Below are 576,716 nucleotides of genomic sequence, written 5' to 3'. Positions count from 1 at the left end.
ACATGTTACTTTGAATTTTATTTAGACAGCATCAAGCACGTGTCTAAATGTCAGCATATCAGGGAAGGAGCAATATTAAAGTTGCCTTTATTAAAGCAGTCTATCACTTTTAGTTCTAACTGATTCACTCTTTAATACACATCAGCTTGTACAGGAGGACTCTAATTGCTGAAAGCTGTGATAGAAGGGCTTTGATAAATTCTGCTGTGAATCTTTAAAATGTTATTCTCAAATATGGGTGGCATCTCTCAGGTGAGGATTATCCAGGTCTTATCTTAGCCCTGCCTTCCCTGGTGGCTTGAGCTAGGTCAGCCAGGTGGCTGGGGTGCGGGACATGCACTTGCTGGCAACAAGGTGGTGGGGGGAGAGTGAGCTGGGGAAGATCAGCTCTCCAAATCCCCCAGCATATGTTTAATTTCTTAAATTAATGTTGTTCCTTTGAACTCAATAAAGCTCTTCTGCAGCATAAAGTGTGGCAGGAGCATATGCCTTTGTAGGACTCTGACCTCCGCTCTATTTTTAATCAAACAAAATGAAAGACTTTTCCGCAGTTTTGTTGTTGTTAATTGCCTCCCAGACATAGAAACATAGTTTTCCACTTAGTCATTCAAATATTCGAGATGTTGGAAACAAAAATAATCAGGAAACCTTTACTGGGTTCATTTTCTTAATTTCTCTGTCTGAATGCATCCATCTGTCAAAACATTCTCGTGCAAAACACATAATGTGAGGTACAGGTTTTGAATTCTTTCTGTGCATAGTTTGCTAATTTGTACAAAATCCACTTAAAAATAGAACTAATTTTCTTTTTTGTGCTTTTTCAAGTTACTACATCTTTAATGATAAAAACTGCTCTTGGCTACAGTTAGGTCTAAGGGAAAACTTAGTGGCTTCATCAGGGTTGGCATTTAAGCCATTGTATTTGCCAGCAGGGCTCGGCAGGAAACCATTTTCCTACCACATGATTCTTGGAGGCATTCAATTTTTTTCTTATTCCCAGCATCAGGACAAACCCCCAAAGTACTCTCTGTTTTCATTAGGGAAGTGGAGGGGGAGTAAAAAGGAATCTCATCAAGCAATGATTCTGGAAGCTAGAGCAATTGGATCTGGATCCACCCATATTTCAAGATACACTTGTTCAACTAAATTGGAATGGGTCTGAATTACAAAAGACAAGTGACGAAACATAACATTCACCTTTAAGCTCAGTGCTCCAGCCATCCAAGTAGCAGGCATTTTAGGATGGCTTGCTTTTGGGGCTTAAAAATTCCTGAGATGTACTTGGGTCTCTTCTCCTGTATTGCAATGGTATAGGAATGGTACCTGATGTTTCAGCGCAAAAAGAAAAAGCATATGTGGACATAGCGAAGATAAAGAAGCTCCAGATTATGGTGGGATTACATTACACCATAAACCTATTCAGCTTTTTAAGAATTCAACAGCTAAGGTGGCAAACAAAGTTTGAAGAAAAAAAAAAAAAGCTAATTACTGTAGGCAAAACTTGACATAGGGAAAGAGTGTGCTGTGCTGCAAATTTATAGACTCTTTTTTAAAATAAAATAATCATACTTCTAATGAGAATATAAAAAATGTCACACAGTTAAACTTAGGTCTAAAATGAGTTGTTGTTTCTCCAGGTAGCAGCCAGGAGATGGATATGAAATTAATGGTTCATTTCATAAAGTATTCTTATCGAAGAGGAAATAAAGAGAGAATTCCTTAAAAAAAAAAAAAAGGCACAGCCTAAATCCAGTTCTCTTCTAAAATCAGTGCAATTATTCTTTTATTTGTTCTGCTATAATTCAGAAGAAGATAAAGCTCAGAAGCAAGTTCATACTAGTTGTCTAACTTGCAAATGGATGCTTTCCACAGATGACAGAGATCCATGATACTGACAGTCTTAAATTTTATCACAAATTCACAAGCCAGGATTTGAAATTATATGAGATCTAAGAAATATCTTTTATTTGACCCTTTGGGTTCCACCTAGTTTACATATTCAACTTTTCCCTGTACCTCCATAGCTAGATCCTTAATTTCTAATAGAAGTGAGATTCCAGCATAATCATTCCTCTCCAAAAGGTAGAATGGGTAGAATGTTAGGCAAACTTTCAGCTATCCCTTTGACAAATTTGCAGAATTTAGAATTAGAATGATGTGTTAGAATTATATCCCTTTCTTTGGAAAACTAACTCTTAGCTCCATTTTGCTCTGTTGAAAGTTCTATGTCCATGTGACATTAAGTTTATTATTTTAATGATTTCTTAACTGCTGAACTGTAAGTGCTGGGAACATTCCAAAACAGGGTTGAATTTATTAGTGATTAATGTAATCCCTCTTTCTTGTTCTAGTAGTGGATACCTGATCTGTCTTATTTTTATGAACTTAAGTAAAATAAATCATCAGTGGAGGAATTGTTTGGCTTTGGTTTTGATTAGTTTGGAGAACTATCCTGTGCTTGTTCGTGTTTTCGCCACAGTGTGATTGTGTCTCACAGAAATTGCCCTTCAATTATTTTGTTTTCAAAATGTAGTCCTGATCCTGCAAACATTCCATACATTTTCATGAGATGACATAGACACTTATAATGCCAAATTCTATTTTTGTTTTCCCCATAGTATAGAAAGAACACAATTCCAAATCAACAGCCTTTTAAATATTCATTGAATTTTACACGTTCAGTGTACCCTGCTGACATTAAGGATGTGTGAGTATTTCCAAAAACAGGGCCTAAATCTGCTGACTCTCCAGGAAAGAGCAGAATTTGTCCTATGATCTTAATAACATTACTTGCATAAATAGTACTCAGTTGAATAAGGAATTATAAAGCTGGGTGTACGTTTAGCAATGAAGGTGCTGTGCCTTCTCTGCCGTACAGATAGGGATGGAAGTAAGGAGTATTAGGAATTTCAGCTGGGTTTTTTTTCTGTTCATCCTTGTGGAAATTACAAAGGATAAGCGAAACACAGATATTAAAATGCAGTTAGTGTTCTTCATCCATTATTCACCAAGTGACCTTAATAAGCCATTTTCAATGCCATGTAAAATGTTTTAGAGATTTGAATAGTTTTGGCAGCTTTTCTCACAGAAATACAGTTAAATTCAAGGAAGAGTACAGAAAACTGCCTAAACTGTATGGCTTTTCTTAACCAACCTTGGCAAGGATTTATTCCCTGAAATGGATGGGATTTTGCTGGATTATGTTAGTACCAGGTGGAGTTTTAATTAAACCTCTATCCTGCTGTTGGGAAAGCAAGCTTTATAATCAGTGAATTAAAAATAGCCCTGTCTTTGGCGGGGGGAGAGGAGGAAGGGTGGAGGTGATGCTTTGAGATGCAGGAAGTTTCCCACCAAGCATGGCATGGAAGAACAAACTCCTGCTTGAGCAGCCTAGAGACTTTTCACGCAGTCTTACCAAGGCACAGCTCCTTGCTGAAGTCAGCAATCCCCAGGCTGCAGTTTCTTCTTGAAGCAGCTCAAAGACAAGAAGTTAGTACCAGTGATGTTTTTATTCCTCCTCTGATTGCCCTCCCTGTCTCTGCTTCATCCCGAGAACCCCTGCATTTGGCTGTAGAGTTTGGGAAGGGAACAGTTGGCAGCAGGGGGTGATCAAAAAGTGCATGCTGCATTTGGACCGACTTGTCTTCTCTGGCCTGTTTGTCCACTCCATCCCCCATCTGCCATTTCAGCAGTGAAGTCAGAGGTGGTTTGTTTCATAAACACTCCAGCTTTTCCCTTGAATGGAAATATCAGGTTGCATATAGATTTCATTTCAATGCTTTGCTTTTTGCTCAGTCTTTTATATGACTTCTGCGGGTGCCAACATAGAGTCAGTCTTCCTATGATATCCGAAGTAAAAATCCTAGAAAACTCAATGTAAAACAAATGTGATTTTATAGACATAATTTTATCTTTGATACTTGCCACCAAACATACCCCATTCAGCATAAAACTGAAAGTTTGGAGTGCCTGAATGCTTCAAAAACTCTTAAAAACAAGCCTACAAAATACTGATATTTATTAATGAGGAGAATATTAAAAATCTTTGTTCTACCAAGACAGACCTGAAGTTACCACCCAGAATACTAATTTGCCTTTACAATATTTGCAACATCCAAACTCCTGTCAAAATTTGTCTGTGGTTTGTTCTTTGGGGCTTGACATCTGCTCTACATCATACTCCTGAAATGAACACTGTATTAGCAGATATTTAAGCATAGTCTTTCAAAAAGAAATGTAAAAGCAGGCAAAACACTCATGACTGCAGGGCTCACTTCAAAGGCTGGAGACCTCCTTATTCACGTTGGTAGGAGGGACATGCGACAGCAGTGTGAGTTTAAAGGGGTCACAGTCCAAGCCAGCTGAAAAGAAAGTGAACCAACTCCCAGTTTCTCTGGTTAAAATGAAAATGCTCCTTAATCCGTCTTACTCTTGAAGAGCAGAACGTTACTTTGGGCGTGAAATAATAAAGACATGTTAGTTAATGTTTTACCTTGTAATTAAAAATGAACCAATTACTAATCATGTCAGGATCTGTAGAATTTAACTAAGAATTTAATTTACAACTCATTTGTTGAAGGCTGCGTATAAAATTGTTCATTAAAAAGCTCTTAGTACTTTCTTGGTTTTGAGTATGTTTCTGGAATATAACGTGCTGTTTTCTAGAACCCTTGAAACTGATCTAAAAGGAGTTGGACATTCTGCTAATGAAATCTCTGGGAAGGTGGAATGTACATTGGTGCATATTTGCATCCTAAATCTTTGTTCTTGAGGACTTGGCCATTCAGAGTTTCACTCTGATACTTGAATAACTCAGCTTTTGAATAAATGTTGTGCAGACATGCATGGCTACTTCAGCTCTCCAGAATCTTGAAAAAAAAAATGGTGAGTAAGAGACAGATCTGCAGGAGGCATTATTTGCATACTCAGTGCTGTCTACTGCTTTACTTTTGTGCTTATTTCACTTCTGTGCTATAACTTAGATTTTTAGTATTATCTTTTGGATTACTACGTAAGAGAAAAAAAAGAAAGAAAAACAGTTCTGCGGGTAATGGCCACATATAGATGCATTGGTTGTGTATTTATCATACATGTGAATTCAATGTCTTTACTTGCACAGGTGAAAGCTTATTATTGGTAACAACAACAAAGTAGAGTGAAAACAGCCTAGTCTTGTAATTTCTGTTTTGTCTACTTTTTTGCAGTTTATTACAGACAGTGACTTTAGATCTGCTGCAGAGTATCAAGATAAACACAGAAAGTACTTACTATTGATAAAGACTAATGAGTTCTGTTTTCTTTGTTTCTCTAACCAGTTTTTCCTTTTTGAATTTAATGGACTACCACAGTGCTGTGGACTGTGAGTTGTAAACCCTGCATAGAAAAGTTAATTTGTTGAATAAGATGTTTTCATCAGTGTTTTTCAAAATGATGAAAACTTTTCCATTGCTCATATCTTTCACCTAACTTGTTTTCCTTGAGATTTCATGTGTCAGACTTCTAAGAAGATTTTCCATATGGGACTGGGTAGGAAGGGTAGAGATCCAAGAATTCTATGAATAGTCAGAGGGCAGAAGAGCATATGCAACAATACTCGATAGCCGAAAAGATTTCCATTGAAAAAATTACTATAGGGTAAAAATGAGAGGTGGCTGTCAGATTGCGTAAGTTTTTTCTTTTTTCTCCATGTGCAGATTAGCCCCTTTTGCCTTGCAAATGCAACAGTACCCCTGACATTCAAGGAGAGAGTAATTTAATTTGCTATGCTGTCTTAATCAGGGACTTATGTGCAGCAAAATCTGACATTTTTATCTAGACTATATTATGTAAAGCAGTGAGCTGAGGGACCAGGTTCATGTTACAACTGTTGACAGCTAATGTTTTTCAGTAAGTCATGCAGCAGCAGAGGAGTGCCACTTTCCCGTTCCCACCGTACTGCTGAGCCACTGCTGTGAGGGTGACAATGTGTAACAATGGAGGTTGGAAAGATAAAATTGAAGTTGACATGAAAAGTGTGTGACAAAGAAGCCCTACAACTGAGACACCCATAGCTGAAAAATCTGTGAGAAAGTTGTTCAGCACCTGGCTGATACCCAAAGAGAGTTACATTATACTTTTCATTGAAGAAGGTTGGAGAACACTCCTCAATAAATTCCAATGGCAGGCCTGTAATGAAGTGGAGCTGATGAAAGTTGGCGAGGTTCTAAAATTCACCGTATGTTCTAGTTCAGTTAAGACGTATTTCTCTTGCTTTATGCTTTTTGCATTCTTGATCTGCAAGAGTAATAAACAGGGTGTGATCTCTTGCAGTTACCGTTGCAGTGTCAAATGCACTGAACTGTTGTGGCCTGAATACCTGTAATAAGATACCTGAATACCTGCAATTAGAAATGCGAAGATTGTTCTTGTTGAGCTGTCCAAAATCGAGCAACGCTGCTGACTTTATAGTGAGTTCAGCAAGCTTTGTAGCCAGCCAAGAAACATGCAGCAAAATGAAGCATTTTCAACATTAGTCATGTCCAATGTTATTTACAGCTTTTCTAGATCATCACTTCACCTAAAAATGTATGGGAATCCAGGCCTGAGCACAGAGTTTATGTGCTTGTTTTGACCTAGCCAGTTTAATTAATGTGGCTATATTTCCTATCACCTGGAGCTCCTGAAAGCTCTTTGTTAAGCGTAATGCATTACAATAATCCAATTTAGACGTGACAAAAATTACTGTTCTTCTGCCAAGGCATCTACTGAACTGAAAATTGTCATTCCCAAAGTAAGGGTCACAACCTTCAGTGGGACAGCAAGCCTAACAGTAGTGTAATTATTTATGCTAGTGTAATGAGGCTGATGAAACTGGGACTTACTGCCAGAAACAAGCGGAGGAGATTTTTATGCGCCTGACTAGACTATTCTGAGCAGAAGCACTTGTTCTCCAAATCCTATCCTTTCTCCAGCCCCTGTTTTGGACCTTAGAGAAGCTTTTTTAGGAGGGTGAGAAAACTAATATTTTCAAATGTATTGTATTTATCTCAGTCTCTGAATCTGCTACATTTTAGTTTAGATTAATATTTTCTTCAGCTCCTGTGATAAATATGGGAAGTATTAGGAAAAAATCTGTAGGCTCCTAATTGGTTTCCAATGATTCATTCAGACAGCACATTTATAAATAGGGGGGAAAAAAGGGGAGGAAAAAAGAGAACAAGAGAGAGGAGAGTCTTTAGAACATACACTGCCCATTTTACCCAGTGGCCAGAACATTTTTGTGGTACATGTTTAATACTATTTTGTTGGTGAAGAACTCAGTGTTGAAGTAAATTTCTTAGCCTGCTTCCTACCTCCTAGTGCTAGAATCCTTAGTACATTTTTAAGTTAAACAATGTTGTTCCTCCTTGGATTGTGAACAGTGGTTTAGAGAAATCTTATTTGCAGATAAGCAATGAGCATTTGTTTTCGCTTTTTTTCTTTTACTTCTCGGTTCAACATCCACGTCATAGAGCACAAGGACAGTTGACATAATTTACTATTTCAATTTTTAGAAATTAATAACTTCCATAGTTTTGGAGTTCGTATGTTCCTTTATGCAAACAGGGAGTCAAATTGTCCATTATAGTGCTAGAGATCATGCGGTAAATTATCAATTAAACGGTGGTCCTGGAATGCACAGATATCCCCTTCGACTGCGACTGCAGATTCAGTGAGGTCTCTGTGATGCACATGCAATTAAACCTGTACATTGTCTCTGAATAAAATTAAAGAGTACTAAAGCAAATTTCAACATAAGTAAGTATTACCCGACTTTTTTTAGACTACGTCTTAGCAATCTTTTATCATACACTGAATTCTTAATCACTGTCAACTCACTATACTTTCCTTTTCAGTAAAGAACAGTGATGTTATGCAATGTTACTCTGTAGATCATGCCCTGTTTTTTGTAGTCCTATTTTGAGAAAAGACATCTGAGTAAAACTACATTTTTGGTGATGCTGAGTCTTCCCCCAGCAGTTAACATTTCATCTATATTTATGTGACATGACTTTACGCTTTGTGGTTTTGGCAGATGGAGAAACGATTTTCTTCACATTTTTCATATGGTGAGGAATTTACAGGAGATAGTTTAGCAATAGCAAGCAGAGGAGGCTTTGATTTGTTTACCTAACATATGTGTCACATATAAAAGGCAATGTCCTTCCACTGTAGTTGTTAATAACTAGCTGTTCCAAAGGGATTTGTGCCAACACAAAATCTACCACCACAATTAGCAGTAATAGGAACTTCAGCTGGCAGCAGCAGTGAAGGCAGTAAAGAGTAAATGACTGTGTGAACTGTCCCTTCAAATTAAACCTAATGTACATTGGCAAAAAATAAGAAAACTCACACCAGTTACCCCTTACACTCTGTTCTACTCTGGTAGTAACTACAGAAAATAGTGCTGTCTGGGACTCACTGTTTTTCACGACAGATTCACCCCGTTAATGACAAGAATCAGAGTATCTGTACCAATAAAACATCTCAAATTACAAAAACCTATAGATGACTTTCAAATGCTTGAGGATAGAAATAACCTTTTGAAGAAGGTTGATTTTTAGAGGCATTTGTCAGTTAGGTACCTGTTACTGACTTCTAGCTGGTGTTGCACATGTGCTTCCAAAAAGTCTGCTTGGAAATTCCACTAAATGACATCCAAGAAATTAATTTTTTTCTGGGTAGAAAATCTTCCAGGAGCTACAAAATCTCTACAGAACAGTATTCGTGGTAATACTCTATAGCATAGAATATGATCTTGGTCTAGAGCAGGTTATTGTCAGAGCTGCAATACAACAAACCCTCCCCCTTTTCATGAACCATGGCTGAATTATGCTAATCCCTATACAAACAAATGAAGGAAAAAATTAGTATAATGAGGATTTGAATAAGTATTTTATTGTACAGTATTAACTGATAGACTACATTAGAGATTAGCCCAAGTTTCTTTAGAGTGATTCACACTTTATTGTCTCACAGTGTCCTATATGACATACTTTCAAAATACAAATTATTTTCCACAGTTTAAATGAACCTCTAGCAATGCACTAGAGCACCTCAGAAATACTTTAGGCTTAAGAGTTGTCCAAACCTAACCTTTGGATTCATGAACACAGTAAAACATCCAATTTGTAGGTCAGAGTGTGCAAAAAGCACAGCTGTTAACCATGACCTTGAAAAGGCTTTGCAGCTGCAGTTATGTTGCAGCATTAAGAGCGACACATCTTTGAAACATTTTGCACTTTGTGAAATGCCGTATCTTAAACTCTGGGTTTGCATGCCGTTCCTTGTAGTTATTATGGACAGAATTAAATCTCGCGAGTCAATCAAACACGTCAGTCCTCTCCTGGTCATTCTGAAAGCATGGGGCAACCAAAAGACAGAAGCTTTGCAAATGTACAGGGAACACCACGTAGTTTTGTCAGGGCCTTTAGCATGGGTGTGAATAGGTATGTGCCAAATTTATGCACATGGATTTGGACACTCTTGCTGTAGAATTTTCAGGACTAGAGCAATTGCGTTGGTGTTGATAGTTAAAAGCTTCCATGTACATAGACACCTGGTGCCATACTCTGACAGTGGTTAGACGTTCCAGTGATAGTAGTTTCCCAGCAAGCAAGGCTAGTGAAAAAAAGCCAAATCCAATTAAAACATATCATCAGGTAAATGTGAGGTTTGGCAGCAGGAGAGAATTATTCACCTCTTCTCATAAGAAATGTGACCTGTTACCAGCAACATATGCTAAACTATGCATCTAACCAGTTAGGTTCCACCAGCAGAGGAGACACTAGTTCTACGGAGCATTACCTATGCAAATCAGATGCGCATTCCCCCAGTACTGACTGTTCCCTGATGAATGCCCAAGCACTGGGCTAACCCAGTGGAGAGTTGTTTGTTTGAGCTCAGGGAAGCTCAATGTAAGGTGTAACAGCTGTAATTTGCCTGCTGTATGGGAAAGGTCAGCCCCTGTAAAATCATGGGCAAACAGATTCCTCTCCCAGGCAGCTGGAACAATCTAGAGAACTGGACTCCGGCAGGGAGAGTAGAAAGGGACAGAAGAGCATATCTTTTACTGGTTTTGAGAAGTGAGTTTACAGATGAATTTAAAGAGAATGTATCCTATGAAGAGGAATTTATAAAGCAAATGCAGTAAGTCCAAGTTTTTCACTGAGACACGATTGCTTTTTAACTTCATAAATAGCAAATAGGGAAAAACCATGGAAACATGTTAATTGTAACACAGTAAAATGAACATGAAAACTTTAATAGCACTGAAGGCCAGCATACACCACAACTGAAGCCTACAGTTCTTTCAAACAGCCTTGCCAGCCTGCTTTGAACTTCTTGAAGCCACTGGAAGGTACCTACAGGCTTGTGAGTAGATTAGAAAATTACACTGCTCCCAGAAAAGAATAAAACCCAAAACAAAATAAAAACCAAACCCCCACATTTGCTTACTGGCTGTAACACAAGACCTTCAAGCCAGGAGAGGACTTAAAAAGTAGAACATTGCAGGCTTCAATTTATCGGTATAAACAGAAGACGTCTCTGTAACTAAAGGCATTACATAGGGGCCTGTTCCTGACGGAGCTGATGAGAAACAGGCTGAAGATGAACAAGAATATGAAGGGTCAAGACACCCCTTCCCAATATGAGCTGTTGAAGTACAGTGTTCCTAAAAGCAGGGGTACTTCTTGAAGAAACTGACTATTAAAGAAAAGGACACAGAATATTCCTGATTCATCTTGTTCTGGAACTTTATCACATGTAAATCTGCATAGTCTGTGTATAATGTTCTGTACAGTTTAAAAAGGTCAGTATAAAAATACTGCTCTCTCATTCTTTATCCATATTATGAGAAAAGCACAGTTTATTATAACAGGAAATAATACTTTATTATAAAATCTGCATGTAAACAAGTAACAAATTAATTGAATAACGGTTAATGGAAGTGCAAATTAACTTCATAAAATGATATCTGTTCTGTATTTAACTGTATATATAATATATATAATTTGTTTTCTCCCATTCTAATGTGGTTCTACTCCCCCCTCCCACATTTAAGTTTAAAAAGATTTATCATTGCTTGCTTTATACTAAAAAGAGTGTACGAGCCTGCGTACAAGTTGAAGTTTTGCTCTGCAAACGAGACAAGTCTGTGGTGATACTTATCATCCTTTCTTATCTTTGCATCTCTGGTATCCACAGGACAAGAGGATATATAACATATGTACACAGTGAAAGCGTGGGCATGTCAAGCCACTTATTTAAAGTTAGCTCATTTACTTGGACATATTGGAACTTAAACCATTTACCAATGAAGCAGACATTGTAGTGTAACTTCCAGACTTGCTTGCGCGCCTTAAGGCATTAACGAGAGTCTCAATTGGTAAGTCATTCTTGTTACCACCACGAGGATCATCTATACACTTCTCGTAACAGTCAAATGCTTGTTCATCACCCACGTGCAACATCTGGCCTTGCTGAAAGCTTCTAAAGCACAGATAAGTCATGGCAAGACTTTGATTTTGCTTTGAAAGCCATCTTCTTATTGTTCTTTGCCACAATTCTCCCAAGGAATCGCTTTGCCTTTTTGCCTATGCTTTCTCTTCTTTTTGTGTTGGCCATTCTCCTAGCATTGTCTTCTTTACTGTCTTTGCGAAGTCTAATTTGCCGAACAATACCTTCAAACAGGTCCTTGACATTATGATGAAGAGCAGCTGAGGTCTCGATGAATTTGCAGTCAAACACAACGGCGCAGGCCCGTCCCTCTGGATGGAAAGAGAAAAAAGGAGATGAGTGGAGACGGACATTTTCTCTTCATATATATACCAGCAGAAAAACAAAATAAAAATTGACTTTAAGTAAAGAAAGTGCCTTCGATGCCATGGAAGAGCTTTACTACGTGGTAGGAAAGTCCAAATTTGCACTCATGGTTTTGCCCCCTTACTCTTCTTGGTTTTGTTGTGGTATGGTCAGAAATCTCATTTGACCAATGGTACTGAATGTAAGGCAACAACAGTCCTCTAGGGAGACCATCCCAGTATTGTTTAAGAGCTAAAGCTGATATAGGAGAGGCACCTGGATGCATGCTTGCTGATTGATAGGAAACAGTGTGAGGTACAGAAAGAAATGGTTTTTATTTCTTCTGGAACTTGTTGAGCAATTATGCACCTCTGCCTTGCTGTAACAAGTGAGAGTTTTCCACGCTAGCTACAAATGAAGCTGATGCAGTCCACAAGGTCAAGTCATTGAACAGATCACTAGAGGTCATGAAGTTGGACACCACTGGACTTGACTAGGACTGCATTCAAAATGCAAGACGCTCAATGTACAAGACGTCAGCACGTAACTTTGGAACATTGCTGCAGTGCAAATCGCCATGTTCAACTTGTGGTAAATAATGGCAAAGTTGTAAACCTGAGCAAAGTACTGATGTCACAGCTAGGACAGGTCAACCATGCACTGCCACCAGCCTGAAAAAAGTGATAATCTCCTGATGAACTCCAGTCAATTCCCTGTGCAGGCACTTAACACAGGGAACACAGCAAAAACAGACAGCAGAAGATGGTTCATCATCAAGGCACTGATATTTCTGAGTATTCTTCCCAGTGGAAAACAAAGCAAAAGCAAAAAAACCAACAACAAAACAAACCACCAAAGGTTTAAACAAGTGAAATTAATACTGTGGTGTTGGCAGTAGTTACTGTGCTCTAGTTACCGAAATGCTAGCTGGAAACTAGCTGAGATTCTCACTGATCGCAACTGGAGAACATATACAAAAAGACTTTAAGTTGTGTGAGCCTGGTCCCACCAGCTCAACTCAAATGTGATGGAGTCACTTCCAGAAGAAAGAGGGTTGTACAGGCTGTATGGCGTCACCCTTTTCAGAGGCTGCCTGGGTTCTGTGACATGGCACTCCTGTCCCTTAAAAAGCACAGCTCGAGCTACCAAATCTTGAGACTCGCAAGTGCTGCTGCACATAACATACAGTTAAACCCTTTCAGTTAATACTGACCAAAAATGAATCCTACACAAAACAGTATGCTAAAGCTGCAGCTCTGATCATTTTTTCCTCTTGTACTGCAGTTCAGAGCATTGCTCAGCGCAGTCACAAATCTCCCCCCCATCTCCACTCTCTTCTGTGGTACCAAGTCCCTCCGCATGAACCAGCTGGCTTGATTTCTCCGGTGTGCCTCAAATCATACATTTTTCTACATCAAAACTGGACCGTTTCTATTGGCCATGATCCTCCATAGCCTTTGCTACTAATTTAGACATTACTGTATAGATGGATAGTGTCTCTTACCATCAACTGAGACTTCCCGGGACCTGACCAGGTCGCTTTTATTGCCCACAAGAATAATAGGAATGTCTTCTGTTTGCCTTGCTCTTCTTAGCTGGATTCTTAGCTCAGAGGCCTTTTCAAAACTCACTTTGTCTGTCACTGAATATACAATAATATAGGCATCTCCCATTTTCATACAGTGGTTCTGAAGCCATTGGCTGTCATCCTAAAACAAAAGGCAAGAAATAGATTTATTGCACTGAAAAATCTATTCAACACTGATTAATGATTTAATTATTGTAAGCACCTTAAAGATATTTTTCTTAGCTTTATTATAAAGATTCAGTAAGCCAACCTCCCATTTTTTTTTTTAAAGATTTTGTTATTTAAAATATATTACAGAACAAAATTCTCTGTTTCCAGAAATAATATCAGGTCTGCACTGATCAGATTGTGAATCGCTAATTTTACAGTAATTCCCTGGGCTGCTCATGTAAGCTGCTGCTTATTCAAAGCATTAAGGGATTCGCACTCCAGCCCTATTCGGGTTTTTAAACTGCCTGCCTAGCTACAAGAAATTAATTGCAGGAGAGAACAAAGACAGTATGAATTCCAATTTTTTATGTCACTTTTTTAATGTTGCTGATCTGATTGAAGAAACAGGCAGACATAGTTGTTCCATTTCTACTTTTTTTAAGGGTGAACCACTGACCAAGCCATAAAGAAAAAATATCTTAAACCTGTAAGTACCTGCTCCCATATATCAAACACCACGAGAGACGCTTCTTCTCCGTCAACTATAATTGATCTGTCGTACGTGTTTCCTGCGGGAAAGAAAAAGTTCAGAAAATAGAAGCTGCTGTTCTCCTCCGTCCCCGCCGGCAGCCCGGGGGGCGGCCGCGGGGGGTGCCCGGGGCGGGGCGGCAGCGCTACCGCCGCGCTCCGCCGCTGCGGGCGGCGGCTCCCCGGGGCCGGGCGTCCGCCCCCCTCCGCCGGGCCGCTGCCGGGGCCGCCCCGCGCCCTCACCGGCCTCCTCCGCGTCCGCGCAGTCCTCCACGCCGCCGAAGATGCGCGCCAGGCTGGTCTTGCCGACGCCGTGCTCGCCCAGCAGGATCACCTTGTAGAGGTTGCTGTCGGAGTCGCTGCCCGAGGAGATGACCGAGTCGGAGGAGTCGGAGGCCCAGCTCTCCCGGTGCTCCTCGCCGGGGCTGTACGAGGTGCAGCGCACCAGGCCGGAGAGCTCGCCCTGCGGCAGGGCGGCCCGCAGGTCCCGCTCGTCCACCGGCATGCTGCGCCGGTGCAGGTGCTGGTGCGCCGAGAAGGGCATGCTGCCGCGCCGCTTGTCCAGGTAGCGCAGCTTGTCGCCGCGGTTCAGAGTCATGGGGGCGCCGGGCTGCGGCCGGAGGGGAGAGAAGAGCTGTCAACACCCGCCGCCCCTGCAGCGCCCCGGCCCCGGCCGCCACGGCACGGGCGAGCCCCGCCGCGCCGCCCGCGGAGCAGCGCTTACCTCGGGGCGCTCCGCGGAGGAAGGGAGGGAAGGAAAGGAAAGGAAAGGAAAGGAGCAGTGAGGGATTCCCCGCCGTGAATGCCCCCTGCCGCCGCCGGAGCTCCCCAGCGAGTGCTGCCGCCACCCCGCTCCGCGCCCCTATTTATGGCTCCGCCAGCCCGGCCCTCCCCGCCGTGACGCGCGCCGCCCGGCGCCCCGCCAGCGCGGCCGTGGGCTGCGCCGCCCGCCCACGGCGGCCCCGCTCCGCTCCGCTCGGCGCGGCGGGGGCGGGGAACCCCGCGGGGGGGAGGCCCGGCCCGGCCCGGCCCGCTGCGGCAGCGAAGGGGTCGGCGGCGGGGCTCCCCTCCCGCCGTGGCGGTGAAGCCGCCGGGGCCGCGGCGCGGCCGGGCAGGGCGGTCGCCGTGGGGGGGGCGAGGGGTGGACGCGGAGCGTTTCAGCGGGCAGTACCGTCTGGTGTAGCGGGCGAAGGGCTGTGCAGGCGGGCTGGCGGGGTCTGCCCCGCGCCCCGGCTCCCGCCCGGCCCGGGGTGCTTTTCTCTCCTGATGCCCCCCCGGGTGGAATGGAAGACAGCATTTGCTCCCTGTGTCGCTCGTTTCCACTCGCAGCCCTGCGTCAGAGAGCGCCTGTTGTATGCAGATAGGTTTCCTCGGCTTGTTAGGCTCTATGCCGTTGAGTTCCAGGAGTTTAGGTATAGTCCTGGTGTCTACAGGAGTGTTAGGAAAAGTATTTGCAAATTCACAATATTTGCATTACTTCGTGCTTGCTTTACTTAATGTTTAGGAGCAGGTTATGAGAAAAGCACCTGTGCTAAGTGTTGCGCCTACATAGTAAGCTTGCCAGTGTGTCCGCATGCAGTGGTAAGGGTTTAAGAGGCCAATATAAAACATAAAGGTCAAATTCTTCTCTCGATTTCACCTGAGCAGCAAAGTGAGACACTGAAATTCCTATCTCCTAAGTGGCACAGTCAGTACCGTGTGATCGGGTGAAGAAACGACTAACCAGATAACTATACTTGTATTCTGAATGGCTCACCCAAGCATCGTGTATACAGTTTATTGTTTACCTAGCAACCGAAACATGTTAGACATTGTGCAGCCAAAATAACTCTGGCTCCTGCTCCCAAAAGATTACAGCCTGATCAGTACGGGAAAATCCCTGTGACTCTGTGTAGGGGTAGTTGCCATCAAATGCATGGAAGTTTAAGGATTTACAAATCAGCTGCAGAAACAAGGCTAAAGAAGGCAAGAGATAGGGAGGTGATGGAAATGAAGTTACAGATGTAGGAAATAAAGTAAGGGAAGGAAAAGAGTCTGTGGATTGGGCTATGGGGTTGCATAGCCAATACAATATAGCATACTGGCTCGGAAACATCTTTTCTCTTATAACATGTTAAACTTCTCAGGCTACTTAACTGCGACAAAGATGATAAACATGAAAAATACTTTGAAGGGACTGACCACAGGGAATGGATATTTTTTCCTATGAAATTGAGTGAATATTCTGTTATTTTCAGTCCATGCTTTTGGGGTGGCTTTGGTCCCTTCGCCCTGATAACTGCAGTTTGAAGTGTTAATGTGGCAGTTAAAGATCACCAAGTGCTTGCAGCAAGTTCTCTCTGCCTGTCTCACAAAATAGCAACCAAAATAGCCTTGTCAGTTCAAATAGCCAGAGTTTGGTGGTGAAACAAAGTGAGTGCTTCAGTTAACTGAACTGAATTATAAACCTCTGGTTAGCATTTTAAATCATATTGAAATAAATTATGGTTAGCATGTGAAGTATGCCATGGCTACTTAACTTGAGTAAACTGGAATCTGCCAAACTGTCTTGATTAATCTGTATTTTTATACAGCTAATTATGTAAATACACTTCCAGAAATGGTTTGTCTTCAGTTAACTTTTTAAAAATTTGAATGTTCCTGCTTAAAATTGTCACCTGAAAATATTCTGAGTGGGTTTATAAGTCTTTTGGACCCGTCTTTCTTGCATGCCTTTACTGTGTGTCAGGGTCAAACTTTAGAACTTGACATATAAAGTGGGGGTATTTTTAATTCTTTTCTGTGTGAAAGAAGGGAAATCTGAGAAGCATCAGAATCAAAGATACAGTGCCACTTTTGTGCCACATATAGTACTACTGACTGGAACCAAACTAAAAATGGGAGTTTCACTGACAGGACTTAAAGAAGCCATATTTTATTCCAGCCCTTTTGCTGATGAGAATTATGAATATTTTAATGATGTAAATGTAAGATTGACTCCTTGCTAGTCAAAAAATAACAGGAAAGGCATATGTAAAAGTGCTAAATAAAAAATTTGAGACAACAGTGTTTCAGCAGGAAAAGTGACTGAAAAAAAAAAATACCTAATAGAAATCATACAAAAAATTTAGGACTCTGTGGCAAATAACTTGTTTTGTGCTAGCACCCAGGTACAACTAATGAATTAATTGTTATAGAATACCACCACAGTTACAGGATACCACTCGGGATCTGGCACTGGGTTCTGCGAGTTGTCCTTTAACGGAAAGTGAGATGGCCTTGGATTAGGTCCCCGGGGCTTCACTTGTTCCTGGAGGGACGAGTACAAGTTGCACAGAGGAGTGCTGTGCCAAGGCAGTTAGGTCCATCCGCCACAGGATTTGTGCCTGGAACCAGAGAGAGGGGGAGATCACGGGGATCATGTAGCTGGTTTATCTCCTTTGATCTTAATAGGTCAGCTATTTTGTGAAGTTGGAAGGAATTAACAGATAATTCAGGTTAATCACTTGAGACACATAACGTGCTTCTTCACATGGCATGTAATTCTATTTCCTGTTAATTATTGCTATATATTCATGTATACATTACCAGGGCATCTGCTGATTTCAGTGGGGTGCATATGAGCCCACAGGCTTGAAATGCTGATTTTTTAGTTTCTTTGAATGATTTTCAGACAGTCTCCTTTCTCACCTGCCCTCCATTTCCACTTCAATGTGGCTGTGCTTCTAGCAGATATATTAACTGTAATTCACTTCTATTTAAAAGAGATTTTCATGTCTTACTTTTCTATTCTTACTTTCTGTTGTTCTAGCTCCTACTGGTATAGGGTTTGTTTTAATTAAATGAGTGCTTCAGACACATACTGTAAACTTGATATCTTTAGTAAGCCTAATAAGTAAGCCTAATTCCTTACATATTGAAATGGGAACTGGAAATTTTATAATTTTGTTGGATTTTACGTAGAGCCAGACCTGGAGTCTATCAATGTTGAAGGTAAAAGTCCGCTCCAGCCTGCATGGCAGATTGTAAGTGCGCTGAATCAGGGTTATCATGGTAGCAGTGGTACCATCTGCGGTCCTTGAGCCACGGGTGACTCCTGAGCAGTTCAGGTGCCTGTCCCCTGCAAGGGCTGTGTCATACAACCAACAGCAGAGCTGCAGCCCAGAGGCTGCTGTCTAACCCAGATCCTCGCTGCATGAGGAGATACGGCTTAACAAAAGCAACAAGCAGATTCTGCTGAGGCCAGAAGCACTGGGTCATTTTTGGTCTCAGGGACCCCAGTCAACTACATCCTAATTATCAGGGTATTCTGGGATCCTGGCGGAGCCACTGTAACCTCCCATTTGTGAATCAATCCAAAAGCTTCACTTTTGCTTGGCTGCCCAGCATCCGTGGTGTGTGTCCTGTGGTTCTCATGGAAGAATCTGATCTGAGACTTGGAAGGAAAGGAATACTGATGTCCTATATTGTGGGGAATTGAGCACAAAGCTCTCTAAAAAGGGATTTTTTTTCCCCAGTTTCATTTCATCTTCATATGATTTTCATTTTCCTTATTTCATATGCTTTTCATATGCTTTTCACTTAAGGTGCCTTTCTTTGTATTTTACTGTTGTAGCATATCCACTTTCTTCATTTCTTCATTTCTTCATTTCTTTCTCTCCTTTCTCTCCTTTCTCTCCTTTCTCTCCTTTCTCTCCTTTCTCTCCTTTCTCTCCTTCTTTCTTCCTTTCTTTCATCTCATTCCTTTCTTATTCTCTCTCTCCTTTTTTTCCCTTTCAGTTTTCATCTAGCTTTTGAGAAGTGTCAGTGTTGTCTCTTGGCCTGAGTACTTTTCATCATATGAAAAACGTAAAACATGCAGTCCAATCCTGTTTTTCCAGTTATTTATTCTTGGGGTAATAAAGCTTGTGCCTGGGGTTTCTTTATGCTATATTAGGTGCAGAGTGCATTTCACAGCCTAAATGACAAGTACGGACTTTGCAGGGGGTGCAGTGATAATTAAGCACGTATAACCTAACACCTAACCTCCCCCCCTTGGAATTTTCAGATAAAAAAGCAGAATTTGGAGGGTTGAATTAACTCTGTGTGATTCTACCTCATCCGTGTTTGTTCAAGGTCAAGTGCCATATTATAAATAGCATTTGTATTTTTTACATCAAATTAATATTATCCCTGAATTCCAGTTTTTGCTTTTGCTGCTGTCTTACATTGTAATTGTTTCACGTTTGATTAGGAATAATAGAAATATTTTGAACAGCCCAAAGACTGGATTAGCAGCAGTGAGGTTTGGGAGAAAGTATTGTTCTCAGCGTGGCTCTACACTGGAAGTTGTGGGTTTCTCGTCTCCTTACTTTTCAACTCATCTGCACTGCCTCAAGTCTAATTAATCAGCCATTATGTGGGTGAAGTTATTTCTATACAAACTGCAGAGATATCCACAAAGGTCTGTTCTTGCCAAGTTATATGAAACATTACTCCTGCAGAAGCATGAGTTTGGCTACCTCCCAAATACCTGGACTAAAAAAGAAATAGCAGCATTTATTATTATTGTAATTACAGAACTGACAGACTCAGGCCAGTGGGAGAAGAGACAGAGGCAGCAGTAGGAAATGTGTTGGGTTTTTTTTAACCTAAGCAAGAGAGAGAGAGGTGCAGGGAAATGAAAAAAAAACACTGTATTTTTTCCTTATACTACAAGAAGTAGGTTATAATGCAAATGCGATGTCAAGTTTTCCTCACCATCACGCTTAAAATCACAGATTAGTGTGTGCTGAACAGATACGGGCTAACTGGTACAGTTTGTGGGTTGTATGCAAATACATATTAGACCTTTTCATGTGCAGCATATGGTGTATTGCATTATTTTGCAGTTAATATATAGGGATTTAGAAGTAGGCTACAGTTTGAACTGTACGAATAACTGTAGCAATGGTGGAGCTTTCAGCCTCAGCCCTAACTCCTTTGTTGGAAAGCCTGATAAATGTTGCATCCATGCTGAACCTGAATTTGGACATTCCCAAGGCAGCACACCCCTTCGGCCAAGGAGCCATACTTTTTCTCATAATTACTCTTGCATTTAATGACAGGTAATATTTTTGATTGAGTAGTGGTAGCCATGAATTGGGGCTGCAACAATAACATGTGAGACATATGAGCTTTGGAGTCAATAGAAGTCGACATAGCTTAGAAAGCTCACATATAGTGCCAAGGGGGAAATGCAAACTGAAACCTAACTAAATCCATTATTATATGTACAAAATTATCAGAAGTTGGTTGCTCTCACAGCTACTGTGCTTCCTCTCAGCTCCAGACCAGAAATTCTAAAGGTCACTGATAGGCACTGCAAAAAAATGTAGTACTGTTTGCGTTTTTCAGGTAGAAAATGATGAAACAGGTAAATTCTTAGTCCATTGCTTGTAACATAAAGCAAAGGCCTCTGTCTTCCTGAAACTCTTGCAAAAGAGTGCGAAAAATAACTTGGGATAAGAATAACTGGAAATGTGGTTCATCTTCCTGCTACTCTGAATTTCTCACTGCTTTGAGTAAGCTCAAAAAACTTCTACTACTCGATAACCTCATGACCAGCTGAACCACATGAATCACTACTCTGAAAAAAAGAAGTTGCACAAGTGGCATATCTAATTTCATTTTTGCCTGTTCAGTTCCCCCACTCCTTTTTCACAGAGTGCGCTACGCTATTAGTCAACTATCCTGTTAGAATATACTTGAGAAAAGCATCCTGTCTCAGTCTAACTTCAAATTTGCACTGATTTTTAGTTTTTCAGATTCGGGTTTACTTCTTACTGACACAGTAACCGCTTGTGCTATACCCTGCTACAAGAGTCAGAGTTTGGATACCCCCTTAGTTTCCGCAGTCACTGCGGAACGGACTCATTAGCACGTACCGTATATGATCAGCTGTTTGCTCCTATTGCATTTCAGGTTTGGAGTAAAATCAGAACATGACCTAAGATATTTCCATAATTATTTTCTTTTATCACCCCTAATTCCTCTTTTTCAGTATTAAACCTGTCATGGCCAATGTGTGTGACGTATATCATCCATCCATGAGTGGAATGCTAAATATCCTGTTACAATTCCTGTGGGATGTATACTCCTTAGTGTGGATTTCAGAGGCCCTTTACGAGAAATACCTAGAAGTCTGATACCATGAAAAGGTTTCTGAATTTACAGATTGCAACAGACACTTGGTTTAAGGAGTGGGCAAAGTAAATGGCTGTCTGGCTGTCTTACTAAGAAGTACATAGTGGTAAGGAAGCAAATTGCAATTGTAAGATTTATTGTTTACCAGCAGTAGCTCTTGGCAAGAGAAATGAATCTATTTGCAATAACAAATTAAAGGAGCTGTCCTGGGTCAGACTCAACTTACAGCCAGTTTCCAGCAGCTGTCAGTAGCAGATATCTAAAGAAGAATGGACAATAAGAACATGATAAACATAATTAAAACTCCCCCCCATACAACCACCAGGCTAAAAGTATTCCTTTTGTTCAGAGGCACTTGATGTGTTTTTTCTGCATATTTTTCTAATTGCTTTTTAACCCATGTATATTTTCGATATCCTGCAACACCTCCGTTTACTGTATTGTGAAGCAGAGAATAAGATTTTCCTCATGCCTTCTTCATATACATAATGATTTTATAGCTTTCTTCAGTGATTACCTCTCTCGGCTGAGGAACCTAGAGTATTCAGTCACTCCTTGTATAAACATGATCCCGACTTGCCCTTCTCTATATCTTTTCAAATACATCTTTTTAGAAGTTAGGGGACGAAGCACACAGATGAGAAACACAGATTATTCAAACTGCATGTGCCCATGGACTTCCACAGTGGACGGTGACGCTTTCTGCTTGCTTTGTTAATCCTGAGAATCCCTGTTCACACTGAGCATTGAGTAACGTTTTCATGGACCCACTGTAACTCTCTTTTATTGAGGAACTAGGGACTTAATAGGCAGGAAATTGGGTAGAAAACAGCCTAAAGCTGCCCTTGGTAACCTGCAGAGTCCATTTCTTCCATAGACCTGCAGGACAATGTCTTCAAAAGTTTCCTGTTAGCAGGCATCTTCCACATAGTATTGCAGAACAAAGCACAGAAACTTGCCAGGAGGCAAGTGTAATTGTATGGGAAAACTTCTCCGTAACAAGAGATTACAGTGAGGGTGCACGGCAGATTGTGCCAGTGACAAGGTGTTGCTTATGATTGAATGCATTACAGAGATATCAAAGGAAAGAAGATCTGGGGATGTGGGGTCTGAAAATCTGGATAAAGTCATCGTATTGTAGATGTTTCCATGAATATGACAGGTGAACAAGGAAAAGTCTCCTTGCAGTGAAAACCCGTAAGTAGGAGCAGACCTGCGGTCCTCTGAGGAGATGACCAACACGCTTCCACTGGCAGAGTTGCATAGATCCATCACTATGGAGGGAAGAACGTCAGACAGAAACACAGTTTATAATGTTCATGGCAATATAAAGTGAAACTTTAACTGTGCTGCCCTCTTCTGTGTACTAGATAAGAAAAAAGGACAAGGATTTTTTAATGTATCTTTTCTTACACAGAGAACTTCAGTTTTGTGTCCAAATGTGCATTTATGATGCTTAGAATCGCTGCGTCTTATATAAGGCTCCTGGCGGGGAGTGGTGGTGACCAGAATTAAGACATGACTGCCCTTTTGCAAGGTGATCTTGTTTCCCTGGTGGGGAAAACTCCATTTCCCTTCCCTTTCATTTCAAGAAATGAAAGCTTGGAGCAGGGACAAAAACTCACAGTCACAGGGGAGACTTATGAATTTGAATTAGAAAGGCTTTATACTTCTTTATAACCCAGTGCAGAATTTATGGTGACTTTTCCTGTGGTGAGTGATGTCATGGAATCGTTCACGTAAAGTGTGTAGGAATTTGGATGTGAGAGATGATAACATCTGTTCCAGGAGAAACTCAAAATTTGTCCAGTTGGAATGTGCTGAGTTTGGCAAATTGCACATTTGCATCACAGCAGTAACAGGCATCTCTGCTTCTTTTAAATGTCTCATTTCCTGCTTTGCCTCTGCTGCTATACAAGATATTCTGATGAAGACTTTCAAAATTCTTGTTGTGGAAATATACTGGAATCAAATAAACTTTCTTATTTTCACTTTAAATTGTCAAAATTCTTTCTGATTTTATTCTTGAGAAAGAATGTAATAATAATTATGATAATCATAATGTGCTTCATTATCTACCACTATGTCTCCAAAAAACATAAAATGATCAGAATCTAGGCTCATGATAAAATACAAAGAGCAAGCACAAGCATAGACTGAGGTAATAAAATGGTATGAAGTGTGTACCTTACATAAAGAGGGTTATAGACAGTAGACTGAAAAATATTATTTTATGAAAGCAAATGCGGATCTTAATTTCAAAGCCAGCCCTAACTAGAAAAAGCTGAATCAAAACTCCAGTGCTAAAAGTCTGTCAGTCCTAAAGATAAAACTGCAAAATCTTGATGCATACCAAGGACATTCTACACCCAAACCCGTTACAGTGAAGCAGGTAAGAAATAACTGTATTTCCCCGTTCATCTTATTCCTCCCACAAGCAACTGCCCCAAACCTAGTGAATACCAGCATACTGACATCTTCGGTGAGGCAGCAGCATGCTGAGCTGCTGATCGCATTGGGGAAATGCCAAGGAATTATTGCTCAGCTCTCAATCTCTGCATGTCTCATGCTTGAGGGCAGAGCTCCCTGTCAGAGGTTTCTTTGACAGGCACATTACAATGTAAATCTTTGGGCCTCGGGCATTTTAAGGACTTTCTTAATTTTCCAAATCATCAAAGGTACTTATATTCAAAGGACAGAGTGATCATCCCATTCTCTGGTGGTAACGAAATTCAGCAAATCGGTTGCATTTCATGGCATTTTTCCCTGTTTACAGTTTTGGAAATGAGATCAGAATCAGGCCTTGACAGTCTTTTCCCTTCTTTACACTTACTCACAGCAGTAATTAACATGAACCAGGCAAACGCTTCCTTAGCATCAGACTCTCACGTCAAAAGCATCAAGTCTGTGATTTCACTGCCTGCTCACGCACCCAGGGCTGTGGGGGGAAATGGTTTTTATTCAACAATTAATGTCAAAAAGAATATGATGAATACAGTAAATTGCTTTTCTGCAAAGGGTCTTTCTTTTCACACTCACCCTTTTCTTTCATAATCTTTACCAAAGAAAGGGTTATATATTTGCATTACTCCTCTGCTCAAGCACATCCGCACCACCAGAATCATTCAGATGAATCTACAGCCTTCTAAGGTAACAGCAGCATGTAGCTAGGCAACAAAAAAGAATATAGTATTTTTCAGGAAGGAGGACTTTTCTAGATGATCTCATACAGATGCAGTGCTTTTTTTGCCTTATAAGAAGAAAACAGTTCATTGGAGAAATGAGTCTGTCATCCTGTCACCGTCAAGTCATATCGATATATAGGCTTGGTTAGCTGTGAAAGAAAATAACAATGCATTATATACTGTTCCTATTTATTTCTCTATATCTATTACATATTTGTAAGTTTTTTTACAAAGACTAAAACCCACAAACGATTTTATGGCAGATTTCACTAACCGTCATCCTAATTGAAATTAAATACTTCAATAATTATGAAGTCAGCTGAAATAAAGTGTATCTCAGTTAAGCTGAAACCACGTCAGCTTTAAAAAGGAGATTTTATGAGTGGAAAAGTACAGTCCATCACTATGTGTAGGGACAGAGCTGTTGTGAATGGTGAACACTGATTTTATGCATGTGAAGGGATTCGGTTAAGTGCAAGCCGAAAAACTGATCTAGCAGGTACAGCATAGGCATCGATGCCTTGGTGTCCTGGATGAGGGCGATGAACCTGGCAAACAGGGGATGACGGAGGTGCCAGGCCAGCTTCTGGGCTTTCGAGGGGAATCTTTCCAGCCTTGAGAGGCAGTAGGAGCTCTGAGACGCTGGATGAAGACATCTTCCCTTGTTTCTCATCTGGGTTTGTGCTGGCCAGGTCTCAGGACAGCTGCCGACCCGTGTGAAATCGTAGCACCATCTGCTGGGGTGCCGTTATCAGCCCCTGAGCCACACTGGGATTCACAATTTCAGCTCATGATTTCAGCTATCCCCTTTCCCATTTCTCCTATATTCCCTTTTCTACATTTCACTAATTTGACAATTTGTCTGTACATGCAAAAACATATTTAACTTGCAGAGGTTTCAAATTTTGTTTCCCAGGCTGGGTGCAGCAGGGCAGCCTGCGTGGCTGGGACAGACTGTGCATGGCACTGGCAGGAGGCCTGCGGGCGCCAGGGAAGAAATCTGTCCTGGAGCAGGGCAGTCCCTCTCAGGTCGCCCATGTTTGTGAGAGCACGTGCTCTGTGCATTGCAGTTTCTGTGGCGAGTATTTTTTCTGGTACAGACCTGAACGTAGCTAATCAGAGACATTACATCACAGTCTTGGCAGCTTTCATGTATGTATTTCCTCTCCTTGGCATGTTATTTTATTTGTGTATTCCAGAGCCTGTTCTGTGGGATGGCTTCCATTCTCCCCAGCTGGACCAAGGCACGATTCATACCACGTTGTCTCTCTCATCTTGTTCTCTGTGGCGAAGAAGGAATTGCCCAGTTAGGCGTGCAAGCCAAAAAAAGACACAATTTATTTGTAGTCAGTGAAAGACTCAAGCAACTTTTAAGAGTATGAAGACCAGATCACAGTAAAATGTCAGAGGAAGGTAAACCATCTTCTTAACATTCATAGCAAACTTCCTGCAGTTTTAAGGATTAGCAGAATATGTTGCAAGTCCTAAACCACTACAATATATTAACTGATGTGTATACGATTTGTATCTAAGCTATAGAGTTTATTTATTCAGCCATAAAATGCAAAAAAGTATTAATTATATGACTTGGTAACTGCATAAGTACATCTCCTGTGGAGTTAAGTGCTTAAGACTACAGATGAACTGAAATGTGTACATGCAAATGGCATATGCATTTAAAGTAAGGCGGTTATGATGATTGAGGTTAAAGCTGATACAATGTTTACTTTTAGTTTAAAAAAATAAATTAACTCTCAACTGTTTCACTAGGAATGGCCCAATATTCTTCTTACCAACAAAAATAAATGTGACAAGACTTCATCACTTCTATGCTAAAAATATAATCCAGAGTATAACTTCAGTTAAAGCTCTAAGCTCTCTGGATCAGATCCAGAATGGTCACTTTGAAGGGGAAGGGGAAGAAATTGTTTAAATAACAGCTCCTGTTTCAAGCTCCTGGTCAATTTTGTCATTAGTAAGAATCATTAATAAAGTAGAATTTGATGGGCTTTTTACATTATTGACTTACGTTTTAAAAAACAATGTCTAAAATGCATTGTTGTGAAAATAAGTCAGTACCAATTTGAAGAGAAACAGTTTATGTGACTCGTTCTTAATCATTATTTTCTGTCACCCTCAAAAGTAATTGTGTTTTTAAAAAAGTTGGCTGCAGTGTTAATGAAACTATTTTCTGATTTTCAGTAATAAAACTAGTTTTGTTCTATTAAAACTGCTAGGAAAAAATTTGGAATGTATTGGCATTTATTGTTTTTCTCTGCAAGCATTTCAGACTACATGGATGATTTATTTGTCACTTTGCAGGGGAAATAAAATGTATTGCTGCTTAGATACCTTCATAATCCTTACACAGAGCATGTGCCAGCTCTTCCATTAGCAAAAGTGTAGAGAAATCAAGCTGCCAGGTATCCTGGGGTTAAGCAAGCTTGTGACAATCTACTGAGGTTATTTTGGTCAAAGCCATGTGTGACACATCTGATGGGAATCCAGATGAAACTAATTTGGGTAGATTAGGAAAAAAAGTGCTATGATAAACCTTCATCTCAAAGTTACATCAAAATAATGGGGAGGATCACGGCCAGCCGAGAGACTTTGGCAGCGATGACTTGCCAGTTGCTTGGGTCTTCCTGCTTGGCTCGGCGTGGACACAGCTGCTGCCCACACTCTTTGGCCACTGCACTTACGATCTGGCAAGGTGTGCGTCTTCCTTTGTCAACTTAAAGCATTAGTTTTACGTAGATACTTGTCCTGATCCTCCTGTCTCCTCCTGCTGTTTGTGACTTACCTGCAGTGGGACAGCAAAGGCTTTCTTGTTACCTGCAGCAATGCAAGGGCAGAGGCGGGCCACGCTGCGGCCATGCCTTAGCTACAGGCGCCACGTGGGAATCTCCCCTTCAGGCAGCCAGCTTGTAGGGAACAGGGAAACCAGAAGGGTGGGAGATGTCTAGCATATGGTGATGGGAGCTCACTTATTTCCCCTGCAATTTGGAGGACAAAGCCTCCAGCACTGTAGAAGCTACTTGTTCTCCATGTTGCCACAGACGGAGGCTGGAGGCATCCCCCAGCTAGTGGCAGCACAGGGAGGTGTTGTATGCCCCTGCCATTTCCTTCTCTTTCTCTTCCTGTGCCTTCCCAAAGCTCCCAGGCAGCAGCTGCCCCCCATTCCCATGTTAGATTTGTTCCACAGACTTGCTGGAAATTAACTTCTGCCCTGTTCTCTCCCTCCAGCCCTATGCTGGGAGCTGAGCTAATGGCAGGAACCAGAGACTGTTTTAACTTCTGTACTAATGAGGACAGCCTTGGCATCTGAAGCTTGTGTGTGCTGCAACAACATGCTGAAAAGCAACAAAACTGATGAGACAACTGGCAAGTTACTCAGCGACCCTGATGAGTGTGTGGAATGAAGCTGGGAGAGCAGGGTTTCCACCCCTCCAAACCACCAGGATGTTTTTATCACTGCAGACAGGGCTGCTCCTTTGGAACAAAGGACAAGTTAAGGAATTGTGATAACCTTTGCAGGATGCAAAAGCTCTTTACAGGTAGGACATGAAACAAATGTATGAATTAATAGTAAGAAATATGTAAGAATGTTACGGAATGCAATAGCATGTCTTCTGCAACTACTGAAGTGTGTTGAACAAAATGAGGGCTCTCTGCTATTTGTACATTTTGTAAAAATGTTGTGTACTTTTAGCATTTTGTTGAATGAAAGAAGTTTTATGTGCTTTCTATTAAATGTTGCTGGCAAATGGTTGTGAGACATACCAGCACACTTAAACACACAGGTAATAGCCTGAACTTCCCCTGGTTTTATTCTCTTTGCTGATACTTACCTTTCCATAGTAACATTTGAAAGATTTTGCTATAACCTTTTCTTTTGTTTAGGGAAAAAAAGTTGACTCTGCCACTTGTTCAGTCTGTATTTACACCAAACTGTATTTCGTAAAGGAAGGGAAAGTGGTATAGTTGTCTGCTTGACAGGCTAAAGGGAAATGTTTTTAACAGCTATAAAAAAAACCCATTGTAAAACATGTAGTTTATAAATCAAAGCTCCAGAGGGAAGATCTTTATCAAAGCATTTTATTGACACGAACACATCAATCTTAAGCATGGCCAGAAGACTGAAAGAACTTTTTTTAACTAACAGTTCCCAGTGTGTGGTACACATCGCTCCACCCAAGGAGCACAAGAAATATTGCCATCGAAGCGTGAAGTTCTTCCAGCGACAGTTCAGTTGTGCCTTTGGATACAAAGCTGCTGAGCTGCTTCCCTACCACTCATGAAATTGGGGGCTGAACAGTCTTCAGAAGTTTCAGATTGCTGGTACGAGGCAGCAACGACAGTATGGGAGCAGCTGGGACGAAGCCTGCTTCCTCCAGGGAGCAGGACTGCGTAGGGCAGGCCCAAGTATGTGCAGCGTGGTGGAACCCGAGATGCACGAACTGCGCTGGTCTGCGGGCTCAGACACACGGCAGGTCACTCTAGTGCACAACACAGCCAGTTGCCCTAGGGAGCTCCTGTGGCCGTGTTTGCAGACTGAGAGTAGCGAATGCCATTCAGCCACCCCTGGAAGGCTCTGCCCAGAGCCTAGGAATGCGAAACAGATGTCTGCTTCTGGCATTTTTCCTGGACTTGAATGAGGCTGTTTGTATTCAACACAGCTGCTCTGAAGGGTCATAGTTTCTGATGGAATGTGTCCTATTACAAAGCATTCCAGAGGTTAAATTTAGGGGTAGCTTTTTGGAAAAACAAAAGTCTGAAAAGAAATATTTGTAAAAAATTAATGTTTTCTTCTCCCACTTTATCTCCATACAGCAGGAGCCCGCTAATGATCATTAAAACCAGGGAACAGAAGATTTTTGCTAGAACTGGTGGTACGTTATCATTCAGCAAGTACCCAAGCCGAAGGAGCCTGTACAGGAGGACCTGTGATCTTCAGCAAAGTAACTGTGGTTTGTCCTTACTGTTGTTTCTATCATCTCATAAATATGACATCACTTAAAGAAACACGCCAGATCTAAAGTAGTAGAATTCTCCATCCCTAAGTAGCAGAAGTCAGACCTTTTCTTTGATATCCCACAATAGAGTCCCTTTACTGAAAAGTCATCCCCCAACTACATACTATAAACAATCTAACCACATAGTGTTCCTTCTCTGAAAAGGTAAATGGTGCAAAGTGCACCCCCAGGGTTACTGTGAACAATGTGCTTCAGGAGGCAAGTGCCAACATCCCAATAAATTATTTAACACTATTATTATGTAGTGGTGAAAGCCAAGCAAAGAGATTCAACAAAGCGTAATTTACTGATTCCTTCTCTATTTGGATGCAGGTTGAAGCAATCCATTGGCAGCTTAGTCATCCTTCTGTTTTCCCCTGGCACTTATTTGCATCCCTTTCTTCCCCAAAATCTGGGAGGGCAAAATTCATTTTCTATTAAAAAAACCCCAAACAAACAGAAAACAAAATCAAACCAACCAAGCGTGTTACCTATCAGCTGCCTGCATGCATTGCCATGGTTGAAGTTCCATTTGTGATGCAAACATTGGCAATGTCAGAACTAATCAGTTCAGTGATTCGGCAAGAGAGGCAGAGAGGAAAGATAGTATTAACAGCTGGGTCACTCTGCTCTTTTCCCAATATTAATACTACATAAATATTGTCTTTATTTACAGTTTCATTCATACATCCAAGCAAGTGCCAATCATTCAAAGGACACTAAGCCAAATAAGCAGATGAAGGCTGCTGCAGAACTGGCTTTCTGGAGAAGTCCTCTGCAAAAGGGGTGCCTCATTTCTGAAATGGAAAGATTTGGATTTGTTTGTCATATTGTGCTGTGCGACTTTAGACGGCACACTTGGATCACCACTACCTCGGTTTCCTCAGCTGCTCAACACAGACCAGACTGGACTACTAGGCCGTGGTTTACATAGTGTTCATAAGCCTCACCATTTTTAAAATAGCATCTGAGACCTTCCAAGAAAAAATACTACTGAAATATAAAACATTACCATCAAACAGGTGAGCACAATCTAGTTTTAAAAAAGTGTATTAGTTACTCTCTAGATAACTGATGACAATGAAGGTAACATTGCATGTGTGCAGGCACCAAAATACCTGATAGGATTTCTTTAACAGGTTATTTTTCCATGTGGTCCACGATTCAAAACATCTTTTACAAAATTTCAAATCAATTCTGGAATTCTATCTTAATGAATTTTTCTATTGTTAATTTCTGCGAAAGACAATAGTTTAGTAAATGCCACATTTCCTGGACCAGAAGCACAGGCTAGGTATTATTATTAAATCTCAACGCATTTAAAGCAAAACTTGTCATTTAGCTGTAGAACTTTGACAGAAAAGTCTTTCAGCAGAGGGTAGCTGGACTGCTCGTACTGAAAACTATGAATGACTCTCTCCTATATTGCGGCAGGTGCATTAAAAAAAACCCTACCTCAAAGATACTGTATTTCTTACCACAAGTAATGAATAATTAGAAATAAATCACATTTTGTACGGGTCTAAAGAGCCCTCCGTATTTGGCTAATCCAAGTTAATATAACAAAAAACAGGCAGACAACTTAGAAGTGTTTACACTTATTGCTAAAATGTGTTACAACTTTGCACACATGAACTTACACTATTTTTGATGTCTGAAGCTAAAGCTATATTAGCAGTCCAAGACAGTAATATGTATGTAAAGATTTCAACTGGCAATTAGCTTGGTGTATTTGTAAAGTCCAGTGTGCAAAATCCACTTCTAAAATGCAGTTTATAACTAATTTTGGATAGTGAGAAACCAATTAAAAACAGATTGAAGAAAATATTTTTAAAGGAATATCCTACCTATGCAATGACTAATAAAATTTAAAAGTCAATTTTCATTGTATTTTTGTAGCTGCCTGTGAGCTAATTTGCCACATACTATTTTTGTAGGAGTAATGAAACACTTCTTTAAGAAAATCCAAGTGATTTTATTTCGCTCATAGATATATGCATACTGTAACACAAGCATCACCACTTATATACAGAATTAGTTTAACATAGCAGAATACCAACGATTTCCTCATCAGGGAATTATGATCGAGCAGACAAACACTGATTCACCACTTCCAGTAAGTGAGAGTTTTCCAAAGCAGCTGCTACACGTTCTTTATCAGCAAGCTGTTTATTAACTGTGCAGAAAAAAACACACAAGAAACCGGTCAAAACATTGGTATACAATGTCTTTTTAAAAAGCATTTTACATTGAGACACATAATCACACTGTTGTTACAGTACTCAGGTAGACTGGCAATTCTGCAGATGCTAAGTCCGCTGCAGAGTTGCAGTCTGAAGTCAAAGCTACCATGTTATCACAAGTTCAACCAGCAAGCTGTTTGTGATTCAGCAGCAGGGAGCTACACGTGTGTAGGTGTAACACGAGAAGAAATTTCCCGCCAGCCTCTCTCATTTTCTGAGTCCTCCATAACCCAGGCACATCAATGACTAGCTGAGAGCACAGGCTGCCGGAGGAGATGTTTAAAGTACAGCACAGGACATATCTAAGTGACATTATTACACATTCCTGTTCTGTAACATCCCCCAGAAGCTGACGCACGTGAAGTCCCAGATACCAAACAGCTGCTCTGCAGGTGTGGGAGTCTCTCTCCTCTCTAATTTTCAAGATTAAAAAAAAATAATCATAGAATCATAGAAGAAGATAATAAAGAAGACGGCACAAGAGAGCACTAAAAACCTTACCTGCATGCTCAGAGGCATGTGTTCCTGGCGTTATATGAACATCCAGCTTAAAAAGCATCACAAAAGAAAAAGGAGACAAGTCAACAAAACACTGGAAGCTTAAGCTCAAACTATTTTATAAGACAATAACAAAAAGAGGGGAAAAAAGGACATTCTTGCCAATACTAGATACCGTATATAGCAGAATAAAATAAAGCCTAAAATCACAGAACATCCTGCATTCCCCTCTGCTTAAGCCTCCTTCAGACAGGGGGGTGAGGCACCAAACTCTCCTCCTGCTGTGCCGCAGAGCACTGCGGGTAACCTCCCTCCCTCGTCCCGCTCCCGACTGTCACCGAACCGGACTTCGGCATCAGAACTTTCGTCCACTGCCCTCTCCGTTCCTGGAGTGCTTCCCTCACCCGTAATACAGAAAAACCTCTACTTATTTTCGCTGTAAGTTAGTTAGCTTGGTTTTTTGCCCTTTTTCTTTTCAAACACAATCCCCCTCTTCTGCTTTCCAGACCGATTTGATTACTCACCTTAAATCTCTCAGGCAGAGATCTGATCAATTTTACTTTTATGGAGAGGCCGATTAACGTCGCCATGCTGCAGTGAGGAATGGTGGGAGTGAACTCCACTGCCACCGTGCTTTCTGCGTCATTCACCTGTTGGAAACCAAACGCTTTCATGTACCAAACTCACTGCCTTCATCCCACGCTAGCGGGAGGCCTTTTACGTGAAATGCAGCTTGAAGCTGTACTCTGCCGCTTACCGCCCGGCATTTTAAAACGCTATGCTTAGCTGCAGCAGGCTGCTAGAGCAAACCTCGGTTAACGTTACACAAGAATAACCAAGGGACTCGGGCGGCCGCAGGGCGCCGCGGCACAGCGCGCAGTGACGGCCGGCGGTGCCGAGGCGGCCCGGGGCGAGCCGCCGGGGACCGCCGGGGAGGCGGGCCGGGCAAGCGGGGCCTCACTTTCACTCGCACTTGCTCGACGACGTTCAGCTCCTCCAGGGTGAGGGGGTGCTCGGGGTCGTTAATGGAGCGGATGAGATGTTGCCGGGTTAAGGAAAGCGGAGCGAGGCCGCCCTGCCCTGCGCCGCGGCCCCAGCGGCCGCGGCCCGCCCGCCCTCGGCCCGGCCCCCCGCTCCCGGCAGGATATCGAAGATCTCCCGGTCGTCGATGGAGTCGGGCAGCTCGTCGTCCTCCTCCCGCGCCGTCACCGGCCGCTCCCCCGAGCGGCGGTAGATGAGCGGGTTGGCGTTCTCCAGCGCCGCGCCGCCGCCCGGGCCCGGGCCCACCATGGCCGCCGCTCAGGCCCTGCGCTGCCGGCGGGGCGGAAGGAGGCCGGGCGCCCTTCGCCGCCGCACCGGGCGCGGAGGCGGGCACTCGGCGGCGGCGGGCGGCGCCGGGGCGGCGCGGGCCGCTCTTCCCCGCGGCGGGAGCGCTCCCCTGCGGGCGGGCCGCGCAGCCGCGCGGTTTGCGGGGGCTCGGGGGGCGGCAGGGCCGCTCCTGGGCCGGGAGGAGGAGGAGGAGGAGGAAGAGGAAGAAGAGGAAGAAGAGGAAGGAAACCGAGGGGGGATACCGAGCGGCTGCGCTGGAGCCAGCGACGCTGCACGGTGCCTGTGAGGGACCCCTGAAGTGAACTCGGTGCTGCCGAGGATGGGTGGATTCAATGGCATGTCAAATACAAAATGCTCTTGACTGAAGTTACTTCTTTCATCTTTTAATTAATTTGAAAAGTCAAACCTGGAAAGTCTAAAAAAACCTGCAAGCTTGAAGAAACTGGAGCGATAGAGTGTGATGTTGGCATATTTTGGCTTCGTACACACCTTTATAAGGGGGTTAAAGCACATACTCCTGTGCAAACATACTGTGTATGATCTGTTTTAGCTTCCTTGCCCTATGTTTGATTTCTCTTTGCAAAAAATGATCTGTGTAGGGTTTGGGTTTTTCATGCCTGCCACGCCAAGTCGTGGTGGCGGGTAAGAAGATGTGCGCGTGCCCCCCGGGCGGAGGGCGGCAGAAAGAAAAGAGGATTTGACAGGGGCTGAGATGTGCTGCTTCAGGAGGTGTTGCAGCTGGAAGACAAGACGCACATTGTGGTTCTGTGCTGCCTTACAGAAACGGAGGTTACCTCAGGTGTGCTTTTGACTGCAGGGAGTTGCACCAGATTGGGTTTGCCCCCAGGGGGACCTGTTCTGAAGACTACCGATATGTTCACACATCTGCTGATATTTGAAATAAGACAAGTAAACTACCTGTGAGCAAAGTTTCCCTTTATCTCTGCTTTCATCTTTGTTTTGTATTATATTTAGTTAATACATAGATTACATTGACGTTGAAGTTCACTTTTTAATCTAATCCTTTGTTATCTTAAATTGGGCTTTCAATTAGTCTATGTTGTTTTGGATAATAAATTTTGTTGGTAAGCATAATTTTTCTGGCTGTTTAGGAAATACAAAGCTGAGCTGACCTACTCTTAGTTGTGAAGATGTTGGCTGATTTTAAAAGTGGTTTTTGTTTGCTTTGGGTTTGGTTTGTTTGGTTTTTTAATTGGATAAAGAGAGTTCAGTTTGGCAGCACAAGAAATCCGTATTCATTGGATTTCACGGATGGAAAGTGTTCAACTTAAGTGGCTTCATGGAATCCTGCTTTTTCCAACTCCTTGCTCCCTGCCTCGTGTATATATGCATAGATGGATGTATACATACACAAACAGGTGCACACACCTATTCCCATATGTTGAAATCTGTCTGCTGGTTTTGGTCTGTCTTCCTAGTCCATGAGAAGAATCGATAAAAATCCAAGGGCTATTCACATTGGACTGGAACAAAAATAACTGCAAAAGAAAGGATTTCCCGGAAAGATTTGAGGGAAGTATAAAAAATAAGAGGCAAGTTATGTTCTGCAGTGCATATTTGCACAGTTCCAGGTGAAATTCATGAGAAATTGGCACACTTTCCCAAGCTATCGCAACCCAGAGACTCAGGAACTGTACAAGAAATAGCAAGTAGCTCTGAAATCTCTTGCACTGAAAATCTTGGTTTACCCATCTCATTTGCAACCCTTTTTGTTAAAGAAGGACTGACTTACTCTGACAAACCTGTTTCCCAAACGGGATGAACTTACATGATGTATGGTCTGTGGTGGAGAAGTTGGCTTCACAGGCTTTATGAGAGCCCACACCGGAGGTGAATTAAGTGAAAGCAGCGCAGAGGAGCTTGAAGTGGTAAGCTTCGCAACTGAATGCTGATGACACCATTCATCCCGGAGATGTGGAATGAATCAAAAGTGGAAAGGCAAAGACCCATTACATAGTTGGTGTTTTACCGGTGGAAGACTGGGAGTTAGTGGAGCAGGCTGGGCTTGTAGGCCCAACTATGAAGAAGGCCTTGAGGCTAATCTGCTAGGGCCAATCATCCTCGCTGAGGGATGTTATGCTTCGACAAACGACAAAATTTTTTAGGACTTTTTCAGCCATCAGGTGAAAACTAACTGTTGGATTGCCAGCCTATTTCCACTGTAGGAAGCTGTTTTATAGAGAAGGTGAGGTCATGGCCCTTTCCCACTTCTTTGAGGGAAGCCCATACCCCATAAGGTGTTGGTAAGTAGACCTTGCTTTCTGATCTCCACTGAGGCTGGTCATAGAGAAGCAGCTATAATCTGACCCTCAATTTTCATCTCCCCTTTAATTTTGAAAAATGAAGGAAGCCTATTTTTATTCAAGAAGGGATAAAGAACTGATTTGGAGGCTGGAGGCCAGTCCCTGATGGAAAGCAGATATAGTGTCAATTATGGTACAGGTGTGCTAGCCCTCATTAAAACTTCTGCAAGAATGAACTATTTTGATTTTTTTTTCTTTTTTTTAATTGTTCCTAGTTATTTTTAATCTGCAATCCTGTTTTTTGGTGAGGTTTTTGTTGTTGTTTTGGGTTTTTTTTTACAAGAATTTAAGTATTGACAGCTCTGGAACCTCTTCAGAACTTCACTGTTTTCTTTGCTTGTAGGATTAACAGCAGATTAACTATAATTAGACCTTTTGTTGTTGTTCACGGATGGTGTTCAGTCATTGTCAGATCATCCATTCTCAGAATTGGGTAATGATTAGGTGTGTTACACTAAGGGATTGTATTTACACTTCGTATCAAGTACAGCTCTGAAAGTGATTAATGCAGTGCCTGTTCAAAAGGGAATTTACCTGCACTCCCTACTCAGAGTGCCCTCAGCAGGGACCTTTGTACCATTCTCTTCCGCATAAAAACAAAAAATAATGTAGAGTCCAAACGGGGGTGAAAAATGGCTCCTCAAAGCCAGATTTCTTTGCTTTGTACCTTGGTTTGTAGTATAGCATTCATCGCTTGTGGAGCAGAAGGTGAGATACAAAATCTATTATTATTGCTGTTGTGGAAGCAACTGCACTAACAAGTTGCGGTGTAGTGATTTTCAAAGGCAGTACATCTCATACTTTTGTTAGTAATCTGCAAAAGTATCCTAATAAGCTTGATGCAAAAATTACTGGGTTTGTGAGATGAAATAATTTCCGAGATGATTTTATGAAAATAAAACTTTCTGTCTTTCTCAAAAGGTAGAAAGCAAAACGATTTCCGAATTATCCAAACTATATATTTTTAAGATCTTGTTGGATGATAAATTTAGAAAATGTTAATGATTTTGGTAGTTGCTGTTTGCTCTGAAATTTGTTTCTAAGCTTTATGCTCTTGCACAATGAGTAAACTATGTCTTATTTAGGTCCGTTGTCATTGGCAGAGCCAGCTATAGGAGTGTTTGGCAGGGGGTGTCTGTTGTTGCACAAAAGCGAAATGAAAACTGGACAAAATTGAAAAGAACAAGCTGAAATCTTCTAAATGAAACAGCCAGTAAAAAATGCTTCATTGAAAAGTCTGTCTGATAATTATGAAAATGCAATTTAATTTTTTTTTTTCACCTTGTGTGTTACTTAGGACAGACTGGTGCTGAGCCAGAAGTGACTGTCGCACTTGGACAGCTCAAAGGGAGACAGACAAATGTGAAGGGGACAGACAGGCTTGTAAACGTTTTCCTTGGGATTCCTTTTGCAAAAGCACCTGTTGGATCCTTGAGGTTTTCCCCACCCGAACCACCTGAACCCTGGAATGATCTGAGAGATGCAACTTCTCACCCACCACTGTGAGAGCTGTTCAGATCATTTATATATAGGATCTGCTCATGTTTGTCAGTGTTCTCGTGTTTATTAGGGTACAGAGGTCTGATTTTTGTTAAGGAGCTTGTATTAACTGGTAGTGAATACACTGCCAGTACTGAAATATTTCAATAGGAACCGTGGGACTAGGAGCCACAAAGAATTCCTGGGAAATTCCTGTCTTTGGAAATCACGTTTTCTCATTATACTGTGCTGAAATGATTCAGCTTTTTAAGTACAAGTATAGAGCTGTGCTTTTACAGGTTGCACCTCTGACTGTATATAAGTAACACCAAGTTCGAGCACCCTGTGGCAACTCAGTCTGTGGGGCAAAAGAAAGTGTTTTCTCTATCATTGGTACATTATTGCTGTTGCAGTTTTATTACTAATAGCCACGCTTCCTTTCTTTTGTGAAGATGTCCTCAAGATCTGTCCATGTTGAAAACAGCTGAAAAAAACTTTAAAGAAAAACACCTTCCGTTCCGAACTTCTGAGGACTGCTTGTATCTAAATGTTTACAGCCCTGCTGGTTCAAACAAGAAGGACAAGTTACCTGTACGTAAACACATTGTACAAGCTTGTGTCGTACAAAGTTTGCACCTAGTGATAGCTCCTAAATTACTTAATTGCTTTTGAAAATGTGATCCTGCATTAGCAAAAATAATATTATTACGTAAATTTCAAAGTCCACCAACCTAAAATTCAGCTCCCATTGAACTTTGGTGATTTGGACTTCCTAATTCTCTGATTTTGTCTTCCTTTTTTAAACGAAATCTACCAAACAATGTATAAAAGTCTCACCCTTTTTTCTCTAAGGTAATGGTGTGGATCCATGGAGGCAATTTTATATTTGGTGGTGCTTCTAGGTATGATGGTTCTGCACTATCAGCCTACGAGAATATTGTGGTAGTAATAATTCAGTACAGACTTGGACTCCTTGGATTCCTCAAGTAAGATGGCCTATTGCACTTTTTACAAAATACTTCCTATCACATTTAAAGCATCAGTAGTTTTGTTTTCTAAATCAGCTGAACTTCTATAAGAGCTTCCCACTGTTATAGTGGTTTAAATGTTTATAGTTCACTGTCATCAGGACTTAAGAACATTAAGAAATGTCCGTAAATTCCATTTGCATTGCCATTTGATTGTAGCCTGCTATCAAATCATAGTTGGGCTTATTTGGTTCTGGATAGGATGTTTGTTCTTGTGTGTAAAGCAAAAAATGTAAAGGCCAGGAATCCATCTGTGTATGGGTGAACAAACACTAGAGGCAAGTAAGTCAGTGGGGCTTAGATCTGACTATGAAGGGCTTTAGGTCAGTAGGCTATACAGATCTTCCCTTGGCCAAATATGACACTGCACAAAATGTAAGTTGGTGAGGATTATTTTATTCTGGTATTAGAAGAACTATTACTCTTCCTGAGAAGCTGGCTTATACTGCTTTTCTTTCAGTACTGGTGATGAACATGCTCGTGGGAACTGGGCATTTTTGGATCAAGTAGCAGCTCTTCGGTGGATCCAAGAAAATATTGAACACTTTGGTGGAGATCCAGGATCTGTCACACTCTTTGGTGTATCTGCAGGATCTTGCTCTGTTTTTGCACATGTAGGCATGCAGTAGATATACTAAAAAGTAAAGCCTTAAAAAAAAATCTTCAAGAACTCAATTAGTGTAACATTTGATGCTTAATCTGATTTTTCAAAGTAAGATTAATGGCACCTTGTGCTAAGTCTGGAAACTTCCCCTGTAAGCACATAAAAATGTGTAATTCCCCACAGTCTAGTCAAGCATAAAGTTATGGGATAAGGACCTTAATGTAGAATAAATACTTTCTATTCTTCCCTTCTTGGCAGGTTTTATCTCCTTTGTCTAAGGGTCTCTTTCATAAAGCAATAGCAGAGAGTGGAATTCTAATCCCTCCTGATAAAGATTTACTTCTTTCAACAGATCTTAAGGTAGGCTCATTTTTTCTTTTGCATTTTAAAGCCTTTATAGTCTAAAATAGGATATTTCTTACATCTGATAATTTGGTTAAAAGAGAAAAGGGGAAAATCTGATTGCATATTATGCAACAAAGTCGATCAAATTTATTCTTACGGCATACTTATAAATAGATAGATTAGCACTAAGTAAATTTTCATTCAAATAGTCTATTTATTTTCAGTCTTACTGTGCTTGTTTGGTGTTGGAAATAGATTGTACAGTTATGTGATTATAATATTTGTGGGTCAAGTTACGTATTTTCAGTTACACACGTGAAGCTAGGCATACATCCATTTTCATGCACACTGTAACTTATACAGTAACTATGAAATTTATTATGGAGGATTTAATTAGAGTCCAGAAGAGGCATTCAGTTTTTATTCAGCTATGGTGTTTTATGGAGGTCCTTTATTTGAAGTAAATGAATTAAAAAAAAAAAAAGACTTTAAAATTAAATTCCTCTCTATAAGTACCTTTCCATTTCTCCTCCTGAAACAGCAGGTAGTAATAATGTAAATATCTCATAAGTTGATTTTCTGAATTTTCTTGCCTTATTTGATTTATGTTACAACCTTGTACTATCTCTACAGCAAGGTTTGTTGTAGAACAGTGAATGGAAATACAGCAAGAAAAAGTATACCAGAATGATTTCACTTCATGATCAAACTGTAGTATTTCTAGTAAAATAAAATACTTGAAGACCTATCAAGCTCACCTAAATCAGCCCTTTAATAAAACTATCGACAGTACTGTGTATGATAATTTTCTGTTTATAAATTCCCTAAAGACCACCTCATAGCTAACAGTTCTTGTCTTTGTTAATAATTTTCAGAAAATTGCAAGTATATTTAAGTGTGAGACGAGCAGTTCACTCTCACTGATAAACTGCTTAAGGAACCTGAAAGCAAATGATATAGTCTTTAACAGTACGGTAGGTGAAACTTTACTTAGTAACAGATTTTTTTACATGCTTGCAAAACTTTAACTCAGCCTCTGACTAGAGTTCGTTGTTTGCCTGTTCCAAAGTTGATTTTTCCTAATTTTTGTCAAAACATCCCCTAAATATTATTGAAATAATTTCACATAATTTCTCTTTAGAATTTTCAGTGAAGTGTCACAGCACCTGTAAAGTTGTGAGCAAGACTCGAGCATACGTATGTTTTAATGTCAGTTAAAAGCAGCACAGGATCAGGAAACCATTACATTACTCCATACCACGACCCAACCAGGCTAGTATTTTCTACTCTTGTGCAAAACTGTAAATGTATGTTACAGTGGCTGTAGGTACTCAGGTTCCTTATAGCCCTTTTTCTGCACTTGGAACATTAAATGTGGACATTTTATTATGTGATTTGAAGGAGAAGAGGAAAATACTATTAACAAGTAATTTGGTCTTTTTTTCTCTTCCTTCAGGAAATCCCATTTCTACCCTTAGTTTTGGATGGAGTATTTCTTCCTAAGTCACCTGAAGAGATATTGGCTGGAAAAGAATTTAATGCAGTCCCGTTTATGATAGGAGTCACCAACAATGAGTTTGGCTGGAATATTAGATCTGTAATTTAATGGCTATTCTCTAATTTTTTTTTAATGTTTGTGTTAACTGATGCAGGCAACTCTGAGAAGTTATTTGCTGGTAGGACACCTTTTAAGTATGGTCAAAAGGCTTTGTGTTTTTGGAAATATATACAAGGTAAACTTTGCTTGCATTATGATTCTGCAGTGACCCAGAATCAGTTGGTCACAAAACAGTGAGTCAGGCTTCATCCTGCAAGTTAAACTACATGGACATCCTTGGAACATCAATTTTACACAGTATTTTTTTATCCTAAAATTTTAATCCCTCCAGTCAGAGAGAGGAAAAAGAATGCAACAGTCAAAGGCTTATTACTAAAAGAAAAATAAAACCAATCCTTTCCCCCGCAACACACAAATGTTACACGCACAGTATTCAGGACTGATACATAGAATATTTAAAAATGTGGCATTGATCACCTTGAACAGCTTACTCCGTATGTCATTATGAACTTTGACTGCTGGTTATATATTATATTATATTATATTATATTATATTATATTATATCTATTATATCTATTATATCTATTATATCTAATATAAATTATATATACTGATATAATTTTGCATATGATATGACGCTTCAAAAATAAACACAAGTAGTAAGAATAAAGTGGAATAATGTAGTTCCAATGTTAAAAGTACCGGAGCAGTTGAATGGCGCTAATAACATTCCTTTTTTTTCTGTGCAGACATCAAAAATACCAGGTTTGAAGGAAATAGGAGATAAAAAATCAATCACTTCAACTTTAGAGTTTTTACTACCAATGATGGTAAGAGCTGTTGCACTCATCTAATTTGAGAAGTGAAATTTCTTTTTAATGCATAGAACAGATTTGTGAAGTTTGGTGTTCTCTAATTTCCTGCTTGAGTCATAGTGTTACTAAGACTTGAGGTCATGTTATGCTTTGGGGAGGGTCCCAGCAAAGCTGACAGGACTATGGTGTATGGGATTACACAGAAGTCAGGCCTGGGATTTGGGGAAATACCTTTTCCTTCTAGACCTCTGAACCAACAGTTTTATCTTATGTATTTGTATGTAGGATTACTGTAATTGTATTCCTAATCTTACAGTATCTGATGGCTAATCTCCTGGTTGATGGGTTTCAAGGCAGGATTTTTCAATGTGTTTATATTAAATTAAATGTAACTTCTAAAGTAGTTACTTTGCACTCCTAGTTTTGAAATGTATCTTTCAAGCAGCAAATTCTAATACTAAAAACGTAAGCTGTGTTTGGAGATCCCATTGGTCTTGTCCTGTAGTCTAGTAGTAAATAAATCTTTCAAGGACTCAGAGAATTTACTTTTGTTATTCCCCTCTCTTTTCTCCTGAAGAAAACAGAAGCCAAAGGTATTATCAGGAGAAGTTGCTGGATCTCCATTGATTCCTGTAGAGTTTTAACCCATATTTGGTTTGGTTTTTTGGTGTTGTTTTCCCCCCCCCCCCCCAAAAAGCCTGAATAGGTTTTATTTGCCATCATGGTTTCCCATCAACATGGGGGCTACCCTGGACCTTTGTGCCTTTGCAGAATCTCTGAAGTTTAAAAGATGACATTTTCAGTTGGTAATTCAGAAGGTGATATTTTTTCTGTTCATTTCTTGTTTCCCCTTTTTCACTTAGGATATACCATCAGAGTTTCTGCCTGTGATAGTGGATGAATATCTAGGAAACACAGATGATCCTGCTGAGCTACGGGACCGATTTCTGGACTTGCTAGGGGACGTAGGAATTGTCATGCCATCCATTAAAGCATTAAATTATCACAGGGGTGAGCTAGTGAACACCAGTAAGATATTCGAACCTCTTACTACATGCTGGATCAAATGACACAAATCCTGTCGTGTGTAGGCAGCCCTTGAGATTCCTACTGGGAACTTCATGGGAATGCAGAGTGATATAGGTCTGCAGGATTGTGTGAAGCAAGTGTATGTACTCCTTTATCTTTGTGCTATTGTCTTGCACTTGTGCTCATAGTCACAATATATTGAGAGCAGAGCATGATAACACAGGTAAATGTTTGCTAAGTGAAGTACACAGGCTTAAAAATGAAAACATATTAAAGCAACCTGGAATTTGTCTTTTGGCCCACTGCTACCTGGGAAGTCAGCAGTTCTCTAGTCTGGAGATTTTCTGGTATTTAAGTGTATACAAGCCGTGCCAAAATACCCAGAATTGGAAAATAATTGGATGGTGGTAGTTTTTTTTTTTTTTTGTAAGTTTTCCTGGGGTGAATCTTTCATTTTTTTGTGTAAGTAAGTACTGCGAGTTCTTAATTTTGAATTAAAAATAAAAATACATATTTGAATGTAACATTACATTAAAAATGTGCCCAGTATAAAGCTTTGGAAATATTTAAAGGAATATTTTAAACAGCAGATGTCAGCATTAATTTATGCATCTCTTCTTTAACTCTCTAAATGTTACATTTTGTAGAGTCTGGAGCTCCTGCCTACTTCTTTGAATATCAGCATCGGCCCACTTCGTACTGGGATAGTAAACCAGACTACGTGAAAGCTGATCACGGAGATGAAGTTGGCTTTGTCTTTGGAGGACCGTATCTGGCCGGTGATATTCAGCTACGTAGTAAGGAATAGAACATTCAATATTCACTTATAAATTACTCTCATAACATTGGCATTATTCTATTCAGTAGTGCTACTTCCATTTTAATCAGACTAAAGTGCATATATTAACAGTGAGACCAAAGTATAACCCTTTCTCCTGTTAGAATTTGTTTGACACTAATTTACTGTCTTCTCCATTCTTTATGATGTACAGATTGCTGTTTCTGAAGTACAGTAAGTTACACATTGTCAACAATTTAGCAAATAGGGCACTTGCTAGAAAACATCACTGTCATACCAGCACTGTTCATGAATTTGCCAAATAGCTTTGGCTGAAAAATAAATCGAAGAAAAGGTCAATTAAACTTGCAGGGGACTAGCGGAGTACTTGGGCAGCAGGAAATCTAGGTTCTCTTCTTTTCCTGAGGAATTTAAGCTAATGTCTCCTCCTTTGCAGGAAATCCCATGGGCTCCGGAGAATGGGGGACTTGGTTTCTTTTGCAGATAGCATTCCAGTTGTGTTGATTAGAGCAAGGCTTGGAACTCCAGTGTTTCATTTTCTGCATGAAAATCTAATGGTTTATTTGAAATGGAACCAGCCCATTGAGGAAGGATTAAGGGTGTACTCCCAAAATTGCCTTTGCCGTGTCAGTTTGGGCATTCTCATAGGATTCTGGAAGTTCTGGTTCCTTCAGGCAAAATCCCATGTCGCTACAGTCCAAATGGACGTGCCAGTCATTGAATGGTTATATACAAGATGCCACATCCTCAGGAATATTATGAATCCAGCAATTTGCTTTAATTGCATATGCCTAAAATGAAAGTATTTCCTTTTACTCCATTGAACTTTGGAGCAATCCAGCTATGTTGTAAAAGCATTCGTTAATCTGTTACTAGAGCCTTTTGATTTTGCTTATATTTTATGTATTTTTTTTACTTATGTTATCCTACACTAGAAAACACTATATGGTTCTTTTTCTATTTGCCTGAATTTACTGAGAGTATTAAAATAGCAAATATTTTTCTTGATGTATCGAGATGCATTTATAATTAATAACACACTGTAACTAAAATTATTTTCACCTACCTGATACAGTGGGCATATGTGTAACTATATTTAAATGAATATTCTTGAAGTGTTGAGACATGGAATGACACCATCTTGTATCAGAATGAAGAAATCTTTGCCCACTCATGCTCTGAATAATAGGGAGAATTTCAGTCCCACAAAGCTAGAATGAGATCTATGAAACTGTGTTGTGGTTTAACCCCAGCTGGCAACTTAGCACCACACAGCCACTCTCTCACTCTCCCCCGGTGGGATGGGGGAGAGAATTGGAAGAGTAACAGTGAGAAACCTTGTGGGCTGAGATAAAGACAGTTTAACAGGTAAAGCAAAAGCCATGCACGCAAGCAAAGCAAAGCAAGGAATTCATTCGCTGCTTCCCATCGGCAGGCAGGTGTTCAGCCATCTCCAGGAAAGCAGGGCTCCATCACGCCTAATGGTTACTTGGGAAGACAAATGCCATCACTCCGAACATTCCCCCTTCTCCCCCAGCTTCATATACTGAGCATGACGCCATACGGTGTGGGATATCCCTTTGGCCAGCCTGGGTCAGCTGTCCTGGCTGTGCCCCCTCCCAGCTTCTTGTGCCCCTGGCAGAGTGTGGGAAGCTGGAAAGTCCTCGACTGGTGTAAGCACTACTTAGCAACAACTAAAACATCCGTGTGTTATCAACATTGTTCTCATCCTAAATCCAAAACACAGCACTGTACCAGCTACAAGGAAGAAAATTAACTCTATCCCAGCCAAAACCAGCACAAACTAAAACATGTGGCCTATTCCTTGGGTTGTAATGGGACTCGGGAGACACGGGTTCTTTTTTTGGTTCTGCTTCTGGTTTCCTGAAAGCTACAGTCAAATCACCTTATTTCCTTGTACCCCAATTCCCAGATTTTTAGAATAAGGGTAATTATGCTAATCTCATTATTAAAGAGTGCTGAAATCTTCCGTTGATGATTGCTGTATTACTAATGTATTGCAGGTACGGTGTCTCTGTTGTAATTGGTAAGTTGTCACAACATATTCACAGACTGAAATGCTGCTTCTGTAGTAGCAATGTTTTGATTTCTGCCACACGTAATAATTATTTTGTATTTTGTCTCTCAGGTGAAGTTACAGAGGAAGAAAAGAACCTTAGTAGAACTCTAATGAAGTACTGGGCTAACTTTGCTCGAAATGGGTAAGAATCATGAGATTCATTACACATGCTACTGGTTTGTACTGATGCCAAAGTGAATTAGTTGTTTTATTTATTCAGTCTTAACTGCTGTGATTGAATCCCCCCACGACTGAAAAGGGCATTCACTCTTTCTTTTTTTCTTGTTGTTTACAGAAATCCTAATGGGGAAGGTTTGGTTGACTGGCCATCTTATAACCTAAATGAAGAATACTTACAGATAAATCTAAAACAAAAGAAAGCCAGAAAGTTGAAAGAAAAGAAGGTAGACTTCTGGAGAAAGGTGATGCTTGAAAAGACAAATAACAAAAGAACAGAAAACAAGAAGGTTAATTCAGAGTTATAATTTGCAGTCTAAACATGCATATAATAGGTAAACTATTAGGATAGTGAAAGAAATTACTTTAAATAATTTTGAGGATAAAATTACGTTTACCTTCTTTTCACCTTTTCTTCACAATTGTCATACTTGCAATTATTCACTGTAATAATTCCAACTGATCTATTGCCCCTGGGTGATCCTTTACTTCTTTCTGGATTTGTGTCTACAACAGAAGCCTCACTTATTAAATATAGGTACCAGATTTCCCCACTGCTCTGTTTTTTCTGTTGCTTCCCCATGACTGAAGACAGAATGTAGCAGCAACATTGTTTTAATAAAGCGAAATCAATACAGAGTCGATCTGCAAGTAAAACTGTCTTTTGATGTCAAGTGTATCAGTGATGGTATAGAAGTTTTGGTCTGATTTAGATACAGAAATGTCCTCTGTGGAAGAAAAAATCGAACTAAAATTGTTCTGCTTTGTAAGTCAGTTTTGCAACAGAGATAGTTTATCTCTGGCTGTTGTGATGCATAATCAGTAACAGTAGTGCTGGAATTAAGACTTCTGTCAAATGTTAGAAAAGGGAGAAACAGTCTCTGCTACCCACACTTTTTTCATTTAAATTTAGCTATAACTCCCTTAGAAGAATCAACATTGCTAACATTAGTTTCACACTTTGTCTTTTCCATGGTGCTGTTCTCTGTGCCATTAGTCATTTCCAGATTCTCTGTTTGCACTGGGTCACAGGCCTTCATTACTAGCACTGGGGAGGGATTCGTTTACCAGAATTACTCCAGTGCCCTTACCAGCTGATGTGCACTTGGACTGCCAAGAACAAGTCTTGAACATCTCATTTCAGGGTTGTCAAGAACTTCTTTCTCTGCTATGTCTTGTTTGTTTCTTATATCTGGCTCCTAGGCTGCTCCAGCTCTCCCAACCATATTCCTGATGTTACTGCTACCTCACAGCAGCATTATGCAGCTCCGTAGGTCCTACAGGGCACCAGGCATCTGTTCCCCCCTTCTTTCATCACTCCTCTGTATCTCTGGAAGAATTTAAGATTGTTCATAGCTAATAATGTCCTATAGCAACTAACTGGCCACCCATTCTCTCTGAATGACTTTACTGGAAGAAATAGGGTGGGATTTCCTACCTCTTTCTGCCCAAATTCTGTTGCCAGTGAGATCTCGGGAGGTAGGGTTAGACTGTTGGCACAACTGCTGGTTTGGTAAGTGGGAATTCCTGCTAAGCATCTGTCCCTTCTCCTTTGTCTTAGCTAACATGTTTTGTGAGGGGAATATAATCTCAAAATAGTCTTGATAGATTTTCATTGCACATAAAATTCCCCTGAAGTCCTGTACTACTCCCTTTAAAAGGAGATAAACGGGCAGCGTTGTATGTATATGGACAGAATATATGCTTATGTTGTAAGTGTATGCAGAGAAGTGCAGTGGAACTGACTTCTTATGCACAGGCAGAGTGCTAAAAATAAATCACAGTGGAAAATGTCAAAATATTTTACCTCTGTCTACTTAGGGGTGAGTGCTCTGATACTCTGTCCCATCCCAGAGACATCCTGATGTGAGATTACCGCATGCTAAAGAGATGTTACCACATGTTAAAGCTGTCTGAGCACTAGCTTCATAGACTCTAGCTCTAAGTTTTATACGCTCCAGCTTCATTGAATACTCACCAGGGGTTGACTGAAAAAACAAACTGACCCTGTTTTAAATCCAGACTTCTAAACATATCTACCATACATACTTGAGGCAACATGTAATTGTGAGCTCTTATGCAATTATGGGCCTATAGGTGTGATATTTGTCTCTATTTTTCAGCTATTGAAATCAGGAAAGGTAGCAGTTTATTAAAGTATAAAGAGGCAAATATCATCAGATGGCAGGATTTTTTTGATTGATCCCTGACTTGTACATTATTCACTGATTGAGGGTAAGCTGCAAAATGTTCTCTCTTAAAATTAAATTCCAAACAGCGTTCAAGAATTCCCCTTGCCAGGTATGTAGCACTGTCTCCAGATTCCACAAGTTTAGTCTATGTCACTAGAGTAAGAGTTTCCATGTTTGCAGAGTATATAGGTCATGCTTGTAGATCCATACAAAGTATCTACAGGCAAGGCTGCAGGGATCTACCATTTGTTTATTATCTTATTGTAAGTAAGATTGGCAGAGTTTGCAGAAAACAGTTTGCACTGGTAATGTTTTCAGAATGGCTGCTTCTCCGGGACTGTGGATGGGAAATGGGCTGAGACATTTTGCAGAATGGGTACTTGAAAGAGTAGTAGTGAGTAGAACAAAGATTGAAGAGTAAGGCTCGGAAAATAGAATAGTAAATGAAGGGGAAAAATAAAGGGAAAGCAAGTGGGAAAGGACAAAGGTCAGGAGATAGAAAATAAATTGTTTATGGAGATAAATAAAGTTTGTTACAACAAAAGGAAGGAGCAGCAAGCAGAGTACACAGCATTTGGCTTTGTAGCAAAGGACTCTTCCTGTAGTTTGCAGGTCACCAGTGAGTTGAGGCACGTGTGCCCATCAGGATGGAAGCCGAGTCACAAGCAGGGATTCTTGTAGTTCCACCCCCCATGGAAACAGCTTTCCCATGCCAGGCACCAAAGCAGACCAAGGTCACTGGAGACAATGAGAGGCTTTGCAACTGTATTCAAGCAGGCAAACAGGAGTGCAGAGTTTACTGCTACACAGTACTTCTGCCCTTGGCTTCTAGGAAGCCTGTATCACACAGATAAAGGTAGAAGATAGCTTTCTACCTTCTTAGCTTAATTCTGCAATTAAATTCTTGTCCACATTATTTTCTTAGAAGCTCAAAGTTATGGTGTTATTCTGTTCACCAATGTATACTGTGCACTAACCATACACTCAAAACCAGCTGATACGCACGCTAGCATAGCATGGGCATTGTTAACAGTGCGGCTGCTGCAGCACAGAGCTCGGTACAGAGGGCAGGAGTCTCCTGATTAACAGAGTAAATGCTTAAGGTATACAGCATGCACTGAACATGTGCATCTGAAGCTACCTGCCAAGTTTGCTCTCTAAGCGGCCCAGTTTAAAGTTGACCGGGATTTACCTACAAGGGCTGTAAATCACACTTGTGCAGATATACTTAGGAAGATTTGGAGTAAAGTACACAAGCACAGCCATAGTACACAGGACTACTAGGTGCATAATATACGTGCTGAACTAATTTAATGACTGTGGGTCTTTATGGCCCACTTAGATGAAAACAAAGGTGCAAGCAGTAAATTGATCTATACGAATGCCATCTCTGACAACTGAGAATTCTTGTGATATAAAATTGCAAAACAGCCTTTCTGGGGCAAGATCTGCTGAGCCTTGCCAACAAAAAAAAAAAAAGAAAGGCAGAGCCCAAAGTTTACATAAATCTAACACAACCTCCTACTTAATGTGGGCAGAAAATATGTTTCCTTTCTATTGAGCTCTCTCTTCGCTCTTTTTCATATCATGCTCCAATGATAGATGTGAGTTCGCACTTAAGTCCATAATCCTGCCTGATTTTTCAGAGGCATTAAGTGTATCGTTAGCACCCAAATTCTTTAATATTATTCCCACACAACAAAAGTTGAGCAATCATCTCTTCAGTGTTGCAAAACTCATGTATTCTGTGAGATACCAAACAAACGGCCCTGAACTGAGTGACATCATCATAGACGGAGTGACAGAGGGAGTATCCACCCTGCAGGAAAAGCTAAGATTTTTCTAGTATTGTTTTCGTCCAAAAATGTCCTTGTGTGAGAATAAAAATCCCTCAACTTTTCCTTCAACAAAAGCACATTTTTCAGGAGTATTGTTTTGGATTTTGCTCTTTGTGGCTATATTGTGTGTTCCTTACATTGAGATATTAATACCAAAATGAAGTAAACAGATATGATAAAGTAGAAGTGTAGTTCCTTTCCTGGTCTCTTCACTGCGTACTGTGAGGAAATCCTAACTTCATTGTGAAAGATGGTGTGTTACAGCAGCAGGAGGAAACTCCTGGTGCAAAGGAAGACTGTTTTCAAAGCATTTTTTAAAGCACATAGTTGATGCCTGGGGTTTTGTGAATAAGATTTATAGGGAGCACTAGGGAGCCAGCATGAAGCTTGCGAGGCAGGAGCTGTCCCGGTTCCGCGCACTCCCCACGGAGGAGCGGTTCGCAGGCAGGGCAGCTGCCCCGGTGGCCCAGGGCTCGGCTGGCTCACGGCTTCAGCACTGCTCTTCCCTATCAGTGTTTGCCTTGCGTAAGAGTTATACTTAACAGAGTATATAAGGCAACGCGCTGAGGAGGTAAATATGTGACTAGCCTGCAAAATGGCAACTGGACAGGACACATGGCTGCTGTCCTTGATTCTCGCCGTCGGGGTCACAGCGCTTGCAGCTAGTGGTAAGCTTCAGAAGGGTTTTTACCTATTGCCTTCTGTAAGGAAATAGAGCACATGTGCAGCTTGCTCACCTAGGGGAACCCCAGCTTTATCAGAGGAGCTGGGCACCCAACCTGGCTGCATAGAAATTAAGTCTGAATAGCAAATAGTTCTTAATTTCTTGTCGTGATCTGTTTTCAGTCATTTGTCTTATTTGCCTTTTTTGCAAATAGAGAAATCAAATTCCTGTTCCAGAATCTTGTCTGCTGAGGCAGAGCAGACCACTGTACCGCATTTGTAATTTGATATTGAGAACTTTCACACCGATCTTAAAATTTATCTTACCTAAATGTTAACAGTGGTTGTAAATGCCAGACTATTTTCAGGTATGTTAGAAGCTTTTTCTTTTGGCTGTACATACTATCAATGGTCTGGAATGTATTTTGTGTATTCACAGATCTTTTCTTAAAAAGGAAATGCCTTTTCTTAATGATCTACTGGACTTTTACTGGATCTACTTTTCTTAATAATCTACTGGACTTTTAACTAACAACCTGGATCAAAAAGGATTAAGATGTATACACAATTACTATTGTGTGTGTGGATAGTAAGGCAATACATGTGATACCTCTGGGGGAGATTATACACACAAACCAATCAGAATGAAGGCTGAAATAATGTCAGCTATACTGATTAGAGTTTGTTGAAGCCTTATGTATGAAAATTAATTGTTTAAGCAAACAAAAGGTGCATATTTAAGTAGCTAAAGCTCTTAGAAATCTGGCAATTACTTACAAATAGACCAATTATGTGATTTTGTGCTCACATCCCTCAGGACAAAAAGCAGAGCAACCAGAAGTGGTGACCAAATATGGGAAAGTCCGAGGGTACCAATTCAAAGTGGATGCAGCTGAGAGGAGTGTAAATGTCTTTTTGGGACTTCCTTTTGCTAAGCCTCCCATTGGACCACTGAGGTTTTCTGAACCCCAGCCACCTGAGCCATGGAAAGGTGTCAGAGATGCCACTTCCTACCCACCAATGTAAGACAATGACAAAACCCCAAACCATTGATCTTTTCAATAATTTTACATTATATGCAATTCCAGGACAGTGATGTACAGGGCAATCAAAAGCCACAAAGATAAATTCCTTGGTGCCATCTCATTACCACCTGCAACTGTTACAATGAATGCGTTTCTAAAGACATCTTTATAAGCTGCTCCTTTTAATAAAAACTCTTATCTAATGGGCATCAGTGATGAACTAATATGGACCAGCACTTTGCTAATAATGTTCTGTTTTGGGAGCATTTGGCCATTACTTAGCAATGTTTATAAACTGTGTAGCTTTGGAGCAGAAACAAGCTGAGGAAATGTTGGAATAAAATATTGGAAGAAAAAAAAAAAAAGAATGAGTCACATGCTTAATAGGACACCTAAGAAATGCAGACTGATTTTAGTCTATATTGTAAACGTCTTACTCCATTTGTACTACTGCTCTTGTTTAGTGCCTCAAGCCTAATACCTACCATTACAATATAAAAAGCTATTGAAAATGTAAAATAATTAATTTGCATTTTCATTGAAGTAATTTATAGCCATACACATTTGCAGGTGTATTTCTTTAATAATTTGTAACATGCAAAATTATATCTGCATGGCACTGTGTACTGCTGCAGACTGTGGCTTCTTTTTATGGATCTCCTTAATGCCAGGTCAAAGGAAGAAAATATATTAAAAGTGAAAAAAATTTTTATGTTTTCTGTTGCCAACAATCTAGAAATGTACTGGAGATTGGTTTCAGGTTTGCACTTTATTGTGGAAGTACAAAAAAGCTACAGTTTGTGGCTTTGAGGTTTTAATTATTTCTGTTGCTTGTTATTTTTTCATTTATTCAGGTGTCTACAGGATAAAGTACAAGGACAGTTTTTTTCGGATGTTATTACCAATAGAAAAGAAAAAGTTCTTCTCCAAGTGTCTGAAGATTGCTTATACCTAAATGTGTATACACCCGTTTCTACAGAAAAACAGGAGAAGCTGCCTGTAAGCAAAATCATTATAAAATCTCTAGCAAAATTATTTTACAGCAAACCTACAACCTGTACTATATGCAGACTTACAGGTGCAGTTTTGTGATGGTGATCAAGTTACGTGCTTTGCCTCAGTAAATATTTGCTGTGGTTTAAAAGATACACAAAATCCTATTTTATAAATAAAATTTTATTGACATTTTAGCTAGGTAATGTTTGATTTCCTCTAAATAATCTGTGAAAAGTCATGGGGCACTGATAGAATGTAAGTATTTAATAAAATCAATGCTATTTTGCAAGACTGCAGGCCTCATATTCGAAAGACTTCTACCATTTGTCAAATGTAATCTGAAAGAGCCAGGAGTGAAACAGCACAAAATATTATATTTTGGTTTATATCTAGTTTTTATCACTGAGAGCTCTTACCTGTGCTGGGTTGTTTCTGGTTTTGTCTTTCCAGGTCTTTGTATGGATCCATGGAGGTGGATTAGTTTTTGGAGCAGCTTCATCATATGATGGTTCAGCATTAGCAGCCTTTGACAATGTGGTGGTTGTAACAATTCAGTACAGATTAGGTATTGTTGGATATTTTAGGTAAGATATTTTATCTCAGATTTTGCTAAGTGATTTCCAAAATTATGTGTGCAAAGCCTTGTGAAGAGACGTGCAGAATACTTGCTTATGCAAAGAAACTATACATTTCTTAATTACATATGCAACAGTTGGGAACAATTTACAAGTCCCAAGTCAGCTTCCAAGTCTGTTCTTGTTTGATTGCACTACTGTAATCTCAACGCTTTGAGCCATTTATTTTTCAGTTGTGTACAGAAGCCCTGTGTGGAGAATGGCAGCTGATTTCTTATACCACAGATAGTATTTTTCTCTGCCTTTTTTCTTGCATTGAGCATTTAAACAAATCTGTTCTTTCTCCGCAGCACTGGTGATAAGCATGCCCGAGGTAACTGGGGGTATTTGGATCAAGTAGCAGCTCTTCAGTGGATTCAGGAAAATATCATAGCTTTTGGAGGAGATCCAGGATCTGTCACTATCGCTGGAGAATCTGCAGGAGGAATCAGCGTTTCTGCTCTTGTAAGTTCACAGTAATATTGAATTTTTATTACTCAGGGGAAAAAAACACCTTCCACATTAATTTTTAGTACCTGCATGAAAAGTCAGTGAGAGAAAAGGGATGGTTTTGTAGTAAATGACACATCACCTTGGTCTGTAATACAATGTGGTATCGATACAGCTTCTGGTTGATGAAAATGTTCTTTTCATACCCAAATCTTGTAGTTCAGACCCAAAATGTTATTCCCCATCTACTAAATTAAATTTTGGGGTTTTTTTTGCAGTGCCAAAACCCCAAAAAATTATCCTTGTAAGAAAAGAGGATGAATTGTCCATTTCCTGTTTGCTTTGATAGTCACTTGTGCAAAGTAACTGAGGCGAATAGTCGTGATAGCTGAACTAGGCATGCATTCTGTGACCCAGTGATGACGTAAAATTTTTAAATCAACACTGAGCACATTGGCTAAGAGGTGGTTTTTCTCCAGTCTCTGACAATTTGGTACAGATCACACAGTGAAACCAGGGTTCAGTGATAGATGTGATAAAAATTCCTGTTTCCTAAGCTCCTGCCCTCTGGCCAATAGTTCTTTATTCCCCTTCTGCAGCATAGCCAGACTATCTTGGGCACAGTTATATTCGATCCATATCTGGCTTGCAGTGTAGTTCCATGAAGTCTTGGAAGGAAGGTGCTAGGGGAGGGGAGAAGGCAGGCATGAACTGCTTATCCCTGGTGGTGCTGCCAAAGCCCTCTGCATAGCTGAGCTATGATCAGAGGCTACAGAATAACAGTCTTATGACATTTGTTTTCAAAACGTTTTAAATGGCAATTCCTGATATTGAAATCCTAAGTCAGTGGTCAGAACATAATGTTTGTCATTCTTGTAATGCTTGTTCTTGCTTTTTTTACAGGTCTTATCTCCCCTGGCGAAGGGCTTGTTCCATAAGGCCATTTCAGAGAGTGGTACTGCAGTCAGGGTTTTGTTCACTGACCAGCCTGAGGAGGAAGCACAAGTGCGTATTTTGTGGTAATTTTAATTATTTTTCCAGATAGTTTTGCATATCTTAAACTGTTTATTCCAAAATGTAGAAACAGATTTTTTTTCTTGTAAAACTACAACCACAGTCATTAAAGACAGTATTTCTGTGTGCAAATAATACATGTTTAATGATGCTTTGCTTTTCAAATACCCAAATACCCACATATGTCTGAGTGAAATCAAAAGACTAAGGAATCAAAGAGAGAAGGCAGGGAAGAAGTGTGACATGTGAAGGAATACTATAACATGTATTGTCTTCAAGAAAATTTGAGCTATAATTTTTGGCTGGAAAATGACACCGGATTCTGAATACTCTTCTCTTTCCCTCCTGTTTGATGCCTGTTGTGTGCAAATAAACAAGACTTTATTCAATTTGTTTGTATTTCAAAAGAAGAGCTGACTTCAACCCAGTTTTTTTTCAACTACAAGAAACAACTTCCAGGAACCTAAATTTGATAATCTGGGATATAAGAGGCAACATTATAATGAGCTCTGTCTCTAAAGACAGCTCTTACTCCACCAAAAAAGGCATCATCAATCACAGAATCGTTTAGGTTGGAAGAGACCTTTAAGATCATAGAGTCCAACCATTAACCTAGCACTGCCAACTCCACCACTAAACCATGTCCCTAAGCACCACATCTACCCATCTTCTAAATACCTCCAGCGATGGGGACTCAACCACTTCCCTGGGCAGCCTGGTCCAGTGCCTGACACCACTTTCAGTGAAGAAATTTTTCCTTATATCCAAACTAACCCTCCTCTGGCATAACTTGAGGCCATTTCCTCTTGTCCTATCACTTGTTACTAGGGAGAAGAGACCGACCCCCACATCAAGAATGGTATAATGTGCTCTTTGTTACTATCTACATGGTTGTATTCTGATTGTGCATCACTCTAACTCCTTTATGTCATCCTGCCTTCTCAGCCCAGCATGTTACTTACCAGAATGACTATCTTGGTCTATTTCTGTATCAAAATATTTTTAAGGAGTATATTTTGTCCTTCTGCTCAGTCCAGTGCGAAGGGTTATGAGGGCTTCCTATTCTCTACCTCTGCAGCTGGAACAGGTCTGGCTTCAATGATCCTTGTGCAGAAGTTTAGACTCCCCCCTGCTGGACTCTCAGGCCCGGTGCCACATAGAGCCTTCTATGGGAAGTGTATGAAAAAGTGAGTGTTTGTTTTTATTGATTGCAGGTAATTGCTGCTGCCTCTGGCTGTGAAAAATCCAGTTCAGCTGCAATAGTTGAATGCTTAAGAGAAAAAACGGAAGAAGAGATAGTACAGATAACACTAAAAATGGTAGGTGAAATTATACTTCTTGCATTTAAATGACGTTTCGAATTTTATCATAACAGAGTATGCTATTTGTGCGTTGTAATATTAGGAAAACTTGAAGTGAACATAACGTCTGACTTTCTTGACCTTTTCAGGATTTGACAACACTGCAGCTATGCTATACCTCACCTGAAAAATGTGAACAGGTTACTTCCCTTTCATTCTGCATGGCCTTTGAGCTACTTCTGTTTTGCTGTCATGCTCTACCAGGGGAAGGAAAAGAGTGTATTAAATGTCACAGTTCCCCCTAGAGAACCTGAAAATTAATTAATGTACTATTTTATGTCCTACTTAAACTTTCTTATAACAGTGCTGGCTTCCATGTTCCTTTGCAGTTTCAAAACAGTAGTTTTTCCACTACTGCCCCACACATCCAGAATAGGATCGAACTAACTAAGAAGAGATGTAAATTGGACATCATCACCTATGTTTCACAAACATTAAAAATATAATGATAACCTTCACAGAATTGTCTGCCTAGTGCAGAAAATCTGTCAGAAAATTTAGAGATGGCTTGAATACTATTACTTCTTATATTTTCACTTGGCACTTAATTTGTTTTGCTTTGAACTACAGTAAAAATCTGAATTTTTTTTCTAGAAGCAAAATTTGTGTATTAACGAAGCTTTCTTTCTTTCTGTTTCTTTTTTTTTTCTCCAGCCTTCCCTGTTCATCAGTGCATCTGCAGATGGTGTATTTTTTCCAAAGAGTCCCAGGCAATTACTATCTGAAAAAATGATCAATTCAGTTCCATATATAATAGGAGTAAATAACTGTGAATTTGGATGGGTACTTCCTATGGTAAGATACTTATAATGTCATTATTTATATATCATTTTGTTAATACAAGATTTTCTAATAAATATAATTCTGTGTCGTGCAGATGATGAAATTTCCTGCTTACACAGATGGTCTGGATGAAGATGTTGCACGTCAAGTTTTGCAGAGCTCCTTAACATCATTACTTAAGGTAAGAGATCATTTTCAGAATAACCCAGTGCTGCTTCTTCACTGGTCTGGTTCTGTATTCTACTCCTGGAGGGGTATATTTGAGAGGCAAACTTTGTTCTGTTTGTCAGCTTCCTACCATGGGGCAGTAATGGGCAGCAGACATGATGTATTCCTGTTGCCACTAGCGACTGAAAATACACTTTAAATTTCTATCCTAAATGCCCCTCTTTTTTAAAAGGAGTTCTGTGGAAATCCAGGAGTGATTCAGGTACCTAAACACAGATCTCTTGTGACATTTTAGATACCCTAGGTTATCCAAGGCACGCATGGTACCAGCAGGTACGACACAAAACTTACAGAACACGCCATTCTGAAGCAGTAGCTGGAGACTAGAAAGGATAACCTGAGATGTTTAAAATGGCACTGAGAGACTGATGTTTAGGTATCTTGAGCTTTTGCTTCCCTGTAATATACAAACCTCTTAGCCTTCTGGTTCCTTTCTGCTCTCCTGAAACTACTAAATGTAGAAAAATGCAGATTAATAGGTAAGAATTAAGGACTTTATAAACATGGCCAGTACTTGCAATGGATCATTCAGCGTCACAGACATCTATCATGAACTTGGAAAGCAAAGCCCAGGCCTGTTCTGAAAGGGAGTAAAATATGGCCATGTACAACAATAAATGAACTTTATGAAATCCAACAGGATTTCTTTTCTCTTATGAGGGTTATTTCCACAGAAGGGAGAACAGACTACCATATCTATTTATCAGCATCACTGACTGATGTTCCTCTAAAGATGTGTGATCTTTAGATCTTGCAAACCTCTTCTCCCTGAGAACATCTATATCCGATAGCTGTGTAACTCCCGATTCTGAGCTCTAAGCCACGCTCTGGCACAGCTGAGGATTTTCTCTGAAAGAAGGTAATGTTTGAGGTTTAGCCAGGGACAGGCAGATGGCACGCTCAATTAGTGCTGTTAATGATAAATATTCATCATCGTTATAAGAAGTACTTTTTTTGTTCATTTCAGGGTGTTACTCCTGAAGCTGTTAATCGAGTATACAATGAATACATAGGGAATGCAGAAAACCGTGTTCAGGTGCGAGATGGCCTTCTTGATGCAATAGGAGACCCTTTGTTTGTTCTTTCAGCCATTGAAGTGGCTAGATACCATCGAGGTGAGTCTCTAATTCAGCATCTATTAGAAGAAATGTAGAATTTCATCCTCAGGTGTGTTTATGGACACATAAACACTCCATCGCACTCCATTACCCAAAGAACTGGTTGAGTTTTCATTTTATCAAAATAGCTTGTAATGAAAGTTTATCATCTTTGGTGGCAGGTATTTTCAGCTCTCAGACTAACACTCTTCTGTATATTTTCTACTAGATGCTGGAAACCCAGTCTATTTTTATGAATTTCAACATCGACCAAGTTCAGCGACAGGTGTTGTACCAGAGTTTGTAAAAGCGGATCATACAGATGAGATTGCCTTTGTCTTTGGGAAGCCATTTTTAGCCGGTGATGTATCCATGCTTACTAAAGTATTCCTTTTAAAACATCATTATTATTAATTTTACTTACTGGAGGGCTTTTAGAATAGACTTTCTCTCTTAGAAACATTGAAATCAACATAAGCATTTTCTGTCTTTAGTAGCAGTTACCTTTCATTAAATAATTCATCTACAGTTCTCTCCTACAGCTCTGCTTGCGTGACGCTCCCATAGCTCAGAGTAACAAGTAGAACTGATTACAGTCTATTGGAATTGATATAACTGCTACTTTTTTGATTATTTAGTTTTTAATGTTGCCATTTCATCTCTCACTTTGCAGGGCATGCTACAGAAGAAGAAAATAAACTTAGCAGAACTGTTATGAGATATTGGACTAACTTTGCTAGAAATGGGTGAGAATCATAATGCTAATTACAGCTCAAGTTTTGTCTGTGCTGCCTGAAACATAATAGCAATGCTTATATGGTGGTTCCTACAAATTTTTTAAGATAGAATTTAAGATTAAATATTGAAGCAAATTATTTCTATTCTAAATGACTGCAAGAAAAACCTTTTAAATGAACCTGCAGACAAAAAAAAAAAAAATCCAAGAGCTATTACTCCATCTGCAGTGGAGTTTTAGATCCAAAACTAATGGCAGTTACTAATGTTTGCTATTCCACTGATGAGCATTTTGATAAAAAACACCCACCTATTCAGGTACTAGAATTACATAATCTGAGCTCGTGTTAGTTTTCTGACATTGTCTAAGCCTGAGCAGTCAGAGCACAACTGATGATAGGCAAATAGCACCATAACTTTTCATTATATTATTTCCAGAAATCCCAACGGAGAAGGCTTGGTCCACTGGCCTCAGTATGATCTGGATGAAAGATACCTGGAAATAGACCTAATGCAAAAGGCAGCAAAGAAACTGAAAGAACGCAAAATGGAGTTTTGGACACAGCTCACAAAACAAATGATAAATGAAAGGAGAGAACACACAGATTTGTGAGAGTTGTGGAGGGTATAGTTTGCTTTTAAAACCTGAGGTAAAGTCAAACAAAATTAGTTTTTCAGGATGCAGAGCTTAATAATCACCTTCTAACTCACTATTATGTAATCTGTTGTCATGATCACAGTGAAAGGAAAGAATCAAGGGAAATTTGGAATGTTTGTGGGACTAAAAATCAGTATTTAATGAAGCAAGCAGAAAAACCCACAGTCTTTCAGGCTCAAAAAGACCATGGTATCTACTCAGTGGATATCAAAACTTAATAATGATCCTGTGAGAAGGGGAATGAGGGGGAAATTGGCAAATGTATTGAAATCTGTAGGAAATTATCTATACAGAATACATCATAAGTGTCAGAATATTTTATATGCTTATTCCCCTCTTCTTTCAGAAGAGAATGGTCGGTTGTCATTCTTACAGCCTCTTTCTACTTTAATTTGAAATAGCTTGTAGGGAGCAGAGCATCCATCAAAAAACATCTATGAGATGGGCTTGACATCTCACAAATGAGGACAGAAAAACTCTACCTGTTTTCTTGTTTTGTAAACTGTTATAAATAAATGTTGCTTTTGATTTTTTGGAACTTCCTTTTCTTTATAGGCTAATTCCAAGAGGTTAAATCAGACCCAAGAAGCCAGAAATGTGCCCAGTTTCTTTCCTAAAGGGTTTCAGATATGAATTTTCCAGCTTTCTTTGCAGGACCTGAGTCTCAAGGCTCTAGGGTTTTCACAGACTATTCTGTGGTGTGATTAGCTGTTCTTCAACCCTTCCTGGCAAAGAATTCGCAATTTGCTGGCTGGAGGGAGGAAGCATTGCTGGCAGGACAGACACCCACTGAGACAGAGGGGAGAGCAAAGTATGATGATGTTCACTGCATGTTGTTAGCTCAACGTTGTCCGTGGGCCCACAAAGGGAAGATCTGCTGATGTGAAAAGCATGCACGCCCAGTCTTCCTCCTTTCAAGAGCACTAGCAGCTATGACCACATTTTTCGCATATCTGGAATGCCTCAGGGCACACAAGCAGCGGAGTGGCTATTTTGCAAAGTTACATGACGAGCAAGATATGCTTGCCAGGCACAAAGGAACACACAATGTAAGCATCCAAGAATCTAGAAGAACTCTACTCATAACAATAAACAAACAGTAATAAATTAGCTCTAACTACCCCCTTAACCGGTGTTCAGCTCACCCTCTCATCTCCCGCAGCGTCCCACAGTCTATGGCTGCTCTTCCCGGGAGGGGCTGTCACAATGACACACTGGCAGCCCAAGTTCCTGCCTGCAGGTGTTGATTTCTTGAGGATGCCTTCTTCTTCCTCCTCACCTCCGGGTTCGCTTGGGCTTGCTTTTACACATTGGTGGACCTCAAGCAGTGTGATCTATACTGAGCCTCTGCCTGGCTGTCCACTTTTGTGCATTTTTTCCGTAACTTGCAAAACCCACTATTTGTTACCATTACTTGCAAAAAGCCATCGTTAAGTAGCAGCTAACTGTCGCAGCAGTGTTCAACCACACTGCTGGTTCTGTCACATATTTCTTAATGCAACATATGGGGCACACTGGGCATTTTATTCCTTCCCCTGTTTTGATCTGAAGTACCCTTTAAGTCCATTATTGGTTTGTTTGTTGAATTAGTGTTTCTGTCCTTGTAGGTTCACAAAAATCGTTATCTTAAATGAGACAGAAAAAATCCCATGTGTTTGTGAATGCACAATCATAGGTATAACCTCCGTGGAAAAATGAGGCCCGTTATTTTATTAGGCACGTATGATACCAAAGTAGTTTCTGACTGTGTGAGAAGCAGCGTTCTGTCCATCTGCCTACTTTAAAACCCCAAATATAAGGAATGGTATGCTTTCAAACAGTTGAGAAAGGAATAATACTAGGGCCACAACGTATAGGTTACCTTGAAGTAGCAGATTCCTACATTATGCTCCAAACCGCATTTTATTTTCTGTCTTTAATATTAATGGTCACTTGGTATAGATACCCAGTTCAACTCAAGGTAACAGTATATATACGTTAAATACAAATGTATGCACTGTGCACCTATATTTGAAGAAATTCTTAGCAGTATATTTAGTTGATACTGTTCAGCAAGAACTGCTGCTGTTGTTCTGTTTTTCACATTCTGTCAACAGAACACTTAATCTTTTTAAAAAACGTATTAATTATACATAATTTCTAGAATTGCCTTTCTAAGTTGCTTACCAAGTATGTTTATTATGTGCCATTCCTGCTTCTCAGGTCATCTTTCCTCTGGCAAAGGGTTTGTTCCATAGGGCTATCTCAACGAGTCAGGTTGTAGACAGAACTCTGATAACTGGCTGTCGTGAAAAACAAGCTAAAGTAAGTAATTTTAAAATGCATATTGTTCCACATTTTAGTATGTTAATGGTATTCAAGGTTATTACTGACCTTTTAATATTGTAGCTTTCCACACATTGATGCTTCCTGTGAAAAAAATCCATTTGCACACCCATTTATGATACTGCTTTGTTCAAACTTGCAAATATTCAGTATTGTGCATGCTGTTGTAACTTACTTATGTCACAGCTTTTACGTGAAACATGATTCCGGTCTTCAGCTGTGATGGAAGGAATTGGGAGTTCTGCAAAATCACTTAGCATTCCCAGCACAGTGTAGCTGATGACTGTTCACTGTGTCTCAGTTGCTGAAGAAAGTAGTGCCCACTGAGGAGTAAGTAGCATAGTTAATACAAGAAAATTGTCAGTCTTTTGTTACACTGATTGCAGAGAATTGCAACTACACTGGCTGTGAAAAACCTGATTCAGCTGCCGTGGTTCAGTGCTTAAATAGCAAATGGTGATGTACTTTGGTAGCTAGTGATGTACTTTGTTTTATAAAACAGAATAAATCCTTCTCTAAGACTAAGGTAACTTGAAGCAAAACCATTGTATGACACTTGCTCGGCTTTTGCAGGACTTCACAACAGTGCACTTGAACACTAACACTGCACCTGAAGAATCTGAACAGGAACATTCCCTGCCTGCCCTGTGGTCTGTTCTTACGCATTTCAGGGTAGAAGTGCAGTCAACACAGGAATGTAAACAACTAATTTTTTTTTTTTTTCCCCTGGGAATGGCTATGAACCAGGCAGGCTCACGAATACCGGACAGGAGAGTTAAAATTGCAAAAATGGAACTGGCCAGCTCTGCACAGCTCTTTGTGCCACCAGCAAGGCACTTCCTAGCAGCCGGCTGATTTTTCAACACAGTGTGCGAGAAGGAAGGGCTGCATATTGGAGGAAGTAATACAGCAACCTTCCCAGTAAGGACAGTCATTGAGAAAGCCCTTCTTTTTGCAATACTGTCCTTTTGTTAGTAGCTGTTTTATCTGTTACCATAACCAGTTTTTCCATATCACTGTGCTGGCTTGTCAGTTCTTTTGCAATCTTACCACGTAAGGTTATTTTGACCCTGTTATTCATCCAACCCTAAGAAGCTGGAGTTAGAAATTGGTTAACAAGACACTCTCTGCCTTGAGCATTCAGTAATAAATTCTTGTGCGGTACTAAAATTATGTAAGAGAAACTCAGAACAAGGCCTGAAACTTAGTTACCTTTGACATTATATATTATAACTAAAAATAGGTCACTTGGGTGATTTCTTTAGGCCAATACGAAGAAAGCTGAATTATCTTTCCAAGCAAAACCAATATGTGAATAACAAAGGGGTACTTTTTTCTCCAGCATTCTCTCTTTATTGATGCAGTTGTGGGTGGTATATTTTTCCCTAAAACCCCATCACTGCTACTAGCTGAAAAAAGGATCAGTGCAGTCCCAGACATAACAGGAATAACGAACCACGAATTTGGATTTCTGCATCCAGCTGTAAGATGCATACAATGCCTTTTATTTATATGTTGATGTATTAACTATTCAGGAGCATAGGAGCTCACAGAAAACATTCTTTTTACTCTGCAGGTGCTGAAATATCCTCCTTTTGCAAAAGGACTGGACAAAAATCTAGCATTCAAGCGTTAAAGAGCACAGAGTCTTTAACAGTAAGAGGCAATTTTAGCGTGCTAATTGACTTTTATCTAGTGAGGGTTGGTACCTCAGACCTGCACTAGTCCCTGCTTTGTTTCCCCCTCCATTTTCTTGGACACAGACACTGCAGCAGAATTCCCCCATGTACTGTGATCTCCTTGAACTAAGTGCCAGATGCAGGGGGGCATTAGGCTGCAGTTCAGGCTCTGCAGAGTGTCCATCCGTTCGGGGTCCCCGAGGCTGGTTCCCAAGCTCCAGGAGACGCTACCCATACCCGAGAATAACCTACCCCAGAAGGGAACGGAGCCGTGAGCCGTGATCATTCTGTGAAAACTCACAATAAGTAATAACAACTCACATATGGCAACCAGCAGGCATTGCTGGCTGGTAGTACCTCAGCAGGTACCAATGCAATTCCCCTTTGAGCTTCTGCAAACCTCTTGCTTCCATGCGGAGCTTTAACAAATAACACTGAAGCACCAGCTCTGGGTTTTTATTACTTACTTGTCTATTAGACAATCCAGTGTACTGGATTTCAGCATCAACCAAGTTCAACTAAGTGTTCAAAATCAAACTTTGCAAAAGCAGATCATGCAGATGACGTTGGCTTTGCACTTGGAAAGCCCTTCTTGGCAGGTATCTGGGCTTGCTAAATAGTTCACTCATCATTTGTACTTGAGCACTGTTAAGGCAAAACTAAGAAATTTTAGTGTTCTTGTAGAGCACTGGGCTCGTGCTCTTCCAGGATCTTCTTTATCTGGAAGCGGCTCTGGGCCGCAGCCCCACGGGAGGCCGGGGTGCCTCGGCGGGCCGGCCGCCCTCGGCGGGCCGGCAGCGCTGCCTTGCCCTCCCGCGGCGGCTGCAGGCGCGGAACGTAACGTGGCCGAGCAGGGGCGAGGCGCCGGGCCAGCTCTGCCCGCAGGGGTAAGTTCGCACCGGCCCGCCCCGACACCGGACCGAGACCGGGTCCTCGCCGTTGTTAACGGCCGTAAGCGGGGCCGCTCAGGCCGCACGGGACCCTCGGGGGCGAGGGGCTCCGCGGCCGCGGGGTGCGGAGCGCGGAGCGGGGCCGCCGCCGGACGGGGACGGTCGGGAGCGCGCCCCGGGCCCCGCGGGCATGCGCGCGGGCATGCGCACAGGCGAGCGGTCCGGCGGCGCGTGTCCGCCGGCGGCCGCCGTAGCGAGGCGGGCGGCGTGGCGCTGCGCGGCGATGGCGGCCGGGCCGCCCGTGCTGCTGGGGCTCCGCGACGCCGCCATGGCGGGGCCGTGCCGGGGAGGCGGGCAGGCTCCCGCCTGGGCCACCAACAAGCTGGGCGGCTCCGCGGTAGGGCCGGGACCGGGCGGGGCGGGGGCGGGAGATGGCGGCGGAGGGGCCCGGCCCCGAGGGGGCTCCTCGCCGCCCCGGGAGCGTCCCCAGCGGTGCCGGTGCTGTTCGTCTTTCAGGACTGGGTGCCCTCGGTGCGGCCGCGCTGCCCCTGCTGCGGGGTGTGCGGCGGGGCGCTGGCGCACCTGGTGCAGGTGTACTGCCCGCTGGAGGGGTCCCCCGCCCACCGCCTCGCCAACGTCTTCGCCTGCGCCGGCAGCGGCTGCTGGGGGGCGCCGGGGAGGTGAGGACGGGGCCGGGGGGCCTGGGGTCGGGGGGGCCGGGGCCGGCGGGGCCTGGGCTGGTGGGGACGGGGGATGGGGGGGCCTGGGCTGGTGGGGACGTGGGGCCGGGGCCGGCGGGGCCTGGGCCGGCGGCAGGCCTGCGCGCCCGCCGCTCAGCTGCGGCCACTAAATGCCACCTCGGGCCAAGCCGCCTGTGCCTCACGAGTCTGTCTTTTCTTTTTTCACACGGCACGTTGAAGCTGGCAGGTGCTGCGCTCCCAGTATGTGCCCACACGAGAAGAGAAAGCACAAGATTACAGCGCGCAGCAGGTACAAGTGGCAAACGGCCTTCCTGGGCTCTGCCCTTCGTTTCAGCGTGCTGCATGAGGCGCAGTGCCGAGGAGGCTTTAAAATAAAAATGCAGTTGAGCTGGATGAGTTTCGCACGTGTATGTACTCGTTTAAGTAACCGTAACCTTTCTCGGGAAGCTGTGCTATGTGCTGGTTTTGAGTCATGTATGTGGTCATGTGGAGAAGTCGTGGTCGTGGAATTTTTGACACCGTGAGTACTACATGTTATTTACTAGAAGATTAACTGCTTGTTTGTGATCTATGATAAGCTTGTTTTAAAGTGGAGATTGCAGTCCAACTGTATGCTCAAAACTGAGGCTTAATACTTTAATTACTTGAGCTACCTAAACATTATTTTTCAACTTTAAATGATCGGGCTATACTGTTTAGGTTTGGATCTTTAAGATGTTTTCTTTGTTTTCTAATTTAAATAGATTTTTAAAATTTTATCATCCATTTTAATTCCTCTGACACAATTATTGTTAATATACTTCTGGTATTTTTGCTTGTGAAGAAAAACTGCATGTTGACTTAAGAAGATTGAAAGAGGAGGATGGCTATCAAATTAGTGATGACAGGCAGAAGTGTATATTCAGCTGGTGCATTTGCAATGTGAAATTTTGGTCTGTGGTAAATGATCTTATACTCTGATAAAATAATGGTATTACTGTTATTGTTGTTGTTATTACTATTATTTTCCTCCATATTCTGCCCTTTGAGCTTACCTGGGGCGCAGTAACTGTGCTTCAGACAAAGGTACCCAAACTAGCTGTCAGTGGTCGTGCCAGCTGCCAAGGTATGGCAACGTGATGTACAAAGGCTATTCAAAAAGCCGATGAATTCTTGTTCTGTTTCTCCAGTGTGAGATGTTTTTTGCCATAACTGTGCTGCTGTGAAAAGTAAACGTGGGTATGCTGGTAACTACCACTGTGAGGAAAACAGGCAAAATAACACTAAGCATTTGGTTAAGGTTTTAGTTTTCTTATCTATTATGAAACTGTATTTTAAGTGTATTAGGGTGGCTGATCTTGACAATGTTCTTTTTCTTTTCTTTTCTCAGAAACAAGAATCAAACTTTGCTGCAAGGGATTGGTGTGATGAAGCAGATGACTGGGGAGCCTGTGATGGAGCAGAATCTCCTGCATGTGCCTCCCTTCAGCTGCTTGGCCTAAATGAAAAGATGAGCAGCTCCTTGTCCAGAGAGGTGGAGTGTGCATCCCAGTTCCAACAGCTTCGCTTGTCTGAAGCTACGGATGGGTCAGGTTTCCTGAATACACATCCTCCAGTCAGTGAGGGAATGGTAATGGCAACGTCTACTTCAGCTCCTGTGTTCCAGCCCTTTTACATTAGTGTTGTGGATGAGGAAGACTACATTGGTTTCCTTGATACAGATCATGCAGATAAGCTATTGAAGGAGTATCAGCAGAGAGAGGGTGTTGATTTGGAACAGTTGATGTCAGAAAGGTGAGAACAGGTGTGGATTTCATGCTGAAACCGAAGGGATTACGTATTTTCCTGTGTGCTGACCGATAATCTAAATCGCACTAAATCTGAATGTTTTTTGTGCATAACTGGGTCCTTGTGGTTTAACCCCAATCGGCAACTAAGTACCGTACAGGGGCTCGCTCACTCTCCGCCCCACCCCCCAGGTGGGATGGGGGAGAGAATCGAGGGAAAAAAGTAAAACCTGTGGGTTGAGATAAGGATGGTTTAATAGGACAGCAAAGAGGAGGAAATAATGATAATAATATTAATGATAAAAGCATCCCTGAGCAGCGATCGCTGCCCCCTGGCCAACTCCCCCCAGTTTCTGTACTGAGCACGATGCCATGTGGTATGGAATAGCCCTTGGGCCAGTTTGGGTCAGCTGTCCTGGCTGTGCCCCCTCCCAGCTTCTGGTGCATCTCCAGCCTCGTCAGTCGGTAGAGCATGAGAAGCTGAAAAGTCCTTGACTAATGTAAGCACTACTTAGCAACAACTAAAACATCCATGTGGTTTAAACAATATCTTGTGTTAAATGGCGTGAGTTTATATTGTGACATTTGACTTTTTTTTTTCTTTACAAGGCTAAAGTTTTTCTTATATTCCAGTTGTATTTTTAAGAGTTTAATTACTTAGGGATTTTGACTGGAGACTGGGATGATGGTAAGATTCCTGAAGGTTTTTGTAAAGGTTGTCTGAAAAACAATTTTTGAACGTAGTTACTGAAAATATTTTCAGTATTGACTTAGGTGATCACAGTGAGCACTTACATCCAGACCATTTCTCTTTTGATTATATTAACATGTACAGTGACTTTTCCTGAATTGTGGACAACATTGATTTTTTGATAACTAAAGCTACTGTCAGTTGCAGAATCTGCATAGAACGCTTTTTGGTAGTGGTATTCCTGTTGAGTTTTGTTGACCTTTATAGAATCATAGAACTTTAATTACACTTAACTCAATTTTAAAAGACAACATTGTTATTTAAAAACTAGAAAAACTGATAAGTTACTAAGGGAATGATTTTTTTAAGGAATAAGCAGGTATCTGGTGGATTTGAATCTCACGTGGTAGTTTGAAACACTGTTAGTTAGAAGCAAAATGTTCACTTGCAACCTCTAACAGGAATTGCCTCTTCATCTAACGTATAGTTTTTTTCAGTGTACTTAGTATAATTTAATGTGAACGTATAGTAACCATTGCTTATTTAAAGCATGCATATCGTACTGAAAACCTTATTGGAAATTGTGTTTCTTTTCTTGTTTTCTTATAGTTTTGCAGGTGAAGGTGATAATGAAAAATATGAGAAGAGCGAAGTCAAAAGCAGGGATCACACATTCCATAAATTTATGAAAAGAATATCTGCGTGTCCTGAACAGATTCTAAGGTATGTTGATCATCTGGTTGTAACAGGGAGATACAGAGTATAGATATGGATTGTTAGTACATCAAAATAAACTGTTTCATTGGAAATAGATGTATATTTTTGTTTCTTAATTAAAAAAAAAAAAAGCCACCAAGAGGTCTGTTACTGTGCCTGTGTAGTCAGACTAAAGTCCCTGGTTAGGCTTTTTTGTACAAAGTATAAGTAGATGAGAAGCAAAGCAGGATCAGAGACAGCAGATCTGGCTACGGGAGACTTTCTTCAGCCTAAGACATGATGAGAACAGACCCAGACTGTCTTTGAAGACTTGCTGAAATCCAGGCATAGAGGTTTCCAAGACAGAGTTTTCAGGTGGAAGTATAATACACAGTGGTTTGCTGTTGTGATAGATTTCCAAGGCTATCTGCTCCTTTGAAATGTTGTAACCTGATTGTAATTGCTTATGTCTCAGTCCTTGAGATGTTACTGAAGTAAGAAATTACTTGTTTTAAAGCCTGAGTTCTTCTGCAGCTTATTGTGATTACCCCTCAGGACCCTGCAGTATTCAGTTCTTGTAAATCTGTTGCTTTTCCTAGAACAGAGGCAGATTTCACCTCAGAGCAGCCACTTTCCCAAACGAGGAGTTAATTCTGAATGAAAGCATAGCAAAGAGTTCAAGTCATAAATTATTCATAGTACCAGATAATACACGGGGTTTTCATGGATCGTACCAAGTGTTAGTTTTTAGCGTCTTTGTTCCAGAGAGTCCAATGCAGCCTGTCTGGTCAAGCTGTCTCAGTGTAGTGACAGGACCTTTTTTTAATCAGGTTTCCAGAACCAGGTGGAACTAACTGGTGCCTTTTTGATGAGGAGGTAAAGTCCGAGGGGCTGGTTACACAGATAAGAAACATTAGAAACTTCCATTAATTATCTATCAAAAATTATACAGAAAATGTACTAGTGCAGAGTGCAAGTAACATTTTCAGACAACTTTTTTTCACTGGATCTATTGCTTTGCAGTATTACGCTCTTTGAATTTTCCATTCTTCTAAAACATGGCCTCTGGTGATCCCTATGACTGTCACTATAATCTTGATGTAGCCCTCCCTTTCCCCTTCCTGGGTATTGCGAGTATGCCTGGTAGACCCCCGTTTCTCTTGGGCTGCCAGATCTCCGTTGAGCTTTCAGCACAGCACAGATTCCCCTGCTTGGCATTCAGTCGAAACCGTCCTCGATCTTGGTTTCCTGTTAGTTGTGGAGCTATGATAGCTCTTATAAATAAAACATCACTTCTGTGGCATAACTACAGTGGTTTCGAGACCTATTCTATGTTGAATATCTTTTAACTGCCACTAGTTAGGATTCCATTTTTCAGGAAACTGTAGTTTGCTTGATTAAATGAGTCAGATACAGCATATTTTGGAGGTGTCAGTTCAAAGCATTTGTCTCCTTTAGATCCAGCTCTTTTCTTAAGACTTTCCAAGTGTTGGCCTTCCAAGTATTTCCCCCTCTCCATCTTTATTCTTTGTTTAATGGCTCATCTGAGCTTAAGCAACGATTCTGGCTCATAACAATGTTTTTTACTTGAAGCAAGTTCTGAGGTTTCAGAGAATCCTGAACACTGTTGTCAACATGTAAGTTTTCGTATGAAATTTAGATTTAGAAAAAAAATTACTTCTTTCCTTTCTTCCCTTAGATACTCTTGGGGTGGCCAGCCTTTATTCATAACGTCTCCTCCAGCCAACATTAACAAAGGTGTTCCAGCCTGCAGTAACTGTGGAAGCAACAGAGTATTTGAATTTCAACTCATGCCAGCGCTGGTCAGCATGCTCCAGAGTGATTCAGGTGTTGACTTTTGACTTAGCTGAATGAATACTAGAAACAGTCACTGTCTTGGTAAAGTTTAATGATCTGCAATTTGGATTGGCTCTTGCTAACCACACGCACTGATGTGCTTAACTACAGGGATCATCTTACATAGAATCCACTCTTGTTTCCAGTACAGATTTCACTAAGCAAAAGGTATAGCTCTGGTTTATGGAGACTCTTATGATTGCAACTTCATTTGCTCGCTAGTGAACTTTAATAACAGCAATATAGATAATTCCATGACCTTGGGAGTAATTTGTCTTTATTGCCTCTTAAATGAGGCCTTGGAAAATAGTAAATATTGTCAGATAAGATTGCAGACACTTGAGAAGCTCTTTGAAAATTCTGAGTCAGCTTGCTTTAAAATCTTTAAAATTAGAAAATGCTACGTACGTAGGAGACTGAATATGAAAAATATTTTCTGAATTGGCAAAGATTGAAGTATAGCAATAAGCAATAGCCCCGATTATGTCATTTTTTCATACCTTTACATTACATACCTTTATTGCTTTGTTTTTAGATCTGTCAGTGGAATTTGGAACTGTTATAGTTTACACATGTGAGAGAAGCTGTTGGCCAACAAATCATCAAACCCCTCTTGAAGAATTTGTCTTTGTACAAGAAGACCCAGATCAGAGATTATTTAAATAAATTGTTGTATTTCTCAGCATAGATGGCAAGTCTGTTGTTTGTTTTTTTTTACCGCAGGTGAAAGTGTGTAATTGTGCAACAGAATTTTCCTCAGATGTGGTGAAAAATGAAATTCATTTGATGACATTGTGCTTATTTCCAAGAATAACTGTTTGAAGTATATGTTAGCATGCCTCTAAAATGTGACAACGGAAAACTTGCATACTTCGTTTACACATGGAAATCTAAGTGTAGAGATTGTTTCATGATTCTAGTTACACTTAACATTTGGGAGGAAAGTAAAGGAGAAAGGTGGTCTTATTGCGGTTAGTGTACTGTTGGCATTCATCAGCCAAACAGGATCCAGTTTTTAGAAACTGTTAGCAGTGAAGAACTTAATGTAAGCTCAACTTTAAAAAACAGATCTGTTTTGTTTTAACCACAGATTGGGAATTCAGCGGGTGGTGGCTGAAAGGGCCTTGCTGTCGCTGCGCTCGTCCTATGATGAAGCTTTTCTCTGTGTTTTTCCAGTGAAGGACAAGTGCCATTTGCATGGCTAAATGAGCTCTGGCAGTCACATTGCTTTGGGTGGGGAAAAGGTGGAGGTTTTCGTTAGCGCTTCTGTTCTGGCAGGTACAGGACGATGGGGTAGGTCCGGCAGCCGCCTTCTACCGCAGCCTGGTGCGCGCCAGCGGATCGTGCTGCTTTAGTTACAACAGCCTGAATTCTTCTGTGGAGCTCCCTGTTGGTTTAGGCTAAATTGCAGTATTTTAATTGACTTAATGGAGGAGTAATTTAAGTAAGCGTCCTCAAAGCTTTTTGTACAGGTTTAATGCTGCAGCATAAATTAACGCACTGAAAGTGTGGGTTTAAAAAAAAGGGGGGGAAGGGGGAGAGCTGAAGTGTGCAAAACTACTTTTTTTAAGGAAGAATGGTAGCTTACCGTGTCAGCTTCTAGAGGCAAGTCAGTTAACTTAGGCTGACATATATAAAAACCTGAGTTATGCCTTGAGCGCTGCCAGCGCTTCCCGCGGGGGCTGGGCCCGCTCTTTTCCCCGGCTGTGGCACGGTTTGTGGCCGAGCCCTGGCTGCACCGACGGCTGCAGCAGAGAGGCGAGGGCCGCCTTTCCCGCAGCGCCCCGGCGCCGGGCCGCAGGCAGCCCCCCGCCGAGGCGGGCCCGGGCGGCGGCGGGCGCGGGGCTCGAACCGGCGGCTCGGTCCGCTCCGTCCCGCCCGAGCCCCGGCCCCGCCGCCGCCTGCCCGGGCGGTACGCGGGAGCGGGCCGAGGCCCTCCCCGCCGGCAGGGGGCGCTGCGGGCGAGGCGGGCGGCCGCCGCTCTGGTCTCGCCCGGGCTCGCTGTCCGGAGTGCGGCCCGGCTGAGGAGAGGCGCGCGGAGTCGCTCCCTGCCCGCCGCCGTTGTTCGCCCGCCGTCATGTCGGTGCCGGTGTCGGTGCCGGTGTCGGGCCCCTTGCGCAGCGAGCTGGCGGAGGCCGTGGCCCAGGCGCGGCTCTTGGTGGTGGGAGCCGGCGGCATCGGCTGCGAGCTCCTCAAGGACCTGGTGCTCACCGGCTTCAGCAACATCGACGTGGTGCGGGCCGGGGCCGCGGCCGGGGCGGAGGCCGGGGCGGATGAGGGGGCGGCGGCGCGGCCGGGGCCGGGGCGGGGGGGGGGGGGGAGGCGGGAGCGGGGCGGGGGCCGGAGGGGGCCGGGGCGGCGGCGGGCGCGGGGGCGCTGTGGCGGCGCGGCCCCTCCCGGCAGCCGCATTGTCTGCGTGTTTTCAAACTGCTCCCGGCCCGCCAAAGCCGCCGGGCGAGGCCGCCGCGCCGCGCCGCCCCTGCCGCCGGGGGACGGGCTCCGCCACAAAGGGGCTGCGGCCTGCGGGCGCCAGCCGCCTCAGGCGGGGCCGTCCCGGGCGGCGGGGCCGCCGCGCCCGGGCTCCCCGCGGGAGCGAGCGCCGGGAAGGGGGAGAGGGCGGTCTTCCCGCCGGAGGCCGGGCCGCCGCGCCCGGGGCAGCGGCGGGGCCGGCCGTCGCTCGGCGGAGGAGCGGCTGCGCTCCTCCGGGGGCCCGTAGGTGAAACCTGCTGGGAAAGAGCGGCGTGCCGTGTTCGCTGCCCAGGGATTGCTCGGCGGAGTCCGAGTTTTGCCCAATGCCGCCTGTGCTCATGCTGCGGATAATGGTCCGGTGATGGATTGCAGCGAAAAACAAAATACGTGGGAGGTGAACTGTATTTTTAGATACCGAGTTGCAAAACTGTCAGTCTTCGAAGTTCGGTCACGATAGCTTCCCGCGGGCTGTTGCTTTCACTTTTGCTTCCTGATACTAATCTCCGATTGTGTATAGGAAAGCAGAACTGAGAGGGTGGTAATGAAAACGGGATAGAGAGAAATACTGTTACCAAAACTCTGATTACGTAGGTTGCACACCTTCATTAATTTCTTATTGTAGTTACGAAAAGCATATGGTTTTAAGAAATCACGGGAATACAAATCCAGCTAGAGCACAGGTCTGTTTCCTTGAATACGTTTTCACTTGCGTGTGCCTGGCCAGGAGTCACATCTGAGAGCTCTGTGTGATGAGTTGTAAGAAGTTTGGTTTTACAGTCAGACTTGTTGAGCAGAGCATATTAGAAACAGCTTTTATCTAAAACTACATCAGCTCGTAGAAGAGTACAGCTACTGGTTTGCCCTGTTATTCGTACAACTCAGCCCTTTCTACTGAAATACTTTTTAAAACTTGTAGGATGTGCTTAAGTGTAATTTCAAATTCCCTTTGATTTGAGTCTGCCACTGAGAGCCTATCCAATTCTAACATTGTATCGGTGAAGTAAACATATGCAGAAGAGTGGAAGCCTACATTTTCTGCACTGCTTTTTCCCCTCTTTTTTTTTTTTTTTTCTACCTTACTATGTCATTTGTGTACTCCTGCAGTCCATTATAATAGAAAGAGTTTAATATCTCCTGATTTTCCAGTTAGTCATTAGGCATAAATCTCATTGAGGTATGCTTATTGTTTCACTTATTATAGTATGATTTTTTTTTTTTATTGTCTTTCAAGACTGACTTGGTTGGGCTCCATTAACTTAAGTACATGTTGGATCAGGGCCATCTTCATTTAAAAATATCATTGGCAGTGTTTTATGCAAGACAGTAACGTTTTGATAACATATGGAGTGGGTGGGCAAAAGACAAGGCGAGAGCAAAAAGAGAATTGTTACGCAAAGAGAAAATTTGCTATTAGGAGACTAAATTGCTTTTGTCAACGTTTGTGATATTGTTGAGGGTTTTCCTTGGTTATTAAATATAATAAACTTGAACACCTGAAAATGCTTTTTATTTTCCTAAGTTGTGAAATATTTTTTAAAACAAAATATTAATACTAAAAAAAAATCTAGTAGTTTTGAATACCAGAAAAATTGCAAATATGTGACTTCATTACGTATACTTTGTTGAAAAGCAGTGCCATTCTCCTCGTGAATGAAGAACAAAATCAAATTACTCAAAATCCAAGTCTGAATTAAGAACATGCATATACATTCTTAGGAAGTTCTGAGGCCTTTCCTTCTAACTTACAAAAATGGGAGCAGTGAAAAAGTTATCTTAATAAGAGAACTGTTACATTCTGATCATTCTTAGCTAGGTTGAAGCTTTTGTTGAGGTCTAATAGTCTCAAGTATTCTCTTTGGAGAAAAACTTCCTTTGCTTCTTTTGGTCTTGGTAGTAGTGTTTTCAGTTGTAGCTTATGTCACTTATCATCTCCAGTTAAAATACTAAAAGCTTTCTGGGTAGTGGAAGTTTTAACAGAATTATGCACTTAAGTATTTTCACTTGAGGTTCTTGGGCTTTTTGGCTTCGGACTAAGCAAGCTTTCTGAGTGCGTCTTATGAGAAAGGAAAGGAGGCAGAAATGTGTTTTTGTGCAAATACCATTTTCATGAAAAGATATAAGACCATGGGTAGTTACTAGGATACTATGGGTAATAAAGATTAACAGTCTGCTTTATAATACATTTCTAAAACACTGTATATTTTCTGTTTGCTCTATATCCACAGGTGCTTTTATTTAGTGTTTAAATAAAACTCTTTAGGCATTACAGTTCTTAGTATATTAAAACTTAATCCTTAAATTAAAAATATTCCTATCAGAAAACAGGAAGTTTAATCTTGGAGCTTGGATCTCGCATGCAAAGGATCTTCAGTGAGAAGTGTGTGGCGTACTTTTTTGTTATTCAAATTTGGTTAATAAAATTAAAAGCGTATGAGAACACCCTCAGAAGGTCATGTTTAAACTTCGCACTGCACAGTCAGTCTGATAGTACTCTCCACATAGCTGAAAGCATGACTCTGTTGAGTATGTCAGCATTGTCTATGGGAATTTGGGAGAAATATCTCTGAGGCTTAGAAAAATTGTCTCCCTCCCCTCCTAGTTAAAAATGTTAGGGACAAGAGAGGAGTTCTAAAAAGAGTTGTTGATCAGAGAAGCTGTTTAATGAAAGGAAAAGTAGTGGCAACAAAGGTAGGAATAAATCTTGTCAAAGTTCTAATTAAGTCTTCTTAATTTTTGTGGTGGGGGTAAAGACATCGGAAATTCTGATGTTCATGTGCATATATTAATAAATAGAAACATGGCTGTTCAGGGAATTACAGTCATGGCATCCTTTGAGGTTGTACATCACAGGTATCTTTTTAAACATCTTGATTGTGTGATTGGATTTTTTTTTTTTGTAAGTAGACTTCATAATTTTTTAATATGCTCTTAAGCAGTTAGTCCTGGTGACAAACAGTAAAAGGTTTTACCCTGCAGCGTATGAATTAGATGACAATGCAGCCCTCAGTTTACTGATTTAGTTGCTCAAAGCGATGTTCAAATACAAAGTAGAAGTACTAATTAGTTTGCTGAGTGGCCTTTCTTGGACGTTGGGGAAGTGTGGTGCAGAGCCAGCGTTCAGGGTGGTTAGTCCCACGTAGAGTCTGACTGGACCTATCCAGACCGATTTCTGCAGTATCTCCTCTGAGTTTTTATGCTGTGCTCCTGATGAATTCTCACTAAAATCTTTATCCTTCGGTAAATAGGACAATCAGTTATTGACTTTCTACTAACTACTGTGCATATGTGTCTCAAAATTCACATGCATTTTTAGTAGGGCCTCTTTCTTCGGAAAGTTTGTTGTCATGTAGCCCTTAATTTTTGACGTATGGTGCCATCGTTAGTAATTATTTAAAATGTATGGATTCCTGAAGATGATTAGGTGATCACTTGCGCCTCTACAGTTGCTGTAGTGCAGATGTAACACCTGTATGCAGGTCCAAAAAGGGGTCTGTCAAGTTTATGCACTTTGGTCAATCGCATTGGCTTCAAACCCTGTTAATGATTTTGTTCCTTTTACTTCTGTAAAAGTGAAATGGCTGTCTCTTGTGTGTTTATAGATTGATTTGGATACTATTGATGTCAGCAATCTCAACAGGCAGTTTTTGTTTCAAAAGAAACATGTTGGAAGATCAAAATCACAGGTGAGGAAAAAGTCAAAGCTCAAGTCTTACTCAGTATTATTTTATGGACAGTGTTAGAAACATGTCACAATTTTGTTTCTACTGTGAAGAGGTAAGTGTTGGTTGGTTGCTCATGGCTATCCACAACATTTCATTATAAAAGTATTTAAATCTCTTAAGGTAGTCAACTTACTCGATACTCAACTGGTATTGAGTCTATCTTTAGAAGGAAGGAAGAAATAATAAGTGGTGTTTTTGTTTTTGTTTTTTTTTTATTTCTAGGTTGCCAAGGAAAGCGTGTTACAGTTTTATCCAGAAGCTAATATTATAGCTTACCATGATAGCATCATGAAGTATGTTTGTTTTTAAGCTCTAATTCCATGTTTTGATTTGCAAGTACTGTGTTATTTAAATGCTACGATGGTGTGCTTTAAGATATTCTACAAAGCTACTGCAGTAAGAAGAAATAGCTGTAAATATGAGACTACCACGCACCTGAGTAGGAGTGTGGATTTTGCATGAGTTTTTTTCAAGCTCTGGTAGTAAGATGTAGTCATTTGCTTTTGTCTGTTTTTCATTTTATTAGCAACATTTACTATATACGTTTCTACACTGTAAGGATGCCCTGATGTCTTGAGCAATAATTTGACTAAAATAAATATTGAGTCCATGACTAAAGAAATGAAGTCCTCTGTGTGTGTGTGTAGGTAACTGAGTACCATTTATGTAGGCCCAAAACTGTTAAAATTTAGTCTTTATGATCCATAACCAATGAGTACAAGATTATGTAGATTTTCATTAGCTGTTTCCCATGTTTTAATTTACATTTGTCCAGTTACTTAAAAATTGATATTCTGTAATATTAAAGTTTGAACTCTAATGTTGCTATTAGCCACTGAGACACTGACTCATTGCATCCTTTTCCTGAAACTGTAAAACCGTTAATCCTGTTTCTTCTTTACTGTCTCTTCTTTGTCACCTTCTTCTTTAAATCAGAAAAATGCAATTTAAGGATACTAAAGTGTCAAGATTTTAAAATCCCATGTCTTGGCTCCTAAGGGTATGGAGGCACGATCAAAACCAATTGAGCTATCACAGTATGTGATATATAATGAATTATCAACAGTCTGATGAGCTATGGTAATTACAGTGTGCATGTTTTAGCCTCAGCTGATGGTTTTTAAGGTCAGTTACCCACAGCTCAGCCAATTTAGTCATTAGGTCAGAGCAGTATAATCTCTTTTTCGTTGTCTGCCTGTGCCATTGGTCAAATTTGTACTAATTGCAATAGCGTCCTTCCAGCAGCGTAAAATTCATGCTTTCACCCAGCTTTAAAATGGGCAGAAGACAAATGGGGCAGTTAAAGGCTAGCAGTAAATTTCTAATATGTGCAATTTATCACACGAACATCAGTCCACCCATTGCATGTGTATAGTTTCTGTTGTGGCGTAATAACCAGCAACTTTGATATGCCATTTTGAGTATTGTTTTTCTTTTCTGTAGCCCTGACTATAACGTAGAGTTCTTCCGCCAGTTTACGTTGGTTATGAATGCTCTGGATAACAGAGGTGAAGTTTTCACTATGATTTTATATTGGAGATGAAAATACTGTTGCTTGTTCATAGAAACAGAACTTTAATGTGTTCTACTCTTAGTACTTCTGCAATGTCAGTTAAATAACAAGTATCGTCTTAACCCATCTGTAGTTTCACTAATGCTCATGTGCTTTACTAGAAACTTGAAAGGGTAGTTAGTGCTTTTACAGGGGTCTTGAAAGTAAACATTAACTGCTATGTTGTTGCTTTATGGGAACTGATAAGTATTGTGTGTACATATGTAACTTTCTTCAGTTGTGTTTGTTGTATTTAATAGTGTCGATGTATTTTGTGTTAACTGGAAAATTGACTTTGTGAAAAAGGCTCTATAACGAAATAAGGCAGATTAAGGATCAATGTTTGCATAGATGGCTAGTTTGAATTCGGAGAAGTAAAACTTTATTTTTCTAATTATTAAAGTTTTTCTTTAAAAACTCTCGATTTGCAGCTGCCCGTAACCACGTGAACAGGATGTGTCTGGCTGCTGATGTTCCTCTTATAGAGAGTGGAACTGCAGGCTACCTTGGACAAGTAACAGTTATTAAAAAGGTTAGGTTGCGTATTACTCTTGTCGCTTTAAGTTTAAATCATTGGCTATTTTAGACAACAGGGAGTTGGGTGTTTTGAGATACAGTTACAGTTCATCTGGTAATAGCATATACTGTCAGTAGCCCTCACCGTGTGACAAGCAAATATTTCACTTTTCACCAGGGAGTGACAGAATGTTATGAATGTCATCCTAAACCAACCCAGAAGACTTTTCCAGGCTGCACAATCCGAAATACGCCATCGGAACCTATCCATTGCATTGTGTGGGCTAAGTATTTGTTCAAGTAAGTGATTTTTTTAAAACAGAAAATAGGTACTATGGCTCACTCTTCTGGTTTGTAAACGTACAGACAGAAATAAAGTGGACACAGACTTTTTTTTTGTGTTTGTTGTTTGGGGTTTTTTTGTTGTTTTGTTTTGTTTTGTTTTTTTTTAAATGAATGTGGATTATAGCAAAAACCTCCAGTTCTTTGGCCTGGGTTTTGGGGTGAGTTTTTTGGATGTTTGGTTTTTTTTTTTTTCTTTTAATGTAAAGATGAAAGGTTGGTTAGTACTTAGGCCTTGCTCTAATATCACAGAAAATCTGGCAGAGTAGTTTGGCACAGCAGTGTAGGTTGAGGTTACTTTATTCTTCACCTTTGTGTGAAGTTAACACATTTTTCAGTTTAATGCATGTATTAACAGATGTAAAGTTTGCTGGGATCTTGGAGGGTTATAAGCAATGCATTCAGTACTGCAGTATAAATATAAGGCTAGGTGAACTATTGAGTGAGTTATACAGAACCGTTTTGCTGAACTCATTTTTGTATTGGACATTTTGCGTTGTCAGTGTGAAGTCCACGTGTGATAAATCCCAACAATTTAAAAAGCAATGTATGAAGTGGCACCCTGATAGCAAGAATTCTAAAGTGGATATATATCCATTAGCAAATATTTCAGTCTTTAACCAGATATGATGAAATTCTAGTGTTGTGTTGTTGTTCTTCATTATTATGCAGCCAGTTGTTTGGAGAAGAAGATGCTGATCAAGAAGTCTCTCCTGACAGAGCTGATCCTGAAGCTGCCTGTGAGTGTGATACAAACTGGTAGCTTACCCTGCTACCGAAATGTTCTATTTCAGAGATTATGACTTGTTTCTGTACATTTCTTAAGGTTAGAGAGTTCAGCTCCAATTTCTTTTAAGAGGATTCCATTTACTGTACCCTTGGACAACAAGTGTTTGCGGTGTGTTAACAGTAGTTTCCCTCACAGAACTTCATGTACACCATGCATAATTTAGTTCCCTCATACTGCTGCTTATTAGATACTTGAAACAATTTCGGTGTTTTTTAGTTAACTTGATGCACAGTGCATACCAGAGGTTTTTGCATGGAGAGTGTTGCAAAAAATAATCTTCAAAATGACAACAGTGTAGTAGTTTCACCTGTCACAACTGTGGCCCTTGTGGGCAGCCTAAAACATTTTTGAAACGATTACTTCAGCTGTTGTGAAAACTTTTTAATACAGTGTAAGATGGGTCACTAGCATTCGCTAGTTGTTCTCAGATAGCGTGGGTAGAACAGCTGTGAGGAACACCATCAATGCACTTGCTAATTATAAAGCTCCAGTTAACACATCCAGGTGTAAGATATGCGATTTAGATGAACAGGTTTGTATCCATCTGGAGACTCTTGTTCCCTTTGCAGCAAACAGTCTTCCTCATGTGCACAGAAACTTGAATTGGAAAGTGAGGTTGAAGTATTGATTAAATATAACTGGTCTTCACAGGGTGGCCTTTTTTCCCCTATATATTTGGATCTGATGGAGCGCTTCCTTCCCTGCAATTAGGAGGCTTGTCTTTTGAACTGAGGACTGAGAACTGAGTGATATTTGTAGTCACTCCGCATTTTCCGCTCTTATCTGAGGGATTGCAAAGAAATACAGGGGTTGTGTTTGAACTCTCCTAGCCTGAAACGCTTCAGTGTTAATCTACATAGGAAATATGCCCATTTTCAGTGATGTTTTTGTAGCTATTCAGTATTTTTCTGTAAGAAGAGTAACCGTAGTTACTGTGAAGGTGAATAAGCATCGTTTGTTGCTTCTTTTGGATCCTTTGATAGATGAATGGACTTGGGAGAGGGAGCTTAGAGGATCCTCTGACTCTTCAGATTCTCTGACCTTCAGATAGTGATCACCCGACAGGTTTTTCCTACAGGAAGTATAGAATGAAATAGCTGGGTCTTAAAAAGAGTGGTGTATAAACTCACTTAAAACAACAGCTGCTGGAACACTTGGAAGGTAGCAGGCACAATGCCACTTATTTAAACAAAGATACCAGGGCAATTATAGGAAGGCCTGAGCTGTAGCCTCATGTCTGTAGTGAGCAAACTGTCCGTAGCGATAATGCTGTTTAGAATCGGTGGGCGTATGTGGTGTATCAGGGAAGAGTCAGTGCAACCTTTGTAAAGGGAAGGGCCTTGCACGGCTCTGCAGGTCCTTTGAAGGAATCCGCAGACCTGTGGACAAGCATATCTGGTTTATGCTGTTTTGAATCTGCAGGGGGCACTCAACAACTTTTTGTGAGGAACCTGAAGGAGCTAAGCAGCCATGGGGAGAAAAAAGGATGAAGATCCTGAAGTGGATAAACTACTTAAATGATAGAGATAAATGGTGATTAGAGGAGTGTCTCCGATTGGGGATGGGACCGGTGCTGTTCAGCATGCATGATTAAGCAAAGTCACTCAGAATAATAAAGATGAGGACTAACTGCAAGAAGCAGTAGAAAGCGTCACAATACAGAATGACTGGGCAATGAGACATTAGGTAGATTTGGTGCAGATAAATAGGAAATGATGCAAATGATGCGTTGGTGAAAGGGGGGAGACATTCACCAATTTACATATAAAGTGATGATCTCCGAGTTGATTTTTCTCATTCAGTCAAGATGTTAATAGATAGTTTTATGAAAACATCAACCTGCTGCTTATTAGGAATCACGGTGGCAATTGCTGGATGTAACTGGGAAAGAAATACAAAATGAATAGCATCTGTATGCATGGAATTTTTATGTGTAAGAATAACCAGAGGTAGGAAGCTGATTTTTTTTTTTGTGTTGAAGTTCTAACCAAACTAAGACTCTTCAGCCAGGAAAAGAAACGACTGAAAGGGGATGGTTAGAGATTTATGAAATTGCAACATTATGTGGAGAAAATTAATAGGAAACAATTGTTCGCTGTTTCTGCCAATAAAGGAATTAAGTTACATTAAGTTTAAATTAGTGAGTTGCAATTGCAGAAGCAAACAGGAGTAGACGCACTGTGTCTAATTCAGCTTTTCTTGGGCGCAGTAAAGCATAATTTTGGTTATTGACTCTAGAGGAAATATTTGGATGTGATTTTCCTTTTTTTTAATTAAAATATTGCTTAATACTTCATTAATAGGGGAGCCAGCAGAAGCAGAAGCCAGAGCACGAGCATCCAATGAAGATGGTGAGATTAAACGTGTTTCAACTAAGGAGTGGGCTAAATCAACTGGATACGATCCAGTTAAACTTTTTACTAAGGTATCTTCTTTACCCCCAATAAATGTCTTTATTTGAAGTGTATGAGGTGCTCTAAAGTTAGGTCAAAACGCAGTTTGGACACTTAATGCTAGCCATCAGTTATGCAATTATGTTATAACTTCCACCAGTTTTGCTGTAGTGTTGCTCTTTTACAACACTTGCTTGTTTTATGGCATTCCATCTGTGTCTGTACAGATGGCTTCAGCAGCTTGTCGATACTGTACAGAAAAAACTTAATTTGAATTACTTTTAATATGAAAAGGTAAACTTGAATTCTGTAGGAGTTTCACTGGGTATAATCAGAACCAATCTGAGGACCTAAAGGCTGTCAGTCATCTTCTATGTATAATCAGGCTCTAGCATAAGAAAATACAGACTGGTTTAGGAGTTTTCCTTCTAAATAGTTGCTGACAGTGGATAAATAGAGGAAATAAGTATAGAATGTAATGTTGATAGGTAGTAGTAACTTTACTTTGGAAATTCATTGGCATGTAGGTAACAGTATCTCAGGGAGTATACAAAGACCTGTAGCGATGGCTTCAGTAGGCACATGAACCCACTGCTTGGACTATTGTTTCTTGATTTTTACTTTAAAAAATCCCCTCTCAAATTAATCAGAGCTGTGTCTGCTTTATGCAGTAAGTGTTAGAGAATGGGGAATAAGAAGTTTTTCTAATCTGTTTTTTTTCCTGCAGGGTTTGATTTTCATTTATGTGGTTGAAAATATTTTCCAGGAGAAAAGCAAAACCTCATAAATCTAATACTGATTTTTCAATTTCACAGCAGATGTAAAAATAAAGTATGTCTTCCCTCCCCCCGCTTCATTTTAATTTTTTTTTTTTACTGTTTCCTAGCTTTTCAAAGATGACATTAGATATCTGCTGACAATGGATAAGCTGTGGAGGAAAAGAAAGCCTCCCGTGCCACTGGACTGGGCTGAGGTACAAAATCAAGGTAACTGTCCATCCTCCCACTGTATATTTGTAAGTTATACTCACTGTTTGTTAATGCATCTCTGTGATATGTACATTTTCTCACTGTCACAGTTGAGTACTGATAATGAACATATATTAATTCTTTGCAATTCCTGAAGATTTTAAATTTTTCTCTATATAGAAAACATTTTTTCTAAAACTGTTTCACAATTGTTATTTTAGATACTCAGTATTGGCTGTAGAAAATTCACATTTCACAAAATTACATGTCAGCTCATTCTAGGAGACCTTACCATAAGCGCTGATACATTTATCTCTGAAAGCTGAGTTTTGCTGAAAATTTACATTTGCTGTAATTTGTGCATGTCTAGGCAATTAATATAACTAGAGCTATAGCTGCCATTTTAAATGCAGATTTGTTGTAAAATGTTGGGGCTACTGTAGTTTAAGGATACTGTTCTTCAATTTAGAAAATATTTAATTTTGCTGAAATTGGAAAATTCTGAGCTCTTTGGGAGAACTTCTGTGGGTTTTATAAATATTCCTGGTCTTTTTCTTTTCCCAAAGAGAAAAGCATATCTGACCAACAAAATGAATCCTCTGCAGTCTTGAAGGATCAGCAGGTTCTCGATGTCAAGAGCTATGCACACTTATTTTCAAAGAGTGTTGAAACCCTGAGACTTCACCTGGCTGAGAAGGGTGATGGAGCAGAGCTTATATGGGATAAGGTTAGTTTGCCAAATACATAAGAACCAGTTATACTCTACATATGTAGTACAAATATTAATTGGACTCATTCAATTTCATTCCAGAATAGTACTACTTAGAATAAAAATGTCTGGCACCTCACTGAAAGCACTTTCCATATGCAAACAAACATATACTTTAAACACTCTGTATTTTGTAACTCACTGAGTGTAAGGATTAACTATTGTGATGTAAAATAACTTAATTCACCAACTTTAAAAAGCACGAATTCAGAAGTATTTGTCATATTTTGATTTTTGAAAATATTTCAATAATGCAACTTCATTTTCTCCTTTTTAGCTTTCTCTAAAACATGCTCTTATACAGTGGTTTGTAGCTAGAGTTCTACTGAGTTATACACGGTAATTAGCTCTGATGATAGGTATGTGATATATTATGGGTTTTGCTGAAGAAAAACAAGAAAATAATTTTCGCTTTTAGCACCGGAGACAGTGTGATCTTCCTGCAGTCATTTGTCATAAGGAAAAAAAAAAAGTTTGTAAATAGAGGGGGGACAAAATAGTAAAATAGTATTACAACAGATAGTAAAAATACGTCTTTCTAAAACACCAATTTTTGAAACTGAGCAGAAAACATTGTAAGATTAGGATTTAGACATTATTTTGAACGTACAAGGCATTTTATTAATACTAATACATTAATTCACTACTAAAATACTAAGTACAAGTTCTAAACACATGTATTTAACGTATTACTGCTCTGTCTAAACATACCATCTGAAAGAGGAAGTATATTGACTTTGAAATGGAATATTGCACAGACTTTTTTTTTAACTTTCTGTTTTTAAGGTTTTAGGAACCAACTAACTGTTGCAAACATTTTCCAATGCGTAATCTGTTTTTTAAATATTTTTTGTATTCATTTCTTGTCAGGATGACCCTTCTGCAATGGATTTTGTCACTTCTGCTGCAAACCTCAGGATGCATGTTTTCAGTATGAATATGAAGAGCAGATTTGATATCAAGTGTAAGGATAAAATATAACATTGTTTTATTTAAATAATAATCTAAACTTCTCATTTTCATTTACTGAATTTCTGAATACTCTTGCTTATTTTGCAGCAATGGCAGGAAATATTATCCCAGCTATAGCTACTACTAATGCAGTAATAGCTGGTCTGATAGTGCTGGAGGGTTTGAAGATTTTATCAGGAAAAATAGATCAGTGTAGAACGGTAAGTGGGAATAAGATACTTTTACTTTCTTGTTATTTATTATTTGTTTAAAAGTCACATTTAACCTGCTCGGACTGTTGTGCAGTTTTGCTGTCTCTCGCTTTTTGTTGCTTCACTGGATTCTGAATGCGCTGGGAACTTTCAGCCACAATGAAAAGAGAAGTGGAAGTCTCAAGGATTATTAAATTCCTCTGATTTAATGAAAATTGGCTGCTGGATAAGAGAGAGAACCAGACTGACATCACATGAAACATGGTTGTTTCATGTTACAATTCTATTTGGCAACAGCTGGTCAGTCAGCGCCCGTGTTGTTGCGGACTGGCTGTAATATGCACTTTCTCCTGTTCAGCAGGCATGTCAAAGAGGATTAGGAACAGGACAACCTGTGAGACTAAGAGAATAAATCTGTAGGAAAATGGGTTTTATGAGTGCTGTTACTTACAGAATAACTTGTTTTATTTTTGTCTGTCCCCAAGATTTTTCTGAACAAGCAGCCAAATCCCAGAAAGAAGCTATTGGTTCCTTGTGCTTTGGATCCACCAAATCCTAACTGTTATGTATGTGCAAGTAAGCCAGAAGTGACTGTGAAACTTAATGTACACAAAGTTACTGTGTTAACACTCCAGGATAAGGTAAATCTTGAATATTAGCTACAGCTTTCATTTTGATTCTAATACTGTGCATTATTAAAGTTAGGGGTTTGTTCAAAATATTTTGACTGAACATCAGCTATTTATGTTTGCTCTACATTTCGCATTTCTCTCAGCTACAAGAAGACCTAGATTAGCCAGTATGCTTCTTGCTCGTTTGTGCTTTATCTTGTGAAAGAATGTTTGTATTTTGTAACTTTTTGGTGGTTTTAAAGCCTATTCATACCTAACAGCAAAAAAATAAATTTGTATTTCCGTTGAATAGTTCAGTGGACACATTACAGCTGTGTAGTCACAACTGATTTGTAATTCTGTCATTTTATGAAGTATTCTAAAAAAAATTCTCAGCGTATCTGAACCTGCGTGTTTCAGACAGCAAAAATATAATTACTTTGTTCATGGAAGTTAAAAAAAAAACACAATTAGGCTTTCAGCAGATGCCTGAAAATGAGCCAGGATAAGAAAATCAACATAATTCAAGGTTCTTTCTTTTCTAAGTGTTTTTAAGTCAGATATCGATTAAATAATCGTATGCATCTTTTCAGATAGTGAAAGAAAAATTTGCTATGGTAGCACCAGATGTGCAAATAGATGATGGAAAAGGAACTATTCTTATCTCTTCAGAAGAAGGAGAAACAGAAGGTATGCATACTGAAGCTTTTTAGATAAGAGTAGATAAAAACTAGGAAGAAACCGAGATAGACAGAATGGAAGTATAGCAAATGTTTTAGCGTTCATCCTGTAAACTAATATTTGAATAGAACTGTATTTGCAAGTATTTACGTGGCTCGAGAATAGCTAGTGGTATTGTCTGCAAGCCTGCATGTCCAGTTCAGCTTTCCTGTATAAAGTACTTTTCACCTGGAGTGTCAGGATTCCTTTCAAGAATAGGTGTTCAGCTATAAAAGTGCACCAGTTATTTTCCTGTGTTTGCAAGTCCTGTTCATTTTCTTGTTCTTAGATCGTGGTCTTTTTATGATGCTTGTAGGCACTATTGTAATACAAATATTATCTCCGAAATATTTGTAAATGTAATAATAGTGAAGTGCTTGAACGTGATGCATGAGGGGTAAATAAGTCAAACATAAGTAGTTTTAACTCCTGATATGCTTATGTCAGTTTTTACTTTAAAGATAGCTAATAAACGTTAATCTTCTGTTTCTACATAAAACTTCTGGAGTACTTGTTTAATCATATTTATTCAGGTGTAAAGAATCTTTATATAAATAGCTGGATACATTGCAGTTTTTCACTATTTTTCCAGCAAATAACCACAGGAAATTATCAGACTTTGGAATTCGAAACGGCACTCGACTACAAGCAGATGATTTCCTCCAGGACTATACACTGTTAATCAATGTGCTTCATAGGTAAGGATTCTGAAGTAATTATTTTTGTCTATGTATGTAGAACAGTTACACAGGGAATTTCCAACTCAGAATTTTAAATTCATTAATAAAGCTCAAAGATGAAGCTGTAGAAAGAAAATATAGAGGTAAAAGAGGAATTGTTATTTTTTATTAATTTATAGAGTTTAGGTGGGTTTGGGTTTGTTCGGTGTTTTGGTTTTTTTTTTTCCCACAACAGTAATTGGAAAAAGTTTATTTGAATAATTTGTCATTACAGAACATAAAAAATACAGTTCAAAACCAAGTTTACTTTTGGGGCAGCCAACAAGTGAGAAATTGCTGTTTAAAAAACAAAACAAAATAAAAAATGGAAAAAAACCCCCAAACAACCCAGTCTGCAGAGGTAGTAGATCCCCTGCTTGACTACCTGTGTTCAGATACAGCAATGCAAATAGGAGTCACTTCAACATAACTGATGTGGGTATTTAACCCTGGATAAGTAATATACATATTATATACAGTAAATTAATACATTGCGCTTTCAGTGAGAATAGGAATGTGACACTGAGGAAGAAAGGTAAGCTCAGGTAATGATTTTTCTCATTCCTAAGCACTTTAAGTCACGGCACTGGGTGGAACAGTGTTTGTGAATAGAGAAAGCATAAATTATAAGGGAGGACTAAACAGATTTTCCTCTTTTTTTAATGTTTTTCTCATTTTGTCATAGTTGCAGGGTGCTCTAGTACTTGAATGACATACTTTGTGCAAAAGACAGTTTTTTATTTTCACCTGGTTGTTTAAAAGCATATGGGTTTTTCTGCAGTGAAGACCTAGAAAAAGATGTAGAATTTGAAGTTGTTGGTGATACCCCTGAAAAAGTTGGCCCTAAACCATCAGAACCAACATCCAAGAACATTACCAATGGTAGTGATGATGGAGCGCAACCCTCAACATCAACAGGTAAAGAACAGTAGTCAATATTAAATACAACAAAATAGTCTTTCAGTAATGCAGTCCAATTAAAATAGTTTTCTTCAGTTTTATGCCTTAACTTTGCCAACATGAAATAAAAGGCATTTAAGTTGCCCCTGTGTATAATATTAAACAGAAAAATGCACTTTCACAACTGCTACAAAATGCGCATTTAAGATTGTTACAAAGGTTTACAGTACCGTTCCAATACACCTTGAAATTATATTATTTAATTCGCAAGGGCTTGGTGGGCTGTCAGCCTAAGTGCATCATTTGCACGGTGATTTAAATAAAGTTGGACCCATTCTGTCTGATGGTCACACTATTGCTTGACAAAAAAGAATCAACCAAATTTGTCACTTTCTCCCTACAGATTAAAAATTACTTTGTGGATGTCTTTGATCATGTTTTATTTTGTTAATTTAATTTAAGAAGCTGTCTTTATTATCTGCTTACAGAATAATTTTTTCACCTGTCAAGCAAAGCATGGCAAGGAAATAGTATTTGCTATCCAGGAAGAAGTACTATCACCTTCCTAACGTAGGGTGTTTCTTTGAACCTACTCAAAATAGCTTAACTCAAATGAACATGGCACTGAAAGCTAACGTACTGGAAACGTCATACTGTTTTATAGGGGTAGGGTATGAATCTGAATACTTGTTGTGACATGTAAGTTAGATATCTGTAGTTCTGTCTTACGCTTTTGGATGATGTTCCTTTGCCTGTCAGATAGTCCTATTTAAAGATATGTGCACAAGTATGTAGTCACTTCCACTTGCTCTTGTTTCAGGGGAGATTAGATGTTAAGGGTATTGATTTCAAATTATATTAAAAAAGCTAGCATAAAATTAGTTTTTACAGTGAATTTGTACTTCAAAACAAACAAAATTCACTAGATGTCTTGAAAGTTCACGTTTGGTTCTATTTTCCCTTCTTCATCTTATCCTTCGTTACCCTTTAGCTCTTTAAGTCCGCTCACCCTTCCACTCCTCCCTCTCTTTGCGTGTTCTCTCTCAGGGAGCATGGCTTCTAGTGCGAGTTCTGCTGAATGCACTAGTGAAAGGAGAGGCCAGACTACGGCTCATTGTGTGTAAAAGTTCTTTTCTCAAGCACTGCTGCCGATGGCATGCAATTCTTCTATTTTGTACTTGCAAAAAAAAATCATGCCAACCAATGCATTTCCCGTATTTTTGGGTTATTGCAATATTTTCCATACCTCTAGTGAAGAGGAAATAACCATGTGAAAAACCTATTTTATACCAATTTCAGAGAAATTCAAAATACTCTTGCAGTTGAATGACAAAGAATATGGATAAAGAATGCTCCAAGATGTATTTGTTGTATTAGAGACATTCTTATTTTTATGTATGAAACTTGGTTTGAGAGTAGACTATCTTTACAGCATCCATTTGAATTAAAAAATATTTTGCAGCTCCAGATCAGGACGATCTATTGATTGTTGATTCTGAAGATGAAGGTACTTCAAGCAATGTTGATGATGATATGGAAAACAAAAGCCGCAAGAGAAAACTAGAAGATAAAGAGTGCGTCGGTACAAAGAGAGTGCGTACTGAGCAGACAGAAGAGCAAGATGAAATTATAGCATTAGACTGAGCATGCAAATGCCCCTTGACAAAATGATTCAAATAATGTAATACAGTAACAGCATATTATGTTGGGATGTGAAAAATGTCCAGAACTAGACTAATTTTAAGGCCTTTGTTCCAAGTGAATACCAAACCAGTGGCTTAAATAATTTGTGTCTGTTTCTCTTGATGATAAAGCTCTCATCTCAATAGACTCTTTCAGAAGTTTTTCCATATTAATTCCATATATTAAATGTAGTAAAAACATAGTTTATAAATACTGACAGATAAGTATTTGCTTAAACAGTCATGGAAAAAGCATGTTATTTTTGTGTAAATACCTTTTAGGTATAATTCAATAGGAAAAAAAAAAAACCTACTCTCATTTAGTAAAGGGTCATCATCTGATGCCCAGATTTTAAGTAACTACATTTTTATTTTTTGCTTGAAGAAAAATATTTTTAGCCTAGTCCTAAACATTTTTCACACCCTGAACAAGTCAAGAGGAAAATTCAATAAAGCAAATTAGTGCCATGTTTTAACAGTGTTCTTAAACTTCAACTGGCACTATGTACATTACTGTAAAACTGTTAATTTACTCAAGTTTTTCAGCTCGTACTGCCTGGTATGTCAATGTAAGAAGCAAATTTTTGTGTATTGTTACAGTTTCAGGTTATTTATATTTGATGTTTTGTAAACTCAGATACTACTACTATACTGTACATCTGATGGACCAAATAAATGACATCTGAAATACTTGCTATATTTGCTTGCACAGTCCAAGTTTATGCTGACTTATGGGATTTTACAATGTATAGCCTTCAAAAATTACTGTATTATTTTCATTTTTCTAAACATAACCTAGTAGTACCGAACTTAAGCTTCACTTGTTTGAGGTGAAAGGGGAATTTTTTTAATAAAACTTTTGTGAATGTTTTTTTCTTGGACAATCAATTATTGGCCTCTTCAGTTGGAGCATTTGCACCACCACACGCATGGTTTCACCACCTCGTGCCTTCAGAAAGAAGCAAGCACTGCTCTTTGATACGTTACACTTTGCGCATAGGACAGTATCTTAAAGCCTACTGCATTCATTTAACTGTTTTGGTAGCTTTCAAAACTATCAGTGTTGATTCTTAGAACACATTAATCAGCCATTTCTGTCACTGTACTGAAATTACTTTCCAACTTTGTGTTAGTGAACCAAAACTGCTTCTATTGATATGTAAGTATGCAGAGTTGCCCTTACAGAACAGAGAAATCGAGCAGACAAGATTTATTCTGTTATAGTTTGCAAACTGACTGAATTTTAAACAAGATGTTAACTGTATCGAGGGAGAAGGTAGGAAAAAAAAAAAACCCAAACCAGCAACTTTTTAGGTTTTGGTTCCTGCATCTGCTTCTGTCTAGTACAAAGGCCAGCTCTGCATCAGTGTTAAATTGCCAACGCAGTGCAAAGCTACGATTCTACGACGCAATTAATGTGTTCTCTCTTCTTTCAGGTAGTACTAATCATATGCAATGGCTTGTTTGGAGGCATATACTCCACTGTGAAATTAAATCATTTTGAGTCAGTTGCTTCTTGGCCAGCATGAGTGAAGACTGAGAGGTAAAGATGTAAATGAGGCGTTACAGAAAGGATTTTCAGTGCTACAATGGGAAGCTTTGATAGTTCTTGCCATAAACAGTTGACACACTAGAATTCAGTATGTCTGATTACGTCTTCCAAAAATTAAGGCTCACATTTGCTTTTTAAGCTTTACTAAAAATAAAATTATTGGTTTATTAAACTAGTTGTCAGATAGCTCGTTATCTGTGTAATAAGACATGCTTCTCGTTGTGACCTGACAAAGCTTTACCTAAGCTGATGGCCTGCGGAATGGATAGTGTGACCCTGTCTCACTCGCTACCTGAGAAATTTCCCTGCTTGCACTGGTCGGTATTCAGAAATTGAGCTCTCTAACTCTTTTTTGATTGTTTTAACAGTAGAGGCTATAATTCTGGTAACTTTATTGAATTAGTTTTACTTAGGTTGAGACTGTTCATGACTTAGAAGTTGAGTGGTATATAAGCTGAATCGAAATAATTTGCAACAACAGATTTGGTGGTGAAAAAGAGAAAGGGGGGCTACGCAGTCTCACTGGCTTCTACTCCTTAAGTTATTAGTGTTAACAGCATTAAGATGGCAGTACTCAAATGTTTGTTTATTAAAGTATTTGGGATGCTGCTGTCCAAGAAGGTACATGTAGTAGTTTCTCGGGGCAGCAGCCAACTCTGTCAATAAGGCCAGATTGCAGAAATGCTCAGAATTAACCAGGCATTGTACCTCGGGTAGGGGCACCAGTGCAGGACACCGGTCGGGTTAAGTTTTAGAGAAGCATTAAGTAATTTTAACGATGCATCATCATTTGGTTTGCAGCATGAAAGGTGGTCTAGAATTTAACTACATAAGCAATTACATCTCGATGTATTTAGGAGATGTAATTGTGCTGCTTTTGTCTGGGTAGTAAGTAGTTAGATGGCGAAAAATGCTCCTAGATCCTTCCCGTAAAATACTTTAAAGTGAATGATTTTTAATATATTTTCTTTATACAGGCTGCTTCTATAGAACATATGACAGGCTGTGCATATAGTGTCAGCTGTTCTATTCGGTTCTTGTTAAGTTTGGCAATACTGAATGAACCACTAAAAATGCAAACTGCTGCTGTGCTAAATGAAAAACTGCTTTTCAGAACTGACGGAGTATGAATGTCCTTAATTGGCTACTAGTCACCAACATTGTACTAATGTAGAATTTTCCAACTTAAATGTTCTCTTGCCCTTGAAACCAAATTATAAATCGAAGCATTATTAAGCTTTTAAGTAATTAAAAAAAAAAAAAAAGCAAGGCACTTTTCAACTGACAATTTGTTCAAGCCCTAATAGCAGTAATATTGATATGGAAGTAAGTGTAGTTGGAAGACACGAGATTTAAATGTTAAAATGGAAGAGAAGTTCTTCCCAGTGCCTTAGCTTGGCAACCCTGATGTAGGCTCTGTCATCACTAACGATTTTTGAGCCAGGCTCATTAAATCAATCTACAAATTGCTATTTGCAGTGATACAAATCAGCTCTTCTGTCACACAGTGTTCTCTCGTTGTTTGTTTATACTGATGTAAATTTCTGTAATGCAGATAAGCTTTTCTGGCTGCTTTTCATAGTAACAATTCATTCTTGACCCTTGTATTTTTTATTTATTTACGTAGTGAATTTGAGTGCCATCTATGAAAAGGACAAGAAAAATAGTGGAATACTTTAGCGTAGCTGAATGCAGCTGAGAGTTTATCTAGTATTTGTCTTTGTATGCTGTTAGTTCAATATCCCTCTTCTGCAGTGGAGCATGGAAAGGCATATTGACCACCATCGACATACAACAGTTAACTAGAGATTCATTAAGCTGCTCTGACTTATGGTGAAGAAATTTGTAATGACTTTCCCACGATATTATTGTTAAAAAAAAAAAAAAAGGCAGAAGTGCAACCTATCTGATTCTCAAGGCATCTCAAGAATCGCCCTTAAGGGGCGACGGATAACCATTTGGGAGAAAGAACTTTTGGGGCCGGGATGACGGACAGCCTTGTACCAGCCCAGCCCATTTCCTAAAGAGCAACTTTAACCCGCAGATAACCATTTCATGTTTGCAGTAGTTCTAGGTGACATTTTAATTTTACTTTATGAAATCATTTCACTGTTGAACTCTGAGAGAGATGCACACTTTCCTGGCCTGCTGACTCTGACAGCTGGCAAGCTGTGCCATTTCCAGTTCTGACCTTTACGACAAAGACCTCTTGCTAACCATTTATTAGACCCCAGAAGATAAAACAGGCTTGTGTTCAGTTCGTATATACCATTGATATTATCCACTTCAAGCCTTATCTCTACTGCCCCAAAATTGTAAAATTGGATTAGAAAACTGAATAAACATTGAATTAAAGAAAATAAATTTGGTTTTGCCCTGCGTTCTGTTTCTGTGCCTATAGGTAGAGAGATTTTCTTTCTTCTCTTTCCAGGTATAAGGACAAGAAGCCTTCAGTTTTGTACATCTAAAATACTGAACGTGCAAGAAAGCAGAAACTTGGATCAAAGTAATACAACAAATCTTACACAAGTCAGTCATCTGTGTTTTGCTTGCCTGAGATTATTTCTGGGCTAGTGTCTAAGCAGAATGATCACAGAGAACATCCACCTACAGACAAAGCAATAGGAGGGGGAGGCAATTTAGTGCTTTGATTTGGAGGCCTTGATTCTTCTTTAAGGGAGGAATGGGATGAAGTAAATAAATGTACTCCTAGATATAGCTTGATAGCAGTTTATATTACAAAAAGAAAATTGCTGTTTAGATACACGTCATTATCTTTCTCATCAGCATACTCCTTCACTCACATGAGAAAAAGTGAGAAATTTGCAATGATTTCCTAAAGAAGAGATACTTACGGAATTGCTCTGCCAGCCCTCTCCAGCAACATTTGAAGCTACTTGCAAACATTAAGCAATTACATCAGTGATCTCAAAGCTACTGCAATTCTACAAGTAAGTGCCCGTAGATAAGGAGACAGACCCACAGACCTACCTTCTGCGGGAGCACTTAGCCTTTTTAGGTGTGGTACGTACACACCTGCCTGCTGGCGGGTCCGTATGCAAGTCCACATGGGAGTTTGCTGCGTTTTGTGTGTCTAACCAGTGGTAACGGGAGGTAGCAGGAGTGTGCTGGGGAAAAGAGGGCGGCTAAGATACCTAACTAGAAGCTTAGGAAGCTGCTAGGGGCTGTGGATATTACAAAGGGGACAGAGAGAAGGTGTAGGTGGACGTGGGAGAGAATTAACGATGTTGTAGAGGAGGAGTGCCAGAGACGGAGGAGCACTGAGAAGGCTATTGGGGGAGGTAGTGAATACGGTGGGAGGAACCTGGAGGTACTGCGTGGAGTGGCTGAGGGCTGGGGTAAGTCCTGCAGCAGTGGCAGAGCTCTATGGGACAAAGCGGGTGACAGGCCGGCAGCATTGCTGGGGATTTGGAGAGGAGGTTACAAGCTGGAGAATGCAAAGGATGCAGAATACAGACCTGTAGGAGCCCGGCCTTCATTAGTTCCATTGCTTATGGAGCAGCTCTATACTTCCTGCAAATTCGTTTGTTATTTTCACTTGTTGTCTCTATAATACCATTTTATATGGAAAATACCATGAAATGTAAATGTAATTGGTGTTCTCAACAAACTAATGTCCTCTTTCTTCTAAAATGATCCTGCTCATCATAGCTGAAGTGTGTTGTATTGCCAGGTCAGGAGGTCAGTGCCCATAGCCTGCCTCGTTTATCAAATGGGTATAAAGAGGCGCATACAGTCAGTCTGATACTTTTCACCAGCAGAGGACAGGGGGGCAGGTGTATAGCGGTCTGGCCCTCGCGCAGTGGTTCTATTTTTTATTAAATGCACTAATGCTATCTGATTTCTTTGCCGAATGATGGTTTGCAGTATTGTAATCAGAGCTTTCTTTTTATCACGTCAAGATAAATTTTAGCTTTCTAGAGTCCCAAGTTTGCTTTTATATTTCCAAGTCTCTGAAATAACAAGCTATATAACCTAAGACCTCCTTAAAAGTACTAAGTGGGTGCACTGGTAACTGAGCTGGCCAACTAAATAATGTATTTACGCAAATGTAGTGGCCGCTATTAAGCTAACTGATTGGGTGTGAATATACAGTGATTATGTCCTGTGGTTGCAAGGAAGTATGACTACGGCCATGTGCAGTCCCCGAAGTCTGAGCCCATAAACTGCTTTGGCCAGAAGTGTTATTATCTGAAATATGTCAGAGAAGTGCAAGATGAAACTATAAAAGAAATAAGATACATAAATGGTGTATTAATCGTAAGTGCTTGGACATATGTTGTCTGCCTAACCCAGCACGTTCACAAAGTGCCTGTTGTGACTGGAATTCTACAGGGTCTGTCCCAAGTTAGATTTGTGCAGCACGGTGAATAGCTGCATTTGTAATGAATAACAAGAATGTAAAAAATGTTAAATAGTGTTTTATTGCAGATTTAGAATGAGAAATGACCTGTAAGCCTGCAGAGTGGTGTTAGGCAAAAATATTTTAAATAGTTGTGCCTAGCAGAGGTAGCCATTCAAATACAATGTGTTCTGTCTACCAGAAGATGGTGCCGTAAAACACATTCAATAATTTCAATTTTTAAAAGCCGTGATCAACTGCAAATGAGTATTTTTAAAAACACATCAGAGCAAGGTGATTTACAAACTAATCACCCAAGTCCAAAAACATACTAATATCCAAACTTCAGATTCCAAAAGCTTGCTTATACTTAAAGGTATCACAACACAAATTAACATACAGGACCCAAACAAGCAAAACAAAGCAATATCAAACACAGTACAGCTACCACTTTGAAGAAAATAAAAAGTTCAGTCCCCCCTCCCAAAATAAAAACATTCCTCAGCATAATTTTTGTATGAATTTCACAAGTTTTTTGGTGTTTTTGTTTTGTTTTGTTTTTTGTTTTTTAATCAGGCTTAAAACAGACCAGAGAAAAAGAATAATCATTACATTCCTCCCCAAGAAACCAATCAATTTTAAAACTGGAAGTCAGAACAGTAAATCCCTGAAAAATAGTAAGTCTTTCTTTACCTTGCAGACTTCAATGTATCATTTCATTGTTTTCTTATTGTTGGAGACAAGAAGGGAAATTGCAAAAAAATGAGGCAGCATCCAATTCAATAAGCAAATCTGTGGAGCAGCTTCAAATTGTTAAATTGATAAAGTGAGACAAAGAACTCCCTCCTGCATTGTGTCAGTAAACCCCCGTCTGATAAAACATACACCGCAACACAGGTCAGCGGGGTTTCTGCCATTGTCTTCAACAGGGCTAAAGTTTCACCCGTGAATCCTTACATTTACAGATTCTCTGCTTTGTTGGTAATAAACTGTTTGCGACTCAGGGAGACAAAACCCCCAGCCGACCATCAGGTCCCCCTGCCTCTTGGCATGGGCAGCATTTCCTTGAAGGCACTGGCAATTAGAAGAAACGGGAGCGCGCTGCCTGTGAGGCCCAGCCAGCTGATATTCACAGATCAATAACTCCACCTGGCTTTTTTGCTCCCTTTAAGTCTTAGACAAAGGAGTTTATTTAACAGAAGCAGCTGGCTTTCCTTAATATCTGATTTACTGATATAACTTAAAATCAGGTGTCAGGATTACCACGACAAATTAAGAAATGAAGTTCAGCTTTTATAATACTCCGTGACAGCTCTTGTGCTCTTAGTTGTACAAGTCTTTTGCAATATATACATTTTACTGCTGATTGTTAAAATTAAGCAAATACATTTAAAATAAAGTGGGCAGAAAAACATGTCAGGATTGTCAAGCTGTAATTGCCTAGTACTTTGGGTTTTCTTGTATATAACAGTAAGGAGAATGATGGGGCTACTTATTACAGCAACAGCAGCTTTAAGTCTACACTTTACTTGCACAGCCCAGCACATATGGTCCTCTGTGAGAAATGCAGCAGTGCTTGAGTGTGCTATGCACCACTGCAAACATATTTATTTCACCCATGTGGGCTACATCTGTGGCTACAATGTGGATAAATGTTATGTTCGTTGTGTGTATGACAGAAGGACGATTTACTGGGGAAGAGCGGGTCTGTAGTATTGCCCCTGCAGCAGGGCTGGGACGGGAACGCTGCAGGGATACGCTGGACCAGGGCTGCAGCAGGCTCGGCTGGGCCTGGCTCTGAGGGTTTGCTTATTGAGCATAAGCTTTCAACAGTGAAAGTAAGTGATTTTTTGTCATTTGATCCACATTGCTTACTAAAAAGGGCTGTTTCCTTAGATTCCCCAGATGCTCTTGGTCCCCAGTGTGTTTTTCCCATGAGTTCATTCTCAACAAAACATGTGCTTTAACGACTTACGTACCAAGAGGCTTTCCGTAGAAACTTGCTACCTGCTGGCGGCAGAAGCAGTATAGAACTGGTTGCCTCAAAAGGCGGAACAAGGGCAGATTTGTGGCTCAGAAGGACAGAGCTACAGGAGGACAACAAGCTCCTGCTGTAGCTTACGCTTTTGACTTCACACAGTATCAGCTCTGCAGTTCTACTGTAAAGACAGCTGCTCAAAATGCTTCCTTGCATGAGCACACAGGCAGGGCCTTCCAGTATGTCCTACCTACTCTGATAGATTAATAGTAAAGTTATCTAATATAGCGTAAACTAATTCTCCTTTACATGTGCTCTGATGGACCGAGTTCCCAGGTTGTCCGTGAGCCTCTCCTAGTTTCTCAGGAAGACAACCTTATAAAGAGGGGCAGTAAGCAGTTCAAAGCCAGTAGCAGGATAGAACATCCTCGTACAGGCCCCAGGAACGACTGAAGAAGGAGCTCTGCACTGGTGCACTCGAAGGCACCACCCCTGCGACACCCACAGCCCCAAACGCACTTTGTGCAGGACTCCCAGGTGGGGCAGATGAGGGCTCAAGTTAACGGTGATTTCCACGTGCTCTGTGGAAGGAACCCTCTTTGTTCGTGGCAGGTACGTGTACACGCTACGTGGCTAACAGCACAGTTTGTGTCTTTGCTGACAGCTTTACGAGAAAGTCCAAGGCTTGAATGGGATGGGGACTTGAACTGCTGCTTGGATCCCACTCAGCGCCCTGGCGCATTTGCTGGGCAGCTTCTGCTGCTGACGCCGCGGGCCCGCGCTGCGTGTGTGGGAGCACCAGGACGCACAACTGCAAGAGGTGCTTTCGACCATCACGCTCCTGCAGACTGGAGGTGAAATGTAACTTGCTCCGCAAATGGTAAGCTGCAGAAGCATGTGGCAACAGCTTGTTTAGGAGACGGGCAAAAAGTGTAACGAAAGATGTGAACATGCATTAGAAAAGAGCACTTGACTCCCAGGATTGGTTGTGTTTGCACGCGTATGTTCATATTGGCAGTGGACCACCTCTCCCATGTCTAACAGATTCACTTTTCAGGTCTTGCTCTGCACATTTCCATAGTTTGTTGGATTTTTTTTTGCTTGCCACCCCTGCACACACACACAAACAGATCGCCAGTCAGTTGCCCTCCACAGCTGGGGACATTTTTGAGTACACAGTTGCTTTTAATGTTTAATTAGGGATGATAACAGGATAAAATGTTCTTGGCATGGCAGAGTACCTACAGCTCAGACTTGCAACATATTTCTCTCCTGGCGGGGTGCTCAGCACCCAGCAGTGCAAGGACACCGCTCAGGTACCTATTGTTAGGGCTTCACCAGCTTTTCTGCTGTCAACATAAGTGATCGTCAGGCATTTGCAGCTTAGTTGCAAAAAAATTAACTGTAGGCTACGGTTTAGTATCGGAGGTCTCAGTTTCATAGGCTTTTTGGAGATGTTGTTTTCTGACAGCCTTTTTCGTGTGTATACATGTGTAAATGGCAAGCAGTGCTGGGTCTTGTGTGTTACTGGATCAACAAATGAAGCTCTTGCAAAGTTACGCAGATAGCAGCACACCTTTTTAAACTCGTGTCAATTCATAGATTGCTTTAGGCCACAATATGTTTATCATGTGTCTTAGTACTGCTTTTTTTTTTTTTTTCTTTTAAGGCTAAATAACTAACTGCAAATAACGATCAGCTGCTGCGCTAAAGCACAGGTCCGTTCAGCGGCGGCACCTGGCCGGCTCGGGGGATTCCGCACAGGTGCGAGTCGTTCGCAGCAGCGGGGCTGGCCGGTGCCCCGGCCACCGCAGGCACCACCGCGATGCCGGTGTTCGACCCGGCGCTCCGGGCCGCAGCCCCGGCAGGAGGGCGGGCGAGAGCTGCCCCTTCCCGCGGCGGGACGAGGCCGCGGGTCCCGCCGGGAAGTTCCAGTCAGGGTCGGGAGCGGCGGAGCCCCCCCGGAAGGCGGGAACCCCGGGCGGCCGTTCGCCGCCTGCCTGCCTCCCTGACAGACCCCTCCGTGCACGGCGTCCCTCAGGGCGCTCCGCCGAGCCCCCGCGCGGGGACTCTCCTCGGCCCCCAGCTTCCCGCCCGGCGGCGGCGGCCCGCGGCGCGGTGACAGCCCCGCCGCCTCCCGGTCCGCGGCGAGCAGCGGCACCGCCCGCCCGCCGGCCCCGGGCAGGGCTCGGCGAGCGCCGGCCGAGGAGGAGAGCGGGCGGCGCGGAGGGGAGCCGCCGGCCCCGCCGCCGAGCAGCGCCGCGGCCGCCCTCTCCCTGACTGACTCGGTGAAAATCATTGTTTGGCTCCGGCATTAACTACATTCCAGCGGGACGCAGCGCCCAGTCTCCTTCCTCGCATTCCTGCCCCACACAAAGGAGTCCCTGCCTCGCCGCGCCCCGCGCTCCGCTCGCCGCGCCGCAAAGCCCCTCCGGGCCGGCCGCCGCCTTCGCCCCCCGCCCGGGGGTGCGGGCCGGGCCGCGGCCCCGCCGCGGGGCGGCCGGCCGGGGGCGGCGGGGGCAGGGAGCCGCCGAGCGCAAATTCCTCCGCGCCGCGCGCCATTGACTGGACCGAGCAACTTATTTAAGGCTGGAAAGTGACACAGAGGCTCCTCGCCTCCGCTCGCCGCGCTCCGCCGGGCAGCCCGGCCGCACCGAGCCCAGCGCTGCGGCGCGGGGATGCCGCCGAGGTGACTGCCGCCCCGCCCGGTCGCCGCCGAGCAGCCCTCCGGAGAGGAGCCGCGTCCCGCCGCTGCCCCGCCAGGACCGCGTGAAGGGGCTTTCTTTTGGGGTGTTTTGGGGTTTTTTTGGGGCTTCCCCCCCCCCCCCCCCCTTTTCTTTCTCTGCTCTGGGCTGTGCTTTCGTGGAGTTCGCCGTCCCTCCCCCGCCCCGCGCCGCCGGGCTCCGGCCGAGCATGGATAAGTACGAGGAGGACATGGCACTGAAGGCCACCAAGTTCATGGAGGATCTGTCCCTCTACGAGCCCTGCCCGGAGGCTCCGTACGGCCGGGGCGGCCGCCGGGACCTGGCGCTGCACCCCGACCTGGAGGAGACCAAGCGGGTCATCGCCGCCCACATGACGGCGGAGCAGCGAGGCCGGAAGATGAACGGCACCGCCGCGCCGCCGCCGCCCGCCGAAGCCTTCCCCGCCGCCGCCCCCTGCGGCAAAGCCTACCCGCCCGCCGCGCCGGCCGCCCCGCTCCGCGCCGCCAACGGCCGCGCCGCCGCCGAGCCGCCGCCGGCCGCGGGGCCGCCGTGCTGCGAGGAGGGGCTGTGCACCCGCTCCGAGGTGGCGCTGCCCTGCTACAGCGGCTTCGCCGACAAGGGCAAGCGCTACTCGGCCGAGGGCTACCGCTACGCCGCGGGCAGCGCCTACGAGGGCGGCTACGTGGCCAAGGGCGGCGGGCGGGCGGCCGGCGGCCCGGACGGCAAGTACGGCGCCGCCAGCCCGCGGGCCAGCCTGGCCGCCTCCTCGCCGGGCCCCGCCGCCGAGCACGGCAAGTTCTCCAGCCCGCGCTCCAGCCTGGGCGGCGCGGCCGCGCTGCCCTACGAGAAGTTCTCCAGCCCCCGCTCCAGCCTGGTGGTGCCCGGCCAGGAGAAGTACGGCAGCCCCCGCGCCAGCCTGGTGCAGTACGACGGGGCCGCCCTCAGCCCCCGCTCCAGCTACGCCAGCACGGCCAGCGACACCAGCAAGCACTCCAGCCCCCGCGCCAGCCTCACCAGCTACGACGGCGGCGGCGGCGGCAGCAAGCCCAGCAGCAACCGCACCAGCGGCATCAGCATGGGCTACGACCAGCGCCACGCCAGCCCCCGCTCCAGCACCGCCAGCCAGTACTCCTGCACCACCAGCCCCCGCTCCAGCTACTCGGACTCCAGGTACGGCCCGCCGGGCAGCGCCGAGCCGGAGGGGGCGGGCGGCGCCGGGCTCGCCCTGGCCAGCCCCCGCTCCAGCCTCTGCGGCCCCGAGGGCCGCGGCGCGGCGGGCGCCGCCGTGGTCAGCCCCCGCTCCAGCATCTCCAGCCAGAGCTCGCGGAGCTCCCGCGGCTCCATGAGCGCCTACCCCGAGCTGCAGCTGCCCTCGCCCCGCTCCTCGCTGCTGGGGCCCGGCCTACAGGAGGACGGCGCCGTGCCCGAGCTGGGGGACGTCTACCACAAGATCTATGCCCAGTCCCCGCCGCGGCACGACCAGCAGCACCCGGCCGCCCCCGAGGCGGCGCCCCCCTACGCCTACAGCCCGACCAAAGGCTCCGCTTCGGCCCCCAAATTCAAGCTCCCCTACCAGGTGACGCCGTGCCGGGAGAGCGGCCCCAGCCAGGCGGAGAGGCGGCTGGAGGCCCTGACGCTGGAGCTGGAGAAGGAGCTGGAGATGCACATGAAGAAGGAGTACTTCGGTGAGTGGGCTGCTGGAGGGGGCGAGCGGCTGGGGGGCGGCGGTGTGCGGGGCCTGCCCGGACCCGGGGGGTTTGGCTGCGGAGAAGGCGGGTGTGTGATGCCCGGGGCTGCGCTGGACGAGGTGCCTGCTCAAGTCCCGTAGCGCCACAAAGGCGGTTCATCTAACTGGTGTCAGAAGCGCTTGCACCATAGCTTGTGCCTGGTGCTTGACCTCTCTGCCGTCTATTCCGTACGCTGTTTGCCGGGGTGCGTGGTGCTTCCCCTTCCACGTGCGGATGGGAGACTTGGCTGAGGTGTTAGAGAAGCTGTTGGGGCTCACGGTGACCCTCTTCACTGATAACCTCCAGCATCCCTGAGGCTGTGGCGTTTGTGGTCGTGCTCTCAGGCCGTCTGTGATAACTTCTGTAGATGATGAGTGTGGCTGGTGAAGCAATTTTTAGTGCCTCCTTCAATAAAATCTTTGTGCTAGATTAGAGTGCCTGTGGGAGCCCTAGTGTTGTTTCTGCGCCTTGAGGCCTTGCAGGGTCTGCTCAGCACGCAAGGCTGGCAGGGGTCGGTGTCATGCCTGGGAGAGGAGAGCCCTCTGTCCCTGCTGAGGCTACATCAGCCTGTTGGCCGTCTCCTGAATTTCTGTTGAGCCTTTATAGAACAAAAGTAACTTCTCGAAATGAGTGAACACATTTTGTAGTCACACAAGTTAGGATTAAGCTCCGCTGTCTTTCTTACTTTGTACTGGGTGGAAAAGGCCAAAATGCCTTTGAAAGATGATCCTGGAGCATGTAAATGCTGCCGTGTTTCTCCCGCACTGGGGACTGTGGATGAGCTGGGCAGCCCTCAGGAGCCGTTTGTTCCCTGCTGGAACGAGGAGTGAGGGCTCTCGCATAGGAGCTCCCAGCAGGGGAGGGAGAAGAGGCCTCGGAAGATGCGGGGTTGTGGATGAGCCAGCCCTCATCTGTGGCCTCTGAGGGGACAGTTATCTCTGCCCCTTCGTGTGCTGCCTGGGCGCAGGCTCCCTGGTGGTGTGTGATTTCTAACAGACACGAGCATTGCTGAGGATGGAGACATGCATTACCTTGGTCGCTGATTTAAACACGAGGATTCAGACTGCTTTTGGCACAGCATTAGTGTTCTCTGCATGGAAAGGAGGAGTTGTAGGGCTCCTTGCAAGTGTCTGCAAGATGCTTGTAGTGAGACAGACCTGTGCTGATCGGCGGAGGTAGCTGAGCGAGCAGTACCCTCTCCTACCAGGAAAACTTTTCTGTGCGCTGCAGTGGCGTAGTTTCTACAAACTCTTGTGCCCAGACAGAGGAAGCTGAATGCAGTGCTTACTGCCTCCCTCCATCCCATCTGGGGCTGATAAGAAAGCTGATGGTCCCCCACCGCATCCTTTGCGGGGCCTGGCACCTGGCGTGGTACTCCTCACCAGCTGAGCTACTCCAGCTGAGGACAATAATGATTCACTTCTGAGTAGCTGCAGAAGCTGGGTGGGAGGGCTTGTTAACACACTAACTGCAATAAATGTTGCCTTCAAAATTTCTGTGGTATACAGTGAGAGATTGAGAAATAAGATGCATTCAGAGTAAGAAACAAGTTACAGCTGTCCTGAGCCTCTGAGAGGTGTTTCCAGTGGCCAGGGAAGCTGGGTGTGCGATCGGGGACTCCAGGAGCAGCCCTGGGGAATCTGTTGTGAGTGGGTTTTTCTTATTTATAAGAATTTGCCTGTTGCAAGTGTCACTACTTGCAGGTATATTCTGTAGCAACGTGTTGCAGCATGCCCTATACCTCAGCAGACACATCCTATGTAGGATCAGCAGTAAGCTTGCGCCTTTATGCCTAGAGAGTGTACGTACCGGCTGCTCTGTAGGGATTTGTTGTAGCAGCGCAAAGAAGCACTGCTGTGACTTGCACCCTGGAAGCAGATGAAACCCAGAAAACTGGGGTGCTTTAAAAGAGAAAGTTGATTTCTGTGGGTTGTTGAGGTTTTGGTAAATCCTTGTGAGCTTGATCCCGCATTTCTGGTTCACATCACCCGTGGAGGCGAATGCTGAGCTTCAGCTGAGCAAGCGAACCAGTGGTTGGCAGGGACGATCACAGGCTGATGGGTCAGAGACAAGGAGGGCAAGAACAGGGTGGGGAGGAGTCTGCTATTTGGTTCGACTTACCTGAGAGGGTCTTAAACAAGGTTGATAAAGGGAAGCAAGGAGAAATGCATTGATTTGGGTAGCAGCTCGCACGTACCACAGCTGAAGTCTTTGCTTACGCATTCGCTGCCTTAGCGCTGGTGCCTGGCACACTCCAAAGGCAGTTGCGGAGTGCTCTGTGATGCCCGTGGAGAACAGAAGTGTTGAGCCAGTAGTCTAACAAGGTAGAGGGAACAGAGGAGATGGTTTAGTACTCCTTGATTAGATGAACTCAATTGTCTAGTGAGTCAATGCTTATATGAGGACACTGGTAATTTTACTATGTTCTGGCCCCCCCACCCCCCAAGAAGAAAAATTTGAAAAATTGAGCAGTGTGTTATTTTGAAACTGAGGTCAAGCAACTAACCAGTCCTATTTGGAGGAGCAACAACTCTACCCTGCCTTCATTCTGTTTGTGGGTCAGTTTGTCTGAGTGTTCCCCTAACCACGCTTGTGCTGGCAGTCCCTGGCTGCTCTCCCACACCACACTGCTCCACTTCAGGAGGAACCTGTAGTCTGGGGCAGACACGTACATGATGGAGGACACGTGCAGGGTCTGAGCATCTGGAAGGTGCCAAGGGGGCCAAGCAGCGTGCAGCTCAGCAGGTCTAGGGGACTGACAGCCATCTCTGCCCGTTCTGGTGTGAGTGGCTCTGAGCAGCGCTGTGCTGGGAGCTTGGCTTTCCTGCCTCACCTTCTCCATCCTCCCCTTTCTTCTGGCAGGCTTCAGTGCATCTGTAGAGAGAAGGAAAACGCCCTTCCGCAGTTGATTTAATCCGACTGAAGATGACAGTGCTGCAAAAGGAGTGCTCTGCATCTGCCCTACCCCCCATTGCACAGCTGAGAGGTAGCACCCTGCCACTTCCAAGTGCTCCCACCAGCACATTGCAGCCACATGCGCTCACTGATCTTAGAGAAAATGATGCCTGCAGAGAAGGAAGGGGAGAGGGAGGGTTGTTTTGGGCTGGATTGGTGAGCTGCTCCAGTTCATCCCTGTCGATGAGGTGGCTGGAGCTGACGCAAGGGAGAGGGTGCAGACAGAGGGCTCTGGGAGGCTGAGACCATTCCTTTGGCAGCAGCCTGCAGTTGGATTGGGTAAAGCTGTGAGACTTCATTCCCTTGTAGCTGCTTCCTATGCAACCCATGCCCAAACTGCTTCATCCTCAACCCACTGAGACCCCCTGTCTGTCCCTTGTCAAGGTACCAGCAGTTCAGTAAACGTGCTCGGTTTAGTGGCAGATGCTGAGAAAAGAGGTAATAAAAAAGTGCTTTCACTCACTTTCATAACTGTTCTCAGCTGAGCATTCGTATGTGATGAGGTGAATTGTCAAAGTTGTGTTTCAAGGATGTTTTAAATTGAATGTGCATCCTGAGGTGTCAACAAGACATTTGTGGGTGTTGGAAAGTTATTGTCTCAGGCGCTGGCTTGAATTCTATTTACTTTGCAGCATTCTTCAGTCTGATGTCTAGGTGTTGAAAAAGACAGTTTAAGGCAAAAACTGGATTCTGGTATGCTCATCCAAGTCGAAGCAGTCCTTGTGGGACTGACTGTAAACCTACGGCTTGCCACCTACTGGGCAGGGAACTGTCATCGTGTTGAACAGTCATGCTGATTTGGCTGTTGTTTTTGAAAAAGATCTCTCTTTATGTCCTGTAGCTCTGCTGGTGTGCTGTCAGAAATGGAAGGAGACTCGATGGAAGGGTGCAGGCAGCAATCTTGCGCTCCCAGCAGCCCCTGCTGTGCTATAGCCGTCACCCAACAAGGGCTGTCTGCTCATCTTGGTCAGGGTGGTGGGATCCAGTGCAAGAAGTGACTTAATTACCTCACTGTCTTGAACTAAAGAGGAGATGGAAAAGGCACCATGAGACTAGGGAGGCGGGGGGAGTGCAGATTGTTTCCTGCCTGTGCAAAGTCTAGAGAGAGACAAACAAGTTTGCAATCTTGCTGGCATCCTTTGGCACCACTGTGCGGTGCCCTTTGTGAAGGTGCTTTTCCCCATCTCTGCATGCCAAGTGTCTTCCCTGCCCCTTGCTGCCACCTCACCCCTCTGTCTCTCATATTTGATGTGCAGAATACAGTAAGTCCATCTCGCATGTGGTACTCCTCAGTGAGAAACAAGCGGTTCCGTCACAGAGAGCTGTCACCTTTCTTGGCTTCCACGGGCACCCTTGACCCTTCTCCACGCTGAGGGAAACAGCCCGTTTCGCAGTACCCTGTAGGAGGTCTACCAAGCAAAGCAGGGGTCGGTTGATGTCTCGGAATGAGACAAAGTCTGGATTCTGTTACTACCTGCAGTCATCTGTCCAGTAAAAGCCTGTTCTTACCCTAGCAGGTAGGCTTGACATTTGAGAGTTCCTGGATCTTTCCAGAAAGCCACCCAGTAGTACCAGCATGTTTTTTGCAGCACCACCAAGAAATGCTGCTGATGACATCCTTTTGAAAAGCCTTTGGCCTGGTAGGTAGGTGAAGGGAAGAAATAGATCCCTAGACCCATCCAAGCCCTTTCTGCCCTTTATGTACGTAGTCACCCATGCAAATCTGTTTCTTTGATTTGAGAAATCCTGCTGGTGTTGCAGGATTGGCTTTTGGGCCCTACAGTGTGCTTGTGAGTTCAGAGTTGTATGTTCATGTTTCTTTTGTGTGTGCAGGTTGATGTGACGGAAGGGTGTATGTACAAGTGAGATCAAAATTAAGACAGGTAACAGTGCTAAGTCCCTAGAAGCTGCATTGCTTAAAGATGATATTTGAAAATGAAACGGAATTTAAGTGAGCTTGCAGTTGGTGACCAGACCAGATATTTGCTAAAGTGTTGTTTTCTGTCTTACGATTTCCTGAAGCTTTCTTTGTGAAATATTAGATCTTTCCCATTTCTGTCAAAATAGAGGTAACTGTTGATATCTCAGTGTTTTTGGAAATAAGCAAAGATTTGTTGTCTGGGAATTACTTTGTATTTCTCTTTATCCAGGCCTAGAAATCCATTTGGCTTTGATAAGCAGTGGAGATCCTTCAGCTTTTGCAGTTGAGGCTGTCCTGTGAAAAATGATTTCTTTTCCACCAGATTTGAGCCTTTAATAGGCAAACATCTAAATAGAAATAAACTTACATGGTGTTGCCTGCTGAAGTGTTCAAACAGGTCATGTACTTCAGAGTTTGGTTTTGCTAATCTCCCAGTTACAGCTGGAAAATATATTGCTGAAACTGATTTGAGAGTGGTCAGCATTTTTTAGCTGAAATGCAAGAAAGCCCTCAAAAATGGGGTCAGAGAAGGGAGGCGTGCGTTCACTGGGGAAGGTGCAGGAAGAGATGCTGGGGTACGTGTGAATTAGCAGTATCCTGGTGGCTTGCAGCTGCCGGGAGCCTGCCCTCCCGTCACTGATCCTACACTGAGACAACAGGCAGCACAGACTGCGTGTGCGTCAAGGGGAGAGCGAATGGTGTGCTGCTGCGTGTGCCTGGGTGCGTGAGAGGGGAGGAAGAGGGGAAGGGAGTGAATGATGGGCTGAATGAGTCAAGAAAATAATGGTAAATAGTGATAGGGGAAGGCTGGAGCTGGAGGGTCATCCAAAGGGAAGAAGAAGTAGGAAGGTGTGGGGGGAGAATGTAGAAAGAATTCAAGACAACGAAGAGGGATGCAAAAAATAAGTGTGATAATACAAGCCAACAGAGCTGGAAAAAAGTCTTTTTTTGTCTGTGGTATGAAATGTTCTGTGAAGGATGTGGGAGTGGTTCTAGATGGCTTCTTGCAGTCCCTGCTAGCCATGCTTGTGAGTCTCCGTGAAGCTGGGAAGTGGTAAACTGTGCCATATGCAATAACAGGAGGGGAGAGATGGGGAATATAAGTGTGTTTATATTTTATTAAGTACTAGATGTACAACTAACATTAAATGGAAATTTGTGCGACTATAATTTGCACCGAAGCACGTTGTGTAGATGGGGACGGCTGCTTTCTTACCTTCAGTTGCAGGAAACTTGACTGTGAATAGGGGTATTATTTGATGGTGAACGTTTTTTGCTTGGTTTTGTTGTTTGTGCTTTTACTCTTGGGTTCTCTCTGCATTGTTCCAAAAGCACTGCATGCAGAGGGGGGGTGGTGACGTCGTGTCACTGCCACGTGTTTTATTAGGGCTACCACAGGTGAGGTTTCTGATACAGAGGTTTGGATGTATAATACAAGAGTTGGCATAGGCGTCTGCACTGCTGTGGTATACTAACTTCTGGTTTAATTGTTACCCTTTCCTGCCGCCTTATGGTTTGGGAAATGTACCCCTTCACCTACGCCTGCGGACATCGTATCTGGTTGCTTTTGCGCCACGGGGTGATGCAGCAGTGTGCCAAGAGGCGGGGAAGGGACGAGCCACCCAGCTCTACGGGTCTGAAGTAAAGGAGATTGTTTACACACAAAATGCGTGCGGAGAAGGAAGTTTCTTTTCCCCTGTTTCAAAGTGTCCGTATCCTTGTGGAAAGGATACTGGTTTGCAAGGGTTGAGTGGAGCCCGTGTTGCAGTTGGCTTTGGTTTGGAGCGTGCTGTGCCCTTGGTGGTCACAGAGCTATGGGGCTGCTGTGTGAAATGCTGAGCAGTTCATTAGATCTGCTAATTTTTTTTTTTAGGGCTCTGTCACGAGCTCCAAGCCAGGTCTGTATTGCATTCCTCAAGTAAGAGGCGCTCAAATTCCCAGAAGTAACATCAGGCTTTTAAACACACCCTTCCCCCTGTGCCCACCCCGCAAAAAACCCCTATCAGGTATGCCCTCTTAAGGGAGTCAGGGAGACATCCTAAGCAAGATTCAAAGTAAAAAACTGTTCCTCTAGTGGAGTTTAACTAGTATTGGCAGCTGTTTACCTAGCCTCTGTGCATGATCGTCCACAAAGATTTATGTGTGCGAATGTCCCAGTTTGATGTTAAATGACGCACTGGAAATTTGTACGCAGTGGCCTGGGAATTGGGACTAAATCATTTAATGGATTCTGTGGCCGCTGTATTTTGCAGAGTAGAAATGTGACCCTGCTGTGAAGGAACAGGTAATTGTCAAAGTAGCTGTAGTTATGTGATTGAAGTTGATGCTTCTTAGTGGAAAATTTCCCTGAAGATGTATCATTTTTATGTTTAAAACATGTAAATGATACAACTTCATGTGTTCCCACTGATGGCTTGGTGGCAGCAGCAAAGATACCAGTCTAGGCTGAAATCCTTAATATCTATGGTTAATAAATTACGATATAAATGTCTCTGTTAGAGCCATGTGGATATTGGATGTTTAGGAAGCCTTCTCAAAGCAAGAGAATTTGCCAAATACTAAAATGGTTATTAAAAAAAGAGGGAAAAAAAAAATCTGGCAAAGTAATTTTCAGGTGTTTAAAAGGGTTGTTCATCAATGGAAAGAAAATATAACAGCAGCAATAAGCCAAACAGTTTTACTAAAACAAAAAAACTTTTGCAGAAGTTCCACAAGCTCTGGGCTTGGCTTGCTACCTACATCATATGTCCTGAAAGCCATCACAGGACAGTGCTTCACGGCACGTTGGCAGAGTTACAGTCTGGGGTTTTCCTCAGCAGCGCCTGGAGCCCCACAGCATTGGAGGGATGTCGTCTTTGTCCCGGACCCAGCTCGGGCACTGGCAGAGGATGTAATCCTGCGGTGCCGTCTGGCGATGGCGGCCTGCCAGCCGGGTGCTTGGGCAGCTGTCCTTGTTGGGGTGAAGGTGGTGGGATCCTGCGGGACCCTGCTCCCCAGGTGTCCCCCCCCCACTGGTGGGAGAGGAGGTGCAGCCACTCCTGTGGTGTTTCAAAGTCTGTGCTTTGTCTCGCAGCCTGCCAAAGTGGAGTGGTTCTGCTGTTGGCATTAGTCATGTCCAAAATAATTTCTTATTCTGTGGCTGGAGAAACTAGGTGTCTCTTAGAGTATAATGTGGTGTTTGATTTTTATGCCCATCCTGGACAAAGTGCCTCCTCTCTGACAGGGCTGGGAATGTATGATATAAAGCAAAACTGAAGAAGCAAAAAGGAAGAAATTCAGGATTGTGCATGGTGTCTGTAAGTTTTATTATGAGCTTAAGGCTCGTTTTGGAGGGCTGTGTTCAACTGCCTGAAAGGTTCAAGTCCTGACAGGACGGCAGTACCTGGGGCTGTGATGTGGAATTGCTTGGAGATGCTCCAGGGGTGTGACGGCTCCCAGGGCTGGCAGCGGGATTCCTGTTGGCTTGTCTGGGAGCAGGACCAGCCTTCGGATCTTAAGAAAATCAGCAGATGTGCTAGTGATCGACCAATAAATGTCAGTATTTGACTGGATTTTTATGTGATTTTTCACTGTGCCTGTGTGGATGCTGTCTCTGAAAGTGGATTTTGTCCCCTTTTTTTTTTTTTTTTTTTTTTACATTGGAGCAGGTATTTCTGTTGTGTGGTATGTTATCTCTTTTGATTAACTTCACTGTGTTGTTTTAACTCCCTATCAGCATAGCCTTGTTTGTTACTGTGCCGTGAGACAGCGGAGCACAAGAAAATGGCCAAGCAAGTCGTATATCTCTTCCAGCTGGAGTATTTCACATTGTCTGAAACTTCATTCCTTGTTTTTTGGAGCAGTTTTACTAAATCTCTAATGTCACATTTATGTGTTCCAGCAAACTTCTAAGAAAAGGCCTATGACTCATTAAAGAAAAAGCCCCAGCACCCCAGAGCACAAACACTCATTTAATGCTCAGCTGAGAACTACTGTGCATATAAAACGTGTAAGAGCTTCCACAGGGGGACTCAGCTGGGGGTAAGGATTTATCGCTAGTGACACCTATTTCCAAATTTGAGATGCTGGAAAAGTTCCTCTCCGCAGGTTTTGCACAAAAACCTGTAGGCAGTTGGGTTTAAACCTCTGTGATCCCGTGTTGCTGGGGTTGTGGTGGTGCCTGCGTGCTGACAAGTGCAGCTCAGCCGTCATCTCGCCCAGCGTGGTTGCAAGCCCGGACCCTCCCTGCCGCTGAGAGAAGAGGGCAACAGTGGCAGCTAGTGTGTGACTTGGAAGAGGGGGTATATTGGGCTGATTTAGTTGGTGCTGCCTGTTGGGGTTGGGCTGGCGCGGCATCTGCTGATGGGTGCAGCACGCTGCCTGCACACTGCGGGAATGCTTAGAGTTTTCCCTGTGATGAGGTTTTGGGAGCTGAGGTACCTAACAGAGAACTGAGTTCCTTGAAGTGCCAGGCATGAGAAGTCAAATGACTTTGAAGAAGGATGTGATTGGGTTGGTTCAACAAGGCTCAGTGCCGGGTCCTGCACTTGGGTCACAACAACCCCATGCAATGCTACAGGCTTGGGGAGGAGTGGCTGGAGAGCTGCCTGGTGGAAAAGGCCCTGGGGGTGTTGGTCGACGGCTGCCTGAACATGAGCCAGCAGTGTGCCCAGGTGGCCAAGAGGGCCAATGGCATCCTGGCTTGTATCAGGAATAGTGTGGCCAGCAGGACCAGGGAGGTGACAGTGCCCCTGTACTCGGCACTGGTGAGGCCGCACCTCGAGTACTGTGTTCAGTGTTGGGCCCCTCACTCCAAGAAGGACATTGAGGTGCTGGAGCGTGTCCAGAGAAGGGCAACGAAGCTGGTGAAGGGTCTAGAGCACAAGTCTGGTGAGGAGGGGCTGAGGGAGCTGGGGTTGTTTAGTCTGGAGAAGAGGAGGCTGAGGGGAGACCTTATTGCTCTCTACAGCTACCTGAAAGGAGGTTGTAGCGAGGTGGGGGTCGGTCTCTTCTCCCTAGTAACAGGTGATAGGACGAGAGGAAATGGCCTTAAGCTGCGCCAGGGGAAGTTTAGGTTGGATATTAGGAAAAACTTCTTCCCCGAAAGGGCAGTCAGGCACTGGAAGAGGCTGCCCACTTGGTTGAGTCTCCATCCCTGGAGGTATTGAGAAGATGGGTAGATGTGGTGCTTAGGGACATGGTTTAGTGGTGGGGTTGGCAGTGCTAGGTTAACGGTTGGGCTTGATGATCTTAAAGGTCTTTTCCAACCTAAACAATTCTATGATTCTGTGAATAACAACACAAATACTTAAGGCCAGATTTGGGGGAGATGGTTAATTCTGAAGTCTGTAGTTGCAGGCAGCAGCAATGAAATGCATCTGGCTTGCTGTGAGGGTTAATGTGTGTATTTGTGAATATTGGGAGAAGTGCAGGGAAGGCAATGTGCAAATACAAAGAATATTAATACCACATATTGTTATGAAATAGCTAGGGAGTGTATCAAATGGACAACGAAGAGGCATTTGATAGGTTACAAAAGGTCATATCCAGCCATATACCATTGCTTTTTTAAGAATTTGGCTGAACAAGGCTCATTTCAGTTCAGAACATGTTTATAGTTTTTGTGAAAAGTAGATACCGATTGCGGCAGAATTGCTGGGGATTCTCAGATGTTTTCCTGTCCATCCAAACATTTATTTAATTGGTGAACTGTTTCACTTGCGACACCGCAGAACTTCTGGAAAGTGAAAACAAGATGTTTTTTCCCTTTTAATGTGGCCACTTGGAAAAATTGGAAAATTTCAAAGTTAAAAAGAAACGAAAAGCCTAAATGCAGTTTGACAGTTGTGCATATTTAGATGCTCCAGCTCTCTTGGATCATATTTCCTGTGGTCCGCGGAGACCCTGTGGCCTCTCCCAGCCATGGGAAATACCCGTTTGTTCTGGCGGTCATTGCGTAAACCTTTCTTCTGTGCCACGAGCTCGTCCCCAAGCGTATGCAGCGCAGGGAACTGGGATCACGTGAGTAAAGCTCCTGGGCTGGAAGTTGCGTGGTTCTGCTGTGCTTTCTCCATCTCCTTCAGTGTTATCTCTGTGCTGGCAGCCCCAGCCTGTGGGGTTTTGGGGAGCATCAGGTAAGGCCAGTCCTGAACACGAGTCCCTGGTTGGGTCGGTGTGTTGTGTTGTTGAACTTGAAACACAGGGCCAGGCAACTGTTCATGGATGTCTCAAATTTAAATGTGAGTAATTTGAGGTTCATTTTTGTGCATGGACTTTGCATGTGCAAAACTGCAGCATGTGTGCAGGGAGTAGTTGATTGGAAACCTTTGTTAGAAGGGGACTTCTAACAAGGTGGGGAGAAGTATGATTGGTTTTTACTGTAATAAATCAAGTGCTGGCCCGACTGAATTGAGACAGCTGAGGTCTTTGCTGCTGTGGCTTGATTCTGTTTTCCTGGCCTTGCAGATATGACATTGCCTTCAGTAGTGTTAGAGTAGGATCTTGGTTTTGTGTTCTGTCTTTGTTCCTGGTGTGAAATTCCTGCTAAACCCATTTGTTTGGGCCCAATGTTGAATGATTGGAAAATAATCAGTTGGGGAATGGTTCTGAGCAAGACTTTGCCACTTATCCATGGTTTACTCTGCTCAAAAAAGCACACTAGCCCGGCCGTGTGCTGCTGTCTGTTGCCCTGCCTGTTCTTGTCATCGACATGAAACGCAGCAGGATTAGACCCAGGGTCTCTGTGGGCTGTCTCACGTGTCACTCTTCTTTCCACCTCTCTATAACTAAGTTCAAAGAGAATGTTGATTTTTGGTTTTGGTTGGGTTTTTTTTTTTGTTTGTTTGCTTTTTTAAAAAAAGGTAGAAGAAGTGAAAGGTATTGGAGCCCAACATCAAGCTGAGACAAAATGACTGTTTATACCAGGCAGTGGAAAGAGCTGTAATTGGTAAAATGTTGGATCTCTCGATGTTTCTGTCTGTGTTGAGGCAGTTGCCATGCTGTTAATCTTGAGCATCCCAATTCTCAGGTGTAGATGGGGGAAACAGGTAATTCCTCAGGGGACAAGTCAGAAGTTTTGATGAATGGCTAATAACTGTTGCAGCTCTTTTTTTGCCAAGCAGTTATGTGAAAATTGTCTGCAATTGGTGGGTTGCCCATTTTTAATCAAAGCCATGTTTCCCAGATCTAAACACTCAATAGAAAACAGAACTGCGCAACAATCAAGTGTGTTAGAGTTCAGATTTTGAGCTGGTTTGAGAAATAAGCATGTAATTTTCTGAAGTGTAGGTCAGTAGCTGGTCTTCCTAGAAAGTGTGTTGGCTTGTTGTACCTGTTCCTGGCTAGCACAGGGCCGAGCCCTTGCGGTGCAGCCCTATGAGGTAGCAGTGGTTCACAGCAAGCGATGCCCTTGCTTTGGTGGAAAACCACTGTGGTTCAGGTGCAGACCTTAGTGACTTAAATCAGAAAAAAACCCCTCAAGACATCTAAAAATAAAATTCAAACAAGGTATTAACTAATTAAATTTTTATTTAGAAAATGGAACACCTATCTGATAAATCCAGACCTCCCTCATTCATGATAGTCCTGTTTAGGTCACGGAGGCATGTTTGACTTGTTTCTGACAGGTTGGAGTCAACTCTAGTTGTTTTTATTACACCACAGAGATCAGGGAGTAAGTAAATTCACATCTGTGTTTTACACTTGCCATGTTTCTCTGCCTGGCCACCTCTGTACCTCCCAGGACGTATCCACCATGGAGCTGTCGGGTATATGGCTGCTTTGTGCTTCGGCTGTGCGGTTTGCCTGGGAACTTGGTATCTTGACAGATAGACACCAATTTTTTGCAAATTATGATATAAATAACAGCAAGCACGTGGAGTTAATGGTGTGAAGGAGGGCTGTAATGTTCTGTTAAGGCCTGCTGACCTCTTTCAGCTCTTACACAAAGGCAGCTATCGGCACTGAGTTCCGAAGTTGCTCTGCTTGCTCGCAGGAAGAGGCATTGGGTTTATGGAAGATACATGTGAATCCTAGGAAAGCTCTTCATTGCAGAAGCTGGGATCCCACTGTCTTGGGGCACTGAAGTGTCAGTGTGAAGAGACTGGATCCAGGGCCTGAACCTGACTTTTCTGTGCATGTGATTTCGGCAGGGTGGGGTAGAGGTTGTGTCCAGAAGTGGAGTTCTGCATCCTCTGCTTTTCCTCTCCTTGTAGTCTTCTGCCCAGAACAGAAGTCACTTAAAGGTATCAAGACCTAAACCTGGAGGGGATGTAGAGAGCAGAGGAACAGGTATGGACATAGGTGATGCATGTGACACCCGTTGCCTCTGATCTGCAGGCGGTTATAGAGAGCACCCTGACACTGTGTGTGCTGTGAATGCAGTGCTGGGGGCTCTGGGTACTGTTGCCACTTTTTTCCTTTGGTTGCCTTTTTTGCAGCAAAATAATAGGTCCTGCTTATTGATACTTCATGTTTTTTCCTGAAATTCTGGCGGCCATCAGGTGTTGTCTCAGATGCTGTTTTATGAACAATTAGAAAAACATTTGTCGTTTTGCTTGGCCTGGAAGGAGAATCTCCCAGTCTTATTTCTGTATCTTAGTTTTGAGGGAGACATTCCTGTGCAAGGTTGGCTGTGCCATGAGGTGTTGCCTGGTCTTGGAGAGTGGTGCAGGCCTTCCTGGCAGCTGCACAGGCAACACCTGCAAAGCAGGTCACTGCTCAATTCAGAGGCACGAAAAAAAATCAAATCCACAGCAGGTTTGGGCTTGGAGCTTTGAATGCAACACAGGGCAGGTGCAAGGCAAGGTTTGCCCCTTGCTGTAGTTTCTGGCAGGGTGGAGGTGTGGCAATTCACTTGCCAAATCCCACATTGCCCCAGAGCTTCAGAGAGCCGTTGTGCCATGGAGTGGAAGGACTCAGGAGTGCCAAACCACGCTCTTTTAAAAGACAAAACCAAAAAACCTTCCTGACCTATTAGGAAAAGGGGAAGAGAGAAGGGGGTAGCTTGGGTTAGGCTGAACAGCCTTGCATGCTGTGTAAGAGCAAACTGACGTTACTCTTTTGGGAAAAGGCTTTCTCAGCCCCTGTTCCACACCTGGGAGGAATTCAGGCCAGTGAAGAACCAGCCCAGAAAGAGGTGATCCCCAGAGGCTGATTTGCATTTATTCACAAAGAAAATACTTTGAAGATGCTCCAAGTGCACCCTTGGAAATCGGCTTCCTGGTGTGCCAAGTGTGTGAAGCTCTGCCTTTCCCTGCTGCCGCTCTGCTCCCCACCTCGCAGGGGCTTTGCCTGGCTTCCCTGTGGGAGTGGCGACGGGCAGGAGCAGGGAGCAGCGGTGGCTTGGCTCTGGCTGGGCACCTCGTCTCACTTGTGTCCATCTAATTTCTGTAGCTCATGAAAGAAAAAAGAAAAACCAACAGAACAAAACATGCTAGCTCCTGAGCTTAAAGCCAAATCTTGGACTACTTTGTGGGCAGAACTTCCTTTGAAATTACTGGGTGTTTTGCTTGGTTAAAGACTGGCAGATTGGGAAACCCAGTGTTAGATTATTGCAAGGTCAGAGAAAGGGTGCATTGCAAGGTCTGGAGGAAGTACTTTCTTTCGTTTTTTCTGACAAAGTACTCCATGAATAATGAGTATTGGCTTAGAGCTTTTTCATTTCCAAATAGGTTGGTTCACACAGTGTGCCAGTATGGGGAATTTCTAACACTGCTCTGCAAGTAGGACAGCAAGCGGAGGGGCTGCCAAAGGCCACTGCGCCTGGGTCGGAGCAGAGCCGGGGAGTTGTGGACCTGACTGCCCTGTCCACCAGCAGTGCTGCATGCCGTGCCTGGGGACTTTCGGCGTGGAGCTGAATCTCACCCGTGGGAGGAACCGGAGGTCAGCGGCAGCAGCGCTTGTGGGGCGAGGAGAGGCTCTGGGCTGCTGCTGAGAGCACACGACCACACGCAAATGTTAGCTGGACCTGAAGCCACAGATGTCGGGGTAATAAGCGGTACAAGAACTTTCCCTTTCATATACAAGTGTTTCTTCCTCCAGCTCTTCCAGCCTGCGTGGTTGGATGAGGACGATGTGCACCGGCTGATCCCAATAGCCGGGGTTCCTCTCTTCTGATCTTCTGGGTGGGGATTGTCCCTGCCTTAACTCCTGTCCCCTCTCAACCCACAAATACAAGGCCTGTGCCGGCTTGTACAAAGACCATGGCTTCTGCAAGGAAGTAGCTATTCTGGTCCCTCAAGGTTGCTATGGCTTTTGCTTTGATATTTAAAAGCAGAGAGGAAGAGGCATGCAGTGGTGGGGTGAGGGGGGAATGGCTCTTCAGAGGGTGAGTCGCTCTGGGAGTGCCCACTGTGGCTGGGCGGCTCACCAGCATGTGCATTTGGGGAGCTTTTAAATTAATATTCCTAACCAATGTGTAAAACTCAAGGGAGAACTTTGATTCAAAAAAGGAGAAGGGGGGCTGCTGAGAGCTCTGGCAAATATGTGACAATATTTGCTTAAATTTTTGAGAAATATGTTATTTCACCTTTATTTTTAAGCTTATGCCTGTGCATTTGCCCCCTCACTGTTTTCTAGGCTTTTGCCATATCAAGGCATTGCTTGTTGGTCCAGAACTGCCAGCACCAGGGCTGAGCTGAAAGTGGCTGTAAAACCACTTTGTTTTCATTTTGAGCACAGAACCAAATTATAGGGGCACTGTGGGGGAATGCTAGGTTGTAAGTTTTATTTTGCTTATATATGTTTTAAATTGGATTAGGACTGAAACCAACCTGCAGTGAGATTGGTGGGAGTCTTCCCTTCTCAAAGGACAAGAACTGCACACCCAGGTAGCAATCACTTGTAAAAAACATCTCCCTGAACAGTATACGTTCCTGGTTTGAAGAAATAGCAGCAGCCAGGGCTGTGGTACTCTGCAGGCTCAGTTCTGTACACATCATTTCCACCTGTGATGCTACTGTGCTGAAAAAACTAGTTACTGGCCAGAAAAAGTATTCAGTAAGCCTGCAAACAAATTGTTGTTGGAAATTTTTGGACTATGCAGCTTGCAGTTTCTCACAGAGCAGTTGACTTAAGAGAACAGACTAAGCGTTGTCTTGGGGTCTAAAGCAGAGTAAGACTGACTCCAAGGTCAAGTGTGACCATTTCATAACAAATAGTCGCGTGTTTGTGTTTCGTCCTGCAGCTCAGGGCCAGGGCACTAACTTTCAAGCCCGGGTGGGGGGAAGGTGAGATAAGGTGGTTCTGTTCTGTGCAGTCTGGAGTGTAGATTTGAACAGAGAACGGTCCCCATGTTTGATCCTAAATAGGAATAAAATATTTCAAGTTTTCTTCTCTAAAAGAGCTCCAGGATCAGGTCATTGAGAAACAGTAGCAAGTAGTGCACTAGGCAATATTATACAGGGAAAGAAGAGGTTGGAGGCTGGGGGACATGCAGTATTTCAGGTCTGAGTTGAAGGTCCTGCTGCTGTCAATGATACTTAGCTATTACTTACTTCAGCAGGTAAAGGACTGAGATACCTGTCGGGATTTAAACCTAGTACTGTAGAGGAACACAGCTTTTTTCTAGGTACGGTGTAAGTTGCTTGGCTAACTCTTATGTGATACCACACATCTTTACAGCATGCCTGTTGGTTCCAGGAAAGACAGGGAAAAGGCTGCATGTTCATCCTGTGTTCTCGCTGCTAGAGCCCTGCACTAGCCGTTCCTGTCAGCCTGAGTCACTGACACCACTGCAAGATAAAAGCTGTTGTTCCTATCAGATGAAAACCAGCGGGGAACAATCATTTGTAGCGATCACTTAGTTTTTCTTGCTTTGCTTAGAGACATCTCTCTCTTCCTGGCTGTGGTGGAAGACAACCAGAGAAGGCGTTTTGTGACTGGTACTGGATTGAAACAGAATCTGTTTTAATTGAGGATAAACAATGATTCCTTCTCTAAATTGGACAAATAGCTCCTCTCCAGAAATGATAAAATCCTTCATCTCTCAAAGGCACCAGTGGGAGAAGCAGGGGATGTGTAGGCACCAGCTCAGTACCACTCTTAACCTTACAGAGACAGCACAGTAGAGAGATTCTTCATAGATTTAGTAAAAGCTACTGTTATTTCCATGGATATAATTACAGAAGAGACTAGATTCATCTGGAAACAAAGGCTCTAGTAATTTAAAAAATTTAAAAAAAAGTAAAAATAATTTTAAAAACCCCCAACAAATACACTAATTCTTTCAGCTAGTTTTCAAAAGAGAAGTTTTGTGGTTTGTTTTTTTTTTGTTTGGTTTGGTTTTTGTTTGTTTGTTTGTTTGTTTGTTTTTTAATAAAGGGAACATTTACAAATGTATTTCTTAGTGCATACAGTGAAAGGAGAGATTCCAAAAGGGCTTTGCTGCTATTGAGGGAATGGCTGCATTAGGTTGTGCTGCAGTGATTTAGCACGTGAGAAGGAAATTCCCAACTGAGTGATTTACACACTGATCCTGAATGTTTTGATTAAAGGTCAGATTCAGAAATGCATTTATGCTTATTTGGAACTCTAAAGAGAATCCACTGGGGAGTTAAATCTCTAAGTAGGAGTTGAATGTGTAAATATTCACAGGTAGCTCTTACCCATGTCATTTTGTTGTGAATTTAGTAAGGGAAAGCTTTACTTGAAAACTGAAGTCCAGTCTCTACTATTACCTACAATAGGGGAGATCATTCCTGTAGACTGTCCTGACTTAGGATATCATATATATATAAATTCTGTACCTTACTGACTTAAAGGAGTTATGAAGTAGCCAGGAAGAAGAGAAAAGGGGTCCAGGAGAGCTGGTTGATTTTTCAAGGAGTGCTGTCTCCAAGCTTGGGAATTGTCCATCCTGACATGCAGGAGGTCAAGCAAGAGTGACAGGAGGCCTGCATGGATGAGCAAGGGGCTCCTAAGAAAGAAATGAAAAGGAAATGTATAATGTATGAGAGGTGGAAGCAGGGACAGGTGACCTGGGAGGAATATGAAAATCACTCTCTGAGCACACACAGTTGGGGTTGGGAGAGCCAAGGCTCACCTGGAGCTGGATCTAGGGAAAGATGTGAAGGTCAGTAAGCGCTTCTGCAGATGTATGAGCAAAAGGAGGACTAGGGAAAATGTGGAGTAGGGGTACTGGGGTGGCCTTCTATGATGAAAAGCTTGGTGAATAAGGAGAGAGCAGTGGACGTTGTTGATCTCAGCTTTAGCAAAGCTTTTGATACTGTTGCCCGTAACATCCTTCTAGACAAACTGATGAAGTACAGACTAGGTAAGTGGACTGAAAGATGGACTGAAAACTAGTTGAGCTGGTGGGCTCAAAGAGTTGTGACCAGCAGGATGAGGTCGAGTTGGAGATCAGTTACTAGTGGTGCACCTCAGAAGTCAATACTGGGGTCAGCACTGTTTAATGTCTTCATTAATGTCCCGGATGATGGGACAGAGTGCACCCCTGGCAAGTCTGCAGATTGTACTATGCTGGGAGGAGTGGCTGATAGACTAGGTGTATGTGTTGTCATTCAGCAGGACCTTGACAGGCTGGAGAAATAGGCTAACAGGAACCTCATGAAGTTCAACAAAGGGAAATGCAAAGTCCTGCACCTGGGGAGCAACAACCTTGTACAGTGGTGTGAGCTGGGGGCCCAGTGGCTGGAAACCAGCTCTGCAGAAAGGCCTGCTAGGGTCCTACTGAACATGACCTGGCAGTGTGCCCTTGTGGCAACGAAAGCCAACAGCATCTTGAGCCGTCTTGGATCATGGGAATACCTAAGCTGAACGTGTGCACTGGATGTCTGCCTGCAAGCTGGGTGCCCCCATGCTCTGTCCATGCACTGCGTATCTCCAGCGTCTGGGCAGTTTGTCCACAAGAGCTGTGTCTAAACAGGGGACCACAGGGCTTGGAGGGTTTGGAGTGGGTTGGTCTTGGGTGGGAGAGGCACCAGCTCCCACCCAGTGCCCACACAGAAGGTCCCACTGCTGTGATGTGAGCACACAGGGCAGCTCAGGTCTCATCTGGTCTTCCCAATAGCAGCCCCTCTGGTGCCTGCTTCTCAGGTGGACCTTCTGAAACTTAAAAGGCCACAAAATACCTACCACATAGATCATAATCAGATGTGAATTATCTTTTATTGCTTTTGTCATGATCCTAATCTGAACCACTGCTTTAATAGTAGGGGAAAATATTTACCACTGACGTTGTGTGTGGGGTTTCCACCAGGCTCTCTAATGATGAACAGACAGCACAATTGAGGTGGAAAGGGTTACCTCTTTATCGCTCCTCTGTGTTTTGCTGAGTATTTTAATTAAAACCAGATAGTGGAAACAGTGTGAAAAATTTTCCTATTTTTAGTGATTTCACCTGCTGTTGAAAATTGCATCAAGACATAACACTGAAAGGCTGATGTAAAGAGGAATGAATGCTCCTTTTAGCTGCTATGAATAGAGGCTTCTCATATCAGTTGAGTGTTGACGTCGTAATTATGAGAAGATTACATGTTTCTGTTATTTTTTAGCTGGTCCTCTAAGATGTAAATTAACTAATATTTCACCACTTCTTGTAACCTTTCAAAATGGAGAAGGGAGGTTTGGCTGATAAATTGCATAAGATCACATTATTTGGAGATGTTTACTGTAACTAACAAAGTGGAAAATTACCTTCCTAACTCTTCAGTCTTTTCTGTCTGCTCTTTCCCTGGTTTTGCAGTTCTCGACTTTTCTTTTTGCTGCCTCTAAAAAGATTTTTAATGACTAATTGTCCTGGAGGTGTTTGCTCCACAACTGTGCTTTAGTTGTATTTCTGTAAGTGTTGCTAAAAATTGAGCCACAACTCCTTTGCCGTCTGACTGTGGGTGGTGGAGCTGATGAGTTACCCACTAAATGAGTGATGTCTGGGCGGTAGGATGCTCGAGGGGGTGGTGGGATGTCAGGACTGGGAGGGAAGAGCATCTTGCCTCTTGTTCGCCACTTTGACTTGAGTTCTGGCATCTAGCTCCACAAGAAATGGAGTCCGTCTTCCAGAATTCAGCTTAAAAAGAGGATGCCTTGCCATCTTGGTATGGAGACGGTGAGCAGGGTGGGTGGGGAGAAGGCACCCCGTGCTGGTTCTGGGAACAGGCCTGCTGTGTTGCGCAGTTGGGTCCCGCGGTGCTGAGGCCTGGTTGGCAGCTGCTGGTGTCTGTTTCGTGAAGACAAGACTCGTTAGGCACTGGGGCGCTGGGGCCAGCGCTATGCACGGTGATCGTTTCGAAAGATAAATCCTTTCTCCCCTCAAGCAAGTAGCCTTTGACATTAGCCATTGAGGCCAAAGTATATTTTGCTGTTTGCGTCTCGGTGCCAAGTGCTGTCATGGGACCCATGTTCTTTAATAGGAGTGGCTTAGCACTTTGGCTAAGTGGTTGCAGGTTTCTCTGTAGAGGTTATGGGCCAAGGGTTTGGCTGCAGGTGCAGTGGGCAGGTTGCGAAAAGAGCAGATGCCGCCAAAGCCCCATTATAGTTGGGGCTTGCCTTTTTTTTGCCAGGTCCTTTCTGAGATAACTCACTGATCACCATCTTGGACTTTTCCCCCTCTGTGCCTAGCTTTTGCAGAGGAGCCAGGCACTTCTACCATTGGTCTGCCCATGACAATATAAAAGGCGGGTGGTAAAAAACCAAGTGTGTTTCTAGGCATGCAGTCTGCTAACTCTGGATGATGGTATATCCCTAGCTGGGAAACAGTGTATAACTGAGTGCCTAAGTAGAGTCTACTATGCATACTTCTGAGTTGAGGGCTATGACCATGCCCATTTCCCGCTGTTTTCATCTGAGAAAACTAGCTCTACTTTTTTCTAATTTTCTGGCCTTTTATACCCACTTTGTTCCCATTTTGTGTCAAGATGAGACAGGGACAAAGCAGGGGAGAAGGATAGTCCTGAGTGTGATATTTGTGCATTTCTGGATCATTCATCGATGCTAATTGGATGTGGATCAAGCGCATGTTCACATTTCTGTCAAATTAGCCAGACAGACCACGTACCCTGGAGCTCACGCCAGCTGCTGGAGAGCAGACTGTTACCCGGTCCAGAACTTGACAATACCTGATCCAGCAAAAAGTCAAAGCAGTCCAGACAGACAATACCTCTGACCTAGCAGAAATCCTGCCAATATGAAGTTAACCATCAGTACTTTACACTCTGTGGCATCTTTTTATACGTTACTAAGAGTTGTAAAGCTGAATTTATTCAGTCGTTGGAACATGGCCTCATCTACTGCAGTGCTGCCTGTCGCAGTGGAAGGGTTGCTATTGAGCGAAGTGAGATCTACCCACTCCTGGTCTGAGTGGTGCTGGCTGGCCGCAGCTGCCTTGGAGAGCAAGACACCAAAGGTAAAAGTGGAGCTCAGGTCCTTTCATGGTTATGTGAAGGTCAGAGTTATCCTCTTGTAAGAATCACTGCAGACAGGAATCTGGCTGAAGCCTGGAACAGCCACCACTTGTCTGCCTTAGGTCTGCAGTGGAGAGCAGCCAATGCATGGGACTGCCCAGGTCTGTAGAAGCCTCATTTTGCTGTGGAAGTTGGCAGTGTGTTGATTTTCTGATGTTTACTCCCCCCCCCCCCCCCCCGCAGTTGGATCCATAGGAAGGAAATGAGCCTACATATATAGCATGTAGTGTTACTGTTTCCCGGAGGTGGAGGAGGCAAAATTAGAATATCCTGTTTACATGTCGTTAGTGCTGTATTTGACCAGCTGTCCCAAGGGGTTTCAGCTTGCTAGACCAGGACAGGCTTTTCTTATGACCTGAGAGTCTTCCTGTCCTGCTGGAGTAGAGGAATGTGGCTGTTCGCACTAGCACTGAGCACCTCCCTGGCCTGGGCCTTATAGCTGCGGAGGAGACTGGGCTTTTCACTGTAGCCAAGGCAGGGAAAGTGAGGCTTGGCAGGATAGGTACTTTAGAACTAAAATCTTTCATGAGCTGAAGGTGGGAGAAACCTGCGGCAAATGACTTTCTGAAATTGTTGTTCCTGCAGGATGTCCTTACAGGAAGGTATATCCCTCCTCCCCAGGCTCTCAAAGCATCCTTGAGTCACTTGACTTGCAGTGTCTGAAAAAAAACCAACCTGGTTCAGAGGGTTGAGGTGACAATGGTTTTTAAGATGTTTCTAGTTTTCCTTAAGCGAATAGTTCAGTCTTTCTAAATAGCTTGGTATAATACCTACCTAGATGCATGCTTTTGTTTAAGCAAACCTATTTATACTCCTGGAAATTATGAAAAACTTCCATGCAGCAGGTGAGCACTAGTGAGCCAGTGGCACCTTTGCAAAGTGGGTGGTGGAAAAGTGGGGCTGCCGTGGACGTGTAGTGCTGGGGTGCTGCTTGTGGAAGGAGCTGCTGAATTTATAACCAAATGTGGTTGTGTAATGCTATGCCTTTTCCAGACTGTCATGCTTGTTCTGGAAATAGACCGTTATCTAAGAAAATAGAAAAGTGCACCTGGAAACTTTTAGACTAGTCTCCTTGTTTAATCATGAACCCATTTTAAATATGTCAAGGAAGGCAGCTGTAATATATGACCTTTTTCTGCCATATATTAGAGTGATGACTCATACATGCAGTGTCAGGAGAATGTAATGAAAAGTCTTTCCAATTTGACGTCTGTGCAGCTGATGTTTTCAGGTCTGACATGTGGAGTTCAGGATATTTGGGCTGCATTGTTGGTGTCTTCACTACCACTGTTACCTGGGGATTGCAGGGATTTTTCTAAGCTGAAGCATTTAAATGGATTCTGCCTTTCTCGTGTCATCTCAGAAGGTTTAACTGTCTTTTCTCTGAAGACCACACAGGTGTCAGTGGCTCCCATTTCATATAGAAAAGAGCCAAGACAGAGTGACTAAATGGTTTGCTAAAGACAACTAAGAAAGTCGAAACTGGAAAAGGGGGCTGGTATGATAGAGCTGCTGGCTGGTTTTGTGCTGTGATCACTGTCATTTATATAGGAAAATCTGCAATGTGTAGATAGATATACTATTATTAATGTGTGGTATCAGTAAGCAGAAATGAGGTGATGAAAATACAAGCTTTAAATATTTCGTTTATTGTTTATTTACTGTAATAAAACTGTCTTGATGTCTGTAAACCCTGCCACTAGAAACAGGTTAAATAAAACTTACCAGGTCCACATTCTGACCTGCATTATGCCAGAGTAAATCTGAAGTAATGACATGGACAAGCATCTCATCCCAGAGCTCAGATGACCTCCAGTTGGTGCATCCAGCTAAATGAACTTGTAGAAATCAAAGCGCTGGTAGAAATTGCAGTATCCATGTTAATTAAAAACCAAATGTTTATGTGTGAGTGCATTTGCAACCTGAATATTTTTTTGAGAAATCTCCTCTATCACCATCTGTGAACTGCCATGTCTGTTGCCCATTATATTGGGGTATGCAGTGTGAAGGTCTGCCCTTTTCCTAAATCAGTGTGGATATACAGCTGGGCTGAATGCCCCTGGTGCTCTACACCAGCTTCCCAACAAGAAATTTGTCCAGGAGCACTGGGGACCTTTGGATGTTAGCATTAGATCTTTCTGGACTGAAACCAGGACCTGCAGCAGCATCGCTCCTGCTGTGTGACTGATGTGCGTGTCTCTGGGCTGGCCTGGCGACTCTGGGTCTGGTGGTGTGTCCTCCTCTGCCAGCAGCTGTACAAGCTCAAGTTTTTGCTGGCCCCAGCCTGTCTTCACCTGATTGCTACTACCACTGTGCTACAAATGTTACACTCCTCAAATAGACTGAATTATATGTGTGATGACACTCATTATGTTCCAGGCAAAATAAGCATGGTTTGAGCTGAAAGGCCTTGTTGACCTGGTCCCTGTGGGCTGTAAGAGGATGCATGTCCACAGCGAGACATTCAGATGTTCAGCAGTGGAGGGGCAGTAGGACAGGGAAGGGGCTGTACAGACATGCTTTTCCCTCCAAGTCATTAATTCCCAGTGTTGCTCTCCTTTACCACTCCAGCTGTATGTGTCTCCTTGCTTTGCTCATCCCAGTAATCACAAGGTACTTTTAGAAGCAGGATTTTTTTCTCTGTCTTTTCTTTGGTCAATATTTCAGTTGCTAAAGTTATTTGCAAGTCCTCTTGTGCTGTGGCTGTCAACTTGAGCATGAAGCTCGAGCAGTCAGCTGAGCTCTGAATCACTGACAAAGCAACCCAAAGCAGCACAGACGACGGAGCAGCCACGAGAACTACTCGGTCTTCCAGTTCATTGCCTCAGTAGCAAAAGATCTTTCTATAAATGCCAAGTGATAAGTATAAATCACCCTGGAACTGCCATGCACTAAATCAAGAAGCAGAGAAATGAATGAATATTTGTAAACGAAGTGTCAGTGTAACTAAAACACTGCTCAGAACAATAGGCCTGTGATATGCCTTGTGCCATCAGGAGGCTCTGCGGCAGAGCCAGAGATCCACACAAAGGGAAGTTATGCAGAGGCACGCCGGCTGCGGCCAAGGCAGGATGAACTCTGTGCAGATAGTGTCAGTAATTTCATGGTTCAGAGCAGTAATTTCGCATACTGTATGAAGCAATAAGCATTTGCTGCGCTAGCTTCAGGCTTTCACTGCGCGACTGGGTGGATCTACTTTAACAGTAACAAAAGCCTTCCAGTTTTCCAGCAGCTGCTAAATAGAGCTGATACTGGCTCCCATGACATCTCCCACTCCGCAGTGCTGACCTGGAGCTGCTGTGGTTTTAATTCACCAGCACAGATGTGCCCTGGGCTCATAGCTGCGAAAATATGAAGTTGGGGAGGGTGGTGTTTGAGAGTTGTTTCTATGGTCTTCTCTCGCCCATCACCTCACCCTACATTTGAAACTCTGGAAAGTTTCCGACAGAACAGCCCAGGTATTTACTGAAGCAAGTAGGAATAGGCTGAGGCTGAGCCCTGCTGGCAGCGCTGATCCCTCAGGCAGGTAAAGCTCAGCTCCTGTGTCCTGATCAGCACTGTCATTCCTGCAACTGGTCCCAGCACCTCCCTTTGTGGCCATGACCTCTCCCAGCAGCTTTGTCCTACACGAGCCACAGCCTCATTAAGCAATAGGCAGAGTAGAGGTAATGAAAGTTATTCCGTGAGCTGGAGTTATAACCTAGAGCTTGCTTCTACAAAACTTCCAGTGAATGTGAACTTCACTGTTTTTGTAACCAAACAAATTAATCTCAAACTTTGATTTTTCTGAGTAAGTTCTACACACGCATCCCTCCTGCTCCAAGCCTGTCTATTAATTGAGTAAAGCCTCCTGTAGAAGGCAGGTGCTGAAGTGATGGAGATCTTTTAAGTCAGCAGATATATATCTCAAGGCCCTTAAGCAGTTTATTGGTGGGGTTTTTACTTTATTTCCTTGAGGAGGAAAGTAAGATTGGGGGCAATCTCAATAAGGTTTAACAATGACAGCAAAAAGTTTCGCTTTGCTTAAGCTGTGATTTGTTTTAGGTGGTGTGGCCCATCTTCCTCCAGTTTAACCTACTCCAGCCTCCAGCACAGTCGCTGCGGGGAGCACATGGGTACTTGCAAGCCAGAGTTGTGTTACGGGATGGGGTCGGGTCCCTCCTGGCTGTGGGGTGTTGTGGTGCCAGGTATGGATGGGCTGTGCCTTGGGAGGGGAGCTTAAAATGTTCACCTGAGCATTTCCCACTTTGCGTAGTCTGTCGTTTTCAACCTTAATTCAAGTTGTGGTGTTTTCTGATCTTCCCCTGGGGGAGAGAGCAGTGCTGGTAGCTTACCCAGACGGTCCCTCCATCGTTCCTATCACAAGACAACTTAGGCCAGGTCTTCGTGCAATTGTTACATTGCTGCTGAGTGTGTCCATTTATTCACGTATAACTTGTATATACCAGATTTTATTTTATGTAGGGTATTCAAACCTTGGTGTGCTTGCCAGGCATCTGCTAGGTGACAAATTAAGGCCCTCCAGTGAGAGGGCGAGGGCCCTCCACGGTGGCGAGGGCCAGGAGGGTTTCCCAGGCTGCCTCCCTCATTCCTGCCCACCTGCTGGGAAGAGGCTCTGCTCCTGCACGCTGTGTAGGTGCCTTGTTTCTTCTATCTGCCTCTGACTGGGAGATGACGTGTGTGTCGGAAGATTCCTCCTCCTGTGGTTGTTGGAAGGAAGGGAGCATTTTTCTTGCCTGAAGTCACCTCTCGGCATCTGAGCTGCCGCAGTCCAGGACGTCTGCACAGTAGCTGCCTTCAGCTTGGGCAGGTACTGCTGGAGTAGTGGCACGGCTGCCCAGGCTTGGGGCAGCTCTGATGCTTCACTATTTACCTAGCTTCTTAGCAGAATATTTTTTTTAAAGCTAGTAGCAACACCCTGTGTAAAACCTGCCCGGGTGTGAGATAACTGGCTGCAGGCATTGCAGCCCATGTGGGAGCACCTCCCGTGGCCAGTGACACCTGCAGGGGTCTGGCGCAGCCCCTCACAGTCCTCCCCATCTTGCAGCTGGCCCCTATTGCTGCAGTATGATTTCTGGAGCTGAGTTAAGGCTTCCCTCCTCATTTGTTCTTCCTGCTTCATGGCTGTAGGTTTTCATTTCCCTGCCCCTGCACCTTGGCTGGGCCACAGGTATGGAAAAGCTTGTTGGGGACTTACATAGAGATGGTCTTTTCCTGTCCGAGGGAAGAAAAGGCGATTTTGCCCAGTGTTATGTTCACCCGCCCTTTTCCCAGCGCTGCAGCATGAACAGAACTGTAGAGGCAGGGAGGGAGTCATTTATGCCATGTGTTAGTTGTTAATTTTAGCTTTACCATAACTCTTGACGACAGGGCTTGGTTGTTTCCTACTGTAGGCAGCATGTAGCAGTTATCCTGGAGATACGGTGTGGCTGTAAGACAGTAAAGCTGTAGCTCATCCCTGAGATGTGGCACGCTGTCAAGGAGTGCGATAGCCAGATTCCCCCTCTGACTCACACAGCTGCTCTGTGCTGAAGTTGAGAGGCCATATGGTACCATTTTTCTTGCATTTGTGCTACTCTTGACTTCAGGTTAAGTGAGGATGGTATTAGGCACAGGCTGAGTTTCACATGTCCAAGGACGAAGCTTGGCCAAACGGTGGTTATACATCTCCTATTATATGTACTCCATTTAACCTTTGCTTACTGCCTTTTTCCCAGTTCTGGGTACCTGGTGAAGTCTGTATGAAGTACCGGCCTGCACTGGCATGGTCAAAAGAACATCCCAGGATTTGATGTACAGGTCCCAAACGGAACTTCTTCTAATGCATAGGCTACTACAGGGAACTCTTACAAAAGTACATTATAGCAGGCTAAACAAAAATCGTGTAGCTTTAATATCTTCTCTAGGTTGTTGCTCATACCTTTGCTAGCTATAATGCATTGCATTCGGTCTCTTGCGTCTATAGCAAAACAACTGACTACATCAGAAAATACCTGTCTTACTTTCTCCTGGTGCTGATATTAGCATTTTGCTAATGCATGAGTTACCCAGAGAACATCGTGCTTCTGACGGCTGTGTTGCAGTACAGTGCTGGAGGCTTGCCTGGTGGCGTCCAGAGATGTTCTGACTGATGCGGTCAGGCTCAGTGAAGGGGACTGGCTAAAGGTGTGGGGAGCGCTGGCAATGTGCTGTAGCTAACTCCAGCAGGGAGTCTCTGGGAGCTCCTTCTCTTTCTAGTGTCATTTTTGTTGGTGGTCTTCTGCTGCGGTCCACGGAGTGTGTTTGTTCAGTCTCTACTCTCATATTTGGTTAAACACTACGTGAGGATGCAAACATCTCCTCACCGCAGCGAAGGAGTGCTGTGACACTGTGCTCCTGCTCAGCCAACCTCTGTGCAAACTTTGGGTATATGCAACATATTACAACATCTTTTTCTAGGTAAAGAGAGACACCAGATCTGTAGGAGAGTTGGTGACCTGAGTGGAAATGCAACAGTTGATGTGTTAAAGAACTGGAGGCACAGTGGGCTGCTTAGAATAGAGGTGTCAGGAGGGGCAAGGAATCATGTAAAGGCTGAAGCAGTTGATCTGAAGTCATGTCAAGTGAAGTGTCAGAAATGAGACGTGCTTGCTCTGTAACAGAACATTCTTCATAGGCGGTTTAACAAGCTTTGGAATCAATTCTGGGGGGAAAAAAAAAGTGATGTAGCTGTTATGTCAAGGCTTTCACAAGCTTGCAGTGTGCAGTCTGGGCTGTGACTGGTGGAAAACCAGACCTGAGCAGCCATGTAATCAGTGCTTTTCCTAGGCAGTTATGAGCTCACGCTATACTCACACCACAGCTGCATATATATTTTCCAAAATATACTTTTGGAATTATACATGCGCTTTTTTAGTATGCTAATCGTCTCTGTGGTTATTCATTCCTGGAGTTAATGACTAGTCTCTTAGAGAAAACGAGTTAACAAACTGACAGCTGCTCATAACAAATCACTTGCTGGAGAGGCCAATGTAAGTTTAACATCCACAATAAATCCCTCTTTTTCTTCTGATGGTTCAGTGGAGCAATGGCAAAGAAATGAGGCAATAACTTCATTTATCAAAGCAGTTCATGGCTGTCGTAGATTTGTGCTTGAGAGCTCATAGACAGAAGTGCCAGAGAATTACAGACTGTGGATTTCTGCTCCTCTTTGAGTAATATTAAGTGTAAATGGGAAAAGGTAGATCTCTCAGTGTAACCTCGCAGTCAGACAGACTATCAATAGCTGCCAGTCCCGGTACATGGTTGGCATAAAAAGATGGGCAAGAGGGGTGCAGATGGCTGGGGAGCTCTGAAGGGGCTCTCTTCTGGCACCACTGCCAAGAGCGATGGAAAGGTCATACCAAGACCTGACGCTGAAATAACAGATTGCTCATTTCTTGTGTGAGCCCCATGTTCTCTGCTCTGTGTGCAGCCCCTCCTGCCCCAGGGCCAGGAGGGACCAGGGTTATTGCAGTACTTGTGGTATGTGGTGAGACAGAGAGCAGGTTTGTGGATGCTGTGCTGCTGCTGGGAGCAATTGCTGCAGCTGCTGGCTGATGGGATGCCTTTTCTGATCAGTGTCCGCAGTAATCAATAACCATCTTTCATCAGCAGTTAACCATTAACTCATGGCAAATAGCAGACCTTTTTCATAACCTTTGGTTACAAATAAATAAATAGATATAACAGCCTTGGATAAAGCAAGAAATATTCTGAAATTCCCATGTCCTATACCAGAGCTGAGCTAGCCTAAGGACCAGCATTTTCTTAATACTTTGTTTGCAATGAACCGATGGACCTAGCTGGCAGCTAGTTTGTGTCACAGGTTTAGCATGGGACATTGGTATCTGATAATATTATAGTTCCTGCTTCACTGGAACACTGAAATCATATTTACGATTTAAAAAAAAAAACCCTATTATTAATAGATTTATTGTTTTTTAAAATTATTGTTTCATTTGGCAAATGCGCTCATGGTCCAAAACGGCAACATTGTGCTAGGATGCTGAGCTAGCTGAATGAAAGGCTGACTCTCTTCATGATTTGAAATGAGGGAGTTAAAGGTGTAAACACCAAGAAACCCATGATTTATGAAAGATATTTCCATTTCAATATTTGAATATTAGTAGCAGAAGAAGATTTTTTTTTTTCTTCAAATATAATTTTTAACTTGACAGAATCCCATTTAAACCGCTCACACGACACAGCCCATACATAACACAGTGTGTTAATGCTGCACTGAACTGAAACAGCTTGGTTTCAGAAATGAAGTTTAAAATGTGTGTTGAATAGCTTGGGGTGAGGGGGCAGAGATATTCATGGGCACAGTGTTGTCTACGACTGTTTCCTCGCTGATAGCCCAGGTGAAGTCTCAGCTGTATTACTGGGTACTGCTCTCCTGCCAGCTTTACTCATCTCCGTACAGCTGCCTGCCGGGGACAGACAGCATTTCTGTCTCTGGCATGGCAGCTTATGCCAGTTCATATACTGGGAGTGAATAAAAGCAAAACTATGGAAACTGAACTGACACACCCAGTGCTTTGTTAGTGCAAGTTCGTTCTTTCTGCTATTAAAGTTTCTACCAGTTCATAATATGCTAATTTCCCCTGTGAGCAGCTTGCATTTGTATTTTCTGTGTGTTTATGTGTATAAAATGTTCACAGCACAGCAGGGGAGAATTCTGGATTATTAATGCCCAATTCTGTAATTCTCAAGTTCCTAGATTCTTAAGTATATTAGCAGTTTTGTTGATGCTAATGATTAATGCTAAGCTTCTGCACGCATTTGTAGAAATAGGGCCTCAAACAGCACATGGAGCACAGCAGCTTCATTACAGACTTGTATGAGGCAAAAATCTCAATTTTTATTTTCAGTTGTAGCATTTTGAAAAATCACGCAGCCTTGTCTTGAGATGTACAATCAAATAGAGACCAATGGACATCTCAGAAAAATCTAAAATCGGTGGTCCTGTGTATGTGAGAGAAGGACATAAATTCTCTAGCATTTTGTTTCCTCTTCATGGAGATGCAGAAGCAAAGGCATTCTTGAATTCTCTCCCTGCCCTGGTTTGAGTGTAGAGAGGTTATGCATAGAAAGAAATAAATGCAGAGGCAAACGACTCTTAAAGCTGTAACTATGAGGAAAAAGCTTTTTAAAAACAAACAAAAAACCACCCCAAAACCCCTCTTTGTAGAGCTTATTGAAATCACGACCTTTCTGGCGAGTCTGCCATGTGTGGAGCTAACTGCTGACTCTGCCAGTGCTACACTGGCTCTTTGTATTTTGGTCTCACGCGGACTTCATGGGAGTCATCCCCAGCATCACCAAGAGCAGGCTTGGGCAGCAAGGTGAATTTCTGACCCCACTGAGGCAAAACTGCCAGCTGGAATTTTTGCCCTTAGCCCATTAGGAAGGTGAAAGCCTTGCTCTTCTGTTTTGTAAGGTGCCAGGTTATGTTTATGAGGTTACATACTACTATTTATGGAAAGTTAAACAATTATTAAATGTGACTGACAGATGCGTTTTCCCAGTACTCCATGGCTTCCACCATGGACCAATGCTGTTGATGTTGCATTGCTGGAGAGGGACAAAGAGAAGTGTTTTGGTTTTGGACTGAATTGTTTTTTTTATTAGTGATTATTGAATGTAATGTGGTGGAGCACCTAGTTGTGAAGGTCTCACTAAATTACTTCTTGGGAAAAGGAATTATTTCCATGGAGTGTGCAAACTTTCTGTCCTCTCATTGTACCTGCCTCCTTTGGATTTCTGTCTTTAGCCAGCCTCAGTCTCCATGCGTTCAAACACCAGCAGAGGCTTCCCCCCCACCTTTATTTTGGGTTCATTTCCATGCATTTGTTTCACTCAAGCTGCCTGCTGCTGTCTTGGGTACTTGAATCTATTCAGGGCGAGGAGCTCATTGATTTAGGGCCTGATGGGGGTATCATGAGTGTTACAAATCAATGGCCTGGAGCTGTTTTTAGGAGCTGCGGAGGATTCTAACTTTCATTCTCTTTCTGCTTTGTAGGTATTTGTATAAAATGTGGAAAAGGTGTGTATGGAGCGAGCCAGGCTTGCCAAGCAATGGGTAACCTCTATCATACCAACTGCTTCACGTGCTGCTCTTGTGGTAAGTCAGATCTACCGTAGCCTTATTAAGTGGCTTCCTTTTCTAATACATATTCCTGTAGCAACCAGTGTACAAAGTGAGACCTCATCTTGCCTGCTTCCTGAGGCAAAATTCCCATGCAAGACTCCAGCTTCAAAAGTTGTTTTTTATTTGCCATCTGTAAGTGTTCAGTGGTGTTTTCTTAAGCAACAACGCCAAAAAGTAGCATTTGGTTGTTTTAGGGGCTGCGTTTACAAAATGGCTTCAACCTGGCCATTATAAGCGCTACATACTTTAAAATCACTTGTGTTTATGGAACTGTAATATGCATTTATCATTTCTACAGAAAAACGATAAAATTTGTGTAGTCAAAACTGTATTTTCCCTCACTTTCTATTTGCAAATGCAACTCTAGTCAAGCATGTATATTTGTAATTTCTGTATATACATAATGCTCGAAAATTGTTCTCTTATATTTGAATGTGATAAGAACAAATAGAAACTGCGTGTTTCACCTGAAGCTATTACAATATTTTATTTTTGTAGAGGAAAGCTTGCAAGTAAATCACTGTCTCCTCCTTGCTGTTCTTAGGACCTTTTTAGGTTTCTCTTTTAATCTGAACGCATCTGGAAGTGATGCATTTGGTATGTGATTTGGGGAAGTCATGGCTTTGCCGGGGAAACAGGACTTGGAAAATTGAGGGCAGCACTTTCAGAAGTGTTTGCCTCAAGTCAAACATTGTGAACTTAAGTTGGAAACTTCCTCAGTGTCTTGTCTGTAACTGCTGAGAGCTCACAAATTCCCATCAAGTTCAAGGGAAGTATGAAAGCTCAATTTTCAGGAGTCGGGTAACTTTTCTTGATATACCCACACATTTATTTAGGTTCCTAATATATGAAAATATTTGCCTGAATGTTGAAGATCTTGTTGCGATACGTATACACAGCAAAAGATTTACTCTGAGCAGAATATGCCGAGCGTAAATTGTTTATAAAAAGGATTAATGAAGGATTAGAAAAAGAGTAAACGATTATTGGCATAGAACCAAATAAGTTGATAATGAAAAGACCATTGTAAAGTTCACTTGTGAAAGAAGTGTTGTCTTTTCTCCTGAGATTTGTACAGATAAATATTGGTTTAAAGAAACCTACAACCTGGGCATAGAATTTAGTGACCTTTATAAATGACTCTGGACCATTACCAGGTTCTAGAATAAACTCATCTGAAACCTTCAGGGATCGCTCTCAACTTTGCTGAAGTCTGACAGTGAATGAGTAGCTATTTTGTTGGCTCCCAAAGCATCCTGCTTAGCAGAGGATTACAAAATATGATATCGGATAATATCTATCCACTCATTGCCAACATTAACCCAACCTAATTGCATGGGTGAATTCCAGCTTCCTCTCTGGGGCAGGCGTGTTTTTTTTAAGTAGTCAGGATGTATGTTTTCTACCACAGGGGTCTGTACACAGGTCACTCTGTTCCTCAGAAGAATGTATAAGGGCCGAGGAATGTATTTTAACAGCAAAGTACAAACCCAGCTTAGTTATTCAAAAGCACAACAAGCTTTTCTGACTGTCCTGATGTGGTGTGTGTGGCCAGTGTACATCTACCATAGGGCAACTTGAGACATGTCCATTCGGAGTGTAGTTTTGCCCCACCCCACGGTGCCTGTGGAATGTCGTGATTCACACAGCTTTCCGTGAGTCATGCACACGCAGGAGGAAACGGTGCTCCAGGTTGTCTTCTGAGCTTCTCGCTGGACTGCTCGTGGGCTGGAGGGTCCAGCTATCATCCACCAGGATGTTTCGCAAGCCAGAAGGGCTTGGATTTCCTTCTGTCTGCAACCTCTGATACAATCCCATCGAAAGGGGAATGTGTGGGGGCTTTCTTCCGTTAGGCACTGAAAAGGTGGATATGCTGCTAATGTGGCCGAAATGCCTGAGTGCAGGTAAAAAAAACTTGATCAAAGCTTAGGTTCAGCTACATGCAACTGTGAGTCAAAAGCAGAGCTTTTCCTCTCCAGTCAGCTCTGAAATAGTATCAAAATGAGCATAGCTGGAAAGGGGGTGTTGCATTATCTCTTTGGTTTCCCACTTTATTTGGGGCTCTGCGGTCCTTGGCAAAACCAGAGTGATTCAGGACAGCACCAGTAGATCCAGACCTTGGGAATGAGGCATGCAGGTCCCACCTATGGGAATTGCGTCCTGGAGTGTGCTGCTGAAAAGGCTTTACAGGACCTCTTGTACAAGCAACCAAACACAAACTTCTCTCAGTATTGCAGTTTATGAACAGGGAGTTCATTTTACCTTCAGTGTGATGTTGGTGGGACCCAGGTGAGAATGCTGTGCTTTGGTGCCCGCCTTTAAAGAGATGAGGAAAAACTGGAGAGAGTCCGAAAGGAGTTACATAGATGATTAAAGGCTGGAGGAAAGCTAATCGTGAGGGCCCAGTGTATTTTGGGTATCAGAAATAACAGGAGGGACATGTGGCTGGAGCTCATAAATACTTTTACCAGAAAACAGCATTAGAAAGTGGTCTCATATGTACTAGAGACAAACGCAAGAGAGATCTTTTCTGGAGGCTGAAATTACACAATTCAAATAGGAAATCAAAGACAGTTTTTATACGATGAGGATGATTAACTGCTGGAATGAAATAGCAAGAGAAGCGGCACATTCTCTGTTCTTCTTTGTTTTCAAATTAAGACTGAATGTCCCTTTGGAAGTGTTTTAAGTTGAGCCAAGCTTTTAGATTCAATACATAGGTAACTGGGTGATCATTAATGACCTTTGTTAGGCAAGAGGTCACAGCACACGGAGTAACGCTCCTTCTGAGCCTTTGACAGGAGAGTGGAGAAGTACGTTAGTACTCTGCCTAAAATAGTTCCTATGCACTAGTTCCTATGTATACTTGGAAATCTGAGATAGAGTAAGAGCGTGAGCTTGCCTTTCTTTTTTTCCTAAGTAACAAGAATGATCCAAACTCTCCTGCAGCAGTTACCAGTCTTATTTTCAATATAATGAATCTAGAAGTACAAGGCAGTAACTGAAGAAGAAAAATTCTGTACCTGAAGACATCTGATTTAGATAAGGGACCAATATTTAACCAGCTACAATTAAAAAATTAAAAACAAAAAATATTTCAAACCCTTGGGAAAAGTTGTGGTTTGGAGACCACTCAGGCTGAAACGTGATAATGAGTGATGGAGCCTCCAAGGGCCTTTTTTCAGCACTCGGCAGTGAGTATTTTCAGCTCAGTGAAGTGCAGTTCTGCAGAGAAGTGGGGAGAGACCGTCAGTAGGAAAGTCTGCCTGAGTCAGAGTCCTTTCTTAGGCACTTCTTTGAGTTTAACTTTGGTTTCAGTGCCAAGTGCCATCTGTCAGGGTGCCCTGGTTGAAACGGGGAGCACGTGGCAGAATGGGCCATCCTGTGCCTTCCAGGGAGCATACAGCGCTTGCCCCAGTGCTGTCCCTTTCCACTCCCACTGTCGTATATCACACTATTGATGGAGGGTTTGTGTTGCTTGTAATTAAGAGGAAAACCTAAAGTACGGTCGCAGGTGCAGGCGCCTCTAAGGGGACTCCAGCCTTGCTAGCGTAGAAGTGTGAGGATGCAAGGATGGATTCTCAGGGCTCTTCTGCAGTGGTGGTGGTTGGCTCTTGAGAACATGAACACAGAAAGACAAGGAAATATTTCAGAGATACAGTAAATAAACAGAAGATTTCTGTCCCCTTTAGACATTTTGGTAAAATGCTCAGATGGTAAATATCTTCATTGTCTTTCTAGGTTCTGGCAACTTTGGGATAAAACTCAGTAATATATTGATTCAGAGTTGTACAGGATCTCCTCAAAAAAAGGAAATCTTGCCAGTGAACTGAAGTCAGAAGAAGAATGGAAAGGAAAAGTAAATGTCCTACCTAGCAGGCATATTTTATGTTTTAAAATAAAATGCTGCATTTCTGCCTCTCTAACATGTTCAGTGGGCTTTGGATAGTTGAGCCTTGCTCCCATAACTGAGCAAGTTCAGCATCTCAGAACTTTGCTCTGTCAGTTAATTTTTGTTATGTCTCTGTGTAAACCCCTATTGCCTTCTGCAAAAAGCCATGCTCCCCAGATAGCTTTTTTTGGAGGTCAGATTATTCTCTTCAGGTAATGTAAAAGCCAAAGCGATCTGGTTTCCTTGGGATAAAATAGTTCAATGTAGATCTTTATCCACAGTCTCTTAGAGGAAACAACTGAAGCTTGTTAGGATGGTTTTTAAATGTAGGTTCAAATGCTCTCTCAGCCCTAACACCAGTGGAATCTCTTTTAGGCCTTGATTCAGCAAAACACTTTAACATATTTAAGCACATGTCTTATTACTCATGTGTAAGCATGCTTTGCTGAATCTTAAGTAACCGAGATTAATTCAGGCAACAACATACACTGTCCCTTCTGTTAAGTGTAAAATTTTAGTTTTGGCAGGAGTTCAGTTGCAGATTTTGCTTATGGAAGACAAGAGCTGAAAAATGTCTGCCTGAAAAGCTCATCATCTAATTCCTCTTGGTAGTATTTTAGAGCATGACAGGATTTCCTGAAGAATAATTGCAATAGTGCCAGATCGCTTGTGTGCTCTAAGTGCCGGTGATCGGTTGCGGGAATTAATGGGCTCTATTTAATACTCATTACAGAAGATAACTTATCAGGTGCCTCCAGTTTGCAGATCATAATGCCATCCACAGCATCGTTTCAGGCTGAAAATTTTAATCCAGTGGCAATGATTGTAGAAACTGCAGTAAGATATATCTTTACAATGAGGAATACTGGTTTGTTATTTGTTACTCTGAGGGTGTAGGAGATGGGCAGGGAATGAGCTTTGCAGAGCTAAGTGTCTGAAGTTTCTGTACTCTCAAAGCTGAGATGTATTTCACCATAAAAACCAGGGACACGTTCTGCTCTCTTACATGAAGGCAAACGTTTGAGCGTGCCATTCATCTTTAACTTGCGCTTTTGCCACTGGTTTTAAGGCACAGGAAATCACCACAAGATCAATCAGAAGCCTAAAGCAAACTGTATAATCCCAAAGGTATGCAGCTCGTTTCTTACCTGGTAGCTATCGATCAGGCTGGAGCACTCGCGGGGGTTTCGTACAGCAGTTTGATTTTAAGGGACAGCTCATAAAGGTATCGCAGTTCAGTTGATTACTGGCACTGCTGCTGCTGCCTCAGCACCAGCCTTTGTCCAGACTTCGCAGGCTCATTGCTACAAGCCTCTAAGAGAAGGATCGTGGCGAGGGCTGGACAGCACTGCCGTTTTAAAAGGCCCAAGTGGGGCAGCTGTAAGTATCGTTACCCTGAAGGTAGAAAGAGCAGTTCTGAATTAGCCCGTGCCCTCCAACTGATGTGAAAGGGACGCAACCTGCCTTTTGGCTCGTATTAAGTCTCGGAGGCAACAGCTCCATTCTGACTGAGGCCGCTCAGTGCTACTGTACGTAGATGTCTATTAATGGGAGGTTGCTCATGTCCCAGCTTGTAGGGAGAAGTTCCTTGCGACACTGGAAATGCTTTTGCGTATTTGCTGCCCTGGGTTGAACCTTTGTTTGCTCTTGGTGGTAGTAAGGCACAGAACATCTTAAAGGAGCTGTGTCCCATCAGTGTATATTTATCAGCAGTTGGTGAGTTTTTAAAATACCCAAATTCCCAGTGGAAGGTTCATTTTCAATTCATATTTGTTCTGTCCCCACAGCATATTTATAAGTTTGGCATGAGTCACTGCATCCAAATTGCACACTGCCAGTACTTGCTTTGTAGCCTTAAATTAAATTCTCTGTGAATGTGATCTTTGTGTAGACTAAAACAAAATTCAGTGTCAAATCTATGAGCTCTACACTGCTTGTCCACCAATGTTAAGAGTTGGTGATCACAGCGGTACAAATATGTGTGTGTGTGTGTGTCAGTGGCTTTTAACTCTTAAGTGCCTTGTGGCTGACCTTCGGGTGGTTCAGCTGCAGGTTCAGTATTTGTTCATCTGACTGCCACCACTTTGTGCGACTATTTTGAGCACCAAGGAAACATGGCAAGAACACTTAAGGGAGAGGAGCTAATGAGTATTGCTGCGAGGGGTGCATTGCTGTGCAGTGAAAGTCTGCTGGGTAGCTCATGGCCTTGCACACTTTTCCCTGCCATTTTCTAACCACATACTGTCGGACCGGAGCAGACTGGAATTTTGGGATTTTTGGTCTGTAATCCTGCCAGAGCCATTGGCTAATACCTGGTGCTCAGGGGAAGACAAGCCGGCGGGTGATTCAGTGCTGTGCATGTGGGAACATTCCTCCCTGACCCCCATGGCCTGGAGCATGAGAGCTGGATGCCCTCAACTTGCATAACTGCGATTGTTACTCATCCCCGACTCAGACCCTGCGTTCGGATTGAATTCATGGCCACCTGAATGTTTGGTGGTTTCCAAGCCATAACTGGAGCTGGCAGTAGGTCCTGACGCACTGTGTGTGGGGCAGTTACTTTGAGGTGTGATTCACAGGAAAAGCCAAGCACTTTGGAGAGGTGCGAGTTTGGTTAGGAACGAGGACCGAAGGATCTGCTCTATGTGCTGCTAAGACTGTGGTTTGCGTAGACGTGTAGCTGAGATAACTCACAGCATTGCTGCAGGAGCGGAGAATTTTGCCTGAGTCATTCTGAGTCTTTGGGATAAGTTACAGCCTGTGCTTAGCCCCGTGCTTTCTGTTTTAACACCTATCAAGACAGATAGTTAAAAGCTATTTCAGGTATGTCTGCAACTGCAGTCCCAGACGAACCCATTAATGCAAAATTCATGGAAAGGGAGGTGCTCGCTGTAAAAAGAGGCAGTTGGATGGTAGAGATGACAGCTGGCTTCAGACGGTTCAGGTTCACCTTGTGCAAGACCGAACCATGAATGAGTCTCAGCAAAGGAATGTAATCTTGTCTTCTGGTAATTAAAAGTCAAACTTGGATACCAGCCCATGTAAGAGCCCAAGTACCTTCGGGTACCGATTGGTAGAAAAATGTTTCCTTTATCTTGATCCATAGTTAGTCTGATAATATTCCAGGCTTTACAAAAACAAAAAAGAGAGGATGGGAAAAGGGTAATCAGAAATATTTGAGATGCAACTGACACAGCAAACTCTCCTTTATTTAGAATGTATTTAGTTGGTTTTCATATTTTAGGAGGTATTTAGTAGTTTCTCTGCATTGCTCTCTGTTGTCCCAGCTAGCTCTGGTGCAGCAGGGCACTGATCTGTGTGCTTGACTTAAGATAAATACACCAGTCCATTGACTGTGCCCCTTCTACAGATGATACTAGTAGATGTTACGTTACAAAAGGTTTTCAATTCTGTGACTAATTTAAATTAAGTTAGTTCAACTCTAGGAGAGAACCTGTTTTTAAGGGTGGCTCATCCGATTGGCCCAGTCTTGGGCCTTACTTCCATGAGGACATCTCAGATGCTTAAAGATGCATGCGCTTAAAGTTTTGGGGGGGGGGAGGTGTCTTAATACAGAGTATCGCTCTTCTCTGAGGGCTGCCTTAGCAGCTAGCGTTGGTAGGTCTGGAGGCTGAACCCCAGGGAAAGGTGGTGTTGACAGGTAGCTAGCTGACAGAGAAACGGAAAACATTTCCATTCCCTATTTCTGATTATCAGAGGGCATGCGATGAATAGTTGGCTGGTGGTTTGTCTCCTTGTTTCCTTGAAAGGTAGTAATTGCGTTCTGCTATTAATTATTGCAGCATGAAATGCATGGCTTTTGATGGTTATTTTAATTGGTGGGGGTTGCCTGGCAACTAATGATGGAAACTTTTCTCTGTGTTGATTGACTGACCATAGATGTATTCCTCCCACAATATTTTTGTATTCATAATGTGGAACCAATCACTGACAGCACCTGTGATCCTTTCAGGGGTTGGAAAACACATAAAGTACAAAAAAATATACTCTAATTAACAAGGTTTCTGCCTCTGTTTTTTTATTTCTCTGTAAAAGCCACAGAGAACCTAATCACTTCCTTGCGTACTTTTGTGTGTTTGGAATGCCACCTATTGTTTAGTGCAACGAGATTTGCTAAAATTTTCCTGTTTCCTTATCAGCATCTATTATCTGCAGGTCTGGATTGTCTTAGTCTGAAACCCCCATCTCTTCTGTGTTTTTTTTGTCTTTCCCTTCTACTCTTTTTTTCTCCCCTTTCTTGCCTTCCCTCCGCCCAGTTAAAATGTTTTCTTGGAACATATCTCAGTTTCTCCAAAAGAAAAGATTCCCTTGGGCTGCTGTTGAGTTCATCTCGCAAAGGGGAAGAAATCCAGATAATCCAGAACAGAGCGCAGGCAAGTCACTGACATTATCAACAGATGTTTCTGTTTCCTGTTTCCAGGTTCTGTAATTTTTAAGTATTACCTGAAAACAAAGGGGAAAACAGGTGGAAGGAAAAAAGTGAAGAAGAAAATTAATTAAAGGCGATACACACAGTTGGCTTCCTGTAATTTTAATGACCTAAGTTTCTGTTATGTGTTGTCCCTATATATTTTGCAAAGTGCCTAATCAATGCTTTAGTGATGTACTTGATCCTTTACTCATCTGAAAACTAGACCTCAGAATGCCATAGCTCTCTGAAATAATTTCTAATTTAATATAGATCATCACTTCTTCAACAATAAATGAACTCTGCCTCCACACATGCCAGTTAATCCATTTTGTCCTTCATCACTTCAGCACCCAATAACTCAGTTCTTCCTCCCACAACCAACCGATCATTTATTTTCCGGTGCCTGGCTCAGTAAATTTGGTCCTCACACACAAACCCGTCCACGTACACAAGCATGTCCATGCTCATGTGTTCAGCCTCCCCTCTAAACGTGTCACCTGGATACTTTCCTATCATTAGACTGAATCTCTGTCTTTTCCTTTGTCCTACCCTTTGGGTGTGTGGACCTCTCCATTACTGCTCTGGACTGACCCAACGCGTGGTCTGTGGGCCACCATTGCCTCATTGTTCTCCCGGTGTGCTGGAAGGATTGAACTTCAGTTTTTGTCTCTGATGCATCTTCTGTGAAGAAGAGAAGGCCAGCTTTCCATCTCCCTTGACTTTTTCTTCTTCCTGCCTATGTTCGCTGTGGCATGTGCCTGTTCTACTACTGAAGAATTCAGACTTTATTGTTATTTCTGCGTGGGCATCTTCTGTTCTTCATTTCAAATGAGCACAATGGATTTCTTTACTAAAGATCTTAACTGCATGTCAGTGCCTTTTTCTCCAGAAAATAGTGAGCTTGCCCCCTTGCCCTTGGCACTGTTTGAAATCTTACTGTACCCTGGTCATGTCCCATTTTGACTTGTTATCCATATCTTAAGCTTTTCCCGGGTCCCTGAGTTCCCAGGGTTTAAAGACTCCAGACTGCTGGCAACTCATCATCCCCTTACCAAGGAGGCAAGATGATACCGCTTTGCAGCCGTGGAAACTTCAGTCTGTCCTTCCTCCTTTTCCAAACTTCCCGTGTACTTCTACAACGGAATAATTTTCTGTTCTTATTCCGGTTACCCGTTATCCTGCTTTCTCCAGTCTTTGACTTCTGGCTGTCCCTTCCTCTGGTGACTCTGCAGCGCAGTGGCAAGACCTCTCCTCTCCCCTCTTGCCAGGCCACACGCCCACCTCTCACTCCTGCCCCACAAGTCCTGCCTCACGCGGACAGGAGCTCTTAGCAAAGGATGCTGTGGAGTGGAAATCTGTTTTTGCCGCTTCTGTTATCTTCATCCTCATGTGCTGTCTAACAAAAGGAGTCCCTTGTTTTGCACCTCATCCGTGCCTCCTATCCAGGCTAGGTTACTAACTCGTCCTTAACAGTAATTCTTGTTTACTGCTTATTTCAAGGGATAGATGTCTGTATGTCCTGAAAGCTCATTGATGTTCCACACCAGAAGGCAGCCTGGGTTTTATCTTACAAATTCATTTTACAGATCAAAGATTTCCACTGTGACTCTTCACCTTCAGGATGCTTTCACTTCTTGCAGGTCTAGAAAAGCTGTTTCCCATAAGAATCTTGCCATGTACAAAACAAAATAAAAGATCTTTTTTTGGTAAAGTTTGTCTTCACGTTTATAAAATAAACAGTGGCAGCGAACTTTAGCATTCTGTCTTTCAAGGTTTCTTCTGGCAGAGGGTATTGGCAAACGACAGACAAAAAATTCTTAGCTGAGAGGATTGATAGGTTGGTGGTCACGAAGGGGTAAATTGGCCCTGTGAGTCGGAGGACAGGGTTTTACTCCACTTGCTGTGGGCTTCCTTGTCTTCGGCAGATCACTGAGCCGGTCTGGCGTTGCCCATGTGGGGGTCATTCTTCTCACCTACCTCACATGGGTGATACTGTTCCGATTTCATTAAGGCTCTGCAATTATTTGGAGATCCTGAGGGTGAAGTAGTGGAGAAGTGTGAAACTTCTTAAATAATTAAATGATTATTGTTATATCACAAATAGATGCATTTGCTGGAGGAAATGCAGTGTCTGGCAGCCAAGCTATACAGCTGCTGCGGGATGCTACTGAAAATAATTGCTTGCTCAAATAATGCGTAGTTACAGTTTATGGAGGACCATTTTGAGGATTATATATCATTAAATACACGGACTAATGTAAGATTTTAAAAAGACTACTTTCCCAGCACCACTCCCCAGAGCCCTTAGTGCCTGGGCCACATGAATAACGTTCCCATTCCTCTGTCCAAGCTGAACGTTGTGTTTTTAATTTATTTTAAGTATCTGAGGAATGCTGTCTCCAGTATTTACAGGACTCTAAATCGGATGTGAGACACAAATGCACCAGAGAAGATTATCAGAGAAACGGGTTTGGCGCAAAGCCTACATAAACGACCGTAATTTTTTTTCTCATTTAAATGACGGGACTCGGGAGGATTGGCTGATGATAGCTGCAGTGGGCTGTCCTTGGGCACCAAGGAAAGTGCTTCGGTGTGACCCCTGGTATTTGACATGAGGTGAATGTTTTGCTTGGTCATAAACTTACTGTTACAGAACGACCAGCTTGGTTCTGGTAAACGGGTCACTTTCCAGAGTTTTTTACCAGCAGTGGATGTTTTCCTCCTATCCTTGGACTTTTCAGGAATTTTTAGCTTGGTTTTAACCCAGGTAGGGAAGAGCTCTTGTTCCCAACCACTCTTCTCTGCCTTTCTCCCTCGAAACACAGCACAGGAAGAAACTTAAGTAAATTTGATCTCAGCCAGAAAGCACTTTTTTCCTCTTCCAATAAATATCTCATTTCCTGAAAATCCTGCCTTTGACCAGAACTTCTACTGGGACTTTTTAGATTTATCATCACTCATGGCTAAATCCAGTTTCAGTTAGTGTCAAAGTATTCTTGACTTTGTGGAGAGAGGCACGAGCTGTTAGCTGGGCAGCAGGAGCCTGCTCCCATCACACCGACATTAATGATGTGCCCTAGGTGAGCCTGTTCCCTGTACTTGTATAAAAAGTAGGTAATTTTGCAATATAGCTTTGATTATGAACACCATGCCAGAAATAGTAAGGAATTATTTAATGGTTTTACTGAGAAACTCCTAGTATTTTACCAGCGTGAAACCTGTATGTGGGTGCCCTGCATTGAACTGACACAAATCAAAATAGGAGATCTTCATGCTTGCAAACTCAATCCCACAGTCTTGAATTAGGTACAGTAAATACTTTCTAAAAACAAACCTGAAGCAAAACCCTGCCACGGCCTCCTTGATGGCCAACGTCCAGTCCGTACTCAGTACTCCTCCAGTTATAGGATTATTGACTCCATTTGGCAGTTCCCAGGACCACTATCTGATTGAGCGCAGGCAGCGTGCTTTGGCAGCCAGCAGAGATAATGCGATACGCTGGAGTGTCGGTGCGTGTCTGGAAATGGGTGCTGGGCTGCAGAGGATGAAAGCAGTCTGGCTGGGGCTGGTACCCGATATGCAGACACTCTGCTGTCCCTTAAACAGTCGCCTTCTCTTGATGATCTGCCCTCTCATGAGAGCTTACCAGCTCTCCTGGCTCAATGTTCAAATAAATTAATAAGAGTTATTTTCTTAAAGTGGTGGAAAAAGCAGTAGTGTAATAACTTTGGGTGTAGTCCTGTGTTCCTTGCCTGCCCCAAACATCCTAGCAGGCTCAGGGTGTGCAAGGAGGTGTTCCTCAGGGAACAGCCTTGAGTGTTTGCTGGATACTTGGTCCTCTCACTCCTCTTATGGATGTTTAGTACTTGAGGAACAGGTCCGTGTCCTGTGGTCCTGGGCTGGTATAACCTCCTACCATCATTTTGGGGTAGCGGGGGCTCAGGTGCTTCAGCATTTCACCCACAACATTGCTGTTCCTGGGTGATGAAATGACCATCCTGCAAGCTGAAATGCCAAAGAGCGTTCCAGTCTCTCTGTGCTATGTCCCACAAAGCCGAGTGGCGGGTGAAGGATGTAGCTCAGTATGTTTGCGTTTAAGTTTTAGTTTGTGACATGACTAGAGAGACGTGAAAGCCTACTGGAGGCGGTAGGTGTTGCTTACTCTCTAAAAGCATCTTCTGCCGAGTGGTTTTGCAAGCACTCCTGTTAGGAGCGCAGTTTGGGAGGAGTGCTTCAGCACAGGAGGGTGCAGGGGAGGCTGCTGACAGAGTCACGGCCTTAGATGGGGTCCAGACCCCATAGGAAACTCAGTTGTTAGCGAGGTAACTGGGGGCCTTGCAAAGTCATTCCCAGAGTCCCCTGTGAGTCCTTGCCGCCTTGTGGTGTTAGGGGCGGGCTCGTGAAAACAGGTTTCAAGTCCCACAGATACCCTCCCTTTCATCGGCCTGTCCATCCTATGGAGTGCAGGTGGCACAGAGGCGTCGGGTGCTTGGCGAGGGGTTCCCTCGCTGCTTTGTGCGCTGTCCCGCTCCTTTCTGTCTTCGCAAGCTCTCTTTATAGATGCAAAATCCCCTGTATTCCTTCCCTTCCCTGTTCAGGGCCCCGTATAACCTCATCCTCACTGCTGTATCTGCTGTTCTTGCTTCTCCCCCGGTGACTCAGCTGGTCAGTCCCTAGCACTGGCATCCCCTGCCTGCTCCCGCAGCCTGCCTGTGTTTGGGAAGGGGCTCCCACCTCCTCTCTGCCCAGCTGCCCTGCCTTCCTCTGGCAGGGACTCTGCTTCCAGCAGTGCTCTCTGCTCGGGATGCCTCCTTAGGCTTGCTTCTTTCTCCTTCTCTTCCCCAGCCACCAAGCTGGTTTTTCTTGCCTAAAACCATCAAAACTCTTCGTTTGCTATGCTCCTGTGAACTTGCACGGTGTTTGGAACAGTCATAATAAAAGCGAATGATGAGCTAGGCAAAAAATAGGCAAAGAAACGGAGGAGAGAAGCTTTTAAAGTATCTCCTGTAAGAAGAAATAAAATCGGCAGTGGCTGCTGGCTTCTGACAGCACAGGTGACTCGACTGGTGTGGGTGACTTACGGTGCCAGTGTCCATGCAGAATACGACAGCTGATACCTGCCAGCTCTTTTAATTGTACCTGTGCAGAGTGGAAGGCATCTGATTTAACGCATATTTAAAAGCAGGAATGGATTTAGCAATCATTTTTGATTGCTGGCTGCTGTGTCTCAATGGTTGTCTATCAATGTATTTTAAAACACAAGTGTGGTATGTCCTAATATTAAATTGGATATGGTTGTAGAACTTCAATCACTTAACTCAGCTGGCTGCCTGGGTACTCTGCACTGTCACTCTTCCAGCTGCGTTCCATGCAAAATTTTTCCTGGAAATAATGCAACTAACTTATTCGAGTGAGTCAGTGGATTACCGACCTTAGGAACCACAGCAGTGTAAATTCAGACCTATGGAAACAATTTGCTAAGTCAGCATTAACAACCCAGTGGTCTCTAGAGCAGCGGTCTCCAAAGTAGGTGCATGCACCCTAGAGGGTGCTCAAGATGATCCATTGGGGTGAGCGAAGAAAATACTTCAGTACTACATGTATATAATGTATAAATAAATAAATATACATGTATTTGGGGGGAGGGTGCTGAAAACATTTTTTACTGATAGGGGAGCATGATCAAAAAAGTTTGGAGACCGCTGTTCTAGAGGAAGAAAGCCTAAAGAATACACAGCCACCGGGAGTTGTTTTGCTGTTTCCACAAGTTATTTGACAAAGGAGAACGTATATGCTTAGGGGAATGAGGGTGGAAATCATCTACTTAAGCTCTTAAGAAGGCATGTAGGTGAGAGCTAGAGATCATGTTTTCTAAGCCTTGTTTTTGAACAGATGTTATTTTTTATTACCCTGGTTAAATTCTAGTAGCAAATCATGCCTGTTGTTACAACCGTTCTTTCTCAGGCAGTGCTGCATGAGGTTGGTTCAAGTAAAGTGGCCAGCGACTAATATCTCAGAAGTACTGTGGTGTTTAGATGATGATGGCGAAGATAATTTGGTATTACACATAGAAATGGTACGGCACAGATACCGGCAGATGGAGGCATACAGTATCTGCACATTGAAAGCTTGGGGAGGTTCCAGTTAAATATGTGTAAAGGGGAAAGTCGTCCTTTATCAGTGAATTTCTGCAGCTGATTCTGTACAGTTTTGAATTATTAACTTTGGGGTTTACAGCAGCCAATGCATTTGGTGTTTGTGGTTTGCTGTGTAGCCGCTTTTTCGTATTTGCTGTATAGCTGCTTTTTCACCTAGCCCAAATGTTGGGCTAGTGAACAGGATATGTGAAAACAGAAAACGAAGGGAAGATCAAAAGAAGGAATAACCAAGTTTGATATGAGCATGGCTGAAGGCAGAGGTTTTCATTGTCTTAGTCACCACTGGCTGTAGTGGCGAGCTGATGTCTCATGCTGGGTAGGGAAGAGAGGAAGGAAGCGGATTTAGTGGAAAATTGATTGCATCTACTTGGGCTCTTTCCAGCTGAATCCTGAGTTAAGTACATTCATCCTGAACTAATCGTTGGGGAGAATTGGCTGAAATCTCATATACTTCTTAAAAGGAAAGCTAAGCATTAAAGGAACAATATCCTTATTGTACCTGAGCGCCGAAAGAAGTGAGTGTGCTATCAGGAGTCCTACCTATTCAGCTGTCTGTCTTGGAAGTTGCTTGTGGTTTTAGTTCTGATGTGGCCTCGTGCAGGAAGCTGTGATCAGTCCACCGCAAAACATCAAGGACAGGACATTTTGGAGGGCTGATTTCTGATTATATTTTGAATTGGCTGAGCAAGCCCCCATTAATTTCAGTATTTCAGTACAACTATAATTTCCAGTTTTATTTACAGCAAAGTATACTGGAGTAGTGTCTAAAACACATATCTAACATCCTAGCAAGGTTTTGTTTGAAGTTATGCAGAATAAATCTGAAGTAACATTATTAACATCAGTATAATTGTTCACCAGCATGAACAGGAGAAGAGTTGTCTCTCTGTGCAGTTCTTTCAAACTTACTGCTAAATAATCTAAACCCAAAGAATGTGCTTCAGAACTGGCAGAATGTTTTAATACTTTGCCATCCTGAGAATATTTAGATTTTTTTTCTCACTATGTACTAACCTTTCTAAGCTTTCTTTGCACTTGTGGTCCCGAGGACCGTTCCCCTGACGCATTCTTCTATCACCGCATGAAGAAAAAAAGTTTTAGCTGTTGTTCAAGATGCCATCTCTAGGCACGGTGGATCTCAACAATCTCACTTTATTGCGAAGATTTCTCTCAAGGGAATGAGAATTGAGCACTGTGAGCTTGATTTCACAAACACGTGGGTGCCATTCGTGTTGGCTGCTGAACACTTTCTGGATGTGACTCAAATTGAGCACTGCTGGTGTGTTTAGGTTCAGCAGCAGCACCCTTTGATGCTGCTCACACTGAGGTGCTGACACATACGATGCTGTTGGGAGGAAGAAAGTAAACTGTTCCTGTGCAAATCCATTCTTGTTTTTCTGAGACAACGCAGAAGATAGTTTAGGGAAATTGCTCATCTCCCTTGAGGCTCTCTTGCATGTTGCCACAGGATTGGGCTATGTCCACTCTTTTTGTTCAACATACTTTTATGTATGAAGTATTAAGAGAAGGTGATGCTGCAGCTCACTCTGTGCAGATGACATTAAGCAATCTGACTTGCCGTTCCAGCTCTTCATCAGATTTGTGATCATCTGCTTCAGAGCCAGGCTAAGCCATGATTTTTAGTTGAGGCTGAACTTGAATGAAGAAGAGAATAATGACTTGCAAGAAAGAACGTGGTAGCAATGGTGAGGGGTCTGCAGTGCCCTCAGTTCAAGAAGTTTACCTAACTTTTTCTAGTTAAGTTTGTCAAGTGGAGTCTCTGGTGGGTTCTTGCCCTGCTCTGAATGTCCAGATGGCAGTAGGGAGCAAACTTTCCCCCCCGCCCTTTTCCTTCTTCCTTTAGTCTTACTGGAATACAGTGGCTTCTTCTTTTGGATGTATTTTCATAGAAATTATCTCCACTGTGTATTATAGCGGTTCACTCCTCATGAAGGCTGCTCATTAACTTCAGGCAGTGCAGAACTTGGTGGCTTGGTCACATCTCCTGCGGAGAGCTCACACACAGAGTGTGAACTTTTTGAGTCAGGGACTATCAGTTCTACTTACACGTGTCCACTTCTGTGTTGTGCAACGAGGACCTGAGCAGAGTCTCAAAAAAACACTAGATAAAAATACCAGTTGTGCCTGTGACCTGTCATCCCATTCACTTCCAGGTGCAGTTGAAGACTGAAGTTTCAGGCTTTGACTTACAAAGCTCTTCTCTAGTCTGGTGGTAATGACTGTAGAAGCTGCTTTACTCTTTAGGATGCAACAGAAGCTTGAGAGCAGCAGAGGTTTAAAACAAACAAAAGAGAACACTTCATACAATGCATAATGAAATTGTGGAAGTCATTGCCATAGGGACAGCATGGAAGCCAAAAGTAAAAATGATCTCATAGAGGAATTAGACAAATTAAAGACGGATTGGTCCAGCGAGGCTATTAAACATAATAGTTATGATGCAACCTGTGGTGCAGGAAGGCCTTAAGTGCTGGCTGCTGGAAGCTGAGAGGTTATTCTTGGGAACATATCAGCCTGTGTGAGCCCTGTTTCTAGTGCTCTTTCCCATTGAGCTTCCACTCTTGGCCAGAGCTAGAGACAGGATACCGTGCTAGATGGATCCATGTTGCTGCCATTATGGTGGTTCTTACTGGAGCTTGAATGAAAACCACCCACCATGTTGCATGGGTAGCAGCCAGCAAGGCTGCTCGGGAAGGTTGTGTCCTGCAGAGTCAGGAAGACTTGGGCTGGAATAGGCTGCAGTTTGTTGGTGGATTTATGTTGCCGTAGAATGGGCTGACCCTGGGATAGTGTGATAAGACAAGTACTCTTTTAAGTCCTGGCTTACAGGCAGCAGCTGGAAAAGTGGAATTCCTTGCTGATAACAAGCAGGGTCTGTGATGGAACCATGAAAGCTTCCCACAGTGGAAGCCACCTTCAGGGACGAGCTGTGCCGCCTTCCCTCCCAGCTTGCTGAGTGGTGGGGAGGCCTCTCGTGGTTTTTACCCAGTGGTCTGTGCTGCTTTGCCCTTGGTCTTCACTTTTTTTTTTTTTTTGCATTTGTAAACCCAGCCCTGGGAAAAAAAAAAAAAACTTAATTCAAGTACATTTGGAGCTTTATTTTACATTTCCCTGTTACTGTGTCTGCTTGCTAGCTTAATAAGAAATATATTTTAAGATATATGTTAATATATAGGCCCAAAATAGCTACTAGATCAATGCAGGCTGTTGTATTTCTGTTTTTAAATATATGCTTGGCTTATGTTTTTATGAACTCCTTTTCAACATAAGTTCTTCTGTTGGAGCTCCATGGAAATATTTTATGCCTTAACCCTGAAATTGATGGGTGGTATGGGATAGAATAAATACATAAGTGGGAAAGAAAGGAAACATCTGCCAATTTTAACTTTCGCAAATTATATGGAAGCTTGAAAGTATCTGCTAAGTTTATAATACAGTCTGCACAGGAACGCTTTGCCCGAGTACCAGAGGTCAGAGATCTTCTTGTCCCTGCAGCATTCAGTAACCTTTTCGTTAAATAACCTGACCGAAGAGTAGGAGGAGAGAGAAAGGAAGAGAGAATTCCACACTAGAGTAAACATGGCATGGAGATTATGGATACCGTGCCAAGAAAGGTGGGGTTTTCCAGCAAGGTAACAAAAGATATTAGCTATCTATCTACATAATCCTGCTGGAGACTGACAGTGTAAGTCACGCAGCTAGGTTGGGGCAGAAATGTACCCTCTGTGTCCTCTCCCCCCCATCTGGGGCTTGCTGGCTTTGGTGGTGGCGAATGATGCAGAGTGGTCAGAGCAAGACACCTTACCTGCCTCAGTGCAGAACTGCGAGGTTTCTTGGCAGCAAAGGCCTGCTTTATGGATAGAAAGGTGTTTCCTTCAGTGCCATAGCTGACACGAGGCAAAATCCTAGGGAAGATAATGAAGTTTTTCATTTTGACATCATGGCAGGTTAAGGTAAACTGCAGAGGAGAGTCTAGAGTTTACCCTGGGCTACAAACATGTCAAAATGATAAACTGCCTTGTTTTCATCTGGATTTTACCACACGTTAGTGAGTGCATAGCAAAGACAGACTTCTTTCTGGCGAAGATAGTACCTCGGGGCAGGTCTACAGCTTCTATAAATGGCGATGAATTCAGTGATGCTGTCACAGCTTACACCAGCTGCAAATTCAGCTTAGCGTAGTCCTCTGCGGTGGGAGGTGTGTGGTACTAGCACGTCCCTGCGGCAGGAGCTGGCACGCTGCGCCCGCACTGGAGAGGTGGCACGGCGCAGAGAGCGGCGCGGGGCCTGGATAACAGCCCAGAAATGGAAATGATAATTGCGTTATACACGAGCGTACGTCGTGAGAGTCCAAGTGAGAGCTGGGCGACGGTAATCGGGAGGAAAAATAGTTAACTGCCGTCTGCCTCTCCAGGACAGATCAACTTGAAATAGAGAGTGAGAATGAATACTGACTTTGTAGCCACAGTTAATTTGCACTGAAAGGCTCTTTTTTAGTGCACAAATATGAATTAGTATGGAACTTAAACTATGGAGGAATATTCAATTAAGAGTTTAAAAATAGTTTATTTTAAATGATAATTTAAATTATAATTTTAAACAATTTTTATGCTTTCCCTGCATCGATATTTTTAAAAAGTAAATCTCCTGATCTCTTAAAAGTGTTCACTCGTATCTTGCTATGTCTTCCTACCTGATGATATTTGATTAGAATTTGTTCACAGACGCTGAATACTCTTTCCTGAAAGAATCCATGTAAAGGGAGAAAACAATACACATCCTGTACTCCACCTTCATAGGCCTCTAGCATACGATGCCACCTTTTGTTTGCAAGAGTTTAAATTTCAAATAAAATCCCAGCATTCTTTTGAAAAAAAGGAAAGGGCCTCTCCCCTGCTTAGATTGTCAAATCCCAGACTAGCCCGGAATTGAATAGGCCAAGTCAGTGACCTCAGGCAGAAAGAATGTTGGTTATTTACGTAGGGCTTCTGCTATTTTAGCAGCAAACCTTTTCTTCTGAAAGGACAATGTATACTGTTTTGTGTTTATGGCCAAGTAAAAAGCTTGTACATTTGAGATTTGCATCGTAAATAGCCTCATAACTCAATATACAGCATCCTCAAAAATAGCGGTGCAAGGCTCTGTTTTGTCTTAGCCGGCGCAGGTCTTTTAGAGGCTTTTACAAAAGTTCTCTGAGAAACCGTCCTAAAGATTCAGCTGCTTATGTGTTTGCTTTGGTGGCTTTTTTTCCCCCCGGAGTTTTGCTTTTTTTCAAAAACTAAAATTACACGTGGTTTCTTTACGAGCTATCAGGCCAGCGCTCAAAATATTTTGATGCATCTCAAGCTAAGCTGTGCCTGCAACTTGAAACCAGGAGAATGTGCGAGTGTGCGTTTAATTCACACACCGAGCATTTTTCCTGAAATAATGGAAGATCTTTACAGGCATTCTGGCCTGGTAGATGAGCCTGCAATTCCAAATGGTTTTTAAAGTGTGCCTTTCTCAATAGATCGTAACCATGAGGAGCTATTGTGTAAGTAAAGCACACATTTAGGATCCAATCCTGCATTCCTTAAAGTCAATGGGAGTCTGAGCGTGAAAGGAATGCAGGATTGGGTCCTGAAACAGGGGAGCAAAATTGTGTGCCAGATTGCTTTGAAAAGAAGAATACAGCACATCCACAGTAGCCACTTTTTAGTGTTTCAGATTTCAAACGGCTGGAGTCTGTGAAAAGTGGCTTCTGCCAACATGCAGTATCTTCTATTCAAAGGAATTTGGCATTGATTTTTTTTTTTTCTATCTTAAAAACCCTGAAAGCCCTAGAAATTCACCCCTCCTTTCACAAAGCCTGAGCAAGTGAGCATTGTGAGGAGGGGAGGGGGCAGCGGTGGGGGTTTCTCCGAGGCCAGGGGCTGGGGCAGCGCAGCTCTGCTCCTCGCAGCCCCTTCCAGCCGCCGAGACCCTGTGCAGCCCCGCCACCCAGAGCTTGTGCTCACCTTGCCTGGTGGCTTTGGGCGAGGGCCCTGGAGGAGACAGAGGAGAAAAATTTAATTAACTGTTATTCAGGGGCTAAAGCAGCCTCGGTGCTCCCCGTTCTCACGGTGCTCCCCATTCTCAAGCGGGTGGAGTGACAGAAACCCCATCTAAAGAAAATATCTGTGCAGATAGGCAGTCCTAAACCAGAGAGGGGGATGGAGAACTGCGGGCCCAAACTCACATGTCAATAAAGGAGAAAGGGTAACAAATAAAGAAAAAGTATTGGAAGCTTTTGTTTTCTTTTGACACATCTTTAATTCCTGGGCAGGCGAACCTCTTCTACCAAGTGAAAGAAAACATCTCCTGGGTGCAATTCTGCATCAGTTTTATCTTGAGATGACTGGGTAGAGGAGGTAGCAGAGGTGGGTTGTTATTACTTAATGTTTTCAGTGATTTATTCCATGTTTGTAAAACTTGGTATTTCTCTTAAGTTTCCGCTCCTGGAATCATCTGGTGACTTAAAGTTTAGCTTCCACTTTTCAGAAATAGTAGTTGTCCAGCCTGGGGGTTTGCGGAGAACAGATTGGTTTCTGGATGTTTCATTTGCCCTTCAACTTTTGAGTTATTTGGTCCCAGTTTCTCAGTCATTCCAACGTGTACTTAGAGAGCACACAGGCGCTCTTCAGAGGGCAGCTCGCACCTTGCACGGCACGAAGAGCTGCAGCATCTGTGCCAGAGTTCAGTTTAAGGCTGTGGACGGTGGTTCCCATCGTGGTGCCCTGTGCTGTCATGACGGTGTCCGCAGGCATACGGGAGATCACTTGGGCACCGACCACCCCTGCTTGGGCTCGGTGATGGGCCCTGCCGCAGCCCGTGGGTGGCACGTGGGGTGTAAAAGTGCGTCTGGGTGCTGTCTGCATTTGGGAGCGTGGGCAGCCCCTGGATGGCCACCGCAGACTGGCTCTGAATCAGAGCAGCCCCAGACCTATGCCAGGGGCTTTTGCAAAGCAAAATTACCAGGTTTGGCCTGGTAAAGTTTATGTTTCCCCTGAGCAATGATGGAGGCTGTGGCTGCAGGCGCACAGCGGGCATGGAGAGACATTTGCTCAGCCCAGGCCACCTTGTGTCTAGTTTCACTTGCACAGGGCTTTGGGGCAATACATGGGAATTTTCCTTCCCTATTGTGCTAGCTGGGAAATATTTGGGCAAATGTTGCGTATTAATCCTGTGTGTATGTTTACATGTCGCTTTACTCTGAACGCTTTCAGAGACTGTCACTTAAGGTGCTAACATGAGACCGGTAACGATGCTGGTGTCACATCAGGCACTGCAGAGATGGTGTCTGAAGCAGTTAACAAGCAATTAGGTCCATGTTTAACATCACTAACTAAAACAGATACGCACAGTCCTTAGGTCAGTCAGGCATGAAGAGCCAGGGGCTGCCATGCTCAGAAAGCTGTGCGAGTCGTGGACCAAAGCTTTCAGAGTGCAGAGGTTCTCACCGAGTGTCCTGTTCAGCCTTAGAACTGACAATTCGTAAAATAAGAAGTAAGGGGAAGAAATCCCAATGAAAGAAGCAATGTGATATGCTTTTTTTTCCTCCAGAAAGAGCGGTTAAAGATGGATGCTGTGTATTTGCGTTGCTGCTGTGAGACAAGCCAGGAGCTCGTGGTGCCCCTTTCCCAGCAGGAGCAGCGCGTGGCCATGCCGAGGGCTTGAGCGAGCCCCCGCCGCGGCGGCGGGGCAGCCGCAGCCATCCCGCCCGGTCCTGCCGCAGCCTGCACCTTGCTCGCTGCCTGCACGGGGGCTCCCGGGGGGCCGTGCCCCCGTGGGAGAAGGGGCAGCAGAGCCGAGGTCTGTGCTTGTGTGTGGTCAGACCTACCCAGGCATGTCCCCAGCCAACAGGAGTGGCAGGTACTTGAATAATATTCCACGGCGATAGCTTTGGCTGTTCGGGCTTTTAATTAGCACTGCTTTAACAAATTTCTTATCTTTAGCAGCGATACCTACAGCTGAACTTCTCGGTTGCACTCCACACGGGGAGGTTTTAATTACATTTTCTGACTAAAATACAGTCCTCTTAGTCCTCCTCCGTTAGAAGTAACAAGGACATTATTAGTCATCTTGCACTTTGTTCCCTCTAATGCTGAAACTTTCCAGCATGAAGTTACGAGAAGAGGCACACATATCATGAGAATATCACAAGAGAGATTATGGTGGCGAGGAGGTACGCTGGTGTATATTTTTCAGCACGCTGGTAGTCTCGGGGCCACGCCAGGCGTTATCTGGGAGGCGAGGCTGGGGCTGCAGCATTCCCATTATGTCAAAGGCGAGCTGTTTGTTTTTAAGTAGCGTCAGGCACTGAGACAATGCAGGCTTCTCACATGAACTTGCTTACACTACAATGCTAGTAAATCATGATTATTACCCAACAGTTGTGTGTTTTTAATCATCAAAGTACTTAAAATATTATAATAATGCTTGGCACTTCTCAACTTCAAAGCACGCAGCAAACAGTAATTAGGTCTAATAACCATGCTGTGACAGTGAGACATTGCTATCTCTTGTCTTACAAAGGGGAGGGGGGATATTAGCCCCCGACGCGGTTGCATCATCCCATCTGAGACTGGAGATCTACCACTGACGGCTGCGACTTGATAAACTCACCTCCCTATGGGCAAATACCCACTGCCAGCAGCGGCAGGGAGGGCTTTGAAGATGCTTTCCGGGCTAGTGGGGAGGGGGCAGGACATTTTCAGCGCTCTTTCGGAGCACCTCCTCAAGACCGTAAAACCCGGTCTGATTCACATTTTGTTCCGTGAGGGCCTGGAGCAGCTTCTGAAACAGCGTTGGAAAAAGTTTCACCCCGTCTTGGCTTCGTGGCTGGTGTGTTTTCACCACCCAGCGAAGTGTTGTGGAGACTGGAGAGAATAGTTGTGGACAGCCTGTGTCAACTGCGGGTCATTTTTCCTTTTGCAAGCCAAATCTTTGAGTTGAGTCCTTTGCTAAAGCAGCAGCTCTCCCGTTCCTTCCTTTTAGTTTGCAACACATAGGGGAGAAAAATTGTGCAGGAAGTAATTGATAGATACATTTAAATACCAGAGACTCATAAACTGGTTAAATGTGAAAACTGATTTTTTTAGAGCTGATTCTGATTTGATTTTATATATTTTTTAAAAGTTCCAAAAGCCTGCTTTCTTTTGGATGTTTTTCATGTTGGTTGCAAACACCAGTTGTGATCATTCCTTGGGACAGAGCAATTCCTAGCTTGCATTTTATTAACGGCTAGATTATCTACATGAAACTTCGCACTCTTTGCTGGAGGATTTGCGAGGTCTCTGCCTCCCACCTGAGGTGGTGGAACCCCCTTGTCCTGGCACTGGCTACCCCTCAGGTGTGTGGGTATCAGTCAAGAAATGTAAAAGTTATTTGCAACAAGCATTTGTTGTCACCGTGAGCACATAAGCTCTGTCTTGTACAGTAAAACAAGGCTCTAAAGAGCACTCAGGGAAAAAAGGGCTTCCCTATGAGAGCCAGCGTTACGTGCCTGCATGCGGGCTGCAAGCTGGGTGGCTTAGGCTCTGTGCCGTAGTCCCCCCGCGCCTTCCTGGCCGACCTGCTGCTCTTCTGGTCGGGTGTGAAACAGAGCCTCTTCCTCGCTACTGTTGAAAACTGGTCTGACGGGGCGGACGTGCCAAGGTGGGTATCCAGCAGGAGGAGGAAAGAAGCAGGGTGTTTGTGAAACCCCGTGCTTCTGAACTCTGCGCTAGGCTGCTCATTATAACTGCTCATTATAATAATAATGAGCTATCGGCAAGTTGCATCAAGTTGTGTCAGAAACTCTTGACTTTTGTTTCAGTATTATGAAAGCAAATAGTAACCCAGGCTTGGCTATACTTGGTCATTCAAAGGAAAGCCAAGCAGCAGGTTCTGTGTACCAGTGGGCAGGATGACATTACGTTGTCTAGCTGGCCAGGCGTTTGACAGAGCTGGCTAAAGCAACCTTAGTTTTTTTTAACTGGTAATTTCTGCCTGATTAACAATGGTAGGTTACAGCTACACAGAACAGGCTGGTGCTGTGCAGGCCCCCGAGTTATTCCAGGACCTTGAGAGGTGAAACCGCCTTGTCCAGCGCCTGGAGCTCGGGGCAGGTACCTAACGGCGAGGCGATGCACCCGCCCCGCTGCACGGCTGCCCTGGGCTGGCAGGTACCGAGGCTGCGTCTCCCCGGGCTTCGCGTCTCCCTGGCTGCCGCTGCCAGCGCCTTCCTCTTGGTTGCAGTTTTCACGTGATGCCCAGGCACTCGCAGAGTTTGGTGTTTGACCGTGTTCGAGACTGTCATTTAGCAAACTCTTCTGGAGGGCAAATGGAACGTGTGTTTTTGCCTTTATTTCTGAAATGTAGTATGTAGAAGCCACTATGCTGCAGCCATGGCTATTTGTGTGATAACTTGCTCTTTCTTGTTTATGAGATAATTATTGTACGATCCCTGAATGAAATTCCTCTAAGGTAAAAGGCCTGTCTATCTTATTAATTATTGCTAATAATAGTAATTATCATGTGAGCAAGCTGCTTGCCTGCTTTATGAGTTTAGGCAAGTCAGTTCCCTAATAGGTGGCTTGTTTTTTTTCAGCTGTAAAACAGGGAAAATGGTATTTTTCCTCAGTTTCGGAAGGTGTTGCTGTGTAAAACAGAGACGTTTTCACCACGTCAGCTGTATGGAAGGGGAGGGCAGCTGTCTGCGTTTGGCAGGCGGGGGGGCTCGCGGCGCGGGGTGTGAGCGGTGAGCCGGGGCTCACAAGCTGTGCGTGGGCCGGGATGGAGGCTCGCAGCCTGTCTGCGCTGGGGCGAGGTGAGGTTTGATGTCGCAGGGCAATCAGCTGCCAAATGCACCTGATAATATAAGCATCTTTGAGAGCCAGTCCAAAACATTGGTTTTGCCTTGTTTGCTTTGGGTCGTAGGCTTCCCACTCCTTCCCAATCCAGGGAAGCTCTGACCCCATGGGCTTCTGCCAGTGATGCCGTGCTAAGGAAACAGCAGGAGCAGAATTTGGGGCATTCCTGTGAACCTGAGCACCGGAGGCTCTGCACACTGGCATACCAAGCGGGACGTACGGGTCCTCGTGCACCTTCTGCAGTGCCTCGGGTGATGCTGACGCCTCCCCAGATCAGGGCATTCCTTTCCTGCAGAGATCCTTCCAGCAACGGAGTTCAGGATTTTTCCCTAATTATCTCTGCTGCTTCTAACCATAATGGGTGTGTGGTGAGGGTGATGGCCAGCGCTTCTCCACCTGAAACAAACGCCCCGGCTCTGCACCGGTGGTGTGTGTGAGCAAGGTGGAAGTGCTGCATCAGCACGTCCAAGGCAAGTCCCTGTTCTGGGTGCAGCCACACAAGTTGTGTATTAAGGCTGGGTCTGGCGGAGCCAACATGTCCTTTAAAAAGCCATTCTGGCCTCTTTCCTTTTCTTCTCTCCCTTCCATTTACCTTTCCTTTACCTTTCACTGGAGAGGTTTAAAAACGGCTTGGATAAGCAGGAGGGAAGACCTAGGGGTTGTTGCTCCTGCATCAGTCGAGAGAGGCCCTGTGACCGCTGACTGCTGTCCCAGCCCTGTGCCTTGTTTTGGTGATGTGTAGGGTGGACCAGTTTTACCTAAGAGTCTCAGAGGAGATGGGACAGTCCCAGTGCATTGCCCACACCAGCAGGCTCCTGGTCCCCACCGGAGCTACCAGGCAGCTAGAAAGACAAACAAGAGCAGACTCCACCTACCAGCGGTATGGAGACAGCAGCCCGTGAGATCGACAGCCCAAGAATGTGCACACAAAAGAAGCATTTCCCTCGGCCACGACAGTAAAACCGCCAGACAACCACATGCAGCATGTGATTTCCCAAAAGCATCAGCCCAGATCCCAACTTCTTTGTGCCACACACTGTTTCCCAGGATCAGATCACAGTGGCAACATGTGAAAGGCACTTTCAAGCACTGAAAATTAATCATATTTTCCTCAACGTTGTTTATGGAAACCGTGGAGAGCGCTCCTGCCCCTATGTGCTTGGCCAGCTGGCTCAGCTTGCCGGCCCTCAGAGTCAAACCCTCCGCAAAGATCGGCGGTGTTTATGGTGGAGCTGCTACTCTGCCTCGGTAGGAGATGTCCAGGCTTATTCTGTGGAGTAAAAGCTTTGGCAGTGGCCTGGGAGGGGTCATCTGTTGACCTGCAGATACAGACCCTCTTGCCCTCATCCTTGCTCTGTGCCACTGCTAACGGCAGCCGGTACGCAGCCCGTAGCACCGTGCCATCTGCTTGCCAAGGCTGCAAACGGCTTGTGAGAGCACCCAAATGTTTGGGAGCTTTGGCCAGTGGGACCCTGGCACAGAGTGGAAATAAGGTGAGTCAGGATGAGTGCGGTTTCCCGTCTACCCCTCTGGTTTTACACTGATAAAATGGCATTGCTTTCCATGAAGCAGCTCTGGTGTAAGACAGACCTGATCTGCTGTATCTAAAAACTGGTTGGGCTTGGTGGTTTCTGAATTCCTGGTTTGATCCTTTTTGTTGGGACTCTCTGGAGTCTGGTGTGCATTTCTTAGCTGTAAAGGGAGCCATCAGTTAACGATGATCGCAGGCTTTGTCAATAGAGTTCCACAAGCGCTAACGAAATGGCAAACGTTCAAACTTGAACATGAAATCTCTTGTTTTCTGTGTGATTTTTCTGCCCTTCCCTCTGTCACGTGTGCTTTGTACTGCTTTAGTATCGCAGGGAGCTGTGGGTGTAGCTGCTGCGGCATTGATTAATATATTAATATTTTTAAAGGTGACAGGAACATCCATATGCAGTATCCCTTGTTCGGTCCTTCGGAGACAGATGCATTGCTGATGTTGATTGCAGTGGATGTATGCCTGCTGTGATTTCACCTGCCAAGAAAATTGTCTCAATTTACAAATTAGCCTTTCCCCCCAGAATCATCATGTTTGGGTTTAGATTTCAAATTTTCCAGGAACTGGTATCGGCTGGGTTCCATAACCTGCACTTAGAAGTAACATTTAGTTGATAAGGAATCTGTGAAGGCAGGATGGAGCCGAGGACCCGGCCCTCACCTGCGGCTCCGGATGGACGCTCCGGGGAGGAGAGGGGCCGGGAACTGGCCTTGCAGCCAGGCGCGGCAGGCCGTGCTTTTCACTTTGCATCCTGAACGACTGGGTTTGGGGACGGAGCCCAGAATTCTGACGGTACCGTATTTTAACAGGGAGAAGACTACGAGGAAAAGCGTTCTACAATGTCAATGGCAAGGTGTACTGTGAAGAAGACTTCCTAGTAAGTAAGATTTCAGGCATTTTTTTTATTGTTTTTAAACCAAATTGTTCTTTTATATTGGCTTGTTTGCTTTGAGAGACGGTTGAGTCATCTGGGGCCTCCTGCCAGTGCTGGAATTGGGAAGCATTTACCACTAACTCCATAAATGCAGGATCAGGCCCTTGGTTTGAAGTGGTGGCTATGAAACCAAGTACATAACTGTCCATAAGCCATCACAAAGTGTAAATTATGAGAATAAACACTGGAGCTGCTCAAGCTTGGGACTTGAATTGCAGCCACAAAGCCTCGCTTGCCAAGCTAGAGCTCAAAGTCAAACATCTGGGGAATACCCCCAAGAGGGGAGACGTTTTTGACTGGAGCACGTCATCGCTGTGTACAATGTTGCTTTGTTGCAGTCGCAGTTTTAATCACTGCTCTGCTCGGAGTGATGTGGAGCTGCATTGTGATTAGCTAAAAACTGTTAGCCACGGAGGAGCAACTAATTTTCTCTCCATGCGCCCAGAGCTTTTATAAACGCGTTACTTTAATAGAGACTGAGTCATGAAAAGAAAAATGAAGCTTGTTGCTGAGCTGTGTTGTTCCAAAAATAAAATATTTGTGCAATTAAGGGTGAGGATTGTGCAGTACACAGAGAATGATTTGATAAGTGGCAGACCATTTATAATTAAGATTAAGAGGATAGCATGGCTGGGAATTGAAGTTAGAGAGGAATGATACGTTTTAGCTTAGAGGATGATGAATTGGAGAATCACTATGTTGAATTTATACCACCTTTATTTATTGAAATGCCATTCATTTAGAAGCTCATGTCCTCCAGAATGACTTTCCTTTTCTAATGAATATATGGCCATGCTTTCTGCAAAGGAATTATTCAAAGTACATCCCACAACAAAAATGTTACTGGCAGTTCAGAGTGCGCAAATGCATTTCTCATCAATGCAATCCATAAAAATCATGGAAATTCCTAAAATATAAGCCATATTTGCCTTCATGTGTTACACCTTTACTCTCAGCCTACGAGAGCTGGAGTCTGTTGAAAAAAGCAAATTGTATTTTGTGCAGAAAATAAGTTTCTTGTTACAATTGAAATGTGTTACTGTTTTGCTTGCATTTTGGAGAGAAAATTTTTTCTCCCTTGCCTTTTTCGGCTCTTTCTTTCAAGAACATTCAGTTTTCAAGGAGGGAGGCAACCTCTTTAGTTCTTAGACATGTTCTGTAGTAGGCTTCTGAGGGGAGATACTTGCAATGATTTTCCCAAGAAAACTGAAGTTAAGGACCTGATAGCAATAAACTTTCTGCAAGTTAGGGAACTGTTGGGACATTTAAGGCACATATTTAAAAGCCAAAAATTCCCACAGGTGTGTCTTAGCAGATTCCCGGTAGCACAGAGGGATGGGAGAGAGGCAGAGCAAGGGACTCACTGCTGCATAAGTCAGCAAAAGAAATCAAATTCTGATGTGGTCCCTCCCTGTGTTAAGCCAGCTGCTTCTCAGAAAGTGATTTTCTCTCCTCTCAGCTTCCCCTGAGCAAATGTCATAGCAAGAATACTAAGAATTGTCTTGTTTCTCTAATAAAGTAAAATAACTTTGCCTATTTTAGAGTTCTGTGGCCAGAGAAAGCTCAAAGCTGTTCTCAAAGTCAGAGGAAAAGGCTGCAAAGCAGCAATTCATGTGGTGCTTAGGGACATGGTTTAGTGGTGGACTTGGCAGTGCTAGGTTAACAGTTGGACTTGATGATCTTAAGGGTCTTTTCCAACCTACACGATTCTATGATTCTAATTAAAAAGGAAGTGATTTTAACTACTTGAGATTCCCAGGTCTCGCCTCTAACCGCTTGGAAACCCCAATCCTTTCTAAAAAGAGGTGTTTTCAGTCCAAAGCAGATAGCCAAATGCTTTTTCTGTATAACTGAGAATTTCAGTCTCTACCATAACTCCAAATCTTAGTGCAGCTTTATATATGGATTTCTGCTGACAGTGTGGTAGTGGGATGTTATGGAAGTTAAAGACTCGGGGCAGGGGGGGTGTGAAAAAAACACATTTACTTGGGGGTGAAGTAGGCTGATGTTGCACTCTGTCCTCTGCCCGCTACCATGCAAGCTTTGCAGGCCAAGAAGTGAGCGCAGCAGAGCTATAGGAGCTGCTATGTATTATAACAGTCTGTGGAGTTGTCCCATAGACCTGAGCCCACAGGTCTTCCACAGACGTGCCTCCTCCCTCTCTGCAAGCCTCTGCCCTGTCCTACAGCAGCCGTGTGAGTACACGCTCCTACCTTCGAGCATTCTTGCACTGGGTGACTTGCCTCTTAGCTCGTTGCAGCCTCTTTCTGGCCAGTAAATGCCATCAGAAGCAGAGTGAATCACATCCTGGTCTCATTCTTAGGTAAGAGCATAAGAAAAAGATTATTTTAATTTGGGGAGGTAAACGGAGGCAGCCTACCTATGTTATAATTGTATTCCTGCTAAGAAAATACTGTCTCTCGTTGGTGTCCTTGTTCTTCCTTGGCTTTTGTTTGCCTGGGAACTGATCAGGAGAATTAGATGCTCCTGTAGGTATAGGAGCCTGGTCACAGCTCTGTGGAGTTGCAACCCCGCAGCTTGTGACCAGGTTATTTCAAGTATGACACAAACACAACAGGAATTAGAAAGCAGAGCAGCTTCAGAAAATTTGGGCAGGATGTACTGTGCTGTCACGCTGGGGTCATTGGTGAAATCCATGTAATAACGACTGAGTTGGAGGGGCCTGGGTGTAGATGGTTAGGCTTGCAACAGCAGGATGATCTTTCCATGGATTTCCAGGGACAGATGTGAGGAGTTGATGTTTCATTGCTGACGGTCCCACCAAAGCAGCAGTGGTCCGAATGAGCCCCTCATTTGCCCTCCCAGCAAGAGGCATGCTGATGGGAAGCAGCTGACTTGCAAATAGGGAGCAGGGGTGGTAGCGGGCTGAAGCCCCCCTGCTACCTGGAGGAGAGCCCGTCCCCATCTCACCTTCAGCAGGCAGCACGGGGCAGAGCTGGGGGCTGTAATCCTCGCAGAGCTCTGTCCATCCCCACTGCAACCTCTGTGTACCCCATTAATTTGCTGCAGGTGCTCCTTCCCTGTCATCATACCGGGGATGTCCTGCAGGCCAGTCCAGGCAAGACACAGGGACTGCGGTTAGGTCCCACTTTGGGACTGCAATAATTAGCACATGAACAACGATGGGCAGAAAAGCTGAACTGGTTCTTGCTGTGAACCAGTCCATATAGGACATTTTAGGGAGGAATGGACATTATTTATGGGTTTCTTCTTATTGTAACTATTAGAAATGTTTAACATCCTATAGATGTCAGTATTCTAATTCTCCTGCAGTGCTGCTGTTTTCTGTGTCAGAACAGCTCCTGCCAGAGCAGAGTCTCCGGAGCCGTAGTTGATGGCCCATATCCGATACCTGGCTCTTTAACTCCCACTCACTCAAGACAGATCAGCTCTTTCTCTCTATCAAAGGTGATGCATGGAATTCACTGCACTATTATGTATCGACCTTGAGAAAAGCCAGTATCTGATCCTTATAAATGCTTGACACCTCTTGTAAGAGCAGGGCTCACCCTCCTTAGCTAAACTGTCCCTTTCGAGGATCAGCACAGCGCTAGTGCCAGCCGCTCCAGGGTGTCTCTTCCACGCCAGAGGCAGTTGCACTTCAGCGGTGAAATGCTGTGTGGGTCACATTTTTTAAGCGAGCTCAGTTGTCACTTAAAGCATAGTGAGTGCCAGAGAGCTTTGGCTACCAAGTTGTTTCAAAAAAATCAGTCCGTAAACATGTGACATGAGGAGCTGCTAGCATCAAGCATTCAAATCCGGCCCTTTCTTTGAAAAGTGCTTCTGATTTCTGGACAAAAGGTGTTAGAGAAATGTAGATGTTATCATCCGTTATGAGCAATTTCCACTGCACAGCCATAAAGCTATCCAAAGCACAGATATACCCGTCAAAACCTTTGGCAATAGCCGCAAGGTACATTCTTCTAGCAAATAGTTTTCCCACATGTTTGCTCTTACTGAGGGCACAGATTATCTTTCTCTAAATCAGGCGGCTTATTTTGCTCATTCTTTCTAGGGAAGAAGTGTTACAAGTTTTTAGACCCACTGGTGGAGTTGCAGGCGGGGAAGGGATGCCGCATGCTGCAGTCGAATGGTGCTGGCCTTCTGCGTGTGGGGCTGCGTATCGGTGGCTGAGGGCTGGTACACCCTCACCACCCGGAGCGCGGGGCATGCCTCCTCCTTCTTTGCTTATTTTCGTCAGCCTCCTGCCTCCAGCCCTGATTAGCTGCAGATTCTCTCAGTGCTTAAACCCAAGCCATATTGGCTAAATGTAGTGAATGAATCAGATTTAAAAAAAAAAAAAAAAATCCACAGGTAATTCCACTCCTGCCTAAGCATGGCCTAGAGATTGCCTCATCTATGCAGTTTCCAGTAGGAGCGCTTCAGTAGCGAAACTGCACGTTACAGAGTGTAAGGAGTAAAAAGAACAAACCCAAACCCCCGAACTTTTCATTGCTTTGCTTTAGCTCCAGGGAAGATCCAGTTACTCTTTTTCATGCCACCTTAAGGTAGCAAGTCCAGCAACATCCAAGTCTTGCCTCAGCCCTGTTAGGATAGCTATTTCATGAAAGGAAATAAAACAAATGACAGTTTAATCCTTCCCTGAAAGCTCTTAGGACACAGATGGCTAGCTAGCCATAACAGGGACACTGTTCCTGGTGAAGTGAACAAAAAATAAATGCCTTACTGTATAATAAATAATCCCAGTCAGATGTTCTTGTTCCATTTTGTTGATAAATTGCTGCATAATCATGGGTGAAGGAAAAATAGCTCGGTAATTTTGTCTTTCCTTTTCAATGCTTAAATATCATGGAAAGAAATTTAAAAGAAATTACTGTTTTTCTTGGCAAAAAAGACTTCAAAAATGTCACCAAAGCAGCCTGAATCTTAGATCTATTATCTCTTTTTTTTTTTTCTTTTTGATAGGCTTTTCCTTTTTCTCTTGAGGTAATGAACATTATTGAGTGGGGGTCCAGTAGAGGTTAAAAAATGAGAGAATTTCCCTCCAGGGGGGAGATGAGAGGAAAAATGAACCTTGTGACAGATGTACGTTACATTGCTTAATGCACTACTGGAAGACACTCAGATGCTCTGGAAATAACCTATTACAGACACCACAAGCTGCAGTGCATAGCATTAAGGTCATCCAAAACTTCCCCTTTTAAGATTATCTCTTTCACTGTCTTATAACTTTGCCAAATTTAATCATTTAGGCTGAACTTCTTCACGCCAGGTTTTTGCCTCCGGCTAGCTTTGCTGTCATTAGTTGTTGAAAGTTTCGTCTAAAGCTGTTCATCCATTTCAGTGAGTAAGACTGGAAGAAGATCTGTCACTTTGCCCATAAATCCTGAAAGAGAAAGGCTCTAAAAACTTCATTTTGCATATGCCAGCCGTAGAGACTTAGCGCGTTGCAAGCTGCAGGAGGCCTTTGGGTGCCCCCTTTCTGCCCTTCCCAGCCCGGGGGGTGGCCAGCCCCTCCGATGGTTGCGTGCTGGTGCCGCTGCGGCTCCCTGCCCTGGCCCCGTTCCCCCTGCCAGGGAGAGGCAAGGGCTGAGGCTGTGGCAGGAGGGCAAGCAGCCCACAGCCCCAACAGAGCCGTGCCTTGCGACCCTGCAGGCTGCCTCTCAAAGCCTTCCTTCTCCTCCCCATCCAGTCTGCTGGGCTTTCTGATCCTTCCCTCCCCTACACCGGCAGCTGCTACCTGCTCAGGATACTCTCCTCCTTGCTGCAGCCGTAGCCTCTTTGCTCCACAGTCGGCCACTGCAACGCAAAAGTTGGCTACGGAGAACATACAGGGCCTAGTCTTACATCCACAACTGTAAAACTCTCAGTGGTTTTAAAAATGCAAAAGGATCAGGGTGTGCAAGACTGGTAGGGAGGTGGCAAATGGAAATGATCAGCCTTTCCTGGGGAAAGGGACAGGACATCAACGGAGGACTAGCTGGGTGATCGGCAGTTCGTGAGAGCAGGGCTTGCACCTTCATCTCCTGTAGCACCAAACATAACAAGACCCTTACCCTAATTTGGGCCCCTGGGCACGGCTGCAATGTAAATATTAATACTAACGAGGCTATTCTTCTCAGTTTGTGCACATGCTGTTTTCCAAGCCTGGCAGTGTGGGAAATGGCCCGTCCCACTTGCTGGGGCCCTAGGAAGATAGTTCTTGTTTAGTGTAATGGAAGCTGGTGTCAGCTGGAGTCAGAGGTTTGATTTTCCATCTCACTGAGTGTAAATGTTCGGAGATCCCCCTCGGGAGGTGAGCACTGGGACTAGTGCGTCAGTCAGAGAGCCCATTGCTGCTAAGTGAGACTCTCAGAAAAAACAGACTCAGTTGCAAAGGTAACCGATTGAAGTTGCAGCTTCTGTCCTTTTGAAATCTAGCGGGAATCACAGAGTAAATGGAGTTCTAGCTAACTGTGAGGATGTTGTATTTAGGAGAGTTGCTATTAAAATGCATACTCCAGTCAGAGAACAGACAGACACGGGTGTTTATTGACAAGCTTAACAGAACGATGGAATCCAAGCTTGGAAGGGGATTTGCTGCAATGTTCCTGACGTGCAGAAGCGTAAGGAAGTCTGTGAGCGTTTTCAAGGTGCTGGTGGCTCTGGGTTGGGACAGGAGGTGCTTTCAAGTTCCAGAGGCATCGTGAATGCTGAGTGTTGCTGTGCTCCCAAGTACTGTCCCTGAAAACAAAGGCCGACAGATTATAGCCTGTTACTGTAATCGGCGCATGAGGGAGTGAAGTTCGTGTTGTTACTTGTGTGTGTCTCGCTCCAGCCCCTCCCTGCCAAAAAAATTTGAATACTTTCCTTCCTTAGTTTTTCCTAAGTTTGTAGTTTGCCAGTGGTCCTGGTTTTATTTTATAAATGAATTTGACAGTAATGATGATTAATTGGGGTATTGTGAATCAAAGTGTTGCGTTAAACCTACAGATGGGCTTAAAATTCAAATTTCAAAATATTTAGGGATAGTCAAATATTGATTGGCCTCTGCACTTTGGACTTGAATGTGAATCAGCACGAAGAGCGTGTAGAGCTGGCAGTTTGGGTTCACCGGTCATTGCAACACAAAACTATAGCGCTGTATTCCATATCAAGAAGTTACAAGTCCATTGAGGCTGGTGGCAGAAGTCCCGTTGCCTTCGGGGGGGTCTGGATTTTCTCCCAGGAATTCATCCCAGAGGACAAATTTTTAAAGCTAGGGCCCATATAAAAAAGTTGGCACCAAGGCTGAGAAGCGAAGGGTGAATGCTGCAAACACTGCATAGCCCGGCAAACTGCACGTCTGCTAATTGAAGAAAATTGGTGTTCTGAAATAGGAGACCAACTGGAGTCCAGAAAAATCTCTCAAGTTTATAAAAGAGCAATACGCAGGCGGTACCTAGACCCAGGTGATCACGTAGATAAACATAATGCGATGAAGCGTCAACGTGTGAGTAGGTCTGTGCTCACTAAAAGGATGCTCAGCATTTCCTCAACTGGGTTACGGACTGGTAAATGGGTCACAGGAGTCGTTCTGGGCCATGACAAAATAGACAAGGAAAGACAAAGATGGGGTTTTTTCTGAGTTGTGTCGCTATGGGCTAGCTTTTGCAACTATCCCGTACTTCACATTTGCTAGTGGAATGTTTTGAAGAGCGTGTTACAAAGTCCAGCTGGTTTCATGCCAGATAGTCACTCCCCTATTTCCTCTTGAGGTGGTGATCCAAAAAGTCAGATTATCCCATTTTTCTTAATATTACATTGAAAAGTAAATTACAATAACTGAAGCACACTTAAAAGAACTAGAGCTCTTTCTAATTATGTGTAACTCCTGCCAAACACTTGTAAGCAGACAGCATTAATTTTTTGCTATGGGAGAGTTAGAAAAAAAACATGTGAGAAAGTGGTGTGTTTGCACTTCTGTAGTAAATGTTGGTGTTAGTTCCTGGTATGTTTTGAATTGAAATTGTTCAACAACCGTTTTGAATAAAATCCAGGTTTTTCTTTTTTCCCCAGGAAGGTACGTTCCAATGTAGACAGTTTCTTTCGCAGGGTACATAAGAGATGGGAGCAGTGACAATAAATAACCCACAACAAGAGCCTAGCGCTGCGCAATATGAAGTACGGTGCAATGTCAATGAAGTTAACAGATTTGGGGCTGTATGATATGATGCAGCGTTAAAGTTGTTGCTTTAGGCTTTTTTCCTGATCATTGTCACTGCAAAGCTTCCACAGGAGTTTGTTTAAGGAAGATCTGGGTAAGAAAATCATTATTGGCTCTAAATTAATCAGACAGAAAGTAGCCTTGGTGAGTGCTCACACATGGGTCTCTGTAGGCTCTCTAGGAAGTAAGTGGCTATTCCCTTCTCAGAGGCTATAAAATGCCTGACTGCAAAGTTAGCTACCAGCTGAATTCCTGATTTTTGGCAGAGTTTTGTGCATGGCCAGACCAACTGTTACCGCTGTGCAGAACATGAAGTCCCTCCTTGCCCTACCCATGTCCTTCAAACATAACGAAGTGGAAACGCAGGCGCCAGATCAGCTGCCGTGGTAGCGTTTCCTCCCTGGCAGCGAGGCAGGGGGAACCAACAGGATCTATGACAGGGTTTCAGCAAGACGAAGAGTAAAGTTCTGGACTGTTTTCCTTTAGTTTAATCTCTGCCACCTGCCATGAGGCTCCCATATCTTTGAGCCTGAGAAGGCCCCATTTTGTTCAGTTCAGTTTAATCGCTGCATTTAAATATGTGTGTAAAAAAACAACAACAAAACCCCATCTGCATGAAACCAAATTTGATATTCTCTCCCTCTCCTGATGTGATCCCATGAATTTCTCGCATTGTTGTGTCCCATGTACTAAGGGTCCCATGCAGAGAGCAAACAATAAAGCAGCGAGAAGACAGATGCTCTGCTAATGGGAAACCAAGGAGAAGAGAGTCTGTGAGGGATTACAGGCAGCCTGGGGTTGGAATACATTATTAGCATAGCACCCAATTCAGAAATTACTTTTCAGAATTAAATGCCTGAAGCATTTTGGCAAAAACTCCTGATCATCCCTCTCAAAAGCCCTTAAAGCATAAAAGAGTAGGAATCTCAAGTCTAGGCCGAGCAATCACATTCAGTGACTTTGCAGTGCTCTAGCAGTGAACTGTAGTTTTTACGGCTTCATACCATTACCGGGGCACCGACTGCCGCACCTACTGAAATGTAACCCACTCGATCTGCTTGCACAAACCTTCGGCAGGTTTTGAACATCCTCATCAAAGAAGAAAACGGGCCTGAATGAGATTCCAGGGTCTGTTTCCAGGAGGAAGGTTTTGTTTTGTTGAGTGCGTAGCAGCAGGGAAGTGCATCGGCCTCTCCTTGGGCACGGTTAGGCATGCGAAGGAGAAGAAGTGACACGTCTTTTCAAAGATCTGACGTTGCCTAAGGTAGAAACTTTGGGTCCTGAAGCCTTTTTCAGGCATGCTATTTTCTGAATGTTTTTGCCTTTGAAAATCATGATGAGAACATCAAACTTTAAAAGACCCTGGGTAGGCAACCAAGATCGGTTACAGGACTGAGGGCAGACAGGAGAAATTGTTTCTCATAGTACTTGGTGGGATTATCCTCCGTGCATAATTGTTCATTATATGCTCAAAATTCATTGTTAATTTCTTTTGGATATATTGCACATTAGACAGAAGAGTTATAAACCTCAAGATTATCACAGGAGGACACTAACAGGCCTAAATATTCAGGACAGAAAGGGACTTGTTTTCCTCTTACATTGAAACAAAGACTCTTGGACAGAATCATTAGAGATTTTTTTTGACTGTTTGATAATCGAAGTATAGTGGACAGCAAACAAAAGAAAAGTTCAGCCGGCCAAGTCTTCTACTTTATTTTTACTCTTCTATTCTAACATGATTAACATATTTCTCAAGGTTTATTTAGCTTCCTAAAGTCTTATTTTATGTGAGTATCATTGGGGAGCTTGATTACAAAGTCTTGATTCATGCACATAAAGTGAGATTTTATTATCCTGGGAGAGGAGTCAAGGACAAGGTAAATGTGGGAGAAAACAATTGGGAACCAAACTCAGAAATCAGGAAAAATAATATACCAGCCCTTCAACATGCACTTGGTTTCTTTGCATCCTGGTAACTAGCATCTTATTTCTAAGTCACAGGACTGAGAGTACAGGGTAACACTTCATTTTCAGCTTTGAATTTCAGAGCTGTTCTTTTTATAACAACTTCTTTCAATGTTTTTATATATGCTTAATGAGCATCTATAATGAGTATTTGGGAAAGTTCAAAATTATGCTTCTTATTTGTCCTGGGTACAGACTGTCTGTAGACTTCTGAACATTTCTGTCTAGTTTGAGATTGGTCTGTATTTACATCATCTTACTGGTCTGCCAACAAAATTAAAAACAAAACAAAACCAAACCCCCCCAAAAAAACCCTGGCACATACGAAACGTTTATAGAGTAGGGCTAGAATTGAGCCCAGTGCTGCTTCCATCCCAAATGAAATTGCATGTATAAAATACCATGTGTACAGGAAGCATAGCTGTGATGTGGCTTCTCCGCTAGGCTCTGGCCTACCAGCCTGTATTACTTCGCTGTTTCACCTCAGTCTGTTTTTCATGTCTCCAGACTGTGAGGGAGGGCTGGTGTGCGCAAAAGCTCTTTCCCCCCTCCAACTAGGTCAGTAATGAAAGAGGCTACAAGTCTGTAGAGCAAAACCTCCTCTTCTCCTGCAGTTACCTAGTTCACAAGCTCTGGGGGACCAGTGCATCTTCCACCCGCCCATGCTGGGAACCCACCATGGGGGAGGCTCTTGGGTGTCTGAGGGATAACAGAGAGGCCGTTCTGCCTTGTTCGCAGTCTGGTGCAAGTAGCAGCTTCTCTCTTCTTGCACACACAAGGTTCGTGAAGGTTAATAATAATTGAGTGCTTCAAAGACAGAGGTTGTCAATTTTAATTAGTATTTTAAGACTTCGTTTGTAAGCTCTGCTTCTAAAATTGAAAACTTAGCACAACAGCCCTGTTTGAACTCTCCCATGTTACGAACAAACACTGCAAAGCAGAAGTTGACAGGTGAGCTACAAAAACGTAGAGAGAATCATGCATTGTTTACTGTTCAACAGCAGTGTCCACAGTACTACCGTAATGTAGGAAACAGTGCTGCTGGGATCCGAGGCTGTTATTCTTTTCCAGTCCAAATAGATTTAAAGCACAAACAGAGCTGAATCCAAAACCCTGATCTCACTGAATCAGGTCTCCAGTTTGTCTGGGATCGATCCTGTGACCAGAAAAGAGAAGAGTGTAGTGGTAAAGGACAGCTCCCCGAGCCCATGAAATATTTTATCACTGCTGTTAGACTTACTGCCATTTTGCAAAGTCTTCTCAGTTGGGTAAGGCAGTTCTGGATGTGTTTGACAAATAACAATTCTCTTGTTAAAAACAAATCATGGTTTTAATTTAATAGGGTTAGTCATATAAAGAGTGATCTTGTGTCAGCAAAACCTTTCTTTCTGACAAACAGTGTAATTTATGACAATCTAGTTAGCAATAAATGACATTAATCTGACCGCTGTGCCATTCTGTTCCTGGGGAATAATGTTCCCTCTTAATCAATAGCTGGGTAAATGCTCCTTTGCATTCCTTATCAAATGACAGCCAGATGGTACTGGTAAATTCATTCCAGCAGGATTTTAGAATTAGCCGGGTTCGTACTATTGTTAATCCTCTGCTGTCTGCGCCGCTAGGACCTACCCACCTGTTTCCCGTAACCCTCGAGTTCGCAACCTTAGGCAATAGTCTAGCCAGATGGTTACTCAGATACAGCGCAGCCAAGAAGCATCCCAAGCAGCGAGGCCTTTTTTCTGCATCAGTAAGAAGAAGAAAAAAGCAAAAAACAGTATCTTGCAGAAACAGCCAGCTAGGACTGCCCGCCTCTGCATTTGTTCCTCAACACCCTGCTCCCTTGTGATGAAGTTTCAAAGTTTCTTGAGATTGCGTGAGCTGTGTTCCTCAGCGCGCAGTACGTTTGGAGCTGCGACAGCTGCCATACCGTCATTTACTGACCTTCTGGGCCCGTCGAAGTGGCTGCGAGACCTTTTCCTTCATCATCACTTCGTTGCGTAGCAACAATGATTTTGTCTCCAACCTATTGATCTGAAATAACATGTAATTCCCTCACACCAATAAAAAGGAAAATATATGGCAGCTGTAGGCTGGGAGCCACTGGCTTTTGAAGCGAGGGGACAGTTAATCCCACTGCATCAAGGGAGAATGGAGCAAGCCGTGAGCTCTGCTGGGCTGAGGCTCTGAGGGTGCATTAGGTGCCTGAGCCAATTCACCTGTGCTCTGGGAGAAGAGTCCAGTTTACACTCATCTTCCCCATTCCCTGCCTTTTATCTTGTGCAACTGAAGTACATTTCAGGTGAGCTTTGCTACAGCCTTACTTGCTGAAATAAGCATCGCTGTGCAATCCCATACAAATAACTGGGCACCCCTTCCCTCTGGCAGGGAAGAGTGCACACGCAGCACCTCGCTTATATGGGACTGCGGTGGGTGAGGGCAAAGTTCACCCACTGCAACGACTGGTTTCAAAATCACATGGCTGGAGTTCTTCAGGCAAATGCCTTTTGCCTGTAGGGTAGTTGTTTGGTAGGTCGGTCATCTGGCCTGATAACCTTGATATTTTTTGTATACCTCTAAACACAGGGCTAAAGACAGACTTTGGCATCTGAAACGGGATCTGCTTTGGGGATGCAAGTACAAGTTCAGGTCAAAAACACTCAGGCAGGGAACACAGGGCTTTGATCCCAAGCGGGCAAAGTATCTCCCCGCTGCCGTGCCCCCAGCACCGAACCCGAGGGGGCTCTGCTGCCAGGCCTGCCCAGCCTTCCCGTTTCCCACCGCAGGCTGGAGCGTGAGCTGACGGCTGGGGTTTCTGTCGTCTTTCTGAGGTACCTTACTCTTTCCCACATTGTGCGGGGAGGCCAAGCTCCTACAACTGGACTTCTAGATTCTTCCCTGGATAAAAAGCTTGGTATCCATGAGGCAGCTAAATCCTCCTTGGTCCTGTCTTCATTTTTCTAGCCTGCATATAGCACTGAGTGAAACGTAGGTCCAAAATCTGTGGTCAGTAAGCATCTGGTCACTCATTTGAGCAGGAGTCGGGGGGTAAGTCCTATGTTATTTACTTCCCCATCAACGACAACCAAAAGAGTGAATTTAAGCTAATTCCAGCACACCAAACGCAAACTCACCAAATAGGCTTCAAAAACGAAAATCAAACTTAAAATAATATTGTTATGTTGGAAACTCAATGGAAATCTTGCAGTGGATCGGAAGGCCAAGCTGGTATCTGAGCATGCTGCAAGAGCAGCTTCTGAGTCGCTGTCTCCCAAACCTATTGTATAGTTTGCTCTCATACAGCACAGGCTGGAAAATAGCGCGGCGTTCACTTAAAAGGTATTTCTGCAGCTAAAGGAGTGGCTACTAATAATCCTTTCTTTTCTGTCATTTGAACAGTATTCAGGTTTTCAGCAAACGGCGGACAAGTGCTTTGTTTGTGGACACCTCATAATGGAAATGGTAAGAGACCTAAATTCCTAACCGTGGGGTAGCTTGCTTGTCCCGTACTTTGGGTAGCGCACTGCGAGGCATGGCGCCGTTTCCCTAGTCAGATTATCATTGTCTTCGCTGCTGTCAAGGTAATGTTTGAAACTGAGGCAGTAAATAAACAAAAATACCTTCATGCTCTATTACTATTAAGTACAGTAAGTTAGGCTTCTTTTCTACCTGAGATCATGGGAGGCTGTTGTTCTGCTACATGCCAGTTTAAAAGAAAAATAGAATTTTAATACTAAAGGGGGAAAATACAGCACAGCTTTGCATGAGAACATGGTAAAGAGAGGCTGTACTTTGTCAGACAGCAGAATAGCAAGAGCTCTGTCAAGTGGATGGAATCTGGGCTAGAGAGAGGAGGGACTTTATCAACAGTCCTGAGGTTTGTTGCCCGCTCTGACTTGCTTTATTTACCTTCTGCCACTTGCTCCACGTCAGATAAAATGCGTTATTGCCACTGGGATTTGTAGGGAGCTGGTAGTCAGAGTTACTTTTATAATTATAAAAATCAAAGGGCTATGGGTTGGGCCAGATACTGCTGGCATCATTTCAGTGATGCCAGCAGTGGGTGAAAGTAGGAAGAATTTAGTCTGTTCTTCCTAAGCAGAAATTCTCAAACAAAATGAAGTGGCTTGCACATTGAAGAAGTGCAGATCATGGAGTATAGCTATTCTCCTCTTGCTTTAAAATGTATGTGAACCTCAGTATGCCTAATAGAAGTAGCTATTGCGTTGCAAACACAGAGGTTCAGCAGGAGCTGGAACGGAGACTTCACTAATGAGGATTCTGGCTCATATCCTGGCACCACTGGTTGGACAAGGATATTGTTCGTTTTAGCCCAAGAGCAAATTTCTGGAGTTGTGTCATGCTGGGAGGGGGAGGGGTATCCTGACTTGCATGCTTTGAGCAGGCCCTTAATTGCAGAATCCCAGGCAAGAGTCCATAATATCTCGTCGGTGGAGCTCAGTAGCTGGAAGCTTGGCAGGTGCTTGTCTGCCTTTCTCCCATCAGCAAGTGCGCTCTGACAAAGGGAAACAGCTCTGGGAGCTCCAGGAATTAAGCAGTCTTATTTGGCTAATTCCTTCGCGCTCCTCCCTGGGAGCGCACAGACACCAAACGTGCCTGCGCGGTCGTGGCGCCGCGTACAGCTAAGGAGCAGAGCGCTGCGGCCCCGCAGGCCTGGGCGCAGCTGAAGCTGTGCAAGGCTCAAGGTGCAGCCGAATTAGGAGTTGCTCTGTGCAAAGCGGTGGCTGCACGACCACGCCAGGCTAACAGCGTGTTACACACCTGCCTAGATAGCAACGCACACACAGAGACGAGTTGTTTCTGGCTAGGAACAGGCTTGCAAACCAAATGCCACTCACTGAACAGAGAGCTATAGGGCTTCATTAGAGGGGGAAAAAAGGTTAAATTAAATTGACTTTCTGCATTTTTCCTATGCTCCACTTCTTATTTCCTGTTGATTTGATCTTTATTCATAGAATCATCTACAGGGCCACAAGAGCTTGGCCTGTGGAGATTTTTAACCTCCAGCTTATTAGCAGGTCCAAGCTGAGCACTGCTGCTAGCAGATACTTTTTGAAATTACCTTCCAAATGTATTTCTTATACCTTAAACGTATGCAGTTGGTGCTATAAACCTGTTAAGAGCTGCCTGAAGATGATACCATGTCTCACGCTTCCTGGGGGCTCGTTCATGGGCTCGGTGCATCCTCCTTGATGCCCCCGTGCCACACTGCCGTTACATGCAAGGACGCCAGGAGGGAGGGGTCTGTTCTGTAGCAGTGTAGCTGAGACTGCATCAGGCCTTTCCTTGAAACCTTTAAAATGCAATAGGGAAGATGGATGGGTCTGCATCCAAACACATGGATACAGATGGAACTGTAACAGAAACCAATGGGCCCCTATGACTGAGGGATAACCAGTCAGTAACTGTGGTGGATTAGGATCCTTAATTAATAAAGGGCCACCTGTTTATTTGCTTGTTTTGTTATTTTATTTTTTGAGTAATGACTGGTTTGGATTCTATCTGTCACAGCCTGTTAAGTTTTGTGAATTAACTCTGTATCCCAGTAACTTGTATTTGGCTGCAACAAAAGTTGCAAGAAGTTTTCCAAGAAGTGGTCTCTGAAGCCGTTTTTAATTTCTGTTGGCAGTATTGGCCCTGCAGAGCTAAGATTCATGGGCGTTAGCCTGATTTTCACAGTTCTCTCTCTTTGTTGGGAGCCTACTGAAACCCACTGAAATAAGCAAGTTGATTGTTTTAAAAGGCCCCTTGCTGACAGATCTGCAGAGTGGTAATTTCATCCTGAAGTGCTTTTCGCACTGTCATCATTAAGAATCAGACACAGCAGTATATGGGGGGATCTCATGTAATCATGCATCCACTTATTTTGCTGTTTGCCTCTTAAGATCTTACAGGCCCTTGGAAAGTCATACCATCCTGGCTGCTTCCGCTGCGTGGTGTGTAACGAGTGTTTGGATGGAGTCCCCTTCACTGTAGATGTGGAGAACAATATTTACTGTGTCAAAGACTACCATACGTAAGTACGCAAATCCATTGCATGGTGGAAAAATTGCAGTAGTTAAATTATTGGTATAGTTATAAGCCTTGTGTTAGGTAAAAAGGATCATTCCTATTTGCTCAGGTGTCCCTCAAGTGCTGCTCTCATATGTTGCATTTGTGAAGTATTTTAAAGTTATGTTAAAGGCCGCTTCATGGGCCCCCTGTGGCATACAGCGGCCAGGTGAGGTTGAAAATCAAGTTGTGTCAGAGGATGTACGTCCCTGGTGGCCATTTCTCTACTGCTTTCAGGCCTTCCAGTACTAATTAGATCAGGCCAGTTCTGCAAGTGATGGTAGGTTCTGCTGGCTGTTTCTAAGCATTGAGGTTCTGGTAGTGCATGACACTAGCGAGTGTAAGTTAGGTTGACCTGGACTGGACAGTAGACATGTAATTAGCAGCTAGTGTTAGAATGATTTTAGCCTCACCTAACAAAAAGTTCTGTGGTTTAAGTGATTGCTCTTGGAGTCCTTTCTGCTCCCGCTCAAAGGCAACACGAATGCTCTTAGCTCCAGTCAACCGATAACTCAGCTTATGCAGCAAGAGTAAATGACTCTGAACTCAACCCTACTGGTACCAAGCTGACCGTGTTACAGGGACAGAGTGAATGTTGGCCCAGTCATTGTCGTAAAATGCAGCTGTGGATAATAAGACCAGTTGATGTATTCGGTTTAAGTAGATCCTAGCCATGACCAGCCCCTCTCCTATTTAGCATGGTTATGTCTTCCTGACGTCAGATGGTGATAGTCCCCAAGTCAGGAGCTGCTTTGCACTCAAAGCAGTGAGTCTCTGGAAGAATTTGAATGGCTTTATGAGTAAAGGAAAGTAAGAGAAAGGGCAGGTGTGGGAAGAGGGCAGGGTTCCCTGTGCCTAGAGGTCAGGAAGACCTAAGCAATAAAGCTGGGGTAGATCAGCCTCTTCCAAATCTTCTTTTCCCTGAATATCATCAGACATTTAGAGATGTTTCAAATGCTGTGTATCTACATTTTGCTAAAAATAAGGCATGGTTAGAATAGCTCTTTTGGTTCTACTTTTTGAAGAAGCTTTACATGTGGTTTGAACACTTTCTTCTTGCACCCTAGGGTTTTTGCACCAAAATGCGCTTCCTGTAACCAGCCGATCCTACCAGCACAGGTACATATTAACATGCACCGACTCTTTAGACAACAGCTGTTGGCATAGGAACACTCTAAAAACACATTAGATGCTTTTCCTCCCTCTTCCAGAATCTATACTATGTCAGATACTCAATTAAATACAGTTCAGCAGTAATGTCACTCCCAAACATTCCCAGAGGTTGTAATAGTCATACTACTTATGCAGCGTAGTACTTTGTATCTTTAGGGTGCTTTCCAGGTCTTAATTATGCTGTTATAAATCTCATTTAATTGAAAGCCCTGACTGGGACTCCAAGAACAACCCAAGAAGTAAATCCCTGGTTATTTTTAGAATCTCCTATTAGCTCAAGTAGCAGTTTTCCCTGTCTGCTACGTTTGCATTTCTGATGTGGATCTGTTAAGATGCCCAAACTTGAAAAAATGTCTGAGGGTTACCCTGACCCTGTGAAAAGGCCACGCGGTCTGTTGTCCTGGGGTGGCAATGTAATGAAAGTGCTTAAAGGGGTGGAAAAGGCAGCAGCAAAGTTGGCTCAAAGGGAAGCCAGGCGAATGACCTGCTTGCAGCCGCAGCCTATCCTGGCAGTAGAGTTAGCACGATAGACTTCTGCATTAAGACATCCCTTGCCTGCCTGCCCGCAGTGGTGCTCCCTCATACTCTGGTGGGTGCAGGACCCTCAGTTCCCATTGCTGAGGTCACTGACCAGCTCATTTGTAAGCCAGGGCCTCAGCGCCTCCCTGCATTTCCTCCTGTCGTGTTCATAAAGCCAGAGCTTGCATCCTGTAAGCTGCTGTGCCCTAGTAAAGCCCGTGGCCAGAGCCTCTCAGCATGCCCGCCTCCATCACTCTGCACGTTCAATCTCTATTTGTCATTATTATTTCTGTTAAATGGCCAAGTCTCACATAATTAAAAACCTTATAAAGGCTGAGCCAGAACTGTTTGTCCTGGTGATGGGATGTGAGGAGGAAACCCCTGTGTAAATTTCACTGGATTTGTGTCTTACAAAATGACTTTAAAAAAAAAAAAGGAAAGAAAAGAAAAAAAAAAAGCAGTCCTACTGCTGACTCATCTGATGATGGCTAGCAGGATAGACTGCACGTTCTTTCCCATGGAGGTTTCTTAGGTTAGTTCAAGTCTAGCAGTGCAGGTACTCACTTGCCCACAGCTTCTCTCAGACATAGTCTACGTCATATCTGATGCTCTAACCACACCTGGAACTGGAAACAATGCAAGGCAACGAATTTAATGAGCTCTGTCTTCAGAGTGGATCGGGGAAAGAGTCTGTGAGGTTACAAGAAGGGTACGGGCGGCTCTGCAGGGCCTGGGGCTCAGCCAGGAATTACACAACTCCACTGCATCCACCCTCACACTGAGCTTTTGGCCTGTGCACGTAATTACCTGCCGGACTGGTATGTAAATCCCTATGAGGTACATACAGTGACATGTGCATGTGCAAAATAGCTGTGCAGCAGATGGTTTGAGGGGAATACAAATCCTGGAAAGCTCAGGCCAGGATGTGTACAAGGAAAAATTACCCCATCAGCAGGTCATACTTTTTGGCTGGTAATTTGTTCAGATCCTGGGTGCCCTTGGAAAATTATTTGATTTCAAGACTAATTTGTCCCTTGAGGATGAAGTTTTGGCTACACTTCCCAAATGACCTCTACAGCTTAGATATGATGTCAGACACCCACACTGCTGCTAAACAGCAAAAACAGCGGTGCAGTGCTGTGCACCAGGGGACAAGACCCTCAGCGGTCACAGAGCTGTGCTCTGCAGAGGAAGGGGGGATCCCCCAGGGAAACAGCTCTCCAAAGCGACAGGGTGGGCGCTGAAAGATTGAGAAAACACCGCTTACAAGCCCACTCTTACCTTCTCTCTGCTTCCCCAACAGGGCTCCGAGGAGACCATTCGGGTGGTGTCAATGGACAAAGACTACCACGTGGAGTGCTATCACTGCGAGGTAAGCATCGGGCGCCTCTGCCGGCCCGCCCCACGGCAAGGCTTTGGCAGCCTCTTGGTAGGTGCCTGACTGGCACCCCAGGGTGCGCTCGCTGGCTCTTGCACGCCTGGGCAGGTAGGGCTCCGCCCCACAAAGGGATGAGTGCTAGCGGGGCTGCAAGTGGTGCTGCCGTCTCCAGTACCAAATTAGTTGGGTTTTTTTCCCCCAGTATATTAACTTCACAAGCTGAGTTTGGTTGTTTGGGTTGAATTCTCTCAATACTTCCAGACTGGGAGAGAACAAAGAGTAGGTGCCAGTTCTCTTTTTCCTGATCTCTCTATACAGCTTGTGTGGCTCCGATCTGAGGAGATGCTTGAATTCACATTGCCTGTGCAGGGAAGGACCCTCACACCTACGCTGGAAGGCTTTTCTAGGGGATCTGTGTTTTCTCCATGCTGAATGAATATTGATTCTTTACTAGAAAAGAGATAGGGATACCACTGACTTTTTGTCATTTTTTTGGAAGTAGTTTCTTTTTGTGCAGGACGTTGAAACGTTTATTGGAGCAGATCAGTTGTGGGACTAGTGCTCTTGCTTTGGAGAGGAGAGCTGAGTTCAGTCCTAGCTCTGCATCCAGGAGCATGAGGGAAACAAACTCTTTAATTTGGGATCAACCCAAAACTTCCCTTTTGCTGTAGGTTTGGCACTCTGATACGACATGCAAATGTCCACACAGATCCTAGCTGGCTACCTACCCATCTTAGCACCACAGGCAAAAATGCAGCAATATTATCTTCCATGCACTTTTGCACAAAAAGGTTTTTACAAAGAGACTTCTGATTGAGGGAGAAAATAACAAAGTTCAGGGTATCTTGAAATGTACATGAACCTAAACGTAAGGAAGACCCCATCCACTCAGCTGTCTCCTTCCACCAGAGACACCTGATACTCCATCCTTCTTTATTAATTTTTAAAGAGACCTTGGCACAGGAAATGGCAGCATTTTGGAGCGCTGTACTTCCCTCCTCCTTCTTCCCCCATCTATTGCTTTGTGCAGGCTTCACCTAAGATGACAGCTCCCTCCCCTTCTCTCTCAGGCTATTGACTTTATATTAGAATGTCCCAATGGGGGTTTATTTTCAGTTCTGTTTCATTATTCATTTCCCCATTCTCCTTCCAGTTTGAGGCAAATCAAGCTGCCTCCACATCTGCCCAGAATGCAGAGTGCATTTATATACCGAATCGGGGGGTTAGCCACATGTTAACAGGGGTAGGCACTGCCTAACGGTCTCACATCAGGCTCGCAAACTGTACACGCTGGGTCACTGCTGTCTCCAAATACGGCTAGGAAATCTAGTGCCCGTATTTTGAGGTATTCACACGGAGACTTTTGCAAAGGCTATGATGGCCCATGCAGCCGCTTCCGAAATGCCATTTGTTAATGTCATCATTGCCTGGTGGCCACGCAAAGTCAGGAGTCAGTTTGGAAGCTTTGCTTCTTTTCTGTATCATCTCTTTCTTGTGCAACCACTTAACTTCTGCTGAGAAGTTCAAGCTGGTTTACAGATCAATAGACCCCCATTCTGCAACTGAAATCCACTGAGAAGGCAGGCTTTCTGATTGCAGAAAAGGAACACAATTTTGGAGAGGGGAAAAAAGGTACGAACACTTGGCACATCTGTAAGGTATCTATCTGATGAGGAACTGAATTTTAAATCTTAAATAAAGGACTATAAAGTTATGAAATAACATATAGTAACACACAGAAAACTACCTTGGCAGAAACTTTGATTAAAGCCTCCCTAAACTAACACTCCAGTTTTAAAGCTTGCTTTAAAACCCATTTTTCATTCTTATTTCAGCATTGTAAAATCTGAGGATTTTAACTTGAGCTATGAAAGCTGAAAAATTGTACTTTGTGTCAAATTAAAAACTTTGCATCAGTTTTCAATACTAAAATGACCTATATGCCCAACTTGTTCCATTTTTTTTTTTTCCTTTCTATTAAGTGTTCCGATACATACTCAGAATCTCTGGTTTATCAGGTCTGGTCACAGGAACAATTTTAAAGTATTTAACTAACCTGAAACATTAAATCCAAGCACAAAACTGCCATGACTTTCAAATGTCCTCAAAATTATAACGATGACAACTGAGAACCAGGGTTGCCTCTCTTGCAGCGTACATAATAGTCAGTGTGTAGGATCATTGTTTGTTGTTTTTCTTATCTCTGTTCCTCTGCTGTTGTTCAGCCGTGTCATCCCTGTAGTTACGTGCCGGTCCCAGAGGTACTAACGTATTTCCAGTAAAGATGGACCATTGGCCTTGAAGTCTTTAATTTTTTTTTTAATTCCAAATTAGAGAGAAAGTGCAGCCGTGCTTCAGAAGTAAAACATGTCTCATCTCCCCCTCTTCCCCACTCCTCTCATTCTCTACTTATGCTCCGCCATTTCTTGCTCGCTGCCTTGTTGCGGAATTAGCTCCTTCGCTGCTCTGACCTCTTCCAGGTTGTATGTGTCATGGTCAGTGTTTGGCCTGGTTTTGTCTGATTTGCATCAATGTTCATTAGATGAAGAAGAGACCAGAATGTGAAACAATGGGGAAGAAAATGCTGGGCACTACTATGGACTGTCCTGTTTGATTTCAGTGATGTCATTTTGCTGAATATGAGATAGTCAGGGTCCACCTACCAAAAAGGCTGCAGGTTGCTGGTTTTGGAGGTATGGGAGGGAGCTCTTGGGGTTATGCAGGATGGATCAACATTGTTGTGAGATGACCTACCTGAACCACTCGCTAACCTGGGATGTGTATGTTTCTTCTAGGATTGTGGCTTGCAGCTCAATGATGAGGAAGGCCATCGTTGTTACCCATTAGAGGGCCACTTGCTCTGCCACGGCTGTCATATCAGGCGCCTTAATATTAAACTGCCATCACATCCGCCGCCGAGCTATCCAATGCATGTCACAGAACTCTGAAAGACATTTCCATTACCAATAAGCTGTTTGAAAGAGAAGACAAAAATCTGAAAATGACTTTCCTGTTCCTTTAAAGATGTAATTCCAGTAATAACCATCTAAACCAGCTATTTATTTTTTAAATCAGAGGTGAGGGGTCTTTTTCTGATCTTGTACATATGCGTTCTTTTATCTAGACGTTTTCACTGAGACACTGTCTACTTGAACAAATAATTCACCACTAAACTGTAACTGTAAATGGCAGCATTTCTAAAAACAATGGTACAAAGGGCTGCTCGGCACTCCTTACTCACTTGCCTTCAGTGGAGATTTCTCCCAGGTAAGGAGTGTAGAATTACTTTCCAAAAGTTAGCACCTTATCATATTGCAGCAAGCATGATAAGAGAAATGCTAGCATTTTAGCTATTTTTTGTTGAATTCTGGTCTTAGAGAATAAAGTCTCACATTTTTTAAAACTTACTTAGACTCCCAGAAGTAGTGAATAGGAAGCAAACAAGTGTTTTTAGCAATGACAGTTTTCAGCATGGGTTAAATAACGGCGTTCTGTGAAGAAGCGTCAGGGCCGCTTTCCATCCTACAAGGTTCCACAGTCACCCAAAGACTATTTAGCTGTTAAAGAAATAGAGCAAGCATCTCATGTAAAAGCCACATACAGAGGAACATATCCAAAAGATTGGCACATGCAGGGTCGTCACAGTTGAAGAAAGTTACAGAGCTCTGTAATTGCTTGCCACGTACAAATGTAGCCATGGTTTCAAAGTGCATTCATATCAACTTGATGATTTGGCACTTACTAAAGAATTCATCTTTTAAACCTGTTTCTTTTGTTTAATAGGGTTAGCAGCCCCTTTCTATGCAAAGGTACACTTGTCTTTATGCTACTTGTTTTATACAAGACTTCATTTGTTACCAACTGCTTTATGATTGTATGTTGATTCGTTATTAAAAAAAGAGGGGGACAGTGGTTTTTGTAGTATCTTTTCAGCTTTGTGTTCTTTTCTAGATGTACTTTTGAACTGATTACGGTGATTGTCTTCATTGGAAAGCAAAGTACGGTTTAGCAGAAATAATAATTTAGAGAGTCAGACCATTGAAACATTGCTATTTTATAACAAGTATTAGATGTACATATAATGTACACACTTTCATATTTTGCATAAGCTTTTACAGTAACCTCAGAGCTCTGGGGAAATATATGTCTTCCATATAGGAAGTTAGATGAATCTTTTTTATGGTTTGTTTTCTACCATGTGTTGATGATTTACATGCAAATCACACATCTGTATGTTTAAAAAATTCCTTGCATTCTCATGAGAATTGATCCAGCCTTCCTGAATTTACATTTTAAATAAATCCATCATTGCTGTCTTTAACTGTATCCAAAATTACAATAAAATAAAATTCTGCTGCTCCAGAGGAAGTGGAAATAGCAGACCAGATTCTCTGCATGTGTAAATTGGGACATTTCCATGCCAGTTCTCAACATGTCGAGAATCTGACTGATCCATTTGGAAATGATCCCGTGTTAAATTCAGCACGCAGACTGATGAAATGACTTATTTGGCAACACCATTGCAGTTTAGTTTCTTCTGCTCCATTGATTTTTTGAAAGCCGTTTGTGGTGCTCTTGCAAAGTACAAAGAGCATCCAATGGACACTTAATTCCTAAGTGGAATAATTAACTCCTGTAACAGAACTTTTTGATAGTCTGGAATTTCCTTTGGGGGAAGGGGTGGGCAGGCAGGAAAAATTCCTGTGAACTGATTTTTTTCTGTTAGTAAGGAACAAAAGGTATGTTTCCTGAACTTTTGCCAAACTTCCATTGGCCTAGATTAACCTGTCCTACTGAATGCTCCTCAGCAAGGCAGATGCTCCTTTAAAAAGTCATTTTCTAATTAATATATATCACTTTATAATTAATATATTTAATGCGATAGCCATGTTTTGAAGGCATTACAGTACAACCAGTGCCCCGTTTCTACAGTGTCACCTAAGAGGCCTGGCCTGCAAAAGAGAGGACACGGGGTGCATGCACGCTTTTTCTGCATTTGCAAACATTACCTCTGTGCCCATAGTCACCAGCCCAGCCTCAGAAGGAAGGGGAAGTACACGTGCCTCTCACCCAAACAGCAAATGCTAGGAAAGGGGAAAAAAAAAAATGTCTTAAATTGGATTGTATGACTAGGTCAGTTCCTTAAGGTTATTACAAACATGGAAGATATCAGAGCTTCAAGATATAAACTTTTAGTGTCAGCTGCAATGTAATATTTTTTCCATTTAAGGAAGCTGCTTTGGACCACATTTAGCTTTGAGGCATTTTTACTTGCTTGTCTTTACAATATATAGAACCCAAATTAAGAAAATGATCATTAAAACACCCAGAGGAGGTTTGGGTCTGTTCCTGTGAGCAAGTCCTCCCATAACAGTACTCGCTGTACTGGAAGAATGCTTTGGCTCTATCAATATAGAAGCAAAACCTTCAAAATCACAGTGGCCAGAGGTGGAGGTGACTTACGCTGGCGTTCAGCCCAGTCTTCTGCCAGTGCCTTCCTTAGCACCTTGCCTCCTTCAGGGGCAAGTTTAAGTTTCCACTCCAACGTACTTCTTGAGGGACAGCACGCTATCTAACATGTACCTGCCATACCTTTTCTTCTCTTTTGAAACCAATCATACTGTAGAACAGAATAATATTTAATTTCATTTATTTCACATGTTAATTTGTCCATCTCTTGTAGTTCTACTCAGTCCCAATGTGTTAAGTATCATCATGGTAAAAATATCGAAAGGTAATACTTCAATGTAGAAAAAACAATTTGTTTAAAACCAGAAAGCAGCAGTTGTTGTTCCAGTATTTTCTAAAGAAAGACAGGTGCATTCCATTACTGTATAATGAAATACAGCTTTGCCTTTCCAGCATTTAGTATAAAAACTGGAGCTTGAGTGAAATTTGCTAGTGGTTTTTTTTTTTTTTTCTTCCTAATCAAAGAGAAAAATAAAAGCAAATCTAAAATCATGATGTGCTGTACTCTTTAGTGCTAGTGACAGTTTCTGCACATTTTACCTCCTGTCTGGGGAACTATGTAAATGAGAAAGCTTCTTTTAATGATTTTCTTAAGGAGTATTCTTATGTTAAATCAGTTCAACACAGAAGTAAACTTCCTTTCTAGAGTTCATTTTACGATGTGACTGTTCTTCAGAAGCCTTTGCTGTACTTTAAGAATATTTCCATAAAGTTAAAACAATAGCAACTTGTTCTCATTTGCATCAGGACTACACCTTTCCGTTTTGGTAAGGAACCCTACAAAGTCCCTGCAGCACAAACCTGTTTGTTGTAGGCGATTCGGGGTCCCTCGTGCACTGGAGGACGAGTTCCAAAGGACCAAAATAATAATCTGAAAACGAAACAAAAGAATGCACTCAGATAACTGAGCTTTCAAAGAGGGTTTGTTTGGGTTTCTTTCCTTTTCCTTTCACTCGTGTGCACGCGTGTGTGTGTGTGTGTGTGTGTATATATTTTGTAAGGTGGAGCGTCAAAAGGAAAACATGGTTAGAGGAGCTCTTTAAGACCAGAAATTCCAGAGTAGTTAAAGTAAACCAAAGCTCTAAAGGAGACAAAAGCTGCTTTCTTGTGTTTCAAGAGAAGTTTAAAAGTTTGTGATTCATCCTGTAACTAATGCCGTAACTAGAGTATATAATTTGACTTAAATTAAGTTTTCATTTGAGAAATATTTTCATTTTCTTTAAAAGAATATAGTTTTCTTCCAAGAACTTGGACCAACGTTGATTTTTATTTTGTAGGAAATATATAAATTCCCAGTTTGTATATCATGTAACTAGTTTACATGCTGAAAAATATACAGTAGTTTAACTATTTTTGTATATATATCCTTGTAAAACCTTTCAATGTGCTTCTGTCTTTTAGTCTTTAGAATTACTTGTGGTTTTGTGTTTCAGTGTTTGATTCCCTTGATTGTTGAAGAAAAAAATTGGGAAATGTAGATTTATTTATCTAAAGAAGAAGCTACTTGCTGTCATCCTAAGTTATTTAATATTAAAAGAAGTCAGAAGTTTCATTTAACCTTAGATGCTATAATCTGCTTTTTTCAATAAAGACATTTTGTAGTTACCTTTGGTTTTGTAGTGTGTTGCATATAAGTAAGTATTTTGGTTTTTTTTAATCTAGGTGGGCACTAAAACAAGTTTCAGGAGACCCTTGTATTGCCTACAGAAATGCCTAACTGATATTAATTGATTGCAGCTGCATTCATGAAAGATTTTGGTCCTCCAGTGCAAGTGTTACTAATTAAGGTCTAAAATATGCCCACAGCTAATGTTTTGCAGCTGCACTTAGAAAAGAATTTAGCCACTCTGGCAATTTTTAATTAAGCTTCAACCAGTCTGGCTCATTCACATGTAGGACAGTCAGTATTGAGGAACGCTTCCTTTTCAAGACTCCCATTATTTTTTGGAGTGTTCCAGAAGAGAAGTGCTTGCCTGGCCTATGAACTTGCATAGCTTTAAGCACTCGGACCTTAGTTTGGGGAATTTTCTCAATTTTCTTGCTAAGTCACAGTAATTCAGAAACGTGGCCAGAGCTCTAATAGGATTGAAAAGATGCTTTTTTATATATTTTACCTTTCTGAAGCTCTTTCTTTGCCACTTTCTTATCTCCACAGATGGGTGCTTGGTCACATTTACTTTCTGCACACAGTGGTCCTACAAGAGCAGCTCTGTCAGGCAAAAAGGTTCATCAGCACTGGTATCTTGTCTCCAACTATGGCCAAAAGTAGATGCCTGGGGAAAGAGTACAAGAACCAGTTTCTTCCTGGTTTCCTCATATTCAGTGGGTTTCCTTTCCATTAAGCTGGTCAGTCCACCATCCTTGTGGATGCTCTTTCCTCCAGTGACTCACAGAAGCCAAATATTTACAAGCTGCTGTTCCAGTGTGATGCCACCCTCTCCTCCAAAGAGGCCTGCTCTGCAGCTCTGCCACCCTGGCTTTGCAAAGTACAAATGACTGCACGTTTGGAGATGAAGCTTACTGGTGGTTTTCACACAATGGCTATTTTGGCAAATTTTTCTTCTACACAGTCAGAATGGAGAGAGTTACAAATGCCACAATTGTTTTAGGGACACAGTCTGCACTTCTGTGCTTTGAAAGAGATGTACCACACTGCTATAGGGCCTTCACATACATACTAGTTTCTCACTCTCGTGATTTTTAAAATTCATTCAAAATGAGCAATTCACACCCTCCTTGAAGAAAAACAAAAAAAAGGCACAAAGACTGACCAACTCAAAGCATTTTAGCACTGCCTCACCACGTGGGTGACACAAATGCAGTCAATAAAATCTAGGACATATTCTTAATGCAGCAAGAATTTATACCAACCCATAACCAGGCTGGTTGAAAAGAACAGAGTACTTAAAAATATTAACTGTCTGCCCCTTGTGGGCCTCCTTGCAGGAAGCACATACTGGAAAGTGAACATACGTTCACGGCAGGAGGGGTGTGAGTCAGGACCCGGCTCCCAGAGGGGAGCACCACAGAAGTCTGCAGTGTCATAGGACTCCCTGGCACGGCAGCTGAGGCACAGGGCAGCGTGTAACTGGAAGCTGTTGCATGATGCACAGATGCTAAATCTGGCGTGCACATTATTTGGGAGGGCTTTGGTAGCCCTGCTCTTCACCTTACCAGCTGTTCCCAGGTCTGCGCCCTTCACCTTGCAGCTGTTGAGTAGAACAAGGATTTTTCCAAGTCATCCCAGGGCTGAACCAGAGACACTTGGCTAGTGCTGGGAACCATTAGGAATACAGGAACTTGGCTGGCAAGGCTTCCTGCAGCTCGTGTCCCTGTTATTCAGCATTTAATCTGCCTAATTCATAGACTCATAGCATAAGTGAGGTTGGGCAAGACTTGAAGAAGTCATGTGGTGCAACAGCCCACTACCAACACACACACACTCAAAGCAAAATACATATATAGAGTGCCTTGTATATATGTAATACCTTAAATATTCCCTTGGGTGTGTCATTGGGGAAGCTGGAATTGCAGTCTCATTCCTACTGCTACAGCATTTCTTAATCGGCCCGGTCTGACAGGTAGTAACAAAGCTGCTCACCGTTCACATTTGGCGCTGCAGGTTTCTTTCCAAGACGCTGGCTGGCTGGCTCACTGACGCCCATGCCTTTAACTTCACACCAGCTATGAGGAGAAAAAGGTGGCAGAGGCTAGCAAAAGGCAAGGAACCAGGGCCCTGCCGAAAACAATGCAAACAACTTCAGATCAAGTATGAGCGCTGCAGTTTGCCAGCCTTCTGGGTTGGAATGTTTTTTGCAGAGGCAACATCTGTGATTTTTTTTTTTTTTTTTTTTGCTAAAACATCCTCATTTCAATCACTGATCTATTTACATTAAACATTGGAACATAGCAACAGACTATTTAAAAGCAAAGGACAGTAGTCTGCAATTACAGCCACTCTCCAAGAACTCAAACCCCATTACTCTGAACGCAGTTTAGGGCAACAGCAACCCGCAAGCTTCTTCCCGCTTGCTGCCCCACTTGTAGGTCTATGACTTCACGCAGCCTTAAAAAGCACCAAACTTAGCTGAATTTGCCAGACTGTGATCCCTGTCGGTGCTGCAGCCTCATGCTTGGGGTTCACTTACAGATAAGAAACTTTGAAGGAGGAGCTACTAAGCAAGGTCTGGAAATAGTGAGCGAGAGCTGGACGTTGACACACCAGTCTTCTCTGGATGCCTAAGCTGGACATGAAAGCGTCACCCATTAAGTAGAGGGCATTGGTTTCTGGAAAAAATTGCAGGTCATCCCTCAGTCACCACCACTGGGCTCATCAGCGGCTGAATTACGTATTTTTAAAGCTATGGAGTTAACCACAATTTTTGGTAAAACTCCAGAAGACCAAAAAATATTTTCTTCCTGTTCAAAACTAATTTAAGATCCTATTCTAGTGCTCAATGCAGTTCCCACCATCTCTTCACTTAACACTGAGACAGCAAAAATAAGTTGCCATATTGTTCATTAAGAACACCTAGTAAGAACTAGCGCATTTCTGCTGTACCTGCATTTTCCCTGTGCGGCCAGTTTCTGTTCCACCAGGAGAAAATACACTACGTTAGATAGCATAAATCACTGTGCTCACACACACACAGCATAGGAGAAGTACAAACTGAAAACTGTACCAAAAAGTAAGAAACCATATGGAGAGCTGGTTTGCCAGAAGTGATAAAATAAGTATCTATCCAGCAGCACATTTAAGGACAAGTTCTTAAAGGTTTGTGTCACAGCTGGGGAAAAAAAAAAAAAAATCCACAAAACCCCCACACTTGTATGTACATGCCTGGGAAGTCATCACCTCGAACAACAAGTACGACATTGGTTAGTTACAGTAATTCAAGTGGTTAAATGGACTATCAAAAAAAACCCTGTTCATTAAAAATTTGGCACATTTAAACTATTGCAGGAATGTTAAAGCCAACTGATTGGTTAATTACTGGCTGCTCTGGTGAGGCAAATGAAAGCCAGAGGCACCCCTCAGTGCTTCCAGGCACAGTAAGGAAACGGTGACATGCGCAGTTCCCAATGGGTGTAAATGGGTCTTGCGCCACTAAAACCAGGGAAGCTGTGCTGGTTCATGCTAAATGAGTGTGTCTCATGCCCTCTGTGACACAGGGTGTTAGGATAGGAAAGAAAATTACTGTATCAAGCTGTGTCTTTTACCACCTAAATCCTGCAGCTGAAAGCTTCATGAGTCAAATGTGACAAGCTTACCAGAGGGGGAATAAAGCAGCAATAAATTCTGCTCTGTAAAGGTCAGTTATTGTGTGGCTCTGGTCTCACCAAAATGCCTTTACCTGAAGTTTGCAAAGGTCACACAATGTGTGTAAGGATAGATGCAGCAATAGAGTAGGGAAGAAAATGAAAATGGCATGCGTGGCAGGGTGCAATGCAACAAGACTTACCTGCAATACCTGCAAGCCACACGTTTAACTGCACTGACCTCTAACAGCAGACATGGCTCCCAGAAAATTTTTTCCACAAAGTTTCTTTAAAGTGCTGAGGGAAAAATGGGCACCAGTGTCCTGCAGCAGGAACTGCTGACTGTCTTCCAAAAGGACGGCGGTGGCACTCCTCCACACCTGGCTGTGCCTGGGCTCACCTGGGAGTTGGTCCTTTTTCTCACTCCTCCTTCCTATACCAGAAAAAAAAAAAAATAGAAAAGAAAAAAAAGTATCACAGCTTTCTGCACCATTCACTTTTCCGTTCCTTATCAGGGCATTTCCCAGCAAGGGAGAAGAGGAAGACGGCACCCTGCCTGGCACAGGGCTGTGGCACCTCGCACAGGCTGCTTGCCAGCGGTCACTCTGTCACACGTGAATCCCTTTTATCAAAATGGCAAGTCTTGGTCCAACAATCATTATGGTCACTTTAAACACCTCCTGTTGCTCCTAGCAACGTCTCATCATTTAGAACAGATCATTTGCTACCTACATTGCCAGCCGATAAAAGCTATACCTACAGTTTATTTGGCTCATTGTTCTTTTATCACCTCGATATACCACACTTAATGGTAAAAGTGACAGACATTCAGCTGTAGTAAGATCTGCCTTTAGTTGGCTATAAACATTATTTCATTCTCTATTTTAAAAAAATGTTTGTAACCTTTTTTTAAAAAAAAAATTGCTTTCCTTGCAATCAGTTGCTAGCCATGCTCTTACTCACAGCGCATTTTTCCAAGCTCTGGATCAAAAACATATTTTTTTAAAAGCCATAAAAAACTATTTTGAAAAAGAATAAATTTGCTGCCAGTTAATATGTAATTGGCCAATTATTTTCCAGAAGCCCCATCAGAATGGGAAAAAATTAGTAAAAATGTCTATATGGAAGAGCCCATGAATGCCTCCGAAATGGAGCAGAAGTCCTAAAAGAATGTGCCACTGCATCTTCCAAAAAATCAAAAAAGAAGGTGGAGCAAAACAAAGTGTTCTTTAAATATTTCTTATTTTATTCTGCAACATACAGCAGAAAATCTGCTAAATCAATGGCTCTGGCAGCTGCCAGGCAATGCTTTGGTAAAGCATGCTGGATTTCATGATATAATTTAAATTCAACTTGATTTTTTTTTTTCATTAATCATAATATCTTCAAAGCTGAAATCTTTTCCTTTGCTGATGAGCCAAAAGATAATATGAAGCTAGGCACCTACTGCACTGCAGTCAGTAATTTCCATATCACCTTTCCCAAAAATTTTATGGCTTTATTATTGGCACGCCAGGTCTAAGGATCTCCTGCAGCAGGAATTCCCTTGCAGGCTTAGCAGGCAGAGTCAGGGAGTGCAGAGCAGGAGGTACCAAAGTACCAGAGACTACCATTTTCTTTGAGCTGGATCTTCAGCCACAGCCTTGTATGTAAACACGCAGCCCAAAAGAACGCAGCACTGTAGAGAGGATGCTGCAGAGACTCGGCAACGCTTTCATATTAAACAGGAGTGAAGAGGTGAGCAGGCCTGTCTGTAACATGCCAGCTGCCATCCCTGTTTGCAAAGGAACAGTAAAGTGAGCTGTTAGCTCTTGCTGTGGTGCAAGAGCAGCCTCTTGACGCTTCATCCAAAATCTCTGCAGTGCTGCTGTCACTGCACGTGGTCCTTTGTATCTGCTCATGGAAGCAGCAAAGGTTTTGTTTGTCCTAATAGCACCTCCTGCCTCAAAAACCCCAAACCCACATATATGAACTTACTTTCTCTACTATACACAGTATATATAAATAATAAATCCACATGTAGAGGTGTAAGTGGGCTGAAGGGCTGTTTTGTGCAAAGATTGCATTTTAGAGGGAACCAGGCCACCTGAGAGCCACTGGCAAAGGGTTACAGAGTATTTTAAATGTATCCCAATATTATTCTTTGGAGGCAAGTAATAACACCACTTGCATGTACACAAGCACATTTCCTCGCACTATCTGGCAGCACACATTATTCCTTACCCCCTCTCCAGCTGAGGTTTACTAAATACCCCATTTTACCAGCGAGGCCATTCTCCCCGTCCGAGCTGCAGATACGTGCTCAAGGACAGGCAGCAGAGGCGGCAGGAACGGGACCCGTGAGCTCTGCCCACTGCAGCCGTGGCAGCGCGCGGGCCCGGGGCTAGGCTATGCCAAAAGATAGGGGGGTCAAGCTGCTGTGCTGCTTTGGGTGACTGTTTCTAGAAACCGCCCCGCAGCCTGCTGTAACAAATCACAGGCTTGCGAGCGCAGCAAAAGGCACCCTCCTGGGTTTTGTCATGTTTGGGTCTCAGATGAAAAAAAAAGTTGCAGCACGTTGAACTAAAATAAAGGCGGCCAGAAGGTGGGAGAGCCAGAGGTGACCCGGCCAGCGGCTCGGTTTGAGGAACCGCTCAGCCTCCCGCACGGTGCCAAGTGCACCGACTTTGAAGGACATGGGAATGTCACCAGAGGACCTTTTCCAGTGGAAATATCAAAGTTATTTCAAAACAGATACCCCTGAGGAGCATATTCCATCCTCCCCAGTGCCTCCCGGAGTGCACAGCAGAGCCAGCTACCAAGCAAGCACTAGAAAGGCAAGAGCAGCACCACCAGCCCCTCTCCTCCTCTTCCAAAATGGCTGTTCGGAGCCAGGGGCTGGCACAAAGCCTCATCAAACCCCCCACACTGTGCAACCCTGTCAGAGGCCCGACAACACCTCTGCTGCGTTTCTTGCCTGGAGGAGATCAGTAGTTATCACCTGGGAGGCCGTGGAGGAGACCCTCCTCTCGCGCCTGCTGCTGTGAATTGCAGTGAACTCCACTAAGTTCCACCACAGCAAGTCCAGGTTTAGTTGTGCAGCTATCTCGATTTTTTTTTTTTTTTTTTTTTAGTAGAAGCTTCTGGAAGTCACTAAAAATAAGTTTGTTTGGGTTTTTAAACCTAATCCAAGACATTTGTGTCGTCTTTCAAGATGGCACTTCCCCCTTGTCCCTATTTGACAACAGATTTTTCAGTCATTAAGAATGCTCTGCATGCACAGAAATATCTCGGGTTATTTTTCCCATAATCAAAAGAAAACAAATCCCAGAGCAGCCCTGGCAGGCCGCTTCCGGCCGGCGCCGCTGCCCCCCAGAGACCCATCATGCTCGGCTGCTGCCTTCAGAGGGCAAACAAGAAAGTTTGCTCTCAATACAAAATTAGACACTGAAACAAACCGACTTCCCCTCCTCCCCCCCAAAAAACAAACTCTTGCCCAACTACTTTGCCATTAAACATATTCCAAGACAGTAATTTAGATGTATATGAGTGGCTTGGATTGTATAAGCCAGCACTTACGTTCTCTCCCCACTCCCCTCCTGCTGTCAGTACCATTTGATATATTCCTGGCCAGTGCTGGAAGCTCCCATCACGCGGCAGTCGCCTGCAAGCGTCTGTGATCCAGCTCAAACCACACTATCGGCTACCAGGATGCCCTCTGCTATTGCCTGCTTGTTTTCACGTGCTTTCTCCTACAAGGCCCTTCCTGATTATAAAGGATTGGCATTTAGAAGGAGCTGCAAAGTTATTTACCTCATTATCCTCCTTTAAATCCCTCCCTAATACCCTCATCTGCTGTAATATCTAAATGAATTTTGCCAATTAGAGCTGGTAAAACGCTATGGCTACCATCTGTACCCATCTATCCCGTCTTAAATTTGGACAGTAAGTTTCTGAGGGCAAAAAGCTATTTTTTAATTACAAGGAAGACATTCTCGCAACTCTACAAGTAAACACCAACAAATCTTTCAGTACTGCCAAAATCTTCTTGGCCTAATGTAATGGCAGCTCTGCTATCAGAAGTATTTCTGTGTCTAGCACTGAAAACTGTCCTTATAAAAGAAAAATAAAAATCTATCACAGCCATCCTTAGTAGTACCATTCCTGCAGTGGGTTTAACATTGCCAAGTATAAATTAAATTTCATAAGCAGTTCACAATAATTTACCCAATTAGTCTTTTGCTTTCACTGCCCATTACAGATAACATTGGCAAGAAAATTGCTGGCCACTATCTAGAATTGTTGACGATAACTTCTGAAATGCTTTGCATTCTTGTGCTGGGGACCTTAGCAAGAGACCACTGTCGGCACTCTCAGCCTTGGGTCTACAAGGTCAGATGAGTCACTGCAGCGTCTCCTTTTCACGTCTGATCAAGTGTGCAAAAACCTGGGGACCAATGCTCCTGCACATTACTCTTATGTCCTGGGGATCTTCACTCAAGAGCATTCAGAGAAAGCAAGCCTGAAACAAGGCTGCAAAGCGACATCATTTAAAAATTTAAGCAGAGTTACAAAAACATCTGGGGGCCTAAACCAAGCTTTTGTTATCCACATACAGTACCCAGCACCATGGAGACCTAATGTATTACTGAGCCCCTAGACTTTGTGGCTTAATAAACATTTTCATTTTAGCAGATCTGCTAATTCATTAGATGTCCCGCCTTCTGCATTTACAGTAGCTTTGAGCACTCCCAAGATCTTTAATCCTCAGCTAGGCTTCTTCCCTTAAAAATACATATCGTCATACTGGCTGTGCTGCCACGAGAATGCAAAATAAATGTTTCGTGTCATCACATTTTTCAGTGTGGAGTTGCATGAACTACACTCCAGAGAGCTCTGGAAAAGAAGAAAATTACAGTAGCTCTGATCACTATAAAATATTCAGGAGGTGAAGCTCAAACACATAAAGGATCCTGATTGTGAAACGTTCTTTCACTGCTATTAACAGCAAAGAAGTAACCAGAGGCACCACTGAGTATTGCCAAACCCCAACTGCATCAGGCTTTATACATGTAGGATTACACAAGCCACTGCACTAGGATTTTATATTCCCTTTTAACCTGAAACCTAGTTCTTGGTCTTGTTCTTTCCTAATGAGAGCAGTGTCCTGGGCAGGGAAATGCACAGAGACTAGATCATGGCTGATCGAAGAGCCAGGAGAGAAGACAGTACTGCAACGGGGAAGGAAAACAACTGCCTTTCTTTCATTTGGAGACAAATTGCTTCTAAGGGCTGGGCTTCATGAAAAAAAAAAAACCAACAGCTAACATGGCTCCCGATGTGGTTTGTTGGCCTTGGCAAAGCCAGTCGGCCTGAGGGGAGGCACAGCCAGGTCTTAGGACAACTTAATCCTCTCCAAGCTTGGTCCATCAGCAAGTCCGTCAGCAAAGCTTAGTGCAGCTCCGCACCCATCAGGGAACTTGAGGATCACCAGAAGTCAAGGGCCTACCAACCACCCTGTGTCCTCTGGCAGTGTGGACACCCTCCGCCTAACTGTCCTCATGTCCCATGTGGAGCACCAAGCGGCCTCCAAGTAGCATGAGCATTTGGAAAGATCAGGACCAGATATTACACACATAGACTCTCCCTTTGATTCTCAAATTCAAGCCTCTAAGCAAAAAGCAGCAGCAGCAACACCAGCCAACTGCAGCAATCACAGTCCAGTCACCAGAGTCACTTCTGTGGTGATCTCCATACCCCACGGGCTCCACAGAGATGAAGGTGTCTGCAGCCAGTGACAAGCTTATAAAAATAAAATTCCTTTATGCTTTGATTTTCCAACATGGTTTAAAAAAAAAAAAAAAAAAAAAAAACACAACATACTGAAGAAGAGGTGTGAAAAGGCAGAAGCTTTTCCATTTGAGAATGGCCCATTCCCCAACTTTTTAAGTATTTGTTTACAGGATGCTGCAGAACTCCATACAGCCACCTAGTGCTGGGAAAAAAATCACTTCCCCACTTCTGCGACTGTCCTCTCCAGCCCCATAAGTGTATTTGAGACTAAGTGTCCGGCAAGGAAGAACAAAAGCCAAGTCTCTGCAAAAGTCAAGACTGCGCACTTCCAGTTATGGGCAGCAGCAAGTCTGAGAACAAAACGGCCGATGAACTGTGCACACAGGAAACACGCTTTTTTCCCGATAAAGAAAAAAGACAGACATCCTACAAAAGACATGGCTACTGACTGTGGATTCTCCAGTGGTCGTTATCTGTGGCATCTCTCCTCTGTGCTGCTGGGCTAAGCTGAGTAGCAAGTAGATCTGCTTATTTTTAAGGGTACCTGAGCTGCCCACCCCACTGCCAGCCCTCCCAACTCTGGCTCTCCAAACACATCGCTCTCTTCTCTTCCTAACGGGGAACTACCAAGATTTGCTTCAGTCAAATCCTTCTCATTTCTCAGCAATTCCTTGCCATCGCAGGACCGAGACTGCCTGTCCTCATATCTAATCACGGCTTTAAAACAAAAATGTAGCATGCTCCTTCCAAGTCACTTGCTCCTACGTTCACACCACCTCCTCCCATGGTGGTGGCACAGGCAATCGTGCAGGTGTGCAGTACAGCAGATCAGGGAACCAAAGTGGTTTGCGTTCAGCCAGATCAATTACCTGGTTCCTGTTCACCACATAGGTGAAGAGATGCTTGTGCCAGCAGGAGACGGGGGGGCAGCACCAGCGCAAGGTGGTGGCCTGATGTATTCAGCAAACTATAGCCCAAGTCATCATCTCTGCCCACACCGCAGCCAGAAACAACCAACAGGAGTCTGGCATATGCCCTGCGATGCCTCCATTAGGGTATAACCCTGATTAAAAACAGGTTAGTTACTTAATACCTTTCTTTAAAGTCATTATTTTTCCACAGCTTTTAGACTGGTTGCCTGAAAGACGGCAGAGCTAACCCCACTCAGGAAGCGTGCTGTTTGGATGTCAGTTTGGAATATCCAACTTTATTGGTTTTTTCCCCTTAGAATTCAAAATTATTTTGCCATGCATCTAGCTAACCAGGTCTTAGAGGGATATGGTTTCTTGTTCTCTTGCTTATAAGGGAAACTTGAAACAAATTAAAATTATTCTGGCCTCGTACTAAAGGTCAGTGTTGTGGGAAAAGATGACTTGTTCGGAATTCAGTCAGGAAGTTTAACACAAATAATCCAGCTTGAAGTTCTGTGAGAACAAGTCCCAGCCAAAAAAAAAATATGTGCTGATAGAACTAATTTAAGTACTAAATCTCTCCTTTCCAAGCATTTTTTCCACCGATAAACTCAGAGGCTTTTAAAGCTACCATGTGAACAACCATTTAGCCGAGGTGTGAAAGAGATGCTATTGGTACTTTCCCAGATAAAACCAAGCTTTTATCAGCAGGCTTAAGCAGGAACAAGCAGGGGAAGAAACAAAAGGTATTGTTGTAAATTGCTGTGAAGATGGACAGCACTGTACAGAGCGTCACCATTACTTGTTGTAAAGCATTAGGCTGCATCAACTTTTTTAGCAAAATGTTCATGCCATATAAAATGGAGAACAGCTGATAAAATCCAACAGCTTATTTGCAAATAAATAACTAATTCTTTGTTAGTAAAGAAATGCCTTGAAGGGGTACAGATGCCTTCTGTATCTGTAAAGCAACATTTGCCTCTCTGAGGCTACATCATGAATTCCGTTTGGAAGTGTTCATGACTTAGAGAAAGCCCAGAAAGACTTTAAGATATTCTATTCCCGCTAGAAGCAGGTATTTAAAAACAGATACTAGAATTGGTAAAAAAAACAGTAGATGCTCTACCTTCGTGTCACTGCCAGCCTTGCAAGGATGACTTCAAAAAGAATTAGAGAGAAAGCATTTACGTTTTAGAGAATATGTATGTGTTTGTGTGTACGTAAATACATACGTACATGTATTTTTTAATAAAGACCATAGGGACACAACGGGTCAGGAGATCCCTCCCGAAACTCTGGAAATGAGAAGAATGTGAGTTGTGGATTCCTCACAGGTTTATACCTCTGTGGTTAGTCTGACTGAAGCCAGCAGGGCTATAAAAGCATCTGCATCCAAAGATTCACATCCAGACTCGGACAGTCTGGTTTTGTTTTTCTGGCTGACCAAAACCTGTTACCAAGAAATAAGCCTTTCAATCCCCTCTCGTTATTACAGAGCATTCAGTTCCACCAGCAAGTGGCTGCTCACATCAAACCAGTGGTACCTGTGACTAGAGAAACATCAAAACCAAACAGCCTGCAATCTTCCTGTAACAGTCAAATAATACAGCAAGTGCGGAGTGCCACGGTCAGCGATGAAACTGTCATGCAGATAGGAATAGCCATGAATCGACTAAGAAGCCTATGTAGTTCTTAAAAGAATTTCAGTGCATTTCCAGAGCTGCTGAGCTGGAATAATAATCAATTCACTTTGAAAATCCACTAGTAAGCTTTAAATTCAGTTTCTATACCTGAATCTAACAGGACAACCTGCCAAAAAAGCCTTCATGTTTTATGGACAAACATTTTGATAATTTTGCAGGAAGAGCTGCTGCGGCCTACATTTCACCAGCAAACATGGGCTTTGTGAACCCTGGCACAGTGTTCTTAGCACAATTCAACACTCATGTCTTTCCAAAGAGGTTTCTGCTGTGTTACCTGCACACCCAGTTTCATCCCATCCGATCCTGCGTGATCGTGACTCGCTGCTGCCCTCTTTATTCCAGTGTCGGCTCCGGTGCATGATAAATACAGCAGCGCCAGCAATCTCTCTCCCACTCTGTGGCTCAGTCTCCATTACATGAGTATTTGTCCTCTCTTCTCAGCAAAAATCACCTGGAGAAAGTTATGCTTCATTCAGAAAAAAAATATCCCTGTAGTCCGGGGACACACACACCCCCCCACACCAAAAAGCACAACTGACTCACTGAGTGCTCCCTTCCAACAAGCAACGTGATGGTTTGCCACCCAAGGTGTTGCAATCAGACCATTAAAATGTGGCTGTTTCCTTTCAGCTCTAATGAAGCATCAGCAAACGGATAACATATCTATAGCCTCTCTCTTTCCATCTGCCTCTGGGAGGCAGGTGCAGACTCAAGTAAGGTTCATAAAATGGATTCAGATGTGACCAATTTGTAAATTCCCAGGCAGCTATCCGGAGAAAGCTTACCACTGCCAAAAATGTGCACTTTGGAACATCACTGAACGTCTTCTGTGTTTACAGTACTGGTTTTGCTCCATTCAGTTCCTCAAGAGAAAGGATTAGAAGGACATGAGAGAAATATTAAATGTTACAGCGTTTAAATGAAAGTGCCGGCACTGGTGCTCTCAGTCCAGCTGGTTAGCAGGGAGAGACACCCGCAAGTGCTCTCCCAGGGCAACTGCGGCATTTTTCTAATGTATTTTGAACAGTTATTTCAGTGGGAAAACCCCCATACCTCAGTTTCCTAGATAAGGTTACATAATAAAGTATAACCATGAGCAATCATCCAGCTCTGCCTTGAACAGGAGAGACTTTTTAAAAATGGCAACATTAGCTGGAATTGGAAGGTTAGTTCTCCCGTACCATGTAAAGAACCAGCTTTGTATTAGTGATAGGGAAATATGAATTTAATTCATGGTCAACTTACCTTTTGCCCGTTGACTTGCCTGGGATGTTCTTTTCAGTTATGTTTCTCAAACCAGCAAAAATGAAAGGATTCACTTGAAGTGTCATTTCTAATTATGAACATTAAAGACAAATGTTCCTTTAGGCCAAACCCAAAAAAGTTCCTATGACTCTGCTCTTCACTTGTAATAAAGGGTCAGACAGTCTATTATTTATTCTGTTTCATGATTTAGTCTACACAATGTACTGAAAAACAAGAAATAGCAATGCTAACCCAAAGAGAAAAATTCATCCCAAATCTTTGTTTATACATGTAATGCCAACAAAGCCCTTTGGCATGACTGTAGCACAGCAGCAACCCCATTTTTATGCTCTGAAGGAAGAAAAGCTTTTCCAACAAAGCTGTTAAACTTCAGCCAAATTTACTAATAAGAACACCTGTATGTTTTCTTGCTCTTTGCTTGTGTATAATATCTGTGAAACAGAGAAATGTGGTATCAGAGATGCCTTAAATGGCACCGTATCACTGAAAGATAATGACAGTGAACCAGATGCAGCAGAGTATTTTGGGTTTCCCCCAAAATCCTCTTTCTCAAAAAAAGGATATCAGGTAGAGTCCTAATGTATCAGCTTAACTTTAAGCCTATGAATCGTGCCATAAGCAACCAGAACAACCACCACTTCCAAGCACCAAAGCCTGACAGTCATCCGCTGAGCAGAAGAGGGGTTGGAAAGGCAATGGTGTTCAGAAACAGCAGGCAGTCAGGAGGCTTGGAGTTTGCCATTTATAACTTGTTACATCTAAAAGACAGTCCCATAGCAGAGTACAGTAATATGAAACAAGTGGAGTCCTGAATTAATGCATGAATACTTTGACCATGATTCCCTTTGTATTTGTCAAACTATCCTTACTCACCGAACAAGGGTGAAGCTCCCCGTATGACCGGCAGCGAGCAGCTCTGTACAGCTCCATCTCCCTCCCATTACTGCTGCCTCCAGTTAAACAACGTGACAGCAGTGACACAGAACAGCTGCCCCCAGAAAGTTTACTTTTGTGGGCCTGCGAGAGCCTACCATCCGTGACTCCCTGCACAATGTCACATCTACCTTTCATGCTGCTCAGGGCTTTTAAAAGTCTCCAGAGCAGCAGTGGTAGCATGCAAGGGGGAAATAGTAAACCTCCTACCTCCAGATTACTTTTGCAGTTTTGAGGGTATTTTTTGCCATCTTGGAGGACTAAAATAGATCAGAAGGCCTGTTCCCCCCCCCCCCCCCCAAATTATTGACAAAGTTTCTTCATGGTTGTGAATGTTTCATAGAGCTCGTAAAGAATAGTAAATAAATAAATAAAGCCTAAGAAACACTCCTCCCCTCCACATTAATTTTTTGCTGTAGCCTCAAGCTCTGAAATGATACAAGGGAGGGAAAAGGAATTTGAATGTATACATAGAGGTCTATATAGCCACAGCATAAATACTTGAAAATGTAACCCATGAGAATACTGACTGCATGCTCAAGAAGCCAGTTGCACGTAAAAAGATTTCATTTGCTATGTTAGACTCCAGATGAGGTTTTAAGAGCTTCAAGAATTTGTGTTCAGGTGCCTGACTACTTTATTTTCTAGATATTTTGTTCATTACCACTTTGCCATGCACACTTGAGCCAAATCAAACAGCCTTGCACTAGGCATAGATACATTTCTCCAAGAGAGATGGACCAAGATGACCTGTGATGGACACCTGATGTGAAAAATCTTGCTTGCACCTCTCCTAGCACATCTGACCGTCCTCAGGAGGAGCTCAGCCCTGTATCCGTGTCTGTGGCAGTAACGTGCCACACTGGTACCAAATACCAACAGCCAGACCAGCTGGCACCACTGCTGCTTGCACACTTGACTTTTCCTGAAGTTCCCTGCTGACAATTGTCATCATCTGCTCATGTACAGGGATCCCCCCTAATCCCAGTCCTTCTTTTCCGTTCGGATATTTGCATGGTTTTCCTCCTGTAGGTAACCAGTGAGCACCACAGCTGGCCTCACCAGCAAGGTCAGTAATGATGAACCTTGTTTGCATCCAGGAGAGCCTGTCTACCCACATGCAAACCTTTGCTGACCTGAATTATGTATTTACTCTTTACTTGCTTTGCTTGTAGGACAGCAATATGATAATATTGCCAAAAGAGCAAAAGCTTATATTCTCTACTGTGACTTTTTGGAAATGGGACATTTCTGGTAATCCAGCAGAACACTCTGGGTACATCCTGGAAAAAAGTCTCCCACGTCCCCCACGTGGTTGTCTCTAAGGGTGCAGGTACAGACTGTACGAGCACATCATGGTTTACTGTGCAGTAATTGTTGGTGTGCCCCTATCACAAGATAACTCAATGCCCCATGACTGAGTGGAAAAGCCTGGAGACAAAATGGAAAGGTACAATCAGTAATTTCCAAATACACACACCCTCTATTGTTTTTCATTTGTTTCTGCATGCTTGACCTTCTGAAGTCTCACTCTAGAAACTGAAACTAGTGCAGATGTTTTTATGATGTAAAAAAAAAAAAAAAGACTGTAAAAGAGAAGAGTCTAGGAGAAGTCACAAAGATACCCTGTTCACAAATCAAAGCATCACTTGGCGAGTATTTGAAAGTGGGTAAATAATTTTTGAGAAGTATAGCTGCTAATTTCAACTACATGAATAGCTTCTTGCAGAAGCTAAGCCTTTCTATTTGCCAGTGTAAAAACAAAGACTTGCTGGAGTCCAGGCAGCAACAAAGCTGTTGTGTCTGAAGACTTATCCAGGTAACGTTAAACACATACCTCTCGCAAACAAAGCAAAACACAGGTAACTTAGTGCTATCATAGCAGAGAACTGACTCTCTCAGATACAGCATCATTTGTAATTACACTAGCATTCATCGTAAGAAGCTGAAGAGGCGAACAGCCTACAACCATGATCACATTGTTACACTGGGAAAGAGAATGTATGGACAATATTTACACACAGAACCCAAAAAGCACTGCAGCTCTACAAGTAAGCATGCAAAATTGACATTCTGAAAGAAATTAAATAGGCAAAGTAATAGCAATTCTTAGGAATCATAGAATGTTTTGGGATGGAAGGGACCTACGAAGCTAAGTATTACATGGAGAGCAATAATAGCTCTTTCTCTTAGGGAAAATCCTCACATAATGTTGCAGAACATTTTGCCGAGGCCTGCACACATACTGAAAAGACCTCTCTGCAATCTTATTATGGCTACATACAAGCTGACACCAAACCTCAGAGCTGAAGAGTCAACAAAATGACAAAAAAGATGAGAACCGCATTTTGAAACTTGAGCCTCTCTCTAATTCTGTGCAGAACAAGTTTCCAAAGTTGAGATTTCCAAAATGAGTAAGGCTCAAAGTGCAAAGAGACATTTGTTTCCAAGTCTTTTTGTGGATACCGCAGATGTCTGGCCTGCTGACATAGTTTAAAGTTTTGAAGGCAGACAGCGTCATACACAAGAGTGGGTTCCCGTCTGCTGAACGGATAGCTCGTTTGCGCAGCACTGCCTGAAGAGTTGGTGCAAGGACAATACTTAACACTTCTGCTCCTGCCTTCTCTCAGTGTCTTTCTTTGAGCCATTTTCTTAATCCTCACTCACCCATCCACAAAGCTGAAATAGCAGTATCTATCTCCCAGTAGTATCACAAGAAATAACTTGTTGATGTCTGTAAGCTGTTTTGACTCTGTGGTGATGGACACCAGAGAAAGATTTAGAAACAGATGTCTGTGGAGAGGGAGGAAAAAAACCTGTGAATGTATAAACACATAATATTTAGTACTTATATAAATCCTACTCTGTCTAACAGCGAACTTTACTTAGTAAACAAAACTAAAGGATGGTTTCTGAATTAATTGAACTACAACACAAAGTCTATGTGATTTTTTCCTTACAGAATTCAAACAGAAGGACTATACTTTCCATGATAGTATCCCCAGCAATGCTTGTGAGATAACCAAGAGGACGTTTTGCACTGGACATTTCTTCCCTCCTAAGAACACAGATGTAGTTAAAAGAAGAGAGCCAGTCTAGTTGACATAAGGACTGTACTTCAGCAAGCAAACTTTGTGTGAAGATTAACCAAGGTCAAGATGATCTTCCCCGTTAGTAAAGACCCTCACATACCATGTGTGAGAATCACACAGCTGATACTTCAGGAGGAAGGATTTCTGGTATAAATCAATAAAGTTAAAATGTTATCAGCAAATGTTAGACATGAGACTCACAAGAAGTTTCTGTACACAACAAAGTCTTGATCTGGGTTTTCACAGGACTGCTGGCCTTAGACACCAGCATATTCCTGGTGTTCCATTCCTAAATGTTAGCATCCAGAGACCGGTGCCTCGCTGAAGTCAAATGATACCACAATAACCTGCAAGCTGGCTCTTCAACACCAGCAAAAAATAATGTTGCCCCATTTAAAACCCTAATCAAGACTTGAAAACTGGCTGGGTAACATGCGTTTACTCTAACTTCCAAGGGAGGTACGATTTAAAAGCATTACAAGTCAGCCATGTCAGTGAACCAAAAAATAAGCAAATAATAAAAGAGTGCCTGGGGCAAGCGCTTCTTAGCTGCTTATCTGGGACAGTTTTTAGTTACTTAGTTTTAGTCATTGGTACATTCTTGTTATTATCCCACACCACTTTTTACCTCAATTAAGGACAGCTGACAAAGTCTTGCAAGGCATAGCTGAAACAAATCACAAGGTCTTCTACAGTACAGAAATTGTTGCTACTATTTCACATCTATTTTTCTTACTGTTTTTCTTGCATTAATTCTTGCCCCTTTAATAGCTTCAGGTTCACTCTTTTGGAAACCAGTCTGCTCAGTAATCCCAATCTCACACATTTCCCAAAAATGACAGCAAAGCAGACCAAAATCTCTTCCTTGATGTTTCCAGTGGTGGAGACTGGAAGGAACACAAGGCTTGCAGGAGATAAACGCACTTATACAGAGAGAGGGATGACCAAGATGACTCCAACCAGAAGCTCCAAAGAGCAGCTGAGCACTCTTCACTCCCACAGAGCTCATACCCAAAGAACAGAGCCAGCTCCAGATCTAATGAGTAGTTTGACTCAATCCTAGCCAGTACAGATCAAGGACAACAGGCCTCTTCTGTGGCAACTATAAAGATCTGTATCTTGTACTCCTTTTTTCTTTTTCCCTAATGCCACACAGCACAAGGAACAGCAGTCCTACAAACCATGGATATTTTGGCACAATTCCTCTGAACAAACAGGAACGGCCATCAAAACACACAAAAGAGTAGATGTTGGGGACTTCAGTGGGATGTGGGATCCCCACATTCAAGGCTTGTCTTGCCAGACTCCAGTGCCCTGGAGTGAAAACCTCTTCTTTGTCTCTGATGTAGTGGGTACTTGTTTCCTCACGTCCCAAGTGCAAGCAGTCTTTCTTCTCCCAGTGCTTCCTCTCTGTCTCGCTTGTCCCAGAGATGTTCCTGTAAAATGATACATTTCGATTACATTTCGTTCAGCCCAAAATAGTCTGACAATCTCTAATCTTAGCATTTATCTTCTCTCCTTACTCCCTGTGGTCACATCATTTTGAATTGTCCTGTGTGAAAAGTTATTGTCTTGGATACAAAAGCACACAGCAGAATATTTATAATACTTAGGAGACTAGCAAATTTGTGTGTTGCTGAACATAGAGAATCACTAGATAAAATCCACATGCGCAAGCAAAACTGGGGCAAAAATCTTAGTTTTAAAGTTAGGGAGAGCCTTTTACCATGGATCTTGAAATGAACTAGCAGTAACCTTTGGATCAGTGCATTGGGTGTATTCCATGCACAAGAGACACTGCCTAACACAGACCCACCATGCGTTTAATACAATTAATACTTTTATTCATGAAAAAATTATATTGTGTTTAAAAACTGATAAATACACCCCCTCCATGTTTTCCTAAAATATAATTATTAACATTATATTATCTTGCATCAAAACTAGGTGACACTTTAAAAGTCTTTTATGCAAATTTCACATTTACATGGCCATTTCTCAGGTATTGATATGACTGAGCCAAAACACTGCAATCTTGAAAATATAAACATTAGTAATGAAATAATATTACATTTGGCAGAGAAACATAACAAATGGTTACATTTACTGCAGGAGTGTTTGAATACAAGTTTTCCAAACAGCAAAACATGAAATCACCTTGCATTCAAAGAGCAGCTGTTCTGCTATTAAGTAGGAAATAGACTTTTTAAACTAAAATCCTGTTAAACATGTAGGGAAAGTTTTGGCAAGACAGATTGTTTTCCATCATTAGATGAAATTTTGAAAGCTGTTTCCTAGCAGAACATTTCGTTGCAAATATTTTGGACACTTTCAGCTGACTTTAAAGTCAACCGAGATCAGTGCTTGCATCTCTTACAGTTACAAGATAAACAGCAGATTTCTGAAGATAAAAATAGGTCTCCCTTCCAAGGCAAAACCAGGTTTTCGGAGGGAAAAGTGCTAAAATAGTTCACAGGAGTAGATGAACCTTTTTCTTTTAAAGAAATAAGTCCTTCATATAGTTACAGTTGTGCAGTGGTTTAATTTAATGCCCAAGATCTCATTTAAATCAAAACTTAACTTCTAGAATATTAAAAAAGCCCACTCTCTATGTTTAAGTGTCTGGTGGACAGGCAATATCCACTCCTCAATTTAATTTCTATGAACCTACAGTTAGGACTTTATTATCCTTGAATACCTGAAGCAGTGCAGCTTATCCCCTTCCTTGGAGACATATTGATGCTTCGCAAAAAGAAGAGAACACAACGTGTTTGTACTGCAATATCACGTACTCTCATACATTGGCGTATTTCTTGTCCGGCGTTGCATTCTTTGGGACAATTGCACAGAGAAACTCACTCTGCCCCTTAGAAGGTCAGACCTTTCAGAGATCAGATTCATCTCCAAGGTAAGAGTAGGCTACTGGCTGCAGACTGCTTTGATAAATGAGAAATCAGCAGCAGGAGCAGGTAGTTGTAACAAAGGGCTCTATCATCCCCATTAGAAACCAGCCAACCAACCCACCCAAAACCCACTTAAACACATTGTGTTTGTATGACCTCAAGCAGTGAGACAAATAAGCTGCTCTTCAGGGGTGGGAACCCTCATGTGCAAGGGGGAAAGCAGCAGGGACTTCCTTGCTGACATTCAGGGCACAACGCAGGATTGTCCTCCCGGGCGTGGGCTTTAACCACAAAAATCCACCTGAGTAACTCCAAAGTAAAAAAACAGACTCAGAGCTTTCAGCAAAGCATTAGAGAGTCCTCAAAAGCATTAAATATATTCCTCAGTCAGTGCAATGAGAATACAGTCATCTTTCAAAAAAACGGACTGAATTTATCAAAGACTTTCCTAGGATCACAGATAAACATCTTTTTGCAAGTTCAAATCTGAGATTTCCTTTGGAATGACTGCCTTTTCTACTAGTTATGCCCCATTCTAAAATTAGGAAAAAAAAAGTGTGAAAAACTAGGCTGATCCAGAGAAAACAAAAAGGGGGAAAAAACACCCCAGTATGTATTTTATTCCTCTCACGTCTTAGAGTATTTTTACCAGCCTTTCTAGTACAGGTCTTAAAGGGTTTTGTTTCAGATCTCAGGACATGCAATGTCACCACTGCACTCTCTAAGCAAGAACTGCACTCAAATTACTAGGAGACCTCAGACAGGGACATTTTCTTGGTGTTTTGGGGAATGGGCAGATCAGTCTCTCCCTGTGGAAGGGAATACCCACAACCAGAACAATACACTGGTAGCTGGAAAACATACATACTTCTTAAGGCTTTCCAAGTGACACATCAAAATAGATTATACAGCACACAGAGGAGTAATTCACAGAATGTTTGCTGGATTCAGCTGTACCGGATATTCCCAAATTGCACAGGAAGATTCAGCTGTATTGTGAAGGGCAGCAAGGTTAGGTCTAAGGCTTCATAGGAAATAGGTGACGTTTCAGGTGCCTCCAGCCAGTGGCTGTGCCGAGGTGAGCAGAGTGGGATGTTTCGCCCGGAACTTGGATGAGATGAGGAAGGTGAAAAAGAAAAGAAACTGGAGATGATGCTATGTATGATAATGGGCGATCACATCACTGTGGACGTAGATGGCGTAGTATCACTGCCTGCCTTGTCTCAAAGGTAAAGCACTTGGGCCAGTTTTCAAATAAGACCAAGTAAGTGGAACTTTCTTCAACAAAAGACCCTCTTCATAGAAAATGAAACGGGACGACTTTACAGTTCTCTCTAAAGCCCAGACCAAGTAGTGAATCACAGCCCAAACCAGCCATCTTTGGAGAAGCACCACAAGTTTATTCCAATTTTTATAGACATTACGAGGGCCACATGCTGCCAAATCAATGGAGCAGAGGAGCCCTGTTCCTGGGCTACATGACTCAGGCTGCTGAGAACGGCACACCACACCCCATGCTCTTCTGGCTGTGAAATGCATCTACTCAGATGGGAAGAGATGTTTCTGTGACACCTCATTCTCCTGGCATGCTGCACATGGAATTAACAACAACAACAAAAGGAGTGGGACATTTCTCTGTGGTTTACAAAACAAACAGAAAAAAAACCCCAAAGAAATCTATGACTAATATGATAGACTGAAAAAAGAAAATCACACAAACATCTCTGTTTCCATGACAAGGTTTATATATAGCAAGATGGCAAACAAGAAGAGCTGCTGCGTTCAAAGTCGATCACACCGACTGTGGAAACACAGCTTTAGTTTACAATATCCCGATATAAATGAAACCTGTTTCTAGCCATATAGAGGCAATATTGACAATGTGCAGCTAACATTTATCTCTATCACCAAGAGGTTAGTTCAAACCCAGAAGTGCATGATATCCGATATTCACCTTCATAACTACTGAAGGTGATGAAGGGTTTTGAATTCTGAGAGTTCTTGGGATCAAAGTCACTTGAAGGTGCTGGGAGGGAAACATCAGAGCACTCCCTGCCTCCTCCTCCACATGTGCTTTTCCAGACACCAGACCTAATAATCACTGGAAAGCAGATTTTAAGGCAAGTGCTCATACACTAGGAATCACAACACCAGGTGTGGCCATGGAGGACCTACTGGAGCCTAAGAGGAATTCAGTTTAATCTGGTATTTTTGCTACTATTTGTGTTTATGCTAAATTACAGCTTAAAGTGTAGAATTGCAGTCACAAGTTTGGGAGCTTCTTGGGAAGACAATAATGGCACCATTCCCATTTGGTACTAGATGTGACTTCAGCATTCAGAATTGAAAATGCATCCAACAAAACAAACAAAACGCTCACTCAAAGCCCACCACAAACATACAGATGTTAGTCACTACATCCTAATGCACTGAAAAAAACCCCAAACATCAACCATAACCATCTAAAAAAAACCCAACACAACAACCCACAAAAAGGGAAAGCACATTGATTAAAGTATTTGCTATTAATCCACAGTGGAACGTGATATAAAAAGATCCATCCCAACCTACCAGGTAACATTTCTCATGTCTGCATGACTGCAACAAAAAGAAAGATAACCTTACCTGCAAGCTATTTGAGATATCAAAGATTTACCAGGAAAGCAACATGGTAGTTTCCATAATTCATAGTTATCTTGTTGGATTTGGGGGGTGGGGGAGCTTGGAGGGTGAGAAGAAAGAGACAAAAAGAGATCATGTTACTTTTCAGCTATAGTTAGATGGTAGAAGCCTACTTCAAACAGTAATGAGGAAAAGGAGACTTACATGCACCTTGCAGTATTTATGAACAGCTGGGCCCAAATATGCTTCCTTATGCAAAGAGATACTTGAGTATGTAAATCAGCACTTAAACAAATAGATCTCCATGCATACAAACATTCCCCCATGAAAGCTGCTCATTTCTTAAGCCAAATCTGCTCCTATCAAACCTATAGCACAATTTCTTTTGATTTGAGAGGAAGCAAGAATAGAAACCCAACCTCTGCAAAAACATTCTCAAGGTTTGGGGTTTGCTTTTTTTTTTTTTTTTAAACACAGACTTACATATGGGACTGTCCATCAACTTGAAGATCATTCAGCAACTGGAATGGATTTATGGGAAGTTATTTCTACAATCTTTTCTCAACACAAGGTCAGTAAAGCTTTTGCAAGTGGTTATTTCCTGTAGGCTGCACTCAGACTTACATTGCTGTCGCACCCAAAGGCCCCAGAAGCTTTGTCTACAGATTGAGAATGCATTTGGGATGCATTCACATTTTCATTCCAGAGGACAGACTGTTATCTTTTTACCATAAGAAACATCAAATATTCTACTTCTGTAAGGAGTTTGACAGAATTCTGGTGTGTCAATCATACTGAAGCCCAAGAAGATAAAACCTATTTATTAATCACAGCTAGTTTTGGTTAAGATCTGCACACTGATACCAACTTGTTTCTTCATTTCTTTTCTTACAGTTTTTCTTTATTTTTTCAATCAACCAACATGGTTTTATCGGTGACTAAAAAGCATCCAGGAAAAGTGATCCATAAAACACAACAATGCAGTACGTTTCCCATGGCTACTCAAGTTATTAAAAGGTTAGTTCAAGCCTGTAGGCAGTGAAATCATACCACCATTATCATTGCCTTGTGGGAGCAATAATTCTGGGTGGTCTGTAACACTATGACTCCTGGCCTCCTAGATAGTATGACGATGTTGTCAAGAAGAGCCTATCTAGGAGTGTAACTAGGCTGAGGCTTTTTGACCTCATAGATAAATAGGTTTTGTTGAAAGCTGTTCTATTATTTTTCAGATTAGCTTGGACTTGCATTTGGTTCATTCTCTGCCATGGGGGTAGGGAGAGAGAGAGGCCTTGAGATATCCAATAAATGTTTATCCAGCTGCGGTAGCTTGATTCTTAAAGTATAACTGTCAACATCTCTGCTCCCTCATGCAAATCTAAATTTGTAAACAATCCTAATAATTCCTCCTCACTGTTGTTCGGTTTAGTTTTACATTCCTGACGGAACAGCTACAGTACTTGAAGCAAGGAGAGCAATGCTAGTCAATCCAGTGCTGTCTGCGGTGAAAAAAAAAAAAAAAAGCTGTACTGAAACCATGGGCTCCCAGAACAGACTGTTCAATGCTAATTTTAAATCTTAAAAAACAGTGCCAGTCTGACATCAGAGTGGGGTATTTTTTCATATTTTTTAAATAATCAAGAGCAACTGTGTTTTGTTTTGGGTTTTTTTTTTTTAAACATTTGATTCAGCTCCCGTTCCCTTGTGTAAATAGCCTTAGAACAGTTATAATTTTTTTTTAAACTATGTAAACAGAATTGCACTTTGCAGGCATTTTCCTACCACCATAATTCATAAAATTTCTTTATCTAATTTGTCCAGAGTTAGTCTTTCCCATCTATACTATGCTGGAGCAGAGGGCCAGGAAGCCTACTTACAAAGAATATCCACTCAGTTCTCTGTATCATGACCAAGCTGAACGTTACAATTTTTCCCTTTCTATTAAAAAATAAAAAAAACCTGGAGGACATGATACACCATCACTGAAGACATTTTGTTCTAGCCACAGTAAAGAGCTCTTTCCAGCATTTATGTAGCTTCAGCAAAGGCCTGATATTGCAACTATTTATGCACAGGCTTAATGGGGAATAGCTTCGAAGAAATTAATCAGCCTAATGATCTGCCAAGACTAGTCTTGCATATAAACATTTGTAGCAGAAAGGACTAATAGCCTCAAAATTATAGAGACAATTCTCTTTAAATGTAACTTTTTAAGGATCCTGTTAAAATGTTAAGACAAATAGTCCGTTGATCAGCAAAATAAAGTATTATTTCTCATAGATTTTATGTGTCAAGATTTAAGTCCTTGGAAGATTAATGAATACAGCTTTTCCCTCAGAAAAAGTCAAAGTTCCTTTCCACTTTCTCCCCAACTATTTTCACATCACTTTAAGAACAACCAAATTCGGTTAGAAGCTAGCCCAAAATTCAGAAGTTATATGGGGACTGATAAAGCAATGCCATAAACCTTGTTTCTAGCATGGAAGTCTAAAAAAAACAAAACAAAACAAAAAAACCCACAAACACACAACACCTGTGCTAGACCTTATCAAACCCACAGTTGTGAAAGACGTGTCTAGTTTGTATATATTGAACTAGCAGATTATATGCTAAACAGAATGTGTAAGCACAGGGAGTCAGTCCAGACTTCATTCTGTGCTTCCTATCTACGGTTTTAGCTCTCAGCTTTGACACAACCTTTATTTTACTTCCTAAATGCAAAGTGGAACTATGCATTTCCTCACCCTCATTCAGCTTGCCAACAACTGAAATGAATGCCATACATAACCCCACAGCTTTGATATTACTCCATATTTCATGTGGAGCCTGCATTCAAACAGGCATTTGAATGACGAGCTCTGCTGTGTGTCAGGCTACCTACCGTTCCTGGTTGTAGGAGGAAACGTGAAACACAGATCCCTCTCCTCATTTTCCCCACCATTTCTTTCTCTCTTCTGAGATGTGCTGATGAGGCAGTTTTATTAATTTAACTCTTCCCCCACCCCGCCGCCCCTTATCATCATAGCCTAGACTCTTCCACATTTTCTCTGGAGAAAACACGTTTTGGTCAGTCTGGCTGCCAAGCAGTCCCCATTGCTACCTCTAGAGTCCTGGAGGTCCTACACTCTCAGATGGCTTCTCATACCTCATCCCATCAGTGACACAATGACATCTTATGGCCCCAAGTTGTTCTACATGCCGGTACTCCCCAAATTTGCCATCTGAGTAAAACTGCACAACCTTAATAGTAAATACCGTATTCACAAAGATGCCATAATTAGCACACATCACTACTGAGGGTCACATCTCCTCTTTCCCTTGTAAATGACTAAGGACTTACTGCACACCAGGCACTGAAAGTCAGTCCAGATTCTCTAGATGCACAAAGCTGAGGAATTAGAAATAAGTCCTCTGGGAAGCAGAGGTTAGTTCTTACATCCTCCTCCTGGACTCAGTGGGCTGTCCTTCAGCATTCAATGATACTAATGGTGGAACATGATATGAAAAAGAATCACCTCAACCTACCAAGTAATATTACTCACATCTGCATGACTAACAAGGACAGCATACATGTCTGAGGGTCAGTTTTGGCACACAGATGTTGCCCTTGTGATCTGACCCCCTTTCCATTTGCAGAACGAGAAGCCCCACAAAGCAGCTGCTGAAGGACTCCACAAGAGAGGAAGGGATGGTATTGCAGAGATTACAGCTTCTCCAATTCCAAGTCTTTCAGAAAAGAACCTGAAGCTGATCTTTTTACTCAGACATACAAATGTGGACCATCCATTCTGCCAAGTAGTATTTTAATCTCGCGTTCTCATCCCTGAATTTCCTTATTGTCAATAGAAATATGAAAAGGAATTGAAATAAATTCTACTGTGTGAAGCTTTCAAATGATTATGTCCTGTTGCACCTTCATACTCTGTTGATCAGGCCTAATTTCCTGGCAGCATTTGTCACTATTAATCTGGCAAAACTCACTCATGGTGCACCATTTAAGTAATTTTTTTAAGACCTCATCAGTGATGCTTACAACACTTGCTTATAGCTTTGGCTATACTTTGTAAATGCAGAATAGCATATACAGATTTATGAAAAGGCATTAAAAAAGGCAGAGCTTTGAAACGCAGATTAAGCATATCATCATTTTCAGACCCACTTTGGCAAGCATTAGGTGCTGTCTTTATAGCTTGTCCCTCATATCTCCTGAGCAGCATCATCTTCAAAGAATTCCATCAAGGCAGTGAGCCATGACCTCCACTTCCTGATGCCGTGTCAGCCTGCCGTAATCAAGCTGGGTTTTTCTGAGTAGTCTTCCATTTGATCTCTGAAAAATGATTTCTAGAACTTTCCTGCCAACAGATATCAATCTCAGTGGGCTGGTGCACACAGGAGCTTCCCTGGACAGTTAGGGCAAATGTGGTGCATCAGCGCATGCAAGGCTGCAGGCAGCTGCTCCAAACTGAACCACCTTGGCAAAACGCTTCCTGAAGATGCCTCGTTCCCCTCCTTGCTCTTGGGCTGGGGTGGTTATTGCCCAAATACTGAGAGGGAGGCAGGGCTCAGCCTCTGCCTCACATGACTTAGAGCATGTGCCCGGCGCCCAGCAGGGTTAATAAAATGAGCAGGGAACAGCAGCAACCTAATAAATCTCCATGAGCTTGAATGTGTGTCCTGGTCTGCATCCCATTAATGACTGCTTATTTTAAAAAAATAAATAAATAAATAAATAAATAAAAATCTAAGTGACACCTGGACACCAGCCAGTCCTCATTTTCTATCCCAAAAAGCTGATTCCTTAGTCAACCAAATATTCATATATGAAAGACAAACCCAAAATAAGCGTTGCAGATCTTTTGGAAAACTCATCCCAGTTTCCAAAAAAATTCTTAGAATCATAGAATGCTTTGGGGTGGAAGGGACCTTTAAAGGTCATCTAGTCCAATCCCCCTGCAATGGGCAGGGACATCTTCAACTCGATCAGGTTGCTCAAAGCCCCATCCAACCTGACCTTTAGTATTTCCAGGGATGGGGCATCTACCACCTCTCCGGGCAACCTGTTCCCGTGTTTCACCGCCTTCGTTGTAAAAAATTTCTTCCTTATATCTAGTCTGAATCTACCCTCTTATTAGTTTAAAGCCATTACCCCTTGTCCTATTGCAACAGGCCCTGCTAAAAAGTCTGTCCCCATCTTTTTTATCCGCCCCCTTTAAGTATTGAAAGGTCGCAATGAGATCTCCCAGGAGCCTTATCCAAGCCTTCTTACAAGGCAGGTGTTTCTTTTAAAAACATCTTTATTGTGCTTATTAATGCAGCTACATAAAATTTGAGTTTCTGTTTTTTAAAGAAAATCTTGATGGTTGCTTTCAAGGTTCCTACAAATGGGAAGTTCTGGGTGAAAATTTAGGATTTCAGTGTTGCATTAGGTTTTTCTTGTAACAGTGTCACTGGTACAGCATAACATGTATTACATTATGGTAGTTTAAATAAGTATTTTTTTTAGGTACCAAGGTTAGGCATATTGTTATTTTGTTAAATACTCCTGAGTTTTTAGAATTTTAATAATTTCTATGCAAAAAAAAAGTAAACATTAACTCTTGTTCAGATATACTTGGGAGTCATTTTGATGTGTTTACATTGTACTAATTTTTATTTAAAACAGTTGTGAAGTCTTTTGGATTAGGACAGAATCTGATATGACATATTGCTATGCATTCTTCCTAAGAACTGGTGTAAAAAGTATGTTCAATAACAAGAAAAAGACCTTTAAAACTGAGGTATTTTGAACAATAATTACTGTTTCTAAAGTTATATTCTTCTGAAGTAAAAGATGATTTATTTTCCTGGAAAGTTTTGCTAATGTGTAAGTTCATGGAGGGGGGTAATTCCATTAAGAAATTATTACAAAATTGAAGATTGCTGAAAATGTTTTTCTCTTTAGGAATTGGTAAGTCAGATAAATCTTCAAAGTAAATTTGTAGTGTCGGAGATAAAGGTCCCTCAACATCAGTGAGAATACCCGATCTGTGCATAGACTAATTCCCCACCTTCAATTGTTTTTCAAGTTCTTATTATTCTTGAAAGCTTTTAAGCCACTGAGTTGGCCTTCCCCACTCTGCATCATTAGGAGACCATGTTAGGGGCATACATTACTCTCATCCTTTTTAACAGCAATTTAACACAGAACGGATCATGCTGTTCTAGTTCAGAGACAAAGGTCCAGCCTTAGCCTACGTGGCTGTGTGCGATGATGCAATTAAAACCACACCATTTTCTGCAGTGAATGAAGAACCAGTGGGGCTAGTATGAGCTCCAGTTGCTTCCAACTCCTTAGGCAACCAGGCACCCTTCCACCAAATGAATAAAGGGGGTGGATTCAAGTTACTCCAGAGCAAGGCTCAAACTGCTCTGCTCCACAGCAAGGGCACTGACCTACTCCTGCCTCCTGGTTCTGTCCCAGGAGGGTGTAATGCACGAGCTCTGGTTAACTTGAAAACTTGCCAGGTGGTAGTTGTTCAGCCTGATCAAGGAACGCAGTACATCACAGGGCAACAGGCAAACTGGAACATCTATTTATTGAATTAAGCCACAAAACAGAGGAGATCTTGTTCACTTGCTTAACGTGAAGTTTCAAACTGGCCTCAAGTCCGAGCTATTTAAAAACACAGTTCTCTGGATTTCAAATAATAATTCAAATGAGGAGATTCATACAGAGAAATTAAAACCATTTAGGTGCCATTAGCTCTTCTCCCTCCATCACTCTGCCTGCAGAGAATTAAACAAGGGGAAGAGAAGGATGAAGAGGACAGGAAGAGTCAGGGTACAGTACCACTATAGATTTTTTTTTTTTTTTAACCTAAGTTCTTGCCAAACAACTCCACTGCAGTGCTCCTAAAAGTACGTACTTGCCAAGAAACAAAGAAAAGCTGCATGGCTCTCTTTGTCCCTGGAAAAAAAAGGAACGCTTCTCTTGCCCTACAAAGTTTTGCCCTTATACCTTCCCTTGCCTTTATTTTCATTATAATCTTTGTCTCCCTGCAATGTCTGAGATTTCTTTTTAATCTTTCAATTACTCCCCAATATCCATTGTCCCAACTCTCTACACTTCTCCTGCTTTACATGCAGCCCATGTCCTGCAAGCATGTGAGGAGGCCAAATACCAGGCATCTTGGCACAAGCTAGTACTTTACACCTATTCACAAAGAGAAAACATTCCTCTTTTCTTAAGGAAAAAGAAAGGGGAGCACAGCTCCACCAAGTACTCATAGCAAAGAGATGAAGTAATGTTTACACTCACCCTTTCTAAAACATGTCTGGTCCTTTAATAATGACCTGTCAAAGCTGAAAATTAAGAGCAGCCTCGAATACAGTGAATCTCTTATTATTATTATGCATACTGTAGTTATTTCCTTAGGTCCTGTAACTGTTTCCATTATGCTAGCTGCTTTACATCTGCAGAACAAGAGGGTTTCTGCAGGCAAGGTACAGCCCGGTGCAGCAGATGGCAGCACCCAGGCTGGCCTGATGTCCACAGCCATGAGTGTGGCACAGCGGCACCTGAGAGGCTCTCAAACTCCTCCAGAAGTTTAGTCTGAGACCCAAACCCCCAGAGCTGCCAGAGAAAGAGCATAGGAGTCAGCAGAGAGTGGCGAGGCAGCCTTGGAGAAAGGGTCTCCAACAGGGAAGGTCAGATGTGCCACAGCGGTGCTGGGCCCGCTGGGAGGGGGTGACGCCAAGCACAGAGCAGGAGCAGTGTTTCTTTCAAGTAAGGCTCAACTAATAAATAAGATCGGGACCCTCCACCCTGGACTGTGGCTGTTGGGTCCAGACATCCTCCTTCAGACGCTGACATGAACACCGTGCCCTGTGGAGAGCAGAGCAACACAGGTCCCCCAGCGCTGCCCTCGCCAGCGGGCAGCCCTCCAGAGAGAGCAGGGTGGCAAGCTCTGCCTGAGAAGCAGAACTGCACAGAGGAGCACGGAGCAGCTCCGCCGGGCTTCAGCTTGGCATGCAATAGGGAATTTTTTCTTCCTCTATCCTACTCCGCCAAAGAAGCTACCATGAGCAACAAGTCAGAGTCATGTCAGAAGAAGATCTTTGACTCAAAGCGCGAGGGGTTTTACTGTCAAAGTACCCTTTTATTTCATTTCAGAATTGCTTCTTATGAAAGAGTTAGCTGCTATCAAATCCTGAGCTCTATTTAGGGGACAGTAAGCACTATGCTATTTCTCAAAATTTAACAGATTATTGTTGAACTTACACCAAATTCTCATTACCATCTTAATATTTTATCACTCTCTTTAAAATCAGATACTTTGCACACATGAACCTGGTTAAGGCCTCCCACAGGCACAGGCAGCATTAGCTCATTGACTTGCACAGCTGAGGATGATGTGCTCTAGGCATGATGGAAAGTAACCTAGTAAGTGCAAAATTTCTCAGTTAGGAAACCTGCAGTAGAAATATTTACCAGTGCCTATTTGTCCTTTTTCAGCTCTGAATTTTCAAGCTACTAAGTCAACAAAATTTCTAATATATAATACAGTCTCCTTCTCTTAGATCCTAAGACAGATCCAGCCTCTTGTCCAAAGAATTTATAGTGTAATCATCAATTACATACCTTGTTTTTATTTTTTAATATTCACCAAAACACACAACAGTAACCATTTTGACATGAAGTACCATCCATGAACACAGATCAGTACAATTTATTTTTTTATGATCAAATTAACACCCCATCAGAATAATTCCTCTTCACGTATTTCCACAAGTCCATCCTCCCAAGCAAACTTGTCTGTTCTCATGGACATTCAGGCCAACAGGACAGCAATTTATTCTCAACAGAGAAAAAAAAAACACCCAAAACACAGAAAACCAAAAACATACCTGGGAGCAGCCAGACCTCTGCCGAGGGAGGAGAGCCAGGGGAAACGCAAGGCAGGCAGGGACCTCACAAGCAAGCAACACAGTTCTACAGTCTCTGAGCAAGCAGAGCAGGTCCAGTGGCATTAACCAGGGTCAGCCACAGTCCTGCACTCACCAGACAAGTTTGCAGTGATGAGGCAGGTCCAAGGTCAAGCCAGGAAGCCAAGGCAAGGCCAGGGTCAGCAACGCACACAGCCAGGTACAGGCACACACTCAGTGTAGCTCAGGCAGGGAACTGAGTTTAAATGCAACTCCTGAACAAGGGGAGAAAGCCCCCAACAAGCCTTCTCACAGCTTTTTTTCACACCAGCCTGATCCAAGGTTACACAGCTGCCCCATATCAGAGCTGGCCTTGATCATAGCCGGGGGATGGGGAAGAGGTTGCAGACCCTGCTGCCACACTCAACACCTGACATCTACCTTCTGGAGCAGAGAAGCAAGCCCATAGTTACACAGCCCTCTCATCCTTCGCTCCTGCTCCCACCATCACTACAACTGTGCTTCTCAAACAACCTTATTCTGTATTGCATCGACTTTCAGTATAAAAATTTATTAAGCAGGATAGCTTTTGCATTTGTATTGCATACCTACTAGCTGATTTTTGGAAAACAGCGTGACTGGAGCAACAAATATGAATGTGAGTTTATCAATTAGACTGAAGGGATTGCATGGAAGGATTCTTAACTGTAGAGTTTAAGTTAGGTATATACTCATGTTAATGGCAAATTTGTCAAAGCAAGAATTAGGCCAACTGACTTCAACTGGTATTGTGGGCAAATATATATAGGATAAGCTACTCACATTTAAAAAATAAAGACAGTATTAATATTTAAATATGAAAGGCATATTCTTAATATCAGCCTGATCTTTAAAAAAAAAACTAACAAACACCCTAGTTCACATATGTAAAATTCAATTGTATTCTCCTGTATAATAGCTATTTGCAAGGGCCTGTGCTCCACAAATACATTGCAGTATCTGAGAAAGCCTGCGGTTACATGTTAGACTTTTATGAAAAGCACAACCATATTCTCAAACATCTACTAGAAGAAAAGCAACATGGAGAACAAGCCAGGTTTTATTCTTGGGTCAGGCTAACTCAGCAGAAGAAGGTGTCTCCTCCAGCATAGCCCCCAGGCAGGCACTGGCTGAGCACAGCTGCAAGAGAGCAAGGCAATGCTCAGGTGATGCAAAGCAGCCAAAACGAGGGCACAGGCACCGGCCTGGGGTCTCCATTTGCCCTTGGCAGCAAATTGAAATTTGAAACACACTACTTGGAAGAGATTTCTGCCTACTCCTATTTTCTAGTATTGAAGGAGGTTTTTTGTTCAAAGAACATGGACTTTGTTCAAACCTGACATTTCTGCAAAGCTGTACATTGTTGTGGTCTTGAAAAGAAATAGTTTAAAAGGTTAAAAGAAGAGATTCCTTGCCAACTGGGATTTATTATTATGCGTTTTAAAAATACTGTCTGAAAGCCTGCTGATAGGCTTGTGGCTATGAGAACTGAATAGTTACTATAAGTGATACAAATGATCACATACAGAGTACACTGCTCCATGACAGATACCAGTTTTGCATCGTCAGACAGGCATCTGTAGACCTCTTTCAAATTGTCCTCTTATTGAAGTTTTTGTATTACTGCTTCCTCCTTAACAGCTCTGTGTTATTAAACTGAATGTCAGTTGGGCACAATAAAGTAGTGAATTTAATATATGTAATGGATGTCGTGTCACAGTCACAACAGCTTATTAACTGACAGTCAAAAACCTCTCCTGGCTAAGCCTTTCCTCAGGATAAACTTGAGAGTCTTGAATTCCCCCATCACTACATCTTGCAGTTGGGGCTTTCCTGCAAGCGGTGCAGAGGACGAGACATCAGCACAAGAGGCTGTGCCGGCCCTTCTCCCCTGAACTTGCCACTCGGATTCATGTTTCCTCATCCTCCCACCTAGACGAGCGTACCTGGGCCAGGGTTTACTCTTCTCCAAATTGGTCACATTGGCCTCAGTCATTGCCCCACTTGCAATGCATATTTTATGTTGTTTAACTACAGCCTCTCTTTCAGTGAAGTTTGGGGGTTTTTGAATGTGCATGCAAACTAAAGAGTCCACCAAGATTTTAAGAACAAAATGTATCTAATTACCTAAGACAATTTCAACAGACTTCAAGCAGTGGTGATACAAGTTTTCTCTCAAACTAAGCTTTTATAATTATAGCTAGCCAGATAAGGATCACAGAGAAAGCCTTCCTGCTGTTTCCGCCCTGTGAGGTGTCAGGTTCAGCATAGCTCTGGAGCTGCCGCTGTGCAAGTAGAGCACGCTCCTGAAACTTCGAAGTAAGCACTCATGAAATACCTCTTCCCGAAACAAGACCCATTCCTGCAGTTTGCACATACAGTGGACAAAATGTCTAAGAATACATGCAGTTTATCCTCAGTAAAAAAAAATACTGTTTGTTTGTTTTTAAATCAACCTACCTGGTATCAGTTTACAAGCAAAATAATCTCTACTAGCAAGTGTTTTTGTTAATACAGTTATGTCTGCAGTCTGACCTTTGCTTGCATAGAGTCTGACTTGAACAATAAAAGCCTTCTACAATCACCATTGCGAGGGGAGAACACAAATTCAGTTGAATAGTATAGAAGTCAGCATTCTTTAATCATATGATTCAATATACAAAGCAGATCATATTTTAAAATGCTACAGAATTGTACAGGCCAAAAATAGAAAGCTAAAGTGATCACATCTGAAATTCTTTATGTTGATGGATGGTCACCTTCCAGCTGACAAACATTTACCATCAATGTCTGCTGTGTAGAGAGCTGGCAGACAAAAAAAAAAAAACAACCCCCAAAAAAACCAAAAATCCCCCAAAAACCCCAGAAAATAAGTGTGACACTAGCCCAAAGGTGAAGACTTACAAGAACAAAAATTTAGTATATAGTCTTTGTTTGCCTTTTTACTCCTGAGGAAGATTTCTAGTACAAAAAAGTCAGCAGGATGTACAGATTGCTGCACCGTGTTATACTGTAAATAGTACTTGTCAACTGGGGAAGGAGCAGGCGTTTTTAAATTTTTTATTTTTTAGAAAAAGAGTAATTTCATTTTAGTACAACAGTCTCTGAAAGTAATGAATATGTGATTTCTAATAAAAAGCCTCGGTTCAAGGAATACAGCAAAGATGATCTTATGAAAACAAAGGTATACCGAGTCCATAAAAAACACCCTGCTCCTTCTAAAAGTTAATGCTGTAGCAAGGCTGGATGGCGTATGTAATTTTTCTCAAATCTATTTCCCTGTGTTTGGGGAAAGAAACCCATTGGAAAAAGCATTAATAACACAGCCAAACACATATTTGCATTGTAACAGTAAAACAGCTATTTTAAGAAATGTCATGCTTTTTTCCTCCCAAAAGTGTAAATCAAAATGATTTTTGGAAGAACTTGGTCTTGTGCTTCCAGGTACTGCATATACAAATACAGTTAAAAAAAAAATCCATAGGTCGCTGCCAGATATTAAGTATATATTGTCAACAGATGGTTTTGATAAAACCAGACCCAGTCTGTACACACAGCACTTACACACTCAGTACCAGCCTGGCTCGTGATACATTTTTATGTTTAAAGTATGAAAGCCCTTTGATACGCATTTTGTACACAGGGAAGAGGATGGCTAAATAAGACATTCAAAGCCACAGGGGTAGTGATACCACGTTCCAGCCAGCACCATAACCACCCCGCTGGTCTGCTTTTCCACCTCAGCATCGTCACCACAGTTTATTATAACTAGTCCACTTGTCACTACCAGCCTCACAAGGCGTGATTTCTAACCAGTCACTGTGAATTAACCTTTCCGTTACAGTTGAAGGTCCAACACTCACTCTTATAAGAACACTCATCCTGATATATGTGCTCTGCTGTAAATCTCCTTTAATGAAGGCCACCTAGCTCCCTGGTACAGCAATACTAGGAGCAGAGCCCCCAGGCATCCTCAGAGGAGAAACACTGTAAAATGAGTTTTCTAGAGTGACTCCCATCAAGCAAGACAAAGCTACTAGTTAGCCTCTACACAGCAATCAATGAAAACTCACTTGTGGTAGAGCACTCAAGGCTGGCCTGACTTCAATTTGAAACACGAATCCGCGCACGTATACTCATCACAAGGCGCATGCATGTTGACGCTGCTGCTTTCTCAAGCACTTTTGAAGATGCAGTCTGTTTACTCTTTCTATGGAAAGATAAGTTTCTTTAGAGCTCCCTCTATTGTAAAGCAGAAGAAAAAAAAAAATTTTAATTCTCAGAGCAATTTACCCAAGGACTGATCATTTTTATATAGGAGAGGAAAACAAGTTATAAGAAATGTAAAAGTAAGAGTTAAATTAAATTATCTCAGGAGTTAGTAACCACAAGGGAATATGCAATTTTTGTGTTTTAAAAAAAGAGAGAGAAAGATTTGAAGCTCTGGGCATTGGTTTGTTTTTTAATTTTAAGTTTAGAAAATTGCAGTAGGGAAGTCAGAGGCACTTCAGCAGCTGTTTGAACTGCCCTCTTTCCACAATTTTCCAAAAAAACCTTTTCTCAGTGGCAGACTGACCATACTGGGATAAGCTCAGCTTTGGTATTCCATTCATTTTTTGTGAGTCACAGTAGGGATGAATATGACCCCATGTTTGACACAGATGGCTAATTCAGACTAACAATTTGAGTGAAATGTTAGTAAAGTCCTGAGAACACTACAAGTATGAGCAATGAGTATATTGAAGCGGACTGAGTAAGCCAAACCAGAACAACATGACGAAGCCTGAGTTGCAATAGTAACTGATGTGACATTTTAAGAGGACCATAAGATACCCAATTCTGCACTAAAGGCAACAGAACAGAGATATCACCTTGAATGTGAAAGTAGCTAGAGCATATCTAGCAGTAGAGCATAAAAAGTCAACTGGATTGGAAGAGATTTACTGTCTAATATACACTTATACATAACATTTTTAACCTTGGAAGTTAAAAAAAAAAAAGTCATTTTATGTGGATTTGTGCTGTACACGGAGATTGGCTCACACAAGCCTACCTTCTGTGTCAGTATGTTTAAGTTTTGCAAGCATGTAAGGAAACACAGTTCAACTGTACTCAGCTCGTTTCTCCCTCTACTCATCAGGTAGTCTTCCCTACCAAGCAGAAAGTTGAACCTATGCCATCCCAAATACTGCCTTCCATCCATTTTCCTCTCCAGAAAAAAGGAAGACCAAGAGCATTACCACCTTTCCTATGAGTGGGACAAGGGATAGGCATACTTTCAATTTACAGCTGTTAAATTAGAAGCTTCTACCTCGTATCTCTTCCAGGAGAAAAAAAATAAATGCTTTTTCTTCATCCAAAAGCCTTCTAGGACAGCCAAGGTCTGGCAACAGCTCCTACCACATTCCCCAACCAGGTACACACACATTCTGAACACCACCTTGTACCAATACAAAACTTCCAGTTAGCTATTCCAGCTGAATTTAATGTCTGGTGAACTGTTATAACAGGTATCACCCAGATTTATGAAGGTAAAAGGGAGAACTGAGGGATACTATCACTCACTACTACCTCATGGCCACAACAAAAAAAAAAAAAGTCAAGGCATGCCAGAAAACCTGTGCGACCCCACGGAGCGGCATTGCCACCTCAGTGCTGTACCACCCGCTTCCACGACACACAGGGACCTTGCACTTAAGGTTTGGGTCCTGCAAGCATGGTCCTAAGGGGCTGTCTGGTATGGGTGTTCTCAAGCTCACTTCATTACATGGCAGATTCATCATTCACATCTTTCACCCTGCACTACAAGCTCAGGGTTCAAATGCTCCTTAGTCATTCACTCAAACACCATACTGTTCATTCTCTGATTAGAGACCATTAGCCCAGACCCACTCGTGCTCTGAGAAACACCAGGGACAGAGCCCCAAGAACTGGGGAAATGGGATGCTAGGACCACACGTGAGTTGTCCAAAAGAAAAACCAAAGACCAAAATAGAAGTAGTCTCTATTTCTCCAAAAAGGATGACTCTCGAGATTACAGGGACTCTTCCAGCTCCCTGAGCTTCCCGTGGCGGCCTGAGAGGCTGTGAGTGCCCCTCTCAGCAGTGGTGCATCGCCACTCCCACCCCACAAGCCAGGGAGAGCAAACAGAAACCCTCGTTGTCCCCATGGGACCAAATGTGATTGTAAAAGCAACATTAACATTTCTGGTATCCCCAGAGCAATGCAAGCATGTTTTTAACAGGGAAATAATTAGCACATCAGAGCGCACAGTGCAAATCAGCATTCAGGTGCACCTTGGTTTTAAACAGGAATCCAATAACATCATACAGCAAGAGTCACATCTCCCAAACCCACCCCACTTGATTAAGTTATAGGGATATTTGCAAGGGTGTAAACAAGCCAACCAAATCTTTACTCTGAAAGCAGCTCATGCATCAGGTTCCACCACTCCTGTGAAAGCTTGACGCTGCTGCGTCACTGTGGCTGATGTATTTCAGTGCACCTCCGTAAACTTAGGGGAAAGACACAGGAAATGAGGTGAATGCAAACATTGTGCAGAGGGTTGAGATTTTTTCTCTTTGCCTTGGAAGAGACACAAATAGCTGAAGGCTGGAGGTCACTGGAGCCCCCCAGCAAGACTTTGTAATAATAGACAGCAATCTCCAGGTCTGCAGGTGATAAGCTATCGTTTTTCAGAAATATTTTGTACACCTCCTGCTGAGCTTTTCTGGCATTCAAGGGACAGATCAATATTTGGTATTTTCACTGCGCTTGAGGTGCTATTGTTCTTTGTATCTGAAAACAGAGTAACAGTTCAGATGTTTATAAAGGTAGCCAGGGCAGCGGCAGAAGGAATGTGACCAGAAAGAAACTAAAATATATTAAAACAAGTAAAAAAATCTTCAAACTCAGGTTAGCCCACAGGGTTCTACCAAATCAAAGAAACAATATAATATTTCTTGTGCAACACACAGAACAACTGTCAAATGGCCACAACTAGAAGCCACTGTTTCCCTTAGTGAAATTATATCTAAAAATTGGAATATTCAAGTGAAGCCAAAACAAAGACTATAAATAAGTTTTTTATGTCTTCAGACAGCATTATTAGAACGGTGTTTTTATAAATTAACGAACAAGTGTATTAGAAAGGCTTACATATTTCCCATGTTATAGCTAACGGACTTCGGGAACTTCTCTCACTTCTGCATGAATGAAGGCTAAGCCAGGTTACATATTTGTGTCCATAAGGTGTGTTTAGGCGGAGTAGAGAGAAGGACCAACCATGCTTATCTGTGAGATCAGAAAATCAAAATAATTGCCAGTTTTAGAGGATTTTTTTTCTTAAAAAAAAAAAGGCAGCTTAATTGTTTCCTTTCTAAAATGTCTGTGTTGCCTGAAGAAATTTCAATCTACAAAAGTTAATTTTGCCTATATCTGTTTTGGTCTGTCTTTAACCACTCAGCACCAGGCTGCACCACTCCAGAGTAAGAATATGAAAATGGAGATCAGATATTTCTGTGGTGCAACTCTCCTTATTTGAAGGGAACATACCCAAACCCTGCTCCTCTGATATACATACCAGGTGCTAATAACAACAACCAGACACTTACCTTACAAATCCCAAGTCCACCTTTTTAGCTAGGCCTGTGTCTCAGGAAATCCTCTCTCTCTGCTTCCGCCCGGAACCTCTTCCCTTACCTCCTACCTTCTCTTCCCCTGCTGTGCACACCCACTCACACAGCTGCAGCTCAGCAGTCCCTGACCCCTGTACGCTTTCCACCACTCCCAGAGAAATTCTCCAGCAACCCCCCAGCTTGACTTCAGCTCATCCCATTGCCTCCAGCTCCCTATTGCTTTCTGCTATGACTCTAGAAAAGGCTTTTCATTTATTTTTCTGCTTGATGTGAAAGAAAGCATTTACCCTACTCACCAGCATTAACAAGGCCTATAGCTGCCCACATATCAAACAGCTGTAGCTGCTATAGTCCTAAGAATACAAGGACAGAATTAAACTAAATGGAAAAAATTGGGATTCACAAAGTGTCTGTAGGCTGGCTGCCCCATCACCATTCCCTACAAGCCCTCTGCAAGCACTCAAAAATCAGCCTCTGGCCATAGACATGCATGTTTTTGTTTGCTGCTGTACTAGGGAAGGAAAACACCTACCTGCCAACCTGCTCCAGGCTCTTTGTTATCATACTCCATACTACATTTTGTTCACTTGCTGTTGGCAAAAGCACCCACATTTTCATTAATGTAAAGTCAAAAGTAGCATCACTGGGGAAAAAAACAAAACAAAACCCCACACCAAAAAACAAGACAAGCAAGGCATTCTGCGCATCCCAGGCCAGTCATCGAACTACACTGTACTGTCTGGGCTTTCTGCAGACGCAAATGGCACCAAAAATGTTTGTTTCTTTACTAATGTGTAGTTGCTACAGCAACAATGCTATCACCTTGTCAGTCAGCAGCCACCACTCAGCCTCACAGTTTCACATGGCATCGATAACAATCTGGACTTGGCTCTAGTCAGCAGTAGCTTAAGTTGTTTTAGAGATGTGGCAGGACTACATATAAAATATAACCATATATAAAAATGGTTACAGGCCTCAGATCTGAGGACTACAATGAGTATGTAACTGTACAGGTCAGCCTTCACTCTCAGGATCTAGTCTAGCTCAGTCTCCTAGGCATCCTGTTCATTGTTATACAGCAGGAATGAAGCTAAAACCTCAGTTCTGAAGAGTACAGACTTCAGTAGATGGTTAACAGAGAAGGTAATATGTCCATTTTTAGATATTGCCCTCATTGCAGTGATATTGCATCATCCCATCCTTTTTTGTGTCTACTCTCAGCTCTATAGCATATGGAAACACAAGGGTAAAACGAGGTATAAAGGGATTAAATGGCTTAACAGAGGCTGCAGCAGAGCAGTAACCCAATCTGGTCACAGCACAGGCCCCTAAAGACTGGGGTCTCTAGGACTTCCTGGCCTTGACCCTGCGCTCGACATAAGAGCTGCTCTTCTCTGCAGTGAGTCAGTGAATAGTCCAGAATAAGTCCCCTCAGTTACACAGCCTAGATCTGCATTATGTGGAATAGGCCTCTGGAGGAAACCAGTATTTATTCTCTTGAGGTCTCTTGCGCATTGAAGGCAACCAGCAAACAGATGTATAGCATGGTATCACCCTGCTGTCAGTCCACAGCTCTTCCCTGGGCATTGAGGAGATTCATGTCTTCAGCAGCATGCTAATTATACACTGACAAGCCAGGCTGAGTGACCTGGCTGGGGAAAAACACTTCACCTGCCCATTAAGGACGCTGCAAACAGCCTGAGCCACAGCAACACAACAGTCCATTACCAGTGCTCGGGAATCAGCAGTGAAACAGCTCCTTCAAGCTATCCCAAGCACTGAGCAGGAGTGGTTGTGTCTCACCAGGCCAAAGCAGGCACAGTACTTGCGCTAGACCGGTTCTCTTGGCCTTATCCCATTTGAGAGGCCATGGAGATGGGTCAGCCTCACACAGAACAGATCTTCACTCTCATGCTACTGTTTGGATGGGGGATAGAGCCTAAGCCCTTACTGCAAGAAGCAACAGATTTGGCAATGCAGCTGGTAACAAGCAGGAAGATCTTCACAAGGGTGAGAAGCAAACAGCTAAACTGACTTCCAGCAATGGTGCAGCTGCAGCACTAACAGCCACTGCCACTAACCTGACTGGAGTTCAGTCCTTTTAGCCGCTTCACTGATGGGTCCACAAATAAAATTGTAAATGGAGACTCACCATTAATTGACTGTATTTTTAATGGTGTCACACAGGGTTGGTTCTTGACACGGAGCTGTTTAGTATCTTTACCTATAAACTGGAAAAAAAAATATAAACCATTTGGATATTAAATCCACAGGTGACACATCTGTTTGAGAATGGTAAATGGTGATAAGTGCAGGGCTCTGAGACAAAGGAATTGCTTGGTAAACTGGCTGTGTGCACTGCAAGTAGTCAGATGTAAGTCTATGCATTTGGCCTGAAAACTGCAGGCCATAACTCCCTCCATGATGGGGTGGTCTGCAGGAGAAGCAGGAATCAACCTTAGACACCACATGAAACACTATGGTCAAAAGGACTTACCCAATCCCCAGGTCGCTAAGTGGGAACACCGGATAAAGGCAGAGACAATACACTCCTACTGCATATTCTGTTGGTGTAAACCCTAAAAAAAAAAAAATTACCATGGTTCCAATATCCTTAATCCAAGAAGGAAATTTTAAAAAGAGCGACGATTCAGAAAAGAGTTATGAGACAACGTCAAGTACCAATACAAGAGATCAAGTGAGAAGCTGAGGCAGACTGGTCTGCTTAGTTTGTTCTTGTCCGATTTGAATGTGCTGTTTTAACCTTAAGGAGATTGCGCTTGTTGCACCATATTTGTGCTGTGCTCCTGTTGTCCAAAATAGGCTAAGAAACAGTATATATTTCTCCCTTTTACATATAACTTGACTTTTTAGGACTTGTGGTAGAAGAGGGGAAAAATGATGCCTTTTCCCTGAAGTGGCAAACATTAGGTATAGCCAGGGTATTCATGCTCTTTATGATATTAAACATTTTTGATGCACAGGGTTAGGCAAAATCAGGAAAGCTTTTAATTTGGATCAGATTGTTAAGGCAGATGACAATAATTGTTTTGTCTTCTGGGGTACTGTAGTGCATAGTTTGCTTTCCAGATAATCCGGGAATGTCACTTAACAAGTTCCATGTTAATGTGAGGATCTAAGAGCAGAATGAAGCTCTTACTCACTCCAGATCTCTTCCAGTGGGACATGGCAGTTGGCCACTTTTTATCTTATTACATAAGATTAATAGTTTTAAATTTGTTATAGGGTGTGTTTTGCAACCTGCGGTTTGTAGAAGCATGTGGAGTGTGTGTTGTGAAGACCATTCTGGACTTTCCAGACATAACTACGACACAGTGGCAGCAGGCAAGGCTTGATGAAAAGGTGATTCCTTCTAATCTTATGGACCTACCTACATGAGCAGAACAGAATTGTGATGTCCACTGCGATAGCAAGTTCCCTGGAGATTTTGAGCAAGCTGTCTAATTTCACCCCTATTGTTCCTGCATCCAGTCAGGTTAGGAGAAAATAGAGCTCCTTTACTCCACAACAGAAAGCGGGATCAGGTAACGCTAGTAAAGCTCCTGAAGATGGTATATGTTGGGTAATGAAGATACAGGCAAAGAATTTGATTCTCATAAAGGGAGTTCCCTTTGCAGCGCTGTGAGAAACACAAAGAAATCCTGTTTTGACTAGTTAATTGAGCAAACATTCCATCCTGCCCTAAAATATGCTTGCTATGCTTTTTCAGATTTTTTTTTTTATTGGAAGTGTATCGCCCCTTAGCATGTTCATGTCTCCACCAGTCTGAAGAGCAACTGTCTGTTCCAGCCCCTGGGGCTCACCTGCTGTTTCCCTACTCCTGTCAGGTTGGATTTCTTTAAAGAGCACATCAGTTGCAGCAAATCATTTCATGCACTGGGAAAGGGAAGACTTTTGTATTTACCACCAGATTGGTTGTGCTGTCTACTCCCCCACCAAACTTCTACCTCCCTTCACTGTTCTGTGTAGGGCCATTCATCGCACGCTCTCAGCCCTGCCTTTGCTTGCCCGCCTCTCCCAGAAATGCTGGCTGAGCACTTTTCCACTGGGTGCTGCTTCAGCTGTGCCAGGCTGCCCTTCTGCCCTCCTCCATACAAAATCCAAGTCTCTCCCATCACTGGCAAAACTCCCCAGAAGTCTTTCCTCATCTCACTGTGCTTTTCCATTATACACAAGCCCCTTCAACTCCCTGGCCTGGCCCCTCAGCCTGCTGTTCCCATGCCATGCCACCCTGTGCCTGCATTCCCGGCACCTTCCCTGCAGCACTATATCCCAATAGACATGCCAGGCCTGGACCACGTTGCTGGGCTCTCTCTGTTTTCTGTACTGTACTCTTGACGTGTTTTCAGCCTGATGCAAAGCTCATTCAACCAACAGAAAGAGCTGCTTTGACTTTAATAGATTTCAAATGAAGACTTTAGACTAGGTCTCCACAGCAGCACATAAATAACAACAGTGTTGTGTAGAGATACCCAAGCCAGCTTTAAACTAATTAGGTTGTGTCCCAATAACCATCTAATCATAGAAACAGGGAGCTCAGTACTGGGTAATTTACCCTAATGAGACTGTAAGCTCGTCAAAGGAGAAAGCCTGTGTTTGCTTTAGTCCAGTTCCAATTTAACATCATATGCCCATTGCCTTTTAAGAAACACCTACTACTATTCAAAATCAAACCAGCACATGTCAAGATAATCTTTCATAGTAATGCAGCTATACAGCGCAACTGTCTAAAACATTCAATGTCTCGTGGTCAGTTTTCTCCTCTCTCATTTGCCTTCTGCACAGAAAACAAACATTACATATACCAATAAAAGCAATGTTTTACAAAAAGACAGGAAATGCAGAGTACAAGAGAATATGTGATTTATCTATCAACTTATTTGGGGGGGAAAAAAAGCAACAAATTCTTTGTTCCACAGTACACACAGAGACAGCTATACTTTTCTTTGTAAAAAAATGTAAATATGGTGAGTATTATTTTATCCTTTCAAAATGCACAAACAAGATACAGGACTCTCCAGCCAGAAGCATATGTTTTCCCTTGGAAACCAGAGGTAATCACACCTGCAGCTTTCGGACACAGGAAAGCCTGCTAAATTCCATGTAAGAAGAAAAGCATGTTGCGTGGACAAATACAGGGATTTTATATTTCAGCATGTACTCCAAATTCCAGTTATGCAAAGCCTACAGCTTAGGCTTCACTTCAAAATGTTATTTTCTATCTTACATTTGCACATAATTTTCTGATTTTTTCCCCATTCTGATTTAAGGAAAATTTTGATTCTGTTTTAAGTCCATACGCAAGCGTCATTGTCATGTTCATTCTGCCAAAATTGTCTGAAACAAGTACCCACATTTCTGAAAGGAGATGCCTGACTTCTTCTAGTGCTTTGCATTCAGCAGCCACCACTGAAGCCAAAGGTATCTCCATACTCTTGAAAACCAGCCAACATAAGCAGCAGCCTAAACATAGATTTGGAGTCTAACTTTGGGTTTCCAGCTTTGAAAGGCATGATTTGACTTTACTAAGTACTCCTTAAACCGAATAGCATGTGTTCACCACAAATGCCTTAATCCCTGAAAGCAAAGCAGAAGAGTAAGGCACAATATTAGAGGAATGTATACGAGCATCTTCCATATGATACCGTTAGGCCTGAAAAGATAAGCAGCTATCCCTGCAAAAATCAGATCTCTGAAATAGCAGGCTGTGGGCAAAGGCAGACACAAGTATCAGTGTGCTGGCAGAAGCTGGAGAGCTTTGGGCTTGTGCTGCCTTGCTTGATTTTGTTACCCAAAAACCTTTGGTGCCTTCCCAAAATTGCTTCTTTTCCTTCAAGGCAAAGTCAAGGGAAAGCTCTAAACCAAGACTATTTGGTTCTCATCCCCCCAAAAAACAAAGTGGAGCTTGTAAGCAACTACTAGTTAAGACACCGTCCTTTGGAATTGCTCCCTTTCCTCAAGGTGAGACCTGTCACAGGTTGCTGGTGGCTTTGGAGTTCCTGTTCCTTGTTGACTACAGCTTCTCTGATCAGTGAGAGCCAAAACTTAGGAAAAGCAAAAAATGGGGTGTGCTGAAAAAGTGCCTGCTAAAACCCAAACATGTCTGCAAACTTGTGCTTCTCCATTCTCACTGTCCCACAGAAAATGACTCCCACATAGGACCACGACCAGCCTGGGACAGCAGCTGTATGACACCAAGTCAGCGGGACCTTACGGACACTGCCACGTCCTCTGCGTGCCCTGCCAGGTTCTTCACGCGCTGACGCGGGTCGGGAGGAGAAGGTTTCCCAAATGGCAGAGGCCAAATTCAGAGCTGCTCAGCTTTGTCCCCCTTGCATCTCCTGAGAGCAGTTTGTGGTAGTCTTGTCAATCTGAATGCGTTTAATGCTAATACCAGGTGTACAATGAAGAGAAATGTCCTACTTCTTTGTAGGATATGCACTATTCACTCCAACATTTCTAGTCTCCCTCAGCAAATACCTCCACTATAAATTTGGTTTTTTACTGTATTTTGAATATTCTTCTATGTCTTTTCTGGTACAAGTGACAGATAATAGATCCAAAGTCTTAAAAATATAGGTTAGGTAAGAATTGTCCCACTGTTCTTTTTTTTTTTTTTAAACTATAAAAACTCGAAATTTTTTTCCCATTTTTTTCAAATTGAAAATAGTAAGGTTTTATTTAAAATTTTCTGGAGAAAACTGTTCAAATATTTCAGCAAGCTTATCCTAAAGAGTAAAATCCTGTATTTTGTCAGAGCTGTACACATCTTTACAAAATTGCGCCTGTTGCATCTATGTTTCGAATCCCATCCACAAGGCACTTATGTATTTTTAAAATACAGAAATATATGCCAAAAAGATAAAATAATTTGTTTTCTATAATCCTGAATCATTCTCAAGAGCTTTAATAAAGTTAATGATTATCTGTCTTCATAATTAACATATCAGGCAACCTGCCTCATTTCACCTAACGTTAATGTTTTACTTTTGAGGGAGAAGTGTAAGAATGCCGAAATATAACTGATTTGCTAAGGGAGTTGTTTGGGGTTTTTTTTCCCCCCTAGTCACACAAACATAAGGTATTAGAGATTAGTGTAAATTGGCAAATGACAATTACATCAAACACAGCTAATAAGAGATTTAAGTAAATACAGATAAGGAAAAAAAAAATGTATATAACAGTGATTTTTTTTTTTTAAAGGGGAAAAAAAATACATCGATCTCCCATGGAGAGATGAACTGTATTTTTCTTCGAGTCAAAATGCAGTCGGTTGGCTAGTGGGCAAAGCAAGGTATGTTATAGATCTGACAGAGTCTGACAGACATTTTTCTTACTCTACATGAATCCTAGCAGATACGGCCCTTGACCATGGCACTGATTTGCCCAATCAAAACATTACGCACACAAAGAAATGCATTTAAATTAGTGGGCTCTACGCCAACCCAAAAGCCTATCTTTATGGGTGAGATTGCAGGATCAGGAACATGAAAACCAAGCTTTAGTGTTGTTAATGTTGGTGTTCTTGCTACAATAACAGGCTTAATAAAACTAGATTAGGTTACATAGCACAGCTTGACAAGAAATATAATTGGGAAGGACAGAAATTGCATGCATTTAATAGTTTGCTTCTGTAGAGTACAAAATCTGCTTCAAAACAGGGAATATGAGTCATCTCCATTGCCAGCATTAAAACAGTAATATCTATTGCCCTTGTAAAGCCTTCATTTATACCAGTGACATTACTGCACTGTTTTGAGTATAGAGTTAATACTGGGGCTTAAATGTACTTTGAACTATATTGACACTTGAAGGGAGATAAACACCTGACAGAGAGAAAAGGCAAGATGATGAAACCAGCAATTGCACAGCATGCCTCCAGACTGACTTCAGACTATGGGGAAAAAATAAAATACAGCCAATCCCCCTGAAATGTATTGACATAGTGGGTCTCCTCCGCCTCTGGCTTGCAATTTTGCTCATTACCTGGAATTGTGTCAGCCTCTATAGACTATCATAACCTTACCTTTGGTATGTATGATATAAGGCTATTTGGCTGCTTTATGGCTGAACGATCACCATGGCTGCAATACAAGAGCACGGCCTCCCCGCTGCCTCTCCTGCAGTGGCCACATGGCACCTGCAGACAGGACCTGGCACAGCTGCACTCTGTTCTCCAGCAACCCCGCGTACTCCCAAAGCTCAAATAAACAGCAGGGCTCCTACTGCAAGGCAGGGCTGTCCAGTGCCTGCCATGCCCATCCACACTTTCCCAGTGTTGGGGACGGAAGTTGCCTCCCCAGTACCCCAGTAAAGGTTGCCAATGTTTGGAAATAAGACACTCCTGTCTCTTCATTCTCATCCTCTGTCCACCTCAGATGAATACTACGGATTAACATGGAGAACAATCCTGAACTCCCTGAGCAAAATATGGACCAGATGAGCCAGAATACAACACTGAAATGTAATATTTGCAAGTTAAAAGCTAAATTTTTTTTGCATTTTTAAATATTCATACCAACTTCAAAATTAGATTTCTTTCTCAGGTTGATGTTCCCAAACACATTTTCCAGCATTTTTTGAAATTCTGTAAAAATTATTCCAGAATTTTTACTTTCTACCCCAATGTGAGTTGGGGTTGCAACTTTTTCAGGGACAGACCTTCATAGTTTTGCCCTTCCGTATCTATTATCCTACTACATACTGGCTTGTTTCATAGACTCACCAATGAAAAGCAGGATGAAACTGCTCTGTATTTGAGCAGGAGTTTTTTAGTGGGCACCCCTAAATTTTGCAGGAAGGAATAATGGTACTTAGTTAATCTTTGAGTCCTGAAAGACCCAGTGTTTGATCTTGGTGCTATGAAACATTTTGCTTCTGGAAACTATCTTCTTGAAAAGATATAGAAACGTAGCTGATTTCTAGAGTCAGGAGATTCAATGAAATTTTTCTTAAGTCATTCTCTGCAAATTCTAGATCAAGTAATCATATTCTTTCTTCCCTAAATTCCCTTTTCGGTTTGGGTTACTTTCAGGCCTGACACTGTTTCAGTCCTAGACACCGTGATGTACTGTTAAACAAAGGCTACATCATACAGCTTGCTGTACTTAGTTAATTTTAAGTGCCTCTCAGCTTTTTTCCCCCCACAAACTACCTTGGATGACAAATTCACCTTCAAATTGAAGCCAATAACAACATTTTAGCATCCAGTCATTCCTTCAGTTTCGTATGTCATTTGGGCCAAAGATTATAATTTACTATGATGAAAAATTTTTTTTTAAATAACTAGAGAAAGTAGGTGCTGGATGTGGTTATTGTAGAGTGAATGCTCAACAATTTCAGACATCATCCCAAACCTTACATAGAGACATTACAGACATGTACCGCTGGTTGAGGCACAACTATACAAGGCTTTGGTGCACTGCCACAAGCTACATGTTAAACCTTAAGCTTCACTAAGTCCTGCTTTCCATGAAAACCCTGTAGATTCTCAGATCTGAAGTCTCTTATTAATTAGTGTTCAAAATTTCCTTCCAGCAGAAGGGAGCGAGGAAGGCCCCAGCGAGCCAGAGGGAGCCTGGCACTGCAGGAGTGGGATTTCACGACCAGCATTACCGCCTAGTGGACACAGCTGCTCCGCCTGCAGCCCTGCTCCAGTCCTCTAATCTCCATCCGCATGGGATAACCTAACATTGCCCTTCGCTGATGTATTAATCAGCAAGTACAGGGCTGTATCTGTGTTTGGAGCATAATTATTTGTTATCAGTATGCTACCACTGCAGCCTCACATCTAATGACCCACAAAAAGACCCATTAAAGATTCAAGCACGGGATAAATCAAACCTCCCAAAGTTATTCAGTCTCGGCTTGATGCTCCCTGTCATTTTTCATCCTTTCCTTAATGCTTTCTACTTCATATTAAAACACTTAGCATTTCAGAACTCTTGAAAAATCCCAAGCTATCCTTCAAGACTCTTCATTTTATAAATATATTAAGGACACTATTAACATGCTTTGGTTCAAAAGGAAACGAGTGCCCTGTTAAATTTAAAACCACATGAAACCTAAAAGGAAGAGAAAAGTCCAAAGTAAAGCATCTGGGACTAGACTGCAAAGCTATTTAGGTACCAGACTCCTGCTGATTTAGGAACCAACATACCTTGTAGACTAAAGCTGATTTATGATTCCCTCAGGGAATTCTGCATTTCATCAATGAATTTTCTGTTACCATAACACTTTGTCAACATCCTCATTCCCCCCTTTGCACCTCTCCCTGAATTGTTAATCTTCATTCTGCAAAGTCCATTAAAGGACTCTCTTTTTCTTCCATTTCCTTTCATACTGTTTGACTGCTTTGAGTACCTTGAATTTCTCCTACATTCCAGTCCTATCAGACTCCTGCAATGCCTGTAGGTTTATGGTGTTGTATATATTAAAAGATTACACAAATTTAACTAAACCAATTTACAACTCCAGATGTTCCTATTTTGGATGTGGCCTGTTTTTTCCTGCACTTCTATAACCCAGGAACCTCTGTCCAGCTGGACTCATCAGTATTCTCACAAGTTCAGCAGGATTTAGGCATTTCTGTCCACTATTGAGATCCTCCAAATCCTTATTTTTCTGCTACCCAATCACTACTCATTTTTTCCCCCATCAGCATCTGCCTTTCTCCAATGACTGTACTTTGTTGTAGAAGAACAGCTCCACGCAATGTCTAAAATTTAGGCAAAAACCCAGTGTTTTAACTAGACAGATAAAGCTCAAAGAGAATGACCTGCCACTTCTAAATCTGAAAGCTTAGAGAAGCATATTGGGGCATATATCCCAACTGAAGCTAAGTCTAGCAAGGGAGTCAACAGGGACTATGTGGTTACAGAGGTAGATGTCTCTAGGAGATGTGCTGTTACAATGGCCACACAGAAGCACTTTGAGTATTTGAGGAGCCTTCAGTCTTTTTTCTGTCTGAACGCTGCATATTTCTTACTTAGAAGTAATTTTAATTAGAGCCTACCAATCATGAAAGTAACAGACTGGCAGCCCAGGAGGCTCCATGGAATGTGACCAAATACAGAAAATGAGACAACGTTCCAAATCAAACCAGGTTGCCTTCTTCCCATATGCCGTTCTCAGCTGTTGGCCTCATAGCACTGCACCCCCAGGGTCATCTCTCCTGAAACTGAATCCTGACTGCATCCAGAACAGCAGTCCTTCATGCAATCTGCCATGCAGCTTTTAATCAGGAACCCTAGATAAGGTACGTGTACAAGCAGCAAAACGACAGTGCAGTATGTGAAGTTTTGGCTTAGAGCCACGTACACCAGCAGAGAGCAGCTCTGCTCAGCCACAGCACAGGCCGTGAAACAGAACGCTTTTTCCCACTGGTGCACGTTAGTCAAACCCAGTACCGTTTCTAACATCCCTTTAAGGCTCACAAAGTTTCCTCAGTTTCCTAAATGCAAACTAACCTTCTCTTCCCATTTGTTTTACTTTGCCCCAGTAAGTTCAGGTAACTTTATTTTACTGAATACTTTCCTTTGGTTTTGTAGAGTGATTGCTGATTTACATAACTGACTGCAAGACAAAAACCCCCAAAATACAATAAAAATACATTTCTCTAAATATTTCGATGAAGTATGATTATTACCTGTATTGTAGCAAACAAGCAAGGGGCTGAGCACAGCTCTTTCTGTTAAGGCCATATTAAAACCTGCTATTTTGATTTAACATGACTGAATAAAAAAAGACAATTATTGCTTGCACCATGTCGAATAACATATCTAACCACTGGAGTGCTGTTCTGCATTAGGGCAGCAGAAACCCCCAGTGCTGAAGGAGGATCTATGTGCATACTTGTGTAGAGCAGAAAGCTAATGCTACTAGCCCTTTTGTTTGTGTAACAAAACAAGTATTGTTTCTTTGGGCCCAATCCTGCACCTTTGCCTGAAAACCTCCTTTCAGGCAGAGGAGGTTTCCTGCTAATGGAGACAAAGTCACACAAGCCTCTCGAGCATTTGTTTGTTTTCTTCACCTGTGAAGATACACAGGGAGGTCAGGCTCTGTGCAACTACAAAATTACCTATCATATAGTAAAAAATTCGGCTTGTTTTCCTGTGACTGTCCTCAAATTAGCTTCTAGCTACATCACGCAGAAGGGTGATTTCTTATTAGAAGAAAGGGGTATTTTGTAAAGCACCTTACTTCTGATATACATATGCCAGGATGCCAAAGACTACCACGCATCCACCGCAACCTACATGCCAAAGATTGCACGGAGGCCAGAGAGCCCATTCCAGTTAGTGCTGTCACCCTAATCTCTCAGGGAAATAAACTCTATCCAATTAGCAGCTCTGTACCAATAAAACTACATCCAAACTGAAGGGGATATATTAATTTCATTGTACAGGTTTAATTACAGTGGTACAACCTGTGAGCACACAAAGCTTCAGTATATATAAAGAAAACACACTTCCTCTTAAGACAGTGGGGTAAGATTTAATTCCCTTAAAGTCAGCAAAATGACACTGGGGGTGATTGAGGCCCAGTGCCTCTGATAACGAATATTCCTGTAGCTGAATCCCTTTGCAAGCCAATTAATTACCTCCATACCCTGCTGGTACATTCCAAATTTTATTTTTATTTCAAAATCAAAGCTAAATAACTAGAAAAATCATGTGGCTGAGCCAAACTGTGACTTTATGGGTTTTAATTTTTGAGATTAAAGCAAAGAACAAAGACACACCCAGTCAGCAAAGTCTGGAGACAATAAGATGTAAAGCAATCCTCCTTCTGACCTCACATTAACACAGAAATCACCCTACAGCATGCAAGTGTCAGCCAACAACGGCACCTACTTATTTCCTGTCAGCTTGTCCCTTTGATCTAACCTGATCCTTCTTCACTTTATTAAAAACGTTCTAATCTTTTGTCTTTGATCTCCCTGTAGGATTCTTCAAAGAGCTTCAAATTAGCAAACATGCAAACAACAAAAAAAAAAAAAAAGCACTCTGTATCTGTATCTGCAAGAAACAATGATGTGGGGAGCTGCTTCCTTCCTCAACACACAAGTTTAATGAGGGGCAGCATTTTAAAGCCAAAAGATGCCATAGTTATCTGTTGTTTATTGGCATTAGGGTGGATGACAGAGTCCAAGCTTTTTTACTGGGGGGTGGTTTGTTCTGAAGGTGTAACAAGGCAGCCCAGCAGGGGTAGCAAAAAAGCCATGTGCATACTTCATTCAGCATGCCAGATGAAAGGATTATGTCACATTCAAGAGCAACAAAGAGCTCTGTTTAAGTTTGTACCAGGCTGGAACTGTGGGGCAGCCGTTAAAGACCACCAAGGTTTTAAATAAAACCGGACACTTTTAAGTTTCCTCTAGCTCTCCTTGCGGTAAATCCACCCGATATGAAGGGAATGTCAGTATCTCCCAGGAGGAAGATCTCTGAGGCTTTAAAGAGGAAAACAAGTTTAATCTATTTTTATATATGCAAACCCCATATGTCTATTTTAAATATATATCTATATATGCATATTTTTTTTCTTATTAAAGGTACCATCAAATTTAAGGACATCACCATATTAATTTTGTTCCAGCTTAGACTTACTCAATGGCAAAAATGTTCTTAGCAAGGAAGAGCATTGCTCTAGGACCTCTTCTACAACGTCAAATAGCTAGCATCATTCCTCTCCTATAATTTTAATTTAGCTCCAAAGGTACACATTCTGAATAAAATTGGTGCTTTTTATTGTTGAATACTGCTCACCTCTGAAAAGAGTTATGAAGCCAGGTTAGAAAGACTTTATAGGCTACACTAAGGTCCTTGCATGTGTGTCTGCCTCTTAGTGCAGAGACCTCTTTTTGACTCTCACTCTATGGAGGAGTTTATCTGTAGCCAGGCTGACATAGTCCAAAATATCCTTGCCAAATAATAGAGGTCACCAGAATCCCTCATGATTGCAGTTAATAATCCAAGGCCCAGACCAATCTCTATTGAAGTCAACAAGACATTTTCACTGGTCTATGAAATCCTAGTTATGAACTATGAGACAAGTCTTCTCAGTAAAATCTTAACCCTGTGGAAATATAACTAAGCAGGATTTGACCCAAGCTGGTACACAGGTACCTTGGCCAGTGGTCCATATACCAGGCTCCATACTTCTAAGATTAGAACGGATGAAGTCCCCATACCCTTTCTTTTTTCACTCCTTTGTCATCCTAAAATCTACTATGATTACAGGTAGCAGGTATATATCCTGAGAATTAGCCATGACTTAGACAATAGATCATTATAACTCTTCAAGCTCAAAATGATGTAATTTATGTTAAAAGGCTATTGAAGATCGACACCGATATAATTATTTATGGAGAACTCCAGTGAGGCTCCAAATCATGCCCTCATGTAATACTGGTTTTCTCAAGTGGTTCAGGAAACACTGCTGCTAGAACAGACTATCCAGCCACAAACTTATGCCAACAGCCCTTTTGTTGTCTATGTTAATGTCTATAATGGATTTGGGAGAATAAAGCAAACATTAAAGACCTATAATGTATCAAGAGCCAAAAAGCAAAACTGCACAGAGATTTTTCTGTATAGTTTAAAAAAATATAAATGCATTTCTTGGAAAGCCTGGAGAGAAAGTCCTAAAATGAGCAGCTCTACTGGCACAGGACTTTAGTTAATCTAGGTGTCCCTGCATAAAATTTAAGAATAAATTAGACCAACTGTAAAGTGAAATCTTTATGAAAAGTCATACTCAAAGTTTGAACTTGTCAAAATGATTAACTGCTTAGACACTGGTTACCCACTTTACTGACTTATGAAGACAAAAGTGGTGTTCTTAATTAGTCCAAAATCACACAGGAATATTCAACAAAAAACTATTGGAATTACTACTATTTTTTTTTTCCACAGCTCACTAGCACTTAAAAATCTATCCAACAACAAATGACACACTATGCTTTTATCCTGTGAGAGAGAGGAATCTTTCTACCAGATATTGTCCCTTGTGGCTGTTGTTAATGATGAAAGGCAGAGCTCAGCCTTTCTAGGAACTGCTGCATACTTGAGAGTGCTCCAGATGCATGGTTCCAGGCCAACTTCTTAGCAGGCTTCTTGACATCTAGCTCTTACCTTGGCTGAATCCGCTCTGCAGCCTGCATCCAGACTGCAGGGATTATCCATTCCCCGGCTCCTTTCATTTCTCACAGCCTGGGACAGCCCCATTCAGCAGGGACTGAATGGGCAGCCACATTGGGTGTCTTCTCCACATGGGACTCATTCGTCCACAAGTCTGGACTCAAAATATTTCCTTAGAGGAAACATTACATAAATCTCAAAAAATACAGCTTAGAGAAACACTGAGGAATGTGTCTACTTGTGAAACCACCAAATAAAATCCAAATACCATGACTCTGACAACCTGACTACAAATACTTTTGAGAGTATGCTTTTCAAAATTTCTAGTACATTCAGCAGGTTTGAGAGCTTTGGTTTTGTTTTATGAGAACCTCAGAATTTTCTATTTTTGTTCTGTCAGAAAACCCAAAATGAGAAAGACCACAGAAAGGAAAACTTGAGGGCACAATAAAGTCATCTGGACATTACAGCCCTCTGGAAATGTTTAGTTCTGGGATTATTTTTTATCTGATCTATCTTGATAATTCCCACGTGCCACAAAACTAATAAAAACTTGAAAAGCCTCTCTCAAAGAAGGTAGAGCAATACAGTTACTAGCATTCAAGTTTGATTGAGACAGCAGCTAAAATGTGTGCTCGTCTCTGCTGAATTTTAATAATCCAAGTTGCTTAACACTTAACTCTGGAAGCCAAACTGCTTTCTATTTGTCGTGCTCTGTAGTCCCTAAAATACTGTTATTAACGTAGCCTGCAAGCTAGTTCACTTTTATCTACATAAGAGTTGACAAGATACACGCCCTGCCAATATCCTACCAAAACTTCACAAAACCAAATTTATGCAAAACTGTAATACTCTAGACTTCACTACTCTATTGTACACTGTACTTATCTACATAACTCTCCAAAATCTCTTTCCTTTTAGCAGAAAAGAACAGCAGGAATTGCCAAAGTAGAATATTTTTAAGAACATCTAAATATAAGTGCTTTGCCTGGAAGAATATAAAGATAAAAACGAATTAATATAGCAAAACTATCTTCTTTTTACTTGACTGATCTATACAGACTCATGGCTCGGCTGCTTCAGCACTGACGCGGCAGATCTGTAAGTACTTTTTGCTCCTCCAGAACAGCAACAGTTTCAACTGAAGCTCTTGGTGTGGCTTGGGAAATTTTACTCATCTTATCCTCCTTCAAGCAGTCTAAGCTCAAACCATTACCACCACTGAGTCTGCAGGAACTCTGCATGTAGTGCTGGATAGTTTGGAAATTAGAACGAACCCAGCAGATCAGATCACTGTGAACTGGGCCAAAGGGGATCACTTATTGATTATTTCTGCCACATTCTCTTTAAACAAAAGAACTGGAAAAAGTCTTCACTGCAATTGTAGCTCTCAGAGTTTTTTTAGATCAATTACAATGCAAACATATTCCTCCTTTAATCTCATACCAACGCAGTCTATATTTGCATGCCCATTGTGTATACCATATGAATTTCACAGAATTTTCTTTAAAAATATTAGAATTTTTCCTTGAATACAGTAATTACCTTCTCAAGAACTCTTAAAATATATTCATAGCTGAATTTTGACTTTGAAAAATTATGATTATATAGACCAATTAGCATTGCAAGTGTAGAGACTTAACTACTTACACCGACTGAAGCATCCCCACATCATATTTCCTCAGAGGCCTTCAAGAGGAACGTCCATCTTGTGGCTAATGCACTGGTCTGAGGATCAGAGATCTCATTCCAGCTCACAGGTCTGACAAATTTCTGCTTACTTTAGGCACATTACTACCTTTCATTCTCTCTCCTAATATGACAATAGTTTCATCACAGACCTCAGCCATGCCTGTTGCACTTTCCCAATTAGAATTGACTAGGTTGGACCTTCTCATTACTAGAGCACTATTTATGAAGATACCCGTTTTGTTCTAGCAGGAATTGGCTGGTGGTATTATACAGAAGGATTTAACCTGATTCCCTGGAACTCAAGTACCAGAAACTGAGTCAAAAACTTCTTGTGTTTTTTATTCAACAGGATGTGTGTCACGGCTGAAGGTGGGAACAGCAGCACGGGCTCAGCCCAGGGACCTGGCCGGGTCACCGTCTGCTGCGGATACAGCCTTACGGCAGTAAGGAGGCACCAGGGAGGAGCGAGACCTGGGCAGGCACACGATTATGTTCTTGGCTCTTAGCCTGCCACTCTCGTCACTGAAAGTGACTTCCTGAACGCTGCGTGGTTTTTATGCCATCTCACCTTCAAAATGTGGTCACAGTCTGTTCCCTGGCATGTTATTTGTGACCTCTCCAGTCACACTCTCTTCAACCACTGCAGGGAAAAAAATCTCTTTTTAAAGCTTCTTTACTATTTTCATCCTGTGTTTGACTACAGCCATGAGCAGTTATGCCACTGAGCAGTCATTTTCACACTCCATAAACTCTAAGGTAATAATTTTGGCATCCGGGTTGATGAACCTGCAAGTTGCCGATACACGGTGCTTCACTTACCCTGGTGATTTTATCGTCAATTAGCAAATACCGTCCGCACCCAAGGGGCAGTCCTGAGAGCTCTTACACGAGCAAGGACTCGCTGGAGCGAGGGATGGCCTGCAAATATCCAGCCCCGAGGCCACCTCGGAGGAGGCCGAGGCCTCGGCCCCGCCCGCCGTTACCTGACAGGAGGGGTAACGGAGCAGACGGGCCCCGCGCACTCGCGCCGCCAGGGGGCGCCCCGCTGCCCCTCCCCGCGGGCTGGGGCCCCGCCCCGGGGCGGTGCCATGCGCAGCATCCTCCCTTGTCAGCCTCTTTCTGACAATTAAATATGGACACCCGGACTCATCGGTATCCGAGAGAGCAAACGGCCACCCAAGCCTGCTTTGCTTTTCTCCATGTGGAAATGGTGAAATGCTTCCAAAATGAACTTTTTTTTTTTTAAAAAGCCTTGAGGACTGGGTCTAAACACACCACTGCAGTAGTGTTTCGTTACACAGGAACAGTGGCTTGATCTTCGTGTTGCTGTCCTGCTTTCTGTTTTGAGTTAAAGGGTGGTAGCAAAACCAGCTGATGTGTTACTATCAGGTGTGTTATATTTCACATCAGTGAACACTCTGCAAGAAAAAAAAATAGGTTTTGGAAACAATACCATGGTTAGAGAATAACCAAGGAGTTAGAGAATACATACTGCTTCCTTTCTTCTCCAAGAAAAGTTACTGGGGTCCAATTTCCAAGAGAGGCACAGACAAAAGGTGAAACAATATTACTGGGACAAAACAATGGGCTTTACCACTCAAATGATGCTAGGCATCTACACAAAAAGATCTCACCTCACACCTACCTCTACAGAAAGAGGATGAAGTTATTTAGCACGTGCTTTTGCACAGCTGGATGAAAGTTTTAAGACCTTCTATGAAAATATGATGCCTCCCTCTAGTGGGTTCTTTTTGTGACCGTGTTTTATGTGGAGAAATTGCTTTATAAAGTTGATCAAAAGCAAAGCATCTAAGCATTATATATACTTAGTCCAAGTTTAACAACTCAGATGCGTGCAGCCAGATTGCCAAGCACTATGGAGTTGTTAGTACGCCACCATCAGCGAGATCAAGCTTTTCATCCTACCAGTGAATCTGTGCAGCAAACATGCATTAAGAGTTTCAAGCTCAGACTTTGAAGCCACAGTAGCATTTGTCATGAAGAGTTCAGGGTATGAGAACGACAGTTAACATCTCATTTTTCCTTTCAAAGCTTGTGTCTTACCTTTATTAAAGGTGTTACAGAACAAGAGCCACAGCATGCCAGTCTGCTAGCAGAGAGGGGTTAACAGTGGTAGAGAATGAAAGAGGATATAAGCAACTTGTTTATGAATAGTTAAGTTGTTCTCTATTTTTTTGTTGTTGTTGAAACAGTGATGCTGATTTAAGAGTGAGAGAAACTGCCTCTGGAAGATACCAAAAATACATTTCTTCTGCAAGTGATCCCAAGCTTATGCTTCATAGACTCTTGAAAACTGTTTGGAAAATTAAGGTATCACTGTCACTCCAGCAACTTTCTTCCTTTTCAGACAGGTGCCCACACAGGGCTTCCATAGCTTATGGAGAAATCAACAGATCTTTTACCAAACATTAGTAAACTTTCCTTTTCACAGTAGCATTAAAAAAAAAGTGTATCTTGCTCAAACGCATCAAATCATGCAGTATGAACAATCTACAGCTGTAGATTTGATTCTTTGAACACATTCTAGTTTCCAGCTTACAGCAGAACCAGTCCAAAAAGACAGAAGTTAGTTTACTTGGCTTCAGAAGACCTTACAGAGTCAGTGAGGCTGAAGTGCAGACCTAGTAACATTTAAGATAGAGTGAAGAAGTTTTACTCATCCATCATACCTTTTATTTTCTAATATCAGTATGTGATCCATCTTTGAGGAAGTTGAGGGATAAGAACCGAGGAACATACCAGCTGCACTTTACAGATTAACAGCCACAAAAATAGAAAGCAACTATACAATCTCTGAATTTCACAAAACTAGTTTTCGTTTGCAACACTTGACACAACAAAATTAACTGCAACAAGTGGAGAAGCTACATCTGTAAAGTGCTATTTTTGTTAGAAGTGGCTAAAAAAGCACAGCTACAACAGATTTGGGTATTCGGTGGTTAGATTGTCGATGTCCTCCAAATCTTTCATTTCAGGCTCTGTGTTTTTTGATGAAATTGATGAGCCCATTTGTTGAGCTATCATGAGATGTCACTGGAGCATCTGACTCCAGTTCAGGCTCAATTTTCTTGGCAAGTTGTTTTCCAAGCTCAACTCTGCATTTATAAAAGCAGGAGAAGAAAGAAGAAAAACAACATTAGTGCTAACAACTTACAGTATTCACTATAAGCCATTGACGTTAAAAATAGGTGCCAGTGAAAAGTAACTTGACAGTGAACACTGATGAATGTTTTTCCCTTCACAAGTTACTGATGAAGTTAATATTATTCAACTCTGTGCCATTAATGAACAACTGGAGTTCTCACAGCTGCTTAGCTGAACAGAGAGCTCTCAAATTACAGGATGTCTAGAAAGAGAAAAGTTTTGGTTTAAAAGTTAAGCAGAAATCTTTTCCCTTTCAGTACTCATTTGCGTTATGCAGCCTGCCCCAATGCAGAACACATTCAGCTTGCTACTATTCACTGTTGAACATGACATCACTCAGAACACTTAGCTGTAGCACCAAGACAATAAACAACAGCTGAGCTGCAGGCCTGGGAGCCTTCCCCAACACTACAGCATGCTATCCAGGAGTTACAGCCACAGACAGGGTAAGAATCTAGGATATCCCAACAGCTGCAAGAAACTAGGCTGGTTCTACAGCATCCCCACATTCCATAGTTAGTTTTGGATGCCATTCTAGATTTTGATGTGTTGCAGTAAAAGCTGTACTTACTCCTATCCCACTCCTGATTTCAGAGTTTATAGCAGACATCAGCTTTTATTAGACACTTTTCCATTTTCAGTTTCTACTACGATATTTTAGTTAAACTTGCTGTGGTAGCATAGCTCTAAGACATATACAAAGAAAGACCTATCTGTCAGCCTTTAAGAAGAGAGTTTAGTGTAAACTACTATTCTAGGCCTGTAGAGCAAACTTTCTCTTCCAAATAACATCTCACAGCACAGGCAGGTTTCACCTGAAAAAAAATCTTACTCATTTCCCAATCACTCTTTCTTCCTGCATAAGTCTCCATACAGTATGTTGGACAGTTAATATTACTATGGATTAAAAGAATCTGATTAGCTCCTGATTAAGTCTTCCATTTTTAAAAGTGAAACTCATTGTGAAGCTTCTGTTCTCCACATGGAGCTCTACCATGAACCTTGGTCACAGGTGCAGCCTGCATTAGACCTAGGGCTCCTATATATGAAGACATCTGCCAAGAATGTTCTTGTATCTCCAGTATAGGAAAATTAAGAGGTCATCAGTTTTGCTTAACAGATGCCATTCAAACTGCCTACTAAATGTTTCTAGAGGTAAAATAATTATTTTTCCCTTCTCTAAGGGAAATTATTTCCCCTTTCTAATTCTCAGAGCATGTGTTCAGCCTGCTTGACTATTTTACTCATTACTGACTCTTTTCTGCATTCATAGTATTTTTGTTAAATCAAACTAAAAGGTCCTTAGCCAAATTGTATTTACAAAGTCATTATGCATGGCTGAACAAGGATACATGGTGACTTATCCCTAGAGAATCTGTTTTCATTTAAAACTATCCTATAATCATTTGCTCTAAGTATAATGCTTTTTCATTGTCTTTTCTCTAAGTCATGACAGATTAAGAAATACCACAGTAAATAAGCATACAAGAAACAGATCAAAGACTTACCCCCACTGGTCATAACTGTTAATATCCCAGACAATTCCTTGAACAAATATCTTGTGCTCATACATGGCTATAAGCAGAAAAAAGATTTATCAATAAAGTTTATCAGAATGTCTTAACAAGCATTCACAGATGAGAGATCTATTTACTTACCAATGATGGCTCCCAGAGTGAATGGGTTGAGTTTTGTAAACATGATGGAATTGGTTGGTCGATTTCCCTCAAAGACCTTTCAAAACAAGAGTTACATTGTTATTTATTATTCTGTAAGACTCACATCAGAAACTGGCAGATTATATTTTCCTCGTAGCCCACATTGAATTATTTGTATTAGCAGCAAATACAAAATCCTGAAAGCTTTAAAGGGTAACAACTTCAACCAGAAAACTGTATCATTTTCATGTTTTATTACAAACAATGGCAAAATGTTATCTCCAAGCACCATTACTGGCTACTATGAGCTACAGGAAGAAGTAAAGTACAAGTCAATATCCCAGGGGCAGTGATGAGAGAGCTCATCTTTTCTGAAATGCCTCAGAAGGCTTCCAGATCAGCATGCTTTAGCAGGAGTGCCACTCACAGACTGCTCCACTAGACCTGACAAGGTAGGACCTGTAACACAACCTTCAGGGCTGTCAAGACAGTAGCACTTGACAGCCACCGGAGGGCACTGCCCCATTAGCAAACTCCACCAAGCAAAGCAACACGGTGCCCTTGCCACCATCTGGCCAGAGGAAAGCTGTGAAGTGCCAAAGCCTGGTTACCTTATGGGGAAGAAGCTTCTCCAGAGCGTCTCCACTCAGTCCTGCCGCTTGAAGTTCCTTACGAGCTTCATCAGCAGTCTTTCCTTTCATCAAGGCCTCAGTCTGAGCAAGGAAGTTGGCCAAAAGGATCTAGCAGGTAGAAATAAAAACAAACTGAAGCTGTGTTTCCTTAGCTGGAATAGTGATACCTGGTGCTTGAATCTAGACTGAGACATAGTCTGGAGTTACAACTCATTTTTAACACTATGGCAGTAAAATGTGCAGTAGTTTTAAACTGTATAATGCCCAGTATTGCTTTTCACCTCAGAGTGCCAGGAAACTTGATTACTATTTTAATAGTGCATGCATCTAAAGACAACCAGAACTGTTTTGCAGAATCCTGCCCCTGCTGAAACTCACAGCAAGCCTCCCAGTGAGAACAAAGGAGCCAGGATTTCACACACCCCTTTCACCCAGTATAGTCTATACTTTTATCCCATGCTACACCATATGCATGGAAAGCCAGGTGCAAAGATTGGTCAAAGGTAACCAGCTAAGATGTATTTACTCTACATGAAGGAAAATCCTCACAGCATACTATATACCAATCCCTACCAATACAGCAGAAGTTTTTCGTTTCCTCTTCCCTGCCTAATGTTAGCTTGCAAATTCATGTGTGGTTTTGTCCTACCCATTACATTGAAGATAAACTCTTACTATACCTACAGCTGAATGAAACCTTTTCTCCCCTTCTTTTGCAAAGTCATCTTCTAAAACTTCCACCTTTACTTGGTTTTACTTGACAAAAAAATTACTATTACACAATTTAAATAGCACTTGTAATCTGAAATCATGACAAGATTGAAATTTAATGAGGAAACATGCTTTTTCTGAAGTATGCAGTAAGTAGTAGACATGGCCATACTTCCATCTATGGAACTTAAAAATTGTCAGACATGGTTCACTGAAAATCCTTAGCTGGATGATACATTAAACTAAATAAAATCAGACTGGTTAGAAAGATATCTATGTGTAGAAGGCTATCACCCTAGCTGTGCTAGTATACTCACTAAATTTTGTCCTAAAGACTTGCAACAGCCTCTCTAAAGATGTTTTCACCAGCTCCGAGAATTCACTTCTTCCTACTCCGCAACAATTACACTACTTACAATTCCTACAAGGAATTTTCTCTCCAAATACTTAATTGCTCAACTCTTTCCAGCCTCAGTAGGCCAACAGGCCACACGATTAATCTGCCTCAAGAACTATGGCTGCAATTTCTTGAAGAACGAAAGTACTACGGTATTACATATAATATGTAATTATAATTTAGATATTTTCAAACCTATAGTGAATGTTCACAGAGCCTATGTGTATAGTTTCAAAGGGACATTTAGAAATCTCGCACACTGCAATACTGAGAAAGCTTTGGTGCCTTCAGCCACAGGAAAATATGGGTGTCCTGACAAAGAACTTATTACCTTGTGATGCAAGCCATTTCTGACTGGATGCTGGGTCTGGACTGGGATCAGAAAGTCACAGGGAATCATGCGAGTTCCTATAAGAAAAGCCACATTAATAACCCTGCAATAGCAAAGTCTTAGAAAATCTTCAAATCTCACCCCATTTTCAGTTACTGGAAGACTCAGCTACTTTAAAAAGCTTTTTAAAAAGGCTTTTTTTTTATTAACAGCAGTGGGAAGTAACAATACAGCTCAGTAGTTTCAGCTTTAGTTGTCAACTCCTTCTTGTAGAATTAAAACCTGCATCTTGTAACCTTCTAAAGCCACTAATTAAGAGCACCATAGCAATGTGATGCTAGGTTAGATAAGAGCCGAACCTGTAAACCAGTGTCAATTCTGCAGACTCTTCCAGCTTTGCAGCCATTCAGAATTTAATTCCAAAACAAGGTGTTGAATAGTTCCAGTTTACCTTGATGAATGAGCTGGTAAAAAGCATGCTGCCCATTTGTGCCAGGCTCTCCCCACACAATAGGGCCAGTACTGTAGTCCACCCGAGAGCCTTTCTTGGTAATGTATTTGCCATTAGATTCCATATCACCCTAAAAGAAGGGAAGGGTAGTATCACCTTTCTTGCAGAACCACACAGTATCAGTACAAGTTTCCATACATACTTCAGCTATAATGAGTGCTGTTTGTTTATGGAAATTTTGTAAGTATCAGGGATATAGCTGCTTAATTTATGGACACCATGATAATGGAGGTCTGAGGGGAAAAAAAAAAATCTCTAAGTTAACTGAGCAAACAAGCTGATATCAATCTTGGCACCAGTCTCTTTAGGCCCTTGACTGCATGAATTTAAGTAATTGCAATTTTGACCTGGACACACGCATTCAGGTTCTAGAAGCATGACAGAAGCAACCTATGTATTTGCCTCTTGAAACCTTTGCTCTGTTTGAGCCTTACCTGCTGGAAGTAGGCAGCAAAGCGGTGCATGTATTGGTCATAGGGCAGAAGGGCATGGGTTTCACATCCATAGCAGTTTATATACCAGACCCCTAGCATGGCCAACAGAACAGGCATGTTCTTCTCCAGTGGGGCAGTGTGGAAGTGATTATCCTATGTGACACAAAGGAAGGGAATTACACTTTTGATAAAGCAATCATCATCCCTCCCAGCTCTTAAAATTGTTTTTATTGTTCTTTTCATCCAGAGAGCCCTTCCCAAACACAGTCGTTTTAAAAGCATTGAGAGGCCATGGGGAGCTGAACTTTAGAAACCAACCTGCCTTCAGTTGTCTTACTAACAACTCTGTTAAGAGGAGCAGATCTGAAATAGGCATCCCACACTCACCATCCAGTGGGCTCCTGCAAGCAGGCTCTCAAAGTTGTCAAAACCTAACAAGGGAAAAAGTCAGTTTGTATTTACTATTACAACTCAAACTGGATTTTTCTTGTAGAGACAATTGTAAAACAGTTGAGATTCCTTGTATGCAGCAAGGCTCTCAACTACTAATTGAGTTTAAAGTTGCACTTTGACTTCTCCTAAAATTTGCATCCCATAAGCCAGATATATTTAGTTATGATTAAAGCCTGGACTTCAGAGCAAGTCCAACTTCATGAAACATACTTCAAAAACCTTTGCCTAAAATCCCCATTCAGGCAGAATGAGCAACTGAAGGAAAACAGAGGCATTAAAACCAGACTCTGTATTAAAGGCTACGTAGTTTTCAGCAAGTTTGAACACTTAGTCACAGTGGGAGAGACATCCCAAAAAAACAGGGCAAGGCTAGTACAGCAGGGATTTCTGTGTTGGTCTAAGGAGAAACAACTGTAATAAGGTCTTCTCAAAGAGAATGGTTCCCCCTGCTGCCCTGTTCTCTTAACAATTCACCTGAGTTTTCTTTGCTCTATAATTAGGGTATTTAATTTATTTCACCGTTCATTTTCACTAATGAGTAGTTTAAGTAATACCATCCTTTCCTGCAAAGCCAGAAATCCTGATTCTTATATGGAAAAATGGAGACAGCAGTGAAGTGTGTGACAATGAAAGCAGCAGCTCTACCAATGGTCAGAAGCCAGCTTTGGGAGATGAAGGATGTTAAGAGCAAGAAGTGCAGATAGACTGGCATGTCAGCAGTCAGCATCGTATCTGTCTGACAGCAGAGCTTAACAGTTTATTGCAGACAAAACAGTAAGTGCCTGACTGAAGTTTATTTTTCTGATCACATTGGTTTTTCTACACATGACAACTCCTATTCATATCACTCCAAAAACACCAAAACCAGTGTTTTTCTTCTAACCTCAGTCGAAGGGAATTCCAGCTTTTATTTAGAAAAATAAATTATGTTCTGGTTTCAGACTCTAAATATCTGAAAGAAGTGATGAGTGAAAAAATGCAAAGCTGCTAAACAGCCTGCTCACCAAGAAACAGCAGATCTTAGAGCTCTGACATTCACTGTGTACTCTCCACCTGCATGCGAGATCTGCCTCAGAAATGTCAATGGTATCCCATAACAATACAAATCGGTAGGGATCAATTTAGAGGGTCTATGTTTGCTCCACAGTCAACTGCAGATAGAAACAGCATTCCTGTATCATCAGGCCCTATAGCCTAGAAGAACAAGTACTGGGGACAAAAGGAAGTAATGGGAGAAGGCAGTAGTTAACAATGCTAAACAGAGCTCATATGCAGAACTGGAGACATAGGATTTTGATGTTTAGTGTGTATGTACTCAAGGAAACTAAATGCCCTACTCTTAAGTAGTTTAGAAATGTCAGTTGCAAGGTCTAATTTTCAACCTTGACATAGCTTTACATAAATCAGGCACTTTTGGCTATACAAGTGATTAGAGAGATGCAATTTGACTATCTGTACCTAAGTATGGGTAATTTCCAAAACTGCATTTACAGTACTAAAATCTCAATGTTTCCATTGCATTACAGATTGGTTTTTAGCACAAACATCCAACTACTCAGACTAGGTTGGGCAAAATATTTGCCCCAAATCGATTCACAATCCACTGTTAATGCATTCTGTAGTTATATTCCTGAAACAAACAGATTAACTCTTGGCATTGTTATATCATAGGAATACCTACCAATATGCAGGGCAATGGAGAGACCAATGGCAGACCACAGAGAGTAGCGGCCACCAACCCACTGAAAACAAGAGATCGGTTTAGACACGGGACATGCAAGGCTTTTAAATTCAAACTTATTCAAGCTACTAGGAAATAGCACCACGTGTTTAAACTATTTTCAGCAAAATCAATATTCTTTCTGATGATAATTTACTACACATTATATGGCACGGTCAAGGGAACGTGCATCTTACAGTAGCCTCCCCTATGAATCCTGAAGTATGCATTTTTTTGGGACTTCAGAGTTATCCCATTTGTCTGATTTATATCACATCCATTGAAGCAGATCCCTTGATGATTCCAGTTCACTTCCAAATACTAAATCTGCAGCTTGTATTAACTGCTTTCCTAATATCACTCCTCTATAGGTATAGCCTGCTTCAGCAGGATTATAACACTATCCAGGGAAAGGTAGTGCTCTAGAAAATTTCTAAACAGCAGCTTTAAAAAATCTAGTTTGTCAGGCACATAGTCAATGAGACATAAACCAACCTGTTTCTGATCAAGTATAAAGGCCAAGACTAAGGGCAGTATACTTAAAATATGCAACTGCTATAAAATATCAAATTAGGCTCCCATTTCTGATGTTTGACCTTTACAGGCCTAGATTATATACAGTAGACCCCAACAGCCAAATGTCACAGCTTATAATAACTACTTACACAGAGGAATGAGCTAAGACTTGTATCTCCTGTTACCCAACAGCTGATTAGACAGCCAAGAATACAGAAGGCTCCTCTTCAGACCTCTGACTGCAGGATTTTAATGGAATGGCCAAGAGACAAGGCTGTTTTGCTTGCCTGACCTGTTCTCAATTTGCCTTTAGTTACAAGTTCTCAATTATTTCAGTACAGAGAATACAACTACTATAATTTAGGAGGTTTGGCAGTCTCCTGACATCTAGTTAACATTTTCTGAAGCAAGTTAGAATAATCTAACAGTTAACATCTACCACATAATATTAGACATTTACTTACATCCCAAAACTCAAACATGTTCTCTGGGTCAATTCCAAAGCCTTTAACTTTAGGCTAGAATAAAAAAGCATGTAAGAACACCATAAGTAAAACCAACATTCTTAAAAAGCTTTATGTCTAGCAAATAAAATGCACAAGTTGGGTACCTATTAAAAACACAATTCCCCAATTACATCCTCTATTTTAAAAATACATAGCGTCCATCAGAAAAGTATACCTTCATTTCCAGAGATCTCACTATTCAGTAGTCTCAAAAATCAATGATACACTCATTTTCTGGTCAATCTAAGTGGCAATATAGCTAAGAGTTGGACTGCCATTCATTTTACAGTTAACAGAACCGGAATGGAAGCAAGGAACTTCACACCACAGTACCTGACAGCCTCTCAATTATTGCACAGTTTTTCTAATTGCTATTGGTCTTTTACTTCATACTTTTGCATGAAATACCACATCAGGGTACATTATGCTCATCATATGCTACAGATTATTCACACAAACTACCTACATCACTTCAGCATTTACTTGAGGAGTCTAGGAGAGTAATATTTGTTCACATAACTGCATTCACACACACTTAAGCAACTACAGGTAACACTCATTAGTAACAGGACAGCCATTTCAAGTATGATACCTTGATTTCAGATTTAAAGCTCTAGCAGAAAAAGCACAAATCTATAACAAAGATCCAATCTTGCTATAGTTCATTACTCTGCAAGCATTCCAGTTATTTTCAGTAGAAAAAAATATACTTCCTTTCAAAAGAAAGGCTAACCATTGGTATTCAAGTAATGGTGTCTTAAAAGATAGCCTCATTTTAAAATCCAGTTAGTAAGCCTATCTTAAAGGTACATAAAATTGATTTGTTATACTTACAGCATTGGTAGACAAGGCAACAAAATGCTTGGCCACAGCTGAAGGCTTAATAAAAATAAACAGATAGTTAGATCTAGAATGCTAATTATTTTGATTTCTGGTCATAAAGTCGATCTGCTACCATTTACACTTAAACAAAATACCATTGACTATCATCAGTTATTTTTGTGTTATCACCTTGAAATCATCTTATTCGCATTCAATGTGGGATTTGGCAGCATGCCTGTCTGAAGATAGTATTCTGATAATATTCTCATGAAGCCCTCTCAAAGCAGTCACTACTTAGAGCAGCATGCTATTTCCTTAAGTGTATGTTATCAGTTTGGAACATCACTAACACCACTTTGGAGTAGATGGAATTTGTTGTACATGTGCTACCTTTCCGCTAGGGTCAAAAGACCAAGACAACTAGAATTACTGATAAATCTCCAGCTCCATTATTTAGACTTTGGTCTTTCAGTTTCTGGGGAACAAAGATGAGTTGTCTGCAACAGTAGCGTAACGAGGAATTTCAATGCCCAGCTTTCAAACTAAGTACAGCTACCCTGACTGGAACAGGTTAAAGACCATCTTAACTTGAGCAGGCAGTAGTGCTTTTTTCTTTTAAAGGTTAGAAATAGGGAGAGAATGAGCCAAATACAAGGTTTCTATTCATAGCACAGCCATCTGCCATAGAAATGTCAGTGCATCACTCCAACCATAGCTTCATTTCTAGTTTTTAAAGATTTATCAAGAATTGGAAGGTAATGCCACATGAACACCATATTCTTGGATTTCCATGTCAGTGGTTCCACCAAATTATTAGCCAGTTCTAAGGTAAATGCTATACTCTATTCCTTAACAGGCAGGACTTGGGGGTACAATGCATGACAACCATTTATAATGAAAAACTAGTGGGTTTATCACTTTGATTGGACATAACAGCCTGTCACTAATCATGAAGCACTGAAATGTTGTATGTACAGCATTTGCTGAGCTATATAGCTTATGTTTGGGCAGCTATTGGCTCTGCTCCAAAGCACACAGAATGACCAGGGAGAAACTGCACAATGAAAAGCTGTTGCATTCTGTTACATAACCTAAACGTGTTATACTTACATCATTAGCAGCATGTAAGAACCACTCTTTAGCCGTTTCTGCATTGGTGATAGTTTCTTGGGTGGTGAAAGTCTGCACATTGTAAAACAATGAAGTATGTAAAACACTGTACTTAAAATTGAAACAAGTTCAAGCTGCTAAAACATCCTAAGTTCCAGATAATCAGAGCAGAGTGATTCTAGATGTTCGTAATAGACAGCTGCTGCCAGATTTCAGCAAAAAAGCAACCTTATCAATCCAGTGAAGATTAGCGCTGCTAGATTTACCTATCTAGTTTTAAACTAGCACGTATCTGGAACTGGAATAATTATTCACCATTTCCTACCTTCCCTCCCCCAAACTGTTATGCAAAACCTTGAGACTGAAATTTTCTACTTAGTCTTTCACCAAATATGAAGTTTTACCATTCAATTAAAAAGGAATTAATTGAGCATCAAAACAGGGTAACCTAACTGGATTGTCCTCTTGTTCTTCAATTCCTAATTTTTCATGTGGGAACACTCATTTCTGCTAAGACTCTTGCCATAATTTTATTTTGCTGATTAGAGGAAAACATTTTCCTGCTTCGTGAAGTGTGCACAGAAGTTCAGTCATGCAGTTCTGCAAATATCTACAACCATTCTGATTTACTCAACCATCAAAATTTAGCTTCAAGGGTGAACACTAGATTCAACCTACTCTCATCCATCTCCAGAAATATTTCATTATGAAACAAAAGCCTGTTAGGAAAAACAAAAAAGTGTCATTCATCCTCTTCCAAATATATCCAATTATCTAACTACAGTCTGGCAAACAGAAACTGAAGCATTACTCTTTCAATTTGGCAATTTTCTAAGCCTTTGAACCGTGATCCTTGAACTCAATTATTCAAAGTGACCATTAGTATTACTTTGTTAAGTTTCCTTATTACTCCATAAGTTGTTGCTCGGCTGCAGTATTGCCAAGATAAGATAATGAGCACCACCGTAGAGCATGGCCAGCATTACACATGTTCATTTGTTGCAGATTCTATCTTCAACAGCAAAAAGGTTCTACTGTGCTTTACAAATGAAGCCGACCCTCAAGTTACATAACTATGAAGTTTGTCTTCATCAGTTTCCTCTGCTAAGACAGAAGCATTCCTCAAAGATGGCAACTAGGAATTATATTTACAGAATAAGTTCTTAGCAAGGCAAGACTTAAAGCTTAAAGTTGTGTTGACTGATAAATAGACCCTAGACAAAATGAAATTGCACATGTGTCTTACTTGTTTAGGTTAAGTCATTTTCAGCACTTGACTTCTGGATCCCCAAGTATTTCAGTAGCAACACAAGCTTGTACTGCAAGTTTAGGATGACTCACAGCAGGCCTGTCTAGAAATAGTCCACGCTAGAAGTCCATGATCTAGATCTTCTTGTGGACAGTTCTCTATTCTGACTGAATCCTTAACAGTTAGAGAAAGTCACACCCCAGTGCTTGTACTAGACATACCTTTGATGCAATGATGAAGAGCGTAGTGTCTGGTTTAAGCTCAGCCAGGGTTTTGGCTATATGAGTACCGTCAATGTTGGATACAAACCAAACACGAGGGCCTCCCTTGGAATATGGTTTCAGGGCTTCAGTTACCATCAGAGGGCCCTGGATAGAGGCAACAATTAGATTTTGTCTTCATTGCAAGCATGTACATGCAGAAAAATATGTGGAAGATGTACAGAAGTCAGGAGCTTACCAAGTCAGAGCCACCAATCCCAATATTGACCACATCAGTGATTGCCTTTCCAGTGTAGCCTTTCCATTCACCACTACGGACTCTCTGTGGAAAAAACAAAACAAAACAATCACAATGACTACACACACGCTAAAGTTAGTAATTCTAACATTGGAGATAGGCTGTGTTTTCAGGCATTGTTGTAGAAAGTTTCCTAAGACAACTTAAGATTCTAGACTTTAAAACCTACACTCAAAGCTACCGTCTTAGCTAGACATTTGGTTATGTCTAAGATGACACTTTATTAAAAGTCTAATGCACATATTTAAAAACACACTGCAAGATCAAACTCTCCTGTGTGGACTGCTATAGCATTTACAGAGTGTTGGCAAAAGCAAGAGAAATCAAGCTAAAAATGGAAAAATCTTGGGCATTAAACTATTTGCAACAAATAAAGAACCCCTTTAGGTTCAAATAAGTGTCTTTAATTAGAAGCAACTCTGCTAACTAAGCTGGAAGACATTAAAACACAAATAAAGCCATGGAGATAGAGATTTATTGGCAAACCAAACATTCAAAAAGCTTTTCTATCGCACGTATGTTTTGCATTAAGAGTTATTTCTGGGCTTTACCTTAACAGCACATAATACTGGTTTCTGCTCTGTTCTTGCTGTTTTAACAGTTATGAGAGTTCCGACAAACAAAGTTACAATCATTAAGTAATATTAAAACATTGCATTGAATTTGTCCATCATGTACCTCTCATGCATGAAATCTGTTCCAATCACAAAAGGAATCTTTCTAGTATCATGCACACTTATACATACATTTCCCAGTTCTAAAGTTGTTTTTCTACAACAAATCACCTGGTTATGCTGATAGTTGCTCTTCTTCCCTACAGATGTTTAAGTTAAAGCTTTTTATTTTTCCAAACAGAAAATCCATTTTTAGTATACACCATTCCTGAAGCCTGTAGATGTTGTCACAGTTTTAAAATCCCATCTGCTTAAGTGAGTCAACTGAAACAAGCATCTTCGTTAATCTTTCCAAAGGAACTGCTTAACATGATTTTTACTTTGCAGGGAAGATACATCTGCATGGAAAGTGATATTCACAGGCTCTGATGACTGAAACCATCTAGCAATAAAGAGGGTGGCACTAGTGCAAACTTGTTTTGCACTACTGAAATCTTAAGCAGCTAAAAACTCTCCAGTGGAAAACAGACCATTGAATTTCTGTGGTCAATCAATTCTGACATTATCTGAAGAAACTACCAAATTCAAACCAATTAGTGTCAGTTATTGTGGTTTTGGCGTTTATCCATTAGGAACTGGACATAATCCAGGCTCATTTTGTACAGGTTAACAAGTATGAGTTGACAGTGATACTGGCCACTACCACCTGGATAAGACTCACAATAGCAACCAAGCAGGTTCAGTTCCTCACAGCCATGTTTAAAATGAACTAAAACTATTCAGTCAGCTTTTACTGATTAGTTTTATCACACATAAATTTGACTTTGTCAGAATATTGCACGAATTTCTTCAGAGCATTTCCTCAACTGATCTGACAGATGCCTGCATTTTAAAGGCATACAGAATCAAAGAACAATTAATGAAGATAATGGTTAACTGCTGTATTTAACTAGGGAACAAAAAACTTCCATGCTGCTAAAGCTGCAAGCAGAATAGAGTCATAAAGGAATCTGACATAAAACCAGAAGATTTCCTATTTAATTAGAGCATAATCAAACTGCAAGTGAGCTGGGAGCTTCTACCTCTTTCCTGATTTTACACAAATTTTAAAAGGCAGTTTCTACTTGATAGAGTCAAATAGTTGAAAAATTAGCAAGAAGAAATAAGGCAATATTTGAATGGTGCTTCATGATTTACAATACTTCTGAAGTAAATGCAAGATTACTGCTAAAAGAGCAAGATCTAGAGAGCCCTTTAAAGAAAAATCCAACTGGGAACAGAGGGAGAAAAGTGAATCATACTAAAACCAGCTCCAACTCCATGCTTGAGCCAGAATTATTATAAACCTGAAACAATGGCACAACAATTCATGTGAAACAGCCTACAATCAATGCTTCATAATACATATATAAGAACCTGTCTGGGTATAGAACAAACACATGAAAAGTAAACTATGGTGGTACTTTATACCTGGCAGAAGTGTTTCATTTTGTCCAACACTTTGTTTACTTCTGGAACAACATCCTTCCCATCTACAAGTATTGGCACATTGGAACGATTTCTCAGAGCAATATGAAGCACAGCTCGGTTCTGAAACAAGAAGGGGAAAAAAAACGATGACGCTATTTCCAAATTGTACCCAGGGGCCTCAGGTGCCTCATTCAGAAGGCAGTACAATCTTCAAGACTTAAAAATCCTTTACATTAACTAGAATTAGTAGAGCAGTAGTGTGTGTGTGTGTATACACACTCATCACCTGCTATCTAAATCACCCTCTCACTTCACAGAACTAGTGCAGAAGGCTTACAAAAGCATATAATATGCAAAGCAAACAAATAGCTTATTTGTTTACTTTGAAAAGAAAGCTCAAAAGCCCTTGAAAAGCATTTAATGATTGAGGTTCAGAATTCAGCAATATTCAATACTCAGTGATCTTCATTATTTTGGCATGCTTCAGGTATACAAGGATGAAGCTGTTTCCTATTAATGACGATACTGAAAATCAATTATAACAAGCAGCCAAAGTTATTTTCTCTGACATTTTCTCAATTATCCTGAGTAGTCTATTTCATATAGAAACAAATATGTATTTAAACATTAGACAAAAAGGAATACAATAGCCACATCATTCTATCCACTGCCCACAAGTAAATGTTCCCTGAATACTTGCACACCAGGTATGTAGGTCATAGTTGTGTTATGAGAAAAAAATCTGTTAGCATGCATCAATTTATATTAATCCTCCACAGTTATACACAAGTCAAAGCATTGAAATCTGGCCTGTGATTCACCTGTTTAGGAACTGAACAGCTTTAATCTAGAATGAAGGAGGTAGTCAATACTAACGAACAAATTAAAAAATTAGTCTGCTCTACCTCATTGTTCCTTGCTACAATGAGAGGCATTGTGAGACAAAGACAACACAGACAATATGAACTGCCAAGTTATGATTTAAATACCAAATGCTAATTTAAAAATCATTGAGTTGGTGGTTACTGACTTGGAATATGAAAAAGCTCTTTCAGTTGCTAATTGTCAAAGTGTACCAACTTAAACTTGGGGTGAACAGAGGCACGTTTTTTACAACACTCAGACATGGAATGGTATTATTTGGTAAATATTGCTCACTATTAGGCTTGAAGGAACCGTTGTCTTGATCAAGAGAAGCAGTCATATTTGACCTGGTGTCTACTGTTAAATAGAAGTATTTTCTAAATATCAGGTGGGCTGTGAAGACTGTCCCCATAATGAGTGGTCAGATGAGTTACCTTGTAATGCACTGTCTTTGTAGCATATCAAGCTGCAAGTTTTAACTCATCTGGGACAAACACCTGGCAATGACACACTTGGGTGCACTATAAAGAATTTCCACATAAGCACACACCATGCAGCCAATGCCTGCAGCACCAAATACAGACAAGTCTTAAATACTTAAGACAAATAGCTAAAAAATGTTCTAAATCAGAAGAAGAGTAGTAGACAAGTCAGTTCCTGCCATTAAGCAGCTCCCTTCTGTCTTATTACTTTAGGCTTATTCAGTCATGCTGTACTGAGAGCATCCTGTTTTTGATGTTTCACGACAATTTCACATTGTCCACATGCTCACATTCCAGAGCCAAACCAATTTGATTTGATGGTCTATACAAAGAGAAAAAATTAAACTAACCAAATCTAATTCCAAGTCAACTTCTGACTGTAAATGAGAAGCAGCCTAATAATGAAAAAGATGTTTCTAGACTTATCATGGAGGTAATTGCTATATAAATTTGCCATATCAAGCCGGTAGCATAATAGGAAGCTAGCAGCAGAAGCTAAACACATCACAGTCTAATATTGTGTTTAAGTGCTTTCTGTGAAAATTGCATCCTTCTGAGAAGACTTCAGCTTCTACGTTTGCTCTCATGTAGACAATGAAAAATTGTCTCCATAATATGTGGTCAGAGAATGGCTAACCCTGTAATAATTTGTGTTACATGAGGCTAGTGAGAGGCACTATGTGAGAAAACAATCCTCCAGGTAGATTTAAGTCTATCACCCTCTTTTCCCCACTTCCTTTTTTCACTAGCTAGAATTACATCTGTGAATTGAAGGCATTAATACAGAAGAAAGGAACCATTTCTCCAGTGAAGCTTTATCTGTTTCTGTCTGTGCACTTTTACATATATGTAGCATTCACGAACAATACAATGCCCAACTGCTGCATTATTTTAAGCAAACAGCTTGTGCAGCAGTTAAATCAGTCAATAATCAAGTCAAAGGAAATGCCGATTTCTGTGAATTTACCTCAAGCATACTAAATAGCCTTTAAAATTTAAGGCAGACTAATAAATCACACTATACTGTTAAGTTTCCAGTTCTCATCCTATTTTTAATTTCAGAAAAAAGGTACAGTTGGTTTTCTGCATGTTTTAAGTGAAGATTTAACCATAATTACAACCTTTAGATATGCAAAGAGAGGAAGATACTAATCCTCTTACTGAAATAGGTGGCTAATTTCCCAAGATTGTTTATAGCCTCTACTGTTAAACATACCCAAAGATAAGTAGCATCAACAACCCAAAGCAGAAAGTCTTACACCATTCTCACAGAAACTTTGTAGGCAGTTTACTAGGCTTTATGAACACTGACATTAGGCAAAAGCATGTAAGGGATACCTGGAATGCAATACTCTGCTCCATGCCCTTTGCAAGATCTAACTCATCTTCCTCTCTACAGAAGAGGGAAAAGACAAGAAAAAAAATATACCACCAAAATCTCTAAAAAAAAATGTGTGTTGAAGGGAGGATTGAATAGCTTTATTCACATGCATTTTTCTTCTTTGTCAGAGCTGTAAAAATTTCTCATGTCGGTAGTGCAGCAAACATTACAACCACTCAGCATTTCAGGGTAGCAATTAGAGTGAGTTATTTCAAGACTTCTCTTACACAGACGCATGAACATCCATAATATATAGGCACAACTGAGGGGAAGAACCATGGACAGAAATAGCCTTACCTCAGTGAAGTTGATCTTCTCTCCACTGAACATGCGCTCTCTGGCACTTTCTACACCCCTTGACTTTGCCTGAGAAATGTAAAAATAGATTCCTCTTAAAAATAGTAGGAAGTCAACATGCACTACAAAGGTCCAGCTACATTAAAGAGTGTGAACATTTACCACATAAGACACTGAAACAAAAATTATGATATTAGATTAAAAGACCCACTAGATTCTAGCTTAAAAATTGATGCTCCTATTTTAAAGCAAGTATTTCTATGCAGGCTGTCTATTTCCTTAAGAGGTTATACAATAACATGTGGTGAATGACTAAGATACAATGAATCCATCTTAATTACTCAATTTTATCTTGTCATACTGCTAAAGGATTCATTAATGATTCTTTGTACCAGCTTAGATTTTGCTACTGAAGAGTAGCAAAAGTAATTTTGCTATGGCTATTTTTGCTAGTGCTTCCTTTTTTAAAAATCTGTGTTCTATCTGGTCTAAGCCTTTGGCTGAACCAATAGTTAAGGAATAGTTAAATATGGACACCATGTTAAATTGAAGTTAATGACACAAACTTCTTTCTTAAAATACATCCAACTACAAACAAATCTCAAAACTAAGACTACGTGATATATGAAGTATTGTTTCAATTGCAGGTATAGAAGACATCACCTTCTCTTACAACTTTATATGAATCTCTCATTTTACTGCAGACCTCAATAACAGTACCATATGCCAGCTGGTCTGTTACACAGACAAAAAAAACCTTTCAGTGAGCACAAGAAACAGATCTGCGCATTGAAAAATGGCCTTGTACCTTGGGGCTAAAGGACAAAGCAAGACTTTGAACAGTGCCAAGATTTGTAAACAGATGCCTTTTAACTTCAATGGTCCCTCAAATTCAGAGCTAAATGTACATAAGCAATGCTAGAATAATCAGTTGCAGGTAAAAATTAAATTTGGTTTATAATTCAACATTTTTAAGAGTTACCAGTTCCATCAGCATTTTCATCACTTCTTCTGTAACAAGGTTCTTCGAATAATCCAGTAAGATATCCCCATGATCAGTATTCAGAGTCAAGCTGTGAAAACAAACAGGTTGTTTAATTGCACATTCCTGAAAAGTGACTGTTTTAAGCAGAACAATGATAACCCCTCTACAGATTAAAAAAATAATTGGAATCCTAATTATACTAAGTTAGTAAAGATGTCCTGAGGGATTGATTTGCCCTACAAGTTTCACAAAATGACTCGCTAGAGTGTTGTTTTATTTGAAGACCATGGTTTTCAACAAGCTAAATTATAGTGTCCACTTTCTGCTTGTGAAAGTCCAAATACAATGAAGTATATTTAATGCACAGTTGGACAATCACATTCTGTTTTCACTGAGCCACTAGCATTCTCTAGCAATAATGAGCTTTTTCATAATATATCATAGGTAAAAAGCTTACCACATTCTTTTGCTGCTAAAAAATGAAACTGTAATCCTACAGGTCCTTTCAACAAATATAGTCATTCTTTTATATGAAGACTTGAACAAGCCTGATTTTTAAATCTATACAACTTCATGTACAGAAACATTCTGTCAACTATTATGCAGAATTAAACCCCATTTGTGCATGGTGTAGTCTCACTCTCCTCACTGACTCAGTGGAAGTCTCTGATTATTTAACCAATCCTCATCTAAAAGCTACAGCCTAACACTTCAAAATACAAGCACTTTTAGGTTTACATCTGAGATGAGACACAGAAATGGTAGCCCAATAGGAATTACGTGAGCCCGTTTGTATTTACCAGCCTTGTCTCTATGTGAGAAGTTCTACAGTCCCTCTAGTCCTTTGCAGCAGTTTTCTACCCATTTCTTCTTTGCACTAATTTACAGCCAAATATACACATTTACTCTAAACTGAAGAATCAAAGCTCTGTAAGTAATTCAGTAGGCCTTCTATAAAAGCACAGAAGTCCTTTTATATCTTACTCACTTTTGCTCCACAGGCACAACCCACAGGAAGTTGCATGCGTCTAAATTCTCAAAGTTTCCACATCGTTCATTATCTCCCCTGCTTTTTCTTTCCCCATACTTGAGCACAGAAATACACACTCTTATTTTAGTGACCACGTATGCCAGAGACTTCATAGGGACAAACCATGGCATAATTGCTATTCCAAACAGACATAATATGACAGAGCAGGCAAGATTCTGCAAAGGACGAATGGAGCTGAACTTGCAATAACAGTAATAATCAGCAAGGCCTAGATATTTGGGTGGTTTCATTAACTTGAGAAAAAAACTACAGTAACATGTCCTTTTTCTGGTCTTAAAATACAAGAGACACTAGATAAGGAAAGAAAGGTGTCTTCAAGCACAATCTTAGAAGAGTGTTTCTTTTATAGGCAAGAACACAAGGCAAGTAAGGAAAAACAGTATCAATACTGTTAATCACCCTTCTCTTCAGTGGGCTGCGAACAGTAATCCTGAAACCCTGACCATCCAGTACAAGGATACCTGGAATATGGGTAGCTAAGGGAAGGACTATTACCTCTCACCTGCCAAATTTGCTATTTATTGATGCAGTACAGAAGAAAAATAAGAACAAATCCTGGAAGTCTTTCTATTTGAGATTTGATGCAATTTATTTACAGACAGGTCTCAGATTTGAACACATTTTACTAATGACGCAGCAAGGCCATTAGTATACTAACATGTCTTCAATTTAAAGAACTCCTCTTAAAATTCTCATCTACAATTTAATATAAAAGATAGTCTTTCCCAGTGTTCTACTCCATGAACATGAAATCCTTACAATCTTTTCTTTCTGTTTACCTGACATATGCCTTACTTCTACAATTCATTGTTATTTTACTTATATGAATAAAAATCTATCTCACTAGACCTAGAAGACAACGTATCCCGTGAAATTCTGGCTGGATTGAAATCACTATTCATTTGAAGAAACTGCAGAAAGATGTCATCCCAAGACATTTCATGCAAAAAAAGCAAGCAATGTCTACCAGATCTAACTTCCCACACACAAGGTGGAACACACAGCATGCAATGTAACCTCATCTTAAACCCTTACAACAAGAGATCCACCTTTTATTTAAACAGAAGCCCAAAACCCTGCAGCTCTGTTGTATTCTGCTACACTACCCATTCTGCAATGCAGCAGCTAACGGTAGCACTACCCAGGTGGAACAAGAGCCTTGTCACGTAAGCCACATCCACATTTAAGTGATGCAGCCCTTAAGCGGAAGGTCACCTGCAGCATCTCAGAATTGTATCTCCCATCTAAACACAAACTAAAGAAGCTGTATGCAGCCCCTAAATGTATTATTACACATGGAACCCTTGGTGGCCTGTGTTCCATTTAGATCAGAAGCTCTTTCTGATCCTTCACAACGGACAAGCCAAGCAGGAGTGTAATACTAGTGCTTTACATCTTGTGCTAGCTATTTGCATTGAGTACCTTAATCAGCATCCAGGTAGCTATTATCTGCTGAGTTTTACGATGGCTGCATCATATCAGTTCTACCCCCTTCAAAACTAGTAGTTTTTCTAGTGAACAACCCATGTGGTTAAGACTCACTGTTCCTACCAGACCTTACATTTGGGTGGCAAAGAAAGCCAAAAGTGTACCCTATAGGTCTGACCACACTCCCTATCAGGAAAACAAGATATACAAATTCTGAGGAAGAAAAAAGGATCTTCTATCTATATTCTGTAGGACACAATCAGTGAGTGTAAGGCTCTTATAATAGCATTAAATAGATACTTGTGCTCAGAGATAAAATATTCAGATTAAAAATTATTCACACTACTCTGAAATTTCTCCTCCAGAACCAGTATCAGGAAGCACTTTTACATGGGTAAAATTTTCTCTTTTCCTTCTAAAGGAAGAGAGAAGGACAATGATTTTATGATAATACCTAGCAGAACTAACTGAAATGTATTCATAATGATTAATTTCACTTGAGGAGAAAGGTGCAAACTACAGAGAGGACCTTGTGGCCAAACCTCCAGACTGCTTAGGCTTTCAACACATGTCAACTACCATCATCCTGCTGATCTGGCTCAAAAAGTGAGAATCAGTGAGAAGTATACAAGCAGATCTGTCAAACTAACCCAGGCTGTCAGTTCTGCAATTGTATTTTGCTATAACAATGTTCTCCCGATAGTCTAGAATGTGTTGGTTTATCAGGAAACAGGACTGAAATAATGAAAAGAAAGGATTAAGATCGATTAAGTAAACTTACAACACTTCAACTATTTCCTATCTTTATGGGCAGCACAAAAGGACGTTAAGTTGGACAGCTATTTGAAACAGATAACCTTTGTAAAGAACATATTACAAAAAATCTGATAAACACATTCTAGGAAACACACTGACTACTTTCAGCATGGAGAAAACATGTTGGAGATGAGTATGTGTACCTGAAACAACAGTTGTCAAATATCTTCTCCTTGGTTAACTGTACACAGTGACAGTGTAACACTCAAAAAACTCAGAATATTACACCTTCACAACAGCAATTAAACACAGACTATTTGAGATTGAGAGAGTGTATTTTATGGCTAAAGTAGCTTGGAAAATATTAAAGTAACAGCCAATGAGATTAAGATGCAGGGCTATCCCCAAGAAGAGTACTTGCTTAAGCCATTCAGGAAGGAACCTTATAAGAAACCTCTTGATTATACCTTCTGATTTATTTAGCTAGTTTGCTTCAGCTTTCCTTTGTCCCAAGGATGTTGCCAAATTCAGCCTCTTGGGATATACTGGAGATAAGGGAAATTTGCAACCAGAACTAGTTCTGAAGAGCTAGTAGATTTGTATAATATAATATTAATAGAGTCCTTTAACAGTAAAGTCCTGTTAGAAGAGCCAGATGAAGTCAATACTCCAAAAATTTAGCATACCTTTTCCATCAATGCAAGTGACATTTTAACTTTAACTGGTATGCAGGACTTGATACATGATGTTCAAGGACAATTTAAGAAGTATCTACTGAGGTCGAAAGGAAAGAAAAGTCACTTTACCTAGGATGCTAGTGAAAAGCTCAATACATGCAACAAGTCTTATCTCCACACTCGAAACCAGAAGCTCACTATATCTATATTAGATCTCAAGTCAGGAATGCATCTACATAGTATTAGATTTTTCAGGTTGCTGGTGTAGTCCAACAACATAACCAGAGACACGACTTCTCAGCACAGTCTGCAGTGTACAGAAAACATTAGTCCCGCTTCACAGGGTGAAACCACTGAACATTATCGTACTGTTTCCACTTCTGACTTCCTCCTCTAGCAAAAATATGTTGCAATGCATTTTCTGTAACAGGGATAGCATGAGGCAAGGGAGGGCTAAACCTGTTAAACATCCCCCCTTCCCCACCTCAGGGCAGGGGCAGGCACCGCCGTACTGCCGACAGGTAGGGCACGCGGATGGACGGCTCCTCGCGATCTTATCACGGAGCTTATCATGACTAAGCACAGGGCTGCGAGAGACTGAGAAGCGAAGGACCCAGAATGCCGCTGTGCGAGCCGCAGCCCGGCGCTGTGCTTCCCGGCACGTACCCTGCTGCAAGGCTGAGTCAAGGACAGGCAGGCACGGCCGCCCCCCGCCGGGGCTGCCAAGGCGCGGCCCCCCCGCCCGCCCACGCCGCACGTGCCCGGCCTGCGACCGGCCTCCGAGGCTCCCGCCGGCGGCGGCCGCCCCCCCAGGCCCCCCCCCACGGCGGCGGGAGCGGCGGCGAGCCGAGCAGCCACCTGTGTGCGCCGTGTGGGCCCCGCTCGGGCGGGAGGGGGGCGACGCGGGGCTCTGCCCGCCCCCGCGGAAAACGCGGGCCCGCCGGGAGGGCGCATCTCGCCCGCCCGCGGCGAGGCCCCGGCTCCCCGGCAGCGGCCACCTGAGGGAGGGAAGGAGGGAGCCGGCCCCACACGGCCTCGGGCCTCGCACGCGGAAGTGCCCGGCGCGCCAGCAGCCCGAGGGCCCGGCGGGCCGCGGCCGTCCCGGGGGAGGGCAGGGGCGGCTGCTGCCCCGCTCAGCCGCGGGCGAGGGCGGGCGGGGGCTGCCCCGCCTCACCTGAACTTCTGGAAGCGATCCTTGTCGGCCTCGAACAGCTGCCGCAGGACGAGCTTGGAGGAGTTCGCCTTGTGCCACTCCACCAGCTTCTTGAAATGGGGGTCGCCGGAGAGCGCCATGTTAGCGGCCAGGCAGGGGTGAGGCGCAGACAGCGGCCACAGAGAAGCGAGCACGACGAGCAGAGCTACCCCCGCCGCCTCCGCTTTTATGGCGGCGACTCGGCCTCCCGCCGCCGGCCCCGCCCCGGCCCCGGCCCCCCTCCCCTTTGCGGGCCGCCCCGCCGGGCGCTGGGATTCCCTCGCTGCCGCGCCAGCGGGGAGGGAGGAGCGGCCCGCCCGCCTGCCGGCCCCGGGGAGGCGGCGGCGGCGGCGGGGACCGGGGCTGCCCGCCGCGCTGAGCCCCCAGCGTTCGCAGCGGCCGGGCGTCGCACGGGGCGGGCAGCGGTAGCGGCCCCCGCGGAGGGGTCGCCGGCCCCCGGGGCTGCGCGGCGCTCCCCGGCTGTAAATGCCGCGCTGAGGGAAGAGCGGGTTCCGCCTCACGGGGCACCTGTGCGAGGCGGCGGGCGCAGGGGCCCGGCGGGCCCTGCCTCGCCGCCCGCCCTGCCTGCCCGCCGCCCGCGGGCGGCCGCCGTGGCTGTGTCAGGCCCGCTGCTCGTGTAGGTACGCGGGGAGCGACCAGGTTAAAAATAACGCCTTCTCGGGGTTATTTTTACCCTGGTCGGCCCCACGGCCTGGTGCTGCGTGGCGCAGCCCAGCTGAGGGGGACGAAGGGCTGGGGGGCTGGCGAGGGGAGCACCGCTGGCTCTGTGGTCCCGGCACCAGGCCTCAGGGCAGGGATGCGGCTCTGAACCCCAGCCTGGCGTCGGTGCCGCCCCGAAACCTGCGCTAGACATCTCAGCCCCCCGCAGAGGGGTGCCCACCCTTTCTGCCAGCATCATCTGCCCGCTACTTCAGACGGCCCCCGCACGACACGTCCGCCGCTCTGGTTTGCGCTCTGGAAACCTTGGCTTCCCCCCCGCCATTACATAAGGAGCTTACAGGCCCGAGCTGGGGCGGCGGGGGCCTGCACGCCCGCGCTGCCAGGCCCGCTCCCGGGCAGCGGCACGCTGGCTCGGAAGGCAGGCCAGGGCAGGCCGGCCAGGGCAGGCCGGCGAGCAGCTGCGCCGTTCTTCGGAGGGGAAAAAAGCTGTTCTGGGCATAAAGCAGAATGCTGTTTAAACACGGGCGTGTAAAGGAGTATGTCAAATTCCAGAGATTGCACTCTGCGGCTTAGGTGAATAAATCCCAGCGAAGTCATATTTTAAGTACCTAAGCCCCTTTATGGATCTGGGCCTAAATCAGAGTCACAGAGCATGAACTTGGCTCAGATCACTAAAATCACAGCCCAAGTCTTAAGCAGCAGAATCAGCATCTTTTACTCGCTGCAGAACAAAAAACATTCTTAATTGATCCTCAATTATATTAGCAAATGTGTACCTTTAGTATAGTGATAACAGACTGTCTAAAAAAGGTCCTTCCTTACCTCACACTTGCTTGTTTCTAAGGTTTGCTTTTTCAGACTTAAAATAACTTTAACAGGCCAAAGCCTTTTTCTTCTGCAAAATAAATCTTAATCACTTGATACGTTTTCATTTTTTTTTACATTTTTGGAGGCCACTCTCATCCCTGCTAATTATAGGTTTGGGCAATTTCTGCAAGGCAAAGCTGCTTCTCTCATGCTGCCTGAACCTACCTGACCATCCATCAGTGCGTGTGGTTCCCTGCATACCTTCATGTAAGGAACGAAAATGAACCGACAAGTAACAATTGGACTATGGAGTCGATTCCACAAAGAAGAACACAAGTGCCCAGTAAGTCTTGAAGGAGCCACTGAGGTCATCATGCACACTGCCATGTAAACTTTACACATTTTCCTTCCTTTTCAAGGCCTTTAGGATAAAGCCCTCAATAATCCTAGACTCCTGTTCATAGTCACACTGTAACCCAGGATGTAAAGTTATTTGGCTTAATAAATATCTCCTATTGATCACAGGTAGAGAATATATATCCTTTTTAAAATGTTAACCTTACTGATAGCATTTGATAGTCAGCCATGAAATGCTCCTGATTCACCTGTCTGATTTTTCTCAAACCAGGGCAAATGGATTTCATTAAAGTGGTCTCACCACATCCCTACCAAATCCAGGGATCCCTTACATACATTTTTCCTGAGTTCCTCTCCTGCTATCAGCAAGAGCCATTGCTTTCAGAGCACCTTCACCTCTTCTGCTGATCAGCTTCATGCCAAAGGTCTGCCATGTATACAAATTTACATTCACTTTTCTTGCAGGTCCTCCCAGCTATCCTGTTGTTTTCTTAAATGATGATGATGATGTCTCACTTTTGCTTCTACTTTTCCGCTTTTATTATTTCAAAATTGGCAATTCCCCTGTCCTGCCTTTCACTGCAAAACTTGGGCAGTATCTGAGGTGTTACTCTTTTCACACTCAGGATTTCACTGCCTCTTGTTACATGACCTGCTAAAATGCCTTTCAATGATTCCCTTCTTAGATCCTCATTCATTACTGTAGTTCTCTTTTCTGGCCACCTCACTTTTCCACTTCCTTTCCAAGCTACTGAACCACAGTATAGCTCTGTAGCTTCTTACTGCTCTGATCATGCAGCACTCATGAATCTTGTAATTGTTCTTTTCCTTTTTATATGAAATTTGAATCCCATGTCCTTATGCAGCACAACTGCCCAACTGTACCTCAGTCCAATTTTCAACACAGCTCTCTTCAATTTTGTTTCCCCTTCTGTCTTTTTTTATCATAGTCCTTGCACTATTTGAATTGTCTCCAAATCCTCCAGATCTTAAACCTTTAAGATCTTCAAGTTTATCTGACCCAAACCCAAAGTCAGCAGGATTTTGTTGGCTTCACATCCCAAATCTACAAGCATTCTTCTCATACTTAATTGTATCTGCACAAGAATGTATAGGCTCAGGTAATCAATAAGGTAATCAATAATGTATTAATTTTTGTTCACAGTACGGACAAACTGTAACTGTAACATCACTGCCTTGCTACCAATTCTGCTTTCTAAAATGCTGATTTTGTTACCCATAACTAAGGTGCTTTCTGCTCACATAATGTAAATTCCATTTACTTTCTTTTGTAACACTTAGTATTCTAAGATTTTGAGATGTTCTCTCTCATTTAATTAACCTTAAAGTTTATAAATTATCTGTCATCTATATTTTCTTTTCTTAGACCTCCTCCTTTGGTTCCAGCACTTTCTTACTTCCTCCCTTCTTTCCCTAGGATACAGGCTATACACACCTCAGAGAGTTCTAGAGTTCAAACTATTCCTGCAGCAGACTATGCAAATTTTATGACATATGCAAAAGATATCCAGGTCAAGGTCCTAATTCTAATCTTTAAAGACCACAGGATAAGGTTTGTAGCTGTTCCAGGAGTTGCTTGTCTCTCCGTAAGCTGTGCAACAGCTGGCCACTACAGGGACAGTAAGGCCTTGTCTACGTTGAAAAGACCAATTGATTTCATTGTAGAGGGTTGAAGGAGGATTAGGACCTGGGAGGTTCAGCAGTTGAGGCAGCTGTTTCTTTGACAGCTGATAGCGGTCATACTGATTTCCCTCAAGATTAATTTTAAGGCAGCTCTAATGTAGACGGAAGTGATAATGTAGAGTGAAGGCAAAACCTTAAACTAATGGAAGACAGATAGTGTGAACATAGTGGTGCTTCAGCTCTTGCAAAATAACCAGCTGAAACACACTGCCATTCCAAAAAGGCCAAAGGCTATCATAACGAGGGATGACACCCTTTGGGGCTGAGAAAGGGCTTTTTAGTAAAGGATATTCTGTAATTGATGGAGATCAATTTTGTGACCGATGGGGTACAATGGTGGATTTACCATTCTACAAATGCCAGCCTCTATTAACAACAGCTGCACAATGACCTACTTATAAAAAAGACAAGTGAAAATTCCATTTTGGAAGACAGCTGCATAGAAATTAATATTTCCAAATGAATGTGGAGAGCCTAAATACTACTGCCTCAGGCACTTACGCCAGAAAGGTTAAGTGGCACGTTTAATAATCTATGATTAATTTATCAGAAAGAACGAAGTGGCTAATTTCCCCTAATTGAAATTTTCTGGCATGATAAAAATTTTCATTTATAATTCCACTTCCATTTAAATCCATTGTACCAACTTATTTTATTATATGAAAGCAAACAAAACTACGTTCTTGAATCCTGCTTTCATTTTCCACTAATGAAACAGAATACTTGAGTGGCCACAGAGAAAGTAGCAGAGTGGATTCTTCTGAGGACCAGTAATAAGAAATGGGACCAGACTTCCAAATACACTCCCAGGTTTCAAATACAAAAAAGGAGCCAGATTTGCAGAGTGCTTCACAGCCATCAGCTTTTGGTTTTAACAGTGGTATAAACCCGAATGCACCCTCACTGCAGTGAATTGGGTGGAATAGGGCTCACTCAGATCAGCAAAGAAATGTACTTTTTATAAGATTGGAGCAGGCTTCAGGAAAAAAGCACATAGCAATCTGAGGTCAGGACTGACTGTGTCGATGCACTAATTCTGAAATATCTGAGCTGATCGTCTATGCCTACATTTTTAAGTATTTCTAATAAATTTAAGCGCCCTAAATTTTTAAGAAAGGTATGGCTTGCAAGGAGAGGTAATCTTTTTACTCAGACTGTGATAGTCAGATACAAACTCTTCTTCAGATCTGGCACAGAGAGAGCAAACTTCATGCTAAGGATAGCCAGGAAGAAATTGCTCTGAATTTAACTTTGCTAGGTAAATCAGTTAAACAATTTGAAGGAAAAAAAAGGATACCCGGCATCTGCAACAGTGGAGAAAACTTGCAAGGGGAGAAATAATACGGGTCTTATACAGAACAGAGAACCGCAGTTACCCATTTCCTTTGGGCGATGAGGTAGTATGTGTGTGGAAAATGTCAGTGTATTGTAAAATAAATGTCTCCATTATATCCATGTTTTTTCTGCCCTGTCATTTTGTTCCTGGGCTTGTCTTTTCAGAATACTTTTTAAGTCTTTCTTGATGGTCAGGACAGCAGTCACAGGTGATGATTACTTTAAGGCTCCCACTGCTAATTCTTTCTATGTTTTATTGCTTGTCAATTGGAAATAATTTTTGTATATAGTAATTGTTTTGTTGTAGTAATTGTATCGTTCATCTAGTCCTCATAAGGACTTTTGGTTCATTAGCTAAAACAAAATTTTGGAATGTGCATGTTTAGGAAACATGGATATTTATGGATCTTGTGCAGAGGTATCAGATCTTGAATCCACCATACAGATGCTTGGCACTCCTGAAGCTTGCTGCAGAGCATCTCAGCTTGGCAGTGCTGAAAAAGTGAACATCTACGTGGGTCCCTGAGGGTTTCCTAATGAGTCACTGGAACTGGAACTCCACACTCCTGATTCCAGGTCTTGTGCCATATCTTTTGTACTAAAAAGTATTGCCGTTGATTAGATTCATGATACGCAAACACTTCTTGGCTAGAAAGTAGAACTGTGTTTTTAATATGCGTTTTATCTGTCACAGGTTTTACAGGTTTTAAAACTCATGCAGAGAAATTTTGCAGATTCCACTCCCTTCTCTTCCCCTCTCAGAGGTGGGGGGGGATTCTTAAATATTCCTGCTACAGACCTGCCTGGTCTTCGCAGACTTTGCCCTGGCAGTAGGTTCAGATGTGGAAGAGGGTCTGAACAACCTGGGCCAGAGCTGGCAGCCAGAGGCCCCCCGTCCTGTCCAGCCCGTTCCCCAGCAATGCAGTGGTACAGGGCAAATGCCCTGCCAAAGAAACGCAGCCTCTCAGAAGCAGAAAATAGGAATAATCTACAGCAAGTCAGTGTGGCAGTTCATCGTCCAAGGCTTTGCTAAGCAGTTACCAACAGATGGCAATACTGCACTGAGTATTCAGTATCTATATGGGGTCCTGTGGCCTTCCCCCTGTCCTCACCAGGGAATTGCAAAATGGTTACTACGTTGTTTTAAACTCCTCTCATAACGATGTCACACAAACGTAATCGTTTTGAAAAAAATTATGAACATCACTTGTTTTGATGATTATACACGGGGCAGTGCTTTTGAATGCCATCAGTGGTGGCCCATCTCTTTACCCATTGAAGGTAACGGGAAATTCAGTAGTTTCACTGGGGATGCTGTTAATAATCAACATTTTTGAAAGATGTCACCCTTAATATACTAGAGATTTGTCCAAAGCACCAAGTTCATTTTTTTATACATGTAAAACTCAAGTTTCAAAGGTCTGAAATTACTTTTTCCTTTTACGAAATAATTATGTGGGCCAAAACCCCCATAACACAGGCATCCTAAGAACATAAATTGTACAATGGTGGCAAAAAAATTTCAATTATGTCAGAGACATAGTCCATAATAGATATTTTCTGTAAGTAACTTATTGTTACAAATAGCTTTTCTGCTATGAAAAAAGGAGCCAGAGTATAAATTAGCATTAAGCCACCATATTTTAATTACTTGACATTCTAAATTGGGTAATGGCAATAAAGTTTAAAACAGGAGTGGGAAATGCACTAACTTTCTCAGAAACACCAAAATTGTTAAAACTAGAGCTTTTTATATTAGCAGTTTTACTAACTAAAATACTAGTTCTCTGTGAATTAATGTATTTATTACTGATCTGGAAAGAAAGCAAAGATCTGAAAAAGGAGCAGCAAAATCTGTAGATGACAGGTTATTTATACTATGGTTAGAGACGATTGCAAAGAATGTCAAAAGACCTAATTAGACAATGTCACATGGGCAGACTGATGGCAAGCAAAACTCAGTTTTGATAAGTATTATGCTATGGAAGGAAAGAAGAGAAGTTATTTATGTGATTCACAGCATTCTAAAAAAATGTATCAGCTTAGAAAACAGAGTGAGGTCATGTTTAGCTGTGGTCAAAACAAGGAAACAAAACAATGCATAAGAAAAGTCATGATGATTGAGTTGGAGAATGTCAGAGAAATCAATATTGATATCTTCATCTGGAAGAAAGTGTAATGATACAGGCTGCAAAGATCTCAATACAAGATACTGCAGAGCTAGATGAAATTAAAAGAAGGATGAGAAGAGGGACCTGGGCCAGGGAAAAGGCAAACTAAAAGATGTTTGGTTTTTACTCTTAAAACAAAGCAGGCCTGAAAGGCCTGTGATAAAAAAAAAACACATAAAAATATTAATATTACAGAAAAGGCAGATTTTGAGCTTCAGTTCTTGCTGTCCTCTAACAGGAAAACAAGAGGAAATTTATTGTGAAATGCAATAATAACAAAATAATATAAGCATGTAATTGTATTACAAAACTTATTGTTAAGGGAAATCCTTGAGACTCACCATTTCACAAGATTCAAAAAGAGATTCAGTGGTTAAATTGTTACCAATAATACTCAAAAGTAGTGATTTCTTTGAGTAAAAAATTGTGGGAAGTATATGAAAATGCCATGCTTCAGGTTTTTAACATTGAAAACAGATTTCAGATCAGGTTGAGATCTCATATGTACAGCAGATTATTCATTACCTATGGGTCTTCTACGCCTTCCTCCAAATCATCTGCTGATGGCTTCTGTTGGAAACAAGACATTGGGCTAAATGTATATTAGCTGAACAATTCCTATACCCACACTGCACGCAATTTCTATTGTGAGTCATATTCTGCAGTGATCATATTCTTTAATTATACTGAAATCACAAATAGATTTCAGCAAGCCTGTGCAGAGATGCATTTCAATAGACCTAACAGTGGCTTCCTAATTTGCACATTATTTACTGTAGTTATAGCAGGCAACTTTCTGAAAAAAAAAAAATTTAAGTGATGCAAACCTTTACCTTCCTGCAGAACAGCCAACAGTGTCTCTATTCTTTCCTCAAATAGGCAACTGCTTCAAATCCTTAAGAACACTGCCTGGCTTCTTAGCCATCCTATTTGGGCTCCCAAGTGTCCAACACAAAGCTTCAGGCTGCATTAACATCCTGCTTTGGGTACGACTGAAGTTGTTCACAGTCTCTCCCAAAATTGTTCCTGCTCCTTTTGGGCTAACTTGATGGAAGATCCATGGGGATCACTACTGCATAGGCAGTTAACCTCTCTGTAAACGCCAGATAGGGAATACACATGGAAGAGAACCCAGTCTCATTCTTTCTGAAGAACTTAACATTTCCATGCTTCAGTTATGAGCCCACAAAATGCTAACACTTTACATGAATGGTAACTGGTTAATTAACATTTCTTAAAGTCCTGAAACCTCAGATTAATAGTGCTCTGGAGTATAAAGACATAATATTATTTCATCGAGCATTTGTCATTTAAAAGCTCTATGCCTAAAGCTTTAATCAAACCCTGTAAGATGAGAGCAATTTCCTTTTTGTCACGTTTGGGTTTCTTGTCTCCGCTAAGATGCATGTGTAGTTAAACTACGTATTTCTTTTGAGAGGAGCACAGGTACTACTGTTTATATGATCATGGAAGCCAAACCCAGCAGTAGAATCCTACACTTGAGAGAGGTATATAGATGGATTAAGAGTTATTTTTAGAAGATAGGTTTCCTGAATTTACAAATTGTGACACTATATCACTTCTATTAGCACAGGAAAAAATCTCCTCTGTAGTTAACCATTGTTTTGCTAAAGCTGCCAAGTCACAATGTCTCTAAAATGTCTCGGTTCTAACAAAGACCACTGTTTTTTGTTATATGAAACAGTGACTGGCTACCAGATTTGTATCTGTTTTGGCAGCATAGGAATACATTCATCTTGGGTACAATCGCTCTATATGCAATGGATTTTAACAAGGCAGGCAATTAATTTATAATTTACCGTTATATCAAATACTACAGAAAGCAAGGGTATTCTTTTGAATAATGAGCAAAGAACTATGTATTTGCAGTAATGTCCAGTACTACAGGAATCAGAGCTTTTAATGGTGGTCAAGAACACTTACTTGAATAGTACAAAATCACTTCGGATATATATGTGTGACTTGAGGCTAAAATTTCATGGTCAATTGGCAATTGTGCCATAAATATTAATATAGCAACACAAGCGAAAATGTTGAGACTTCAATGGCAATAAAATCAGGCCCCATGCAATAGTAGTTTTCAAGCTGCAGATGACAGTATGGAGCATCAGACTGCTTACTTGGACTCCGCTTTAGTGTCCACGCAAAAATCTTTCTCTTTTCCAAAAGACCTCTGGCAAAAAAGATAATACAGAGCAGAAGATTGTTATTCAAGCCTCATCATCTGGCTTAGCACACAGCATCGAGAACATTACTGCATGTACAGCGCAAGCAGCAGCGAAGTCTGAGGCTGAGGGCATGGTGGGGCTGCCCCTTTCAAAAGCAGCCGAGATTTCTGCTCGATCAGAAAGACTGCATGATGATGGCCTGCAACCATCCAGGTTCCAGCGGCTACACAAAAGCAGCTCTGAGCACACGTATTCTTTTTGTGTATTCTGGGAAGCCAACTGTATGCAGAAAGCTTTTTCTGCTTTTTTTGTGTAATCAATACTGACAGGTAAATTCCTTCTGAAGTATTTTTAGACGTTACATACAAACTTCACCCAGTCTCTTGCAATTCAATGTTTCTTTCCCTTTACAAGCAGAGAAGCCGAAATAAGATTTTTACTCTGACAGGTGACTGGAAGAACAGAAATGGTGCCTCCTCTGATTTTCATATTACATTCGGTTTACACTTTCAATAAAGATCTGTTTATTTACTAGTTGTCAGCCTTGCCCATTTAATATTAAAAGTTACTACTGCTGACTTCAATATGATAATGAATAGAAATTCAGGAAACACAATTAATAATTCTGCTTATGATGCAATGGCCAGGAAGCTTACTCTTTCATAACTGCTTTAGTGGTGTCACTCTAATAAAACAAACCGTCAGGAAAAATACTCATCTAAAAAGAAAGCAAGCAGATTTTTTTTCATGTAGAAGGATAGCGAAGTTGTTAAATTATGTATACTTTTTGACAATATTCACAGTAAAAGCACCTGCCAAGTTCACAGAGGAGATCATTACGCAAGCCTGGTTCACAGGTCTGTGATCCAGCCATCGTTGCCTCTTGTTTTTATAAGGTGAGCCAATCAGTTAGGTAAAACACGGTTCCTCTGAAAACAATGCGAAATTCATTTTTATGCTAGTGGAATTATGTCAGTTCCCATAACTATTACTTTTTCAGGTAATTGTTATATTTAGTGTACATTATATTGTCATTAATTAAATATTAATTGTTATAATTACGTGTAATTATAATTATATAAACATTACATATTGTACTTATTTTGCACATATACTATACGATACCGAGGAAGGGTCTTAAAACATACTATTTAGAGAAAATGCTACATATTTCCAGGGTTAAAAGTACTTTTCACAATGGAAATGGTTTAATACAGACATTTAAGTTACTTTGGTTTCTAGAAAAATACATTTTTTACAGTCATAGGGTCGGATCTACACCCATTAAGTTTAACACAAAGATTGCCGCTCACCTTAAAAGCAGCAGAACCAAGCTGTTGGAATGTATTCTTTAAAATACGCTTGCTACTTTTAATGTCCATCATTGCTGCAGTGAATAGCATGCACGTCTGAGGATCAGGAATTCGCAGTATCAAATAGAAGGTGACTTTAACTTACACTTTTTTGGTAATGTGCATATGAATTCAAAGTTCTAGCAAATTTCCTATGTGTGATTTTTCGATCGTAAGTCGAGTCCCTAATGGGAAGCAGAGACAACTTTAAAGTACCATTCACATGTAGCATTTCTTGGCCGCTGACCCACTAAAGCAGAGTTTTGAGACTTGTGCTTTGCACCGCTATCATTTCTGCGACTGGTTTCCTTCCTCCCCTCTCAGTGGGGCTCCTGCTGGGAATGTAACACACATCACTGGAGTAAGCAGTGATGTGCCAGTCTGCATCTGCTACAAAGCAGCCTAAAAATAAAACCCAATTGGACAATGCCATTTGGTGTACGGCAGCACATAGTCTAGTAACGTAAACCAGGCTGTCAGCAAAGATAAATGATTGTTCAGCTACATGCCAAACAAATCTCAGGGTCTTAAAAAACCCCAGAAACAATCCTTTGATATTCATTTATAAACTCAATCTCTCAAGATTTATTATCATTGCAATTTAATGAATTTGCATCAGTGACAGCACCATGAGAATGTCTCATCAAAATTTACTATTAATATTTTAAGAAACCAGCCCATCTTGCAGCTTGTTTCAGTTCAAGGAAGTTCTCTGGTAATGTAGATTTTGTTTTAGAAGATGTCTACCCTTCCAGTTGATGTTTTTTTCCTGTGCTCATCAGATGAGCCCAGTTCTTTTGCCAGTATCTCTCTTTAAAATCCCAGTTCTGTAGATGGAATCTTTTCAAAAAGATCTACATGTTTTTCTTTCTACAGCTTCTGTTTGAAATACCTGCTTGTATTTTTTTGCTTGTGTGTATTACCAGACTTCTTGAATTTAAAAGGGTATGGTCATACAGAGGCCACAAATGACTACAACGCAAATAATTGCAGGCTCTTAAATTACAGATACAACTTTGTACCTCATCCTTCATGCTACCGTACAATTTTGCAGGGGGAAAACTCTCCAGATCTTTGCATTTTTGAGGTTTTCAAACTCCTATTGAATTGGATTTTGAGGATATTTACAAATATTATTCTTAATTCATAAATTGCTGACCTTGAAACAAATGGCCACATTTATTTTATGTAAAATGGGAGTGCAACTAGACACAGAATGGACTCATATTAACTGCAGGTCCTGGGCCTTCAATGAGATCTATGTTTAAATGGATCTCACTGCAAGATCAGCACCACGATTTTTAAAATCATTAAGTGAAAACATGACCGAAGCTAACAGGCTTTAAATGTCTTTTGTTACTGCTACTATAGTTATGGCTGGAAATCCCCAAATTACATGTATACCATTGTACAGCTGGAGAAATGAGCTTTACAAAGATTTCTGTTTATATATTTTCAGAAAAATGATTACACACTCTTAAAACCATAGGGTATAAAACCACTACAGATTGAACTTCATTCTTATTATGTACTGTGCTGGTTTGCCAACTCTAGACACACAAAAACCATGAGAGAGTGTCCCAAAGTATCATGACCTTGATTTTCTCAGGAAACCACCATTCCTAGAATCGTGAGACGAAGCAAAACACAAAGTTGCATGGAACTTGCAATCAGAAGGCCAAAATCAGCAACTCTGAAGACTGTCAGTATGTTACTTAATCCATATGAGGAGAAAAACACAACAACTGTCAGGGACAAATGTGTCTAATCCCCAAATCCTGCTTTTCCGAAACCATCATTGGGGTCACCCTGCGTACACAGTCAAGCATTTGTTAGTTGGCACAGGGGTCAAGCTCGCTTGTTTGTGGGCAATTATTCCAGGAAACAGCAAATCATGTTACCTCAACAACTCGACAGATTATTTGTTCTCTAGAAACAGTATTGAGTAGATTGGGGGATAGATATGCATGTTGTACATTTTCATTTAAGAGCGCAATAATAGAAGTTTTTCACTACTTTTATGATTATTATCTGATACAGTCTCTATGACAAGACAGAATTGTCTCCAAAGTTGTAAAGAAGAGAAAATATTTTGATCTGCATTGTGTCCCCAACTCAGAATGCTATTTATAAACCCTGATGCTACTGCAGTTTATTTACCATCTTCTTCTATTTGTAGCCTTCGGTATGGTGAAAAACAAAGATAAATTTGACAAATCAGCTCTGTGTATTTGTATCATATCAATCTTTGTAAAAACAGGTAATTCATTTATTTCTCACAATATCTGTGGTAACAATTAAAGATAAGACAAATACATGTGTGTACCTGTGCATGTACATATGCATTTCCTGGCATGTTTTAAGGTTGTCTTTGAGCTGGATAAAAACTGATTACAGCTAGCATTAGTGAAATATCAAAAATGATGGGCTTATCATTCTATATTACCTTTATTTCATAAAGGCAGCATGTATTTAGCTTGCTTAGAGGAAGCTAAGCATAAGCTACTTTATTGTGATAAATTCACAATAGGTTCCCTTACTAATTACTTCTCTTACTAATTAGGTTTTTTATTTCCTGTATGACTATGCATTTCAATCTCTTTTCTTCTCCTTTTTCTTTTATGCTAAACTGAACATCTGTCAACTACATCACCATGTCTGAAATATTCTCCCACTAAAAGGAAAAAGAGTCTGCTCTGTATCCTATTATTTATTGCCTTCTCATCTTCCAACTCTTGAAATTATAAAGATCCTTGAGATGTATATACAATGTGTTGACACTCAATACCACTATCAAAGCTTAACTTTGTGTCGCGGTTTAACCTCAGCCAGCAACTCAGCACCACACAGCCACTCTCTCACTCCCCCCCGGTGGGATGGGGTTGAGAATCGGAAGAGTAAAAGTGAGAAACCTCGTGGGCTGAGATAAAGACAGTTTAACAGGTAAAGCAAAAGCCGTATGTGCAAGCAAAGCAAAATAAAGAATTCATTCACTGCTTCCCATCAGCAGGCAGGTGTTCAGCCATCCCCAAAAGCAGGGCTCCATCACACGTAACAGTTACTTGGGAAGACAAACGCCATCACTCCGAACATCCACCCTTCCTTCTTCTTCCCCCAGCTGTATGTGCTGAGCATGACGCCATATGGCGTGGGATATCCCTTTGGTCAGTTGGCGTCAGTCTGTCCTGACTGTGCCCCCAGCTTCTTGTGCACCCCCAGCCTTCTCAGTCAGCAGATCATGAGAAGCTGAAAACTCCTTGATTTAGGGTAAGCACTACTTAGCAACAACTAAAACATCAGTGTGTTATCAACATTATTCTCATACTAAATCCAGAACACAGCACTGTACCAGCTACTAGGAAGAGAATTAACTCCATCCCAGCTGAAACCAGGACACTTTAAAAGATCTGTATCATATGATTTCCCCACTTTAACTCTTGGAATTCCAAAAGAAAACTAACATATGCAAAATCCAACAACAGAAAACAACTGATGTATAGAATTTGTATGGCCTACAGGTTGTTTTACTACTCCCTTTTAGTAACTGTTGGCTTGATGTTGTGTGCCTAAAAGGATCTGAAGTATATATATTTGGGTTATAGTATCTTGATTAATCAGTGTGAAATTAAAAAAAACACACACCTGTAGGTACTGCTTATCTGCTTCTTTGAATTATATAGCAGTGCACACAGAAAGCTGAAAATCTTTCTTCCCCATAAACCTCAGTTGTCGGTTGCTGCCATAGGGCTGTTGTCTGACGGTCCCTCATGCCAACAGATAAGACAACTTACACAAGAGTTGCATACTGCATATGCACAGTTCTTGTGGGACTGATGTTTTGTTTCCTGCCTCTGACACCAGCGAGAACTGTGATCCAATAGTCCGATACAGACTTGGTAGCTTTTTATACCTCCTTTTACAATACTGTAATTGATTAGATGTCATGCGAAAGAGCTGGGAACCACAACTATCAGTTTCAACAAAGCTAAAGACAATTTATATTAATGACAGATGAATCAGGAGCTTTGGAGCCAAAGCCTAGCAGAGAGGTTTGCATGTCCCTCTTGAAACAAGGAGGACATAGAAATAGAGACAGGGGATGCAGAGAGCACCTTTAACTAGCCTACTCAGGCATAAAGGGCATCTATCTGCCTTAGATGCCCTGGTGCATTTGGAAGATGGTGAAGGATCTAAAATTATTGTGGAATGCCAGCGAAATAACTGCTGGTAGCCCTTAAACTTCAAGCAAATGAATACCCAACCAAGGAATTTCTGGGCTGTGAAAAAGACAACAGTAGAGTGAACCATGAACACTGAAACCTGCTCCTGCATCCTTGGCATGTGTCCAGCAGTGCAGGATATTTGCATCTAGTAACACAGCCAGTTGTGTACCATTTTGGCTGAGGGAGTTTAAAAAGCAAGCAAAAAAACAAAAAATCACCGGGCACTGTATCATCAGCTTTAGCTTAGTGATGGGCAGAGCATGCTCCTCAAACCTGACGTCAGATTTATCAAGGAGAACCAGGCCCAGGTGGTGGGCCACAATGCAAGCAAACCAAATACACTCTTGGCTGCAGCTACAGACGAAGTATGACAGCACTAGAAGCTGACTAAACAAATCAAGAACCTGAAACCAGCCACTGAGGTCAGCTACATTGGCTTTCCTGTTGGAGCCAGAGGAAAATGGTACTCAGCCAATCAAGCACTGCTAGCTGCACTGGTCCCCTGGAAAGCAGATGAGACTGGGTTGCCAAGTTTGAGTAGATAAGTCCCACTCCTCTCTGTCAACATCCTGAATATCTTCTCAAGCATAGGACAGACAGGTGGCCAAAGCTCCGTCGCGGCCAAAGACTAGCTCATAGGCGTCTCACATTTCATGATGTCACCAGGAGACCTGGACTGGTTTGGACAGGGCACCCAAAAGAGGCTCTGTATTGAGGGGTTTAGCAAGAGTCATTTATGAAGAAAGCTTTGTCAGTCTCTCATTTTGTTGTTCCTGAGAAATGCCTTCCTGTAAGTGGATTACTTAAATCCCAATCCTAGTCGGGGCCTTTGAGTATTTCTGTAATTAACGAGGAAACTCTAGAGAAAAGACTAGTTCATTCACACGTCATGCCTTGCATCAGATCACAGCTTTATCTAATACACTTTTCTGTATGTTATCAAGTAATTTAGCAAAGATTGAACCATGAGCTATTGGCTTACATGTTTCTCTGTTATCTCTGTTCAGCCTACTTTCACAATTCCATGTTCTCCATTACAAAATTACTCCTTATTTGGCAGTTTTCCACAATACAAAATAATCTGTATAGGCAAAGGGTAATAACAGTACCAGTAAGGCAGTTGAAATTAAGTGGCCTTTGTTACAGTGCCCTAACAGAAACTAAGGCAATGCAATAGCATTTGGTCCCCTGTTCAGTCCCCCTGCAACAATCCTGTGTTGCAGGAACTATCACATGGAAATTCTTTAAAACTACCATTTAGGCTTCTTTCTAGACCACTTTAAATATTTATATATTTTTATAAACATATGTAATTTTTGTGTATTTATATAAACATAAGTTAAAACAAATAATGTAAAATTCACCATTCATATGGTAACGTTTACTATAGACTGTTAAAATAAGAATTATGTGTCCAATATAAGACACTTACTAAAAAAGTCAAATTCTGTTATCTGAAACATACGTAACACCTTATTGCAATCACTTGTACAAGGTCAAACAAACAAAACATAATTTGGCAAGTAGCCTCTAATTTCAAACATTTAGTAGAAGGGATACTATGTTTCTATACCTGTTTATAAATGTTCTAGAATTAATTCTAAATTTTATTTCACTACTTAAACAGTGTTTAGACTCTATTATATTAGAAGCCCTAAATACCCTATTAATAAGTTGGGTCAATTACACAGAATTACATTTTACTCTTAGTCACAACCTTACAATGGAATGTAAACTACAAACGCCATATTAATTTCTAAGTAAAAAAAAAAAAACAGTCCAGTTCTCATTCACACATTTACAGCATATCTGTTTTATATCTTCTAAGATCTAGTATTTCAAAATGTCAACAACAGTTCTTTGTGTCTCACAAATATTCTCTCAACACCTCCATATTTGCTGCATACTTTGAACAGTTCTAAGCCAACTGCTAATGACTAACTAATAATGAATTCATAATCGTTTGCTACTTATCAGAATAAATTTTTTAAATATAAAACTTCTCCAGTATTTAGATGGCCATGCAAACTCTTTTACCACAGCTGGCTGAGAAGTACATTTTTGTGGTTTTGCAAGCTGATTCCTTTTTGTGAAAGTTTTCAAGAAAACAAGCAAAATGAGATCCCAGACATCTGAATCACCAGACATTAAAAAAAAAAATTATACATATGTTTAAGTAGTTGACTTCCTGAAGCAAAAATATGAAATGCCAATGACCATTTTGTGCATGTAGTTGGGAGTACTCCATTTCTGTGCCCATCTAGCTGGTCACAACCAGCAAAGGATTTCAGAGTCTAGTCCCCCATTTCAGCACAACTGGAAGACAGCTTCTTAAGCAGAACAGCAATTTAAAAACAAACACATCTTCTCCTTCATCTCTGGACTAGGGACACTGACCTTAAAAATATCTGAAATTCTTCCACTGCCTGTAAGCAAAAATGGACTGCAGGCAGTCATGATCATATGTCACTCTTACAAAACATTCTTACTCGTTGGCTACTTTTTGGGAAGGTTATTTGCTGTCAATCAAGTGACAAGTTCTGCTTATAATAATGGTGATGACATCAGACCTGTAGAAGAGAATATTAGTACGGGGAGTCTAAATATATAAACTAGAAGGTCATGGGACACATCCAACGTCAATTGAAGTCAATGGCCTCCATTCACTTTGCTCAAAACTGGACTGATCCACGTAGGATTAAGAGATTTATATATATATATATATATATATATATTTATTTTCCCTATAGCCAGTATCATTGGCTTGCAGCCTAGGATTTTTTAAGGTGACCTGGATCTTTGATTTGTCTGACAAGAAAAGGTGATTGTCTCTATTTTTATTTTTACGTGGCCATATATAGGCAGTCATGTTCACTCTTTCCAAAGTGGGACTCACCCTGTGGAGGTAACGGGCAAGAATTTTTCCAAACAGCAGGCTGGGGGCTCTAACCACGCATTTCTTTTGCCATTTGGTAGTGTTTACAAAGAAGCTGGGCAAAAGGCCAATTCTCATTTTAAGCCTCAGGTTGGACACAATGGTCGGTCAGTGTACTGAGGGGTATAAAGCATAGGTCAGCAGCTTTCTTGTCAGGCAGCAAATAACTAAATTTCACTTGTCTGAAATAGGATTTTAGTTGTCCAGGGCTGCAGGACAAAAGGACTGTTCTCACCCTGACAGCTGGAATGGATGATTTGTGAAATGTATTTTTAGAAGTCTTATTTGCCTACGTGTATGCCTGCATTGTCAAACATTCAGACAGCAAGAGCAAGTTAGGTTACGAGCCCCAAGGACTGCGACATACTGTACAAACTGTATAACATACCTAGATCTAAACCTGCATTTTCATTACTTCTCACCCTCCAACTCCAAATATACTGTCCAGATATTAATGCAACACTACTGCTGTTCTTCCTATACTTCAACATACTATCACTACAGCATTCACAGTAATGAGTAACCACAAAGGGAAAATCACTGCTGATACAATAGGACATTAGTGATCAAATCTGTTTCCCAAAATCACCCTCGTTTTCCCCACATTTCCTTTTCCTAAACATCTCTCTCTCTGATTAACAGAAACAAGAATCTCCCGTAAATTACCTTTTTCCTTTAACAAGACAACCTGCTCTTGAGGGATTTTATTACTAACATTCATCCTCCTAATCTTATCTCACACCTTGCTGATACGCATATCCTTATTAACATTTGCACACGGTTATTGTGCCAGTGCTGCTTTTTTCCCAAGCTAATGGTTTCTTCCTCCTACAGCCCATGACATCAAGTTGCACTCGTAATACATTTCAAAGGTGGTTTCCCCTCTCTCTAAACAACATTGTTACATTTTTTGTTTAAACAGTGCACCAGTTTCCTTCCCTTCCTATTCAATGGAAGTCTTGGAAAGCACTTTTCATATGTATGTAACATCAATAGGAAAATCGTAAATATACCTGAATACATCTATTCTATGCTGATTTACACACGACTTCACTAAATAGTTAATCATACTACCATCTTCCAAAATATTTAGAATTCACAAAATAAAAAAATAGATTATTGAGTATAAATATAGCATTGTAAGCATTCAGGAAAACAATTTTAATGTACAATGTCACAATACATATCTACACTACATATTTTCTAGTCCTTAAGACTTTCCTCTTTATTCTGCGTTGGTTATTATGCACTTCTGCTGAATTGAATGTTTTCATACTCTGTTCATATTAGGAAGTGTGAACTTCCTATTTATTTCTCAGTCTGTCTTAAATTGCTACCATCTGGTTAAGGCATATTAGCTTTAAGGCTAGGATTCTTACCAGTCTTCTGTGCCTTAATGCTCTTAATCTTTAAACGTCATCTGTAATAAATTTCAAATGAAATGTCTGATCTTTAGAGACAGTTATGTGTTAAAAGTTGTTATACAGCGCTGTAAAAAAATGATAATAATATGTAAATAAATCTAGCAAGTCAAAATAAAAAATACGCTTATTGTGTGTAACTCCACTGTTAGTGTTGACAGAACCAAATTCTGCACAGATCCACTGAATACAATTAAATCACTAGGATAACAAAATACGGAGCAGATTTGGACACCTCCTGATAGTGTGAAAGAACATGTTCGTGCATTGTATTGAACTGTAAGACTAGGGCTGTAGAACAAATTTCTGCCTGTGAATACGGTATGCTTTAATCAGCATGGCTTGTGTAGTTTTGGGACCTATTGGTAAAACTGCATGTCAGTAAAACCTACAGCACTATTAGAAAAAGTTCTGGTGGATGGCCATCAGCTAGTGCAATATAATTTGCCAGCTATTCATCAGGGCAGGAGATTGTTGTGATCCTGTAAGCACCATATCACACTCTTCATATGATGAAGAACTGCAATGTACGTGGCTTGGAGAGCAGAAGGGTTTCTGAGAGCAGAACAGCTTGCAGGTGGGAAATGTCAGTAGCTCACCCCGGATTCCAGATTTCTTTTTGGACAGGCCTGGACTGGACATGCAACTAGACTCAAGTGTGAGTGGTAATGTTTGCCTTAGTAACTCCTGATGGTTTGCTTCTTTCTACAACAGTCCCCGGCACTGCTCTGCGCTGGCTACGTGACACAACTTCAGCACAAGAGCAACACGTGAGCTCCTGGAGAGCTGCTTGCAGCTAAAAAGCTCCAGACTGGCCACCCTGCTTCCCAAGGATAGGAAATACAAGTATCCCTAAAAATACGTGTATTTGTATGTGTTAATCTCTCTCTCTTCATTCTTTAAAAAACCCCCAAACAACACAAAAACAAAAACCAGGAGGTATTTTGTGTGTGGGTTTTTTTTTTTTTTTTAATTACTTTTAAGGTGTAGGCTCAGTATCTGGGAGGAAGGAAAATCCATCCCAGTATTTTCTTTTCTCTTTCCCTTCCTCTTCAGCTCCTTCCAACTTCCTCTACACTCAGTTTTTCCACTTCATACCTATACTTCCTTCCAATCAAAAACTTGTTGAAACCCCATCAGTCTTTTTTATCTTTTTTTTTTTTAAATCAATGTTTCATCTACCACTTAGTTAAAAGCAGCAAAAAGAAAAAAGAAAAAAGGTACCTTCTCCAGCCCTTTATTGCACTCTTCCAGTACAAAGAATACTCCGACACCCCTCTCTTGAAGGAGCCAACAATATGACAGCCTTCTGTTCCCTTGCGTGCTTTCCAAGTATTTCCCAGGTATCTCTTAATTTGAGGGCTAAATTTACTAGGAAGAGACATGCTTAGTAGACATGCAAGAATCAGAAAAGTTCGGAGGGAATGCACTGATGAGAAGCCCAGTCTGCCAGCAACCATCTGTTACGGAGAAGGAAACAAAGCCACAGATTGCTCCTAGGCAGCTCCCCACAGACACTATTTGAGGACTATTTCCAGCTTGCGGCTAGAAGGTGTCCAATAAATTGACAATTTCACTTCTTCCCACAGTTTTCTGATTAGCAGCACTGAAACTGGTGGAAATTACTGTTAGTTTCACTTTATTAGTAGCATATCCAAGTGTGGGGGTTTGGGTTTTTTTTGAGGGGGGGAGGGGGAATTAGAGCCAGATGATCGGATGCTTAGCCCTGTAGACGAAATTTTTGCTTACGTATATTCCAACAATTTTTAACTACTCTCTTACTATTACACGTTACCTTATTTTCTAATTTGTACCAGACATTTCTGTACGTTATTAAATGCTTGTTCCATTTCAAATGTAAGATCCTAAATAAGCCTTGGAAATAAAAAATAATCACTTTCTAATAAGAAAGACAGGATTAAAAGAAGACTATTTCTACAGAAATAGGATTTGAAAATACACCGTATTGCACAGCAAACTTTTCTGTATAAAGTCTGCATTAAGCCTGAGAAATAATAACAAACTGAACTCACACAGCAAAGCCATCATAGGCCAGGCCTGTTTCTGAACAATTGCTTAAAGCTGGTAGCACCGTGACAATTATGTCCAAGGGATCAATTTGAGATAATTTTTGTGCATTTTACCTAATTCCCAAATAAACCCATTTAACAGCAGGGTTGAATTCTGCAGTTTCTCCAGGCAGTGATTTTGAATGGAAGAGGAATACAGTACTTTGCAGGTGCCACTGGCCATCTCCACCAGGAATTGCTCTGCTGAGGAACGACACTGCACCTGACCACAAAACAACAGAATGAGAAACCTCATTATTTTAAGCACATACAAAATATTCCCCGGTTATTTTTTTTTCCCCTTCCCCCCGTTTCTTCTGCCTGGCCGTCCCTCCGCACCCCTGGCAGCCGAGGCCCGTCCCGGGCGGTCCCTGTCACCCCCTCACCGGCACGACCCCGCCGCCCGCCTCCCCTCACCCCCGGTGCCCCTGGCGACACCCCCGCCCCGGGGGACCCCCGGTGCCGCCGCTTCCCGCCCCCTCCCCCTCCTCCTCCTCCTCCTCGCCCCCGCCGCCCCCTGCCCTTCCCTCACCCCTCACCCCTCAGCCGGCGGCCGCCCGCCGCTCCCGCCTTCCCCTTCCCGCTGTCACTCGCGGCTCCGCCCGCCCCCTGGCCCGGCCCCTCCCCGGCGCCCGGCGGAGGAGCCGCCGTTTCCGGAGTACACAGCGCGGGGCTGGCCGCGCGGCGGGGGCTGTCGCGGGCAGGTGAGTGAGCGCCGCCGCCGAGCCCTGCTCCCGCCGACCGCCCTTCCCCCGGCCCCGCGGCGGGGGCTGCCCGCGGCCGCTGCCCGCGGGCGCCGGGGGCTCGGCGGCGGCCCCGCAGCCCAGCCGGCGGGGCCCTGGCGGTGCGAGGCAGCGGGCTGGCGTGGACGGCGTTACCGCCGCTCCTCCCTCCCCGGGCGCCGAGGGGGACGGGGCGCGGAGGACGGCGGCCGGCGCCCTGCGGCCGCTCGGGGGAGCCCCCTGGGCCGCGGCGGGGGGCGCCGGCAGGGGCGGGGAGGAGCCGCCTGCGAGGAGCCCCGGCCGGGGGGGAGGGCGGCGGCGGTGCCCCGGGGCGCGGCCCGGGGGCTGTCGCCGCGCTCCCTCGGCGGGGCCGGGCCGGGCCGGCCCTGTGGCGGCGGGGGCAGCCGCGGTGCGGCGCGGGCGCGCGGCCCGGGGCGGTGGCGAGGCTGCGGCCGTGTTCCCCCCCCCTCGTCCCCCCCGTCCCTTCCCGCCGCCGTGACCCGTGTGCGGGCAGCCCGGGGAGCGCGGCGGGGGCTGGGACTGCGCCTGCGGGCATTCCTGCGCACCTTCCTGCTAAAGAGTGACCCGCGGCCGCCCGGGGCGCCAGCCGGCCCCGGCCCCGGCCCGGCAGCGAGACCCCGCCGCGGGGGCCTCCCCTCAGGGCGGCGCGGCGCTGCCCCGGCCCGGCCGGGCGCCGCCGGCGGTGAGGCGGCCCCGCTGGCCGTGCGGGCCTCCCGGGCGGTGCCGGGGGGAACCTCCCCCTCGGGGGGGTCGTAACCTCGGCCTCCCGAAGGCGCCCCTCGTCGCGGTGCCCGCCGTGGGTTTTCTTCGCGCCCCCGGCCCGAAGGCCTGCGGGGAGGTGTGTGTCCGTCTGGGCGGCCACTGCAGTGGGCTGTGCTTGTACGGATTTCTCACCTGATGCTAACTGAAAGTGCTGTTTGTTGTTATCTGGCCTTGTGCTTAGTATGTTGTATGCATATGGTAACTGCAAGCAGAAGAGGATAACTCATTTTGGGCTGCAGCTTAGAACTTTGCTAGTATACCTTTGCTTCTTCCTGCTTTGGGGGTTTTTTTGTTTGAATGGAGAGGAAATGGGGCAGGTATATGTTTGTCAGGTGGATGTTGGCTGGGAAATTTGGAAGAAGCTGAAAGATTTTGTTTGTTTGTTTTACATGGGATTATAAACCTTGTTACAGGTATAAATCGGCCATTATTATTACCATTATTGGGTTTATAGAGGAGCAGATGTCTGGGTGTCTTGAAGAGTGGCATATGTCAGTCGTGTGTAGCTGCAATAAACTGCTTGGCTCCTCAGAGTCGGTCAGCCGGTGGCTCTGGAGGCACATGCAGCTGGCAAAAGGTTGAGGCTTGGTTCCCAAAATGGCACTGCATCTTGCTACTGCTGGTGTGGCTGTTGGATAATCTCAAATCTAGAGGTTGGGGAAGAGGTTGCTGTGGGTTCTAAGGCTATTGTTGCTTGATGTTTCTGTTTTCTCAGCCCAGTGCTGTCTTGCAAAGGGGCAGTGGTGCTCTTGAGGAACTGTTGTTGTTCTCTGTGGGCGAGGTGCAGCTGAAGCTTCCTTAGTACGCTCCCCTTCCCTCCCCTCTCTGAGGTATGTGGTAGGTGTTGTGTAGCTCCCAGCCACATTAAGGTTTTGGTATGGAGCTCATGGGATCAGGCGTGTTGGCCGATCTTGGTATGTGTATCAGTGCTATTTGTGTATCATCATGATTTTGCACTTCAGCATGTGTTGTTGTGTATCAACATGATTTTGCACTTGGCTGGAGGCTTCTACTAGGCAACATTTCTACAGAAGATAAGCTGGACCCTTCTTCTGTAAAGAATTGCTATTTTTCCAAGTTCAAGACTTGTATAAGGTTTTATTTTCTGTTCTGTACTTTCTCTTCTGGAAGGAAGGACTTTCTAAGTATTTAATGTATGGTTGTGAAGAAGGTGTGTTTCTGGTGCTTCATGGAACCTTTGAGGTGTGAGGAACTGGGCCGGCAGCAGCATGGAGCCACTGCTGTCCATGCATCTTGTGGTACTGCTTCCTAGGTCAGTGTAAGGCATAAATCCTTCTGTCGGCGTTTCTAATTCTGAATCAGGAGTTACTCAGGGGTGGTAGGAAACCAGAAATAATGCATACAGGGTATATTTTTCTAGTTGAAAGTATTTTCCGAGACTCTGAGATTTGATTAACAGGTAAATAATCCTTCATACAAAGTAATACAAAAATATCTGCTAAAAATGTTTAGAAGAGAAGTCTAGGTTTCTTCCACTTCTTAGGCATTGACTTGTATTTGATTACTTGAATCTTTTTCCACTTGAATCTTTTCTGTGTTTGTTTTTTTTTGCTGTTGCCTCCAACCTGAGAGCTTTTTTCCCCACTTCTTCCCACTACTTATTACTTTTCAACACCTCTTTTTCCCCAGCATACAAATGACGGCCGGTTTTTCTTTGCAGCAAAACAACTGTATTTTTGCTGTTCTATAAGGTATAAGTAAGCTTCCCTTTATACCCTGAATTGACTGTAGTTTTAAGTGCTGCCACTTGCCTCTCGTTACTCAAAACAGGATTGTGTCAAGAGAAATTGTGCTGCTGCTTTTGTTTATATAGTAGTACTGCAATAGGAAAAGACTTGTTCTTGGTACAATGAATGCTGGTACACCAGAAATCCTGCTAATGATAGTGATTAATGGGTGCTGCTCAAAATAGCTATCACTGCTGATATGACTAATTGTGCCATATGAAGAGAGCTCCTTTATTCCCAGTAATCTCAAGGTGTTTTTACAGTTCTAGAGAAATGCCTGATCTGTGCAGGCAGATAAATGCACAGTGAAATGCAGAACTTGAAGTATGGCAATTCTTTAAGAGCTTGCTGCTGCGCTGCAAAACCACTTGGGGCTGAAAATGAAGAATATCTTCTTGTGGTTACTGTAGGTAGATAGAATATTATTACTGGAATTGGATGTTAGCCAAAGCAACACCCTGCATGTTGCAAACAATGCCAGGGTATTGTTAGTAGCTATAGAAGGGGTTTTATATCATACATGAAAGATGACATTTCCAGCAGCATGGGTAACCTCATCAGAAAACATTGTGCTGGGGCTGGCTCAGAGAGCAACTGGCTCTGCTAGGCTTGACAAAATCTGCATTATAATCGCACTGGTCCTCCTAGAGCTTGGTGATAATGTCTGGATTAGTGTTTCTTAACCTTCACTGGCCTTTGGGTAACAACAATTTATTAGTAACATGCTGCAGGCAATCTTGTGCTCTCCAGGCAATATTGTATTCTGGGTTCCGTTTAGATTTTGTATGTACTGTGGCTGAAGGCAATGCTGGAAGCTTATGTGGGGACTGCAGATCTAAACCACAGAAGGTGCTGTTTTGTGATATCTGTAAAATCTGAAGTTCTGCCTGGTAGGATGAAAAAATATTTTGAAAGTTAAGTAGAATTTGTTAAAGATGGGTTCCAAACTCACTAAGAAGAAGCTAGTAGTAGTTGTGTTTTGTTGTGTCTCTGGCTTTGCGTGGGTTTCTTCTCCTCTGCTGTTTGCGTACCTCGAGAATTTTATGGCAGGAGAGGTCTAGATGTTCATCCCTTCTGCCCCCAAAGACACTGTTAAGGTGTGTGTGTGGGAAGTAGGAGGCATTCGTTTCACAAATGCTGCCTTGCAGGTTAATTGCTAATTTGGTCTGATATGATCCCAGTCTTCTAGTGTTCTGTGAATGAACCATTTTGGTCCAGTCCTTGAATTTTGCCAAAACAGTAATTAAAAAAGGAAAAAAAAAATTAAGTTTTTTTTTCTATGAAACTTTAAAAAGATGACACTGGTGTTAATGAGATGTGTTTCACTTTGAAGTGCTTTAATGTGACAAGACAAATTATTTCGAGAACTGTGGTCTTGAAATACAAATCTTGTCTTACTCTGCTGTAATGAATGAAGATTAGTGTGTTGATTACTTAAGACAAGTTTGGGGGGATTGATCTGTGTGGTTTTATAAGGGTCGTAAACTTTGCATGAGGCAAACTGACTTCCAGGGACCCAGGTTGGAGCAGCCTTGGAATACAAGAGAAAGGGTGCGTGGGTGGGTGTGTGGGGGTGTGTGTGTGTGAGAAACAGAAGAATAGAGGGTCTAGAAGTGCTGGTTAAGCTTTGAAGAATGAAAGAAAAGGGCTGAAAAGGGGAATATGAAGTACTCCAGGTGTGGCTGGGGGAATCCTGAGATGTCTGAGTGAGGATCAGTATGGGTGTATCTGAGGTGGGAGTAACTGAGGCTCTGTGAGGCTTTCAGGCATGTTCAAGAGCCTTTATAGCAAGTCAGACGTTTTTCCAGCTGTGGTGTTGCATACCATTGGTGGTGCATTGGCTTCAGTCTAATGATAACATACGGCAGCTTATCAGGGCAAGCACCTATTACAGCTTTTTATTAAAACAATTCAAGTTTGAAGTGTGTATTATAGGGCTTTGCTTTGAAGAACTATTTTCACAAAGGAAATAAATACTCTCCCTTCTAAGGAAAGCCCTCATAGGGGAACATGGTAGCACTAGCATATAGAATTTTTGCTGTATTAGCTAAAAAACAAACCAAAAACTTTTAAGAAGTTTTTGCTCTAAAGTAGCTGTCCATGTTTTTTTTAAAACATATTTTTACCTTGTATGTTTTTACTGTTAGGGTCACATCAGAGAAAATAATTCCTTAGGAAACATCTTTACAATACCTCTCTAAATTGTGACCAATTCCTGCTTATGTTTTTAGTAAAATTTTCTCCTTGAAATGACTGATGCATATTTTCTGGTTTAGGCTAGCTAGATTTTCATTGTCTTGCAAGATAGCCGTATTCCTTCTTTGTGGTCTTTTGTTTCTTGGTTTTCTAACAGTTTTCTGCTTTTTCAAGTGGTTGGGTTTTTTTTGGTCAATGTGACTCTTTTTGTTTTATCTAGTCACGTTTCAGTGGGGTACTTGTTAGATGCTAATGTTTTCTGGTAAGCATTTCTGTACAATAGTGTTGCAAAAGACAGATTATTTGGAAAATTTCAACAGGAAGGTCCCTCCACCACCTTGTCAGCCACCCCTTCTCAGGTTTAGATATTCTATTTTTGTTCTTTCCTGACACTACATGCGTGTTGGTTAGAAAGTTATAAGGGAATGTGTCAACTGACTGTTTCATAACAGTGTTTTAGGTGTGATTCTTTTTTACTTGTGGACTCAAAGTTGGCATTTAAATGGTACAGTCCAATGACAGAAAATTCCTCGCAGGCTCTGTGCTGTGTATTCTGCAATCTGGGACTGGAACAAAACTCCTCAACTTAAACAGTTTCTGAACGTAAGGGAAAGTTTGTTTCCCTTGATAGAAATAATATTTAATTTTGATTCTTTAATGCTTGATTCTAACATGCTGTATTTTGGGAACTTTAAAGCAGTGTATGGAATGTGTTGTAGAGGAGAGAGTAGGAGAAGAGTAGGAAGAAAGGACCGTGATGGACCTTTTTCTCCACTTACTTCTCCACAGGCATCCCTAGTGTGATTTATTCGTGTGAGAATTATCTAGCAATGAAATGCATCTTTAATCCTGTCAGTAACTGAGTGTTTTTAGTTTCCCAAGTAGATTACCTCACTATGATAACTTGGTATGTTTGTGAGTTTCTGGATGGTATTGGGAATTCCTATGGATTTACTGGGGTAAAATTAGATCCTTTGAAGCACGTCCACATGGTCTGTCTGACACCAGGAGATTCAGAGCAATGTTCCTAGGTATTTTTTTTTTGTTTGTGAAAGTTGAACTTCCCGTTCTTCTGTACAGATTACAGAACTTGGCTGGTTGTGCCTAAGAAGAACAGTTTGAGTCCCAGCACAAGAGCTTCTCTGGAGAAAGATAAAGCACCTGAATGTCTACAGCTCACATTCCAGAAAAATCTGGAGATCATTTAAGTGTTGCTTCCTAAGAGTCTAAGTACCAGGTAATATTTTAAAAAGTTCCTTAAAAGTACTTGAAGCTGGCAGTCTCGTCCTGAAGAAGCTAGACATTCTTTTTATGTGGCCCATCATATAACAGAAATGCTGAAAACGAGTGAAAGCTCTAGTGACTAGAAAGGACAAACACAGAAACACTCTTGTTGTTGTTGGAAGACTTTTCTTGTGTCTGCATCCTCACAGCTTGAGTAGAAGACTGAGTATCACAGGGGAAAGATCACTTTGGATAAATGTAATTCTATGCCAGACTCCAAAAGATATGAGGAACATAATCTCTTTGAGTATTTCAAAATTTTTCTCAGAACGCTATTTGCAAGTCTTGCAGCAGATGGTATTATGTAGAAGGAGGAAGAATACAAGGAGGAAGAGGCTACCTAAAAATTGCATTCTTCCAGATCTATATGTTCTGCATGCATCTTGCAGGGTAACTTCAATGTAGAATGAGTTCATCATCTCCAAATGCTGAAAAGAAACCACGTTTGTCAAATGAAGGTAAAAATGAATGCAGGTTTTCATTGTTTGTTAAAGGCACCTGTGTTTGGTAAAAGATGGAAAGATCCTGAGGGTAGGAGATTTTTTGGTGGGAGGGAAGAATAGCAATATTGCCTGCTGTTGAGTGGTCTGCAATTCTTCGTCCAAGCAGAAATTGAAGGCCAGGTGGTGTAGAATAGTGTTAACTAAAACTGTGCAAATATGTTGTTACAGAATCCAGCTTCATCAGTGCATGGTTCACAGCTCCAGAATAAACTTTATTTAGCCTCTTATCAAAGACGTAGTTAGATATTTGTGGTTTTTTTGGCTAAGCAACACAGTTTGCAAATATTTAAATAATAAGGTAATAAGATATACCCATTTTCCTACATGAGATGAACCTTTACAAGCAGGTGATGTAATCAAAAACTTCAGTATGGTGCTGAAAAATAGGTCTACTGCTAAATGTGCATGTATCATTTAGAAAAGCTAAAACCTTTCATTTATTTAATAAAAAGTAAAAGAGAATGAAAAAGAAATCTAAGATTTGGTAGTGATCAGAATTTTGTTTTACTGTGTTCAGTTCTGAGTAGTGCAGATGAAATCATCAAGACTGCTGAGTTGCTGCTGCTGTCAGCAGGAAAGCGGAGTGGATACTCATACATTCTTCATCTACAGAGAGCAAACTGGGTGTACTTCACTAACTCATAGTGGAGTACAAATAAATTGTCTTTCTACCAGTGTAGATACACAAGTCATGACACAAGCAAGGTTAAGGTTTTGGTAGTATTGCACTTCTGTTTTATCTGTTTTTGAAGAGATGTTGCTGAAGTTTATGTATAGAAGAGCAGGGTAGGTTAACTAAAAATTAGATTTCCTAAATCAGTGCAAGTGTAAGTGGACTTCTAATTGTGTGGCTTATTTCTCTTAAGTGACTTCCATGCCGATGGAAGTCTGTATGAGGTGCTGGAAGGAAATGCCAATTATTAGAACAAAACCCTGAAGAAAAGAGCACATATACTGTTATTGGGAATGTGCTTGGTTCTGTATTAAAATGTTGGAAGAGTCCTTCCTCGGGGAGCTTCCTGTCTGTCAGTCTTGTGTTGCTTTCAGGAAGAGAATGAAAAGATTTTCTCTCAAGCAATCCTATTAGATCTCATAATAAACTTCTTTGTTTAAACACATTGCAGTAATTTCCAGGGCAACAGATTGTGATGTCGAATTCAGCACTTTGACCTCATTTCAGGTCCAAAGAGGACTGAGTATCGTAAAGTTTTAGACAAGTTATTACAAAATAACTTCTGTAATTAGCAAACTTTATATAAAATTTCGCCATGAATTTAACGTGGATTTGTACACAAATTCTTCTTAGCAAACGTATATATTGATCCTAGTTATCAACCCTAATTGGAATGTTATCTTTCATATTATATTTGGTCTTAAAACTGAAATAGTAATTTGGGTCATGGGACAGCATATGGTCTAGGTTGGCAGTCTTTGGTCAAGTGTGCTTACTGCTCTATCCGTGTGGAAAAGTGGTACATCTGACCTGTGCTATTTTGAAATTAATCTGTTGCTTGGTTTTGTGGTTTGAAAAGATCCTGGTTTGGTTAAGTGAAATCTATTGCTCTGCAGATGTTGCTGGACATGAAATCTGTTGAAAACCACTAATGATACATTTTTTGTTTTTATATAGGAATGTTACATTTTTGTGGTGATGGATTGGTATGATAGAGTAAATCTGTAGTTGACACACAAGATTTAGGGAAATGTTTTTTTGGGAAAAGTGCATTTTCTTCCTTTGAAGACAGCAGGAAAAGAGGTTTTTTTCTTTTTTTCCATTTTAGTTTCTGGAACATTTGGGTTTTAGGAGGTTTGATTAGGATTGGCTGATGCAGTCAGACAAATGAATAACAGACCATGATTTGCCTCTTAATTATGTTTCCCTTGAACATGTGTTAAAAGATTCTAGCTCTTCTCTCACTCTGCCTTCTCTTTCCATATCACGGTGACCACGAGGGCAACGGAGGTCCCTTTCAAATCATAGATGCTGTCTTTCAAGCATCAGGAGGGGTTTTTATCACTGAATCTCTAACGCTATTTAAGTTGTTGCTGGTCAGATGTCAGCGAGTTACTATTCCAAAGCCTTTCATGGTGTCTTTGGTTCTGGATGCTTTTCTGAAGAGTATGCTTTAATCAGACACGTTGTTGGACTGAATACTGGGTGTGTGAATTGCTGTGGCTTACAGATGCCAGAGTTCATGGTTGAATAGCTCCTCTGGCTTTAAAGGTACAATATATTGAGTTTAATTTATTCTTAAAGAGCTGCACAGGGTTTGTTGCTTGTGCAATACATTGACGTGTGGGGGTTTTGTAACAATTTAGTGTGTTTTAAACTAAACCTCTCAAGTCAGTTTCTGAGGAAATATCTATAGATTAGCATGTTGCTGTTGGTCTCTTCAGAATCGCCTGTCCTTACCCTCTTATTAATTGTTTTGTGTTTTAATGTGTGCTTCTTCATCTGTTGCACTTTGTGGGATTATTGATGGAAAACATCTGTCTAGACTCTGTCTTCTCTTGTGTTTCAACACCTTTTGCTATGTGTTTGTTCCACTTGAAAGGCCTTCATGGCCCTCAACTTTGTGCATTGTGATAGATGGAGAAGACTACTGCTAATATGACTGATAAAATTTGACTTGACGTTAAGTTGTGGTTTGTTTGTTCTTTTTCCTGAGACATTCACATTTTTATGGGCTTTTTCAGCTTCACGGTACAGCCAGTGGATGCTTTTCTCTGTCTGATACAGTGTGTTGTTACGGATATTTTCAGTTGCATCCTGAAACAAGAGAAAATTATGTATTTCACTCAGTGACTTTCTGCTAAAAAGTTGTATCTGTATTTTGTTCTGAAATTGTTTTAGCACAGATGAGGCGGTGTCTTTTCAAAAATTCTTGTGGTTTCAGCGAAATAATATATTATGTCTTCCTTGCACATGCTATTTGATATATTCTGTTCTGGAGCGTGAATTACTCATCTCTGCTGTGTTGGTTGTTTTTCACTGCACATTAAATGATATATCAAGAAAAACAAGGGTAAGTATAGTTTATGAAATTTTCTACACTACATAATTATGCTCCTTTTCAGTCTAACTTAAGGTTTTGTAAGTGATGCAGTCCTCGTAATTACAAGCATAGATAGGAAGGTATGCTGTATTTTGATCCAGTTGTTCAGTGTGTTGAAGAATATATTATAATATGAATGCAGGGCATCTTGCATGCTATGTCTATGCTAAATATTGTTCTCTAAAATGAATCCTAATGTGAGCAAAGTTAAACTGGTGTAACTTGGAACAATAGACTTGGAGCAAATATTATGCAACTAGATATGTGTGAATATTGATTGTAGTGCTTGGTAGCATGTGAACAATCTGATCGTGCCTCAAAGCACTGTTCACTTAGTGGACTTCTTACCCCTTATTTAGCTGTCCCTAAAGGTTTGTGTTGTGAGGGTTTTTTTTCTTCTTTTACATCACACCATTGACTTAAGACCTGTAGTTCATTGACTTTCACTTACCTTGCACTGTCACAGGCAGATAGCATTTTGGCCAAAAGACGGTGTTGTGAGGGACAGTACTCCATCTGAAATAGTCCAAACCTGGTGCTCTCGGAAGACCCACTCAATATATTCTGACCTCCCCCCCCCCCCCCCCGGGAATAGTAATTGCAGCTGTAGAATATCCCTGAGAGGGGAAGCATTTGACAAGTTGACTTACAGGTACACCAATACGTGTCCTCAAATGCAAGATACCCTTGTCTTCGAACTGTTGTTTATTCCAGCACTGATAAGACCTTCTGTGTTTTAGGTAAGAACCAGCATTTTAAGTAGTAATACTTTGAAATTGATGCTTTGTAGTTGGTGTGAAGGAAATAATTTTTTTTTTTTGTTTTCACTGGTGATATTATTTTTTATTTTTCTAAAGCTGCTACTTAAAGTTCTTCCATATGGAAGGCATTGCCTCCGCTTGGACTGGTGGTAAGCTGTAGGTTGTGTGGCAGGTACTTGTGGCTTACTCACACTTATACTGGAATGCCCCTCCTGTTTTCTTCTTTTCGTGTTTGTTTTCTTTTCTCTGTTCAAAGGTTTTGGTTTCTTGTTAAGTACCTTCATATTGATGACTATGGTAAGAAACACAGCAAAGCAACTACTCATAGTCATGAACTCAATGAGTAATCATTGAGATTACTCAATGTAATCTTTTAGAATTAACAAATAATTAGGTAAAAACTTTCCATTCACTTATGAATAACAAGCTTAAATCTGACACAAATGAGGATAAGATACTCAGATTTTTATGGCACTGGTTTGCGGTAAAAACCTAGATGCCACAAGCTTTTTTCATTGATGTTTTTTCTTGAGTAGTTATCTTCTAGGAACTTATTAGTATAGATTGCTTAATATGACATTGGAATTGTTTTTATTAGTAGTGAATAAGTACCGCATCTGACCAATAAAAATCCATTGTCTTGTCCAAAATATGGATAAAGAAATGTCTATGTAAATGGAGTCTATGCGTTTCAGCTTCAGAGGCAAAGAAATGCCGGCATAATCACCTGAAAGATATGAAAAGCAGTCTGTGGAATAACTTTCTATTCCAGACAGAGAATAATACGTTAGCTGTAAGAGGAGATAAGACTCCATTTTACAAGTGGCTATACTGTTTAAAATTATTCGCTGATATGCATGCAGCAACTCAAAAAGCAGCAGAATGCCTTACTAATAGCATTTGAGAACCCTAAAATACAGTTTAATTTCAATTTTGAGTATCATCATATTGATACACTGTAAAGAAAACCATCAGTTTTATTGCCAAGCCCACAATCATCTAATTTTCTTACGCTGCTGAATCCAGTCACTCTCCTTTTCTTTCCTCCCTGTGATTATTTTTTTCCTACTTTTACTGCTTTTTTTCCTGCTTCACACTTTTTAATTCACATTTAAAACTCTCCTGTTTGTATGTATTACACAGTGAGGATTGGAATGTTAGCTGAAAGATGGGGAGAGGAATCTGCCGCGCTGAAAATGTGAACGATTTCCTGTTGTTCTAAACTCAGTTTGGTTTGAGTCTTAGCCTCCATGCAGCTGAAGCACTGCTTAAACTCTCCTGTTGCACAGCAATACGTGAGTGGTAGTTAGGATAAAAATCCCTTGATGTATCAAATAATACTCTGATTGTGGTTAGTCCTAGTTCTGACTGTAGTGTGCATTGATCCTAATAAAATAATAAAGGCAAAAAGTGGTATGGTCTGTTCCAGCTGCATAGTGTTACTGGACACTTCGAAGGAGGGTAATTATTTATTTCTGGAATGGAAATTTTGAGAAAATGACTCATTGAAATTCAAATCCCTTAATAAAGGAGAACATACCTCATGTAATATGCACATAACAGGTATTGTTAGGTGTATGCAGGAAATATGTATTTTGTACTGTGGATAAAACCAAATATATGAATACCTTAGTGTGTATTAAGGATGCATCTCTAATAGTGTGGTTTTTAAGCATGAGGGAGTGAATCTAAATGTAGGAAAAAAAAATTGAAAATAGGACCAATGTTGTTGAATTGAAAGCAAGACAGTAAGATACATTTTTAGTGTTCAAAGCTTGCAGGTAACTACAGACTTGATATTGTAATAGTTTTTTTTTGAATAGAAGATGCAAAAAATAAATGTAGCATGCCTGTGTTTATTCATTGTAGTGTTCCCTGAGAGGCTTCTACAGATAGATATTGTAGGCTTATCCAGAATATAGAAGTTGTAATTGCCTAACAGAATCACTCTAGAAATAGAGCAAGATCCTTACAGAGCCTTGGAAGGAAGGAATATTAGTAGCAGTAGGAACATGGTTTTCTATTTTTTTTTTTTCCATATAATGTTTTGGAGAACAGGAATGGATTGCAATCCTTCCTGCAAAAGCATGTTAGCGGTTTTGTTTGATTGTGCAGTAGCGATTTGCACTTTCTGCTGCCATCAGTAGTTCAGGAGCAGAGTATACACAAGTTCAGGTTTTTGTCAGAGCTTGCCTCATGGGGAAAAAATGTGGAAGATGGTGTGTTATCTGTAAATGGAGAACATAGTAAAGAACTATAGTGGAAGTTTGAGCCGTAGATCTTAGGGCCTAGCAGCAGGGTGCTTTCCAAACAGTTAATTGTTCTGTGGGGGTCTATTACTGTGGTGTTTATCAACTTTTTGCCGAAGTAATAATTTCGCTTGCCTTCTCCTGAGACTTGTGTGGAAAGAGTTGTTTCCATAATATTGATTATGGAGTAGTAGTGGGCATTGAGTTTTGTCCAGAATCAGTCTGGCTGAGCCATAGCCACTGTGTGACGGTTCCACTGGGGCTGGAAGAACTTGAAAGTAGTGAATATGTGGGAGTATCTTAGATGAGATCTATGTTCAAACAGAAGATTCCTGGCTGTGATTCTTGAGAGGTGTTGGTTACAGCAGTGTCTGGCTTCTTGCGGGAAGGTGGGTTTCATAGTGGGCTACAGGCTCCCCTGGCAGGGAAGCTGCATGTGGGCTGAAGCAGATGTGTCGTGGAAGTTTGTGGCAGGTAGCAGAGAGTTAGAAGGCACGTGTCTATTTTGGTCACTAATTTTATGTTTAAATATAATGTTTTCCAGATCATGTTAATATTCTTGTAGATCATGTTAATATACTTAATATTTGAATTGTTAAATTATTTTTTAAAATTAATTTAATAACTGTATTTTTAAATACCAAATAAAACAATTAATCAGCCATTGTGATGATCAGTGTTCATTTCTTTAAGCTCCAGTACTGACAGCAGTAGTAGCAGTATTGCTGTTAGCACTATGATGACTTCACCTGATGATGCTGGTGGGCTGTAGGTAAAAGGCATTATTTTTCAGAAATCCTTCTCAGATTTCCTTTCAGAAATTTAAAAAAAAAAAACCTACATTTTCAGTGAGCTTAAATGTTTTTTCAGATGCTCATTGAGTAATTTGAACGTTGCATGTAAACTATTGTATGTTAAAACGGTTGTTTGGACTTAGTAGAATGTTTATTACATGCTTTATCCAAAATTAAGGCACAAATTACCATGCATCTCCAGCCTGTATCAGTGATTGTACTCCAGGAGCCCTTTCCCAATGAAGAAAGGATTTTAAAATGGTGTCAAGTATGGATTTACTTTGATACATACTTGGTTTTCATTCTTTATGAGTAATGAAGAATATTCTTACACAACTAAAACCACCTATAGTGTGTTCCCACAAGTTTATGAAAGATGGGAGTGGAAACAGTTTTGAAAAAGACCTTTTTAATACTGGATGTAGTATTAAGTGAGGACTTTAGAATTGCTTCTATAACTTTCATAATAAAAGCAGAGACTGTGGGAGAGCCTTCTTAAAATTATATTTACATTGACAAGCAATTTTATATTAGTTCTTTAATTATGTATTTTATGGAGACCACAGTAATAAAATGCTTAATGAATTTAATATTTTGAAATAGTTGGGTTGTTGGACAGTGGTGGTGTGATACTCTTTTTCCATTTGAAGAACAGTAGCCTTTTGAAAACACACTTCCAAATATTTTCCTAGTGCTATGATAAATTTTTGTGGCTGTCATTCATTGACATGAGAATCTCAGTGAGGTTTTTTGAGATGTTTCTAGTCCTCATTTTGAGGTGGGGTGGAGAAGCTTTCAAACATTGACCCTTAAGACTCAATGAAGTTAACATTCAAAATATGTTTTTATAACATCCTTTTTTTGCTGAGGGAAAGGCAGTCCTGACTTGCAATTATCATTTATGTTGACAATGTAATTTTATTTAATTTTTTTTAAGTAAGGAAAGAAAGTATTGTTACTTCCCCAGTGGCCACCTAGGAATGAATCTCATGTTAAGCTACTTCTGATGGCACTGCTCCTGTTATTGTGCTAACTTTTGCTTCATAGTATAAATTGATCTGGTAAGTATGGTGATGAGATGACTCTTGATTTCACAATTTCTATATTTATGGTTTTCCAGCCCATTTCAAAATCCGGCTCTGCTGCCTTAAAAAGTTCTCACGCTTATTTTTCTCTAGTCTGATTTATGTTCACTTATCTGCTTTTATTCTTAATTGCTAGAGGCTGTCCTCCCACTTGCACTATTCAGTTTCTGGAACTACCGATAAATTCAAACGATGCCCTGCTGAGAATAGGATGGGAGCTGAAGGAGTGGGAGAGAGAAAGTAGAACAAACGAACGGTATTTACTAGAACTGCCTGTGCAGACCAATGCGAAACAAACCGTATTTACTGTAAAACATGTTGATAAGATATATCTATAAATTTAACAAAACACATCGTAACACTTCATGTCTTAGTTCAAGGATTATTCCTCCTTCCCTAATTTTGCTTGTGTGGTCAAGTTGTCCCATAACTGATTAGGTCTAAAATATCGTTCAGAAGGTAATTTTGTGAAGTACTGGGGGTAGTTTCTTTGCTGTTAGCATCCTAGGCTGACTAATTTTTTGATTAATCAACAGAAAGTCATATCAGTATAGTTGGCCTTGTTTTGAAAGGCTAGCTACTAGCTTGGTATAAGCATTATAAATATTTTGGTATGTGGGTACATTGTAATTCACCTTTTTTTCACTTTCACTGTGTGTAAGTGAAGGTATTCACTAATGCACAGTGACCAAATCGGTTCCTCGCTGCAGGGTAAGCACACAGCCAGCTGAACAGTGACAGACGTTCCCTCCACGCTCCGTGGGGATGTGTTTTCTGGGACTGAAATAGCTTATTTTGGGGTAGGCAGAAGAGTGTTGGCATGTGGCTGATGAAAATGCAGACATGTGCTTGTAACGCTCTGCCGCTCTGAGAGGGCATGGCTGTGTCAGGCTGCAACCTCCAGGCTTGGGACGTATCCTGGAAACTTCTTGTTTTTCAGCACTTTGGAGACAGAAAAATATTTTTTCGTTCTTCAGGGAGCTGTTCTGCATCAAAGTGCTTTTGTGGGAGAATTCGCGCATGGAGGAATATTTTGACCTAGCAACGGCACAAATTGGGTATAATTGATAAAAATATGAAAGAGGGTTGTGGATAGTGCTGATTAATTAAAAGTATAAATTTTGACCACTGCCATTGTGGCCTAGATGGACATCTGGTCCAGTAGGCCGTTTTTATTTTAATTTGTTTTGTTTAAGAAATGTTACAGAATCGATGGCAAACAAATTACATGTTTTGTTGTTGCAAAAAAGCCAAACAAGTTTAAGCAAAGTCCTTCTCATAAATAGATGGTGTCAGATGAGAAGACTTCCTTTGTAATAAAACCCTGGAATTTGTAAGACTTTAGCTTAATGTCCACAGATGTTCTCCGAGTATCAATAATTGCTGGAAGTTAATGCTTTGCTTTGTAAACTGCCTTGAAGTGCAGATCTGTTGTATTTTAAGGTCTTTAAGCGTTCTAACAAATAAAGCTGTTTCATTGCAGTGCAGTACTGACAGTAGCGTTGAAAACCTCTTTCCAGAGAAAGCTTTTAAACTTACATTGCATAAATACTATATGTTTCTAATGCTCTTAAAAGTAATGTAAAATTGTACTCAACAAGAAACGTGTGGCTGTAAATTCTGACGTACTCTGCGTGCTATCCTGACTATAGGAAGCAAAGTCTGCAACATGGAGGATATTTAATTTAAAAAATTGGGATAAGGGTCGTGAATTGTGTGCTAGAAATAGAAAATAAGATTAGAGGTTATGTTTCAGGCATGGAGCTGTCTCTGGGGGGGGAGCAAAACAAGGTTACTTCAAGGTTTGGAGCCTGGTTGGGGGATGGGGAGAAGGGAGGAAATCCAACAGTGGCTAAAAACGGTGCCTGGGGAGGTTTGTAGTAATATATAAAGTAGAAATTGCCAGGCATCGCCTTGATGCTTAGTGCTGTGTGTTACAGCCGTCTCCTTACCATCGCTGGGTGGTGCCAGGTTAGTCATGGGCAGTGCTTGCTACTAGTGGGGTGGTCCTGGCTGTCAGCACGCCCTCTGCACAAACAGTCCTGGTGGTGAAAAGGTCACTTTTTCTAAATCTAATACTTAGGAAATATATTTGAAAGGGGTCTGGCCAGCTCTGCAATAGATGCATCAGCTGGTATTGAAACGTTGCTTAAATGTGTTTGGCATCTTTGCAGTGTCTTAGGGCTGGCAGAGCCTTACTGTGTCGCAATTTCTGCAGCAGAAAGCCCTTTGTCAACGTAAGTTACTGGGAAGGAGTGTCAGCATGGCTTAAATCACCTAAACATCCTTTAATGTAAGGCTAGTCTTTCACATTGGTAATAATTTTTAAGTATAATTGACACATCAGAAGATACCACTTAAAATTTTAAATGCTTCTTTCCAGTCTTCATTTGTGAACAAAATTCAGCTCTGTTAATGAATATAGAGAGATACCATTGGATGTACTTAATTAGGTATGAAGTTAGGATCTTCCACTGATGCATGTGTGAGATATCTTGGACTGTTGGTACTAGGTGCTTCAGGGGGGAACACATAGGTGAATTTTCAGAAAAATCTAACAAATAATAAAGGTTTAAGCTTAAGTCTTCAGGTTTGCTTATGGATGTTTGATTTCTACTGACTATATCAATCACATCATGTTGATTTGTTTTACAGATTAAAATGTTACATCTGTTTATCTTTCAAGATGTATTATGCCGGCATGAATATCCCATTACATCTTCTGCTGGGCAAAAAATTTCTTGCACAACTCAGTGTAGGCATTTTGGCACATAACCTGGTGACAAATCATGCCCATGATTTGAGGGCTTAGTTGTTTATATAAAGCTATCAGTGCTACTACTTTCAGGACATGGTAAGGTGATCTGACTGTGCTTTGTATGTTGTAAATTAGAATTTGGTAATTATTTAACAATTGATAATTTTATTGGGAAATATTTGGAGAGTTCTTTGGGGAATATTTTTTAACCTAAGAACAAGGCATTTTTTTAAAGGAAAAATCGCATTACATCAGTCAAATCACATCAGTATTTATCTGAACATCGGTTTGACTGTTGTATGCCTTTACATGCCATATACTTAATGTAGCAGCTTAAAGCCGGAAGCTAGGAAAGCTATGTGTGCTGCTGAGACGTGCCGGCAGAATTCCATGTATGCATTTGTCAGCAAGTAGGTCTTGTGTGAAGTTATTTATATTCCTCGGTAGCATCTACACTAGATATAAAAAAAAAAAAAGAGAATTATTTTCCAAACATGTAAATTTATTTGTATCGAAAGAAATTAAACTTCATTATTAAGAGTGTTAACTCTGTTTCTAAAGAAGCAGGAAAACAGTAGTCTGTTAAAATAGTACAATCTTTTGCTTTTCTTAATAAAAGGAAAATAACTTCAATCAAGCTAGTCTTCCTAGGAAGAACATATAAAATGCAAAACCCAAGTAACTAATTGCTTTTAAAACCAGAAATTTCTTACATCTGTATCAGTGTAAGGAGTGGACAGAGAAGACCTAGGATTGCTCAGCCTTCGGTCTGCAGCGTTTTGATTTTAAGTTGACCTGTGGCCTATTTTGGCATTTACATTGTGTGGATAAAAGGCAACAAATTATTCTGTGGACTGAAATAGAAAGCAGGATTACTGAAGCAGCTAATAGAAGGCACTAGGTACTGGAGTCTCAAAGACGTAAGCTGTAGCCGATGTGTTGAAGGTGGGGTGATACTTGCTGGGACACAGGGGCTTGCTGAAGAAGAGGAGGAGGAGAATCCTTTTGTCTCTGGTGCTTAACTTGTGTTTGAACCAGTTGTTAATGGCATTTGCAGAAGATGGAGCAACTCAGGGAAGGATTTTTTATTTGTTGTCTGCTGTGTAAAGCAGGCAGAACAACTAGATAAGCGCTAAGGTTTCGGTGTTCTTGAAGGGGGAAAAGGTTATAGTTGGCAAGATTTGGCTACATTTTTCCCTTTTGATTTGTATTAGAGATTTATAAACTGGAAGGGTGCTACATTTGATCTTATAACTAATCATGTTTTGACCCTAACTATGCAGGATGAGTTAGTGCTATTTTAAAAATCTCATCTATATTTAATTAAGACTTATAAATTCTAGTCTTAATGAGGAGGGGAATGCTGTGCCAAAGACACACAAGCAGCTTTTTTGCTTAGAAAGAATGAAGAAAGGTTATGAAGTACGCATGCTACCGTTTCTACTTCTTTAATCTTTATGATCTCAAATTACTTGTCACCACTGTTCCTTCATCAGCTACAGAAATAAGTTCTACGTAATCTAATGTATTAAAACCCATAGATTTGTTAGAAATAAAGCATTTTGACAGTTCCAAAAGTCTCCTCTTACAAAGATTTAGTTCAAGAATGATTTTCAGAATTAAGGTTAAAAATACTCAACTACTACTATTTATGAAATCGCTATTTACAGCAGTATTATATGATGCTTTTGGAGTATTATGTACACACTAATGTTTGATTTTGTTATAGGAGGGAGACTGTTATTCACACTGGATTGCTCTGTTTATTCATATCCTGTGACAGTGAATCAGATATTGCTGTCTATATACAGACTGAATTGCCAGCCAACTTTGGGCCCAAATATGGTAAACATAATTATGTTCATTTGCTGTAAAAATACATTCTCCTTAGTTTAACATTTTCATGATTACAGTTTTCTGATAATTCCATAATTTTCAACATGAGAAGGATATGAAAGGCCTAATCATCATGTCCCTCTCTTCAGTATAGAATATAGTTTGTTTTCCTGGGCAAATCTCCAGCTGTTCAGTGATGAATCTACTGCTACTCAAATACAGTAAGCCCATAAACCGTTTGGAAAGTCTGTTCTCAGAACGCAGGAGTTGTGGTACGGAGACATGAATCTGTATTAGCTAGATGACAAAAAAGCTCGTGGCTGCAACTGTCATGAGACAGTAAGTGTATGTGCTGATGTCAGTTTTCCTGATACGTACTCCTGTTTCCTATTTTTGGAAATGAAATTCATATCATTTCAGAATACTTAATACTTTTCAAGTAGGAGACTTTCAGTGAATGAGTTGGGGGAGAAGGCAAACATTAAGATAGATAAAACTTCTATCATGTACTGAAGAGTACAATTATTACTAAATATTCGATTAGGTTTTAATTTCGGTCACAAAGAAATAGTATGGTAATATACTTACTAAATCTGAAAAAGTTACTAGTTTACATGTGGAAATAACATGGTAATAGTAGCCGCTTCGTTTATATGAGTGGGTTAGGATTAGTGTATTTAATGCAACTAAGAAAACATGTTTGCAGGGCTTTTTCTTTCTCGATGTAGTCTAGTATCGAGAGAATGTTGTAGACGTATTCTGTGACAAGTGTTGAGAATTCAGAAGTAGCACAGTAATTTGGGGAAGATTGTTGGTGTTGAGTTACTCCAAATGTTTTGAAAGCTTTCATCATCCTCGCTGCAAACAGAAAAAAAAAAAAAAGAAAAAATCTCATAAAGGCCTTACAGGATTTTCTGTACGTAATCTGTCTTACATTTCTAGTACTTAAAACTTCCCACTTCATAGAAGAGCTTTAAATGTGTAGATGATCTGTAATTTTCACTGCCTTGAAAGATTACTTTTGTCTAACACTACTAAAATAATTAAAATGTGTACTGAAGCTACTCTGAGTTTGGGTTTTCTTTTAAGTTGCATAGCATCACAAACTCAGTTAAAACAGTCTAGAAACTTGTTTTAGGGATATTTATTTCAGTGGAAAAATTCAAATGTGTATATGCTAATAAGTGTGAGTACTGTGGCATTTATGAAATGTAGTATCTGTGTTCGCAAGAGTGTCAAAATGGCTGGAAGCCTTGTATAAAAGTTAACAGCTGATTTATCGATGAAGAAATGCTTCTGTTTCCAGAGCAGCTGTAAACAGTATGTCATTGTGATATACTGCTTTCGATGATCACCGAGTTGGAGTGAATAAGAAGGTAAAAGTGGCCACGCTGATTCACACTTCAAAATTGATCCAACTCAACCTTCTTTATCCCATGGAGGTTTTAAATGGATAGCTAGGGAAAGGCAAGAACAGGGTGAATTTGAGGGCTACACTCATTTAAAACTCTGCCTTCAGTGATTTGCTGCATATAGGATTTCCTGAGCCTGTGGTTAGTCTACTTAGTGAGCCAAATGAGCCCCTCTGGAAGAGTGAGTGATAAGGAGAACAGAACTGCACGCTAAATTTGGAGTGTGGGTAAACCATGGATTTATGCAGTGGCATAATTACGTTTCTGGCTTTCTCAACGCTGCTGCTCCCTTCCAAATTCCTTTGCTAATAATTTGTAACGTAAGATTTACTCTTCGACTCTACCATTCAGCATCGGGTTGACATTTTAGCAAAATCAGCCAGTTGTAACACCAAGATCCTCTTCCTAAGTGGTAATGATCAGGCCAGAGCCCATCATTTTGCATGTGATGCTAGGATTGTTTTTCCCATGTATGAGTTGATAAATTTATGGATAATGAAGCTAGTCTCTTATTTTAGTCCCTCAGTCCTGTAAAGTTATGCCATTCTTTGTGTGTGTGTGTGTGTATAAATCTATATATATATAGTAGTACATGTAGTATGTCATGCCTAAACACTGTAGTATTTAACTTGGGCTCTTACTCCCACTTGCCTTTCCAAGTCTTGTTTAAGGTATGATTTGTTTGGGGCAATGAAAACTTCCTCAGAAGAGCCTGACTTCTGAAAGAAGATGTATTGAAGGTAGCATTTATAGAATGTCTTTCCATTATTTCTCTAAGTACTCTGCCAAAGGGTGGGAATTATTCCCATTTTTCTAGGTGCAGAAGCTTTTTATGCAGTATTTGGGTCCATGGATGAATCATTTTAAGCCAGTGGGAATAAAGCTTTACATGGAGCCCTCTGCTTGATTTCTTCATCTATGCCGACTCAGCAGTAACTAAGCTCTTCAAGGTGATTTCCTAAACATCTTTAACAAATTTTAGTAGAAACTTTTAGCACGGATTTTACAATGTGTATTAAAAACCTCTCTTCCCAGTGAATGATACTGAAAAATACATATGGCATTTGCTTATGCTGGAAAGCTGCAATTCATGATTTAACGAGGTACTTGAGTATGTGAGAGATACCACTGACTTTACTGGAACTAATCATATGCTTAAGTCCATTGTTGAAGTGAGCCCAAAGATTAAACTGCTTCCAGGTTTAAGATGTCTACTGTGAGATCATAGGATTGTAGGGCTTTTTCGTTGTTTGTTGTATCAGTTTTCCTCCCCATGTGAAAGCTGGTCTTCTGCGGAAACATGGGAAATCGTGATTTTTGCAGTTATCATTACAGAACTGAGAAACAATTATATTTTGTTTTCTTTATGCTTGTTTTCTCTGTTAAGTTTTAACAAGGAAACACCATCCTAGACTCTGCGCTTACTGTATTTAGAAGTGAAACTGTAATCAGGAGTGACAGGGTGAAGAGGAATAGTCTAACATGGGTGGCTTCTGCTGTAGCTTAGAAAGACTTCAAGTGCATGTATGATGTGCTGGGTGTGTTTGCAAGGAAAGACTTGGGAGGGGGGAGGACGGGGGGAATTATCTCAAATGGCCATAACTGGGCCATGATGCACAAGCCTGACCACGTAATGTTCCTGTTCCACGTGTGCTTTAATTGAATATTTCTCTAGTTCAGCCTTTTCTTCCTGCCTTCCCTTCAGCAGGCAGTGAAATCTGTGGCTGGAAAAGGCCACTTATAGGAATGGATGTTAACTTATTCTCAAGACTTTTCTGTAAATTCAGCCCTCCCTCCTTTCACTGAAACCATGGCCTTCAGTTCTTCCCTCGGTTTTGAAGAAAAGTGTATTTGTTCCGATGGCTGGCTTTCAGTGTGAGCAGGTGTCTTCCCAAGCAGTCCTGCAGGTAGTGGCCAGAATTGGAGAATTCGGTAGGCGATCTGTTCTAGGAGGCAGAGCCGTGCCTCTTCTATAGAAAGTTTGTGCTGTTCATGCTTGCTCTTGCTGTGGTCCCATGAGCCTTTTCTTCATCTTAGCATGTTGCATGGCTCTGAGAGAGCAAGAGAAAGTGTGCTTGTGGCTGATGTTAAGTGCACCCTTTTGGGAGATGAGAGATGGAGTCTTGAGTCTCCTCTGGCTGACAATCCCATTGCCTGGGAATTTCTCGTGCTGCGTGCAAACGCTTTGTTAGCCTACTGTATCAAAAGAATGGACATTGTTTTCTTTTCCTTCTCTTCTGCACCCATAGTTCTCTTTCAAAAGGGAACTGGTCCTGCTTTCAAAATAGATAATGTAAGTACTTACTGCCAAGGGAGGATTGAAACGGTGATCCTGATCTGACACGGGCATCTATTTTTGACATTCAGGGAGATACCCAAGTCTGAAAGAAGGTCTGGTTTAACACATTCCTTTTCCTTTTGCTGTCCTATCTTATTGCTGAGACTTGAGTTCGTGCTATGTGGAGTGTTACATGTTTTACTTCAAACAAAATGCAAGAAGCCTCCTGACACACTGTAGGCTCTGCCCTGGAGCAATTCAGTTCGGTGTACTGACAACTCTGAATCTGATTCAGAGATACTACCTTCCATGTGTATTTTATAGGGAGTGTAGTTACACAGTTCAGGGCTATAGATTCTTCTCTGGAGGGTTAAGGGTTGGAAATGAGGTGGTGTAGTGCCGAGCAGCCGAGACCCTCAGTCCTTACCTAGCTCCAGAAATGTGGTGTTCTTCAGCCTTTTCCAGTTTGCTCTGTTTCCGAGTGGTTTTCATGACAGAGTCTTGGTGATTTTTTTTTTGTTTGTTTTTTGTTTTTTTGGTTTGTTTTTTTTTTGGGTAGTGGATGGGGGTATTTTTGTCTTTGCTTGTCATTTAGGGCATCTAGCATAGATGTGCCTCTAGAGGATTTTTCAGTAGAAGCGCAAAAGTCACAAATAGGCACAAATAAGTTAGTAGCTTTCTTTCGAGGAGAGTAATTTTGAAGGGAAAAAAGCTTTAGACAAAGACATAATAAATTAGTTCAGAGACTGTCTATAGATATTAGGTAAATATTTCATCAGTTAAATTAGTCTTTGAGTTAATAAAACCAAGTTGCTGGAGCCTTCCACTTAAGTTTGACAAATCTCTATGCTCTTGTTTGTAATTGCTTCACTAGTAAACAAGATCAGTTTCTGTATTAATAAGTTGGTCTGTTTAGATTTGTATACGTTTAAACAGGATGCTCAACTTGATGATTCTAGTTAAACTACACTAACTACGTAGTCCCTGTGGAGTAAGTCCTGTGAGCTGTGGTCCCCAGCTGGTGGGAGGGAGGAAGGACACCAGATTGGTTTTAACACTGGCTATTGACACCAATCCAACCCTGGAATAGTCAGGAGAGCAGGCCAGAGCATCCGGTGAGCTGGTATTAGGACGGGGAGACCCTGAAAGGAGGATGTTTCCACCAGGCACTTCATGGGTTCACTAAGGGTTGGCTTGCCTACTTTTTTTATTTTGGTTTAGTTTTTTCCTCCAACTGTTCTAGGCAAGCAGCCAAAAAGGAATCCCAATAAGCAATTCATGAGCTAACAAGAACTAAACTGATATTGGTATAATAGGCTATTTCTGTCTCTCTTCCCCTTTCTCCCCCTCTCTTCCTCTAATAGGAGATTTTGCAACTTGGATGACAAAAAAACAAAACCCAAAAAAGCCATACAGGAGGTGCCCGGGTCTTCTAGTGGCTGCAGCCCACCCCATTAGAAAGGCTATCAGCCTTGAAAAGTGAGGTTGGTTTTCCTTTCTGGCTTTGTAGCCTACGTATGGGCACCTGACCAAAAGCAATCGGGATCTGGTGACGTGTGTTGCCTGCCAACAGGCTGAGCTACCAGGACGTGCGTCCTCTCCCTGCTGGCGCTGGCCGGCTGCTGGTGTTTTTGTCATGTGCCTGCATCCCGACAGCTGCGTGGAGCGAGTCCTGACAAACTGTAAGCCTCGTCTGCCCTCGTGGTGAAGGTAATGGTCCTTGTCAACCCCTATAAAAGCATTTGCATGCTTTAAGTATTTATGATGTGTTGGTATGAAATTACAGGTGCAGAATAACTTAGTTCATGTCAGAGATTAATGCATATTTTCTGCCTGTCAGCAGTACTTGGAGATGGCTGTTCTTGTCGACTGAAAAGTTTAATTTTCAAAACGTAGTTTCGGCTCTTGTATTATTGTGAAAAGTTTTATGTCCGAGCTAGTGTTTAAAAATGAAAACAAATTTTAAAAGCCCCCACACTCAATTCTATGCATTTTCTTTTTATGGATGGATTGAATATATTATACAGTTGTCATTCTTATGGCAATTTTAATATTAATACATGTGGTGTATTAATTGAGAGTGTTGGAGGTATTGTAGTTGAAGTCAGAATTTCTCAGGTTATGAGATTTGCTACTGAAATTCTAATATTCTTTATATTGAATCTCTGGTATGTGAATTCCAGTTTCTAGTATTTTTGAATGGATGTGTTTTGTAAATGCTAAACGCTCTATAGCTGTAGATGTAATCTATCTTTAGTTTGGAATAGTGTAAAATGAATCAAGTCCCATTTAAAAATCTGCAGAATACTATATTGATGTCTGTCTTAAAATTCCCCTCCAAAAGTAGTGGAACTACTTGACTGTTTTTCTTAACCTGTTTATTTACGAGGATCCCGAAAAGTTTATTTGGAGGAAAGAGTTGCTACCATCTGTCTTAGTTCACTTGTGTTCTTACCTACAACTAGTATCCTATCTAAAAGGAGAAGCACGAAATAACTTACACCGCACACAGCCTGTGGTTCCTCCCTCCAGATGAAGATTTGGTGTGGTTTGTTTGTGCCCTGAGCACACTGGTACAGCCTACTTTACAAGGTCCCTACCTGGGACTAACTTCATTTCCCCTGTTTAAGTACCGTGTCTGTGCTTTTGTGTAGACTGTTGGTTTGAAAGCTTTTTATAGTTGGGCCTCTCAGTGCTGCCTTCTCCAGGATCCCTTGCTATTGTCTCTTCCATCCTTCCTATCATCTTCTCCTTGTCTTCGGTGTTGCGCTCAAGGTGAGCCAAGCAGCAGAGCCTGTCTTGTGATGCACCGCACACTTGGCTTTGGGTCCGAGCCGGGCAGGGTTCCCAGCCGGGGGTCCCTGCTTTAGGCCATTGCGGTTTCCTTGGCCAGGATGTTTGTAGTTGTGTTGCGAGGTGCCGGTACACAAATTGATGTCGCTTGGGCCTTGGCTGGTAACTGTTTTAGTTCTGAGCTAGCTAGTGGCAGGGGCAGCGGAAGACTGGTCTTCAGGAAATAGCGTATGGGCTTCCCCTGCTGTTCTGCCCCCGTTTGCTATTCGGATGTCGAAGACCATTTGGGATTTTTTTTTTTTTTTTTTTTTTAAGATATCCACGTTTGGACTTTGGGTGGCCTGGCCAGCTGATGGATCTGTCGCACACATTAGTGACAGCAGAACTTGAAGGTGGAATGACTCCTTTCATAGTGGAGTAACTTTTGGATTTGCACAAGATTTGCGTAACTGAATGTGAGAGGGAATTGGTGTGCTCTCGCCAGGAAGCCCTTGGCTCTAGCAGCTTGCTGACCTTCTGGCCTTGCAGTAGGCTTTGTTTGTTCAGGCTTTTCCCTAGTAAGCAATCTGGCTGTTCTGGGTTGTTTCTTTTGGAGTTACTTTTTTGGGGGACATTAATTGAATTTAGTTGCTTTCATGTTTGATTGCTTTACATGAATGGTGCTTGCGATGTTAAGTTCGTACTGAGATTTGGAATATGTATCTCAAAATTAAAACCAATGTACAATATCTGGAAGTGTTACTTTAAAAAAATTTAGCTCAGGTATTTTGGATCATCTTTCTCGTGTTATATTGCATATTCGCTGAAAGGACAACAGAATTCATAAAGAACACCTTTGCAAGCAGTTTTTAAAATTGAGATCAGAACCCTTTTTAAAGCATGAGAAATAATTTTTTTGATCAAAAAAATTTTGAACCCGTATGGCCTGCAAAGCATTCATGTAGATGGTAAATGAAGTTGGCTGAAAGGAAGTTGCCAGTGTGGGTAGTCGTAAGTGCACTACCCAGTGCTAGACTTGGACATCTTACTCACTACTTCCTCTGCTCAATTTCCTGTGTTGAATCAGGGAAGACAGTTGCCTCCTCTTCCAGCAGGGTAATTCCAAATGAGACGGATGGGGAATTAGACCCCTTGTTGCTGGTCCAGACCAGAAACTGGGAGGTGCCAAATTCCATTTGTTTGAAAGTCTTCCCTGCTAATTTACGTCGCTTGCAATCAGTGACGTTGGAGAAAATACTTTTGATTTTTCTGGGAAGTATCTAAGCAAAAAATTTTGGATGTTACATTTAAAAAAAGAATAGTGAACTTGATTTGCATATACGCTCATTTTCATGCAATTTCTGTTTCCTCTATGCAAATGTGGCCATTTTTAGAGCAACTCATGCAGATGTCTGCTTGATTCTCTGTGGAAGTTCATAGCGTTCAGACTAGTAGCAGTTCCCTAACTATAGCATTAACTCCTTAAAGCGAGAACATAAACAATGTGGTGAGCTTTTTCAGTAGCGTTTTACAGCTTTCAGCAGGATAGTGTTCAGTGTGGAGTTTGTTTTTATGCTGTACATTAGTTCTATTTATAATGTTTAATAGTATATGAACAACACTGTTTTGATCTTGATTACATAAAGGAAGGAATAAAATTTCTTCTTGTGGCATGCTAACTTTTTTGATGCTTTCTACACTTGATTTCTGTGAATATTTCTGTTTTCTGCAAAATTAAGTACAAGCTTAAGACTTATATTTTCGACTGGTAACATGCTGGTCTTGTATCGCTAGAATGAAACACTTTGATACACCCCCCCCCCCCCCCATATGGCAAGAGTTAGATTGGCATAAAGTTCATATAGTTACAGTGTGGAGCCCCCACTTCTAGTCCGTGCAGCAAGAGCAGTGGGGGAACCGTAGCTCTTGGGGAAGGGATGGAGAGCGTGGGAACATTAACCGCTTTACTCTTTCAGGAAAAGGTGCAAAAAGAAGAATGTTTATTTTGTACGTAGCATGTTGGAGATCTCATTATAGAAAGTGTAAGACGCGTAGCATTACCCGATGCCTAGTGTTGAGAAGTGTTGAGGACTGTAGCTTTCCTCTTTCTAAATATCTCTTTAGATGCTAAAGACACAAGCTGTCCTCTTGAAGCATTTGTATTGATTTTATTACAAGGGAATATTGAAGAATTGAATGAGTACCTGCAGGTTTGACTATGAAATTGTCTAGAAGTAAAACACAATGATTTATCATGTTTGTTTATAGCTGTACAAAATATGAAAACACCTTTTTTTTTTTTTTTTTTCCTATTCATTACATTTATGTCCTTTTAGGATGTAGCAGTTTTTTGTATTGGCTAAATATCAGACTGTTTCAGTGTCTTAGTTTGATCCTGAAAGGCTCAGTGTGTAATCAGAACCACCAAATTGTAGTGCAGCTCTAATATGCTTGTCTAATTCAGTGCTGTATAGCTTGAAAACCCCTTCTTCTTAGCTTTTTCTACTTTTGGCGCTAATTAACATTTAGATGTTTCATGATCGTTTCTTAAGTTCCTCTGCAATGTCAAATTCATGTCTACTTAGGGAAAATAATCACCAATTTACTTATACAATGAATGTAAATTAACCAACTCTTTTGTTCCATCTACATTTATATGCAATCAAGAAAACCAATTTAATCATGCTTTCCACTGTAAGGCACCATAGCTTGTAAAGCAAGGAGAAAAATATTTTCAGCTATGCATATGATATCAAGACCTCCTAGAAAATTCCATTTTTAATGGGTTTATTGCATTTTGACGCATTCAGTGTGAATATTGAGAGAAGTATAAAGTAGTTAGGAAAAAAAGTAATCAGCTTAGAGTACTTTAATAAGGGATGCTGAAATGCGTATGGGAATTTCTGCTGTGTTTCATCTGCTTATCATGTTTTAAAAAGTGGGAATACAAAAGAATATTTACTCTAGATCTCAGAAGCAGAACCGTCTGCAGCAACGACTTCCTGAAAAACTTGTGTCTCTGTTGTTTTAGTGGGTGTGAGACTGTCCAGCTCTAGATGTTTTGTCCTCCTATGTCTTGTCTACTTCATCTGTGGGATTTTTGTATCGCACATATGTGTCAAAACACATTGTGTGAATGGATTGATATCTTGTTTCTTCAGACAGGTGGAAATAAGAAGTTTTGACTGAAGATGAAATCTTTATTTCCCAGCCATTTTGACAATATTAATACAGGTTTCATATCTCAAATATAATAGCTGAAGGCACATTTTGTTGTTGAATTAAAGGGCTCCTTCCTCTTATATCTGGATTATTCTTTTAAGTGCTCAGGGTAGAAACCCTATTATGAACTACTGCTTGATATTAGCCTTTTACGTTGCAAGTGCTGCAGTAAGGAAAAGAATGTCCTTATTTGATCAAATCAAGATACGTGTATGTGTAGGAGAAGGAGAGAGTGGCCTAAAGTGTGACTAATAAACTGATTGGCTATATAAACTGATTGAACAAATTGTATTTCTCTACATTATACTTTCCTTCTGATGATGTTCTGACACTGTTAATCAGCGTCTTTCACAGTCTCAAGAAATAGAACGTTTCTCTCTCAAAGCCAGGAACGCTGTAGAAAGTTACCTGTTCGGGACAGATGCTAGCATGGGGTTTCCCACCCTAAGCTAACCGGTAGGATAAGAGGTAATTAGGTCAATGCAGTTCTGACCCTGGCACAGAAGAAAGGAAGATGATTGAGGTGGGATTAGTTAACGAGCTATAAATTCATAGTGCATTAAAAATAAATCTCGTCACACGCACGTGTATAAAATATGTGTGTTTATATAAAATGTGTATATAAAGATACGTAAACGAGCTCTGAGGATAACTGTGACCATTGTATGGATTCGTGACTCCAACCCGTAAACATGAGTGTGAGATGCCAAGCCCTGTCCAGTTAAGAGCTGTGTTTGGCTAAGGGTAAGGGTGTAAAAGTCTTCATGCCCTTTTCCAGAAGCTCTAGTTCCTCCAGCCTGGCCTTGAGCGTCTGCTGCTGCAAACTGACCCTGTCTCACTGCTCAGGCTCTCTTCACCTTCCTACAAACGCCTTCAAGAAAGTGCGCTCTTGGCTCTCCAGCTGTACCAGGGTTTGCTAGTAGGAGCAGGGCATTACACTAGGAGCTGTATTTTCTCCCTACTTTCATGGCTGGTGAGAGTGTTATTTAGGCCGATCTGTTAGGCAATTCTGCCTCATATAATATCTTACATATGATAGATGCTGTCTGTCATCTGAAATGGGATGTGTATGTTGTATTTTTCAGCTAATCTCAGTTAGGATATAGACAGATGTGTCTGCCGTTGTGCTGAAAAAAAAAAAGCACCTAAGGACCCGTATCTGTTGATTTAGTAAATTATTGAAATGAATGGGAGCCTTGGATTTCTGCAATAAATTATGGTGTGTGAAAAAAAGATTTCATTGACTTAATTCTTAAATTATTTAAAAAGGATGAGATTAGAAAATGTGATTAACTCCTCCTGAGCTCTGCATTAATAACCTTCCACTGTTCTTAACTGTATAAGGGTTGCACTGGGGATTAACTATAGTCTTAAGTTTGACTGTCTAGGATGGGAGAATTAATAAGAAAATATTCAGCAGTGTTGAGTTTAGTAACAGGGTGATACCAACTGCCTTTTAAACTGTCAGTGCAACTCTCCCTCCCTTTTGATCTTGCGTATTGCTGACAATGTATGCCTAGAGAAGTATACCAGGACGCTGCAGGAGTTAAAATCTTAAACCTTCTCATTGTTCCATAACATTTTAAACTTTTTTTTTTTTTCCCCCTCACAGGAAATGACCTAGAGGCCTTAAAAATACATTCGTGCATTTTTGTTCTGAGTCTACAATTGAGGGCAAATGCAGTCTGGAAGCGCCACTTCTTAATGTTACAACGGAAACAACTACCTCAAACAAGGAAAGGGGAAGAAGGCTTGCAATAAAAAACACTCTAATTTTTAATAGCTTATACTTGCAAAGTCTTCTGTAAACAGAGTCCAGATTTTTTTTTCCCCTCCAGTATTAAGAAGAGACACTACAAGTAAACTAATTTGGCAGACTGGATCTGTCAAGACATTTGAAGATATTTGATCTGCTGACATAAGGATTTGCTTTTGCAAGGAAGGAGCCTCTGCACTGCTTTTATAATCGCTGTTGATCGGTGGTTTGCTCCACTTTTCCTGATATTACTAATGGGAAAATCGTATTAAGGTATTGCTTCTAAAACTATTATTTGCATTGACAAAAATAACTTTTGTAGACTTAACAGCAAGTGACAATAATATGCTCATGAAGAAATCATAGGCGATAACTTCTCTGCTTCAGCGTTTTGTTTCTGTGTGCAGAGTGGAATACCAAACAAGAGACAGAGCATTATTATGATACTTAGGCTTGCCTTTTGACTACAGTTTATAACTGCAGCAGGGCTGCACTGAACGGTGAAAATACGAAGTCAGCAAATCTGCTGCCTTTCTCACTGCTGATACAGATTATACAGACGCTTGCCTTTTTGAAATGCCTTTTGTGAAACCTATGTACACAGTCGTCCACTGTTACTGTACATAACTATATATTTGAGGAAGGAATTTGACAAGTGATTGTTAATTCAAGAAATCTTTGGACAAGCACTCACTTATGTATTGCTGTAGTGCACAAGAAAGCAAAATGGACTACAAGCGGCGCTTTTTGCTTGGCGGGTCCAAGCAAAAAGTGCAGCAACACCAGCAGTATCAAATGCCTGAGCTAGGCAGGACCCTGAGCGCACCGCTGGCATCTACCACCCCAGCATCCCCTTTGGTCTCCTCAGCTGCTGCGGGCAGCTGCAACCACCCTGTGTCCCACACTACTCCGATCGCAGACATCCAGCAGGGAATCTCCAAATATCTGGATGCACTCAACGTGTTTTGCCGTACGAGCACTTTCCTTACAGACCTTTTCAGCAGTGTATTTAGGAACTCGCACTATTCTAAGGCAGCTATGCAACTGAAAGACGTGCAGGAACATGTCATGGAAGCAGCGAGTCGACTCACAGCAGCAATAAAACCAGAAATAGCAAAAATGCTGATGGAACTGAGTGCAGGAGCTGCAAACTTTAAAGATCAAAAAGAGTTCAGCCTACAAGACATTGAGGTAAGTTACCTTGGGGGATGCTGTTTTGCATGTCAATGTGTATCATTCCTTCGTAATTGGACTTCTCTTCAAAATCACTTCCACACCAAAAGTTCTCTCTGCCTTGCTTTGTATTTGTGGGCAATGCTGGTAAAAAGAGAAACTCTTCATTTCTTATGTTTGATTCTTGAAGGTATTAAGTCATTTGCAGTGCCTGACTTCTAACTATGTTGAATTAGATATTTAGTAGGTATTTCTGTATAAGAACTTGTACTCTATTTAAAATTTCATGAAATAAGAAAAATGAGTTATAATTAAATTGTACTACCTATATAATTCTAAATGGTAATCTTCTATATGATTTAAACTTATAACCAGCAATCCAACAACCTCTGTCGTCTTTGGGGAAACCGTGCTTAGTTTAAAAATAACAATAATGCAAAACAAAAAAAAACCCCAACACCCTGCCCCTCCAAACCAACTAAATAAAAGTTTTAAACAATTTTCTGGTTTATGTTAGCTAATATTTCTAATGGTATTAAGCCATCATATTCTAAATTAACCTATACTTTTGTTAGTATTACCCATTCTGAGGGGGAACCTGGACACTTGGGAGTGGCGTATTGTCATCAGTGTTTGTGTAAAACTGCATATTAGTTGACTAATGATCGAAATTTGTGTAACATAATGTTTTGTCACTCTTCAAAACGTTCTTGTCTTTTTGAGCTGTTGTGCTTGTAAGGAAAATACCATGCTAGCATGAGAGATTTGTGCTGTAAAAATTCATCATGACTTTGTTATAATTCCCTTACGCTGGCAGCGAGTGCCCAACAGTCAGAATTCAGAGGTTTTGAAGTTGAGAGGGTCCCCAACTCTCATCGTGCCTGGCTGGGTATTTCTGGGTATTTCTCCTGTAGCAAATGTCTTAATCATGTAACAGGCATAGCGGTAGTCACATAGGAATCCCTGGTGTTTTAAGTAGTTCCTTGCGTTTTGACGTATTTCTTCACTTTACAGCAGTCTTTGCAAAGTTATTCCTACAGAATTCCATCCTGAGTGGAACACTTGTTTTTGAGTTCTCTTATTTTTGGTTTAGATTTCAGGTAACTTTAAGGATGAATGTTATATGCACATGGTTATCAAGCATTATCTGCTTTCTATAACTGCACAACTTATGGATGAAATAGTTAAGTAGAATGCTATTTGTAGTACGTAATTATAGTGAGAAATATGACTGACAGTTTTCAGTGTTGTGTACTTAGTATAGAATGAAGTAAGATTGGCTATGTATGTGTTATAAATGTATTCTGTAGACGGATATTTTTGAAAACGATCTAATAACATCACTATGTTTAGCTAAGGCTGTAGGAAAAAAAAATCTTTTTTTAAAATTTAAAAATCAGCGTGAGTTTATGTAATTAAAGACCTTGGTAATACCTGTGCTGAAAGGCTTTGTTTAATTAAAAAAAGCAAAAACATACAAAGCGCTGCCTGTCTTCTAGGGTTTTTGTGTGGACTCTGAAACTCTGTCTTGCAAAGTGTTGGCAACTGTCTGCTTTTATAACCTAGTCAAGCAATTCCAGGTGCTAATTCATACCCTGCCCCTCACACTGTGCTGGGAGAGTGCTTCTTCAGCAGTGAGGGGAGTTCACGAGCAAAAGTGAAGCACTGTTTGAATAAGTTGGATGCATGTCCTGCCAGCTTAAAGCAAAGGTAGAGAAACCTGCTTTGGTCCCTGCTTCGCCCGTATAGAATTAACCCTTGTTCCGGAGCTCCATGTGCACCTGCGGGGCTCTCTTCACCAGGCAGCTCTATGGTAGGAACAAAGGTAAAGAGAACGCAGGCAAAACAGCTGGATTGCTTGGTTTTCTTTTTAGGCATATCTTGTGGAAATTGCCCACTTGTCATCATACTTTTCTTATACTTTTTCTTAATTAAAACTGCATCTTGCACATAGCTTTAAAAAAAGTCAACATGCAAGATTTATGGGAACTTTTGCGTAGTGAGACAAGTATTGCATTCTGCTTTTGCTTAAGAACCAGCAAAATTTAAGGATTTGATGCTGACTCACATGGTTGTTTTATAAGTCAGCCAGGGAGCATGGCTTAGATGACTCAAGTATATGGGCAAGCTAGTTGGATGATTGTGCCTGGGCAGCAGTTATCAGTTGCTCACTGTTGAAATGGACCTTGGCAGTGGTCGGTATAGAGAATATATTTAAGCTTGTAGGTGACTTGAAAGTACATGATGCAAGTATGCTGGAAGACTTCCCGAATTAAAAATTATCTTGAATTCAACAAATGAGTTTTCTAGTTGGGATGGAATTCAGAGGGGAAAACTGAATGTTTCAGTATTTAAATAGGAATTTTTCAGCCTCACAAGTGGAACGCAGTAGGCAGCAGTTCTGAAGAACAGTTCTAGGGCTTATGTTGTATGTATGTGGAATAGGAGTCAGTGTTGTGCAGTTGCAAATAATAAATCAATGTTGTTGCTATTGTGCAAAGAGGCAGTTTTCATGTATTTAACACGACTATAACCTGCAAGAACCATGAAATAAGTATTCAACTCTCTTCACTTTGGTTATTATGGCCTTAAACACAACAGTGCACCCACGCACCATTGCTGTTGCACTTAGAGAAGTAGTGAGCAACTGGAGAGACCCCAGAGGAGAGTAGCAAGAGTAATCAGACATCCAGGAAATAGGACTTCAGAGGACACATTGAAAAGACAGACTCTACAGAAGAGAAGACTGAGAAGGAAAATCAGAATTGTTCAGGTATGTAAGAAGCTGCCAGAAGACGTGGCAGCGTTCTGTTCTTCATGTCTGCATAAGGTGGAGCAAGAAGTAATGAAGTTAAATTTCAGAAGGAAAGATTCATATTAGATGCTGTGTAAATACTTTGTAATGTTAGTGAAGCACTGATGTGGATTGCTACAAGGGGTAGGGAGCCTCCATCCTGAAGAACTTACAGAACAGGTTAAACCTGCATCTAGCAAAACTGACCCAGGTGGAATTGCTCCTTGCTTGGGACAGTGGGATGACCTTTTGAGAGCCTCTCCTGCTCTGCTTGTCTGTGATTTGAAGACTGAGCTATTTACGCTGACCTTTTAATTAAAAAGTGTGGTTTGTTTTTTTTTCCCCCTGACCTATAGAAAAGTTAACATTTCATAAAACTACCAGCAGAATTAAAAAACTCACAGTGCAAGCAGAAAAATACAAAGGGCTTGCCTGACTTCATCAGAGTTGACTGGCCAGGGGAAACGAGGGGAAAAGAGCGCAAGAGGCAATGTAATTTTTTTCCTTGGAAAATACAAGAGGGGAAATACAGTAATAGCTGAAGTTGCTTTTGCAGCTTCCCTAGTAGATGACTGAAAGAACTTATAGCTCTGTCTGAGAAAGAATTGAGAGATGATCGAATGTCTGAGTGGCAGCTCAGCAATATTCTGTGAAGAGGTACTCCAGAGCCTCTTATTTGAGTTGTAATTCATGGTGGGGTGGGAGGACCAAACCCCAAATTCATGAGAACGACATGAGAATGAGGCTTTTTCTATGCATGAGCCCAGCTAAGGAAGACGTACTTTTCCTAAGCCTTCCTCAACAACGGCTGTATGTTTTGAGGAAAAATGAGAAATATAAGCATAGCAGGTTTGGCTTTAGAAATTTAGGAGAGAGCTACAGCTTTTCTGAGGTGCCGCACGTTTTTATCTAGTGTGGTGGGCTCTAGCCCCCAGGAAGGCAATATCAAGAAAATGTCAAGTTCTGATAAACATACACTGACTTGGATTTGGACTAGAAAAGGTTGTGCAACCTGGACTGTAGCAGCAGTGGGTGAGGTTTTTTATTTATTGTTCATTAGCAGAACAGAGCTTGCTAGTTCAGAGCTGTCTGCCAAGATGTGCAAGAAGGTGACTTCTCTTGATCAAAGTGTTGGTGACAGATGGAGTTTCCCAAGGTTTCTTAATTTCAGAAATGCAAATGCTGATTTTTATTTTCTGCCTTTCGTTTTCCCCTTTCAAAAAACTTTGAATTCTCAGGTGTTTTGTGCCTGTATAGGTGAGGAACAGCTTGGAAATCAGAGGGAACGAGAGTGTGTTTTATGTTAAGTTTTCCAGATCTGTTGTTAAAGTTTTGTAAGCTGGAAGAATGCAGTACAACTGTACTTCTGTTAATTAAAGCGTTAAAGGAAATCCTGGGTGGGGGGGGTGGGAAATTAAGACTGGAAGAGAGTGTGTGTATTTCCTCATCTTTTGTGAAGCTTTGCAGCAGCCTCAGCACTGCAACATGCAAAGAACCAATCTTGTTTGAGTTACATGGAGCTTGTGTCATGTCTTAAAAGTGGTAGTAATGACAGAGATGTACATGTTGCCTTCCTAAACAGAAGGGAAGCATGAATGGGCGCAGGATATTTACTTGGATGTTCTGTTTTGTATTAAATGGAGATAATTTTTGGCTTTTATGTGTATAAAATAACTGAAGGTTTTTGAACAAGGAAGTTTGCAGGACAAAAATGTTTGAGTAAATATAAAATGTAGGCTTTCCTTAGCAAACATTGTAAAGCCCAATTTAAATTTTTTAAAAATTATTATCTTTCCTGTGATTTGCAGGGATTGGCTTCAGACTCTTCTGAGCTGAGGAAGTGTTAGCAGTAAAAAGCTGCTTCAAATCAGTAGAAAATGCTGTGGCTTGCTGGAATGACATTGTACTTGTCTTGGTCTGTAATCTCATGGTCTGCTCTCAGATCTGCTAGCATTGTCTCTAGAAATATTTTGTATTACATTTTAATTGCTGCTTTTTATTTTTAAAATACTTAACACTTAAATGCTTTTTTGCTAAATTATAGTTAGCATTTTAGTTGCTGTCGATATTGGATTATCGCTACTGGGCTTTTAGGTTGACTGTTAGCAGAAATGAGTCTGTTGGGTTGCCTGTGCCTCCTAATACTGTAGATGTAAAGGTGCAACATCTGCTGGAATCTAGTTAGTCATGTCGGTAACTCTTTTTCAGTCAGCAGGATCGTGTCTTGCCTTGGAGGTGTTTTGGTCATGAGATCACTCTTCCGAACTGCAGGGCATTGCTACATAGTAAAAATGAATAATATTCTGCCGGCTTTCAGTAATATGTGGGAAAAGGGGTTATCTCATAACCTGGTACACCAGTTTGAGTCATACCTCATTGTTAACTTCATTATATTGCTATTTTAATCTGGTCTCTTCAGTGGGTAGACAGGTTGTGCACAGGGCTTATCGTTACCAAAGCCATTAAGAACTCTTTGTTAAGGGAAATGAGGGTAGTAGGAAACCACTGAATAAGCGTGTTGTGGTGTTTTGGTTTTTTGAGGGTTTTGTTTGTTTAGGGAAATGGCCAAAAAAAAAAAAAAAAAGGAGAAGAGAAAAAAATTCTACTGGATAAAATGGTACTTGGAACTACAGGTCAGTGTTTGTATCAAGTTTGGAAGACTGGCGCTGGTTATTTGCTGACTTTATTAGTGGTAGGGTTCTGTTTTAAAGAACCTTGTGTAAGATTTGCTTGCCAGGGAATTTGCATGGCATCACTGTTTAGCAATGAAATCTGCCAATTTTCTGTGTGTGCTTTGTCCAGCAAAATATTACGAAGTTGATTGTGTGCCCCCATTAGGAGGATAATATGGGACAGAGTAACCTAACGCGGCATCTCCACCTGGTGCTCCTGTTGGTGTGTAACCAGTTTGATTTAACTCATCACCTGTTTCAGAGACAAGGAAGTCTGAAGCGAGACCTCCCCAAAAAGTCCCATTGCTTCCAACTGCCTAAGCAGGAAGACAGATTCCTTTAGGTAAGGTTATTCATCTCCTAGGACAGATAGCTGTCCTACCTGGTAACGGGTTAGGGAAGTCAAGGTGCTAGAGCTGTTACTTGTTGGGACAAAAAGTTTGCAAGCTGAAGACCTCGTTGTATATGCAATATGAGCGATTCTAAGAAATGGTTTAAGAAAACACCACCACTACTGAGAAAAACTTACTAGCTGACACCTGCGATGATTCCAGTTCATCTTTGATTACTATGTAGTCTCTAGGTTTTAGTTTGTTCTTATTATGGTCTAAAGCAGGAGAGTCTAAAACTTCTGCCTGGGAAAGTATGGAAAAGTAAACTTGAAAAAGAAATGGTGGTGTCTCTAACTGTGAAAAAAAATGCATCCATATGCTAATATTGTCCTGCAGATTTTGCAACAGAGATTTCGTATATTGCTTTACACACTTCGGTAACTGCTGGCAAACCCTGGCTGTATTTGTTAAACTGGTGGCAGTCGTACTTCTTTCCCCCAGTTAAGACAGATTCAGCTCTTTGGAAGAAAATCCTCAAGAAGTGAACTTTAAAGCAAAGTGAGTTTGGCATCTGCAGTGAGTGTTTAACAGTGCAAAAATCCTCCACCACTTGGATTTTATTTAAGCAGTTAAAACCATCCTTACCCATTTTTGAGGAAGACTGAAATAGATTATTTTTCAAACAAAATAGAAGTTCAGTAAAACAGATGTTACTACTTATCTTTACTGTTTAACATTGTAAATTATACTAGGAATGTTGTGTGCTGCCACTTAAAAACGAAATCATTTGTTTATTTTGAGCATTATTCCCAGGCAGGGGAAACTTCAACCTCTGTACCTTAAATATTCTTTGAAACTTAATCGGCTTGAAATTCCTAATGAGTCCTAGTTTCTTCTTCCCCTGAGAACTGCATTCTTCGTACACAGAACTATTCAGACCGCCAGTTGTCTTTTCCTGCAGTTTTCTTATAAATCTTTCTAATCTTGTAGCCAGGAAAGTTGGAGCTTCATTCATTTTATCATTTGCTGACTGCCTTTTTAATAAGGCAAACTCTACTTTCAGAGGTCAGTCAAAGTACCAAAAATGTTTAATTTTATGCCTTGTACAAAGAAGGGAAGTGATTGAACCAGAATGGAATGTCAAAAGGAGTCCGGATGCAATGGAAAAAAGCATTGCCACCACTGGTTCTTCTGAAGTAGATAGTTAATGCATATAACTGTCCGTGTGACTACAGAGTCTTGCCAGTAAGATCATTGTGTCTGAATATTTTTATTCCAGAAGAATGTAGCTGAAAATAAGCCAGATGATTTATTTGCTCCAAGGCACGATGGCTTTGTACATTATCTGTGTATTTTATAAATTATTCCTAAAATGGAATTCAAGTTGAGTCTTTTTTAATAAATCAAAGTCAAATATACATTTTAAACCACTTCATGTGACAAACTCCGTAAAAGAAACAAAACACTTTGAATAGCTTTTAAATACTTTCTACAGTAATTTGGAAAATACTTGCTTCTCTGCTGCGTTCTGGTTATGCTTTGTTATAAGCTTTCGTCTGCTTAGGAGCTCGTGGCCCTGAAGGTGGATGGAGCACTCCTGTTCGTGCTGCTTTGCTCTCCAGGTTGTCCTTCTGGATGTTGCGCTCCTGTCTGTTCTTCGCATGTGGTGACTGCACCTAAATACTCAGTTTGTGTGACCTGTTTTGTTTTGCTTGTAGTTACTGGGGCGTATGTCTCTCTTCACTCGTAATTCTCATGAGCATTGGTATGAGAGATAAATGGGGGATGGAAAGGTGCAGGGGCCAGAGGTCCAGGATGCGGAGCCCAGCTCCGGCTGGCAGCGGTGGGCACCCCGTTCCCGGCACGGTGCTGGCGCTGCCCTCAGCCCAGCGAGTACAGGGAGGGACTGGCAGCCCTCTGCTTCCCTGCCTTTCCTTGGGCTTTCCGAGTGAGTATTACATGACCCATTTCAGTGAAATATTCTGAAGAGAAGATTTGTGCCAGCGTTGGCGGTTCCTGTCAGACAATGCAAGTGACAGGACTGCAACTTTGTGCATGCATTCTGCAGTCACTGTTCGATTCTAAAAATGGCACTGTGTTGCCACTGTACTATGTGGCAAAATGTTTTTCATGCTTAGTCCTGGTTATTGCTCTGCTTGGAAGATAAACTGCTAGATTAAACTTTTCTGATTTTTATGACTTTTAAAATGATTCTTTTTTTTTTTAGCATAAATTCAGCTATGTCTATGTGCAAGTGGGTTCTGCTGTTGACTTTGTCCTTGTGATAATATGCTACTCCCATTTTTGTATTGTTTCATGGACTCTATTGCTAAATAACTTAACAAGCTTTTCATTCTTCAAATAATCCTAACTTGAGTGCAGAAGTAAAAATGATGTGGGATCAGTCTGATCTCTCCTTAATTCATAGAAACTAATGCACACTCACTGTTTACCTTAAGTAAATTGTTAAATATCATGTGTTACTTATGATCTGAAGCGTTATTTTAATAAAAAAAAATAAAATCTGAATTTAACATAGTTCCTTACCCCAAACACCGAACCAAAAGGAAGAAGGGGAACTTCCACGAAATCTTCTACTTGCTTGAAACTGGTTTGTTTCTTCTCCCGCAGGTACTTGGGCGATGTTTCTTGACGGTGATGCAGGTCCACTTCCAGTTCCTGTCACAAGCTTTGCAGAAGGTGCAGCCAGTGGCACACTCTTGCTTTGCTGAAGCTGTAGCTCAGGAGAGAAAGAACGTTAGTGGGGCTGGAGCCTCAAATTTAAGCCCCACAAATGAGCTAGAAGATGCAATAAGATCATGGAGAGGAGCAGCAGAGGTACGGAGGTCGTCTTGCTGTAGTGACATTATATTTAGTGAAACGGCAATTATATTTAGTGAAACCTAAATTCAGGCTGGGTGCCCTAATAAAGGAAGAAAATCTCTGATTTTAAAGACATGCTACATTTGAAGGGGGAAACATGGTGCATTAGTTTCAGGTGCTAAAACGTGTTTTACCTATATGGTGATTGTACTGTCTTTGCCCTGTGTAAAGTTTTCTTTATGATATGATTGTACATAAGGAGTGCACAAACAGTGGAAACAGCTTTTTGTTATTAGTAATGAATTAACAAGGTTCAAATGTGGTTTGGCAAACAGGGACTTTAAAAAAAAAAAAAAAAAACAAAAAAACAAAAAAAAACAAAAAAAAACCAACAACCATACAAGTCTTTGCAAAAACAGAGCAAAATCTTGATGAAAAATAATTTAGATAACATCTCTTGAATTTTGAGCATGGATTCTATTTTGTACTTAAAAATCTTTACGGTAACTTTTAATGCTTTTGTCTTCATGCTCTTAAGCTTGATGTTGCTTGATCCATCAATTGTTGGAATGTTAATATTGCTTAAATGTACCACTCTCTGGACTTGTATTTTCACAAACACTTGCTATCTGTGGAATCCTTACTTTTCCTGCCAAAAAAAGTACTTTACGAAGAAAATCAGTTTTACGAGCTTTTCTGCTTTCCCTTGCACTATTGAAGTCTGCAGACTGATAGATCAAAATGGATTCAGACACCGAGTGCGTGGTTTCCTTAAATTCAAGTAACTTGGAGCATGTGCTTTTGAAGTCTAATTGGCAGCCCACACAGGCTTGTTAATCATCGTGAGTGGAAATCTTGTCAAGGTTTCCATTTATCAGCTAACATCTGCAAGGTATATGAAAGCAAACAAGTTTCCTTTAGAACTATGAATGCAGGGGCATTATTTGTAATTTTTCCTGCAGCATAAATTTATTTCACTGGATAAAATAAGGATTTGGGAGTGCTTTAGGTGTGTTACAGATAATCGTAATAGATCTAATCCTGGAATAGCTTTACTCCTTTTGCATAAAAATAGTTAATTTTATGTTTAATATACTTAGTTCCTTAAAACTGTGTTTCAGTTTCTAGAAATACCCTGCAATTGCTATCAAGTTTGTTTAAAATATGATTAAAATTAAACTTGGGTTTGCAGAATCTGGGACCTTAACTTTCTTTTTTACCTCCCTAACAGCCCACTTCAGCTATTTCTGTTAATAAAACCTGTATTTCGAAATAGAGTTTAGTACAAGTATTGCACTAATCATATCCTTTATTAAACATACATGGGGAGGAGAAGAGAAAAAGACAGATTCTCCTTAGTTCCAGAATAACAATAGATGAAACTCCTCAATTTTTATGATTGACTAAAATAACTAATCTGAAGTATTTGTGTGGGGTTTTAGGATAGCGTAAGAAAAATCTGTGCTCTGTAAATAAAGAAAATATCTACATCTCTCTCTCTTATAAATGTAGATAGACCAATATACAATTCATTTTGATAGAAGGGAGATTTGAAATACTGAAATCCTTCCAAATTTTTACTTTGTGGAGTGGAAGGGAATCCATTATTTCCATATAAAATCAGCCTCCTTGGCCGGAGAATACGCTGCTGTTTCAGAATAAAGTTTAAGATGATACTTTGTCAGTAGCTCAAAACTATTTTACCTTTTTAAGGTTTTCACTTGGAAAATGCTGTACTTTTGTACGTGCCGATGAGGAGAGCAATGTGTCTGTCCCTTGGCTGTAGTATCAAAAATCCCCAATTTGGACGCGCTGCTTTAGAGCAAGACTTCTTCCTAGACTGAAAAATAAGCTGTATCGAGGCCTTAAATGCAGTTGAGAGTAGGTTTCTATTTGTTTTACCCTGCTCAGTAGTGTAATATTTTACAGTTAAAACTGGATATTTGGCTTTTCATGTTTCTTATTTTTCAAAATCATATTGCATAAATCTATTTTCTTGCTGTGCAAAGTTGATCTTAGTCTTGTGTGGCTCTTCTCAAATTGCACCACAGTAATTGCCCTTAATTTTATAAAATATGTTGTCTTAGGTATGCAGGAGTGTTTGTTGTACACATGATTAAATGTATCTTCTGTTTCTGTGACAAGTAATACCCTTTATGCTGAAGTTGTAAGTCCCTCCTCTGGTAACACAGTCAGCATGTGGCCTGTGTAACAGGATCCTTAGTCCTGAGAGGGAGCTGAAATAGTAACAGCAAACAATGTTGAATTAAGTTGCTAGCCAACACCTATATGCCATACAAATTACGTGAGATTTATACTTTCAAAGTAGCAGTAGAGGTTTAATAAGTTATAATAAATAATCTCCTCCAGATCCTTTCCACCAGGTGCTGCTTCTCATCTCCTTTATAATGTTTTAAACTCTGTGGTTGTTTTTTTTTTTTTTCTCTTTTTTTAAATTTAATTAAGCTTGACCTGGTTTAATGTTGAACCTCTTTACCCTGGATTTTTATTTTACATTACAGGCCACATCTCGACTACGAGAAAGAGGCTGTGATGGATGTTTGGCAGGAATTGAAGTTCAGCAACTTTTCTGCTCACAGAGTGTGGCAATCCCTGAACATCAGCTCAAAGAGCTAAACATGAAAATTGACAGTGCTTTGCAGGTGAGGTTTAAAGTCTGCTGCTTTCATGTGCATGGAGTACAGTCAGTGGGCCAAGGAATGAAATAGGGAAGGAGTATATTACTGCAGAAATACATACCACAGACAGCCATGAGGTATTTGAGAATTACAGTATTGGAATCTTATATGATAAACGTGTGTATGGCGTAGAACTGAGTAGGGTAAATCCATGTAACAAGTCTTATATATGTTTCCAGACACAACAACTGCATGCTTGCTTACTTGCTGATATGCCTGTGCTATCTCAACTTTTTGTTTAATGTCAGGCTTACAAAGTGGCTTTGGAGAGTTTAGGCCATTGTGAATATGCAATGAAGGCTGGCTTCCACTTGAACCCAAAAGCGATTGAAGCAAGTCTTCAGGTAGGATCTGCTAAACCTGCTCTCTTTCATCCCTCCTCACCTTGAAAATAACTATTTAAAAACAAACAAAAAAATTGGACTCATACTAGGGTTTTCTAATATCTTCTTTTCTTCTAATTGATCTGTTGTTTTATATTTCAGGGCTGTTGCAGTGAAGCTGAAGCCCAGCAAACAGGAAGGAGACAGACTCCACCTCAGCCAATTCAGTGTGAACTGCCCACCGTACCTGTTCAGATAGGATCCCATTTTCTGAAAGGAATATCCTTTAATGAGTCTGCAGCAGAAAACCTGAAGCTGAAAACGGTAATAACCCTGAATCTAACCACAGGAGTGAAGAAGGGGGAAAAAAAAAAAAAAGAGGAAAAAAAGAGTAGAACTCCTTAAAATTCAGAGAACAACTGCAGTAGAAGTTCAGTGCCAAACTTGTATTTAAAAGTGCGTAATTTTAGCTTGACTTCCTGTGGAAACAAGATGTTGATAACACTGTAGGTCCACGCCTGTTTCTGATAACATTTTAACCACCTGGGCAAATTCAGTCTGATCTGAGAGAAGCATAGAAGTCTAGGAGGTAAGGAAGCTTCTGTGAACTTTTTGAAAATAGGTAGGTTAGGTCTCAAGAAGTGCAGAGGAGAGCGAGCCCTTACAGATGCCCCAACCAGGTGATGCACTTCAGAGCTTTTATCTTCTTAGGTGACAAAATAAGTCTGGCCCAGCCTAGTGCTAAGGGAGGTACTTGAAAAAATATTTTGTAACAAAGCTCCTTTTAATGTCTTCTTACAAACTTTAATCAATTTTTTAAAAATAATTTAAAATTGTGGGGAAAGTAATTGTATTTTCAGTATAAAGGAATGGAAAAGATGTCCATTCAGAAGTAATTTGCGCAATTTTAATCAGCATTTTCACTTTTTTTAGATAAGCCCAGTTCCATGCTCCTGAAAGAGTCGAAACAATCCACAGCTCAAAATGCTGCTTTTCTGTTGTCTTTGCAGTGCTTTTTGTAGTTTTGATTAAACCCTTTTGCAAGAATATAAGCAAAAATACTGTTTATAATTTTGGAGGAGTATTGTGTTCCAAATAGCAGAGACGGTCTGTTCTGCAGTTGAGCTTTTCTAGTTATACAAGGCTGTTCAGAGGTAACAGACATGATAGTTGTTCAAAAAACATGTAGAGCAATGATAAATACGTATGGAAGCATTGATGTTAACGTTTCTGAATCACGTGTTTCGTATGACAAAGTGGATTTTTATGATTTTTTTTCAGCACACAATGCTGCAGTTGATTAAGGAAGCTGGATGCCATAATGGACTTACACCACGGGATGACTCTCCTGTTACTGAAGTACTAAATCAGGTTTGCCCTTCCACTTGGCGAGGAGCCTGCAAAACTGCTGTACAATTGTTATTTGGCCAAGCTGGACTGGTAAGTGACTATGAATAGGCTTAGCAAAAAAAGGGCTACTTAAACATCCTGAAGAGAAACTAGATATTTTAAAGAGTTTGGAAATGAATTTCCAGTGTCTCACTTTGTGTTTTTCCATTTGACGCTGCAGCTAACTTGATTTATGAGCAAAATGTATCCTTGTAGAGTGCCAGTTCGTAGATGGTATCTGTAGTTGGTAGGAACAGGAGAATGTACTGTGTACTTCGTAGTCTCCGTTTATTAGAAGGAACACAAGAAATGAAACTTCTAATTCATAGTGAAATAGATTTTCAAATCTATAGATGACCATGTTAAAAAGAAACACCCCTTCTCCCCCCTTCTCTCAGGTTAGCTTTAAAAATGGCCGTGTTTACATTTCCCCTCTGCTCTGAATGGAAGCTGGGTTTCCTGCCCAGCATAAACCAGGAGGTCCTCTGCACCAGGTGATGCTACCTGCCATCTCCAGCAGAGGACAGAGCAATTAAATACCTTGCTGTAGACATATGTGTTCTTTAGAATGGATTTTACAGTATCTAAACGGTTGCTAAAAATAGATGCTTGGAACATACTCTGGTAAGGAAATGCATTTGTGCTCCCGTAACTAATTACTGCAATCTCTTCATTTAATAAAGTGTTCATTCATGGCACATAGGTTTTTTGGACTACTGTGAGTTTTCGTTTGACTGGGCAAATAAAATGGGGGCAAGAATGCAGTAGGATAGGAAAGAAATGCAAGCACAAAGGTACACCATAGGCTGTGATAGTTTCTGTCAAGCATTCTTTGAACCATCTTTAACCTACAATGAGCTAAATGCTTCTTGTTGATTCATATATTGAGTCTTTGTTCAAGGTGATGGCAGGCCATCAGGACTTCGTAACTAACTGATGAAAGGATCCATATTGCTGCATACTCTGTAAATATCACATTTTTTCAAACAAATCACACAGCTGATTAAGTGACTTTGACCTTCCGTCCTAGTTCATTAAGCCGTATGTTTTTTGGTACCATTAATAGGTTCTCCAATAATGGTGAATGATAAATTGTAAATAATAAATTTGTGAGATATTTCTAGTTTAGCATTCCTTTTATACTAGATATTCCCTTAATATTTAATATCTGTTAGAGAAGTAGGTTCAAATCATACTGGAATTGAACTGACTTTCCTTGTAAAAAGGCCTAAAATCAAAGGGACAGACCATCAATATTGTAACAGCAGCGCACCTGCTATCAATCCTTACTTCACTGTGATACAGGGATTTAAGGACAGGAGATGGTAGTGCATTAACCACTGTGTATAAGGACATTTTACAGGGAGGGATAAGAAGGTGGTATCTTTGCACGGAGAGAAAGCGACTGTGGAATAGTAGGATCGATCAAATTTCTACTTAGGTGTTTTCAAGGAAAATATGTATTAAATATTAATAAATACAAGAAGAACTAGAAAAAAGGATATGGTTTAGTGGGTTTGTGTCTTCACCTGCCATAGTTCGTGGTAGAATGGCGGGAGTCAGCAGCAAGGTATGGGAAACGAGGCCAAGGAAGAAACTGTGTCTCAGCAGCCCTGTGGGAGCGTGCGGTAACTCAGGAGGAGTCCTTGGCTCCTGAGCGTCTAGATGAGGAATGCCTTGGAGGATGCTGCACCGTTTCCTTTCCAGGGGCTTTCAGGGTTGTGCACACCCAAGTCCTGCCCTGATGAGATTTGGGGAGTGGCCCGAGGCACATTTGGACTGAGTCTGGAAATCTCCTGGTGTCCCCCAGTCTAGACATAACTAGTTAGACCTGCTGGTAATTAAAGCGCTGATATTCTTCAGGTTTATCATAACATTTGGAGAGTTGTCAGCATAGAACTTGCTTATACATTCTCCCAAATGGCAGTGCTGATACAAGGAATGTTACTTGTGTTGAATCATGAACCTCAGGTTCTGAAAGTAGCAGGTTTCTATCTTCAAAGACACAGTAATGAGCTATATACATGACAATACTTGCGAGCCTTCTCTCCTGCCTTCATTCTCACTTTGATTTGTTACAATTTGGAAGGGTGTGAGAGTTGAGGCTTTTTTTTATAAACTATGTGCCATAATTTTTTTTACAAGAGTCAGTTATGTTTGTATGTAGCCTCATGTAATGATGAGAAACTGTAATTTGCTCCTTTAAAGCATTCTTTGGGTGGGGATGAGAGAGGAAACACCTGTAAAGCAAGAACAATAGATGTCTGATGCACAGGAAGCTATCCGCTAAGCACCCACCAGGCGGGGAGGGAGAATGTGTTTATTTTAAGCTTATTTTGTGTAGAACTCAGATAAATGAATCATGGGACAATATTACGTAGTCTTTGGTTTACTGCTTTTAGAAACTAAGCTGTCTGCATTAGTTCAGAACTGTGTGTAAATTTGTCATTTAAATGCCAAATTTAAAAAAGAACACTACTTGACAGTCTCACTTTCTTTACCCTGTCTTGCCATGTGCCTTTTGAGAAGAAACTCATTAAAAGCACAATGAGATGTGACTTAGTTTGCTTTGTTATTTTAGGCTTCAGTTTTTTAACGTAAGAAATAATTTTTAAAAGTGCAGTTTTCCAGTTTTTACCTTAGCATATAAATTACGAATTGTATTTTCAGATTTGGGTCAGCTGAGGAAATCTCCCTGTTTGAGTAACGTGTATTAAAATAGTTGAATTCAGAGGATGAGTGGAAATAAAACTTTGAATTGGCCTCATGCAAAGTCATGAAGAGAAGGTTTAACTGAGTCTCTAGCCATCCTTTTTTGTGCTAGTAGATCTTTCTGTAGCAGAAAACAGCATGCATTGCAGAAGCACCAAATCTAGTAATATTTCAATCCCAGATGTCGTAACTCTAACCAAATGTTGAGAAATGTAAAACTTTTTTTTTTTTAAAAGGGAAGAAAGGAAGGCGGGGAGGGGGAGCGACGGCACGCAGGACACCCCCAACAAAGGCCAGACCGTAAGCACTACTGTGCACCACTGCTGGAAGCTGATGTAGGTCTGCACAAATCAGAATTTTAGTTCAGACTGACAGGTCTGAGATGCAGACAGTGTTTTTCTTGGGACTTGAGAAAAATCCCTCCTAAGTGCATCTCTCCTTATCCCAATTATAATTGCAATACAGCTGAATTGCAGATTACCAAATTACATAACATTAAAATGGTACATATACAAGGAAAAAAGTAATGGAGTTGTCCTGTTACTAAATAAGAGGTATTTTCATGAGTGGATAAGAGCATGGCATTTTTTCACTGTGCTTAGACGTGTTCTACAAGTTTGAATAAACTCGGGCCTTATGCTAAAATATCTGAGAGGTGGGAAATAACTGTGTTGCGGTGTCATTGGATGGTTTTGTTAAAGCAAGAGAGAGAAGAGACTCAGCATTATTCATATTTCACACTTCTTCATAACCAGTAGTAGACAACCAGTTAGAAGTAGAACCAGTGTAGGACGATTGCAGAAAAGCCAGTAATATCCCTTGAGGCTTATTTATACTGGAGGACTTTTGGCATTTCAAGGATAAATGGTACAGCTAATCTGCTAGTCACTGAAACAAGAACTGCTGACTGCTGCCAAAAAGCTGCTGGTTCAGCGTGACCAAAATAGGAAATTATGGAAATGATCAAAAAGGCCAACCCATGCAGACTGGACAACACCAGAAAGCACAAACCAAATATGGAACTTACTATCACTGGGATTAAAGTTTAAATGAAGCTGCAGTGAATCCATTCCTTCTCCATTCCATAAAAAGAAAGGTTCATGACAGAAGGTTGATTTTCAAGGCTTTCTTGTTCCATCTGTCTTCATGATGTCTTACAGAAGGCTCAGAATTCAACAAATTGAACAGTCACTTTTCTTCCCTTTATATAATAGGGAATTAATAATAGTACAGTTCCATTAGGTAGAATAGAGAAATGTTGGTGTGGGAATTTATAACCTTAAAAAGGGGTGGGGTGGGGTGTTAAGAATTGTGAGCTATGTGAAGAGTTTCAGACTAAATACTACTTGTCTATATCATACCATGCACTGCTGTTAAATTATTTAAAATATTTTGATAAATAGGTGTTTGGGAGCTATTAAAGTAGTAATAGCACCAAACCTCTCAAATGTAAGGGCCGTTATATAAAGCCATTGATAACTACTAGCTGTTAGGTAAAGCAGTTGGTAACTACATAGTGATGCCTAACTGCAGTATGTAATTGAGAAGAAGTAAGTCCTTGAAATATAGGTTACTGTATCAAGCTAATCATTTGATATTCTTTCTTTTTTTTAGATATTAAAACAGAAATCAACTTACAATGATTTTATGAGTTGATTTGTTTTTATCTGGTTAATTTTTGCACCTGTAGGGTGGCAGGGAGGTGAGACTATTTCATCTTAACTACAGGGGTGATAAAATAACTAGAACTAATTCTTAAAATAATTTCTCTTTTATTTTCATTTAATTTGCTAGGTCGTTGTGGACACAGCACAGATTGAAAATAAAGAAGCCTATGCTCCTCAGATAAGTTTAGAAGGATCCAGAATTGTGGTGCAAGTTCCATCAACTTGGTAAATAAACGTACTATATTGCAGATTATACTAATAGCTCTGACTGAAATATATAGGAAAAAATACTGCAGTGCAAATGGAAGAGAGAATACTACGCAATTACGGCATATCTTCCTTAAGTTCCTTTATCTGAAACTGTTTGAATACCACCATTCCTGACAGACTGACAGCTGTGCTTAGCTGCCGTTGTGCTAGTCCTGCCTCTGTTAGAGGCAATGGAAGAGAGGCAGCGCTGGGGCACTACAGCATACTCTTAAAGAAAAAGTAAAAGCTTGATGATGAAAGAGAAGGTTTAAAGAAAAATCCAATAGTATCCCTGTTACGCTCTTCCCTGGCAGGTCCTCACAGCTGTTGCATCAGGAAGGCCAGGAATTAGATGAGATTAATATGAGAGCTTCAGCTCTTTCTTCACTGAGCTGTTCTTTAAGCGCTGTCATAAACCGCAGAACTCTGCGGGCTGAGAGAGGCTATTCCTGCCCGTTCGGTTGACTGCCTAGGAAAGAGTGGTAGGATTAACCTGCAGTTCAGGTGAGGATTTCTTCCCTTTTGAAGCAATGATGTGGAATTAGAACACCTCCTTTGTGTCTTACTTCGGAGGAGTCAGCGTTACAAATTCCAGTACAACACAATTCGTTCATTTGAGTCCTTGGTGAGGTAGCCTGTTACTAATGGTACCAGTGGCATGTCCAGAAGTACGAGTCAACTGGTAGTCTGTTTACCCAAATACATCTTTAATTCCTCTATAAACTGGCGCTTCTCTGTTCTCTTCATGTAAATCGCTCTATTATGAAAGAACTAGAATAAGGCGGAGTGCTGTGAGCTTGGTGCGCTCCGGCAGAGCTCCGCCTGCTGACGCTCGGGGAGAGTGCCTCTCTGCTGGAGAGGCTCAGGCAGCGCCTGGCCCGTGTGCTAATAGCTAGATTTCAGTCATTCTGATTTCACCTCAAATTCCGTCCTAATTCAGTGCCATTAATGAGGAAAACGCACTGATCCTGCATCTTCGCAGCTCAGTCCCCCAGACCGTTGGATATGCTGGACCGCTTTCCACATGGAGTCTGTCAGGCTGGGGGTCCTCAGCCTTCGACTCCAGAGTGGACCCACGCGCTAGCGTTTTGTGTCAGGTTTGTTGCGCGCTCTTGCCGCTTTCCAGAAATGGGCTTTGTGTATTTGTTATTTATTGCCTCTGTGCCTGAATTATGCCTGCTCAGCTAAAAAGCTAATCATTAATCATGATTTTAAAATAAATTATATAACTCCTAATTTTACAGTTAGATCGGCTGTATATTCAACAGTAGAAAGAACCTGGGGCTGCAGGAGTAGTCTTCAGGAACCCTCAGGCATTCATACATTATGCTGCCTTTATTAGTCGCACCTCTGCGGGAGCAGAAGTAGCGCGTCCATTAGCCTTTTCTTATCTGACTAGTACGGTAAAATTGTTTAATGTAAAAAATAAGATTTTTGATTTTAAAGTTAAACTTAATGATTGCAGGTGTCTGAAGGAAGATCCAGCAACAATGTCTTTGCTACAGAGGAGTCTGGATCCAGAAAAGACTTTGGGACTAGTCGATGTGCTCTATACTGCTGTGTTTGACACACACAGGTGGAAGGAAGGAAGGTACATCTCCTCTTCAGCCTCGTGCTCTACTTCCCTAGTGTAAACAAAGCCATCATTGCTGAAAGATCTGTACTGAGGAATTTGATAGTACCGGTTCATCAGAAGGGGTCAAACTGAGGGCAAGAAATTGGTAATCTACATAGGTACCTTGTGGGTACATACAGAGATACAGCAGCCTTTTTAAAAGCAAACCAGCAGCTTATCCAAGTGTACAAAAGTATTTGTTTCTCTCTTACAAAAATATTTGATTTACATTAAATTAGTCTCCATTTAGGTCTTGAAGCACAATTAAAATTTCTTAAGGAATGCAAAGTACTTAATGGTATTGCAGATACGAGTAATAATTTGCATTGTTACCATCAGAAGTAGCTGATGAACGTGGCAGTCTTTGGGTTTGTTTCTTCCACTAGCTATTGCCCAAATACACATTTTCCTCCAAAGTACAAACTCAGGTATGTATTGAGTGGTTTGATATATGTGTTTTTGTTGATGCAGGGAGCAAGCTTTGCCTTGTATTCAGATCCAGTTACAGCGTGAAATCTCAGACTTCGGGAATCAAGTTGACATGCCATCCGGAAACGGAAGCAAATCTTCAGGTGGTCTACAAAAGACATTCTCAAAACTGACTTCACGGTTTACAAAAAAAACTTCCTGCACCAGTACAAGTAATACTGGAAGTTATTCAATCCCCAATACACCTTCCAAAAATGTCTTTATAAGTTCCAACTCAGAGGAGAAAGCTAAAATGCCCACTAACATAGATGCGCGGTTACAAAGCATTTTGAACATTGGGAATTTTCCTAGGACCGCAGATCCACTGCAGTCAATTCAGAGCACAAATAATCAGCTAGTGAATGGGTTTCTAGTTGAAAGACGGGACAACTTCTTCAAACCGGATGATGGCAAGGATGACAAAGGTATGAATTTACCAACTGACCAAGAAATGCAGGATGTTATAGATTTCTTGTCCGGTTTTAACATGGGCAAATCCCAGCAGACTTCTCCAATGGTGAAAAGAAGGAACTCTGTTGCATCCTCTACAGCAACAGAACAAAAATCAGGAACAGTACAACAACCACCACCACAATCCGTCTCTCACACACCACTGCATCCTTCTCAGCAAGGCTTGTCACAGCAGCAACAGTCACAAAAGCAGCAGCAGCAGCAAATGCAGTATTACCAACACTTGCTTCAACCTATTGGACCACAGCAACGTGTACCTGCCAAATGGTTGACTAATTCTTCACAGCAGCCAGCCCAAGCTGTCGGAGCTGGATTGTCTCATATAAACCAGTGGAACAATCCTGGTTTTTCAGATTTAAGCTCCGATTTGTACAGCCTGGGGCTTGTGAGCAGCTATATGGACAATATGATGTCAGAGATGTTAGGACAGAAACCACAAGGACCTAGAAACAACACATGGCCGAATCGTGACCAAACTGATGGAGTGTTTGGGATGTTGGGAGAAATCCTGCCTTTTGACCCTGCAGGTGTGTGTCTTTTCCTTTGTTATGTTTTTTATAAGGGTCCTTTTACAAAGAATACTGTTAAACATTCCTAGCAATAACTGTTATTTCCTAGTTCTGACCTTTCCTGTATGGACCACGTCAAAGTACTGAAGCAGATCCTACAGATGACGTTCCTCCTATTGTTAATTTGTAAAACTGTTTCAAACCATTGTTAACTGCTGAACTTGCGTATTTTACCTCTCCCCAAAATGATCCTTCCTGCTCTTTACCAGCCGTGCAGTCTGGAGATACAGCCGGATTGCATCTTTCCCGTATCCCTGCATTCCCCCTCCATTACTGTGCAATTCCGTGGGAGTCATACTGGTTCCTGTTCTACAGCTGTTACCGCAGTGAAAAGCTTGGATGCTGAAGGATTAGAGACTAAAGAGCAAGTGCCATGTGGTTTGCCAGATGTGTTTGAGCCACCAATAAGTTGTAAATGTAGAGGGATTATTGTCAAAGATGAAGTGAGATAGAATTTTATAGCCATAAGCAAATAGCCAAAGACTATGAAATTGACTGTAGCGTCTAAGAGGAGATTAATAATTCTTCTGATGGTAGTACTAAGAACAACTTACAAGTCTGTTATCTCGCAAGTATGATTTCTCTTGGCCTGGAACATCGCTACAGAAACTTTGTAGTATGCATTTATGAAAACTGCCTGGAGGGAGGCAGCACTGGAACTAACAGGAAAGCCTTTTATCAAACCATGAATCCAGTTTCCCTCACTCATTTGCACGCGTGTGTGTTGTGTTAGGACTGTGTAGGCGTCTCGGAAACCAGCTCATTTCACTCATGATTTTGATAGTTATTTTGTCAACTTAGTTGATGATAAATTAGTGGAGCTTATAAGGCAAAAATAGGCGTCGTAGTTATCAAAAGCTTCTTAACAATTGTAAGTCTGAATTAGCATCATCTTATTTTAACATACTTATGGTATATACTTAAAGATTATCACAACCTTTAAGGAAGGATAACATGATTTTCACCAAGCACCAAATACATGTATGTGTAGGGAAAAAAATGCATGTATGCAAAGGACTGGCATTTTTAGCATTTTGAATCCATTCTATTTCTACAGTATTTTCCTTTCGATCTACATAAAGCTACTTGTTTTGTTCCATTTGATATGATGAATGTCAAGGGCTTTGAAAGCAATACTCTGAAAAGGTGACTTACTCAAGTTGATAAATGGTGCTCTGTGGATTAAGATAAATGTTTCCACAGTTGAAGTGATAAGTAAACAGTATTTTCCACAGATCTGGGGTTTAAAAAAACAAAACCAAACAGAAACCCCTTCCAATCACATAGAGTTTTCCATTGGAAAGATAACTTTTCTTTGTATAACTTGCCAGGTTGAGCTGTGATGTAGGAATTTTCAGTTTAAGCTCGTTAGTGTCGTACAGAAGCTTTGAAACGCAAAACACTTCTTCATTTCCAGACTTTCTTAGGACTTTGTACATTTGTCATTTGAAACAAACGGCATGACTTTTTTGATAAATATTTTTAGAGCCTGAAAATGATGTCTCTTTTCAGATGCAAATCTGCTAATTAAGAATTTATAAAATTGATGGCTTTTCAAGTCAAAGGCTTAACTAGCTACCAGAAATGTATTTTGCAGTACTTTTATCTATAAGAACTGGATGAAGGAATGTTGTAGTAAGAACTAGTAAAAGGAATGTTGATACCTCCAGGTCTTTTGAATTATTTTCACAGATGTGAGAGAATAAAGTAAAAACATATCTGATAAAAAGCTGTTTACCTGATATGTTTTTATTGAAGTAAAAATCAACACAAGTTGTTATTTTGAATATAACAGTAATTTAACACTTAATGCTATCCATGGGAAAAAAACCTGGACGCCCTTCAGAATCTATCTAGAATCGGTCCTTAGATCTGAGCATCTGTCTAGCTTCCAGCCTCATCTTAAATTGACATAAAGCTATTTCTCAAAGAGAACAAGTATTAGTGGGAATATTTTGTTTCTGTACATCTGTCAGATAGCTCTGTCCCTTGCTTATATAACAAAGAATGGATAGAAACAAAAGGTATTTTCTTCATTCTTGTTTTAATTTGCATCCAACAAAACACTGTGGAGCTCTTTTCTGAATGTGCCAAATGAAAACGGGGAAACTTTTCTTCTAAATGCTGAATTGAATGTAGGGAAGCCATCACGTGAAGGACTGATTTCTGCTTTCCAAGCTGTGCCTGCTTGTGGGATGTTCTTCAGTCTTCACCCTTAATTTAAAACGGAGACCAGCAAGCCAGCAGCTCGGTAATTCCCGCTGCAATTACTATGCATGTAGTCTGGGCATTTCCCTAAATCCAGTCAGATTGCAAAGTTTTCCCTCAAGAAAAAATAAAATAAAATAAAATAAAAAAAACTAACAAAAAACCCCCCAAAAAACCCACAGAAGGCGTGGAAACTCAATTACACTAACATGTAACAGCGTTCTTTTTAATACATTTATTATTTGCTCTGATCAATTGAGCATTTAAAAGACTTGGATGAAGGCTTTTGCTGTGTCTGCTCAAGATTATCGCTTATCACATGCTTGGGACACATAAAGCACTTTAAGAATGGAAGAATTTTTATTTTTAAGAATTACTGCTTTTTCCTGCAAATATCAATCTTATTCTGAAATATTTTGCGGGTCAGGATCAGAATGTTTTCGAAGTTGTTGCCTAGCCTTCATAGGAAGTAGGCGATCTCTCTCTGTTCTAGTGCGATCAATCTGGGATTCTGATTTCTCGCAGTAAGCAGGATCACAGTATAGCTGGAAATCACGTTGCAGTCTGGAATCAGTCATCATAATTGGTATGCTGAGCTAATTCCGTCAGTGTCCTTGGACCTGTCAGCGTGTAGGCATGATCATAGTGACAATACCATTTCCCTGATGGAATGCAAGGGGCAGGTGTACTTCCACGTGAGAATTCTTATTCACCACGTATGGATGGTGCGTATCTACTTTTTAAAAACATTTCCCATTCAGTGTTCTTCACTGCTCCATGAAGAGGTATCACCTGTGGTCTGGCATTTATTATCAGTGAGGGAATTATTTTCTGTTGTGGGGTATGGTCGAGCCTAAAGGATTAAATGAGGGGGATAACTGCAGTAGAAATAGCTGAATGTCAGCAACTGACTTCTTGGTTTCTTTTATTCAGTTGGCTCTGATCCAGAATTTGCCCGCTATGTTGCTGGGGTCAACCAGGCTATGCAACAAAAAAGGCAAGCACAGCACGTCCGTCGTCCAAGCAACACACGTAGCAACTGGCCTCTTCCTGATGATCCTCATAAAACCTGGCCCTTCCCCGAGTATTTCACAGAAGGGTAAGAGATTGGACAGGCTACGTATTTTTATTGCATATGAGTCTATTTTACACTCAGACTTGGCAGAATGTGGGCATGCTGGGTGTTTTTTCCAATTGCTGCTGCATCTGTGAAAGCTGCACTTCGTTATGTCGAGTGAGAAATCTGAGCCCCTCCTGCTTTGCTGAAGCACCCGCATTTGTTTGATGTCGTCTTTAGAGTGGAGCGTATACCGACTTTGACCCGAACAGAGGAAATAAGGAATTTATAGCACAGATTCATTCAGAACGGTTTTCTTTCAGTATTTTGGAAACCTTTAAGACCTAGTTTTGATGAAAAGCGATGCTATGAAAGTTGCAGTACCTGACTGAATTCAGCTTTCTGGATTTTAGCCACTTAATCTTGTTACTATAAGGCAGGTACCTTACAGCAAGTACGTTAGTAGTTCTTAGTCTCTTCCAAATCATAACTATTTATTACAACAGAAGTGTTTCAAGATCCTCTGTCCGTTTGTCCATAATGTAATAGCTGTGAGACCCAAGCTAGCTTAAAACCAGTAGGACAAGCATGTGTTCTAGCTCAGTTTTGCAATGAAAAAGTCAAGCGTTCAGTGATTCCAAAACCAAGCATCACTTGTTTCTCCTTCCTGACCAAGAGAGACACTGTTAATTTATATAATTGTTTTAGTAAAATATATATAAAGTGACTGTAACAGACAAAGCAGCTGATGTGATCACTCGTAAGTAAGTGGAAGTATTTGTATTACTAGTACGTCTTACAAAGTACTGAAATGTCTCTGTGCTCTGAGGTATCATCTGTGACAAACACTTAGCGTACCTAACTAGGGCGTACAGTCTGGACCAGCCACTAGAAACGCAAGGACTAATACAACTTTTTGTCTTACAGCGATGTGACAAATAGCTGGTCTGGTACTCAAGGAGACTCGGCCAGCTCCAGTGACGAGACCTCCTCAGCTAATGGAGACAGTTTGTTCTCCATGTTCTCAGGGCCAGACCTTGTTGCTGCTGTAAAGCAGAGAAGGTGAGCAAAGCGAACAGAAAGTCATACTGCTTCATAAGAGTCTTCTCTTCTTGATAATTTCATTTGAATAGCTACACAAAGGAAATCCCTGCTAATTACACAAAGTTATACAAATGTCCGTTTGCGTACTACACTGATGACACGGATCAGCGTATAGCGTATCTGACTTTAATGCTAGGGATTCCCAAACTGAGTTATATTAGTAGCTGTCTCCTTATACAAACGAGCATCTGTGCAAATAGCCGCTTATCAGCAGAAATTCCGTATGTCTAGAAAAGATCTGACGCTTCCCCTCTTCCAAGATAATCGATTTTGGATGCCACTTCTTTCTAAACTACTGAGGTGTTAGAGATCAGCTTTGAATTGGTTTTCTAAACTGCGTACTTCACTGCAGCTTTGTCGTGCCCCTAACGCTGGGCATTTCGATGCCAGCAAGTTCCTGTTTCCTGGCTTCTACTGCAACTTTCTGGCACTCAAGAAATACCACTGATAATGTTGTGTAGACTTTGACTCACCTTGCCTACCACCGCCGTTCTAGCAGTCGTAAATACGTGCCTATTTAGTCCCTTATTTCTGACAATACGAAGAGGAGGCTTAACTGCATTCATAAATAAGCTTAGTAACCTAAAAACTAAGCCAGGACTTTCACCTATGAACAATCCACTTGAAAGGAGTAGTATGAATGACAACAATTGCTTTCTGCTTTTCTAAAGGGCTGGAAGCTGGGTATCTTTGGAACCTCAATGATTCCATAGTAGAGGGTAGTTAAGACAACAATAAAAGCACAAGATGAAGCGTGAATACCAACCCAATTCCAATCTGGGATCATTCTCTCAAACTATTTTTCAGAGCCCTTTCTAAAAATAAAGTAAGCTAGTTGTGTGGCCAAATATTCTATTTTTATTTAGATCACAGAATAATTCAGAGTCAATACATGTAGATAGAAGATTGTTGGTCTGCTTTTTGGTGACAAGAAAGAGTCATTGGACGTACTGCCAGTTCCCTGCAGATTATACCTGGATAGCTATTTTTATATGCGTTGCCAGAAAGAAAGTACACTGGAGGTGAAAATGATGAGACTAAGGCAAGCAGGTTGAAAGGAATTGACCAGAAGAGGAGCTGCTTTCGGGATCTTTACACTTAGCGAGAGTTTACATAGAGGGGACAGGAACTGAGCTTCAATAAATGCTAAATTTAAATTAATGGAAGATAGCTGTCTAATAAGCAGTCACAGAAAAAGTAGTAATTATTTGTGTTTTTAAAAAAAGCAGGGAAGGAAAACCACAATAAACATACAATGGGTGAATTAATCTGCCAGGCCACCAGATATCTAGCGATTGATCACGGAGTGATTCATGGAGCCAGAGGAACAAACGCCTGTGCTTTACGTAGCGCTCTGAAGAGAAGAGCAGAAGGAAATTTCCAAAGAGCGTGCTTCATTAAAGAAAAACTTAAGCTGACGTAACACTACTACTGTCTTACGTTACTTATAGAAAGAAAAACGTTCTACAAGCGAGGGCCTGACAAAATACCATAGTTAGAGCTATACAGTAAGAGAAGGCAAAAGGGTTGAGCATTCTAAAGCTGGCCTGCGAAGGACTGCTTACCCTTGGAGGCCTGGTGACTGGAGCATGGTCATCTTTTTTTCTTTTTAAAGGAGGGATGAAAGGATAAAAGATTCTGCTTTAATCTAAACCCGCCCCCCCCCACCTCCCCAAAACCCACAAACAAAAAATACCAAACCCACAAAAACAAGGAAAACAAAACTTCCGGAATGCACATGTGGTCAAGGATTTGTATTGGGTATTGGGTCACAAATTTTAAACCAAAGGTCTAACATTCTTCCTCAGCAAAGTCACTGTGCTTCAGCAGATGTTTCGCTTGCTCAACTGTTTCTTTTGTCTTGTCTGTAAAGTTATTTCAGAAAAGATACTTTAAAAAAAAAAAACAAAAAAAAACAAACGAAGGAGAGCAGATAACTTAAGAAAAAAGGGAATTTCTGGCAGATATCTTCAAAGTGGGCAAAAGACTAGCCCATCTTCCTTTCGCCTCTACAAAAACGTGTGTGTGTTGCTGAGGCTGTAGCTCAAAGAACTACTGCACTGTCAAGCCTCTGACAGTATTTAGTAATTAATTTTCTGCACTGCTGCTTTTTACCTGTACTGAGCAAAAATACATGAAACGATGAAGCATCAGGACACATTCTAGGCTGTCAAGTACGACAGACTGAAACTACAGAATGGTATATGCCAGTGGCAGATTAATGTGGGTGACTCATTTAAAAAAAAAAAAAAAAAAAAAAAAAAAAAACCAACCAAAAAAACCAAACAAACAAAAAACCAAAACCTAAACGTCACTCTCTTTTTGGGCAGAAAACACAGTAGTGGCGAACAGGAACCTAGTACGCTACCGTCACCACCTCTTCTTTCTGCAGCAGATGACCGTAATCAGGTAAGCCGAAAATGGCTATGCTTAGTCATTTTTCCTGTTTGCATTTTGGGGTGGTTTACACTAGGAAAACAACTAGAATAGCATCTGCATCTCCAGATAGCTTACCTCAGCTGAAAACCCAAACCATTTGCACTCTAGTAGTACTAGATGCTTTTATCAAAGTTACCAAGTTTAAATATTAAAATTGGAAATCGCTTATCTTTTTCCCTTGTAGCAGAAATTATGACAAAACCAAAGATTTCAAGTTAAGCTAAGAAGCAACACAGTCAATTTTAATTGTCTGTGCAGAGAAAACTGAAGTATCACCAGATTTATTACCTGTCTTGCCAGAAATTTTGACTTAGAGTGGGGCTATGTGTCAAGCCAATGTGCTGAAGTAAATGACAAGGTTTTTCAGCAGGCAGGCATTTTAAGCATTTGAGAGTGCTATATATATGCATCAATTCTGCTTTCAAACATCAGTTAATCTTCTGAAAATGTCTTGGGGAGGGGATAAGGTGACGTGTGAAGTGTTGTCTCAAAAAAAAGAAGTGTGTTGGTATTGAAACAAAACAAAAAAGCAAACCCCAAACCTAACTAATTTTGTTTTCTCAGGATAATAAAACCAAAACCTGGCCTCCGAAGGCACCCTGGCAGCATACGTCCTCTGTCACGAACACGCTACCCGGTCAGAGCACATCTCTGTACCCTATGAGCAGCCCTGTCAGCCAGTGGAGCGACACCATGCAGATCCTCCAGTCCCCCATGTGGGCAGCAGCCAACGACTGTGCTCCGGCAGCAGGAATTGCCTCTAACTTTGCCTACGCGCAGCAGCAGCAATCCCAACAACAGGCTTCCCAGCACAAACAGATGAATAAGGGCTTTAAATCTTTTCCAGTAAAGCACGAACGCAGACCATCTTACCTGCATCAGTACTAATTGCTTTTCATATTGGAAAATGCAGCACAGGGCCAAACGTAAATTATATACTTCTGTTTCAAAACTGTGTATTGGCTGTATCCTGTTTATCTCATTAAATACGGAATTGAGGGGATCTGGGTGAGAAATACAAACTCTTGAATTCTGATTTACAGTGCTGAGCAAATATGGCCAATATATGTTTGTTTGATGTACATCAAATAGCCCAAGACTGTGATGTAGAAATGCTTTTAAAAATGTGTATATTGCCTTTACTTTCAAAAACTTTTTTTTTAAATAACTGCTGAAGGACTACCATACAAGAAACACTGTATTTTATAGCTATTTTTCATATAGATTTATAGTTAAACATCTTACTGAAACACATTGAATATGTTGAAGCAAATACATAGTGGTCACTTTGCTCAACACTGTTTGTGTTTAAATTTACAATGGACAAGCTGTAAAGCCTTTGTATTCTCCATAAATGTCCTGTGGGCAGCTTTTTTTAAATGAAGTGCAACAGCAGCCTTTCACGTGCCACACAAGTGAGTTTGTTACGAAACTGCTGCAGAAACAGTTGCAAAATGGAGTTTTGTGGTCGTTTCCTTACTCTAGGTAAAGATCAGCAGAACCACTCAACCTTGTGTCACAGATGTTACCTGAGCTGCTTGAAGTAGATGGCGCCTGTGTGGATAACATGACACTGGTTTTCAAGTAAATACACCGTTTCTTACCGCGTCATTTGGCCAAAGGCAATATCCACACAGGGCTCCTTCAGTGTGTGAAAGTATAGCCTAAAAGACTACTTGCATATATTTAAAGTCTTATTTCAGATGCTACAGTTGATTAAAAATCGTGAGCTGGCTCAGAAGATACTAAACTGAAATGTGGGGTAGCAGTTAGTTAAAAGAACATTATTTTTTTTAAAAGGATAAAGTAATTATTTGCAGTCAATATGTGCCATTAAGTGAACCTGTGGAATTAGGAATAATCTTCCAACCAAAGTGGATCCGGGAGAGTGACTGGTGCTTAAAAATTGAAGAACAATGGTAAATATATGTATAGCTATCCCACTGTATATTAATTGAGATTACAGAAGATTCTTTATATAGTTAGAGCTTATTTAAATTTTCATATTTCATCTTTGAAAGAGTCTAAAAACCACAATATTTTCTGGTATAAGAGTTTTGACAGTATTAATCTTATTTTTGTATTTTTCTTAAGTCATATCATTCTAATATGTTAACTACTAGTGAAATGGGTTATTAGTTCTAACTACATAATTTTTCAAAGAAGATAAAGCACATTTGTTGGTTTTGTTTTTACAAACTATAAGTACATCTATATCTAAGGATACCAAAAAAATAAATACATTATATATATATATATATATATATAAAGTATACACAACACTAAAACTATTAAACATTTGGGTATTTAAAACCCATCCACCTTTTTTGTTTGTATGGTGACGGGCTGTATTTGCAGGCCCAGATTGTTACCTTTTGTGCTGTTTGAGGATGCCAATGTTGCCTGTATTTATGATATTGTCACCATGTTTTCTGAAACTTCATACTTACCATGTTTACAAAGATTTGTTTGCTGTACATAGACTTTTTACAGTAATGTGCTTTGCACAATCAGTGTGGCTTCTGTCTGTAAATTGTTAATGGTCTGTACTACTATGATTTTGAAAACCCTCTGCTGAAAATGTTAGTGGTTATTTAACTTGATGAATGGTTTTGAGTTTCCTAGATCTTGTCACTTAGATCTAATATTAAATCCTACATTTGGTTGTACTTACTGGTTATTCATACTAAGACCAAAATGGAAGTTAACGAAAACGCTTAATTTTGGAAGTTTTTCTAAGAAGTGCCAAAATAATTGCTGTAGTTTTTGCAGTTTATTCATGATGACAAATGCTGGCAAGTTTCTGGACCTACATAAGTGAATTGCGAAAACAAAGTTCGTCTGCGTTTTGACCCTGTAGGTGCTACTCTGTCCTTTGCTTCCGATTGTTCTGAACACTGGTAACTTTAAGAATTGTTGCACTTGGCAAATGAGTCTTGCCATTAAACTTCACTTACACTGCCAAGTGCAAGGGTTTGGTGCTTAGTTAACTTACCCTTATTGCAGTGCTTCTTGTGAATAGCTAATGCTTCTGAACTGGAACTGTACATTTTGTATTTTAAAGCTTCTGTAAAAGTAAACTATTTGCTTTATTAAAGATATACATTTAATAGGTCATACCTGTTTAAAATATGCACCTTGCTGAAAATGAGCAGCACCTTAAACTGTAACTTTGGTTTGTAAACAAAGATCTTATTTCATTAACATGGGATTATTTAACAGTTTGAAAATTGTCAACTGCCTACTTACTGACTCATCATAAAAATGAACTTTATGCACTCTACAACCTGAAGCATCTTTAAGGCTGCTTTTTCAAGTAGATCGCACTGAAGAACGTGATACAGAAACTGCCTTAGCGCTGTCTTTGAAACTAGTAGCGCAGATGAATGTTGCCAAAACCACGTTGTTTGAATCTTTAGCACTCACAGAGTAAATCGTTTTGATGGCAGTGAGCAAAAAGTAAACTCCTAAACAGAACTATTATCAAGGCTCTTAGTTAAGCTTACGTTAAATCATGCCCCGGAAACGCACTATCTGCTAATCGTTCTGGATAAGAGCACACAAGCATGCAGCTGATCATAAATGCTGACAAATACCCAGGAAGCATACGGATCCATTTTGATTATGCAAGACTTTACTTGTTTACAGAGCCTGCAGTACAGAGCATTTCAAGCAAAAAGGAAAAGCCTTGACACAATTAGGACACACACCCAGCCTTCTCTCACTGAAATGAAGGCTCGATTTCTCCCTTGCACTTAGTTGCTCTTAAGTTATGGAACAGTCCTCTCTTTCCTAGAAAAGTTAACGTTTCTATTTCGCTAAATCACTGAGCTGCTCCTTTGTTAACGTGTTACATTAATCCAGAATATACTATAATTTACAAAGAACATCTTTAGTTTATTAAGCACAATTCGTATGATACAAGGCACAAAACAGTCTATAGCTTTTATACATGGCAACATATGACTACTTTGTCGTGTTGGAGGTAGAGAGAAGTTACCTAGCTACACGCCTGCCCTATTATTGTACAACTGTAGTCATGAAACAGTCGCTGCTTCAATGAGACTGCGAGAGTCCTCCGAAGGCATCTCTGGCAGTGCCGTCCTGACAGCCAGGCCGTTTTCAGAAGTATACTACATGGAGTTTTTCAGGGGGAAAAAGGAAGTGTGATAAGTAATTATCACCATTAAGTTCTGGTTACAGTAATGGGGGAAAAACTAGGCTAATATTACACCAAAAACTACATTCATGCTTTTAACATAAACGTATGGATGACTTTTTACCTGCCTTTCAAGCCCACACCTCCTCAGCTCTCAAAGTGGGACTCTCAACTAAGTATTTCTACAGATCTTAAAGCATCGCTGCTCGTGTCCAGGTGTCTGCAGTCAGTCTACAGTCTTCTGCGTGCTGGGTGGCGTCGCATCAGCAATTGTAGCTAAATAAATGAGGTTTCTATGCAGGATATGCTGGTACCTATGACAGGAAGAAACATAGTATCTGGGAAATGTGTTCTTTTTAGCCAACTACCCACATTTTAATAGTCACTTTTGTAATCATCTGATCAGTATTTGCTGTTAGGGAAAGAAAGCGCAAACTATGAAAATAATAAATCAGGGCAAACCCCCCCATATCCTGTTCTTGTTCTACAGCCCAGCGTACTCCAACCGAGTCGCGCTGTGTAACCAAGTACGTGCCACTCACCAACTTCGCTAGTAAACAAGCACGTTAAGGTCTTTGTGCGATCGATACCGACAAGGTGCAGCACTGCAAGAGAGGGGCAGGAGATGGCAAAGCTCCGCTGCTGGGCTGCCCTGGACGCGCAGCCAGCGCGCCCAGGCTCGGCAACCGCTGCCGGCCTGCCCCAGTCAGGGCCTCCCCGAGTTTAAGAGCTGACTGCCCCCACTCTTCTGTAAATGCCCCTCCTCGGGGTTCTACACACACTGCCGGGGGAAGAAAAGCCTGCCCAACAGAGCTGGTTTTCATATTAACACAGAACAAAAACCCTGACAAAACGGAGCAGGCGTCAGACTTATTCTATACAGCGGCGTTTTTGCTTCACAGACGCGTGAAAATAATTTTTGGGAAGCCGCTGAAGAAGTACAACCGCGTTTTCTTTTTGAGGGCAGGAAAGCTCTGGCAGCAGGAACGGCGCTTCGCTCTCGGTGGGAATCCGGGGACCCCGAAGCTGCCGGGCTGCCGGGTCGCCCCGGCGGAGGCAGCGAGAGGCCGGGCAGCGGCCGCAGCCCGCCCGCCCGCCCGGGCCGCGCCCCGGCACCCCCGCCCGCGGGGGCTCACTTACTGCACGCAGTCGGTGGCCCGACCCTTGCTCTGGTACTCCACGATGCACCGGATCAGCTGGTCGTTCTCCTCCAGCAACTAGGGCACAGGAGCGCGCCGTCACCGCCCGCCTCACCCGAGCCGCGACCGCCCCCCAACGAGGCCGAGGCCGAGGCCGGGGCCGCGGCGGGCCGGGCCCGCTCTACCTCAGCCGAGCCGGGAGGACCCGTGCCGCCGCCACCGCCGCCGCCGCGGCCCCTCACGCCCGCGCTCACCCGCTGCAGCGTCTCCTGGTTCACCTCCGCCTTCCCGCGCAGCCGCTCGGGCACGAACGCCACCGACATGGCGCCGCCGCCGCCCCGCGCAAGGGCTGAGGGGAACGGGCGGCCCCGCCCCCCGCGGGCTCCCATTGGCTCCCGAAGCGGCCGCCGCGCGCCCCACCCCCGCGCGAGCCGGGGGCCCCCGCCGCCCCCGCGGAAGAAGGCGGCCAGGCGGGCGCTGTGCAAGGGTTTATTCTGGTTCGGAATTAAAAAAGAGAAACAGAGACCCCAGCGTCGCGGGGCAAGGCCGGCCCAAGGCAGCCCCGCTGCTGCGCCCCCGCCGGGCAGCCCGGCCCCCCGCCGGCACAATTCATCGCGCTCCCAGGCGGCAGGGTCACGTCCTGTCGCGACGCTGTAGCACTCGCCGCCGCCGCCGTCAAACCCTCCAGGGTCATCCAGAATCATGATTTGTGGATCCCAAAAGGCGTTGTTGTTAACATGCAAAAAACATTACTAAACAATATTATCTAACTTCTACAGTTGCCAAATACTTGACCTTAATAAGGAAACCAATTACAAAATACTTCCTTGTAGTGCTATACAAAAGTTATAAAATTAAGATTCTATCAACCACTTTTAAATATTCCAATTTTCCGACAGTGCAGTTTTCCACATCTTTATCACCACTGAACATTTCAAAGATAAAGTAATAAAAAAAAAAAAAACACAAACAAATCAGCAAATTAGATCAAAATGTTTGAATCTTTGGATCCCTTTATTCCTGCGGCCTTCATATACACACACAGACACAAATGACCAGGTCGCCACCTCGGCGTATCAAAAAGTGGTAACTCGGCATTCAGAATTGGCAAGAAGTCCACGCTGTGTCATTTGCGACTTCACCGTCTTAGAACCAGAGTCTCAATGTCTCCAAGCTATGGGCTATCAAAATGCAAACAACTTCAAACACTAAGAATTCTTTAAATTGCTTATGCCTACAGGTATTACAACAAAGTTAACATTTCAAGAATTGACAAATGGAGACATACTTTTGTCCCAGGCGTTCCAGGAGAATCACGAACTCGTCCGCCTGGTCCGTTATTAAAAAAAGTTAATATTTATCACTAAGTAAAATTAATTGCAAATTTTGACATACGAAAATTTCTTTTCTCCTTATTTGAAAATATCTCCTTAATTTGGTCAAATCCTGTGATATGCCAGAAACTACAAAAATCAAATTCCTGCAAGAGAAGTGAAGAGTGTATCCAGTTTTGTGTAATGGAAGAACATTTTCAAATCTTCATTATACTCCAAATATAAAAATCAAACATTTAAGCCTGAAAAGCTGCTAAAGGAAAAAACCCAACTAATTCAGTGTTCTTCAGCATATCAACTTTTGCAATAATACAGTATGTTTGCCGACTTAAAAATGTTTATTCTTTAAAAAATTAGTTGCTTTTTATACAGCTATACAAAGTTTGTAATGTTTCTTTGGCAATGGGATATAATGGAATTTTACAACTATATAAAAAGTTTCCTTTGCCTAAGAAACAGTATTTACTGTGTGTACATATTTGACTGACAAAGCAAGTTTTCTACTGTCCAGCACCCTAGTTGATAAAAGTACAACTATCTCAAAAGGGATATTACAGGATTTCCAAAAAACAACCTTCAGTGGATCAAAACACTCACAGTATCGACGGCCTTCTGCATACAATTGTCCTTACAACTTGAAGCAATTATCAAATACAGTTTAGTAATAAGAAAAATCCTTTCAGTGATGAAAAAATACTTAAACTCCATCGAAGTACTGCTTTATAATTAACTATACATAAGAAATTACTTATCCTTCTGTCTCAAATATATTTAATGCTCACTGTTTTCAAAGATGGCCATTTTTCAAAAGTAACTGCATTACACCCCTTTGAAATTAAATAGTTAAATCCCAGTGCTGGTGACAAGTATACAGCAAATTAACTTCATTCTTTGCAGAGATTGAAACTAATTCTCTGGATCAAGAAGATCTAGACGTTCACCTGGTTTCAGCTTTCTTGTAGACTATGCAGCAACTTTGTTGTCTTTCTAGAGGGAACAACAGTAGAATGTTAAAATTAATTTTGCAAAACAGAAACCACAAATGAATCTGGGTAACAGCACCAGGAGAGGATGCACCGCGATGGCTACTTCCCCCCTCCTGCACTCCGAAAGGAGACCCCCCTGCGTGACCAGGCTGGCATCTGCTCGACACCCCCCAGCCTGGCGCACACTGCAGCAGCTCGTCACTTTGAGCAGATCTCTGGCCCGACTCCTCGGCCTTTACACCGCCTCCTGCTTATCTGGAAGGCTGTGAAATTCTTTCATTCAGAAATTCAGATCTTTGATCTTCAACCCCTCATTTCAATTCATGCTCAGCTACCAAAAATTTCTTTAAATCACAGGACTAATTGTTGCAAACTAATGAAGGAATAACTGAGGGACAGTCAGAAATCTTCTGTGACCAAAAAAAAGCTCCCCCCGCCTTTTTTTTTTTTAATTAAAAATATTTAAATCTTTAAACAGAAAACAAAGATTTTGTGTTGCAAAACTCTAACGGCTCACACAGTAAACTACCAGAAAAAGTTCTTCCGTCCCAGTCAAAATTGTAAAAGCCTACATTTACTTGCACCAATCTGGTTAATTCTATTTGTTACTGACTCTGAACAGTATTACTTCTGTTCCTTAAAAAGCGAACATTCAAGTTGAATATACACGCATAATGCCAAGAAAAAGGTCTTGCAATGAAACTATTAAAAGATTTTGGTTTTACAAGCAACTCAGCTCTGCTGATTTACATCATCTGTATGATCAATGTGCTTTCATAAAGAGGAGCATTTACATCGTTTCTCAGAAAAAGGAAGTGCACCTAAGTTACCACTAGCACAGAATACATCACTTCACCAGCTGGGGCTGACAACTAACTTTGTCGTTCCTCTGAATGGCTGGTAGGAAGAAGAGTTAAGATCTTCAACAGGAAACAGAGAAATGGATGTCTTAATAGTGTTGCAAAAGCAACAAATTGCACAACTATACTGTAAAGGAAGATTCTGCTTTTTAGCCATCACAGCTCTTGCAGAACAAATTACTATTTCTATGCTCACATGATGATGAAAGCATGTTTGTAGATCAGGTTACTTGAGTCAGCAGACTTACATGGTGGCTTGTGCATAATGCTTAAAGGAACTGTTAGCTTCATTCATATTTAACTAAAGTAGTAGTACTTATTCTAAGTTTTTAAAAACACTTTCTCTATGGGACAGACAGTGATCTTTTCTTTTGAAGCTTTTATGCCCTGTCTCCCACAGTTCCTTTTTACTGAATGAATGGCTGAAAAAAATCAATCCTGCCTTAGCTTCCCCAACAGCTAGTGCATATAATTACGAAAAATTACAGTTTTAAAAAAAAAAAAAAAGTGTGTGTAACAGGACCTTACAGAACTCAAATAGTTTTTTATCTTCCTTTTTGAAAAGGTCATCACTATGCTTCAGCAACTTCAATTACTCTATTTGAGGGATTATATAGGATCTTAGAAGTCTATAGGCTTTGTGCCAACTCATTCACAAAAAATTTTAAAAAGTTTGCTGCACGCTAGCAGCAAGTTATATTACTCCCTCTCAATCTTTACATTTTACAATATTGCTTAGAAAAATGCTTGCAATTCAATTACATCTGCAGAACTTATACGTTTTTTTTTTTTCCCCCCTTCCCTCCCTGCCCCAATTCCAGCTATAGCACAAATATTTAGGGCATGTGAAGAAAGGTAGCTTTTAATTTTGGCTGCTGCTGATAGTAAAATGATGCTATGTAACTAAAATTTCAGGATTAATGTACTTTCAATTAAATAGCTCAGAGTACCTGTAAAATACTATTCAAGAAATTCTAGTTCAACATCAAATCTAAAAGCCGGAGTTTTTTTACCGCTAGTTTCCAAGAACAGTGGATCAGGTCATAGCAAGATTAAATATATTTTACCCTATATTCAAAGTCAGCAAACTCCCTGCCTCCACGACCTCCTCTGAATCCACCACGAAATCCTCGGGGGGCAGTGAAGCCACCTCTTCCACCTCCTCGCCCTCTTCCACCTCGGAAACCAATCCCTCCTCTGCCTCTGTACCCTCCACGGCCGCGATTGGGACGCAGTGGTATTCCGAAGGTCTCGGCATTTAATCTTCTTTCCTCAGCCCAGGTGGGTCGCCGTTCTCTGCCACACAAAAGGAACAAGGATTGTTTTAAAACACACTTCAGAAGGAGGATTGCCTGGCTTAGTTAGAACATGGCCAGAAAGCCCATGAAATAAAGAACGATACATTAATCACATTGTAAATCTCCACATTATCCCTTCTGGAAGAATCTAGGTGTCTGCCACAATTCGTTTAACTCAATGAAAAGGGATATGCTACAGTATCATTAATTACATATTAAGAATGCTCTAAGAGTTTCCCATACAGAAGGACACAGTCTGTATCCTCTGCACACATCGCCATATAATAAAATAAATAAACAAAAGCTATCTGCAATTTAAAACGAGAATCAGAAAGCAAGAGTTTGCAGTTACAGATGTTATTTTATCAAGCTGTCAGTACAACACAACGATCCCCCCGCCCTGTAACTCAAAACAGGTCAGCAATCCACATCATCTTGTCTACTAAAAAGGCAACAGCAAAAGATAAAGCTTTAATTTTCCTGAAATGCCTTCTGCCCATTCAAACAACACTACTGGCCAAGACAGTTATGTAATCTACTTGGAAACCATTACCAAAGCACAGTCCTAATTGATTTAACTAAAGCAGTAATTTACTAGCAAAACAAAACAAAAACCCCACTTCAGTAAATCTGGAAAGGAGATCCAAGAATATGTACACTAAGTTCTAGAAACATAGTTCTAAAACAGCATTTAAAAATGTCTTCTGATTCATGTCCTGCACTTGCCCGCAGAGATTTTGTGTGTCATATTCCTGTTTTATTTTTGCCCACTGCACATGGAAACAAGCTTTATTCACTTTCGATTCAGAGTTGGTTGTAAAGAGTAGAGCTGACAATACCTTATGATATAAACACGCATTAAGCAGACTAACAAGCTTCCCCTTGCAGGCCATACCTATTGTCATCACAGGAGATATTATCAAAGAAGGATTTGGTTTTGTCATAGTAGCAGTTGGGTCCAAGTGGATCTTCCTCATCCGCATTCCCTTCGCTATTTTGGGTATCAACACCTGAGTCACCTTTGTCTTCTCCATTTACAGGCTTCTCTGGTTTCTCAAGTTTATCTTCTAGAAAATAAAAGTGAACAGAAGCCTTCCAGACCATCATACTACAAAACAGCACTGTTAACTTATTCCCAGACAGACAGACACAAACTATAATGAATGCTCAAAAATACAAAAACCCCTTCAAAATTTAATGTGGAAGTCACATAATCTGACACACATAAATTAAGATGTTTTGCTGCTGCTGTCTGGAGGTTTGATATCCTCTATATTCTCTGTGGGTTTAAGTAACAAAAACAACCTGTGGTAGAATGGATTTGATAGTCATCCATTTTCTAACCTCCCAGCTACCTCCTTTCCAGACTTAAAAGCCTCACTCAGTCATTCCTCATAAAAGCCATTCCATGTTTACGCTCATCCCTGTTGCCCTTCTCCTTTGTCTTCTGGCTTTGCCGTTATCTCCTTTGACACACAGGGCCAACATTCAAGATATTATGCTGCGAACTGACTTTATGGTGTATTTCTTTCCTAATTATGCCTGAAGTTCAACTTACTGTTTTGACTGGTACTGAAAAAGAAGCTGATGGTTCAACAGAACTAGCTATTACGATCTTAAAGTCTCATTCCTTAACGCTTACAGCTTAAATCTCATGACGCTGTGCATAAACTTCAGATAACCAGCTCAACCTTTCCACAACACACACACACACACACATATGCAAATTACCACTCTGTCTCACAAAATATTTCTATAGCTCTTTATGGTTAGCTTTCCTTTTCCTCTTTGTATTCTGAAAAAATGAGTATGAACAGCAAACTGTCAACTCATTTAAACATGATCCAGAAAAAGAGGCAAGCACCTGAGAACAAATCCTATGGAACTCGACTGGTGGGTTTTTCTCTACACTGAAATCTGACCATTTATTCCTACCTTTTGTTTCCCAGCTTTTAGCCAATCATTTACTGAAATACAGAAATCCCTATTTTAACCTGTAACAATTTTGTCCAAAAATAGTAGCAGCAGTGTAACAAACAGGTGGCTGGTCACAAGAGAATGAGGTAATTAAAACAGAAGCCTGCTAGAAAACAGAAGTGCTGGCAGTATGGATTCGAACTACTCCTGTGTTTCTTTGGAATAGGGTAAAAGCAAAGAAATGCTAGAAACTTTCTTGAATTGAAACTCTTGTGCATCCTCCAGCAAAGTTCTAATCCCAAACTCAGGTTTTTGTGATTGCTTTTCATCTACTAATAATTGAAAACATAAAATACAGGTTTTCTTCTATTGCATCTTTTCCAGAACTCAGAAGTAAACTTGCACTGTTGGGACTTCTGCTCAAATAATCTGCATTTTTAACCAACAGAATTCTTAGAACATAATGTATGATATTTGCTAGTTAAAATTCCTTCAAAACTCAAATATTGACCCAAGTATTTAACTAAATAGATGATCCCAGTTTACTTGTTCATTGATTTTTTTAAAATTTTTTTAATGACTGCAAACAAGGCTTAGCAGGATATCGCTTTTAAAAGTTGTTCTCCAAAGTGGGATTAAAACAGCAAGGCACAGTTTTTCCATGCTCAAATCTAAAGCAAAAATTGGTTTACCTTTTAGTTTAAGTTTATTATGAAATTCTCTATCAATTTCCTCCTTGTTGAATTGTGCATTTGCACTTTCAAAGTCAAAGTCCTTCTCAAACTTCATTGGACCATCCCTCCTAATACCAAATCTTCCTCGGCCCCCTCTGTGACCTCCACGGCCTCTCCGTGCTGAAGGTCCACCTGGAACTGAAAAGAGGGAAATTCTGTTTGGTTTTGTTTTGTGGGTTGTTTTTTCTTTGAGGGTGGTGGGGGTGGTCGGTTTTTTGGGTGTTTTTTGTTTTGTTTTGTTTTATTTTTTAATTCCAGGGGTAACAGGTTTGGACTTCATGCATCCTCTTCCTGCACTTCTGTTGTTAAGAGTTCTGTCGGAGCAGCTTGTAATTTGTAAATTCATTTACAGTAATTACGGCAGTGACACAGAAAGCATCATAGTACTAAACTTGGGTACTAAAAGACTTTCTAGAAGTCATTAAAAGCTTTTGGAAGAGTTAAAATGTTAGTGGCTTTTCAGGCAAGTATTTTCGTAGAAAGGTAACAGGTTCTATTTCATGCTATTGTGTTTATAGGTCCATGAATATTGCTTGGGTTTGAATTTTTATTCAAATTGCTTAATATAGAGCAACCAGAAGAGATTCTTGTCTTTAATGTTGACTTTTTGTGCTTGTATTATTCTGACCCAATGCAAAGTTATTGTTACCCACTAGAAACAATTATGTGAAAGCACTCTAAATAGTAATTTTTTTATTACCGTAATCTCAACTGCAAGATTTCTGGATGTTAGAAACAAAGTCCTAGTACTTTGCAAACCATAGACAATGCTGTATTTTAGCAGACTTTTAAAAAACTTAATGAAGTCTGAAAACAATGATAGCTATTTCTCAAAACAAGATTTACCAATTTGTCGTTTGTTTTCATTTCTGAGTTCATTTTCTGATCTTGAAACCTTGTGTGCTTCAGCTAAAGTTGGAAATAAAAAAATGATTTGTTTATCCAATTAGGTATTTTTGATCATACTTTTGTATATAGTTATATAGTTCAGATTTCAAAAAAATTTCAAACCTATAAAAATAAACCACAAGTTTAACTCATAAAAGAAAAAAAAATTAAGAGTATATGCTTGACTTGAAAAAGAAATATATATAATCGAGGCCTCTGTTGGCCAGCCTACCAGTAATGGACAGCAGGAAGATTCCTACATGTTACCCTTAAAAAGAGCATTTCATATGTGTATGGAAGAAAATAAGCCGTATGAAAATTATCCAAAGCTACCTCGTCTGTGCTCTGGATTCTCTAATGATTTTTGGCTAGCAGACACCAAAGGTCTGGCTGGTACAGGACTCCTCCTCCCAACTGGTGCTGGAGTAGGCAAGTGGGCTGAAGCCGTTTGTACTGCTTGTTCCATGGTGGGGCTCCTTCTCAAATGATCTATCTGAGGGCTTGAACGGCCTGGGAAAAAGACAAAACAAAACCAAAACCCAAAGAGTTATTTCTCATCTACAAATTTGAGTTACTGGTCTCAACCAATCCAGACTGACAGGTTTATCTGCCTTACCAGTCAAGATAGCTGTGTCCAAAGAAGAAATAAATATTCCTGCACCCTCAGATCCACTAATCCAGAATGAAGGATATTTAGCAATTCCCCTTCCCCCAGTCTAAAAGAAAAAAATGGGTAGGACAATTAATCCCTACCGACCCACCCATGATGTGCATTTAGCTGTGGAATGAAATTTTTTGATTGACTGAAGGTGAAAACACTCTTTCTGCCTCCCTGGAAAGTCAAGTGGAAAGTGACTGCTCCCAAAGGCAGAGATAGTTATGATACTGAAATTTCATTTCATCTAGCGCATTCTGTTGTGATCACCACAAAATGAATGAGCAGTGATGGCTAGTGCCAGGCATAATGCAGATGAAGGAGCTACGAAAGCTTCCCCACAAAGTGCTGTTCATACATTTCAATTTGCAGCAGGAGTAACTGGAGCCAAAAGCATGTTTAGAATGGAAACATTTGATCTGGTCAGACAAGTTTATGACACCAGAGAGGTAAACCTACTAAGAAATTAGAATAAGACTCAAGTCCCAGTAAATAAAAGAATAACATCATATCCCATAAAAAAGCTAAACAAAAGAAGAAAAAAAAAATCCCAAAACCCCCACAAAAAAACGCCAAACCAACCACACCACACTTATGATGTACAAAGATGACACATTTCTAAAAGCAAACACACACAGAAAAAACTTGTTGGTGCCCCACAGGAAATTTTGTGGCAGAATGTATGTTCATCTGGAGCATATGTCACACATTAAGTCCGAGAATCATAGAGGTTTTAATTTCACCTACAGAAAACCAAGCTACTCTTTCAACAGAGAAACAGTAAATGCTCAGCAGACTTCCCCCCCCCCCCCCCCCCCTTCAATTAATGCAACAAAGTAGAACCCATTTTCGGTAGCCCACTCAACTAATCCTAGAAAGCAGTCCTAATTGGTATACAAATCTCAACTAGAATTTAGGAAAAAAAAAAACCTGTTTGCTCTAAGTAAAGTGTTTTGCCTTTTAACACAACTGCATAAACTTAAAAATAGCATTAGGAATATATCTTAGCATACACTTTTACTCGCAGCAATGAAGAGTGGAAGAGCAGGAAATAATGTCTTTGGATTTTGAGGAGCAATCAACACATTTGCATAAAAAAGTGAGGGTGAAGGTGCTCAACATTTGGTTTCTTTTTTCTTTGCCACTCAAAAAGCATCAAGAACTTCCTTTTTGCTTCTACTTTCTTTTTCCAATATTACACAAACTACCCATACAGTTTCTATTACTATTAAGCTGACTTAACTGTCATGTCACTATCTCTACAGGCAATCAGGTCTGCTGTTAATATTATTTATGTAAATATACATTAACAAAAAAATACTGTTAGAAATAAAGATTTAAAAATTGTAAGCTGAAGGACTTCACAATTCAATCAGCATGAATTATCTTGAGTTTTGTCGTGCTATCAATAAAACTAAATATTGAATTTCCATAGGCACCTCTCTGTAACATTATTCAACTGAAATAAGTCCTACTCCTCAATATAGATGCTTTAAGGATAACAACAAACGTGTTGCTAACAGTTATCTATGCAGCACGCCAAGATGTAGGAAAACACATTTAAAGAGCAAGTACAAAGCCTCTCAGTGCTTTCTGGTTTTAATACCAAGTGTTTGCATGACAGAATTCAGCTGTTTGGTTAGCATTTCTGGCAAACACCTAAAATCACAGGGGCACAATTGGTCAAAAAAGATCAGAGAGTTGTTCAAAAAGATTTACCTTGAGACATCTGTGTTTTTAGTGATCTTGCATCTGTTGTAAACGCAGAACCAACTGCAGTGCTTTGGGACATACTAGCGCTGGCTGAAGAGTCTGTTCCAAAAGATGTTAAAGAACCTCCTCCTTTGAAAGAAATAATATAGCTGTAAAACCTGGTTTAGACTTTCTTCTATATTTTTTTTTAAGTTAGCACTAAACGACTACTGAAGCCATATGAGGCAGTTAGAATACACTTAAGTCTACCCTTCCCATACACTTTAAGTTTAATGTGATGTATGTATTTGTAGTAAGTTGGCAAGACTGTAATATCTTGATGTTTTTCATTTTAAAAAAATAAAGAGCACTGCTAACTTTAATATCACAAGTATTAACATGGCATAGTCATGACAGCATCTTACAGAGTAATAAACAAATGTTATTGGTATATATTTCCACTTCACATCTTTTAAACAAAAAGTGTGACTGTCACATCTTATTAACTGATATCAAGTTATGGCCAATTCTGCAGCCTTCCTTTCACATGGCTAACATTTTCAGTACCAGGAGTAACACTGTCACCATAACAGTTACAGGAATGTAAGTTCCTATGTGAAAAACTAAAAGGTGAAATAAAAAAATTCAAGGGAGGAATGAAAGTGGGTTGGTGAGTCTTAGAGAGCATCTGCAGTATAAAGGAGCAACTAACCCATGCAGCTCACAAATACTTCAAGCATGTACTTCATGCCAAGCTAACATCTCATGAATAGCTGGAGGACTGTGCTGGCACATGGACTGCTGAATAATCCAAACCCTTGGTTAAGGCACACACCACCTGGCCAACTTGGGATACCAGATGTCCACAGCACAGCTATGGGGCTTTTGTGGAGGAGCTGCCTCTACCACTTGTGAAATATAATGAATACACGATGAATGTAATGAATATATATGAAAAAGAATGAATTCATGAATACAGGAACCTTTCCCCACTCGTCCCTCTGAGATAGGGTGTTTAGTTCTCAATGATAGTTGCTTCGATTTGAGTTGCAAAGGCTATGAAAAACTCTCTACTTCCGAGCTAAACTGTGGGGCTGATACAGATTAAAGACTTCGGATCTCCCCTTAGGATAAGACCTTGATGGAATTAAAAGCACTGAGTGCTGTCCACACACACACATGCAACTTCACTTATAGGAAAACACCAAATAATAAAAATGAACATACCAACTCCAACAGCGCCAAACTGCTGCCCCACCAGTGGGCTTGGACTAAACTGACTGTATGCAGGCATTCTGCCAAAAGGACCATAGGACCCCACAGACTGGAATGAAGATGATGTCGAAGATCCTAGTGAAGACTAAAGACAAAACACGCTTGCAGAAATTCATGTTTATACAAAAAGCAGGAAATAGTTCTGCAAGGCAAGAAATGCAGAAACTAAAACTGTTTGTTAAATTTACCCTAACACCACCACTGTAGCTAATACATATAAAAGACCTTAACATTCATAAAGTTGCTTCTTTTAATACCAAGAATTTAACCACTTTAACACAGAAGCAAAGACAGCACAAAAATAATGAATTACATGTTACTCTGCGTGAAAACTCAAAACAGACAACAGTTAGCAGAAAACATTTTCACAAGTACGTATACAGTTTAGAAAGCACTTTTACCCTTCCAATATCACAAACTCGTGAAAACAGTACCATAAAATTTTGCAATCTTTTCCCTGGAACCTCAGATACCGGACTCTCTTGTCAAACGTGCATAAGCTTTTGTTGGCAAACTTGGAAAATGTCCTATCTTTTTCCCTTAAGTTTAAAAACCACACAAACAATGAAAGACCCAAACGTACTGGAGGAGGGTGGGGTTATTACTATTACTGGGGTTAGCAGTAATGCAATTTCACAGCTCTCAACTACTACCGACAGAAGGAGTTGCACGAAATTTAGCAAAAGACCTTAGAGGATTGCAAGGGTATTTTGTAAGGAAGTATCAAGAACTGTATCTTACGGAACAGTTAAACATTAGAAACGTAAACACTTACATGGAATTATCAAGTTCCGTTTGAACCAAGAACTTCCATCTTGCTCTTAAGGATGATTTTAAGACACCCCACAAGCACAATCAACAAGCCAACAAATTTCAGAGATCAAAAGTAACTATCTCTGTCAGTCCATTTACTATGAAATAACAGATTAATTAACCCTGAAGCCTTCAAGTTGTAAGTTGCTTTCCCTTCAGCAACCAAGTATTCCCATTTCAAATAACTGCTCTTTAGTATGAAGCCTTTTTAAAAACACATAACTAGATGAAACACTTCTAAAATCATAGTCAGCAAAAGAAGTTGAACCTTAAAATCCAAAGAAAACAAACCAAACAAACAAAATCACTAATGACTTGGAGAGGTTTCAGCATCTACTCCATTTGACTTATACCAAGTCTGACCTTTCCAAGAAGTCTTGCATATGTGTCCTCCTAAGCCAAGTACCTTTCAAAAAAGGCTTCAAGGTCTACCAAAAGTCATTAGTCATTTTTGCAAAACTGGCATCTTTTTGGTATCCAGTGCATAGTGCTAGAGTTAGATTTCAACCTTGATTTTTCAGTTAGAGACATGATTCAAAAGAGGAAAATCTTTCCAGAGTTCTTTACCTTGGGTTGTGAACTTTACAGCAACAAACACTGTAATTTTTAAACACTCATCCAGAGACCACTTAAAGCAACCAAGTTATACCTTCAGCAACAAACATCCAAAAATATGTTTTGACTTACCTGAACAATAGCAGGGTCCTGTGGCAAAGAACACTGAGGCTTTGGTGGCTCACAGACAGTTAGGTCTTTAATGTCACTGCCACGGAATATAATATACTCAAAAACTTCATCACGAGGTGGTATAGGTCTATCAGTTGGTCTATCTTCTGTACCAAAGGAGCGAACTGCAAAATTGGGAAGGGAGAAAAAAAAATAAAAACATACCACATTCAACAAAAAGATTTCAAATATACTGCACAGAGTAACAGCTTTAAATAAAAAGAAAAAAAAATTTTGAGCAAAAAACCTTATTAAATAGGCAGCATATTCTTTGCTATTATCAACTGCTCAGACATAAGCAAGTAATTTGATCTCACAAACTTCAGTTAAAAATCAAGCAGAAAGACACCTCTTCTATTCCTTACTGAGACATCACTTATGCTATCACTCACATGTTGAGTATTTTGATCGTTCCATGAGGATAAGGGGAATCGGCAAAGCACATTTTTTTGCTAAGTTAACACTTTCTGGACATTATAGCAACAGGAACACCAACAAAGGCTGGTTGAGTCAGTCCTGTGAATCAAGGACTACATGAGTTTACACACTTCATATTCTGCACTTGCAATTCAGGAAAAAAAAAAGCTAATACTACTAGAAACTAGAATATTAAAAATTACCAAAAGCAGAGTATTTCTCAATAGATTCAAGGTCTGAATCAAGATTGAAACAAAAATTAGGAATTCTGTGGTATGTATATACAATTTTCACTAAGCAAAATGCATTCTTCTTGCTGGTGTAAGGTTCATATGATCTCTGTCAAATTAAGTAAACTCACTGGGCCATAACTATCTTCCTAAGTAGGCCTGCATAGCATACAACATACCAAGACATTAAATTTATTTATATTTACTTAGCTGAATTCCAACCGTTTTCAGATTGCATAGTGATGAAGGTTATCGCGCTCTTTCCCTTTGCACTACATATAATCACTACCACTGTTTACGGATAGCATCACTTTACTTTCACTGCCCTCGACTGAGCTGAATTTAATCAACTTTCCTATTTCTGTGCATCTGAAAATCCGCTCTGAACGGTACTAGAAAATGTAAGCTCTGTAAAAAGGCATACACTGTTAAGTGAATTTCAGTCTTTCTTGCAAGGTAAATCTGTCTTCTCTTCTTCCTCTACAGAAAGAGATATTGGAAGCTGAAGAATTTGCAGAAATTAACTCAAAGTAATACACAATAGCTTAACAACATTATCAACTGGTCACGTGCATTACTGTAGTTCATTCTGTTGCTTTTTATTCATCAGGCTCTTCTATTTCACTGTCTTGACCGAGGAGCCACCTTCACTTTCTGGCCATCCTCTACTCTACTTATTAGGTAACTAATAAATTAACTTGGCCCTTTACTCCATCATTTGACCTGCTGTCTTGGTAAGTAAAAACGAAGTTGATCTTGTATTGGTTCTCTCTATCCCACACTGAAATGGTTGCTCTAGTAGCCATTTTGTCTACAAAGGTGCACAAAAATGGCGAGAGTGTGATCAGTAAGTTACTGAAGTATTTTACTTTCTAGCTGAAGTGAAGGAACTGAGCAGTAGCAACACCACAAAAAAGGGTAGTAAACTAGAGGATCACATCTCACCTCTACATAGAAATAAAAATCTGATGAACTATGGAAGAAATCTGCTTTGAAAGTACTTCTCTTAAGTCAGAGCTATGCTGCATGGATAAGTATTTTACTATGAACATATGAATACCAACATAACACGACAGAAATAGGAGCAGTTTTAACACCTGGCAATTACCTTTCCCCATTCTAAACCAATAAAAAAAAGTGAACAACCTAACTTTCACCTAATGACACCTTAAAAGAGGTAAAGGGATTTTACTGTATGTCAAAAAGAATTTGTCTTTTTCCCTATCATAAAGTTATGAAAAAATCAAAAGGAATTATTTTCAACACCAAAACCTGGAATTCATCTTTAAGAGATTCAGCTGTCTATGCAACTAGATCAAGACAGTGATAAGGTCAACAATGGTTTGGTAATAAAACACATCAAGAGTTGCTACTAAGAGTTTGGGTTTTTTCTCTACCTCCCCCCTGCCCCAAACTAAACTGGGTTTAGGGCAACTTTCTGCAAAATATAAAGACAATTCTGTCCAATGAGGATTAGCTCTGCTGAAGAGGGGTAAGCAAACTCCTGAGATCTGGGGTTCAACCTTGCCCTCTCACCCCAAAGCAACGAAAATAACCATCCCCAAGTCTAATTTCCTCCTAAAGCAAGGAACCAGAACTGCATGTGCAGCGATCTAAGAAAGCAGTATAACATAGAGTTGAATGCAAAATATTAAAACCAACAAAGGGATAGCTATCTTTACAGTTTCTTCTTTCTTAGCTTGAATTAGGATTTAACATAATCTGAGCTCATTAAAGTAAAAACTCTAATATTAAAAGGTGGCCAGTACAATAGGATTTTTGAAAGAAATAGCTTTTACCATAGTTATGCATAATCAGAAATACTAAGTTGCCAGAGTATCAAAAACACAAGGTACTGGTGCAGCAGCAGTCTTAGAGCTCTATCCAGCTCTGTCTCTTGGGGTATTTCCTTAGTCTACATCCTTCCTCCAGAACAAGGTGCAGTGGTTCATATATAACAAAAAACTGAAGAGTGAGAGGAAATGAAAATAAGCACGTGAAAGATAACATAATCTTATAACACTTACCAGGACTATGGTAAATCCATTTACTCTTACCTTGTCAATGTAAGTTTTTTGAGGGTTTTTTTGTTTGTTTTTAAATGAGCTAAACTGGCTTAGGGACTGGCAAACAAAAAGCAACCATCACATGTTAAAAGCAAACTTATTTGTCTGTATTTACACTGACAAAAAGTAAGTAGCTAGCTAGAAACTAACACTGTTGAGCCTAACAGGATTCACATATGTGACTTTATGCCCAAGTAGTTCCAACATTTTCATATTAAAGTGCTGCGCGCAAATTTTTGTACAGATTTTGACTGACTTCAATGTTACTAATATACTATATTTTAATGGATATTACTATATTATACTGCTATAGCGTCCAAGGAAAACATTGCAACTTTCCCTATCAGTTAACAGAAATGACTACCTGTTGATTAACACCGAAAAATACCGTGTTAATCAGAAGCCAAGCTACATATATTCTACTAGCAAAAGGACTCTGTTCCCATACAATGTCAATTATTGAAAATACATTGGTTCAGTCTCTGTATGCAGCACTGACACAATCTTATCAGCCTTAATTCGTGTGTAGCATACATACACAGAAACCAGTCTTTCCCCGCTCTTAAGGCACCCATGAGAAGCATGACGACTAAAATGACACCACCACTACCAGAACAAGTCATTTCAATTGCCATCTCTTCAAAACATCACAACCCTTTCCCTGTAAACATGCTTGGATGCCTGCACACCACATTACAGGAAAAGTATTAATGTGAAGGAGGCAGCTTGTGGTGGGCTCATTCCTTCAGAACAACTAATTCAGTCTGCATTCCCTTACTCGTAGGGGTGGTGAGTTAACAGGGAGATAAGACAGGAGGGAAGCAGCCAGGAGTATGCTTTGACAAGAGGAATTTTTCTGATGTGACACACTACGCACAGGGTTAGCCTGGCACACATGCCCTAAACCTCAAGACATGGAGGGAGCATGTCACTTAACTGACTAAAAAATAACTTCATAAAAACTTGGTAAAAATGTAACCCTTCCCTTTCCTCCTCCCACCCCTGAACTATAAGAAATGCTCAAGTCTTCACAAGAATTTAACTTTCTTCTGTCTATGTTTCTGAGCCTTTTACCCAATACTGTGGAAAAGTCTAAAAGAAAGGGAAATTTTCTCTTTCATGTGTCATTAGACTACAGAAAACAGTATCACAAATGTTGAAAATGCTAGAAATGCCAGAAGTTTAACTACTTCTTAAATTACTGAAAGCTATGCCATTAATATCTATTAATTATAATGGTTCCAAATGCAACCATCAATGGTCCAACAGCTGATAAGTGAAAACTGATGCATTACACCAGACTGACAGTATATCAGTTTCTGTTTCTTATACTCATATGCCTGAAGATTCCCTACTGTTGGCAGGGAACAAAGCCTTTTCTGACCCAATATGGTTGTTCTTACACAGCTTGCCTACATTAAAAATCTCTCTCTCTAAATTGGTGCCTTGAAATAGAAAGACATTATATACTACTAGCATGAAAGATCACATCTAGTTTTTAATGCCGCAACATGTAAGATCAAGCACAAACCGTCATGATTATTCTATACCTGCCCCAGGTAGGGCAGCAATCACTTTACAGCAAGAAAATTTTACTCCTAACCAGGGCTTGCAAACACTCTATTCTTAAATTGGTTGGACTTAATGATGTCTAAAAAATTAAGTATGAATTAGAAGCATAAACTAGAAGGACATTCCAAGTTGAAACTTGAGAATAAGAGTGGGTGGTTTTTGGTTCCAAACACTAGCTCTGAAAAGCTGGCAATCCGAAGAAAGCATATGCAGCAATAATATATAAAAACCTTAAATACTTGTATAGCTTGCTTAATATTTGGAATCTGATATAGATGGGAGTTCTCCCTGTTATTTAAATAACAATACACTTCAACACTTTGTGAAACGATGCACCGCTTTCCCTTATCAGACTCCAGCGTAGGATGAAAATGTTATGCTCAATATTTAAACAGTTGCTATCTTCCTTTAACTCGTGAGACAGAGGCCACAACTTTTGCTAGAAAGGATCACAGCTTTGTAAATAAAAGGCTGATTAGAGAACTATGGGAGATTGCCCCTCAGTAACTGAAGAGCACAATCACTACCCTGTTAGCAACCACAAAAATCTTATTTCTGTCTAAAACCCCAGAAGATTTAAGATAAATGAAGGCATTCCACATGTACAACTTTGCAAGATTAATCTCAGACTTCATTTTAGCCCACGGAAGTCCTACTGTTAGGCAAATCTGTAGTTATTCAAGAACAGATTTGACCTCTACTTTCACACTTTATATCACAAACAATTTCAGTGTTTCCAGTTAGGAAATGAGTAACGATAAGCTGCCCTGCACTCAACCCAGGTAACAGTCACACGAAGCCAGCTACACAGCAGAGCTACTGAAAGCATCAAGTCATCTTTTGGGGCTTTTTTTTGTCTCTTTCTGGCAGAAAATTTTACATTTGTGGTAAAGATCCACAGTAAACTGTTCTGGTTTGACTTCTGGACTCACCACAGGAAGAATAGATAACTATTACCCAATCAACACATTTACAGCTACAGACACTTCAGAAGGAAGATCTGCTTCTTTCACATACAGACCTGGCCATAATTAACCACACTTGTCACCTTACATGTATGCTATCATACCACATTCACATGACCTAAGCCTTCATTTATTCAGAAACTTGAATGTTCTTGAGTTGAGCATTTTGTTTATGAGCACAGTGAACTGTTTTACAGTCTAATATGGTTGTTATCAGCTTCCAGATTAATCTCAAGATTTTTGGTTCCAGGTGGCCTAGAAATACTGGTTTATTCTCTTCTGAATCATGACACTATATTACAAAACACACATTCTTCAGCTAACTCAGCCAAGCAAATTTAATGGTTTAGATTTACATTTCTGATGAGATCTATGGGAAGAGAGTACATTAGATTTGTAACTGTATTTTGATCTATCTTAAATATGTACACTTTGGCAGATATGCCATAACATGACTTAACCACTCTTGAGAAGTTACGCAAAATTGTCTTGATCAGCACTAAATCTGTCTAATTTAGGGCAAGACTATCACAAGCTCCTCAAGGATGGGATTCTTGTAAGTGCTTTTGTACACACCTTAACAATCACAGCATGCAACTGGAATTTCTAAACATTTATTTTGAATCACAGTGTTCATCTTTTTCCTCATATAAATACTAGCTGCCCTTTTTAAAGAGATCAGGCAATGCCAGCAAAGGTAATTTAACCTAAAGCAACTTTAGAAATAAGTAAAAATCACATCATGAAAGCTAAATGCCCCATAAATGAACTATGCAAGCCTGGGACCAAGCCTACTATAAGGTGTTTCCAAGCATACATATAAGAATTTACAGAACAAAGCAATCTATTTCTTAAATAATAAGGGGGGGGGGGGGGAGAAGAGGACCTTAAAGTGACAAGGCACACAAACAAGAACTACCACAAAGGCCAATGCAAGATGAAAGCAGACGAACTGCTACACGGTATCTGCTCCACAGACCAACTATTACACATGCCAACTATGTAAAACGTAACAGATTGTCATTATGCTAGAATGCTAAGTCTATCATACCAAACAGGAACTGAGGTTCGGAATACTCTCAGTCCCAAATACTTAGTTTACACAAGGAGCAGTTTTTCCCCTTACCTAATGGCTGGATAAACTCTCTGCTTTTATATATGCATTTAAATTATTTAGCAAGACTTTACAGAGTCAAGAAGAGTAAAGTGAAATACCATTGAGCTTTGCAGAATCTTTTATAAAGAAGTTATTGAAAATTCTGACTTAATGTTTTACCTAGATATTACACATTCACTGCAATGGCTAATATACTTGTGTTGAGAGTGCATTATCATGCGCAAGAAATAGTGAAGTCCTTTGGACGCCCATTTTCAAAGATCCTCTTTTTTACTCCCCAGTCCCTGAACTCTCTTCTCAGTAAACATATCTTCCTAACTTTCTTATACATACACACACACACACACACACATATTCTCTGGCCAATACATTCTCACGCCAGTGTCTGTACTCAATTTCAATTTATACACTGCCATACAGCTACCTGCGAAGTGAAGAGCTCACAATCAGCCGCCTTTGTTGATAACCTAGCATTCACAGGATGATAACCTAGCATTCACAGGATGATAACCTAGCATTCACAGGATGCAGAAGAGTTCAGTTGTACGCGGCCCTGTATCCTGTAGGTCTCGAATTCTTACAAGGCAAAGAAATCCTCCTTCCAGCTTCCCCCTCCTACTCCCTTTTACGCACTAACTCTGGACCACTTCCACCCCTACAGGCTTCATACTTTTACTCTATTCAGGACTGCTTTGAGCCGCCCCTAGCTGGGTAACGTTCCTTGCTCCCTTTCGCGACGGTCCCTCCGCGGCCGCTCCGGGCTTCCCACACCCCTCCCCGAAGCCGGGGGAGCAGGGGCCTCCGCAGCGCTGTCGCGCCGCCGCTCTCCCAACCCCTCGCTCACTTCCACCTCCGCCGTGAAGCGCCGCGGGTCGCCGCAGCCCCGCCGCAAACGCTCCGTCGGGGAGGATGGCGGGAGGACGCGCCTCCGGCCGAAACTACGCGGGCTCTTAGCAGCGCTCCGCCAAGCACCCCCGCAGCCGCTGCTGGGCCCTGGCAGGCTGCAGGCCTCCCCCTCGCACCCCGGGCCTCCTCGTCGCCACAACGCCACGGACGACCCTGCCGCCGTCTCAGGTTCTTGCTCGATCCCCGACGGGCCCCCTACGCCGCCGCACGCACCGCGGCCCCGCTCCCCTCCCCGAGGCGTTGCTGGGCCGCCAGGGCCCAGTCCCCTACTCCGCCAGGTCCTTACCCTTGGCCAGCGCCACAGTGGAGTTTTCGGTGTCGATGGTGTACAAGATCCCTTCATAGCGGATCTCGGCCTTGGAGATAAGGCTGATCTTGCTCCCGATGTAGGGCGTCCCCCCGCTCATGGTGCTGGCTCCTCGGTCAGGGACACCCCCTCTCCTCCCCTGCCGAGCGCTCCTGAAGCCGGGCGCAAGCAACTAAACAAGCCCGGCTCAGAGTCGTAGTAGGCGCTCTACTCCTCCCGCTCCGAGCCCGACCTTCCGCCGATCCCCCAGCGACGGCTCTCCCTGCGCAGACTCCCTCAGCACACCCCGCACCAAAAGCGCCCAGAAGCCCCAAACATGGCCGCCGCCTTCATCTTCCCTCAGAGCCGCCCCCCCTTCGCTCCAGCCGCGAAATGGATGCCGGGAGCGGAGGCGATCTCGCGAGAACTGGCGGCCGGGGGCGGGGCGGGGGCCGCTGAGGGGAGGGGGCGGCCATTTGGGTCGCCCGGGAATTGAATTTAGCGGCCTTCAAACGCCGAGCGCCCTGGCGCCTTCCCGCCTCGCGTGTGGAGCGCGGCTTCCCCGGCGGCGGCTCGGCTCGCCTCGGCTCTGCCCTGCCTCGTCGCGCTTTCCCTGCCCGGCCTGCGGCTCCCCCTTCCCGGGCTCTCCCTTCCCGGGCTCCCGCCCAGCGCGCCGGGAGTTTGAGCTGACGACTTGGAAACCCCACCCCTGCCGTAGCCCGGGAGCACCGGGGGATGTGAAAGTAGGTCTGGTGACTTGGGGTTTTCTTTTTTCTTTTCTTTTTTTTTTTTTTTGAAAGAGGCCCAACCCACCTATCATTGAATGCTAATTTTTGTGGTCCTTAATAGGCAGTTTAGAGTCCAGTCATGCGGAGAGCTGCAAAAGTGTAGATGATGATGATGATGATAACTAGCTTGTATTTCAAGGGGGATTCCGTTTTACTCAGTTGGCAGAGTGCTGAGGTAGTCGGACCTCGCCAAACAACACTAAGCAACGCAACTGTTGATGAAATATTGACTAAATTGTGGAATTAATCCTGAAAAAATACTCTTAGTACAAGTAAACAAAAAAAAAAGATTTTGAGATTGCACTTAACTTGTACACCTTAAGTAAAAATCACAAATGAGGCTTCTTGAGGGAGTTACGTTAAAACATGATAATGCCTCAGGCCCCCCTTTTTATATTTGCAGCCTAGAAAATCACATGCAACAAAAACTAACTTCTGGAAAGGGTACTTAATAGCTTTTGTTGCAGCAACTGGACACTAATATGTTGCAAAGATTCAGCAAGTATTTTGTTCAGAATAGGGCTTTGAAACACAATAGCAAGCCAGATTTTTCTGGAAGGCCCTGCATCTTTCTAAATAGCAGCCATACTAAACTTCTGGAAATTTTATGCCCAAGCTCAACTGACTAAAGTCACAGAGGACTTGATGTGCTTCTAGCATGTCCTGGACTACTTGAAAGATCTTAGAACGAAGTTCTGCAGTTAATGACTGGATATACATGGCCATATCAAGTCTATGGGAGACCGGTGTTGAAAATCAGTATTTGTAACTCAGGTCAAAGTAAAGCTACTGTTTAGAAAAATAAGAGATACCAATGTTCTGTTACAAGGAAGGAGGGAGTCTTCCTGACCGCTCGAGGTTGGTCTCTGGCTGCTCCTCTACTGTGGCAAAATAACATCTGTTGGAGGAGGTGGAGAGCCTAATAACGATCTAGAGGATCAGCTATAGTGTGTATTACGTGGTTTTCCTGCTCCTGCCTCCTTACAGAAGGAGCTTCAGATATGGATGAGGCTTGGAAGAGGGAAAAACAGCTTTGTAGGAGGTTGCAGGGAAGATTGGGACCCTGGCTGATGAAGAGAGAGGATACCATGAGGGGAAGGAAGAAAGGCGGTATCAGGGAGGCCTGCAGTATTGACGTAAGAGCACAGAGAAGGGGAACACCTTGAAATACAACCACTTGCCCCAAAGAGCCATGTGGCTTTGCTTCTGGCCAACATCTTTGTAAGTTTTGCTTCATCTGCCTCTCAAAATTGTAGTTGAAGACTCCCATTTATGGAATTAGGGTTCTAAGGTTGTGTGGTGGAACAGGAAATAGAAATGGACATTTCTTTGAGGCTGGGACACAGTAGATGAGCATTTCGGGAGAGAATTCAAGCAGAAAACTGTCAGAGTTTAAGTTTCTGAAAGATAGATGTTGGCCAGAATGAATAAAAGAAAAGGAGAAAAAGCTAGGAATAGAAAAGTATCCCCTTGAAAAACTTTTTAAGGGTTAAGTTGGAACCTTCTTGATGTCGAATTTTCCCAAGACTTTCCATCAAGTCCTGTCTAGGTGAGCACAGACAAGTATTTACAATTAGAATTAACTTCAAAACAAAAGCTCCTAAATTTCTATAAGCCCTATATAAAAAAGAAATTCCCTTGCAACTGAAATACATGAAACTAAATTTAGACCAGCTGTTGGTTACTCTAGCCGTCTTTGTGCTCTCCAATTTGTGGAATTTATAATTTCTAATTTATACTTAAAATCAGCAGCTGAAAGAATATTTTTATAGCGCAAAGTGAATTTCAATTATATACGTAAAGAGTTCTGAAAATTCATGTTAAGAAGTTATCTCAAAATCTTATATAAACCTGGTAGGTATTATTTTAATGTTAATTTTAAACTTACAATAGTTAATTTGTGTATTTGAATGCACTGGAAGTGTGTATTTGAAAGAAAGCCATGTCACATACTAGAAAAGTAGTGCTCCTTTCGAAGTGCTGTCACTTCTTTAGACGACAAAAAGATACTCGTCTATGTGAACTGTTACTACTCCCTGCAGCTTAACATGGCAGTGGTACTTCTATTATGCAATGAGTTATTAATGAAAAACTTAGGGTGGAAACAGGGCACAGGGTTTAACAGCAGTGATAACAGCAACTTAACAATTGTTGTGGTGAATTTTCTTTCACGGGCAATTTTAAAACCATGGTTGGAAGTTAACTTTCCTAATAGGCATTCTCTATTTCAAACAAAAAATAATTCAGGAAAGATTGTATTTTAAGAGCTCAGATGAGATGGATCACAGTAGTGTCTTTGATTTTTTTATTCTACACGTTTAACTCCTAATAATGACAGAGCAACAGATATGTTCAGAAATATGTTTTCTGTGATGAAAAGCAGGTAAGTATTTGAAAAAGATTTTCATAGTAAAAGAATGAATACAAAAATTCACAGAGATTCTGTACTTCACTAAAAGTCTCGTTCCCTACGTAAAAGTGCAAGCCCAGTTTCACCAACAAATTTATATACATTCTTATGTATGTCATCACTTCTTGACTTGAAAGGAGTCCAATGTGAATCAGCATACATCATATTTTATTAAATAAAATATTCTATTATACTTCCTTATTCTGTGTGTTTATATATATAACATGGCTCAATTAAGAGGCGGTGAGTGGGAAGAAATATGAATTCATGTTTTACAGATTACCCACCCGCAAATGTACTTTAAAACTGTAATTAGAAGTAGGTAATTTTTAAAGTTTTGAAACCTGTCTTATAAATCATGACTTGCCATTTTCTCCTTCCGGTGGGAAGATTACTTTCTATCTTCTGAAGTTACAAAGCAATAAAGTTTTCCTCCTGGGTGATTTTTACAGAGACACCCAGTTTAATGCCATATGGTTAGAAAAATGTATACTAAAACTTGTTTCATAGTCAGGAGTAGTTGCAGAATCCTATGTCTAACTTCCTATTCTCTTACAAAAACTGTGGAGATAGTGATATGAAGTCCAGGATCAGGGCAAATAAGTGAAGGAAGTATGGAATCTTCTCTAATAAAATTAATAAAATGTGGGACTCTTAACAAAGTAATATTGGATAGATTCTGGTATTTTTCCAACCCAAATGAATATTCTTTATTTTTGTGCAACAGCAAACTAAGTAATAGTCTACTATGTTTTAATTAAACTTCCAGGTAGAAACATGTGTTAAAAGTCCAAATTTAATTAAGCTGTAGCATTCCATAAAAGCAGTACTCATTTGCTAAGCAAATTTTTGATGTATAGATCTCCTGTGTACACTTAATACTGGTTTTCATGAGCACTACTGTGCTTTCACGTTCACTTACTGCACAGTCCTGTTTATACATCCCGACCACACCTTTGGGCCTTCAGTACTTTTACTGGCCACTTTATTTAAGAAATACGCACTGGTTTAATTTGAGGAGACATTTAAACCTACCGTAATTAAACTGGTGCAACCTATTTTTAATGCATTTTAAAAGTGGTTTATTTTGATTCATCATAAACCTGCTCCTAAAGGTATAAACAGACAATCAGGAAAAACAACCCTGAATAAAAATGTAACCTACATTGAGAGGAAACGGATGGTAACAAACCAGTTATTAGCAGTTTGGTCTTGTGACTCAAGCAAGTCGTACAATGTATGACTTAACAGATTGAGCCTGGGAAACCAGAAGAGTTGTGCGCACTGTGAGCCCTTCACTCGTTTCCTTCAGTGCATCGTGCAATCGAAGGTGGGTTATTCACTGACGCACCTTTTTCAATTTTGTGGAAAATCCTGAAAATCACAAGATGATGAACGAGTCCCCATTTCAGGCCACAGAGCAGCAGCTCAAGTACCTCCAAGTTTGCAGACACCCACGCTATCGCAGGCCAGCAGGGACAGATAATGGACTCCAAGCTGCTTTCTGCTGGCAGCTTGACAGATCCATGGCGATTATCACCTGCGTGCAAGAGCAGATGCAATGAATGGTGGGTGATGGTTATTCATGGGGAAAAATTATTCATCTTGAAGGTCCCACCAAAGAAACTGCCCTGTCATTAGTCAAAGAAATGATGGGTTAGGACCACCGTCTTTCTCTCGAACGGTATTTCTGACTGCATGAGGCAAGCATTGATGGGGAAAGGGCGTACAGGAGTGCAATGGCAGAAGTGTTAGTAACAAAATAAACTACCTCAGGTTTCCTGCGGGGATGCCGCGGGAACACAGTATGCCAGAGCAGCTGCTGTGGTGAGGCCAGGAACCTTATTTTTGGTTTACAAGTCTTTTGTTAGCAGTGTCCACGTTAGGAAATTGTGTTACTGCAACCATTCCCGTCTAGGTAAAGCAGCAGCTTTGGACATGAATGTCTAAAACTCTTAAAGCAGACGCAGCAGCGCGAACGTGAGCGCAGGTACTCTGCGTGCCTCTTCGGACGTCACACGGCCTCTACAGCCCTTGGAGCTCCCTCCTTTGAAGGAGTTCGGGCGCGAGGCGGCTGAGCCGCTGCGGCCCGCTGCACCTGCGCTTTCGCTTCTCCCCAGGCGTGAAGAAAATTGCGCTGGCTGCAACTGTCCTCGCCGGGCACGACGTGAGGGCAAAGAGCCTTGACAATTACGGCAGCTTCGCTACCAAAAGATAACACGGTTGCATGACGCTTCCATTCCCAACCCTCGGTACCAGGCCCGCAGGCCTTCTCGGTGCCACGCACCTCCCTGCCAGAAGTCCCTGCAGACACGATTAACGGCTCCTGCACCCCCGGCCCGCTACGGCACCTGCCCGGGCGCGCTGTCGCCCCTCGGCTTCGCGGGGCGCAGCCTGCCGCCCTCTCACTAACGCCCCCGGCCCTGTCCCTCACGTCGCCGGCCCCCGCCCAGAGCCCGCAGAGCGCTGCGGACCCCACCGGGCCCGGGAGGACGCGGAGGCGGCGGCCGCGGCCCCGACCCCGCCGGACGCCCGCCAGCGGCGCGCGCCGCCCCGCCCCGCCCCGCGGCGGGGGAGGAGGAAGCCGGCCCCTCCCAGAATGCCTCGCGCGCGGCAGAGGCCGGCGCGCCTGCGCGCTGCGCGGCCGGCTCCCAGCTCAGCGCAAGATGGCGGCGGGCGCCTCGGACCCCCTGGAAGAGATGCTGCTCTTCTCCGAGGAGGTGGACGAGAAGGCGGTCAGCGACCTGGTGGGCTCCTTGGAATCGCAGCTGGCCGGCGGCCGGGGCTCCGCCGAGGCGCCCCCGCCCAGGACCTCCGCCCCGTCCCAGCAGCAGCAGCCGCAGCAGCAGCACCAGGGGAGCCTAGCGGGGGGCAGCAGCCCCGTCCGGCAGCAGCAAGGGCATCCCGCGCCTCCTCCCGCTCCCGGGGCAGAGGAGGCGGCGGGGTGCCCCGGAGCCGCGGAGAGCCGAGCCCCTGCCCAGGGGCCGCTCCCCTCCCCGTCCCCCCCGGCGGCGGCAGCGGCGGCGGCGGCGGCAGCGGCGGCGGCAGGGAGGGGAGTGAGTGTAAACAGTAGTAGTGTGCAGCAATCACATGGAGCGGCTCTCCTCGGCGGCGGCGGCGGCGGCGGCGGCAGCCCCGGCGCGCCCGCCGCCCCTGCCCCGCCGCAGCCCGCCGCCCCCCCGCCCGCCGGCGCCCCTGCCCAGCCTGTCAACAACCATGTGGCTGCCGGCGCCGCTGCCCGGGACGCGGGGAGCCCCAGCCCCGGCGGCAGCCCGCCCGCCGCCGACGGCGCGCCGCCGCAGCGCGCCGAGGCCGCGGCCGCCGCGGGGGGGAGCGGGACCCCGGCGGGGGGCGGCGGAGCGGCGGGGGCGGCGGAGGGCGCCGCCGCCGCGACCGCGCCGCTCCCCGGCGAGGCGGCGCCCAACGGGGAGGGCGCCGGGGGCCGGCCGGCGGCAGTCCCACCAGTCAGCAGCCACGGCAGAGCCGACGCCGCCGCGGCGCAGACCAAGCCCGCGCTCGGCCCGCTCCCCGCAGTAAACGCACTCAGTAACTCCGCCAGCCCCGCGCCCGCCGCCGCCCCGCCGGGACAGGGCTCGGTGGCCAACTGCGCCCCGCCGGCCCCCGCTGCCGCGGCCCCCGGCGCCGCGCCCAAGCCGGCGGTCAGCGCCGCGGGCCTCGCCAAGGCGGGCGCTGCCCTCCCCGTCGCCCCCGCCGCCCCCCAGGCCCTGTCGCCCCGGCCGGCGCTGGGCGCTGCCCCCAGGATCGTGGCCCCCCAGCTGATCGTGAGGCCGCCTCAGCAGACCACCATCCAGCTGCCCCCCGGCTTCACCATCCCGCCCGGTAAGTGGAACCGCGGCAGCCGCCGGCCCGCCGCTCCCTCTCCCCCTGTTGTCTCGGCTGGGGTTCCCCCCCCCCCCCCAAGTTGTCGCCTTCCCGCTGCCCGACGTGCTGGAAACGAAAGAGGAGGCACCTGTCTGAGGGCGATGTCCGACCAACAGGCTGCCGTTAATGAGGATGTAATTGGTGCGGGACGGTTGCTAATGCGCGGTAATTATGACTGTTGGTTGATGAGTTACTTGTTTCGTCTTAGGGAGAGCGCGCCGGTCACGGTAAGTTATTTGGTAATGGTGTAGCGAGCAGTTGTGCGCGGGATAAAAAGCTGGGCTGTTGGAATAATTTTATGTGTGTTTCGAAGGACTCTGTTTTCTGCTTGACTCTTGATAATCTTGAAAAGTTTTCCTTCTTCAGAGAGTGTCTCCTGCCGCGAATCAGGTGGCGAGGTACAGACTGGGTTGTGGCATTTAATCTAAAACGTTTCATTCCAGGGAGTGGGACGGTGCCGTTCTCCGCTGCGTCTGGGCAGTCTTTACATCGCTGGATTTTATTTCTAACTCTGAAGTAACCGTTGCGTCCTGTCCGTTCTCCTTTTAGTTTCTTAAGTTTCATTACTAAAAGCGTAAGTTCAGGAAGGTTGCTAACTAACCAAAACAGCATCCCTTCATCCTAGTGATTCCTGCTCTAACTGTATATTGTCTCACCTGAAATTTGGAAGGGTTCTTTCGTCCCCTACTTAGATTTTTATGTTGCAAAAAGCTGGTAACTTTGTGCCTTCTTGATTTAGGAGATGATTTAACATTTGAACTAACTTTTTATTTCTTTGCTATTAATATCAATAGCTGAATAATATGTGGAGCTATTGATGTAGTCCGAAATAACTTCTTCCACTGTATTTCTTAAAATATTTGATATTTATTAGCCAAGTGGAGCAAAAATGTGGTGGTGTAGAAGCTTGCTTCTAAGTGGACTTCTAGTAGTTGTGTCTTTGGCCATAGTTTATGGAACTTCTGCTGCAAATTCTAATGCTCCGACCACATAAAGCTCAGTGGTTTCATGAAGACCTAACTAACTTAAAACAGATAAGAGGTTGCCATTCAGACCCTATTAGTGCCTCTAGCCTTTGATTTCCTATTGTCAACCTATTTGATAATTAATATATGCATATGATAACATGTATCATAGCTTTGCGTGCAGTTTCTGAAGTTTATCGTGTCAATACTTTGTTCTGCTACTTAATTTTCAAACAGAAGAGGAAAACAGAGCCCTTAAAAGAAAACTGGTCTGTGGTTTAGAAAATGTTATGGAAGTAATACTGTGGAAAGTTATAATTTTATTTTATTACAAGATTGTTGGAAATCCATTAAATTTGCATAAACATGAAGATAGTGTATTCTAAGATGAAGATATGCAGAAAATACAATGCTATTTTTGAGGTTTTGCTCTTTAAATTAGTGGGTCATTTATAATTAATTTTGAAACTCCCGTATTTTAAACTTCTGTTTAAAGCAGAAATTTAGAATCAGTTTTTGAGAACAGGTTATTTTAGCATATAATACTCATAAGTTGTGTGTTTCATCTTTATGTGGCTGACAGTAAGGAAAAATTAATCTCATAATTTAACCAGATTTTAATTTGTATATATTGTTCAGTAAAAGAACTTTAAAGTTCTCCAAACTGAATTAAAACATAACATTAATATGTGAACATTTATGCATCTGTAATGGAAATTATGTCTGCACCTTTTATTGAAACTGTGTGGCATGTGTTGCAATTAATTTGTCCATTCCACTCAATTTTTTTTTTAATTCAAAATGAGTTTTAGAAAATTGGAAAGTAAATTAACAAAACACCTGTGAATCAGTGTAATGCAAACAGAGTGTGTATTTTTTAATGCATGGTAGGCATTATCCTATGAGGATTTTTATGCAAGATTCACAGCATAATCAGAGAAGTGATACCTGTTTGGCCAGTTGGCAATGTACTAATTTTTGTGTGTCCAGGTGGTTTAGGTATGGCATATATCAAATACATCATCTGCTTACAGAATTTTCTACAAATCTAAACCCTGAGGTTTGGTGCTTGAAGGGCTAGTGAACCTAAAATGCTATCTTTTCTATGGTTAGTTGTTGTTTTTCTTTTTTTCCCCCTCAACTCTTCTTTTAAAAATTACTCTCTGGGCTTTGAAAGAGAGTTAGGATCATGCTTTTTAGATGTGGTCCTTGCTGTAGGTCTCTATGCCTTTTACCTTAAAGCTTGATTTCCACAAGTCTTTAGTTTGTAGTGGCAGAAATTTGCCTTCTCTTTGTGCTTTTAGCAGTGACAGTTGGCTGGGAGCACCTAACGCTACATGAGTGAGGGCTTTTATTGGTGCTGCAGTTCACTCGTGTTCATCCCAGGACTGGGATTTGTATTTCTATGTCGGACACTGAAATAAAGACTTTCTTGGTATAAGGTACTTTTGAAATTTGTTACGTACTTGATATAATACTGTTCACATTTCTTTATCCTCATGATATGTTGCAAACCGCGTCCATTTACAGAGGGTTTTTTTGTTTTTTGTTTTTTGTTTTTTTTTCTGGGAAGCTAATAATCAGAAGTGGATGTAAGCTTTTACCTTCTTTATTTTCCCTTGAAAAGTTAAAAAATATATATGAAGCAATTTGCACATAGAGATAAGTTGCAGAAGCAACATCTACTGACTTTATCAACAGAATAAAAGTTGACTTACTAGATCCTTATTTTTTCGTTCTCCAGTAGTTACAGGCAAGGCGTTTTTCTGTTTATAGACCCATTGTATCCTATCTAGGTTAAATTACTAAAATGTATTCTGGATCTAACTTGGAAACTCTTGGAAAATAATCGGGCTGGGGAAGTGCAGCTTAATTCTGAGGGAACTAGAGGAAGCACATCACATGCTTTGCAGTGATCTTGAATAAGTGTGAAGCTCCAGATGATCCAGGGACCAACTTAACTGTTGTCTCCTCTTTTCTATCCTGTTGATTGTGGAAAATTTAGGCCAGTTATACTTAGGGCAAAACTTGATGGCACTGGCTGCATTGCATAGAAGGCCTCTATTTGTGAAATGTGTTACTAGAAAATAATTTGAAAGTATTATCATTTACTTCCAGAAAGTCTTAGAAAACACTTGCCAAGTATTCTGTTAATTTGAAAACAATTCCTTTGGTGTTTTCCTAAAATATCTGCACTTGTATCATTTTGTGCTGAGGAGTAGTTGTGTTGGGTCTCTGGATGTGACGACATTTTTTCTTGATGTCTAAACCACAGGTAGTGCTTCTCAAGATGGTGATGGTGGGTGCCGGATAAATCCACGTGTTAATGCTCAGCAATTAACTAAATCTCAAATATTGTATACTCAGAAATGTGTCTGGCCTAACGGTTGCATGTACACATCCCCTAAAGCTGTTGTTTAGTAAAGCTCTCATGTCATTGTCCCTGGTATGTTCATGCTGAATTCTGTTCTCAGCTACTGGATTGTCATTATAGTTTACTTCTAATGAATATTTCTTTCTAATTTTCTTCTGTTGACCCTGGGTAGACTGCTGAACGTCGCTGTACGCCTATACACTCAAGTGACCGTTTCTTTCATCACTGTTATCCGTAAACTGCAGTTATTTGAATTCCATACTGAATTGGGTATTAGTTTTTGTCTGCTGGTAGGGGCTTCTTTTCTCTTCTTTCTTTGAAATAAAATCTCATGTTTCACCAGCATAAAAAAGAAAGATACAGTATAAAGAAAAAGGTACAGTGATATACATTAATTTTATTCTGTACTTAGATGGTTCTTTATACATTATTCTTCATATTATTCTTTATTCTATAGTTACTGTTACTTTGTTCTCATTAGGTATGGTCCTGGTGCGCACGGATGCTGGACAGCTTGTAATGGTGCCTCAGCAGGCTCTAGCACAGGCTCAAATGCAGGCTCAAGTACAAACGCAGGGACAAGGTCCTACCAGCATTTCACCTAGACTTTCAGTGCCCACAACTGGCCCTGTTTTTCGCCTATCAACAACTCAGGTATGTCTGCCTTGGTTTCACTTTACTTTTGTGCATTACGTTTTCCTCTGTCTTACACATTATTAGCTCATATGTTTTTGCAAATGTGCTTTCCTCCCCTTTTTGTTGTGAAAACAGGAATTACTTATTCAAATGCAGTTTATTTTCTGAGGCCTAGGAATTTTTTTTGTATTTCAGAAAAAATCTACTTTATAGAGTCTCTCAAGACCTTGTTTAGACTGTGACATTATTGGAGACTAGAAGGCTCAGTCTTAGCCAGAACTTAGTTTGGGCTGTATACCACTGCTTCAGTAAGTGTCCCTTGTTCCTCAGAATCAGAAGCACTGTGATATCCCAGCATGCTGAATGGATGCACAGAATAGCTAGATTTCACTAGAAATTAGAAAAGAAAAAGCCAAGCACATTCAATGCAAGGATTTGCAATAATTAACTTGTCTAATATACTTTATTCAAAAGAAAGATTTGATTCCTTTGATTCACCTCTGGGTGTGATCTGTCTACGCTTAAAGTTCTATCTGTCTTATGACTACATTTCCTTTTTTTATATGGATTGACAGGATAGTGTGCTTTCCTACTCCAGACTCTTCAGTGGAGTGTGTTTATTTCAACTCAGAACTGATTTATTTTCAAGGGTGAAGGTGTATTGTTTTTTAAATTACTTGGTAGGCTGCATTGGTTTAAAATTTTGTAGGGAGGCTGTTTAACTTCGGGCTATTTGGGGCTAGAGCTGAACTGTCTTACTGAAGTGTAGGGGCAAACATCTTTGGATGTTAGTACAGGGCAGCTGTGCCATAATAATAATGGGCAGAGTTTAAGGTAGTTAATGGCCAATCTAAAACACAGAGTAGCCAGCTAGAATGTAGGTTTTAGAAATGAGTGTCACTAAAAAGATTGTAGCTCAATGGAATCTATGTGTCTCAGGAAAGACATAAATAAAAGCCTGGAAGCACTGGAAGAACTTTATGCTCTCAGAATAGAGATAAGTGCAGTATTGGATGGAATTCGTAAAAGAACACTTTGCAGAAAAGGCAGCCATTTAATGTTTAAATTTGTGATATCTGGAAGGCTAAGATGACTTGTAGAAGCCTTCAAAGATAAATGTATTTCAGGAAAAATAAGCACAGAGATAAGCCTGTGATAATTTCGAGATTTTTTTGACTAGTTTGACGACAACAAAAATCCAGACAAAGTCTTCTTTTCAGTTTGTATGTCTGTCTCTGGTTGTTTGGGGCTTTCTTTGTAAGTAAGTACAATCAGTTCTTTAGTAGTGACTACAAGGGACTGTATAGCACACATTCTAGCAATGAATCCTGAAACAAGTGCATAGCATAAATGCAAAACAGAACTTGTGGGGTGGGACTGTACCAAGAATATGATCTCAGTCTGTTAGAATGAGTTTGTTTTAGCTGTTTCTGTTTCCTACTGTTAGTTTTCATGTAACTTTAACTGCTGTGGCCAGCATACAGAATTAAAATTCAGAGTGGAAACATTCATAGCAAATTAAATATTAACAAATTGTCTGTAGTTTGAAAACATTTGAGGAATACACCTTTATTGTACATGGAATCTTAGGAAGCATAAAAAAATGTAGACTGACTGCTTGGCTGTGTGTGTTCAGTCTTTATTAGAAGACTGGAGTTTGGATCCCAAAGTCAACCTTAAGATGTGTGCACAGCAAATGTTGGGAGTTGATATGTTGGCCTCAGGCAGCTGTTCTCTAGTTATATGAAGCAGTTAAGGTTGCAGAAAGAGTATAATCTGACTTGCTGGATTTATATAAAAATAAACCTGTGAGGATACTGCATGTTCATGTATTTGTAGAGATGCCTAAAATCTGAAGGAGTTCAGGTATTAGAAAGATGCAGTTGTTTTTGTGCAGAGTTCTGCCCAGGTAAATACCCCACAGCATTATAGATATTCCTTTACACTTGTTAGTGCTAATAAGCTGGTTTGGAATTGAGAAAACCAGCAAGGCCTTGTGAATGATAAATGTCTTGGAGGATGCAAAAGTTTGATTATTTTAGTGTGGCGGGATTGGAATCATGGTATTGTAGCTTGTCAGGATTCACCTCTTGACAGATCTTTATGGTAGCTGCCCAAACTGTACTGCATAATTTCTTTATTTGTTGTAATTAACAAGGATAACAAGTAATTAATATTGTCCTTGGGAAATGTACATTGAACTTCCACGTCTCTGCATGTGGTCTGCAGACTCTTCTTTCATTTTTACAGTGCTTATGTTTTATATATGTTTGACCTTAGAGTGTTCTTTAAAAATGATGGTTGACAGCCTTTTAAAACCAGAGTGTAAAGGTTTCAATTCTAAAGGTTTATCATATCAGAACTAGACACTAGACTTCTGTTTCATTAGGTGGATGGTTTATAACCAGAGACTATGCATAGGTTTTCTGGGGCAAATGTCCCATGACAAATATTGTGCTAAGGTTTTAGAAGTGTCAGTTATTTGTTTGAGTAGTCATTATGACTAATCAAGAAGAAGGATCAAGTTCTAAAGTACAGGAAATTGTGTGTACTGAAAAATAATTTTTTCAGTTAGTTTATAATTAAACTTTTTTCTTTCAGAATCAAATTCTGATGTGTCAGCTAAATTCTGTCAATTAAAATTTTCAGTAGAAATTTAAAATGTATGGAAAATAGTGTCTTACACTTTATAGACATAAAAACATAATACTCAGGAGTCCTAGTCTCCACTGTGGCTGAAACACAGAAAAATTGTGTGTGCCATGAGCTCAAGACAGACAGAATATAAACATAATTGCTTGAGTCCTGTGAAATATTTTGCAAGATTGATGAACATTGCAGGCTATGCGGTTTTAACCTCTAGAACATCAAATCCCTCTCTCTCTAATATGTTAGTGGAATGATTGTTATTTTACTGTGCAGAGCTCATTAAATTTACTACTATGTTTTTATTCACTTATTTTAAGATAGCTTTAGTTGGATTAAAATGCAAGGTGCTTTAAATATGTAGAATTTAGTGATGTATTTCAGTCACTAAGTTTGTGTTTTTACCTATGTAGAAAGTCTATGCAGGTGGAAATTTGCAGTGTACCATAAGCATTCCAGGAAATAGTATCTCACTGTGAAGAATGTACGATCTATCTCAGAAGAGCCATAGTTTTCGTGGTTTATAGGTATTATGGTTGTTTTTCTTCAGATTGTCCTAATTTGTAGCCACTGTCAAGTGTCACAAGTTACTCAGCTAAGTAATTGTTTTCAGTGTTACACTTAATTTGTGTATACACTTTAAATAGTTACCGTGTTAAGAAAGTGTCTTATGAGCTATGTAGTTAGATCTGAAATGCAGGTTGTTAAATAACATGCCAAAGAAATTGCAAAAGCTGGCAGTTACTTTCAGCAACTCATTAAGACGTGTTGAGAGTGATAACTGGAGAATATAAAATGAATTATGACTTACTTTTTTAAAAATTACAAGAAAGATCATCTGAAAAATTACAAAAGTGTTCATCTAAATTTGAAAGCTCTTTGAATCTCTCCCCTCGACAACTAAGTAATTTCTCCTTCACTCTCAGAAGAGGAGGAGGGGAAAATAAGGAAATGTTTTAAATGTTCTTAAATGAGATTGACTTGATCGATACATCCAGAGCTGTCCAGATACTGAACTGCTTCTGCAGCCTGGTAGTGTAACAAGATTTTCTTTCCATATCCCAGAGCCATCATTTGATACAACTTCTCTCAGTTATTTGGGAGGAAAATCAATCAGATTTCCCATGAAAATTCCTCTAGCTTCAGTAGACGGGCTTAGATCCTGGACAGTATGTGAGGAAGGAGCCAGCTTTCTCTAGGAACAACAGAAGCTGCTGAAATAGAGAAAGCGTAGTCTGTTTTCCCTTAGGATTTAGTATATGGGCTTAGGATAATGTTTTCCTTGAAGACAGTGGCTTTATCCTTACATGTTGCATTGCTGAAGGGTCAGAAGTCAGATATCTGTATCATCCCTCTTCCCTTCCCAAGTTAAAAAAATATGTATTTTGATTGCAGTGCCAAACACAAAAGTTCACAAAGATTAAGATACATAACTTCCGTTCATCCTACATTAATCTCTTCTGTACATGTGCAGTGTATTACAGTCTTTGCATGATAAATGCACAAAGAGAAAAGCTTCAGCTAGGCAATCAAGGCACACGATGTTGCACAGCAAACTTAAATCTGATGTTTCTTACATTTTGAGTGCTTGGCTTTGCTATTTAAGTTATTGTTTGACTTGTATTCTTTGTTAATACTTTTGTCTCATTTTTTGCAGCTTTTAGGAGTAGAGGATGTAAGCAAATGTAATACAGCTTTGGGGACAATTTTGTGTTAGATTCTTGGAAGAAGATAGGCAAATCTATTTTGAAAGGAAGACTTGGGTTCTTTTCTCAACTCTTAGGTGGGGTAATCTTTGATTAGATGTTTACTTACGTTCCTCTCAATTGCTGCAGTGTAAAATACGAATAAAATCTGCTTGTTTTCAATTCCTAGTGGAATTCTGGAAAACTGGCTCATCAGGATAAGCAAGTACCTTGTACAAAGGGTCTCAATTCTGATCAGTTTAATGCCAAGCTCAAAGGCTCCGGAGCATGGCAGTGTGTCCCAAAAGGATGTACAGTGTCTGAAGCACAGAGTCGGAAGTAGTGAAGTGGATTCAGTCAGAAGAATCAGAATATGAAAGTTAGAGAAGAGTACAGAGAAAGCAGTAATTGAGAGAAGTACCTGTAATAGGAAGATGTACTCGACATTTTAATGATCTTTTCCATTTACAGTCTTTCTGTTTGCTTTAAGTAACATATTCAAGAAAAGCATGAAGAGGTACAATTGTATCATAAAGTAGTTTTAGGTTAGGTCTAATTACAAGATCGTGGAGAACTGTAATAGGGAGATACTATAGGTTTTTAGGGAAAAAATATTGCAAAATATTCAGGTATATAAAACCAAAACATTTTTCAGATTGTGAATATAAATTCATGCTTTTGGTGCAGCTACCAGAGGCTTGACTTTTTTAAATAGGCATCCTATTTTTTACATGGAAGTACTCAGTCTTACGGAAGATTATAATAATCTTTTGATGCGTTAAGAAGTGCAATTTTGTTGTACTGTGAATACCTTTCCAGTGATAACATGCTTGTTTGAAAAAACATATTTAATGAAATAAAAAAGATTGGGGTGTTTAAAGCAAACATTGGTTTGAGTTAACTGCATAATTTTAATCGAACAATTTTCTTTTTCTTCATGGTTTTAGTTTCCTTTTAGTTTTTGATTGACTTTAGTTTTAGCTGAATATTAAAAAGTGATTCATGTTGCCAAAATTTTATCTGCTATAGGATCTTAGTTAAGGTACAGGATTTTTAGGAAACAATCTATAATTTGATGGAACTTCAGTTGATCTTAGAAAAATTTTGTTCTGGATTCTTGTATTACAAGCAGGTCAAATAAGCATGGGTTTGCTTGTATTACTATAAGAGATATGTAAATTCAGGAGTCTTTTGAAACTGATTACTTAGATTGCATTAAATTTTTGCCTCCATATCTTGTTTTGAAGCTTACGCTTGTGAAATGATGAAAAATAGGTAGGTGCTGCCATCTAGTTTTTCTTTGGTGAGTTTCTTTTGTTTATCTACATTTTTCATTTGTACAGTTTATGGCTTTTCCTGCTTTTGATGCAGATTTTGTTTGCTGGTTTCAGTATTTTAATAACCAGTTGGCTTTACAATCATAACCAAAAAGCAAAAAATAAGTTACTTATTTTAAATTACTTTTAAGTAAAATTATTTTATGTTACAAAATTAAAGTGCTGCTGTACACCAAGAATATAAAGTCAGTATCATACAGGAACGACCAATGTTAGCCTGGCCATAGTATTTTATTATGGAGTATCTGTTATCGGAACTTAGGTGAAATAGTGTATGTTGGAATTTTCATGAGGCTGCTGCTGAAAATGGATTTGGTCTTAGAGTTTACTAATGTTTTTGTTTCAAGTTTGATTCAAAATGTGTTTTCCAGTATTACGTTGCTTTGTATATTTTTAGTGATCAGAAAAGGTAGTGTAAAGTTATGTGTAAAGTTTGGTGGTTTAGTCCAAATATTTAGGCACATAAGTGGGCTACTTAACAATTCTTCTGCTACAAGTATGATTACCAATCACTTGACTTTTCTTTTCATTGCATAAATAGTCCAATCAATATATATGGATGTATTTTGAAGAAAATGAAAATTCTTTTCTAGCTTTGTTTTCTCTTGCTTTAGGCATTTTTCTAACTTCTACTCTTCAGAATTTCAAGTTCATGATATAAACTTTACCGATTTGTTTTCTGTGTTTTGACATTCACTTTCTGTTAAGTTTCACTTTACCATCCTTTTTTAAAATGAAAAATAAAGTCTTTTGAACTTGTGAAAAGTGCTGAATCACCTGCTCTGGAAGTGGCTATATTTTTGCTATGAAATACGTTTGATGCAGACGACAGCAGCTTAGTCTTTGCCATCACATGTGATGTTGAGAGCAGTTCTAAACTTGGCTGCTGTTTCACAAGCTGTTCTTCTTGCTAAAGCAGAGCCCTTCAAATCTGAGGTAGTTCTGATAATACACTATGCCTCTTTTCTGCAGTGTTTGTGTTTTTATGTCATCTGTTGGTAATTTTTTTTCTTGTTCATTGAGCTTTTTTAAACCGTTTTTCCACACCCTTTCTGCTTTTCTGACAAATGCTTATTTTACTTTTTGCGGAAATTTTAAGCAAATTGATAAATCTTTGTTGTTGCCTGAGGTATGTTGCCTCTATGATCAAATAAGCTATTCTGCACTATTTCTTTTGTATAGACAGTTTTTGGGTTTCTTGTGCAATATTCTGGAGAAGACATTTGTGTTAGCAGGGCAGATAGGTTGAAGGGCCAGCGAAAGCAAAAAATGTGTGGTCTCGGCTATGCTTTAACTACAAAACCATTTTCCTTCCTTTCCTTCATGGTGAGTGAATCTTTTCTGTATAAGCAGATAATAAGGTCCTAGTACTTACAAATTCTACTGTTTACATTTTTATAGCATTAACATATCTTTTAAAACTTATTAGAAAACATTCAAACATTAGTAAGGCTATAAAATTAAACATGCAAAGATTGGGAAATGCTATAAAGAAGGTTCCTGAGCAATCTAATAGTGGCTTCCATGTGCATATGCATTATGCTGCATGACCACATACTACTGGTATTTCTAATTTCTACAGTGTGTAGGCTGGACAGTCTTAATTAATGAAGAATTATATAATATTTTTTTCTCCACTGTTCAGTGGGTTGCTTCAGGCTTACTTGCTGTGTATTATCTAAGCCCCCCTCTGACGTGGGAATTAATAACCAAGCAGGTTTTTTTGTGAAGCTTATCCCTATAACGACTTTCTCAACAATACAGTTAAGGAGATTATTAGCCCCTTTCTTGTAAGTAGAAAACAGAGCCTAATTGTCTCTATTTTAAATATTGAATTAAAAATACGGGTTAATTTTTTGTGTTCAGTTTGACTTCATTGTCTTCAGTTGCAGTCGTGACCACTCCTGCTCACAAACCCCACATTTCAAGTTGTCCACTCATAAATACATGGCATAAGAATATTGATTACAATAGATTATAGATTATCTGTTTTTGCATGCAGCACAAGCACTGAGCAGTTGAGGCAGGGGTAGAAGCTAATCGTAGGGCCAAAATTCAGCTGCTTTTTATCCACCAGTTTCTTTGGATGGATCCTAGCGATTATAGATGGACCAGCCACTATACCAGAGAATGAGAAAGTACTTTGATAGTGGATTATATAGGTATTTGTTTACACCAACAGTGGAGACTTCAGAGGTAGGGGTTTTGGACTTAGAACCCCTGGTTTCTGAAGGTTTTCTTTGGTGGCCCCAAGCTCCTCTGCCTATCTTGTCTAATTGCTCCCAGTCCTGTGTCTTCCTCCCCTGTTGTTGTTCTAGTTTGTGAACCCAAGAGGGACATCATGAATATAAGGGACATCACGAATATGAGGAACACAGCAGTGTCTCTCTGCTTTGGGTTCTGATGCTTGACTCCAGCGATGCTGTGGTGTCCCAGAACTGTGGTGCCAATGAAGGTTCTGCCTCTGTTGGCTGACTTGTTAGGGATTCCGCCTCCAGTCATTTTCTGCAATCGTGTGCACATGTCAAGTTTTTAAAGGGTTAGTACTTTGGCTCAATTTGGCTATGTTTTTACCAGGGTGAAAAAATCGAATTCCTGACATACAAATTGCTCCGCAACTGATGTTTAAGTGCATGTTCCAGATGAACTATAACCAAAAGAATTGAGAGGCGGTCAATAAGCATATGAAGTTTCTCATGAACTCTTCAGAAAACTGAACGAATTCTAAGTATCAAAATAAAGTAACAGAGTTTAAGTAACAGAGTTTGGTAATGGGGAGTGTTATGATACCTTAATACTAGGTAGAGCTACCAGCCATGCCTATAGGAAAGGTGGTATAAATTAGTTGCTCTAAAGTGAGCTACCAGATTTGACCTTTAGCCTATGCTTCTGCTGGTGTCTGCGATCCCACCTTAGTTTTCTCTTTGTTAAACACTGTCTTTTATTGTTTGAGGCATCAGGGCATCTTAGCATGCCTTAATTTGTTCGTAAGAAGTCTTCCAGATTAATGATTAATAATAAAATTGAGTTTTATTTCAGAGTTTGCAAATTTAAATCTAAACTTAAAGGTCATATTCTGCTAAAATTGAGTTTTGCACATTACCTAGTGAAGCCGTGTATTGGAAGACACAGAAAGAGGTGTCATGATGTGTATCATGATAAACTTGCCCCTGCTTTTGTGTTAACATTTGTTCAGATGCTATTGGTGTATTTTCTTCCTTTTGTGAGTGGTAGTGACCAAGCTTATTGACTGGACTGATCATGAAATGATATATGTAACATACTTGTCAAAAGTAAGCTCTCTTGCTTTGTAGTGCAGGGACTGTGTTGCTGGTACCCTGAGTGTTCATCAGTAGGTGGTACTATAGTACAAAATACAAGTATACCACAAACCTGTTTCCAAGGATTTACATACATCAGTGTACTAACTTGTGGCAGTTTAAATTGTGTTGATTTTATAAAGCTATGAATACACAATGCAATTCCTGAAATTGGTGTAGTCCTGCCTTGGCAGTGACAAATAATCCCTGGATATTTTGGCGTATTTTCTCCATATTCAAGTGGCCTGCTTTTTCAAATGCAGCCTTGTATATTCCTTTGAATATAGAGGCAGCTTGTTTGTGCACAGCAGGTACAATGCGATTCGCTCCTGTTTATGCCTCGAGCTTTGCCTCTCTATTCATGTGTCCAGAGCTCTGGGGAGGTGGTCTACGTAGGAAAGTTAAGGTGTTATTTAGGGAGTGGATTTACAGGACACAGAGCAATTCCACACTGACTTCTTCCGTGAACAATTATAATGTGCAGTGACTGCCTTTGTGGAAGTGACTTGTTGCACCCTGAAACTGGCGTCACTTGCATTATCTGCATGACATGTGCAGGCAGAATGAACCTTGGGACATCCCCCTTCCAAGCTGGCCAGACGTGAGCCAGATCCGTTTTGAAATCCTTATTTCCACAGTAGCACTGTGCTGTGCTCCACTTACAATTTCTAACCTCTCTGTGTGGACAGAACCAGCTCAAGTCTGTATACAAAAGGATACCTTAAGCATTCTCAAGTGTCCCCATGGAGACTGGTAGGGGATTATATACTGTATTCATCCATGTTCCAGTTTCCTGCCTGTTAATGTCTGAGTGCAGGAAAAAAGCCTCTTAAACATTACTTTCATATATTTAGGAAGTGTAAAAATGTGATGTGTCTAATGAAAAATCATACAGTAACATTCGAAAATAAATATATTCCTTCCTAAGTGTCTCTTGGTAATTTTGGAATTTAATAGCATCATACCAAACCTTAGAAGCTTTTCTTTAAAGAACACCATAAATTCTTTTAGATTGTTCCAGTAGGAGCTTGACACATTGGGTTATGATTTTTTTATATAATGTTGATCATTTTTGTTTTCTTTTTGATGGATTTCTCATGAGATCTGTTTACAGCTTTTGTTTCATAGAACACACAGCTATTTGTTCCTAAATAGTTTTTACCAGTTCTTCTTGAAGTATTTGTATTGGGAGTCCTTATAGTGTCTTCTGGCAACTTGTAGCTGTCATCTGAAGATCATTTCCATGATACGTAAGAATTTCTCTAGGCTAGTTCCTTGTTATGTTTCTCATCCACTCATTTCATACTTACCTTTTTAACATTTATGAGTTTTGGAACCATGTTAGTAAACTGTTGCGTTACTTTGTTTGCAGTTCTTTGGTAGTAAGGCTTTTTCTTCATATCCAACACATTAATAGATTTTACTGCCATTTTGTATCAAAGGCTTTTGTCACTATTGATTTTTAAAACAGGGTGAATTTAGTCTTCATGTTGCACAGTTTGCTCCTGTGGTCTGGCACAGTGGAATACTACGTGTGGAGTGTATTGCATACTTAGTTGGGTAATATGCCGTTATAATACTGAAATTTTATATTTTAATTATATGCAGTTTTGTTTTCAAGTATATTCCTGTGGTGGATTGTGGGCATTTATTAGCTGCTCTAGCTAGCAGTCTGAGCTATGTATTTGCAGATTTCTGGCTGCAGATCTTTCTTGGAACTGAGTAGCTGCCAGAAGTTTGCCTGGTTATCTGCTTGCTTTGTAAATCCTCACCTCTGGAAGTACTTACTGACAAGAAGGGGGCAGATAGCAGAGGCATGCTGTATTTTTAGGTTGGAAACACTGATTATAAGCAAATGAGCAAGATACACAGTATTTATGTATTTAAATGCAAACATTTGCTAGGTAAATATAGTTTCATTCAACCCATATTTCGAAGAAATTGAAGCAAGTGATCTTCTTTACAATGGAGAAAAGAGGTAAGGTATTTAAAAGCAGAAAAAGCTTATATGATCCTTCTTCCAAAAAACCAGACAGTTCTACCTATTCATGATGATGTTGTTTATTGCCTCCAGGCTGTCTTCAGTAGGGAAGACATCCCTAGTCAAGATTTTAAAAATCTTGAAAGCTATCCAAACAAAAAAAAGGTTTTGTTCAGATGACAGGTAGATTTTTTATTTTTTTCCCTTTTTTCCCCCCAAGTACAGAAGATTGATATCCAGTAGATGATGTTGCTGGACTGATTGGTAAGGAATGCTTGGGGCTTTGAATGCCTGCCTGGGCCTCTGTTTCTTTTGGAGATCTCTTAAGTATAGCGGATGTTCTTTGAAGAAGTATTTTATGTAGGTTTAATAGACAATGTAAGAATCTAAAAAAAGCTGTTCTTCGTAAAAATATTAGAGACATTTAACTTAAAATGTAAATCAAGGAGAATTAGTTTTATCTTGAGAAGCAATATTGTCTGTGATTTATTACTTCAGCCCCTTAGAAAATTTATTTTTTCTTAGTATGTGTTTGAATGCAAATCTTAGAAATGCAACTTACAAGAGACCAGTGGGGCCTCCATTTCTAATAATGGGTTGTTCTCTTTTTGTCATAATTGCCGTATTGTGTGATGTATTTCTTCGCTAATGGTATTTACATTCCTGTAGAATTAAATAACAACTTTCCTGGAGACATTTTTTTTATTCCTAAATCTTGTCCTTTTATATGATGGTAAGAGATTTCAATCTTTCTCCCAATTAAAGTAAATTACAAAAACAACTCATATGTTTGCTGCATGAGGCAAATTTACTGAGTTGTAGAGTATGCTACTGAGTGAAAGGCTGTAAGGCAGGCATTTTCCATTGTCTGCACTTAACATTCCAGTTGCTGTCTGGTTACAGAGTGTGCATTCTATGAAAAAGGTTCTCAAAATGCTTAGACTTCATTTCTGTGCAAGTTAGTTTCTGTATAATTTAATCTGAAATTATTTTGAAAATATTTTTCTGCTCTCTGAATTTTCTCTCCTTTTTAATTCCCTTCAAGAAAAAGCACTAGAAAAGGCCAGTAAATACCAAAATGACCAATACTGACATGTCAATATTACAACTGAACTAATACATCAATGTAACATCATTTTTTTGCAGGTCACATCCTATTTTTTCTAATCTTTTCCACATATCTGTATGAGGAATAGCTTTTAGGAGAAATACTGCAAACATATCATTCAACATAAGAAAGCTCATGTTTGCGTTATCTGTGAATATATATTTAAGAACATATTACTGGTTTTGGGGTTTTTTTCAGCGTTAATAATCATTATTCATGTAATCACTATTATTAAAAAGTCTTGGAGACCAAGTTACTGTGGAGGAAAAAAAATAAAATGTGTATTTTTCCTTTATTAGCAACCAACTTCTGTAGCCACATCTACTGTCCGCTTAGGACTTCCAGTGCAAGCCAAAGTTGTTCAATCAACTGCTACGCCTGTCAGCGCTACGTCTGCTGCGACTCTGCCAGGAGGCTCTATTCTTTCACATACCACAGTAAGTAGTAAGAATGTAAGAAGAACAAGATGGGTGAAGAAAAGGATGTTGGTAATTACAGGTTTTTTCGAAAGTGAATTTTAAAGTTCATATGTTTGCTTTTACGCAAACATAATCCCAGAATTTAATAATTAATATATAGTCAGATTGTGTTATGCACGTGCTGAGTGATAGCCTAGATCTTATTTTCTGCTGTTTCCTAGATGATAAAAAATTTGGGTGTAGTATAGATTCAGTTTTAAGCTTTTTTTTTTTAAAGAAAAAACTTAAATCGGCTGGACTCATAAATACCGTGTCAGTGGTGGACATGCTGCACTACGTTTGATGCCTGTCAAGAGCTGTGGTGTCTGCTGTGTCGTCACCAGTGCTGCAGGATCCGTGGCATCACCTGTGGCATCACAGTGCAGGTGCCTGGGTCAGCTTGTTCTGCAGCTGTGCCCAAGGCAGAGCAAAGCTCTGCAGTCAGGCTGGAGAAAGGAGGCCCTGGGAGCTCCGGCTCAGTGTGTTGTGCTGCCTGGCTGAGCTCTCCAGCTTCCACCGTCCCCTTCAGTGTGTCTGCCTGAGACTTTTTGGCACTTGGAAGGGTGGCATGTTAGGTCAGATAAAGTATGAGAGCTGAACTGGATGGTGGCAGGGTGTGTATGTGGTGCTCTGTGCATCCTGATAAGCTTTCCAGCCTTCTAAGGTTGAGGAGTGTGCAGCACGGTCTTTGCGTCTGGCCCAGCTAGGTCCAGGACAGTTTTGTTCGCTAGGGCTTTGCGCTGGTGCAACAGCATATATGCTGCTGCTGTTGGGAAACTGTGTTAGCGCATTTGTGTCATCTGGATCTGAGCTGTCACTGTAACTGTGGTATAGATAATTGTAAACCTGATGACGTGACCGCAAATCATTGGGAATTGACTTCTTTATATTAAGGGCCAAATTTATAGAAAGTTGAGTTACAGAAGTAACATCATCATGGTGTTAACATCTTAAAGGGCTGAATAATAGGAACTCATTTTTTAGTGGTACATTTATTTTTGTAATAAAAAGAACTTTAAATGAGGACTTTCACTGTTCAGTAAAGGGTGACAAAATTAGGGTTATAGTAAGTAAGTAAAGTCAATGGTTTTATTTTGTCAGTAAGGGTGTATTTGAAAGGAAACAAGTTTTTCTTGTCAGGCTTTCAAGAACTTTATGGTTGAGTAAAAGAATTAAAAGAAGATAATCACCTGTTTTTTCAATATAAAATATTCATAGGTATCAGTAGCTACAACAAGCGCTCAAAATTTATTCAAGACAACAGTAGCAACTGGAACATCAGCTTCTCAACAACCTGCAGTTATTACTGGTGGACAAACTCAAGCTTCAGCACAAAACCAGGGTCAGCCTCGGCTGCCGCTTCCACCTCATACAACAGCACAAGTACCAGCACAGCCCCAAGTCATACCAAGCTCTCCTGTACCTGGTACTACAGTTGTATCACAGGTAAGTTTTAAAATACTAGACACTTGGTTTTCTTAGTACTTTATGAACTTCTGAGGTCTCTTTAGAAGCAGAAAGAACTTTTTCTTCATGCAAGCATGCTTTCTGTGATGGAACAAATACTTTACAAACAAGAAACGCTTCCCTTCATTTCAACTAAATGGGATACAAATTCTGAGAGGGAGGAAGAGCACTTGTGGTCAGCTTTCCCCATCCTGCCATGTATGTGTCAGTAGTGAAAGAACTATTCTGTTTCTGTAGACAGAACAGTCAGGCCTTCAGTCTATGGACTTCATTATTATCATGTTGCTGAACCTCAAAACTGTGGTTACACTGAAGTGTAACATTTCTGTTCCTCAGAATAATTACACCATATAAAAGTAATGGCTTGAAAAATTAAAGCATGTGTTTTCCTACTGATGAGGAAAAGATTAGATATGATGATGTTCGAAGACTATTTCTAATTTGATTTTACTGTTGTAGCTGCTTTGTACAAAAACATACCGAATCAATAATTTAACAAATTAAGATAGCTTGGGGAACTTTGTACATTGTGTATTGGGCATCTCAAAGGAGAATGCATCTCCAATAAATTGTTGTGTTACTTCTCATATTTAAGGTTACTTTTATCCAAACAGACTGTAAAATATTAAGTATTTCATTCATTGATTTTTTTTTTTTTTTTTTTGGTTAGTATTTGTGAGGTATGATGTTCAGTTACATAAAGAAGTAAAGAAAATGTCAGGTAACTAGCAGCAATAGTAAAATAGCTGCAGAGGTATTTCAAGTATGTCCTGCGTGAATTAGAACGATTTCATCACATTCCCTGTTCATAGTGATCAGAGCATGCATTGATGCTGATTGGAAAATAGTGGGGATCTGATACTTGTTTTCTTTGGCTTTTGCAGGAAATGCAAGAGAATGTGAAAAAATGCAAAAACTTCTTAGCTACCCTTATAAAACTTGCTTCTCATAATTCACCATCTCCAGAAACGTCCCGTAATGTGAAAGCTCTGGTTCAGGATTTGTTGGTAAATATTTAGTTATCTTCCATTTTGTGAGTTATCTATTAAGCTTGTTATTTACGTATGCTGAAAACTACCGCTTTGATCTTAACAATTTTTTTTTTTGCTGTAATGAAAGTGAAGGGAGTTGGGTTACATCAAAATGCAAATATTCTGTTCGTTACATATCTTCAAATATCTGTTAAAGGTAGGTTTTCTCTTAGTTTCTGAAAGGGGAAATGCAACGGAGTATTTAGTATGCATTTGTCAGAAACACTCTTGTTTTGATGGATAATATTTTGGTGGTTTATTTAGAAAAATAGAGTAAAATACAGGTTTTTTCCTTGGCAATTCATTAAGTTTCTTTTCCTCCAAACCATGGTCTTTTCTGAAACAGTAAGAAGCTATTAAATGCTTTAACTGCAGAATGAATATAGATACATGCCTCCACAATGTGGTTTAGAGTTTCTAGGACTGAAGAAAAACTATTTTGGTAAGCTGCTGAGTCCAAGCAGTTCTGCAGACAGATGCCCCTGCATGGAGCCTTAACGGCAAGTGGATTTCGAGAGGCAAAGTTGTGTTTCAGCTAGACAGAGTCCTTGGGCCCGGAAAAAGCGTGACTTACTGTAGCCTCCAGTGCAACGGGTGTTTCAGTGAATTGTATAAATACGTTGCAGACAGTTATTGTGGAGCTGGACAAATGGTCAAACCTCTTAAAAGAAATTAAATACAGTCTATGAAGAACTTGGATTTAAAAGTAGTTGATATATATTTCTTTGAATTCATCAACAGAGAAACCTGTGTATTTTAGACAAGCCTAAGACTTTTTTCAAGTGTGAGCCATTCAACAATAATATTCAGTGGTTCCAGTAAAAACGCAAAGTTTTAACTTTTGAAAACTAAGAAAGATTAACTAAGTAAAGGTAACTACTTATAATATTTTAAACAGAGTAATGAGACACATATATAATAAATACACAATGGAATCCCAAAAAAACCTTGAGTGTTTTTGGGATCTCGTTGTGTCTTAAATTGTGCATCCCCAAGGGAAGTCCCTGAATTCTGAGTGGCGTGTTACATACATAAATTAGCTCTTGACAGAAGGATTTATAGATAGAGACGTTAAGTGACTTCAGCTTTGAAAGTTCTTCTTAATATAGTAGCTTATTTAGCTAGAGATATGTACGTATATATTATCTGGAAAAAAACCAACCAAACAACTGAACTGAGTTGTTGATCCTTTTTTTCCTTCCCCCTGAAGGATGCAAAGATTGATCCAGAAGAATTTACAGGCCGCCTTCAATCGGAACTCAAATCATCTCCTCAGCCATATCTTGTACCTTTCCTTAAGGTAATGTGAATATTGTTTAGATAAATTTATTTCAATGCAAATGTCAATAAATTAAGTTTTAGAATATACTTTTTAAATGGAGTTAGCTTCACCTGTCTAGAGCAGGACTACTCAATTTTTACTTTGTGCTGCCAATTTCTGCCGAAATCTTCTTGGCTGGAAGTCACATGCAGGCTCCACCTCGGTCAGGCCAGCCAGGTGCTGGTTACTGGTTTCGTGGTTGGGAGTTAGTGCTGTGTGCTGCAGGTGACTGCTCCCGGGCAGGTTCAGAGAATGGTAAGAAATAGGGATTTCCTACAGGAGGGAGACCTCGTGTTTGGGGCCTTGGTTTAGGTTTAAGAAAAGTTTATTTGTCATCCAGAGCTGATCTGGAGTTTACTGCTTGAGTAGCCCTGATCTAAAATATTGCAGTAATTAGATTTATATAAAAAACCAGTTACTCCCTAGTTTGGAAATCATCTATTGTCTATTCTGTAGTGATCCTTCACTGTTACAATGTATGTACTTTTCTGTGGTAGTAGGTAATTTTTTGTGAAGAAGTGCAGCATTCACATTTGGAAGAGTCACAAGTTATTTCTATTAAATGCTTCAAGTAATTTAATAACCTTTTTCCATATTGTTTCTGTAATCTACATTTGAGTCATTGGTAACTTTCAATGCATGTATAATGGTGATTATGAAAAACTAAACGGGATAATGCTGTTGAAATAATTTATTAGCTGATCCTGCTTGTAATCTGGAACTAATCTATAATAGAAGTTCTAATGTGATACCAAATGGATTTATTGTTGGGTCCTAAGTTAGTATACGTGGGGGTAAATTTAACCTTTTTAATTGGTTCTTGTACGTTGGCTACAATAGCTTCCATATGCGAGATTATATACAGAAATACAAAGCGTGTTTAATTATGCCCCAACAAAACCACAACTATAATTTTAAAAGCGTTTTTCTTCTGGTCCAAAACTTCAGTTTAGGGCAGATTTCCTCTCTTTCTTCTCTCCCTTCAACTTTTCTTCAGAACTCTCTCCCTCTGCTTCTGTTATTCAAGCTACTATTAACCCTTATTTGTGCCTTTTCCTGCTCTTATACTGCAGTCACTTCTAGCATCATGATAAGTTTTAACTTGTTTCCTTTCTTTGAAGTCCTTTCTTGGCAACAGGCATTAAGTTTTTAAATAAATATTAGAAGTTTAGAAAGAACTGTAGCTTGGGCTAAACACTGTTGCATTCTACAGCTGCCTGGGGGGAGCACTTCAAAAGAGCACTGCTACCACTTAAAAAGTAAAGTTTGTTTGTGAAGGTACAGTATAGCCTTTTAGAACTATAGTTTTTGGTTGAACTGGTCTGAACATGAAGCATACAATAGTACACTTTTCTAATCCAGTCAGAATACATTATATCAGTAATAATACAGTAAACAGCTATTGCTGTAGGGCATCAACAGTTAAATCATCTTGTTCTAGGTACTGGAGGCATGTCAGGAGAAGTAAATTGGTGCAGCTTACTTCTAGCATGCGGTGGGAATAGGGTTGTTCCTACAGTTCTGCCTTTTCTATTTCCATTTATTGCCCTTCCAAAGACCTAAGCTACAAGTTCTAGATAGTCTCTAGATAGAGAAGCGGAGTGTTATATTTTACTGCCACTGTGGAATTAGGGCACATCAAAATCTACAGGGTTGCTAAATCCAAATTGAAAGCTTATTAAAAATGTAAACTGAACTTTCCCTCTTACAAAATGTGTTCAATCGTATTTCTTTTTGACGAATAGGCAGATGGTAAAATTGGAAAGCAAGCTTGCATTCTTTTTATTTTTTTGTCAACCTGCTAAATTTGGTATTTCATAAACTTTCTTCTGTTTTTAGAAAAGTCTACCTGCATTGAGACAATCTTTACTGAATAGTCAACATTCAGTTTTGCAAGGACAGCCGTCTCAGCAGTCACTTCAACAAACCAAGCTATCACAAGTTATACCTCAATCTGCCTCTGGAAGCATTTCCGCTGTTGTCACAACGCAGACAATAGGAATAAGGCAACCAAACAACATTTGCACAGTCTCTGTATCAAATACAGTGCAGCCTCCTCAGGTTAAGGTGGTACAGTCAAATCAGAGTTCTCAACTGGTAGGTACTGTAGTATAAAAGAGAATTTCTTTACAAACTGAATAGCAGTTTTCAATTTTATTTTTATTGCAGCTTGTTTGGGAAAATACTTTTTTATTTGTTTGTATCATATTCTGTGATGTATAGTAGTACCTCATTTTATGGCAGTTCAAGTGTATGTTCAACCATTAGTTTAGATAACATTATTAACATAGCTTAAATTTAAGAAAGTACGCTCTTGGCCTTTTTGTCTGGAACACAGTGATTGTTATATGAGCACAGTGGAATATGAGTTAATTACAAATGTAGAACAGAGAGCTTTGTAAGACTTACAGGCAAGAGTATTATTTTTAGTATGTCATTGGGTATGCTGCTTTGCTTAGATTAGTCTGCATTAAAATTGACTCTATCTCATTTTAAACTCTTCTATACACAGTTATAAAATCTTGTAAAAGAATAGCTGTACTGTACCAGCATGTTTTGTTTAGAAATAGTGCCATACCTTGTCATTTACTGAAATATATTGTTGTTGTGCGTATTGGAGTATTACGTGCTTAGACTGATTAATTTCAAAGACATTATCAATAAGGCAACTATACAGCCAGTTACTCACTGAGAGTGTGGTGAATTTATCCCAGTGTGTGTGTTTACAGTTTTAATTAAAATATGTTTAGGATTTTTATAAGGCCTTGAGTTTACACAGGCATTATCATCTTTCAAGCAAAGACGTAAGAGGTTTTTTTCTGTGATTTCTGTGTATGTGTGAGTAAAATACTTGACGTAGGTTTCAAAATCAAATTGACAATCCAGAAGGTGTATCAAGTTGGTAAAAATTTATATTATCAAGATTCAGAAATGCACATATGATAATGTAAAACCTTATAGTGATCAATCTTTGAGTTTATAGGCTCTATAAAGGATATAAATAATTTGTAGGGTGTGTGAAGAGAGAATATTTCTTTTGCTTTAATTTAAAAGTAGCAGTGCAAAATCTGAAGATATCTGGGCCATGTCTTTTGAACCTTACAAGTACTTTCTAGCAGTTAAATTACTAACTTTAAAATGAAATTAATATAATTTTACCATCCTTTAGTGAGCATAGTTTTAATGTGTAAGAACATCTTGGATGCGAAGACTTCTGACTGGGTTTTGTAACGCAGACGACGTTTGGATATTTTGCACCTTAACTCGGCTGCTTTCTGTTCAGCCGCTTGCATTCTTTCTTTTTCCAAGATAGGTTCTCCTCACCCCTTCTGGACTGTTGCATTAATTAGAAAAGTGTTCCTCATACTTTGTGTGACTTCTTTTTATTCGCCCATGTTTTGTAAGACTATATAGCTTTGGTTCTTCAAGGTAGGGGAGCAGTAAGTGGTTGTAATTACAGGCAGTAGATGTAAAAATTACTCCCTGTCCTGGGGAAAGCGAATTTCTGACAGCAGCTGACAGGTTCCTTACAAGTATAAACGTTCATGGCTAGTAAGTCTAGCCTTATCTCATGCCACAATCTTAGGACTAACCTACTGCCAGGTAACACGGCTTTTTCTAATGTTTTGCAACCCACTTTGAACTCTCCTGTGCCTACTAGGCAGGTTGCACCCCACCTTTTGAGAAACACTGATGTAGAACAAAAATGTGTCAGTACGTCCACAAGAATTCGTACTCTTATGATCATAGTGCTTGTGGAATATTTTCTGAATGGAATAAAGCCAAATTTATGGGAGAGAGACCTTCTGTTGTCTCTCTTACATGTCAACGCATACTGAAAGCAAGCAATCATGATGTTAACCTGAGTGGAGATTAACAATGTAAAGAGTTGTTCTGTCATCTTATTCAACATACCTATGCAATATGAGGGAGCTGAAAACTGCTAAAGTAATATATTGTGGAGATTGATCTGATGGGCAAAAGAAGTTGTTTTTCTGCCGTAAGGAGGTCATAGGTCTAGGACTGAATTTTCATCTTACTGGGTACATGAAAAGACCACTACATTTTCAAAAGGTAGCAAACTGTGCAGAGCAACTATGCTTAATACTATTCCTTTTCTAGAAAATATTTAGGGAGAAGTGAATACATTGAAAATTATAATTTATTGGCTTTATTGCAAAACTGGCTTTCTGTATTTGCTTTCAATTCATCAGTAATTAGTCAATAGAACCAAGCATTACATTAACCAAGCAGTTCTTAATGGCCCTCAAATTAGTTCTATACAGACAAAAGCAGCACCAGACAGTAAGAGTTACTGCATAAAAAAATCTTGTATACCACAACAACCATCAACTCAGGTGCCAAGCAGACAACCCAGCAGCATCTCCGTATCACACTAGTAATTTTTCATAAGTATTGACTTTTTTGTGGTGACAGTGATCACAGTCTTCGCACTTCTTAGTGCTCCCTGAAATCAGAGCACAGCAAAGAGCTGCTGGCCATCTTGCCTGGGACTTGTCCGGAAGAGGAAGATTACAGCTGGCTTGCCTAAGGGTGGCCAGCACTGATGGAGGAAACTGGCTGAGCTCCAGATTTTCCAAGCCTGGAGCTCACTGGAGAGAGTTCCAGCTGGCTTTGCAAACTGTCCAGCTGCAGAAGGGCAAGCCTGTTTTGGAATATAGATCCTTTCATACCAGCCAGTTTACAGTAGTCTAGTTTCTTTTAAAATGTGGAGAATCTGTTATCTTTTCCTTTCTTTTGACTTCTCTGTTTTACAAAGGGGTCAGATGTGGTGATACTTCTTCCAGTTATATTGACATATCTTGCAACGTGGGAATTCTGTGTACGCTGTTCAGCATGCAGTGTAGATTGCACAAAGGAGACTTCAGCATTAAAATGTATAGTGTTAGTGGAGATGAAAGAGGAGACTATTTTATTTATCTGTTTTGTAAAGCATTGATATCATGTTCCAAAACTATGAAAAAGCTATGCTCTAAAGAGCTAGATAGTTCTGTTAGTACTGGTAACTACTTCTAGCTAGGGAAAAGGGGAATAATCTTAGGCTAATATTTTATTGATGAGACACTAATGAGATAAGCCAGCAATCGATTTTTTTAAATTGTTCTAAGTGCAATGTTCAAAGTTTGTCTAAATTGTCATTCTTAGGGGGCAGGAGCTCTATATAGCCTTATATATGCAGGCATTACCTGTCTTGTTCTGGGTGTTACACCACATAAAATTTCTATGAGAGAGGCGTTCTTTATTAAATGTGTTGAAGTTGTAAGTAGATTGACGAGTAATGGAGATTGATTAGCACTTTATATATTGTGTTGACACTGCATCATAAGGAGAAAGTACTCCTGGAGGTTGAAGGCAATTATTAAATTTAAATGATAAAGAAACAGTAAGAAATTCAAGTGATCCATCTCAATTAAAGCAAATTTAATTATATGCAAAGCAATATAAAGATTTGTGTAAGTCTAGGATTAGGAAAGATGCATAGAAATACACCTAGACTGTTGCTGCTGCAGCAGATTGTGCAGTGTCCAGAGGGGAGATTTCACCATCTTCTAAGTTACATTAGAATAGTATTTGCTAAACATTTACTAACACTTTCCCAGGGACTGTCATAGTGGTTGGAGACTCCCAAAAGGTGAGATAGAGTAATGGAATTTGGAAACAAGATACAACAGCAGAATAAGCTTTACGTTATATGGGGATGTTCTGCTTTACTTTTTAATTCTCTATTGAAGCTTTTTCTGGCATCAGTTTTCTGTTGTTGAATGATCGTAATTTGTACACATTTTAGTGACTCACAGGAAATAATTTTCTTTTTGTCCTGTGTGCAAGACAGCTTAGAAATGGAAGAGTAAAAGATGGCTATTTGGATAAAAGGAGTAGTTTCTATTAATGAACTAATAAAGATCTAGTTGCTGACTTGGAATTTGGTGTACGCTAAAATTTAAATAAAAATGGCTGTTAAATGGTAGATGTCTGGGATCCATTAACAGGAACAAAGCCTATACTTGACAAATTGTATGCCGATTTGAAATACAGCCTAGTAGTTTTCTGAGTTGTTATCAAGGACTTTACTTTCAGAATTTTGTGGGCTGTACCTTAATATAAAGAGGATATTGGCAATGAATGCTGTTTGGAAACCAGTCACAAAAGATGGCAATTAAAGGACAAACTGGAAAGCAAAGACTGAAAGAAAAGCTTAAGAGAATTAAACACCCGTATCTTGGTCAAACACTGAGTAAAGGGGAGCATAAAAAACATTTACGAATATTTTAAGGGTTTAATCATCAAAGTATATAGATTAATTATTTAGAGTGGTCTCAGAGAGTATAAATATGAATAACAGGATATAATTAAGCAAAGTAGGATTTATGCAAAATATCCTTACAGTAAGACAGACTACTAGATGGTAGATCAGGCTTCCAAAGGCAGTGATGAAAAAGCCATCATTGAAAACATTCAAAATTAGACTGGGTGAAATACTGTAGGAAGAATTGTATAATAAATTGGGGAGCAGGTGGAACAAGTGATCCAGTGGCTTTTGGTTTTATTTTTCTTCATTGCTTCTTTGAAAACGGATACTCAATGGAACAATATTATTGTCATATTAACATTAAAAATTATGTACTGAGTTGTAAAAAAGACCTTTTTTTTATTTGGAAGGAAAAATAATTGCTTGTGCAAATTTTGAGGCACTGTTGAAAAATTGTAACTTACTATTACAGCATGGTAAACAATGGTAAATATGAATTCTAGGCCCATGAAAGCATGAAGATTGTAAGTTAATGCTGCCAGATTACATGATAGCTGAGGTTTGATATGACATTTATCTTCAGGAGTGAGTAGACTGATAAATCACAAGTGGCATAGCCACAAGTGAGTTAGCAAGTGTTTACTCATGAGTGAAGATAAATGTCATATCAGACCATAGCCATTCTGAATTTTGTACATTTGTAAGTGGCTTGTTTCTTCCTTCCCCAATACTTTTTTTTTTTTTTTTAACTTAATTGAGAGAAAAAATGCTTGGTAAAGGATATATTTTCCAAATGAATTTTTATTTTCCATTGTTTGCAGAAGCTTCTATTTCCTATGCTTTTGTTTTTATTGGTGTATTTGATATGCTTAAGCTTTTGGGTCAGACGCTTTTGTTGCAAAGTTTGATTTATGTAAATTGAGTCAGGCTGATTTTGCAGCCCTTGTCAAGTAAGGGGAAGCATATCGTTGGGACCCCATGCATCTGCATTGGTAAAGGAGCATCTGAGTTGTTGAGACTTGAAAAATCCTTGTTCTCAAAAACTTTAGCAGTGAGTTCTAATCTAATTGTCCTAAAGGACTTTTCCTTTCAGTGGTTTGTAGGTAGTAGCTTTCATTTTTATTTAGTATCTCCTGTTTAGGTAAGAGAAAGAGAACAAAAGTTATCAGTCTTTACCCTTTTATACATTTTATGTGCTTTGGCTGAAGTCAGTATCTCAGTCTGTATTTGTTGGTCATTTGTGTTGTTAATTATTGGTCCGTGTTCACATCTGTAATCTGTTCTTTGTCCTGCAATAACATATATGGTAGAAGATTCACAGCTGTCATGGTGTGATCATCACCTTTTGGCTTGAGATTAGGACCAGAGAGCACTGTTACTTTATTCTCATATAATTATTGAATCTAAGCTTTTTGAAGAAGGGCCTTAAGAAAAATGAGTATTTCAGCCGTCACCACTTTGTTATTCTGGTTATCAGTAGTAGGACTGTTAAATGTCCTTTTTTCATCTTCATAACCGTGCTTGTTTTGTGGAAGCACCTTTGTATAAGCATCCCTTTTTACAGATGTGAAAAGAAAGCGAACTTCAGAAATGGAGAGAGTAGTTGTCCGAAGCATTCAGGAAGGGAGAGAAGGAACTTGTCTGGAGGAGCAGAGAAATGACGAATCAAAGTCAGCGTGACTAGTGGAGGGGAAAGATGGCAGTGAAGGGGAGAAGTGGGAAGATGAGCTAAAAAGGAGGAGGAGAATACTTTCTTTTGTGAGAAATATGTGTCTTATTTTGCAGAAAAATGTTATTTCATAGAAAAAAAATTAGGTAACTTTTCACGTATTGCACTCGGAGAAGCAATGCCATGACTTTCCTGCTTCAGTGTGTTCCTTGAAGAGCTCCAAAGTGCAGCAGCCTAGGAGATGATTCTTCAGCTTCTGACTGATAGATTGAGAAGGAATAAGCTGGTATATGACAGTGCTTGCTGTCTCAGCACTGTCTTGATCATAATTTTGTTTGGTAATTTTACTATTTTCCAAACTCATTATTGAATCCAGGCAATGGCTAAATCACATTAAATCTTTTCTGTTTTCTGTGCCTTTGTTGTTATTGTTCTGCTGTTGTGCTTGCTGTTTTCAGTGGTGGAAATAACGAAAATGGCTTCCCTTCTTTTTAGTGGAGATGAAATGATGAACAGTTTCTGTAAACTTTGAAGACTTTTATATTCTGTCTTGTTACCTTTTCTGACTCAAAACTTTTATAAGATCATTGATATTATGATTATGGATGTAGTGGTAAAAGGTTGGAAAGGATTTCTGGAGGTGTCTAGACCAGCCTCCTGCTTACAGGTTAGCATGTTGCCCAGGGTCTTGACCAGTCATGTTCTGAGTATCTTCAAGATGAGATTACATAGCCTCTCTAGGCAACCTGTTCCAGTGCTTGCCCACCCTCATGGTAATTTTTTTTTCTCCTTCTATTAAATTGAAATTTCCTATATTCCAACTTGTGCCTATTGTGTCACCTCCCTCTGCTCTGCACCTCTGAGAGAGTCTGGCTCTATCTTCTTTACATCTTCCCATTAGGTGGTTGCAGACAGCAATAAGATCTCCCCTTTTCTGAAGGCTGAAGTAACGTCTCCGATAACCTCAGTATACTAAAACTTCTTTATCTTCTGTATCAGTCTGGGTTAGTAAATTGGTGCTTACGAACTGATCATTTGGGATTCACCATTCATTCAGCATATGAATAGACAACATTAGATGGGGTACAGTCATTGTGTGTATTTTTAGACTGTGAGAAGTATGAAATAACTTGGTTAACTTAATCATCTGCCAGACTAGCGTGCTAGTACCTTGTTCATTGTCTACACTTTTCAGGCCAAGTTAAGGACATAATAGTAATGTTTATGCTGTTGGGAAAATAGGCAAGAGGATTAGAACAGTTTGAATTATTTTATTTGATGAAGGATGGTTTAGATTGTTTATAAATTTTAATGCAGGGTCAATTACCTGTGATTCATCAGTTTTTACTATGTCCCTTGTTTGCCTGCAAAGAAGGTTACACATTCTGTTTGAGAAACAAATTGCTAATGTTCATTCCTTAATCACTTCCAGATCTGAAGATTACATCTGTGTTGAAATGTATCTTAAAACTGTATAGAAACTGGAATTTTAGTTAGTGTAAAATGTTGCTTTCAGTTCAGGTGCAGTTGTTCCTTTTAGAGAGCACATGCTTGTTGCTGATCGGTTTCTATATGGAATTTAAGATGGTGATTTTGATCTGTGCCCCTTGGAAAAGCTTATTTCTCAGTCATTTTCTACACTTTCAGCACTTTCACATGCATTGAAGTCCTAGTGCAGTGCTTGTTAAAGGACATTTTTTTGAATGTATTTGACAGTAAAGAAAACATTGCCATTATTTATGTCATCTTAAATGGTTAAACACTGTTCTATCTTTAATGGTGTTAGTGGCTCATTTTTTACGGCATTCACATGAAAATATTAATCAGGTGAAACAGAACTCGATTCTGAACTGTAGAAGTTGCTTGCTCCACAGAGGAAAAAAAAAAAAAAATCTAATTGCAGATGATTACTGTGATACCAGAGAGTAATTCTATCCACAGGTCACACACATCCCCTTTTTGGCCTGGCTTCTGGCCAGTTAAGGTATGGCTGCTTTTCTTCACTATTCTCTGAAAACTCATCCAATAAATTATTGTAAAAGTGGTAACATTCTCCTTCTTTTTTCATACCAATGTAGTCTTTTTTTTTCTGTGGGCTATTCTGTCTCCTTACTTATTAAAATACACTTGTACATGTTTCCTGTGCATCAAAATGCAGTCAAATTCAACTTTTCCCCTCATTTTTACTTATCACCTCTATTTCTTTCCTGGTTTTAAGCATGGTAGCTACTTTATTCTTTCCCCTCTGAGTGTCAGTATTTACTCACTGCCTGTCCTGACCAAGTAAATTTACATCCATTTCCTCCATTTCTGTGCTTAGTACAAATGCTCCATTTTCCTTCAGTGTCCATAGTTGAAGCTGAATCCTTAATCTTTTCTCCCCTTTTCTCGTTCTGCAAGGTAGCTATTGCTAATACTTCTACATCCACAGGTTTATTATGACTTTTCAACTTTTAATATTTTAGGATGTGTAGAATACAATTTTGTAACTTCAAAATGGCCCGATGTGTTTTTTCTCCGCTACATTACAGGTCTTGTTCCCTCATTACTCTCTTCTTGTTCGTAGTTTTCATCTCTCTTCTTTCTGATTTGGGAGCCCTGGTTCCTGCTGATGGAACGATTTCCTATTTGTGCTGTAGCCTCTTGTTCTCTACTTTTACGTCTCATTTGAAAGTGCTGTTTCTTCTTTCCTTTTCTCCATAGCATACTTTGAAGCCAGAGATTTGGCCATTCATTATTCAGCTAAATAATATGGTTTTAGATACACTTTGTAAGAATAATGCTGACTGGTGCTGAGTAAAGGTGCAGTGGTCCCATTCGCTTCATCTAGCGGCGTGTAGTATGGCATATTGTCTTCTAGGAGGGCATACTGCGGCCTGTGGGTGTGAGACCGAGCCGTGTAACTCGGACGCAGCAGACACATGCAGTGGGAGTAACGTAGTTGTGACTGAAGAGCACGTGACTTCTGAAGTTGTCACGCCTGAGTTGTGGTTGTAATCTTATTTGCAGCTATTTGCCCATGTTTTGTTTTCAAAGTTTATGGGTTTTTTTTCAGCTCTGCAGCATCCACACATCTTTTTGAATCTTCTGTTCATTACATCTGTGCCTGCCTTGTCCCTGATTATATGAACATATATTGTGCTGTTGCTTAGACATGATCCTTGCAGGTTTTTTCTTTTTCGTTTGATTTGTTTATGGGTCAAATTCTAAGTTTCTAACCCAGTGTGAGTTTTGGGTAAGGACTTCAGAACTTGGCTTAGTAGTAAGTGAAACCTTGAGAATATCCAGTTAACATTTAAAAGATGAATAGTATGATCACCACAAAACGTTGTTTTCTTTCTGTGTATATCTGACTCTGAAACCCATAATATTTTAGAACTTACTTTTAGTATATATTTTCTTTAAAAAGAGCAGGTATATAGTGAAAGGCCTAACGGTTGTAGGTGGATACCACTAAAATTATTGCAGCATTTTCTTCTACAAAAACGCTTTTCTTCCTAGTAAAATTTCTGAAGACAAAAGTCTAAACTTTAATATTTACCTTACTACTTTGAAATATATTTTTGATGAAGGTTGTGACATGACATCTGTGTCGAATATGATTTGATTTTTTTTTTTAAAGCATAACGGCAAAATAGGTATATACACACACACACAACCACATGCATTACATGAATATGACTTTTGTCACTAGCTGGTTGTGCTTTTAGAGATCCACATGCTTATATTAGTACTTACAGGTATTAGTATATTTACGTTGTGTGTGTTTGTGTATAAAGAGTATAATATAAGTATACTTTTTTTTAATAATAGCAGATTATCCAGTCAACATCTGCTCAAACTGTGAAACGAAACCCTGCTTGCCAGACTACCCAGATTAGGATGCCAGTGGTAATAACTCAGACCATTAGACCACAAGGTATGGGTTTAAATGTTTTAGTGAGATTGTTACCTTTGTATGAATTTCATTGTAATTACAAACTAGTAGCATGGGAAAAACTTACAGTGTTGACATTGGCAGGCTTGACATTTATTTTTTACTTCAGTACTGGCTGAGGAATGCATGTTTTCACTCTGCAGTTTCAAGGTATTTCAGACCAACACAGTGAAATGTTTTGAAACAACCTTAAGACTAAACTCTCACATGCTTAGCTCCTTACTTAGCAGTTTTTCATGGAAAATTCTGAAAGAAGTGAGGAACTTAACTCTCACTGTCCTAAGCTTTAACTCTGGGCCAAGAAAGAAAGTCTTCTTTTTTTTCCTGAAGCCTAGAGGATGCCTCAATTTAATCCTCCTACTTTTAATTCTTGCTCCTGAAGCGGAACATGATAGTCACTGTCTCTGCACCTACAGAGGTCAAGGTAGGAGTCCTAGAGAAATTTCTCAACCCATGTGCCTTCCCCCCGCCTCGCCCCCGCCAGAATGTTTCCTCTTTGGTGAGGTCGGAGACTGACTGCAGTGACCTGACATGCCATGATTAGGCAGGGGAGCAAGAGGTGTGGTTTGAACACAGGTGGATTAATGTCTGGCTGATAATCCCACTTTTTAAGGGGGTTCTTGAAGCCTTCTTACTTTCTAATAAATATCTGTTTGTTTCTTTCCACCATTAGACCTGTTAGGCTCGGGTTTTATTTTTCCTGATTATGTATGAGAGTATCTTTTTGGATGTGGGCATTTAGATGATTGAGGGTTTGTAATGGAATACAGAGCTTGTCATCTTTAGGTATTGAACCAGAAATCAAACTAGTTTAAATGCACATAAAAGCTATTGCTGCCTATTTGACTTTATTGCTTGCTCTTTTCTCTTCTGCTTGGGAAAAGAAAGCATCAAAAACCCCAATGATCACAGTTAATAGCAGTTGATAATTCTGCTTGCTGTGTTCTCCTCACAGAATCCAAAGGTTGAATGGACATGGAGACCAAGCTGCCACTGTAATCCTGTAGGCTGTTTTTCGAAGTTAGGAAGACATGCATTTTCTTGTCATAAAAGGTGTATATTTGATAGCACTGATACTCATGTCCTGAGTTTATTAACAGGGAAGGTATTCAGCATCTTATAGCATGAACTTTCACTTCTGACCAATGTGTCTGAGAGTGAAGGCTGATTTAATGTCTTTGCTTCTTCAGTCTCTAAGTTGTGAATATCAACAGTGTGCCAAGAATTAGCATGATACTGGCATCTGTCTTTTAAACAGTGGATTCAGAATAGGAATTTATTCATGACAGCCATTCATCAGCCAATGAAATGCAACTTAACTGGCAGCTTGGATTAAGGAAGACAACGGTTCATAAAGGCCAGTTCATGCAAAGCCCTGCTTTCGGGTGAGCTTATTCCTATTTACAAGCTTGTTTAAGACCACTGCTATATTATTTTAATTACACAGACAAAAGCAAACAGAGTAGAAATTTAGAAAACATCCCATTGTAAAACTGGTCATTCTGCAGCCCACATCTAGGGTAAAGTCCGCCTGTGTGCTTGCAGCTCTAAGAAATGCTGCTATGGCATACTGTCAGCAGTTTATTTTGATCTTGATATATTGTTAAAACTTTCTACTGTAAACACCGGTATAAAGATCTCTTATGCTGGCCTAGGTATTCCTGTTGAGGGAGGTAAGATACCGGAATAGGACATGGTCTATATAGAAAATTGCAGTAGTATAATTTTTGTGGAGTGTGGCATCTAAGGATAGTTACACCAGAACTGAGCTGACTTCCACCGAATGGTGCATTTTCCTTCTCAAACAGGAGTGAATCTCCTACTGTAATGTATCCTTACATTAATATTAATGCATCTATGTGAACATACTGTAATGCTTTTTAAAACAGTAGTATAGATAAAGTAGGCAGGCTTTAAGGACTTTCATATTAATAAAATTACTTCCGCACCAGGGGAAGTAACACTACAGTTATTGCAAGAAAAATTCACGCTCCTTTATCAAAACACTTATCAGTATAATAATTAGGTGAATTGCATCTTATGGATGGGGGAATTGAGTCAAAGAATAAAATAATAAGCCAGACTATTCATTGCAGCTATTTAACCTGTGCAGAAATACAACTAGGAATTCATAAGCTCCTAAATTTGGGCTTATTTCTCTAGATCATACTACTTAACATTTGAAACGAGGACCCAGTGGTGAAAGACTCTGTATGTCATTACCAATCCCATGAAATATCTAGGCCCACAGGTGATTTTAATTTTCAAAATATGCCCTGCTTCATAATATAAATTGGTGTTTTAGCCATATTTTGTGTCTAACCGCTTAATCATGCACACTTGTGATTTAAACCAGAACATGTGTATGTCATCCCAAAACTTATATTTACTTTGCCAGATCCATTTGAGTAGAATTACATATACATGGGGTGAAAGAAAGTGAGACTTAATTTTTCCATATCCAGTGTAGACATACTGTTTTCCTGAGACCCAGAAGTTAACTACTCTGTTGCTGTACCTTTTTGGTGTTTTTTTTTTTTTGATCAAAAGTTATCATCTGTAGAAAACAAGCCATTGATACTAGTTCTAAAGGAATATAATATTAATTCTGGAGGAGTACCACTGTTACCTTAATTTTGCCATTGCAATAATTTTCCAGGTTAACTCACTTTTAATCTCCTAGATGTTAATTGTAGAAAGCAGAGATCTGCTAATTTTTCTTATTGTATTATTTTTTTCCTTCCAATTCACTTAGTAGAAAACCTTTCAATTAGTTCACCTGAAATAGATAAATGAATTGTCTGGTCCATGAACTAATGTTATCTGTGACATCGCATGGACCTTGGACTATTCTGATGACAAAATATTTTTGTTCTCCAGGCTTGGAGCCTCAAGTCCTAAGTCTTGTTTTGTATTTGCTAATGTTGAGAATCCACACAACAGTTTATTTATACAGATTGAAGAACTGAACGAACACTGTCAAATTAGTTTTGCTTTAAGATCATATGTTGAAGTTGACGAAGACTTCAAAATAAAAAAAGTAATGCTGGACTCATTCAAAGCTAACACTTTTGTTTTAGCAAAGAAGTGTTCTTAAAAGGATTTGTTGGGGTAGTTGTGCTTCAGGTTTTTATAATTCATGAAAGAAAAATAATGTAACTCTACTAAGGTTCATACCATGCCATTTATATGCAATTGAGTCATAGATGTGCAGGATTAACTTTCATGTACTTCTTGAAGTCTCAAACACTATATGTATGTAATGCTCGATAAAGTTGAGTGATATACAAGAAAAAGGTGAGATCTTTTGAGTCAAGTAGACATGTGAACTAATTATTTTCACATGCCAAAACACAGGTGGGATTAAAAGAAACACAAAGTATAACCCAAGTAAACGTGTTTAAGCAGTAAAGGAGGACTTACTCTGAAAGTTTCATTTGTCAATGCTTTTTTCAGTTGCATACTGATACAATGTTTTTAATAATAACAACACAGGTCCGTTGATTTACTAATTAGCAACATAAATTTGTAATTATTTTTTATTAGATTTTTTTCCAAATGTTGGAGAGGAATTAATATCCATTTTTTAATTTACTGTCACAAGAATCTGAATGTCCGCCACACTTCGGCTCATTTAGAAAGCCCAGTTTTACTACATATAGACCTGTAAAGTCTAGATACAGATATGAATTACTTTTAAATCATCGTTTTCAAAATAAGAAAGTAAAAGACAACCTTTATGAGGGGGGTTATGTCAAATTTTACAATAGTGCTTTTTCTTTTACATACAATATAAACCATTTTTAAATATTTAAAATAATGTTTTCATCTCTGAAAATACATGTTTTTTACTGCAACAAAGAACAATGACTATATAAAAAAACGTAAAAGGCATAGTTAATACCCTGAGTGACTGTGACTTAAAGCATCTGTATTAAGAACATTTCAAATTCTGCTTCTTTATTCTGTGCAGATTATCTAGATAAGGGGTTTACTGGCAATTGCAAACACACAGCCATTATATACATTATATACAATATATACATTATATACACAGTATTATAACCAGTTATGGCCAATGGTTTTCAGATTTGGAATATTCAGTATTCTGTAAATATTAAACAAAATGTAATGTTAATATAAATTTTGTATGTTAAATTGTTTTTCAGCAGTGTAATCTTTAAAAATAATAACTTCCTTTGTTTGCAATTTACAGACAGTTAAATTTAGTTCCTGGACAGAAGGTTCTTTGATGTAAATTGTCTAAGACAGCTCATAATAACATTGCTTGGTGTTTTTCAGGCACAGTAGGGAAGGCACCAACAATACAAGCCAGCAAAAGTCCTGGGGGCTTTGGTGTTCAGGTCCCTGCAAATCAGAAAAACAAGCTGAATGACCCTGGAGGTGGTTCTTTCAGGTAAAAAAATAAAAAATAATAATAAAAAAGTGCAGGGGGGTGGTTGGGGGGGATCTTAAATATAAAATAGAATTTAGAATTGGCTTAACACCAGAGGGCAGTGTTTTACAATAATTCCTGCATTTTCTTACTGTGATTGGATGACAATTTTCTTACCTAGTTCTATTTTAAAATGAGGGAGGGGGTCATGACAGGTCTTGAGGATTTTTCTCTAAATGCACTTTTTAATGTTTAGTAAAGCCTTCAATTCTGTGGATTAGAATAAAACTTCTGGTAAATGGAATTATATGTATGAAGTTTTTAAAAAAATACATGGTTGGTTTTACATATCAGAGTCTAACATTCATATGGAACGTATCTTGCTGAGAAGATACTAATTGTGATGACAAGGCATCCTGTCAATACGCTTCTGCAGCTAAGCTGCAGCTATCCCCTCATCAGCATAGAGAGAATACTGTATGGTTTTGGTAGTGGGTTTTGGGGGGGGGGTTTGTGTGTGTGCGCGCCGTATTGTTGTTCTTGATTTAAAGAGAAGACATTGCTGTATCTATTCTTCACGTGCTTACTGAGGTAGCAGAGGTTGGGGCGTTCTGTGAGTCCCTGTAGTAATCGGGTGCTGCAAAGGTTCAACACAGTAGCATTGATGCATTGAGCTGCTATACCAGTTCTTTTATACTTTAAACTTTTATTTTATATATATTTTGGATGTTTTGGATATTTTTACTCTTTTTAGTGAAAAGCTAATCTTATGTTTACTGCATTTTGCTTTCGCTACCATCATTTAAATGTTTTTTCCATTGATGGAAGTACATTTTATTTGTGTTTAAACACTATCTTTCTTTGTCAAATGACAAAATATTCCTAGATTTTCATTTTCATCTTCTGGAATTCTTATGTTGCTCTGACATCATCGAACCAGTAACTAATTTTTAGGCTTATGCTTTTGCAGGTGAAGTAAAAGAGAATTTGTAGCTCTCTGAAATATCTCTGCTTTGAGGCATGTCAGTATTGCAACTAATAGTGGTAGTACTTAGTATTAATCTAGAAGCAAAATCATTCAATTTTTTATTTTCCAATGCTTTTGCCTCCCACTGAGTATTTAAATGATTTAAAATGTCTGTCGGGTTCAATTGTACTGTCTTAATAAGTATTTTTTATGTTTGTAAGTAACATGAGCATTTATTCTTCGTTAGTATAGCTTTCAATTTTACATACACCAAAAGGGACAGCATTTTTTTAACTGGATGTTGTAAACTGTGCCAGGATTGATTCTTGCATTCACTTAGTTTATACATAGAATATATTAGGTTAGCTGGAATTGTTAATTTTCCCTTGGGGAGAAGCAAATGCTCAAGGCACTGATTGATAAATCAATAAATCTTTAGTGAGTTTGGTAAATAAGCTGTCAAGGGTGTATGTCATTTTTCCTCTAGAGAACAAATTTTAGTCAGAATGAATGTGTTTGTTTCCTTGCATTGTTTTCTCCTTCAAAATAGTAAGACACAAAGCTGCATTTAAATAAGTCCATAAAATTGCAAGGATTTATTAAACAGCAGCAAAGATCAAGCTTTTTCTTGATATCTTAACAAAGAATTCAGTTGTTTGCATATTTGCATTTCAACCCCTAACCTCTCCTGAGGACAAATAGATGTCTGACTATTAAGCCTAAAGGCACAGAACTGGAAATCTGTATTAATCCTCTGAATGCTGACTAGTTTTCCTCAACATTCCCAGCATGTGTGAAGAATGTGTTTTTAGCCAGAAGGCAAACTGGCATCTAAAGCAAAGCAAGAATTTTGAAAAATAGTTGTGTTGTGTATAAATTTATTTTGCCCTTAGTGTTTTATTATTGCATATTTGTTTCATTATTTTATATTCTGCTTTCTTTAAAATAACTTACTTGAGCTTTTCACTCTTGTGAGCAAAGCGTTGGTCACTAGAAATGGAAATGTGAACTTTGTTATTTTCAGTTTCTTCTGTTCTGGACTGTGAGAAATACAGGAAGGAATTACATAAAAGACGTAGCAGTTAGGAATTTTGCAAATGACAGCTTAGCCTTTAATGTCAGTATTTATTAATGAACTGTAAGACTGCTTACATGAGTTCACTGGATATTATAGTAGCTGTTCTATGACACAGAGTTTTCAACCCAAGACTTCTGCAACGTAAAGGTGGTGTATTCATGAAATTTTATGTCACCTTTTTTGGTATTAAAATTTATTGTTGCAAAATTTTTCAGAGAGAAATGCAGACAACTCCATTTAGTTGACTTTTCAACTGTATAAGGATGGAAATTTGTATTCCATTTTTTTGTAATTTTTTATTTGTTTGTTTCACAGTAGAGATCCAGACTTATATTTGTACCATAATAGTCCAGCTAGAGGTTTCTGTAGTCAGGAGAGATAAAGCAGAAGGCCCAGTGAAGTCTGCAAGGGGCCTGCATATTTGGCTACAACTGCTATGTACATCATCTAGTTTGTAACCTCAGAGCTCCCACTAATGTAATATACCGCTGATGACAATGAAAGTAGCAGACTTTCAAAGTAATTATTACCCATAGTTCAGATTGTGGCCAATATAAAGAACTGGTGGAAACGTTTGTTCTCCCTGATACTGAGTCAGAATAATTTCAGTTGGAAGGAACCTTGGGAGGTCAACTAGTCCAACTTCTGAATCAGAGCAGGTTTGGTTAGATCAGGGACTTGTCCGGTTCTACATATCTCCAAGGATGGAAATACATGTTTGTACTCTTGTATTATCCTACCACTTCCTAACTGTATCGAGTAAGGCTCAGTGGCATTGCATGTAAAAAGAGGCAAGAACTGGACAGAACCATTCCCTTAATGTGTGTGATGATATGTTTGCCATAGTGTACCAGCTAGCCAGATGCTCCTTTTCACAGCAACCTTACTTTTTCTGTATTTCAAAGTTATATATAACCTCTTGGAGCCTGTTAGTATCAGGTTTTATACAGCCAATGTGATTTTTTTTTTTTTTTTTTTTTTTTCAGAATCAGTTCTATGAAGTGACTGAGATCATTAGAAGCTTATCTTAGTATTCATATTTTATGCTGCTGACTGGCAACATTTTAAAGTAGAGTCTACCTGGGAAGAAAAAATTTGTTTTCAGACCTCTTTTGCCTAGCCAAAAGAATCTGTTGCCTGTTATTTTATTTTTATTTTCAAAAATAAAAGTTTAATAATATAGTTCTGGCAAAATGCCTCAAAATGCACGATGTTACATCTAATAATGTGCAAAGCAGCCTGTCCTTTAAGGAGAGAGAGAAAGCTAATGTAGGTGTTAAATAGATAATTTCAAAGTTTTAATCTCAAAATGGTATATGATGTGAAACCTTAAGCTTTAAGTTTCTTTGTTTTTCCAAATAAATATTTCAAGCTATAAGGTGATTGTGTATTTTTCCTTATTTTTCAAAATAAAGAAAAATGCCGACCACAAACGTGGTATGTTCTGTCATCCCTTTTGCTAATCAGTGAGAAGATCCAACATACACCATGAATGAATTGTACGACAAAGTATTAGGGAGAAATTTCAAATTAAAGCTTGAAAGTCAGAATAAGCATTATAATAAATTTGTGTAAATAGAATTTATGCCATTATAAAATGTAATATAGTAGTGGCTGTTACTGTAATCTCAAGTCACTATTTATATCCAATGTATTTTTGTTGATCTCTGTTCTTGTGATCCATGGAATTTGTAGACATGCTTAGAGTCTTGCATACGTGTAGGGACTTTGCCCTAACAACATGAAATTTCACTTTTGAGAGAGAGGGGAATCAATAGTATGATGTTGTCTCAGTTGCTTTATGTATTCTTACAGCTTATTTGGGAGCAGTTCAGTACTGCAGATTTGGACATCATTGGCTCAAATCTTACAAAGTGCATGAGAGAGGAAAGCAGTATGCAATCGTACAGTTAAGATTCATTCATAAAGAAAATGCTACCAGATTTTTATAATGGCTTGTCTTAGTTTAAACAAAATCTTTGAAGCATGTTAGGGACAACTGTGAAAATACTTCGTTTTTTCTTTCTTGTTTTCAAATAAGTTGGGTTTTTTTGTAATTGCACGAGTGTTTTTAATGAAGAGGGGAGGGAGAGTTGTTACAAGAGGTTGAATATAGGAGGAAGAATTGAACTCTTAGACTACTTTAAGATGTAGCTTGCATTTGTAAAAAGTTTGAAAACCCAAGCTGTCTTCTTAAAATTAGCATACACGTTGAAATGTTAGATTTATCCCATAAGACTCAGAATTTAATGCAGTAAAAACCGGAAATAATTACTGAAACAGTATAATTAGTATGAGGACAGTAATATTTCCGCCAAGAAACATGAAATTGTTAAATACTGTGCTGGGATGAAAAGGGAAAGATAAAGACATAGAGAGTAATCATCAATCTAGATGACCACTGGATGGCATCTTTGTTCCATGGAATGACTTCTGAAAACTCACTCATCTGGACTTAAAAGTTGACTTTTATAGGAAATTGTTTGATAAGAATGCCAGCCCTCTTTATTTATAAATGTGTGTGTGTTTCAGGATCCAAACTCAAGCTCTTTTTTGTGATGAAGTTCCTCAAAGTCAAAAAGGATATACTGATAGAGTTTTTCCCATTAGACTGAAAAAATTGTAATCCCAACTATGATTAAAACATCATATCTGTCTTCCATGTGATGTTAAAAAAAAAAAAAAAAAGAAAAAAAAGTACTCACAGATAGTAGATTGCTGATGTAAGGTGGAAGGAAAGGATTCTGTCCAGGAGTTACAGTGATGGTCTTTATAAGTGCTATTGCGTTGAGTTTGATAATTTAATTGGAATCCTGGTTTGTGCCCAAATTAATTGTCTGCTTTTATTTCAGACAATATTTGTTTATTTTTAATGTGGTCACAGATCTATACTCTAAATAAAAACTGGAATAGCTAAAATGCTAAGCAGAAGGAAGGTAAAAGATTGATTGTACTTTCTTCAACTGTGAAGTAAAAGTAGAGATAAGTATAAACGTCTCTTAAAGTATTCTTGAAGTCAAGAGAGCTATTGCTTGAAGGAGATGAAAGTACCACAGTCCTGGCAAGCTGATGTGGAAATACGGGACTGAGACCGTATTACTTCCTGCTAGCCAGATTGTACCCAACTGTGTGATAAATGCTTGCTAGAGCAAGTGAGATCATGGGGGCTGTATATAGAGAAAGCATATGAGTCTCCTGCTCGGTTAGTACTTTATCAAGACCCTTTGAGTCCTTGTGCTCAGGTCCCCTCAGCAGGCAGCGGTACCCAGGCACTGCCGGACCCCACAGGGCAGCAGTGCTGCCTTCGCCCCCACAGAGATGTGGGGGTCCACTGGGATTGGATTTTTTTTTTTTTTTTTTTTTTTTTAACTGCACAAGCTGGTTAATGTTTTGTAGTTTGGTTGGTTTTAACTTTATTTTGAAATTCTGGGCTCAAGTCTGTTTGCCAGTAGCTTCCACTATCTTACATAGTTATTGTAACAGAAACTCAAAACTACCTTTGTATGAATTTGGTTTGGTCATGGTTTAAAAGGCCTGCTGGATTGGGGCCTTGCGAGTCCTGGGTAGATTACCTTGGGTGATGCTCATTCTGTTTCAGGCATTGAGGTTTTTACACACACACACCCCCCCCCCCTTAGTTTTCCCCCTTTTTCAGTTTTAGTTGCTGTTTTTCATTTGTAGTTAGAACCTTTTGAACTCGTCACTGAATATTTAAGTCACTGTTAGTTGTTATGCGGCCAAGTATGTTTATCAGCTGTGATTCTTGGGGGCAGTTTCATAACTGGTTGGACAAGGCCAAAGAGTAGTTCAGTCATCTATGAATTGAATGCATAGGAGCCCAGTTTCTTCATGGCGGCTCTTGTGGCCCTCCTGTGAGTATCACATACATACCATGTGAAACGTAAAAATTAAAATCCTTTAGACTCGGCATGAAAACCATCAAGGCGGGAGATCAATTTTGTGACACTGTCCTCGGGAATTTCATTTGAAGAGAAGAAATCAAGTGCTTAGCACTTGTGGAAAATAATAAAAGCTCATTTGTGCAGCAATTTTTTGACAATCATTGTAAAATTTTCCATTTTCTGCCTCAAGTGTTCACCACATTTCTCCAGGTTTATACAAACAAAAATCCCTTCTTAACTTCTTCCCACAAAAGAAAACAAAAGCAATATCTAACAAACCACAGCTGTCTTCCACCAAAACTGGCTGCTCTAGTGCAGATATCGAGGAGAGTATGGGAGGACAGGGAGGACCTAGATTATGGATTTCTCTCTTTTTGTTCTCAGACTTTACTTGTAGGTTTTGGTTTTTACTGTAGGCATTAAATTTGTTACAAGTGACAGAAAGTATTCTAGGATGACATCTATGTAGTAATTTTTAAAAAAATCTTTTAAATTAAGCTTTTATTTGTTTGCTTTATGCAGTAGTAGGAGTCTGGACTTGGATATATGTGGATCTTTTCCATATGTATATTCTCAAAGGTTGTGTAATCGCTTCTAGAATATGTTGAAATACATTGTTCATGTCAGTAATAGCTCCTAAACAGAATGTGCTAAAAACAGATGGTTGTTTCCACAGTTGTAAGTCATACCTCATAGAGGTAGGAGGTAAAAGATACTTGGAAAATACAGGTATGGGAACTCCAACTTGTTAGTCAGTACTTCCTCAAGCTGTTAGGAAGGGTATCGCAGGGCAAACAGAGGCCTGGGAAGTGCTGCTATCATCTTCTCAAATGCAGCTCATTTTTCTAAAACCAATTGACATGTTCAACTGATTTTTGTATGTTGCCAGAGAAAATACCAGTGCATATTCAAATCACACTTGGAACCCAAACTTACTTATGAACTCATCATGGTCAAAGAATCTTTCCTGACTATTGCTGAAAATGCTTTGGTGCCCATTTTGATAGGAACTTGTGAAACAGTGCAGGATTCCAAATTCATGTTCTTGCTTTTAATGTCCATGGGGTTTTTATTTATTTTATCATTTTACTCCTAGTTTTCAGTATAAAGAGAATAACCAAATGCTCCATCTTTAGTGGTGATCACTGCCTTTAGTTTCCTGACCATCCTGGTTTCATTAGTACCACTGACTCTCAGATGACGAAAAGACACCTCTGTCACACCTTCTGTTACAGGCAAATTGTCCTGCATCTAAAGCTTTCCTAATATGATCAGAGAAATATTTAGTTATTTCTGAATCTAGAATATAGTCTATGAAAATGGAGACCCTAGTGGTTGTGCCTCAAGTTGGCCCAGCCACTGGGCATATTGCACGATGATTATTTTTGGAGAAGCAGATAATATACAAAGTGAATATATCACATGCAGAATTATTTTTGTTTGTGGTTTTTTTTCTTTTTCATTATAGAGATGATGATGACATCAATGATGTTGCCTCTATGGCTGGCGTCAATCTTAATGAAGAAAGTGCCCGAATTATGGCTACCAACTCTGACTTGGTTGGAACCCAGATACAGTCCTGTAAAGATGAACCCTTTCTTGCTGCTATACCTCTACATAAACGCATACTTGAAATGGGTGAGAAACACGTACTTTCCTTTTGATAGTGTTTCCTTTGGAGTTCTGCGATTCTGAGTAACAAAATATGCTTAGCACTTAAGATTGTTTTTTAAGCATTTTATTACATAATCTTGTATTACTAAACTTTCAAGGTTTTTATGATAAAAGTAACTTAGTTATCTCAAGTTTGAAAAAAATAGTATACTGATACTTCTATACTTCATGCTTTCCCCATGTTTTTTATATCCAAGGATCTCAAAGCTCTTTGCAAACATTAATTATTTCTCACAATCCTCCTTCATGTTTTACACATGAGAAGATTGAAATAGAAGTAAAGTAAGTAGTACAGGTCACAGAGGACACCTGTGAATAACATTTAACAGAATGTTGAAGTTATCTGTCAGGATTTTCTTTCCCCGTACAAACGAGTTATTCAGTTCTTAACACCTGCATCTATTTAAGTTCATAGTGATTTTCTTATAGCCTTTTTTCCAAAAGGAGTATTTATTTATCCTGGTAAAAAGGTATATTTATTTATTCTGCCATTTGAAAATAGAAGTTAAAAACTTCAGTAGAAAACAAAAATATTCAAAATTAGTCATGTTTTAAGGTTAGTAAGTATGCTCAGAATGTGTTTTATATGACATACTTCATTAATATACTATATATGTTCTAGTACCTAAATTTTTTTTAACATGATAATAGGTAATAGGTAATATGCTCAACTTGTTTAGGGGCATAAATCACACATTTCTTTTAGAACTATGCTTACGTCACTAGTTAAATTTGTAAAATTTTTCGAGATATAGTTCTTGTAACTTTAAAGACCAGACCAAAATCTTGTTACAAATCAGTACAGTTAGGTTTTTAAGTTATGCGGTTACTTCTGAAGTGTTATTTGTGTTTATGTTCATTGAATTAATGGAAGCCTTTTTATATTGCAGTTGCAGGCAAAGTTCTTCATTGACTTATTGTCAAGCTTCACTCTTGTGTTTTAATTAATGCCCTTTTAAGTTCTCATTCAGAGAAATGAATTATTTTGCATGCTATAGTTATCATGTTGCGATGATGTGATGATGGTATTATGCGATGCAGCGTGGGAAAGCATATGTGCAACACTTTGTGAGATGACTTACCACCACCTGAGATAGGAAGCCAGCGAGGTTTTAATGAAATTTGTTTGAGAAGCTCTTGTGAGGGATGCTCACATAATAGTTTATACAGGTGTAAGAAAACAAAAAGGAAACAGACATAAAACTGTTAAAAAGAACGGGAAATCAGTAATGAATTTGCCATATAAGCCTTAATGAACTGTCTGGGTGTAACAATTGCTGCACAACATGAAGCTGTAATTACAAGTGCAGGACTTACAGGAATCTGTACATACTTTAAGAGCCACAGAACCCATCACACTATTCATCACTGCCTTTTGGGGTTTGCTCCTCTGAGGAACAAATCCCTATGGCTGTTTTTGAAGCTTTATTGGCTTTGATAATTGAAATGAAACTTTCAAAGCTTTTAAAAGCAGCTGCAGGGATTTACTTCTCAAAAGCAGTGAATCCAGAAGAGCGGCCACTCCTAGTGATCTCCTGCAGCCACTTTTAGAGCTTTATTTTGGCTTTACATGAAGCCTTTTATAGTTTTGAAAGTGGCTGTGGGGTTCACTAGTGGCTACTATCTGGGATCTATGGCTCTTGAGGAGAGAATTCCTTCAGCTGATTTTGAAGTTTTAGAAGCTTGGTTTTCACTGTGTGTGGCCAGATTTGTTGTTTGCATAGGACCACACACAAATTTAGTAGTTTGTGCTACTGGGCACTTAAAATAATGACGTTATAAGTTCACGACAAAACTCAGCCTCCCCATATGTTGCTGTGCCTAGACACACCAGGACTAAGCAAAGGAGGCTGTGACCTTCTCAAGCACATTAGGAAAAAGAAAGTGTTATGTGAGTCCTCATTCTTCTGTTTTTGTTATGCCTGTTGACAAATGAGATAAAATAGATTTTCTTCTTACTTTTACCTGAACATGACTTAAGGAGACCTTATTTTCTGCCTTTAAATCTATTAATATTTAATGATCACTTTAGTTTTAGGGCATGTTTTTAATGTTTTAGTAAAAGAGAGATTTGTGGTATGTACAGTATTAGGAAACTGCTCTTCTCTCCTTTCTCAGAAGCTAGATCTTTCAAGTTTTCTGTAATATTAATCTCCTCCTCTCTTTTCTGAGTAAGAGCTCTGTCGAGCAACTCAGTAGTGTTCCCCAAAGGCTGTTTCAGAGATTGTGCTTCCATTCACCAGAGTCAGAATATAAACTGCTAAAGTGAGAGCAGATGCTATTCAGTCTTTGGCGGTAACCACCAGCCAAATGCCTCAAAGTTATAGTGAAAGAGGTTTCTTAATATATTGTACGTTCTTATCTCTACTGTAACTTGGCAGTGTTATCATCCAAAGTTTATTTTAAATCTAAATGACTAATATTATTATTGATCCTTTTAAATGGAAGAAGTAACTGAAAGGTAATGCATGCAAAGATATTCATCCACTTCCTACATGCTTCCTTATCCAATTTTGTATCTAGTCATCTTTGGCTGGTAATCACTGCCATTTGTTCATACAGGAAGACAGGGCTGTGATGGTTTCAAATTCTTCTTTGATGCAAAATCAAGAGTGGGTATTTCTTAGCAGATAATGTATTTCTTTTGCTATTCCGTTCAGGATCGTAAAACTTTAAACCCTGATCTTTCTACGTGACAGCACAGCCCAATGAAACATATGCAAAGAGCTGTAAGGCTTTTGTTTCTCTTTTTGGGAAGCTGAGATGCAGAGGTTCATGTTCTCCATGCATGTGCATGCTGATGTGCATACAAACTCTTAAAACATTCTAGGTCTTTAACTTTATTAGTAAAATGGGTAGTATTTCTTTAAAGGGAAAGATAAGCCCATTAGACCCTCACAAATAAATAATGCTGAAAAATCCTGGCTTTTCCCTGTGGTTTTATGGGAAAGAAACAAGAAAAATAACCTTAATAATTTGTAATCGTTTCACTTTTGTTCATTCATAAGCTATTTCTTGGTGGGTAAGAGTGCTGTATTTATTAGGGTTTAGAAGCTAGTTTTTGACATTCTGAGTTTCCACTGTTTACCGGAAGGGGCAACACTTTAATGAATAAAACAATATGACTTAGCAGATTGTTTGAAGCGTGACAGTTTTCTCTGGTTTGTAACCATCTTGTGAAAATAGAAAATCCTTGACTCAGGAATTACTTTATTACAGCATTGTTTCTGAGAGCAGATGAGAATTAGGCTGCACTGTGTTTTATATTTAATATTAGTGAAATGTAGCAGGACATAGTGAAGGATGGGGTAAAAGGTGACCTTTTTATATTGCCTGATAACTAAATCCGTGGAAAAAGGGGACAGATATGTTGTGTATTTTCCTGAGAAGTCTTTTGACTGAGAGTTGGTGGTCTCTAGAACCTCCAGTAGCGGTGATATCCTCACAGTCTTAGACTCTGCAGCAGCTTATTAATTCCCACGGCTTTTGTTTTAATTCTAACTGATTTCTTCTACAGGCAGATGATGCCATTTTGCTTTTACTTGGCTATCCCTAAATTGTCACAACTTGTGGAGAATCTTAACTGTAAAATAACTGTCTTAATGCAGTAATAATGAAACATAAGTTTGGCATACTGTATTCTTTGACTTAGATTGTTTCTTTCTTTCTCTTCACTTTCAGTGTTCTTCACCCAATTTTTCCACTTCAGTTTTTATTGTTACAGAGCACTGGCTGAATAGAATAGGTACAGTTGTGACATTCTAAGAAATGTGAGACTGTTTGGCCATACTGAGTACATTTTAACTGTCCATCTTGTATTTCCAAATTATTTTTACTTACATATGTATGATAAAAATGTGTTGGAGAATCATCGATGACATTTTAATTTCACATTCATTCAGAATTATTTTTACATCTGCATTAGGAAATCAGTTTTTCTGTGGCATGATTTTATGAAATACTGTATTTGTCTGTTATCTAGCATTGTTACAAATTTCCTTTGGAAAAAGTCTATTACATTGACAACATAGCATACATCTGCAACATTTCCTATCGCAAAATCAGTACTGGATTCTCTTGCTTCATCCAAATAGATTTTTACGCTAGAACATGCATAGCAGTGCAGGCCAATTATTATGAAGCTTGAAAATGTGCTGATGAACCCAAACTCTCCTAGTCCAGTAGTTAAAAGGCCTACAGTCTTCCTTAAAACAGCTTCAGAGAAGCTTGGCTTGATAGAATTAAGCCACTGTCTCTGTCAATGTAATGGTTGTAGGGTTAGGCTCAACATAATTTATAGATTTACCTTTTTCTTATTTTACATGTAATCAATATTTCATGAGACAGAATTAAAAAAATTGTCATTTTCTGCCTTGATACTTTCTTTGTTCAGTCACACTTGAATTGCATGTCTGCTATAAAAATGCTTGTTAAATCTTAAGGAAATAGCTTATCTGTGTTTTCTGTATTCTGGAGTGTATAGAATCTACTATGTGGCATCGCGGTGGCAGCCCAGTTGTATGCATACGTATATATTTTAAATAAATAATTTGAATACTTTAGAGGGCATTTTACATTGCTAAATCATCTAAAAACTGATGGGAATATCCTTCATGGAACCAGGCCAGTAGATTCCAGAGCCTCTATTTAAAGCATTTGTCACTAGTTTAATGAGAGAGTCATTCTGTCATCCCCATTTCATCTGTTTGTTTGTCTACAGCTGTATTCATGTTTGAATGAGATGAAACTGTACTATTGATGATTGCTCTTTCATATACAGAGCAGTTCTGACATAAAAGTATACTTATTTTTCTGGTTGGTTTACTTTAGAGGGTTTTTATAGCTGCTTAGATTACAGTTGTTGTGGGTTCTGAAATTCTGAGCTATCAGATTGCCTGTGAACATATTTTTTTGTTTCCACTGCACTTTTTGTTGATGTGACTTAGTCGTTTTGATTGTTGACTTTCAGCTTTTTATCCAGGAGTTGATTTGCCTTCAAACTGAAATATTCCTTTTACTATCAGTTCTTCCACCAGCATCATTCTGTCAGCATGACCTCCTTAAATACCTGTGGACATAACTCTTGTGTTTGGAGACAGTTCTAACATGTACTTGTTCTTAAGCATAGCATTTTGAAGTCACGCATGTCATGCTTAGTCCACTTGAACTGTACCTAGAGTGGTATTTTCTGTGATTCTAGTTGCTTTTTCTTAGGAAAAAAAAAAGTCGTATTAGTTATCGTATAATCCATATTGCAAGTTACTGTGCATGCCAAATACGTTGACTTTCTCTAGTTCCTATAAACTTCAGTATGTCTCCTGCAGAGATGTGGCAGGTGTAGAGATGTATCTACATGCTGACATCTGGAATAGTTCTGTAACTTAGTGCAGAGTTAGTTTTTTTATTAGTATAAAACAAGCAATTTGCTAGAAATGTTGTTTAGATTAGGTGCGCACTGTTTCCAATCTTCTTATCAATGTGCATAGTTGTGATAATTTAGTTTCTTATGTTGAGACTGGAGTTTATTGTACATGTTCAATAGAGAGTCTGCTTTTCTATTCCAACTTAATCGATTGCTAATGTTACAATATTATACGACAATTGTACGTTACCTACATTTATTATTTCCTTTTCAAAAAAGGTGGGAATACATTCCCATCTTAGTATCAGCAGCAGTGTTGCCAAATAAACATAACCAGTAAGTATTTCAGCAGAATGTTAAACCGTATTGTTGTTCTTTCTTTAATAGGTCCATGATTAGACTTCCTGTTTTACAAGATGTCCCAACATGTGTTGGAATGGTAACTTCAGTACCACCTGAGAGCTTGGAGTCTGCCTTTCTGTGAAAGGTAGGGCAGCTTCTGTTCAATATTTTTTGTGTATTTCTAAGGTTTTCTTTTTATTAATCTTATTGGTTCTGCAACACTACAGAATCTGAGTTATGCTTTTAGCAGTATCACCTCTAAGTGCCAGAACTGATGTCATTTCATCAAGCAGTAATTTCTCAAAATAAATGTAGATATGTTCAAACTATGATTATTTATGAAGAAAATGACGCTCTTTCTTCAGGCATCATTTTCAAAGGTTTTTCTCCAATTGAACTGAGAGCATGACCATACTATTTGCTCCCAGAAATATTTGGAGAATTCAAGTTTTGTTTTCACCATAATACCTTGCTTCTGTTTTATGAACATAGTGGAAGAGCCTTCTTTAAGAGGTCTTGCTGTTTCTGGAAGGCAGTTCTGGCCTTCAGGGCCTACCAAAATACGTTGCCCAGCCTCAGAATAAGTTTGTATCTGGGAATTGAATGGCTTAAATTTCTTGGTCTCTGCAAAGGAGAGTAAAATTAAGATCATCATTCTGTGGAGATGCATTCTCTACCAGATTAATTTCTAAAGTCCATCGCATAAAGAGATTTCTGGTAATAAATATTGGATGTAAAATAAGAACAATAAAAAGAAAACCTTAGAGAACCATTCAATATTGCAATAAAGCTGACTTACATTATCCCTGTAGGCAAACTCCATGCTCTAGAGGTGGTACTAATGTCCCCAACTCTCAACACATGTTGGAACATCTTTGTGGAGGAGGAAGTCATTGATCAGTGAGCAGCATCTTCAAGGATCGTTTAAGGGGGAAAAAGTAAAAGGTAATATTTTCTCAAATATGTTGAAATGATTGTTCGTTACGTTTATTTGGCAATCCTGCTGCTCATACTAAGGTTGTAATTTTTCCTTTCTTAAAATTATTGAAAAAACTCATAAACTTCACTTTAGTCTTTCCTTCTGCCACGAGTTTCAATTGCATTCGTAAGCCTCCTTCATGTTGCTGAGTCTACTGCATACAAAGTCCAGATTCTACTACAACTCATTGGCAATTCGACTCTTTTTTTCAGTGCTTATAATATGGAGAGTGTTACTCTGTGGTTTAACCAGTTTCTCAGTGTCTAGTGTTAAACAAGTTACAGCCAAATGTTGCAAAGTGTTGAACTGGTACAAAGGCATTCTACTGGTAATGAAAGGGTATTTGTTTTCAAGGAAGTAGCTACAACACTGGATGTTGTGCCAGATGAGGTACCACCATCTGTTCTTGCACAATAATGTAGAAGTGCAACTTTAATATCAACTGTCATAAACTACAGCTATTTTGACAAAATCAAATGACCATGTCTCATCTGGATAAACTTTGTAGTGGTGGATGATCTGGTGATGCACGGATTTGGTATTAATGAATGTGGCACAATGTCCTGATCTTGACAACCTTTCCTCTAATCCTGGATATACACAGGTGAAGGTGCTGACATTTTGAAATCCAGATTATGGTCTTCGGTCTACCCTTCTGGTATCCTTTATAATTTCCTTTATTCTTTGTGCATATCCTTTCTGGCTGACATGCCCATCCTGGCTCCTTAAGATGAGGCCTGATGTTGAGCTAGACTGCCAGGCATCAGGCTTGCAGTGGGCAACTGTGATACCTGTTCAGACATGTCACCAACAAGACTTTTGTAGTGTCAGAGAGATGGTTTCTCCAGAAAAAGAAATTGCCAATAAGTCTGCATTGTTTACAGAAGTTGCTTTAAAAGAACAGAAGCATATAGGCAAATTCTTATACTTGGTATTCCCTTTAATCCTTGTGTGGATGTGATTGAGAGTGTGTTCTGTTACTGCAAGGACTATGTTACAGGATGCTGGTATCTGTGCCTCCACGTGTTTGTCATCTCTGACATTCTTACAACAGTTCTCAATCTATCTCACCTGACGTACTGTCATAATCATATACTACTTGTAGTTAATCCTGAGGTCCTGTAATGGTTTAGTATCTTTTGATCTTGGGCTTAGCCCAAGAAGCAGATTCTTCTAGCCTTCATGAAAATAGGTAGGGGATAAATCCCCAACTAACAACTTCTCTATTGTTTTCTTAAGGACTCTTATTGGTGCCATTGCCATATTAGTTCTTTCTCATCTGGTCCCTCCAACAAATCTCTCGATTTGACTCTGTAGTGAGTAACCAAGCACAAAAGTGCATTGAGGCATGTACTATTATTCATAAAAATAGTGAATGTATTTTCCAGTTCTCTACAGTCACTCTGTGTTTATTCTTGCATGTTCCTGAATGTCTTTGGACGTGCTTATTATTTTGTATTGTATTTATGTTTTGAGAAAACTAAGATTAAAAAAAAAATCATGTAACTGTAATCTGTCTATTCTCATTTGACTTGTTGAGACCTGCACCAATTTCAGTTCTCATCCCCTCCTCTGTCTTTTACATTTTCCTCACACTGTTCAGTTGCTGCAGCACAGGTTGCTGGGATTATAGGGTAGGATCTGGATGTAGTTCTCAAAAATTCTTTGACCTTCGGTGCCTCCCTTTTAATAACTTTGGCATCCTCCCTTCTTTTAGGATATACACATGAAATTGCACAAAAGTAATCTTAAAGAGGAATTATTAAAAGAGAAGGAATTAAACATCAAAATTAAGGATAGCGTGTTTCCTTAGCACATTGAGATTGTGATTTCTTCTAAAAGGAGTTAGGTAATATACAGTTTAGTTACAGAAAAAACTAGGGAAAAGAGTAATAGTAGTAGCTTCTATTCCTTCAGAGTTTACATTCTTTGTCTTCTATGATCAAGCTGTAAGGCTTCCTTGCTGTCTGAATACCAAGTATTCTCTTCTCCTGGATGCACTGCTTATATGGTCATGCTTCCATGATTTGTGGTAACTCCTTCCATTTTCCAGGCCTCCACATACCTGTGCATAATGTTGTTTGGTGACTAGCTTGGTTCTGTTAGAGACAAACCACTAAGGATAATAAAAAGACTCTCTAGGGATGATTAATAGCTACCTTTCAGCTGTTTAATTATCTAGCTTAGAGACAGAATTTTGGAAACTGGATTGTCTGGTTATATAAATTTTAGGTGATACCTCTTCTCAAATTAGTTCTTTCTTTTTGCCAAAAAGTATGAATTATGTGTGGGTTCCCAGACTTGCCTACCTCGTTGAGAATTCTTAGAGAAGTGAAGCTGCTTTTTTTTGTCATTCTTACATGACTTTCATCAAAAAAACACCAATCGTATAAGTAGGGTTATGTAGGATTCTTGAGAAATTCTTTTTCTACTTGATGAATTTTTTTGTCTTGCGCCAAATCCCACCGACTTGCTTAACAGCTTTGAATCAGCACAGAAAATAGGATCAGACATTTTTGCCTGGGTTATAGATAGATTTTTGCATGGATACAACTATTTCTCTGGCTCTGTTGTGTTTAAATAATTATACCAATATGACCTTCTACAATGGGGCTATTTTTCTGGTTTTCCTTTTACAAGAATTAGGGTTATCAAATGAAATTAGAAGGTAAAAGTTCGAAACAAGCAAAAAGGGCTATTTTTTTTTTTTCCAGGTGAGTAGTTAAGTTGTGGAACTCTTTGTTTCAGGATGTTGCAGGTTCGAAAAATTACTTGAAAAATTAATAGGAAAAAAAATCCATCCTGACCTAATAGAGAGAAAGATAAGATCCTCAGATCCTCTAACTTAGGATGGTCCTAGGCTGTATATTGTTGCATAGTTATCACTGCACACTTTTTTGGTTTTCTCCTTTTTTTTTTTTTTTAAAAAAAACCAAAAAAAACAAAACCAAAAACAGTCTTCTAGCAGCATCTCCCACTACTGCTGTTAGAGAAAGGATGCTGGACTATATTATCCAGTATAGCTTTTCTTAACTTTTTGTACAATTATATAAATACATAACTATTTATTATAATATAGTTTGTACAGAATAAGTTAAATCCACTATAGTACCTGGAGCTTTATGAGTGGTTTTGTACCAGTGCATTCACACTACAGAGCTTATAAGTCTTAGTTGAATCTTACTTTGCTAAAATAATTTGGTTGGCATTTACTTTGGAGGGAGCAGGAGGAGAAGAGAGTATTAAAATTTGTGTAATATTTATTCAGAACTTTTATTCCTTTAGGTTCCATTACAATTGTATGGTTGGTTATCTTTTTTCTGATGTCTTGCACTGAAAATGGCTATGTATTTTGAGGATTTTAATCTGTAAGTTGGGGATTTATTAATTTATTTTTAAAAAGTAACTGATGTTTCACCAGTTTCTCAATTTCACAAAATGCTTCCTGGGGAATCATCTCGAGGTGGGTAGTTCTGAAGAAGTATGGAACAAATACCATACCCAGCAAGTCTTGAGTTCTCAAGAAGACTATCCACTTTTATCCAGAAGCTGGGTCATGAGATAATTTTTATCCTATGAAAGGAGGAATGTTCTTTTACAAACAAGCTTACTGAAGTAATTAATGTAGGGTCTTCCGCTATTTTGTAAATAACAATTACATGGTGATAAAAAGTCATTCTCTTTAACAAAGTCAGTTTATTATATATGAAGGTGAACTGGAAGTATAGTGTTGAACAGTGTCAGGTACTGGTTTACAAAATCTTTCCCATTCCAGTTCAGGACTGGTTTAGAGCTGTGGAGTATATCTTGGCCATCTGCCCCTCACAGAGGAGTGCTGGTTTGTACCTGCTAGAGGGAATCGTTTACCAAATCTCAAAGCACTTGGCACCAATTCCCTCTAGTTTGGCAGCAAACACTCCCTAGCCTGTGGCTTCCCTAAACACACTCCAGGTTATAGGTTCCTCAGAGGTGCCCGCTCAAACGACTTCATTTGGATGGGCTCTTTTTGTGAAGGTAGCAACTGAAGTTTTTTGGTTTCATCTTTCTTCATCCTGTCTTTCAGCACCAGACAGGCTTAACAGTACAGCAATTCAACATTTATTAAATTATTTATGCATTTAGTTAGTAAGACTTAAAGTGAAGCTTTTATTTAAAGGACTGAAAACAGAAAATTACAGCTAAAATTATCATACTGTTTCTTTTGCCTGGGATCACTAGGTTATCTTATACCCCTAGGAATCTCTAATCCTAATCATCAGAGCTAGTGATTTGTTGTTTGCACTGTTTAACAAGCTTTTCCTTCAGTTTTTAATACTTAAAGTCTGTCTGGGGCTCTGGTAGCCCCCCCAACATAACCCCAGGGTATTTTGTACCCAACCAACCTCCTCAGTTTTTTCCTTTGTTCTGTTCTATCCCCCATTCTCTAGCTTAATATTTAAGATTGGGTTTTCCCTTTGATAGCAATATGAATGCAGTATTGATGGATTACTTCATAGGCTGAGGACAGTGCTATATGGGAGATGTACCCCGTTCTTAAGTCCCACCTGGTTGTGTTGGGACAAGTAAATTCAATAATTGCCATTTATGGCTCCTCAGGATGCAAAGGGCCCTTAGTGCATTAGAGTTGTTTCCCCTTTGTGTTTAGTAAGCCTGATAGTTAAATGCTGTTGCTCAGTTTAGAATTACTAATATAATAGTGTTAAACAAAGCACCTGTTGATTTCATGACCTTCTTTCTGTAGACACCACACATGGTGTATCTTAAGACATACAAATATTGCTTGTCTAGTTTTAGAAGGTGAACTGCTCTCCCCTTTTCCCCCAATGTTTTCAGCTGTTACGCTATACAGGAACTTGTGGAGACTAAGTTTTGAACAGTGACTACTTCACTGATCATGTTGTATTTAATTATATGTAATTTTACAGAGATGAAGGTGTTTTAAGTGTATCACTGCTGACACCTACAGCAGACCTATAAAATCATCAGTTTCCCTTACGCTATTGAAATGGAGGAATGGAATTTATTGAAGAATTGCATAGCTTGGAAGGCTGCAGAAATTCAAGTGGTAGTTTTTCCAATACTTTGCTTTTCCTGATGGGAAAGATTGCAGAAGGACTGAGGCATGTGAAACTGTGGTGGTTCTGTTGGGATAAAAGAGGAAGGGGGCTTGAGCCTAAAATTGTAGAGGCAATCCAAGGCACAGCCTAGTACTTACTGTGCTGTGGGGATGAGGTAGATAGATGTGACCAGATGCATCTTTTTTGCATTGTTCTAGATCTGATGCTGTTTGAATGAGGTTAAATAAAAGTTTAAACAAATAATTTCTCAGATTCAAGGGGTGGTGGACTTCTGTGATTTGTTTCTATCTTATAGTATGCAAGCCAGCTGTAACACAGAAGAGGCCTGGACATAAGAAGTCTGGTTCCAGTTGCATCTGGGGCCAGGATTTCATGCACAGAATTTAAAGTTTAAGAAGTTGCTCCTGGTTTTAAGATGATAGCAGAGTGCTTTGTGCAGTTCTGGCTGACCTGTGATTAGGGCAAAGAGAGACTAATTATGCGCTCTCACAATGTTTCTGTTGAAGGACAAGACAAATTCAAGCCCTAAATACATGCTGTTTAACTGTTTAAAACCAGTTCTTCAAGGTTTTTCTGTTTTAAGTGTAAACATAAAGAGATTTTATACAGGCACTCAATAATTTATCACATCAATAATCAGTCAGACCTAGTGTTTTACAAATAATTTTTTTATCTTTGATCTCAATCCTGTCAGTCCTCTTAAAGTATAAATTATTAAAGTAACTTTTTGATTCTTTGAAAGCCTATCTGCAAAGATAGTATTTTTCTTCTGCTTCTCAAATAGGGCAGTACTCTTCTTAGGATTTATTTTAGTTTGTTTGATCAATAAAATATAATTAAACTTTTAAAGTGCAGCAAAGCCAGTATCTTTCAGGTAGCTAAGCAGATGATAGCACTCTATAGAATTTTCACTTCTTGGGACCTGAAAGTTTTCAATGACAAGGTTTAGGTGCTTTTATGTTTGTAAAAAAACAATCTTGTGCTAGTGACACATATGCCAATATCAGAATAATATTGCTGAACGTTTTTTCCCTCAAGGTTTTTGGAACTTATATGCAGGTTCTAACTTTATAGGAACTCTATTGCAATATCTCAAACTTTTAACTAGAATATAGTTTATTTGTAACAAAAATATTCTAACACTTATATTTCCTTTGCATGCTGTCTTGTGTACTATAGATCTTTATTAAATGCTGATTGAACCATGGTTTGCTATTAAAGCTTCCAAACATGTAATTAAGAATTAATATGCAGGCAGACTTTATTGTGTTGTCTATAAGTGCTTGGCAGATTAGAAATTTGTTTACTTAGAGGGTATTCATTTGTGATCCCTCATATTCTTCATATAGGATAGTATGACTCAACTGACTGCTTTAGTAGCATTTGATGCCTCTGAGGATGTGTTGAAACTGAGTCCTGCCACAAAGAATTGAAGTGTTCATGCAATCAGTCATCAATTCTTGATGGTCTTGTACGGTTCTGGTGTAGTAGAGATCTGGCAAGAACACGTGAATGAAGAACCTGACCTTAGTTATGTCTTTAAAAATATAAAAATTCAAATTCAAGTGGAGAGATTGGTTAAAATTATAGCTTGGAGCATTGTTTTGCTCCAGCTCCATTTTTATTGTTATCCTTGATGATGTTTTTATCATAGCTCTAGGAAAAGTTCGGAATTGCGTTGCTAAAGTAATTTTAAATACTTGAAGCATATACTTGTTATCAAAAATGTCTAAATTTAACAAATGTGTTATTTAAAAGCAAGGAACTTTTTTTCAAATTGCACATTTCTTACACTGCTTTAAATGCAGAATTTTGGTCACAAAACTACAGGTTAAGATGGCCACGTTATCAAACTTAAAGCACATTAAGAAGATCACCTAAAAGTCGGCAACAAGTTCAACTTTTTTTAACAAAAGAGAGATGATAGCAGTCTGTTGATAGAAATAAGTTCATTTTTTTTGTTTAATCTTAATTTTCTCTTTGGGTTTTGCATTTCTGTACCTCTGTAAGTGTATATATTATGATTTATTATTGCAATGGCATAATTATTGGCGCAATTAAGACCAGAACTCAGAATGCTAGGACCTAAATAAAAATATCTGTAGATGAAGCTACTGTCCAGTGACTTGGTTAGAAAGCTGAATAATATATTGAGGATATTTTGTGTTTTGTGATACAATTAAGTATGTGTAGTATTATAAAATATATATGTGTATATACACATTTCTTAAAACTATAAATGATATTTCTTTTCCCATGTCATCATCGGTCTAGGGAATCTTGCAATGGGAAGAGAAACCTTTCTGTGTTAAAACTGGGAAAAGTAATTATGCAGACTAGAAGAGTATCTCAGGAATTTCCTATTTAGAGATCAGCATTATTTTCCTTTGATGGCAGACAGAATTCCAGTGTGCTTTTTATAAATGAGAGTGGATGAAACTCAGGAGGAGATGTAGCAGTGAAGAAAAAAATACTAAGACTTTAATACAGAAACATATGAAAATTAACAGTTTCCAGCCCTTTGCATAGTTTCAGTTTCTACTTGGTATTTTCTCTGAGTAGCAGAAAGCAAAAAAAGACAATCTCTAAACAATGGTATCAGAACTTTTCTTAGGTCAGCGGATCAATAAAGTGGTATGCATGACTGTTTATGAAAGTATAACTAGGCCAGCCTGTCCAAGGGTAGACGAGATTGTTATTTCAGGAGCACATCAGTAATTTTCCCATCCTTGCCCCAAGTACAATCCAGGTATTTAAGCAGCGTGCCAAATCTTCATGTAGTGTACAGCTTTGGAATGCACGCTGCTTCTGACATCCTTTGCTAACAGGATTTTGACTAATGTAATTTAGAGCAGGGAAGACGTGATGATGCTTCCACACATGATGAATGTTGTGCATGACAAGTTGACTTTTAAAAAATTTCTCTTTTTGTCTTTTTGTAGTCTGGTTTCTTGATGCTAATTCATTTTGGGGGAAATTTGTTTTGTATTCTTTCTTCCTTAGCCTGTTTTCCAAAGAAAACTACCCTTAAGAGATTGACCAGTCTATTTACCTGCCTTCTCTTTCCCTTCAGGTAACTTCTGAATCCATTGATAAATCAGCAGCTACATAGCCCGTCCGTGTGTCCCAGTTGAGGGGGAAATCAACCATTTTTTCGTTTTCTTTGCTCTTCTGTCTGGTTGGCTGGCAGTCAGCACTCTTGTACAGACTGGCCAGGCTATCCTCAGGGTGAGCTGACTGTGCCCAGCTAGCAAGCTGGACAAATCTGGACTGGGAGACATGCCAGGGCGTGATACTAGATGTACGAGGGAACTAAGGGTATGTGCGATAATAAGGAATATGGGAGAAAGTTGAAGCTATGCAGGAAGACAGGGATCATAAAATCACTCAGGTTGGAAGAGAACTTGAGTGGTCATCTAGTCCAACCTCTTGCTCAAAGCTGGGTCAACATTAAATTCAGACAAGCTTGCTTAGGGCATTGTCTGGCTAAGTCTTAAAAACCTGGAAGGTGGGAGAGTCTACAACTTTTTTGTGCAAAGTGTTCCAGTACTTTATCTTCACAACGAAGAATTCTTCCCTATATCCAGTCAGAACCTCTGCTATTTCGGTTAATGAATTTATTTATCATTCTTCTTCCAGGCATCCTCAATAAAGAGTCTGGCTCCATCGTCTCAATAACTTCTCTTCTCCAGACACCCTCATGTTCTCCTCATATAGGTCATATGCTTCAACCCCATAACTATCTCGGTGACTTTTCCCTGTACTCAAGTTTTTCCAAGTCTGTCTTGTACCAGGTGACCAAAAACTGACTGCAGTAGTCTAGATGTGGGCTGAGTGAAGAGGAATAATTGCCCCCCTTGATCTGTTGGTTACTGTTGATCTACCGTTTTGCTGTTCATAGAATCATAGAATCGTTAAGGTTGGAAAAGACCCTTAAGATCATTGAGTCCAACCGTTAACCTATCACTGCCAAGTCCACCACTAAACCATGTCCTCAAGCACCACGTCTACTCATCTTTTAAATACCTCCGGGGATGGGGACTCAACCACTTCCCTGGGCAGCCTCTTCCAATGCCTGACTACCCTTTCAGTGAAGAAGTTTTTCCTAATATCCAACCTAAACTTCCCCTGGCGCCGCTTGAGGCCGTTTCCTCTCGTCCTATCACTTGCTACTAGGGAGAAGAGACCGACCCCCACCTCACTATAACCTCCTTTCAGGTAGTTGTAGAGAGCAATAAGGTCTCCCCTCAGCCTCCTCCAGACTAAACAACCCCAGCTCCCTCAGCCCCTCCTCATAAGACTTGTGCTCCAGACCCTTCACCAACTTCATTGCCCTTCTTTGCACATGGTCTAGTACCTCAATGTCCTTCCTGGGGTGAGGGGCCCAAAACTGAACACAGTACTCGAGGTGCGGCCTCACCAGTGCCGAGTACAGGGGCACTGTCACCTCCCTGGTCCTGCTGGCCACACTATTCCTGATACAAGCCAGGATGCTGTTGGCCCTCTTGGCCACCTGAGCACACTGCTGGCTCATGTTCAGGTTGCTGTCAACCAACACCCTCAGGTCCCTTTCAGCCAGGCAGCTCTCCAGCCACTCCTCCCCACTCCTCATCTGCAGCTATCCTGGTAGGCAGTCCCCAGCCTGTATTTTTGCAGACAGTTAGTCCATCCCAGGTGCAGCGCTTTGCATTTGTCCTTCTTGAATTTCATGAAGTTCCTGCTGGCCTGGTCATCAGATCCTTCTGACTGGCGGCCCTTTCCTTTGCACTGCTTGGTGTGGTGCCATCTGCAAACTTGATGAGCGTGCTTTGTGTCTCCCCCTCCAGGTCACTGGGAAAGATATTAAAAAGGGTAAGTCCCAGGACAGACTCCTGATGGACTCCATTTATAACTGGCCTCCGGGTGGTTTTCTGGACTTTGAGAATATTGTGTTGAGGGATTTCAGGAGTAGAAAGTTACTGCGATATTGCAGAGGCTGATGAAGAGGATGTAGGATGAGAATCTCTAGGAACCAGGCATCTCAGAGAATGGTCCTTTGGTTCTGGATGAATTTCTGAAGAGTTGGACAGGCAGAACCAGCCATATAATGGTTGAATTTACTTAGAACAAGTGTCTTTAAAATTAGGGAAACCTTTATTGTGAAAAATCCAAGATGGTGATAGTCCTTTATTATGAAAGGATTGTGTGTGCTCAGGGAAGTTGAGTAGCTGTAGTTACACTGATGAAATTCAAAGAATTATTATTTTAACAATTATTCATTCGTACCCTTACCTAGACTACTTGGCAGAATTTTCCATCTCAAACCTCTTTTCTGGATACTAGTTAATTAAATTTCCCTTCTTACTTGCATTTTATCTTTCAGACTAGGGTTTTTTGATTGATGGCTTTGCTTACACATGTTTGCATAATAAAATGGTGCATGCTCAAATAGGTCTTCATACTGCAAGTCTGACTTGCACAAATAGCTCCTACCAATATGAATAGGCCTGCTGACTTCAAGGACTTAATTTGCATGAGTAACAGTTGCAGCATTGGGATCTTAATGCGGACGTCTGCTTTCCATTATACGTTCAGCTTTTAGCAACTTCAGTGGAGTTCCATCTCTATTACAGAGAACAAATTGGGCACCAAGAAAGATTTAATTTTTTTCTTTTTTTCGCAGTAAAGCAAAAATCAGTTAAAAAGCATACCTACATATTGCTAAAATCCTTAAGGTAACGTGTACAATATGGAGTCAGTGCTGGCTTAAGTTAGTTTGAGATGACGACTCAAAGAATCATTAAAAAAATTAATATCAGAAATACATGACATAGAGAATTCAGCTCTGGGAAGTGTGGGAATGATGTACTGTAGTGATGTAATAAAATATACATTTAAATAGACACTGCAGATCAAAAAAACAAAAATGAGGAGGAGACGGGGCGAGGGAGAGCTGGAGGAGGCGCGATCTGTTTCGGGCGGCTGGGCACGGAACCGGCGGTAGCCGCCGTGCCCACGGACAGAACTCGGCGCCGTTTTCTCCCTGGGCCCTGTCGCCTCAGCGCTCGCCGGCGCGCGGGGTCGGCGCGCGGGGCCGCCGCAGTGCCCCCTGCCGGCGGTGGCGGCCCGCTCGCGCCGTGATTGACCGGCCCCAGCCCGGCCCTGACAGAAGCCCAGGGTGATGCTGAACGCTGCCAGTTCGTCTCAGATCACATCATTAAAATAACAGAAGTATACATCCATGTGAGACCACTGCTCACTTGTTCGTCTTCATTTTTTAGACGTGTGATGGTTTCTTGCTCTTGAATTTGGCCAGGAAGAGATAGGAATGCCTCACAAAACAAATACTCATTCTTAAGCCTCTCAGGTTTGTATTTGCTCAGGGACCCTTCCGCAAACGAAGGTTACCTTTGTAATTAACCATTCAGGAAACACTTTCCAAAATACTCTCAACCAAATTTCCTGTAGTGTTTTGCATACCCGTTAACGTAGCACAAACAAACATATTCACAAACACTTTTAAAAGATTCATGTTCAGTCAACGGAAGACTGATTCAGTGTAATCAGAGTATTTACTCTTTTAGGGCGGGTCAAATCTAATAATCCGTACAAAATACAACTACTTTTTTTTTTAATATATAAAAATATATATATGTGTGTGTGTGCACACAGAGTTGTCTGTCCAGAAAACTGTCCCACTGGGACTACTCACGTGCATGTCTTTGTAGGACTATAGCTATTTATGTGTATATCCGTATATCTACAAATCCATATCCAATACTTAGTAATTACTCTGATGAATTTAGGAATTTAGGAATTTCTATGCGTTACTCATATTCTTGTTTCTGTAGCTTAGGTGATTTTTCAATATATCAATACATTAGACTGTAGAATGTTTGCTTTTTGTATAAACTCAGAACAAAGTATCAAATGTCCAAATGTCCAAATAACTACGAATATGTATTTTAGCAGTGTTTGGGAGACAACTGGTGTTTTTAAATAACTGTTGTTAATATGACTTTATTTCCTCATATTCAATTAATAGGTTTTTTTCTAAAGAATTTTTGTTGTCAGTAGTATGGCAATACTGTAGGTTAAAGTGTGCAACAGTATGCTTTGGGTTGCAGCCTCATCTCATTGACAGTGAAATTAATCTGCACTAACGCTTCTGAAGATAGAGGAATTGCTTTTTCTTGTGTAGAACAACTGAGAACTCAAATTGTCTCATACTCTGTTATGCTTTGATTTAATATACCAGGATAAACTTCAGTAAAGTTCTTAAATGCTTTCTAAGTGATAAAAAAAAATGCTCTGATTTCTCTTTCAAACTTTAAAGTGTAGTCACACCTCTTTTTAAGGGGTCATGAATGTATCACCAAAGCTACATAAATACACTGTCACGGATTTTTCTGTTCAGGAAAATGAAGTTATGACTTTATGTTCTTTAGAGGTTTTGGGAGGGTTTTTTTGGGGGTAAGCTAATTCTGTTTTGTTTTGTTTTTTGCTTTAGCTAAAAAACTAGGAATTACTGATGTGCCAGCTGAGGTGGTTACTTTTATTTCCCATGCAACACAAAACAGATTAAGAACAGTGATAGAAAAAGTAACAGTGATAACCCAGCACCGAATGGAATCATACAAAGTAAGTGTGCAAAGAAAGGTATTGTGTGTTATAGAACCATGCAGCGTGATGCCGTTTTTTCTTAGCACACGGTAGGTGTTTTGTGTTCATTCTGCATGCAAAGCATGTTTTAATTGCAGGTTTGTCTACTTCGGCAAATAGAAAGTGGTGGGATGCTAGCACTGCTTGCCAGATCTGTCTTCCTCCTCTGTGATAGAATTTGTGTGTAGAATTACGTTTTTGTCCTTCTGTGCTGAAGTGTCTAGCATGGAGCATCTGTTAAGCTATTTCTGCTCATTGATTGTGACTAAGACTGTTTCTTGATGTCTCCTTTTTTGACCAAGGTATCCATTGAATGGATCAAAATTGCTTCAATATATAGGAATCTATAGTAACTTCACACATCCTTGGCTGTGAGAAATGCTAATATTTTATGAAAGCTACCAATTTGTCTTAAACCAGCAACTAAAGAATTCAACTATAAATTCTTCACTGTTATTAAACAATGATGTTCTCTTTAAAAAGAACATTTCAAGATTAAATGCTACTCTCATTCCATCGTTAGTTGATTGTACTCTTGAAGCAAATAGAAACAATTTAGATACCTTAAACCAGGGGGGAAATTTAAATAAGAATCTGCAAAGCAGTTTGAAATTCAAATAAATCAAACATCTTTATTGATAAATATGAAATATCTCTTTTGATAAAAGTAAGATGATAATAGTTGTTAAACTGATGTAAAAGCAAGATGGCAATAACCGTAGTTGTATGTTGTGTCTAAGCTGTGTTTAGATTTCTTTAGTGTATATATACATTGAGTAGCTCTGGTTTGGTTTTTTTGCTTGTTTTGGGGTTGTTGTTGTTGTTGTTGTTGTTGTTGTTGTTGTTGTTGTTGTTGTTGTTGTTTTCCTTGAGTGAAAGCCTAGTCAAACAGCTTTGGACTGTATCTTTGCCCACCTATTTCCCAAACCTTCCCAATGGGTCACAGTTGGACTAATTATATGTGACATTTGCAAGAAAAATTATCTTTGTCATCTGTGACTAGAATTGACATTACTGTGATAGAAAAATGGATTAAAAAAAATAAAGGCTACTGTGCCTGTGTATTACCTACACTTACATCTTTCCTTGCCTTTGATGGATATATTCTGCTATAGTGGACTAAAAGTAAAATCTCCTTGCTTCTTCCCATTATTCTTCATCAGCTTCAGCAGTGTTAAGTCCCTCCTTCCTTCTCCCTAGGATGGTGTCTGAGAAGAAAATACTTCACTTAGTCTGTATTAAGCCAAAGATGCATTTAAAATAATATCTTTACAGATTCCTAGAAAAAAATTATGTTGTCTCTGAACTGTAGTATTTTCATTGTCTTCTGTATATTTCTTGTTTAATAGTTTTCTTTGATTTCATAGCATTGCAGTGAAAAAGGAAAATATTAACCAGATAAATGAGATGGCAGTAATATGGATAACTTATTTTTCTGACTGACATTCCGAGTGTTCCCCGTGCAGCTTGTGTCATAAATTCTTATTGTTTGTTGGGTACTAGGAAAGCTTGCATGCTCTTAGTTGTCATAAAGTTCTTCTATTTTAATTGTAATTAGAGGCTTATTTTCAACTGAATTTTTAGCTTTAATGCTTTTATAATGCTGCATCTTGATCATGTCTGTTACTAACTCAAGATGAGTACAAATACAGGAACTGCAGTTTATAAGCAGGCTTATATCCTATATCTAGGATTGTTCAGTAATAAGTTAAGCATCTTGGGGGGGTTTAATCAGTATGTCTGTTGGTTTTATTTTTTTTAACTCTTTGATGTCTCTGGTGCTGATAAGTCAATCCTTGTTTTTTAAATTTGCTTAGATATTAATGAAATAATCAGATTCTAGCTGCATTATTAACCATAGGCTAGCTTCATTCCCCCAAGCTTAAAAAAAAAAAAGGGGGGGAAATTTTTTTAATTGTTAGTACAACAGAAAGATTTTAATGTATAACACCTATAGTATTCTTTAAACGCAGTCTTGATGAAAATGCATGCTTCTGTAAAACATTGTTCTTATTTTACAGGATGATGAATGGTATGAACAAGCTACAGATGTCCGATCACAGTTAAAGTTTTTTGAACAGTTGGAGCGTTTAGAAAAGCAAAGGAAAGATGAACAAGAGAGGGAAATCTTGCTAAAGGCTGCCAAGGTATCCAATTTACTCTATTTATTTTTTTTAAACTACTTAACAATTCATAGTCTTTAAACAATTATTTAATTTTGTGCAATCTGTTTCATAAAGACATTTTGTTTCTTATAGCAAAAAGATACTGTTCTTCTGACATCACACCTTTAATTCATTAAGTCACGCTGTCTTGTCTTTGATGACTCTCAACCTACCTGACTGGAATGCTCCTACATTTTCAAGATACAGCTCTGAATGTGATGAGTTTTTGGGAATATAGGAGACAATGGTTAACATTTTCAAAATAACTTGGTGAAATAATTTTCACAATTGCCTTTGAAATTTAATAGATGCCAGGGTTTCTGTGCCATTTGAAAATCATAGCCTACACTTCTGGTATTTAAACAAAGTTCAGTAAATCATTACGGATTTTTTTGAGGCTTTTTACTACTTGAGTTTTTTGAGGCTTTTTACTTCTTGAGTTTCTAGACTTTTTTTTAAAAAAAGTTTTGTTCATTTGTTTGTTTTAATTTAAATACTATGTGTCCCAGTTGGTGTTCCGGTCACCTCTAACTACATTATTTAATTGATTCATGCCTGTCTTCCGTTAACTATCAGTTCTTCTGGACTTGTTCCTTTGTAACTTTAATTCCGAAGAGTGAATTTTCATACATGCAATAAAACAAACTAAGACAATATTGTTTCAAGAACATCCAGGTATAGATAGATCTCCTGTTTATAACTGAAAATTTAATTTAGTTCTCTCTCTCTCTCTCTCTTCCCCCCCACCCCCCGCCCCAATCAAACTGCAAATAAGTTTATCCCTTAGTTATCTCAATTGTCACTGCATTTGCATTTTCATTGAATTATTTATTGTATATTCTGAAGAGATCATACAGAACAACTCAATGCTCAATTGTAACACTTAGCATCCTGGTTTTGTGCCATTAGTGTTCATAAATTGAGAGTTTTTTTTTTTTTATAAAAACCTACCCTTGCTTATTTCAGAAATCTGTTTCTCAGTTTGGCTACTTTAATCTGTCCTATTTTCACTCTTAATTTATAATTGTTCACATTGTTAACTATACTACAGATTTCCACATAACATGCATAGTCTTTAAATGTTTAGATGAAAACAGATTTACTGTTTTCATTCTTAATGTTTTGGTTTTTTTTAAATAAAGAAATGCTTTTTTTTAAAATCCTGTTTTCTCCATTTAGTGAATACATCTTGATGAATCATGTTTTCTTTTCTCTGTATCCTGCTACTTGTTTGTTATGTTGGTTGTTTTTTGTTGTTATGGACATTGAGGAAGATACAGTAGCTTGTAGTCCTTAGTTCAAAAATGTTTCCCTGACTGCATAAAGCCTTTCTCAGGCTTATCTGAGGTTGGGTTAGATGACTTCCTGTTGTCCCTTCCTACCTAAATTACTTCATGATTCAATGTTCTTTGGTTTTGTGGTTTGGGTTTTTATTCTGTGAAGTCAAAATTTAGGAAATAAATACATGAGCAACAAATTTGATTCCTGTAGATTACAGAAAGAGCATATTAAAGAATTCTACAACAAACAAATATAAAAGAGAGTCCTCTACTTGATTTGAAAAAATTACCTTAATGAAAATAATGAATGCATAAATCAACTTCATAACCAGAAAGTGACAGGATACAGCTTAGCATAAATATATGGTATACTAGAAAACTAGATGAAGGTATTAAAAAACTAAACCACAAAGTAACCATGGAAGAGCAATGCTGATTTATCAGTATTAATGTTTAGAAAGAGAAGTTGAAGATATTGTGAGCCTTTTGGGAGGTGCTTATGCAACGTTGTGACTTAAGTGTAAATGCTGGTTTGGAACTGAACTTACACTGATAGTGTCTTTCCTTCGTGGAGCGTTTAGCTGGCTCTCAACCATTCTGTTCCAATGGATTGACAACCTATTGCAAGACTTACGTAGGACATAGTTTAGCAAAATATGGTCAGATTACAACTTTTTTTTCTAAATAATAGATTGTTCGTGATTTCCTTAGAATCTAGGTTGCTGCTCAAATGCAAGACCACCTGTACATTAACAGCAATAACTGTTAAGGTCTTTATTCTGAATTCCTACGTACCAATTCCTTACCCAGGATTTAGTTTTTTCTAGTCTTTTATGAATTTGTCTAGTTGTCTAAGGAGATTGAAGTCTTTGTGGAAAGGATGCAGTAATTCAAAGGACACAGTTAAAATCTGCCCCAGCTGCCCTGATAACTAGTGATAAAGATCAGTAACCATTTTTTGTCTGTTTGTGGCCTGCTGATTGATATTTGTGTCTGCAAAGGGGGTAATGATTAAACTGGCTCTGGAGACTAAATACCTATTATGCAAAGACAACGTTTCCCCAATCATGGCATCTTTGTCACCTTGACAGTGTTGTGTCTTTAAAGATTAGAAAATTTGGGATTTTATACTGAAATTTCTGCTTCTGCTTTTCTATAAATGCTTAAATCTAAATTTAAAATCTAATTTCCTATAAATGCTTAAATCTAAAAATCAGAAATTTTTTATTTATGACTGCAGATTCTTAATGTGCCTTTTAGATGAACAGAGTGATCTTTTATCTTGTACGTGTTTTGTCATGTTATTTTGCAACATGTTTTTAAAGTTACTCAGCAGAATAATTTTAGGAAAATTTCAAAATTGCCTGCTAGTGCTACCTCATCTATTGTCTAGTATGGAAGAGTGTAAACAGGTTTAACTTGTACAGTGAAAATTCTATTTTAATTATTTACACTTTGGAACCTTGTTAACAGCCAAAGTCCAGGTTTTGACAAAGAATAAGATAATGAAGGAAATGTTTTGGGCATTGGAGTGGATGCTATTAAATAATCAACAACAAAATAATCAACTGAAAAGATGATGAAAAATGAAGGAGTAGATTGAAATGAAAGGGGAGTCAGCATGAGTCTTTCAGAAGCATTGAAACCAATTTGGTAATTTTGCATTAGAATCCAGTAAGGGATAAGAAAGAGATGTAAATGATGGTCAGAGACAGTGTCAGGTTTGCAGGTTTTTGTTGTTCTTTTGGGTAGTGGGCTGGTTTCTTTAGGAGGAGATTAGAAAATATTTGACACTAGTGTTCTGATTGATCTGCAACCATAATTTCAGTTGTTACAGTAGGATGTGATTACAGAATCTGTAAGCACCCAGATGGGGTTGGTTTTGCTTCAGGAAATGTTTTTGGGAGAATGAGAGATAAAATCAGATGGGGAGATAGAAGAAAAAAAAGGTTTCAAAAATATTTTAAATTTTTTACATTCTGAGAGAAGTCACTGTCCAAGTTAAAAATAATTGTGAAGCTACAAGATTATCTTTAAAGCAATATACTGCAAAATAGCAGTATTATTTGGCTTGTTAAATGAGAGAATATTACAAAATCTTATGTCCCATGCCTGGGAAATACTTGAGAAATAGAGACTTCATACCACGAGCTTAGAAGAATAATGACTGATGTTCGCATTCCAGTGAGATGTTTTGGGGGAAGACAAACTTGACAGGAAAGGAAAAATCATAAGGTATACTATAGTAGCAATGCAACATACAATTTCTCTTTTAATTAAAAACCTAAAAATTGAAAACAAGACTATACTGTTTCAGGAGTTAGCACAGTCTCTTGTACCCCAGGAATCTCTGCATCATGTTCCACAATGTATGCATACCAACCTAGAACATGTGGCCCAAAGCATTTCTCTAATTTACTTCCTAGTGATTCTTTTTATAATAGAAGAGTTTAAAGACACATTGGTCCCCAAAACTGTGAGATCTAGTCACTTCCTGCTGCCGGAACAGTCCTGTTTCAAACATCCAGGTAATATGATGCATCAAATACAGAAGCTATACAGGGAGAGGCTGCAGCTGCCTTGATTGTCATTACTTTTGGGTTATCTTCCTGATATGTGAATAATAGGATAAAATAATAATGGCACAACGAGGAGCCATCTTGTATATAAACACGTATGTAGGGTGCGGTCTCTTCAAAGGAAATATTTGGGAGAGTCAACTCTTTGCCACCATTTGTTTTCCCAGTAAGAACCCACTGGCTGTCGTTTCCATGTGTGTGCAGAAGCAGAGATCTTTTGAATCTGTCTTTGGTGGCTGGTATGGGAAATCGCAAGATGAGCTAAGGAAAGTCTTAAGACTGCAGAAAGGTCAAAAGCCAGACTAAAATCACTTGAGGAATTTACCTTTACATTTGACATGGTGTGTGTTGTGTGGACTTTCTTAAAACAACAACAAAGCACAGGTCTTGCTGTAGTAAAAGATATGTTCCTTGCTTGCTTTCATAGCTATTTCCAAAACCTGGAAAATGCAGGTTGTGTGTGTCAAATTGAATGAGGTTCTGGTTCTGGGCTAATAATGGAAATATTTCTGGCAGCAGGAGGAAGAGGAGTTTGTAGTTGATTTTTTTTTTTTCTTCGTTTGTTTAGTTTTATTTCTGAATTGTTTTTTGGAGAGAGTGATGCTTTCTACAGTAAAGGTACAGCTTGGGGTTGTCCTTGTCTTCAGAAAAATCAATGAATAATACTTCTATGATATAATCTACAATAAAGTGTATCATGTTAAAATTACAGCGTTAATTCATCTGTTCAATCTGGCTAAATGCATGTTTATTTTATTATTAAATTAATTTTGAAAATTAATTTCCAATATATGCATTCTATTAGTCTATTATTTTGAGTGTTCTGTATAGTAGCACAAGCCTGTCAAGTTTTGGGGTCTTAAATACAACTATCACAGGAGTAAGATCTATGCTGTAAAAAGAATAATTACGTAAAGAAATGGAAAATTATGTTTAGTGTTGTTTGTGAAGTTAATTAGTATTTATGGATGATAGTGATTTTATCGTGCTATAGGCTGAAGGGCTTTTTTTTATTGGAGAGACATTATTGAAATTTGGCAATGCTGATTTCCTTACACATACATCCTGTCATTACTTGAAGGGACTACCTCTTTGAGCCAGAGATGAGTTCAGTCGTCATGCCAATTTAATCCTTTCCCTCTCTTCTGAGAGTACAGTGGATGTAATGCAGCTTTCTGTGAGATGAAGCACTCTCTGAACGGAAACTTATAACTCACTTCTAATGAGACGAGAGCAAAGAGGGAATTATTGTGTTGAGATAATTTTCTGAATTTTTAGAAATTTCTTACTTCAGTTTTAATGATTTTAAAATAAATCTTTTTTTAGACCTGTACTCTTGCATTCCACCTCACTGTGGTCGTAGCTCTGAATAGGGTTTTACCCTCAGCTATGCTGCTTTTAGCTTTGTTAATAAAAAGTGAAAGTTAATGTGAAAGCAAAGTGTTTCATGTTGCCAATTTAATTTCTTTAATTAAAAGTGAAAGTTATAAGCTGGTACAGCCGTGGGTGAAGTTCTAATGTCATCAATGGGGAAAAATAGGTTTAAAATTGAAACTGTTGGCACAGCAGTGGCTCTCAATAGTACAGCACCTGCAGTTGTGACTCTTAACTTTATTTAATGAAAAAAGATGAGTTTGAAGCATTAAAGACTCCCAGTGTATGTATTGGGAAGGGGGAGTAGAGCTGTAAGTGCCTTAACTGGGATCAGATGTTGCTTAATGCAGGAGACGTATTGAGGAGGAGAGACCCTGTGAGAGAGAGGTTTAACAAGCTGAGACTTCAAAATTATTATACATCTAATAGAAAACGTTTTTTGTTAGTGGGACAAAATGTAACAACAGTGAAGCTTTGACATTACAAGTGACAACAAAATACTGCATAATGATCATAATTAAATACATCAGAAGGACTTGATCTGCCTATCTGTGTAGGTGCACAGAGCATCCTCCAGTTTTAAAAATAATTGTTGCATATATTTAAGTATTTCATGAGTTATAGATAAAAAATATTGTTGCTTTCCAATTTAAGACAGTTCTATGAAATACAAAATCCCCTTCTTAAAACTATGCTGTTACATGTGTAATTAGATGTCTGGTTTTTGTGGCATTCTTTCTTAACACAAGCAAGGGGAAAAGCTGAGGTTTGGAACATTAGGGAGTTTGGTAACATGTAAATGAAACCCTATATTTCTAATGTGTTTTGAGTACACATTTAAGATATGCTGCTTTTCATACTTTCAAAGTCTAGTATTTCCATAGACCTAATGTGATCTATGCAGTTTTCAGATAAATAAGATAGCAAGTTCTCTAACACAAAGCACTTTCATTCTTAACAATTAAAATATCAGGCTGTCTGGTCTAATAAAAGTAGTTTATGTTTGGGAGAAATGTTAACAAACCTGGTTTGGTGAATTAAGTTCTCAGTCGGAGACAACATTTAATGTATTTAAAAGTATTTTATCTGGTTAGGATCAGTCCTAGGTTTCTCTAGAATTACTATGGGAAGCTAGCTTGCTTCTAAAGGTGTTTATTCATCAACATGAAAATATGTTACGTAAACCCAGATTTCTTTATTTACAGATCTAGACATGAAGACTAGAGAGGGGAAGGGAAAGGAGTTGAAAGTATTTGAGTTGGGGGGTTCTGTGATTGTTGGGTGTTTCCGAAGCTTTAGAGGAAGGAGGCATTGGTGCATTAAAAGATTTTGAAAAAATGTGTTTCACAAAACAGGTGAGATGCAGCATATTACAATTTGGATGTTAGAGGGAAAGGAGAAAAAATATGAGATGACTTTGAAGAAAAAATTTAAACTGGAGTTAAAAAAACTGGGAATGATTTGTCAGTAGCTTGAGAAAAGTAAGTGTAAAATATTAAAATAATTGGTGAATAAAATGGTGAGATATAGACAAGCACTGCAAGAGCTGAACAGCAGCAAAATTGTTGAAACTCTTCAGAGGAAGGAAAAGATGTTCACGTGTGGAATGGAGTGTAAAGAGAAGCCAGTGACATTTTTAAAGCTTATCCAGGGACCTCTATTAAGCTTGACATTTTCGTTTGCTTATATTTGCTTTAATCTGTGTTGCCTTGGCACTGAAGAAACCTTTTGTAATTTACATTAAATCATAAAGTGAAGAATTAATAAAATAGTCAATGTTTATACTTTTTTCTTTTCCTTTAACACATTTTAGCCTCCATATGCTGATGATTTTATTTCTGAAGCTTACTGATTTGCAAACTGACATGGTAGTCAGCAGGAAGGTATTTTAGTCTTAACCATCTGTTTTTTTAAAAAAAAATTTCTATTAAAATTTATCTGAACACAAAAAGAAACAGAAAATGGCAGTTAAATTCCTTAATTTTATTAGTGTTACTTATAGGAGTATTGACACATCTAATGTAAAGTTGGAATTCTACTTGTTTGAAACAAGAGCTAGCCTGAGCTCTTTGAAAAGGCCATTTGGTGTGGGTTCAAGGAATAACCAGAAACTCATTGCATTACTCTCAATGTAAAAGTAGTTCTACCTTCACCTTCAGTCTGGCTTTATATATCTAACATCACCTGGTATTTTAAATCTTCATTACTGAAAAAATTCCTCTATTTAATATCAGTCAGGAGTTGAGTACTTGTTTTCACCTCTGCAATAATTTTTATTATTTATTTATTGTGAATGAGCTGGAGGTTTACACAGAGTAGATCTGCTTTTTTGCCTGCTTTTAGCGTCTGCTTTTTCATATTATCCTGAACTCCAGATCTACTTTTATGTGGTCAGTTTCGGGTGTGTGGGGGGGAAGCCCCACCTTTTAAATGTGGGGAGTTTTTTAATATGTAGCGCTTTCAGAGTTTTTCCTTCACTTACGGAGTCCAGGAAATTGCAATGTTACTTTGCGTCTATTTCTTTAATTTTTCTTACAATGTCCCCAAACACAATGTAGATCTGGTATGTTTTCCAGGGTTCTATCACTTTCTTGTAAAAACTTGGTAACGATATTAGAAGTCTCAGCTTGATTCTCTCAGGACACTCTGCTTTCTCCTTAAGCTGAAATGCTTTTAACTTGTACTTTGCATTTGGCAAATTATACGGCTTCATACAGTAGTACAACAACACTCTGTATTTCTGTACTGCTTTCACTGCGAGATTCAGAACACAATAGAAGTTCATTGTACATTTATAAATTTATCATCAAAACACATGAAAGAGCTAAATACAGTTTTCCGTACGTCATACTGGAGAAACTGAGGCACGCAGTGATTGAACTGTCATCACAAAATGACAGAGCAAGGACCTAATTCAGCTCAGTTCATAAATACTTCCCTAAGTCCATCTCCTAGAGAAGCAACTCATTGAATGGTTTTTGTTTGTTTGTTTTTTAACCTAATAGATATAAATATAATCAAGTTCTTAGCAATTGCTCTACTGAATTAGACTCCCAGGTCTCTGGCAGATCCACGTATTCCATGAAATGCCTTTTTGTTCTTTAAATGTTAACTAGATCAGGTTACCTACATTTTTCTTTTTGTCTGACCGCAGAAGTTAGAAGGAATCTTAGTCTAAGTTAAGTTGGAGTTTCTTGGTTGGCACAACTACAACATGGGAGTCTAATTTGGTCATTAGCTGTCTACAGATTTTAATTTCTCATTACTTTACTCTAGACACTATCCTGTCAAACTGCCTTTTATGCTAACAGGCACAAAATCACTAGTAGGTGGTGTTGGAAGATGAAGCTAATGTGCACAGTGGAAGAGTGAAGCACGTCTTCTGAAAATCTCATTATTGTTTCATTTGGCCACGCTTTGTCATCACTGTGTTTTATGTGTGTGCTATGTTAGCTGAGAAAATAATCCCTGAAAAAATAATTTTAAAAATTTTTTAAATTTAAAAAAAAAAAAAAAACACACAAACAAAAAACCAGGAAAAAGGATAGAGAATTCGGTGTCATTGGTGCCCTGTCTGCCAAATCACAGTCAAGGCTCTTTCCAGGGATATCAACAGTATTACATGTCCCTTTACCCTTAAAAACTGTCTCCCTTTGGTTTTCTTCATGGATTTTTAACTTCTGAACAGAATATGTCATGAAAAATTCGAACAACAGGAAAAAATCTGAGCATATGTAAGTTTGCAAGCTAATATTCTTTCAAGTTTCAGGTCTGTCTTCAGCATAGAAAGAAGCAGAGAAAGATAGATGGGAGAGGGCATAGATATTCTTATTCCTTTAGGAGCTGTGTAAATGATATCACTTTAAATCTCAAAGAAATACCAAAATAAAACAATTGCATCTTTCAGGTATTGGGAACAACAGTTTTCCACAGATGTCGCAAGTTTTATTGCAGCTTCCTACAACTTCTTATGCAACCTTTTCTGAATACTGACCAATCATGCAATTAACAAAGTATAATGCGTATGGTATCTACCTCTCAAGTTTTGAATTCCATCAATTTGAATATGTATAGTGAGCATAAATAAGAATGTAACAGTTTTAATATATGGTTGTAAAACAGTCTGTATCTGAAGAAATGTACTGTTACGGGTTGTTATTGCAATTAAACAGTTATTCTTAATGGGTTTTTAGAGCTATTGTTCCTGGTTTTGAAGGAAAACGCAAAAGTTGCCATTTGGCAATATTTCTCCAGTTTTAAAAATTACAACATTAATATTAGTAGTAGTGCATGAATGAGTTTAACTTATGTGTATTTCTGTGCTGTACTCAAAGTAAGTTCAGACGGATAGTAACATCTTTATTATGAAGGTTTACTGTTTGGGAGGGTGACTTTACAACTGTTTTGTCCACGTCCTCTACCAACAGCTGAATAAAAGCTTAGTTGCAAACAGTAAATTATTTTAAGATAAGTGACTGTAAGGAGTTTAAATTGAAAAGATCAGATAATGGAAAGGGTATCATTTCCACTCTTGGATGCTTGAATTTGTTTGTATTAAATAATTGAAATCTAAACCTGTATGGAAACTTTAGCTTTGACAAAAACATGTTTGGTTTTTTTTTAATTTAAATCTAGGGTAGAACTTATTTACAACTGAATATTTAACAGTCTTTTGGGTGAGGCTTACGGGTTTGAAATTGCACTTCTATGAATTTGAGCATCCCATTTTTGACACCTTGTATCCTGTTCCCCTTTCTTTGGTATTTTTTAACTTACTGCAACAGATGAGGGGTTCTTAAACCATCTGTTAACCTTTTTTCCCCATTTTTTTTTTTAAATATGTAGAGTCGCTCAAGGCAAGAAGACCCAGAGCAAGCTAGACTGAAACAAAAAGCAAAGGAGGTAAGCAGAGCTAGAGATCATTACACTTGACATTTCAAGGCTTGAACATATTAATTTTTTATGCCTTGCTACTTGTATATCGTTAATAAAAATCTGACTAAAAACTTTTTAGGATGTATTTGTTGCTTTCCCTTTGATCTTAATGTTTGCAAACTAATACATTAATACATGTGAAGCCTAAGGAGATTTTATAAGAGAATATTTCCATACATTACATTTTCATTTCCATTTTAGGTAGCTGTAGCTTTTGTGGGGTTGTTGATGACAGCAGCATTAGATTTTGGTGGAAAATATATGCCTTTGTCTTTTTGTAAAATGTCACTTTCTTAGAAATGTGTTACTTAACAATTTTGTTCTGGTAACAGTCTTTCAAGTGATGTAATTGCCAGTCATTTTCTCTACAGTGTGGTTCCGTGGACTATTTACTCATCAGTCTAAATTTAAATAATCTGAAAATTATCAAATCATTTCAGATGAAGTTTTGATATGTTATTCTAAGAGTAACAATTTGTGAACTACTGAGTACCTTAATTTGCTGTAAATGAGAGCGGCTGTCCTTTGCTTAAAGGCATCTCATGGCTTAGGATGCGTTTGTAACTTAAATCAGTTAGAAAGACTAAAATATCTATCAGTTAAAAATCATTCCTATTTTAAAAAATTAGAAACATAATTTGCAGCAAACTGATGCTCATTTTTTTTAGCCAACTTCTTTGGATCTATGCATTAGAAGGTAATAATTATACATTAGAAGGCAATATATACAGAAAAATGCATATAACAAGTTCTTTTTTATTGACCCGTTCTTCCTGTTTTGTTTCCCTGTTGGCAGTATTCTGTAGTTCCGTTAGCTATACAGATTTTATATATATAACAGTCAAAAAAATCCATGTACATGGTTGAGGTTTTTTGTCTTTTTTTTCATTATGCGATTATGTAGTAAGATTTGCTGAAATGAGTTCTTGTAAACATTAGGCCATGCCTTAGTGTTTCCAGAGTTGGGTTTGTCAAGCAAGTATTCAAATGAAATAGAGTAATCAAGTTATTTGGCAGGAAAAGACACAGGATTTTAATACTACTTGAGTTTAGTATATTGCCAGTATATGCAAAGGAAGACGCAGATTTGTGAAAATAATTGATGGCAGGCAAAACTTGCTGTTGAGCTGAGAACTAAAACTACCATGCTGCTGGAAGTGAAAGCAAGCTAGAAGTAAATACATTTCTTGCTGCCACAATATTTGCATTCATTGTAATTCTTTTTTGGCCATTGGAAACTTGAGGAAGCAAAAGCAAACAACAGGGCTAGTAAAAACACATTTTCTAGTAGGCAGAGTGAAATAGTGGTTCTCTTTGTAGCTGTGATAGGAGACTTAGACCTTAGCCAGTGTTGTTGCTTTTGGTGTAGCTGCAGGAGTACTTCTCCCTTGTATGAAAATTCGGGTTGTCTGTATAAGCTTTGTTTCTTACCCACTAGAGGGAGTGACGCTGTGCTGACATGTGAATAAAAGAAAGTGTACGAAATGTATTCTGAGTAATGGTAATAGTGGTATTAGTAAAGAGGTAGCAAATATTTTGGTGGTAACCTGATTAAAAATGCTTAGATCAAACTGGTATGTGATTTTTAAAGTAATGGCATTCCTGGATATGATAACATGTTTGAATAAATGCAGGATGAATACTAGGTTTTCTGTCTGAGTGCTGCACCCTATTCTTTTGTACATTAACCCTGCCTTTTTTCCCACCCTTCTAATGAAAGTGTTTAATTTGCTGGCACCATGCCTCTCTCTGAAGTTGAATTTCATTCTACGTATTTGAAACCATAAGAAATATAAGCATGTCTCTGGTTTTAGTAATTAGGGTTCTAAAGCTCTTTCTTCAACTAGTTTAGAGACTTTCACGTAAAATATTCAAATATATTTAATAAAAACATACTCTTTTGCGAAGGGGAGTGGGGAAGTGGGACTGGCAAGATTTTGGTTTAATATTGTTCGTATTTTTTTCTGCATTGGACACTGAATATATGCTGATCTCTCAAATTGTATTTGCTCTGCCAAAAAAAACAAACACCACAATTTTATAGTATAAAAGGTCAATTAGATAGAGTGTCTTTGGCATGGCTTTGTTACTTGAAATTAAAAGCTTTGAATCAACTCCTGCAAAAATGTAAAAATTTCAAAACTTCACTGCCAGCTGGGTTACTCTTAAATGTGTATATGACCATAACTGAGAGACAAACTGGGTTTCTTCCAGGTTTTGTATAAGCTGATGAATATAATACTGTCAACTTTGATAATAAGCTGGTTTTGAATCTGTGTTTCCACGATTTCTGTGTCTTGAATGATGCCTGAAGACCTTTGTTGCTCAGATGTTCTTCTGGCCAGTAGTAAAGTGGCTACTAGGGTAGTGTTTTAGAGATCATAAAGAGGGCATCCAAGAAACCTGCAGCATTTTTAGCTTGTGTTACTTGTTTAATGGTATGACTGTCCAATAGTTTGTTTTTCGTATCAGCAAAGCAGCTGATAATTTCATTATTATGTTCTGGAAATGGAGAATGTTTTCAGACTTCACAGTGTGCCTGCGTTTGAACAGTGACACTACTGCATTCCTTCTGCTAACCAGGCAGTCTGGAACCATCCTCTTCAAAACTGAGTGTGATCCATACTATACCCTGGTTCCCTGCCCAATAGAAATGGATGAATATCTAAACCAAATGTAACCAATATATGAAGTCTGATAGCGAGAATATAGCCCAAGATACTTAATGAAGGCAAAAGTCAGAGGGAGAAAGTGAAATACCAAATGAAGTAATTTAAAGTCTTTAAGAAAATCTTTTAACTCTTTAAAAAAAAACTTTTCAAAACATTGAAAGAACTCTAGAAAACATTGTCTTGGAATGCTAAGTAAAGGTACCAACACAAGGATAATAGGAGGAAGGAGGAGGAAAGAAGACTAGCAAAGGGTATTTGTTCCAAAACATTCTCCTTTATGGATATCTTGGAGTCTTCCATTCCATAACACTCTGTCTTTTTTCCTAATTTAAAAAGAAAAAAAAAATTAGTTCAGTTTCTTGCACAGAACTACCATTAAGAAGTCCCCTTCTTGCTTATTGGTTCCATCAATAAAATGTACAGGGAGATCACTATGTCCTTTGAACACATTTAAAAAATTATTTGGTAAGGTGAAGATTATTTTATGTTTTGTTCTGTAACTCTGTCTTACTCCATTTATTAGCCAGTCTTCAAACCACTCTGCATATTGTTTAAACCAAACTGGCATAAATCAGGTTTAAATTGTGTCTAAATACTTACCTAAACAAACAGAAGGTCCATCTACATATGGTCTTACTGCAGAGACTAGACATAACAGTCAGGCTTCATTCACACACAGGCTAGCACTGTTTTAGTTAAGTCAGTGCAAACCCACTCTTATTTCGGTTTGATTGACTTATTTTGCTTTAGCATTAACCTGTTTCAAATGGACTTGAGTGAAAGCAGTAGGATAACGTGCCTGTGGGGGTTTATATTGCTTAATAGCCTCCGTTTACTTTCACACTTTTAAATTGGTGCAGCTTTTTGTCAGTGGAGTTATATGATTGTTTTAATGGTAAACCTATTTAATAAACTAGTGAAAAATATTTTCCATTGAGAGTATTTCAGGGAAAAATGCTACTCTTCAGCTGTTACTTGTTACATTGTTTTGTAACACAAATTCTGAAATGTTTGACTCTGTGTAACTTAATGTAAGAAAAAGCATCATTTGTGAGCAGTGTCTAATTCATATTGCATGATTAAAGCTTTTAAAATCAAGTTTTAGAAAATACACTCTGATTTATGAAGTCTGTTGGAAGCATGGAAAGTCACAAATATAGGCTAAAGAAATTATGAGTTCTCTAATTTCCATTAAAAGGGTTCATTAAATAGGACATAAAGCAGGCCATATAACTGATAGCAGGAGTAGATCAAGATTAGGAATAATTGAGTCAACACCTAGTAATTAATAATATAAATTATTTAAATGAAAGACAGGGAAGGTAAGATCCTAAACGTCGTTTCTGTCACGGATATTTTTCTACATATTCAGTATCTGTTGGCTAAAAATCTTTTAATTTAAAAGTCAAGTAGCTGAGTTTGATTCTGAAAGATTAACTTAGTTAAAATCTTTGTGTCATCACCAACCAAGAATATTGCATAATAATAAAAACTTAAACCTGACACCATAAATGTCTGGGCATGTATCCAGGACCTAGATCAGTTTAGATAACACTCAGTTGAATCTGTTCTCAGGTATACTCGTTAACCATGCAAGTGAAATCTCAGACCTGTTGATATTCATAATATAGCCTTACCAATTTCAAGGGAAGACAGAAGACAGCCCTTTACATACCTTTATCAGCACAGATAGCCCATCTTTCTAGGATTGGATAAAGTCCTTTAACAGTGATTTGTATTTAAGCAGGTTGCTCTTGTGACTGTTACACTGGCTAGGAGCTTTGGGAGTACCCGGTTCTTGCATAAGCAGACCAGGGGCAGGTATTTTCCATGCTCCCAGAAGTTGTATCCACTGCAGCCTTATGGTAACCACTCTGCTTGGGTACTGTCATCACCCATGTCTGCAATGTCTTCTGTAACAAGAGTCTTACTCAGCTAAGTTGTAATTTTGAACTGTATCCTTTCCTGAGTTATATGCACAAAAATATGTGGACTGTTAGCAGATAGAGTTCTATAAGAAGCCATAGGATCCTTCCCTTACTTAAAAATAATAATGAAGTATGTACGTCATATGATGTATATCATATGTGGCTCTAACACTGCCTTAGAAATTTTAAATCCACACAAAAAGGTAACTTGTCTTAGCAGTATTACTGAAACTCCAGCATCATATATTTAACAATTAGATTATGAAAACAATTTTACTCTAAATAATTTCTTGTCACCACATTAATATTTATCAACTCAATAAGAGTTGTTTCTTTTAAAATATTTAAATAATAGTTTACTGCAGTTATCCTTGTTTTCATAAGGCGTTACTGAAAATTAAAAGCAAATGAAAAGGATTTTGTTTGGTTTGGTAAGTGCATTTATTCACCTTTTTAGCCAAACCAAAGTCCTAAAAATTGTGCTAGTAATGCAGCATCTCTCATGATGAGAAGTCTAAAGAAGTTTTCTATTTTATCATGCCTGACATAAAAATATTGATTCAAAAGCAACAATCTTCTCTTAAAAAGGCTTCTTATAAAACATTCCACTGAGAAATGGATCACTTGGACAGAAATAAGTTTAAATTAAATTTCCACTTAGCTCTCTAACCCATCTGAGGGTCAATAGGTAGAAAGAAGAAAAAGCAAGGAATATGATACCTGAAGTAATGATAGTGCAACATTTAGGCAATAATGATTCCTCAGAACTGAGTTGTTCCATAGTTTTCTGCATCAGGTTACCAATGCTATAGCTGTGATGCAGAAGGAATGCAAGCATTTGTGCCAATAGATGTAGAAGGTTAGATGACGGTCGCTTTGCTTACACTCTCCCTTTACCACAGGTCTATTGCTTGTACCCAGAGAAAAATGCTTCAGAAAAATGCTGAGACTATTTTGGTACTGTCTAAGCCCATGCAACACTGCCATGGATTTGGCTTTAGAGTAAAAGATTTTCCTGAAGTTATAAAGTTGTTGCAGTAACTTCAAGTGTTACTATTAAACTTGCATCTCGGAGGGAAGTGGTCCTGTCTGTTATCAGTCAAAATGCTTTCATGAAAATCCTACTGCATTATCAAGCTTACTGCTTTCATGTTAACTGTATTTTTTTCCTTTTGAGTAGATACTTTAGATGTACAGATATATTATGATAACAGTCACAAATTCTGATAACTGGAGTAGATTATGAACTCCTGGGAAGGACAGGAGAGGAATAGTATTATATTTGCATATGCAAATACTACTGCTGAAGAAACAAGAAGATCTATAACCAGTAATAAATTTATTGCATATGAATCTTGGTCTTTAGATCTTCAAAATTTCATACTAGTTTAAAGACACTGGGTTTTGCCAAAAAATTTCCTGTGTTTCCAAGCATAAGGTATTACCCTGCCATGAATTCTCCAAGTCCTGAAGAACTTCGGGCAGTAGTAGTCTTGCTATTCAGCAGAACTTTTTGCACATCTCTGTAAAATTGAAGACCATGACACTTCCAACCTGTTTTCCTGTGCTTAGAGCGGAAGTGGTGGCAGTTGTTTGGCTGAAGACAAAGTGTGGTGTTACCCTTGCTGTACTGAGTTAGAAAACTGGATAATTGGCGGAAAAATGCCAGGAGATCAAAGGAATGGCCATAATATTTTCCAACTGAGTCAAATTGTTTTATTCCTGCTTAGGTGAAATGTATATTAATTAGAGTTGAATCAAGGGCTAGATTTTTTTGTCTTTTCTCTAACCCAAGCTTGACCCAAGATTACCTCATTAGTCTAGCAGAAATCTAAATTAAATCCAATCCTGTCCAACATAATAATTTCCTTCTACAAAATCATATTGGTGGAGTTCCATAGTGATTCATGATTTTAGTGTCATACACCGCGTAGCTCTTGTTTAGTTAACATGAATGCTTAATTTTTGTGACTGATTATGATTGTTGTTTTTAGCATTCTAAAAGCAAATGCTGTTTTACTCATATATGAGATAAATACATGATTGATACATCTTTATATTATAAAGTTGGAACACTCTTACGTTTGTTTATTCTTGCTATCTAGAAAACAAATCCTTAGAACTTCGTTTACTCCCTCACTGGAGTTACATACAAGTTGAATGTATTGTGTGAGAAGGGTCATTAGTATTGTATCGATGTGTTGTGCTACCTCACGAAGACCCGTGTCAGATTTGGGAGTCTTTGTATGTGCGGTGTTTATAAGCACAGATAAATGAGGTTGCATACCTTGGAGAGCAGCGGCTAATGCAAAACAAAGTGGGACAGGTGAGTATGACGAGAGAGGAACAAGAAAGCAAGCTGTCTAGTCAAGCACTGTTCGTTGTTTAGCTGATGTCTCATGTCAGGGTAAAAGTGACTCTAGAAGAGGTATGTGAAAGATAGCAGCCTTCAAATTAACACAGCAGCAGTGTAATTTCCTTAGATTTTGTATGACAAATGTATTTGTACTGATACAATCTGCCATTTGAGACATTAGCAGCTGTGTATGCAAATAACATACAGTAATTGTCTTACCTCGGTACCCAAAGGTTCCCATGAGGTGCTCTGAGAATTTGGGGACATTAAACAAGTAAGAGTTGTATACGTTTGTAAAAGTCGGCTTTTCTTTTCAGGGTTCTTACTTGTTTTCTCACCTTTCCCAATAAAAGTTTAAGTAAATGTGTACTCTAATTTTCACATAAAACTAGTGAGGAAGACTTGAGACTAATTTTCAAATTAGAGTTTAGCTCGGTTGTGAAATATATTTGGTTTGTGTTTGAATATTTCCAAAAGAGCAATACCTGTTACAAATTGTGCTCTACCTAATGGATTTCATTTTTTTTAAAAGTGGAAAAGGAGGCAGAGGAGGAGAAAACCATCCCGGTTGTTTGCATTGTCTTCCAGATTGCATACACACCAATGGAGTCCTGCCTAATAAAAGATTGTTATAACAAGTAGTCTCTCATTATAAAACAACAGGACTACTTAAATATGAATTTCCCAAAGTTGGATTTAGAATGGTGTAAGTGTTTTGTAAAGAATTTCTGAAGCTGAAGGTGACTTTGCTTTTCTGAATCTCACCAAAATACTCCAGGCAGGAACTTTCTCTTGTAAAATGAGTTCTCTGAAGGTGATGTCTGACTTTTCCACCGCCAGAAAGTAACAGTAGAATTTTCAGCCCTTCAGATCCCCTGCAGTTTTCCTTCCATGTCTGTAGGAATAACCAGTGCTACTGCTTTTGTACTTTGAGGCACTGCTAAACAAGTGGAGGGTGGCAGCCCCCTTTTCCTAACCACTTTTGGGTGCCCAGGCAACAGAGCTCGGTGAAGAGATCAGGGAACTGTTTTCTTCCACCTTTGCAGTGTGAGATTAGTGATAAGGACAGTTTGGCTTTGCCTCTCTGGAGTATTGACAATTGCATCCCGAGGTTCCACGAGAAGCACTGAGGAATGCAATGGTACTTCATTTTCCAAAAGATTTTTAAAATTCTCTTTATAGATCTAAATATATACATGTATAGAGATAGATCAGTTTCTGCACGGAAGATGCCAAGACTGAATTTCCAGTTCTCCTTCTTTGTCACTCTGGCACAGCAAAAAAAAAGAGAAAAGAAGGAAAAAAAAAAGAGATACTTTCATTTGGAGCAAGTCGTGAACGTGGAAAAATCACATAACTGTTTTAACTGAACACTGCAACAGATCTACTTCCCTGCTGATCTGGCAAAATAATAGCGCTTTAGACTTTAAAATATCATTGCCTATTTAATAAGCAGAGGGCAGCAAATGTCAGCTGTGTCTGCTTGTCAGAAACTGAGGAGGTTGCTTGGACAACAATCTAAATTATTATTGAGATGTGTTGGTCCCTTAGTCAAGCCTGCCCTACAAAATAGAAGCTTGCAAGGAGAGGTCAAGGTGTACTTAGGCTTCAGCCTGCAGGGCAAGTTTTCCCCCATCCCCTGTATGCACATTGGTTTCTTACTCCAAAATAAACCTGAATGAGGGCTTTAATTCTGCCGCTGAGCTAACATGTTTGTAAGCCCTGTTTGGCAGCCTCGGAGCGCCTGAGGCAGCACACAGCTGCCAGCTTTCATCTGCCCCCAGTTCCTCCGGGCGCTCGGCATCACATGATATAACCTCAGGGGGTTGAGGCGCACCTACTAAATCTTCTGTTCCTCTGCCCACTCAGTCTGGGTGCTGCACATTGCACCGGCAGCAGGCAGCTGGCCATCAGCAATCAGCTGCATACCTCCCGCTGACAAATCTTCAGTCTCTTCTTTGTGCAAGACCCACATACAAAGATCTGCCCGTGGTCCCCCCATCTACTTCCCGGCTGTAGTCTGGAAGGGTATTTGCATGTTCTGTCATCTTACAATGGCAGGACCTCGTTTGAAATGCATACGTTTCGTAGAACATGCTGCATTTCATAAAATCTGTGATCTGTTTCTAGCCTGTTAGTGGAAGATGAAAGAGTTCATGGGAGCAGAGTTACAGCTAAAGTTGGAATCAGTAGTAAAATTTTTAAGAGTAATTTAAAACTTCCTTGCCAGCACATTTTTGAGAGACTCGATATATGTGCATGCAATACTTTTGTGTATCTCCAAGTAATTCATAAGATACACAAGACATTAATTTCCACAGCTCTCTTGAAGAATATTTTATTTAGCAGATTGTAAAATCAGATACAAAGAAATAACCTGATTCTGCAAATCTGCTTTGTAAAGGTATGCTATAATTCTCCTACAAGGTTCATCAGCATCTCCTGTGTGTCTGCGCTGGGATGTGACAATTTATGTTTATGTACTTACATATGCATGTATTGTGGAGTAAGCCAACATTAGCTTTGTTGTCATTTTCAGGTAGTTTATTGTGGTAGGGTTTTAAGGAATATTTAATACAGTTAACAGTAGGGTAAAACAGTAGGGTAAAAAGCCTCAGTTTTGACTTAGTAAATACTAAACATTTCTGTCTGTAGCTAGGTTATATGCATACCCTTCTCCTAAACTACAAGCCAGGTGGCTGGTCAGTGACGTGTAGAGGTCATGAAAGGTGTGTTAGCATCTATTTCCTGGTTTTAGTTTAGTCTTGTCATTAAAACTACCTTTGTGTCAGCCTGTGAAAGAGTCTCCCAATAGTCACATCATCTTAGTTGAATAATGAGATACTGCTCAACATACCCCAAAAAAGTAGTTCCCCTTCAGTAATAGTAATTTTTTAAATAAACAAAATGTATTATTGCCATTCAAAATGTAAACAGGATGGTCGTTTTCCCCTCAAGTATGTGTTTACTAAAGGTAGATATGATTATCTCTAAAATGTAAACACTTGAAAGGTATTACTGTATTTTTAACATTATTAGCCAGTTGGGTAATGATTTCTAAGACTTCTGTTTTCATTTAGTGTTGAAAATTGTTGCTGAATTGGTGGTTAACTTCTAGTTTTCCATGGAAATGGTCAGAAAGATGTGAATGGGATTTTCTGGAATGGGAAAGTGTGTTATGTATTTGTGCTCACGAGTGTTTGTACACTGAGGTGTTACAGCTTCCTTAAGACTGATACCTCAGAATCTGTAGGACTGAAGTGAATTGAAAAACAGTATGATGCAATTACAGTTCATAGGTTTATTGACTCTGCACAGTCATGCGAAAATCTAAATAAGCAATCTGAAGTACAGAGTAGGCTTCCTTACACTTCTGTGTCCTCTCCCTTCGCAACTAGTAAATCTATTTATATTCAGAACAGACATTTATATTCTTGAAACAGAAATAACACCATGCAGATTTCTGAAGATTTCTCTTAATCTTCTTTTTTGACATACTAGCAGGTTTTTAAAGGGGTTTTCACCCTGTATGACCAAAAGTCATATTCACATGTCAAGGTGCATGAAAATCTGTTAATTTCCCAAAAAGTATGAATAATTTTAAAAAAAAAATCTATCCTGGAAGAGGTGCTCATATCTGGCAAACATGTCAGACAAGTCAAGTAAGCTTTAGGAAGGCGTCAGATATACAAAATGGGAAATTAGACTGAACATAAAAACTGAACTCAGGTGTTAGTTGTGTACAGAAAGACAGGAGAGAGGGAGAATGTTCATTTTATAAGAAACATAATAGAAGTGAGATTGGTGAGAACAGAGCACATTTTTATGAGAAATAGGATAATTTTGTCTATTTATTTTCAAAACCTATGTTTAAATTCTGGAGAAGTTTGATGTATGTTTTCATAAGGAGCCCTCAGTCTTAAGGCAGCCCAGCACTTTGTGGCGCTCATGGACATCTGCCAGCTCTGGAGAAGTGAGACAGGCTCCCCAGTATAGGGTATCTGTAGAATATATAGAGATATCTGCTGTGTCTTACTATGACAGGTAATAATTAAGAAGGTTATCGAATATACATTACTACTTCACTGTATATGCTGCTGTTTAATTAAGTAAAACACGTTCAGCTTCCTGTTTTGAGGAAGAGTAAATTCACTATTCAACAAAATTGTTCTTTATTTTAATAATGGTCTGTCATTAGCAGTTGCCACTTTTTCCTTCTTAAGCGGTACGTTCAGGCAATCCATTGTTTACTAGGGTGTGTCAGAAAACATAAACACAAGATGATTTTTTTCCCCTCTAAGAATAGAAATTGTTTGCATCTTTTAGCAATTTTACCTTTTTAATGATCTAGATGACCGCAAGATAGAGCGATACAGACCTCCAGCTTGCATGGAAAACATCTAAAGAACATACAGCTGCACTAGCTAACCCTATAAACTTCTTTCATTTAGTCTCAAGTTGAAAACTTGTACCTTATTTTAGGATGCAAAAGTTGAACAATGGTCTGGATTATATTAGAGATGTCACTTCTCAGAGGAGAAAGGTGACTTCAGGTCATGTGAGAGACTCTGGCACAGTTTTCCGAGACCAGTTGTTAATCCCAGTTTTGTCAAGGTTTAATCTCAGTAATTTACATAGACATAAAATATACTTCACTGTTGAGCTAAAGTTTTGTGTTTGTTGTGTGCAGTCATGGTGCTCAGTAGAAGGTGCTGGGGTTTCAGTAATATGTGATAGTGTTCTGCTCTGTATTTTTTTGTGTTTTGGATGTAGAGCAATATATGCATACGTAAATATCTTGTACATTGTTGTGTTATCTAAAGTGCTATGTTTCTTGAATTTGTCAGTTGAGGATTCTGTGAACATTACAATATATGATGATTTCTGTGTTCTGCTCAGCTGTACAAAAGAAAAAAATTCATAACTGTACATTTCATAAATATCCTCAGGTAATTTTAACTGAGGTGTTAAAAATAATTCCTGAGTAAAAAATGCTCATCTGTCCTTCTATCTATATGGAGAGATTATTTCTGGTTAGTACTGAAATTTAAAAAACAAACCCCCTAAGTCTGATGGAGAAGAAAATGTCTGCTTTAGCAGGCATGCCAACATGCAGGAATGCTGAGAACATGTGGTAGACTATGTGGCAAATACGAGAATGATCTGACTGTTTTGTCTCGGGTATTTTTATTTTTGCCCTGTTTGCCTCTTAGTGCATTTATGCTCCTGTCACTTTTTAAATGTGCATTCCTCATATTTAAAATATTGGAAATTGAATTCTTCTCTGTCACACCATTGTAACTCTGGAGTAACTATTGACATCAGTAGCAGTATTCAAAACAAACAGAATTTGTCCCTCTGCTATTAGATATAATCTCATCTCAAAACATCTGTGGACAATTATGATTTATTGTTATCAGAGACATTTAACATTTTTACTTAAATGCAAAATATTTTTGTAATTATATATATAATATAATCTGTGTTTATGTATACCATTTATTTGAAAATCAACTAAAAATTTTGTGATTTTGCATTAATTTCTGGTTTTGCATATTTAGCATATATTTCCAATCTCTGCACTTTTTGTTATTTAAGATGCAAAGAAGAATGTAAAAAGCTTTTTAATGTACGAAATCTGTTTTCTTTTTGCAGTAGTTTCACATTTAATTACAGCTGCCTTTGATAATGAATTGTGTGCCAGAGTTTGTGATATATTTTATAAAGCGAAGTCCTTTGGTGAGTTGGTTACTGAAACAATAAGCGTTTGTGACAGGTTGTTTGCTGAATACTTCCTCTGTGCATATGGCAGATCATAGTTCAGTTGTTAGCAGATTATCCATTGTGCCTGGATGTTAAAAGAGGATACTTTTCAGCCTGTGTTTAAAGCTGTTCTGCACTGTCCTAAGAATGGTTACGTTGAGTGGGATCTAAGAGAAGTTAGGGGAAGCTCACGTATACTAAGAAGTAAAAAAACAATGAACACAGCAAATAGCCTGTAGTGATTTTAGCTTTCTGCTCGTGATCTTTGATAGTATTTATTGTGAATTTATCCACTGAATTTAAAACTGCTTTGAAATAGTTAATCAGTTCTGTAATAGAACATCATTACGTATTCTTCAAATTTATAGCCAAAAAAGAACCTTTAAAGGCGTGTAGAAGCATTATTACTTAAGGGCCATGTTTTTAAAACTAGACTGGCCAGAAAAGTGAGATTTTTTTTGTTTTAGACATCAGTATTTTGATCATCAATTTTAGAATGTAAGGAATTTTTAGCCAATTAGAAGAGGAAAATCAGAAATACTTGTTTTCAAGATTGTGAGGAAGAGGAACCTGTAATGAGGGGATAATCCGTAGCTTTCCTCACTTATTATAATGTGCCAAGAAACAGAGACCAAGGAATATAGTGGAATTTTTCTGTGAAGAATTAGATTCTGCAGTTGGTGACACATTTTAGACTTCTAATATGTTGAGGTATCGTTAAGATCTAAATCAAAGGTGCAATTTGCAACAAATTGAAAATTAATTAAACCCCCATGTGTTGTTTTGGAGATGGGGAGAGTATTTTTGGGAAAAGCGAAGGAGGAGTGACAGATTAAAAATATTTTACTTGGAAAGATGAATGTAAGGAGGTATATTTTAGATCATCTCATTTCCTTTTTAATGCAAATCTGATCCGTTGATTATTCACTTTTATTATTTATTTATTTATCCGTATGCAAAAGTTAAAAATTATTACATATTGGGAATGTATATTTTTTATAATGCAATAATAATAGTGCAACTATTGCACTCATTTCATATATTGGTGAAAAAGGGTTTCCAAAAAAATAATTTTGAATAGAATTAATTAAGGGATTCTTAAAGTGCCAAGCTTAATGTAACTGCAGTTCTTTAAAGCAGAAAAACGAGGGAGAAAACAAATAATGCCCCTTAAGCAGATGCTTATTCATGTAGGATAGCTACTCTTTGATTTTGGAGAGGTGGTGTGGCTTGCAGTTGGAAACCTTGATTTATTGTGTCGTTATTTATATCTGCAATAAATGAGGCATAAGCATAAAACATGAAAAGGGGAATTAGGTATTACACTAGTTCTCTTACTTTTTGTATTTTATTTACATGAAATATACTTTTTTTTTTAATGGTGTGTTGCTGTGCCTTTTGTTGATCATATCTGTACGCCAGGTCTGTCTGCTTGTTTCCATTGGCTTGTCATGTTCACTAATTAGGGAACTGCTGCATGATTCACCTTGTTAATTAGAGGGACTTGCACACAAAGGCCCTTCGGGCAGTGCGAAAGAAGAGCCTAGCACTAGTGCCCTGAGAAAGCTACAGCCTGTGAAGTAATTCTTCTCATCTACCTTCTATTTTTTATTTGAAATGAATAAATCATTGAGATTTTCCTTGTGGAGTGAGAATGCAAGAATTCACATCTTTGTAAGATGTAAATTATATGTGATCAATAGAAGGGGATGACTACTGTATTGTACTTACAAGATTCCCTAATTTACTACTTGTCAGTGTATGAAAAATTGCTTGAAATATTTTGTCCCCACACTGCGGTATGTTGTTCCCTTGATCAGCAGGAGAAATGAGCAGTAGCGGTTTTGCTATAGTTAAATCTAAAATAGAAAAGATGTTAGATTATTTAAATTTCGAGCTTGTTTTGCATCCCCAGTGGAACTTCCGTTTTGCAAGTGAACCCCCAGTACTACCCCCGCAACTTTTCAGGGGGAGAAGAAGGTGGGCGTCTGGCTATTTTTGTTCCCAATACTGCTCTGCCTCAAATCTCGCTTTTGAAAAGAGTGGCATACTTGCTGTATTGTGTATTCTTTAGTTGAATATAGTTTCAGAATAAATTAAAATTGTTTTTGTCATGTCACTTAGACTTGATCAAACCACAATGCAGACTGCAAAAAAGGATATTGCGTTAAAAGTGCACAACCAGTCTCTACACTACCCATTTCCCATCTGTTTATGACACTTCAGAAATTAACTTCAATGCCATTCTCTCTAACTATTTGATTAAAATTACTTATTACAGCCAAATGATTTTTAGTAGATTGCTACATTTGCCTCATTTCCTCAAATGAGGCTGGCAGTTTCAAGATGCAGATTTCCCATAAGACTGGTGGAGGACTGGTATAAAAATCTGGGCATTTTCTTTTGGAATAATCTGGTTAATAAAACCTCTTACCGGAATTTCTGATTAACTAATAAGTTAAATGCACTTAAAATTTCTGCTATTCTGAAGTTTTGTGGTAATCGCATATAAGCAGAGAAAATTTACCAAAAAATAGAAATATTTACTTTGAAAAAATGGGGAAAATGCTTCAGGCTGACTTGAGATTTTATGCTTTGACATACTGTTACTTTTCACTTTCACAAAGCTGAGATCGTACGTACCTCAGTCTTCAGTTGATTCCATTGATATACTAACCAAGACCATACTTTCCTCATGTTATTGATACAGTTCTGGTGTACTGGTTCTTAATTATTTCATATTTCAAGTGTGTGCCAGAGATGGAATAGAAATAAAAGTAACAAAAGCCCATGCTATTCTCTTGAAACATGTGATGCACGGAGAAGATTGTGCAGATAAAATTCTTGATTGGAGTCTCGTAGTACTGACACAAAGTTGTAGCGGCCATGGAGAGTTTTCACTATCCAAGCAGCTGTTGTATTACTCAGATACAATGAAATATTCTTTAAAAGGTATTTTCAAAAATGTTTATTTCAGGGATACTTTGCCATCTGAAAAATAGAGCAGTTGATTCATGTTCTACTACAACCTTTAACGTTGTTTTACAGTGGACAGCATAGCCTCTGGGAGTTACTGCATGCGCTTCAGCTGCAAGCGTGGGGAACTGATGGAAAGCTTGGTTGTGAGGTTCATCTGACCCTCGTATTCTCCAGTGCATGATTTTAAAAAAGCAAAGCGATTTCCTCACTTCTCTTAGTTGAGTTAGCTCCCATTATCCCCATGTTTCTGTCAGACCTCCCTAACTAAAGCCACAGGTCAACAAGTTTGCTGGTCTTCGTAACTCTAGTCTGTAACTCTAGACATGACTGTCATTCATAGAGGTTTTCACTGTATTTTATATTCCCTAATCTTCATTAAGGCATCAGTTTGGGAGCCCTCACATAGCGTCTCTCTTCAGGGGGAAAGGAGAACATCCTAGAAATCCTGGGAGTATAGTAAAACCCCACTTAGATTAACACAGGGCCTGGGAAAAGATCTTAACCAGTCTTTCTTGACAGTGCCCCAAGAGCAAGGATATTCTTCTGTTGCTTGCACCTGAATTCAGAAGCCTGTGAGTAAGCCATCAAGCTTTTTGACTGGTATTCTTACCAGTCATATTTATGCTGTCTGAGTATGCCTTGTTTCCTTTGAAGAACAGTTTGAGAAGATTTGTAATTGTCTGTTGTTGGGTTGCTCCGAAATAAAATTAAGACCGATAACAAAAAAAATAAAATAACAACTCTTAGGGCAATTCTTTCAGAACTCTTTCTGATCTTACTACAAGTAAGTCACCAGCTCAAAAAGTTGCCAGCTTTAGTAGTGCTGATCCTGCCAGTTGTCTGTGCCTCAGAAACTCTTTGCTCAAATGATCTGTGTTTGGCTCAGCAAATCTACCAAACACCATATGGGACCTAACAAATATCAAGGATTAAAATAGGGGTGTCTCCAGCTTAGTATAGAAGAGCCTGGAACTGGTGCAACTGGAGAGAAGCTGAGGAATAGTATAACCAAAACCAGACAAAATGTGCCGGAGCTCCAGCAAGTTTTTGAGGGGTGAAGAAACATCATGATTAAGGTTACCGATAGGACAAAAAAACCACATTGTTGTAGAACTCTTTCAGAGGAATTTGAGGGATATCTTTCTAAAAAAAAGTAATTATTATACGTTGTATACTATAGATAGGAATATGTAGCTTAAGAGATGGTTGGAGACTTGCAGAAATAAATGGTTTTAAGTTAAAGCTAAAATAGCGCATTGTATTTGGAAAGTCAAAAAGGCAACCAACCAACAACATACAGAATTAACAAAAAGAAGTTCATAGATACCCATAAAGAGCATTAGTTGATTAAAGGGACTAGTGGGATAAGGAGAACTTCAAACTGTTTGGGGAATAAAATAGTACTAGAGACAAAAAGTATGTTAAAAAATTACAAGACTTTTAAAAATCATTCTCAAAATTCTTCATGCTTTTGATTTTTTGTAAACTATGAGTAAAGTCTTAAGGAGACTTCCAAGAAAATTAAACCTATGACTATGAATATATATGAATCAGTTCAGACAGTATGTGGTCTTGAGTAGTAAGGAGATAAAATTGTAGTTTTACTGATAATTGTTTAAAAAAATTGCATTTAACTAAGTAATGTACATGACTTGAGAAAATTACAGTTAAGGCTTTTCTTCAGGGAAAATTAAAAATGAAAGGCAGGATGCACCTGGCATTTTCTGTATCAGAAGTTTGACATATATTGTGTTGAAAGTAATAGGGTAAATGTTAATGGAAAATTTGAGTAAACTTCTAAAACATTATGAAATTAGACGTAATAAAAATAAATGTCTATTGTAAGAAAGACACTTGGTCAAAAGTACCCTGGTTAAGGTTCTAGAACTGTATTCAGATGCTCATTATTTTGGGAAACATTCATCTTGGGGGCTGAAATGTTCCCAGCTTAGTCTTTGCCCAGGGTGATTTTTTCAAACACTATGCAATAATTTTCGACTGTTGTTAAAAGTGTGTGGGAAAGAAAAAAAAGACGAAAAAAGAAAAAAAAAAAAAAGAAGAAAAAAAAATACACACACACACACCTTTTTCAGTAAAGTAAAATCTTGATCTGCTTCAAATAGATTCACAGCCATTGCAAGTGATGATTGGAGCTTTTACTGAGCTGTGAGAGAACACTTGTGGAGAAGTAGCATCTAGCTTTATATTGAAGAAAATTAGATATAATTTGGCAGAGCTGTGAATGTTTAAAAGTCCCACAGAATGTATTCACTGTACAATTTGCTCCTATACATGTAAAACTTCTCTGGTATTGCATTATCGCAGTGCCACTTCTAAACTTCAGGTACTTTGGACCAGTTTCTTGCCTGTCAGTGTGCTATTGCTGTAGGAGTTCTGCTGACCTTTAGAGACTTCGGTAATGCAAAAGAGAGGCGGGAGCATAGCATGGGCATTCTGAGACGTTATCTGGTTTTCAAGACCCTCTCTCTGAAGTTCACTGATGTACTGATCCTTCTTAATCATTGTCCTGGACTTGTTGAGGTTACTGCCAGCATTTTTAACGAGTTTCATTTTTTAATTGCACCTTCTGTTGTGGACATCTTAGGACATGTGTAATGGTTCCACATTTCAGGCTCTCCACAGCAAAAAAGATGTTTTTCCAGGGGGTGTAATCACTGTCTGAGACTGATAGATATATGTTGTGGAACCATCAATTAAGACAACCTTTTCCCAGCATATGACCCGGTTATCAGGAATTAAACCATCCATCGCCAACAGAATTAGGAGGGATCTCCATTGATGTCTATTGGCTAGAAATCAATGCTGAAATCATTGTTTATATGATCTTCCTTTCATCAAACATTTCTGCCATTTAGCTCTCTCTGTTGCCAATTTCCTGTTTGGTGTTCATTCCTGGCTGTCTTCATTCTTGATTGCAGTTTACAGTCTGTCGATATTTATAGCTTCTGTTGTGCTGTTAGCCTCTTCTCTGTCCTCTTTTCTTCTTCTTTGGCGGTATTTCTGAACTATGTTAGGAATTGTAAGTAGCCGAAGTGTAGTTCTTTGTGGGCTGAGTTGGCTCTGTGACTACAGAAACTTACTTTTACAACTCAGCTTCTATTCCCTTATCAAACCCTGTATTGACAGTATTTGAATATACTTGGCTACTTCCTCAAGCTTTTTCTTCTTTATCTTCACAGTCAACTCTGTCTTTCTGTCACTGGGTTATTCTCCTTCCAGGCCAAAAAACATCCCTGGTTTCCGCCTGTAGGTAGAGAAACACCTCCTTGACCTTTCTGGCTCTCATTGATGCCGCTCCCTCTTCTCCCTTTTATTTTTGAAGGTATTTATGTGTAGACTTGAACTGTTAACAGTTCCTCTTACTTTCTGATCATATTGAAGGAAAATTCTCTTAGTGCAGTCCTTAGCAGGTACAGCTCAGGCCCTTTTTCCATCTACCTCTCTGCTTTAAACAAAGCTAATTTCAGTTTGCTTAGGTTCTGCCCTCCATTTGGAGCACATTTTGCCTTCCTTTCAAGATGCTTTTTGCTCATGGTTTTGATGCAAATGCACTGTCTTTCTGATGAGTAGTGCAGTGCCTCATTTGCCATTTGACATTCCCTTTTCCTGTGGATTTAGGTGAGCAAGCGAGATACACTGGGATGTTTGCATAGCTGACGTTAACGGACTTATTTCTCCTGGGAAATTCACTTTTGTACTTGCTGAAGAGGAAGGATTCTCTGTTGACAGTACTGATTACAGCCACTGCTAGGCCATTTAATGTTTTGGATTGGAGAAGGTGTTTGACTTGAGATCTGTGGGTGTTTATACCAAGTATCCAGCATTTGTTTTACAATTGTCTTTCCAGACCAAATTCATACCTTGTGCAAATCCACAGAATTTATTCCTCTAGCCATAACTTCCTTGAATTTGCTCGTGGTTTAGTTGATCTTTTAGAAAAGTGGAATATAATCTTCACTGTTCTCTGTGGTTATTGTAATACTAGTTAGAGTAATGGATGGGGGATTTAGTTCTTAAAGAAATCTTGAAAATGGATCCGTACTTTTCTGTGAAACAGGTGGTTTCTTCCAGTTGTGTGGACTGCCACAACTGCTGGTGGAAGTAGAAATCTAAAAAGAAAAAAAAAAATCACTAAGCATATATTCACACCATATATTTATTTATTAATATCTCAGTGACTGTTCTCACAATGGCTTGTAGTGCAGAAAAGGCTTAAAGTGAAAAAGGCTTAAAGTAAATGCTTGGTTTCTGCTGCAAATTATTTACAAAGCAAGAGATAAATAAGTGCGTTCTTGGGTTTTGGAAATTATGAAATCTAGATTTTAAGATTAATCTTGATACTTCAGACAGACATATGGCTGTCTTCCTTGTGGCATATGGCTTGTGGCACTTCTTTCTGAAATACCTAAATGTATCATAACAAACAATGATCTAAGGAAAACAAGCTAAAATTTTAGAACCTTTGTTGTTAGTAGCGAGGCAGTGTTCTTTCTGTGGTTTTAATGTTATGCCACCATCACAAAGAAGAAAATTTTGTTGTGTGAAATAATATTGGTGCTTAATTCTTATACTGTACTTTTCATCAACGGGATCTCTTTAAGTTAAAGTTGTCATTAAGTAATGAAATACCTCTCAGTAAGTAAATGGCATGCTAAAAATAAATTGGGATCAGATAAGGAGCAAGGAACAGCATCTCATTTGTAAGCATTTTTCTTGTATAATATATTGGAATATTTGTCTGTGTTTTAGATAAATATTTTGACTTTCAAAAAAGTTAATTGTTGTTGATTAGTGTGGTTCCGAATGAAGCATTGCTTCCTTCCCAGAGGGCAGAAATTTTAATATGCTATTGATAAATATATCCATATTAATTGTGATGAAGGCAAGTTAAAGAATGATATTGCATCAGCAGTCCAGTATGAAAATGAGAGTGTGAATGAATGCAGCTATCAAATGGTTGCATCTTGTTGGTTGATGCAGTGAGTTAGATGCATCTCTGCTAAATCATGTTAATTAACAGGAAATTTATTTATTTTATCAGGATGTATAGATATTAACAGGTGCTTCATTTGTTTAAATATCCAGAAATTATTAACTGGCTTAGAAGGTAAACTATATTGTAATAACAGGCTGCTTTCTTACTTTAAAATATAATTGATCATGTAAAGTAAGAGGGTTAAGTAGCTTTAGTTTCACAGGTACTTTTAAGAGTAATTTCAGAACACTGAGGATGGCTACATTTAATTCACGTTATTCTTAGCACTGAGAACTCAGAGAGTGATGACTTTGGAACTATTTATGCAAAACTGGTTGCAAAGCCATTTCCACTTGATGTAGAGAATATGGTTCCAGAGTGTACTGGGGAAAAGAGCCTCCACTGGTCAGGGTTGTGCATTTGGCGTCTGGTGGTACAAGAGGTATGTCCTAAAAGTAATCTCTGTTGACACCAGAGCAGTGTAATTAAATCTACATTAATTACACAACTCCCACAAAACTGTTTGGCTATTCCTAAACTTCCTGCAAGATACCTGCGATAACCATATCAGGTTATATGACTATTAAAAATAGTTCATATCTCCATGGCATTTGTCTTGAACAGCTCCCATTGAATCAGATGTTAGCAGCCACATTACATGTGTAAATGTCTTTACGAAAGGTATAATGGGCCCTTCTTTTGAACAGAAGCAAAGATACTGCTTTTTTTTAAAAAAAAAAAAAAAAACAAACCCAAAAAACCCCAAAGATTAGAATTTGGGGATAACGTTTTTGATGAAGAGTCAGATGATCAGTAGGAAAGAGATTTGGTACAGATAATCTGATGTAGGGTATGAAAAAAACAGAGGTGTGTGACTTGGAGATGGAAAGAAGAGAAAGTGGGAGTGGGGGTATGAAGAAGCCGACAATGGTGGTCAGTCTGCTCCAGGGTGTTAAATTACATCCAGGAATCTTGTCAAATGTCTTGCTGATAAGTATCCATAAATTGCAAAGATATTTTATTGTAAGCAAATTGATAGTTAATAGTGACTGTGCAAAGATGTTCCCTTAAGCCAACTGGAGTACACTAACCACTGCAAGATGAATGCCTCTGTTGGTAATCAGTATCAGGATCATAATTCTTTTGATTATTTTTGAATGTAATTTTATGATCCTCTGCCTTCAGATGAGCTTCAAAAAAAAAAAATCATCAGTGATAACTCAATTTTAAAAGAGTGATGAGAATTTGTGTAATATAGTATCAATCAAGTATTTCAGCACTTTAGCCCTTATTTTATAAAACGTCAGGATACTGTGGTCTTACTGATGATGCATGTGTGTTTGGTGTGTTTGATGTATTTGATATGTTTTGACCGACATGCATTAAAGTTTACGTAAGAAGGTTCTTCTGTTCTATTGTAGTATACCAAGGTGTGTACTATAAAACCAATAGCGGTAACTGTATTGTGTTTTTGTCTTGAGTTTTTGTACCTGGCAGCATATTCCTTGTTTGTATTAAAGTAGTGTCTGTTAGTCCCACTGGGGCTAGATGATAAGTAAGGCACATAGTACAGGAGGATCCACGTCTGGAGAGCTGATAGCCCAAATAGACAAGCTGGGTGAAGGAGGGTGAGAGGCACAGGGAAGCAAAGGGAAAGGTCTTACCGGTGTTCACCCAGTGGCAGTAGAACAGAGCCCAGCTCCTTCGGCTCCGTGTGCTGACCCAGGTTTCCTGTCATGTGCTAAATTATAGGTAGTTGAAAATCTTGTGCGTTTGTTTGGGCAATCGGTGCTAGGCTAACACATTTGTCAAAAATTAGTATGTGATATCAAGAACTATCTTTAGGTCTTCACACTGAATAAAAAAGAAAGGACAAAGAACCTGAGGAATAAATGAGTGCAAACCCTTCTGCAGACTCTTGAATCTATTCTATGTTTGCTTGGTGAAACAGCACCAGACACTTTGCAGGTTTCAAAGTAAGGGCAGGATTTGTCCCACTATGTGGAATTTAGAGAAATAGCATGTTTTGCTTTGCAATTTGCATGTGCAAAAATAAAAAAAATACCAAATTATAGTTCTTAGAGCAACTTTTCAGAGGCATTATGTACTTATATTACATGTTGAAACAATAACTGTATATTGCAGTACAGGTAGTACAAAGAACCAAGTAAGTATTAGCTTACTGTTGGTTTGAAAATGGTGACTTTGGATAAGATACTCATATAATAACGTTTGCATGATACCAGTTATCTGTCAGACTATATTTCTTACCTGCGCCTCCCAGGAAACTAATACTTACTCCAGTGCAAAATTTCTTATTCTGTGAAGCCATCCACTTTACAACTTCGTCTGAGATCACTCTGAGCCAGTTGGCCCTCACTTAAATATTCATCAGACTTCTGATAATTGTGATAACCCTTATAGGCTGGCAAGCATGGCAAATTAGCAAAAAGATGATTGATCTTTTTTTATATGCAGTTTTATCTTCAACCTTTCCTGGATATATGTTATACTATAGTAATAATTTCTTCTCTAAGGTATTTGCCAGTATCTGGATTTGCACATCTATTTACAGTTGCCTTGAAGCCTCATAATTACAATACAGCTGAAATGTCCATTTTCTTTCCCTGACTACAAATAGGGATCAATCGAATTTTAAATGACTGCTTACGGGCTAGCTTCCGATCATGACCTTTGTAAATGATTAGAGCTCACCACTGTTGCTATCTACCTTGAAAGGGTAAGCGGGCAGGTCTGTCTAACTGGCATTTAATCTGGAAGAGAGCCAAAGATATTTGAGCTAAAAACCTAATATGAGTTGGCAAAGAGAAGTATGTATAGACCTTTGCACTATTATTTAGATATTTTTCCACGTTTCTTTTTTGTATTTAGGAAATTCTTTTATCCTGTAGATAAATGGGATGTGTATTTGTAGGTAATTTTATATTGAAGTTATGATAATAACTGAAGTTGCAAAATATATACCATAAAAATGTGAAAAAATGGAGTTTCAAACTCTAAATGTACTGAACTTTCTTTTCTGAAGAACGTGAAAATATGCTGCATTGCTAAATGAATAAACCTGAAAAATGCACTAAATAGGATGTATGAAGCGGACCTGCTTTTTCTAGGCAGAAGTCAATGGAGAAAAGATACCATACATTGGTACTTTTTTGTTTAAATCTCCTTTCCTTTTAACACTGACCAAGATAGTTCAAGCCCCGCTTGTATATGCAGCTTCCGTGTAATTAATGGCTGAGAAACTTCTATCTACACTTGTCAGTTCAGTTTTATTTTAAAGAAGAACTGTGCCTGTATCATACAATGTTTTTATTACCACCACTGAATTTCTTGAGATAGTGTTCTGTGCATTTCTGTTGAAGTGGGAACAAGTGTGACATCAATGAGATTAGAAAATAAACACCTTCTCTGAATTTATTGAAGGATTTAGCAAACCCAGTTTTTAAATTAATAAGAATGATTACTAAAAGCTATGACTGCTTTTGTCTAATGAAAATCATATGCTGCGTTACCTAACAGATTATTCCTGTGTAGTATTGATGATCAGAATATTTATTAAAGAATATTGTTCATGGGAATATATCTCTTACCATTAACTCTCTAAAAGGATTATACAGTTTATAATAAATATGCAGTCTTACATCATGCACTGGCCAGAATATTTTCCCTTATTTTCTGTAGCATGCTACACTGTTACGTAATGCAGCTGTCAGGTTGTTTTCTTAGCCTCAAACTAGTTAAATGTGTTGTTACCTAAATCCTAATCCCAGAAAGCAGTTGTAAATTCAATTTGTAGGGGTTTTATGTCAGCATTATCTTCTGCTAATGTTTAGATAGAGGTGTTTTATTCATTTAGATATTAATTTTTTTGAAAGCAAATATCAAGTATATTTGAAATATTCAAAGTAAATCTAAGATGAAAGAAAATGTTTGAGATTTTTTGAGGATTTGAATTGGTATTTACACTCTTCATGTCAATCTTAAACTGGATATGTGTAGTTAGTATATACTACTTTCTAGCTAAGGCAGTTTTGAGGGATAAGGATGGAGTTTTCAAAAACGATTGAGTTATTTGGAAACAGAAATCCTGTGGAAAGTCAAGACAACTTCTGTATCTTCTTTATTACTCTACTGCAAGGCTGCACGCTTAGGCTGCTAAAATGGTATTTCTAGGAACAGCAAAGTACTGTTAGGGATTTCTCATGTGTGATTTTTACTTAATGCTCACAAGTCTGAGAATAACTTCTTGAAATGACAACAGAAAAAAAAAAAACTAAACAGAGTTTTTTCCTCTCTCTAACAGATGCAGCAACAAGAACTTGCACAAATGAGGCAGAGGGATGCCAATCTAACTGCATTGGCAGCTATCGGTCCCCGGAAGAAACGGAAGCTTGATTCGCCTGGGCTGCTTACCGTAGGAGGAGAGGTATGTGTCTATACACAGAATACGAGAATCGATTATTTCAAAACCTAGTAGGAATAACTAGAGATGCTACATGCCAATATTTTCAGTGAACTGTGTAACTTGGTAAAGGCGATATAAATTACTAAATTAGAAGGACTGTGAGTCCAGTTTATCTCGCTTTGCCATAGTTAAAATGACATCTTCTCTTAGTTTTATTTTTCAAGTGTTAACTTTAAACAGACATTTAAAGAATATTTTAAAAAGAAGTTAAACCTGAAGTATAGGTCTCTCCCTAAAAGTGCTCACTGCCTTTATACTGGTTTTCTCCTCTGCATAATCCAAAGAAAAACAGAAAAAAAGAGTAGGGCATGAAGCAATATCTGGAAAAACATTACTGTAGCATTGCTTAGTTTGGACCAAGAGCTTGTAGTAATACCAGTAAGTGTGTTTTGCGACAAATATGTGTCAAAACTTTTTACCGAATGGCTGGTTGTCCCCCACAACTGCAAAGACGAGTTTGTAATCATTCTAAATTGTATGTAATTTTAATAAGAATACTGTGCTCTAGAAGTAGAATCAGATTTGTTAGTATGATTCTCCTGTTATCTTAAATGGAGAAGTAGCTATACCACACAATGCAACGCAAAATCCTCAAAAGTGGGATATATATTAACCAAGGTGGAGAACTAGAGTAACATGGCTGTATTACCTTGGATAGCTCTTAGAGAGTACTGTGTTGTTTAGTACAGATACAGTTGGGCTGCTTTTGTGTAGGCATATTTAGCAGAAACAATAGGAGTCAAAGTAATTCTCCCTATTATATGTCTGTTCTGAGGAAAATGCAAACATTTTGTTTTGAATAACTGACTCAACAGTTTTGGCTCAGACATTTGACTGTCTAAATGCCAGGCACTTCCAAAGGCCTTTTTGTCTCCCATTTTGGATAGCTTTTATCTGACTTCTGTCTCTTTTCCTGTGCTAAGATTAGTGCTAAGGAATGAGCTGAGCTAGGAATAGATCTTGTTTATATTCTAAAGTTGACTTATGACTTCAGATGTGTAGGAGGTGTTCCCATTTTCTGGTCAAATTAGTTTCAGACTGAGGGAGCTTCCTGGGTTTTGTGTTGTCCTGTTACATTCCCTTCCTTTTGGTCTCCCTCCTTGTCTTACATTCAGTAAAGCATTTTGTTCTCTTCTCTATGCACCTGTAAGAAATTCTGCAGCAACAGGCCAAAATAAGCTTTCATTAGAAGCTCAATTGGATAGTGGTAGCGTTGGCTTTCACACAAGATTCATTTAAAAATAATTTGAACCTTCTAATAATACATGAATCCCTTCAGATTTTAACAAATGTACATTCCCCACTTGTCTTTACTTGACCAAAGGAATATTTTCTCCTAAGTATCAGAATTTGATTTTTACTGTCTATTACCCCTTTTAAAAAAGATCCTTTTTTAAGCTTTTATAGTTTGGTGAACCAAATTGTGGTCATCTTCAGTGAAACACTTTATTCAGAGCTGTATGCTTGAATGGATTTATCATGAACAGCTTCCCTCTCTCTCTAGAAGCTCCTTACTCTCCTGGTACACTGCTTCAAGGAAAGAGAAAGGTCTGTGGAAAATTCCAAAGGCTTTGAGAGATTTTTGCCTCCTTTTGTTGCTCCCCTAGCCCAAATTTTGCTGAACCTGTGTGTTATTCAATTGACAAATTATCCTTGAAGTTTTTGCCGATACACGGATTTCCTGGAGTCATGAATTGTGTGGATCTTCCGCCAGTTCAGACTGAATTGCTCCCATCCCTCTTCTCCTAGCTTCTAACCATTCTGGCCAAGTCATATTGGTGCCTGGCTGCAAGCGGATTTCAAGGACTTGGATACTGTATCTGGATTATTCCGTGTCTTTTCTGGGGATAGGATCTAAAGCATTGTAGAAGCTGTGTCATGCAGGTTGGCTGCTAGAAACTCTCTGTTATTCTCCTGAGCTGCTCATTAGGGCTGCGATGCAGAAATAAACTCCTCAAAGATGTTTCACTCTGAAAAGGTACTGGAAATTTGCATTGTTTTTCTAAGACTATCTGATTTCTCTTTGGATTTCTGGAGATTATAAACAACATAGAAAACTATTATAAGACTATGTCCTGTGTTACAGACATCCCCTTAGCCCAGTTCCACCTTCAGATGTCTGACTTCCATCATGGTCTATGACCCTCTGATTTCTCTGAGCAATTTCTAAGCTTCTTATGTCCTTGCTACTGATAATCTCTGTTTGCAAGGTCTGACTTGGCAAGTGCTTTCTTGGCCTGCCCCTTTTTTTTGTCAAAGCATCCAGTTTTTGTCACTGAAGTTGCTGGTCTCCTCATTAATCTTTCTTGACATATATGTCTGCTTTTGTTGCAGCTGGGACACTGCACGTTTGCTTATCCAAAAAGATATAATTTACAAATCATCCTACCCCTGCATGTTACATTTTTTCCTTTTCTGAACTAACTCGTTTGATATTTTACTTAGTTGCATTAGCCATTTTTTTTCAATGAGAAGTGTTGGATTTCAGTCCAGCTTCTTGGTTCAACAGAAATACTAGCTCATGATTTCTCTTTGGAAATTGGATCTTCTTAATAATACCCTTTTGATCTGAGCAGGAGGTCAATTTAGGGAGTAGTGATGGTTATTTTGCTTAAGAGAAAAAGTTGATGGAAAAGCTTAGTGTTTCTGTGATCAAGTACTGTTTGTTGTATACAGAGAAACAGCTCTTATACAGCTTTTATAAATGTGAAAAGGCTTGTGCTCATAATTGCAAATATTTTTCCACCAGCACTTTGTTCAAGAGTGTTTTCTTTAAACTTGTTCTCTGTCTTACATTGCCAGGGCTCATTTGGATTTCTTTGCTTCGTTTCAAGCCATAGCTAAATAGACTTATTTTCAGATGGCAGGATTAGTTTAAGTTACCAAGGCCAGGCCCATCATTTGCCTCTTCTGTACAAGTATGGCTGGGGTTTTTTGATTACTTTTACTGGAGAGATGGAAAATTAGCAGTTTTGGGGTGAGGTTATTTTTCCATCATAGATGTTCTTTGATTCACTTCTCATGCAGCCATATAAAAAAAATTCCTTTCCAAAAAATGGGGAAAAAGATTTTATAGGGAAGTGGATGAGCAGGGCTGAGACATCCTCAAATAACAGTGCCACCAAATGCGTAACTAGTTTCAGACTGTGATTACACAGTAGCCTGAGCTAATCTGACTGTGATCTCTATCTCAATCCCCAGTAGTGCATTCCTGCCCCTTCCCTTTCATTGGCTCTGGCTCTTGTCATACCCTGTGCTAACCCGTTTCCATTTGATAAATTGGCAGAAAACTAACCTAACAACAATAAAAAGTGAATAGTTTCTGCTTAGCTTGCTTGAAGTAGTTTGGCCTAGAGCCCAGTGAGCACTGGAAAAGGAACTTGCAACAAGGCAGAGGCAGCAAACTCGAGATCACCTGCTCTTCATTCGCTTTCTTTTTAGTACCTTTCTTGTCTTCTTGTATTTTAGATAATCTGCTAGAAACACAGCTTCCTCTGTAGCAGCCAGCAGCTCATCAGTAATTCAGCCTGCTTATTGTTATAATGCAGTTTAGATAAGAGTGAAAGAGAAGGGGTAAAGAGAAATGAGATACCTTTGGAAGAATTCAGCTTCTCTGCCTTGCAGAGTTGAAAATATTGCATTTGCAGAATTTTATAGTTTTTAAACTTTCTTTAATGATACTAGATAAAATTATTGGAAAATACCTTTTAAATGTTACTGCTTTTTGGAATTTAATGCATGGTTATCAAGTTAGGTATCTAACTCCTGAACCATGTTATGCGTTTAGCAGCAGTACTGCCTCGTTCTTATGTGCTGTGTGGGTCCTGTTAATGCTTGTGTTGGTACACAGCAGTGGAAGGTGAAGGTAGGGCACTGGATGCCATACACAGGAAAGGGAAGACAGCAACCCCTTAAGCTCTTTAGTTAGTATCCTTAAGCACCTCTAATGTCAGATTAAAAATAATAAATTTTGAGTTGCTTCTGTTTACCTTATGGATTTTGAATCTATTCAGTTCACATTTTCAAGCTTTTTTCTTCAATCGTAAGGCTTTTAAGAATTAGGATTAAAATTTGTTTTTGTTTATGAAATAGATATTTTCATGTAATTGAAATATGCAAATTCTGCATTCTTGCCACCTTAGCACTACTCAAATATTTACCTTGTAAAGTTACCTGACTTAGTCTTGTGATGGTTAATGCTTTTCTTAAAGCTTTAACTCTTACAAAGTCCCTCATTTCTTACTATGGAATTAAAGTGTAGAGGTTAAATGCAAGTATTTTTCTGTATTTAAGAATAATAATAATTAAATAATTTGGCTTTTCATCAAGACCTATGGCTAGTATCCCAAAATACATAAATACAGAGTATATGTTTGAAATATCTGAGGGTATAATTTGTTTAAATATCAAGTGAAGGCCCTCTCCTGGTACTTGCTGGCACAGATGGTTTTTGAATACTGAGCTTCCAAAGGCAGCCTCAGGGCTAGTTCAGTGAATCACCGCTTATTGAAGACAGTCATTTTAGGGATAAGAAAAAACCCTCTTTCTCACATAGTGGAAGAGCAGTCATCTTAAGAATATTCAGCAAACTATCCCAAACACCATCTTCCACAATTTGCAGGACCATATGTTGGGCCAGCGCTCAAGGGAGATCTGATATTTTGTGTCTTTTCTCATCCAGTGTATTCCAACCATTATATTATTCAAGAAAGATAATGTTCTTGCAGACCTGGAAAGTCCCAAAACAGCTACAGTAAAAACAGTGATGTTTTGTGTAGAGAAAAGCTAATTACTCAAGTGATTGTGAAATGTATTTTGGGTATGAGGCACCACATTTTTTTAATTAAATTCATCTTTCAGATGGTATAATTTGAACATTTTAAAGCTGTTTTCATGTTAAGGTTTTATATAAAATATGATTAAGATTCTGGTTCCAGACCTGGAAATCTGTGTTATACAAGAGACTTCCAAATGCAGACATAGAAAAGTTACTTAATATTCCTCTATCAGATCTTTATACTATTAGTGATTTCTAATTTCTAAGTGGAAATGTAACGATGAATTCATGATTATTTGGGGAGGCACTTGGGTACTATGACATAGTTGGAAAAAAGTACTTTTGACTACAGCCTCTTTTTAGTTATCCAGGACTGAATGTGATTAATTTGTTTGCATGCATTACAGCTGGCATTCTCACTTCATGTTTGGGTTATCCACAGACATTTCAGCAACCCCTGCATTTATTCCTCAAATCTATTTTTAATATTGTAGCAATATTAAGAAGAAATCAGGATACTAGGTAATTTTCTCTTTAGAATGGGTCAGACATGATAAAAAAGTATGACAGAGCTGTCTCTTGGAGCAACTGGCCTTGTTTCCTTCCTTTCTTGCCCTTTTAAAGAGAGAGAGATGTATAGTGTGTCTTGCAGAAGTCTTTTTTGCAGAAGGGTTGTGCATTGGGTTCTCTCCAAAGTGTCTACTCAAAGAATATCATGCAGATTTAGAAGTTCATGAATCAGCCAACATAACTGTGAGGCATAACTGCTTCTGACAGATCTGAAAGAATTAGAACCAATGAATAGTCTTTTATTTGGGGGAAAAACACCAGTCAGTAGGATTGCCATGCTCTGAGCAAATCTTTAGGCTATTCCCTCACCTTTTTGGAACTAACGTAATTTTATGGCATCCGCTTTGAAAGATCCTTGGAATGACTTGTTCTACAACTCAAGTCTCAGCTTGGTCTTCATACTGTATAGTTGGCTCTTGATAAATTACTTTTTGTTTTAAGTGGTCAAGATATGTTTAGAAAGCACTGGAATCTAAAGATCCTTTACACTTGTTAAGCTTGAGTTATATAAAAGCAGATACAATAGACCAGAACACCTTTTGCAAGTGTTTATGGTCCAAGAAGTTAAAGCTTGCTTTTTGGGCTTTTAAGCCTGTAGACTAACAGCCGAACAGGAGGAATATTTATGATTTATTGTATCATTGCCTTTTCAAGCACTCTTTGCTCCATGTATCACTGACATGATAGAATGCAGTGGTTATCTCAGACCTGTTTTGGTGTAGGATGTCACTGCTGCTGACAGTTGTGATTTCATTTGAGGTATCCCAAAACTATCAGTTAAATATATAGGTTTGAATTTTCAAGGAGACAGAAGAAAGTTAAGGAGTCTGTCCTTACAATTTTTTTATGGAATTACATGCATACTACTTTATGAATCTTTGAAAATCTCAAGTTTAGCTTCAGCTTCTCTGGCTTGCTTTGCTTCCCATTTTCAAAAGTCAAATAAATATTAAAATAATTCACAAGAAATGTGTTAATATCTATTTGAAAATTCGTCTTTTGAAAGACTGTATAGTTGTTCTCCTAATTAATAATTGCACCTATTTTTCTCATTCTTAAATAAATGAGATTTCAATTTAAAAATAAATTGCCCCAATGATGAATTTCTATTTTTAAAAATTTAATTTCAAACTGTGTTTTAGCCCATGAAAAACACATTCTGTTTTTTTAGAATTTTGGGCTTATTTTGTGAAACAAGGTTTGTAAATGTTACTCTAATGCATTTTACAGACTTAGCAGTAAAAAGTAGGAAGGTATTAAAGATGATGGATAATGCTATGTTTACATTGATGATTAATAATTCTAATTTAGAGTGAATGTATAGAAATACATTTCTGTGCCTGTTGCAAACAGGCGGGAATACAGACAGTGAGTCAGGAGGCAGTAGAACAATTTTGCATGGATCTTAGTTGACAGGAGGAAAAAGCCAGGCAGCAATGCAAGAAAATAGAAAGTGGCTCTGTGCCAGCAAAAACATTATTTTTTACTAGTAGAACAGGTTTGCATACTGTATGTATTCCTTTGATCTATGTAACACACAATATTCTGACAGCGGTTCAATGATATTAATCATTTTTCCTTATTGGCCAAGACAAATTTGATTTTTACTTCATTTGGAGATGGAAATGGTAGCTGATCCCACCTGACTGCATGATGTTGATCTAGCACACAGAAGGAGACCATTACAGCATTTCTTTCTCTGCTTTTCAAAGGTTTCTTACTGGAGTCTTAAATAGTGGTGGTTTTTTGTTTTGAGGTTTTTGTTTGTTTGTTTGTTTAATTAAAATCCTCCTTGGTTAAAAAAGGAAAAAAATGTTTGCATTTTTAAAAAGAAAATAATTTTATCTATGTGGTTATATTAAGTACAATCTTTTTATTTATGGATACTTTATAAATATAGTGTGTGCAGCGTATTAGCATGGAAAATGAGAACTTGGCAAAATGACTTTTGAGTAGTTAATAGTTCATCCATTATTTGTCAATCCCTATAGAGGTCTGCTGCTGTTACTGTGAAAGTATTGTTTTTCTTCTTGCAAAAGGCAGCTACCTTGAGGATTTGTAAGGACAGAGGGTATGTGAGCTGGTTTTTTTGTTTTTGTTTGGGCGTTGTTTTTGGGTTGGGTTTTTCTGTATTTTCAATTGTCTTCTCCATTTGTCTTCCTGATTTTCAGACACTGAAGGATAAAATATATTTTGCAGCCTCTGTTTTTCTGACACTTATAATTCCAGAATTTTTCTTTCTCCTGGCTAAATAAAACCGATAAGACTAAGAGAAAGGAAGTCTGAAAGGGTCTAGCTGAGGGTTTGTCAAAATTGACTTGAGTCTTTCCATTGACTTCAGAAGGTAAGGCCCAAGGTGCTGTGACATTTTTAGATGTCAGTGAAAATAATTTTTAAAACCTGACCAGACAATTTCCAAGGTGTAACTTTTCAACATATACATGGAAAGATTTAGACCTGTAACTTAAAGTGGCAATGTTTCCCTTTTAACTGATCCTCTGCAAGAGTCAGATGAATCATCAAATAGATTAATTTCCTTCTCCCTTCCATCCCATTCAATGCCAGATAAATTTTGTGGAATATTTTTTTTTTCTTTTTGGCTAAAAAAATCCTTTACTGAAGCTGCGGTTTTGAAAAAGTCTAAAGAACTTGAAATTTATTAGGATGCACCATTTTTGGATATTTTCAGCCTGATTCTTTACAGGAAGTCAAAAATACGTATCGGTCATACAAAGAGTGACAATTAGGGTAGCAGTAATTTAACATTTTAGTTTACCCTGAGCCTTTAGGCAAACAGGCTTGAACTTCAAGCGAATCAAGTTGCCAGCTTCTACTGTAAACACCTTGCCTAGAAGTACTGAACAGAACTTTTTGTTATTTTATCTGATGTAAACTGTAGAACCAAACTCTTGTCCGAGTCCCCCTCCCAAACAACAGTATCTAAACCCTTCTTCTGTTAAGTCTTGACTATTTCAGAGAACCTCTTCTTATGGGGTAATTAAATCTGTCTGGGAGTCTCTTTTACATTTCATAATGTAAGATGCAGAGAAAACAGTTTGGAAGAATCAAGCAAGCCCCTCTTTCTTGAAAATGTGAAGTTATCTGTACAGGCTTTCTGAAGTCTTGCGGGAGCTCTGTGTTGATGCTCCTTAAACGGATCTTGCCACAACTATGCATTATGCTACAGTTGAATGTTGCCTTACAATATTCTGTTAATAAGAAAAGAAGAGGTTCTTGACTCAAAAAAAAAAAAAAAAAAAAAAAAAAGCAAAAAGCCTGACAGATGAACATTTCATTCAGAACTCGCTGTCTTATTATGTGTAGTAAAAAAATTACCCCTTCATTTTAAGTAGTTCTATTTGAAAAAAAGCTCAGTGTGTAAGAAAGAGGAATGAAAACAGGCCTTTCATGGTTTCCTTTTACCATATACAAGTCTTCTAAGATTGTACTGTAAGCCTGAATGCTTTCTTTATCAGTTTGGGAGTATTTCGTGTGTGCATATTATTCATATGTATATGTGCACAAATTTGAGAGTCAGGTCCCTACTACAGGTTTCATAAGGGATGTCATTAGGAAATGACACAATAGCAGCAGTTTGTGGTGCAGGCAAATTTACTGTGATGAATTTTGTTGTTCAATGAACATGATGTATTTTTAGTCCCTATGATCTGTTTTGTATTGCAGGCGTATTTTGAGAAAACTGCTTGTTTAATTTGGAAATGAATGCTCACACTTCTTCCACATTGTTGACCGGTCTCCTACTGTCCACATTCCTCTTTCAGAATTTGGCTAAAATTTGCCAATGATAAAATTCAAAAGTGTGGCTCAAATATTTAAACTTTGAGCTGAAAGTAGTCTTTCAGCTTTGTTAAAAAACTGTTTACAAGTTTACATGAGCAGTGTGTATTGCACATCCTTTCTTTGTAAGAGAGATAGTAAAATGGGTCCTGTTTGGCCACATTCACGAGAAGTTAAGCGTTTGAGCTCCAAACCTGCAAGGACATGTGCACATGCTTAACTTTAAGCACAGTGGTTAGTTTGTTTGAAGTTAGTAACATGCCTCGTGTGGAACGTTTAATTACATGCAATAAGCTTTTGTTGGATTGCTGCGTATGTCAGTGTTGCTGTCAATCTCTTTGTGTTTCCTACTGCATGAACTCAGGTTTGCTAATCTGTAACTGATTCTGATGTAGGAAATGCTTTATTTCTCTTTCTTTCAATGGTAAAAACAGGGTTTGCTTTCTGGAAATTGGCATATTGCACGCTTTTGAAAAGTTTCATTGTTATTTGACCACAAAAGTCTTTGGGACTATCAGTGTGTGTTAAATGCAGGTTTATGAAGTTTCCCAACGTGTCTTGAATATTACAGGCTGTATTTTGCTTTCGAAGAAAGAATATGGTAAAAATATCTGATAGTGGGATCTTCATCTTGGTGTTCCTTTTGTTACATACTCTGTTCTAGTGAGTGACTAGGAAAAAAGGCCTTTTTGGTTTGTTTTGCCTGGAGTCAAACAGGAGCATGCTGGTTAAAGGGATTCTGTGGGGGAGTTGGGCTGGAGAGGGCCTGAGGGAACTCGGAGAGACATCTACCACCAGCAGCTTGTCTGTGCTAGCTAATTATAGCTAGGGTACTGTTTACTTTAGTGGTATACTCCTTATTTATTAGTTACTTAGTTACTGCTTGCCTTCAAGTTACAGGCTTGCAGCCAGTTGCTGCAGGGGAGGTGCAATAGGAAGGGAAGGGCATCATGCAGTACTGCAGATTGCAGCTCCCTGACCTTGCCATATTTTTTAAACTTTTTTTTTTTTTTTTAAATGTAGACAATGGGAGAGAGATGGTCAAAAAGAAAAGCAGACAAGTTAAAAAATGGGAACAACTCAAGGAAATTTTTTACAGTCTAGAGGGACTGTGTTGGTAATTTTATCGTGAGTGTCTCCATGACTTTATCAATCAAACTGAGTATTTTCCCTCCTTTTCCTCTTGTCTTCAGAGCAAAATCTCACTTTTTGGTCTATGTGAAGTTACATTGATTTGAATAAAATTACGATTTTTATACCCTTTTTAACTGGTACCACTTTGTGGGAATCTGGAGTTAGTTTCACGGAGCAGTTTCACTAACTTGTAAGTTAGTTTCATGTCACTACTTTTCCAAACATGAGTGAATCCACACATGCATATTTCACACAGTTAACTAAAACTAAGCTAAACTATTACAAAGGTTGTGTATGGAAACCCTAGGTCATTTAAGAGTCCGAGTCCATTAGAGTTGGACTCCTAGGCCGTTGAACCATTTTGGGAAATCTTACCCTAATTCAGACTCTCTTTTTATGATAAGCATTGAGCAGTGTCCGTGGATTAGCTATCTGAAGGAGGTAGTGCAGTAGACCTATTTCCACTGCTAGTTTTGCTGTTGTTTTTATTATTCTGTTTGTAGTAATCTTGGTATAATAACTGTCTCAGCAAACAAAAGGACAAAGAAGAGTAGTGTTTTATGGGGAGGCAAATGAAGAGAATGATGAGATTTTCTGTAACTGGGTTTGAGAAAGTAGAAGGTATCCTAAATAGTGATTTCCATGCTTTAGCAGCATGGAAATAGTGTTGGCCCATGCTGTAATTATCAGTAAAAGACGTATTTCTCCAGTCTTTTTGAGCATGATAGTCTTGCAAAGCCAGGAGCATAAGAAGAGCTGTACCTCTGTATGATGGACCAATTGCTGAACAATTTAGAGGAAGCTCTGTTAGGAGAATGAGCATACTGTAAGATCCATAAAAAAGGCAAAGTTTCTGCCTCCAAAGGAGGAGGTCTGGAATAAAAGGCGCACAACAGGTTAAACAGCCTTGGCCAAAGAAGTGAGTACCCCTAGGCAGACCAGCATCTCTAATCAGTGGTAGTGGTACTAGCTCTGAGGGGAGGGAAATTCAGGCTGGTGCTCTCATGTAACATTAAAAAGGACAAGCAGTCTGTCAGGGGAAACAGTCATTGGCGTGGGATTTCTTCTCTTGATCAAAAAGACAGCAGCACTGCAGCCTGCTTTATCTATAGGGGAGGTGTTGGCAGAGGGCATTTTTTTCCCAGGCCATATAACTGGCCTGTGGTACGTTTTTCCCAAGCCATAAAAGAAGTCACATTTTTCTCTTTAGCAAGGTTTTGTTAATCCCTCTTTATCTTCTTTTAATTTGTTTTCATTTTTATGCTATTACAATTTAAAAAAAAAAAAAATTAAGAAACATCTTTACAAAGCAGGTGAGCTAAATCTGATGGACCTGGAAAATATGCCTGGTGCTTGTCTCCAAAGCCAAAATTAATTTTCTTATCTCTATAAGTAGATCTTTATGAATAACCTAAAATGCAAGTTCAATACATCATTTCCCCTTCCCTCCTTTAATTGAGCTTCATATTACAGTCTTCTCAACCTTTTTTTTCCACCCCTGGACAGCACTGATAGCCATAAGACATCCTCACCTGTAGCTACAATGAGATGGGATGAATTTTATGCTGCTGTTGACTTAGCTTTTATCTTACTAAGCAACAGAACAAATCTCTAATGAAGAACTGCAGGTAGTGTACCTAGCATTGTTGTCAGTTACACAGGTAGTCAAAGTAATAATAATTGCCAGTGATTGCTGTGTGTGTGTGTGTGTGTGTGTGTCAAGATTTCAGGTATCGTTTTCATTTCATAACATACCTTAAATAACTTAGAACCAATATGAAAGGGCTTCCAGAAGAAGAAAATGAAAATAGAAAGTAGGTTTTCTCTGTTAGAAGAAATTGTAAATAAAAATTGCATCTTTGGAAATATTTGACACCAAGGTGTTTCATTTCTTGATTGAGAATCCAGAAGAAGAATTATTTTATTTACTTCAAGAAGTACTTTGAGTCTGAATCTTCAATTAGTTACTACTTAGTATTGCGTAATGGTCATTCATTTCATGAGCTTACCTGGAATGGAACATGTTATGTGGCTTTTCTTGGTTAAAGGCAAAAAGAATTACAACAGGTGATCTGATTCCATGCCAGATCATAATTTTCAGTTTTCAGCATTTGTCAGTGTCCAAATTACTTAAGCAATAATACATTATTTTAGAAAACTCCTAATGAGGATCTAACTAAAGCGTCCAGAATAAAGTCTTAAAGTAATGGCTAGAGTCAACTCTGTTTATGTTGACTCTGGCCTCTATGTAATCAAATCTATAGATTGTGTACGTTCTGCATTTCAGTTTGACATCTGATCAGTTTGCAGCAATTAATGAAAGTTAAGAATGCTTAATGAACATTTTAATACTTTTTGGTTGAAATTCTTGATATGTACTGGAGTCTCCAATGTTCTAAGTGTCTTTAGAAGTCTCTACCTAGATCTAGTTTGTCACCCATTAGTTGATGTTATTCACAGTATTTATTTTAGCTATAGTGATTAATAAGTCAGTTTGACCTATTGGGGTTTCTTTTCTACAGTGCCATATATAAAAAATGTAATGTAATCCATAATTCAGCTTGTTCAGTCTATGTTAAGCAGTAAATCCTGGTTGGTCTGAAGTCAAATGCGTTTTTTACACTAGCTCTACTGAGACACAAGGTTTTCTGGACTTCAGACAGCTTTTAAAAGGTTATATATTGCCTTTTAAGCCATTTATCTTGGTGGTGATCAAGACCAATTACTTTTTAACATAATTTTCTATATTTCTGCCCTTACTATATAAGTATTAGATACTGTTATGGTAAAGTTATTAAATTGTACTAAGTGAGCGGGTGGAAGAAAGCAAAGCAGTGTTTCTTCTTATGAAAATGTTTCTCCAACTACAGATTCTACAAAACTAGATTTTTTGCTTATTTAAATGATGAATTTAATATAAGTCTTCTAATTTCAAAATAATTCTTTAACAAGGCCTTAGAATCTCTAACTTAATTCTGAGTTATTTCATTATACTATATATTGACAGTCATTGCTTTTTAAATTAAACATGTAATCATATAAACCTTAACAAAAATTATAAGCCTTTTTTTAAGGCTTTCAGAGGTATATTTTTATCTCCAGCATTCAACTGATATATCTGAGTAGCTCTTTTCTCAAGAATTCTGATTTGTACTGAATTTCTGATACAATTTTCCTCCAGAAAAACAAAACAAACCCTAAAATAACTCAATAATAGCTTTTTCTACCCTCTCTGCTCTCTCCCTCTCAAGACAAAGCTACCTGACTTACGTCTGGTTAGAATGAGCATCACGTAAAACAGACAAATCAAGCTGTGTCAGATTAATCCTCCTTAAGCGGCTTACACTCCAGTTGCATAGAAAGACACCATAACATGGAGAAGTTGTTCAGAATTGACACCAAACTAGAGATTGCATATCAAAGAAAATGCTTTACCTACGTATTCTGAAGTCTACCCTTTAGTGTGAATTGTTCTTCTAGATCTGATAATAGAACACTTCTGGCTGGCTGTGCCGTATCATCTTGACATTTGGAATACAGATACATGAGAAGCATGTCATGTTAACAGAACACTACAACAGTCATACTTTGTCTCAATTGATGGGGGAATTGCAGCATACAGAGTAATTCATGTTGACAGTAAGAACTTGCAGATAGGCAGCCTAAAATGGTGAAATCGTTATAGAAATTTATTTAACTGGTTGAAAGGCCGTAGCAGATTGGTTGAGCCAGCCAAATCAAAGAGACTCTGAAGGAGATACCTTCTCTACTGCAATTTTTAAGATTAATTTGTGGCTGGCTTATATATCCTTGGAATACATACATTTTTATCTTTGCATACATATACTAGTATGAAAGTTAATAGTAATTGATAAAATATTAAGTACATCTTTCCATCTCTAATGTGCAGACATATAAAGGTATTCTTTTCATGGTTAAATTTTGAGGAAAAATACGGAAAAGAAGGCAACCATATAATTGAAAATAAACCCTTTGAATTTTTGTTTATATTTCATTTTCCTTAGAAGAATGTGTTAGCATTTTAATGAATAATATAGTTTTATATCTTGTTTTAATTCATTCACAAAATGTTTTCCAATTGCTTGTTATTCTGTGTTTTTAAATCTCTTATCCATGACAAAAATCAGATTTTTGTCTACAGAAATTAGATAAAGATGAGAGTTTACAGGAGAAGCTGCCGTAAGGATTTAAACAATACTGTTTTTTAAAGCATCTATTTTAAAATTTTATTTCCTGTTTATTTTTTTTCTTTTGCAAGCTGGTACTACACTTTTCCCACTTACACTTTAAGAGTGGAAATTCTTTTGATGTGTATTAGCCGCAGCGTTATTTTACCTAGTTAAGGGGGATGTGGCAACCTGTGTCCATAAGTCTAATGCAGTGGCATCCCTAGGTGGAGAACGAGAGGGATGATATTTTGGCACTGGGTTTTGTTTGCGGGTAGAGCCAGCTCCTTTTGCCTGAGTGTGACAGTCTAAGCTACCTTCCTGCAGTTTTTGTTCATACAGGACAATGGTGGCTTCAAATGAGAGAGGGAAACCTGTTGGTCTGGCAATATTTTTAATGCATTATTATTTTTCTCCAAAGCACCTGATTCCACAGTCAACACTGTGTATTTATTATTAGAGGCAATTGTCTACGAGAGACCTGGGAGCACCTCCTGTTCTTGACTTCAACCAAACCCTAACCAATCACCTACATTTATATATTTTCTTAGAACTTAATTTCAACAAATTTTAGTCATACCCTCTAGGATCTCCATAATACAATTCTGTAGGTACAGCAAATTCTTTAAATCGCCGTTAGCAGCAGCGCATGCAGGCATGTTACAGACTTTAAGCACGAGAGACCTAAGTCTGTAGAGAGAAATATGCTTTGAGTATTATCCGTATAAAAAAAGAGATATCCCAAACTTTGCATTTAAAAATATTTCTCTAAAGTGTCTCTTTCAATATAAATGCTGATGTGCATTGGCATTAAACAATTGTATAGAGAACGCTCTGTAGCCCAGTAGGATGGGAATTCTTCCGTTGTCAGTCTGGCTCTGCTTCTGTCTGTGGCTTACTGTAGTTGACTTTATCTTACGTGCTCTTATCTTGTTCATTGCTATTCATAACCCATACTTGTGTGAAGATGGGCCTTTATTCATAAGAAATATTTGCCAAGTTCCTTGTTCCTTTATATAAAGGAACAATAAATACTATTTGAACGTATATACCTTTGATTTGTTTTCATTCTCAGTTTAATTATGCAGCGTGTATTTTAGACACATATGTCTGATTCTTGTCTTGTATTAATTTGCTTTTGCAAGTTAACAAGCATGAGAAGAAAGCAAGCAAAAACAGTACTGCTTTTCTAGGTACAGGGATGTTTCGGGCTGTATGTTCTGGTGATAGGCCTGCTGTAGAAGAAGGTAATAACCAGGTGGTTGTCAGTTTCTGGGTAATTTAAGGAAATCACCTCCAAAGATGTAGAAGACGAAAATTTGGCAAGTCCTCAGCTGTATGAGGAAAGAGGTCTCTGACATTTGACTCCACTCCTTTCTTCCCCATTTATTCCCCAAACTCCTGCTGTGTTTTGTGTTTAGTTGGGGGAGAAAAAGGTTGATTGCATAGTGGAGTTAGGTTGTGGTAAGCAAGTGGAGAGCATAAGATACAGTTTTCAGTATCTTCTGCTAACTTGTATAAATTCTACTGACTAGGACTAATATGTTCCGAGCCTCTTCCTTTAGTTATTCAACCAGTTGCAGTTGTGCTGACCTATGTGACAGATAAGGGAGAAGTAATTACTAAGAATTCGCAAAGCAAATGAAAGGTGCATGGATCTGGGATTGATATTCTGATACACTGCTGCATAGGTACTGTTTAAGGTTACCATTTCTGATTGAAGTCTCTTTCCCCTTGTATGAAAGCAGCATAATTAATCAGGCTATAATGAATTCAAGTACTGCCAGTTTGTCACCTCAAAAGAGAAGTTACCAGAGCAGGCTGAAATCCAATTGAAAATATGGTTGCGATTAGTATTTAGTATTTAAAGAACTGTTTTAACGTGTAGTGTAACAGTAGACACCTTTTGATAAGGCTGGGCAACATGTGTTGTATGGCTTGAAATATACCTCCAAAAATTAGTGCAAGATGATCCAAAATTCTCCTGCAAATTTAAAATTAAAAAACCATTATTTTACAGTGCATTTTACAGATTGGAAAGGGAATATAGCATATCTAGATAAGGAGCCTGCAGCTCTAAATCTTACCTGATTTGTATATTTTATTTTGTCTCCATTAACAAAAATCTCAGCTTGTTTCAGTGTGAAAGCTGTCAGGCATAACCTGTTCACTCAAAATCAAGAATCACCAAAGAAAACAATGTTTTGGATTGTGGTTTAAGTTGCTACTCTTAGTGATCTCTTACAAGCGTTATTTGAACAAAGGTGATGTTTTTGGTGCTGTGCACTTTTTAAGTTATGGGAGATCTATATCATTATTGCTGGGGCTGTTTTCAAATGTCAGTGCTATTGTAAGTCCTGTCTGTAGTTCAGTAGGAAAAGTCCATAGGTGTGTTTATTGGGGGGAAAAAAAAAAAAATCAGGTTTTAGGCATTACTTTATTTTGCTTAGGTGATTTTTAAAATGCTTTTAATTTATATTATTGGAGGAGATTGGATTTTAGCAGTGACTGTTTTCTAGGGCTTCAGAAAAAACAACCACAGTGCAAGCAACTACTCTAGTTGCCATCCGTATGACTTCTTGTGGAGGTCACCACCGTGAAGTTCTGATGGTGGAATGGTTCATGCAAGTGCACTCACTTTAGACAAAATCAACTGGATTATTCTAAATAATGTAAATAGGTGGGATGGGTTAGACGGGCTGATATTGCCTGGAGTGACTTAGGGAGCACTCATACGAGCTACTCTGCTGGCAGATCTTCAGGATAATAACTTCAGCAGGGGGCAGTGAGGAGCAGCTGGGGGGCATAAAGCCTTTGATCAGCACAGCTGGATACAAAGCTAACATCTGTCTATAGTCTTAGACTCAACACTTTTGTTAATACTGTGAGCTGTATTTGCATTTGTTAGATTATTTTGGTAACAGTACTTTCCTGTCTCTAGTGTTTCATTTCTTTCCATAATCCCCCCTCACAGCAAAATCAGTATTGGCAATTCAGAAGAAATAGAACAATTATCTTCTTCATGTAACCCTTTAACAATTATTAACTTTCCTATACTTTTCTAGTAATGGTTATATGTGTAAGTCTCAGTAAAGAGCAGCTGTGAAATTAAAATACAGGAATTACAGAAAGAAGCTGTTTAGTTGCACTGTGATTGCCGTCAAAGAGCTCAGATACGTACTCACTCTTTCTCTCTCAGAACTGATGAGGAGGAGTCCATGTGCCCATATACTCAGGATATTTCAGGTTCCTACAGTCATGAAGCTCCTCTGTGCCTGTGAGGAAGTGAATGGCTGATGGGAGGACAGGAGGCTTCAATTTACAGGCCAATGCATGCTTGACCATTACTGAGTTGATTATAAACATCCTTATAATAATTTAATGACAATTTGAAGAACAGAGGGAGGAGAAGCTTAGATTAAAAAAAAGCAGTGTTGTGAAGTAGCCGTCTTGGTATCTATTAAGCTTCCCTGCGTACACTTATTCATGTCTTTCCCTTTTCTTATATGTTCTCTATATGCTTCAGAGAAACAAATCTTGTAAACATTTGCTTATTTTTGGCATGGAATAATAAAGCAGACAAGTGTCACATGAATGATTGTGGCACTTGTATAAATGTCTGTGAGCTCAAACAGGACAGGCAAATTATGTTTTGACCCATTAACTATAGCTGTCTTAGGTAGGAAAAAAAATGCCAATTTATTTAAATACTTTAATTCAAGCAAGCACTTCAGACTTAAAAATTTGGCAGAATCATACCTTCTAAGATTAATAGTTTGTCTGCGTATTAAAAGCATGTTAGGATGCATTGTTCCTTCCTCAGTGTACTGAAAAATTACAGTTTGAGTAGATGACAGGTGGAGGAAAATCAAGCTGAGTGTTTTGATTCCTTTTCATAAAGATACAGACCATCATTTTGCCATTCCTACTGTTTATCCATTTAACCGCAACACTGTGGAAAAGAGAATGGTGAAGGCTTTGGATATGTCATTAGCTGGCATTATCAACATCTCAAATTTCCTTTCAACTTCTCATCGTATTGTGTTAAGATTCTGGTGTGGTAGTAAGAAGTTTTCTGCAACGTAGTAAATATGTCTCTCTCTCCATAAATGAAGAATTGGGGTAGTCTGGTTGTGGGGCTCAGATGTGATGCTGCACATAATTTATTTTATTATTTATTATTATTAATGTTGAAAATATTTTAATTTGAAAGAGATTTTTTTAAAGAAACTGGACTGTATAAATTCTGCCATGTCTCAAAATAATTCCAATTTATTGTTATTTTCTTTTTAGTGTAGGTGTTTATGTAGTTACATTACCGTGTTAGAGTCTGATGCTGTGTGAATTTTTCCAGCCAGCTCCCAATACTCTTATTTTAGAAGGATCATTCAGTACCTGTGTGTTGCAGTAGCTCAAGACCCCCATCTTTTGCCTTTGTTTCCCATCTTCTTCCTTACATGTTCCTTACCTTAGCTTTCCTTACCTATTCTCCTTTTTCTTCAAATAAGGAAAAAAAATTAAATCAAGACAAATTTTTTAATGCTGGAGTTCATTTTCCAGAATTGAGACCTCACTTGTGAAACAGTTTTTGAAAATTGTATTAACATTAATGAATTCTCTGTTACTTGGTTTTGATTATATAGTTGATAATATGATAATACAGCTCAAGAATTTAGGACAAAGAATAAAAGTTTTAAGTATTCATGTACTCTTGATTTGAGCATTCTAATGGATCCTCAAAGTGTAACCTTTTATTAATGAGAATATTTTGGAACAAGATTAGCAGTCTGCAGGAAGTAATAAACAGACTGAATGTACATTTGTGGAGACCTCCTTAATATGAACGAGGAAATGAAGTTGGATCTGCTTAGCTAGGAGATAAAAAGCCCATCTAAGTTAAAAGGCATAATAGGAGTAAAAGTGAGGCACAGTTTTAGAATGAAATGAGAGTGAAGACTTGGCAGATTAGGTTTGCCTTAAGTCTATGATAGTTAAAATAACGCCGTTTAAAATTTTGAAACTGTAATTTACATGTTCCTTTATTATTATTCAGATTAATACTAAAAGGGCAGAAGTCATCCAAGGAACTTACACATTAATTTTCCTCCCTTTGACTACTCTGCAAATTTGTTTCAAAATATTTTTCTAGTACCTTGAATTTTGTTGTTATTTTTTGTTTTGACAAGAAGTAACTTTTCTTTCTGACTGTCTGTTAATGCTACTGAGAAATAAAGATGCTTTTACAAAATGCTTTCAAGCACAAAAGGAGATGGTTTTCAAGAGATTATTTTACATACATATTTTACCTTAAGCATTTTGTAGTCACTGCCTACTGGTGAATGTATCAGATTTTTACACACACTTTCAAAATGAACCAGTTTTGCTTCTAAGCCATTGCAAAGGGAGGAAATGAATTCTAACTTTTTTCACTTCATTTTCACATCCTCACATTTCCTTATTTCACATGGTTTAAAACAAAATGCCTCCAGCATTATTTTTCCTTTCTCAAGAGCAAAGTGAATGTGACTTTTCTAAGGGGGTCACAGGATGCCTCTGAGGCCTGTGGGTGTTACTGGACTGCTGCCTGCTTTCAGCTTAACTGAAGGGCTTGTCATAGTTTTCATCTCCTAAGAAATTAGCCCTAGGTGCTGGCCAGAAGCAGGAGAAGGCAGCATTATGAGTCCCACGCTGGTTATTTCCCACTGACATCAAATCCTGAGGTTTTTAAATTAATCCCACACAAAGACAACCCTTCATTTTGGTGCCAGTTTGAAATTAGACTGCAATAATGACCTTTTAAAGATGTCTAGTTGTTAAGATAACCCCCCGTTGAAACTCGAAGATAGCCGTTGCACCCTGTGTTGATAAGACGTTACTGACGCTTTAGCAGATTTTGTAAAGGTGACTGGAAGTCGTGGCCAGTGACTTGACCTGTGCTGCCAACAGGAATGAAACCGATAGCCGACCAAGCCCGCCTCACCTTATATCTCCCTAAATCTTGGTTCCAGAAGCAAACAAAGGGTCTTTATAAAGTTCCAGCAGGCAGATTAGTTACAAACTAGTAATAGAAGACTAGCACAAAAGGAGACTGACTTGGCCATCAGAAAAAGTTAATACTCGGCTCAGTGTGAATTAAAAGCATACCTTTTAATGCTTTAACACTGGCTGGCAACTGGAAAAGCTTGGAAAATGGCATATTAACAGCAACTGTTAATATAAACAAGTAAAAGAAAGTGATTTAATATATGCTACCCTCAAGTGTTACATCTGAAGTGAAAACTGGCCCAACAGAAAATGGGAAACACAGAATAGATCTGCGTAATATACAGGAGATTTTTGTCTATTGGAATAAATAAAAATTTGTATTGGTCCTACATTAAAATTACTCACCTAATTGTTCCTGCCTTTTCACCTTAGGGTTTTGCATCATAAATCTGTATGAATTTACCATGTGCAAAATTGTCTTTCATTACTAGTAATAAATAGGTATGAAGCTGGAGATATCTCTTTGTAGTCAAAATAGGTATATATAAACAAAAACGAGACACTGTATATCTATGAAAAATTATTTTGATAACCATTACTCTTAGCAATTGTTTTTCTACATTTAAATGATGCAAAAATATTATCATATTGTATTTCTGTTAAAATGATATCTGTGTCATTTTTTACTTGTAAAAATTGACTGTGGTCAATTTTTCAGGGTTTTAAATTTTGCAATGCTTAAAGGCAGTTACAATTGTATAGAGTATAACTTTGCTGAGGCAAATTTGATTATGATTTTAACTATACGTAACATACAAAAATTTCAGCTGTTTAACCATCATCAGTGGCATGTTTTCCTTTAAAAACTGTAGTAGGTCCTGTAGAATGAGCACTTTTCAGCTGTTTGAATACTCTACCTTTGACTATTTAGAGTTACTGTTGTTCTGTTCATCAAAAGTAGAAAATATGCATTAAACATTTCATTATTTGATGGTGTACTACACCATCTGCTGCCATAATGCACACAACTCTTACTTGTTTTGAGAAGTGTACTGTGAAATCTTAGTTTGAATCTGTAGATTTTGAAAATGTACAGTATGCAGATGTGTAAGCATTCCTTTTTTAACCCTTAGCATTGTTAGAGATTTCAAGAGCTTCTTTACAGCATTGCACAAATGAAAGGCTTATCAAAATACAGACGTAAGGAAAATACTGTCTATATCTTGTATTTCTCTTTTGGGTATTAAAATAGTGGGATTACTTGCTTTATCAGTTTAAGGAGGTGGTAGAAAATTGAATCTCTCATTTTGTGATCATTTCTCTTCTTTAATACATTTCACCTAGTTTAGAAGTATGGATCAGAAACTCACAAGGAAAACTGATGCCCTTTCCTGCAGCTAAATTAACAGGAATCACGTGGAAAACAATCTGAGCCTTGTATGAAAAGGGGAGCCATTAAAATTAGCCCTAAGCTATGGACTGCACCCAATATCACTAGAACTGCACTCACTGCAGATGTGGAGGCTGGCTCTCAGGCAAACTGAGCTGTGTTGTATAGCTACAATTAAAATCAACTCCTCTGCCAAAAAATAAAAGGGAGGAGGGTAGAAGGAGAACATCAAAGACAGATTGAAATGTGTAGTTAGTAATAAGAGTGGTCTCCTCTTGAACCAAGCCCTGCAGCGATTCATGGCCCCCTTGTTAATGAGAAATTTTGACCTCTGGTTTGTAAGTTAAACTTGTAATCCCAGCTAATGAAGTAAATCAATCCCAACTTCAGTCTGTTGTTCCCATTTTTCTTTGCACAGTGTGTCTGGGAGTTAGTATCCAGGTCTACAAATACAATTTGGGGAAAAGAAATTATTCTGCTGCTATGTAACTTCTCCTGTTTTGCAGATTCACTTAAATATATCTAAAGCAGACAGATTATTTTAACTTGTCTGTGCGCTTGTAAAATGTCCTATTAGTTTGGGTGTTTTAGAGACTTTTAAGTAATAGGCCTGAGTTACCATTTTAAAAGGAAAGCTGGATTTGTAACTGTCCAAAAACATTTGTCTCATAAACAGATTTACGCTTTAGATAAAGTAGATCTGTTTGAAATTATTTGAGGTGCCTTATTTTGATTCTTGCCATATATTTAAGGGGATACTGATGGTAGTTTTGGGTCAGAAAAAAGGTCTCCCACTGCAATCTCAATTCTGAGAGAAAACGGATTCGCTAGCAATAAAATGAATGCAAAGCTAAGATACTAATTTTCATAGTGGGTGGATCGTCCTTTGAAATACATACTTCTATGTCTTGTAAGCCACTGAGTGACAAAAAACCCAGCCCCAAATCCAGCCCAAAAGCCCTGGTAAAGCCTCTGAGTTGCTTCCACGTCACACCATGTTATTAAAGAATCTGTAAAAGATCAGCAAATGGTATAAAAGGAAGTGAAGTCTTTGTGGCAAAAATAAGGAGATGCCAGATTCATAATGTGATTCCTCAAAAGAAAACATAACCAGCTAGAGAAAAAAAACCGCTTGCTTGTAGCTGCTTCACTTTCCTTCTGCATTAATAATTGGTATTGCTATAGACTCTTCTAAATGATACAGACCCTTTTTTGTTCTAATCCGTTTCTCTCTGAAGAGATTTTTTACATTATTTTATGGCTATTTAGTGCTACAGACACTGTTTTACAGGGGCAGAAGCTTCCTAGCAAAACATGTTTTTCTAAATGAAGGGGTGCACAACTGCAGGCGACTTGCTGCACCCTCACATGCATCTCTGCTCTCCCTGGCAGCTGCCGCAGGGAGTGGCCCAGAGTTTTGGCTCTCAAGTTTTTGGCTCTTAATGTTATTTTTTTGTAGCCTTGTTCCTGCAATTCGGTCAGCACACTACTATCTTTTGTAGACATCACGTGTGTAGATTTTTGTCATGAAGAGGGAACAAATGACCAAGTGCTGCTGTATTTTATGCAATTTTATTATAGAAAAGAAAAAGTTTTTTACGCCAGTGCAGCAGGAGTCTCAGGGGACTGACACAGTTGAGCAGTTGGGTTTTCTGCGGTGACCCCGACGGTGCTGTATTTCGGTTACCTCAGGGACTCAGCCTGGTCTGTTCTTTCTGGAAGTAGAAGCCGTATCATTTTTATGCCTTTAAAAAAGAGGTGACTCCCGACTGGATTTGATTACTTGCTGCCAGAAAGCTGGCGGTGATTTCCTCAGGGCAGGCAATTGTCAGAAGGCTGTTGGTGTACCCAGAAGGGATGCATTCCCCCAGGCTGGGGACACAAAGGCTCCTGCAGAGCTTCAGTGAATGACCTGTCATCAGCAGGTGACACCTGGCCCTTCTCTGCTCGCTCTCTTAACTGATGGAGGCTGGGGAGTACTGGGAATGGCGAGATTCAACCAAACTTGGAGAAGAGGTCTCTTTGTAACTAAATGAAGGCTATTTTGGAGCTGAGGCTTGCAGTGATGGCCCCTGACTAAGTTTCAGCCTTTCTCAGAAAAAGCACCTGAACTGACAGGTCTGGAAAAAGAGGTTGATGAACAGTAGCTTTTGCAGAGGACCCGCAAGTTGTGGAGGGTGAGATGCGAGAGGCTGTCTCCCAAGGAAAGGGAGAAAGACCTTTTCTTTAGAGGAACAAAATATTAATGCAATCCAAATATAGAGACTACATCACCTAATAAGTTTTAGCCTGTAATGTCTGTCTTTCCTAAGGATCAAATGTAGTGAAAGTTTTGATTACTCAGAGTTCCTCTGTATCTAGAGGGACTCCATTTAGTTTATAAGTAACGCATTAAGTATTATGTATGATCTTCAAAGAATACATGAAGGGCTAGATTAAACTGTATACTATTTTTGTTGGTGATAATACTGTACAATCATTAACTTTATCTGTATTATTCTTTGAAGATGCTCATGACCCTCATAATGATTTTAAGCTGGGTGCTTTATACTGCTGCAAAGCATTAGTACATTATAAGCAAGAGTTTATAACAACCTACTTTTTGACTCACTAAATTTAAAGGAAGCTTTGTTAATTTTGACAACAGTGGAAAGTGGAAAAACACAGCAGTGAATCTGTTCTCAAGTGATATACCTTAGTATATGGAGGATCCTGTTGCGAAGAACTTCGAAAATAATCATGGTTTATTAGCTGCACAGTCTTTTCCCCTTTGTTTCTATTCATTTAATTTAAAGTGAAACAACTCAGCATGCAAAACTAAAATTAGCTGCAAAAAAGGTGTAAGTGAATAAACAGGCAAATCCATTAGAGTCGATGGGTTATTGGATCCCTTGCCATTCCTCAGATGGCGGCCTATTAAAAGTGGTAATGTCTGCCTCCGGCATGGCCTTAAGGCAAGAAAGAAGGCCAAGACAGGCATATTTCACATGCATCAGACACAAGAATTAAATAGACCAATGTTCCCTAAAAGACTGAAGTACATCTCTTTCTGACGTTCATCTCGGGCAAAAATTCATTGATCTCAGTATGTCCCTTGGCAATTATAAAATATTAAATCCAAGTCACACTTTTCTAGTTGGCTTAATTTTTTCTCTATTCACAGCTTTCTATTTGATCAATTTTAACAAGTTAGGAATAGCATCTAATAATAAAATAAGAACTGCAGAGTGAAAAAGTTTGTTCATTTGACATTCTTATATTTTTATATTTAGTCTTTAGACCTGCCTGTCATTTTATTGTATTTTAAATAAATTTGCACACTAAATAGATGAAAAGAATATATATTTATACACACAAAAAACCCCTCCACTGTCTCCTTTGAATTAGCAGTTTCTTTTTAAAGCTGGATACTTGTATGTGGCCATGGTATTGCAGTGAAGTCTGTATTTTTAAGCTAAATCTGTGTAGTGAATCACCATTGTTTTTCCTAGTGTCAGTAATTATTTCTGTTTCATATTTCTCTTATTATGTCAGGTCAGAAAATGTAATATTGGTGGAACCTTACTTCCGAATTACTACTTATGCGAGCATTTTTTTTTCTGTTTTAACCGAAACTTGGTTTTGTTTGTGTAAATACTAGTCAAGTACCAAAATGAAAAATAACCTGTCAGAACCTGGATCTATTTTATCAGAAATTTGGAGGTTGTAACATGCAGTACAGCAGGACGAGTGTCTTTCTGGTGGTCTTTGCTGATGAGAGACTAATTTGGGGGAAATTTTTTCCATACAGGCAGTCTACCTGTTGGGTTAGCTTGTTCCCTTCCTGCTTAGCATTCTCATCTGGCTGGCACACTTACAACCTTCCGTTCCTTAAATAAGCTCATTCAGTGGCCAACAGCTATAAGCAATCTTGGCTGAAAAGATGTCAAGAAGAATGCTCAGTCTTGGTTGGCTTTCAAGAAATGACAATTTTGATTATTTACTATCAGCAAAATTACCCTGTGGAAAGGTGGGGGAGGCTAACCAGTAGGTCTTAAATTTTCAGAAAAGTGAAGTTTAAGATTTTTCTTCACATTTTGGAAACAAGACCCTGTTGCCATGTCACTACATGTTTATAAACAGCTTAATTTTTTTTTTTTTGTAAGAACAGCTATTTTAAGTATTCATTAGATAGGAAAAAAGGAGTATGACTGCTAGCATAGCTCCATTAGCACCGATGGAGAGAAATCAGCTTGCCCTGTGTGCCCAGTTTTAAACATGGACAGATTAGATGTATATTTTTGTGCTTTTTCAGTTGAATTTTTAACCTGGAAAACATTTACATTAACGTTCAACCCAGCGTGTGTAAGATTATGTTTCTGTCTGTGTTTATAGTCCTCGGCACAGGTTTGGATCCACTTGCCATGAGTTGCAGCTTCCTGGGTGGCCCGGGAAGTGGACTAGCGCGCTGATGGCTGCACTGAGATCCCTGGTTGTAAAATGAGGATGTTAGTACAGCTTATCATCCATCCTTTGTTGTTGTTGTTGTTGGGGTCTTTTTTTTGTTAGATTGCTAATTGTGCCTGTCCCTTGCTGTGTCTTTGTACAGCATATATTGTAAGAGAACTCATTTTCAGATAGGGCTTAAAGGTGGATATAGTTACAAATTGACCAGCATCCATCTATCCTGCCTGTGACTAACAAAGAGGTGTGGGTACAATGCGGTATTCAAGGAACACAGGAAAACTGTACTGGTGGCCCAGAATCCCACTAGCTGTAGAGATTTTTTTGTTTTCCTTTTTTCATAGAAATTGTAATTCAGGCACTTAAAAGTCACTTCAAGAGCAATGTTACTCAGAAGCATATTGAGTCTTGAAAAAATGCAGATATGATTTTCCCTTTTTAAAATTAATTTTTTATTCTTCTGGAAGAGCCACAATTTAAAAAAGGTCTGCAATACAACCCAGACTAAAATGCTTGTGTGTATCTCTGTATATACACACACATTTAGACATATGTAATATTTTCTTATTATGTATCTGGCTTACTGTCAGCCATTTGATATAGCATTATAAGGTGTCTCAAACGTGGCTGAGACTAATCTTAATGAAATTAGAACAGTTGTGTTCTGTGTTTGATGATTGTCGGTTGACGGGGTAAATTGGATCTTTCCAAGTTTCAGCATACTACTTATTAATATATTCTCTGTAATGGTGGTTTTGTTGAACAGTCAGCACACCTTTATGACCAGCCAAAATTTGATTTCCATTTCTTACCTAATGGACTGAGACATAATATATTATTTATTAAAACCATGATTCTAACTGAAGTTTTGTCTAAGTAAACATTAGTATCTTGGATTCAAATGGTACTTTTGTTCAAAATACTGTTTCCTTTATTGAGTCCCTGCTGCCATCAACCATACACTCTTAATTTCATGCTATTTATCTCATCTGCCCTGAACATAACTCTCTCCTGTTTGTCTTTGAATTTATAAATTGCAGAACTGGGTTTGCTCTTGAAATCCACTCAAAATTCTGTATTTCAACAAAATGAGACAAAATAAGGTGATTTTAACTATACCTACTCTGAATGTTTTCATGACTTCACCTTCTCCAGCTAGTAGTTTTATTTTATTCTGCAAAAATAAATATATCCGTTTTTAATTTAAAAAAAAAAATAAACGTAAATTAATGATCGTTTAATCAGTTTTCTGGTTGTTTACATGTTTTTTCCTAGTCAGTTCTGCATCATGATATTCTTATACATTATGTTATGATGATATGATCCAAAAGTAAAATTAATAGCTGTAAAAAGTGACAACATTCTGCTGTAAGGATGTGCAATATTGTTTATTAAAATGATCCTGCTTAAAGAACATTTTACTGAACTTCATTTTTCTTGAACTGCATACTAATTTTAAAGGTCAGTGTGGTTAGTTACCATAGTAGTGACCTAAAAATAACCTTTCTAGTGTACCTGTATATTTCTGATCTGTAGTGTTAGCATTCAGAAATGTTCTTTCCCTTAGAGTTTCAGCAGCTAAATAAGTTGCAACCCCTTCAGCTATACTCATAAAAATTTGCTTCCAGACAACATGGTCTGTTTATTGTGTAATAATCGAAATGGCACTAAATTGCAATGATTGCTGAACACTTAGGAATTGCATTAACCACTTAACTGCTAAACTATTTTCCATTTTCTTCCTCACTGTGAAGTATTATATTGATTTTCCTCTTAGTTAGAGCTGCTTACTCAACCTCTGAGATGAACAGAATATTTTAGTAGCCTCATACACTGTCATATTTTGAGTCAATCAGCAGTGACCTTGGCTAAGAATTTTCTGGAGGTTTTTAAAAAAGCTATCAAGCAAAATAGCTCACAGTGCATAGCCTCGAATCTTTACAGAAAATAGAGGGAAACACAAGACGTTTCTGCTAAGTGAGTTTAAAAAATCAGGAGAAGGATTAAATTTTTCTCTATATATGAGATGCGTTATTTCCTATTACCTTTAATACGCTGCTTCTAAGACAAATTAGTTAATAGTTACAAGGCCTTATCCAGGGACTTAATTGTAGCCTGTTACGTGGTGTTGGAAGTGTAATTAAAAATCTAAATACAGTGATAGGTGAAGAATTTTAGTAGTGCCATTGTTTTCTGTGGAGGTGTTGGATGACTCTTGTTTTCTAACTATTCTTTGTTAACTGAGGTAAAACAGGCAAACATTTGAGCAATATCAAACTTCAAAGCTCCATGATGATTGCTAGCTCTACTAGTTTTGTTACCAAATATTTGAGTTTAAAATTGATTTCCTTTTCCTCTCAAAGATTATAGAGATAAATTCTAGTCCTGCTTGTTTCTGAGAAAACTTGTCAGAAAAAGCAGAGGGGTTTTTGGTTTGTGGTTTTGTGGGGTTTTTTTTCAGCAAAACCTTTCTGAAATCTTGCTGCAAAAGAGGGGGAAAAAGGCTGATACAGGTAAGGAAGAGTTAAATAGAAATTGAGCGGGGATGCTGGGGGGCAGCAGTGCTGCAGAACATAGCAGTGTTCGTGCGAAGGCAAGTCATTTCCCGAAACACTGCAGACACATGGCCTGAGGCAGTCTAAAACCTTTGGAGACCAAAATGGCTCGCAGGAGTTAGAAGTAATAAGGTGTTTTTCCCTTCTTTCTCCTTCACTGAAATTCTGTAAGGTTGCTATGCATTACCAAGGAACAATGCCACTATTTTTGTGGTTTATATGGGTATTAAGATCCATTACAATTTGACATTTTTAAGATTGGTTATCCTGTAGTTTGGTGTTAAATTGAAGTTGTTTGTTTTGAATTTAATTCTTTCATTTTTCAAAGGAAAAAAGGCAGCACTGCTGTGCTGATAGCTTACTGAAGTATGCCAGGATTTGATGTTTGAATTGAATGTTTGCTATCCCAAAATATAGGCAAAATTATCTTTAAAAGAAGTCTTGTTTTTTATTTTTTTTAATAATTTTTTAAGTCTGAAAGATGCTTTCTGGCTAGCTTTTCACAATCGGATTGTAGAAGATATTGCACATACAATATCTTTAAGGCATACTGTTTCTGGGATTATTTTTAACACTATGTTACACATCCAAGATGTATTGTGCTTAATGCAACCTGCTTATGATTATTATAACCCTATATATGTTTGCAGCAGCTAAATAAACTCCACATCAAATAAATTACTGCAGCAATGTTATTAGGCCAGCAGCAATGTTAAGGACATCTGTTAACTCTTTTTCAAATGCCCTGTCCTTACTCGTTTATTCTAAACATTTCTGTTGTTAATTACTACTTAAGTACATGAAGTAGTCATTCAGACATAGCTGTGAAGACCAGCTGAGGAGGATGAGACAGGTTTAGGTCCCGTTCTTAGCCTTGCTCTGAATGCCAGGGGACCTGTAGCTTATTGTTTTAGGGAAACAGAGGTAAATCAGGACAGAGCAATGATAACTGGCATATATTTCCATTACCGTAGTTACAGCAATAGTCATTGCTTTAGCCAGGGAGACCTCATCTCAATCAGCAAGGTATAGTCTGAGCAACTTTCCCCACCTAGGCCCCGAAAGTCTAACTTCTTGTTATTAGAGCTGGTGAAAAAAATTTGCAATGAAACTTTCTCTGTCAAAATATGTTTTTGTCAAAGATAAAATGTTTAGCAAAAATACATCTGTTTCAAAAACATATTTGTCAAGAAGGTTTCTCAGCTCCAAGATGACATTTCTAGTGAGAAAGTGAGTCTATTGCCGAGTGGTTGCAGCCCAGATCTGGGAGATGAAAGATGAATAGTGCTTTAGCTACTGGGTTGACGACTCTCTTTGCCACTCATGTTTGTTATAACACAGAATGAAAACATGTTGAGAATTGAAATGTTTTCCGGCTTAGTCTTCATTATGTGGTAAAATGTTACATGTTAGAACCCAATTCATAGTTCTTTTAAAAATCTCTTTCCATTTCTTTCCATTTGAAATTCATGTGAGACTATAAGGTGTTTTGCTAGCTGGCACCAAGAGTGGCCCAGGTCTTGTCTTTATTTGCAATTTAATGAATTGCAAATACGTGATCATGAAAACAAACAAGATGCTGGTTTTCAAAGGTTAGATGGAACTTAAGAGCAACTCTGGTAAATTAAAACAAACAAGCAATAATAAAAGGACCTGCTGAAATGCTCTACAGACAGTGTCTAAAAGGTTTCTGTTTCTGTTGGGAAGTTTGCCAGAATAGTGTGAATGTACGTAGCTTTTCATCAGCACTGTAGGAAAAATAGATGCAAAGTAAGGAATACTTGATAAGTGTATTTCAGTTTTGTCATCTGAGCGATGTCTGATTTTCAAATTACAGTCTTGCCTCTCAGTGCGATTGAAGCAAACCTGTAGTATATACTTACAGTATTGCCAAGTCCAGTATTTTCTTTTGCTCATTACTACTGCAATTCAGTTAATCACAAAGCGCATGTGGCTCATTGCAGTGTGTGAGGCTGTGGAGGATCACAGCTCGGATAGAAACCTCTTGTTAAATGACTCACCTGCAAACAGACTGAGCGACCAAAGACGGGACTAACTGCCTGCAAGCATACAAGTTCCAGGTTGCAAGATGGCATCCTCTCCTTTGCCCTCGTTCTCCTTGGCGAGACCAAGGCGCCCAAGCAGAGTGCTTGACGTCTGGTTGCAAAGCCCATAGTGAGATTCCCACACGTGCTCCCTAGAGTCTGTCAGATAAGATCATGTGTTGGCCAACTTTTATTTATGGGCCAATGAATTATGCAGCTGGGGTAATTAGATGTTTTTGTTCTGTGAATCAGGATTACGCTCCTGGGGTGCCAACCTAGGAAAGTCTGTGAAACTGCATAATAAAAGTCATTTTTATGCAAAGGTGGAAATATTTGAATGCAAAAGGGAATTGTAGGGATGGGGGGAGCTAATGTCCTCCTGTATTTGGAGAGGAAAAGTGAAGTGTAAACTCTAGTTGTTATCCATAAAAGCTTTTATTTCTCTTGCATTGTATAGGGAAGGAAGAGGCTGTTTTAGCATAAACTCCAAAAGAAAATAAGTACTTCTCTCTTCCCCCAAGTAGAGCTATAAAATATAGATGGTTTTTGTACTTGGAAAACATGTATGGAATTACATATGTAAATTCAGGGACTCTGTATAGTCACTGTATGCTAGTTGTGTAATAGGACCCTGATTACAACTAAAATTCAATATTCTTTAATTAAACCATAGTTTCCATTATATCCTTCAGTTGCATATTTTGAAAGACATTTGAGGTAGCAGACTAGTATGTAGTTTTGACATCTCTAACCTATATGCCTTATGTTTGTGCCTCAAGATAACATTGAATAACATATTTAAACTACTCATGTGTGAAAAAGCAAAATTATATCTCATGAACTGATTTCTTCACACATTCAAAAAATCAAATTCCCCTTTTGTTCAGATACTAAACAGAAATCAGAAGGGAAACAATGCTTGTAGAAATGCTACGGTATTTCAAAATGGAGATGATCTGAATACCTTTAGTGAGAAGGGATTATGCTCATTTTAAAAGTTAAATCATTTTACAAAGGTATTATTTTATACATGTAGTTTTCATTATGTAGACATTACAGTCTGGTTCAGTTGATAATGAGTCAGAGAAGTTTACTGAGCTGTTATGATTTAATATTTTGAGTTGAATCTAGATATTGTAAAATAGTAATTGGTGATAACCTTATTTGATTCTTTCTTCAATTTCATCATCCATAAGAACTAGTACTGTCAAGTGCTAAGGCTTTATTTACATATAATAAAAACTAGAGGTGCATATGTTCTTGTGGCTATCATTAGTATTTATTAAATATATATTTATGTTTTCTGTATGTCTGTGTGTATGTAGTAGTTTTGTATGGGTATGTGTAAATTATACCAAAACCATGGTCTTTCATGGATTTTAATTACTGTGTAGCTATTCTCTGAGTTTTTGTAAACAAGGCAGACTTTAAATTTGAAAGCAGTCCGCCAGATGAGCTGTTCTGGCAATCCCTAGCATTAAAGCTTAGACTTTCAAACTCCAGCATCTATATGAAAATACAACTTGATGATATGGGATGCAAGTCTTTAAAAAAAAAAACAAACAAACTCCCAAAAAAACGCCCAACCAACCAAACCAAACAAACAAAAAACCAAAAACCCCAACAACAAATAACCCCAATAATAATAAAAATTTCATGGAATCATAGAATAGTTTGGGTTGGAAGGGACCTTTAAAGGTCATCTAGTCCAAGCTCCCTGCAATGAGCAGGGATGTCTTCAACTCGATCAGGTTGCTCAGAGCCTCATCCAACCTGACCTTGAATGTTTCCAGGGATGGGGCATCTACCACCTCTCTGGGCAACCTGTTCCAGTGTTTCACCACCTTCATCGTAAAAAATGTCTTCCTTATATCTAGTCTGAATCTATCCTCTTTTAGTTTAAAAGCACTACCCTGTGTCCTATTGCTACAGGCCCTGCTAAAAAGTCTGTTCCCATCTTTCTTATAAGCCCCCTTTAAGTACTGAAAAGGCTGCGATAAGGTCTTCCCGGAGCCTTCTCTTCCTCAGGCTGAAGAACCCCAACTCTCTTGGCCTTTCCTCATAGGAGAGGTGTTCCATCCCTCTCATCATTTTGGGGGCCCTCCTCTGGACTTCTCCAACAGGTCCATGTCTTCTTTCCTGTGCGCCAGGTGGGGTCTCACCAGTGCATGGTAGAGGGGCAGAATCACCTCCCTCGACCTGCTGGCCACGCTTCTTTTGATGCAGGATACAGCATGGACTTGGCAGTGCTAGGTTAACGGTTGGACTCAATGATCTTAAGGGTCTTTTCCAACCTTAACGATTCTGATTCTATGATACAGTTGGCTTTCTGGGCTGCAAGCACACATTGCTGGCTCACATCCACCTTTTCATCCACCAGTACCCCCAAATCCTTCTCCGCAGGGCTGGTCTCAATCCCTTCATCCCCCAGCCTGTATTGATACCAGGGATTGCCCCGACCCAGATGCAGGACCCTGCACTTGGCCTTGTTGAACCTCACGTGGTTCACATGGGCCCACTTCTTGAGCTTGTCCAGGTCTCTCTGGATGGCATCCCGTCCCTCAGGCATGTCAGCCGCACCACTCAGCTTGGTGTCATCTGCAAACTTGCTGAGGGTGCACTCGATCCCACTCTCTGTGTCATTGATGAAGATATTAAACAGTACTTGTCCCAATACAGACCCCTGAGGGACACCACTTGTCACTGATGTCCATCTGGACATTGAGACGTTGACCACTGCCTTCTGGATGCGACCATCCAACCAATTCCTCATCCACCAAACAGTCTACCCACCAAAATCCATATCTCTCCAGTTTAGTGAGAAGGATGTTGTGGGGGACTGTGGCAAAGGCCTTACAGAAGTCCAGACAGACGACATCTGTAGCTCTTCCCTTGTCCACTGATGTAGTCACTCCATTATAGAAGGCCACTAGGTAGGTCAGGCACTCTTTGCCCTTGGTGAAGCCGTGCTGGCTGTCTCGAATCACGTCCCTGTCTTCCATGTGCCTTAGCATAGCTTCTAGGAGGATCTGTTCCATGATCTTCCCAGGCACAGAGGTGAGGCTGACAGGTCAGTAGTTCCCGGGATCCTCCTTTCTACCCTTTTTAAAAATGGGTGCAATGTTTCCCTTTTTCCGGTCACCAGGGACTGGTGACCATGGTCATGGGACTGCCATGACTTTTCAAATATCATGGAGAGTGGCCTGGCAACTACATCAGCCACTTCCCACAGGACTCTGTGATGCATCTCGTCAGGTCCCATAGACTTATGTATGTTCAGGTTCCTCAGGTGGTCTCGAACCTGATCTTCTCGCACAGTGGGAGGGACTTTGCTCCCCCAGTCCCTGTCTTGCGGTCCAGCCACTTGAGAGGTGTGGGAAGAGGGGTTGTCAGTGAAGACTGAGGCAAAGAAGTTGTTGAGTACCTCAGCCTTCTCCTCGTCCGTTGTTACCAGTTTGCCAGTCTTGCTTATCAAGGCGGGGTACGCTTTCTTTGACCTTCCTTTTCTGGCTGACATACCTGTAGAAGCCCCCCTTCTTATTCTTTGCATCCTTTGCCAAGTTCAGCTCCAGCTGCGCCTTGGCGTTCTGACCCCATCCCTACACAACCGGGCAGCGTCCCTATACTCTTCCCAGGATACCTGTCCCTGCTTCCACTGCCTGTGCATTTCCTTCTTGACCTTTCAAATGTTCTCTCTCAAATTACAGAATCTGTATGGTTTTCTGAACTTTGGGGAGAACTTATGTTTATTGCCATAAAATTCACATTTTATTTTTCAGTGTGATGCTACTGTTTAGTTTTTATGAGTACACAGAGTAGCAAGATGGTGAAGTGTTATAGTAATGTTGCTGTTGGTGCAAAAACCAAATGAGACTCAGTCTGCTTCATAGTGTGTGTTGGTTAGACAGAGACTGAGTCGTGCTGTGGGGAACATTGCTAAAAACCCGGTTTGCTCTTGGAAAGTATTGAGTCCACTGTAGTTCCACTGAAGGTGATGCACTTTTCTGAATAAACACCTAATAGAAACAAAAGTACTTTATAAATGAGTATGTAAAGAATATGGCAGGATCTTGAGCAATATTTTTCAGAATAAAGAATGTTCTGGTTACTGATTTGTGTTACTAACTGAAAAAAACCCAGCCTGTAGTTCTGAAGGAATTACTTGTTTAAGACCTTGACCAAATTAAGTCACCTGGGAAGCAGTGAAGGCTTCTGAAGAGCGGCATATAATCCGTCCGTCCATTTTGCTGCAATTTAATTTTGAAAGGATAAGTAGAAGCCAAGATCTAAGAACTGCGGCAGTTAGTGGGAAAAGCTGATACGGGATTATCAAGGTTAGAGTGCAGATAGAACAGATGGTAAAATAGTTATAACCTACTGTACCATATGTTACTGCCGCACACGTTCAGGTAGCACATTATATGTACTGTGTGGAAGGATCAGTGATCCTAATGCAGGTTTTCAGAAAGACCAAAAAAGCTCTTGAAAAATTGATTTCATAATTTCAGGCCAGGTTAATGAGAAAGCCGCAATTGGTTAAACTGCACAACAGAACTCGCTGTTCCAGAAAGGGATATAAAAAATTAGGCATAGCATGCAACTGCGTCTTTTCTAATTTTCAAAAAGCTAAAATGAAGCTTGTATTTCAGGAAGTCTGTTTCAGGCTCATTATACTTGAATTTCTGGGGAAAGTATTTAAAGAAAAAACAAATTCACAGCACTTGAACTCAGACCGTTAAAAACAGGTTATGATTTAATTTATTATTTTTGTAACTTTTAATCAGGGGCCGGATTTTCAAAAGAGCACTCTGTCTCATTAAGGTGCCAATGAAGTGATAAATTTCTCATTGGAAACAACTGGAGCTTCACTGCGTTAGAGTACTTCAGAAAATCTGATGCCTGATCTATAATCTCTGCTGTTATTGCTCAGATGCTTTTTAAAGAATCTGCTCTGATACCATGAAAATAGGAAGGTAGAAGATAAGAAAGAGAAAAAAGGGTTAATCAAGTCAGAAGTACTGGGAGAAGAAGTGGAATGGTAGCAAAGAAGAAAAATGAAGGCAGAGAGTTGTGATTTGGAGTGGTGCTAAAGAGCCTCTGGGCTTGAGATTCATCTCGCATTTTATAATGCTCATGTTGTGTTGTATCATAATGCACTTGCTCCTACTAGAGCTAGCTGTTTCTCTTCTCTTATTGCCAATGGTAAAAATAGGCCAGTAGCATCATTCCATGCTGTTGGGTGCATTCTGAATTCCACATTGTTTTTTCACTTGCCTCTCTAATTAATTTAGTAATCCTCTTCAGTGTGTGTGCATGTGTACGTTGGCGTATGTCTGCTCGGTTGCCCTCTTCCGTCATCTGTTCGAGTTCTCACGTTGCTGATGATTGGTTGTGCCAGCTCCTTTCCAAAGACAGTAAATATATTACACTCCACTGCCTTTTGTTTAACTTTGCCAAAAAAGATCCCATCACGAGCCTCTGTTTTTGGCTAGTACTTTGGGAAAGGTTTTTCTTCTGTAGTTGCAACCCTCTTTTTTATATAATATTCATGTTTAGTTTATTTTGGGAGCAATTAGATCTGAGAGACTTGTCTGTTTATACATTGATAATTTTCAGCTTTTGGGACCTGTTAGTAGGAGCTATTCAATATGTAGCAGATGATTTATGGTATTAGGTGATTTTGTGTCTGTCTTAGACTTATTTCTTATTATATATTATAATATCTGTTTTCGAGTTGTTTGTAATGGAGCCTTTGATTTTGGCTATCTGTTTTTTAATTTATTGTAAATAATTAATAACTATATATATATTGGGGGTTTTTCTAATAAAGGAGAGGTGGTGATGGTTGTGATATTTACTTGTTAATTCTTCTTTTCTTGAGGTAGTCTGAGTGGTATCCAAATTTATCAGGATAGTAAAGATGAGAAGTTAGAGATAACTAAGAGTAGAGCTTTAACATCTGAAAAAAAATTTTTTGTACATCACCATGTCTCCTCCATGATCATCTGTAGACTGAAGAGTTGATTTGTTTTTTTTAAGATATTGATATGGATTACTCAATAGTTTTGTTAGAGTGAGGTACAGTTGGTTAAAGGATCTTCTTGAAAGTTTTTGTGATACGTTTAATCCCACTTTATAAAAAGAGTTGGATCTGGGATAATTGTGAGAGTGTGAAAGGGTTAACTTTACAAAAACAAGTTTTTTTTTTTCAAATGGCTTAGTTTGAAATTCAGGGTTTATTCTCAGTTGTTGGCTGTGTTGAATATAAGTGTCTTTGAAAGGTTGGTTGTTTGAAATGGGTGGTGAAATGGGTTGGAGGAAGATAAGGATTTGGGAATTCATGAAGTAAGAGGGGATTACAGGGTTTTTAAAATGTTGAACAGAGTTTAAATTGTCAGTATAGTGTTTATAAGTTAAACTGATCTGCTTTTTACTCAAGGCTTGGCTGTCTTATTTTGTGTGATAATAGAAAAGAAAAACCTGGGTTGACACTAAGAGGTTAGCGAACAGTATGAAGCAGAAAAAGAAAAAAAAAAGATGATGGAATTGTGTATGCTGAAGTAATTTGAAGTTTGGCGGCAGATTAGATTGCAGTCTGGAGGACAGCGAGCAATGAAGAGTGGTGGAGATATGCATGAAACTTACCTGCTTTGAGTCCTGGAGAAGTGATCCTGGTGTGGAAGAGAGAGAGAGAGGCAAGGGACTTACAAAAGGACTTGAGAGTACAGCATGATAAACAGCACAGGGTGACCATGACGCGCAAGGGACTGTCTTCGTAATGTAGAAAGGGAAACTAAAGAAGACATTGAATGGGGGCTCTGATAAGCTTACTGATGTCTGTAGGAGAGAAAACCCACCTTGTCTCCTTTTGGGAGCCATTCTCCTAAGAGGTATTTGGGCTGATCTGATGTAAGTTTTTCGAATATTTTCTGAACAAACAAAACCACTAACTTAAAAAGAGTCAAGAGTGAGACTTAACTGTAAGAAACTGTTAAGAAATGAGTGGCTAAGTGGTTCAGCGACTTCTCCCTGCTGAACTCTTACCATCTCTTGCTGATGTCTGAAATGCAGCAGGCCTTAATTATTTTCCATGATATTTGCAGTAATAGAAAGTGTTAGCCGTCTTCCACATTTTATTTACAAATGTTAACGTCTTATTTCCTGTACACTGGACTGTGTTCTGACAATGTGTTTATCCTGCAAGCTGAAGGTATTAGCATTTAGGGCTTAATTTTATTGCCTCTCAATTCTGAGATAACCGCATTGCCTGCTTTGTTTTGTTTTATTTAATGGGCTGGTGTACAAATTAGGGCCATATACTACCCTCAATCCACAGAGGAGCCTCTGGTAATTATAGGGAAAGGTTTATACCACTATTCATAGATTGTAACTAATCTACGAGCAAATTTTACACAGGAATAAAATGTGCCAAGAGCTGGTAGATCTGTGGCTATTTTTGCCCTTTGTTTGGCGAGTGGTGCATAAAGTCACTTGATTGGCACTTGCACAATTGCTGGGAGTGCACAAGATGGCCCACAGTTGCAAACATAATTATTTTAAAGTCTGGGTGTTATACATCATAATTAGGCTTAAGAACTGAAAGTCAGTTGAGATGAATGAGGGCAATTCATGCTCTCAAGAGCTGAGAAAGTGATTTTGCATTTAGATTTTGCATTTGTAAGATTTTTTTTTTTTTCTTTTCACAAGCGTTAAGATTTAGATACTTTTCTCTCTGTCTCCCGCACTTCCCATGGGAGGACTGGCAATACATGAAACAGCTATATGATATCTGTGTCTCACCTTAAATAGGTGAGATATAGCTAGCACATGAAGTGTCACGATGCGCTGCTTAGTGCTGATTTTTTCTTCATCAAAACCTGCTATGAATGATGAACTGGACAGTTGTTCTGCTCAGCATGTCTTCAGTAAGAGATAGACCAAAAAAGCAACTCTTACTGGATAGCAATGATGTATATTTTAATTAGATATTTAAAGAATTAAATTTTACAGTTATGTGTGTCTATAGAGATTGATGCATGTCAAGAATATTTTAATTATTTTAAGTTTTTGATTAAATGAAAGTCACAATCATACAGGTTAGAAAAGAAAGGGCCACCAACTATGTAAAATTGAGATAGTTTTGAACTAATATCAAGGATTACCGCCAGAGAAAATTCAGATGGGAATCAAATATGATTCAAGGAAAATGTGAATCCTGCAAGTTGGGCTGTAGGGCTTCTCCCAAAGTTGATTTGATGTTTCTTGACTCTTGAGAGAGAATATAGGGACGTATAGCATGACTGGGCTGGAGTAAGATGGGTAAGTCCTTAAAAAAAAAAAAAGAACAACAAGCAAAAAAAGCCCCCCATGCTAATATTGAAAGATGAGAAGGGAAAAGCACCACAATGCTTGAAAAATAACAATAAAAAAATTTGGCAGGATTAGTATTTCAAAGGGAGCAGCACTTGATTAAACATTTGGAAAGCATGGGAGGAGAAACATTCCAAACAAAATGAAAATATATGTGTATGATGGAAACAGTATAAATAGAATATTCCACTTATAATTACCACTGCAAGAATGCAGCCCAAACTTAGAGTTCTTAATCAGGTAAAATTGTCATTGCTTTTAAGTCCAAGTAAGGCAGTGAATTGTGGCAGGTATGAGATGTTTGTGGATAAAGATGTTGGCAAGACCTATAGCCGTAGTGAAGAGCAGGTCCATGAACAAAGTAAATTAAAAGACCTGGAGCCTGCACCACTGAGCAAATCGTGAGTGTGTTGCAAGAAGTCAAAGGATACAAAGCATCCGTTTTTATCACATACCAAGTGAGGAGCGAGGGATACAGAAAGGTCTTTGAAAGGTTAAAAGTCTTTGCAGAACACAGAGCTGTATCTCTGTGCAGGAAAAACTTGAGTTTTTCTTTCTCACATTAATGCAGTCATTATTCGGAGATCTGCATAGATAAATTGATTAAGAAGTTTAAATTAGTTGCAGTCTGGTTTCTTCCTGAGAATGACCTGGTGAGGACTGGGCAGTTGAACACCCATCCCCCTTGAGCAGGTAAATGTCGTAGCCCATAGCTGCCTTACACTTCATCTGCATTTTTTCTATTGGGGCAGACTTCTCTTCTTCACAAGTTGTTTCTCACTGAAGTGCCTGCTTTTTGCCTCTGCTCTCATTGAGTTTACGGGGGGAATGCTCTCTTAGAGGAAGGAATAGGTGGTCAGGTTGGTAATAGATGCCGAGTTCTCTCAACTGGAAGTTTTTGGTGTGATGCTGCTTTACAAAGCAGGTTTTCAATTATAATAGTACTTGCATATGTGACTTAGCTTAACATAATAAAGGCAAAGAGCAGGTACATATAAAGCATTCTTCTTGTAATGGCAGCCCATTTCTTTGGGTTGAAATAACATAATGTAATTATAAACTAAAGTGATCACATCTAAAGAAAAAATTTTCACTGTATCCATGTCTTAGTATGATTTACCTTCCTCTTATTATTTCTTAATATAAAAATTACTGCATGCTGTCTTTGAAATGTTGCAATTGTGTTGGTATTTGAAGTACTTGTAAATACTTGTGCAAATCAGTTTTTCTGATGTTTGTCTGCAGGGCGAGGTGTGTGTTTATGTGCCCAGGGGAAATGAGATGCATTTGCATCCAAGAGGGTGTAGCAAGCGAACGCGTGCCAAAACGGAGTCGGTAGGAACAGTTGCACTAAAATAGTACAGGATAAAAATGTTTGCAAATGAAAATAACTAGCTTCCAAAGAAATAATGGTAGCTAATCCTCCCTGTAGATGTTGCTGATCTGAAGGCCTAAATGATAGCTTTTGGTGATGAATCTTTCTGAAGACGCTTGTAAAGCCACCATATTGTGCATATGAAGATGCACAATCTTTTTGTAGATAAAATTATATTTTGTATAGTATTGTTAATCTTTGAGGTGCTGACAAACAGTTATTACTTACTTTTCTGTACTTCAGGGAAATACTGATTTAAGGATGTTTTGGCTCTCATTTAAACCAGTGAAATCATTACTATTAGCCTCAGTAGGTGCTGAATTAAACCCTAAATTACGTGGGACAGCTAATCATACATAATATTATACCTGTTTTTCATGTACAGTGTGCCTCTCAGCCAAAGATCTAATAGCACTTTATGCAAGTAAACATCATTGCTGCAGAATATCTCCAGAATATTTCTTATGATCCAAGACCTCTTATTCATAGGAGCAGACTAATAGATACCTTATCTTCCCACTCCTCTTCAGTGCATGGAGGTTGGAGAGACAAAATTCCTGGTATTTTTTTATTCCATAGATAGCTTGGCTTTGAATTGTTACTGTATGATTCCCACTTTCAGACTTTAGCTTGAAGTGTAAGTCTGCCACAAGGATGTGCCATGTAGCCTGGGAAGAAAACCAGCAGATCTTTTATCATTATTGCCTTGTCTCTCTGGGTCACGGAGAAGCAATAGCCGCAGTTCAAGACTATGTTCAAAGGAGAGATGTCAGGACTGAATTGTTTTCTGGTGAAGGAAGGATGGGTAAAATATGAAATGCAGTCTTCTGTTTGCCCTTATCTTTGTGTTTCCTGACAAGAATATTGCACTGTATTTCCATGGTTCTATAATTCAAAGCTGAAAGTATACAGATCTGTGGGAAAAAATGTATTTAATTGTTCAACAGTAGAAATCACTGTTATAAAAATCAGTGTAGATTTTATATTACATGTTCTTTCTTAAGTGAAAGCACCTCTCTCTTGAGCAAGGAACAGCACACTTTTGAGAGTTACTCAGTTTAATTTTCATACACCTGCTGCTGTAATTATTGTAATTTAATGCACAGAAGCATTTTTACTTTCTGAGCAGTAGGGGAGTTTGTCCATGAAAATGTCAGACGAGGTGTGTCTGTGTCTCAGTCCTCTTTTCCAGTAGCCTTTAAACCTTTCAGGAAATACTGATCAAATCTGATGATGGAGGCCAGCAGAAGGGGGACAGAGGTAGGAAGGAGCTCGAGATTTTAAGTCCTTACAGCTTCTGTGCGAACTGTTGGCTTGGGTACAGGAGAGAGAGACATGCTGGTCTCCCCAGCGAGGAAATGCTGCTGTATGAGCTCAGCAAGCCTTGGGGTGAGTTTGGCTTGGGGGCCACATGTCTGCTGGGTGGCTGATGAGCACATGCGGCCTGGTGGGTCAGCCACCCCGTGGGATGATGCTTGCCTGGCTGGTAGGTGAGGACGGGAGAAGAGCCGACCATGGAGTAGTTCTGAGACTGTTTTGAAAAAGGTAAAGGTTCGGGAGGCGGGGTGAAGTTTGTGATAGGTGGAGGGTAGTACAGCAGACTGAGAATATTTCTGGAGGAGGTAAGAGGTGATGAATGCTCTGTAGAGGAGCCGGGTTTATTGTGGTAAGTATTCTTTAATATTCTTTATAATATTCTCTGTGCACAGGACTATTTGTTTTAGTTTCTACCCTATCACTGTGAGAGTGTGTTTCTTTGGCAGATTGTTGTATATTTACCTAGCTATCTACCAAGTCTTTGGTCAGTATTTTATTTCGAACTGTTTTTATTCTGCTTTTCCAACAGCATGAGTTTTCTCATAGAAAATAGTAAAGAGGCTGAGATGGGTGGCCCAAATCTTGTGTCACATCTGACGTAAATTCAGAATTGCTTCAAAATGTGCATACTGAACCAATAATTACTCTGATTCTTCTTAAGCCATAATTTCAAGCTAGGTAGCTTCCAACAGTTGAATTAAGCTTGACAGTCCAACACTGTTATTTAAAATACTGTAAGCTATATATACATCAGCTTTGCATCTCTGAAGTGCATTAAAGCCCATTAAAGTAGACGGACACTGACTGTTTCAGTGGGTCTTGGATTACGGGTTAACAGAGAGCATGGCACCATGGCGTTTTTGCAAATTCCTGCATTTGATTTTCGTTAATTGATTTTCTCTTCAGTCTCTGCTGGGAGTGGGAGTTGTGTGTGGGTCTCAGGAGAGCCCTGTTGTAGCCCACCTCTCTGTGGCCCCACAAGGAATGGGTGGAGCACAAAATAATTTGTTTGCTCTCTGCTGCCTTCCTTGCTGTCCTGGGGGATTTGCAGCTGCCAAGTTCAAGGCAGTCACCAGTCGCTTTGGTGTGTTACAAGAAAGTAGGATTGAAGCAGCAAGGGAGAGGAGGCAGTGGGGAAAAGGAGAGGACAAGATGGAAGGGGATAAGAAGTTGCTATAACTCATGTATGTAAGCAATCTCAAAATGAAGAGGCAGAAGGAGTTCATACATAAATTAAATTATTTTTTTCTGGCCTGGAACATCTTAAATTTCCGTTAAATTACAAATAGAAGTTCACAGATACAAAAACTAGTACTGATGTATATTTGAGTGGGTGTGATTTGGTAATAGCTTGGGTGTGGTAGGCCAGGAAACAAAGGATGTAAACAATTTACAACCATTTATTTTTTTATTAGAGCTTTTATCTTCGTAACTCTTATTAGTTGCCATAGATACAGACGACACAGGGCTTGTTTGGGTTAATGAAGAGTCTGTCATGCTGATAAAAATGTGATTTTTCTTGAGAAAAATCTGCATTACTTCAAGTCCACTATTCTTGGCAATTCATTTTAACTATGCCTGCATTCATGTATATAATTAAAAAACTGTGGCATTTAGTAGTCTACATTTTTTATATAGCATCTGCAGAATAATTTTGAGTACAATGCAGTACCGAACAAATTGGTCTTTAATTTAAATTAGAGATCATATTGACAGATAGAAATTACTGTTCTGTCAGATTTTCTAAAATAATTCTTCACAATTTTTTCCACCTTGTAAAACAATTACAGAACATTATCAGGTAACTGATTGGATCACAAGTACGGTTATGAATGTGCACAGCTTAATGTCATGTTATGATGTTGCATTAAGTATATGCTCTTCCTACGTAAAAGTTCAGTATCTCAAGTGATAAATGCAATGAATATGACTTATCAATCTTAATTCCAGCTACTCTGTCCAAACAGAAAGCAGTTATTTGCTGTAAATGTATTTCAGCTGATTCAAGAAGTGGTTTTATGTGAAGAAAAATTTAAAAAATTAAGTAGCTTTTCTGTTAATATCTGGTAAGTGTGTGCAGGATGGTCCTAGTCTGGTATGCTACGGATGGTATTTTTTAATGAGTTTAAGGTGACCACATTAGTGTTTGTCACTGTTCAGGAACTGTAGTGAGGATGAATCTGAAATAAATATTACTTGGGGCGGGGGGAGAGATGCACCATGTGGGGAACAGAGAAGAAAGAAAAATATTTTTGAGTCAGCTTGATTTAAAAGAAAAATATACACAGTGGTTCCTTGGGGAGTTGGAAATTGCGGCAACAGCCCTGGCAAAGTGGATGCATGGTCAGAGTGCAGGCGAGAGGCAGCTTATATCGTTCCAGACCTGTGGAAGATAAAGAGTACGAGTTTAAACGATGCTATTTCTTTTAGGGATGCAAAGCATTTGGGCGTAAAGGCTGAATTCAGAGCACCACAAAATAAATGGATTGTGCACTGGGGATGTGTCTGGCTTCAGCACGGATGAGCAACCCTTGCAGCTGCAGCACATGCTTTTCCTATGAGCAGTGAGGTTAGGTGGTAAATCAATTAATCTATTAACAAAAACTACTCCATACTAAAGAACAGAATCCCTCAGATCAAATGCTCATGGTGCTCGAAGGTTGTGGGCTTCTCCCTCTCTTGCCTGCAAGTTTAGCCACATTCATTTCACTGCATTAAGCCTTTTGTGTTTGTGGTTACAAGAGAAGAGGATTTGCCCCACTACTGTCATTTAATCATCAGATATAGGAGAACTAACTTGAATGGTATAGTTCTGCAAGGAGTCTGACTGCTGGTACACAGAGAGAAAAGCAACAGAGAAAACAGTGCTGCGTCTTACTCGCAATATACCATGTATGTTTCCCCTACAATCTTTCAGTAGTAAAATTATGCTTAACTGTATTTTTAATGGCTATAGAATCAAGATCCTAGAATAAGTATTTCCTGGGGAAAGAAAGGTAGGTTATTAAGAGCAGCAGTAAGTAAATTTGGGATTTTAAAAGTATTGAAAACTTTGCCAGATGTCTTAGAGGTTTGAAAAATATTTAGAGATTAAAACATATTTTTCTAAGTTAGAACAAGTTTATTTTGTCAGAAATCAATTGGAATTAATAAAAACAGTGGTCTCCTAAGGATGAAAAAAGGGTTGAATGTGTGCGTGCATTAGGTTTCAGTTTTAAACTCAACAAGACTGCAGAGAGTCTGTAATTACGTCCTCTCAATTTCTAAATATTCAGATCACAGTGTTCTCAGGCCCAGTTTGTGAATTTTCTCTCTGTATAGAAAGTCAGGATGAAGTATTCAGTATTTCAGTAGCTCTGAACCAATTAAAAAAAAAAAACAAAACCCAAAACAAGCCATAGCTTTAGAAAATAGCATACTAATGTTTGTCTTTATCATCGCACAATGTCTGAGTCTTTGTGATTTTTCTATTTAATTTTTTATCTCTCAGCTGAGCATTGGTTGTGTACTCGAGCAAGATTGTTCAGTATCTCCCCACACTGAGCCTTTTTCTTCAGTAGACCCAGAGGAGAGAATTGGGGTCCCCGCGGGACTTGCAGCTGCGGAGGTTATTGCAGTAGCAACGTCCCGATGCACCACTCACCTTTTCCCAGCCCTAGACCCAGGATGTGGAATAGGGTGGTGCACACATTTGATTTACCGATGATGGCTTTATCTGCTGCAAATAGTTTTGTCCTTAAAAGGTACCTGAAATTAAACCGGTCAAATACATCTACGGTTAACGTGACTGTAGCAGAATTAGACACATTTGTCTCGAGTTGTAAATGAACAAGGTCTAGCCTCGTGTGTTTTCACTTGAGTTTCTTTACTCAGGTTAACTCGGTGAGACTCAGAAGAATACAAAAAAAGAAAAAAAAAATCTCATGTAATACTTTCAGAATTAGGCTCATAATAATCCATTTAAGATGTTTAAAACAGTCCAGCAGTTAGTAGTTGTAAACCTGAGAGTATGAGGAAACTCTTTACTGTTGCAGGACTTCTGACTTTGCTGTGTTTTCTTTGTAGGGCCTCAGTATGTCCGGTGGAAGTCAGGCTGGCTTGGGGACTCCTTCATCCAGGCAGTATGCACGGCAGAAAATAACTCGCGTAAACCTCAGGGACTTCATCTTCTACATGGAACAGGAAAGAGAAACGAGCCATTCTCTCCTGCTCTATCGAGCTCTGCTTAAATAAAGCCAAGAATTGTACTGATTTCTCCACACAGAAGCTCAACTTGCATTGAAAAGCTGTCATTTTAATGTGCCTTCTATTTTTTTCAGAAGTCAATGTTCCAGTAATTTTGTTTTGTAAAATTGTCACATGCAATAAATTCCCTTTCTGTAAAAAAAAAAAAAATTATAAAAAACACAAAAAATGTGCAAAAGGTTTAAAAATGTTAAATCCACAGATCTAACCGACATCAAAGTCTTGCTCCATTTGGCCATCTTAGATAAGGCTGAAGTAGATGGTGTTGAAGTTGCGCAAATGGAAAGGCTGCTGCAATGGCTCACCTAAACCATCTCACGGCAAGGAGGATTGGGACAGGGTCACAGGATTGGGACCTAACCATGGCGTTAACCTGTACGTTCACTTACGGTGCTGATTTTGTTTTCTTTTTAGTTTTACTAGCACTGTTTCCGCTGACTAACCATGGTGATACCTGTTGTTATTTTAGATTAGTTGTAATTGCAGTTTTTTGCACAGCTAAGAGAATAGCCACTGCACACTCTCACAAATTTGATATATTTAGGATTTTTGCTTTTACTGCACAGCTCATTTCCTGAGCCATTTGCTGAACCAAATCCTAAGTGTATGAAATCTGTGCGCTCGGGTCCCAGCTGAGTTACCTTGACTGGCTTCCAGTTGTTTTCTGAGTCTCTTCAATCTTTTGCACATTTGTAGCAGCTGGTTAATAACATGAATCAAAGTTGGGTTTTATTTTCTAAAAAATATCTTAATTTATTTATTGCAAAGAGTATGGTTTAATGGTGGTTTTAAGAGAGAGTATTGTTCAGTAAAGATTTTAGAGTATTCTATATGGATTTTTGGAGTCACTGTAGAGGAAGTTTTTGGGGGCCGGTTCCACACGTAGAGAATCAGGAGAGCAGGGGTGAGCCCCGCAGCCCGGTGCCGCCGGCGCTGGCGATGCCTTCGCCTTGGACGACTGGACCCGAGGACTCCCGTCCGGAGAGGCTCGTGAACAAGCGCATGACCTTAAGCAGAACGAGTAGTTTTAAGTACTTAAAGGTGGGATGAATGCTTTTTAAATGCTTTGCTGAATTGGAATTTAAGGGGCCCACACCAAAGCCAAGCGAAGTCAGTGTGAGTCTTTTTTAAATGGGTACGGGACAGGAATACTAAGCGGGCAGGTGGGCACAAGCTGTTGTACTTCAAACGTAACAGTATTATCAGTAACTGTGGAAGGGAGACATTTGCTTATTTATCTTTTCAATTTTTACTATGTTATGCTTGCCACTTTTTTGAGGCAATACTTTTTTTTTTGATGGGAAACCATAGCGAAAGCACAAATAGAACTATTTGTCCAATAGTTTTAAAAACAAAAGTTTTAATTATTTTTTAAGGTTTATGAAAAGCAGAAGAAAATTTATACTGCTGCTATTTAGCCAAAAGATTATTCATAAGGTATTTAAGGCCAGGAAGTGTAAAATTATGTTTTAAATGTATTGATAATTTGTACATATTGTTTATAAAGGCCTTGTGTTTATTAGAATTATGTTATTTTGATGATTTCTGTACATACTCGTAAATACCCCCAATTTGTGTGAAAACATACTCCCTTATTTGTACTTATTTTGTAAAGAAATAAAACAATTTACTAAAGTAACACATCGAGTGACATACAGTATTAATTTATCAAACATGAATTTCACATTGTCTTGTAGTTCTTAAGCACTGTTCAGAAACATTTTGCATTAAAATATTAACAGAATACCCACAAAGAAATATTAAACCCAAATACTTCCATGTTTTGTTGTGCTGATTCTTATCCTTTGTCAAACATCTAATAAAATTGTCAACAAACCTCGATGCTAGTAATACAGTGAATGAGCGCACTCAGCAGTTGCTGCCTGAGAAGCGAGCCGTCCCATAAGCACAACACAACATTCCCTCTCGCCCTTCCTTTCCGAGCCTTGGGCGCGCAGCGGTGCAACAGGCTCGTGGGCTTCCAGCCACCGTTTCAGTGCTCAGCAACCGAGAATCAGAACAATTTTGTTCCGTCGAATTGGGCGAAAAACCAGGCTACGTTTACTTTTTGGCCTTCACAATAAAAACGTTGGCTGGCTGCGCACCACAGCTTTACTGGAGGTTCTGGGATACTTCAAAACCTGTTTTAGCGATGCTGGGCAATGTTCTTAATTAAGTTACGTTGCTATGGTTTAAGGCCAGAAGTAAAAACTCGAATCGGTTTTTGCTGATATTGCTGCCTAAAAATACAGGGAAAGAAGTAAAAAAGATATAAATGAGACTGTAGTAAACTTTAAATAAGTGACCTGAAGTTACTAACTAAAAGAGCATGTCCTAGCTTAACTTTTTTTTTTAAACGGCATATTTCTTCTAACCAAGTGATTGTTTCCACATGTCTTCCGTGCCTTAGTGCTATTTTGCAGTCAATGTTGTGATGTCATGGCTCAAACTTTCCATCTCAAGTTCACATTTAACTCGGCTGGCGCAGCCCGCAACCCTTTCCGATGCCACCTTAGCGCAAGCTGCCCTAGGTACCAGAGCCGCTTTATTGAGCTATAAAAAAAATACGGTAAACACCAAACTGAAGAAAACCAAACCAGCCAACGGCAAACGCTTCCAGTGGCGTTCTGCGGACAGCTAAAAGCATCGTCCCGCCTCCGGGCTTGCGAGAGCGGCCCACGCCTGCGGCGGGAGCCGGAGGGGCTCCGCGCTCGGTGGGCACTCGGCGTCTGGTCCCGCTTGCGGACGCTGACCTGGGGGAGGCTCGGCCCCGGTGCGAGTGCCAGAGCTGGGCCCCGCGTGTAAATGTAAACGTGAGGTGCGCGGTGTTCGCCTTCTCCCCCGGCGGAGAGGTAAGGAGGGAGAGGACGCGCCGACAGACGAGCGCTCGGCCGCCGCCAGTGCCGGCCCTCCCGGTGCAGGAGGGCAGGCCAACAGGGTATGCAGGATAAAAACACGAAGCTAAACGGATTATTTAAGGGTACTTTGAACTTAAAGTGAACTCAATGTATGAAAGTAATAAATAAACCACTTTTTTTTTTTTTTCTTTTTGTAAGACATGGCTACATCAAGCTGAACGGAGCAAAAGGCAGGAGGAGACGCAATCAAAAGTTCTCACCTCTTTCAAACAACACGGGCGACACAGTGAGTGTTCCACCCTACTTGCTTGGTTTTGATCATTTACTTTACAGAAATGTTTATGGCATGAAGTACTGTATAAGAAATGTGCATACACAAATACATGACAATTATACGTTAAGTTCTTTACAATATTAAATGTATAATATACAATTCTACAGATATCTTACATACAAAGGTGAATGTTGTGCCATATATTCAAATATGGCAACGCCTAGCAACTTTAGAATGTCGTACAAGTATAAAACCACAAAATAAAATAACTTTACAACTCTTTTAAAGTAGACAGATTTGCTCAACTGTTCTGCTAAGTTAGCAGGCCAATACGTATCGGCTAAGATTTCCAGAAGAGATTTCCGAGCTGAGTAACCAAGGTGAGAAAACCTGCGGAGGTCTGATTTTCCACGGACAGGTATCCAGCCCTTTTCCAAAAATCAGACCCCTGCCCAGATCGTGCCTTGGATATTCAGTACAGCTCATCGCTTCTGAAAACGCTTGTCTTGGTCGTGATTTTTTATTTTGCCTGATTGTAATCACTTGGCATTAAAGAATTGCTGACCATTTAATACTCTGTCCCTTGTTCTATATGGCCGTATTTATGCATCTAAAAAGAGTTTAATTAAAATTCAGCATCTACAACAGTATTCTATAAATTAATGTGGGAGAAACTAAATCGTGATTAACACATGAATCATGCTAAACAGCAATAAACAGGATTTAGCAGAATGCTATTTATAACCTTGCACCTGCAAACATGGTGCTGTCTCCTGAGTTAGGAAGCCCTGCAAGTCAGAGTCGATACTGATTCATGGAAGGAGCAGTAACCTCCTGCAGACAGCGGGCTTCGTTAAAGAGAAAATTACACAGGTAGAGGGCAGCTACAGAATCGGTATTTTAATAATAGTTTAAAATAATAGAGGAAAAACAATCTAAACGAAAGGTGGCCTGCTTTCATCGGACAATGGCAGTAGAGAGTTTTAACAACTTTTTGCAAAAATTCCAGACCCATAAAGAGTAGGCTCGTCCAAAATTCCTAACGTTTCCTCCTAAATGTGGGCTTATAACGTGGTTAGTGAATGAGTAACAAGGGGTGGCAGAGCTTGCTCGGCAGAACCACGCTTCTTTGAGGATGCAAAACTTAACAGTTTGAGTCAAAACGAGACTGGCTTTGAGAGAACTACAGCTCCATGTTGGGTATGTGACCCTCGTGTGATGGTGGATGGCATTTTATTTTGTGCTTCCAGATCCCTACGTTTGCAGACATGGCCATAATCGGCCTTGTCACTTTTTTTGTCGCTTTTTTGTTTCGTTTCTGTGGGGTTTTTTTAGTACTGAGCACCAGTTGACTATGAATCTGTCCTTTTCTGATTCTGGATTCTGTCCACAGAGAGATATTTCAGTTGGAAATGTTGTATAAAAATAAGCCATTTGCTAGCATGAGCGAGTACAATCACGGAAGTGTAACGTAGCGTACGGAGGTGTAAAGCACGTCTGATATGAAGGAGGTGCGGCAGTCAGGGAAGATACTCAGTGCAGTTTTTAGTGTACCGTCTTCCTCTCGGAGGTGCCCGCTTCCACGCGTCACAGCATCGGGGTATCGTTGCGAAGGCTGTCAGAACCGCTTCTCCTGCCCATCTATTCGATTTGCTTTAACTGGTCTTTCTGCAGAAGTCCAATCTAGGGTCAGGGGTTCACGAAGCTTTGCCTTTTTGTTCAGCCCAAAGTACATTCCCAGCGGGGCTGGTACGCTGAGCATGCTCAGGAATTTCATCGTGAAAAACGGACAACTGGTTTTTCAAATGCATTTCATGGCTGGCTATGTGACAGGTAGTTTCAGAATACCACTAATTGGCAACATAAAGTCAAAATCTGTTTGCTAATACTGTTTTGCAAATCCTTAGTGTTTCACATAAGGGACTATTAAACACTTCTACGGTTACAAAGGAGTACGGGTAGGGTCTAGTCCAGGGGCTCCTGTTTTATTCTGATCGTCGGGGTAGGTTGTGGTCGTCTGTCTTCGCGACACAGCACGTATTCACTGAACTGAGAGGAATCCACCCCACCACCGCACGAAGCTGCCACGTTAAATCCCTTCTGAAATAATCTTTCGAGCACCTGCAATGTGAGGAAAAAAAATCCGATTAATATTTAGCAAATTTCAGTGATAAAAACATTCGGGAGCACTGGATCTAAATGATGGATTTAGTCTTTCGAGTCCTCGTTGAATGAATATTACTCAGCTATAATTCTATAACTTATTCTTAAATGACTACACTGTGATTAAAGTCTCGCTCTCAGCAAACCTCTGTAGAAAACAAAAATTAATCAAACAAATAAGCACTCTGCAGAGCAGCTTAGTACATTATATAGTAAAATACTGGACTGTGGTGCTATTGATGCTATCTTACTGCTTACAGAAAGCAACATCAGGTTTAAGCTGTAACAGAAAGTGCCCATTATTCATTAGTAGCATGAACAGTCTTACAGAAAGGGGCTGAAAACGGTTCTCAGCTTTTCCTTGGCAGATGAAAATGTATTAGGAGCCCGAGTGACACTTCCACCAGATCTTCGCGGAAATCGCAGCTGTGATTCTCCCTTGCTGGAAGGGAGAGCTGCTTTTCGCAAAGCATGGCAGGGATGGGATGCGGAGCCAAGACGTGGACAATAAGGAAACGTTCTGGCCCAAGAAAGAGGTTAATTTGTATTGCCCAAATATGTATTTTCTCTTTCTCCTTCTAAAGAAAAGTTGGTGCAATTTAGATGCATGAATTTAAGGAACCCAGAGGCAACTTTAATTTCTGAGCCTGTCACACAGCACATTACCCTAGGATATACTGATCTTGGCAATATGATAGGGCCGTGTTTTCACATGGGTGAGCGTGTTGATATACGGTTTCCCAGCAGAGCAGGACGCACGCAGACTCTTCTCAGCATTAGGTGAGAGCGGATGCCAGATCCCCCTTTGGCAGGTCTGCAACCTAAGATCCCCGGAGGAGATGCCGTGCTCCCTCCCTCCCGCGGGCGGCTCTCCTGAGTCCAGGGCAGTAGCCTGGAAAAATGGTTCCTGTGGTTTTCTCTGCTGAAAAATGCCATCAAGGGGGAGCAGCCTGTACGGTTCTGTAACAGCCTTGCCCAAGGTACCTCTTGCTTTGCTCCAGCGCGTGGGCCCACTGCGCTGGGAAGTGAACCTGATGATTTGCTAAACCCGATGAACTCAGTACCACCAGCATCCTCCTGACAGCCGTCTGCCACCCACAACCACAGGGACTAACCTGTTTACAAACTTGTTCACTCAACCTAGAAAAGCGTCTTAAGCAATACACCCAACTTCAGGTGGAGTCAAGTCGTATGCTTTCACAGGTTTATGTCCTAGAAAGAATTTGCTTTCTTTTTTGGTTTTACCAGCCCCGTGAAGCACTTCAGCAGTTACACCTACTGCAGTAGTACTTAAAAGTCTTATGTTTCAAGGCCCAAGCTGCCTACGTTAAAGCTCTGCACACCAGACCTCTGCCCTCGCCCCGCACGCAGACCCACGTGAGGCCAAGGTGCATTTCTTAGTGCACTGCCTCCTCTGACTGAATGCTGGCGTTGCCTTCTCCAGAAACGTCAGTCTGGAGCCTTCATTAAAGGTAACTGATTTCAAAAGCACAACTGGATCCAAGGTGGCATTGTAGTGCAATGCAAACCATGGCAGCATTTGCTGGCTTTAATCCATGGGGACCCTCCTTTGAGGTCGCCTGTGTTCGCCATCTGCGGTTTAATCCGTGGTTTGGGTTTCAGGGGTAACTAAAACCTTGTACTTGCTACTCTGGCTGCTAAGGACAGGCGAAGGAAAGGAGCTGCTCTCGCACAGCTCTGCCCGAGCCATGCAGCATCTGCTGGAAATCAGCCTGCCCGAGGAGCTCCGCCTGGCCTGGGGACACAGGGACTCGTGTTCTCAGAAAGCTGCATCTGCCAAACCTCACTGACTTTTGCCCTGATTTTTCTATACCTTACGCTGTAAGAAAGTTGTCGAACTGAAAGATCAAAAAAGCACCCCAGCGCTTGGGAGACAAAAGAACCTGGAGAGGTTACAAGAAGGGGGGAGTGGGTTACCAAAATACATGAGAGAGCGCGAGCGCAAGCTTACAGCTCTCGTTTGTGCGGGCTGCAGGCAGCCGGTAGGACAGGACGGGGTGCAGACACCAACACTTGTTCCTGCTCAAAGAGGAAGGCAGGAGTTTGAGAGGGAAGGAGGACCAAGACGTCGTCAGACTGCTGTTTCACAGCCTGGAGTGTATTTTGACTAATTTGTGCATTCCTGTTCCTAGACCTGGCAGGATGAAGACGAGCGGCAACCCAGCTACAGGAAAGGAGGCTTCTTCCATTTAACTGGACAGCGAAACAGGATTGACAGGTAAGATTTCAGAGACATGTGACTTCAAAATCCTTGCTAAAACTTTTCTAAATCAATTTGCTTGTAAGACAAAACAAGCACGGGGGTGCCCTTGGCTTGCCTCGGTCCAAAGCTATGGAAGGCTGCGTGTTAACACAGGACTTTTCTTCACCGAGCCCTCTCTCTGCAAACACGCAATCCGGGTAGACATTACACCTTAGAGCACCGCACGCAGAACAAAGCGATTCATTTTTGCTACCTACGCGCTCGAAGGACTAGACTGCAGGCTATCATCTAGTGTAAAATCCTTGGTATCATCAATTTTCTCTGCAAGAAACAAAACAGGCCAAATCCTGTAAACAATGCGGACCATCTTTAAATATTGTAGAGTTTTAAGTGTAACTTGGATGCGGTTGAGCTCAGGTCTATGGAGAAAGGCTCCTAAAGGCTGCTTCCATGTGCGCTGAGCTCTGGTTTGTATGCGCCGGTGCGTGCGCCAGACTAAACGGCATGTTGAACATGAACAGATTTAAATGCCATTTAGTGAATTTGGCTCTATGCGCGTTACTTTTTCTGAAGGTAAGATACAGACAGAGGGAAACCAGTAAGCGTCTTTGAATCAAATCAGAGCTACTTTCCTGTAAATCTCCAAAGAGAATATGCCAAGACATAAATGAGTAGCAGCTGTGATTCTCCTACGTATAGGGAGACACACACACACTATTAAATAGAGGATTTGTGCTAGGATTTAATATACTTTGTCTTCCAGTATTCTGAGCACATCTGATTTTGTTGGAAGTTTTTCCAAATAGAAACATGATACTTTCACTTATTGCATTTGATTTAAATTTTGCAGAATACTTATGAATACATTCTTAATGATGAAGACTCAATGTTCAACATATACAAGCATCACAGAATCTTCTCTAAGGTAAGCTCATGTATCTCACCAGAACCTGTTGCGAGGAGTTGAAAAAACAGCGTGCCTTAAGAAAACTCTATACCTGTATGTAATTACAAATGGGCATTAAATTAAGAGCTACTCTATTTTTTTGGCTGCCGCTGCCTACTCAATGTTGACGTGCTTTGTTTTATACGCACAGTTCTTGACACAAAACATTTAATGAAAATATTTTCCAAAGATCCAAAGAATTTGTAAGTACTGCAGTTGTGCTACCAAACACATTCAGCAGGGCACAGGGAGACAGAAGTGCGGTATCTCGGCACGCAGCAGGCAGACTTACCGCGTCACTCTGAGACTCTTTGGAAATGATTCTGCTCTTCCGACCACTACCCCTTCTAACCGATCTCCCGTAAGTCTGTGCATTTACTTCACTGTACTTCCAACTTCTGATGTAATACTGTTTTGCCCAAAAATCCTGGGAAGGGGAAGGGCAGTGCCTATGCGCTGACCAGAGTCCATCAGAGCCAATGATAATTAGCTGCTGATTTCATCAGCCTTTGGTCTCAGAAATGCATCATTTTCCAGTAAGTGTTTGAAAACACTTTCTATTAATTATATAGTAAAATGATGTAATTTAGTAAAATGATGTAATTTAATAATATTATTTAGACTGTAGACTCTTTGACAGAAATTTTTTTTCACAACATGAACCTGTGAAGAGACTCCTTGATTCTGTCTGAATTTTGACTGAATTCAAAACACATTCAAATAATAACAATAATTAGCACTCAGCTTTCACTACCAGCACACCTTTCCTACCAGCACGCCACTTTGGATAAAACAGAGCCAGGTGCTAAGCCACGTCGGCATCCAGCGCTTTGGCTGCTTGCAGTGCCGAGCCCATCAGTGCCTCGCAGTGACCCTTTATTGTTTCAGTTATTCTGATTTCTGGCATGCGTCTAACTGTATCGCATGGACAGCGTGGCTGAGACACGAACACGCTTCCCTGTGCGCTTACCTTAGCTAAACCACAGCTGCTCCCTTCTCCACCCAGCACAGCGATGAATTCATCCCTGTTCCCACTGCCAGCAAACGGATCTGCCTCCGACCCACCTCCAGCCTTCTATTTTTGGGGCAGCCCACTCTAAACCTTTCCAAACATGAAATTGCTAAGGACTGTGCAAAATTAACCACAGGCATCAGACTGTTGAAGTTCAACCAAATAAAACACTTGGGAGTCTTGAACCAAAAATTACCAAAAATAGCTGGGTTTAGAATGGTTTCAGACAAAAGCGTCTACTGGTGCACAAGGCACCAGGGAATGCTGCCCCGAGGAGGGAGGCCTCAGTGGCAAATGCAGGTTGTTAAAATGACTCCATCCACTTTTACATATTCTGCTAAGTGCAGGTCTCCCGAAAAGGCTGGCAGCTGGCAGCTTGGGAGAGGGAGGGCGCCTCAGCTTGCTGTGTAGTAACACCCCAGGTAAGCAAGGGCTCCGGGTGCTTGCCCTCCCTTGCTATCCCGCCGCCCTCCCCAACCTGTCCGGCCAGCCTGTCCCAGGGGCCAGCCCTTCGGTGGGTATTTGCCCCCAGGGAAGTTGATCAAGCCCGCTAAGGCATTCCCCACAGCCCAGTTAGCACCTCTGCAGGGGACGGGAACTTTGGAAATATTCCCCTACAGGTTGATTTCACTTTCCATAATACAAGTATTTACAGCATATTTTAAAGGTGTACATGCAAAAACTCTGCAAGAGCTCTGTTTTGCCTTGTTAATTAAGGCAGAAGTTAACAGCATCATCAGCGCCGTTCCTTCTGCGCAGCCCAAGGACAGCTACAACACCGAGGCTCTGGCCGCAGTGGCGGTGATCCCTTGTGAAATGGCATTTCTTGCCCATAAGGCTGCTGCCTAAACACAAGCCACATATTTATTTCCGCTACCATCCACCTATCTGTCCAGTTATCTTCTTTTGTTTCATATGTTTAATTTTAAACCTAATGTCAAAACTCTGAGTATAAAATGAAATATATTTTGTTTAAAATACTCTGGGCAATTTTTATAGAACATCCTTTTGAAAAAAAAAAAAAAAGTGCAGAGATCAATTTTTTTAAGTCCATCCCGCAGGCACCATCATTTAATTATGAGTGAGACATAAATTATGCATTTACACATTGTTGCATTTTCTATAAAATGGTGTGGAGATTTTTTTTTGTAGTTTTTGGAACTCTCTCTTTCTTCCTGGGGGCACTTTGGAGGAAAAAAAAAACTGCTGCGGGCTATACATTGATGAAAAAATTAGCATTTATCAGTATAACACCATTATGAGACCAGCATGGCACTAACATACACAAAATCTAAATCTATTTTTCTGCTTAGACTTAGGAAAACCTGAAAGACTGTGATCTCACCAGGCAGAAAATGTCTCCTTGCAGTATAAGCACTGAAGGTAATTGGGCAGAAGCAAATAATTTGCATATAATTGAACAAGAAATAATAAAAAAACACCCCAGCAAACAGATGAGCCAGCACCGAAAGGCCATTACCTGCACTGAATTCAACCGGCAGTATCCGTTCAAAGGAAACCTAATAACGTGGGTAGGGTCCTGGTTCCAGCCAGCGTTTACGGAGTTGCACATGACGTCCCCGGTCTCCGGGAAGATCTCCTCTATTAAAGCTTTCTCCCCGCTCAATGCAATTCTTTCCCCCAGATCTGGAGTCACTCTTACGACCAAGCAGTCACAAGGCTGGAAATGTTTCCTTTGTTCTTTCTCTTGTTTCCATCGCTCAAGTTCCTTAATCATTGGCTGCAGCTGGTAATACTTTGCTTCTTCATATAAAAGATTAAAGTCCTGGGGAAAAAAAAAAAGAAGAGGGAGAGAGAGAAACTAGAAATGCTTATAGTTCTCTTTTAAAAATGAGTATTGTTCCTGTTTGACCTACTTAGGCTTATGTATTGTCAGCAAGAGTGCAAAGGCAACAGGTATCCACATACTTTGTCTTCATCTGACACCTACACAGAAAACCACACCGTGTTAGTGTTGAATCTATTTGGGCTGACCGTGAAGTTCCCAACGCCACTGAATTATTCTTTCATTTATTATCCCGCAAGCTCAATGCCAGAAGGATTTACTTTTGGATTAAGAAATCAAAGTAACTGGCTGCAATAATCAAAGCCTGCTGATGCAAGAGGAGATGTCTTGAGCCTAATCTTCACTCTTCGCCTCAGATGTTCACTTCTGATCTTACAACAGATCATCTCAGGCTTCGCCGTCACCTCTCGCACACGTTACGAGATGGAGATGTCAGTTCAGCTTCACTTCTCACCTGTCTTTGCTGAGTCTGAAATTCAGCTGCAGCAGCTCAGCTGCTCCCTGTGTTTCATGATTATTCATGTATTTAAAGTGTACTTTGGAGCCCGGTAAATTATACGGAGGTAGTGACTATCCCACTTGGCTGGGAGCTCGGCTGTGCGCTCCAACAACTTAAACAGTTCTTCCCAGCCATTTGTCCATCACCTCACTTGGGCTTTGGGCAATTCAAATTCCCAATTTGGTCCAATTCCCAGTTCACTGATTGAGATGTCTTCTGCACATCCTCATTAATAACTTTTCATCACATTTCCAACAGATCTTCCCACCTCAGCTTCAATGCATGACAGTACGCCGAGGCAAAGGGTGCCAGCAGCCCCCCCAGACCCCAGGAGGCAGCAGCGCCCACCAGACCAAGCCGGAGAAGAAAGGGAGGGGGAAGCACCCAGGGACGGTTTGCTTACACCAGCCCCACCGCCTCCTTCAGCCTCTTGAAGGGAAGAGGAGCAACAAGAGCACAGCACCAGCTCCTCTCTCCAAAGACCTGCCGTTTGCTTTCCTGGCTCTTACGCCTGTTTACAGGTGGAAATGCTGCACCGCAGGTACGCTATGTGACTTTTGTGGAGTATGCTGTAGGTCAACAACTGGACATAAAGGTCAGTTCTCCACCACTGCAATGAAATGAAATGAAAAATCACAAGCGTGAAATGATTGGAATCATTTAGGCTGGAAAGAAGGGCATGACAAGAAGTAATCAAGAAATGGGCATCAAAATTACATGAAAAATAATGGCAGCAGTGCTGCTCCAGGACTCGGGGAAGAGGGGGAATCAAAGGCCAAGGAACGTGCAGCACAAAAAGGTGCGACTCTTCATAGCGGCTTGGAATTAACCTGTAAAATCTGCCGCTGCAGGATACTGTTGAACCAAAGCAGTTAGCTGTGTTCAAATTTGGCACCACAGACCCACCGTGGGTAGTGGAGAGGTGCTCCCTCACCCCAGGGCTGCCTACAGCCTGGAGATGTATGAATATTCACAGTGACACCGGCAAGGTTATCACGTTACAAAAGGGACATCCGATCCTTTACATCTCTTTGATGTCTGTTACGGCTGGGACAATATGCGCACCACTAAGGGAGGGAAAAAAGAACACAGAAAGAGAGAAAAGAGTGATAAGAGCAAGTGGGAAGAAATGAGGGCAACAAACGCACTCACGGGAAGGAGACGGAAGATGAAAAACAACAGGAAGATGAAAGAATCAGCCTCTCCCCTGATGGAAGTTATTTCCTCCCCCTCCCCAAAATCAGCACTCTGCTGAGCCATTACGGCTTTTCTCTGTCCACCAGTGAAGCTCCCTGGTTACTGAGCACGGGATTGGTTTAAACCTATGAGGATTAGTGGCCTAAATTAAAAAACAACCCCTGCCCCAAACTCTCTGTGCAATCTTCATCGTGCAGGACACTGGAGCAACACAGTCCACAGCTTAACTGCAGTTATTACAGAGGTGTGTGCAGGGGGATAGCAAACGTTCACTGGGCATCTGCTGGTCCCATGTCTCTCTTTTTTGAGCAAAGGAAAACATGCAATGCTAAGGAAAAATGTACTGTAATGCTGTAGAGTGAACAGGAGCATCCAGTGCTTACTGTAGGCAATGGAAAGTCTCCCACTGTTTTCAACAGGTCCTGAAAAACCAGTTTTAGAAGATCTGTGTTCATGGTCACTATAAAATAACATATTATTTGTAAGGTCAATCAGTTGAATATGTGCTAAGAAAACTCAACAGTAAAACCCAGAAGAGGTGCTACAGCCGTATAAAAACCAGTCCTTCATTTCTGAAAGTAAAGAGAGGTACAGTGCTCCTGAGGCTGGATGCAAAGCCCATTACATTCATGACAGTCTTCTCAACCGACTTCACTGGGCTTCGGACTAGGCTGACAGTATCCTGAATCACGGTTGTTCAATGGTCCAGCACCCCCGGGCCAAAACAGTAATGCCATAAAGCACACAAAACCAGGATCGCACCACCTCTCCCTCCCCCACAGCCAGCTATTAGCCCACCGCATCAAACGCAGCTCTTTAGTGACTCCTGCTAGCCATCATTTGTCCTAAATAAACAAGATAAATTTTATATCTGATATAATTTTGTGGTAAGACAAGGAGTTTTCAGATGAAACAGCTCTTCCACTACTGTTCCCAGAACGATACGGCCACACCTCAGACGGCCGTGTGGAAACCAGAGCTGTGCTGGAGCATCATGTGCTCAGTGGGATGCACATAAACCGCCTGGGTTAAGCCAAGGTGCTTGGGTTAGTTTTTAAAATAAGACTCTCATCTCCATGTCCATTCCACACTTGGGTTGAGCACAAATGTGCTGGAAAGGGTTTTGCACCTGGAGGAAGGGGTTTGCGACAGAAGCTGGGAATCTGAGGTATGCTGGTGCAAAGCGGCAACACATACATGCGGCGTTAGGGAATCTGGGCAGCTGCCTATTATCAGGCACTGGCAATAAAGGGAATTTGTTACGCTGTAACACGTAGAGGGGATAAAAAAGCCTCTTCTGCTAGGAACGGCAAGAGAAAATTCATGGCTGTCCACCAGTGACAGTGCTGGGAAGGGACACCTTCTGTGACCCCCCACCCCGCGTACTGCATGCTGCCCCGGACCAGCCACCAGGAGCACAGCCTGCCCCACCGCCCTGACCTGCTCGGGCTCCTGTGCCAGGAATCTGGCGTTTCTGCACCGAGTGACTTGGGCACTGCTACGGAATTTGACAATGTATTTAGGGAGGGAAGAGGATTTTGCAAAACCAGGAACAAAGAATAAATGGTTCACAGCGTGGGGGTCCAGTTCTCTAAAGCCTGTGCTTGGGCAAGGTAATGGACTCGACACACCGCTAAGTGCATGATCTTCTCGTGCAGGTTTTATACACTGTTGGGAGTACTGTGCAGCGGCGACCGGACTGGGAAGCGAGGCCCAGCTCTGGACTGTCTACACAGGATACTCAGGATGTCCAGGTAATACTGACACAGGTATTTCCACCCTTGCACTGTAGATATAAAATCCTACCCTGATGACTTGCAAAAGTTTAACATGAAATATGAAGTAGAAGAATTCAACCCACAAGGGACCTTGCCAGGGAGGTGCCACAGGAGCTGCAAGAAAACATTTCCATGCTGCTCATTTTGATAAGTTAGCAAAGGCAGATGCAGACACGAATCTTCCCAGACCTATCCGGAAGAGGCACATTTTGCTGAAACAGGCACAGGAGTAGCTACAGGGTGTTAACTGCCTAGCACCGTGGCAAAGTGCACACAGTTTCATTGAAACTCAGGCTCAGAGCAGCCTGGTACAGCTTCTGTCCCAGGCATATGCTGATAAATGCACACAGATACTGTACCCTCTCTCTCACGGAGGCTCCAGCCCTGGCATCAGTGCAGCGTTGCTGAGCAGCAGGCAGCATTGCGCAGCAGATTTCGTACAGTATCCAGGAGTTCCTTGTCCCGCAGGACTAATGATGCATCTCCCATTTGTTCTACGGATTATTTCCATACCTTCCCAGCTTCTTAACAGCCATGTATACCTTGCGGCAGCACAGCCCAGAGTCAAGCACTGTGTATGGTAGCTAATGGAGCTGCTTGTGTTTAGCCAGGGAAAAGGGCTTTACTCCGAAGGTGATTCCCACCAGCCAAGGTCCCTGCTCATGAGCAGGGTGCTCCTTGCTAGACTGAAAGGGGAGATGGACAGTCCAGGCTCTGATTTTGCTGTAAAGTACCACAAAAAGCCTTCATGAGCTACCGGGAGCCTTCAACTTCTCATGGCTGTTGTAGGAACAGTGGGGAAGTTCTGTCAGGTCACCTGGAAAAGGGAGCAGATAGCCGGGTGGGATGCACACGGCCTTTCTCCATCCACAACTTCTGGACAACACTTAGATCTCATGGGAAAGGTAAACAGATTTTTCAAAGATGCAGCTTTTTGCCTCTCACAGAAAAATTTTCTGCTCATGATTCGGCAGAAAAGCTTTTTTTCTGGTGGATTTCACGTGGGCTAAATTCTGCAGTCGCCTCTGACAAGGGTGACATCTTCCTGGGAAGTGTGACTGCAAGGCCAGTTGTGCTGCTGTTTTGACATCAATGCCAGTGGGTCAGTAATGATCTGCTAACTACAGGCAGAGACAGCCAACAGAAACTGTAAAACCATGTCTCCTGTGAACCTGATGCTGTTCTCTCCGTACTAAAGAGGTCCTTTGTTTTTGTACCTGATGTTGACTCCTGAACAAGCTGAAATGCCTCTTTCTGCCCATTTTTCACTTGTTACTCTGTTACACAAAACAACAAACTGTCATCCTGACTCAACGTTTCTTTTATATTTTAGTGCTGTGAAGATCTGACTCCTGGCTACGAGAGAAAGTTGCTCACTTCTACGATGACAACTGCGCCATTTGCTAAGGTCAGTTTGAGAGCACGTAAGCACACAAATTTTAAAACGTTATTAATAAATTAGCGTGCCGACCTTGTGGTTCCGGTGCTACAGGTGACCTCTATAATCCTCATGAAACTCAGACGTCCTGTGCATTTGTGCTCCTCCCCTCCTTAGGATGGAGTAATAATATACACATCGCCCATGTCTATTTTCGTTTGACGATCTCTAAGCAGGGAGCGAGTCTCAAATAAGTAGGTATGATGGGTCCTGGTTTTGTGTGAAGTTACGTATTGGCAGTGAAGGGGACAGAAGCTGCTCATAAATGTCCTGGGGAATCACCTCTGACGGCGGGGGGGATCACGGCAGAGAACATTTGGGCTGCAGAGGAGGGGCAGCTCCTGCGCCAGCCACCCCCTAACCCAGCAGCGTGGCAGACCAGGGGGTGCTGGCTCCCCGCTCTGCGTGAGGACTTTTGTTGCTCAAGGTGTCGGGGTCCCACGCGTGGGACTCTGAACTGGTGCAGGAGGAGGGAGCTGTAAGCAGCTCCCGGCTGCTCGCCATCGGCTCGCTCAGCACAGGCTGGCTGTGAAGGAGAACCGAGCCAAGCAACTCGCAGTAATCTCTTGGCATACTTCATGTGGCTTAAAATCCCCCAAACTCAGCAAAATTGTATGTACTATTAGACTGTGGCTTTCAGCAGGGCGACCTGTCAGATACTAAACACTTTCAAGTTCTGGCTTATTAATAGTTGGAAGTGTAATTAATATTCACTGTAAGCACACCAGTCAGACTTGATAATAAAGAATCACTAGCCTAGGAACACATACCCCACTTTCTCTGCATTTCAGTGTTAACTTAGTCTGAAAACAACACTTAAATAGCAAGCACAATAACGCTGGTGTGGTACTAACATTCCAAACTTTCCAAAATAACCATCTGAGCAGCAATTCAAGTTGAAAAGCAACTTGGCTAAACCTTGAGGCTAATAAACTGCTTGATTAAATTAAGGGGTAAAAACTAATAAATATTCAAAACACTTGATAATGCTTTGTTTGACATAAAGAACATTTAATGCAAGTCTCGCTGGAAAACCTGTCAGGTTTTATACCTTAAATAGAGTTTTGCATTTAGAAACACTGAGTGATTCCATTTGCTGCCTTTGATTATTGTCTTCTGTCACTTTAATCATGCTGGTAAAATTACACGATTTCTGTGAAGTCAAATCCGTTTACAATGCAGTTTTAATATAGCTTTGCAGCGCATTCTTCTATGCATTTTTATTTAGTTACTCCCTACCTAGCAATACTTTGCTTTGTTCTTGAGCCCTCATTAGCCTGGGGTTTGCTCTAAAGCTCTCCCAGGGAGGAACTAACTAAAATACAGTTAACCCTATGCAAAGAGATGGTCTGGAACAACGGACTAAGCCCGGGCACAGCGCCGGCTCTCCCGAGTCTCTCCCAGACCTGCCAGCGGCTCGCTGCGCAGACAAGTCCTTGGCATCCACTGGCACTCTCACCTCCAGGCTCTTACCAAATCCTACTGGTTTTGTTTCACAGCACCTCTGAACTCTGGATACCAGTCGAGGCGATGATCAGCTCCAACTACAACTCTTCCACCCTCTCTTCTCACGCCTGCTTGTCCCACCACATCGTCCAAAACGCTGCTGCTAAAGCATCTCTCTGGCAATTTCACCTGTACCACTTCTCCATCCACCCCCCTTCACTTGATCCATCCATCAATCCACAAAACTGGTCTGGTCTTTAGCTTCACTCCTACCTGTGTGTTCTCTCTCATTTCTCTGTAAAAAGCTTTTCTCACATCCACCCCTTAGTGCTCTGGCTCTCGCCCTGCTTCACAGCACCCCAGCCTCCCCAACCCACCTGCCGCTCCCCAGAAAGACCAGTGCTCAGGACAGCGCTTCGGGGCTGGAGGGCCGAAACCGCCCCTGAATGCCAAAACTTCTCCTTGCCTTGGGACTGGACGTGTGCTCCCATCGCACAGCGCATCTGCTCAACATTAACTGTACACAATCCCCTGCCGGGGTCAAATATAACTATACTCGTAACTTCGGCAAGAACAGCTGAGGAGTGGTTTGCAGCATGAGGATCAGCTGTACTCCAAAGCTAAAGCCACCACAGCAGCCAGAAATCTGGGCTGACTCAGTAATGACTGGCCAAATTATCTTGCCTACCTAGTCCAACATGCACAGTGAAATCTTACTGCACGGCGCGGGAACCTTCCTCTCCAGCAACGCTCCACGTCCTCTAACTCTGAGCAGATCCCCGTTGCCATCCCAATTTATTAATCATTTCATGCTGGAGTTGGTGCTTTTGTTGAATCTTGTCATCTACAGTTTGGACACTTTTGTCTTCTAATTTTCATACATAAGGATGACAATGTTGCAAGTTTCGTAAGTGCAAAGCCAAATAAACAAGGCTAGGAGGAGAGCGTTTGAACAGCCAGGATTTGCAAAGCAACAACCAGCACCATTATTTCATAGAAAACATGTATTGCTCCTTAAAAAGCCCTCAGTAAATTCCATCTCCCAAGAATATTTTGACACTCATGAACTGTGTAAAAGATTACTTCCTGAACCCAAAGTATCTACATTGGTTATATCTAACACAAATCTTCATGGGCTTGTTTAAGGGTGTTTCTTTTTTATACCAACAAGAAAAAGATTTATACGATTTACACCCTCTAAGTATCAAATTTAAAACATTTCTTTCAGATTCTGAGCATTAAACCCTGGTAAGTGCTAGTTGCTGATGTTGCTTCTTAATTGTTGTTATACCCTGATAAATAAGCTAAAAATGTGGGAAAATACAATTAGTTTAGAAAAACTGATTTAGCCGTAAGCTTCATCGTTTAACTTTTTATGGTATCCATGACAACCATTGGTCCATTTATTAAATAATAGCATCCCTGGTGTAATACACAAGTACTAAAAATTCTAACAATAAACAGCAACATTTAGTTAAGTGTGTTTAGGTCAAGCACATAAACCAACCTGCACCAAAACAAATGACAGAATGGGAGGAAAAAATGGATTGCAGACTACAGCTTTCCTTACCTTAAAGTCATCTGGGAGCAGTAGCTTAGATGTCCTTAGGAAGCTTAATATATATCTGAAAATTTCACCATCTCGATCAATGAAATAATGTTGTTTTAAACTGTCCAAGACAATAGGCTCTGTGCCATTAAACAGACGACTTATTCTGAAAAAAGAAAAGAAAAAGAAATGGGCAAAAGAGACAAAATCTCATTACACCCTCAGGGCTTAAAAACATCCAGCCAATTTAGTTGCATCAATTCAATGTGCATAAGGTAACGCAGTATCTTAATTTGGTGACAAACAAGTGCACAAAGACAGATGCCTTAGACACGCGTGTGCAGCCGCACGCTCACGCACACAAAGCGCGCGTGCACATGCAGACACGGGCGCACACACCAGCAGTGAGAGCCCTGCAGCTGCCCTGGGGCGAACCTCGTGCTGCCCCGCATCGAGGCTGTGAATTAGGCCCACGACCCCGACAAGGAAAGTGCCTATGAAACGCTCACCCTGCAGCTGGCAGAGTAATTTTGGTGACAATATGCATCACTGCCTCCGTTATACATCCCTGTCCACCATGTCCTGCTAACAGAGAACCGAATGGTTACTTGGAGATGGGTTCCTGGCCATGAGCTTCTCCTCCAGCTTGGCTGTCATTTTCATCAAACGCCATCAAAGCCCTTCCGTGCCAGGAGAGGCTGCCCCTACACTGAGATGAGATGTACACTGAGATGAGCTGTATGGACCTGTCAGCACTGGATAAGTGGCCATCCAACGCTGAACGTTTTGGCAAACGGGTAACCAATGGCCCACGCAGCATCTGCAGTGCTGCCTGTGGGACCACAGTCCCAGCACCACTAGTCCTGGGGATCAGAGTCTGGCAGAAGAAAACAACGTGGCAAATCTTTCGTGAACGAAGAAAAGGAAGCGAGACCTGTGAGACCAGGGGATCAGCTGGTTACAGGACCAAAATACCACATCAGCTGCATCACTCCAGCCTTCTCCACGTCCTGAGGAGCATGCTCTGCAGAAAGCAACCCGGGCATCTGCCTGGCTGCCGTTCCTCCCGCCGCTCCCCTTCAAACGCCTGGCTTCTCTCAGAACGCTTTGTCTTCCCATGAGAAATAACCCAGCTGAATATATGTTCTTGAAAGGAAAATCGCAGGAGACAGACAGCAACGACCTATTAAGTAATTGAGTCCATCTCTCTGACAGTGCAGCATTGTTCCCAACTGCAGAGTGTCTCGTGTTTCAAAGTCGAGTCTTAAATAACCCTGCCAGTGAGGACTCCTCCATTTCCCAGAGAGACTATCCGGCAGCCTGCTGGATTTCACTGTCGAACTGTCCCTTCGACTCGGCTATGCAATCCGCCCGTGTCCCTTGCTGTGACCAGGGCAGGGCTTTCCCTGGTTTTTTGATTTTTTTTTTTCTGTTTTTTTCCTGTTTTTTGGATAACGAGCTCGCCAAAGGCAATGGCCAGCACTGCTGGCGAATGCCGCAGCCGCAGCCTCCCTGCCTCCCTCCTTCCAGCATCACCACCCCACCCCAAGATTTCTGGCCCAGCAGCAGGACGCGAGAGACCTCAGCCTGGCTGGGGAAGGCGTGCGCCGGCCCCGGCGATGGGAAGGGGCAGGTCTGCTCCCCCGCCGCCCGCAGTGCTGGCGCTTCCGGCTGCGCCCCACGCCGCTTGCTTTGGGTTGTGGGTTCATGCAACACGGTGAGATTTGCTCTCCACAGCTGCACCTCGGTCTGATCTAACTTGCTAATTTAGTTGCAAATTTAATTAACGTGCCATTTATTTCTAAATTAACTGTGGAGATATTAAATAAAAGTGGACTTAGCAAGTCCCCACTGAATTCAGCTAAAAACCTTTCTGCCCTCTTAAGCAAGCTCCCGCTTTTACTGCCTGCTCTCGTGTCCCTGTCAGCATTCAGCTAGTCTGAGTTACTTATGAGAATAACCAAATGCTCCCCTAAACCCTAATTATAATAGGTTTACTGTTTTTCTTCAACCTCTAGCTTTTCAACGGTATCAGAAAACACCATCCAGTTCACGTTGCAACATTTAATTTATATAATCCCAAGGTTCGGTAAGCCTCCAGTAATGCATTATTTTCTTTCTTCTTGTTATTTTAGGGCTATTTGCCTGAGACGGCTAAATATATTGCTTTGTACAGTGTTAAATTTTATCCCAGGAACCAGACAGTTAATTTATTTCCTTAGACATGCACATGAGCCAGCGTGCTGTGCTGGGTTAGACTGAAAGCAGAGGAAACACTGATAGAGCAGCTTAAGGTTCAGTACGGTATATTTACTGAGTAAATTTGCATGGCTATTGAAACTTTTGAGATCTTGCACCTGAAGAAGCCGGGCTGTGGCTTAAACCTCCTCCCATTTGCTGCCCTTTCTCTGTGAAGTCTGCAAAAGCAACGCGCCGGCTGCTGTTCGGCTCTGCCGCGCGTATGGGGGAAGGTCTGCCAACAATGACAGGGCGCAGGGAAGACAGGGTACAAAATTTTAATGGGCCGCTCTTTAATGTAGTGAAGCATTTTTTTGGTAATGAAAACAAAACATGAATTTTGAGGCCTTTGTGGAGTGCCCTGAGCTGTATTTCTTCACCAGCGAAATTACTGCTGGGGAAAGAAACTTGCAGAGTGTTGAAAGACTTAACTGCCACCCCAAAAACAGAGTGATGAATAGTTTAAGGATTTATTTGACGTTTTAGGGGGCTGCTATGTTCCAAGAACCAACTTCACTGCAGCATGTTGTAACGCTGCGTGCCGAAAGCGCTCCTGCTTCTCCCTTCTCGCCACTATAAACCGTACCTGTAGGAAGTCCATCAGAAAACACAACACTGTGAGAGCACAAAGTGAACTCAAGCGGCAGCTTCGAAAGGAAAATTTGCCTTACAGGGTTACTCATCACATGTGAAGCCATGGAAGAGCACAGCGACCGGGGGCAGCTCTACAAGCCCCACCGGGACCTGATGTGCCCAGCTAATGGGTCTTGGGCGGCCAGAACAAAATGTCACACGCAGAAGCGTGGAAGCAAAATGCGCACGCACAGGCTGTCAGAGAGCCAGGGAGTCAGCAAGTGCAAGGGGATGGGAATGGTTTTGCACTGTGTAAACTTGGTGATGTTCAATCAGAAATTAGGCACCAGCCTGGCTGGCAGCCTCAGGAAGCTGCTCCTGCCAGCACCCCGCCATGTGATGTGAGTTAAAGTTGTGGGGAGCAGCTGCAGCTCTCGGATTGGGCAGTGGTCACCCCAAAAATGGTTGTTTTTATGAGCTGTCATGGTGCCCAGGACTGTACTGGTGGAGAAGTTGGGTAATGGCATTTTGAAGAGGCACTTGCTTACGGCACGCAGGAATGGTGCTTCTAGAGATGTTTGTGAAGAGGTGGAAGGCACAGGAAAACACAGACGAGGCAAAGAGAGCTGCACTTGGAGCCTACAGCGATGGGTGAGTCTGAGCAATGACCATTTCTTCAGCATTCCCACCTTTTCAAAGAGATGCTTCAGTTACTAATTTAAAAACACTCTTAAAATTTCTGTACAAGATTTAATTTCCAGACAGTGAGCAGACTGAGCCAGGACCAATCCAAGCAGTTGCAAGCCTAAGAATGGCAGGCTTGCCTTTCCATTGCCTCCACCTCCCTGGCTAGGTCCCGCTATGCTCATACCATCTTCCCAGTGCACGGCTCTTCCCAGCTCTCTGTTTCTCCTCCTCAGTTGCTCCTGCCCTCCCAGCAACGTGCTCTTCCCTACCAGCCGGCCACCGCTCTGCAGTGCTGCCCACCCTGACCCTCGCAGGGACCCTGCTCCCGGCCACCGCTGCACCGTGTCCCTGCGGAGCAGAGCCACGATGGGGCTGGCGTCAGGCCTCCAGCTTAGCGGGTCTCGCTGGCACCTTGAGCCCTGGCTGGATGCTCTTCCCTGCTCCTCCCAACATCCAGAACACAACCTGTTGATCCTATTTCTACAATTTCTTTGTGCTTCTGTTGTTTCTGCTAAAGGCTTTTACATTTTCAATAATGTTTCGCCAAAACGCTAAGGGGCGAGTTTCTAGCTTTGTACCGATTTTACTATGATATTAAGATCTCCTTTTATTAGATTAAAAACAAACAACGCAGCCAGCCAACCCACAAGGACAAGAGCGCCAGTAAATTCTTTTCTTAGTTTCTTGGGCAGGGGAGGAGGCCGCATGCTGTGTGCAAGTACCTACAGACGGCTGCTGCCACCCACACCCCCCCGTAACACTTGCAACCAATTTTCCACCATGCAAGGTCCCTGCAGCGCCTGTCGAGATGGGAGCATGGAGGGGGGCCCGCAGGGCAGCGACTCCAGCCCCCAACCTCGCGGCACACCATCTCTTTCATAAACTCATCCAACTCCATCTTGCCAGCAAGATGGAAAAAAAGCAGCCAGGGCTTTTTGCTCCCTCTTGAGCACCCTCGGTCTTCCCAAGATTATCACAGCACAGCCACGGCTCTGCACATCACACCCCCGCTGCTGGGGGCTTTAATGGCAGACTGGGACAGGAGAGTTTGGCGGGGGGGTGGGTGTGCTTTCTGAGTTGGGGCCAGTTTAGCCATTTTATTGACAGCTCTCTTTTTGAACAGGAAACTAAAGTTGTTTCTTAATAAATCTGGTTCCAGAGGCTTTAAGAGGAGCACCCAGTATTGTGGGACTTGTGGGGCAGCCAGCAGCTGGGGTTGTGGCAAGTGCCAGCAGAGCCCTCCGCTCCCGAGCCCCACTGCTGGGGCGGCCACTGTGGTCCCGTCCCCCCCGCACGCCCGCCCAGCCAGTGCAGCAATGCCACGTAAGTAAAACTCTCTATCACAACACTGCAATAATAGTATTAATTTAAGTAATTACATGATTAATATTTAACTGTTCAGTGATATTTTTGTCATTCATAATTTAGTTGTTTACATTTATTAAAAATTGATTCTGTAGACACTTTCTGCCCAATGTCAAATCAGCAGGGAGTGCACATTTCAGCAAACTGTCATTAAAATGTGTCTCTCTCCTAATTTTATGGGAGGGGACGGGAAGAAGAGAGCCTGACTGTGGGTCCTGCAAGCGCATGGGTCCGTGCTCCACTCGGCTGTAGCTGCCACTCCTCCGTGCACCCTCCTGCTCCGCTCAGCGCAAACGCACAGCCAAGCCAACACGAGCTCTGCAGCTCTCCCTGCGTTTTATAGGGTGGCTGTCAGTTGTACTTGGCTGTTGGGCCTTGCTGGGGAGCTGGAGGAGGAGGCGGCAGCAGTTGTGGGAAATGCCGCAGAGAGGAGGAAGAGGGTTGTTTACAGGCGGGACACCGAGCATGACCTGAAACTGCCCCGCAGGACATGTTAGCAAAGCGTCCCAGGTGTACAAGCAGAGTCCAGTCATTGCTGCTGAGCACAAACAGTGCTGCTTATCTCTTAAATATTTGCTCAAGGTGGGTAGGATAGATACTGTTATCTGCTTAGAAGAGAAAAAATGCTGTGAATTGGAGCAGAGGTACTTGAGACACCAGAGCACCTTACGCTGTGTCTGGCACTGCTGCCCGTGTAGCTATGTCTGTTATAAGTAAAAGTCTCTTACTTGTCCCATCACAAGAAAGTAACTGCTGGAAAAGAGAAGTGGAAAGCCGCCAGAATGGCTGCGCCCTACCAAATGCCAGCGTGCCAGGAGCCAGCTCTCTGCTGGCGCTGCTACATCCAGCTGCAGCAGCAGGGTCTGGGGTGGGCAGTGGATGATGCTGCCGGATCTTTACAGTAGTGTTTTTCATATTTCCATTATTTTTACTGTAAAACTGATTGAGTTTGTGCACAAGCTCCCAGCAAAGCAAACTGTAATGGAGAAAGCACCTGCAGCTACTTTCCCCAAGGAGGTATGTTAAAACACCCAACCCATCTGAAAAGCAGGCAGGGCTGGCCAGAGGAGGACAGGGATAACCCAGCCGAGCAGCAAACAGGTGTTTTCCACCTTCTGGCCTGATGGTAGTTATGAGGGAGAGACGTTAAAAGGTCGTCTCTGCCAGGACACATGCTCACTCACACCCCATACAGTGAGGAACGTGGCTAAAGGTTGCATCTGGCTGCAGTAGGTTTTCTGATCTGCCTCCATTTAAAACTTCAGCTATAATTAGCGTAGAAGTCCATAAACAAAGCTCTGTTGTATGGTTATACTGTACCTTCACACCCTGCTACCTGACCGGTGATTTTAAGCCCTTCTCCAATTATGGGAAAATGGGTCTACAGCGTGGGTCTGTGCACACGCGACCTGGCTGCGGTACGGTGCAGAAACTCCGTGCAGGCTTTGCGCTTACGGCTCTGCCACAGTTTCCATTTTAAATCAAAGAAAATATCTTGACCACCTCAGAGTGCTTCAGGCGTACACTTGGCTTGGAGGGTGTTTCAGCTGGGGAGAATTTTGTTTTAAGCATCTTTTAAATCTTTTATTTGTACAGTGATGGGGAAAAGTGAGTGCTTGTGTGTGAGTCTGAATCTTAATTTGGGGGTATAAACTGCTGCTCTGCAAACTATGAAATCCAAGCAGCCACGTGTGCTTTGGGACCGGTTCACGTGCCTGAAGACACAGAGAGGTGCCCCAAAGCGGGTTTCTGGCATAAGTAAGCCCAGATCAGGTACCGGCTTCCAGTCCCAAATGGAGTGCAAGCATCAAGCCTGCGGCGTTAGGCAGGTCACAGCACCGTGCATGCTCGAGCCACCCCCACCACCGACTCCTTCTCCCACCGCTCCTACAAGACCAGGGTGAGCACCCGCGTTTCAGCAGGGCAGCTGCTCAGCCCCCGACCCTTCAATCCTGATGGCACAAGTGAGTGACCACAGATACTCAAGTACAGAACTGATCTGCGAGAACCAAGTGGAGATACTAAAGCCTGTAACCCCAAAACCCCTTTCACAATTTTTAACAAGAGCATCGATAGTACAGTTCGATCTCAGCAGAGGGATGGAGGAGGTAACTCACAAGGTAACAGCTTTATCCATCTCCAATTCCTAGAACCTTTTGTTCCTGCCTTCCAACGCAGATCCTGGAATGCCATAGGAGTTTTTTGAGCCATATGCTCACTTTGCAGTGCTTTTGAAGGATATTACACTCATTAACTATTAAGCACCTGAAGGAACTGCAGGATCTATTACCTAGATTTAATACTTCATATTTTGCTGTTCAGGCTAGAATATCTATTTTTGCAATAGATCAGAGCTAGTCTATATAGTATCAACATGTATTTTTAAAAGTCAATAATCCAGAAAGAACATTATCATCTACCATGCAGAATCATTCTTGGGAAGTCCTAGAAGGATTTTTTTTCTTCTTTTTATACCATCACTAAAAAGCAAAATTAGGTATGTAATGGATTTTGTAGTTAAAACAAAGGCATGGACAATTATGTTTTCAGTTCTCTGTTACTATCAATTAAAGTCCACTGAAGCAACAGGTAATAAAATCCACTGAAGTGGAAATTACCTATTATTTTTGAAATACCACAAAGCATTTATGGTAAGGATAAGAGATCCTACAGCTCTTTCTCTTCTGCCTGTTGCTAACAGCTTTTCTCCACACTTAAGACACTTTGGCAGGTGACTTTGATATATAATTCCATGGAAATATATATGTATTTTTAGAATTTGATACATGACACTTATTTTTTCATTTGTAGAGACAGTATTGCCTATAGATATATTAGCAGTTAAGAAAAGAAATTGGAAACACTAATCCCAGGTAGAGAAGCTAGTCTTTTCCTGCATTAAAAAATTCTCTTGCAGTCAAGAGCCACCTGTGTGGCCAAGCATCCCATTAGGTCTTGAGGGAGGAGGAGTGGTCAAACAATTACAACGAGCAGACCAGCAACTAAGGGAATTCAGGCTCCCATGAGCTTTGCTTTCCAGGCTTTTTCATTCCCACCAGGTTTACAAGGGTATTAACCCCAAGCCCTTCACCTCATTGGGATGCTGGAATTAGGCCCAGCGCTGGCCACTCATCCCAAATTTATCAGCAGTGTGTGAGTTCCCCAGGGCTGGGCTTCTGCCACCCATCTCATGGGCAGTCAACAGCTCAGGAGCAAAGCGCTGCTTAGCCATGAGTAACAGTGGCAGAATCCAGCCCTCTGCCAGGCTAATGATTTTATTTTGGCTTATTAAAGTAGCGTTTGTATATTTTAGTGTGTTATTTTAACAGCTATAAAAAGACTTCACTAAACAAACAATTTCTAGTATGTTAATTGGTGTATTACGAATCCTTTCATTGCATTCGGCGTATAACCACATTTACAGGCAAGATAAGTAGACACATACAGACAGAACGGCACTCATTCACTACACACATCAGCATCCCACCACATTTATTTAAGTCTTCAGTCACGAAATGCATTTGCTGTACTTAACAAGGAAAAAAAAATGTAACTTCCAAATACAGGTACAATTTGCATTTCTCCATTAAAAGTTCCCTACGTGCCGCTGACATGGCTTGTTCATCCTTTCTAACAGGGATAGTGACAAACAGCCTCCCATTATTTTTTGATGCTTAACCATACCGTTTGCATTCATTTGGTCTGGCTGAGCTGCTCTGGAGTAACCATGGCCAGAACAGAGGCCTTGACCACAGCGGGTGTGCAGATGCACGGCAGCCCCGCGCAAGCGGAGAGGCTGCAGTTACTGTAGTTCAAGATAGTCCAGTTCCGCCACCCCTATTCCTAACAAGCGGTAACTACTGGGGGAGAGTGAGAAGGGCAGAGTCTGGCTGACTTGCATATTTTTAATAAAAGTAACCAAGTAATATTACAATATAATGTGAACCCTCAAAACACAGAACTTGTTAGCAGTAGGAGCTAAATATTATCCTTTCAGTGAAATATGCCAAAGTCCAGGTAACTGCACAGAAGTTCATACAGTGTAGGTAATACCTATCTATCTGAGAATTCCTATCTTCATTTTAATTTGTGGACTTACATTTGAAGTTAAAGAAGCACGTTAGCTGGATTTCCAGTACTATAATTTTTTCCAGTATAAAGTTCAGGTTACTTTTGCTCTTCTTGTGTCTTTTACTTCATTCTAACCAAACTTTTGTCTAAATAGTTAGTGAAGATTAAAAATATTAATACAAATTTATATTGCTAAAAGCATCCTATTTTTATTATGCCATTGTTGCTGCTGCTCTGATTTGAGCCCTGCAAGGTTTCTTGGCCTTTCATGTTTTCTCAACAGAGAACTGACACTAAATTTTGGCCATGAAAATCAATGCAGGAATAAAAATTCTTTAATTTAAAACAAACTCCTAAACTGGCATCTTAGTTTCCCAAAGCATTCCCTAGTTTCCCAAAGGTCCCAATCCTGCAAGAACTGCATTTCAATTCAAACTCTGTGGGAGTTGCGGGCACTCAACAGAATTAAGTTGTTAATACATGAGAAGATGCACAATTCAAATAAAACATTCCTGCCTATACAAGCCTCTTCTTGCTATTCCTTTAACCATCCCTTCCCCCTAAACCACGGTGCTATGAGGGCCCTGATGAGAACAGGGTTGCACCAAATGCCAGCTCTCTTGCTCCTCACCTACTTGCTGTAACTTCAAGCAGGAGCTAACTCAGTATTTTTACTACGATTTTCAAATCTGACTAGAGCTGGACATTACTTCCATTAACATCACCCTTGTACAACTGAGCATGCTGGGAGGTTGGAAAACATGCAGATACTAGTTTTATTTTAATATAAATGGGCTAAATCCTCACTCATTGAAGTCAAGAGTGAAACTCCCACTGGGACTCAGTGAAGGCAGGGAAAATGTCAAAGGTAAACTCATTTACCTTTCAGGGTGCAAGTCTGGCCCTCCGCATCCTTTGCATGTGTGGGTGCTGTGAAACCAGTACTTCTCAGAACACAGCAGGAGAAAGAGGGACAGATACTCAAGGGCTGCACAGCCTTTTATGAAGTGTAAATGGTGACAGCTAACACATTCACTTTGGTACCTGCCGCTTGTGCAAACAGCTACAATATTTCATCTGCTTGAGCCATAGCCCTTTACTTCTGATCCCAGACATGCAAAAGCTGAGCAGATTTTTCCTATGATTCTTTTATTTCCAGTTCCACAGGAAAAAGTTCCCAGGCACCGGCTGCCCGGGGCTCTGCAGCACCGCACTCTCTGGGATGAGCAGGACCACCAGGCTACCCTCGGTGCCCACCTGCCTCCGCTGCATCGGGAAACTCTCCACTGCTGTGAACAGGAATGATACCAGTTGGTTGGCATGCCGATTCACTAAACTGGTAAAGCTCTTCTTATTGCTGAGAATGATAATACGGGAAAAAAGGGCTTATCTTAAATTCTTCCACTATTTGCTTTTCCTGCAGCCCATCCTTCTGTCCTCCAGTAAGTAAACTACACCAATTTTACCCAGTCCCAGAATGCAACGCTGCTGCAATTATACTACTGTACACCTCCAATACAGCTCGCACCACCGCTCACTCTGGCACAAAGACATTGTGGGGAGCTGCAGGCAGACTGTAACCAGTTATAATTCCTACAAGCATATATGTGATTGGGAAGTTGCATCCAGTTCTATCTGTGTTTTTCTTATCATGCTTAAAATGGTGAATGAATGATGCTCCTGTTTATTCCTACATTTGATTAAGCTGTACCCAACATATTTTTCCTGGCTGTTCACTTAAACTGAACACGTCAAGAAGGATTTGTTAAAAAGCTATTTTGAAGGGAAAACAACCACCAAAGCCCATATATCCATACCAAGTAAGAAGACTTGTGTAACAGTTTTTACTGGTGAGCCCAAGCCATTGGCAGATGAAAGGCACAAGCGAAGAGGAATCACCAGTAGGTTTTTTGTTACTGCAGCCGGAGAGCAGGGACAGAGAGGAAGCGACCCGCCGACATGTCTGCTGGGAAAAGCACAGCGCCACGGCCATGTTCATGAAAAAAAGGGGGAGCTCCTGTCTAGGGGCTACAGAGAGGGAACCCGCACCCAGGAAGGAGACAGCAATACACCTGCTGCACAGAGGACACTTGCCCTACGGAATTAAGCTTGGCAAAAACTTTAAAATAATAAGAAAACAGTTAACTGTTGGATGCTGATGAGATACTGAAAGCTGAACCTGGCTTTTTTATGTGACTGTGAGAGATTCATTCTTAAATACAATACTATGGTCATGGGTTTGATTCTGGTCCCAGTGAAGTCAAGGCCAAAACATCCTTTGATTTAATTGAAAGCAGAAGCAGGCCCCGGCTTTAACCCTCGTGTCTGCAAACAGAATATAACTGGATGTGAACAGAAGAAGAAATATGTTTGGAATTGGTTACAAATCCATGCGTGATTTTTTTTCCCCCCTCTGCAAGATTAAGAAGTGGTCATTGAATTTTTTTCCTCATTCAACAGCAGTGTTAAATACTACTGGCCCAAATTCAGCCCTTGTTCCCTCCCAGACAACCCCAGCACAAGCAGAGGACCCAGTTTCTCTATTGTCATCTACTGGTTCCCATGGAGTTCCACTAGCCAGATTTGTCCGTGAAATTGTATGTTAAGTTGTGCAACAGCAGAATTTAGGCAGCGGTCTCCCAGAAGGCACACCACATTCCCCAAATGCCAAAGCTGCAGCTTTTGGTGTAAATTGTAGTGGTACAACTTGTTGGCATAACACAGTATGACACCAAAGAGGTTAAAAAGAGTCCCTCATTTTCATTGTCTGCTTTCTCAAGAGAGAGAGACTTGCTGCTGCAAAAGCATCTACCAGATCTAAACGGATTACCTGCAGCACTGGTAGCATCTGCACTCCATTAGGAGAGAGGCGTAACGGGAGCCTGCCCTTTGGACTGGGATTCCTTCAGCGTTTCAGCTTTACGGTGCAAATCTGTTTCCAATGCTTGCCAACTGATCCCTTCAGAGTCTGACCAAGAGTAACGGTGCAAATGCTGTACAATAGCTTCCCAGCATCCACGTGCAGGACTCCTTTCAGGTTTTGCTTTATGTGGTCCTCAGCAGATAAAAAAGCAGCAATTTTAGCCTTTGAACGCATATCATACCGCAGCAGAGTGAAATCAACACAGTACAGGTGAACACGGGAATACCTCTGCTCAGCCTATCTGTCCTGGTGCCCAGCTCTGACAGGCAGGCAGTCGTCACGGTGACTGCATCAATAAGGAATGCAGTCGTGCATGCATGCGAAGCTAATGGCCATCCTGCCTGGCAGAGTTTCAAGTGAGAGCAGATCAGGTAAAAACAAAAAACAAACCCCTCTAAAATGTTTACAGGTGTAATTTCTTTTTTAAGCATCAAAAGATTGAAGTACATGCTAATCACAGCAGATGAGGTGAAGGAGTAGGCAGTGTGGTGGATAGAGCATGGAGATCTGACTTTATAACTGGATTTTAGTTCCAGCTCTGCAGCTTCTCCCAGCTATCAAACCAGATAAGGAGAGCCACCAACCTGGTGTAACTCTGTATCAATGAAGTTATACTAGGGATGAGACTGATTGACAATACTTACCTGTTTCAGTTACCAGATTATGCATTTAATGTCAGTACAGCACAAGGGAACAAGCTGATGTGCTGCAAGGACGAGGTGTACTTATCAGTTTACTACGTTGATGTAACAGAGAAACTTGGCAAAGTCCATGCGGCTAGCAGCAGCACCGGGCACGACCTGTGTCAGCGACAGCCTGGCATCCTCCACACCATCTTGTAACTGTGTGCTCGAGAGATCTAGCCCCCCTTACGCTTTCACATATGAATCCTGTGTTCGCATGCCTGGATATTTCTTCTATTTAAATATGCACTTTGTTCTTAAAGATATTATTAACCCATGAATAGATTAATTCTGACTTCAGTTATACAGGTACAAATTTGGAGTAACTCCTTCAAAACCAGTGGAGTCATCTCTTTGGGAAGGCCATCTCACCAGGAAAGGTATGTGCGCGCACCCATAAGTGCACGACGTTTTGTCTTCATTTGCCTGTTGGTTTTACACCTTCAGATGTTTTTGAGACCGAGTACGGTGGATACCCAGCAGAAGCATCTTACCACAGCGTTCAGGTTCTCGTAACTCCTCTCCACACATCACATCAGTATACATCCCTGGTGTAACTCTACAAAGGTCAACAGGGTTACACTAGGGATTATTTTGGCCAGGTTTATTATTAGGGCAGTTTTCTAAAAGAATAGGGCTTATTTTGTTTCCATTTAAGCTTACGGTAAAACTCTCATTGACTTCACTGGAAGAGAGAATTGGCCCAATGTACCAATATCCAAACCACCTCCATTTATTTCAGTGAAAGCAGGCAAGGAATTAATAAGGTCCAATGTATTTTTAAATCTTAGATTTCATAAATGATCACAAGCATGTAGGTCACAATATATACACAGAACGACACCTACGACAACCACCAGTGGGATCATTAAAATAATTAAGCTAGGCCTAGAGACAAATTCATTTCGTAACATGTTCCTTACAAAATAGATACCCCTTTGCTTCATAATCTAGGGAGTCTGTTTTATAAACTTCCTAAGTAGTTCATGAAATAATATCCCCCTAAGCAGACCAGGTCTACTTGCCATTGCAGGGTCTTTATAAATCAAAAGTTTATAAATCAAAAGACAAACACCAGTGACATGTATTCAAAGACGAAATATGAAGAGGTAACGCCTCGTCTGCTCCACTGGTACGGTGGTTAGCTGTGACCTCAGGACACAATTTCCAGTACAAAGCTATGGAATCCGCATCTTTACATAACTCCTCTCCATGTGATGAGGGAGCTGGATGCACAGCACATGAAGAATCAATCAATAAAGGAGATTCTCCTCTGCTTTAAGTGTAAAGCTGCTACACCTCTGAACCTGAGCACAGATGCAGTACTTCACACCATGCTCATCAGCAGGAAACAGCCTCCACTAGCAGCACGTAGAAGGAGGAGAGAGGTTTCCACAGCATCCTATGGGAGTGGTTTCTCAAAATATCCTGCTAATGCTTTTCATGTTACTGCCCTGAAAACGACTGCTGAAAAATTCTTAAATTGTGCTGCTGGCACCGAAGTGCCCCGTCAGGTGAGTGGTAAGTGAAAGTAGCAATGAAAGAAATAACAAAGTACTTGACCAACTAACCTCAGAAACTACTATCAACATAGAGTGCTAAACAAAAAAAAACAAAACCAAAAACAAAATAAAATTGAATTTTTGGTCCCCTTCTCTGCTGGCTTCTCTTTGTGAGTTTTAATAAACCAGACTACTTTTCAACCTGTTGTAAGCAGGAAGAGTGGGAATTACTAATGTGCTAAGTGTAACTCAGCTACAGTCTTGTTATCACTGCAGAAGAAGAAAGGGAAGAGCAGAAAACGCGACACGGTCAGCTGGGTTTTGCACCGCAGGTACTGGAGACACTGTTCAACATTCATCTTCTGGACTCCTCTCAGAGGCTGTAAGTGACATCCCTCCTGACCACAGCCAGGCTGCACGAGCTGCACAGAGACGCCTGCTCTTCCTTTTGACTAGCCGAGCCGAATAAGCTAGTATCTGGATAGGAATGTGCCATGTTCTCAAATTCAGGTTTTTTTGAACAGCCTGTGCCAGGCATAGCACCACAGCCATCATTTTATTTCTGTAAGTCAGACGAGTGTTGATTTGCTGTCTTCTCCACTCCATGACTAGCTTGGTCTGCCCCTTCCTAGTTGCCATAATACCCATTTATGCCTACAACTCCACACAACCCAGGCTGTAAATGTATGCAGAGAAACAATAATTTCCAAAAAAGCATTCTTCAGAGACTAGCTAGGCAGTACTTTCTTGTATGTTTCATCAAATATTCCAAGTAAGCACACAAATAATTCATTCATCAACTGGGCCCAATCTCAGCACCCAATTACAGTAAGATTTGTGTTCCCAAAGGGTAAACTCTGCTTTCGTCTCCAGAGCCTGTGGGCAGTCCCCAGGCAGTGGCTGTGCTGGGCAAGGCAGCGGTTATGAAGTCCAATAAGGAGTAAAGACCTTTATCACAGCAGACAGCTCAGCTCTATTGTGGCTCCCTACATGCCAGTTAGCAGGAGGTCCTGGAGAGGTGGACACAACAGGTCTGAAGAATCAGTTTCTATATAAATTCCTTCCCTCCCATCTCCCCAAGTCACTGCAGTGAAGAGTAAGGGTTACAGGGACTATTCTCCTTTACCACCAAAGCTACCGCTCCAGCTGTGCAACAACAGCCCTGGGTAACGTGGGGAAATCTGCTATCATGGTGTGCTTCTATGGGCTTTGCCAGACCCTGAATCCAAGACTTTTTCCCATTAGTGAAAGCTAGAGACAGTGTATCTAACATCACCATTCCCAGCTGTAATTACATCCCTGTTACAGATTATTTTTGTTTTCCATAGAGGCCAAGCCATGCGCCCCTTCTCTGGCACAGGTGCTCACAGACCTGGAACTGGTGTGACTCCTGCCGTAGCGGCCCCAGCCAGTCTGTCTGCAAGAGGAGATGGTTCTTCACCTCCACCCACTGTGCTCTGCCCCGCGCAGGACCCAGGAGCTGTGCTGGGTGCATCCTAGCAGCAATGCACGTCTGCCCATAGGAATGAACGCTTCCCACTTTTCCCAGAGCTTATCAAAGCGCTGCATGGACTTGTGTGACCTCAGCCACGCAGCACCCGTACAAAACGGCAATACTTGGCTTCGCAGATACGGAAAGACTGGTTCACTTGACACTATCTATCTGATTCAGCAGCCTGGCAATGAGAGTTCCTTCGCTTGCTCCAGCTGCCACTCTGGTAAGCGCAACGTCCACAGGTAGACTGGGGAGACATAGAGGATGGAAAGGGGACAGGCCCTTTTTAAGGGTTTTTTCCTGAAGGGTTCTGCTGGTCAAAATTCCCTTGGAAACCAAAGAGAGATGTGCTCAGTCAACAACCAAATAAGAAGAACTCAAAAAATTTGTCTCTAAATTGCAAGTGCATGAAATGAAACCACAAATTATTTTTGATCTCCATGAAAATTCTTACGTTAATTCAGAAAAGGTGCTGCACATAACCAAAACCTCTGGTTTTCGGCTCCTTTATTTGTTCTGATCTGCAGCATACACCTGATTGCCTTAAACAAAGGCAGAGCCCTGGGCAGCCCTGGCAGGCTCACCGCTCTCTGCAGAGCTGCTGCGCTGGTGTGCAGTGTCGTTACGTGTGCACAGTGCTCATGCACCGTGCCCATAACCTGCATCTCTGAGCATTTGTACCGCGCAGGAAAAACACTTGGTCCGGCCTCTTCAGGTGTTTTGCTTTAAAGTCTGTGTATGGTTTAAGTTCACAATACCTATTAAAATTAATGAGCTCTGCGCTGCAGCTCACATGCAGGCACATTTTGTAGCGCTTTGCCTGAACGTGGGCTGCTGGCTCTGACTCAGAAACTCTTTGCTTTTGGGTAATATACAACAGTTCGTAGCCCGCGAGTGTCAGAGCCTGGTGCTACCCCACAAACAGGGCGCTCAACAACTGACCTCAGTGAGAAGAGTGGTATCTTACGAATGGTGAAATGTGCCATGGCAGCATGCTTACCTATGTCCTTCACTGTGCTTAAAACAGAGTCATTTAGCAGGTGTGCAGCGATGACGGAGGGACTGAAGAGGGACAAGACAACATACAGACGCTGTGTGGGTGAGCGGTATGGAATGGCAGTGGTGTGGAGAGGTTTGGGAGACACCTAAGTTGGGATGAATGCTACCAATGCCGCAGTGGTGCAGGACTGCTGTGGCACAGGGCTGGCAGGAGGCTCTGCTGGCCCAGGAAAGCTGACACCGCTTCTGCTCCAGACTGGGATCCTGCCCTCGACTGTGCTGTGCTTTCACAGCCACCAGCAATCTCCAGTTACGAACAAATCTGGTCTTCACTCCACTTAATCTGTCTGGAGTACAGGCCTTGTTTAAGGACTGATTTACACCCTAACTGCCATCATGGGGTAAGTGACAAAATTTGCTAATTGGACATTGTTTTCAGGCAGTAACATCAGTAATACACAGATTTGATGGGAAATTAGCAAGTAAGTAAGTTATTGTAAGAGTGACACTGGATCGATCCTACATGAACAAGAAATGTGAGATGTTCTCAGGTATGCTACGTCCAGACCCAGTACAGAGCCCTTAGTGTAAAGGATGATGTGGAAAATCTGTCTTGTAGATCTCGGCAGCAGGAGCTTATGAAACCACTGCATCTGGATATATGGGGTCAGCAATCATGTTCTGTCAGGGACAACAGAGGGGTCCTAAAACTTGAAGAAGAGCATTCCCCTAACTCAGTCCAGCTTGGTGCGGCTGCAGAAAAGGGAGGAGAAGCAGAAGATCTCAGGTGTCAGCGCTGAGCTCCAGCAACCAGAGAGATGGAGGTGCTGGAGGAAAAGGTAGGGGAATTAAAAACCACAGATACCTACAGAGTAGCTAGAATCAGAAGGTCATGCTTGGTAGGAGAGCTTGTCTGAGGGTGGGTCTATACAAGAATGACAGTTTGTTTTGGCAAGAAACATTCAGAGAAGAAGACACGTGCTTCAGGGGACTCCTTTGTAAATCACCAAAGAAGTCCATGGGTTCAGAGGAAAGTGGGGCACAGATATGCCTGGAAAACTCTACTATGTCTTGTAACAGCTAAGGTAATTAGTTTCTGAAACAGTTAATAAAGCCTGTGCTGGTTTTCTTTGGAGGACAGAGCCTCCAGAGAAGGGGCCCAGGTGCCCCAAAAGCTGAGATCAGGACATGCACTATGTTAGCACTGGCTCAGCATCCCTTGGGCCGTGGGGCCAAAAAGCCCCATTTTCTTGAAGAGGAAAGGCTGGGAGCAGAGAGGTCCCAAACACAGTGCGCTACAAACTGGCGGGGGAGGCTCCCTGGGGTCTGCGCACCCACACCATTCCCACCTAGACGTTGCCGCTTCAATTAAAATTATTCCTGCTCGCTTTTATCACATGACTAATGCCACAAAAAGCATGAGCTTTTAGAAATACATTTTGAACAAAAGAACATATGTATCTTTAATAGAGGGTTATACAACAAATAATACTAATTAACCAAGAATGTAAGGTAAACATATTTAGCTTTTATAGCAGAACAACTCACAAAGAGCTCACAGCTAGTCTCTGAGTTAAAAACACTATTCAGGGCTGCAAAAAGGACAGAAATCTTGTTCTGCTTTCTAACAGAAATGCAAAGTGGTATCAAAATTTCCAGTGAAATCGAGAAGCTGGGGCTTGCTGTGGTATATGGAGATTTGGAACTTCTTTTCCACTTGAAGTCAATGAGACGTCTCCCACTGAGTTCAGTGGGATAAGACTGGAGGATCTGGCAATGTCTTTGGGTATTCCTGACTGCACATTAGGAGCTTGGACTTTTGGTGTGGGTTTGCTTTTTAGAGAATTGTCTCACTCCCTTGGATAAATACAATTTGCGACTCACTTTATAAATGTGCTAGAGCTTTTGCAGCCTTTACAATCTGTCATATAAATCCATATTCAAGTGTCAATGTGTGAAGGGGCTGTTTTAGAGGTCCTCTGGGTGGAAACATGAATGGAATTTCTAGAAGAAATGCTCTCAAAGATGAATAATTTGTCTACTTAGCCAGTTACTTTAGAAATAAGATGTTGATGGTAAGAGTCACTAGACTGAATTCAACAGGGTTTTTTTTCTTTCTTCCTGTAACTCACAACTACCACAGTTGGGAGTTTTGGTGGGAGAACTTGCTGAAAATAAGCTACTGAAATTGAGCCTCAGATCCAGGTAAGACAACATCAGCCTCCTTGCACCTCCAAAGTTTGTTAACTTTAATGGCAGTTTTGGGTATGCATGGAAAGCAGCCTCAAGTAGCTACAGGAAGAGGGATTAATGATATTACTTCTGAGATAATTTCTGTGACCACCATCATTACGCTGTTGTTGATCACAGTTTCTTTTATATGTTTCTCATTTTTCTTGCCTTTAACCCTCTGAAAGGCCAGCTTTCTTTCTTTCTTGTATGGCGTTTCATTCAAAAAGCCAACTGGATAGGTGTGTAAGAGTAGTGCACAAGGTGAGGGTAAGTGGTTTGGAAACCATTTTTGACAGTGGCTGCTCAACCCTCTTCTCCTTTGTCACACCGGTTGTGCGCTGCTCAAGCTTTCTCCTTTTTAGATGAGAGAATTTATGTAGCCCATAAAAATTTACTGGAAAGAGGGCGTCTACCCCCTTTAATGCCTAATCTGGCACCCTTTACTTATGCAAATCTAATCAATGGACAAATGCTCTTCTCATAGCAGCTGCGCTAATACAAACAACATCAAAGACTTTGTCAAAGTTGCTCTGAAACAACTCTGGGATCACTGAAATGCAAGATTTGGCCTCCGACTTCACATCACCAGCCATTCACTCATGTGAGTAAGACTTCCAGAATTGGGTCCTTTCTCTCCCCGAATTAGAGCCAACCACATAACCTGGGAACAGCCAAGCAGAGCCTGCCGAGTAGGCTGAGCACAGTCAATCCTAACAAATTACAATAAGAAATGTATCACGCTGCCTGCTGTCAGGTGTAATTTATATCATACCAGAGGGGTGACTGGAGAGCAGGTATAGGCAGGAACTGGTCATACCTATACTTGCTCCTGCTGGGCCTGATCTGGCAAGCTGCTGGGAGCTCTTCCCTCCCATTGAAGTCAACATGAACTGAGTTTGTTCAGGACCTAACAGGATTGGGCCTCCTCAAAATACTACGGAAGGATAAACATGATTTGATTATTTATTTTTTTCTGTTTTCCATTAGCATGTGATGTCTCTGTGTATGCATACCCTGATTGTATTTATACACATGCTCACAGTCTGTATGTGTCCTTAAACATACAGGTACAGTATATACTACAAGCTAAACACCTAGTTAGGATTTTGGAGCAGAGAGAAAGAAATAGAGATTGTTACACAAATAAACAGGAAATTTATTCCCACAGCTTTCTATTTTAGTGAGCGCAAACTATTTTATGTGACTGGAGCTAAGATTTAGCAAAGCATTTCAGCATATGCTTACATCTTTTGCTGAAATACAATCTACAAATTTCTTATATTTCTTAGATTTGAAGCTTTTAAACTCATGCTCAGACCAGGAGTTTAATATGCTGTCCAAAATAATCCAGAAAGCTCTGCGTGCGGCTGAGTATGGCCATGCCTCTGTATGTGGCCATGCATGTTATCTCTGAAGCATAAGCTAACAGTGCTCTGGCATTATTTTAGGATGTCCTGCTCAGAAAAGCTATCTCCTTCTTCCTGCACCTGTGAGAGACCCGGGATTCCGCTCCCGGGCAGACCACTGCGAAGACAGTCTCTGCCTTACGGAAGATATACACACCAGGGAAGTGAAGCACCATCAGGAGCTCCAACCATCCTCACTGAAATAACTGCAAGTACTTTGCCTTAACCAGGAATGAGAGCAGGCCAGACTCAATGGGGGGTAACCAATCAAGTCTACTATGCAGCACTGCAGAAAAACAAATAAAAAAAAATGAATTAAAAAGCAAATTTAAAAAAAAGGAAGAAATAATAAATTAAGGTGTACACTTCATCCAGCTTCCTAATGTATGTAGCAATATGTCCTACTTGGGATGCTGGTGAAGGGTTATCTTTTGCTATAAAAATATATGTGATTTACAGGTCTCATCCTGTAAGTTCTTACTTCAGTGAGAACTGAAGTTTGAGCAGCTGAAAAAGCATTCAAGCCTTGAGGTAACACAGCAATACAAACAAAAGACAGTACACAGCAAAACATCGGCAGCATGTGAGCTCTGGTCAGTCACAGTTTTGTACTTTCAGTTTAAACCAAGTACAAAACGTGAAGAAATACGCTTTTGTTATTTATCAAACAGGAAAAAAAAAAAAAGGTTTTAGATCAGTACTCTATTTTCTTTAAATGAAATCTGTGAATTTATGTATATTCTCCCAAAGCTTCCATAACCGAAGCTTTTATTAAGTAAGTCTGATATGGGGCATATTTTAAAAATAGTGTCAGCAGTGATATTTTAAAATGTGGAAACAGATGTGCTACTCTATTACAACTGCTGAATCTTCCCTGTGTTTTTTTATACTATGAAGCATTTGTCTGCTTCTGTTATAAATCTCTCCCCACTGAACAGATTTCTTCTCTATGATTAAAGCAGTACCACACAGACATCACTAAACAGACACTGTCCAGAAAAATCGTATTGTTTTGGCCTGACCATAAAATACAGGTATTTTAATAATTGTTTCTTTCCCAGAGAGAATTTCAGCAGCTTCCCTTCCTTGGAATGAAATCACAGCCATATGCTTTATGACATCAGAGGCGTTTCAAGGTGTCTCCATAAATGTCATTTATTGCTTGGGAACCTGCCAAATCTGTGCAAAAAATCCCCAGTTCTTTTAAAGGAAAAATCTTCAAATGAAACTAGAGCTCTACACTGGTTGTCATACCAAAAAAAAAAAAAATATCTGTCCTTTATGGAAATGCCCTTACGGCCATGCAGGCAGCAAAACCTCTGGCAATGAAACCTGCTGACCTGGGCTCCGGTTTGCTTTTGAGTCAATGGTGCCTCCTTTAACCAGTCTGCTGGGCACCCTGGCACTGCACATCTACACCTTCTCTTGGTTACATATGAGGCACTTACCCTTCTCAAAAATAAGCAGTCTGAATAACAAAAAGCTGAATTGGTTTAGTGATCATAACTGTAATCAAATTCAGGTATGTCTGAACATATTGCTCCAATGAATGTGCTTTAACCCTTAACACAGCGGTTCCTTACCATCATAGGCCCGATGCTGCCCAGAATCCCCCATCCTTCATGGTGCCCAGTACCCCACGGGACTGGGAGCTGGGCAAATCATAAAGAGACTCTATGTCATATACACAAATATACCCTCATGCCATATCTATTCATAATTTGGCATATCTGGAGTCTACTCTGAGATAATACTGGCCAGATCTAAATAAATCGTGCCAGATGTGTCACCAACCTGTCCAGCACAAATCAGCTACCTTTAAGCATGCAAAGATTCAATCCAATCTGCAGCTGCAAGCAGACAGAGCAGGTCGGCCGGCCACGGCCCGAAGGAAATGACCGCTGACACCGAGGCACGCAGCTACCACAGGGGTTAGGATTTTGGCTGGCCGACAGAAGCATCCATTAGTCCCAGTGTAACAGAGCCGTTCTGTTTTCTTAAGGAAGAAAAAAAGGAATTCTTTTTTCCCTTAAATCTGAAAGAAAGAAGTTGCTTGGTACAGTTGGAAATAATCTAGGGCAGCACACCAACAGGTGCCTCAAATGTATCAGCAAAGTGCAGAAGACGTTGAGAGAGAAAATGAATAGACTCTCTAAATAATACATAAATTTTACAGGCTTTTTTTTCTGTCGAACCCCAGTGAAGTTACTGTATAAATCGGAAACTGAATTATTCATAACTGGTGAATATATAATAAATCATATTTCACATTGAAATATTCCTCACAGGTACATGCCTCTTTCCATGCAATGAACAGAAATGGGCAGCGAGCCTGACAACACCGAGGTCTCACCTGGAGTCTGGGTACTTTGTCAAGGTAGCCAGGCTGCTGGTGTACATGTGTCCTCCTACATCGATGTGCACAGGAGCGTTCGACTTGGTGAGTTGAGCTGGGAGAGGAATTCCTTGAGCAGCCAGCGGAGAAACCGGGGACCGTGTTAGAGACAGACGGGACATGCTTCTTCCCTCCTGCAAAGGGAAGGCAAAAAAGAACAGTTTCTCTTAAATGTAGCAGTGTGCTACCTTTCTTTCCAGTGTGATCACAGATCTAATCAGATCATTTTTGCATCTGCCTGATCACATATTCAGCTAACAAATTATTGCCACCACTGTAATTAAGTGTATTTGCATCATTTTCTTCAAAGTACCAGAGGGGAAGAGAAAGATGCTTATTAGCAATAAGAAATCAAGAAAAAAAATTTTCAAGGTGTCAGCCTCAAGGGGCATAAAACAAACTGCAAAATTCTAATTAAAGGTCGCGGGCTTATGTGTTAGATGTGAAATATCCCCTGACAAACGAATAACCAATTTGTGAATTGGGATTCAGGGGTTTTTGCAAGTTTGTCTCAGTAACGAGACACCTCTAAATTAGTGACTTCCTCAGTACCCAAGGCATTTAGTTTATACTAGTAAATTTCACATCAAACTAAGATCAATTTTCTGGTTTATTTTCAATAATTGTGAAATAAATGGATAATTTTCAGTTAAGCCTTAATAGTAGACATAAAGAACTAATAAGCTTTCAAACTGAAAGCAATTAATACCTGGAAGCAGTGAAAACAGGAAGATATATAAACTGACCCATGCCTTCATGACAAGACACATTAGAAATTACTGTACAATCTGGCATGTGAAATTACAAATGCAACAATCCACCCAATGTTTACTGCCCTAAAAATATTTGAAAATTAGTGAAATTTCTGAATTAAGTCAAAAAATCTCCAGCTAACGTACAAAGACAAAAAATACTGAAGTGTCTTAAAAATGAACAGGACAACCATAGCAAAAGAAAATTCCTCAATTCTCTTCTGTAAGAAAAGCACAGCTTATTCTGCATGAAATGTGTGTCTCAAAGCTGATTTCAGTTAAATCGGTATAGACGGCAAACATGTCAAACGGAAAAAAAAACCTTTTGTAAAAGTTTAAGAAAATGTCCATCCATTCTCCCCCTTATGGGTAAAGCAACATATGCAAAACATTATAGTTGAAGACATTTCTGAATATAATCTAATTTTCTTGGTATTTTGTTCTGCAAGCATGCTACCAAGCATCCAGGCTCTTCCTTATATCTGACAAGCACTTTACATGCAGCATTGCAATGTGAATTCCCATTTCTCCCACATTACTTTGACAATGTTTCTTAGAAATCTAAAGCTGGTCTTGCCTTTCTCTTAGCAGTATATTGCACAAGATGCCTGGCTACGCCACTCGATGAACATACAATTAGCAACATTCTTTGTAAAAAAAATTCTGAGCTATATAGAAAGGGACTGAAAAATCTTAATACATCTGGACAGCCTCACAAAGTCATCGCAACATCTCCATTTACTGTATTTCATCTTGGTTAGCTCCTAAGAATTTCCTGCATCTACAGCACAGAAATACATCACCCCATTATGAATCCACATCCTTTTCTCTTCGGAGGCTGGACGGACATCTGCACTGAACACGAAGCAAATACCAACTCTGTCCTAGGACTTCTGTGTCAGCCGATGCGAAATTGGGCATTAACATTTTTACTACAGCACCACCTTCAAGGAAAGTGATTGAATCCTTTCATGACTCAAGACGTTGCTTTCTTGTTTCCCACAAGAGCCTGTTGTGGGCAATCTTCAGTAAATATGTCATACAGCATAAATAAAAGAACTAACTTTTAAAAGCAACTTAGTATCTAAGTACCTACAGTATTTTAGCAACGTGTTTACTAATCTGCGGGTGCCTCATCTGTCTGCCAACACAGACAAAGATTTTTTTTTCTTACCAAAGAGCACTGTAAACTCATGTTCACTCTCTACTCCTTCACTTAAATGAAAGGGTCAGAAGATCCAGGCTGAATGTCAACCCTGTCTTTGTTCAGACCCCAACTATTATCACTAATGATAAAGGTACAGACCTCGCAGAATACAGAGCTGCCTTAGAAATAAACCTCATGCAGTTTCACAAAACAAGTGCCTAATTAGGGCTCATCTGTACCCCTTGTTACAATTTCCAAATGAAATCAAAGGACTTCCAGTCCTCTGTAAATGCATCTTACACTTAACCATTTGTCTTGAAATACAGACTTCAATTTTAAAATATGCACAGATACCTAAAGATCAAGTGATCTGAATCTATTGTGCATATTTAAACACTGCTGCTATCTTAGGATTTTGTTTAATGTTAGTATACCAGTAAATTCCTTGATCTGTAAAGAGTCTGAGATTCTCAGTGAGGCCATACTCACACAGTAGATATTTAATTTATACTATTCACTGGAGGGACCTTTTGAACAATCCTCTGCTTTTGGCATCTCTCAGCTAGAGCATGTGTTGAAAAAACACTTAATTATAGAAAATCACTGGAAAGCTAAAATAGTTCTCAAACTTTTATGGCTTTTCATGCTTATTGAGGGTGCCATTGGCTTTCTGAGGGAGGGGAGGAGAAGGGGAATTGAAACACAGGCTTTTCCCCTGGTTGGAGAGGTTTCGTATTAAAAAAAAATGAATCCTACGTTTTTATTAAAGTTGTGGAATTCAATCATTTTCGTACGAGCAAATTATCAAGGGGCATAATTGTTCAGCACTACATAAAGGGCACTGAAAACACTCCTATTGCTCAAAAAAAAATAAATACCCCCTATTTCTTAAGGTACCGTAACCCTATATCTAATGACTCCTTCCTCTTCTTAATGTAAAACACAGCTCAAATTCATCACACTGAGTAATGTACTTATTTTATGCACAAAGCAAAATCCTAAATGTATTTATCCAGTGAAAGTCTTTATGCACATATTTTCTAATACTGATGTGAAAATTAAAACCTTAAGGGTAAATATCGCAGAAACACTAACAAACTTCATTTATTAAACCATGTAAAATAATCCTTGCTCTTTAGTTGCCTACAACAGGATGCAGCATCCCAACTAGTGGCACAGGCAATAACCCTGCTCTAATAAGTAACACAGGAACCTGCTGAAGGCAAAATCAATAGAGCCTGATTCCCAAATTATCTGAATATTTAGTTTTTCAAACATTGCACACCAAGATCTTTCAGAGCCAGCTTATCTTTTTCTGCCTTTCTAAGCTAACTGCATAAGTACTGCTTGTAAAAACTATTTGCCCATGCAAAGTGAAATAATCACAATGCCATGCTCATTTACACACAAAATGATTTTGTGTCCCATTGTGCTCACAGTTGTTCAGCTCTCTAGGGGTGATTAAACTAGCTATGCTGCTACAGCTTGAGATGATTTCACTGAATCGTTTCTCCATGAAGTTGCTTCTTTGCTAAGCTGTTATTTTAACCATAAAAGGTAAACAGAAGGCAGTTGTAAGAGCTCCATTCAGCTCCGTGCCCAGGGCTATAACCCTAGGGCAGAGAATGCTGAAAGACTGCAGAATTTTCCAGGGTGTTGCCTTTCTTGCTCTAAAGCCTTCAGGAATACTGTTCATTTAATACACACTCTAGATGATACATTTCAGATCCTACTAAAAGAAAGACTTCAAAAGTGTAAGAACTTTTGGGCGGATGAAGCTTTCCCACCTCTGCACATAGCTCGGGGCCATGGTAACCAATACTGCTGTTGATGTTGGGAAAATACAGTAGAAATAAACTGCACAGAGCAGAGCAGACAGATAGGGA

At 40.7% G+C, this 576,716-nt stretch overlaps 12 protein-coding genes across 26 annotated transcripts; 6 read left to right on the top strand and 6 right to left on the bottom strand.

Annotated features, from left to right (window-relative positions):
• Positions 1 to 11,511: 11,511 nt before the first annotated feature.
• RRAD (RRAD, Ras related glycolysis inhibitor and calcium channel regulator) lies at positions 11,512 to 14,687 on the bottom strand (the record flags this gene model as incomplete). The annotated part of the gene is made up of 4 exons (XM_082320843.1): positions 11,512 to 11,789; positions 13,328 to 13,532; positions 14,057 to 14,130; positions 14,333 to 14,687. 4 exons carry the CDS (start codon positions 14,685 to 14,687, stop codon positions 11,512 to 11,514), a joined length of 912 nt encoding a protein of 303 aa, XP_082176969.1.
• A 13,936-nt stretch (positions 14,688 to 28,623) lies between these two features.
• CIAO2B (cytosolic iron-sulfur assembly component 2B) lies at positions 28,624 to 33,596 on the bottom strand. 3 transcript variants are annotated; one of them, XM_082319330.1, is made up of 6 exons: positions 33,322 to 33,596; positions 33,135 to 33,214; positions 32,698 to 32,823; positions 32,177 to 32,222; positions 31,493 to 31,608; positions 28,624 to 29,133 (listed from the first exon to the last, which is right to left on the bottom strand). In XM_082319330.1, the coding sequence occupies exons 1-5, from the start codon at positions 33,461 to 33,463 to the stop codon at positions 31,511 to 31,513; spliced, it is 492 nt and encodes a 163-aa protein (XP_082175456.1). In that variant the 5' UTR covers positions 33,464 to 33,596; the 3' UTR covers positions 28,624 to 29,133; positions 31,493 to 31,510. The 3 variants fall into 3 exon arrangements, with proteins under 3 accessions (XP_082175456.1, XP_082175455.1, XP_082175454.1); XM_082319329.1 differs by lacking the exon at positions 28,624 to 29,133 and adding an exon at positions 29,155 to 30,229; XM_082319328.1 differs by lacking the exon at positions 28,624 to 29,133 and having other exon boundaries at positions 30,244 to 31,608.
• Positions 33,597 to 36,458: 2,862 nt separating this feature from the next.
• Positions 36,459 to 59,350, top strand: LOC309593924 (uncharacterized protein; the record flags this gene model as incomplete). The annotated part of the gene is made up of 27 exons (XM_082319075.1): positions 36,459 to 36,534; positions 37,124 to 37,328; positions 37,758 to 37,896; positions 38,158 to 38,291; positions 38,794 to 38,947; positions 39,196 to 39,297; positions 40,158 to 40,256; positions 40,739 to 40,879; positions 41,591 to 41,671; positions 42,520 to 42,667; positions 43,333 to 43,482; positions 45,634 to 45,706; positions 45,860 to 46,031; positions 46,945 to 47,011; positions 50,359 to 50,439; positions 51,252 to 51,456; positions 52,314 to 52,458; positions 52,906 to 53,039; positions 53,381 to 53,534; positions 54,423 to 54,524; positions 55,748 to 55,852; positions 56,549 to 56,689; positions 56,772 to 56,858; positions 57,873 to 58,020; positions 58,232 to 58,363; positions 58,676 to 58,748; positions 59,176 to 59,350. 27 exons carry the CDS (start codon positions 36,459 to 36,461, stop codon positions 59,348 to 59,350), a joined length of 3,423 nt encoding a protein of 1,140 aa, XP_082175201.1.
• Positions 59,351 to 64,556: 5,206 nt separating this feature from the next.
• On the top strand, positions 64,557 to 70,666 carry PDCD2L (programmed cell death 2 like; the record flags this gene model as incomplete). 2 transcript variants are annotated; one of them, XM_082319407.1, is made up of 7 exons in its annotated part: positions 64,557 to 64,686; positions 64,806 to 64,969; positions 65,210 to 65,279; positions 66,360 to 66,763; positions 68,057 to 68,170; positions 69,843 to 69,991; positions 70,536 to 70,666. In XM_082319407.1, exons 1-7 carry the CDS (start codon positions 64,573 to 64,575, stop codon positions 70,664 to 70,666), a joined length of 1,146 nt encoding a protein of 381 aa, XP_082175533.1. In that variant the 5' UTR covers positions 64,557 to 64,572. The 2 variants fall into 2 exon arrangements, with proteins under 2 accessions (XP_082175533.1, XP_082175534.1); XM_082319408.1 differs by lacking the exon at positions 64,557 to 64,686 and having other exon boundaries at positions 64,836 to 64,969; positions 65,210 to 65,397.
• Positions 70,667 to 72,007: 1,341 nt separating this feature from the next.
• Positions 72,008 to 90,168, top strand: UBA2 (ubiquitin like modifier activating enzyme 2). The gene is made up of 17 exons (XM_082320219.1): positions 72,008 to 72,233; positions 76,069 to 76,152; positions 76,414 to 76,484; positions 77,635 to 77,699; positions 78,175 to 78,275; positions 78,438 to 78,559; positions 79,274 to 79,341; positions 81,695 to 81,816; positions 82,671 to 82,770; positions 83,319 to 83,479; positions 84,392 to 84,485; positions 84,581 to 84,693; positions 85,170 to 85,325; positions 85,889 to 85,985; positions 86,608 to 86,713; positions 87,516 to 87,652; positions 89,097 to 90,168. Exons 1-17 carry the CDS (start codon positions 72,078 to 72,080, stop codon positions 89,276 to 89,278), a joined length of 1,935 nt encoding a protein of 644 aa, XP_082176345.1. The 5' UTR covers positions 72,008 to 72,077; the 3' UTR covers positions 89,279 to 90,168.
• Positions 90,169 to 99,868: 9,700 nt separating this feature from the next.
• On the top strand, positions 99,869 to 184,832 carry WTIP (WT1 interacting protein). Its single transcript, XM_082320895.1, has 8 exons — positions 99,869 to 101,599; positions 132,960 to 133,061; positions 160,812 to 160,879; positions 174,468 to 174,530; positions 176,975 to 177,105; positions 178,208 to 178,259; positions 180,136 to 180,204; positions 183,006 to 184,832. The coding sequence occupies exons 1-8, from the start codon at positions 100,123 to 100,125 to the stop codon at positions 183,156 to 183,158; spliced, it is 2,115 nt and encodes a 704-aa protein (XP_082177021.1). The 5' UTR covers positions 99,869 to 100,122; the 3' UTR covers positions 183,159 to 184,832.
• A 60,813-nt stretch (positions 184,833 to 245,645) lies between these two features.
• Positions 245,646 to 269,695, bottom strand: GPI (glucose-6-phosphate isomerase). The gene is made up of 18 exons (XM_082319144.1): positions 269,487 to 269,695; positions 264,398 to 264,488; positions 263,416 to 263,484; positions 260,392 to 260,511; positions 258,248 to 258,331; positions 258,010 to 258,156; positions 256,540 to 256,611; positions 255,442 to 255,486; positions 254,566 to 254,619; positions 253,547 to 253,607; positions 251,800 to 251,843; positions 251,413 to 251,565; positions 250,919 to 251,048; positions 250,468 to 250,544; positions 249,008 to 249,136; positions 248,397 to 248,472; positions 248,247 to 248,313; positions 245,646 to 246,689 (listed from the first exon to the last, which is right to left on the bottom strand). The coding sequence occupies exons 1-18, from the start codon at positions 269,603 to 269,605 to the stop codon at positions 246,566 to 246,568; spliced, it is 1,662 nt and encodes a 553-aa protein (XP_082175270.1). The 5' UTR covers positions 269,606 to 269,695; the 3' UTR covers positions 245,646 to 246,565.
• Positions 269,696 to 291,391: 21,696 nt separating this feature from the next.
• On the top strand, positions 291,392 to 354,471 carry GARRE1 (granule associated Rac and RHOG effector 1). 6 transcript variants are annotated; one of them, XM_082320529.1, is made up of 14 exons: positions 291,392 to 291,452; positions 321,820 to 323,154; positions 331,566 to 331,772; positions 334,280 to 334,420; positions 334,705 to 334,800; positions 334,942 to 335,103; positions 336,061 to 336,219; positions 340,675 to 340,772; positions 342,262 to 342,387; positions 342,883 to 343,877; positions 347,061 to 347,226; positions 348,112 to 348,246; positions 350,619 to 350,697; positions 351,292 to 354,471. In XM_082320529.1, exons 2-14 carry the CDS (start codon positions 322,660 to 322,662, stop codon positions 351,613 to 351,615), a joined length of 3,183 nt encoding a protein of 1,060 aa, XP_082176655.1. In that variant the 5' UTR covers positions 291,392 to 291,452; positions 321,820 to 322,659; the 3' UTR covers positions 351,616 to 354,471. The 6 variants fall into 6 exon arrangements, with proteins under 6 accessions (XP_082176655.1, XP_082176660.1, XP_082176657.1 ...); XM_082320531.1 differs by lacking the exon at positions 291,392 to 291,452 and adding an exon at positions 315,901 to 315,923; XM_082320532.1 differs by lacking the exon at positions 291,392 to 291,452 and adding an exon at positions 317,335 to 317,398.
• A 132-nt stretch (positions 354,472 to 354,603) lies between these two features.
• On the bottom strand, positions 354,604 to 356,414 carry SS18L2 (SS18 like 2; the record flags this gene model as incomplete). 2 transcript variants are annotated; one of them, XR_014229076.1, is made up of 4 exons in its annotated part: positions 354,604 to 354,860; positions 355,011 to 355,200; positions 356,027 to 356,103; positions 356,280 to 356,414. XR_014229076.1 is itself a non-coding variant. In XM_082320537.1 (3 exons), 3 exons carry the CDS (start codon positions 356,412 to 356,414, stop codon positions 355,113 to 355,115), a joined length of 300 nt encoding a protein of 99 aa, XP_082176663.1. In that variant the 3' UTR covers positions 354,604 to 355,112. The 2 variants fall into 2 exon arrangements, 1 of the variants encoding a protein (XP_082176663.1); XM_082320537.1 differs by having other exon boundaries at positions 354,604 to 355,200.
• Positions 356,415 to 356,498: 84 nt separating this feature from the next.
• Positions 356,499 to 377,154, bottom strand: LSM14A (LSM14A mRNA processing body assembly factor). Of its 2 annotated transcripts, XM_082320476.1 has the most exons (10): positions 376,763 to 377,152; positions 369,165 to 369,328; positions 367,617 to 367,749; positions 366,417 to 366,539; positions 364,376 to 364,552; positions 364,001 to 364,063; positions 363,113 to 363,292; positions 361,399 to 361,570; positions 360,273 to 360,501; positions 356,499 to 358,346 (listed from the first exon to the last, which is right to left on the bottom strand). In XM_082320476.1, the coding sequence occupies exons 1-10, from the start codon at positions 376,881 to 376,883 to the stop codon at positions 358,323 to 358,325; spliced, it is 1,386 nt and encodes a 461-aa protein (XP_082176602.1). In that variant the 5' UTR covers positions 376,884 to 377,152; the 3' UTR covers positions 356,499 to 358,322. The 2 variants fall into 2 exon arrangements, with proteins under 2 accessions (XP_082176602.1, XP_082176603.1); XM_082320477.1 differs by lacking the exon at positions 364,001 to 364,063 and having other exon boundaries at positions 376,763 to 377,154.
• Positions 377,155 to 382,592: 5,438 nt separating this feature from the next.
• On the top strand, positions 382,593 to 532,668 carry LOC309594464 (transcription initiation factor TFIID subunit 4-like). 5 transcript variants are annotated; one of them, XM_082320314.1, is made up of 15 exons: positions 382,593 to 383,800; positions 387,663 to 387,835; positions 400,194 to 400,331; positions 401,571 to 401,798; positions 402,704 to 402,826; positions 404,061 to 404,150; positions 406,011 to 406,268; positions 415,928 to 416,030; positions 420,351 to 420,465; positions 427,860 to 428,029; positions 447,316 to 447,446; positions 449,489 to 449,614; positions 459,711 to 459,767; positions 484,819 to 484,941; positions 530,992 to 532,668. In XM_082320314.1, exons 1-15 carry the CDS (start codon positions 382,627 to 382,629, stop codon positions 531,157 to 531,159), a joined length of 3,177 nt encoding a protein of 1,058 aa, XP_082176440.1. In that variant the 5' UTR covers positions 382,593 to 382,626; the 3' UTR covers positions 531,160 to 532,668. The 5 variants fall into 5 exon arrangements, 4 of the variants coding, with proteins under 4 accessions (XP_082176440.1, XP_082176439.1, XP_082176441.1 ...); XM_082320313.1 differs by having other exon boundaries at positions 415,925 to 416,030; XM_082320315.1 differs by lacking the exons at positions 459,711 to 459,767; positions 484,819 to 484,941; positions 530,992 to 532,668 and adding an exon at positions 449,726 to 450,410 and having other exon boundaries at positions 415,925 to 416,030.
• Positions 532,669 to 536,268: 3,600 nt separating this feature from the next.
• KCTD15 (potassium channel tetramerization domain containing 15) lies at positions 536,269 to 574,504 on the bottom strand (the record flags this gene model as incomplete). The annotated part of the gene is made up of 5 exons (XM_082319349.1): positions 536,269 to 536,424; positions 542,129 to 542,434; positions 550,384 to 550,528; positions 572,890 to 573,065; positions 574,487 to 574,504. The coding sequence occupies 5 exons, from the start codon at positions 574,502 to 574,504 to the stop codon at positions 536,269 to 536,271; spliced, it is 801 nt and encodes a 266-aa protein (XP_082175475.1).
• Positions 574,505 to 576,716: the final 2,212 nt, after the last annotated feature.

This window comes from Platalea leucorodia, assembly GCF_965183815.1.
Source record: "Platalea leucorodia genome assembly, chromosome: 8".
Lineage (NCBI taxonomy): Eukaryota > Metazoa > Chordata > Aves > Pelecaniformes > Threskiornithidae > Platalea > Platalea leucorodia.
The sequence above is the reverse complement of the archived record's forward strand: the minus strand, read 5'-3'. Positions and strand labels throughout refer to the sequence as shown.

What these genes read in the sequence shown, in the direction of transcription:
- CIAO2B (XM_082319330.1), bottom strand. Translation starts at nt 33,463, where the DNA reads ATGGTGGGCCCGGGCCCGGGCGGCGGCGCGGCGCTGGAGAACGCCAAC. An exon ending in CTCTGCCTGAGAGATTTAAG is followed by an intron (nt 32,223 to 32,697) that starts GTGAGTAATCAA and finishes ATGCTTTTTAAG; the next exon opens with CTGGATGTTCATATAACGCC. An exon ending in ACATGCCTCTGAGCATGCAG is followed by an intron (nt 31,609 to 32,176) that starts GTAAGGTTTTTA and finishes TTTTCTGCACAG; the next exon opens with TTAATAAACAGCTTGCTGAT.
- UBA2 (XM_082320219.1), top strand. Translation starts at nt 72,078, where the DNA reads ATGTCGGTGCCGGTGTCGGTGCCGGTGTCGGGCCCCTTGCGCAGCGAG. An exon ending in GAATGCTCTGGATAACAGAG is followed by an intron (nt 77,700 to 78,174) that starts GTGAAGTTTTCA and finishes CTCGATTTGCAG; the next exon opens with CTGCCCGTAACCACGTGAAC. An exon ending in AAATAGATCAGTGTAGAACG is followed by an intron (nt 84,694 to 85,169) that starts GTAAGTGGGAAT and finishes TCTGTCCCCAAG; the next exon opens with ATTTTTCTGAACAAGCAGCC.
- WTIP (XM_082320895.1), top strand. Translation starts at nt 100,123, where the DNA reads ATGGATAAGTACGAGGAGGACATGGCACTGAAGGCCACCAAGTTCATG. An exon ending in ACTGTGAAGAAGACTTCCTA is followed by an intron (nt 160,880 to 174,467) that starts GTAAGTAAGATT and finishes TCATTTGAACAG; the next exon opens with TATTCAGGTTTTCAGCAAAC. An exon ending in TGGAGTGCTATCACTGCGAG is followed by an intron (nt 180,205 to 183,005) that starts GTAAGCATCGGG and finishes TGTTTCTTCTAG; the next exon opens with GATTGTGGCTTGCAGCTCAA.
- GPI (XM_082319144.1), bottom strand. Translation starts at nt 269,605, where the DNA reads ATGGCGCTCTCCGGCGACCCCCATTTCAAGAAGCTGGTGGAGTGGCAC. An exon ending in GATCGCTTCCAGAAGTTCAG is followed by an intron (nt 264,489 to 269,486) that starts GTGAGGCGGGGC and finishes TTGTTTTCACAG; the next exon opens with CTTGACTCTGAATACTGATC. An exon ending in TGAAAATGCTGATGGAACTG is followed by an intron (nt 263,485 to 264,397) that starts GTAACTCTTAAA and finishes TACATTTCTCAG; the next exon opens with GCAAAGTCAAGGGGTGTAGA.
- GARRE1 (XM_082320529.1), top strand. Translation starts at nt 322,660, where the DNA reads ATGTATTGCTGTAGTGCACAAGAAAGCAAAATGGACTACAAGCGGCGC. An exon ending in CATGGAGAGGAGCAGCAGAG is followed by an intron (nt 331,773 to 334,279) that starts GTACGGAGGTCG and finishes TTTACATTACAG; the next exon opens with GCCACATCTCGACTACGAGA. An exon ending in CGATTGAAGCAAGTCTTCAG is followed by an intron (nt 334,801 to 334,941) that starts GTAGGATCTGCT and finishes TTTATATTTCAG; the next exon opens with GGCTGTTGCAGTGAAGCTGA.
- LSM14A (XM_082320476.1), bottom strand. Translation starts at nt 376,883, where the DNA reads ATGAGCGGGGGGACGCCCTACATCGGGAGCAAGATCAGCCTTATCTCC. An exon ending in GTTTGGCGCTGTTGGAGTTG is followed by an intron (nt 366,540 to 367,616) that starts GTATGTTCATTT and finishes TTTCTTTCAAAG; the next exon opens with GAGGAGGTTCTTTAACATCT. An exon ending in GAATCCAGAGCACAGACGAG is followed by an intron (nt 364,064 to 364,375) that starts GTAGCTTTGGAT and finishes TTCCAACTTTAG; the next exon opens with CTGAAGCACACAAGGTTTCA.
- LOC309594464 (XM_082320313.1), top strand. Translation starts at nt 382,627, where the DNA reads ATGGCGGCGGGCGCCTCGGACCCCCTGGAAGAGATGCTGCTCTTCTCC. An exon ending in CTATTCTTTCACATACCACA is followed by an intron (nt 400,332 to 401,570) that starts GTAAGTAGTAAG and finishes AAATATTCATAG; the next exon opens with GTATCAGTAGCTACAACAAG. An exon ending in TCAGACCATTAGACCACAAG is followed by an intron (nt 416,031 to 420,350) that starts GTATGGGTTTAA and finishes GGTGTTTTTCAG; the next exon opens with GCACAGTAGGGAAGGCACCA.